The 576716-nt window shown below is 41.9% G+C and overlaps 8 protein-coding genes, 1 long non-coding RNA gene and 1 other non-coding gene across 33 annotated transcripts; 4 read left to right on the forward strand and 6 right to left on the reverse strand.

The window, feature by feature from the left end:
- The first annotated feature begins 502 nt into the window (after nt 1-502).
- Nucleotides 503-5116, forward strand: ranbp1 (RAN binding protein 1). Its single transcript, XM_026187959.1, has 6 exons — nt 503-689; nt 1562-1695; nt 1778-1935; nt 2509-2637; nt 2734-2802; nt 3914-5116. Exons 1-6 carry the CDS (start codon nt 675-677, stop codon nt 4045-4047), a joined length of 639 nt encoding a protein of 212 aa, XP_026043744.1. The 5' UTR covers nt 503-674; the 3' UTR covers nt 4048-5116.
- On the forward strand, nt 3093-3221 carry LOC113034436 (small nucleolar RNA SNORA77). Its single transcript, XR_003274180.1, has one exon. It is a non-coding gene; the product is annotated as a small nucleolar RNA SNORA77 (small nucleolar RNA).
- Nucleotides 5117-5170: 54 nt separating the features above from the next.
- Nucleotides 5171-66569, reverse strand: zdhhc8b (zDHHC palmitoyltransferase 8b). 2 transcript variants are annotated; one of them, XM_026187952.1, is made up of 11 exons: nt 66249-66569; nt 21269-21390; nt 17896-18053; nt 16420-16592; nt 16165-16267; nt 15274-15365; nt 14278-14410; nt 11321-11426; nt 10223-10329; nt 9048-10114; nt 5171-8455 (listed from the first exon to the last, which is right to left on the reverse strand). In XM_026187952.1, exons 1-11 carry the CDS (start codon nt 66350-66352, stop codon nt 8323-8325), a joined length of 2298 nt encoding a protein of 765 aa, XP_026043737.1. In that variant the 5' UTR covers nt 66353-66569; the 3' UTR covers nt 5171-8322. The 2 variants fall into 2 exon arrangements, with proteins under 2 accessions (XP_026043737.1, XP_026043738.1); XM_026187953.1 differs by lacking the exon at nt 66249-66569 and adding an exon at nt 24117-24400.
- Nucleotides 66570-67249: 680 nt separating this feature from the next.
- On the forward strand, nt 67250-71455 carry pgam5 (PGAM family member 5, serine/threonine protein phosphatase, mitochondrial). 4 transcript variants are annotated; one of them, XM_026187954.1, is made up of 6 exons: nt 67250-67752; nt 68163-68335; nt 68516-68641; nt 68747-68841; nt 69825-69958; nt 70994-71455. In XM_026187954.1, exons 1-6 carry the CDS (start codon nt 67523-67525, stop codon nt 71142-71144), a joined length of 909 nt encoding a protein of 302 aa, XP_026043739.1. In that variant the 5' UTR covers nt 67250-67522; the 3' UTR covers nt 71145-71455. The 4 variants fall into 4 exon arrangements, with proteins under 4 accessions (XP_026043739.1, XP_026043741.1, XP_026043742.1 ...); XM_026187956.1 differs by having other exon boundaries at nt 67251-67752; nt 69828-69958; XM_026187957.1 differs by having other exon boundaries at nt 67254-67752; nt 68753-68841.
- Nucleotides 71456-71521: 66 nt separating this feature from the next.
- ankle2 (ankyrin repeat and LEM domain containing 2) lies at nt 71522-89072 on the reverse strand. 3 transcript variants are annotated; one of them, XM_026187951.1, is made up of 13 exons: nt 88992-89072; nt 86618-87121; nt 84479-84670; nt 83904-84088; nt 83152-83340; nt 82926-83048; nt 82498-82561; nt 81718-81893; nt 81510-81616; nt 78716-78906; nt 77613-78471; nt 77174-77305; nt 71522-73378 (listed from the first exon to the last, which is right to left on the reverse strand). In XM_026187951.1, the coding sequence occupies exons 2-13, from the start codon at nt 87108-87110 to the stop codon at nt 73174-73176; spliced, it is 2916 nt and encodes a 971-aa protein (XP_026043736.1). In that variant the 5' UTR covers nt 87111-87121; nt 88992-89072; the 3' UTR covers nt 71522-73173. The 3 variants fall into 3 exon arrangements, with proteins under 3 accessions (XP_026043736.1, XP_026043733.1, XP_026043734.1); XM_026187948.1 differs by having other exon boundaries at nt 88983-89070; XM_026187949.1 differs by lacking the exon at nt 88992-89072 and adding an exon at nt 87914-88043.
- A 371-nt stretch (nt 89073-89443) lies between these two features.
- On the reverse strand, nt 89444-105731 carry golga3 (golgin A3). 3 transcript variants are annotated; one of them, XM_026187435.1, is made up of 24 exons: nt 105451-105731; nt 104229-104496; nt 102923-103189; nt 100805-100917; nt 99655-100376; nt 99312-99420; nt 98865-99171; nt 98572-98774; nt 98325-98462; nt 97959-98120; nt 97482-97850; nt 97176-97253; nt 95640-95903; nt 95448-95542; nt 94999-95215; nt 94302-94445; nt 93429-93626; nt 93197-93313; nt 92788-92927; nt 92528-92660; nt 92117-92239; nt 91841-92005; nt 91259-91425; nt 89444-91114 (listed from the first exon to the last, which is right to left on the reverse strand). In XM_026187435.1, the coding sequence occupies exons 2-24, from the start codon at nt 104395-104397 to the stop codon at nt 90925-90927; spliced, it is 4590 nt and encodes a 1529-aa protein (XP_026043220.1). In that variant the 5' UTR covers nt 104398-104496; nt 105451-105731; the 3' UTR covers nt 89444-90924. The 3 variants fall into 3 exon arrangements, with proteins under 3 accessions (XP_026043220.1, XP_026043219.1, XP_026043221.1); XM_026187434.1 differs by having other exon boundaries at nt 104229-104508; XM_026187436.1 differs by having other exon boundaries at nt 103049-103189; nt 104229-104508; nt 105451-105730.
- A 7419-nt stretch (nt 105732-113150) lies between these two features.
- LOC113033273 (uncharacterized) lies at nt 113151-140049 on the forward strand. 4 transcript variants are annotated; one of them, XM_026186913.1, is made up of 7 exons: nt 113151-113371; nt 126128-127101; nt 130856-130907; nt 133776-133893; nt 134995-135131; nt 138338-138571; nt 138791-140049. In XM_026186913.1, exons 1-7 carry the CDS (start codon nt 113291-113293, stop codon nt 139448-139450), a joined length of 2256 nt encoding a protein of 751 aa, XP_026042698.1. In that variant the 5' UTR covers nt 113151-113290; the 3' UTR covers nt 139451-140049. The 4 variants fall into 4 exon arrangements, with proteins under 4 accessions (XP_026042698.1, XP_026042699.1, XP_026042700.1 ...); XM_026186914.1 differs by having other exon boundaries at nt 138341-138571; XM_026186915.1 differs by having other exon boundaries at nt 113157-113214.
- Nucleotides 140013-162574, reverse strand: chfr (checkpoint with forkhead and ring finger domains, E3 ubiquitin protein ligase). Of its 4 annotated transcripts, none has more exons than XM_026186920.1 (19): nt 162448-162574; nt 158627-158811; nt 157624-157768; nt 156792-156891; nt 154800-154909; nt 154640-154699; nt 154061-154219; nt 149495-149578; nt 149200-149347; nt 148322-148476; nt 147983-148145; nt 147648-147850; nt 145607-145723; nt 145207-145290; nt 144502-144572; nt 144252-144339; nt 144059-144166; nt 143857-143929; nt 140013-143028 (listed from the first exon to the last, which is right to left on the reverse strand). In XM_026186920.1, the coding sequence occupies exons 3-19, from the start codon at nt 157724-157726 to the stop codon at nt 142986-142988; spliced, it is 1869 nt and encodes a 622-aa protein (XP_026042705.1). In that variant the 5' UTR covers nt 157727-157768; nt 158627-158811; nt 162448-162574; the 3' UTR covers nt 140013-142985. The 4 variants fall into 4 exon arrangements, with proteins under 4 accessions (XP_026042705.1, XP_026042702.1, XP_026042703.1 ...); XM_026186917.1 differs by having other exon boundaries at nt 154031-154219; nt 162448-162573; XM_026186918.1 differs by having other exon boundaries at nt 154031-154219; nt 157624-157822; nt 162448-162573.
- A 7498-nt stretch (nt 162575-170072) lies between these two features.
- fbrsl1 (fibrosin-like 1) lies at nt 170073-454355 on the reverse strand. Of its 9 annotated transcripts, none has more exons than XM_026188504.1 (20): nt 453007-454355; nt 371049-371273; nt 327426-327521; nt 322818-322853; nt 271812-271841; nt 258828-258857; nt 204085-204133; nt 186055-186457; nt 185168-185427; nt 183053-183282; nt 179558-179608; nt 179259-179354; nt 177569-177640; nt 177363-177392; nt 176993-177064; nt 176184-176316; nt 175436-175519; nt 174132-174215; nt 173046-173304; nt 170073-172572 (listed from the first exon to the last, which is right to left on the reverse strand). In XM_026188504.1, exons 1-20 carry the CDS (start codon nt 453307-453309, stop codon nt 171276-171278), a joined length of 3840 nt encoding a protein of 1279 aa, XP_026044289.1. In that variant the 5' UTR covers nt 453310-454355; the 3' UTR covers nt 170073-171275. The 9 variants fall into 9 exon arrangements, with proteins under 9 accessions (XP_026044289.1, XP_026044288.1, XP_026044287.1 ...); XM_026188503.1 differs by having other exon boundaries at nt 175442-175519; nt 183032-183282; nt 453007-454354; XM_026188502.1 differs by having other exon boundaries at nt 183032-183282; nt 453007-454354.
- A 23165-nt stretch (nt 454356-477520) lies between these two features.
- Nucleotides 477521-493744, reverse strand: LOC113034138 (uncharacterized). 2 transcript variants are annotated; one of them, XR_003274122.1, is made up of 3 exons: nt 493713-493744; nt 489336-489428; nt 477521-477858 (listed from the first exon to the last, which is right to left on the reverse strand). It is a non-coding gene; the product is annotated as an uncharacterized LOC113034138 (long non-coding RNA). The 2 variants fall into 2 exon arrangements; XR_003274121.1 differs by lacking the exon at nt 493713-493744 and adding an exon at nt 491130-491215.
- Between the last annotated feature and the right edge of the window lie 82972 nt (nt 493745-576716).

A 576716-nucleotide genomic window follows, 5' to 3' on the forward strand; every position in this document is an offset into this window, starting at 1 on the left:
ATAAGATACTATATACAATAGAATAAAATACTATATACAACAGAATTATTGTAATGTAATGTCTCCATTACAGATTGGTGTTTAGTTCACTTGATAGTTATTGATCCTGTACAAACATGCTATTGCTTATATATATATATATATATATTTATATATATATATATATATATATATATATATATATATATATATATATATATATATATATATATATACACATACATACATACACACACATATATACATAATCCTATGGAAGCCTTAGTGGCTTCATATATCATGGAGGTATAATTTTTGCACATAGACTGAATTATTGTATCACAGATGATACTTAGTTAATATTATGACTAATATTTATAAAATGATCTGACAATTATCGAACCAGAAGTTTTTTTGGTTTGTTTGTTTATTAGTTAATTTGTTTTTCTTTCGATACAAGTTGTCACGTTTTTCTATTGACAGTAATATCCAGTAAAAACATTTTTGTGAAGAGGGGTATCCCTGAGAGGAGAGAGGCGGTGCGCGTGCTGTGACAGCGTGAGCACGGACATGCGTAGAGAATTCGGCGCGCGAAAGCTGTAGCAGGAAGTGAGAGAAGCTGAAGGGAAACGGCGGCCAGTTTGGGATTTGAATCTCTCAAACTACTCTCATAATCTACAAACATCTACAATAATATGGCAGACCCAAAGGTGAGGTCTATCATTCTAGGACGTGTAATGCTTTATGATTGCTGGGAAATAACAATTTTGTGACAAACATTGTTTTTCATGTGTCATAATTTGTCAAAGTTTCGAAAGGAAGCCGTGTGCAAGAAATGCCGACAATGATCTTGTCTTTGGTGATGCTATGAAACACTAATTGATATTTTTTCAGTGATGTAAAAGGTAACGGAACGCCAATGGACTTGTAAAAGTGCACAGTGTTAACCGTTGTAAAATTTTCCACTCTTAACACTTCCGTTACAGTTCACGAGCCCATAATTCAAAGTGTGCAGCCAGCAAACGTGTTAACATTAGCTTCATACTGTGAACATTAGCATAGGGAGGTGATGTGCGCAAGAGCATTAGTGCTTCTACTACACGATCACATCGGTCAGTTTTTTAAACTGGGTATTTTTCAATTAGTATACTTCTCACTAGCTCAGGGCAACGAGGTTAGCTAGGTTGCTTGCCTTTGTCTGCCAAGCACAATACTTGCTAACATTAGTTAGCTAGTGTTAGCTCTATATCAGGGCGCTGTTTACTGTCTGTTAGTAGTGACGGTGTTATATTAAATAGACTGCTCGAAAATCACACAAGTTACTGAAAAAATACTGCAGTTGTGCTAAGCGTTTTGCTTAGCACAACTGCAGAGGTGCAAAAAAAAGAGAAAGTCGGATTGTTAGCTCCGGGCTAGCCGGCTAGTGAAAGGCCTGCGTTTCTAGCTAGGCAAGTTCACAACGAGTTGTCTTAGGAAAAAATAAAGTTGGATAAATATTTGATGACAATACTAAAGTAAAATGAAGCTTCAACTTTAGGGGGCCGGGGGGAATTGAGTTAATTTAATGTACTTTTCCTCTTAGGACCAGGAAGACCATGATACCACTGCAGATGGTGCAGAAGACCCTAATCATGATCCCCACTTTGAGCCCATCGTGTCTCTTCCTGAGCAGGATGTGAAAACATTAGAGGAGGATGAGGAGGAGCTGTTTAAAATGTAAGTTGCTTACCATGTGAACACATTAACAGAGACACATTAATCAGTTTCCTAATACTGAGGTGTTCTGCTGTTTTCATAGGCGGGCCAAACTATATCGTTTTGCCTCTGAAAACGACCCGCCGGAGTGGAAGGAGAGAGGAACTGGAGACGTCAAGCTGCTGAAACACAAAGAGAAGGGCACAATCCGCCTCCTGATGAGGAGAGATCGAACTCTAAAGATCTGTGCCAACCATCACAGTGAGTCAAATCTGATTTCATTGCTATTCATGTCATGACAACAATTGGCCATATGTAACCTAAACAATATGGGTGAGTGGCGGTACAGGTAGAGTGGTGTGAAGATGTGTTATTTAAAGCCAAGGTGTACTCGCTGACTGGGCGTCCAAGTATTTTTTGCTTGTTTTTATTGCAAACATTTTCTGATGTACATGTAAGTACAAAAAGACCATAGGCCCCATGTGATTCCCCCCGTCACCCTTCCCCACGATCTTTAAATGAGTCAAATCCCTGGTATTAGTGGCAACAACAGAACTATAGATGAGCAAACGAGAGGTTGAGGGGTGGGTGTTAGAGGTACTGGGCTTGTAATCTCATCCGGTTGTGATATTATCCAGACTGTGATATTTTTTTGTGTGTTGGTTTGATTGGGAAAAATGTGTGTTTTACTCCTCCCTCCACTCATGTGTGGAGATAAGAAATGGTGCATCTGTGTGTTTAATTCCCAATTGAAACTACTAGATATTAAAAAAAAAAAATCTATTTAAGTGACTGTGCTCATACCAGCACTTTATGTGTTCTTGTTAACCACAGTTTTACCAATGATGGAGCTGAAGCCCAATGCTGGCAGTGACAGAGCATGGGTGTGGAACACACTAGCTGATTATGCAGATGAATGCCCCAAACCTGAACTTCTGGCAATCCGCTTTTTAAATGCTGAAAGTAAGTATTTAGGTACCCATTTCAACATTACACATTAATTCTCCCAGAGCTCTTTAACTTGGATTTTAAATTATGTTACATTATGTTCTGTTGCAGATGCTCAGAAGTTCAAGGTGAAGTTTGACGAGTGCAAGGAGGAAGTCAGAAAACATCTAGAGCAAACAGGTACATGAAGTTTAAACTTTTAGGTTTTTCCCCCCCCCTAGATATCGCATATGTGAATTTTCTGAGAAGCAAGTGAAGTAAAACAGTTTTGTCAACATAAACGAGTCCATAATGTAGATCACATCAACATTAGATAGGAATTGTCAGTAATTTTACTTGGAAACATGTCAGTAGCAAGTACTTTCAGAACCCTGAATGCAACATTTTGCTAAGGTTAAAATGACTTGTGTTGACCTAAGACTGAATTCAAACTGAGGGCAATGTGACATGAGGATAGGGGCTGTGAGCATGCAGACACACTCTGTTCTCTGCTGCCAACTTCAGCTGGGGACTTTTTCTGTCTGCTACATGAACACGCAGAATGTAACACTTTACTAGTTTTCTAAAAGACTGGTGTCGGTATGTTCTGCTACATTACAATTCAGTTTTCACAGGCCCATGGTGTTCGTGTCATAGAAAGGTTAGACTGTTGTAGAGTGTGTTGAGTAAACCTACTGTACTTCTGCACCTTTCAAAACCATGAATTTAATTCTTCTTCGACAAGATGTGTATGCTGAGGGTCACTGTTTTGCTGCAAAGCCCATTTTCTTTTTTGTTAAGTGTCAGTTCATGTATGTATCTTTATTTATTTGCTGGTTTTCAGGGTGGGTGGACTGATTTCTAGCTCAATCATAGCACCATCACGTCTCACTAATATGGGATGAGCTTCTGAAGTTCTCCAAACAGAATGCTTCTTGTTTAAAGATTAAAAAAAAAAATCCAATTCATCAACAAAACATTGTTCATTCAAACCATTGTATCAGTCTTGATACATTTCCGCACATTTGGAGCTCATGCTCACACCTGATTGTCATCCTGGTGACTGTAAACATCTGGTTGTTATTTGACCTCTGGGTTTACATGCATGTGCCTCTTACAGATGAATATTGGATCATTTTCCTGACTAACCCCTTAAATGTCAGTCAGCGTTTCAATTTCAGTTGTTTTATTGGGTTATCCTTATTTTTGATTATTTTGTTTTAGGTAATATTTCTACAACACAACAGTCAAAGCTGTAGAATGCAGCATTGCTTCTTAGCTAATGGCACTTATCCCTGTTTGCTTTTCACAGGCAACAGCGATAGTGCGAACAAGGTGGCAGAGAAGTTGGAGGAACTCTCTGTGAAAGACAAGGCATCAGTGGAAAAGAAGGAAGAGGCGAAAAAGGAGACTGAGAAGAAGGAGGTGAAGGATGAGAAGAATTGAGAACCAAGAACTTGCTTTTGCTGATCTTCAATATATCGGTTTTTCCTCTTTTTCTACAATAGACTCTAAACGAACTGAATTTGGACACTTGCATAATATTATTAGGTTTTCTTTTTATTGTTTTTTGCCTCAAGATCACAAGTCCTTGATGCCAATGGGGGAAAAAAATACACGCTAGTGATTTTTTTCTGGAAAAAGTCCTTCCTTTCCCACCCCTTTCCCTCTTTGCACCGTGGAATGCCACGCTTTCCATCGTTGTCATCTACAGTTCAATGTTACTTCAAACAAACTGTGAAAAGAGGCTTGTGATAGTGATGATTCCCACATTGGGGTATTTTTTTTGTTTGGTTTGTTTTTGCTATTCTGATAAAGAGTTTTGTTTGTAGAGGGAGAGGATAACGTAGCCTGCTCGATGGCAGCGCAGGGTCAGGTATTACAGGTATTACAGAGGTGCATTTTAAGTATAAAATCCCATGTTGCATCTCAGTGGGCCGCCTTACCCTGTCCACTGTTAATGCTCCTACTGTTAGACAACAAGGCAAAGACTTCTCACTGACTGCCTTGCAGAAGTAGTTCCTTCTTTGGTCAGTTCTGTTGGGAACTGATTTGAAGGGAATCCACTCCAGAAAGTTGAGGGGCATCAGATGAGTACTGCTCTGTGCAGTGTGCACTGATGGTTGACTGATAGGAAATGAGATGCACTTAGCTATTTTTTTTTTTTTTTTGTCCTGACAAACATCAAGTCCAAAGTAAACAGTCCATCAGTTTGGTGCAGCTATGCTCTGACTTGCGTTCCTCAGTAGTAAATCAAGTTTGTATTGTTTAGATCATAACATTCCCAGACTTTAAAGCATGTAGAGTATATGTAACAGAGTGTGCCCTCTTTGATCTGTGTGCTCACCACCCTCTCCTTTTCTTTCCACTAATTGAGTTCTTAACCTTGCCTCTGAAGTGCATCTAAGTGCCAGTGCATCTGTAAATACATGAATATGGATGAAATGTTGCTTCTCATTTGCACAAATGATTTGAAATGTTTCGTCCAACTTCGAATAAAAGCTGTCAAAGACCACACGTTTGCATTCATATAAAGTCACTCGTTTGTTGTTAGGAATAATCAGTCTGATTCAAAGAGTCGGAAACTTTATTTACTCTGCTCAGGTCATTGGGAAATATTTCCTCTTCACAAAAATAGGAACGCATGTACAGTTACAGTATATTCTTCATTTTTAATACACATTGAACTTTCTATATGAGTTTCAGAAAACAAAAGTCAGCTTGTGGCTGATGCAACAGAGTCATTGCTGACTGTCAGGAATGGCCCCTGACCTGCAGTGATGTCCATCCCAGAAAAACAACATTGGACTAACGGCAGTCATCTTAAAGAGGAATGACATCGATTAGCTCTTTAGATATGTGGTCAAACAGGGTCTGGGAGTCACGATTGATCGGCTTTTTCAGCAAACTCAGCAGCCATTGGTCTGTTCTGGGATTTCAAGATGTTCCACTTTGCCATTCCGCTGACATTCCTACCCGTCCGAATTTCCAAAAAACTAGCCCTGTATACCACAGCCTCACAAACTATTTTAATCATTTCTCAAATACAGGAGTTGGAACAGACGAGCGCGACCGTGCTTTGCAGTAATGTCTTCATTGGTAAGGCAACTGGGTGAGACCTTAAATGGGAGACAACTCTTGCCACAGAAGGTTCAAGAAAGCGTACCCAGTCAGAGATCGTCACAGGTGTCACCTGCTGCTCAGTACAAAACACTTCTGCTATTTCACTGTCAAGTGAGTCAGCCATAGTTTGCTTTGTATGGAAACAAAGTTTCTTCCCAAAGGCAACAATGGCTTATTGTTAATGCAACCAAATGCAACATTTACATTCTAGTAACATCTGGCATGTTGTGTCATTGTCCACTTAGTTTTCATCAGCTATTTTAAAGGTATTACTTTTTTTTTTTGATTAACAAAAAAGTAACGGCAGTGCCAGAGCTGTACCAGACAGCTACTGCGAATGAATGAATTTGGCATTTTCACTCTTTGTGACATAGCATTACATGACCTATTTGTTGTCTCTTTGAAGATGTGGTGTGTAGCCGCTTTTGGCACTTAAAGGTCAAGGCTGCTTTTATGCAAAGCCCAGTCCTCAACGTCATCATTTAGACAGTTCATATCATTGTGGATTATGTCATAACTTCTGTTTTTAACACTGCCATGTAGAACAAATTCTATCTACTTTATTTACCCATCTTTCACAATCTCATCCATTTATTGAAATTATAATTTAAGAACAAACTCCACTCGAAACAGCAATTCCATATAAAAGGATACTTTTTTTTAAAAAAGGAAAAGTACAAAATAAAAAGTGTGACCAATGTTTGTTTTTTTTAACTGATACTGATTTGTTTCATTTAATCTTCCTATATGTATAGTTATAGCAAAAACATAGCTTATTGACTAAATATTTTTCCTTTTTTGAGTTTGACAAAGTTTCATTTGGTTGCTTCCGGGGTGGACTCATTCTGTACTCAGTGAAAAACACTGGGATGAGGTATTCTGGTCTTTCAGAGCACAATATAATCACCCCAGCTCTTTTGATGTGGCTGATGCTGAAATCACAAACTGAAAAAACAAAAAGCCATGATTGGATACTGAATCCTCATTACGGGGTAAAGGGGCGGGGCTGTGCTAGTTTGCAACTCTAAAAATCTGTGCTCCACAAACAGGAAGCGGAGACATTTATAATATTCAATTTAATGTCAACCTGCATCTCTGCATGCATGAGTTCTTGAGAAAATTCTTTAGAAAAATAAAGTGTGTTCATTAAAAGCGACTTTTTCATTAAATTTGGAATGCAACCACCCAAAACTAAAGTAAAAGTTAGGTACTCTGTAGAAGAGTGGGTGTTCCTCAACCCCTTACCACGTGCTTTAAGGATGGATGGATCCCTCTGAAAGTGAAACCAGTACGTTAGTGCCTTAAACCTGCATTTGTTGTAATAGCCAGCAGGGGGCAACACTTCTGGTTACACAAAACAAGTCTTATGGAATTCAAAAAGAAAAAGTAATCCTAAATCTCACTTGATTTCTAATGCATCTTCCAAATGAGATCATGGTATCAGTAGCTAGGATCAAGTTGTTTTTATGTCGGTTTTTTTAATACTCCATGGTGTTAATTTAGTAAAACATGGTCCCATTTATAACAAAAGGAGACGGTCAGGCAGGGGATACACTGGGATGTGCAGTGCCCTCTGTTCCACCCTTCACTTTCTCTAGCATACTAAACCAGTGCTAGTCGGACAACTAATGAGTCAGCTGTTCTGTTTGATTTTTGCAGTAAGTGCAGTTTGTTTTAAGCCTGATTTTCACAGGCTAAAATTAGCATCCAGTTGATGTCACAGTATAAAACAGATGCAATCCGCTGATCGAAGATGCTAACTAATGTTAACTGATCAGCTGTGCCCTCCGTTTCAAATGTGTTTAAAAAGAGAAAAAAACTCAGCTAAATCCTAAAGTTAGTCCTTCAAAACAGGAATCTCCAAACAAATGGGTGATGTCATTGTATTGTGGAACATCTTTTATATACAGTCTTTGCCCAATCAAATAACCATGTCAGGGTTGAGGAACACCCGCTCCTGTTCTGCAGAGCTCTTTCCTTGTCACCATCTCCAGTTTCTCATCTGACTTGTGTTGCTTTTTTTTTTTTACTGCCCTTGCACATATCGTCTCCACATAAACCTCCATCACATCTCCACCAGACATGGCATGAACAGTACAAGTTAATGTGAAGCACCTTGACTTTTTGAGGTCAGCTGAAAAGAGTCTTCTTGCAGAAATCCGTAGCAAGTCAAGTGTTTAATCGATCTGTAGTGTTTCTGTTCAGCCCTCAGCGTTCGCTGGAGCGAAAGTTTGCGTGTAACATTTGGAACAACAAGCGCTTCATAAACACAGATGAGAGACGACGGTAAAAACATTGACGATCTCGCTGGACGGTCCACGACGATGGACTACAAAATATTAAGGACAAACACTCTGCACACGCACAGTACAGCCTGCAACGTTAACAACCGACAACCCACCCCTCTGGCACAAACACACAATGGGCATATAGCTAAACAAGACCCTCAAAAGAGCAAAGAGATCCTCTGATTTTGAAGAGTAAACAGGGGGGGGGTACTATGCACCCCTCACTGCCTGTTATCTTATTAAAATAACAGAGGAGAATCTCTGTGGCAGAGCGTCCACTGTGGGTCATTGGTGGATGTGGTGTCCCTGCTCACACTGATATCTCATACGTGGTGCCTCCTACGCCTGTCACCTTTTTGACGTTACTGTGGCGACTGGGACTGAGGGCGGCACCCTGGGCACTCGGGTGGCAGTCCATCTGCCCATTAACTTTCATGGCCTCTCTGAGTGGAAAGAGAAGAATAAGAAATGATTCAACAAACAAATCAAACACTAAGGGATGTGAAAACATGCACATCAGTTGGAACAGCAACACAATTTTATATGTCAGTCAGAACCCGCCCACCCAAAAAAAAAAACAAGACAGCAACGTGGATGATTAGTCAAGTGTTTACTTGTTAGTAAAGTAAAAGGCTTGAAAATGTTAGTGGAGTCAGTAAAGAGCATGCAAAATGAAAAAGGAATGATTGTCACACAGTTTTATTCAACAGATTTGTTTGAAATAATACAAAAAAATGTTATTGATTTTTTTAACTTCTACTAGAAAGGCAAACAAACAAATCAAAACAGAATGTGTACGACTTCACACACCAGACATAACTTGTGAATAAATGAGCAGAACAGTGGGACAAAAAAAAACATACACGACACAACTGCTACATGTTGCCTCGATTAGCAGTACCCTAGTGCCCTATGTATTGCTGGTTGTGTCCAGCAGAGGGAGCAGCGTTTCCATCCAGAATACATTCAGTGACCTCCAGACCCCGGCTCTGTACAATGCATGCAGTACCCCAGGAGTTACATTAGGATTCATACCTTGGGCCCCCTAGACGAGGGGAGTCTGTCCTCTCGTGTGCACTGATGTAGGAGAGTTTCTGGCGGGAGTAAGAAGGGGAACGGGGCATAGCGGGGGAATGGGGCTGGTGGGCCGGGGAGCGATAGGGGCCTTCTGGGCCTGTGGTTCTGCTCTGGCTGCTGTTGATGCTGCTTTGATCTGTGTGCAGGGAGGTGGACGACGTCCTAGGTGCACGGCCCAGTGTAGAGCCAGCATGACGCAGCACTGGGGTTCTTTGACCATAGCTCATCAGTCCAATCCCCATTAGGTTGTCCCTGGAGCCTCCATAGGCTGGAGGTGTTGGGCCTCTTGACCCGGGGCCACGAGGCCCATCTGGGTAGCAAGCATTGGCAGGCAGGCCATAGCCCCCATCAAACACACCAGAGTCCTGGGCATAGATATGGGTCTGGGAGCGCCCGTGATGCATCTGCCGCCTCTCCCTCTCCTCCTTCTCCTTTCGCTCCTGGATGGATGCCATGATGGTCTGGGAGAGGTTGTCGTAGCGCACCGGAGACGGGTCTCTGTCCCTCAGGTGAGGGGACTGTCTGCCCACCACTCTGGGGGGCATCACTGGGCTGTAGGTAGGGGGGACCTGTTGTCTCTGCATATCAGGTTCCCGGATGTGGCACATTTTGGTGGGCAGGTAGGGTGAGTGGAACCCCACAGAGGGAACACCACGGTGGGCCATGGACTCACTGGGAGTAGCTGGGGAAATGCTAGGGTTGAGCAGGCTGTCATAGGATAGACTACCATTGCGGTTGGAGAGATTATTGGGAGAGAAGACACTCTTGTAGGGGGTTGAAGTGACTGTCCGTGGCTCCAGTGCTGGGAGCTGGCCCTTCTCCGGTCGGCCATGACCCTGCTTGAGGCTGAGAGAGCGGGAGTTGATGGGGTCTGAATCCAGCTGGAGGGGCGAGGACTGAAACGTGCGGTGGAGGGGAGCATTAGCATATTCAGGCAGGTCCAGGTTCGGCTCAGATCGATAGTCATGACCACGGACACCTTCTTCCAGGATGGCCGAGGGCTTCCGGTCATCAGATATGACAATCTGAGGGGCAAATGTCAAAATAGCATCTGAGCCTTTTGGCACTTTACGATGACTCACTGTTCATTGTTTCACAGAGATGTATAATAGATAATAACATTAATGCGTTACCTTCTCCTCTGTAGTGTGGTAGTGGACTTTGGGCATGGTGCCAAAGGTTGGCCTGAATTTGTACATGGCTGGAGTGGATGGGTGGGTCTTACCAGACAGGGAAGTCTCTACAATACACACAATATAAACCCTGTGTTAAAAAACTCCACATTAAAGCAACAACACATTATAGTATATAAGGACAAGAGATAAGAAGCTGTAGAGTTCTGCAAAACCACACAATCACAGTTTCTACACAACAAAACTAACAGGAATAGCCAGATGGGAAGAATCAGTTCTGCAACTAATATTTAACACATCTGAGTCCAGCAACAGCCAACTGCCCATCACTGAAAAACAACACTCTTCTTGAGTAAAATGCAAAACCCAAATGCATTTAAAGAAGGTGCTTTTAGCAGGCAGCCATGTCTCAGCGGGGATGCCTGAATCTTTTTGGAGAAACACGCAAAGAACACCTGTGTCCACAGGTTCAGAGTTCAGTAAAGTGCCTCGAAAGGCGAGGTGACGCTAGACTGGGCGCAGTGACCTGAAGTACCACCAGGCAGCAGTAGTGCTCTTTGGAAGAGCAGAAAGTTTCCAGTCCCTGACATAATGCACCATGACACTGGAGATCCGAGGAAGAAACCTGCCCTTAACACTACTATAAACCATTTCATACTGCTGAACGGAGGCTAAAATCCTCAGCTGTACCTCCACGGTAGGTTCGTCGTTTATACGGATGGTTTTCAAAAGGCATTTTTCAGTTGCCATTGTACCCCTCCCCTACCCGAAAAACGGTGGTGATTTACGTTGTAATGCTTCACCCTGGAATCGTACCACAAATCTGGTGCTGATTCACAGAGCAGAGCTTGCCTTCTCACCGCAAATCACGGCCGATTTTCTGGCCAGGCGTGAAAAAGGCCATCAACCTGCCGCTGGGAGGGACATTCATCAGGCTAATCTAGAGCCTGCTCCCAAACCAGGACACTAGTGATCTACAGAGGAAGTTCTGGGAATTGCTCTTTGGTGCAACCGTGACAAGAACAAGAACTTGGATTGATGATGACTGACAGGAGAAAGAGAGAGAGATGGAGTCAGGGCTGTTTCTGTGGTTCTTACCTTCACTGGAGGTCATCTGGCTTTTAAGCTGGTTGTACCTATCAGCTTTGGGTGGCAGCGGCGGCTGGGTATCCTTGTCATCTAAACCATCGAGGCTGCTTTTGGACTACACGAAAGACAGGAGACAAACACAAAGTGTCACAGAGGGTTTTCGGGGTGGCAAACCTGCACATGGCAACTAGTCTACGTTTAAATTTATACTTAGTAGTGGCTGTAAAACGAAAAAAAGAAATAACGGCAGAGTTGGATTAAGATTCTCAGATTAAGGGATGTAATGCTGGTAGCAGCTGACGCAGTCTTGAGCTGGAAGTCAGCTGTGCTTCTATTTAAGTCACCGTCTGCAGATTTCTTCCCTTTAAAAACTTGCATTATTAGGCCGAGATGGCACCAAACTTCAAATGACACGACTTTGTCATTTAGCAATCAATACAATTTTCTCCAGTACCTCTCAGCCAGCTCTTAAGAACTTAAGTTACAGGCAGAAAAGAAAATCCAAGTAATCAATCCTAGTTGCAGAAAGATCCCTGACTAAGCACAGAAACCAGGAAGTAATTACTCCATTGTAATAAAGCTAACTTTCCTCTTAATATTTTCCTTCCCAAACCATAGATGCGACAAACCATGGTTAACTAAAAACAAAACAAAACTTCAGCCAGACATGAAGAAGAGGGAGTTGCTATAAAATTAACTGCTCAGTCGAGGCCTACTTAAGAAAGCCGACTCGGATTTTCCAAAAGTTAACAACATAAGGAACAAAAACGTTCCAGAGTCTGGGGACAATCCAAGGGTGACTTCCCAGCCGGCTCTCGTTTCCATATCTCATCTGCCCCTTAAAGGCAAAAAGACAAGTTTCAGTCTGTTTAGTCTAACCTGTGGGTCAAATCAAATATGAATTGCTCAATATAATATTTCATTCGTTTAGTCGTTCTGACGCACGTGTTTCACCCCAAATTTATCAGCAAGTGCGCAGCAGTCTAGATTTAAAGTGAACTGAGGTATCTGTGCCATCCTCTGCATAACCCCCTGTATTTTTGAATAATAATGAAATAATATGTTGACACAAGTATTGTTAGTATTAAAGTAGCCATATTGTTATACAGTGTTATCAGTGTATGCATTCATAAGAAAAGATTTGTTGTGAGATTTCTTGTCAGTCTCTGTGTTATGGGCAGTAACTGGTGGAGGATAAGAGCTGGAAATGTATTTCTTGTCCTCTGTGGATTAATGCTAAATGGATTCTTTTCACTCCATACATTATTGATGAATACTAGGATCATCTTTAGTGCCTATAAAAGTTGTAGCGTGCACCATAGTGCTCACACAGCACTTCAAGGCTCCTAATGACAACCGAAGTTCAACATGACCGATTCAACATTAATGATACAGGCCTGGATAAATGCTAGTGCAACCTGATTCCAAAAAATGTGGGACGCCATTTAAAATGTAAATAAAAGCAGAATGCTACGATTTGCAAAAACTCATAAAGCCAATTTGCTTTCACAGAAAACATATCAGATGCTTAAACTGGGACATTTTACTGTATTACACCGAATTTGATGGCGGCAAACGTTCTCAAAAAAATAGGGAAGCTGGAAAAAGTGCTAGAAAAGTGGTTGGAACTAAAAAGAAGCAGCTAGAGGAACATTTGGTGTCTAATTTAGGTTTAGTAACATGACAGGGTGTAAAAAGAGCATCCTAAAGAGTTCCTCAGAAATGAAAATGGGCAGAGCTTCACTAAACTGCAACAACACTGTGTCTAAAACATGAAACCTTTGAAAACTTAGAAAAAAGGGCGATTGTGGCTCAAGAGTTGGGAGTTTGCCTTGTAATTGGAAGGTTGCCGGTTCGAGCCCTCGACAGTCTCAGTCGTTGTGTCCTTGGGCAAGACACTTCACCCGTTGCCTACTGGTGGTGGTCTGGCTACAATGTAGCTGCCATCACCAGTGTGTGAATGTGTGTGTGGATGGGTGGATGACTGAGTGTGTAAAGCGCTTTGGGGTCCTTAGGGACTAGTAAAAAGCGCTATACAAATGCAGGCCATTTACCATATTTAATTGCCTACAGTAAGTACTATAGATTCAGGAAATCTGGAGGAATCTGTGTGCAAGGGACAAGATGCAAATACAGATTTGAAGCTCTATCAAAGAAGCAGAGAAGAAGCTGTATGCAAACATGATTCAGAAACTCTTCTGTCTTCTCTGGGCCATGCTCGTTTTAAATACCTCCATACAATCAGCGCCCAGTTCAAAAGCCTGCATCTCTTATTGTAAGGAGGTGGACCCGTGCCTATATAACTGCCAGCTTGCACATCTGGAAACACACCATCAATGTTGAAAGTCAGGTTTTAGAGGACATGTGCTCCCACCCACACGATGTCTTTCCATATTTCACCAGTACAACGATAAATCTGCATCTATTACATCAAAGTGGTTTCACAGCAGTAGAGTACAGGGGGCTGAACTCTCCCGACTGCAGTCCCGACCTTTCATCAATTTGATGCATCATGAAACAAAAGATATGACTCAGAAAACCCAGAATTTTTGAGCAGCTAGAATCGTCTATATGACAAATATGGGACGACATTCCTGTCCCAAAAGTGCATCAGTTGGTCTCCTCAGTTCCCAGACGAAGAAGAGGGGATTCTACACAGCAGTAAACATGGGACTGTCCCAACATGTTGCTGACATCAAATGTGGAACACGTTTTCTATTGCAGGTTTGTGAGATTTGCAAATCAGTTGCAGACATGCTTACTTTTACATTTAGTCAGACTCACCACATCCTTTTGAACTCAAATAATTTTCCCCATTTGAGTCGTCCGTCTTTAAGGTGTTAAATAATATTCTAAAGCTCTGCTTTATTGCACTAATGTGTCCTCTGTAGTGGAAAAAGGACTGTGTCGAGCCACAAACGATAGAGGAACAAGGGAAAGCTCCCTAGTAAGTGCAAGCTAGTCACCTTGGAGCTGATGATGGTGCTATGAATACCGTTGTCGGTGACTTTGATGGTGATTTGCCTTTCTGAGAGATCTGGTCTGATGAACGGGGGCTGAACTTTGACGTGTGGCTTCTTCCTGGGGTCCAGCATGTACCTTCATGAAAAATTTACAGCACATTAACAAACAGGTTATTTACAGTCATCTACTGAAAGTTATACTTCATTATCAACGCACGTCAGCCTCTCTGTCATGCACTGACACGCCGGTATCCCAACTGACTTGCTGCATGCTTTACAAAAGACATTTCACACACAGATGCGCACGTTTAGCTGGCTTTTCAGGGCCGTCGCTGCAGAAACTTGAGGAAAAAAAAAACTGTTCCATGTTTTCTGAGCAGTCGTGACATATTCAAGCAATCAACGCCTTTATAAAAACAGGAAACATAATGATTCTGCTGTCAGACTCACTCCCAGTCAGGTTCGATGTTATATGAGTCACTGATTCAGTAAATTAAAGCGGATCCCATCAGGCCTGTGCAACAGCTAAACAGCAACCACACAACATTTCACCCCCACCTGTTGTTGTCTCTCTGCAGTCACACTGTTGAATTTTATGGGATGGGGCTCATCCCAATAGGGTGTAATGGGGCGGGTTTTAGTGATGCTCTGTGTGCATGTGAGCAAAAAGCAGGTTGGCTAGCTCCGCGCCGTTTCCCATTAACTGTTGTTTCTACAGAGTGAGCCAATTCCCTCAGCCATCTGCCTTCCCCCCCCCCCCCAGGGTTGCTGGCTGCTTTCAGGCAGAACACCTCTGTAGCTACCTCAGAGCATGTGCTTGTGTTACCACTGCAGTGATGTGCTGGTACAGCATGGATTTCATGGCACATGAGTAAGCTGTGGCATACATATGCACGTGTATTGCCTTGATGTACTGCATGTAACAGGAAGACAAGACAGTTTCTACAATGTATTAGCTACCCATACTATGGACACACGCAGCATAGTAAAGCATCTTACCTGGGTGCTAGGGGACTACATAAAACGTACTCCACGTTGCCACAGCAACCCTTGGTGAAAGGATTTACTCCTCCACGAAACTTGCCCGTCACCTGCAGAACAAAATGCTGGTTTACAGCTGGAAGCAAAGTAAACACAAGGCCATGGCCAACATACAGAGAGTGGACACACACACACACACACACACACACTTGCCTTTTTATCTTAGTGAAGACATCTAATTGACTTAATGCTTTCCCTAGCCGCTTACCCTAATCCTAACCATCAAAAGTGAATGCATAACCATAACCATAACCTGTAACCTTGACACTAAAACCACATTTTGAGCATCAAAAAGATCTTCAAACTTGTGGGGCCAAGAATTTGGGCCCCGTAAAAGACTGTTGGTCCCCACAAGCAGAGGTGGGACCAAGTCATTGTTTTGCAAGTCTCAAGTAAGTCTCAAGTAATGTCAGGCAAGTCAGAGTCGAGTCTCAAGTCATTGGTGTAAAAGTCCAAGTCAAGTCACAAGTCTTAGAACATTTTTTCAAGTCAAGTCTAAAGTCATAAAATTAATGACTCGAGTCTGACTCGAGTCCAAGTCATGTGACTCGAGTCCACACCTCTGCCCACAAGTATAGTAACAGTTGAATTTTTGGTCCTCACAAGGACGTATAAGTGTGAACACACACACCCAAAATGCATTCACAAGGCGTCTTGCATGGGAATATCTGTGCTGTTCAGTGTTGTGTGTGATATTCCCTTAAGTGTGTCTGTGCTTATTGCCTTTAACGTGCTCAACTAGTTTCTAATTTCTTCTTGTTCTACGTGGAGCTGTTACACCAATAAACAGTAACAATACTAATTGTTTGATTAATAAATGCACGTTCCTTTTCAGCAACATCTCCTCACCTGTTCGTTGGTTGTTCGACCTCGAGCTACGAGCACCATGTGAAAACCTGTGAGTCCCATGACTGGAATAAAGAAAAGACCCGCTATGCACATCACTACCAAACTGAGCACAAAGGTCAAGGTCATAATAATGTAAGGTCACAGTGCGAGTCATATATGCACGATACAAGGAAGCAAGTTTACAAGAAATAATAAAGAATCTAAAGCTAATAACACAAAATGATTTTTGTAGGATTTACAAACGTGTAAGGATACGTGACAGTGGTGTGCAGCGCTCCCAGCGTTTCTCTGTGATCAAGGACAAAGATGAGGCCAAAACAGAACACTCCCACCATGTGAGCGCTCAGCGACAGCAGGAAGAGGAAGAAGTAGCGGTAGTTTCTCCGTCCAATGCAGTTGTTCACCCAGGGGCAGTGATGGTCAAAGTCCTGAGAAAGGGAGGGAGTTTTCTATTTAGAAATTTTGAGAAACCAATCAGAAGAACTCTTTAAGGTTTTAAGAAGGAAAAAAAAAACCCCCCACACAATGTAAGTAAGTCATGATGGTACAGTTGGTTCAGAGAGAGAGAGAGAGAGGGGGGGGGGGGGGTTTCAAATGCTAAAACTCTGCTTATTTTTGAGGCATATGAACATAAATTATAAATAAAAGATAGACGTGGTCACCATCACCTTTGTTTGTGCCTTAGCAACCAGTTGAGCGTGTTTGCTGTGGCCGGATTGTGACCGAGAAATCAAGGACACTGCACGTAGAGACAGCTTCACGGTCTATTTTACTGTAACTGGGACTATAATTTACTAAATTACCATCATGCTCTGTTATAAAAAAGACTTGATAGAAGGGACTGAGAACATAAAGTTTTTAGGAAAACATTTTCTGACTGAGGACCTTTTTTTTCTCCACAGTCAGAATTCTTTTTGGAACCTGGAGGCCAGAAAAAGAAATAAATAAAAATGCAGGTTTTAAAGCACCTAATCATCAGGTACAGTCCAGCTCATACATACAGCTCGAACTCTGGCATTCGTTCTTCTTCTCCTTGTTCTGCACTGCTTGGGAATTTAGTTGGAATTGGAAACTAGTTTTATGACTCCTGTTGTTTCAGTAAACAGTAACTCCGAATCACACTGTGCCTTAAATAAATGCCTTGTACTGCCTATTGCATGTGTGGTTTCCCGGTAGTCCTAAATCTTACTGAGACATAAATTCATCTACATCCCTGTAAAACTGTTCATTAATTTCATTGTTTTGATCATCAACATTCGACCCCTTTTTCCAGTTTCTAGAAGAAAAACACATGCAGGAATACAAGCTGCTTAATTCTGCATCTTGTGTATTAATATCTGATGTCCCTGTGTATTTTTATGCCTCTGTGTGTGTACCAATGTGTAGTCTTACAGTATTTTACTGTTGAAGCTGCCAAAAGCTTATATTTATTCCAGTAATTATAATCTTTAATGATGACATTTTTCTTGCCAGAAACACAGATAATAAGAAATGCTGTTTCCCCGCTTTAATCCTTGGCAGGAAGTCTAAATATATGCAAAAAAGAAAAAAATCTGCATTATTTTTCATATCAAATATGCCTGAACATGCCAACTGGACAGATTCTTGATAAAATACTTATATGTTACTCTGACCTTGATGCATATTTAGATTTCATATGCAGTGAACCCACACACACACACACACACACTCTCTCTGTTTGCACTCATGCTTCTGTATTCACACACACACCTCCACACAGTTGTCACAGACGCTGCAGTGCGAGCAGCGAGGCGGCCTGTAGAAGTGACAGGTGGCGCACCACTTCATCCGGACCTGAATGCCCTTGATCTCCACGTTCTTGTAGAGCGGTGCCCGGAAATCATCCTCCTTATCCTCGTCCTCGTCCGCTGTGGGTGAGAAGAAGACATTGCAAACAAACCCAGAAAGAGACACGTGGTTGTGCTTTATGATTCCATTTGACAGGGACACGAGGGAAGCGCCTCAAACGAAGCCCACCCTGCTGTTAGATGTCTGCAGAGAGCAAACCCGTGACCTATTCGGTGTGCTTTGAGCTGATCAACTGTGTGACTTGTGTAGAGCAAGAGACTGCCTGGCTTTATTCGCACAAGTTTATACATTCTTAAAATGGATTTGTTTTTATGGGAGTTAGACCTCAAACCCTGGCAGAATTATCGGTTTGCTTTATCTGACATAAAAAGATAATTAAACCCGTACTTTGCAAACTGCAGTATGAGCTTTCCCAGTGTCCGACTCTGCTGTTGGATGAACTGCAACTGTTAGCCACAAGCAGAAATGCAATGCCATACGCAAAGTATTCCTTATTGTCTCTGCAGAGAGAAAAACGGAACAACTCCTGCAGCTGAGAGCTTTTTTGTTTTGTTTTTACTGTGGAGCTGTACCAAAGCAACATGCCTTTCATCTGATCAAAGGAGCACATTTGATCGATTTGCATGAAACTCCAACTTCAGAAAATAATTTCACAGTACAGCAATAACTGACCCGGGTAGGTGAGTACACGCATGCAGAAGGAAACCAAGCAAGATAGCAGCAAAGGTAGAGCACAGAAATAAACAGTTCCATAGCGGGAGATTGCTCTGCTATTATGGCTCTCAAGTCGATTCAAATAGATTTTGAAGCAAAGCCGCCTGCCAAACCAGCAAACACAAACAGCAGTTAGGCTCGCATCTCCTCTGACAGATTCTTTCCTCCAAATGCTCCATCCGAGCTTGTTCGGTAACAAAGCATTGGCCTGTTTCGTACAATCTACACCGCCTTTGTCAAACTCAATTCTATTTTTGCATGAAACTCAGGAAACAAATGAAGTATGACCTAAAATATACAGTTTGTTTTTATTTTTAGCACTAAAGACTAAGGTACCTACATCCAGTCGCATCCACAGCGACCGGCCATCAGCCACAATATTAAAGTCACTGACAGATGAAGTGGATGGTACCTATCATCTCAGTCTTCTGTTAGGAAACATTGGGTTCTAGCATTGACCCACTTAAGCATTGCTGTAGACTAAATACAAACTCCTCTCCTTAATATAACAACGCACCCCAGTGGCAGCCACCTTCCCCTGACACTCCGAAACATTTTAGGATTGTTCTCGAGAAATGCAACAAAGAGCAGAAGGTGATTTCCCACATCCCTGTCCTATTGAGCATCCTCGAAAGCCTGATCCACAGATGCCACGACCCTCATGGTCCAAAACATCCACTGGCAATGCTGAGTACCAGCCACACACAGCAGAACCCCCTAAAATTCTGTGTCTGGGCTTCAATATGTATGAACTGTTTAAGGAGTTTTATTATTTGCAGCTGATTGTGTGTGTATGTACTTACAGTGTGATTCTTTATCATTGTTTTATGTTAACTGCGTGATGTTCAGATACATTTCATTAGCTCTGAATGCTTGTTCTTGAAAGACTGCCAGTGTGAAGGCCACGTAGAACATCATTCATGTTCTAGGTTGTAATGCTCAATTTGTTCTTGAATTGTGAGTCACTTTTTTTCCCAGCGCATCGTCACCGTCAGCATATGTTTTTGTCAGATGTTCATCCTTCACAAACGGGTGAACTGTGCATATTTACAGGACATGAAGCTGGCAAATTAAACACAGTGAAGGAGAAACATTTTACTATTGTGGTCAGTGATGATTGGCTGTTAGTGGGCATGAAATTATCTTTGCTCTTTGAGTGAAAAAACGAACACTTGAAACACATGCCATTTCCTATGGTGACATAGAGGTAGCCTACATGGACAAAAATGTTGGGTCACACCTCTTAATCTCTGAATTCAGGTGTTTTCATTGCAAAGTAGAAGTGTTAAAGAACCACAGCAACTCAGCCAAGAAGTGACAGAACATATAAAGTTGCAGAGCGGGCTCAAAGAGTGCTGAGGCTTATAATCCAGAAAAGTCTCAGCACTCTGTTGTCGCAATTACTGCAGACTTCCAAACTTCCTCCGGCATCAACAACAACACAAAAACTGTGCATCGAGGTGTTGTGTTTCCATGGCCAACCAGCTCCTGTAGGTGTAAAACATAGGTGGCCTAGTACTTCAATTCAATTCAATAAAATTGCATTCAATCCATGTAACACCAAATTACAATAATAGTCGCGTCAAAGAGAAAGCCCCAAGAGTCAAGCGACACCCTATGAGCAAGTACTTGGTGACAGTGGGAAGGAAAACTCCCTTTAAACAGGAACAAACTACAACATTAGCATTTTTATTGAAGTTTCAGTTTCTTTCTAATTGTCTTCAGAAAAATGAACTTAATAACTGCACAGCCTCATTAGCCCCAGTCATCTTTTTTGTGCATCACCTCAATTAGTGGCTTCCTCAAAAAAGGGGGAAATTGCAAGTGCTGTCCATGACCTCAATCTGCACTTTACTTTTACAGTCTTGATGACACATATATTATAATTTGGCTGACAAATATAACATCAAGTGCCTAGAAAAACTCATCTGCCACCAGTCTATAAAACACAAGACAGCTGCTATAGAAGGCTACAGTCATGGCCTGGGGAGGCGGCTAACTGGCACTATACACAACCTACTAATCATTTCCCCTTTATGAGCAGAAAAGACTCTCTAAAGCAAGGTCCTTATCATCAAGAAGCAAATTAAACATGTCCAGGGATGGGTGAATTATCAGTACCCACTATGGCTGAGACTCAGGAGTCTGCCTGCATCAGGAGCAGAGGTCAGTGCAGCTTGTTTGACAGGCTGAACAGCTGAAAGATACTTAATACACCGTGCAATATGAAGGCTCGTATAACCTCCAGCAGTGCCCTGCATGTGAAGCTGGTAGACTGTAAGAGGCAGATAATAGGGTAATGAAACGCTGTAGGGTGGTTCTCTGATAAATGTGGTGCTATAAAAAAAAAAAGAAAAGAAATAAAGAGCACCTTCTAAATGGGGACTCAGCAGAGTTTGCCCATTACTTACATGTAGCACTTACATTTATGTGCACATGCTTTATGACAGACACTAATGTTTTAGATGGCAGATAAATACTGTAATAAGATTTTGCTTAGAAAGTTTACAGTTCAGACTGTGATCAAAACATTTTCAAAGCTCCTCGCGTCGGTACAAACCTCTGGGGTAAACGCCAGGGTCCATGAAGGTTGCCATACTGAAGTTGGCCAAGACGAAGAGGAAGACCAGTCCATTGTAGAGAGGCACAGCGGGCGAGATCACTTTAGTCAACCAGGGGCACCTAGAGACACACATCAAGACAAAGACAATCAGGATCCTTCCTGTGTGTTGAGCAGCACATCGTAACAAACATTTAAACAGCGCTGCATTTTCATCAACCGTGCGTTTCCCCTTCTTGTCTTTACCATAACCGCGTAAAAAGTGACAGCAAAGGTAAAAGTGTTACAAGAAAACAGACTTTCCCATGAATGAGCCTCTATTGAGTAACGATGCAGGGCAGTGTCTAACAAAATGTCTATTTAACACGAGTACATAAAAGCCCGATGAGGAGGATTTGAGGTCTTTGAACTCAATTTGTATCTTTCTGTTTGGAAGTAATTCTTCACTGGAAAAGAACTATTGTTGATTTCTTACTATGCGGCTCCACTCAGTGCACCACTTTACACTTACATAAGTTGGGCTGTAGTGAGTCACTAAAGTCCAAGTACAGCTTTTTCCTGCATCAGCTTTTTGTGCCCAAACAATCAAAGCTGACAAAAACCCAAACTGGTTGAAATCTTCTAAAATCTTTGAAACGCCTGCCTTTAATAGTAGCTACTGTTCAATTAAAATAATTGAGTTTTTGGCACAACAGCTGATGTCTTACTCATCCACAAGGAACTTTAAACTTGATGTAGTCTGCACTGGGATCTGCTAGCCAATAAATGCATCAGCTAGAAATACTCCAGCCTCAACACTCACACTCAAAAGCCATCACTAGCGTGGCTAAAAATATTCTCACCAAACCTCGATGAGCAACATTTTGCATCAAACCGACCTTCCCCACCGCCTGCAAATTATAGCTCAATAAGGGCTGTGACACATTCAAGTGTGGAGACACCTGAGTAAGACTCACAGCTCTGCTCAGTCACCTGCACTTAAATGTCAAGACACTGTTTGCTTCCTACGGTGTCACGATTCAAGCCGACTGCCTCTCTGGAGGTGAAACGCCATCGGAATGGAGATGTGTGAACACCTACAGCTGGACATACCACAGAGACCCTGCAGGTCAGAAACTCACAGAGGATTCATGAATTAATGAAATATCTCACAGGGTTGGGGTGTGGGGTGTGGGGCTGGGGGTTCAAAGAGAGACTCTCACTCTAAGTGATGACTAATACACTCACGGCCGGCTGGCACACAACTCAGATACAAACACTTGAATCTCCAAACATGCTTCCCCAGCTCATTGTGACGTCAAAAGCTCCTTCCTGTACTCGTGCCCCGAGATCAGCTTCAATCCATTTATCTCCTTTCCTGCTCTGCCAGTCTGCTGTTGCTTTGCTGAATTATTCAGAGCCATGGCTCTACAAAAGACCGAGAACAGAGAAGCGCTAACAGGGACGAGATGGCCTTTCACACATGCAGTCCTCTTCAGCTTTGTTAGACCTAGTATTGGGTTGATCCGCCCTCACTGTTGCATCATATCACTGCTAACTCTAGTCTATAACTAGATGACTAGTTGAAGTTTTCAAAATGGCCACAAAAATATTCATAATATATTACATCCTAAAAGAGCTGCCACCTAAGTTAACTTTATCCATATAAAATCGGAAACAGGTGGAGCGATTTATTGCGACATGGAAATACAGGATATATGGCAAAGTCTTACAAGGGACAGATTTTTGTTCCTGCTTATTCTCTGAAAACACACATTGCACATATCTTCCTTTACAAGACAATAACATCAAAGTACATCTCAGCAGAACTGGCATTCACTCAGCACACTGCAGTGAGTGCTATGCTGTGTCAACAAGTGCTTAAAAAAATTGATCAAAGAAGAGAAACGGGACGCAGCCCCACAGTCTCCCGAAATCCCAATTTACTTGCCTGTCAAGGGATCATGTATTTTTGTGCAGTGTGTGATACAGTGGAGTCAGATAGGGGGTGGTGGGTGGTGGGGTGGAGTGCAGCTGACAGCAACCATTTTGGGAACCTGGGAGCTGACAGCGTGGGAGGAAAATGTGACTGAAAGAAAGTCTAATTAAGCACACAGACATTGGTTAATTGTGTAGGAGGAACAAATAACAACAGAGTGCTTATCAGCCCTGCGTGGTAAGCAGTGTTCACGCTAAGTGTCGCCATGACACTTCAACTGAGGCAAATAAATACAGAAATAAAAATGTCCACAAAAAATAGCTTGGATAATTTGTTAAGCTGAAAGGGCTTTTTCTGCCAAAAGGGCAGTAAAGTAATGAGTTTGCTTCAAAAAGTCCAGGAATCTTTTTGATGATTAAAACTACTGCAAACAGGAGCTGGAGAGCGTCCAGGCCGATCGGCATCTAAAACAGCAGCTTGCATGCGGCCGAATACCTCACAGACACTGAGGTGCAGAGTCAACGTCTATACCAGGGAGTAGAAATTAAAATCATATTTCGTCTCGTGACTGAGATGAGGATGAAAAGGGAGATAAAAGCACAGGATTGGGAAGAAATAGCCCACAGCTCGCTCCCATGCTGGCAGAGCAGCTTGCGGTCTCCTCACTAACCTTAGCCAGATCAATGAGCGCTTTCAGAGCAAACATCTTCTAAATCACTTCTACTACTACCACTACAGGTCCCATCCATGCATGCCTACTTAAATGTAAATCCACCCGTCATTCCTCGGGTTACACATGTGATTTTCCTGCTGAACAGCAAAGGAAGAAAGTCTGTAGGAGGCAGACTGCGAGCTAAGAGCGCACCTTCCCCTCTGCCGTCATACATTTGCATTGTTAAAGTGCAAATGAGCTCTTTAAACATGACTCACATGTTTGGTGAACGATTATGCAAACGGCCTTGGGGTGGTCAGAACTACTTGGTGATTTAATGGATCCATACTGAGACGTGAGCAAAAACAATTAGAAGTGTAGAGCTGTTGTTTTCTAAACCAGAAATAATTACACGACACGAATTACAGCGCAGCGCCACGCCGCTGCATTAGCTGTCAAAACTCATCCTCGCTGTTGTCTGGATTCACATACACTGTAATTCAATCCAGCTGAATTCAGTGTAGTATAGTTAACAGTTTAACAGGAAAAAACGAGGAATATTTGGAGCATTTTCCAGACTTCAAAATCCCGATTTTATCATTGTGAAATCACTGGACAAAAATCACATGTATGCAAAGCTCAGCGACAACTGCTGAGTTGTTCATTTGATCTATATTTGCATTAAAAAGAGAGAAAAAAGGAGACAGAATGAGAGCTGTGCAGCTCATCTGCATGTGCTGCTGCTGCCCTCTGAACAGAGCAGAGGCCCCCATGTCTGCCGACTCTACCACGTTTAGGCTGCATCATTACTTGATATGTGCTTTTGACAAAATTATGTCACTATGGGATCTGCAAACAACAGGACAGCTTGAGAGTTCGTGGAGCTGGATTTGCTCACAGAGGGAGAAAGTAAAGACGCAAACGTTGGGATGGTTTTATGGAAGAAAGTCGTGAAACCCAAAATGAAACTATTTTAATAGATACACATCATTTGACAATAACAACAGAGTATCTGATATCTATTGGTGGGAAACAGCAATGGTGATGATAACTCAGCAGTCTTTAAAAGAAAAAAAGTAAAATGGGAGAAAAACAAATCGTGTCTTAAGAAAACCACAGGCTTGAGTCTGTTGATTCAACACAAGCTCAGTGAAACACTTTTAGAGGTAAACCCCTAAAATCCAGAAAACCTCAGAGGGGAGGAAAAGCCACTGCAGTCTTTGTCAAGTAATTATGTGTTTGATGAGGAATTTGACGATTTTTAAGATGGCTCAACTGGTCCATTAGTCACAGCTGAAGCTTGAAACAGTGCTGTGACAATCAATCACCTACCATGACAAGCATCTATATGGTCTCCACTACATATCCTAAGGCTATTTGACTACTCGGATCTATCTGTCCCTCATTTTCCTTCTTTTGGATCACAGCAGAAAAAAAAAAAACAACAGCCTTCCCTTTGAAGTTGCTGTAATCTGCTCTTTTAGTAGCACTGGGAGAAATGGAGGGCAGAGTCTGAACAACCATCAAAGAGAAAGCTGACTGAATCCAGAGAGCTTTGGGGACTGATACTGAGAGGTGGCACTTTTCTTTGTCCAACATGGACATTTTTAAGACGCGGTGGTCTGTGTGAATGTGAATAAGACGGATTAATATGCAGAGTACGTCTGTGATTCATTCACAGTAATGCTCGATGAACTATACGTGTAAAACCTGACAGAAACTGACTTTTGATATTTCAGGCTGTCAAAATGTTATAAGTGATAGATGTTCACTACATGAACAATAAAATACTTTCCTGTCACCTTTTATCTGGATCTCAGAGCCATCATGAACAGTGAGTCCTCGCTGGAATTACACCCATAACGGTAGAAGACGCTGCTGGGCCAAAAGGAACACTTACAGTAATGTATTCAGCTCCTGCTGAGAACACCAACCCATTGATTAGTTCATTAAGTCTCAACCCAGTGGGACACACGAGGGAGGGTGTTCTTGTACTGACTGCCTACTGAGACCCAGTGATCCGAAATCCATTGTAAGGCTGGTATCATTTCACCCCCTAGGAAGGAAATTTTCATTAGGACTTAAAAAGAAAGAGAGGCAGTGTGAGAGAACTGTAGTCATGAAGGAAATTAGTGTGAGAGCTTGATCTCAGTTGTTACATACATGCCATCTACAATCATCTCCCAGGACCTCAGTTCCCACAGTCCATCACAGAATCCCACCTGCCAAACCAGTGCCGGTTCCTTCCTCCTCTGCAGTTTCTGTCAGACTAATTTTACTCCTCATAGGTTTCGTGAACAGCACCATAAGTCGCTTCTAACTCCCTTAGGAGCTGCCAGTCACCAACACAAACACATCCCTGAAGCTTTGTATTCACACACAGCGGCAGCGAGCCTGTTGTCAGTGGAAACAGAGGTGTGTTCACTGCAGATGTTAAGCAGAACGGTTTGAGAACTCACAGACCGAGCGGGTATCGTAAATTAAACTTCCTCTAACCCCAAGTTATTCCTTCCTTGCCTACAAACTGCAGAGCAGCCCGGCTGGCGCTCAGCCTCGCATTCAGAGTATGTAGTTAAATTAGGTCTAGTCATTGCTTTTAGCGTGACATGTCAGAAAAATTGTGAGTAGTGACCACTGCAAGCTTGCAGAGGCCAAAGTGAAATCTTTGCATTGCTTTTTTGTCTGACCAGTTGGTCTCCATTCAGAATTAACAACCGATCCTTTTGTACAAGGGGAAAAAAACATAACCGGATTTATAAATATGATTTTTAAACTGTCCTCCCTCCGTGTGTTTGTGAGCTGGAGGCTTGCTGCTCCTTGATTGGCTTCCCCACAAACTCTGTAAGCAGATCTGAGTCTTAACCGAGACTTAAAGTGAGCACAGTCAAACAACAAACATGTGGTCTTCAATAGCGGACTTTAAAAAATTCTATTTAAAAAATAGCCGTCTGTGTTTGATTTTATTTATGCTCATAAGGCATATAGAGTTTAGCAAATTAATACCAATACTAAAGACTAAAAAACCCACTTCACTTGTGTTTGCTTCTCTGGAGCCTCGCGGAAAGGTCGCCTTCGCTCTGAGCCTAGAGAGCAGAGGTGGAAGCCGAGCAGCCGCGGGGTACACTGTTTGCCATCTGCATGCTCGGAGCCCAGCGTGCATTTTCATGGCTGCACAAAGGCTTCGTTTGAAATCAAGTTAAATGCTTTTCACCCCTCATGCTGCCCTTTTACATTTGCATATTCACAAATCCCATTTTGATTGTTTACAGAAAGACGACAGCAGGAAGGCTGCCCAGCGCAGAAAAGCACAGTATCCAAACCAGCTTACTACAGTAAATGACATCACGTTATAAATACGCATACTGTGCAGTGACACTATTACAAGCGTCGCCTGACTCCACACGTATAAGGCTCATGCTAAAGCGCATGGTTTCATTTCAAATTTATATTAAAAGAGCAGTGTGATTCAGTATTTATAGCTAAATGCTTACACTCGTGTTTCAGTGAAACATGACTTTATAAGAATAAAACAACCAAACATTTGAAAGTCATCCCCGGTACAGTTTCCAGTTAATGTGTGGAAGCATTTTGTAGGGGCAGATGGAGATGAATGACATTTGGTGATAAATGAAAATATTTTCATATGGAAGAGGAGAAAAGAGACAGTGTGTGTGTGTGTTTGCCTCATCTTCACTCTTCTGCCCACTCACTGTCTTTGTATTAAGAAAAAAAACCATTACAATACTTTGTCAATCTCCCCGTTAATTTCCCCAATAACGATTTTACAAGTACTCATCTTTCCCACAGGAAAATAACAAGTCAACAACATGTGCGCTCATAATCCCATAAATCAAACGGGAGTCACTTTTCCTGATGAAAAACTGTTGGCAATGACATGTGTACCAAACTGGCATAACAAACACACTCATGTGCATGCACTGGATTGTGTGGGCTGTCCAAGTGATGACACATGGGTGGCTATTTTGTCGTTATTGGGATTTTTCTTTTCTTTTCTTTTAGGCACCCCTTGGGAAACTGGAAACCAGTACAGTGCGATGGGTCATTTGTTATAAATGAGGCTTATGGGGCCAAAGAAACAGAGGCTTAACAAGAGAAGTGCTGTAACTATGGGTTATTTAGAGAGTAGCAAAGTGTATGCATGTATGAGTGGCTGGATACTGCTAACATAGACACGCCATTGGTCTGCTCACTCAGTTGCCAGGCTGATATGTACGGAGGGAAAGCAATGTCTCAAGAGGTTTGCTTGCCCTGTGTCACATTCCCAGCCACTCTTATTCCAAGTCTCAAACATGGCAGCCTGCAAGTGTGGCCAAGAGTTTCAAGAGTTATGACGCAAAGAGGCGACAGACAGAGTCGTTCAGACTGGTTTGTGGCCTATTTTCAGATAATTAAGTGCTGGACCATTAGTGTTGCACAGTCGATACAACGGGAAGGATGAGTTGCATCCATCTTTTACAGCCAATGACATGAGAACCACAGGAATTTATTGTATTTATCTGACATTCAGTTTATTTATAATGTTGATAATTCAATTCAGTTTAATTTTATATATACATAGAACCAAATCACAACAAAAGTCACTTCAAGGTGCCTTATGTTACAATAATGGAGAGAAAACCCCAACAATGAGCAAGCACATGGCAACAGTGGGAAGGAAAAACATCATTTTAACAGGAAGAAACCTCCAGCAGAACCAGGCTCAGGGAGGGCCGGCTATCTAGCGCGACCGTTTGAGTGTGAGGGGAGGGGCCAGGACATAAGACACACTGTGGAAGCGAGCCAGAGATTAACTGATGATTAAATGCAAATTCGGGTATAAACACACAGTGAGTGAAAAAAGGTGATGAAGAAACCTCAGTGCATCACGGAAAGCCTCCAGAAACCCAGGCCTATTGCAGTGTAACTAAGGAATGATTCAGGGTCACCTGATCCAGCCCTAACTATAAGCTTTATCAAAACGGACACTTTTAAGCCCAATCTTAAAAGTAGAGAGGGTGTTTGTCTGCTAAATCCAAACTGGGACCTGGTTTCACAGAAGTGGGGCCCAAAAGCGCCGCTCTCGTTGGATTTATTACCTCAGTCATAACTTTGCAATGTTATGTAATAATATCTCGTATTGTAATGATTTCAAGTCTTTTCACTCGAGGATTATGTTCTTTTTTGTTGTTGTAAAACTGTTGTAAGATACTAGTGCTATCAGTGAGGAAAAAGATGCAATTGAAAGCTCAGGAAAAGCAAGTGAGGGCCTTTGTTGAATTTGACCACTGAGGAGAGTTTGATGTTTAGCAATTTTAAATGAACCAAATAAGGAAACTCAATACATCCTGCGTTTTATCAAACATTTTTCGCTGACAGAGGCCAGTCAGTGCTCTTTGGCAAATGCAAATTTATTCGTAGCCAAAGCAGAGGGCAGCAATGCCAAATCCCTTTCAGCACACGGCTGACTCGACAGTTCTAAGAAGAAGCGAGGAGGAGATAAGAAGATCTTAGCTGAAACCTGAGGAGGTACTCCAGAAATACAGCAGCATCTACAGAGACACACATGCAGATAAACAGAGAGCAACACAAACAAACAGGCACAATGCAAAAGTCAGATAAAGCCCGAGCCTTGTCCAAGTTTTAGGAAGCAAGACGAGGTCTTAATGCACAATGTGCCCTCTCCTCCTCTCTCTAACCGCACCCTCCATGGCTCTCTTATCACTGTTATGGCTATTTATCTCTGTGCGCCATCTGCAATGTGCTCCATCCACACCACCGAGGTCAGTGCAATTCTCCTTTCCTTTCCCTTCCTGCAGGAAGTTGAGGCTAAGTTAGGGCTGGACACACACACACACACACACACACACACACACACACACACACACACACACACACACACACACACACACACACACACACACTTCTTAGCCAGCCGGAGATATCGTGTGGAGGTGCTGGAGAGTTTCATGAGGAAAACAGGACACATTAAAAACACAAATACACTGTAACACATGGCTCGAACTAGAACACACAGACAGTAACATCAGCATGATGCAAGTCCTGCCATGTTGTTTGGGCTGAAGCCCTAAACAAACACCTGGCTATATTATATTATATTATATTTTATATACAGATATATATATATATAAATATATTCACTTCCAGGAAATAGCCATTCCAAACCGCTGATGCATCTGGTATCTTGCCACAGCAAATTCTGCTGTATTTGAAATCCACCTTTTGTGGCTGATAGCTTGTCTGCCCCTGCAGAGCCCATCAACCTAATGAACTGTTCATCAATCACTTTAACACACACACACACACACACACACACACACACACACGAACTGGCACGGAGGTTGGCAGAGATGAATGGGACTGGTAATAAAACAAGAGGGGATGTTCACACACACATCCTCCCTCACAACCGAGGGTTCGAGTTAATGTGGTTAAGTTTTGAGGGAATTAGCTCAAAGAAACCTGTGCACACACACCAGCTTCCAGAAGCTGCTCAGAGTGATAAAATGCTCCTGTGGGGAAAAGGTCTAACACTGAACATTTCTTTGTTTCAGGTATAGTCCTCCTTGCAGCCGTGTTTCTTGCATCCAGTAGCTTATTTTTGGTGGGCAGTGTTAGTCAAACAGCAAAAAGTGAGCCCAATGCAATAGGCAGCTATAGCTGAGAGCTGTCTGCTAGCCTTCACCTCAATCTGCATCTACCAACAGTATTTAGAAATTTGGTGTTTTTTCGAGCATTTTCAGTAGAAATATGTGGTATAATAGTGCCGTACTGTATGGTAAAAACTATCCTGAATAATTTTCTTCTATTATTTTGCTAGTCTGTTAAATAGCACTACTAAACAGATATCTGTTTCTGGTACAGTTTACAGATGCAGCATCCTATCAAAGAGTGTCTCACCCTGGTGTCCAGATATGCCAACTTCTAGGTAAAAACTCTAACATAATAGTGGCCAAAACACTGACGTTTCAAAATGCAGCACCCAGAAACCAATAGGGGTTGTCACAGTGCATATATCCATTTTAGCCACCATAAGCTACACTTGACCAGCAAAAAGAGATCAAAGGAGCTATTCTTTAGAAATTGAACTATTCTTTTCCACAACACACCAGGCCTCAGAGGCAGTAACCAAACAGATTCTGCTTAAAGTATAAAATGCCAAAGAAAAGAGACTAACCCAACTTAGCAGTGATATTGTAAAATGTAACCAAGTCCAGCCCACATATTCATGGTAACGTAATTAACGTCTTCCCTGTGTTCTGAACGTTTCTCTCTGGAGCGGTCCCTAAAGCTTCTTTCCATTTCAATATGTGCTAAATCAAATCCAGTCTCTAGGCTCAAAAACTTCGGCTCTTTCATTTGGAGCAATATGGACCTTTTGCTCACCTTTAACACATTCGAGGCCTAAAGGCATTACTGGACATCCCCAAATATAATATTTTGGGATATTCAGCCAGAGTTGGAATATTATTATTTTTTAATCCTAAGTGATCCATCCAGTCCATATGCAGCTTATAATGCAGTACTTTCCATTTCAATAAAAGAGCCGACAGATGTGGAAAAACAAAACTGCATTCACATTCAGGCTGAATATATTTTAGTACAAAATACTATCTTACATTGCAACATGAGCCAGTGCCATTAAACAGTACTGACAAACATTAAGAAGATGATATTACAATTAAATGTTTACATAAGGCTCAGAAAATATCTCAGTGATTATTTTTGCCAATGCTTGAAAAAAAGCAAGTTTTAATAACACATGAGAGCATCCCAGAACTGTTCTGGAGTTCCAGTACAGCAGACAGACCGTAAATAAGGATGACTGACGTGTCTTCACTACCTTGCTCTCTTTATAAAGAGTATATTATACAGCACAGGAAACCTGCTAAACAAAAACACTGCAGCTTCACAGCATCCACAAACTGTAGACAAGCTTTTTCCCCACTTACACCAGAGTGTACGTTCCTCGTGTGTAGCGTAAAACGTCTGTATCTAACTGGCGCTTTCACTCGTGTGGCAGAAGGCTTTATAATAGTCTTTTCTCTCAGGCTGCCCACATGTCTTATATATATTATGACAGACTAGGCCTGGGAGCAGACCATCCTTATAATAATGTTTGTCCAGGATCAACATTGCAACTGTCCAACCATGTTGTTCTGATGTCATAGCTTTGCAATGCTGGGGGTAAAAAAATCCTTTGTTTATTCAAAACTCTCTTCTGGAACTAATGGTAAGCATTTCAAATGTTGACTTTATTAATTTATACAGTAATATAAATATGTTAATAAGTTAGGCTCGCTGTTAGCGAAATTTAGGTTACTCATGTTGGTTTGCTAACAATAGTTTTGAATAGCTTTGGCTAACTTCTTGGCTAACGCTAACTGAATGTCACTGGTCAATATTGGTGTTGATCCTGGACAAACATAATTACGGTGATGCAGGAACGACACCAGCACAGGGAATAACAAATTGTGCATGCTTTTTTCACTGTGAGGTACAAGGTGTAGTCTTTGTGAACAACACCCTGTTTTCTAAATGTATCAGTGAGTTCTTAAAGTCAAAATGCTTGCTAGCGTACATCTCTGTACTTTTATTTAAAAATGTAAACATACAATGAAATACACAAAATTAGATAGCGTGATGAACCATTAAACATGAAGGACCAGCAAGAACAAACAAACTTCAACTTAATATCTCACTGTACAATACTCACATTAGAACTCTCATCTAAAATGTTGTTTTAACTTCATTGTTTTTTGTCAGGAACTTTTTATGTTGCCCACCAGCTACTTCTATAAATCCATCTTAACAGAGGAGGCTAAAAACAGTCCCCGCCTCACTATATCTTCTTATTTATTGAACATACCTCAGAGTGGTATTGATGTCCTCATCTCATTTCTGGCAAAAATAATAAATAAATAAATACACATCACAAAATTTAAATAAAGCAAATTTACAAATAAAACCAGTCACTGGGGATTTGATGTAAATCCAGCTGAGACTATGCAGAACCTGTCAGGTGGTTGCTTCTTTGTGCCAGTTATGTATCAAAAAAAGCAGCAGTGATTTATTGATGTCGTATTCTAAAGAAGCAGATTTAAAGTCAAGTCACCTAAAGGGGAAACTGAGTCGTAGCCAAGGTTCAGAAGTTTAAATGAGAGAATTGAATCAAATTTCAGGATCTTTGAACTTGAAGGCACAAAAAAAAATGAACTTTGGACGATTCAAAGGAATTGCTTGGGTTTAACATGAATTAACCCCATCCCGAGCACCTTTGTATCTTTATTGAATTGATGTGTGCGTGCCAAACTGGCTAAAGGGAAGAATTTGCAGGACAAAATGTCCTTCACTTCAAGCTCAAACCTGCTCCCACCCCACCTCCCCCCTCTCAGTTGTTCTTCTCCATCCATCATGAGTCCCAGAGCTGAGGCAGGTGCTTTCACTAAACCTCCCTAAAGAGTGCCCCCCACCACCCCCTCTTCCTCTTCCTTCTTCTTCATCTTCGTCTCCGCGCCTCCCACCCCTCTCTGCTCTCTCCCTCTGAAGAAACTCATCAGCGGCCCCTTCACATCTGCGGGAATTTTAATTGTACACTGTCAAAAAAGATTTTTTTTCCCCCTTTAATCCAGCAAGAGAGGCAATCTAGATCAGCTGCAGGCCTTGAGGGACACAAACACAATGAGCATTTACGCCCTGACACGTGAACAAAATGTGAAAGCCCTAGCAAACACGAACACTACCTATGAATGAGCATGCTTGCACGTGGAGATGCACAGAGCATGGAAACGTGCAAAGGAGAAACCTCTGAGATGATTGAATATGGCAGATCTTAATATCATAGTTCATTCCTTGTATCTGCTGGGACGGGGATGAAATGTGACTGTTCTAAGACAGAGAATACAAAAAAACCTAAAAAACAGACGCACTCGGTCTACAGCAGGCACCAATCGTGACGTCTGTACAGGCCGGGCTCCAAGTCCTACATGCTGCAGGGGGAACAAAGAGTCCCATTGATTTACCAGAGCGCAACAAGACAACACAATGATTCCTTTTAGAAATACAGGCTGGCAGCGTGGGGCAGAATCCCACCAGTGTTCTCTGGGAACTCGAGTACAAAGACGGGGACAGACAGAGGGCAGAAAGGTCAATAAACTGGGCTGAACTGTCTTGAATGCAAGCATTTTGCAGCTCAGAACGACATAATGGCAAATACATGACTGGGCACATTTACACACTGAACGTTACCCTGCACAGTTGCATAATTGATATTACACCAGTGTTAGCGTTTAAGCAGAGAGCATCAATATGTTCTTTCACATCAAGTGCCAATTCACACGCCAGTGCCTAGTGAGCCTCGCTGGCAAACTCGCTGCCGCTGGACAGACGTAAATATAGGACACTGACGTTAAAGCCTCACGGGAACGGTTACGATGTCTATGCACTACCATCAAAAATAAGAGCTCCTCCTGTGAAGCGCATTGAATTGGGCATCCATTCTTTCCAAGGGAGCATTTTTTAAGCTGCTGATTAAAGTATAATAAGGACAGATGGCAGAGAGAGGAGCCTGGGCTAAAAGCGTGACCTGTGGCAATGTCAGTCGTGGCACTGCTGATCACAACTGATCAGTATGTGTGTGTGTGTTAGGGTTCATAGGGTGAAGAACCAAAAAGATGACATGAGACCGCTAATCCAACTCCCTGAGAAATAAAGGTGATAAATCATAGCAACCATGTGTTTTAGCCCTCGTGTTTTAAAATTAATCTCAGATTTTCAGCAGTAATAGGATAAAAAGAAAAGGATTTTGTACGAATGTAATATGTAAATGTGTGGGTTTGGTTCCTGCTGATTGAAACTGATTTAAACCAATTTGGACGGAAGAAAATGAAAAGCGTGGCCCTGTGACTTCCTGAAAAGCCCAAACCACGATTTACAGTTTCTGTATCTGGCTTCACTCACTCACCAAAGGATCCTGCGAACATCATATGAAAAGGCAGGCGCTATCTTCTAAAGCACCGGCTGCCGGCCTACTTCCCTTATTAAAGGGATTCCTCTGGATGTCTCTCCCTTGATGCTTTGGGTCGCACCATCTGCTCCTGTTGCACTGGGGAGTTTATTATGGCATGACAGCCCTGCGAATTGTGACCCTTAATGAAATTGTGGTGCGATATGTAAGGTCTGATCCGCTTAGGGGGGCTGTCGAGGTCTTTGTCGCTGTAGCAGTGGCAGACAGGAGCTGGAGAGTCAGAGCAGCAGGAGCCATATGCGGGGATAAACGCTGATGTCAAGTTGCCACTGATTCAATAAGGGGGGGGGACTCTAGCTAGGCTTTTACAATAACAACATTCACATTAAGGGTGTGGGATTTCATTACTGAATTGTTAAGTGATTCCTGGCCATATCATTTACTGAAAGGCTCAACACAGTTATGGTGAGTAGCAGGTTGGCAACATGCTGGAATAGAGTCTGATGGTCTTTATTAAGATTAATGCATTTTTCTCTTTCACTATATCTACTATTGTTACTACTGTGCATCCCTGGAGACGATGAGAAAGATGAAGAATTATTTTCTAGTCCTTTGATAGACAGAGTAATATAGCAGCTTAGGCAGAGGCTGTGTTTTACACTCAGTGATCGTCTAACTGGTCCTAATGACAGAAACTGATGAGAGCTTTTGTTTACTTAGCGCACAATTCAGGCTACTTAGTGCAACTAGCTCCGTTTTGTGTTTAATGGGTTTGGAAAGACATTCTGTCTATAAATACACATGCTGACCCAATTATAGGTGGAGTAGAGTCATCTGTGATTTAGTCTGTTTGAAGCCAGCCAAAAAAAATCCCCTTGAGTCTGGTAGGTGGGGCAAGCAGATTCTCTGAAAACAATTAGAGCTGAATGCATAAAGATGCAGCCAATATCCCATTTTCTAAAATAATGCCAATGTTCAGAAGTGCTTTCACGCTTGTAAAGGCGAGATCGAGCAAGGTTTAAAGAGAAAACTGTGTATTTCTAAAAGCACGACTGCATTTTGGGCTAATGTGATATCTGCTAAAATCTAAACACACACTCGCAAAAGCAAAATCTTGCAGTGCTTCAATCCTGAACTCGAAAATCTGGTATGAGGCCACAGTCACACAAAGCATACTGTGTGGTGCTCATGTGTCTGTCCTGCGTGTGCATTGAATCCACATGCATCCCTGAACAGATAGCTGCACTATCCATCTGGACGACCGAGAGCACATGTGGATCTCCTTATCAGGTCTCTGAAGGTTTCACTATGAAGTCGTCTGTAGCCTGCACTTTGGGTTTCTTTTTTTTGCTTGAAAAATAATACTGAAACCAGAACATTTCCTACCAAAAGGAAGGAGGCCCTGATGAAGCCAAAGAAAGCCACCCTTGGTTAAAGGTTTGATGTTTAAAATCACCATCAATAAAAGAATGACTTCCTCAATTTATGAGCACTTTTTATTTCGAGAAATGTGCTCATTCATGTTCTTGCTGTGGGTTTGATGATAAGATCAGTATGTAAACACCAGAGCAGTGCCTATTAAAAAGCTCTATCCAGCACTGCATGGCCAATGGTTTCACTTTAGGACATTATAATGGAGTTCAAAGAAGAAACCAGGCTAACATTTCATAATACAGCCCACAACTCGAAACAAAAATAATTACTATGTAAGTAATTTTAAATAATGCGTAAGTTCTTTTATGTAGTGCATGAACAATTTGACATCTTGCAAACATAAGGTACTTTAGAGGAAAGGAGACACAAATAATACTGTAAGTAATTTTAAATATAGCATAAGAAATGTATTATGAAGTGCATATAAATGTACTTATAATTACTCTCAGAATAATTTGTGTCTCCTTTCCTGTTACTGGACATATTATAAATTGTTACCAAAACCAGTTGTTCCAGGCATCTCCATAAGCCGGCAAGAGCCAGAGGGTGAGTTAATTACACTCTGCAACCACAGATGGGAGCCCCATGACTCTGTTTCACAGCCAGTCTGTCCTACAGGTGAGATGGGGAAATATGCCCACTAGTGGATAGCTAATTAATGCCTCCTATCCGCTCACACGTTCGATTATTTATTTTTTTCTCCAAGGATTTACTGATGAATGCATTTTAAAATGCCCTTCAGTCTCTTGCCGTCTGCAGTTACTAATCTGTGGTGTCGAGCTCAGTCCAGCATGCTGCAATCTGTTATTTGTCACAAGTAATTGCAACCCGTAACCAGGCTGGTGAGCTTGCAGAGCGACGCAGGTTGGTAGCAGTACATAGGACAATTCATTTTGCGTTTGCATTCTGAATACCACAATTTATGTTCTATTTTTATTTCGCTCTGACTGAATGACAGCAGAGATACCTTACATCCGAAAAACTGATTATCAGTGCAAGCCATTGCCAAATATTAAAAGAAAGAAGTCGAATTGGCTACTTTTGCTATAGTTATTAATGTTATCAGGTATGAAGCTAGGTTACACTAGCAGCTAAGTTAGAGGGGAGCCACAAACTACCACAAAAAAGTCACTGGAATAATCGTCTCTGGATCAGCTCTTAAAAAAACTAAACAAAAAAAAATCAACCATACTGGTCCATCCCTAATCCTACTGTAAAAATAGAGCTCTACTTCCTACTAATCCCAGATGAACAGGTGCTTCTATTTAAAGGACCAAATCCTCTCCAATCCACCCTTTGGAATGCCAACACTCTTTCTCCTCCCCCACCCTTCAGTGTGTGGGGTTTTCACTTGTATTTCTTACTCTTCCTGACTCTCCTGGATTGTGGACAGAGAAACAAAAGCCTCCGGCTCGGAATGAGCTGTGGAAACCTGCAGGAGGAAAATCGTTTAAGAAACCAAAGCTTTCACACACCCCACCCCCCACCAGGAGAATGTTTGACTGTGCAGGCCTTCAAACACAAAGGTGACTGGGCACTTCTCCTTCAGCTTATTCTTACTTTAAAACTGAAAGTCAGTAAAACTCGAAAGCTGTTCCCTAACATTAAGCAGCCACACCCAAAGGCCCAGAAACTATTCAAATCCAACAAATAATATGTGAGTGTTTGGAGAGTGTTTCAGTCAAAAAAAGAGGTCAAAGAAAAATCTCATGACGTTCCAGAGTGCAGTGAAGACCAAAAGATTACCTTAACTTAAAAAAGTAATAAATATGACATAACATAAACAAAGATCTGCATTATAAACTTATATTAAACCCGAGTAACCACAGTGGTGAGGACACAATAACTAGGAACTAGTTTTAAACCTGATTTTAATCTGGGCCTGTTAATACCTGTTAATTTTAGAAATAGAAAAAGATTCTTTACTCCTGAGTTAATGTAGTCGGAATATTTCTGAATGGCCCATTGCACAGAATTTGGTTGCTAACAACTGGGGCAGCAAGGAGAAAAGATTTCCTTGTTTCCAGACAGAGGAAACGTGAGCAGAGTTCACAGTGGCTGCAGAGACAATATGAATTGCGGAAAGTGGTAGGGGTAGGAGAAAAGACAGAGTAATAAGTGGAAGGAGGGAAGTGGGAGGCAACAAGGTTTACTTTAGACTTTCCTTTGTTTTCTTCGACCTCAAGGCCGCTCGTGAAACCGAGACGCCAATCAGGCAGTGCAACGCTGGCGGACAGCGAGTGACAGGACAATATGGTGCGAGTCTGGCTTTGCCAGCAGCCACAAGACAGATTGATCGCACCCTTTGACTGAGCGACCGTCATGGCAAGAGCATCGTACAGTAAACCAAAGCTCTCACAAAAGGCAGCAGAGTTTGAGCTCTGCTAATTATAGCTTTCCCCCTGAGCCTGAAACCAATTTGTCTCGTTTTCAATAGTTTCCCCTATCACGCTGGCAGAACGGCTCAGAGGCCTGTTTGAAAAGTTGTAATGAAAACAATTTCTCCTAAGAACCAGTGGGGTCTGCGTTTGGCCTTGGAAAATACAGCAGGAGTAGTCCTCCACCACTATCACCATAAATGGGTGGAGAAGCCAGCGAGCAAGCAGACATAAATTCTCTTGTAGCAGTCAAAATGTGTTATGTTATCAAAGGGGAAATAAGGTTGACAGGCCCTTGGGGCCAGTCGAGGGAGCCGGCTATTCACACAAGCACAATCACAGTCTTTCTAAATATGAACTTTGTATGGCCGGTGCAGCTTTAGTTTTTGTGGTGGACACAATGTGACACGCATGGGTTGTGTCAGTTCAGCAACATACAAAAAGAAGGAAAAGAGCCGGGGTATCCGAGCATGGGACAGCGTTCCTGGCTCACTTAAAAGCCTTGTTTTTCCTTTCTGTGTCTCGGCTGTGAGAGGAAAAACAAAAAAGTCCACTCTGATGACTCGGTTTACCCTAACTTGGGATTTTAAAGCCAGTGACAGCTGCTGTTATGGCTTCTACTTAATCTTTCTTCCTTTTAAATTATCGCCATCTTTATGCTCCTGCTCTCAAATTAAACACTGAATACTGAAGCTATGCAGGAACAAGAATCAGCAGTCTTACAAGGTTACAAGAGTTTGTATGATACTAATGAGCTTTATTGTCAGTATCCACTATGACCACCTTTATTTCTATAAGTCTCTGAGCCAAGCCTTCTTGTAATTTCTGTAAACAGTTTTCAGGAATCCTTTTCCAGGCTTCTTGAAGCACATTCAAATCTCCTCTTTGGATGTTGGCTGCCTTTTCTTTCATTTTAAGTCAAGATGATCCAACATTGCTTTAAAAATGTTGAGGTCCAGACTCTGGAAAGGTCAGTCCATGACTGATTGTGTGTTTTTCCATCCAGGTATGCTTTTACCACATTAACAGTGTGTTTCAGATCATTGTCACGCTCAAAAATGAAGCCTCTGCCTCTTAGATGCATCCAGATGGTATTGCATGGTAACAAAATCTTATGGTACTTTGCTGCATTATTTTATTCCATTAATTTTGACATGAATGCAGCCCCAAACTATGCCATAGTCTTCACCGTACTTCACAGATGCCTGTAGACACTCTGCTGGGCCTCTCTCCTTACCTCCATACATGTTGATGATGATTTGAACCAAAATGATCAACTTTGGAGTCATCATTCCAAAAGACCTGTTGCCACTGACTGTCAGTCCAGTTCTTGTGTAAGAACCAGACTTGTGTTTGCATCTCTTAGGTCCTGTGTCAGGTCCTACTTTGCTCCTACGTCTCAGACATTTTGTCATCTGCTATAGATCATTTTTTAGGCCTGCTACTTCTTCTTTTATCCTCCACTTGTCCAGTTTCCTTAAGGACAAACTGTATGCCATGACAAAATGTGCTAAATCTTTATCTAAAAGGCTTTTTGGGAATCATCTTATTGGTAGCAAGAAAGTACCTGACGATACAATTTAAAATTGGTTCTTTGCTAATTGGCCTGTAGACACAACAATGGTCTCTTTTATATGGTTGAATTCTTTGAATTATCAGTTGAAAACAAACAAAAAACCCTCATAGCTCTAACAATGGCCAGGTAGAAGGACTGGGCTGAAAATGAGTCTAATGAAAAAACAAACAGAAACAGAAACAGCTAATGTCCACAGTTCTGCAGACCTTCAAGAATCCTGAGAAATAGACCACGTAAAAATACAAGACAGTCTGACTTCTTGGAAAAGCAAAAAAAAAAAAAATATATATATATATATATATCATAAAAAACCAAAGAGGGGTGTCTCAAAACCTCTGCATAGTGCTGCTGATTAAAACCTCTGCATTTGTGTTAATCTTATCCTTGAGATCTTTAATTTGATTTAAGCGTAATTAGTCCAGATTTGTCAAATCCAGTTTGTCCTTCCTTCCAAGCTACTCTGTACATGTGCCACTGACCAATACCACCAGGGTGTAACTTGTTGTTTTTAACTTGTTAGCTTGTCAGCCTCTAGCTTTTCTAAGTATTAATGTTAGAATGAAATTTCACTGGGCAGCATTTTGTCAGCAGCCAGTGAACACTGCAGTTTTTAATCGAGCACAGGTTCTTATCTCTTAGTATAAATATTTAGAGATTCGCTCTGTGAAAGTGTGAAGTCATGACACACTCTTATCTATGATTAGTGGTGCAATGCTGATACGGCGTTTTCATGTATCAGCCTGTTGACTAAAAGAAATATTCAAATACAGTATGTCAGAGTAAACACGGGAAAAGTACTGGAAAAAACCCAACAAAATAGACACTGATGATGTTCTCATACATCATATAAATGAGTAGGTTTACCAGAGTTTGTACAGATGGTTGATAAAGTTAAAAGACATGTTCGTCTGCTCACTCAACTCAAATCTATTAACAGCAGAAGGAGCAACACAAGACTGAAGTAGCTGGAGTCACTGTGCTCTCCTGTGAATTCAGCCCCTCTCTACAGTTTGCAGGCGGTTTTGAAACATCTGAGATTCAGCTGATCGTCCTGCACGGACAACACTTTGTTCCGGTTTGGTTCCACTTGAAACACTCGAGTGCTGCGCTTTTACAGCGTTATCAGTACGGTGGGCAGGACTCATGACGTCCTGCCCAGAGGGCCTGTGCCTGAACAGCACACTCATTGTTGACTACCAACATAGGACCTGACGCCATACCTCGTGACTCACCATCAGAAGGCTCGACGTCTGATGTGAAGGGATTACCTGAGGACCGGCCGGTCTAACGTTTGCAGATTAATAAACAGCGATTGTATATGTGTGTCTGTTCTCTTAAGAAAGGTTTCTCCTTGCTGTGAACTTGACCCAGTCTGATGCAACAGGATGCAAAAGGCAATTTGTGATCCCACTTTCTAAGTATAATCTTAGGCCAAAGAAGCCGCTCGTGACAGACATGTTTCCTTCAGTGAATAAAAGCTTCATCTCTGCCCTGTTTGATCTCTGCAGCTGCCGAGACTTCAAACTCTCCTTTCCCCGCAGTAACCGAGCCACGACTTCAGCTTTCTTTGCTTCCCCCCCCCCTCTTCTAGAAAGCCAAGACTTTTTATAATTCACTCTTTTACTTGAAACCACACCACCCCTCTCCATCTTCTTTTTCCATCTCCACCTGTTAAAGCCTTGCGTGCTTGACATATAGGTTCTGCACATATGTTTGATCTCGGTGAGAATATCAGCTCACGGCCTGAAATCGCACAGTGAAAACCAAACAGTCGTTCTGACTCAAAGCGCCTCCTTGCTGGCTGAACATGTAAGACTTTCAATTCATTTTCCAGCAGGTTGAAAGAGATGGAATCAGCAAAGGATCCTTGGAGCGAGAAATCGCTTCCCTGAAGATGAGCTTATGGTTTTACATCGGATGTTGTTGGTTTTTTAAACGCCGGAAACTTAATAAATATGTAAAGTGTAAAAAAAAGACAGTAATTTGATTCTTGTTCTATTTGTGATTGTGGCATATAGCCAATCAGAGCAGCGACTCTACAGTGTGTCTCTTATGGCTTGTTAAGAGAGGTGGTGGTGTTGTGTGTGTTTGGGGTGTTACTGGCACTTCACAACTCGCACACAGAGAAAAGCGACACATGATTTTTGAAGCCTTTGAAACTGAAATATTCTTGATCCTTTTCCGCTACCTGGCCTGACTATAAATAAACACAGCGGAAATAACTTCGCGTCCCCACTTTACGGCCAAAAAAAAGTTTTAATTAGAGGATAATTTCTCTTGTTTACTGGCCTTGTGTCGTTATGTTCAGCAGTTTTTGGGGGGTTTCTTTGACAGTTGCTGAGAGGTGGTGGCTCTCTGTCTCTGCTGAGAAAAAAGCAGCAGACGGGTATTAATTGTCCTCTCATCCTATAATGATTCATCACAAAGTGAGAGGCAGGCAATAATGGCGAAACGCCAAAATCACATATGCGTGAAGCTATTTCTGACGGCAGGACTCTGATCAAAAAGCCTGGTTTTGAGTCCCATGGCTTTACGGGTTAATCAGTAATGTAAAGCACTCATTTCTCAGATCCACAGTAAACTAACATCTTGCTCATTGGCCTATTTTAGACTAAGAAGTAGGGAGAGTTCACAGTAAACACACGTATGTGAACCAAGGATCCCATTAAAAGCAGCCACTGAAATAGAGGTCTGCCTTTCTCCCTGCAACAAAGCTGCCTTCACCCCTCATAATCTCCCAAGAGTCTGGATTATGAGCAGCATAAGTTTATTTTGAGCCCCGAATAAAACGAACAGTTCATCTTACATCCACACCTACTCACAAGGAGAAGAGAGGAGTGGCTGAGTACAGCCTCCAACTTCCTCCCTGGGTTCAGTGAATGAATGGACGCTCTATTGGGCCTGGATGGTCTGTTGCTTCAGCCCACAGTGGAAAATATGACGACCCAGCAGCAGGTAGGAGAAAGAGGCCTTCTGGGACAGCATAGGTGGGAGGTCCAACCACTTTACACACAGTATGGGTTTGTAAAGACGAACTGACACGCACTGACTGTGGGGTTAAGGGTTCAGCTCATCTGAGTTTTGGGAGCAAATTAAACTCAAACATTTTGCACAGTGTCTTTCCCGCTTAGTTGAAATATGGTCACCACAACATATTTTACAAGCTTTTACAACAGCGTAGTCTACTTCTTAACTGGCCCAGAACTGAAACCCAGCATGAAAGCAAACAATTTAAAGATCTAACTTTCTGTAGAGAGAACCAAGGACTATGATTTTACACTTGATGCGATGCAGTGAGACGTTTTCTTACACAGCGGCAGAGTTCCATGTTAGTGCTCCACATTTTCAGCACCAATTCAAGGGTTTTTAACACTGCTGACAAATTAGCAGACAAGGTCACACAGAAACATGATAGTTACTGGTAGCTTTATTTGAGATGTCTTGTTTTATCTTTGGAAAACAAAACAAAACAGCAACTAGTGGCCAGTTATGCTGTGCTTATTTTTAAAGTTTAGTTTAGCTAGTAACCAGCTAGTCCTGCGGTCAGACAGAATCAAACTCCAGACTGCATCTGCCAACAACGGTCCCTCATCTGCTTTTGGAGACCCACGACGAGTTAGAAATGCGGAGAACCAGTTCATTGGTGTCTACGCTGAAAATCACAGAGGCTACCAGAGCAGAACAAACGCGACCGTAAGCAGCTGCAGTCCGAGACGCTGGAGTCTGAGTCCTCCACAGGATGACAGACTCACTGGAGAGGAAGCAGATTATATGCTCCACTGTGAAGGCTATAAGTTAGAAATGCACACGTATGTACATGTGCACATATGCAGAAATAGAAACTAAATCTGTAGGAAACACTTACAGATACTTTTTAAACTTTGGCATTGAATACGCAAAAGTAAAAAGGGGGAGAAATGACAAAACTTGTGCTAAGAGATCTCCGTTTCACCATTTCGTGGGCTCTCTGTTTTTATTTGGATTTTTTTTAAAATCCATTTTTCACAGATGACACCACAGTGGAACTTTGACCTTAATTGCCGCCAAAAGATAAACAACCTGGAACAATATTTATGTGAATTATTGCACGCCATCTCCCACAGTCATCCATCCGCAGCAAATTACCTGACTGAGACAGTGAAGGCATCGCTGTCTTCTACAACCTCTCTAAAGGTATACAGTCAACTTGTGAACGTTAATGTTTCTTTTCTGAAATCCACATACATTACCATTTGAAAGGTGGTCTGTGTCTCACTGCAAATGTGCAGAAAAATACACGAGTTTATAAATGTATTTATAGGAACCAAACAGCAGCCATTGTTCTCTTTTAGTGTAACAACGAACATGCAGTTTAGCAATATGTAACAAAACCCACATTCAGGCCCTTTGGTGCCCTGAAGCTCCTTCAGACAACAGGATCCCTCGGATGTCATGTTGGAGGTGTGACTCACAGAAAAGTTGGAAATTATAAAATTTCCTAGAGTCAGCTCATACAGTATGTGTTCTGATAGATTGCTACAACATTTGAAGAGGAAATGAATCACCGCATGCTTTTAAATCATTTCTAAGGAAGTACTACCAGCTGGTGCCAGGAGTTTGCAGACTGGATTGAACCAGCTATGAGCAACTATGTCTGTGCAGCAAGCTGCTCAAAGCTAGTACTACAGTAGTCACTCAAACCAGCCAACAAATCACTACAGCAACACAGGCTGCAACCACCTTAAAGAAAACTAATTTGGTGGTTATGTCTTAAACTGGTCACTGCAGATGGCTGCCCCTCCCTAAACTTGGTTCCTCTGGAGGTTTGATCCTGTTAAAAAGGTGTTTTGTTTGTTTTTTATTTCCACTGTTGCCAAGTGTTTTTTTCTCATCGGGGCAACATCATTGTTGGGGATTTCACTGTTATCGTAAAGTCCCAATATAAAGTCCTTGAGATGACTATTGTTATAATTTGTGTACAATATAAATAAAGCTGAATTAAACTGAATCAATGGATACAATTTCTTCTTCTCACACTCTGCATGGCAACAGCAAGGTAAAACTGAACTCCACTCAATGCTGCAGACTAACTTTAGGCGGGTTTATCTTGCACCGCTTTCACGCTGCCGTAGATGGCGTTTCCATTATTCCTGGAGTCACCCATCCTAAATTTGTACACCTTTCTAATGCAGGCACTTTGGATAAAAGCAGCACATTAATGCTCTGGGAGAGTGCCTACATATTTGGCATTGGTGGCTCCAGAAATGTGTTGTTTTTTTTTAAAAAAAACAAAAAAAAACATCCATTAAATAGCAGATAAAATAAAATAAAGCAGCAGAATGCACTGATACAACGGGCAGAAAGAGTGGCGTAATCACTTAGCTGGGATTATGTGGAGACAAGCATCCCATCCTGCAGGGATTAGTCATGGAAAACTAGGCCTTGCATTCACTGTCACCTTGCCATGACATCACACTTTGTTACAGCTGTGACAGGTCACACTTCACACTCACACACCCGCGGTTCCATCGCCAAAAAACCCACTAACAAGCTAAAGCCTCGGTTAAGCACCTTGCCCCCGGCGTGCCCCGGCATTGTGCGCGAACAGCTTGTTGTGTAAACTCCTGTTTGTTCGGTCTATTCAAGCTGTTAGGCGTCACAGGAGAAAACGTCAGCGCATCTTTGTGTCTAACTGGCTATATTTGGAGTGTGGCACAAAGCGAGGAGTACGCTGTGATTCTTCGTAACACTGAGTCAGCTTCTCTCCCAGTTTCAAACTCACCTTTGCCCTGTGGGGTCAATCTAGCAAAAGGCACACAGCCTCATGCCAACATGACTATACAGGGGATGTGTCACTGTTTCTAGCCTACTGTTATGGAGTTTTCAAATGGAAATCTGCTCCCTAAGCATGTTTTTTTTTCTTAGCTTGACTTTAAAGGACACAGCTGGTTGTTCCATACCTCATGTGTCTTTGCTCCAACAGACTCAACATACAGGGAGTGCAGAATTATTAGGCAAGTTGTATTTTTGAGGAATAATTTCATTATTGAACAACAACCATGTTCTCAATGAACCCAAAAAACTCATTAATATCAAAGCTGAATGTTTTTGGAAGTAGTTTTTAGTTTGTTTTTAGTTTTAGCTATTTTAGGGGGATATCTGTGTGTGCAGGTGACTATTACTGTGCATAATTATTAGGCAACTTAACAAAAAACAAATATATACCCATTTCAATTATTTATTTTTACCAGTCAAACCAATATAACATCTCCACATTCACAAATAGACATTTCTGACATTCAAAAACAAAACAAAAACAAATCAGCGACCAATATAGCCACCTTTCTTTGCAAGGACACTCAAAAGCCTGCCATCCATGGATTCTGTCAGTGTTTTGATCTGTTCACCATCAACATTGCGTGCAGCAGCAACCACAGCCTCCCAGACACTGTTCAGAGAGGTGTACTGTTTTCCCTCCTTGTAAATCTCACATTTGATGATGGACCACAGGTTCTCAATGGGGTTCAGATCAGGTGAACAAGGAGGCCATGTCATTAGTTTTTCTTCTTTTATAGCCTTTCTTGCCAGCCACGCTGTGGAGTACTTGGACGCGTGTGATGGAGCATTGTCCTGCATGAAAATCATGTTTTTCTTGAAGGATGCAGACTTCTTCCTGTACCACTGCTTGAAGAAGGTGTCTTCCAGAAACTGGCAGTAGGACTGGGAGTTGAGCTTGACTCCATCCTCAACCCGAAAAAGCCCCACAAGCTCATCTTTGATGATACCAGCCCAAACCAGTACTCCACCTCCACCTTGCTGGCATCTGAGTGGGACTGGAGCTCTCTGCCCTTTACCAATCCAGCCACGGGCCCATCCATCTGGCCCATCAAGACTCACTCTCATTTCATCAGTCCATAAAACCTTAGAAAAACCAGTCTTGAGATATTTCTTGGCCCAGTCTTGACGTTTCAGCTTGTGTGTCTTGTTCAGTGGTGGTCGTCTTTCAGCCTTTCTTACCTTGGCCATGTCTCTGAGTATTGCACACCTTGTGCTTTTGGGCACTCCAGTGATGTTGCAGCTCTGAAATATGGCCAAACTGGTGGCAAGTGGCATCTTGGCAGCTGCACGCTTGACTTTTCTCAGTTCATGGGCAGTTATTTTGCGCCTTGGTTTTTCCACACGCTTCTTGCGACCCTGTTGACTATTTTGAATGAAACGCTTGATTGTTCGATGATCACGCTTCAGAAGCTTTGCAATTTTGAGACTGCTGCATCCCTCTGCAAGATATCTCACTATTTTTGACTTTTCTGAGCCTGTCAAGTCCTTCTTTTGACCCATTTTGCCAAAGGAAAGGACGTTGCCTAATAATTTTGCACACCTGATATATGGTGTTGATGTCATTAGACCACACCCCTTCTCATTACAGAGATGCACATCACCTAATATGCTTAATTGGTAGTAGGCTTTCGAGCCTATACAGCTTGGAGTAAGACAACATGCATGAAGAGGATGATGTGGACAAAATACTCATTTGCCTAATAATTCTGCACTCCCTGTAAATACAGATCATAAAGGAATTGGAAGGATCCAACAACTGGCAGAAATTTGCCTTTGACAAATTTTATTTTATGCCGCAAACATTCCATTAATTTCTCTCCTTGGCTGTTACTGGAGCACATATTGCATGGCTTCAGAGCACATCTGAGTGTTTCAGAAGCATTTAGTCTGCAAAAGGAGTTTGATTTCAAAAATGACTTCCTGGTCTCCTCATCTGCTCTGTGCAGCTTAACGTAGCTTCTGTCAAAAGCAGTCTGGTCACATAGTTTTAGGGATGCAGAGCAGACTCCTGCTTCTGAGACAAGGCATCAGATAGTTCCAGTTGCAGCCTTTAATGCAACACGTGCCAACAGACAATCAGACAATTGACAATCCACTGTGTTTCGAATCAGCACCGACAGAGTAAGAACCATATTCGGATGAGACCGGCCGGAGGAGTACACACGTGGGCGATCGTGGCTCAAGAGTTGGGAGTTCGCCTTGTAATCGGAAGGTTGCCGGTTCGAGCCCCGGCTTGGACAGTCTCGGTCGTTGTGTCCTTGGGTGAGACACTTCACCCGTTGCCTACTGGTGGTGGTCAGAGGGCCCGGTGGCGCCAGTGTCCGGCAGCCTCGCCTCTGTCAGTGCGCCCCAGGGTGGCTGTGGCTACAATGTAGCTGCCATCGCCAGTGTGTGAATGTGTGTGTGAATGGGTGGATGACTGGATATGTAAAGCGCTTTGGGGTCCTTAGGGACTAGAAAAGCGCTATATAAATACAGGCCATTTACCATTTTCACGTGGTTAAAAACAGTATTTTTTTTATTCTTTTTAAAAAACAAAAAAACAAAAAACACTATATTAAAAAGTTACATTACAAATGAGAAACTTGGGCAGTGGGCATCAACAGCCCTCCCCTGTCCACACATCTGGCTCGTTTTACTTTACATCTGGTCGGATAACAGCTGACATTTTGATGTCAACTCCAAAAGTGTGAAGTATGTTAGAGGTAGGAACACACACACACACACACACACACACACACACACACACACACACACACACACACACACACACACACACACACACACACGATGATAACAATACTCTCACTGTCACCTGCAGTTACAAACTGTTCTAATTTTTACAAAAGGCAGCACTTCACTAATGGCAATCAATTATCTGTTTCAGTAGCAACAGTCATTAAAATGCAACACACCAGGCTCCGCTAAAGACACAGTAAGTGTTTTGAAACCAATATCATAATTTTAAATGAGGTTAGTGTAGAGCTTTGAAAATAAAAGCTATTATGCAACAGAAATAAGCATCCCAACCTAATACCTCCTGTAATGTTTTGTTTAAAACACGGGAAACAGCAAATGTAATTGTAGTAGCGATCTCTTTGTGCGTTTGTTTACGGTGTGCAGCTGTTACGTAATTCGTTAAACCCCTATCAGCAAACCAAATATTTGAACTGCTGCCTTGTGCCCGCTAGCAGGAATGAAATGTTTTGTGGCTTTGCAGCCATATTATTTTATTCATGCAGTGAAGTACGGGACAAAATGTTACAACAGCACCACATTTATTATTAAACCCTGCAAACTGGTGTCTAGTTTCTCCAGCTGCCACTGTAAACTCTCGTAATGCATACTGTGTGTGTGTAAATGTATAAGCTTCACTTGAGGCAGTACTGTGAAGGAGTGTTGGATCAGAAGTTATCCTGTGTAGATAAATATAGCTTTATATCTGGCAACACGGAGAAATGTGCTGCATCCAACATACACCCCTGTCCCCCTTTACAAGGGGGTATGTTGGATGTGTGGCACACATAGTGCAATAGCCTGTACAGCAGTCCCTGGAAGGGGGGACAAGCCTCCAGCACAGACCCAATCCTCATCTCCTGAGTCAGTATCCGGTGTTGGGGCAGGGCCTTTGCCAGCTGGGCCTTCATGTAAACCTCATTAGGCCTGGCATCAAAGGAAGTGGCAGCAACCAAGCAAGAGAGCTCCTGTAAGACACTCAATTTCCTGTAAAATGCAGCAGGTGTAACAGGAGAAAAGCAGACTGGTCTGCATTACAGGCTGACGAGGAAGCCGCTGATATTCAGATTGATTTAACCTGTTCTGTGTCACAGAAATGCTCCTGAATCAACAGCTGGTGCTTTCAATATTTTCCATCAAAGACATATATGATATATATATATGGTTTAACAGTTTAGTACAAACAATGATCCAACCTTGGGGAAGGGGGGTCGTTCAGTAACCTCTCCACTTCTCTCACACAGACTGTGATGATCTCAACAGTCATTGCTAGAAGACACCACACGGTCTCCCCGCAGGGATCGCTCTGAAAGGAATAAGATCCCATTTCCTGTGATCTTTGTGGAAAAACCCTACAAGTCCACCACACCAGATAAGCAGTATTTTATAGCAAAGCTTGTGTAGACAAAGATTTTATAGCTTATTACTATGTGCCACAAAGCTCCAGTGATGTTTAAAATGTGCTAAAAACACAACAGTGAGCCACACGGGTGGACCTGGGCAGACGGCAGAAATCTAGTCTATATCAAGTCAGCTGCTCTGATGCTGCAAATACATGAAAGATTTAATGTGGATCAACCAGAGAGTCTAGCAGATGTCCTGTTATTACTCTGTTTTACACTGCTTTACATGAAACTGTGCTACAGCATTGTGGCTGCTATAACACCTCTAAGATTAGCCATTTTAAATGTAAGTCTTGCTAGACTAGGACTCATAGTAGCCTTTGCTAGAAACATGGAAATGCACACTCACACAGACATTAGTATCCTAATACAGTCAGATCAACTAATTGTGTTGATTTGGCTGAGACCAATTTGACCTCAGCCCACATTAAAAGATCACCGTGTGAATGTGAGCACATGCAGCTCTGAGAGCAAAAAGAGGCAGCCCTGATGCGCAGGAGTCATCAGCAGAGTCAGACTCCCCGTGCAAGTCCCAACCCATCTGTTTCATTCAGACGCAGCGGAGGAAGGGTTAGGGTTCAGCCTCAGCTGATGATCACCGGTCAGACCTTATGCAAGCAAACAGGCCAAATCTAACAGCTCGTGATATCCCCTCAAAGTAAACGCCCACGTCAAGAGGCCGAAGAGTTCCGAGATTTATTAATGTTTGCACTCCCCTGTACTTGATGATGCATTTTGTCTGAGAGGGGGAAGAAAAGATAAAGTTCAGCAGAGCCGTTTGCTCTGGCTCTTGAGTTTGTACACATGGAAGTGTGATAAAAATGTCCTCCTGGATATGGCTTGAAGATAAGGGCTGGCAGCTGGCCAGCTCAGTCAGAGCACAAAATGCTTGTGTTTTTTTTTTCCAGTCTCGCAGCCAAGATAAACTCCTAAATGGTACCAGCAAGCAACAATTACAGAAAAATAAAGCAATCCCAGATCTGCCGTGCTGTTTCTGCTTTGTTTTGTTTGTTTATTCATGATGTTGAGTAGAAAGACAAAAAAAAAGGGAAATGAAAAGAAACTATAACTGCTGATTGACAACTACCTGCCCATTAGCTGTGCTACTCGTGTCAATGAAGGAGCACTGTGCTCCAGTTACGTTGGGAAGTTAAAAATAGGCCTCGCTCAGTCACCACTTAGCCTGGCAATGTGGAGAACAGATTGCAAATGAGCGCAGTGAAGTGTTTGAATGGCAGCCCTTGTCGCCGGCTCTGCAAGCTTTGACGCACACACTGAATGTAAAGCAGCAACGCACACGAGCGATGGCTGAGCAGTAAACACGCTTGTCATGGATGAAGGGTCTGAACGCAGAGGTGCCCTGTGTGCTTACACTTTATTAGTACATTAATATTACGGCCTCTGAAGTTCCAAATCAGAGCTACAACTTTACCTCTGCTCTTCCCTCTGGGGGCACATCATACAGACTCGAACATTTAGCAGTGTGTGACAGCAGCTGAACATCCTAAAGGGACAAGTAACTGGTTACAGAGGAGTGAGTGTCTGATACAGCGGGGTGAACTGGTTATTCTGGGCTGTAGGTAATGTTACAAGTAAGCAGTGCAAACAACTGCATGTCTTTTACAGTAGACATGCAGTTGCGCGGCTATTCTGTTCACAAAGTAAGGAAGTAAATGGGAGCAAAAGCTCAACACGACGCCATTTTTTGCCTCCAACTGTGGCACACGTGAAGCTCCACCCTTAAAGAAATGATTAGGTCATGTCACTGCCTTCATAAACTTTCTCCACTGTGTAGTCTATAGAATATAATTAGCTTCAGCTTCATGCATAACCCATTAGAAGGAAGATCAATACTCTTGCTCATTCTGCCCCGTGCTTCATTAAGCATACCGCGAGGCATGATTTCAACGGGGCTTGAAAAATGTGTTGGCAGGACCAGCAAAGCTCTCAGCACCGCACGTCTGCTTTAACACACAGCCCTGCTTTCTCAGAGGTAAACAGGAGCACACGACCAACCCCGCGGGCCACAGAGACACGATTATATTAATGGGACACATAAAAGTGTCGACAGTCACATATAATAAGTCGTCATTTTTCCTGCAGGCTTGCTTAATGTTGCTGCTAATCATAGTTATTTGTGAGGGCACTTAATAGTTCCCAAATGATGTAGAGAGGAAAAGCACCATATTGGAGGTGGACGGATAAATCCAAATATTGACAGCATCGATACCGGTGCTGGTATTGGATCCATCGATCCACTAAATTGTGTTGAATAAATAATTTTTGGGGAATAAAAAAAAAAAATGCACGAAAAACTGAAAGGTGTGTTTTGTTGTGTTAAGTATTAGTGTGGACACAGTGTGATGATTCATCTCATAAGCCATGACACACCGCCCCCCCATGTAAGCAGTACTGGCCCTTTCCTTACTTGGTATCAGCTCAATACCAAAATCTGCACTACCATGCGTGTCTTTGTCATTGTCACAAGGCGCGAGGTTGTGCCAGTCTAGGATGTGTCCCATATCATTGCAGGCTCTACAAATGTCCACATATGGTGCTGATATCTGTGAACTGTAATGTCAAGCAGTATGCACACTTTCATATTATACTGCATAGTCCATCATTGTCACACGAGCAGGCTCTGGAAAACAACAGCTGAAATGTGTGCAAATATGCAGCTAGCATTATCTTTCCATTTAAGAGTGTTTAAATATTAATATTTAAACACTTAATTTTTTTGTTCAGATTCTGCAGTTGTACATACAATGCTTTGTTTTGTTTTAGGTCATCTACTGCACATGCAGTCTATAGGAGTCCTTTATGCTTGTTGGGGTAACAGAAGAAGGTGTTGTGAGATTTTACAGACTGCGGACAATGGCGACAGACCTGTTTGTCAAAGTCTACAGGTCTAGCATAATGACGGGCTCCTAAAACCATGAGACAGGTGCTCAGATTTGTATTAGCAATGGTCTAAAAATATCCCTTTGTGGGACTCTATAGTGTCAGCAGGAGGCTGATGCACAGAAGCTGGTTGTTGTTTTTTTGTTTTTTTTCCTCTTTAGTTCAGTTCTGCATATCCGTGTCCTCTCATTCCAGCTGTCACCACACCTCAACCCATGTCACATGAAGGCGGGCTTCCCGGGCAGCTGTTGTCACGCTCCCTGTCACCCCACCTGCTGAGAGGAAAACCTTTTTTTCCAGCCGCTACAGACGGAACGGCAACTCTTCGCCCATCACTATCCGAGCTGAACCGACGTGTTTCCTGACATCTAAGCTACGTTTGCATGCTTACTTAGGGAGGTGTGTGTGGGAGTTAAGGCAGCTGTACTACTGCTGTTTCTGCACTAACCTAAACAATTGTTCATGCTGTTGGTGTTTCTTTTAGACAGGTGTAGTTTGTGACTGTGATTTCCACTCCTCCTCCTCCTCCTCCTCCTCCTCCGTTCTTGGGTAGCTATTCATTTGGGCTTTCAATCCAATCTGTCACAACATTGCGGACGGCATTTATGGCTCCCTGGTTGGTCATCTCTCTGTTTACTGTGCTCAGACTCAAAAACAGGGCCAGTAGTAGCCATCTCAAGCCAAACGCGCTGCTTTAAGAAGGACTCAGAAGTGAGAAACATGCAAGAAATGTGAATACATATGGATAATAAAACGAGAGGAATAAAAAAACCCAAAATGAAACACTGCATTTCAAGAAATACATATGCAATAGAAGCTCTCCTTTTTAAAAAAAAGCCCACGAAAACTTTGTTCGGAGAGTAAAATGCGACAGACGTCTCGAGGGAAGAACTGAAACTCACTAATAACATTCTGCACACACTCTCAGGGGGAGCTTCTCAGTTTGCAGCACCCAGCACATTAGTGCAGGCAGGAATATGCTTATAGGGACGAGAAAACGCCAGGGCCTGTCACAGAGAAGCTCTGCAACCCTGAATGATTTCATTAACATGGAGCAAGACAGATATGGCAAGGCGGGCTAAACCCACAAGCACATATCGCAGGGACTGTAACCTGCCACAGAGAGATGACAAAAACACATGCGTCCCCTCAGAAAGGCGGCGTCTCCACAAACCAAAGTGGACATTCAATCGTGGCATCGTGGGGGGGAGTGAAAGACGTGAAGAAACTTGTGAAAGATGTTTGTGGAGCACTCTGGACTGTGAAGCTGACTTCGCTCGAATCACGGCAAAGACTTTAGGTGGGTAAAATGTTTGAGAGGTCAATATACAAAAAGAACGCACATTTGCACTGGACGTTATTGTCACAAAACACACGGTGGACGAGGATATGCAGGATCAGAATGTGAATTGAATTAAGGAGAGCAGTGCGTACAGAGCTGAGTACGGCCTCGTACAAAGATCGATAAAACAAACTACTTGATATTCACAGATTATGCCTGTCTGATATTCAGTGATGCTAAAAGCCAGCGTCCTCATGAGAATAATGCAGAGAGACACATTACTGCTGAATTATTGAGCTTCTGTGGTGAAACTGCTACAGAAGTATTTTAATTGCACGTAAGGTGAGAAGCAGAGAGAATACTTCACTTTGGTCAAATTGGCTCCACACTGACAGATGCTGTAACTCGCACAATACACAGCTGGATCCCACACTGGTAAGGATTTACCCCCAGGGCCACATTCAGAGAAAACATCTCTAGCTGTTGCTGTAAGACAGATTCAAACAGAAATGTTTTCATACATAACAATAGAAGAAAATCTTCCTATCATCTTGCGGGTGCGGCCAGATTAAAGCAGGCGATCAGGAACATGAACTGTAGTAAAGTAGCTCTCCTGTGCTCCATGTTTCTCTGTGTAGATTTGAATCCTCTCTGTGTTCTGGGAGACTAACACTAACATCAATTAAACAGTTTTGTTTTGTTTTTTGATCCTTCTTGATAAAGTTGTCAGCGTACGCTCGGGTCAGCAGAGAAATGTAGCCACAGTTATAAAAGTGCAAAAATGTCTGCAGAGGCAAAGTAGGAGATAAACAGAAGGGACGAATTCAGTGGATCAGTGAACTCGCCACACACAATAGGGCAGCTGAGTGTGAGCGCACAATGTGCTCAATTTTCAAGTGAGGTCATGCTTTAAAACCAGCTGCACGAGCTGATAAATGACATCTTTTTAGTTTCAAAGAGACATGAGGGGTACTTCCCACAATATGACCTGCACAGGCCGTCCGCTCTGTGTCCTCCTCAGTCATGCTGGTTACCATCATTGCTGCAGAAGCAGACCAACATAATGCTAATGCATAGGAGGCATAGCTTAAACTTCTATCCACAGCACATGGGGTCTGCTTCTTTTTGGGACAATCACTTCTTTAGTTTAGTTTGTTTTCAGGACCAAAACCATCTGGTAGAATTAGAAAAAGATCAGTTTTAGCCAGAGGGCTTAAATACATCACAATGTTTAGCTGTTATTTTCTAGAGTTATGAGTCTCAGCCAACATGATATGTGATTAATTGTATGAAAAGGCAAACAAGCATTCAAGAACATAAATTACAAATGAAAAACCAGCACATATTTAGATACATACTAGTGCTGTCAGCGTTAATCTCGTTAAAATGACGTTAACGCGTTAGCGCCGTGCAGCCCCACGCACGGGGCGATCCGCGCTAACTCGCTAACGGAGATTTGCCACGTTAATGCGGTTATGGCATTAACGTCATTTTAACGAGATTAACGTTGACAGCACTAATACATACATATTTAGGTAGATGCACTTTCTCATATTTAATCACCAACTATTTGAAATTTTTAATAAAAAAATATTCTAATGTAAGTAATAAGGTGGGAATGTTTTGTGGTTAGATAAGAACCACAGAAATGAAGGCATTACTTTAAATACATACATTCTGATCAACAAGGACGAGCTTTAAGGGTTTCAAGCAGTGCAAGCAGAAAAACATTTAAACCGAGAACACCACACGTGTCAGTCTAGACATGGCAATCAGCCCTGGCCCTTGATGGAAGGACGGCTTTCCTGTCAACGGGAACGCTTTTTAAACAATTTAAAGGATTAGCCGGATTTGGACAAGCGGCTAATACTTCTACAGCCGTTTAATCAGGACTTTAGCAATTATTCACACTGCTAGGAATGCACACGGTGGTAGTAGCAATGGGGACAGGGTTGGGCGCAACATACTTTGAGAGCAACAAAGTCTGTTGTTTACGTCAGCTCTAATCACACGCTTTGAGGCTGCAGTGCAGCCAGGTCACGGAATTAGATCCCTGCCACGCGCAGGTCAGATTAAAACTCCAAGTAAGATCCTAATTTGAAGTAAAATGCCTCCAAGCGCCGACATCAAAGTCGCGCATTAATTTCTTTGGCTTGCTCTGTTGACATTAATGGTTTTACCAAATAGATCAGGCTCTCAAGTTGGATCACTTTGACGCCCTGCAAGACAAGAGGCAAAACAAAGAGAAAACGTCCTACACCCTGAAAGATAAGGTGGGACAGGATTAAGCTCCGGGCCTCCAAGTTCAGTTAGCAACTCCCACTATCCCGAGTTAGCGTTTCTCGCTGCTGTTCTCAAAATCTTTCTAACACAGCACATTTATAATGCTGTTTACAATGATAGCAGTGGCAGATATACCACTAGAAAGTCAGAGCTTAGAGAGTGAGCATATCCTCAAAATACGTTTTAAAAATGCACAGAACAGCTGAACAGCACCGACACAAGCACCAAAACCTGCAGATACAAAACAGATGATCCACTTTGCTGTTCTGAACGGGGAGTGCTTACTGCTCAATAATGACATCATGTGCCCAGCTCAACTGTTATGATGTCGCAATGTTAAAAAAAAAAAAAGATTATATCAATTGAATGACACACTGAAGTTTCTCTGGTCTGTACCACTGAACTTCCCCCAAAACAAGATGAGTGAGAAGTGAAATATTTTCTGTGCACAGACGCTGAGTCAAACTTCCTGTCCTTGTTTTTCGGTTGAAAGAGCCATGACTGCATCAGCTGTGCATGTACACGACAGAAAGAAATGCAGACTTTTCTCCAGAATTGTTCCAAAGAAAACAAACCAACAGAGGAAATCCACAGCTCTGAGCTGGCCCACTGTTCAACACTGGACAGTTGCGCGCACCGTCTCTGTCACAAATATGTCAACAACTTCCTTTCGAGAGATCGTGAGCATTAATTCCTCCACTTTTTTGATTTTCTGTCACGTTGTGCACTAAAAATAGAAGTGCATCAGCGGGTTTCTTTATTGTTTTCAGAAACAGCAGCTATAACAGTATAAAACTATATAACAGTAGCTATAAAAAAAGCACAAGTCGACTGCACAGTCTCTGAGCTGTAAAAACGATCCTCCAGGTTTAAACTGTGGTAATATGTAATAGCATGAAAAACAAGAAGGACTGTATTTGCCCGTTTGTTTGAATGCTAGAAGGACATCATAAAATATGAGAATGTACAAATCAGGTCTTGACGGGATAACGCTATAAAAGTTAGAAACAAAACTATGACATTCATTTTTTATGCCAGGCTTGTAATTTTTTGTTTACAGGTCTTTCTGAACAAGGACACTTTTATATGCTTGCAAATGCATTTTGGACATGAAATATGAATCGAATGCTACCTGTGTATGAACTGCCCAGAGTGGTGTGAAATAAGAGCATGTGACAGACATGGCAGGACAACGCTGCCTCTGTGGCGAGCTACAAAGGGAATGTACACAAGCTTCGCACAGGTGATCATGGCTCAAGACTGACAGCGTCAGAGACAAGAGTGAATGAGTACAAGTGCAAGTTTATGTTAAAACCTGCATTAGATCTGGGATTACCTTAGTTCAGGCAGGAAGGCAGAAAATTCAAGCTCCAGTGCTGCTCAGCTGATCTAAACTGAACTGCTGCAAACCACTTTGCAACCCAACTCAAGTCTAGCTGCCTCAATGTCATATCAATGTCCAGCTATAGTTCTGTGCTGTGGTCTGGCTGCTGCTCTTCCTGCTTCTGTCTTCCATGTATGCACATCCAAGGACGAGGAGGACGAGGAGGAAAAATAATAATCTTCCTCTGATTTTTTTTGTTGTAAAACTGGCTGGCTGTAACACAAAAATCACGCTACACCGACACACTGTCATCTTTTAAGCTGATATGATGGGATACTTGTTCACAAGCTGCTACAACATTAGGATTTATTTTTCTGTCAACCTTGCACGTGCGAATCCAGCATCCAGCATGCTCCCGGACCATTTTTTCTCTCTCATTACCAGATCCAGGGGTGCTAAAAGCTCGACTTAGTTGGTTGCTCGGTGCTACGCAGGCGGTTTACAGCAGCGGGCATTAAAATGTTTTACTAACAGCTCCCCGCTGTGTGTGGAAACAACCCTGACAAGAGCAGTGAAAGTGAACTACACAGCATAACTGTAGCGCAAGAAGCTTATGGTGGGGCTTTGAAAGTGAAAAGTTGAGATAATTATCTGTAGATGAAAGATAAAAGTAACACCTTCCACATTCACATCCTGTCTCCTATTTTAGAATAGTTTCAAATAAGCAATAAGAAATTACATCAAACTTCTGCACTAGCTTTAAGTAGATGTGTGAAGTGGTCTTTACACAGATATGCATAGAAATGATATCTGGTCTTTTTGGCTGTGGCAACTTATTTCAACAGATTTTTATAGGTGGCAAAGCGGCATAATAATGGAGCCTATCGGCTGAGCTCCCCAGATGTATTAGACGTGAACCGTTACACACCAGGTGCCTCAGCTCACTACACTTTCTCAGAAAGCTGTTGTGTCTAGCGTGTTAAGATGCAAAGTTCTGCTGTGAGTTATTAAGAGTCAAGGTCTCTCTCCCTGACAAAACAACAGGAGGGGAAAACAGGGTGGAGAAACCCGAGGAGGGAGAGGCTGGAGGTCTAAATTGATCCCACATGTTCCCCGAGAGGAGACTTTCCAGGAGGCCTGGGCTTGTTCAGCTGGTGGGAGGGCACAGAAGCACACAGCAAACTCTGAGAGCACCTCAGTGCACTTTCCCGCACTTTTCGCCCACACACTGCTGTGCGCCGAGTCCACATGGATCCATTTAGCTCAACTATGGCATCACAAGGCACAATTTACTCTTTTTGGCTCCACAAAGTTACTGCTTCAGAGAAACCAAAGGCACTTTAAATAGACACGGAGGAAGAAAAAAGTCACGAGCTGCGGTGGGAAGCAAGAAGAATCTAAAAAGTTCCATCCAACCATATTGATCTGGAAAACTTAAAGGCGCTCCCTCACTCGTTTTCACGCCGTGTTACATTTGTGTGATTCAAACATTTTATATAAAAGACTACATGAGAAAATCAAATAAATGCCCACGAGTTCAGAGTTTGGCCTGATTTAAAGAACAAAGATTGGAGCTCACCATGTGTTAGGAAATCTAGGAGCATGTTATTTTATGAAAAACACCTCCCTCTACAGATTAAGGTGCTTAAACTTTGATGGCAAACCAAACTAATAATAAAAAAAGTCAACACAAAGCTTTTAAAGAGCTGAATTAAACTGTATTTTGAGTTCTTTAATGCTGTTTAACAAGCTTAAATAAATACACAACAAAACTTATTGCAAAGCTGGCCCAAATCACAAAAGCCCACCCTCACTCTAAAGCTTAACTTGATCCGTTTGTGTGACGCGCAGAGTGGTCAGTTGCTCAAAGACTCGTGGTACAGTGTCCCTAACGAGAAACAACTAACATTACTTTGAGGGGACAACACAGCTGAACATAGCTTGGCTTGACAGACATGGCAGATATATGATGTTTCCCTGCCACAGAGGAAAGCACTGGTTTATGTTTGTGTGGAGGGTGTGGGGGGGTATCTTGGTTGTAGCTGTTTGCTAATTGTAAGGCAGAACTCCCTCAGTAACTATCAGCATATTCATTCCACGACAAAAGAAACGTGTGAGATGAATACTTTGCAGGGCAGTGCTACAGCTCTCTTCTTGTCCACCTGCACCTTCAGGGTCACATACATTCAGATAAAAATACAAACAAACTGAAAAAACTAAAAATCCAGTTTGATAAAAAGGAGAATTCAGTGCACTTTCATTTTGAAACAACTGCAGTATAGTTTCCACTGACAATAAAAACCAGTGCCCACCGTGTTTTAAATAGTTTTCCTTTGTCAAACAAACTGGAATGTCACATGAAATAGAAAATCAAGTGTGGTTCTCAACCTTGCTTAGAGCCTGCACTGTGAAAATTGTGCACTTTTGTGCTCGAGACAAACACAGCTGAGCTGGTCTTAAGATTCCTGCTCATTTTGACCGTTATCAGATCAAGATGTACATCTGAAAGTCACATTGATGGTCCTGTTATTGTCAGCAGCTGAAAATATTTTAGAGATGGCGTCCAGATTCAGGTGATGGAGTGACAACTGAGCGTCGAGCAGAGAAGCACCGGCGGTCCATCCAAGCTCTGCTCGCATTTACGCTCAACACGATGCACAAAACCTATGCAATAGATCAAAGTCGTGACAGGTGCAACAACCGCGCCAAGCTCGATCTCACTTACATTCCTACTGACTTTTGTAGGCACAATAACCATGAACCATTAAAAATAAAATTATGTGGGGCAAATTACAAATGCTAATGACGAAGAAAGTAATTGATACTCTGTGGACACCAGCACAGTCTCGCCGACCTAAATAACACTTTATTTTTTTTTTTTTTTTACAACAAGTGCTGTTGCACACCGTTTACATTCTCCCTTGAAACAAAGAGCACATTCACCAAAACCAGTGTGGCTGTAATGAGCTAATATGAGCCACTGCAGTTTAGTTTCTGCCACATACAGATGAAAATAAATAAATAACAAAGCTGTTGGACTTAAATAGAAATGATCTCAGGCTGAAGCTCCATGACGGCATCAAAGACGCAGCCTTTCAAAGGAGTTTTGATTCTTTTCTCTCTTTTTTTTCCATCAAATGAAGACATTTAGGGTGTGGGGACATCACACAGGGCCACGGCTGTTTGCAAGTGTAAATACTTCCCAGTCAACACAGTCCTTCACTCTGACTTAAGTCTGGTGTTTCAGGAAAAAAGGGACTATCTTTTGACTTCCATGTGGAGTAGCTGCTGCAGCAGCTTTGAGGCTGTGGGGAGCTGCAGAAGTAGGAAACTGGTCAATCTGTAATAATATTCCCGGCTGGGAAAAATGCCATGTGGTAAACCATAGACCACAATAAGAATGATAGTTAATCACAAGCTACCACACGGACTAAAGACATACTGTTACAAGCTATCAGAGTGTAATGTGAGGAGAGACGTCTCAGGTGAGTTTTATTTTACTCTTTAAAAATTAATTTAAGTGAAATGTGGCCCCTTCTGTCACCCTAACTACCTTCTGAGAGCGGATGTGACACAGCCCTGCACTGCACCTGTCAATCTCCAAGCCCTCACTCCAAGGTGCTGATAGATGAGGACCTACAGAGGAAATTACAGTGTTATCTAATCAGACAAAGCCACACTGAACTGATCTGCTACTGCTTTTACAGCAGCTCTCTACAAACCACGAGACTGCACCGCATGGACTTTATGAATAGGCCGAGGGGATGTCTAAGCCCCGGGGAGTCTGCACGTCTTGCAGCTGCTTTTAGCGTTGTTAAGATTATCAAAATTTCATCCTCTGTGTAACACGAGGACAAGATTGCGTCTTATCCAGCCGGGCTGAGGGACTGAAACCTAAAGCAGAGATAGCGTGCGAGGACAGAATAGTTCACCGAATACAGGCAGGACCCAGGGGTTAGGGTAGGACTTGTAAAGAAGGTGAGCCCTTCCCTGTGAGTTCGGAGCACCAGGCTAAGCTGCAGGCAGGAGAAATCAAGAAAGTTTTTTTCAGTAGAAAGTAGCTGAAGATGGATCCTGATGAACTTGACTTACAAGTTGAAATCTGCTACTCCTGTGGGAATCAGGGAACATTTTTGCAAAAGCTCACTGGGCTCAAATGTGCAACCATGTTGTGAAGTACACATCAGGGAGGCTTAGCTTCTCTAGTTTTTAAGATTTGATAGATGCTTGTTCATAAGCGCAGACATGGAAAGAGCCATTAGGCCAGCGGGTAGTTTCCTTCTTCTGAGACATGCTCTGCCCTTGAGACAGCTCGAACTTGACCAAGTGTCCTCGATCGTCTATTTAAATAAACAAACTAAACCCAAATCAGTCCCAGCGTCATATGAGCAATATTTAAAGCAGGCCAACATAGTCTGGCAACCGAGCATAAACAAGACAAGACCAAGAGTTGATTTAACTACAGTCAAACCCACTTCGCCTCGAAGCCAGTAAGGTCACACGCAAGGAAGGCAAATGAGCTCCAACAAACACGAATACAAAGCGGTGAAACATTAATGATTACAAGTTATTTTACTGATCCCCTCGAAAAAACAGACAGCAGCAACTGAGCAGACAGAAAACACACCCAGGATGAGGTGGAGGAAACATTCATGATGGAAACATTCAGTTGTGCTTTCAGTGATTCAGTGTTACACAGAAAAGCTGTGAATAGCATTTGGCTGAAACACCTGATGAAACAGAACCAAAGTTTCCCGAAACTCCGCAGCGATCTTGGATTGGATCCAGTTAGTTGGGTTGAAGCACGCAGCCTATCAATGGGAGGACACCAGTCATTTTCACTTCAGTGATCACTGGGACATTAAACGTGCACGACTCCATAGTGAAGCGGGTTCATGTCAGAAAGGGCCTCAAGTTAAAACTCTGCCACGTCAATCAAGCAAAGCTACCCACTGTGGCGCCCCCTTGTGGTGAGGAAGCAGGCGAAAATAGCTTTTAGAAATGGCTTTAAAAGGCAAACAAATTTGTGGCAAATATAAGGCGTGCAAGACTTTTCCCGCAAGTTTTAGTTTTACAATGCACGGTCACAGTTTCATAATATCACGAGATGACAGGTGATTAATGCTGATTGGATCTTTGGGATGGTGGGTCTTTAGTATTTCTGAATTCTCTCCTAGATCCTTCAAGATTGTTTGAGTGCCACATCTTCTCCTTAAATAATGTCTGTGCCAGTTTACATTTTTTAAATTGAAGGAACAGACTAACTACATTGTAGCTGCAAGAGACCATGATATGTCAGGTAAATTCAGAAACTCGAATCATGACATGCAAGCTAACCATTAGCACTGTAGAGTGGGCGTGTCCTTAGTTAGACTAATCTCAACTTTGAGGCTGGCTTAATGATGTGTTCCACATTAATTCAGAAGTCAGGATCTTTGAGTTCCCAGTTGGAATTTTTGTTGGAAGGCCCCTCAACTTGGATTTCTCTCTGGGGAAGTCGGAGCAGCCCCACCAACCCTTGGATTGTAGAAAAACTGAAGAACTTTAAATCTGTCCTGCTACTGTTGTGGATTTGTGACTTCCACAAAGATAAGCCACACAGACCAGGCTCTATCCATGAACGTGCTGCAGTAGTGTGCTTTTCCTTTCCTCCTTCTAGCCCTTTCTAGACCCTCTATAGACTAATCTGCACTCTCTTCGCCACCATGTCAAAAATACCCTTAAAAATCTTCACAAGCACCTCTTAATGAAACACAAGCATTCAGCAGGTAGAGAATGAAGTTGGATTCACTGAAACAACGGCGAAAAAGAGGAAATGTGTGGAATTTGAAGATTAGTGTGCAGCTCTGGTCTCAATCCCGGTGATGTTCAGCCTCCAACCATCACTACTGACCACCTCTCTCATAAATCACCTCCACACGGCAAGCACTGCAGAGCGTAAGCCTCGTCCAGACGATCAACGCCTGTTTTTCAACACATCTCCACGCCTGCTCTAACATGTTAACTATTAGACTTGGAAACTAACAGTCTTATTTCCAGGACATCCATATGGCATATGGTCAAGGTCAGTGATTAGACTGAAAAAATACTGAAAAGGTACAGCCATACAAAGCTGGGACACGTTTAGACACAGTAACAGGACTAAGCACCACAGATTAGGCTGCGATGATGACGATGATGCGATGGCTAAACCGTGACTAAAAATCCTAATTTATTGCCAGTATTTTTTGTGATGAGTCGTGGTCATGGTGTGAGGCTGTATAAATAATTCTGTACTAACATGTTCTAATTCAGTCTCAGTGGGAAACACAAACTGTCAGGCGTCAGTAAGCCAAACACAGTAACACACCACGGACACTCCAGTTGCCCATATGACACCAAGCGGTTTGCTGGCAGCAGTAAGACCTTTAGCTCACTGAGGCCCGGGAATAAAAAAAGATTTGTGTCCCTGGCTAGCTGCATCTACATGTGTGCATCAGGGACTGATGTAGTTCTTAAGTTTTAACTCCAGACTGCTGTAGTTTATGGATGTTTGCACTTTGGAGTCCGTAAATATGCATTAGATAAAAACTAGAAGCGTGTCTTTTCGCAAGGCTAGACTGAATTCAAAATAATGAAATAATGGACTCTGTGTGTGTCTGAGAATGAGGAGGCATGGCCTAGTTTGGACGTGTACCGCTCCCCAGGGGGGTTCCATTATACACGAGTCAATTCTTAGGGCCTTTTCCTGGCAAATGAAGGTAACATAAAGTAAAGCCTAATCCTCACCCTTTAACCATCTGCTAGGGGTAAACCTTAAAGTATAGAGTGACATGAACACCAGCAAAAGACGGACTAATAATGCTCTTAAAAGATCTGTTGGAGGGGGACATTCTGATTTCTCATATGAAATCACAAAACACTGACTCTGTTTCAGGACTTGTAAATCAGACCATTTGTTTATGCAAAGCCCCAGACAGTACACCAGGCAGAGTTGGGATTTTTAATGACACAGCCCACAAGCACCATATGTTTCCTTTAGTCTCAGCCAATGACCTGACAGCAAGAGAGAGAGAGAGAGAGAGAGAGCAAAAACCACTCAGGGTGCAGATAAAGCATGTACTGTCCAGGTGGACACAAGCAATTCACACTGCGAAGACCGAAAAAGAAAAAAGAAAAAGCATCCTGTGCAGTTTTAATGTGAAAAGGCTACATTTGTATGTCTAAACTGAAATCAGTTCTAATGCTGCTGAATGAATCATCTCTACAGCCAGCGTGTCTCCTATTGGCAGCTGTGGCATACAGCAAAACCTCCCTCTGCTGAAGGGTGAGGAATCCCATTCAGCAGTTTTTTACTCTTTAGCAGACCATCCAAGATGGAAGCTGGGCAAGCTATCCCTCTATAGGTCAGAGGTCCCCAAAATGAATTTCAAACCCACGCCCTCGGGGTATTTTGCAGATGTGAGATGGAGCGTGATGCTGATTCCATTGATAATCCATTCGCCTGAGGCTTACCACTTGAGGGGGAATGAATGAGGGAGGGATGGTGATTCAGAGACACACCACTCTCCCTGCTCTTATCGGAGCTTCTTACAGCATCAGTTTTGACTTCCAGATGTAGGGAGTGTGGGACATTCCTTTTCCAGGGTGGGGTGATCATTGACAGACAAGGTGATAATGTAGCAGATGAACCACTGTCAGCTTCCATGAAACCATGGAAAAATTCTGGAAAACTGATTTTACTGTGCCTTCTTTTTTAGCCCATACCTCCAGTTTCTCCTAAAGGAAAACCTGTGTGAGTGTGGATGCAGGACGCATTAACGGTAGATGTAACGAGCCCCACTGCTGCATGACTACACTTTCTTTTCTGTACCTCTTATCACTGTTTTTACCGCTGATCCACTGCAACCATTAAAAAAAAAAAAGTGTCAATAACTGCCTCTGGCTTTTCTTTAAAGGGAAGTGTTTGCGGCCTAAACCGCGGTCTCCTCCACGATCATTAGCCCTGTTAAACTTGCAAGGCTCATTGGAAGTTTGCCTTGCAGGCTTTGCAGCTGAATGGCGTGTCCGAGGTTGCACAGAGAGCTGCTTTTTTCATTGCATCTCAGCAGTAGGGGATTGTCTTTATAAAACCCACTTATCCCACCTATGTGACTCTATCCACCCGTGCAAACTTCCAGCCCCTATCCACCCTGTGTCCGTGTCAATCTGAGGGAAGCGCACAGTTTGTAAAAGGAAAAAAAGAGAAAGAAGGAAAGAAAAAAATCCCTGCACACACGAATGAGATCAAGAGGAAGCAATGTGCAAACTTACGTGAAAACGAAAAATAAAGTGGTCGATCCCACCAGGAGTGTGGCAGCAGTGGACACTGGGATGTATTTGGTGGGTTTAAATCTCTTTCCAACGCTGTTGGGCATTCTGTAATTTCCACATTCCTTAATTATTTATTCCGATTGGAGTCGCATGTAGAGAAGAAGAAGAAAAGGGAGCTCCAGTGTGGTGTGTGAATGTGCCTCTCTATGGCCGTGAAAGGTACACGCAGTCCGTGCTCGCTATCGCTGAAGCTGCATAGATCCTGAGACAGAGGCAGTAATACACAGAGCCTGTGAAAGCCTGGAAATCCCACCCTTACAATCCAGCCCACTGCTGAGGTCACTGAACCGCTCGAAAAGGTGGAGCCTCGGTGCAAACCCGGCAAGCGTCTTAATCAGAACCAATTGCAAGGAAACATATTTGCGCAAATTCTTTCTCATCATTTTTTTTTCACCCACGAGATTTTGCTGATACGCAGTAAAATCCGCTTTCCTCGAAAACGCTCACGCTTCACCTCAACAATCTGCTTTCATTAATTTAATGCAAACCCGTGTGTTAAAGTTTAGGGAGAGGACGCTGCTTAGCTGCACGGTGCAGGTGGCTCTCACCCGTATGTGCAACAGTCATGTGTAACACGCCTATTTCTTAAATGTTTAAATACTGCTCCGCTTAGCTGCGAGCACGCACACAACACCCAGCAGTCAGAACTGATTTGTCCAACGACTCAGCTTCCACTCTTAAATTCAGCATCCTTATTATTTTTCCCTCAGCACTGACGATAGGCAGGAGCGAGCTCTTGTAAGGGAGGAAATTATGTGCGGCTCCTACGATGATTTTATAGTGAAATGGTGCAGAATGAATGGAGTTCACAGAGCCTCTTCATTCAACGGAGCACAAAATGCCCAAGCTGTGGACCTTACTGCGAAGTTAGGGAGCTGTGCGCCCTCACGCGACAAAATCCCATATTTCAAGCGGGAGAGCGAAGGCTGACTGTTTTGGCTCATGTGGGACACCGTAAAGTTTAGAGGAAACTGATTAGTCTGCTTTCGCTTGTATCGACTGTATTTTTAGTATCCGTCCAACAGCCGGAGCTCAGCAGGTAGTTGCGCTTAGAGAACATATTGGATATTTTTTCTGTTCCTTGCTGTAAAGTTGGAATTAGAAGTCAAAGACCCGTTTAACAACAGCAGAGGCGGGGTGCACTTTGTTAATAGCGCGACTGTTAAGCACAGCTAATTAGCTAGCATTAGTTTCCTTGTTCTGCGGCTCGCGGGATGTCATTCAGGAAAACTTTGAAACTTATTTGCGGCTTCGCTGGAGGCTCCGCAGTCTTGGTTTTCGCTGCCGCAGCCGCCGACTCCAGCGGGTTTTTTGGAGAGCAGGGCGGAGAGAGGTTCAGTCGGTGGTCGAGATTCGCCGTCCTTCAAGCTGCCCAGCCGGCGTTTACCCCTGCCAGCCACACGCCAACCCCGACCGGACACGCCTGGGACTTCAACTGGGACAAGTAAGTTAACGTACATGTGTTGTGCCGTGACCCGCTGTTTGTTCTGACGTGGCTGCCACCGTTATATTTCATCCACTTTTCTACCTTTATATTGAACGTCATACCAAACGGGACCAAGCTGCTATGTAACGGACTGAAGCAGGCATCACCATAACTTGGCAGTCGAGGTGTTTCCCGAATGAAAGACATGAGCATAATGACTTATGACACCGTTAAAGTCCTCTTGCATTGCCGATGGCCAAAAAAGTGTTGTTGTTTTTTAACTCTTTAAAAGTCGGTCAGGCGTGGGTGTTATTCCCAAGCAGATTTAAAGTCAGTTACGTTAACCCACTTTTCCAGCTCTCACCTTAACCACGTGAGACAGTAAGCCACTTCTAATCTCAAAATCACTACGCTTGAACTTTGACCAGGAGAGATCCATCTGCTCTGACCAACGGGAAGAAGAAGGAGAATGCGACCGAAGACCCCACCTCGGAGCAGAACAACAGCAAACCGAAAGCTACACGCAACATCCTCCTCATCAGACACTCCCAGTACAACTTGAGCGGGAATAGTGACAAGGAGAAGATCCTCACTCCTTTAGGTTAGTCGTTCTTGTTTTTATCCACAGGAAACGTAATAGGCAGCCTGCATGCAAAGTAATGCTGGGAGGTAGCCTTGGTGAGTGCTGGGGCTGTTTGTTTTGCTCATACCCCGCAACCCCCAGATTTTCCTTGTTTCTGACAGAGCATTGTTGGAATGATCAGTGTCTCTCCATCCGCAGGCCGTGAACAGGCCGAGCTGACTGGCCAAAGGTTGGCTGCACTTGGATTGAAGTATGACGTGTTAATCCACTCCAGCATGACCAGGGCCACGGAGACAGCAAATATAATCAGTAAATACCTCCCAGGTAACTAGAAAAGGCAACACAGCCAACCACAAACTCAAGTTTGGTAGATTCTTAAAAAGTTACATTTAAAAGTTCTAAACTTGAAGTTGTCTTGTGTCCCTGTGGGTCCAGGAGTGGACTTGGTGAGATGTGACTTGCTGCGAGAAGGTGCGCCTATTGAACCGGTTCCACCTGTCACTCACTGGAAGCCTGACGCTGTGGTGAGAGAACCTACAGCCCATTCCATCTCTGGAGTGGCTGTAGGTTTGATATTCTTTCTTTTTTTTCCCCCCCCCCGGATTTGCTGATACCTAAGGTAACTTTGTTGCCCACGTGTCTGTGCAGTTGTCCTGTCAAGTGCTTGTTGAGGCTTGCGGGTGCGAAAGTCAACCAATACATCAGTGCACTGGCATAGGAATGAATCATGAAAAGAGTTAATTTCCAAAATATTGGAAATGAGGAGTCTTGAAGCTGTTCAGTCTGGTTTTGTGTCATTATGTATATATTCACATGCTTTAAACAAGCTGGTAACTGTTGACAAAGGAACAATCCTATAAAGATGGATTTTTAATGTGAAAGTAAAGATAAGCTATTGCATTTCTTTAGAGACCGGAGTGCTGCTGCAGCAGTTTCATGTATTGATCTAGCGCAGGGGTCTCGAACTCCAGTCCTCGAGGGCTGCTGTCCTGAAGCTTTTCCATGTGTTCCTGTTGCAACACGCCTGAGTAAAGTTAGCAAGAGCATAGAACTTGACTGCATGCTGAAGTGGCAACCCCTAACCCTACTCAAGTAAATTTAAGTTAATGTAAGTGTTTGGGAAAAATATACTTCTAAAACTACTTTTATTGCACCGTGTTCATTCACTCATGAGCTGCTGTAACATGAATCCAATGGCTGAATCACCACCACAGCATGCAGTTAAGGTCTATAGAGTCTTGCTAATGACCTACAGATTGTAATCAGGGGTGTTGCAACAGGGACACATGAAAAGCTTCAGGACAGCGGCCCTCGAGGACTGGAGTTCGAGACCCCTGATCTAGCGTTTGTTACATCTGCCACATAGTGGGCTTCTTTTTGGAATAAAACTCTTCATGTATTCCTACAATGCATGTCATTAAATGACATGCATTGACTCTGCTTTGGGGTTCATACAGAACCCTTTTATGTGACAAAGGTGGCTTTCAACCTTTCTACTGTCCTCCAGCAGTACCACGAAGATGGAGCTCGCATTGAGGCAGCCTTCCGCCGCTACATCCACCGGGCTGACCCCAAACAGAAGGAGGACAGCTACGAGATCATCGTGTGTCATGCCAATGTCATCCGTTATTTTGTCTGCAGGTTTGTGCTGTCGCTGCTCAGCTGAGGCCAGACTTGTTGCTCTTTGCTTCGCTAATCTATGTATTCAAGCCATTTCACATAGGATTTCTAATTTGTGCTTCACTTGTGTCATTGTGCTCTCATTAAAAAAGTTATTTCATTTAATGACATGCAAATGAATTTATAAGGAAACATGCTTTAGTGCTGGTTTTCTGTTAAGGGTACAGGAAGATTTCACTGCATCGTGGGGCAAATAGTCAGGGCCTTGTACTATAAAATTTTGGATGATAGTGTTCTTCCCTCAGTCAGAATATTGAAGATGGGTTGTGAATCAGTCTTCCAACGTAACGATGCTCCAAAACATACCGGCATAGCAACAAGGAAGCGCCTGCTACCGACCAGTCAATCAGTGGCATGTCGTCTGACGTTACATTTTAGTACCTGCTCGGATCACCTGGAAAACCCTGAAAACTGTGGCGAGTCGATCCGAGTAGGTATAATGGAAAAGGGGCTATAAAGATTAGGGAGTGGCCTAGCCAGTCTCCCGACTTTCAAATTTAGCAAGGGATCCAATAATTATTCCCCACCACTGCATAAGATATTGCCCATGCTGACATGATACTGAGATTACACAATACACTGCAAGACGTTTTACCCCTGAGCTTTTCTTCTTCACTGGAAATTGGTTAACATTTGCTTAGTTAACCCTCACTTATCTGATAAGCTCCACTGCAACAACTGTGGACCTCTGTTAAGGTGGGGGAATCTGTTAGCAGGAAGAGATTTGGCGCCAGTGTATTGATGCGTTACAAGAGGAGGCCTTGTGGTATATTGATGTATTGATGTTCTGTCCCAGTCCTAAAGTCACTGACTGAAGAACACTTTTCCTATTCCCTTAGATCTGTTTGACTGAGCTTCAGTTTATCCTCTGAATAACTGACAAAAAGTAGTTTAAAAAAATCAAGATATTAGTTAAGGAATTGCACGATCCAATTTTTTAAAAAGAAAAGAAAAAAGTAGATATTGGTAACACTTATCATATTCTTTATTCCTCAGGGCTCTTCAGTTTCCTCCAGAGGGCTGGTTACGCATGGGTTTGAATAATGGCAGCATCACATGGCTTACCATCCGCCCCAGCGGTAGGGTGGCCCTCAGGACTCTTGGAGATGCAGGATTTATGCCCGCGGACAAACTAACACGGACCTGATGGGCTGACCCATGAAATGTTTCTCCTTAAGTGTCTTCAAATAAATTATGGTGTTGTTTTGTAATTGAACTCTGATGTTATCAGAGACTTTGTGGTGGTGTTGTTACTTCAGTGCCATAGGATGCCAGCAGAAGTGATTAACAGCTGCATAGCAACTCCTCCTGAATGTAATGAAGAATTTTTACACAAGTGACTCATTTTTTTCAAACCAAAAAAATAAATATTTGTAAAGCTGTTGAACATGCTATTAGCTTAACATTTCAGGATTATGTTGTGGTGCCATTGTAGTGAATAAAATCATGAATGCACAACTTGTCACATTTCTTATTTTACTGATAACACAGCCAATGAAATAAGTGGATACATTAACAGTAAAGTAAGAGTGAGGGTTTTTTATTGATTAATTGAAAGCAAATGAGGTCTAGACATACAGAAAGAATTCACCATGAAAGTTAAGTTTTAATAAAGCACAGAATGCTAAAAGCACAAGAAGCATGTTAAGTTTTTTTAAGGTACATTTTTGCAAAGTTCCACATTCAGAAACCAGAATTAGATCTGTTGTCATCTGAGAACACGAGGATGACGACACAATCTTCGCACTGAAGTAGTTTGTGCTCTCGGATAAAGGTATAGTTCACACAAAAAATACATTCTTTAAATGCGAGTGGCCATCTGAATATTCAGGATAATTGGCTTTTTAGTCCTAGACACAGCTGATAAGCCCTCACCCAGCAGTGATGTTATCCCTACAATACAGACTGGATACAGCAGGTTTTTAGAGGACAGCAAGAACTTGCCGTTATCTACACAAGTTTACTTGAAGTCAGTTTTACCACCTGAGGGATTACTGAAATTTTGGGCCTCAAAGCTCTACTTAGCACTTTGTTAAAATCAAATTCTATCATGAGGGTCGCATGTTCTGCTAATCAACTTCATATTTTAAGCAGCTCTCAACTAATCTGTATTCTCTGTATCATAAGGCAGTTTCATTAACAAGACAGTCGTAACAGGACATAGAAACCCTATCAAGTTACTTTGAGTCTTTCTCGCCCCCTAGTGGTTACAAATCACTTCACACAGCTTTAAAGTGATCGCAACACCAGGCACTAGCCAAATCTGAAATAATACTATACTGATGGGTGTGTTTTGTCATTCATACATTGTAGGAGATGTTTGCCCATAAAAGATACTCCAGAAAAAAGATAAAGAAAAAAAATTGCACAGTCTCTAAGGCCGCCAACAGCGACAGAAAGAAAAAGTCCAGATATGTCCAGGAACTACCGAGAAAAGATGGAAATTGTATGAATTTATTGAAGGACAAAATAAAAACATGGAAGATCTCAGTTGCTTTATTTTCCATACATTTCATGTATGAGCTAGAGGAAATGTGTCCAAACTGACAGAGAGCTGGTCCATCACTTCAGAAAATTAAGGCAATTCCTGAACTGAGGGGGGAAAAAAGAACATAGGAAATGGCAGTCTGTTTTAACACCATTAATAAAAACATTTAAATTTTGTGCTACTGACCAACATACAAAAAATAATTTTTAAAATATTGACATTTTAATTTTTTTTAAGAACATCTTCAGTGACAATCCTTTTAGGATCCCTCACTAAAGTTTTAGTGATCAACTAACTTTGGGGGGTGTGGCTTGTGTTCACAATATTCATAAAAGTTGAGTCAGGCTATGATAAAGGTGCTTCACACTTGCCACAAATAACGTTACCGTCAATTCAACATGGTCCACACCCATACAGTACATAAATTAGCAAGGTTTGTTTTGTTTTTTACCTTTTAAAGTCTGGAGTTGACATCACAACCTAACTGTGATGAGAATTCCTGTGTTACGTAGGAGTCGTACCATACATCATTAATACAAATCTTCCAGACACTTTGTGCATATTTCTGTTAGGTTTGTGGTTTCTGAGCTCTGGTGTAGCCAGCTCTGTACAGCTGGATTCGGGTGTGTGAGAGAAGGCAGGGCTTGGAGAGGGTATGGCTGCATTGTAGCGCAGGAGGTGGGTGCAGTTAAACTGACGGCTCGTTCAAGTGCTTGAGGCGCTGAATGTAGCTAATGTTGGCAGGGCTGTACCGGCTGGGGCTGAAGTCCGGTGAGGCAGCGTGCCGAGCGGGGCTGAAGCGGCCGGTGGGGGACATCAGGCCGCTGATAGGAGAGCCGGGAGTCTGATGCTGCATCCTGAGTCGTGGTTTTACCACTGCAGGGCTAGGCCAGCTACACAATACAGATCAACACAATAATCAGTGTTTTAGAATAAATTTAATGGTAAATATAAAGCATATTATTTGGGGGACTGGCCTGAGACTAGTGATGTGCGATACCACTCATTTCCTTTCCGATCCCATACCAAGTAAAATCCAGGATGGTATCGAGGATACTGATCCGATACTTTGTACAAAAACTTATTTTATTTATTGTATCTTTTACTGTGTCTCAAATTATAGCTTCATAATGATTATGGGATATCAGACTACTTGTTATCATTTAATAATGCAGAATTATCTTATAAAAATAAAAAACCTGAAGTTGTGGCTATTTGAGCATCTTGCCTGCCTGCAGCACTAAAGGACTCAATGAGAGACGTCTGTCTCGCCCTAGCAGCACCCGTCCCTCTCCTCCTCTTCAGTTCGCCTCAACATACACTCGTCATATTCTGTCATATGATTTACTCTGAGGTGTTTGAGGAGGTTAGTGGTGTTGCCACAACACCTCACTGTCTTGCCACATGTATCGCAAACCGCGTCTCGGCTGTTTGTGGAGGTAAAACGTGTCCATGGATGACTCCATTTACGCTCAGCCATTGTTGTGAGTGCGCACGCCAAGGAGCTGGACACATTTATTCAGCTGTATTTCGCACATGACTATGAAAGGCGGAAGAGGAAGTAGTTCCTTCCAATGTAGACAATCCAAATTATATAGTTTCTTTCCACTGTGTTCCTGTTAATGATAAACTACAAATTTACCCCAAATTACTAAAATATCGATATTTTAATATGAGAATTGATTCTAGACCATAAATGGCTGGTATCAGAGGAATCGATATTTTAGTATCAATCCGCACACCACTACCTGAGACTACCCTGCGTGGGTGCGTGTTTAATAGTTGCCTTTATCTCTGCACCCTGGATTTAAAGAGGTGTATTTGGACTCTTGATTTTGAGTTAATACATGATTTAAAGGGCAAAGAGCACATTCTTTGGGTGGCTCAGGTTGGAGAGTGGGTTGATCAATCCCCGACTCAGCGTGCAAGATGGTGAGCCCCAAGTTATACATCCATTTGAGTGAGAATATGACTGTGAGAAAGCACTTCGGTATAGAGGGAAGTCCTCTGTGAATGTGCCGTGTTCAAATTAATACAGGGAGTGCAGAATTATTAGGCAAATGAGTATTTTGTCCACATCATCCTCTTCATGCATGTTGTCTTACTCCAAGCTGTATAGGCTCGAAAGCCTACTACCAATTAAGCATATTAGGTGATGTGCATCTCTGTAATGAGAAGGGGTGTGGTCTAATGACATCAACACCCTATATCAGGTGTGCATAATTATTAGGCAACGTCCTTTCCTTTGGCAAAATGGGTCAAAAGAAGGACTTGACAGGCTCAGAAAAGTCAAAAATAGTGAGATATCTTGCAGAGGGATGCAGCAGTCTCAAAATTGCAAAGCTTCTGAAGCGTGATCATCGAACAATCAAGCGTTTCATTCAAAATAGTCAACAGGGTCGCAAGAAGCGTGTGGAAAAACCAAGGCGCAAAATAACTGCCCATGAACTGAGAAAAGTCAAGCGTGCAGCTGCCAAGATGCCACTTGCCACCAGTTTGGCCATATTTCAGAGCTGCAACATCACTGGAGTGCCCAAAAGCACAAGGTGTGCAATACTCAGAGACATGGCCAAGGTAAGAAAGGCTGAAAGACGACCACCACTGAACAAGACACACAAGCTGAAACGTCAAGACTGGGCCAAGAAATATCTCAAGACTGGTTTTTCTAAGGTTTTATGGACTGATGAAATGAGAGTGAGTCTTGATGGGCCAGATGGATGGGCCCGTGGCTGGATTGGTAAAGGGCAGAGAGCTCCAGTCCGACTCAGACGCCAGCAAGGTGGAGGTGGAGTACTGGTTTGGGTTGGTATCATCAAAGATGAGCTTGTGGGGCCTTTTCGGGTTGAGGATGGAGTCAAGCTCAACTCCCAGTCCTACTGCCAGTTTCTGGAAGACACCTTCTTCAAGCAGTGGTACAGGAAGAAGTCTGCATCCTTCAAGAAAAACATGATTTTCATGCAGGACAATGCTCCATCACACGCGTCCAAGTACTCCACAGCGTGGCTGCAAGAAAGGGTATAAAAGAAGAAAAACTAATGACATGGCCTCCTTGTTCACCTGATCTGAACCCCATTGAGAACCTGTGGTCCATCATCAAATGTGAGATTTACAAGGAGGGAAAACAGTACACCTCTCTGAACAGTGTCTGGGAGGCTGTGGTTGCTGCTGCACGCAATGTTGATGGTGAACAGATCAAAACACTGACAGAATCCATGGATGGCAGGCTTTTGAGTGTCCTTGCAAAGAAAGGTGGCTATATTGGTCGCTGATTTGTTTTTGTTTTGTTTTTGAATGTCAGAAATGTATATTTGTGAATGTGGAGATGTTATATTGGTTTGACTGGTAAAAATAAATAATTGAAATGGGTATATATTTGTTTTTTGTTAAGTTGCCTAATAATTCTGCACAGTAATAGTCACCTGCACACACAGATATCCCCCTAAAATAGCTCAAACTAAAAACAAACTAAAAACTACTTCCACAAACATTCAGCTTTGATATTAATGAGTTTTTTGGGTTCATTGAGAACATGGTTGTTGTTCAATAATAAAATTATTCCTCAAAAACACAACTTGCCTAATAATTCTGCACTCCCTGTAGAAAACACCAGTTCATTTACATGCCAGAATCTGTAAGATCTGAATGTACAGTAGTTTAAATGTCAGTCTTGTAGATTTCAGTACTGATTTCTCTTTTTTCCACCAATGTTTCTGTGGATGCCCTCTGTCATGATGTAAAATGTAAAATAAAAATAACAGCTTCTAAGCTGTGTGCAGAGCCAGTTTTTAAGCTTAAACAGTAATGAAAAGCAAGATAATAAAAGCAAATGCAAGGGACGGGAACTGATAAGAATTTAGCAATTTCGATTCTATTATCAGTATCTCTTATTGATTTGATTTCTCATCAATTCTCTATTGATTCTCCTTGGCTACATTTTGAGAGTCACCACATTTGCTAAGCTGCATATCAAAGACATAACATTTGTGCAAATTAACCGCATTCTGTGTGGTCAAATGTTTGTGCATGTTGGAGGCGTCTCCCCTCTTTGTTGTGATCAGTGTTGGGGTTGTTACTCAAAAAAAATGTGCATTACACATATTACACAGAACTGGTTCTCAGTTCCCATTTCAGCAACTACTGCACTAAACTGACCTTTAGTGCTGATTAAAGACATGAAAAAGTATTATCATCATCATCATCATCATCATCATCATCATCATCATCATCATCATCATCATCATCACCTGGTACTGAAACCTTTGAAGCCAGCAGGATCACACCCACACGTGAAATAAGCATACAAATAACAGGAAATTTAACTAGCTATAATGCTAACTGTACGACAGAGGAAAACAATGGAGCTGTGCTAGCCTAGCTGCATCTCTGCACACTGTGGAGAAAAAGAGGGGGGAAAAAACAAAAGGGCATACTTCCCAGCCAACACAAGCAAGAAAGCACCAATTCACAGTTTATGTAGATTAGCCAAGCAGGACCTAGCCTACTGTAATCCATGATTAATGGACATAAGTTGACAGATAGCAGCAGAACAGATATAATTATGTTAGCTGTTGACATTCACCTGGTTCATTATTCTTTTTAAGTCTGCCTACAACTGCCATCAAACACACACACAGCCTGTAAAACACTGGTGGAAACCCTGCATTGATATGCCAGCCAAGCTTACTAACCTCTGCATATCTGAGGCAGAGTATGACTTCACTGTGCTCTTCCACTTATGAATACTCGGATACTTCTGAGGATCGATGTCTGTGCCCTCTATTGCTGACAGGACCGCTCTGTCCAGTTTGGTTGGAGAATCACTGTAAAAAAGACAGACGATTAATCAGCTACTTATCACTTCAGCTCAGTTGGGGATCATCAGACTGCTCCTAATTGTACCGTCTGCCTGTCACATCCCACTAACAGCATCTAGCTCAGAGTGTGTTACACAGTACTTCTCTGGATTATCACAGAAATATTCACAAATGCTTCATGTAGTTCAGTTTCTTTTCCACATAGTCTCATATTTAATTTTATTTACAATACCAAACTTAAAGATTCTCAGGAACATTTTCTATTTGTCTGCTATAAACTGAATCCTCTGCAGTGAAAGCAAGTGCGACTCACCCATCAATAAAAAGTCCTCTTCTGACATGTGGTGGGGTCCTGGGTAAGAACTCATGGGAGTTCTCTAAGGACTTATAAGAGGACCCAGAGGATCCTGAGCTGCTTAAGTCCCTGCCCCCGTGGTCCCATGACTTGGACCTAGCGCAGAAATTGCGCAACCCTGACACTGACCCCCTAGTCCTACCCAGCATCTCCAGACTCTCCTCTGCTTCAAAGTACTCCTCTGAGCTGCCGCTGCTGTGCCTCTCTTCTTTACCTGCTCCCTCTGTTCTCCAGCCTGGCCCATCCACAGTCTCACCATCTTGACCGCTGTGACTGAGAGACAGGAGGTTCAGCCCAGAGCTCAGGTCTGTGGCTGAGGAGGAGTTATAGTCCCGAGCCTCCCTATGACGGTTCCCACCACTGCTCCTTCTCTCTCTGCAGCTGGTGGGACTGTCTGGTGGCTCCTGCAGAGACATGCGCTCAAACTCCACCATGAGATTGGAAATAGGCGACAGCATGCAGGAAGAGGATGGGGAGGTGCGTGGGGACACCTTGTCTCCATTGTGAGTCCTATCTCTGGAGGAGGAGCACACCCCGTTTTTACAGACTACACCAGGCGACAGGAGGCCGTCTTTGCAGCAGCACAGCAGGTCCTGCTCGGCAGCAGTCTCGATCAGGTCGGCCCCGTGGTGGCGGAGCGCGATGTGGAACTCGCGGCCACCCACAGCTCCTTTCAGGACGTCCTTGGATGCAGCACAGGAGGTGATGCTGGTGAGTGCTGCGTTCTGCCGGTTCTTCATCTCCTCAAGGCTGATATCGTCACCCTCGTCCAGGAAGGCACCAACAGAAATAGAGTTGCAGAACTTTTTGGGCTTCCCTGCAATCAGCGAAGAATGAGTAACAAAAAACTGTAAACTAAAGAGTGGTGCACTTTGCTTTAGGGCAAAAAAACGAGGTATGAAACTTTGCAAAGACCATTTAATATAACAAGAGGCTATACTTGAGAAACACACTGATTACGCTACATCACTAAAAATTAACACATTAAATCAGGATGTGATCAGAAATGTGCACAGTCCATCTCAGCAACCCATACTTCTCAAATACAAAGCACTTTGTACCTGGAGAGGGGGTTTTAAACCTGTTGCTGGTTTCATTCTCGCCGGCCCCCTCATGAGTCCGTGAACTGAAATCCTTCTTGCTCAGGTAATCGTCCAGCTTGCGGAGCCCCTCACCAGATGACAGATCCACAAAACTATCCAGGAAGTCCCAATATTCCGCCCAGGGGTGTCCCATCTCATGAGCTAGGTCTCTGTAGGCAAGACGTAGATTCATTTAAATAACAAAGATATTTGTTTATTTATTGGTTCCCCATGATTGTGGCTAATGTTGAAGCTGATCTGCGTGGGTTAAAAGGATGCATAATCAAAATTAACCCATTACATTAATTTCGATTTATATTTCTACTGTTGGACTTTAAAAAAAGAAGCTGTGCATGTTTCCAAAAAACACAAAACTAGTCCTCAATTATCTTAAACTGGACTTTGATTCAGTCACTCAGGTCATCCGCTCTCTAAAATGAGCTTCTCCTTACCTTTAAGCCAGCTTTGTTATGATTTTCCTTTACAAATTCATTTGAACAGGAGGTGGACTTTGTTGCTCACAGCCAGATCTATTCAATTCAGTTTTATTTATATCACACCAAATCACAATAACAGTTACCTCAAGGCGCTTTATATTGTAACATAAATACCTTCCAATAATAGTAAGTAAACCCCATCAATCAGATGAGCTATGAGCAAGCACATGGCAACAGTGGGAAGGGGAAAAACTCCCTTTTAACAGGAAGAAACCTGAAATTATCATAATAAGGATATCCTCTCCAATATTTTAGAGAGCCAAGAGTCAGGGGGAAAACCCCAAACAAACCCAGACCTCATTAACTAAAACTTTAGCCATGATTATTATGAGTATCCACCATTATAGCAGAATAATAGTAATAAACTGCTAAATATTATTTTGGTAATTTGAAGAGCTGATTATTCCAATTATTGACGGGGAAGGTTAATGCATAAGTCGACCTTCACATAGTTACATAATGGGCTGTTCTATTCTCAGTGGTATATGGAATACAAAACATTTTAAACATTAAACAAAACATTAAAAACTGTCCACCATTTGGTTGACAGTTTTTGGTGGACACCAGAGGTGAAGGGAGCCACCAGGCTGAAGAAGGAGGCCTATCGGGCTTGGTTAGCCTGTGCAGTTAAACAACTCCTTGGTGGCAGAGCCCCTGGTGTTGATGAGGTCCGCCCCGAGTTCCTGAAGGCTCTGGACGTTGTAGGGCTGTCCTGGTTGACACGCCTCTACAATGTTGCGTGGAGATCAGGGGCAGTACCTGTGGACTGGCAGACCGGGGTGGTGGTCCCCATCTTTAAGAAGGGGGACCGGAGGGTGTGTTCCAACTACAGGGGGATCACACTCCTCAGCCTCCCTGGGAAAGTCTATGCCAGGGTGCTGGAAAGGAGAGTTCGTCCGCTAGTCGAACCTCGGATACAGGAGGAACAATGCGGTTTTCGTCCTGGTCGTGGAACACTGGACCAGCTCTTTATCCTCTCCAGGATACTTGAGGGTGCATGGGAGTTTGCCCAACCAGTCTACATGTGTTTTGTGGACTTGGAGAAGGCATTCGACCGTGTCTCTCGGGGTGTCCTGTGGGAGGTGTTGCGGGAATATGGGGTGTCTGGCCCATTGCTACGGGCCATTCGATCCCTATACAACCGTTGCAAGAGCTTGGTTCGCATTGCCGGCAATAAGTCGGACTCGTTCCCGGTGGGTGATGGGCTCCGCCAGGGCTGCCCTTTGTCTCCGGTTCTGTTCATAATTTTTATGGACAGGATTTCTAGGCGCAGCCAAGTGGCGGAGGGCTTTCGCTTTGGTGGCCTCAGAATCTCATCTCTGATTTTTGCAGATGATGTGGTTCTGTTGGCTTCATCGGGTGAGGGCCTCCAGCTCGCACTGGAACGGTTCGCAGCCGAGTGTGAAGCAGCGGGAATGAGGATCAGCACCTCCAAATCTGAGGCCATGATTCTCAGCCGGAAAAGGGTGGAGTGCCCACTCCGGGTCGGGGATGAGTTCCTGCCCCAAGTGGAGGAGTTCAAGTATCTCGGGGTCTTGTTCGCAAGTGATGGGAGAAGGGAGCCGGAGATCGACAGACGGATTGGGGCTGCAGCTGCAGTAATGCGGACGCTGCACCAGTCCGTCGTGGTGAAGAGGGAGCTGAGTGTAAAAGCGAAGCTCTCAATTTACCGGTCGATCTACGTCCCTACCCTCATCTATGGCCACGAGCTGTGGGTAGTGACCGAAAGAACAAGATCGCGGATACAAGCGGCAGAAATGAGCTTCCTCCGAAGGGTGGCTGGCCTCTCCCTTAGAGATAGGGTGAGAAGTTCGGCCATCCGGGAGGGGCTCAGAGTAGAGCAGCTGCTGCTCCACATCGAAAGGAGTTAGCTGAGGTGGTTCGGGCATCTGACAAGGATGCCTCCTGGGCGCCTCCTGGGTGAGGTGTTCCAGGCATGTCCCACCGGGAGGAGGCCCCGGGGCAGACCCAGGACACGCTGGAGAGATTATATCTCTCGGCTGGCCTGGGAACGCCTTGGTGTTCCCCCGGATAAGCTGGAGGAGGTGGCTGGGGAGAGGGAGGTCTGGGCCTCTTTGCTTAGGCTGCTGCCCCCGCGACCCGGCCCCGGACAAAGCGGATGAAGATGGATGGATGGATGGATGGGATGGATTAAAAACTGTATCCTACTGTGGTTTAGCTAATCATCCAGATGATGATATCTGTGCATCACAGCGGACACAGATATTCCTGAGAAAGTTACTGAAAATAAAATAAGACTTAGGTTTTGGACGTACCTGCCTACTCTCTCCGCCCCTCTGTCAGGATCAGACTTAAGTATGTGGTGGTAAAGTTCTGCCCGGTCTCTGGGTGGCGTCTTCCAGAACCGGCGAAAATCATCTGCCTACAGTGGAAGACAATATGTGTTTTAAAAAAAAAAAATTATTACGGCCTTCATAAACACTGATAAGCAGGTTTTTTTGTTGTTGTTGTTTTTAAACTTGCTTTAGAGGGGTTTAGGGGGCCAGCAAAGGCAGTGACAGCCATCATGGGATCCTTGGGGCTTCTTGTGTGTCGCTGGATTAGCGAGAGACTTTCTGAGGACTCAGGTGACCATGGAGCACCAATGATGGGCTGGGAGGTATTGTCAGTTGCTCTCAGCAAAGGGATATAGCAACGGTCTGTGAAACAACAGAGACTCAAAGTCAGCATGACAACATAACTCATGACAACATTTACATATCGTCAAAGGTGGAAGCGGTGGGAGTCGAACCTTAAGCTGGCAGAGTACGTCAAAACAAAATCTAAGTTTATGTGTTGTCATGTGGCTGCTGCATATGGCGTTGGCAGTGTGCGCATACCAAATGGTATAAAGAAATACAGTATGCAGAACGCCGTGCCAAATGCTCTGACGCTGCACACCAGATGCCTTCAACTCTCACCGGACTGAACAAAAACTTGTCATGATTTGCAAAACAAACTTGTTGCAGTTTATTCATGAGTATACCCGCTCAGTAACACTAACACATGCAGTCTCGAGAGCTTGAAAAAAGTAACTGGATTTCTTTAGTTTTGTAAATACGTTTCACCTCTCAAACCTAAAGACATCCAGGGCTCTTTTTTCAAGCTCACAAGACTATTATGACCGACACTTAACAGCTCCAATTTTACAAATATTAAAAGGACAGATTTAAAAAAAACAAAAAACTAAGATGTCACATGCTGTGTGTTGAACCAGCCCAAGGAGAACAAACTTAATTTGTAAGAAATGTGCTAATCCCTTACCCTCCAGGTAGTCACTTATCTTCTGTTTCACTTCTGGACTTTTATTCTTTCTGCTGCATATAAGCTGTGGGAAAGAGGGAAACAAAATAATGATGCGTGAACAGACATTTATGTACAGCTGTTGCTGGATCAAGTGAGGAAAGAATTTGCTCATCTAAGTTTAGCTTACAATGTTCAGTGAGTGATTGCTGCCAAAGGAATTCAAAAAGCAAGCTTAGAGGTCACAGCTTAAAAACCTGTGTGGGCATAACTGCGCCTCCCTGAACAACTACTGCGAGGATTGCACTGAGAGAGACTGTATTTGCTAGACAGCACTCATATAAATGCGTACACATTCACGGTCACTCCTGTGGTTTAATCCATGCTCCATGTGTGTGCATCTGTGTGTGCTGCTCGTTTAAATAATGGTTCGAAATGTAAGCACTTACATCCCTAGGCGTCTGGCCATCCTTATTCTCACGGTTCTTATCAATGTCAGGATGCGAGCACAGGACATTGACCACATCTGGACACCCAAACTTACAGGCAAAGTGGAGCGGTGTTTCAAAGCCCTACAGTGGGGGAAAAACAAAATAATAAAGTTACTGGGCTCTGTTCATATTATTATTTAAAATGAATCTATTCAGGTTCAATTGGGAGTGTGAAAGAACTGACAGCTTTATCTGGAGTGTTGAGGTAAAGGTCTACAATGTAGCGGATTCGTTTCTGCAGCATGACTTCCTGGTCATCTGGGTACATGAGGCGCATAAACTCTGGGTTTTCCAAGGTGTCCAGCAGCAGCTGAGCAATCCCTGCCTGGTTTTCCTTGGCTGCCACGTGCATTACATTGTACCGGCAGCCCTCCTGAACATAACAAACCACAGAGGAACGACTGAATGGGTCAGGAATCCTTTTTAATCTCCAGTTAACAGAAACTGCACGTTTTTTTCTAAAAATCAGAATCTGACTTTGGGATTAATCAGGGATTAACAACATGCCACTGATTTTATTTGAATACCTGCAGCTTAATAAACAAACAGTTATTTATAATATACTAGCATCAACTATGAACACTTTAAATCCCAATTTTTAAAGTACTTTTAAATGTAAAACAAACACATGAATTACTTTGATGCAAAAATTCCATTTCAGCACATCCAGCAGGTAAATTCACTTTTGTTTTTGTCTCAGGAGCTACAAGCTTGACACACACACACACAGTAACTGAAAGGCTGGCGCTGATAGAGTCAAAATATGTATGTATCAACAAATGGCAAGTCAGGCCATGCTACTCTATTAATAGCAAAGACTTTCCAGAGATTGTGGCGGCATCTCTGTGCTATCTTAAGATGCTAAATACCATGCAACTTTCAGTCAGCGTTATAAACAGTCCGAATATACCAAAAGTATTCACTACATGTTCCCACCTGAACAATAGTGGGATTATCTCCTGAGCCAATGAGATAGCGTGGATTGCCCCAGACCAGTTCGCTGAAGGCCGTCTCATCGCCCTTCTCCACAGCTTTCCTTAGTTTGGCCGTCAGGTCCTGGGAGCGCGGGCTCTTAAAACTGTTGGCACGCTCCCGGTTGATGGTATCGACCTCCACGTTGTCTGGGGTGGAAGGGAGAAAGAGACGAAGCTGGTCACTGCAGTGAAGAATTTTTCAGGAGTGCCTTGCACAATGGCTCGGATTCTAGCTCGATCTGTAGTCTTTTTATCCGCTTGTGCCTTTTAACATGTCAGATACATCAGCAAACTGTGAAATCTTTGAACTATGCTGCACCTCTATATTCACACTGTAATAAATACAGCGATCAGCTCACAGATGCCACTTCACTTAAAAGCGATAACAATTTTGACTGATAACGGTGCACTGCTTTATCAGGCAATAAACTAACACAAGATGAGAAAATAAAAACTAATTCAATTGAATAAAAATACACAAAAAAAATACTGTGAAGCTCTTTTAGAAGCAAAGCCTAAATCATTTCATGTACTTACCTTTACTAATGGGCAGGCCTGGTTTGACAGGAGATACACAGACCGACTTGCTGGGAGAGGGAAAGTAATCACAGATCCCCTTAGCAAACTTCTCAGCATCCTCACGGTTGGAAAAGGCTTTAAAACGGGCTCCCTTCATCGTCTTTACAGCTTGAAGGGCATCTTTCTTATCTGAGTACACATGTGCTCCCTCTGCAGAAAAACACAAAAACCATTTTAATTCTTTTATTTGGTACTCCGTTTTTCCTTAATTGTTGTGTTTTACAGTGGCCTAACCGGTGGCTGGGTTTTTTTCCACATTTTTTGCCCTGTCTGTCTTGTCAGCCACGTAAGTGCCACTGCTTCTGCAACTGCAAAAAAAGCCTGCCTTCTCTGATTAACATTAACAGCACTGATTTTTATGGAAGCTCAAAGTGAATTTAGATCATTGCCCCAGAGAGGTCAGGCTGTCCTACTGCCTGACTGCTCACTGCCAAGAAAAGAAAATGTTTGTCCACTAAACAAATATATATATATATATATATATATAAATAAATATATAAATAAAAAAATATCTTAATTATCTGATTATTATTGGATAAACCATATTTCTGAGACATTTCTTCTGTTCTTTGCCTTTGAAGTACTTTTTGTAACAACACTGCAAATTTAAATGCTTCAATCCAATATAAATTGTTTTTATTTAGTGAAGCACAGATTTTTAGCTTTAATTCAAGCGGTTTAACAACATTATTACATTAACTGTTGGAATTACATGCATTTTTATACTTAGCTCCTCATTTTCAACAACTTAAAAGGCTATTTGACAAACACTGTAGAATATCCCTTTTCTTTGCCTTGAGAAACAGGGCTTTGGGTGGTTAAATCAGTTTTGGAGATTATAACCCTGTACACTATGAGCAGTCACATGATGCCCATGCCATAATATTTACTGCACCATATTCAACAGATGAGATCTTTCAGATCATAAATGTTCTCTTTCCTTCTTCATATTTTCCTCTTCCCATCATTCTAGTACATTTTATTTTTGTTTGTGTCCGAAGAATCTTTTAGGAGTTTGTGGTCTGTTTTAGGTTTCTTCATCCTGAGTGGAACTGAGTAACTGAGCATGGTTTGTGTCTCGTTATAAACACTCTGTATTTCAATTCATGAAGACGTCTCTCGATTGTAGACCCTGACAGTTATGCACTTACCTACTTGAGATTTTTGAATTTGTTGACTTGGTGTGAAATTTCCTAACCCCCCTTTTTTTCCAGTCTTTCTTAACATTTGCTTTAGTTGTCTTCTGTGATTTTTCAAGTCATTTGGAGTTGCTAAACTGGACAGTGCATCTATTTATTTTCAAGAACAAACACAATTGTTTATTTGGCCATTTCTTACATTTTTGCAATCAGTCTGATAGGATAGGTTTATTTTAGTTTTCAGCCAAATGATAGCCTCCTTCACTTGCATCAGTATCTGTTTGGATCTCATAGTGACAGCTGCCTGTAATCCTAAACAGTTACTGCAATTCTGTTGTTAGAGCCACTGAATTAAAGCCATTGTGATAATATGCTAGTCATATGACTAATATAAGTTATTACAAGACAATAATTCCAACAATTGTTACTCCAAAGTTCACCGTCTTAAAAGGACAAATATCATGTCACACAGTCTAGGAAACATAAACAGTAATAACTACATTTCTAAAATTAGACTAACAAATGCATGCAAAATAATGCTAACTAGTCATCCAGCAGCTGGGAGCATCTCCACAGCTAGTGTCAATAACAGTAAAGACAGGTGAAGGATGGTGAAAAGAGAGCAAAGCTGCTCCAAAATAACTTGTACTAGGATAGAAGCTGTCGCTATAGTTCCGATTTTTTGGGGTTTATAAAATGGACTCATTTGCTTCATTCCTGCCATCGTCTTACTGGTGGCAGGGCTCAGTTCCTCTACACTACTTGAAACGCAAACAGGTGGGGCAAAAACAGCGTGTTGTACCATGTTTTTAAACTGCGTGAAGTAATGCTAAATTGTTTCAAAGTATTGTTTCTACAATTTCCAAAGTCAACAACACTTGGCAAGTAATTCTTCATACCAAAATTAAACATGATATCTAATGGACTCTAAAAAAGTAAGAAGCTGAGTTTCTCTTACCATTTCTTGCCAAGACATCCTCCCAAAGTGGACACACTCCATAATAAAGGGTTGGGGACACTTGTGCTGGCTTTGAAGGAGTTTCCACTTTGGACTGCAAGTTACTGCCCTCAGCAGAGCTGTTTGAGTTTGTATTTTCTGATATTTCTTCTTCCTCTGGAGGGTTGAGACCCACACCGTAGCCAAAGTCCAACTCTTCATTGGCAGCCTTTGAGGAGCTGCTGCTTGCTCCAGAGGTTGTGGGCACAACAGCCGAGGTGGCACATGACAGAGATTTGGCATGATCCACCACAATGTTCAAGGCACCAGCTGAAGAGCTGCTGTCTGTTTCAGTGGTACTGCTCTCTGGTCCAGCCAGGATACGGGCTAATTTCCTCTCATAGGTGGCACGGGTGGTGGGTGTAATGGGTCCACACTTGACGTTTGCCCGGGCAAACTCCTCGGACAGTTCATCGGCACTTAGCCCCCTCAACCTGCTCAGAGCCGCCTCCATGCTTCAGCTCCCTGTAACACAGCACAAACTTCAGCATTTACAAACAGCAGCTATTGATAAACAACTTCCTATACACTATAGTTTTATCATTACTCATAAAAATAAGTAGTACTTAAACTAAAAGTTGATGGATGTCTAAATCAAGCTTAGACTAGTATGTCAACATTTTCCACTGCATTCCACACGTGTGCAATTAAACAGTCTCTAATTACTGCGTGCACAATAGCTAAATGCCATGTATAATTTAATATACTCCAACAGTCAGTCCAAAGTTTTAAAATGTAACACACCGATACTACCATCACTGACACCCCCCCCCCTTTCAGTAGCAAAAAGATAATCATTTACATTTAATAAGCATGAGTATGTGTCTTCAACAGCCTCAATGAATTTTTTAATTAATATGACAGAAAAACACCCGGTGGTACTGATGGTCTAAATGCTTATTTTAACGTAGCATATTATGCCTCAACAGAACCACCGAGACCAGTGTTGGACTAGCATCTACTAGCTAGCCTGCTAACCAGCAAGTCAGCTTTAAAAGCCGGGAGTTTGCCTGACAAAGCTAGCACAAGAGACGCTGCTCGGAAGGAATGTAGATGGGGCTGGAATACTGACCAATATAAATCTGCATTAAAGTAAGTGCATAATAACAATATTAGTATGTTCATTCGCACGCTGTCACGCCCAAGTATGTCATTCGAGGTGGGTTTTCAGGCTGTAACGTAATAAATGTGATACGTGTTCGCAGTGATGATGCTGATAAAAAAAAATTTTAGTCACAAATGTGTCTCTTTACTTACCAAGGAACATTTTTTATTGAATGTACGGAGAGCTATGGGAAACCGTTTAGTTTTGCACAGATCAACTGTTGGACAGACACAAAGCTGGAGACGGTCTGGAAGAGTCTCATTGTTTACAACACGTTCTGCGCATGTTCAAATTTAAGGGAGGGCGCACGATGCGTTTAGGACTATAGGAAAATTTACAACTAGCTCACTTGAAAGTGACAGCAGCCAATCACAAATCGATTTTTTAAACATTTCTTTCTCTTAAAATATGCTACTGTTGTGGTTAAAGATCATTTAGATGACACCTTACACTGGATGTGACATGGGTTTAAATAACATCACTGCTGAACTCTCTCTACATCACTAGTTTATTGTTTTAAATACCGTATGTTTCTACATTTGTTAATAATAATACTCAACGTAACATGTCAAATATTTTGTGCATGTTGGTGACAAGAGCCTTTATCGGGACATGGCTGCTGGTCTACAGTTAAAAATACACCGTCCTCATATTTACGTACTTTCTGCTAGCCTTTAATATAGCATCATGCTGTGCCTTAGTAGACGTGACTAATTCAAGGAAACGATAACCTAGCGCCGATTTTTGTAGTTAATAACAGACATACTATTTTACAGTGAATAAGAAAAATACAAAAACAATGAAGAATCTGAAATGTAAAACTGGTATAAAGAAAATGGTAAATATTTTGTGTTAGCACAAAGCCATGTACGCAGGCCAAACTGATCACTTATCGGGTAAAACAAACGCAGGGCATGGCGAAGGTATTCAAATAACTGAAACGATCAACTGCACGAATGATCGTTAAATATGAAAATTAGATTAGAGTGACATTAGGTATGCGATTCATTTCAGGAAGCTGAGATTGTCAGCCATGCTAGCAGTCATTAGCCAGCTGGCAAGCCAAGAAGCTAACCACTCGAGCTACCGGTTAGTGATAATAAAAACTGATACGAACGTTAAACGCACATTTTTTTCTGGTTTTACATTGCATATAACCGTAAACATGTACCCCAGTCAACTGTACATCAATGATATATTAATATATAATTTTAATTGTACCATTCCCACCTCCTCCTCCTCTCCCCGGCTATTTTGCTAGGTGTCTTCTCACCGCGACGGTTTCAAAATGCACAGAGCGAGGACCCGCTTCCGTCTAAAATACTGCCTGAGCAAAAATAACGATTGAAAAGAAAAAATTCAAAGTGGAAACAGGAAACAAAAATACGGGGTAATTTACAGAGTTTCATATTTAACTTATACTTGAATGGGCACACCGTGACAGATGAATAGTGCAATTTTATGATAAATACCAATATCACATCTTTTTAAATCAGGGTCAAAATGTCTGGGGGAAAAAAAAAAAAAAAATATATATATATATATATATATATATATATATATATATATATATATATATATATATATATATATATATATATATATATATATATATATATATATATATATATATATATAACAAAAAGCTGTAAGCAATAGAGAACACGGTCCAAAAACATATGGGAACACAGTATATCAACATGTTTAATGTTTTGTGTTATTTGCTTCATCTCAATAAGCATCGTCCCTTTGGAAATTCATCAGCATAACATGGTATTTGCCTAAGCATTTAGTGTGGGAATGAGCATCAGCACAGCAGCTGCAGCACAACTGCATGCAGAAAGCTACTGTATCATCCAACAACCACTCTATACTGAAATGTTAGTGCAGCTGCAGCAGAATTATTATTGTTATCCAATTTATGGTTTGCATTAGATTCCATTTTTCTTTACACTATCAATTAAGATGAATAAACAATCGTACAAAAAAAGGACATGTACATAATATATTAACCTCTGGAAACAACAATTAACTTATCCCATTACCCATGAAACAGAAAAAAAGTGATTCAGGGGTATTCATTTTTTTGTAAATACAAACTTAATGTATTAACTGTAACAGAAACTGAACACATCTGATTGCACTTACTGTTATTAGAAGTTTTTTTTTTGTTGTTGTTTCATCTTACAACTTTACCCCTCGGTCAGTCCAGTTTTGATCAAGTGTGCAATGTCAGTTGATGTAATCCACATATTTTACAATAAACTGGTTTTAAGTAAGCAGTCACACATATATACAATATAACAAGTGACATCTTGCACACAACCTCAGCAGAAATATATTCACCCAAACAAATTAGTCCTTTATACCATATTAAAGACTGCTTAAGGCTTTTTTTTTTTGCGTACAAATTACTGCCGTCCATGCTAGACAAACTGATATTAACGTTGTTGTTTTTTTTGTTGTTTTTTAGAGTTTAAGAACCCAGGGTGACACAGCAAACATATTAAACACTGCATCTTAACATGAGGCAATACAAAATAACTGACTACAACTGTGCGTGAATTTTTAAAGTTGATGAACAGGAGTGATAAAGTTTTAACACAGGCTGCCTGTTTAACCATGTCAGTTTTTTCATAGACGAACGACTTCACTCATAGACAGGCACACATAAATGGAAGAACATGTGGTAGCCAGCCTTTAGGCGGCCTCGTGGTTTGTTTCTGTCGCTGAAAACACTTCTTTAAATGAAGCCAGTCCTCATTAAGCAGCATGAATGCCACTGATCTAACATTACGTGGATAGTAGCCAATTTTTGTGAGGAAAAATGCTAAACTAACAAGGAGACGGAAAAAAAAATTATGGCCTGAAAGATTTGTATAGACTGGGAAAAGAAGCATGGAACAAAAAGTTGTAATCTCTCAACTCTAAATAAATAAATGTGACAAAGGCGTAACACAAATAAAACAACCATCAAATAAAGAAGAAAGAATAAAGCTATGGTATGTAAAGTATTACTCTGCGAATGCACCTCTGTGCCGATGGGAGAAATGCCAAATGTTGGCAGCAATTGTTAAAAGAGAAAGGGTGTAAGGGGCTAAAAAGTGCCTTGGTGGATAAAACTCCACTCTCCCTCTATTGGCCTGAGAAAAAAGTTCTTTAGTTATGATTGCTGCTGTTCCCCATGGTTGTTATTTTCCACCTCCATGTTGTTTAGCTCTGTTGAGTTGGAGATGTTGTTTTGAAGCCTCAGTTGATCCAGTCCTTCCTCTGCGTTTGTCCATGAGCTCATTGACTCATGTACTGTTACTGTGTGTTCCTCCATCTGCCTTTGGAGGCTGTCCATCTCCTCCCTGAAAGGGAAAAAAACAACAGAAAAAAACTGTTACATCAGTTCTGGCGTTTGAATAACTGCCCAGCACTACAAAAAAAAAAAGTTTCATGTCGGTTTGCTGATAATGTTTAACCAAATCATTCACACAGAAAAAAGATCTTACTTGAGCTGTCGTAGACAGTTGTGGAGATTGTTCAGTGGCTCCTTGTTGACAGAAGTCGAAGGCTTCAGCAACTCATCCAGTAGGGAGGCAGGCACTGGGCAGTCTGGGATCTTAACTGGCGTTACTGGGGTGGATGGGTTCCCGTCACTTTTCAGTTCCATGCGCTGCTGCTCCAACAACAACAACAACAACAACAACAACAACACATTATTTTTATATGGCATTATACTTGCAGTACTGACCTTTACATCTCTGTAAAAGACAGAATGCCTTCATTACTCATACTGTAGAAAGTAATGGGCACACCCAGCTAAATGACAACATATTAGCCATTGCTAGTTGCACCCATATGAAATATTAACATACGTTTTATTTGCTTCGGTTTTAATCTTTTTAACAACAACCTCTCATGACGAGACTCTCGCAGAGGGAGAAACCATAATAATCACATGCAGCAGTTAATACTTTACTGTACATTATTTAGTGGACTCCTGAAGTTTAAATGATCTCACAGCTAGGAACTAAGAAAGCACTAAACAGGTCACATAACACAACCGTTCACGGCATGAAAAGTTGCCTCACCTTCCTTAGACGACTCTGTTTGAAGTCCTGTTTGAGTTGCTGGTTTTGAAGCAGGACTGTCTTCATGCTGTTTCTCAGCTCACCCACTTTGGCCTGCAGCATAAACTTGTCCTTCCTAGTGCTGCTCAGCTCCTCCTGTACCGACTCCAGCTCCACTTTAATATTCTGAGTCAGACATTTTATTTTACCAGTAAATGGTTTGAAAGAGGCATAAATGACAGAAACATGGAAACATGAGACACTGTGCCTATACTGTATAATCAGGTCAAAGCTTGCCTGCAGAGCTGTCTGTAGGTTGTCGAGCTCCCTGTGGTGGCACTGCTCCATCATCTCCACCTGCTGTTTCTGAGCTTCAATCTCCCTCTGCCTTTGCTCCACCTCCCACTTCAAATCTTCAACCTGAACCAGCAGCCAGTGTTAGACATCAGTGTTATTGAGAGGTGATCTCCAACAGTAAATTGGAAGGAGACTAAAACAGGTTTTAACGAACTGCAACACTGAAATGTTTATAGGAAATAAGGACTACATAACCCCAAGTGTTGTATTCGAATCAATTCAGCTAATCAGTATCAAATATTACAACAGTCACACAACAAAAAAATTTTTTTTTTCCCAAACTGACTTCTGTTGGTTAGAATACAAATGTAGCCCAACTAACAGGTAAAGTAACCCAAAACGAGTACTTGCCTCTTGGTTAGTGAGCGGCTGCTTTGCCAGTTCATCGTCCAGTTGTTTCCGGAGGATCTGGAGCTGGGAGTGAGCCTCAGCCAGCTCCTCTTGGAACCTGGCAACCTCCTGAGCGTGCTGCTCATCCTGAGCCCTGCAGAGTTTGTTAAGCAGCTTATAAAATCGTCAATTACTATAGGTTATGTAACACAGTATTAGATTAGAAATCATTAAAATTTTCCTGAAGTCACAGTATTCTTTAATCAGGCAAATGCACGCACTGTAGTTTGTGGGCTTCTTTCTGCAGAGCTTTAACCAGGTCCTCTTTGGACTGCAAGTCCTTCTTGATCTCTGACAGCTCCAGCATGGCTGCCCTGTAGTGCCGTCTATTGTGGGCTGCCTCAGCCTTTGCTGCTGCCACCTAAAGGAAACATTGCATAAAACAATATGGGAACTCCAAAGACCACACTACTCCCAATTTGGTGTCAAAAAGGAGAACGTACTGAGCTAGGCATGTGACAGTTTATCAGTTCGATTTATAGATTGTAAGCAGGTTCTTGCTGTGTCTTGTGTCAAAACAAAAAGTATTTAACTCCCAAAATACTTTAATAAGAGTTATTTTGAGGTTGTACTTCAGCTTAAAGAGAAGGAAATCATAATTTAGCCTAATATGCAGCACAGAAGTCTTACCTGTTCTTTCAGGTCCATGACTTTGGTCTTCTCTTTTTCCAAGGCCAGCTGTAGACTTTGTACCATCTGCTTCATCTGCTGGTCCTCCTCCTCTTTACGCTTCAGAACAGCTTGAACCTGAAACCCCACTTTTCTAGTTTAGTCTACAGGTAATATGATACTTTGTGTCACCAGGATAATAAAAACAAAACCCACATCTATATTATTAGATGCAATCCTTTTTTTTTCTTACCTGCAAATTGAGCTGGACAAGATCTGCCTCCCTCTTTGCTAAGGCCGACTCCAGAATGTTGGCATGCTCCCGCAGTGCATTGTGGGACTGAGCTAATCCGGCCAGTTTTCCTTTTTCGTGTTCCAGCTCAAGTGCCAATTTCTTGTTGGCATCTTCTAACTTTCGGATCCGCTTCTTGAAGCAGCGCGATTCTTGAAGCTGTGGAAGCAATACATGTCATTGATACAAAAAACTAAACAACAAACAAAACAAAACATATGAACTGAATAATTTCAGAAGTGCAAATAAACTGCTCATACAGTTGTATTATTGATGAAAAAGTTCATGAAATTATTTCTTTTTTCATGAACCAACTAAGCTCTGGGACACCTAACCTATCAGTCTATTATCAGTGATTGCATTCTGGTATTCATACGTAAGCCCGTTTTACAATAATCTTCCTTAAGTCTTCATTATATGATTCCCACATCAACAAAAGCCACGGTGTTAGCAAAAAAATTGACAGAACATGAAGTGACATTGTCTTAATGCATTTTATACTTTAAGATTGCTGTTCTTGAAATCTTAACATACGTATATTTTATTTATTCTTTTGTATATTAATCATGTTTGTCACAAGTAGATTGGACAGCAGGAGAGTGTGTCACTCGAAGACTTTTTTTCTGTTTTGTATTGTTGCCTTTTGGTTGGTTCTCCAAAGCGTACGATCTTTTAGTGAAATGCCCATCTCAAGATTCTGGGGAGACACGTTGATAGCTGGAAGATGCCATGAGATTAACAGAGAAAAGCATGTCTGAAAGGGGCTAAAAAGAGGTTTGAACTGAGAAAAAAAAAAGTATATGAGCTATAAGATGAAAGATTAACAAAGTTTACCTCATCTTCAAGCTCCAGAACCTTCTCCTGGTATTCTTCCAGCTCTGTGGACGTTAGGGTGATCACTTCTTGAAGTTCCTTCTCTAGCATAGCTTTGCTGTTGGTAACAGCCTGCAGTTCAGCCTGTAGAGTCTCAATCTTCTTCTGTATGACAAATAAATAAATGTTTGAGTTAGCCAACAGCTACAGTTATATTCACGATGCAGGGGCATACAACCTTCTGACAAGAAATGGTAAGAAATGACAAGAATACGGGTCAATCCATATAAAAAAATCTGTCAAAATAAAATAAAAACCTCACGCATTCAGAATCAGATGATATTTTTAACACTAACTTTAGCAAATGTAATGAAGCTGTAGAGAGGGCTGTTACAACATGGTTGCAATGCATAAACCTGGCGTTACCAAGGTTAATGCACATTTGAGAGTTGAGTAGTGCACAAAGGGACTAGAGAGAAAGACAGATGACTCATACTTTAACATGATCCCTACCACCTATGTAAGCGCTGTCCATCATAAACGAGGTGTACAGACAGTAACACATGTCTGTAGGAGTTAATGCACCCATTTTATTTATTGTGATACAAACTAAATAAATAAGAGCAGGTATAGCTTTCTAACAGTGATACTTCTTCTAATGCTTGAAACTCTTTAAATAGATGTTGCAGCTTGAAGCTTTAAAAGAAGTGCTCATTACCTGCAAGGCCTGGCTGTTCCCTTCATCTGATACCTGGGCCTTCAATTTAGCCAGCTCCTCCTCAGCAGTCTCCTTGTCAGTCAGAGCCTCTTGGAGCCTCCTGCTCAGGATGCCCACGGCGTTCTCGTAGGCCTTGTGTTTGGCCTTCATCTCCTTCTGAGCGCTGGTCAAATCTGTTCCCAGCTTCTTCACACGCACCTTCTGTTCAGTGATGGCTCTATTTCAAAGAACATATGAATGAAAAAAATAAATAAAAATGTATTTTAATTCCTGATATAACAAACACAGAATTTCTGAGGAGGATTTAAAAAAAAAGAAAAATCACACATACAAACTTTTATTTCTATGAGGCGTTTAGGCATTACCCCTTATTTCTATTTATAAATACCAAATGACTACAAAGAGGGGCATCATGGGCCAAATCATCACTGTGGGACCACATGACTCACTTCTTGGCTTCAGCCTCCATTTGCTCCACCTGTTTCCTTAGACCTTCATTCTCCTGTGTCACTGCTGCTAGCTGGCTCTGATCAAACTGTAGAGACTGCATTGGGGGGGAAAAAAAACACCCAAGGTTAATATAATATTTTCTTTATTATATAATACTGTAATGCCATGAGCAAATATCAGACAAACAGTACCTGAATCTGGGTTTCGAGCTGATCCCTTTCATTCTGAATGGTTTGCAGATGGGCCTCCATGTTACTCATCTGCTCTTGCACTCTCACCACTTCCTTTTGCAGCCGGGTCTGCTCCAGCTCTGCCTTCTGCTTCTCCCCCTGAGCAGCCAGTAGCTCCTGCTTCAGATCCTTCACCTCCATCAATAGACGCTTTTTGGTGGACTTGAGCTCACTGATCAGCTGGTCTTTGGAGCTGGCATCCCTGCGGTATGCTTCCACCATCACCTGTGAGGTAAATGGCATTTTTAACCCCAGTAAAAGGTTTAAAGTGGAACAAAATACTTATGAGGCATTTGCTCCTTTGGAGATGTGCAAGTAGTCTCACTCATATTTGCCTTGACTGACACAGCAGGGAAAAAACAAGAACTGACAGCACTGCAGGAGACAGGGCTGCATCATCTCCAGGGTTTGAGAGAGATTTAATTCACTGATGCCGTCTATTCATAGAGGAGTGGATAAGCTTTATTTTTGCAGGCCAAACATGAACACAGTCCACCAATGAAAATGGCTATAGTGAACCATTGTAAAACCTATAAGATGGCAAATATAATTCTAACCTTTTAATGAGAGGACACAAGTCTGTTGTGCCATTTATGAATTAGCAAGAAAAACATGAAAATGAAAAATCTCTCTAAGACTGAACTTGCTGATTTTTTTTTTTAAAGTGCTACTAAATGCACATTGCTTTTTAACAAATTGACAACAAATACCATATTTGCTTACTTTTATCCTGTACATGTTTAAAATTAGGGATGTGCACGACTAGTCGACTAATAGTCGCTGCTGTCAGTAGTCGGTAACAGACTTACCAGTCATTTAATCTAATTGTTAAAATTTTAATTGATACCCAATGCTGGTAAATTCTTGTGTCCTAAATGTTGTTGAGAAACGCCATAAATCCGTTAATCAGCCTGATCGTTTGGTTAACACTATTATTGCTGGTTCTTTTAAGGAGACAGAATGAGATCGTGGATACAAATGGCGGAAATTAGCTTTCTCCGAAGGGTGGATGGGCTCATCCTTAGCAATAGGGTACAGAGTTCAGTCATTCAGGATTAGTTTATTGATAATAGAGACATTTTCACGAAAACTTACTTGGTTGTCATGTGTTGCTCAAAACAGTTCAATTACTATTTGATGGACCAAGATGTTAATGCATGCATATAAAGAGGGCCTACAATAACTCAAATCTTGAAAGGCACACAATGCAGTGCATGAGTCTGTCATTCTGTCAACTAACTCCACCCTTTTCATGACAGTCTGTCAATGCAAAATAAAGCAGCCTTGGACAATGCTCAATCCAGTGAGGCGTGTCAGCACCGCTCTCCTCCAGAGAATGTGTCTGCCATCTGGCTCTACAATACATACTCCCACGGCAGCCACAGCCTTAGCCAGCTGGGAGTCACTCTGACAAGTGGCTTATAAATGTACATGAAGTCTTTCTGAGTTGCTGCAGGCAGCATATAATGTCATGTAAAAGCTATGAAGGCGTCTTACCTTTTGTTGCAGGAACTGCTCCTTAAATTTCTGAGCTTGCTTCTTCAGGGAATTATTTTCTTGTTGTAAAGTTTCAATCTGTAACATAATACAATTGTTTCATTACTCACTATAAGTTGTATCAATGCTACTTGAGTTTTGTTTAAATTAATATTAACTACACTGAAGAAAAAGGGGTAAATCCTCATTCTTCAGGCACAAAAACAAGCCTTTTTGACCTATTGCAAACATTTCCAAACTGCAAAAAACATTTTAGGTAAATGTAAAATAAATTAACTCTACCTCAACACATCTTCTGTCTCATACCTGATTGGCTTTGACTTGGACTTCCTGTCGTAGTTGATCCAAGACATCTGAGGCCACCAGAACATCCTCGCCAAGCCTCTCAGCACTCTCATCAAGTTGGCTCTTGTCTGCTCGGGCTGCCTGCAGTGCTACCTCAAGGACAATCTTTTCGTTCTGGAGGTACTGGATGTTGTCATCCTTGGCAGTGCTTTCTGTCTGCAGCTCAGCCAGCTGGGCCTCCAGCTCCTGGTATCGGGCCTCTAGCTGGTTGATGGACTGGTCTTTGGTGTGCAAGTTCTCCTGAGTGGTTGTCAGCTGGCGCATCAGCTCCAGATGTTCCTTCTGAAGTGTCTGCAGCTGTGCATCCTTCTGGGAAAGGGTCAGCTTTACCTAAGACAGAACATTAAGAGCAGAGTTTACAAATGAAGAATTACGTCTAAGAATTTTATTGCACATGCAGGGTGACAAATAAGTCACGGTTACATTTGGCATGACTACCTGCTCTAGTTCTCTTTCCAGGGTGCTGGCTGTGTTGGCAAGCTTTATTAACCGTTCTCGCTCTTCTTCATACTCGTCCAGCTTGTGCTGCAGGTCATCTTCCACCATGCTCTTTGCATCCTGGATCTGCTTGTAAGCAGCTTCTTGGGTCAGCATGTCGGCCTACATTACAGAGAGTAAAAGCACTTTAAACAATGTTCAAATATAGTCGAGATACACAAACGGTTAAAAGTACATTTTACTGCAATTCCTGTGATTTTTTTTTTTAAATATTTTGAGTGGTTTTATTTAATTCCCTTGGCTAAATAACAAAGTTAACGTGTAGTTTGTTTTGACTTTAGATTTAAACCTGAAGCTGGAAAATACCTCAATGCTCTGTAGCTGTACAGCGATGCGTTCTTTTTCTTTGATGGAGCGGTGCTGGGTCTCAGTGAGTTGATGTGACAGTGTCACATTTTCCAGCTTCAGATGCTCCAGAACACCAATCTGAGTCATCTGTCCAGCCTATAAAAAAAAAACAAACAGAACCAGACATGTCAATAGTTATGTCTCCTGCATGACAACTAATGCCAAGCCGTGACATTAAAGCCAACTGCACGGGCATTAAACTTACCTGCATGTTGGCCATTTCACTTTGCAGACGCACTCTTGCCTCCTGGGCCAGAGCTAGCTGCTGCTGGTACCACTGTCTGACCTGCTGAAGTGAATCGATCTCGGCCTGGGAGGTCTTCAGTCGGCTCTGTAGGGTACTGCGCTCCAGCTGCACCTGTTGAAGCTGACTCTGAAGACCACCCATCTGCTGACGCAACTCCTGAACTGCAAAAGCGCAGGATCAAAACATAAAATTGAAACATATGAGGTGGAGGTGAATATATACACTCAGCCATTTGAGTCTCCATCACTCACCTGTATTGTCCCTTGAGGTTACAGCGTTTTGCATCTCCTCCACCTTCCCCATCAGCCTGTTGTACTGGTCTTCAGCAACCTTTAGATCATTGCTTAGAGAAGCCAGACTGGCATTCTTGTTCTCTAGACTGCTCTGGAGCTCTACCATAGCCTTCTCTAGCTGGCTACAGCTTTGCCGTAGTGTGCCAACCTCTGTAGTGAGGGCACTCTGCTTCTCCTTGCTGACTTGAGCCTCCTCCATTTTAGCCTGCAGCTGTGCATTCACTGTTGCAAGCTGGGCCTGAAGCTCTGTCTTCTCCTTGAGAGCCTAGAAAACAGGGCAGGTGGTTATAGCATGTAGCCCGATTATTTTCAGTGTGTACTTGTATAATATTGGTCGCCCACAAGGTTATATTAGGAACTGAAGACCAAAAAAATAAATAAAATATTACTGATGGTTTGCATTACCTGATTGGCCTCAGATGACAAGGATTCCAGCTGGCCCTCAAGCCTCATTTTCTCTTTCAACACTTGGAGCACTTCATCATGACCCATCACAGAACTCTCCAAAGAAACACTAAAACAAATTTAAACAACCTCAGTGAATACGATCAAACAAATGAGTTGAGAGGTTCAACAAAAGATTATACATATCAATCTTTTTCCAAAATGAAAATTTTCAGGTTCCCTCATATACTCAGTCTGTGAAAATACACAGTAACCACAACTGCACTAATATTTTACCAACCTCACTACTCAAATAATAAATTCAAACATTTATTGATTTGCCTTTCTTGTAAGAAATCGTCACCTGCTGGAGAAGCTGTCCCTGCGGCTACGAGGCTCTGCTGTCCCTTCTCTTTCCTGCTCCAGCTCCAGGAAGTGTTGCTCTTCAGTGGCTGCTTGCAGAACCTCCTGAAGGGAAGGGAACTGACCCATGGCCTCAGGGGCGATCTCGCGTCCATCTACTGTGTATGGCCCCTGCTGCCTCTCCACTGCTGCAGAGAGCACACCGTAGGTTCCCCTGGTAGACACGCTGCTATAGGAAGAGCTGTCACTGTCGTTGCCATCATTCCCGGGCCTTACCCCTGATTCACTGCCATCAATTTCTGACACACTGTCCCGGACGTGGAGGGGAGCACCGGACTGTGCCTCTGTCTCAGAAGTACCGCACTCTGACGTCACACTGATCTCAGACAGTGTGGACACAGAGCTAATAGTGGAGTTGACAGAGCTTATGTCTGCTGCCTTTATGCCTCCTCCTCCACCACCACCACCACCACCACCATTCTCAGGAGACTTGTAATCAGCCAAGGAGTGGATCTTGTTAGGGCGAGGTGACCTGGACTTCTTTTCTTTGGGAGGAGGAATTCCAAGGCTACCAAGTTTAGGACCACGTGGGACACTGGTCCTGAGGAAGGAATACTCCTTGGTCATGGCAACAGTACTAGCCCGGGGTAATGCCTCAGGATGTAGCATAAGTTCTGGATCCAGGGTACTGAATGGTCTGCTCTTGGTGGTGGTACGATGAGACTAAAAAACAGGAGAGAATCAGAGGTTGTATTTGAAACAAAAAGAAAAAAATGACATCTATTCTTTAATTGGTAAAATGAGTGTCCAGCAAAAATAACCGAATAAATGTGTAAATATTTATATTCACATCAAGTAAAAGAACTTAGAATAAGTCCAGTAATTACTGTACAATTACTAATCTCAGTCACAAACATAGCCAAAAAGTTAAACTAATTTCACAGGAAAAGGCAGGAAAAAGTAAATCAGCAGAAACAAGTGACACTGTGCTGGTGCATCACTCTACCTCTCCTAAGATTACGTTCAAGGACTGCTTCTCTGACATTATCATGTAAATATTGTGATATAACTTTGCTCCTTCACCATGGTGCCAATGTTTCTGTGTATAATTTTTGCCAGAAAAACATCATTTTCCCTTTGCATTCACCCACCCTCTCCTTCTGTCTCTGCACTCTGTACTGTTTTAGTTGCTCCTCCAGGCGCCGGCGAGCCTCTAGGCGAATCTTCTCCTCATTCTCCATCTCCAGTGATGGTTTCTGGTTGGCTGAAAGGATGAAGGGCAAGGAATGTTAAAACAAAGAGAAAAATGCTACCGCTTAACATATACTATCCAACTACAGCAAAGCAGATTATTTAAACAGGCTGTTATGTCACGAATGCAAACGCTGGAATTTGGCATGGTGGTGAGTGAAGCTGCTTGAAGCCTGGTTCTCAAATGACAATGGTAAACAAATTATTCAAATTTTAGTTATTTTAATACTTGGCCATGGGCAGTAAGTCAAGGTTTGCCACTTGACTTAAGGATTAATGGCATTTTTAGAGCAGGTGTTACATAACTGTTGCGTGTTACACCCATAAAATTAAAGGCGTCCTATAGGATAGAGCAGGGGTCAGCAACCTTTCACACCCAAAGAGCCATTTGGAGCCAGTTTCCACGCAAACGAAAACACCGGGAGCCGCAAATATTTTTTGACATCTAAAATGAAGATAACACTGTATATATTGTTTTTTACCTTTATGCGAACAACTAAGGTGTGTTGCTTTTGAAATCCATGAAGTGCTACAGAGAAAATTACATTTTATTGATGTTATTAACACATTTTGAACTCTTAAAGAAATATAACAAAAGGAAAGCTGAACTAAAATGATCCAGCAAACAAAAACTGTTGTGAGCCGCCCCCCTTATATCGCCTTTGGGCTTTTGGAGCCTTGATCTGACTTTTAAAAAATAAAAGAACTATGCTGCTAAAAAAATTTTAAAAATAGATGTTTGCAAAATTGAATATGTATTTTACCTGGTTAATGTGTGTGGCAAGGCGTGGTCTGTAGGGGAGGCGGACGCACCTGAGCAGCACCCGCAATCACGCCTCGCCGCCTTAACGTCTGTGCTCTCTATGCTGTTGTGTTGGTGTGTGTCGGGCTGTGAGCTGAAAAGCTACAGCCGGCTGTGTGCGTACAGCAACCGTGTGTGAAAAGTGGTCAATAAAGAGATGCTGAAAAGCGTGTTCATGCAAACATCGTCGGGTCTGCCGTGGTATGTTTACAACGGGACTTCTGCTCCTGAACCTCTGCGCACAGCGCCTGCAAATCGGGGCTGTAAGAAGTCACATTCATCTTCACGCAGGACTGTAAGCTGTCGTCTGTGAGGCGTGAGCGGTGTTTGTTTGTAACATAGTTCACAGTGGAGCTGCCGACATAATGTGGATCCGAAGATCCATAATTGGCCTACCTGGGGTTGAAAGTCTCGGCAAATGCAGGCGTTTCGGCGGGTACACCGGCTTCCGCCAGTGTGACGCTTATTTTGAGCGATGAAAAAATAATAAAATATAATTGTATTTTTATATTTCAATATCACAACAATCTTCCAATTTAGAACTACAAGTTAAAAAGAACTAACATAAATAAATTACACTTCAACTAAATACTCCTAATTTATTTTCCCAAACCACGCGGAGCCGCAGTATAAGCACTAAGGAGCCGCAGGTTGCCGACCCCTGGTATAGAGGTACGCAGCTATAACACTGCAATAGATGTACACTGAATTAGAGCTGTGTATTCACCAACAATTAAGAGATACTTCATGTGGGTTTTTCCTGTGGAGTTATTTTGATTCTCTGTAGGAGTTATAATGTGCAGGCAAACAAAATCAGTTATTGCCATGCTTAAAAATATAAGCTTTCATAACTGTGAATCAGGCAATGGTGCCAATTTTTAAAAATACCATGTAAAAGATAATGTATCAGAGCGATTAGTAGCAAAACAAAGCCGTGAATTCAAATAGTGTCTTGAAAAAGAAAAAGAAAAAAAAAAGCACCCACACAAAATTTTAGTTAAACAAAAGACTGCTATGGGAGTTGCTGGGAGGAGGTAAAGTCAAACAGCTAAATGAAATCCTCACTGAATCCTTCAGTCCAGATAACACACAGACAGGGGAGTTAAAGCAAACACTTGTACATGAGCCAACGACCAAAACACTCCACATCAAAACGGGAGGTTAGAATAGAAAGGGTTATAGAGGGGGCATTCACTGCACATAAATTTATGCTTACACAGTTCAGTCTCCTGCATAGGCATACTGAGTCTGAGTGACTGCAATGCATCACTCTTGTGAACCGTGACCTCAGCACTAGCCCCCTCAGACTTCTCTAGCATCATGGGTGGATAAGCAGCCACACCTGGGGAGGGCTTGCGGTTCTGCGAGTTGACAGGGGAGCTGGTGCTCTGGGGAGGAGCTGTCAGAGGCAGGGTGTCCCCTGCAGTATCAAAGCCCTCTGCCAGTCCATTTCCATTTGGCATCACATCTGAATTGACAGGACCTGAAAGAGGAAGGGGGGAAAGCCCTCAGGAATCCAACAATTAGTCATGAGAAATTCTTGTGAACTAGTTTGAGTGGATGTGATTCTTTTGGCAAACTGGCTAGACAACTTTGTCAAGCAACAATAGCTTACGTGCACAAGGCAACGACAAACACTCATGTAACACTATTGTTACTGAAGCATCCCTCCTAGCTGCATCTACTCTTATAGGAGCAAAACTGGGATTCAGCTTGCAACACAAACACATTTAAAGGGACTGGAAATTATTTTCTTTGTTACCCACAGACTACAGACAAAACGTGCCATTTTCTGTCAGCGGTGGAAGTGGTTTGTTCATTTTACATGACAGACATTTTCTATGTCCTCTTGTCACTGGTTGAAGTAGTTATGGAGAAAACGGGATTCATTTTCAGCAATAGAATGCGGGAACGTCTGCCAAGCAGCTGTCATTCAAAACTGAAGAAATCATCCCAGAAATGTCCCGCTGAGAGGAGTTTATTTGCGGTAAAATCGTAATATCTTGTTAGAATTTTTTTTTAATGATGTTGTTTGTTGCTAATGTAATTATGGATATTTAAATGTACAGAAAATAAATGAGATATTCAAATGCTTTTTCCAAATATAATTACAAAAAATATTTCTGTACACTTTTCAGTAAAGCTTTTGTATTTCTGGGTAACGCACTGTGTGAGAAAATCTTCCTGCTACTTTTTCCAGTTTGTCTCATGTGTATCCTCAAACTCGTACACTTACATACGTTACAATTAGATACATTCTGTACACATTTTTTCTGTCAAAAACCCCCAAACTGAAACACTGTAAACAGATGATGAAAATTTTGAATTTAGCTCAGCTATATAATATGCTTGTTCAAAGGCCTGTGCAACATGGAGCTGCAGATGGCCTAGAGAGGCTCGTCATAACCACCAAAACAGGTCATGCATGGCAAAATAGTGTTAGATAAAAGAGACACCATTACACTTCAGAACCTCACAATCTAGGAATGAGTGATCCTTTCCAGAAAAGCATGCTTACTCACCGTTATGAATATCCCCCTTTGCATCCTTTGGGTTTTCCAGCCCTTTTTTAAATGTCGTTTCACGCTCCACAGCATGGGCTTGAGCCTCTTTGGATTTTATAACATGGTCCTCTTGATAAGTATTGGCCTCCATCTGGGCTGCCACTGACTGCTCAGTATCCACTTCCATTAAGAGAAGTAACAGTCACAGCACTGCTGGTGCACTTCTTGAAAGGGCATCTCACTACGCCATCTTCTTAGGAGGCAGATTAGCTGAGAGCATGTCAGTCTACAGGAGCACCTCCAAGCACATACAAGAAGAGAGAAAATATATAACAACTTTTAACGACACATGAGAAAGATCAACATGCGACACAGAAGAAGCCGTAGCGACTCACCAGGGATCTGTTTTACCCACTAATAAGGTTACGTAACAACAGTCTGCTTTTATAAGCTATAATTAAATACTAACAAACTACTTTGGTAAGTGGATTTTTCAGGTTAAATATAACTTAACTCTGCAATAATTTATGTGTACTTTAAAAACAAATGCAACAAAGGTTTCCCCGGCTTATCGCCTATTTGTCGGCCACGCACCACTGAAGTAAATCTGTGAGGGCATGTGTACAACCTACCCTATCAGAGATACCCCTTATTAAGCACAGTTGATATTTACATGTAAGCCTTTCCGAAGATTAAAAAACAGTGACAGCAGTACTCTGCAAAGCCTTTCCGCGTGACATGTTATATTATTATCGTATCCTACTATAAATGGTAACCTTTGACTCATAGGGTGTGCTGCAAAGACTGGTGCAGCCGCTGGACGCACAGCGGCTACAACTGCTGCTAGTAGCTAGGGTGCTAGCATCTACTCAGACTCAGACTCGGAGTCGGCATCTCGGGGAAAAAAGCAAGACAGTTGATGGCAAACATTACTGTAAAGCCCCTATATTTCCAGCGACTAGGCTGAATAATTTCACTTCATATAAAACTGGCAATGACAAGAAAGACGCACTAAACTTTAGGTGGGTAGCACTAGCTAGTGAAGCTAACGTGAGTGCTAATTAGCCACGGGACCTGTCAAGCTAAGAATTGCTACAACCTGGAATCGCCTTCACGCCTTCATAGGACCATTTTCTGAAAGTCATTCGCCGAAACACCTGGCTTCACCTTTGTTACAAACCCTAGTATAAATTATAAAATATATCACAGATAAATGCTACAAAATACAACAAATACTCACCTTCTTGCGAGCTTCGCCTTTTACTACGTGGCTGTTTAGTTTCGGTCCCTTTTCTGTCCGACTAGAAACACTGGGCTCAAACAATACATTATTTGAAACAACTAACTAAGCTTGTCGGGTCACTGACTGATTGTCTATGTGTACTCTCAAATGTTTAAATTTAAATAGAAAAACATATATTTTAAAGCCGCGCAATATCTGAAGATGTATATAGCAATAATACATGTATTACACGACCCATAATAAGGAACGGACAGCCGCTCCGGTGACTCTCTCGGATGTGGTACAATGCTTCACTCTTGTGGTCAAATACTGCGCCCTGCTTTCCAGCTGTGCTGTCAACCTGCAGCTGTGGCAACCACCAAAAGTACCGTCACAAGCAGCTGGTGCCACTTACCAAGACGGTGCACGGACATGCATTAATATACACACGATTAAATCACACCACTACTTAACGTAATTAGATTAGATTAGATTCCACATCTAGGATTTGAGCTACGTTTTTATTTAAAGGTAAAGCCCTTTCACTGGTACAGCACTGTTCAAGAGTCTCAAGTTATTCCTCCTGTCTTTAAAAACTCTGTTTTAAAAATTTAAAACAAACTTGAAAGTCAGTATTAGAAATCACGACATTTATTTTTCAACACAGCCTGAACTTTCTTAGACAAGCTTTCTTGTCATTTCTTTGAGTAGTCTTCAGGCATAGTTCTCTCTATGGCTTTGTGCATGTGGTGGAGGAAGCTGTCTTAGTGATGTGGATGTTCACAATTTTGTGTGCGTGTGTGTGTGTCTAATAGGCTGCAAGAGCTTCATAAATGTCTAAGATGCTGTACCTATAAATGTCTCTTTTTTGGTTGGTTGGTTGGTTGGTTGGTTGGTTGGTTGGTTGATTTTTAATTCTGACAAACAGGAGAGAACTGTCCTCCTCATGAGTCTCAGCTACATTTGCTATATTAAGAATATAAATATGTATGCCTGTACTGTTTTGTGCAAGTAGAAAAAGGCTTCAAGGGCTATATATTTTTAACTTTATTCAGGTATTGGTGTTATTTTTTTGGTCTATTTTATTTAACTGAGTCATCAAAAAATGTCAAAGATAACACAGTTTGACAAGGATAAAATAGTAATTTTGCTCCAGCAAGTAGATTCCCAGAGAACTATTAGTTAAAAACTTAGCACATCTTGACATGGTGTGCAGTCTGTCCTTTAAAAAGTAGAGGGCAAAAGAAGGAAAACATCAAGCAAAAAATATGACACTGGATGTGAGAAATGCATCTGTGCCGCAGGCCCTTCAGTCGATTCCTCTACTGTTCACTGAAGCCTCTTCAGAAGTGGTCTCAGAGGAAGGATGGCTTAAGCCAATCTTAAGGAACAAAACATCCATTTGTAAAAAAAAAAAAAAAAAAAAAAAAAAAAAAAAAATAGGGGAAATCTCTGTCATGCTTTAGGACTGCATTTCAGCCAGTGGTGTTGGGGACTTTGTCAAAATTGATGGAATTTATTTATTTTTTGACATGACAGTGAGCCCAAACACACTGTTAGTGCAGTAAAAACCCGGATTAAAAGACATAATGGAAAGCTACACTTCATAAATGAAACGCAGAGCTCAACATGGTTGAAGCAGTGTGATTACAGACTGTTGGAAGACGGATCTGTGTGGAAAACACACATGAATTGGCATTTTTAAAAGGAATTAAAAACTTTTACTGCAACAAAATCTGAATTGAATTTGGAGGTGAACTGTTCACAAAATGTCTTTCACAAAAAGACTTAATGAAACACCTCCACAAATGTGATGAAAACAGTTATTTGATGATTTTCCATGTAAAATTATTATTAACATGAATGGAAGTTAATAGACTTTCAAGAAGAGCTGTAGAATGCAAAAAATAATAATAATAATAATTAAAGCACTGGTTTGAAAACATTATTGTTCTTTGTTGAGAGTATTTGTCAAAACTTATTAAATTTTACATGAAAATTGCTGAACAAGTCATGTGTATAAAGGCAGTATGTGTAGCTTGTAGTTTATGTAGGTTTAGCTACTTGGTTTTTTTTTTACACTTAGTAGATGTGTACAGTGATGTGTTCAAAATAAAGAAAGACACTGTTGGAAAAAAAGAAAATTGCTGAACAAAGATGAGAATTGGTCCAAATGAGTAAAGACCAAAGATCGTGCACTTTGGACGGGTACAGAGGTGAACACACTGGAGGGACGTAATGGTTGAGCTTAAAGTCAGCTTTTTTTATTGTCTGCAAGGTGGCTTTTATTTATAGTGTGCTAGGTCTACACAAGTGTCATATAGATTCTCTATTAAAGGAATGTGTTTTATGCAGACAATTTCTTAAGCCATACTTTACTAAAACTCCTGGAGAAAGCCCAGCTGTAAACCTAAAGCAGCCCAAACAGTCCACGACGTTGCCATGTGTTCTTATTATTATTATATTTTAATAGTTAGTCCTAATGCTGTCAATGCCAATGGAATGCAACATAAAGTGATTTCGCTGACCTTATATGTTAAGACAATTACACTATAACATGCAATTTTTACTATGTAGTATTTAATTGAATGATTATTTATTTATTTATTGTATTTTGTGTTTGGACAGTAATTGATTTTATGTAAATGGCTCTTGAACAGGGTATACTTCATATTCCCGTGCCCTCAAGTCATCAGGATTATTGACTGGGCCAGAGAGGAGTCTCCGTACAGCTCCATGGATGAGGATGAGTTTTGAGCCGGGGCAGTCTCTACCTGCAACCTCAGGCCTCAGCTCCTCAAACATAAAGAATGCTGCACAGTCAAGTTATGGCTGACCAGCTTCAAGCACCACGCTCTTCTGCCACCAGGAGGAGCCTCCTGAGCTTCCTTGCACAGAGAAAGCTGTCACCATGTCCTGCTTCCATGCAGGTGGGTATCGGACGTTCCTCCCACCCATGACGATATGACCTTCTCTTTGCCTCTATGTTCAGGGAAAATGGCAGTGCAGAAAAGGATGTATCCAGACAATACAAAAATGTTTCAAGCTCAAAGAACAAAAATATTTATCAGATTACATGTGTTTAGTTCTTTTCATATTCAGAAATGTTTTACTCTGTATGAATGTGTGACATAAAATTGATCAACATTTGACATGTACCAAAATATAAGTGGTTGTACTAGAATGACTCTGTGAAGGTTCTCAGTCATCCAGGTCATCGTAGTCAAAGGAGCTTGCAGAGAAAAGCGTCTGGACTTCTTTAAGTTACTTGAAGACGTTTCACCTCTCATCCGAGAAGCTTCTTCAGTTCTAAGGTCAAATGGTGGAGAGTCCCAGATATAAACCTAGTGGGAGTTTCCCCCCGCAGAGGGACAAAAGGACCCCCTGATGATCCTCTAATCAAATGAGCCAAGGTGGGAAACTGGGCGTGGGTCCCAATCAGCCAGAGTTTCGGGTGTGTTCATTGTGAAACCTGGCCCCACCTTATCATGCGAATTCCTGAGGTCAGATGGCCCAGGATGTGAGTGGGCGTTAAGGCGTCTGGGAGGGATCTCAAAACTTGATTATAGATGGCAGAGAGTTGGTGTCGTAAACCACCGCCTCTGTTCAAAGATGGTCGCTCACAGTGGACATAGATGCTTCTTTCACTCCTCTTTCAAACCATCTGTCCTCTCTGTCCAAAATGTGAACATTGGCATCCTCGAAAGAGTGTCCTTTGTCCTTAAGATGCAGATGGACTGCTGAGTCTTGTCCTGTGGAGGTGGCTCTTCTGTGTTGTGCCATGTGCTTGTGAAGTGGCTGTTTGGTCTCTCCGATGTAGAGGTCTGAGCATTCCTCGCTGCACTGTACAGCATACACCACATTGTTAAGTTTGTGTTTTGGCGTTTTGTCTTTCGGGTGAACCAGTTTCTGTCTGAGCGTGTTGCTGGGTCTGAAATACACTGGGATGTCATGCTTGGAGAAAACTCTCCTGAGTTTCTCTGATACACCGGCTACATAGGGGATGACAATGTTGTTGCGTCTGTCCTTCTTATCCTCCCTCGCTGGTGTCTGGTCTTCTTTTCTGTGCCTCTTTGCTGACTTTGCTGACCACCTCCACAGGACAAGACTCTGGCTGAAGCTCTGGCTGATTGGGACCCACACCCAGTTTCACACCTTGGCTCAGGCGATTAGAGGATCATCAGGGGGTCCTTTTGTCCCTCTGTGGGGGGTCACTCCCACTAGGTTTATATCTGGGACTCTCCACCATTTGACCTTAGAACTGAAGAAGCTTCTCGGATGAGAGGTGAAACGTCTTCAAGCAACTTAAAGAAGTCCAGACGCTTTTCTCTGCAAGCTCCTTTGACTACTAGAATGACTGTTTGTGAATTTTTTAGCAGTTTTTTCCAAGTTAAATTTACTCAGAAAAACTTTTCTTTTAATGTAATTATTTGCAAATTTTTTTCACTTCACTGTTATATTTTTTATGGTAAATGAGTGGGAAAAATTATTTAATCCATTTAAAATGTAATCCTCTTCACAAGGTGTAAGAGTGTCAATACTTTCTATAGTAATTTGTTTTTTTTAAACTGTTTTTGTGACTTTACTGGTCTAATATTGAGTTAAATATCAATAGTCTTTATCCACTGTCAATTTTTTCAACAATCAGGAGATGTACTGAGAAGGGGTCAGTCGATACAATTTTCAAATGATAACTGAGTAGAACAGTGCACATTTTATTTTAGTCTTTTCATAGAAAACAGCATATATGGAACATCGTGATATGACATCAGACATCAAGTATTTGTTTTCCTGATTTGAATTTGGGAACGTTAGCTGTGGTAAAATACTTCCAATATGTCTTTTGGTCTTTGCTACGTACACACAGGTTCTGTGATGCATGCAAGTTTTTCTTCTTTGGATTAATGGTCGCAAATTCTCCTGCCCACACTGGGGATGTGTCTCAAAAGAGCTTTTTGTCAGAAAACAAACAAAAGAACCAACGCAGTAAGATGACTTGTCTGTCAGCTCAACAGTGAAACAAAACTGTAAGAGTGTGGTGAGCTGAAGAGTCAGGTGATAAGTTTGGCGTTATATTTCTGCAGTCATCAAGGAAATCAAGAATATTGAATTAAACAAGAATTAGAATACATTTGGTGATGATTAGCTGCAGTCACAAACCAGTCATCTAAAACCTGTGTTTGCATCATTGTCCTGTTTGGGCCAGACTTTACCTGTCAGACAGATGTCCTCACATTAGACCCCTGAATACTTTGGTATATAGAGGACTTTATGGTTTACTCATTGAATATGAAGTGGCCACATCCTGTGAGTGACAAAACAACCCAAATCATCACCCCTCCACCACTGTGCTCAGAGTTGGTATGAAGTTTTTGTTTGGTTTTCTCCACACGCAGCATTATGACCAAACATCTTCACTTTGGTCTTGTCTGTCCAAACGTAATTGTTCCAGAAGTCTTGTGATTTGTTCAGATGCAACTTTGCAAATGTAAAACATGGTACTATGCTATCTTGATGCATGCTCAATCATCCATGTAAAATCGATTCTGTTCATTTGGATGTTGTGTTTTCAGTGGCTGAAATGTTCCCTCGCTCATCCAAGTGAATTCTTCACCCTCAGCTAACTGCAAGCTGACACCACAATTTGCATATTAATGATCTTAAAACTAACCCCCTGGCCCATTGTTAGTCAGCGTTGCTAGATTCAGTCATTATGCAAATGTAATGCTTATAAGGTTGGGAAAACCTGTAGTCAGATGAGAAGTCCATTCTTTTCTTGTGGCGGTCACAGGTCACATGAAAAGTTGCCAGTTCCTGAAGCAGCCCCTCAGTATAATACTCCCACCCCCGTGTTTCACTATGAGAACAGTGTTCTTTGGGTTGAATGCCTCTTCCTACTTTCTCCAAACATATTTAGCGTCTCTTTGGCCAAAGAGCTCTAGTTTCCCCTTATCTGACCAAAGGATGCACTTCCAGTACACTTAACCTTTCTCCATGGTGTCCTCAGCATACCTCTATATGGCTTGAAGGTGTCTACTTCTGCAGAAGTACTTCTGAAGAAGAGTATTTCTTGGTCTGTAACCTTCCTTTGTAAGGTCCTATAGATTGTCTTCTTTGAGCCTACTTAACTAAGTCATTCACTAGAGTCATGGTAAAATTTTCTGGGTCTTTAGTCACATCTGTCTTTCCTTCTTTCCAGAGTCTTTGAAATTTTTCACATCCTACCGCCAGACTTGTTCTCTCTTTGAAATTCTTGTTGATGCTTCTCTCTCCCCTTCTTGACACTTGGAAATGCTGTGATAACTTTGTATATCCATCCCCCGCTTTGTGAGCATTAACAATTCTTTTTCTCAAGAAAAGCTATTTCTTTTGGGGTTTTTTGGTATAATACTTTCCAAAGTAACAGGCCAAATCCTTGCTGATGTTTTCATACACTGTGTAAATTGGAAGATAACCCTCAGTTTTAATTTGATTTTACAGGATTTGAGCATTACAGAGGTAAAGGACGTCATTGCACAGCAGTGGTTTCAGTTCACAGTTCACAGATAATTAAAAAAAAGGTTATTGCGTGCAAATAGAAATAATTTATGCTTTCTAAAGAAAACTAGCATGTTTAGAAATGCTGTATTGAAAATTTCTGCAGTTTTTACCAGTCACACTTAGCAGCTACAGCTGTGGTTATAACAAATGCAATAAATCTTCATTTAAACGTATGCACCTTTCCCAGAGTCACAAGGACTGGTGCTCACATTTTTTGTCATATTTTTTATTTAATATGACTATATTATAAGTCTTTCCATATTTATTGTGATCATTGTGGAAAAAAAGAAAATATAGTTTTACTGTTGGGAAATGTATTATTTTTTTAAAGGCAAGAAAAATAAATAAAAAACACTAAAACATTATCCTCTCTGTTTACATGCCTCTGATAACTATTTTCCAAACCTAAGGCTAATCTGAGAATGTCTGGGTGACATGGAGTGATTACATAGACATCCAGGATAAGAGGGAATAATTCTGAATGAATTAAGGGGAAGTTGTAATCACACGGCCTTGTTTACTCTCCTCTACTTCTTTTCGGTTTTCAGTTGCCTTTGGCTCCATCTAATGGCGGTAACAACAATGACACCGGTAAAGTTTTTCCTACAGTCCAAATATAAACCATCACAATCAAATGAAACCATTCTGAGTGATAGCTTCAATGTTACACTAAAGGATGTTGTTTAAGTGAAGGATATTTCGGATTTAACAGTGTAGTTTGTGAGACTGAACTCCCGAATCTGCAAGCCAAAATTAATTTTCTTCTGATATAAATATACTGAAATAAAATTTAATCCTCAAAGCAGAAGCCTGGATTCAACACAACTGTGGTAATTCTGTGAACACGGCTTATATTTCTTCTTCTTCTTCTGATTCTACAAGTGATATTTAAAATACTTTGCATAATTTCATTTGGTTTGGCTTATGTAAAAAAATAAAATCTATAAAATACACATGATTTGATTTACAAGTACTCGGACAAAAAAGAAGGAACATTTTAAAAAAAATAGTTCAGCTGAAAGAAACATTTCATAATACTGTAAAAATCCATTTCTAGCACTGGTACTTGAAAGAAACCACAATAAAACCAAACAAAAGTGATGGCTCAAATGTACGAACTAATAATTAAAATTACTGGGAAGGATAAAGTCAAGAACCGGAGACTTTTATTAGGAAGAGGTCCGGTCCAGCGTTCGTCCGTGTTTGCCCATGAACGATGGGAGCGCGCTCCCGACACTTCAGGTGAATGAGAGGGAAGCAGAGGAGCGGGATACACAGTTCAATGTGCGTGGCGTTAAAAAGAAACAATTAGGCAAAAATGAGCTACGTTACGTCGCTCGGGGTGCATGTTTGTATGACAGCATATCTACTCTTCGTGATGGGATGCGTTGCACAGAAAGTAAGTTGACATTTCTTTGCTGCAAAAATAAATCACACGTTCTTAGCTCTGTTTTGAGTGTCGTGCTCACTTGTGTAGAGAACCGAGCCGCGAACTCCGTTCGGAAAACGTGATATTCTACAGTTGTTCGCTTATTGGTAAACTCATTGACCCCGAGAGAGTTGAACCCAGCTACTATACGATAAAACAGGCGCCACCGTTCATTTCGGCACACGTCCGACGAGCAATTGCGTTAGCTACGTTTTCAATTTAAATGCAGTCCGCCTGTTACCATCAGCCTTTATTTTACCAACGTAACGAAGTTCTTACAGACGTCTCTGTGTGTAGGCGATAGCAAGAAGCAGTACGTAGTGTGAACTAAGTTTCAAAATATGGTAATGTAAACCTTTAAATGCCTTTGGTTGCATAACATTTCAGCAGAGTATATCAGAAGGGTACTCCGCTTCGAAGAACAAGCAAGCTTTTACTTTACGCTGGGGAGAAGTTTTGCAATTAGCATTGCCCCCTTAAATTTACAGCTTTTACTCTTAAAGTTCGCCTACGCCGTGCTTGCTAACAGGACGGGACATTAGCATGACCCTCACAGCGCGCCGCATCTCATTGTGAAAGCTGAGCAGGAGACAACTATTTAACATAAACAGGTTATCGGAATTACCCTGGGGTCAGTTCGTGGTTTGGCATTTTGTGTAACGAGGTTCTCAGTCGTTTAATGTATTATTTCTTAATTTATTTACTTGTTTTTACTTTTATTATATCACAATTTTCCACGTGGCTATATAGCAAAAATAACCCCTGTCACGTAATCGGTAGCCAGACTTTTAAACCTCCCCTCTCACTTCAGTTTGAGCTCCTCTCATGCACCTTTTCCATTCATGAAAAAGTGGCAAAAAAATCCGTCCTTATTCCTTCTTCCCTCCTCCTTTTTTTTTTAACTCCAAATTTTGAGGCAGTTATATCCTTAAAGATTTTCAAAGAGTTGTTTTGATGGCAAGGGCATGTTTTTGATGTTACTGCACTTCAGAGTTGGAGAATGGCATGCAGTCCAAACTGCTGAAATGAGAACCACATTGGGAACATGTTAACCTTATGTGAAACTTCTCATACTCTGTGACTGTGACGTCCAAAGCTTTGCCTCTGACAGGAAAACTTCATGATCCAAAGGCTTGTCTGGTGTAGAGGAAAGCAAATGGGCAGGAACTGCTTCTCTGGTCTCTGACATACCACAGAAGAAGGCAAAGGGTCACTAAAATGTCAGATTAGTGCCTGTGAGCGCTTAAGAGTTGATTGGTTGAGGTTTTGAAGTTGCACTGATGAAATTACCTGAGAGAAGTCAGAGGTGTTAAAGTGTATAAGAGATTTCTACACGTGACTGAGGAAAACAAGAGAACTGTTTATTTTCTCTTTTTTAAAATTTTTAAAGTGCATCATCCGCTCAGTCTTCTGATCCCTGATTCTTCTGTTTGCCATTTTTGTGTGATGCAGTATATTGTCCCCATTTTTGTAACAATGGCTGGTATCGTTATATAAAGGGTTACCTTCGGCACAGATCTCCTCAAACGCGATTGTCACATTGTCGGTCAGGAAAAGCTTTGTGGTTTCCATTTGTCAACAGTTGTCTAGTTCCACTGATGAAGAATGATGGCTGAGCAGCACAGTCCTCAGAGCTAGACAACAAAAGCCCACACTATATTGAATTGTCAGCGTCTCCAGCTTTAGTTCCTGTGTGCATAGGGTTCTCACTATCTTTGCAATTATCTGCCTGAAGTGGCACAGTAAATGATGGCTTTGTCCTCTGCTCCCCTTGTATTAAGTTGATTTTTTTCCAGAAGAGCATAAACAAGTTTGGAATTTATTCTATTGCCGTCAGACAAAAAAAAGGAAGCATGTGTTGCCCTGGTCGGTGTTTCAGAATGAGGGCAGAGTTATCTCTTTTCAGAATGAATAATGAACTCTCATATCTGATGAAGGATCTGCTCGGTCTGTGAACGGATTAACATGCCATAGTTTGTCAGTGATCTGCAGTTGGTAGAGATGAACTGATGAGCAGAGATGCAGATGGTGTAAAACCTGGATGATGTTTTAATTTGGTGCTGTCTGCTGGAATATTTAAACTAAGTTTCTGCTGGTGCTGCCTTCTGAGGGTTTTTTTAAATTTATTTTTAAAGATCATCTGGTTTGTTTACTTTTGTTAAATCAGGTGCTTCGCTTCGTGACTATGAATATACTGCTCATATGACAGAGGCACACCTCTGAGTCAGATCAAGCTTTTTGGATAAACCTGGGATAAAAACATGCTTTTAGTACTAGTAGAGCTAAATCAATACATTTTAGAGCAGAAAGCTTTTCAGGGTTTGTCATAGCGAAGGGCTCTAATAGCTTTGTCAATATTTGCGACTGAGCACACTGGTTCAGGGATTATCAGTGATGTTGGAGATGATATTCAAAAATGATCTCTTCTGGCAATTCTGATGTTTTTAAACTTGGAAATATTGTTGCATCCTGACTGAATCCAATTTACTCTGTCAGCACAGCCTACAGCATTGGGCTTCTCATAGGGGTGCTACCCAAACACTAATTATCAGTGATACATTGGCTCAATCTTATTCCAAAGTCTGGGAATGATTTCTCCAAACCAGTTGAAACCACTGTGAAGATAAGGTCATGATTCGCCACAGGGTTCCAAAGGTTTTAACAGCTACCACAGCAGCAGCACTTTTACCCCCCCCCCCCCCTTTTTTTAGAGGAAATATGTTAATAGGTTTTACACCACAAACATGGAAAAGCCCACCCAGTCACATAGCTTTTAGAGAACCACAGCTGTAATAATTTACAGCACCCCACTTATCCATGTAGGCTACAGTGAATATCCAGTGATGGCTCTGTAAATACAAAGTTGATCAAACATGCATGAGCTCAAAGAGGTCTTTCATAAATGGCTCTTGATGCAAACTGTGATGAAAATGGGCTGAAGCGGCCAACAAGGGCAACCCCAGAAATGCCTGGATTTAATCAGACTGCCGTGCCAGTTACTTATAAAAACTCACCATTGGCTGAGCGTGCAGCCACTTAATCCCAGTAGGAGAGGCAGGGACACGAGGGGGATATGCGATAAGTCCTGGGCTGGAGTATCGGCACCTTTTCACAGTTGTGGAGAATTACTTCAAAGAGCTTTTTTTTTCTGTCTGTGTAGACTGTCACAAAGAGGTTAAGATTCAGTTGATTGCAGTCTGTCCTTGTTATTCTGGGGTTCTTGCTACCTGGAGCTCTGAGTTTCTAAGCCTTGGAGTTTGTTTTCTTTATTCTGTGAATGCTGCAGTTTCCCTTAAGTCCTTATCTTTGGAAACTAGTGTAACTCTGGGGAATTCCTAGATGTTTGCTGAACTTTGAGTCAAAGTGGTTAAATTAAATTAGAGAGACTCATAATCTTGTTAGGTTTTTCTCATCCTCGTGAATTTTATGTTTTCTATTTCAGTAAAGCTTTTTTTTTTTTTTCTTTTGGTTAAATTTGTTTTTTATGCAGCTGTGTCACTTTGTTTACCTGAATTTTTTATTTTTCTTTGGTCTTCATACTTGTATCCCAGATACATCAAGTCCAGTCTATTTGAGAGGAGGTGAAGACATAATCCACGCATTTTTATTGGTTAAATATTTTTTTATTCATACTGTTTACTGCATGGCAAAGTTTAGTTATGTTGATATTGATTCAGATTTGGTTCACAAGTGGAGTGTGATTTCAGTGCGTCCTGAGTGGGCTGCTGCAACCCAAGCACTAGCCTGCAAAGCAGTGTCACTTCTTCAGTAAACAGGGCTGGTGAGGATTCCTGCCCCCTTTTGAGGGGCCTGCCTGCCTGTTTATGAGCCAGTCCCAGGCTGTTTGTGCATGAGAGGCAGAGTGTGTGTGTTAACAGAACTTCAGCAGAAGCAGCTCGTGTTGCAGTTTTCACAGGGGTGTCGTCAGCCTGGGTGGTAAAACCAACCCCCCCCCCCCCCCCCCCCCCCCAAAAAAAAAAACAAACAAACCAACAACCCCAAAACAAAACACTTTTTTTTTTTTTTAACTTTTTTTTTTTTAACAAAAGTAAAATATTATCAGACATAAGCTATGAAAGTATTTTATAGCTTCTACAATATAATGTACATATTTGGTATATTAATATGATAAACAGTAGTTTTTGTCATCAGTTTATATTTGCTGAAATTTGTAATAATATTACTACATGTGGTAATTGAAAGAGTTTCCACGGGACTCTGTGCAGTCGTGAAAAAACAAGTACACCCCATGATTCAATAGCTTATAGAATCTCCTTTAGCAACCATAATGAGAATTATTTGATTATTAATTATTATTATTATTATTATTAATGATTATTTTTTGTATGACTTTATCAGTCTGTCACATCATTGTAGAGGGCATCCGTTTTATGCACAGGTCCTGCCACAGCATTTGAAATTGATTGAGGTTTGGACTTTGCCTGGGCTATTACTACACCTTATTTATTGTTTTGGTACTTGTGTGCTTGTATTTTTTGGTTTTCTATTATTTCTTTCCTGTCTCAAACCTTCCAAACATGCTTTACTTGTTTTATTTTTTTCCCCAATTCTAAGGCCTTGAACTTTGACATGCTATTGAGCCCAGTAGAGTCTGAGGTGGTAGGTCTTTTTTTCCAGAGTATTGCATGGTCTGACCTTGGGAGGAGTTTGTTGGTAAGATGGATTGTGGTTTTGTGTAAACGCTCACCTGAACTCTCCTTAGTTCCTATGAAAGCAGTAAGGGTATATGCATAGAGTCCAGTAAATATGGTATATAAATCAGCTGCACAACATGAGCTAGTTAATTAGACAGTTAGTTTAATTAGACAAACTTGTCATGGCTGTCATGGAATAATTTTTTATTTTTGTTCTTCTTTGGTTTAAAAATCTGGTGATCCAAAGTGAAAACTGGAACAATACCATTTGCTTGGGGCCTCCCAGTAATGACAGCAGCTGGTCCAATATTTTACTGAACAAGTCATTTTAGACAATTATGTGCTCAGTTGGTCTACTTGTGTCCGGGGAAGCTGCTGTCAGTGGCATAACCAGCCTGCTCTTATGCCACGTACTTATTAGCATCACTTCATTAAAATATTATCCACATTCCCCATTTGTGGAGTGGTTCACCAAAACAGCAATGTGGCCCATTGTTTTGTCATGAGAAAAGGCATCCTTGAATAATTGGCGGCCTGCCAGTAGAGCGGCCTGTGATGTAACAGAACTGAGATGTTGGCATTATAAGAATGTCCCATTTCCATTAGACACCGTGGCACTTTGGGGCCCTTTCATGTGTAGTCTAGCATATACAACCCTGTGTCCAATGAAGATGGGACCTTGTACAAAATTTCAGTAAAAACACAGTGTGTGGATTTGCAAATCAGTATTCCCTGTTTTTTTTTTAATTTCAGAGATCCAAAGGCAACATGGCAAATATTCAAATTGAGAATTTTTATATTTTTGAGAAAGCTACACTCACTTTAATTTGAAGTTAGCAACAAAAACTTTGATATATGCACATGCTTTAAGGTGTTGCTATACATCCCAGCACGCTGATAAATAGGTTGGGACTGACTTTTTCTTTTCTTTTTTCTCTTCTCCTCCTTACATAATGGGCCTGGATTGGAGGCAGTCATTTGTAACACAGACTTTTACTTTGGAGACTTGTTATTTTTGTTGTTGTTGTAATTAGGAATAGATATCATTGAGATCTGTGATTCATGATTCCAATTATAGATAATGACTTTAATGGATGGAAGACTTACACAGCCTTTTGGGAAGGCCTACTTGTGACTGATAAGTAGCTTCTGTAGGAATTTGCCAGAGGTGTGGACTCGAGTCACATGACTTGGACTCGAGTCAGACTCGAGTCATTAATTTTATGACTTTAGACTTGACTTGAAAAAATGTTCTAAGACTTGTGACTTGACTTGGACTTTTACACCAATGACTTGGGACTTGAATTGGACTTGAACCGGTTTACTTGAAAAGACTTGATATTTTACCCCAAATATAAAATTTAACATGCATATTATATAGAGATTGAAAATGTGACGTCATTCACGGGTAGAACCGCAAAGGATTCTGGGAACTCGTGGCAAGCGGTACTAGCGCACGCAGGCTTTCAATTAAAATCAGTTAAACAGCGATAAAAAGAAACACAAAAATGTCAAGACGCCGTTGTATTATTAACTGCAATAGCCGGTCGCATGACAGCCACGGGAAGCCGACGGGTAAAGAGATCGGTTGTTATCGGGTTACGTCGTTGAAGAGAAATTGTTCGAGCCATGTTTCCGAAGTAACAAAGAGGCGACGGGTGGCCTGGATTGCAGCCATTCAAAGATCAAATATAACGTCCCAGAACACTCCAGCTCACAGGTTAGTCTGCTCCAAGCATTTCCACAAAGGTCAGTCTGCTGTTGTAGTTAATACGTCATTTTCATAACATAATTAGTGATATAGGTTACAAGCAAGTCTGGCGCTGAACAGAAATTGTCGCGCTATGCTCCTTTATTTATTGTGCATAAATAGTGAATTGTCCTGACACAATATTGCGTTTCGCTTCTGTTATTATGGTACATTGACAAAAACATATACTTTTATTCACAGGATAAAACAGGTTTTTTTGTATCACTAATTGCCCAGTGCGATTACAGACTGCGGTAAAGTGAGCCGTCATTTGTGAGCCGCGGTCAAGCCAGCCGCCTCCTATCCGCGCAGTGATTACAGCATACAATATTATTGTCACTGCTACATTTCTGTAATGAACCAGAAATTATTTCCACTACTAATTAATTACCGTTGAGCTCAAAGGTCCTATTAATAAACGGTTAAGGAATGTGTATTTATGACGACGATTTGTGAGACTGGTAAACTTATGATACGTACGATGGTCTTTCGTTCTACACGGTGCATTTCAAGGTCCTGCACCCATCCGTCGGTAAACTGTACCTGGGCTTGTTGCAGTGACCGGAAGTTACTAAACTTCATGAGTGTGTGCACTCACTCCAAGAACCGTATGATTATAAATATGCATATAAATATGCTAAGATGAGATAGCTGACTTCATCTAACTAGCAAATGTTGTCCAGGCTACGTTGGTGATACAGTTTTTTTTAATGTGTATGATATTTTTGTTATGCGATTTTAAAGCTGGTCCTACAACCGCATCCAAGAATAACATGCAGCTTATCTCAGAACTGTCGGTGAAAATTATTCTTGGAGCTAGGTTTAATTGAGCTGCATTTTAAAGAGGTGCAATTTCACAATTTGTGTATATTTTCTAAGTTCACTATTTTGTCATGTGTTGAGAAAAACACAGATTTTAAAATTACATGGTCTAATATTTACATTTAGCATAACTGCAACATTATTTTTTCGTTTTTTTTTTTTTTAAAGACTCGAAAGGACTTGAAATTCAAAGTTTCAGACTTGTGACTTGACTCGGACTTTTACACCAGTGACTTGAGACTCGACTCTGACTTGCCTGACATTACTTGAGACTTGACTTGAGACTTGAGGATAAAGACTTGAGACTTACTTGAGACTTGCAAAACAATGACTTGGTCCCACCTCTGGAATTTGCACTCAGTTTCACAGTCAGATCCACCCCTCATTCATGTCTGGTTTCAGAAAACTAAGAGCTATGGCCAAAAGGCCGTAGTAAAAAACTGTAAAGCCAAGTCTTTACAATAACACTCCACAAACTATGTTAATCTTTTACATGCAATCTGTGGCGTTAGTGCAATAGTTTCATTATCTCTGCATCAGAACACGGCGAAGAAATGGAGTAAAACAAAGATTTTGGCGCCAGTTCTTGATTGTGATGAGAACTGGTCATGATGTGATGATATTTTGTTAAAATAAGTGAGACCTTACTTGAAAAAGGGTTTAACCTCAGCAATGTTAAAGTTGCCAGGACTACCTAGGCTCAAATTATTTATTTAGAATTTTATGTTGTGAAAAAGCCTTAAATTGTGAAAGGGCAGGGCGATATGGCCAAATATATTTATCACGATATATATTTGAAAATTCGCGATAACGATATAACTGATGATATAATTGACGCGAGACAAAATACTTTACAACTCCTCAACTTTATTAGTGCAAAAAACCCCATCAATGTATTTTCACTTAAACAAGCAGCTGTTTTTATGCATTAAAGTTATATAAACATGTAACAGTGCAAATGCAAATTCCTCACTGACAGTTTAACCAAAAGGCATTTCCAGTGGAAACTGGCCGACATATCCTCAGCATAACCATGTGTAATATCCACAACACTTAAAAAGAGGTTATACACACAATACAGTAATATTATGTTGAAGCACAGTACGTATCACTCTGCGAGGCTCCGCCTACGGCAGCCGTAATGCTCCGACAATCCATCAAGCGGTGCGGCTTCGTAGCTTAGCAAAGTCGTACCAAAACATTTTTTTGACAGATTCTTGAGCGCCGTGTAGCACAGAAAATCGGTTCGGTAATAACGACGGCCCGCTAGCATGCTCTACCAAAAAATGTGCTTTGTTGTGTATCTGACGGACGAAAGCTAAACCAGTTCCACATCACTGAAGCTGCAGCATTTTTACAAACCAGTTCTGGTTCATCCGTTTCATTCAACGATCCGCTTTCGCCCTTCTCATTCTCCGTCGCCGCCATGCTTTTTCCGCCATGTGCATATGAAAACAAAGGCACTGCGCATGCGCGTTTTACCCATATTCTATCACAAGATTTCATTTTCTTATCAATGCCTAACATCATACTGGTATTACCGTGAACGGTATGATATGGCCCAGCCCTGCTATTTACACCCAAATTTGTAGATGCAGTCACTCCAGAATGAAGCGAATTAGATGTCATAGTTGTAGCTAGAAAAAATCTGGGACGTGTTTCAATCTCAGTGACCTCGACCTCCAGGTCCGAGTTCAGAGTTTCTGAAAATCTTGCAATAACTTGAGAAGAAGGCGACGTAGGATTTTGAAATTAATACCACAGGTGTATCTTCTAATGGTACCATTGGCTGGAGGCGGTATTATCTTTCTCTTTGCCATGTTATGCACCCTTGTGGTGTTAAGTGCCGTCATTGCCCAACCTTGCTGCAAACCCCTAATCGGCTTACTCTCTCTAACTTCAGCAGGAATGGCATTTGGCCCGTTCAAATGTCATCCGTGTAATTCTTTCCTCACATTAATCACATCACACACATCACATTAATTTCTACTAAGTGTGTAGGCTATCCAAACGTGTCATGCACTAATGTAGTTGCCTCAGAGTGTCAGGAGAAAATGAGTAATGTCAGAAAGTTTTAAATACTAAGAGTGAGCAAAGATTTTGTATAATATGTCATTAGTATGCTACAAACACTGGTCTTTGGTGTCTTTGGCAATGCTATTACTGTTTGTAAAGTTAACTGTAATGTACTGCAGAAATCATATATTCCAAGTACTTTGATATAATGTGACAGACTGCTGAATGCCCACAAACATAAACGTTTGGCACTGAGCGAGATGGGTACTTAATGTGTGTTCCAGCGTAAGTTGATAGCAGAGGAAAGGGCAGATGTTAACTGCGTCTTTTTTTTGTCCTCTGGGATTTTTTTAAATTAACATTTTGTTTATTTTCATCAATCTGGGTAGAAATGCCTCTTGAGATCATTGAAATACAATTTGAAAGCTGCTGCTGGCTAACGTGGATCATGTTAAGGTACTGTTATGTAACTCACTATTATGCAAAGTGGTGAGGTCATAGATAAGGGTAACTTAAGTCAATAATCATATAATACTCATGTAAAAAGTTCAAGAGAGTGTGAGTGCAGCTATGGACTTGCTAATTGTGAAATTTCTAGGATATGTTTCCAAATGTCTAAACAGCTGAGAACAGTCGTATTTTCATTAGTTATGAAGGCCGTGCTGCCCTAGCTGACCCCCCCCCCCCCCCCCCCCCCATGTGTCTTTAATATGCTGTGGCCTGCCTATGAGACTATATTGGCGATAATGTTTTTAGTTTCATCCTGATGACCTGAGGGCTGAGTGAGTGGTTCACTTTTCCAGTCAAAATTACATGCAGGTTTTACCAATTTAAATGAACTAACTGCAGAATGCTGGATGGGGGCGGATCACTCCTGTAGCAATCAGAGTTTAGCTTTCTCATGTCCCCGATCTAGGTTGCACAGCTCCCATGTGAACTATAATCTCAAAGAGATCTAGTACACTTCCAGCCCAGTCTAGAGCACAAACGTCGCCTGTGGTTGTTGGTTTGTTACCTGTCTGGAAAGAAGGATAGCCAGACTAGGGCTTTTTGACAGGCCACAACAGGAAAGACCAACAGGAAAGCTCATAAACACTCAGCCCCCCTACAAAGGTCTGCTTCTCAGCTGCTTGGCCCAACCAACTGTGCATCTGCCTCTCCTTAGGGCAAAGGTCCCCCTTATACCAGTGAACACCTGGGAAGAATTATAGCCAGCATGTTTAAAGAAATACCCCAGTCCCCTTCCCCAAGGTTACCCAGGTGAAACCTATGCTTTGATGTAAAGGAGGAACAGCAGAGTTGAATAGTTCACTGAAGAAGGAAGCGTTTTGACTGCTCGACCTGAGTAGAAACGCGCTATATACAGATGTGGTCAGAAATTAACATGCACTCCTGGACATGAATGTCATGGTAATTTGGGGCTTTTAAGAGTTGTTTTAACCGTTCTTTTTCCAGGGCAGAGTGACTGTATAGCATACAGCATATAAGTAAAAAAAAAAAAAAAACTTTTAACAGGCTCAAATATATCATACCCTCAAATCTTTTAATATTTGGTGCTGAAGGTTGTATGATATATTTTAATTTGATAAGCTCAAAGCCTATTATCGTCTTGTTAGCGACCATGATTGACTATAACTGGTAGTTTCTCTTTGCCATCATGAAGTATTTGTTTGACAGCACTTATTGGTTTGACCAATTTTCAGAACATTGAGAAAGTTCAGCAAACTCATTGAATAATAAGAAGGAAAATTGTAGATTGATGCAGGTTTACAGGTTGGGAAGGTCTTATGGAGCTAGCAACAACAGATTATTGTAAATATGTGCATATAAGTACTGTTCTTGTGATTAATTTCCTAGTCAGCTAAATGAGGTAAAAAAAAATGTAATAACCAATCAGTCTGTAACTAAGGAACAATCAGATATCAAGTTAAATATGAGCGCCGTTTAATGGATGGTGTCAAAAACTACACAAGGCCATTTGAAAGCATTAATCACATTCTTGAAGAATGAATTATACTTTAAAAGCTGCTCAACAGTGTGGTAACATGCATTATACAAACATTCAAAGAAGGGGACCCCCCACTTAAACTGATGTTAAATATGATATTTACATATTTTTAAAACATAATTATCTGAAAAACGAGTAAATTGCAGCTGAATTGGGACGCATTCTGGAGAATTCTATAGTCAGACAAGACAAAGATTGAGCTATTTGACCACAGCGTCAATAGGTATGTTTAGAGGAGTAAATATAAATTTGTAAATCTAAGAACTCCAGCTGTCAAGCATGGTGGTGGCAGCCTCATGTTCCGGTGTTGATGCATTATACAAAGCGCATGGAATAATGAAGAACGAGGATTAACTCCAGATTCTTCAACTTCACCTCAAATCAGCTAGAGAGTTGAATATTGGACACATTTGGGTATTCAAATAGGACAGTAATCCCAAAACACACATTAAAACTGGTTTTGGAAGCGATAAAGCAAGGTAACATTAAACCTACCTGCCTTACCAAAGCTCCAGCCTCAACCCTTTTAACATTTGTGTACTATGCTTAATCGTTTGGTCTCTGCCAGGACAAGAACAAGCCCGACTCGCAGTCTCTCCAATTCATCCCTAAGGTGTTCTGTTGGGTTGAGCTCAGGATTCTGAGCAGGCCATGTTCTCACAAGTTCTCCAAACCAGACTCACCTATGTTTTTATGGACCTTGCTTTGTGCAATGGTCATGCAGTCATGGTAGAACAAGAAGGGCCATACCCAACCTGTTCCCACAAAGCTGGGAGCATGAAATGGGCAACGGAGCTCCTGAGAGAGACCCATTCTTTCGCAAATGTTTGTAGAAGCAGTCTGCATGCCCAGGTGCTTGGTTTTATTCACCCGTAGCCATGAACATATGAATTGAATGATTTGGATCAATGAGTGTTTACTTTGTTTTACCCTGGGGGGAAAAACAGTTGAAAGAAAAAGGTAACAGCCCTTCTGTACAAGAAGGTTAGACAGAGTTAGACAAAACAACGATTCAGCTATTTGACCACAGTGCCAGGAGGTGTGTTTGGAGGAGTCAAGGTGGGGCTTGGCATTCATGCACATGAGCATATGTAAACTTCTGAATACAGCTGCAAGTCCCAGTCCATTTTACCATTTCAAATTGGTTTTGTTATGCAATTAACCACAAGTGACGTTTGTTGTTTGACTTAGTGGTACATGTTGACACAGACAGAAAATGTAATCAGTAAATTTCAGAATTAGACGGTGTAATGTATCACTAGTTGGCAATGAAATGCCAAAGAATAACAAAAATGCAAGTACTGGTGGGACATTGGGTTTTGCTTTTGTGCTTAACCTTTTGAGTTGCGTCCTGTTTATCTAAGGTCTTAGAAAGGGTGTCAATGTCTGAAATTAAAAAATGCAAGACTTTTTAGATCTACTTTAAAAGCAGATTTTGATATATGACACAACTAATTAAATAATTCCTGTTGCAGGTGTATTTTGACTGTGGTGCCAGGGTGGATGTGGTGGATGTTCAAGGCCTAATTCTATCTCCTGGCTTCCCATACAACTACTCCTCTGGGACACACTGCGTCTGGCAGTTTGTTGTACCTATTGATTACCAGCTTATTCTGGAGATATTTGACTTTGATGTTTTTGAAAGTCATGACTCAGAATCCAAGTTCTCTGCTTCTAAATTTGATGAAGAAGATGCAGAGGATGGGGCAACTCTCGCCCCTGGCACCTTAGGGGCTGATGAAACCTCTTCAGTGGCTAAAGATCCTGTGGTTCAGAGTGTAGGTGATGGCTCAAAGACTCAGCAATCCTTCCAAGATGGTGAGGTGAAGCAAATAGTTGTCCAAGAACAGTCTACAAAAATGGAGATTACCAAAGTCTCGAATTCTGCCAAAAGATCTGCAGATGCTGCCTCCAGCCTATCTTTGCCACCTCCTTCCACTCTCCTCCTCCTACCTGACGCTGTGCCTCCTGGGGACAAAGCCATCAACTCTGCCTCCTCATATCACCTAAGGGGAGATGCCAACCCTAGTACTAACCCGACCACAGTTGTGGATGAGACCACCATTTCTTCACCACACTCCACCAACAGTCTAAGTGTAAGCCCTGAAACCCAGCAGTCTGTCCTTGACGCCTGCCCCCACGATGTCCTCTACATCTCAGACCTCATCACCTTCTCCTCTAGGTTTTGTGGGTCTAACCGGCCTCCTAGCAGCCAGCTGGTGTTTGGCTCAAGCCAGGAAATGGTGGAGGTCATCATGGAACTGATCACTACCACCCACTGGGGACGTGGTTTTGCTCTTCTATTCCACTACCAGAACCTGACCGAGCCACAAGGAGACCTCCATGCCACAGCTTATACTGCCAATAAGCTAGACACACTGCTGGCTGCAGTGAGTGGAGCTGCTTTCTTCGCTATGATACTTACAAGTGCCCACTGCATCATTTTCAGGTAATAGAAGTGTTAACTTTATTATATTAAAGGCATTACATTTTGGAAACAGCACCACCTTAATCCAATACAGCACTGTGCACTGAAATGATACTTGACTTACAGTCCATTTTTATAGTTTTCTTGACTGTGAGAGCTTTACGATGTTAAAAGGATCAGGCTGGTGCTTTGCTACCTGAAAATGGGATAGAAATGTTTGTTTGTTTAAAGCTTTTATTTTTTATTTTTTTTGACTAAATATTCATTCAAAGTTCCAACATCTCACAATAGAGAGACAGAGAGATGGATATGGTACAGTGTTTATCAAATGAATTAGACCACCACCCAATGAAACATTTATGCCACAGCTGCCCTGAATAACAGCACTGGTAATTACCAACATCATGACCAACAACAAAATCATGTTGTTGGTAGTGCATGCATGTTATCATTCTGTGTAAAAACAGGACGAGGTTTTGAGTGAATTCTGGTAAAGCTTCAGTGGGAATCATGGTAACAATTCATTAAAGTTTGGTTTGCATTGATCAAGGTGTTCAAGGTCAACTTAGTGATTTTATTGGTCAAAAATTGACACAAAGCCTTAGAACGTAAACTATGATTCTTACAAGTGTAGTGTGTATTATCAACACATAAAAAGTATAGAGTATGTTTAAAAATATGTCATATTTGACCTCTGACCTGAAGGTCAAAGTGATAGTAATGCTATATAGAGCTATTTAAAACTATATTTCTTACTGTCATTGTTTCTATTGACAACATATAGGGAATGACGCATGAGGATTCTAAATATCATGTTACTTTGGACCTCTGACAACCTTTTTTTTTCTTTTCTTCTTAACTCCACAACAAGCTTCCTAAAGTACATTTAAGAAGAACAAAGACAACAAAATGCAACACTGTTCCCTTAAAAGTAACTATTGAGCTGCTTCGGCGAAGGTTTGTGTTTTGTTTCTGTAACAGTTAATCTATCAATATGCACAAGCTCTTGCTTTTATCCATGAATTTCACAATTTAAAGTTTTATAAAAAAGATGGAAAAAAAATCTAAGATTATGATTTTTCATTTTTATAATGTTTTTCATTAAAATGTCAGTTATTTACTTAAATTTCTGAACAAACATTAGTTTTAGAGGTTGGATGTTATGCTTCATTATTTTTGGGCTTTTCAGAAAAGTTCACAGTACTGGCTCAAATGTAGGTATAACAACCTGAATTCAGTTTTCCTATTTACCTAATTTTTTAGTTGTTTTTTTTCTTATTCTTTTTTCCCCATATTTTCTATTAAAAGAGTGTAGAACCTGAAGAGTTGGGGTTTAATCATCTTTCGCTCAGGTTTGTAAGGTCACACTGCAATTTTTTTTGTGCTTACATGTTTGTTTTTTCCTAGAGGTTACCGTTAGATGTTAATTGTGTTCGCTAATAATCTGATCTTTTGTGTAGCTACACCACCAAGTTCCAGTTTAAGGGAAATGTCTAACACACATATTTAATTGATTTACAGAACAAAGGCTTTTCAGTAATCCCATCCCTTTTGTGTATTCCTTCTATCAAGTTCTCATCTGTCCAGTTTTGGTTAAAGACCAAAAACCATCCAAAAAATGATGCATTACCCTTCAGCCGTAGCTAAACTGTGGCTAACAGTGCCTAGCATGTGCTAGCATGCTACACTAACATAAGCATGGCAAGTTAGTGCTCTCACTATGGGCATATCAGCTTATTATTATTACTATTATTTAAAAAAAAAAAAAACAATGAGTGTACATATTTCTAGATCAGAGTCAAACACATGGCCTTTTATTCATTCCTGAATACACTCGCCCATACACCCACACGTTAGGAGAACAAAAGGCCACAGATAATGGGCAAAGGGTTAAAGAGAAGCCAACCTATAGAGACTAGTTTTCTGTAGTCTTTTAAAAGAAACCACAGATTCTGCTGACCTAAAAGGCGGTCCCAGCATTTGGGCGCTACAACCTCAAAAGCATGATCCTTTTTCTTTTTTTTTTTTTTTTTGTGAATAGCTAGTGAAAGAGTTACAAGACAAGTTAGAGACATTTTTGCATTAAGGTAAAAACCCTGCTTTTGTTAGAATTAAACCTTCCAAATTCTGGTGATTTTACAGGTAATCTCTCCTGAGATATAAAGGAGCCGGGATGACATATTCACACGCACACACACTTATATACACATAGACTAATACCCTCACACCTACACAGTCATGACATTGTTATGTTGACTCAGCTGGAAGTCTCAGTCCCTGATGTGGTCACCCTCTGTGATTAGTTGGGTTTGGCTGCAACTGTGCGGCTTTCTTGATGTGAAGCATTCTCACCATAGACAGCAGGGCATTCAAGGTACAGCACCTGGCATCAATTCCACGGCACAAAAACACAGAGGCTGCATGAAAGTGAATGGGCGGAGAAAATGGGAACAAGGGACAACGAGGAGAGGTAAAACTCAGTTGAGTCAGTCAAAAGGTGTAGTTTACAAGTTGTTCCCTCTCCATCCCAGGGGACAATGAACACAAACTGGAGGGTTAAGTTTGGAGGTTTGTAATACTATCTGTTCTGACAAGCAGACTGGTTTAGCTTACTGGTCCAGATAGATTCAGAATTTAGAAATGTTTGGATATGTGCCCGTCTCAGTGTTGAGCTTTCAATGAGAAACCGTTAGATATGATTGGTGTTGATTTCAAATGTAGCTCAGTTTCTCCAACTCATCCGTTAGGCACAAATACCCTTGCGTTCTCACTGTTAATGACAGGGAAATTAGTAACACATGTTCAATAAAATCAAAGAGTAATTAGCAAAAACAAAAACACAAGTCATTCAGAAGCCAGGAAATGCATTGCCACAAAACATCAAGCTCACAGAAACCCACAGTAGCAGTTTTTTTTTCTATTTCAGTTGTTCCCTATTAACTTAAACAAGTTCACAGAAACCATTTGAAACCAACTAGCCTGGCGAGTCAGGCGGGATTGTGCAAGTTTAATGCAGCAGTGAGGGTAACTCCCAAGATCCCCTGTTGTCAGAAAACAGCCCAAGGTGCATGAGAGTCACAGCAGGGGTTGCCCTGAGTTGGTAGCTGGATATGAACTCATTCAGCTGAGAGCCATTTTTAATAAAAGGGTACTTGCTCAAATATTCCTGGATGCTTCAGTTCTTCACGTGAACGTTAAGAACATGAGAAGTCAAATAATAACATCAGACGGATATGTTAGACCCTGATAAACAGGCGAGTGGTTTGAAGACTTTAATACTAATATCCACATTAATACCTGTGGAGAAGCATATCTAGCTAGATCTGCTGCTGATAGCAGCTACAGTGTTCACATCAGAGCGCTGCATGGGGTCAGAATTCACATATACTTGAAATGAGCATCAGCACTGACAAATTTAAAATCCCCAGAGGAAGAGTGTAATTTATAGCAAAGACGGCTCAGCAACAACCACCCCGTGAACCGTTAAAGCAGACTGGAGCGTATGTGTCACGGCCCCATCCTTCCACACAGTAACACAGCAATTACTGAGTGGAAATAGCTCCGGGATTGAGGCGGCTAGTGTTATCAGAAAGCTCTCATATCAATTCAGTTTTATGTGGTGGTGTCAATTTGAACATTTGTGGTCGAGTTTTTTATTTTTGAGAAAACACTGCTCAGAGTGGGGAAACAACTGAGGTCAGCCGTAAAATTTGAATATCAGATGTGTCTTTTAATATAAATTGAATTGCTGTGGTATTTCCTTTCTTTTTTCCAGACCCAAACTGTGTCCAAAAAGGGCCAGCTCCTGCGCATCCAGCAACTCTGAGGTACAGATATTACTGCCGTTAAGTGTAAAAAGTGATTATCTTCCCAGAAGGTGTTGGCTTTTTGACATACTTGGACAAGTAAACATGCGATCTTTTTTTAAACGACACCTAAATATGTGTTCAGACAAGGGAGACATAAATGGCATTTTGCCGTTATATTTATAGTTTGAATAATATAAATGACAATGTATTCACATTAGGAAAAAAATAAGGTACAATCCTACATTTATTGCACCTTTTTAAATCCATAAAATTGGAATAGTTTTTACAGATTGGTTTCAAAGATCCTCAAGAGTGCTTGAGGATAATCTGAGGATGTGTGTGAAGATTGTAGTTGAACCGAAAGGTTTAAGGTCAACAGAACGAGGACACTAAGCACACTTATTAAATCGACAAATTAGTTCTTTTTTTAGTAAATTTTCCTTTTACTGAAAAAGAAGAAATGGAGCATCATGGAGTCACACTGTTTAAACCTAGATTTGAATTTTGTAGATTGTGCTGTACATGCACGAAAACCATCACATTTCATGCAGCGCAGGAAATTTGGATGGTGACGATTAAAAGTGTGAAAATTGCCCAGAAGAAGGGAAGCTCTTGAAACGAAATATTCACTAGGAAAAGTAGGAGGCACTTCACATCTCTGTGAGAGGCTTGTGTCCTAACAGTGTATTCATGCTACCAACAAAACACACTGGAGGCTTAAACTAAAGTTTTAGCTGTGATGTAGCTTTGCATGTTGCAAGGAGTCAAAAGCGTGGAATAAGAAGACGGTATTTCTAGGATGATATTAACTTTGTTTCACTTCGGCCGGGGTGTAATGCTCAACTCTGACAGTCTATTGGGATAGTACAAACACAGTATGGTGATAGTGGAGTAAGAGGGACGGCAGTTACCAGCAAAATGCCAACAATAAATGTAATTATTGATATTGGTGTTTAGGGCTGTGCGATATGACCAAAATCTCATATCCCGATATTAAGACATCTATCATCTGATAACGATATAAATCACAAAAATGTAACATATTCTGTGAATCTCAGGCAGCTCGACTTGCGTGAAGTGTTTCCAGCTGTGCGTCATGTAGCTGGAGTCGAGTGTTTTAACGATGCATGAAATGATACATCTTTAGACATAAGTTTTCTTTGTATTTATTACACGGCGTGCTGCGGGGAAAAGCCTGTTCTAACGTTTGAGTCTAAGGTTTATTTTTTAGCACCCGACGGCTCTTTTTTTTGCTTCTCATCCGTAAATAATCTGCTCTTTCACGTGATTCAGTTTATTTTGAAAAGTCTCAACAGGATCTTGAGCTTTATTGTGAAAGGTTTATGTGGAACAAGCGGACACGCGGTGGTTTTACCGTCGTTGTTGCTAACGACAACCTATAAAAACAAACGCTTGTCTGTCTGTAGTGTGGTTATATTAAATATAAGAGAAAGAGAGAACTTTAATAAATTAATAAAGCCACTACAGTGACCATCAAAATAATGAAAAAATATTGCCGTAAACAGTTTATTTATGAAACAAACGATAGCGTAAAATGAAACGACAGACATTTTTATATCGTCATCCGATACATATCATTATCGAACAGCCCTATTGGTCTTTATTATTTAGAACACAGGTACTATTATATTGTGTAATCATAATTTAAACAAGTACTGGTGGCGCCAGTGTCCGGCAGCCTCGCCTCTGTCAGTGCGCCCCAGGGTGGCTGTGGCTACAATGTAGCTGCCATCACCAGTGTGTGAATGTGTGCGTGAATGGGTGGATGACTGAGTGTATAAAGCGCTTTGGGGTCCTTAGGGACTAGGAAAGCACTTTACAAATACAGGCCATTTTACCCAAATAAAAAATGATTTGACTAAAAGCTTATTATTATATTTGAACTATGTAAATATTAATTATAACACTGGTCCACAAAATGTCCTAAATGATGATTAAAAACAATACTAATAATACAGATCTGAGATCATAAATTCATCTCTATTAAATTAAGGAATTTCTGTTTGAGTCATTTGTCTTTTCGTTTCTCCAACCGTTCACACCGTCTACTTCAAACCTGTCTGATGTCTTGACGAGGATCACATGTAGTGTTGAATTTGAGGTCTGTTGGTTGAACTGTGATCTCACATTTGAGGTTTTTTTTTTTTCCTGTCGCTAGGCAATCAATGGGAGGAACCTGAGGCATTAACATTACAAGAAAATGTCTAATGTTTCAAGACTCGCAGATTCTTGATTCTTCCATGACGTCTATGACAACACGGAGCAGTTAATCAAAGAGGGGAGAAAAACAAATCTTTTCATTGTGGAGACGAGGGGAGCAACAGGGAGTGAAAACGCAAACAAAACAATGCTTTTAAAAAAAGAAGTCAGTCCACGAGCTTATAATGTGAAAGCTTCCCGCACAGACGAGCGTGTCAAGTAAGAACCATCTTTGCTGGAAACCGACATCAAGCTCACAGGACGGGCTGACCCAAACTCTAGCCTGGAGACTGGAGTAACTCCCACTCCAAAACTGATGTCTCCACCACTTAGGGTGCTAATCTGTGATCCTTGTATGGATTCTTAAAGGATGTGATTAGAGAACTTCACCAGTGGACTTGGAAAGCTGTGAAATTTGCTTTCCCACAGTCTATAAAGAGACCTTCAAAACCAAAGGTGGACCAACTGGCACCATACCACTGTTTCATAAATCCGTCATTTAAGCTACATGTAAAAGAAGCTGTTAAAAGTTTGAATTTAACTGAATGTACTGAAACTGACCAAAAGGCAGAGGGACACCAGACCATGAAACTGCTGCTGGGTGAACAAATAGTTCTGCATTACTGGCAGCTCCTCTGCAGATAAACTTACAGTGTTATGTTGTAGGTGCCGGAGGGAGTCCAGAACACCGTGGCTGAGGTCAGTGAGCTGCAGCCGATTGCTGAGAATCAGGCCAACCAGGAGGCGACCATAGAGCAGGACAACAACAACCTGCCACACACAGGTTGAGAGGACACACACCTGCACATACATTGATGCCCTCCCCCCAGTGAACAGCCTAGTTCACTGGAATGCTTATGCTGGCCATTTAATAAATAAATAAATTGCATTCATACTCAGAATTAAACTGTGTAATAGTCTTACAAGGAATGCACTGAGAGGCATTGTGGCAAGCCCAAAGACTATGAATAGCACGTTACTGTGGATGTCATTTATAAATCATTTCGATTTATAGCTGCATAGCATGCTTGAACATTTGATGAGGATCATTTCAGGAATGACAATGATACTTCCGAGAATATAAATCTGTCATTAATTCATTTCCTGGGAAAGTGCTGATAAAGTTTAAGTGCACTAATTTAAAAGTGAAGACTTGGGGTTTGAGAAGAGGCTTGTGTTTTTATTGCTGTCATTTTTTTGTTAAGATTAATTGTGCGTTAAGCAGCATGCAATTGACTCTCTCTGCTTGGCTCTCTTTTATATGTGTGTTTTGCTATGATGGTTATCTGTGCTCATGCCAACCACAAGCTGCTTTAATGTTTTCCAAATAAAAAGCTGCTGTCTCTGGAAAAGGAAACGGGGAAACTCTTTCTTGTTTTACAATTTTCCCAGCGGGCTTTTGTGAAATGGGTTTAAAAACTATAAATGTTGTAAAATATTAGATTAAAACGATGAGAAAGACTCTGTCGAGTTTTGAGTGGAAAGTAAAATTGCATTAGTTTTGGAGCAGCCCACAGGCTGCATCCTGGAACAGTCCAAAGATTTCTCTCGCGCTCTCAGTGGGACTGAACCCAGGCTCAGAGATTTGTGGGTTGTGGCATTTAACCCACAAAGCAGCCTGGGAGTAGTTTGATCAGCAGGGGAGTGCAGGCCCCTCTCTATGTGTTCCGGTCACAGACAAAACACACAGCTTACAAACAATGACTGAGTTAAGGTTAGCCTCCTCTGAATGTTGCTTCATTTGACCATTTTGAGTTACAGTACACAAATCATCAGTAGCAAAAGGTCCTTGAAGAATGATGTAGCAAGAAACCCATGTGGAGCGCTGGGCTAAGTGTAATGTCAGCAGCGAGAACTGTCTAAACTTGTCTTTGTGTTTCTGCAGTCACTGCTAGTGGCGATGTATCTCACAGTGCAGATGTGGACCTCTCCTGCAGCGGTTTGACTGAGCTTGACCTTGGTGCCGATGACGTTTTCATTGTGTCCTCAGGCCCGAGTGGCCTCCCCCCCTCACCTCACACGGTAACATCTTGTTTCACACCAGTGAATTTCACCAGATAGTCATAGTAGAAAAAAGGTACAGGTTTTAGCAGGTCTTAAATTTGTGTAAATGCAGCCCCAAATGAACTACATATAACCTATTAACACACAAGTAAGCCAAAATGAAGAAGCAGTGTTTTAAAAATGAAGGACACTCTTACTGCTTCCATGGAATTAAGGAATACGAGCAGTAGTTTGGTGGTCTGGAGCATTAAGGTGTGTGATGCCAAGGAGGAAAAACATCATCAGTGACCTTAAAGAAGCAAATGTTACTGCCCATCAATCTGGGAAGGATTATGAGGCTATTTCCAAACAATTATTAAAGTCAACTGTTCAGTGAGAAAGACTATTGGACAGAATCTTTCCGGGTTTAGCCATCCGAGCAAGTTCACCCAAAGATGAGATTGTACAGTGATCAGAAAAATTGCAATAACCCCAAGAGCTGCATGTCTCACTCTATAGTTAACATGTTAAAGTTCATGACCGTACACTTAGAAAAAGACTGGACAAGTATGACTTAATTGGAAGTGTTGCCAGAAGAAAATCTTTAACTCTGCAATAGCCGAGACTGCTGGGGCTTCCCATGATGCACGAGTGTTTCTTCTTCACTCTGCGTGCTACACACCTAATCATTGGTTATTATTAATCTCTGGCTCTCTTCCACAGTATGTCTTTTGTCCGGTCTCCCTCTCCTCACCTCCATCCGATCTCATCAGATGGCTGCCCCTCTCTGAGCCTGGTTCTGCTGGAGGTTTCTTCCTGTTAAAAGGGAGCTTTTTCTTTCCACTATCGCCAAGTGCTTGCTCGCAGAGGGCCATCTGATTGTTGGACTTTTCCCTGTGTTATTGTAGGGTCTTTACCATAATGTATAAAGAGCCTTGAGGCGACTGTTGTTGTGATTTGGCGGTGTGTGTATATAAGTGAAACTGAATTGAATTCAAAAGAACATGGCAGCACAGTGTCGGTTTGCAAATTTGCGTCTGAACGAACCACAAGATTTGTGGAAGAATGTCCTTTAGACAGATGAGACCAAAGTGAAGACGTTTGGCTGTAAGGACAGAACCACATTTGGTGAAAACCAAACACATCAGCACAAACACCTCATGCCAGCTGTCAGCACGATGGTGGACGGGCGATGATTTGGGCTTGTTTTGCAGCTACAGGGCACCTTGCAGTCAACTGTTAGCTCCTCTGTAGGCCATCTGTCTGACCTCTCAAGCTTGGCCCAGATTGTGTCATGCAACAGGACAAAGATCCCAAGCATGCTTGATGAAATGTACCAAATCTGATGACCGCTTATTGTCAAACCCATCGTTTTTGTTTATGTGAATTAGGTGTAAAACTAATTCCCATCCATTTAATTTAACATGCTACTGACATGGCTCTGGGGGAAAAACAAATGATGTGGATGTAGTCTTATATCATAGAGTGGAAAGTGAAATTGTGTGTTCAATCTCAAGGTCACACTCTGCGTGGGTGATCTTGTTGCTTTGAGGAAATGATCCCTGAAACAGTGAACATCAGAGGTGGCGGGGCATTCAGTGCTTTGAACTGACCTAGTGTTGCAATGGCACATGAGGATAATTAAAAGATAGGACATGTGTTGGGGAAGCAATAGTTCAATCAGGCATTTTTTTCTTGCTGCTCTTTTGTATTCTCAGAATAAGAGTTGGCATAAAACAGCTTTGGCAGCTTTTTGAAGGGCTGGCAAGCTTTTCTGCAGCCTAGGCTAATGGAGTATTATCTTCCGAGCCAGATTCCCAGCTCCAATTGTGTGTGTGTTTGTGTGTTGGTGTGTGTCATGCACGCTTTGACGCACAGTGTGTGTGGTCTGCCTGTGTGTGTCCTCGGTGCATGTAAATACGGTTTAGAAAATGTTGCAAAATTCATCTTCTCGGTGTCAGTGCCAGGTACGCTTCCAGGTTGGCCTGGTACTTCCTGTGTTACACACGATGCCCTGAGCCGTAAACCCCCTTTTGATAAATTTTCGCTGCAAAAGACCCTTTCCGAGAAGAGCTTCGATTTAGCAGTACAGCGATGAGAAGATTGGAAAACGTTGCTGTAGGCAGGGCTGATGAGATCAAGGCAGAGAAAGTCTGGATCAAAACGGTCTGGTACATTCCTCGCCGTCTGAAAATCAACAGACTTTATTCGGCTTGTTCCATTTTCTAGGGAGTACGTCAAACTTTTCCAAATATCCCTAAATGGTCCCCAGTCTCACCTTTGGAACTACAGTGTATAAGTGCACTGAGTTCTTGCCTCATCTTTCAAGACTAAAAGTTCCTATTGTGTTCTCAGGCTTTGGCGTGGAAAAGAACATTTTATATAAACCCCTAGCTAATTCTTGTCTAGACAAAGCTAGCTGCTAGTGACTCTGAGGGACGGATTATCGCTCTCTGATGAGTGCAACTCCCAAGACATTATAAAGCGATCTCCACACATCCAGGTTGTCGATATTTAGCCTCTTAAGCTCAAGTGAAATGACCTATATGAGGCTCTGACTCCTAAAATGCTTCTTTGTTTTGGTCCCGGAGTGTAAACGACCCACAGTAATAGCTGTGCTTCAGCAATACCACAGATGTCTCTAAAATTGTTCCAAAGCCTGCGCTGTTCTCTCGACAGTTTTAATATACTTAATAATGATGAGATTTGTACGTGAGCCACACATGCTCAGCTGGCTGGCTGTGTGACAGAGCTAGGCTAATCAGAACACTTCCTTTGTTAATCCGTTAATGTGGTACACAGGAAAGTCTGTGGGGAGATATTCAGGTGAGGAGGAAATGCAGCAGGTGCAACCAGCAGACAGTTGTTCCTAATGTTCACACCTGAGGGAATACATTGTTGCACAGAGATGCTATTTGCTGATTTGGCAGCAGTTTAAGTGCAGCACAGTAGAGAATACTTTGTTTGTTTGAGATTTAACTATTTGGTTTTCTGCTCTTACAATATTCCTACTGGTGTCTTAATTTGGTTATTACATATACACATCTGCTGCACTCTCCTTGGTGCCTGGTTAGAATAATTTTTTCCTCCTCTTCTTTCGTGATGAGGTAGTGCTTCTGTTTTTGACCCATGCTTGACTCAGTAAAAGCTGCCTAAGATATTAAAGATTGTAGCTGCATTTTTCCTATCATGTGATGTTTTCACCTGCATGTAGCTTCTTATACTTTGCTACGTGTATCTTTCAGCAGCGGGAGAGGTTTCTGCGACACAGTGACACTGGTCCTGTAGGCGATTGGCCGTCACCACTAGAATCCTCCACCTCACCTGGATCCAGATCAGTCAAGGATGGCAACGGCTGTGCCAGGCCGAGGGCGTGGAGTGTCCGCACCTTCCAGGACTTCCTCCCTCCTTTGCCACAGCTTCATAAGAAGTGGTGCAGCTGGAACTCCACCAGTCCCTTCACCAAGCTGGTGGACAGCGTCAGTACTACAATCATTACATACAAAATAAAATGAAGCTACTTGAATGGTCAGATTCTACCAACAGACTACGTAAAATATGATTTGGATGAACTGACCCTTGAAGAATGTTCATGAAATGTAAAATGAGCAGTTTAGGAAAACTTTGTGTGAACAAGCAGGATTTTTCCATCACCAGTTGGTTAAATTAAAGTCTGTTAATTGTGAATATCGTTCCAGACTCCATCCAGTTTGGTTGCTAACTGCAGAGGTGGCGACAGCAGGAAGGTTTTCTCTGATGTTCACCTGGAAGGCAAGGCAGATACCAGCACAGCCTCAGACTCATCCATCAGCAATGCCTCCTATCCCCTCACGCAGCCTGCCCAAAGACAGCGGCGCCTCAACTCCACCAGCAACCTGCGACGTCCTCGGTTCACAGGGACGTGTTTTGGCCTCCTCTCAGCGACAGCAGACCTGGCGAAGGCCCCGGGCTCCTCCTCCTCAGAGCCCGTCTCTAGAGCCTCTTCCTCCCCTCAGTGTCAAATTGAGAGTGGCCACGCTCGAGATTTCCCAGGCGAGGGTGATCACATCAGCGTGCCTGTGTTTGCCATCTCTGAGGAAGAGGACCGGCAGCCTCTGGTCCCAGCCGAACACCTGGAGCAGACCTCCGCATCCGCTTTGCTCAACGGGCTGGTTACAGGGACATGGGAAGGCAAGGCGCCTGTTCTAGGAAGCACCAACCTCGGCTCCCAGAGGCCCAGAGCAGAGTGGAGGCTTTGGGGAAGCCAGGTGTCAGGAGGGGTCGGTTCACTCTCTTCCAGTGAGTCGAACGCAGTCGACAGCAGCCAGCCATCTCTCAGTGTGTCCACAGGGCTGTGCAGTGTGACCAACCAGATGTGACACGATGGTGATGAACAGGGACTCTGGTGGGCCAGTTCTGCATTTCTGAACTCTTAGTGTCACTGGGATACATCTCACTTACTCCTTTAATTTCCAAAATCAACTCTTACAGAATTGCATCTCCTGTAGCTTCCTGTTGGTATACACGCATATTATTCTCACTGTAGTTTTTCTATTTTTATAAAGTTTGTTGTTTCGCACCTTTCAGTGAGTTGTAACTCCAACCACGGCACTGTTTTCAGTAGCTCTGTCATTGTGGATTTTCTTCTTCCTGTGCCAGCCTTTTGCTTTCTTTTTTTTGATCTTCTTCATGGGGACGCTTCTTTAGTACATCGTAGCAAATACTTAGTTGCATATTACCTAAAAGTGTTCCACACAGCATAGATAATACATTTATATTAATGCTACAACAGTTCAGGCATTCAGTATGTACCCCTAAGACTGATGCTGGATTATAAAAGGGAAATCAAAATAAAAGCATATTAAGTACCAATATACACCATTACATAGCATAAAGACAGAACTAGCATTCACAATAGTATTTAAAAAAAGTCAGTATGAATAAATGTAAAGTTTTAATAAAGGCAAAATCATTTGCAGCTTGTGTTGTTGATTAACTCAGAGCTACACAGAGTAAAAACTTGTTTGAAACCATTCAAAGTCAGAATGAAGATTTGCACTGAAATCACATGTTCAAAGGTTACAGAAACTCAAAGTTAACAAAAGCAAGTCAGTTTTTCTTTCAGGTATCATTTTTTTTAATGGTAAAGATTAACAGCAAAATCAGATCCATACGCATTTTTCAAAGACAATTGTAGAATACAACAGTGTGAAGAGACTTCTCATAATGAAAACCAAACACTTTCTGCATGTGCCAAGTGCTGCTCACACTAGCAGTTGATTATAGTCCAGACTAATTGTTCAAATAGTGCATTGCAAATAGTTTTTAGGCATCCGAAAATTCGTTCATCTCTCGCACCGACAGATGTGCAGCTCTTAGCTGATGTTACTGTGACAGATGCCTGTTTGTTCCCACTTTCCTGGGAGCTGTGCTGAGGTAGAATGAAACCTGCCTCTTCCATACTGCTGAGCAGCTTGGTCCAGACTTTTGCACACAAAGTGAGTAAATATTTGCCTTAGTATACAACATAACAATCATTCCCCCCAAACACACACCATTCAAGGGAGAATGCAAAGCACTTCTCCAAAGTCCTCTAATACTAATTCCTGATTGGAGCGGCTTGGGACTGTTGTTGGCTTAGGGTCCCCAGATCTCCTGTAGGGAATAATTAAAACTCAGCCACTCTATCAGGGGATCGACCGGGCTTGTGCTGAGGGCCTGAGCTGCTGAGGAATGCTAACGTAGACGCACCATAACCGAGGGGGTAAAAGAAAGGACAAGAAACACCTAAACCACTAACGTAACAAATTCAAATCAGGAGCTCAGGCAGAGGCCAGGGAAACGCCCCATTCACAATTCAATTTTTCTATCAGTACGCTAATGAAAACCTGATGATTCCCAAACGACACGTTTCATCCACATTAACCGCAGAAAATGTTAATCTTAATAAACCACACTCGAGCAACTGGTTCAAATTATCAAGGAGATTTTTTTCTTGGCTACTGCATTTCTCCTTCACATCTCAGTCTGGAATGGAAGTTTTCATGATTACTCATCAGAGTTTATGAGCCTTACTTATATCCCATACACTGGATACAGACAGTTTTCCCATGATGCTCGATATAATCCAGCAAAATAAAAATGAGCCGACAATATGTGCAAAGATTCTCAGCAGTAAAAAATAAACACTAAGATTTTTTTTAGACTCAGTACGTTTTTGTTTTCTCTTCAAGTCAACTAAAATACTACATAAATGTAGAAAAACAATACCACCAGTGAACTCACACAAAATGTACTGGATGACAGCTAACACCTGCTTTAACAGCTTCTACATCATCCTCCAGCACTTTCTACAGTGACTCTAGGTAAAAGTCAACTAACAGACTACTCCTTCATCCTTGTATTTAAATATAAGGCCCCTATGAGTGTGCACGCTTAAATCTGGCCACACTAAATAAGGCCATAAGAGGCTGATTTGTCAACCTTTACAGTAGACATCAAAAGTTCTCTGTGCATGTTTGCATGCGTTTCTGACACTTGGGTGATGATGAACAAATGGTCACTGGATTCAATAGGACTTAACAGAATTTTGAACCACCAAACATGGTTATACTGCAAATGAAACAAAAACCAGCAGCTTTCTGTACCTGAGGAAAGAACCAGAGAAAAACTGGACAAAATCCAACAAAGTCAACTAAGGTAAGCCTTAATAACACGTAGCTGCAATCACTGCAAATGACAACTTTACAACAGAATGCACTGTTGTGTTTGTATTGGCACAACTGTTCAGTAACTACATGCTGCAGGAGCAGTATGTCAAACCTCCATGCTACTAAAGATTTAACTATTACTAGCTGCTTGGAGTGCAATCTATTTTTCCCTCTGTTCTACGCAACCGTGCATTTCATCACAGATTAGCCCTTCCCACGCATCTCTCGCCAGGCGCTCCTCCTACTATACTTTAATCACTTTGGAGATGATTATCCAGAGCAAAAGCACACAACAGAGGCCTCCAGGCCCTCTGGCAGTGTTACAACTCAATGATCCCCTACCCACAGACAAAGTCCTACACAGATATCACATGGGATTACAAATCTACACCATTATGTGAAAGCTGCTTATACATGGCTTTTCACCTTTGCCTGGGAACAGACTAATGCCCTTGTGAAAAAGACCCTTGGAGGTTGTGCATTTACATTTAATAATATTGTTTAAATTCAGCAGTTTTGGTTCTCTTGGCCCAATAAACATGATACAATTTCTGTTACTTAACACTACTCATCATTGTTTCCCCCTAATGACATCAACATATTTTCATCAGCATCATGTTGCAGGAAGCTCTGGATTCTACACCGAGTAAGAGAGCTAATGAACATCAATACACATAAGGGCTATTAAGCCTCAACTTACCCAGGCTAAGGGGGTACATAGAAAGCGCTTGTAAGCATGTATGGCTCTAATCCATACAGATTGCCTTATTCGCATTATTTTTTTGTTGCACATGCTGGAGGACAGATTTATTAGGGAGAACCTAATTACTTCACCTTACAAATAAATGAACTGCTCAGGCAAATAATAGCTGATTACCCGCTTATGGCAGATAATGTAAGAAAAACAGATGAGAATTTAAATGGCAGCATTGTGTAAATTATCTATTAAGGTCTTCACTCCGAGAAGCAGCGTCACACATTTCTGAACTCTGCAATTAATTCTATATGAATGTGCATAGTGTTACTGAAGAGACACCCTTGCCACTGCTGTACATAGAGACTTGATTGTAATATCTGACTGGGATTATTGCATAAAGCGGTTAGCAACAATGGATGCAAAAAGTGATTGTGCCTCCTCGAATGTACGAGATGTTCAGTTATGTCAATTTGACACGGCTGAGGGAAGACGAGCCACGCTGCTGCTTCAGCTCTTGAAACGCGTCTGCTCACAGATGTGGTTGAATTTCCTGAAATTAAAATAAAGAGGGGGGAAAAGTGGTGTAAGATTTGCTTGTAAAGGCAAATGTCAAATGAGGTGAGAGGAACTAAAACAAGCTGGCACAGATCTTTAAAACATGAAGAATTATCTGGCAGTTTATACAAGGACTCCACCTAGTGGCAAGAGGAGTGAAAAACACCACGGTGTCTTGGAGCTCTAATGTTTTAATCGAGTGTAACGCACCGTTATACATCTTAACGCCATATTGAGAAACACTGCTACGTCTGCTAGACAGCCTGTAACAACACCATCAGGATCACTCAAAGATGCCACCATCTCCCAGCGTTTCCAACTGCACTAGAGCTGGGGTCATTAATCTGAGTTTCTGGGATAATTATCTTGTTATTTTAGGCAAATGGGACACTATTTTGTCAAGTGAATGCATTGTGCTTCCATATATTTATTACTAAAATAAATAAGTACTTGGCATTAGAGTATTAGTACCTAACCAAGCTGTAACTATTCAAAATAAGCGTATAAATGCATAGAAGCTGATCTGAAACGGCAAACAAACTCAATTTGCATAACGTTATCCATTTGACGTCCAATATACAATTATCATTATGCATGCATATCATATCAAATAGAAAAGCGGGGCACATATTAGTGTTACAGTGCATTTGCTTTGGGTTGCTGTGTGCAGTTGGGCTCCTTGGCATTATAATGATGACAACAATGACGGGCTTGCACTTCTTGCTGGTCAGCAGCTTTTTTTAATTAGATCTACTGACAGCAAGAAAAAATCTAAATGGCATTACATTACATAGTGTCAGCAACTTCAGTTTCACTGACTTACGCTGCATGATGCGCCTTCACCTGCGTGCGGCAGTTACGTCCCCAGTAACAGTCTGGACGAGACGTTACAGTAGCTGAAGACAGAATATTTAATGAGGTTAGTACAGCAAAGGTTTAGATATATTTTAAAAAAAGTAAAAAAAAAAAAAAAAAAAAGGAGCACTTGAACTTTTGTCACAAATTATTTAGTAGGATTTTCTGACCTGGCAATTCAGATGAAGGGATGTTCTGTCTGTATTTGTAGGCCAGCTCCTTGAAGGCTCGCAGGCCACAGCAGAAACACAGGATGGCGTTTGCAGAGATACGACAATCTGAGAGAAGATCGAGTGTTATTGCTCTGATTCTAAACAGCACTGTGTACAGTGCATCTGCAGCACTCACTTTCAGTGGACTCACCTGTCAGAAGGTAGTTTCCTTGCTGTAAACCCTGCAAAGAGTCCTTCAGCAGATCTTTCCAAGACTGCCCCCTGGAGGATAAGTAGTTCTGGTGGAAGGATGGAAAGAGTACATGCTGACATACAGGTCACAGGTTGTAAGATGACTGCATTTATTTGGTGCTTTACACCACTGCATTAACTATTGCACTGGAAATAAGTGGTCAACGAAAATACTGACTCATAAAACAATGGATACAAGTCCATCTTACCCGGAGGACCTCTGATTCGTAGTTATTGTTGTTCAGCGCACCATCCAGGCATTTGTCAGTCAGGTTGAGGTCTGAAAAAATGCAAAGTGGATTTTAATTGTCAACATAATAATAACACTAATGAATTAGCTGATTCACAGTTCTCAGACCATTTCAAATTTTAATTTAAATTTCAGAGTAAAAACAACAAACAGTTTTTGGAGAGTTTTTTTAAATGTGTTAAAAAGACAACAGTTGACAACAAAAAGGCTTTGAATGGGAATGAGTGCTGTTTTTCTTAAGGTAATGAATTTCAGATACTGTTCATCTGCTGCAAATACTGTGTTTTTACAGTATTGTGTAAAGCTCTTTAGGAGTAGTGCTTTATCTCAACTGTTTAGCTGCTACAGTACTGTACTTAATGAACTCTTATTATTGAAAAACATACCAGTTATAGTTTAATGCCTCTAATAATATTAATAATAATACATTTTCAGAGTGTTAGATCATACACTGTATTCACCATAAAATAATGCTACGTCTAGTGTTTAGGGTTTTTGTAAACATAGTTCATATAATAGGAAAAAAGAAAAATACAAATATTGGATTTGGGCACTATTCAGGATTCAGTCCTTTCAATTAGAGGCCAAAACAAATCCCACAAGGGTGAAGGTTTACAGTGAACACAGGATATCCTGGAGCTATTTCGCTCAAACAGATACATACCACAGAATCGAGCCAGACAGCCCTGACAACCGATCCTCTGGCAACCCCAGTACATATGACAGAAAGGTCGTTGGCACAGCACACCTGCCAAAACACCACAAATCATCCATCTAAGGTGCAAAAAAATCTATTTATAGATATGATATGACTCACAAATTTGGAATTTATCCATCAGTCGATTCTATATAGAATACATACCACAAGGCTACATAAACAGAGCAGCCTTACACAGTCCACTGTGCACCGGCTTACAGTCTTGTATTATCTGACATGATCTCTTTGCATTTCACTATAGTTGCATGCAAATTTCTGAGTGACAGTCAAATTGTAGTCAATCATATTCAGTCAACGCAGACGTTACATTTCAGCAGACGGACTAACAGGTGTTGATGCCACTCACATTGTTGAGCAATAACCTGCTGGTTGCCGAGCTCGGCCCGTCTGTCTGGCATTGGCTGGAGGCAGCAGGTGCATATGAGATGGCAGCCCTGAGGGGGGCAGCGGTACTCCTGAGGAGCTGCAGGCAGGAAAGAAGTGTTGGACAAGAGCCAAGATGCAAAGATGTGTTAGCAAATCAGGAGAAATGTTGCTGTTGTGCTAAAGGGGGCTTTAACATGCACTGTCTGACCACACAATCATTCTTGTTTAACGCGTTTGGTGTTAGAGTGCCAACCACAAAGACGCCTATTTATTAGGGGTGCAACGATACACAAAATTCACGGTTCGGTTCGGTTCGATACTTTGGTGTCACGGTTCGATATTTTTTCGATACAAAAAAATGTTCATGCCTTTTTAATTTGTCATTTATTAAAATTATAAATATATATTTTAACTCAAAAGTACAGTTTTTAAATTTAACCCTAACCCTTGTGCGTGTTTTTTATTTTGACAGCGAATGCGCACCTGCGGACCACTTATGTGCAGCCCTGGTTATTTAGCTCGTCATATTGCAGCCACAGAAATTCTTTTGTCCATGAAACCATAAAGCTGCACTTTCTTTTTGCCTTATAGTCTGATTTGTCATAACTTCTCCGTTTTGTGGTAAGCTTTTCTTTGGCTGTCACTTCTTCACCCTGACCTGTCTTATTTGGCTCAGCAGAACTAAAATATATATCCTCCTGCTTTTACACACGCACTCACATAAGCTCAGCGATTCTCTGCGCGATCAACCTCTCACATGTTTAAGCTGCGGGAGATTTCACTTGTCATGTTTGCATAGTAAGCTAACGATTAATAAGACGATGTCAGAGGAATTGGTGCACAAATTATCATCACTCACAGATCAGTGCTGTCGCTCTCTATACACAGTTCGCACGATTGCAAAGTGAAAGCAAAAAAACAAGCGCAAATTCAAACGCAACTTCAATATGTCACATATTGACAGTGGCTCACCGATGCCAATGACATAATTACCCAGCTACATTTCCGAAAGAATGCAAAAGCATTGACATATATTTTTCCTTCCTACAATAGCCCGACGGGCAGGGCAGAGAAAGATTTTGGTAGCCCGACTGAAAAAATCGCTAGCTCCAGGACGTCAGGCTAGCGATATTGCGAGCCCTGTATCTGATTGAGGAATCACTCATCTTTGGAAAAGAGAGTTTATTACAGAGAAATGTCTCTTTCCAAAATAAAAGCTATACTATCCGCTTCTTCTGGGCTATATTCTCAGCAGCATAAGGAGAATCATGTGCTAACAGCTGTCTAAGTGACTCGGCTAAAGTTAGTAGCATGCTTGTTGTTTTTGTCTTTGCACTAGGATGATGTCAGCGTAAATGTGCAGTCATATTCGTTGTGTTCCCACTAGTGCTTTCAGGTTAATCTCGTTGAAATGACCTTAACGCCACAACACGGCAAATCTCCGTTAACGAGCTAACTGCGCTAACACACTAGTTCACACCAATGTAATTGAGCATTGCATGGCACATCCAACATACTGTTTTACTTTAGTCCATGACTCGCTTACCTTCAGGGTCATACGTCACATGAAAACCAAAATAATTCCAAATGCCAGATCTGAATGAGGGTGGGGGAGGTCCATGTTGCAAGGAGAGCTTAACTTCTGTCTTGCTAGCTTGCCCTGCGCTCTTCCTTCTGACTATGCTGTCTGTGTTGAGCGCTCAATGGATCTGCGCTCGACAGTGCAGCCTAGGCGGAGTAGTCGAACGCAGAGTCACTGAGCGCTCAACACAGACAGCATCGTCAGAAGGAAAGTTGATAAAATAAATTACAAATGTTGTATTGTTCGATACATATGCGTACCGAACCGAAAGCACTGTATCGAACGGTTCAATATCGATACGAATATCGTTGCACCCCTACTATTTATGCCACTATTTACAGAAAAACAGACACAGTGGTGACACGACGGCATCTATAGCTGAGCAATAGCAGTTATTTTATTACATTTCCTAAAATCTTTGATTTTTCCTCTAACTTACACTCATTATTATTATCCGAGGATGTTGAGGGCATCTCTGCTGAGGCCTTTGCAGCCGCCTCCTCGCTAACTGGGTTGGGAGGTGGAGGCATAGGCTGTAGACTTGGCAGACCGGGGAACCAGTAGCTTGAGCTCGAAGCAAAGAGGAGCTGGTTCACATCACTCCTGTAGCCAGGACACTGCCTGCACATCACCAGAGGCTGACTGGAGACAAGGAGCCATCACAATAAGATTTTGTTCGCTACAACACCTATCTAAAATGATTTTACAGAAAAATATGATTTGAAACAACAGAAGAAACAAAACTACATGTCAGGTTTATTACTGATTTATTACCTGATATCTGAGGAGTCACTGTCATTATCAGAGAGCTCAAAGAGGTAATCTGAACTGCCCTCTTCATCAGAGAAAGAGCGCTCAACTTTTGGCTGCAACATGTCCTGAGTTATCTTGTTACGGCTGTCCATGCTTTTCAGGTCGTCCTCGCTGCGACACTTTTCTGTGGGACAGTTTGTTTAGAATGAGCTCATTAAGGAAATCAAGTAAAGTTAAGTGCGCCGATCTCTCGTGTTTCATCAATGGTACACAAAAAGACAAAAATCTGTGCAGGTTTACAGTGGCTGAGGGCAAAGAGCAAAATAAGACTTAAAAAAAAGGGGGGTCCACTGTGCACACCTGGATGCTGGATGAGGTAGGCCTCTACCAGGTTGTTGAGAATGTGGTTTTTATGAATCCTCTCCACAGGGCAGCGGCAGGTGGGGCAAAGGGAAGAGCGTTCCATCCAGCCAGAATAGCAGGCAGCACAGAAGACATGCATGCAAGGCTGCAAACTACAGGAAAAAAAGAAAAAACCAAACCCACACCTTTATTGGCATAGGATCAGACATTCCCAACAGCTGGAAGCTGCTAAACAGCTGGAAGCTGCAAAGAGATTAACCAGGTTCTACCATTTAATAATGATCCTAGTCATTGCTCCATGAGCATTGCTGGAGGTGAGGTAAATGAGGAAGCACCCTGGTGAGACTTTCTACTTGGTTCCCACCATACTGCTCACTCACATCACTCTAAACACCTTGGACCAGGCACATAAAGGACTATTTCTACCGCCAATAGAAAGTATAGCTACCTGCTATCTACATGCAACTACTTTCATATCGCTCCAAACGACTACCATAGCTGCACTACACCTAGACAGGGTAATTTGCACCGTGCGGGTTTTACAGCTCCATCCAATGGCTTCATTTAGGGAAATGTGACCACCTGTTATTGTTCTTGGTTTCTACCTAAAGGCAGAAATTATAGCGATCTCATGCACACTGAGATACTGTTCAATTGTAATGGAAAGCGACTGAAATTGAGTAGTCTAGTTAAGTACCAGTAGAAAAGAGGCTAAAGCGAGCGACAGGTCAACACCCTGTGTGCTTTGTTTCAAGCTTGTTAGAATTGCACAAACACTATTTTTGCCACATATACTGTTGGGCAGAAGCAGACACCTTCTTTTTTATTTTTATTGTAACTTAAACATGAAAGGAAAAAGAAATAAATCAGGTCACCTGACACAGTCATGTAGCAGGTCCTGGCAGATAACACATGTCAAGCTTTCCTCCATCTTATCCGTCTTAGTCCCTTCTACTGGTGGTTTTGAGGAACTAACCACTTCTGGCCTTGAGCTGCATGGCACACCTAATTCATAAGATTTATCTGTAAACACAGTAGGTGCACATTATAAATCAGAACACACACAAAGCGTGAGATTAAAATGAAATGTGGCTTGGAACATGATGGCTCTGACAAAATCAGAGAAGTTAAGGGAATCTAGTTTAATCTCAAAGTAACATATTCATTAACCATCATCGGTTTTCCTCCTCTTGCTTGTTGGCTCCAGGTTTTCTGTTTCTTCCTCCTGTGTAGTGGTTGGATCGTTAGCTTGGCCTAATGAGACAAAAGAACAACAGTTGTGGGTCAAATAATGACTTCAATGCTCTAAACTACTTGTTTTTAATAGATAACAGATTACAACATTTTCCAATTAAGTTTAGTCTGGTCTAAATTTATTGGATCAACCAATACATGACTATCCATCCATCTCTCTCTCTTTATTTTTTAGTGCAAGTGGAACATGAAAATTATACTGTAGACCGTTTTACAGCTGTATTTTAAATAATCCCACAAACTTTCAAGGATAAACAAAAGCAAACTACCAGACATTCAGTCAACTGTGGTTCAAGCAAATAAATAATACATAAATAAACAAATACAAATTCTGAGAAACACAAGAGCCGTATTATATAAACGAGGTGGCCAGTGAGGCTCGTATATGGATCAGCTGTGCTACTTGACCAGAAACCTGATGTGGTAGCAAAGTATGACACCAGTGTCCAGTTTACTAAATCCATTTATTTTTGACGTAAGCATTGTTCTGTAATGTTGCCGAGATCACATTTGCAGTTAAGTGCATTTAGTGGTGGTGAGCGCGACTTTATGTGTTTGTAGGAGTCTTTAATCCCATCAAACTTCAGACACGCTGGTCGGCACTGCAGCTCTATGTTAAGACACTTATCAACTCCAAGTGCTCTAACCTACAACAAACGTGTCATGCTGAAAAAATAAACAGCACTTACTTACCAACCTGTTGGAAACAAATGATACCAACCTGGCTTTTTGTGAAACTTTCAGACTGTTCTCTTTTTAAAATCACGTTTATTCATTTTAAATCAGGTAAGTTATTTTGAGTGTGAACACAAGGTACCAGCAGCCCAGCTGTCTAAGCTGGTGTAAGATAAGGAACATTTACTTAGTTTGAATTAAAAAAATAAAATAAAGTCATATTGTGAGGTTCTATTGAGCAGACAGTGTCACTTGGTAATCTGTGACCAGCTAACATGGTTGTGTGTCCCGAATAATGAGCAGGTGTTAAACAGCTGAGGGTGTACAAGATGTATGCAGGTAACACAAGTGTTTCCATGGAGCTGATCTGTTAGCCTAACCTGATATGACCAACTATTCCAGCCACGTGATTGGTTCAGCATGGTATTATTCTCATTGGCCTTTTGTGTTCTGGCAAAACATGGATGAAATGACTTCTATTGACCATGTATCATAACTCTGCTGAGGATAGCTTCTTTTACCATAATCATCTTTGTTTATTTACTGCAGAGAGTGACTGTAAAGAAAATGGCACCGTACCAGCAGAGTACTCTGAACCTAAGATTTCAAGATTGAGAAACAAATCAATACACAAAGCAGATGAAAGCAGACAGAAATGGCAGTTAAACACCGGGCCAGATATAATCAATAATGACCAGCTGGACACGTGCCAAACAATAAAGCTGAATTAGCGTAAAGTTCAGTATTGATCAGCTGTAAATCATCTTCTTCCCTCACTAACTGTAATCAGAGTTTCAAAAAGCAGCACAGAGTCCTCACAGCTCACTGTCTGCTCCTCTACAGCAGTTAATCATCCGTCACACTGTCGTTAAACCCCGAAGAAGAAGAAGCAGCTGTGTCCCAGAATTCATAGCGCGGCCCAGCTTAGTTTCCAACAATGGCGGTAGCTAGTTAGTTTTAATATTACTCTTATTATTCTTTCTGGGTCACAAAATAAACGTTTAACATATTTTCAGGCGAGAATGTAGCTGTGTAAACCTCAAATATCGGCTCAGTTTCAGGACACCACATATTTTCAAAAGCGCTCCGACGTTTTCGGAGACGTCTGTTACCCACTAGCTCGATAGCTAGCCGGGGGCTAGGTCACTAGCGCCGTGAGAACACCGGACTCCCGGCAAATTGTTTTCAAACCCACCGCCGTCTTTCGCGACTCAGGTTAAATATATATGAGTCACTTAGATAAATTAAAAATGTTGTTGTTTGGCTTTTTTTTTTTTTTGTATTTTATTTGTTCCTGAGTAAATCGGTTTGGCTGAGATTAAAGTTATAGTTTTTACACAGCTGAATAAACGTCAAGCAGACAGCTGATTATCAGAAGTGTGAGATGCTGGAGAATATACTCCGGTGTCCTGTTATATTTTAGATAGCAAGGAGTTTATTAAACTTCACCGAAACAATCTGCAAATTTCATTAAAATTGAATAAACTATCATCTTGTCTTTATTTTTAGTTAGCACCTTAAAAGCTTAAAGCTGTAAGCTAATGATAGTTATATAAGAGCAGATGCTGCTGGTGCAATAAGCTGTAGTTTTACGTCCAGTGGATGATGATCTGATTAGTCGACTAATCACATAAATAATCGGTGACTAGTCGACTATCAAAATAATCGTTTGTGGCAGCCCTACTTCCAGAGGAATTAGAGAAATTGGGAAAATGGGAATGCCAGTTTTAGTCCACGTTTATTGGACTCTCTCCATCAAAGAGCTGAAGCTACATGTGGAACAAAAGCAGGAGAAAACTGCTCACATTGCTCTGCTCAGAAGTACAGAAAGCCACCAAATAGCATCTCTACTGCTCAGCAATTAACACATATTTTAATTGTCTCATCTGGAGAAAATAGTATTGTTGTCTTTCTAAGGAGTTCCCTGCAACAAACTTCTGAGAGCCATGACCACAGAACACTATTCCCACCAAAGCAATCTAAAGATCCTGTAGTTAGTCCATGCAGCAGGCACAAGGGGCTTTGTATACCTCAAATGCAGAGTGTACCGGGGATTTATCTGAAACACACTTTTATTAAATGCTGCCATTTTTCCTAATAGAGATGCACCGATTGACCAATTTTCAGTGTTCTGAGTCAGACCAACCGGCTGGTCACCCTCCCATATATCAGATGCTCAACACACACTCACAGCAGCCACAAGCTAACATGTAGCTAGCATGGAAGCTCTTCAACGTGACTGAAAACATGAAGTTTGGTAAAGCATGAAAATATTCTTAACAGCAAACCTGATCAGACGCTGAAATCACCTTCCCTCATTAACATGGAAATTTAAAAACACGCTAACAAGAATAAAGTGGCTAAAGGTAAAAATATCTCCAGCTCAAAGCCACAAACCAGTATGAGCCTTCAGTATGAAAAAAAGCAGTTAGAAGTAGAAAACTGTGACGAGTGGAAAGAAGAACAAGGCTGATGTTATAAACATACTAGAAAATGATGTGAGAACATGGCATTCGTCGTTTTTTATGAATCTGTTGCACCTGTGTTTGGTTGGTAAGGTAAATTATATCAGATTCAGGCAGGTATAGCAGCTCATCTCCATTTAATTATCTGTCCCTCCTTCCAGTAGCAGAAGCTTTCACTGTAGCTGTTTGAGTGAGAGAAAATCTCGTAACTTACTGCAGTTTAGGGGAATTTATAAAGTGCACCTATAATTTCTAATTAACTGGTCATGTGTAAACAGCCTGATGTCTTATTCTAAATTCCTCACATTAGCCCTTTTAATATTTTACAGTGTAGAAATGTTGTAATTGATGACCCATCCTGTGAGATCAATTAGATACATTTCCTGAAACACCAACACAAAGACTGTCCTCCAGCTTTACTGATCTCACTTGGAGTAAATACAAAGCAAAAAGAATAGAATTTCAACTTCAATACTTATATATCACTGATAAACCATTTCTGAGGTCATGGGGGGTTATTATTTATTAAAAGATAACTACAAACATGTGAATGTGGTGCTTTTTGTTTTGTCAGAAGTTGCAACACTTGAGTTTCTCATCTTAATGTTCTTTGATTTAAAGCTGAAATATTTTGAAACAGCATTCCATCAGTTTCTTTATGCACCAAAACCGGTCAGAGAGACTCTGCACTTGTTTTTAACACCAAATCCAAACAAGTAACCGGAGCAAATGAGAAAATTAAAATAAGAAGACAGCGCAGTGAGTGAATGAGTAGGAGAGGCAACGTGTCCCACTGCAGTGAGTGTGTCAGCTTGCTGTCTGACAGAAGAGTGGGCGAGAAAGCGCAGGTGCTATCAGGGTTCAGTGCTGTGTCAAATCTGTATTTAGGTATTGTAATATTTCAGAAAAAAATGCTTTTTGTGTTTGGCCCTGGAGCAGGTCATCTATTAATCGGAAGGTTGGTGGTTCGACCGCTGGCTGCTAAAGTCTGCATGCCAGAGCATATCCTTGGGAAGGCTGCTCCTGGATCATCACAATGTTAGCTAGAAAGCACTTGGACATACAAAGGAGTGCTTGTGTGAATGAAGCATGTTGTATAAAGAGCTCAAGTGTTCAAGTAGAGTAGAAACATGCTATATAAGAAGCGGCCCATTTATCATTTCATTCAAAAGACGTGGCTGTTAACTCTTTTTCTATTTGAAGACGTAAAGTAATTTAGAGAAGCTCCAAACGGTAAATGTACATAATGTAAGACTTTAAAGAGTGATTTTTAATCTTATGAATACTCCCCGCTGTCCTTTTGCACACCAACCTTTTAAAAGTGCGTGAGTAGAGAACCCACCAGTCACAGGAGAGCCTGTGGTTGCCATGGCACCAGAAGAGTAAGCAGTCTCAATACAGAAGTGTGAAGCAGAGGTAGAGGGTTGAGGTTCCTCCTGAGTTGCATCCCGAGGAGCCTTTGAGAGCATTACAGGCTCTACAGAGAGGGCCATCTCTGAACCTGGAAGAGGAGGAGGACGGCTGTGGGCTGAAGTCTGAGTACAGAGTGGGAGATGACTAACAAAACAAACAGAAGTAAAGATCTACAGAGTTCAGCCACAACATTAAAATCACAGACAGATGAAGTGACTCGTTTTGATCGTGTTGCTTTTGTGTAATATGCTGCTGGTGAACAGTAGCCCATTGCATTCATGTAACTAAGTGGCATGTACCACCCACCAAGCACTGATACCGACCAGCTCTGGACACCACAGGACACTTTAAGGACAGGCAGGGCTCCCAGAAACTGAGTGTGTTTTGGTAGCACAAAGGGGTACCTTCACAACATTAGCCAGGTGGTTTTAATGTTGTGTGTTGTGGCTGGTTTGTGTAATTAGCTCCTTTTGACAAATTAACTGTGGGGAACTACTCAGGTACTCACCATAATTGTGTTGTGAAGCGGTTTGATCCAGTTTGATGGAGTGGTAAACATAGGCGATGTCTACAGGGTGGCAAGAGCACACAGCGTACGCGTTTTTGTCTTCATATACACACATACAAAATAATATATCATTGTTATAGTTCACAAATTCAAAACTCACTTTGTTCAGGTTCACTTTTCCTGTACACAAAGTAGATGACATCGCCATTCTGCAGCATGTGAGTTTGTTTCTTGACCAGTTTGGACATGTTGATCACTGTGCCATTAGTGCTACGGACAGACAGACATGATATTTAACTATACTGCTTATACTAGGGCTGCTCAATTAATCGAATTTTAATCACGATTACGATCTGGGCTTTCAACGATCATTAAAAATGACTGAGCCGATTATTAGCCCCTCCCTCGTGCTTTCCTCTCGCGCTGCTCCGTGTGACAAATCGAGCGCACCTCTCTGCGTTTCGAACACGTGTCACAACAATTAAGAGCAGCGGTCTCCAACCTTTTTTGCGCCACGGACCGGTTTATGCCCGACAATATTTTCATGGACCGGCCTTTAAGGTGTCGCGGATAAATACAACAAAATAAAACTAGTACCGGTACCGAAAAAAATTAGATTTATTCATAACACACGTGAAAAGACCCAGGAAAACGGAGTTAACGATAAAAACGATAACAAAATAACGCTGAAAACCCTGAAAACCATACATTTCACACCTGAGCCTCAACTCTCGCGGCCCGGTACCAAACGACTCACGGACCGGTACCGGTCCGAGGCCCGGGGGTTGGGGACCGCTGATTAAGAGGACCCGAGGGAAGCTCGGAAAGCTAAGCAGAAGTTATTTGGAGAGGAGAGTGACTGCTGTTGGTTGAAAAGAGAGGTAAAAAACTTCAGTGGTGTGGAAACATTATGGGTTGGCGGAGTCAGACGTGGGTCAAGTAGACATAGTGTGTAAACTTTGCTACGGTGTCGTAGCTGCACCACAGAGCAACACTGCAAAGTTCACTAAACATAGATGTTTACATTTTTCATTGATTTCTTATATTGCAAACATTTGCACTGTTATCAGTATTTGCACACTATTTTATATATATTTTTGACAATCTTTAAAGTCATTATTCAATACATTGTTATTGTTAAATATCGTCAAATAATCGAGATCTCAATATCAGTGAAAATAATCGTGATTATCATTTTTGCCATAATAGAGCAGCCCTAGCTTATACGTCTGCTTTACAAAGGGGCATTATGAACAAATACGAACTAATGCTCACCATGTCCCACTTAAATATTCAGTGTGTGAACTGTCCATTTTTGTACTAGGTAGTGAAGATGTGCATTTTTTTGCAGCGGGGGAAAAAAACTGATCCAGCAGAGTGATATTGTGGTCATATTGTATCAATACAGGCCTCCGTATATCAACACTTTATTAAATGAATTGAAAAATCTCTGGGAATAGAACAAGCAGTCATCTCATGTGCCACTATCCAAACAAACTTACATTAAATCAGCTCAACTGAAAAATCAACACTCTTATCTTGACAAAACTGCCTCCTAATAAACAACAGTTTTTGATTCCAAGGCGATTACACAGGTCACCTGATAAAAGGCAACCTTTCTGCAAACAGTCACAGTCTGACTTGTACTGACTGCAGTCACTCTCAGACAGACTGTCAAAAGTTTGCAAACAACTGCGGTCTAATTTATAAATGCCTACATGTTGCCATCAGTCTGAATGAGTCTTTGTTAATGAGCACATCTCGAGGGGACTCGATTCAGCTGGCTGCCAGCTGCTTGTATTCCTATAAAACAGGAAGGTGGCTTAATATATTGTTTAAAATCGCAAAATCCATAATAGGCTAGCAAGTTACGATGCTCTCAGATTAATGGAAAAAAGTGAATGACTGAAAAGGAGCTTTAAAGTGTATGCGTCTCCTTTTTCTTTTCCCTCTATCTCAGTAGGACATTCTCAACCTGGTGGTACACGTTTCTGATAACTCCCAGTGTCTTTTCAACCAACTTCTTCGAAGAGTTTTATTTCTACTCAACGGTGCAGCAGAGAGCTTATTATTTTTTATAATGATATTCAGTTTGGCCCACTGGGAAAACAAGCAAATGATATGAGTGGTACAAAAGTTCAGCCTGGAGTACCTCATGTCTTCAAGCCACACCAGCCCTGAGCTTTCATCTTTCACAATCTTGCAGTGCTCCCCTGAGACAAGTTTATTCGCTGGAAAGGAAAGATAACATCCTGGAAACAAAAAAATGAAAATTGCTATCATGAAAATATAGAAATTCCTAGTTTTTCTGCTTTTAAAAGCCCATCTCGAGAGAACATTATAGGTTATAAAAGGCACCTGTAAACCATTACAGCACAAACATATTTTTAAATCCCCCTCCACCAAACATTCTATAACAATGCTTCATTAATCCAATACTATCTATATTGAGTTTTTAATCTTTAGCCAAATTTAAGCCTTTAAAAACATCGCATGTTATACCTGAAATTGTGCTGCTGTGACATTTTTAAATCATTCACTGCCCAGACATAAGCAAACTAATTAAACCTAGCAGTTTTGCATTGCAAAAAGGCAGACCCCCAAAAAGCACTCGACAACAAAAGCAGACACAGGGGGAATTATAGACCTAACCTTTTCTTTAGTAAAAACCCAAACAAAAAAAAAATCTACTTAATATTCTGCACGCATGTTCTCGATGGATGTCTTTTGTTCTCATCACAAGGGCCTGTCTAAGTTTGGTTCACTAAAAGAAAGCTTTGTGTTTTCAAGGGGGAGGTTTCAAAAGCTCCAGACACTGACAGCAACGTCTGCGCTCCTGACAGGACTGTCATTTGTTAATAGGCATCAGAAAATTAAGCGTTTCAAAACAAAAGGAGATAAAAACAAAGCAAAACAAACAAAAAAAATGCATTGAATTTAATGCCAATCGTTTCTTGTTCCCAAACACAGTCAAACTTAACCACCTTTTTTTCTGCCAACCGTGCATTCACTGTTGAACAGCATCACAGTTTCACTGGAGTCCACTTTGACAAGCTTCCCCCACGCTCGTCCTCTCCTACTGTCCATGTCCCAGGATGCGTTGTTGTGTTTCTTCCCCCCACCCTTTTTCTACAGAAGTTAAGAGAAAACAAGTTTCACTTTGGCGTTTTTTCAGGGGATTTCCTAGAAACATGGTAGCAGAGAGAAAGTGAAATTAAATTTCTGCCTATGATAAAATTACAAAGCTCTTTAATTTCTTCGTCACTCACACCAACTATTAACAGTTAACAAGAAGCAAATGCTTACATTTAAAAACACTGGTGTTCTTATAGACACTAATAATAATTAGAAATTATTTTTTTCAGATTAACACACAAGAGCCATACGTCAACCCAGCATTTATTTTACTAAGCTTGTTTTTTTGGGTTTTTTTTTTTAATATTTTATCATTACTTTTTAAGCCGAATAATTCTTCGAACTGTGTTTATGAAGTCCTGTTAAACATATCTAGTTTTAAACATCATGTTTACGTGTAGGATGAGTTTACAAACAGACTAAACACGTTAGTGCAGAAATGCACATTATTACATCAGCGAAGCTACATTAAACTGAACGAATCTCTCATGAAGTTTGGTACGAAATGATGGGGGGGGAAGACCCCCCCTAACGACACTGGGCTTAGCTTGACATACGTGAGTTTGCCTGCTACATAGCTAAACTACTAGCTGACTATGCTCTGCTACATGTTAGGGGGGGAAAGGTTATTTCAACTGTCAGCTATCAAGGTGACAACTTCTTAAATACGAGGTGCGGCGAGTTACCAACACACACGTATACACACACAACTTCAATAATAAGCTAACGCGACTGCTAACATTAGCAGCCGTTCATATTTTGCGACCAAGACAAAAACGGTAGTTCTTCGGTGCGAGTACTAGCAATGTCTGTAACGTCGTTTATATGTCGTGTCGGAAACGGTTTCCCTACCGTCAAAAGCTTAGTTTGTTATCCCAGAAGCTGCGTGAAAACAAGCTTCTCCCGTTCATGTTCCAACTAGCTTCAGGCACAAGATGCACTTCCTGCCCAGCTTTGGGTTGACCGTCATCAGCTGATGGAGGAGGGGCACGTCGTGGATTCACTGGGTTCAACTTCCCACAGACTGCGCGTCTCCTCTGGTATCAATACGACACCAAGTAAAAACAGGGCCAGTATTTCCAATACAGATACTTTACTTTTATTATATAAAGGCAGCTTATGTAGGTGAGAGCAGCGTGTCACGATTTAGGAGGCGAATTATCATCAATTTGCAAATTCTGAACACATTTTAATGACCACCAAGTCCCTGCGATTTTTTTCTATCCCACAATTCTTGGTTAACACAACAAAACACATCTTTCAGCTTTTCATGGGTTTGAAACCGAGATTTTTTAGAGAGCTGGAATACAAATGGTAATGTAAATATTTTTGATTGTTTAAGTTACTGTAGGCTATAAATAAAACAGATGTAACAATCAACACAAAAAGGCTAATTTGAGGCTTATTTTTCCTTTCCAAAAAAAAAACAAAACAAAAAACCAGAAGGCTGTTTTGATGAAAAGTATTGATCCTAGTATTGATCTGACACCAATACCAGCGGTGGTATCTATAGAATCAATATTTGGATTGATCTGCCCACCTCTGGGTTCTAGATGAGATACTCCCACTCCCCCCCCCCCCCCCTTATATGCACACTTAGAGCTGAAGCACCTGGCTGTCCTCCACTGCTGACAGGTAACGATGAGGAGGTAGATAAAGTACTCCAGACATTTCTGGTCTTCCAAAGTTGAATGCTGCAGGCTTGAGTAATGAAAATGTTCCAGCTCGACTCTAAATTTAATTTTTGCAAACCAAATGTCTTGGCTTCGTACCGCTGCACCTGTACATGCTCAAATACTGGACTGTCAGAAATACATGAATCAATATGGATTTGTGGGCCTTTGTGTTTCACTTAGTTCCAGCAGATATTTCCAGTAAGTAAATCTGTTTATTCCATTCAGTCCTTAAAGTTTTCAAAACAATAACTGGGATTTGAAGAGGGGCTGGTGATAAGCTCCAAAAGAGCTTCACAGCGGACTTTGTAGCGAGGTTATTTTGTTGTTAACAACACAGGAACAGTCTCTGCATGAATATGCAAAACCTATCCCTCAAGCTATTATAAACAAGACAGCATGACAGACAAAAATATTTTCCCCATTAAAATTAAAAGGCTGTTAAATTTCCTGAGTCCCCACATGAAGTATTTTTTTGCATGCCTTTGTGTTTTGCCTTATAGAGCTGTCATATTTTGCTGCATCACCAGCTTGTAAACATCCCAGAATCAGCAAAACCTCAGCCAATTCTTTATGTCACTCACTAAATAGATTTAGATATGTTTTTGCACACTGACACATTTTTCCTGCTAAATGTGACCTCTGTGCACACCACAGTGGATTTTAAATCAAACACTCAACATCCTTTTAGCTTTAATTCAAGCCTTTAAGAAAGGTTTGCATTTGAGACCATTTATATACAGTCTCTAATTTTCAGAGGCTCAAAATTATCTGGAAATCTCACAGGAAATTTCCAGTGAACTCTGATATCCAAACAGATCTGGATGCAAGTGAGACAAATTATCCTATCAGAGAGATGATAAAACCTTTAGCAGTGGCTAAATATACAAAATACTATAGGAAGCAGAAATGCATTGGCCAGCTCAGCAACACTGAAAGGGCTGAAAGACTGCAAAGAAATGTAATGGATGAAACTCCTTCATGATATTTAGCCAAATGAGGAACTCTCTGAAGAAGGCAGGTGCACACTGTCAAAGTCTACAATCCAGAAAGTGGCTTCACGAATTTGAATACAGAGAGTTTACTATGAGATGCAAATACCTGGTTCCACTGAAAAAACAAACATCTGAAATAGGCTGCACAGCTGTCAGGCATGGTGGAGTCAGTGTTATAACATGGGCATGTTTGACTGCAAGTGGAACCAAGTCACTAGTGTCTACTGATAATCCGAGTGCTCTGAAATGTACAGGGCTCTACGCTCTGCTCAGATTCAAACAAATGATTCAGATACTGTTCACCTGCTGTAAGAGGTTCTTTTAGGTCTCCCACTTATTCTTTTTGTCCTCCACTTGTCCAGTCTAGTAAGGACACACTATGGCTAACATCTCTTTGGAAATCACCTTGTTGGTGAACAAGGCAAAAACAGAATTTTGTGTATTTATTTTTCATAGATCCAACTAAAGAAATGGGGACAAATATGTTTGCAGCATCCTGGTAGCAAAGTGTCTAAAGACAGAAAAGAACTGGTTGTCTGTCATGTGTAAACACAACAGTGGTTCAAGAACTAGATAAACAAAAACACCCCTCCGACAATGATCAGGAACAAGGACTGGACTGAAAAGGAGCATAAAAGCAGCCATTGTCCAAAGAAAAACTTTGATCTTTAAAAACGTGGAGTAAGAAATAATACAAAAAATATAAAGAACTTGGAGGTGGCTCAAGACTTTTTCACAGCACCATTTGAACAAACTTAATGATGACACTACTTCTACACTACAACAAGCATATCTTTCTTCAAACACAGTAAAAAACTTTTTTTTCCTTCTATTCTTCAACATACTTTGAGAGTTCGAGAGGGTAATTAATGTAAAGAAAAATGTAGGTTCTTCTGCCTTTGCACCATTTTAATGCAACTTAAATGTGTCATACAATGCTTGGATCTCAAGTAAAATGTCTATGGTATACTTATAACTGTTTATGTGGTATCAAATAAGTCTGTGAATGCTTTAAGTTACCTGTAACATGCAGGACCAACATTTTGTAGTCAGGAAAAACAGTCCCCAACATTTAAAACTCAATCCACCAAATGGTTCGCGCATCTTTCCTGGTAACACGACAAGGCTCCATTTCAAGCTCCTAAAACTCTTAAGGTTCCTTAAAGATGTGCTGGGAATTAATTGCACAGATATATTTCCACACAGTTTTGGGAACTAAATGAATTTTACTGTACTGTAATGTGACCTATATTAAGACATGACTCACCTGCACCAGTTTTCTGTGTTTCGTATGTAGCAAATACTATTACATTAATGCATTTGAAAGTTAGGAGTAGTTGCTCATCCACTCCAGTTAGATGCAAATAGTTATGCAACTACAGATGCACAGTTATTAAATGTACATTTACTTTGTCTTGATAGGAAATCACAGTGCTTCTAGTCGCTTTTCACACTGCAACGACTAATATAATTTAATATAATATAGGATTCCAGTCCCGTTACAAGTGGGCTGATTCTTCTTGGTTAAAAAAGACCAAGGTGTCTCTGTAAAAGCAAACGAGTCCTTAATGAAGGACTAATCTCAGCAAACCTCTATCTACTCTGTGCCAATGTATTATTAATGGGCAGGCGGCAGGATGGTGAGCGCAGGGCCCTCTCCTCACTAGCGCATTCATTCCTCGCTGCTCCATATCTGCTAGAGAAACTGCGCAGTGCGCACGTGCTGGAACACACGCGTGTTGTGCACACACGCGCAAACAAAGGTGTGCCATCTATTAAGAAACATTTTTAAGGGAGATTATTAACCTATTAGATGGCATTCAGTGGAGAACGCGAAACCTCTACAGATCCCCTGATATAGTCACAACATCAAATTGAAGGCAGCTTATTGAATCCCATGCGCACGCTCACGTCAATCAGCATTTCCTAATTGGATCAAAGATTACTTGTGGCAGCTGCATGAAACATCAAACGAGTAATTAAATGAAATAATGAGAAAATAAACCTTAATGTTGCCAAGTGGGAATGGAGGCGAGCTGAAGAACGTGATTTGGCTGTGTTCTCTGAAATTATCTCTCTCCGGCTCGGGCTAATTGCTGGAGGATGTCCTCTTAACTAAGTGTGAAAGGCTGTGTCTAATTACTGCAACATTAATCAGGCATTAGCATGTGATCACAAGGTTAACTTATCAGGAGGGGCCCAGAAGCAGCTGGATGTGTCATTCACCCGCAGTGCACTGGGCCAACTGGGCCACAAGGGGTAGTGCTTGTTCTTCCTGTGAGTCAATACCGAGAGACGCGCTGAAAGTGGGAGCTGAAATCAAAGGCAACCATGTTGGATTGGACCTACTGAGGCTTTCATATTCCTCGCTGTGGAATGGGAAATGCACCCGATCAATGTCAGCTATTTAATGCTCAGCGTGGAGCTGAAATGAGCGCATTTATCGTCAGAGGGGATTCAGATTTTTAAGGTTGTGATTTGTTAACGTCTTACTTTGCACAGACACGCCGGTGGAAAGATCTTTACTTGCACGGCTCCGTGTGAGGAATTACATGGGCTGAAAGAATCTGCAGAATCAATGTCAAGCAATTGCGTGCTTGGTGGAGCAGTGGAGTCCGATGTAATGAAGATTGACTGGATGGTGATTGCATCCTAAATTGCCCAACAAGAAGAATACACATAAAACATCAGCCGTAACATATTGTTCCAAAAAATACGAAACAACTATTTTCCACATAGCAGCATCTCTCTCTCTCTCTCTTAAATAAGCTTAAAAAAAGATGTGGTGACTGTATTTCTGTAAGGACTGAACTTGTGTGTTTTTGGTCTATTTTAGTAACATCTCAGTGAAAAATGTGCTTGATGTAATAGCACAAAGCTGCTTGTGCAACTCTGAGTCATCGCATGCCAAATGGCCTGCATGTGTGTAGATTAAAGGTCATTTCTGGCAGCAGGTTGGTCCTGTGCCCTGACTTCATTACCAGCAGGTCCAGAGTAGTCTCATCAGGATTCCAGCAGGGCAGAGAAGCCATACCTCCAGCAGCCCTGCCAAAGGCGCTCATTTGTCAGGGAGGCATGGAGATCACAGGCCGACAAATCTCCCACGTCTCCCAGACTGTCAAGCTCCTTTGCCTGCATATCAAAGACAAAGGGAGCAGAGCGGGAGAGTTAGAGAGCAGCCATTCTATTTGGAGATGGTCGGCTGTTTAAACCCCCCCCCAGGCGCGCCCTTCGAAAACGCCTATTAGCCTGGGCGAGAGAGATTACAAGCAAATAAAATTACATTCATTGTGATATTTGATTTTATAATACCCCCAGAAATATAATTACACAGCACTCACACTTTTCATTTAAAAACCATTCGGCTGCAACAAAGAATCAGAGATAGGAATGAGCAGGTTGTGCATCCAGCGAGTGAGAGCACATTATCAGACCTGTTTCACTAGAAGTAACAATAATGGGAGAAGAATGGAGACACTAATAAGAATGTAATCAGGTGAGAGAGGAGGATTTAATGATATGGAACATAGGGCTTTATTTTCATCTGTCAGTCTTTGGGTGCACCAACAGGAGAGTGGGCTGCAGATTTTATTGTTTATTTTTTTTCTTTCTTACCGAGCAACACAAGGGTTAAACCGCCATCCCCCCCCCCCCCCCAATCGCAGCTCAGCTGCAGCCTTTCTGTCTGTCAGGGTTACACCGAAAGCAAAATGGTTTATTACAGGGGGAATGTGGGCATATGCTGTCTGGCTTAAACCAACAAGCAGAAGGGAAGAGATAAGAGGCATTCTTGGGCGGCACAGAAACGAGACATGAAAAGGAGCCAGCATGATAGCAGTACTTGTTGTTCTGATGTGTTAAATAGCTGGCCTTCAACACCCCAATCAATCGCTGAGTGAGCCACTGTGTAGCCAAGGGCTGTGTGAGATAGCCAGATGGCTGAAGCCAGTGGAGCTTCGCCTGCTCTCCTGTGTCACTGAGGGATGGTCGTGAACATGGCCACACAGGCTGGGCAAAAGGCATCAAGTATTGCAGGTGGTTCAGGAGGTATCACAGATTAGGGCTTTGTGCAACAGAAGAAGCGCATCAGCAACATTTGTAGCCTCGTGTAGCTATCGTGCATTGTTTTGGCACTCTGATGAGAGAACTATCGCTGTAGATCTGACTGTCGGTAATGATGCTTACCAGCCATTGTGCGGTACTCCTGCCATTTGACACGGGAAAGTGGGAGGGCCGCCAATACGGTGAGGTGTGCGCACATGAACATCTGCGGGAGAAGACAAGTATTTTGTACTAGCTCCAAGACCTCCAGAGGCCCGCATTTACTAATCTGCAAACAATCTGCTCTCCAAGCCCCATTGCAAGTGGAAGAACAAGCCCCTTAAGCTGTGACATTAACGAACACACTGAGATAAGATAGGGTTTGTTGTTTTGGTGCATGAAACTCCTGGCTAGATAGGAGATAAGAGCCTTTCAAAGCATGTTTGCTGCCAGACAAATTTCCAAAGAAGCATGGGAGGCGGGGCTGAAGCCAGCCCTGGAATGCTGAAACGCCTGGTTGAAGCCAGTCTTATGAAGAATACAATCTCTTTGCCCTTTTCCACTATGCTGTGGGTGCATTCAGTGTTTTTGTGGACGAACATTACAACTCGATGAGAACGCAAAGTCAGTCTAGTGACCGTTGTGGCCACAGTGGCATTGACCGTGTGTTGCTGAAAGAAGTCAAAAACACAAAGAATGACCTCACATACAGATGATGAATTGTACAGTTTTTGTACAGTTTCCACTTCCTGATTTCTTACATGTTTCAGATCATCGAACAGATTTTAATATTAGACAAAAATAACCCGAGTAAATACAAAATGCTGTTTTTAATGATGAGTTCATTGATAAAGCGAAAAAGGCTTTCCAAACCTGACCCTGTGCAAAAAGTAATTACATGAATCTAAATCATGAATTATCAGTGATTAACCACAATTTAAAAAAAAAGTTGATATCAATTTCACCAGCAACACAAAGGCCTGATCACTACCAGACCTGTTGAATCAAGAAATCAGTTAAATAGAACCTGTCTGACAATGTGAATTAGCCTAAAAAAAACTACACTTCATGAGTGGTCTAAAAAACAGCTGAGAAACCAAGTCACTGACATCCATAAGTCTGGAAAAGGTTACAAAACCATTTCTAAGGCCTTGAACTCCAGTGAGAGTCATTATTCACAAATGGACAAAACAGCGGTGAACCTCCCGAGGAGTGGCCAGCCTCATCCAGGAGGTCACAAAAGAACCCAGAACGACATTAAAGAACTGCAGGCATCACTTGGCTCAGTTACAGGTAGTGTTCACGATTCAACAATATGAAACAGACTGGAGAAAAATGACATCCATGAGAGAGATCTAAGGAGAAAACACCTGCTGACCAAAAAGAAGACAAAGGCTCATCTCACATTTGTCAATAAACATCTTAATGATCCTCAAGACTTTTGAGAAAATATTCTGTGACCTGACAAGACAAAAGTTCCAATTTACTTAAATTCAATTGAGATGGTCTGTATGACCTTAGGCCTGCCATTCATACTCTACAACTACTTTTTCACACAGGGATAGGGTTAGGCTTGGAAAGCTGTTAATGAACGAGACCATCATTGAAAACCTGCAATTTGTATTTATTCGGGTTTTCTTTGTCTAATGTGAAAATTTGTTTGATGATCTGAAACATGTAAATATGACAAATATACAAAAAAAGCCGTTTGTTCATCCCCCGAAACAGTTGCAAGGATTATAAAAAATCTGAAAACATCTGGACTTCTTGAAACGTTTGCTTTCTGACATTTTTTTCTTGTATTTCCTTGTGTATGATGTCACTGAGAGTGGATATCCCTAATATGGTCATCTCAGGCAAACAGAAGAAGCCCCGCCTACCTGCTTTTTGTCTTTGTCTGATTGGGAACCCAATCGGAAGAACGAGTGAAATTGTAAATCATCCAAAAACACTGTTGTCACTGCTTTTGTAACTATATAAAAATATAGAATATTTTGTAAATAAAGCCATAATGCTAATAGTAACAGTAAATCACCCCCAACAAACCCTCCTCTAACCTCCTGAGAGAGCTGAAAACAAACTTAAGAATTTACTTGATCAAACACATCCCACCGCATTACTCCTAAGAGTTGTGCTTTGCACTGGGTCTTGAAGCTTGGCTCTAAGGGAAAACTGACAGCTGAATAACTAAGCTTCGTGTTTTCAGTAGAGGTCTCACATGATTTTAAGTGGAAAAATGGGATGTTTGATTTTCAAATGTGTTGTTAATTTACAGAATGCAAAAACAGCCTTTTTGTCAATTTCATAGTTTCATATTCAAAATAAAATCCTCACACACGGAGAGCCAAGAACTAGGTGTCGTGTCTGTGCCAGCGTCAAACTGAATGAATACTTATGAATATGCCCACACCACCAGAGGGGATGGACTAAATCGTAATTCTCATTCTGTGGCTTGGAAAAAAAACCTTCTGCCTTCCCGGGTGCCAACGGCTCTGAGGCGATCCCAGTGATGAGCCAGGGAACGCTCTGCTAACTGAGCTCTGGAGAAATACGGTCACGGCAAGATCCGTATTCAAATAAACTTCACTCTTGGCCCGAGCACACAAGCCATGTTGTCACCAGCTGGCAGCGCCTCTCACTGCCCCTTCAAACACTGAGCCACTTTTGATTAACGTCTCTACGGCTAATCATGCGCGCCGGCTCTGCCAAATTGGACGAGCCACGTATGGCCTCCATTTTGCCCTGAAATCTCTTATTTTCTTAAACTCATTCGAAGCATTTCAGAAACTCCCTTTACACCGCCCACGTTTTGTCTTCTTGTGCCTCATGTCCATGCATAGAACAGAAAGGGTAGCGTGGCGGCACAGTGCCATCCTGTGAGTCTGTGAATGAGAGTCCTATCACTGCCAGATGTGCCCAGCTGCATAAATGTTATTCATTTTTATGGTTTGTGTACATAATACGGCCAGTGTTGGAGATTGTGAGGTTCCACTAAAGGCTGGAAAAATCCTCCAAGTTGAATCAAAGTGGAAAACTTATTTTGCCCGGTGGCTGCTCTGGACCTCCTTCTTTTCCATCTCCTCTAATTCTTTTCTTCTCCTTCCTGTCTCATATTGTGCACTTTGAGGTTCCTCTGTGACCGATTCAAGTATCCTCTTTCTTCTGGGCTGCATTACTTGGTCTGCTTGCCTAGCAATGGTAGCTGCGCTGTGAGACAGCTGGAATATTTGTCATAGGTCCAGAGGTGAAAAGACATTAGACAGCACTTTGTCACCAGGGCCTGGAATTCACACCATTTGGCTGTTTCCAAGTCAGCTCCTTAACCACTGACTGGCCTGGTTTTTGTCAGCTGCCGCTCTGTTGACACAGAGAGCTAAAAAAAGACGGGAACATGGAAGGATGCATGCGGCTAGCCTTTTTAGGTGGTCAAAACAACACGCATTCTAGAAAGAGTGCTGCGACAAGGATTCGCTGCCAAAGCCCTTGACTTGTGCGCTCTCCCTAAATTCGCAGTTCAGATATAGCTTAGTGGTTCAGAATGGCTCTCATCAGGGTTTTCTAACCCCCGCAGAGATGGACTTGAACTCTGAGCAAAGCTGCGGTCTCTCAAATCATGAGGCCCAGTGGAGGCCCCAGCAAATGTGATCACGGAGGGGGCCCCAGGTCTCATTACCAATCTCCATTTCAAAACAGCTTTCAAATGGGAACTAATGCATTAGCTCTCGCTGGGGGAAAAAAAGGATCTTGGGAGCCACCACATAGAGGCTCAAAAATGCTTTCATACATGTTTTATCAGTGGGGGAAGAGCTGCCCATCTTATTAGCTTGGCACTGTGTTATTAGCTGCCATTGTGCTCCATAAAAGCCCCTTAAGGCCTGTTCCACTGTTCTCTGAATCTGGGGTGAGCACTGTGCCAAGCGCTTTTTGGAGGTATTTGAGACCATGAAAATTCAATCCCAAACCCTCAGCATTCAGGTTTCTCACAGATAAATGAAGGGGATTAGTGGAACAATAAAACAATGTCTTACCTCAGATACCACCGTATCCTATTAATTGGGATTACAGTGGAGAAATGTGTCAAAGAAAACCAGACGCTTTTTTTTGCGACACGCTCTTACATTAAGTCCCGTCAAAGTAACAATGTTCCATCACATAGGAAATTGTGATCAAATAAATATAGAAAACTGTACAAAATCTCCAAAAAATAAGAAAAGAAAGAAAAAAAATCCCCCGGACACATGAATAATAGCTCTAGTAAGAAGCTGACAATTGCAAGCTCTGTAATAATCCACCTTGGGTTGGATATGCCAGGCAATGTGTCAATTGATTCCCATCTGATGATGGACTGTGTGCTGAAATAAATTGACCTTGCCAGACGATGAGTGAAATTGATGGAGCTTTTCATCTCCGGAGGGCCGTTCCACACTCAGCCGTAAAATGGATAGAGCACAGGACAGAGTGATTGAGTTGGGTGGGGGGGAATCTAAGGTGTGTGGTTTTCTCCAACTAAAGCTCGCCTAGTAAATAACAGTTACAGGAAGAAAAAAAATCCCTATGTGGTAACAGGTACAGGGGTTAAGTGTCTGCTGTTGACTAGATTATTAGGACTGAAAGCACACAGAGCTAAAGTGAGGCCGGCCACTGACAGATGCTACCCATAGGAAGAATATGTGGTTCAATTACCGAGAGGCTAAATTGAAAGCGATAGTGATTTAAGTCTTCCCAATACGCCAACCACATTCTGGCAAACAGTCTTTTCAAGGAGCCCTTTAAAAACCCTGTTGGAGTGCGTGAGACACAGGAGCACTATTGATTTTCAATAACATCCCCTAATGACCTGGCCACGGTTTGATCCACGCTGTCATTATGGGTTGATACCATGGGACTGGGATTGGTGGGCCTCACGGCGCACAGCAGCGAGATGAGTAGTCGGCGCATTATCGGGATGAATTGGCTGTCTCTGCTCAGGCAGCAGGCGCAGCCGAGGTCTTGTCAATAACAGGACAGGGCACCTCAGGGCTCCCTCTGCGGCCCACTCCAGAGTGCCTTCCGGCCTCATTAGAAAAGGAGATGAGTGGTGTGCACGAGGAGAGGAGGCATATGAGAAGAGAGGGGAGCCTCTTTTTCCACCAACTGATAGCCTGCCTCCCAGGCATTGCTCCTCTTAATGAGTCCAGACCGCGGGTCAATATGCCGCTGGGCTGCCAGTCAATACCGGTTACCTGCAACACAAACACTCAAAACCTGCTTTCATACAAAATCAATGTTCTATTAGTCCCTGCCTGTATTGCCTTGGCCCAATCTCATTGATCCCTGTGAAGAGCTCTGCAGCCCATGTATGACAGATTACGGTCAAATGATCTGATGGCTTAGGCTACTCTGCCAGCCAAGTCAGTTGGCTTTATGATTTTAAAGTAATATCTTGGTATCAGATGAGTAAATGCTCTAAATGCTAGAAACTAAGGCATCGCCAGCAAACCTATCAACCTCACATACACATAGCACTCAGCAGGTCCGGCTCACAGACAAAGTCACAGCTGGCAGCCGGCGCCGACGTCGAGCGCCAGAATTAAAGATGAGCAGGAAATGTTTGACATTAGGTCCAAACTTTATTCCGTACGTTTTAAACCATGAATGTTCATTTTCATTTTTTTTTGCACGCCTAAAACTCTACTTGTTTTGTATACAAGAGTCTAAGAAAAACAACTGCACAACACCACAAGGTTGACAGAGAGAGTCCTTTTGCCGCCCACTAAACAGTGTCCTCATTTTTCTATCTGGGGCTGGTCCAGTTTGTGACTTGGAAGTCTTTGAATTATTTAGTCGTTATTTCATTTGTAAATATAAACAGGTGTTAAATCCAGGTTGCTCTCAGTATCACCGGTATGGTCTTTTCCCTCCAGGTGATTTCTTCTGCAGGGTGCTGTGTGCTGCTTTGCATAGATTGCAGATGATCCGTTTAGGCCTCCTTACAACACCCTCCCTTCGTACTTCCTGTCCGTCGGCCACACTTGTCTCTCTCCGCAATATTCAGCAGGCAGGTGATTTTCCCGTGTTTCGTTTTGATTTTGTTTTTCTAGAAATGGTTAAAAAGCCTAATAAATTTACATGGTAAACTTGCAGCGAAGGAATAGCAACAAGTTATTTACATCTGTTTTCTTTACAGAGACTCAACAAAGACCTCATAATATATATTTATCTGCATATCTCAAAGGCAAAACAATTGAACAGAACAAATCGGTAATGTAGCATTGTACATTGTCATCACTGAGGATATCCTGGTACCATGAGGTTAAGTTACTGAAACCAAAATCCAGTCTTTACAGTGGGTCATAAGGGATATGTCTCACAATCAACTGGGATAAATATTGTAAAAGGCGTGACTAATGCACAAAATACATAAAATTCATAGAAATGATATCTATACATGGAACAAGGATAGGAAATGTACAAACTCATTTGAGGACCTCTATTTTGCACAAAGTTGAAAAAAAGGTATTGGATTAATATATTAATAATTATCAAATATTTAAGTCGGCAATAAACATACACATATTTATGTTCTCTTTACCGACGCTATTCGACCTCCAGTCCACTAAAAATAAAGTCATGGCATGTGCTTAATTAGCCTTACACACCTTTAATTTGTACAATCATACCCTTTCCCTTAGGGACTTTTGCTCTTCTCTGGTGGAGAAGAGCAGTGCATTTTGTTTACAACAAGCTTTCAGATTAGAGGAGCGGGGGCGTGTGAAAGCGCCCTGTAAGACATTTTTGCACTTTTCCAAGAAGCTACCGAGCCTCTACCTCTTTGGGGTTACGTGATGGGGAGTAGTCCCGTGGGTCCTGGGTGGTTGTGAGGGGGGTAGTCCTCCGGGGCGAGGCTGGCCTGGCACTGCCAGCTGGCACAAGGGGTGGGGGTGCGCTAAGTGCGGCGGTAGGGGGTGTTCTGTTCAGAGGGCCATTGTGTCCTGTGGATGGGCTGAGTCTGGGGTAGGGCATGCCGCCTAGGTGGGGCATAAAGGGGGGCATGTGTGGTAGGTGACCCTCCATTGGGGACTGGTGCAGCTGATGAAGCCGTGCTCTGTCCAGCTCCTCCCTCAGGTGGAGGCGCTCTCGCTCCTCGGCTTGCTGTCGCATTCTCTCGTGCTCCCTGCGTACCTCCAACAGGTGCTCGTGGTGGGAGTAGTCATGAGCCTCCCTTTCGCGGTAGGCTCGCTCCTGTTCGTACATGCTGGGGAAACGATGCCCCGGCTCAGGCCTGAGCTGGAAGTCCATGCGGCGTTGCAGATCCAGGCTGCGGTAGGCCTCTCTGAGCGGATCCCAGGGAAAGGCTGTGTGCGGCAGGCGCTCTCTTCCTGCAAGTGCTCCCATGAAGGGAGCCATGCGAGCCCGGTCTAGCACGTTGAGGCTGCCCATCTGAGGCATGGCGCTCATGGAAAGAGGCAGAGAATGCGCCATGGGGACACCATGCAGGCCAGGTGCTGAGATGTCACTACCACGCGGTGAAGGAAGTGGGGGCTGCTGGGACAAAGGTGGATGGTGGTGGTGCGGGTTTCCCGGTTGGCTGACGGGAGGAGGAAGAGCTTGGGCCGGTGGCTGGGGGGCCGGCTCCGAACTAACCACCATGACCTCCTGCTCCTCCTTCCTCTCCTCCTTAATCTTCATGTCATTTTTCACCTTATGGAGGAGCTCTGCAGGTGGGGGCTCCTTCCTCTCGCTGTCCTTGAGCGTAGACAGAGGCCCGCCTGCCATCTTGATGCCCTGCTCATTGATCATTGTCTTAGAGTAGGGGGAAGGGGAACGCTGAGTGGGTTTGATGGAGTCTTCTGAGGGTCTTCTCTCTAGCATCTCCTTGCCCGGCGAGCGACTCTCCTTCACCTTCACATCAGCCAGTGCGGAAGACTCTCTGTGTCGCTCCAGTAGCTCCTTCTCTGCCTCGCGGACCCTGTCTACGCTGCCGCTGTGATGCCGACCTGAATCGCTCGAGTTCTGGCTGCTGGAGCGAATCAGGCTGCTGATCTGGTAGCTGACTGGTGCAGAGGCCGGAGACGAGCGGTTGGAGTGGCGGTTGCGATCCACAGAATCCCTGTAACGGCACAATGTAAGAGTTTTATTTTTGCCAGTAGGTCGTGTTTGGTTAGTGTCTGATTAATTCTCAACAATAAAATCTGCCTTATAATTCTCTTTTAAATCGTACGAGTTGCCTTGCTCTTGTATCCCTCTGTTCTCTTATTGACGGTAACCCTTCATTCTGCTGCCGTACCATTCATAGAAATGTCTCCAATTAATTTTTGACAAATAGCTTCTCTCGGCGCGTCGTGCTCTTTTATAAGCGTGCCGGTTGTTCAATTTATTTCAGTTTCCATGGATACGACTTGTAACCACCTAGAAAAAAACATTCGCTGTTTTTCCTTTGCTCTGCTCTGACTGATCAGCTTGTATGTATAATAATGCTGGTTTATCATAGTCGCTATTGTGGTCTTATTTCAGGAGTCGGTTTTTACATACTGGATGTGAGCAACACACAAAAACATACAACCAAAAGTGTGTTTCACCCACCGGTCTTTATCTTTCTCCTCTTTGCCAATCGACGAGTCTCTTTTCTCTCGCTCCCTCTCTCTCTCCCGTTCCCTCTCTCGCTCTCTCTCGTGGCTGTTGGCGGAGCTGCTTCTCTCAGCATCTGCGGTTTTGGGCCACTGCGGCGGGGTGGGGAACGACGGCGGGGTTCGTCGAAGTCGGTTCCAGGTGTCGTGGTGGGGGCTGCCAAATGTGGGCAGTCCTCCCGGCCCCTCCTTGGTGCCAAACATGCTGTTGGACCCTGAAGGAAAGAAGCAGACAGGCGTGGGACCCACTGTAAGTTAATTGGGCACAAAACCTTCTTGAGGACACATAAGATGAGAAAGACTCAACAACAAAAGCTGCTTTTGTCTTTGTCTCTGGAGGTTCTCTCACTGAAGCACTGAAGCTGTTTGAAAGAGTTAGAGGTTAATGCCCCCCTCCCCCTTGAACTGGAGAGAAAAAACCCCTACTCATTTGCTTTTAGACTAAAGGTCCCCCCCCCCTCCCTTCCTTTTCTGCACCGGATGAACAGGGGAGACTCACTGCCCTCTGGAGATGATAGCTGTGAAAAGCCAAGGGGAACCTTAGCATTCCACGGCATGTCTATTCCAATCACATCCATTTTCACAACAGGGTGACCGATTTGGCACACAAAAATAGGAAGGATGAAGAGAAAGAGAGAAAGGCATAGAGAAGGGATGCAAAGGGAAAAGAGAAAACCCTCCATGGTGGTGCAGAAGGGGCTTGTCAAATAATTAATAGACGAATTACCACCAAACAGCAGACCTAAGAGTGCCTATTGGCAGCAACACAGCCAGATTAAAGCCAGGCTGTCAGGGACTTAGTTGGTAGATGAAGTGGAGGCAGGGAGGAGGTTTGCTGTGGTGTGCTGTGCTGCCTTGTTGGGCCTCCCTGGGATAGGACTGTTTTGACACAGAAACTAGAGCTAAGTGTCTAGATTTTTTTCTCCCCTCCTGGCTCTCCCTGTGGTCTAACGCTGTCCTGCTCTATTCTATTACTGGCCACAGGGGCCAGATTGAAGGGGGGAGCGGTGGAGGAGGAGGACGAGAGGGGGCCAACGCTTACCAAGCGAGGGGTTGCCTAATCCTCCGAAGGCACTGCTTGAAAGGTTGCCGAGGCCGCCAAAGGAACTGGAGCGACTGAAAGGATCTGCAAAATGCCAAACAGGGATTAGCAAAAGGGGGGGTGGCTGGCTAGCAGTGCTCACCCCAACACCAACCCATTCCACTCGGCTTTTCTCTTACAAGCGAGCCGTGGTTTTCTAGCGCTGCGACCCTAGCTCTCTGCCTGGTAATCCTGCAGTAGCCAGGTTGCCTGGATGCTGGATTCACTGCCACTAACTGGAGTGGAGTGTCTCTGACCTGCTGGGGCTTGTGGAATGATGCTGCTTGGTGGGGAAATCAGTTTTGAGTTCTTGGAGCTGAGCTGGAAATGGATTGTGGTAGGACAAGACAATTAGGAGCTGTGGAAATTAGCCTAGACAGAGCACAGTGATTTAACTGGTGAATCACTATCTGATGGACTCCATCAGTCACAGACTATAGCCTCCAAATTTACGGGGATAACAAATATTTAGTCTGAGAAGTCAGCGAACGGGACTCATTAACTAAGAATTTGCAGTCCCACTTTAAATCGGAAATAATCCATCAGGAAATGCACAACTTGCCAACCGATTAGGGGTCAAGGATTTTTAATTCTGGAGCTTTTCACGTATTAGAAAAGACAAGAATTGAGAAATCTCCTCTGCCTCACACATGAATTCCCATTTGTTGACTAAATCTTCATCCTCAGTTTACCATGTTTTCATAGGCACAGAATGGACTGACACTTAAACAGTGTCTCAGTCCGAACTGAGGATGATGAATAAAAATGCAAACAACCGAATGTACCAAAGAATCATACAGCACGAACGCCCCTTCATTATTCCCTTCTTCCTGGGTACGACGAAATAAGCTTGGCATGCTTATAGAAAATAGTGTCTTGTGTGCTGCTGCTCTGTGTACAGTTTGTCCGAGCAAATGAGGGATGACAAATCGGTCTGGAGGCTGGAAACTACTTCCATTTTAATAAACCCGGACTCTGGAGTTATTTTCGACCGTAGTATGAATCACACTGGCTGATTGCAGGATGGCTACATTCAATATTATAGTAAAGTAAGAGGCAGTACTGCAGCTGGCTGTTGCTAACGATATTGTACATTAACCTTGAAGTGAACCTGAGATCAAAAACTAGGAATACCTTTGGTTCAAATTACACCCTGGTGGCTTTTAATGTATTTGAAACATGAGTGTAAGAAAGAGTGAGTGAGAGACTCGTGTTGAAAGAGGAGATAAATGTATAAAAAAAAGATAAACATGGGGGTTACTTACACTTACCTGCCAAATGGCTAGGAGGCAGGAATCCACTGGGGTGGGAGGGGGGGCCGTATGGAGACGGAGGGGGGTGTCCAGAGCCTATCGGGACAGAGAGGATGAAATAGTGTTATAATCCATATCCGGCCGGTCGTCTGGTCGGTTGGGGAACAATCTTACGCCAAACCAAACCCTAAGTTAAACAAATGCATTTCTGCCGCAGTATCACAAACTCTGACGCAACGTGAACCAGATGAGCAAAGAGTTGGTGGAGTGATGCTACTGACTATATCAGCTGGTTTCATTGCAGCTGTTATTTGTTTGTGCGTGAGTCTGTACCAGCTTAGTGAGGTCAGCTCTTGAATGTACAACAAGTTGGCCTCTTTCACAAAACACTGCTACCATCACCCATATTTCATGAATTGTTAATGATAGAACCAATTACAGGAGTGCCTCTGACACACTGCTGCATAATTACCAGTCAAAGGCCGTTCTCTTCTCTGTTGCCCTCCAACACAGGGCGCATCAGTCAATTACCTAACTGAGAGCCATGCATATTCATAGACATATTTGACTCCCTTTACAGGCAAAACACTTGCTACCAAAGCACTATAATTATGTGAACATTGCACGAGAGGGAAAATAAAAAGTGTTTTTTCCAAATGTTGTTAAAAATGTTAATTTCCATAAAGGCAGTAATGACGTTAGGAGGCTTGAAGTTTGAGTGTTTTCAATATGTTGGTAGGTATTTTGAGCCTTGACCAACCTGTGGAGGGGAAGAGGGGTCGTGCCAGATCGTGAGGGTACGGGAACCCTGGGAAGACTCCTGGTGCTGGGGGTCGACTAAACAGGTCCAGCTTCCCATTCATGTCAAGTTTGTGAGGGTCCAGCTGCATTTGCTGTAGAAAAGCAGAGAAGGAGACAAAGAAAATTAGGTCAGTACGCAACAGCACGAAACATTTCCAACAAGGGAGTGAGCGTGAGCGATCGTCAGCTACACTGGGTGAGAGCTCAGAGAAGGACAGAGACTTTGACAATGGCTCCATGTTCTCAATTCTGACTAGCTGTGTTATAACAAATATATGTAAGCTGATTAGGGAAACAAAATCCTTGGCAACTGGGGTTCTGGGCCCAAGAAAAGCCTGAGACACCCAGGGCCAGTGGCATTAGCAGAGGATCTCCATGGCAAGGCCACACCATCCTCTGTCAGTGAGAGGAGTAATTCGTATAAGCATTTCTGTTCTGTGTTCACATGTTGCGTCTGATACCGAGTGCTACTGTTACCATCTACCCCTTCTCTTATGGAGTCAGAGAGAACCTTTATAGAAAATATATGTTTAAAGTGGAGCCTTCATGTGTTGGGCTTTGCTTCTTTTAAAGCTTTCTGCCTCTTTCCAATCATGTGATCGTTCTACGTTTAGACCCAAACAAAAGATCCAAGTCAGCTCGATCTGCTCTAGCATGTAGTGTTTTCAATAAGTTAGCTATTTGGCCCGTTTTCCATAACCAATATAGTGTATCTGGCTTTACATGACAGCAAGATTCCTTAAAAACATTACTATCTGTCTCACGCACCTTCATTTTCTGCTGGTGGTGGTAGATCTGCCATGCGATCTGGACATGCACTGCACACCACTTGCCAGGTTTCTAAAAATTTAGAGAGAAACTGAGGTTAGCCTGCTGGCTTTGATATGGGGAGCTAAAAATTGATTCTGGCATAGAGCTTTTCTGGCCAAACTACAAAGTGGGAACTCATCAGAATTTGCAACCAGGCAACATATTAAGAATATCTAACCCCAATACAGACCTCAAAGCTAAGCGTAAATGCAGCCAAAACCCTGCATTTGCTTAATCGAGAATTGTTAAAGAATTTTAAGGTTTTAGACTTTGTGGCCTGGCCAGAGAGATGAAGCATTTAACAGGAAAGGATAAGGCATCTACTTACCCTAACAGATGTCCTGAATGGATCTGTTATCTGTATGGATAAACAGATAATCATTATTACAAACAACAAAGACACATACTACTAACTGTAAAACTGAAATGCATGAGAAGAAATGTCTCTTTGAGACATATGCACTGGATTATGTGTGGCTATCATCAGAAGGAATATGAGCAGAGTGGCTGCGATGCTCTCGGTCTCATGCTTACCCGTGGGTCCTTCTGCAGAAGTGTATGAGGCACTGCTCCAGGACGTGCTGCTACATCGATGGGATTGGATGCCTGACAGAGAAAGACAAAGACAAAAAGATACATGGTGATCAACCACATCTGTAACATCTGCATGGGGAAAGAAAGAAACTGAACTTGGCACAACAATACAAAACAATTTGACCTCATATAATAATTCCCAAAGGGGGTCTCAGGCATCCTCAAGAGGGTCCTCTGTAGAACACTGTTAATTGCATTTTTTCCATTTATTTTTTTTAAATATCCCCTGAGAGAATGAAGAAGATTACTGTAATCCCAGTTTTCACCTTATTCTTATGCTTTGTGTCAGTGCTGTTATGGAGATAGCATGGAAGCATGTAAGACGAATTTCTTGCAAAACTACTCGAAGACCCTCCAGCATCTATTCCAACCCAGATAATTAGCTGCACTACGGTCAGCTAACGCCCAAGTATTTGCACAGCTATAGCTGATATAGGTAAAACTGCAATGATGCTTCCCAGAGTTCAGAGTTATGCCAGAGCAGCACATCTCTAATCGTTTCATCTTCAAGTCTGCAGAGCACAAGATCCTAGATCAACATTGTTCCTGGGGTTTTATGCTCCAGCAGGAAACACATGTCATTTCACATGGCCTAACCTGACATGCACCTCCTGAGAAATGTAACTATACATCGGGTCAATGCAGCCCACAACTAGTATGATGTGCTCGTTCAGCATCATCGATTCATTCGTGTTTCTGGCAACTTTTTTGCCACCTTTTTAAATTTTATCAGTGAGAGAATCTCGGTTTAAGGAATTATAATCATAGCATCAATATAAAGGACTCACAAATGTCAGGAAATACCTGGAGGGAGATTGCTGAAACTATGGGAATGAACGTGATGGAAATTACAGCGAAGTGGAAAAACTAGAGATATGTTTGAAATCCCCTCCCCCCCAAAATAACCAAAAGGCCCAGCATTTTATTTCTTTCCATCAGCTGGCACTGGATATAAAACACCAGGACAGGACTACATGGTAATTAACACAACGCACCACATACAAGCAAAAATGCCGCCAACGATGTCGCCACTTATGTAGGCTACACCGTAAGCACTACAAAGAGTCCCCGCAGAAGTCTAAATCAGGCCTTAATCTATTGCCTTATTAGAGATCGGGTGATTCTGCACGGTGACCAGGGTCGCCAGGCCCCACAAACAAACATACTTCCCAAGCTCTATCCCCCCAAGCTCGTCTCCAAGAATACTTAGCAGGGGCTTTGGATGCATAAAACTGTGCTTTGAACCATCTGGAGGGGCCTTCCACAAAAGGGAACCTCCATCACTGAGCCCTCTGGGAATAGGGCCAGCGGATTTAGGCCAGCTTTGATTGGTGGCTTACTTCAGGTCACAGCCTCTGAGCATCTGCCAGACTCACACCCTCCCGCCCCTCGACGTCCCCTGCATCTCCTCCCTTCTGCTCTTCTGGACAGGCAGACATCACGGTCCTATTTTTGGCCTGTCGTGACTAAGGCTAGGAGTCCACCTGCAGTTTTAAATTTTTGTTTTCCTTTTGCGCACTTATAAAGTGTTTTTCTTGTAAAAGTCTGCACACTTTGTGGTTTCTTTTATGCTCAAGCTCCCTTAAAATCTCCTGTTTGTAGACAGTGGGTTAAGGGATGCGGGTCTGACCTTGGGCTGGAAGGCTCCTTGCAGCGAGCTGAAGGGTCCTGAGTGTGGGAGCAGCGGGGGCATGCCTGGCATGGTTGGGGGGTAGGAGGGGAAGAACTGGAAGGGGGAGGAAGGGGAAGATGGGAGACACAAAACAAAATCATACAGTCATACATACAAGACTCAAGCATATAGATACACACACACACAAAGCCACTGCCACAATAAATGCTGTCAAGGCAACATTCAAATATGTCAAATATTTGATTTGCCATATGCAAATACTGTTAACACATTTACATTAGTGCAAAAAAACTTACATTTGAATGTCTGATGAATGGATTGTCCAGTTTGGGGCCATATTTGTCGAACTGGAACAGACAGAAAAGAAAAGCATTAGGAAACAAAAGTCCACATAATGATATACTCGAACAAAATCCCTCATACAACAGCCTTCTTTGGTAATAAGGTCTCATTATTTTTTTTTTTACATTACAAAGGCAAAAACACATGCTCAACATCTGTAACTGGTAACGAGCAGGGTTTGGTCCAGAATAACAAGCCCCGGGGTAAAGCAGCTGGCTTGAACTGGTCATGGGTTTACTTAAACAGCGTGGTCAGATAGGCAGTTAAATCACTAACAATACAACCGCTTAAGCACACTGCCAAGACGAAGACAGCCTGCATGATTTTTCAATTGAGCATACAGACATTGGGCGTGGAGGCCCAGCTTAGGAATCAGACAGTTTTAAGGCCAGACCAGTTGTTTCTAATCACTGGAAAATCTGAAGAAATGTGAATCTAATTGCTTTTGACTGCTGAGATTTTTTTGTGTGCAAAAAGCCCCGATGGTATATCTGGGAAGGAAGTACAAGAAGACATGTAACTTGTTTGCAGTGTTAGGAAACTGTACTTCAAAAGACAAAAAAGCGGGTCAGTCCGTAAAACCACGGAGGTCATATGTGAAGCTGTGTGAACAGTCTGCCTTGTATGATTGAGACTGATTTAAGGAGATGGGATTTCAGCTGATTAAATGCTTGAAACCGACACCACCTCAGAGTTGTGAAGAAACCGTTTCTGTGGCAGAACTTAGCCTATCAGAATAATTTTAGTTGGAATTTGCCAGATGAAAACAGTGTGGTTACATTTAAAATGTTTCCGATCATGCCCCGCGTGCACACGAGAAAGCAGTCGGTAAGCTGAGATGGACAGGAGGGAGGAAGAGAGAGAAGGGAGCATGAATGAGGACTTTGTATGTCTGTTCGCGAGCCAATACCAGCTCTCTATTTTGAAAACGTCTAATTACAAGTGACAGTAACTTATTCCTATTCCGTAAATACACAAACCATTTGCAGGTACTTTTTGCGAGTGTTTTCTCAAAGCTCAGTTGGCAGGCGCAGATGTTTTGGGTTTACATAATATGGGAAAATGAACGGGTATGAATCAGATTTTCTGTGTGCACGCGTGCAGCGACAGGGGTGGCTGGGGAGGGAGGGCGGGCTGGAGCTGGTAAAGCTGCTGGTGCAGATGCAGGGTTTGGGACACGGGGCCGTCTGGTGAAGCAGGTCCAATCACATCTGTGCGCAGAATGGTAATAACAGCGGCGATGGTGTCGGCGGCCCTGTTTGTGGGCGATAATGGCCCCGAATCAAAGACAGCCCATTGAGAGGAAATGCTGAGCCAGCTTCCGAGCTCATTAAACAGCTCCTCTGCGCTTCTGAAGGCGCGGCCTGTTTAATGTCTGCCACTGGAGAGGGGATTTCGGCTTTATGGCCTTGTTAAAAAAAACAAATAAAGAAAAAAAAGAAGTCTTGCCTTAAAATTTATGGAGGCTGTCACAGTTTTATAGTAAACCGCTTTGGCTAATTAACGCTTAATATTTCATCCTATAACAATTAAAAATATTTCTCGTCCAAAGACATGGCAGGAGCAAGGGGGCAGGCATTCACCGATGCCATTTGGCAAGCCAGCTGCTCGAGGGCGTAGAACAATAAACAAATATAGAGGCTTCATAATTTCATTAATTACAGCCATTAGCCAAGGGCTGTTACATAGTTGAAATGACATGGGGCATCTAGAGAGCAGGAGGAAAAAAACGTGTGTGTGAGAGAGATAGACAGAGGATGCACAGCTGGGAAACACTTGGTCTAGCTTTTCATAGCAAAACAGTAAAAACAGGCACAACATCATCATTACTCTGCTTCTTTAAGCACTAAGGAGAAGAAAGCAATATCGCTACTGAGGGGTAGGAGGGAGGGAAAGGCATACGTTAAGTAAAAACAGCGAAAACGACAAAATACACAACAGCAACATTAACGTCAGTGTAAAATCCCACTGAAACGACACAAAAGAGATGATGGTGGTGGTGGTGGTGTTGGTGGGAGGGGGGTCACTTCTTTCATCTTCAAAGAGAGGATTGTGTAGCGCATAATTCCTTCCATGTAAGGAATGAACAGCAGACCAGACAACAGCGTGTGTGCTGACCGAAGAATCATGTAAACGGCCCTTATGCTTATCTGACTGCGCCATAAATACCAGAGCTTTGATTTCTAATGTACAGGATGGGGATAATCTTGGAGTTGGGCCTTAATGGGACCACGGGCTTTTAATCAGAGGTCATGACAAGATGGATTAGATCTATTAGACTAATGGCAAAAAGCTACAAATGGGGAGCCGTCTGATTCGACTGACAGAGATTGCTGCGCATTTCAAATGATGGATGAATAGTCATAACCGTTTTTCCTCTGTACAAATTTTGAGAGCTGCCAGTGTTAAACGCCCCTCCCTCTTCCCTCCAGACTTGTTGGCATTTAAAACACGGAAGCAATTAGAAACGTTATCAAAACAGTTTTACAATGATGTCATTTCCCCCCTTTATCCGCAATGAGGTCATCTGACCCACTAGAAAAGCTTTGAATTTGTCATTGGAATGTATGGTTGCTTTTGGGCTTTGCACACACGTACACGCAGCAATAAGTCCCTGTTACACAAACACACATATATGTCTGTGTATATATATGTATGTATAAAAGCACAAGTCTGCAGGAATGTATTCATACAGACACAGATCGGCTTATTAGTACCTTTGTTTTGAATGAAAAGGCATATCTAAACAGGAAATTAGCTTCTATAAAAACTGAAGCGTACTGAAACTCTACAGTCCTTTCTAATAATGTTGGGATGCTGTGTAAAATGTAAATAAAAGCAAAATAAAATATTTAAATGTGTTAATAGAATTGAAACAATCAAAGGGCAACATATCAAATACTGAAAGTGAGAAATGTTATCATTTGTTGTGTCGTTTAAAAAAGCTGCGGCTAAACATGCTAAAAACACATGGCTGAACACCACGCTGTTAATAATGAAAATATAATGGAATGAACATGCTATTGCTAATTTAAAATTACAAATAAACATTTTACATGTTGCCTCATCAATCTGTTGAATAAATACAAATATAGTTGCTGATAATGGAAATGTGTACTTGAAGCAATTAAATTGACAGTGTAATAAACATGCTCGTGTGTGTGTTTGTGTAATGGGAGGTGGCAGCCCCAATTAAACGTGATGCTTCCAGCTTGTCGTCCACAGGAAGAGTGCAAAAAAAAAATCTTTTAAAAATTCAAACTCAAAGTGTCAGATTTTTCTGAAGGGAGGGGTTCTTACAGCTACAGGACAAAACTGGCAAATTTGGGGGTAAAGAAAAAAAGGGAGGAGTTGATTGAAGAGGAAATTGGGAGGGGTAACAGGTGAGTTGGTGGGAAGTTACGGGAGCTTATTTTACTTATCCTCACATTTCTGGCTTGGGTACGCACCATGGGGGGTGCGGTGGGCGGGGTGAGGATGGCGGCCGGGGGCAGACTTGCGGGGAAGGGCGTGAAGGTGTGCTGGTGGGTGTGTTGGTGCTGGTGCATGTGCTGGTGTTGGTGAAACTCGGCCCTCAGGAGTGACACAGGGGCCAACGGCGAAGCGGACGGCCCCCGGCCCCGCTCTGAACTCTGAACCAGGAAACGGTTGTTCAGCTCCTGCCTCAGGAGGTCATGCTCTGCAAGAAAGGAGAGCGAGGGGAAACCCAAAAAAAAAAAAAAAAAAGAAAAGCAAAAAAAAGGAAAAAAAAGAAAGAAAAAAGGAGGGGGGGGGGGCGGAAGGGGGGACACAAGAAAAAAAAAGGCACGGGCGCCCAGTCAGTCTTCACAACAAGGGTAGAAGAGAAAAAAGAAAATAGTCACCTGGCATTCTCTGTTTCTCCAGCTCATGCTGTGAGGGTTTTCTACGTGGGGACTCATTGGTGGTGGTAAGAGAGTTGCCTGTGACAATGTGCCAATCAGAATCCCCGAATGAGGCTGGCAATACATGATTGGTTGGTTGAATGATATCAACAGGCTGGTATCTAAAGACAAGAAAGAACCAAGAGTCATCCCAGCAGAAAACACACACACTCTTGCCCTCTATGAGAAAGTCATTTCACAACTGGCATATTTACTGCTTATTTTGGAGACACCCATCATGTCTGGAGACATTTTCTTTTCTGATGAGATCGCCTGTTTCGATAGAATCTTTGAACATATTAAAAATCGTTACAAATCACTCGTGTTTGCATGCTAGGCAACACAATTTTAGCTGTGCCAGTTGCAGACTGGCTGCTTGCGGTGTGCTGTCTCCGACCGTGGTGGCTGTCTGATCGTTAGATGACATTTACTCGTGATGCATCCAAGCCCTCTTACAGTCCTTGTGCCCATTTAATATCTGTGCTACTAGAAATGCAGACCATCTAAGAAGGGACCCCAAGTGTATTTATTTCCATTTAATATACTTTTCCACTCTGTAATGCCCAACAGTTATTTCTATGCAAGACCCTTTGTACTTTTTTCAGTTTATTGATGAGCTCTAAGTGCTTACTGCCCACTGTGTTATTAGCATTAATATCCCATGTGCTGCATAGAGTGCTTTAAAGATTAATGCAAATTTGTCATTGCAATTTACTTTGCTGAGGCACTATGGAAAATGGATGTATAATTAGAGCCTTTTTTAAAACTGACACTGATACTGGCACCGATATCGGATGATTTAAAATCCGATAGCCAGTACACAAACCATAAACAGATATCCCTAGCATTCATCATGTGTGGTTATTTATGAGTCCTTACTAAGACTCATTATTTGTGGATTGCTGTGACTCTGCTCACATCAGCTGGTTGTTGTGGTATTCCAAAACTGTGTTGCCAATACAGTTTTGGAATACCTGTCTCTGGTTAACAAACTATGAAGTATTAACACTCATAACATGGTGTTAACAGTATTTCTATCATCTCGTCTTTACTTGAATTTTAATTTATCAGCTGTTATAAATTTATCGATATACCAGCAAATAGTTAATAGATCAGCACCACTGGTATATTGGTTCTATTTAAAATACTGAGATCTGGACAAACTAAACTTCTAAGAAAGGGCTAAATCCCTCACATGTCTTCACTTAGGAATAAATGCGTTGTAGAATAACTCAATAGCCTTTTTATTTAAAAAGAAAAAGTAAAGAATGAGCACTTACCAGATCAGCAAATGGTGCATAAACACTTGACTTGTTTCAAACAATGTAACATTTTTGTGCCATTAATGGTATAAAAATCCTCGACTAACTGTAGTAGGTTAAACAATATTTGCCAGGTTAGTATTTTATGCATCTATAAATCCTATTTTTAAACAACTGCAATTGCAGCATGAACACAGTTGTACAGCTAAGTGTAACTTATCTAATGATAAAATGTCCTGTAGAACCGCAACAGTGTTTGCAGTTCTTTTGTTAATCTCAAGAATAAATAATGAATCAAAAATGTTCATGTAAAACATTTTGCTCCCTCTGAAGTTGTTTTTCTTTGGACTTTGCGTCTCCGCTAAAGCTACCGTGCAGCATTTAAGGTGCGCAGCTTTACCTGGGTAGGGGGTGCCGGCGGGGTGCCCGGGCACCACTAAACTGTTGGTCGGTAAGGTCGGTGGCGGCGGCAGTGTGGCTGGGGTTGCAAACATGGCCGAATGGCGATGGGCTGGGCTCCGTAGGGAGGAATAGTGCGAGGTAGAAAGGTTGGCTATGGAGAGAGGCAATGCAGGGGCCGAGGACGGAAGCCCACTCAGGTGGTGGTGAGGGGACGGGGGTAAATGCTGTTTGGGAAGACCCACTGGACTGCTGCTGTGGCTAAAGATTTAATGGGGTACAAAAAAAATGCAATCACTATTAGCATCATTTACGATGTTAATACAAACTGTACATACATATCCACATACTGTGATGCTTTTTCTTGTAGGTATCTCGCTGTAAGTTCAGCTTACTTTGACCAAATAAGAGTGATTTTCTAATAATGCTTCTTATATTGAATTAAAAGAGGTGAGGGCACAATCTGAAAAGGTGAAATGGGAAATCATGCTGTGTGCACTGCAGTGTTGCCCGATGAAAACAGTAAATCTGACAGCTGGTTATTGTGAGGGAGGAAAAATCAATATCCACATGAAAACAGTCAATACTGTGTGGAATATAGAATTGTCTATTGGACTAGATCATATTAATTTGGAAGTTCTGGCAGGTTATATCGTCTTTACTAGAGTGGTAGGAAACACAAGGAAAGTGTTAGCGTCTGCCAGACAACACTGTGAACAGGTACAAAAGGTGAGACGGTGAAAGTGAAGACAGTACTGGGTACTGAATTTCTGTTTGCTTTCTGGTAGTGTGCAGCGCTGAGGTTGGTGAATATGGCACTAACACAGCTGAACCGTGTGGTTTCTTTAGCAGGTTTATACTCATAATTCTTAGCCCCAGTAAAAATACCTGATTTCGTGGAGGCTGCTATACGGCAACGGGTGGTGCACTGGCCGTGCGTGGTGCTGTCGGGGCAGAACACGAGGCTCCTGGTGCGAGTGTGGGTGAGGAGGGTGGGGGTGGGGGTGGGGCGGTGCCCTCAACAGGGGAGGTGTAGGGACGGGCGGTGGAAGTTGCAGCTCCTTTTTAACACTGAGAGGAGGCGGGGTGGGAAGCCGTAACCTAGGAGGCTCTGAGGGTGCCGCCGCTGCAGCAGGGGCAGGGGAGCCCGTAGGTGCCGAAGCCGGGGTGGGGCTGGACACGGGAGGTGCAAAAGGCACCTCACTGTTGCTCTGCTCCTGGCTGCGCTGGAGACCGGAGACTTTGGCTGAGCTACAAGTCTTGGACTCAGGACTCTCATTCGTTGGCACACCTGAAATGGGGAAAAAACAGTTAAAATTTAAGGAGAAACATGTTAAACTTCATCTTCGTTTGCCTCAGTAACATCTAACACATGAAAAAACTGCTCCCTCTCTGCCTTTTTAATGTTGTCCCAGTGTCTTCTGCCCAAGGTTCCTCTTGTTTCCCTCTCCCTAGGTTCCATTAAGTGTTTAATCAGGTCATTTTCATGCTTGACTATAATCAGATGATCCAATTTCTTTCCGCGATCCAGTCAGTATGAATAAATCACAGCTAATTAAAGTTAAATGTCGGCCCCCATTCAGGGCTTTGCTGAGCACACAATCTGGCATGAAATAATTATGTTTCAATTGTGTTGTGAGGAGAGATCGTGGCCCCTTATCTTGGCCTCTCTGGCATCTTTCTATCTTTCCTTCTTGTTCTTTCAGGGGATAGGGGAAACCACAGGAAAGCACTCCGAACCCATTTTTTACCATTCATCAGCGGCCTTTTCAACAGACAAGAAGCTTTTATAATCAGCATTCCACAGAACAACGACTTTTCGTACTTAGACTGTCGCAATTTAATGACTATAATTATATGCTGTTGTAGCAGGCAAATAAAAGTGGGAGAAAAAGCAGCATCAAAGCAGTTATGAATCTTAATGAATAAGACGAGCCAGTTGGTGATCTTGTGCTTCTCCCAGAGTTAAATGCAAAGGAAAATGGCCCGCAAAGATTGTGAGCTTGAGGATACGCTTGTGTGACAACTGCAACAGCAAAATCACTGCTGTAGCTTCTGAGCTAATCAAAGCTGCTACCGCTGGTATTCATTTTAACTATGCACACATGCACAGAGATAGACAGGCAGACAGACAGACAGCTTGGTGGTGCCCTATTGGTGGCTCTAAGCTACGAGTGCTCAGATACAGCAAGGTTTCAGTCAAAAGACATAGCAGTGCTTCAATTAAAAAAGATCCATGGGCACACTCAACAGTAACAAAATGAGAAGAGCTGGGAGCTGCTGTCAAACCAGTGAGAACTCAACATGCAGCCCACTAATGGAATATCCAGGCCCTATTAACAGCCTGCTTAATCTTTCAAGGATCCTAACACCCATAAAAAGGCCAATAAAAAGGCAAGGCAGGGCTTTTATTTATTTCTTTATTTGTTGAGCTCCCCTTCCATTTACTCCTTACATTTATAGGAGAACTGGGGCTGGCTATGGTGTCATAATTTTCAAATGAATTCCTGGGTCCAGGCCTATATAGACCTCCGGATTTATTGGGGTCTGGGACTTGGATTAAACTGTCAGACTCTCGGTGTTACGGGGACAGAGAAAGAGGAATACTCAATGGCAAAAACACAGAGGCGGGCACAGACAGACAGACAAACGGAGGAGAAGAAGCAAATATCCACAGTCAAAATGTCGCTGTTGGGTGATGTTGCCATGGCAACCAGTTTTCCCAGACATAATGCAAGGCGAGTGATACTGAAGGAAGTCTCACTACGACCATAGAGGGAAGGTAGGGGGGTGGGGGCTTCGCATTCTAAGCCAGGGCCACAGCGAGCGCCGGGTTATCTTAATGATGATTCTAATGGGCTCTAATGGAGGCAGCGATCGGCACAGACCAACACATCCCTCATTAAAATCCCTCTGAAAGCTCACTCACACTCACAAGCGCGCGCGCGCACACACACACACACACACACACACACACACACACACACACACATATACGATTGCACGCACAATAAAACACACCCACACGTGCACACGAATGAATGGAACATGGACAAGTTTTTACTGTTGGCAAACACATGCAACTTCATTTTAGTGAAGGGCAGAACAAAGTGAGGAAAACCAGACCGGTTTGTTGGAGAAAGAAAAAGAGTTGCATTATCCAATAGATTTTTATTGTTTGCAAACTGACCTTTTTTTTAATAGGTTTATCTACCATTTTGAAAAATATACAATATGTATGCATGATAACTCTGACACCGTCATACTCCTTCATAAAACCCTATGCTGCGTGATATTTTTCTAGAACTTGCACTTCTGGATACTGGTAAGGTTTAAAGTCAGGGTGTGGCTGCTTTGACTGGCAGGTGTGCTACCAGAGGGAGCTGCAGTGGCTTTTTTTCCTGCTATTTTAAGTTAGCCAAAGGCTGGACTGCATCACTGTGTTTAAGCTGTTGGTGCCATTTGCAGAATTTTTAATTGAATTTAAAATTCAGTTTAATATGGCTTCTTGTGTGGCACACACAAGATAGTACTTTAGTTTTGCTGAGTAAAATACGTGCAGCCATACAGTTTGTAAATGTAGCTAGCTAACCATGCTTTCCAGCCTTAGCTGATAACTTAGCACTCTGCCATAAGAACAAAATGGCAGCGGCTAAAATGCTAGCACAGAAGCTTTGAAGTCCAAAAACGTCCACCACAAAAAAAAGACTTTTTGTTTGTTATGTTTTTTTGGTCCCATCAATGCAAAGCAACACTGCACAACTGTCAGCTGACTGTCATGCATTTCATTAAGCTGCAAAAACAAAACACAAAGTTGTTCCTCTTTTCCGCAGGATATGTAATATACTCCCTGAAATTACATACTGAGGAAAACAGTAGGCCAGCCACAGGCGATCATGTGAAACAAATGCCATACGAGTGCGCAAAAAAAGTGCTGTCCTGAAGCTCTGCCCTGCAAACCTGAGCAGATGGTCTGGGTGAGTCAGACAGGTTGGAGGGCAGCCCAGTGGTGGGGGTGGCACCCCTCTCCCCTTAGCTGGGTTAGTGCACTGGGGGGGGGGGGGGCGCAGGGACATTCCCTAGGGGGGTGTTGGCAAGTCTGCTCACCAGATGACATCTCATCCCAGTATTGATCTTTTTATAGTTGTTCTCGTGGAGTTGCTTACTCGAGGGAATTGGGCCTCGCCCTGTGTGCACGTGCCTCAGTGTGCTATACCGTGGGTTGGGGAGTGGAAGGGGTGGAGCGTAGGGATGCAGGGACTAAGGTAGCAGACGGACAACAAGCCACTGGGATTTGTTGGTAATAACTGATGTGTCCAGAGGGGAATCTGAGGTGAACATGGTGTCGCTACACAGCTGTTCCTGCCTTCGATACCCTTAACTTGTGACCCTGTGTGTCCCTATGGAACATCTGGAGAGCTGTCACTGATCTGGTCCTCTGTGGCCTTTACACAGCCAGATGGCCCAGATTGGAATGGCTTGGACCAGTCTGGAATGGCTTGGCCCTTAGCTGGACTGTGGCTTGCTGGTGCATGGCATACTCCCCGTGAGCAAGAGATTCCTTTAAGGTGTCTTGGCACTAGAAACCCAGAAGAAAAGCCTTGCACACATTTCCTCATCTTTAGAAATCATTTACTTTGAAGCTTGTTTAACTACTTTATTTTAAATACACACCTGGCTACCTGCAAATGGCCCCTGCAACCTCATGAATGAAACAAGGGCTCTAGAGAAAATTCTCATTTGGTTTCCAACTAAAACCCTCAGCAAGCTAATGCTGTGCATGCAAATGAGTGTGTTACATAAATTACCTGCTCACGGCTGACACTGATACCAGTATATACAACAGCCAGGGAAACAGAACCTGTATGCAAAAAGCCCTTTCAGATTAGATACGAGAATATGCAAAGTATCCCAATGATAAGGGGATGTCGGGGGCTTAGGGCCACTGGGTGTTCTCATTTACTAGGCAAACACTGCGGTTCACTCCCTTCATGGCTTTGCCAAAGCATAAACAGTCAGGGCAGTGATAAAATAAGGACATGAACAGACAGATATTTAAATAAAGCAGCATATCCGCCGAAAGACGTTGGAGGTTGCAGACAGTATGTGAGGATGCATACTGCCTTGATGCGTCTCCCGCTGGCTTTGGCTGACAGGATATTCTGCTGCTCTTGACGGTTGAGCTCACAATGATTTGGTTTTTGTACCTCTCTAGACAAGCAATCTGCACAGAGCCAAGGCTTAGCTCATGAGTGAGTGACTGTGGAAGATGGCTATAACAGATACTGGCAGAAGGCAGGAAACCGCAGTCTTGCCAATCAACACTTCGTTGCCGTGAGGTATTCAGTCATAGGAAACAGGCGGGGTGATTTCAACAAAATGATTTTGTACGAGAGGAACAGAAGGGCTGAGCAGTGTTGAATCATTGTGCTAATAATAAAATCATAGGAGAAATTTGCAACGGCTTGCTTTGCCTCACACTATTTAATCTGCCTCGAGCATCTCCAAACTGGTAACGAGGGGAGCCAAGGCGACATTTTTGCAAATCTCTGGGACATGTAAATGGGGGGGGTGGAGGGTGGGTGTAAGAGGAGAAAGCTGGCCAAGATAGTTAAAGAGTGGGGACAGCTGACACGTTTCAATTATTTCTCTCTGTCTCTTTGCCGCGGCTCACCAAGGAGTGAATGGCACCAGAATGGGGATGGGTGTTAAGCTGTAACACGTTTACAGTCAAAGCACAGGCATAAATCGACAACCTAATGTTCATTTCACAGAGCTGGCAGCTCAAACTGAGAGATGAATCAGTTTTTCCTGCGCATATCACATCCCAATTCAATCTCGAGCCATATGGTGCAGGACACATATGCCAGTCATCCCTTATGGCACATATGCCATCGTTGTGGATGCGAGGCAAACGAGTACATCTTTAAATTGGAGGGAAAAGAGTGAGTGTGGAAACAACAGAGGTTGAGATGTTGACTGTCTAAACCCTTTTATATCATGCACGGTCCAGCGGAGCTCCAAAAGCAATGTTAAACTGTCATTAACCCCTGGCTATAATGTGTTGCTGCAAAGCAAGGCGTCTCCACGCTCGCACTTCCTTTTCTGTCAGGATCCTCCCTCCCCCAAGATGTGTCTAGCAGAGCTCATGTGCTTTGGGAAAGCCATCAGTCTCAGCTCCTTATGAACACTGCTGGGTCATCTAAGGTCAGTGCCACTGGGCTCTCCGAAATAAAAGGGTAGACATCTTGGAACTTTCAACAGAAAAACTCAAGTCTAATGGCTCCTCTGACACGGCCCACCCTGCCAGCCTAAAATCTGACCCCTTTCACTGTCACTGACCCATCCCCAACCTCTGTGACCCCTTTTCCCCTTTGGGCCGCAGTGGACAGGCAGCCAACACGGGGAGAACGGGAGGGGTAACTTGAACTTTGAGGCTAGATTTTGTCTTGAAAAGAGAAGGGGGGCCTTCAGGAGTTATTTGCGCGACGCTGAAAGCACTAGCCTTATCATTTCATTAATTAGCATGACACGCCTGCCTGATGGACTTGAACGCCGCAGCGGCAGCTGTCTCAATTGATTATAGCAGTGGACGTGGTGCCGCAATTATCGAGGTGACTGGAGACAACGGCTGCCACTACTAATAAAGGACTTAACTCCTGCTTCCCACATCACAGCTCAGCGGTGGGAGGACAGCGGCAGCCTCCCTGTGTCTCCCATACCTTAAAGACCTTTTCAGAATCTCTCTACAGGCTTCTGTGGAGCTCAGTGTGGGCTGTAGTTCTTGAGCAGCGTGTCAGCTTTACTTAAGCTTCCATACTGCCTGAACAGTATCACTTTGGTGCCCCGCAGGAAAGCATCCTCTATTAGCCTACCAGCTGGCTCATAATCCGCAGAGAATGGAGGGGAAGGAGGTAGGAATGAAAGAGAGGACGAGAAGGAATGTAGGAGACACAAAGACAAGGAGCTTTTTGCCAGGAAGCTTCAAGTCCAAGCAGAAATGGAGGGAGTGAGTGTGCAGCAGTGTAAACAGACCCACTGTTTCCCAGCTTCATTTCATGTATGAACGTGCATGAAGCCCACATGCATCTAAGTGGATATAATATTATCTTTCAGTGCCGTACTGATTACTTCTCAATGGGATGGAAACGGTTGGGTGAAAATCCTTCAACAAATCTTAAGTGGCATGACAGTAGGCTGAAAGAGCCAGCATGTTTTTCTTTACCTCCTCCTCCATCTCCGTTTTCACTCCTCACCCTGAAAGCAAAGCAACAACTGGAAGCTGACAGCTCCTAACCATTCACCATACCTCATTCACTGTTGTGACATATGCAGCCGTTGCAGTTTAGTGCAGAGAAAGGGGTGGGGCAAACATCCTTGCAGACAGATCACGTTTCCAGTGCATTTTTTTGAGATAAAGTGGATGAGTATTGCAAGCTGTGCTTTAACTTGAGATAGTGCCTGAGCTACTCACCTGCTTCATGCAAATAAAGCATATTTTTTGAAAAAAAAAAGAAGATTAATAATACCCTTTGACAACCAAAAATGTGGAGACAACTAATGTTCTAAAGTCTTGGTATCACATTAGTGGGAATGGCTAAAAACAAATATCCATTCATCAGTGACAGCCAGATAGCAAGACCATCCATCAGACAGCACTTTTCTTTGTCTTTTCATGCTTACACGTTGATACTGCTTCTCTAAACATTCAAGACACTATCGATGCTCTAGCTGTACTCGTACAGCATGCCACAGGAATTTAAAACCAAAACACTGTTGCATTTACGGTCATATGCAACCAGTTGCAACATAACTACTGCTCCAAGTTTAACATTTCAAAGTAAATAATGTGTCATGTACTTTTTTCAGTGCAGAAAATTGACATTTTCCAAATGCACTGGTGAAGTCATACACTGTTAGTGCCATAAACTTCAAACTAGCTACACGCAGCTGTTTGGCATTTTGATGCAATAATGACTGAAAATGCTAGTTTATCAAAAATATTGTTTGATAACTAAAACCAACTTCTACACTCTTATGCCAGTTGATAAGTCAGTATCACTGCAATAATCTTCAGCGTAAATGAAATCTGGTCCTAAGATCCCAGCGGAGTATCTGTCTAAAGATAGTGAGCTTCAGCAGCAGCCCCCCCGGCGGGGACACACTGTCCACTATAGAGTCACTGGTGTCATGTCGGTGCCACTTCTATAGGAGGATCCCACTGCTGCACGGCTCCTGTAGTGCTGCTGGGTATTTAGGCTTACAGATGGAGACGCAGCAGCTGCTGAGGACGGCACTAGTGCTGCCATTTTGCCTTGTTAAAGACTACATGCCAAAAGAGCCGTGCTCCGATGAGCTACAAACCTTTTCTTCCTATAATAGTCAGAGCTTGTAATATCTGAAAGCCAATACTTAAAAAAACAAAACAAAAAACCACCTAAGTCTAGTCTCGAGCGTCGTTTTTCTTTTTTTTTGCTTTTTGGGTGGGGGGGTCGATAAATTACACATCAAGGCTTGATGACACACTTAAAGGACTGGAGTAGAGATGTTTGAAATAGCTCTCATTCACAGCTTAGTTAGACAAACACACACAAAAGCCTTCTCAAAAGCACTACCCTCCTTCTCCCCACTGCCGCCACAACAAGAGTGACAATTGGAGGGTGTATTAGGTTCACAAACATTCGCTGTCCTTCCTTGCACCTCATTCATCATTCTTGATTAGAGGCCAAGGAAGAGGGATAAAGTGACCCAGACCGGGGGGAGAAAGAGGAAAAGAGAGGTTAGTTAATAAGGCAGAGGGGAGGGAAGAGGGAGCAGAGGGTACAGAATCGTGTCAAGTAAACGAATGGAGACAAGGCCTGGATACTGACCTTTGAGGCTGCTGCTAACCTAAACCCAGCATCGTCTCATCTGCACCTAAACAACAAACACACACACACACACACACACACACACACACACACGAAGAATCTAGCCTCCTTTAGCCCTAGTGGGCAAGAAACAACAGTGTGCGTGTTTGCAGGGCTGCTGTGAGCGGCAGCATTTCACTCTGGTGTTCCAAGTGTGGAAAGTGAAGAATTGATTTGTTTGGAGTGTGAAGGCAGCGTGTCAGATTGGGGAAATGTGTGAATGTGAGTATGTCTGTGAGGAGAGGGGTGGTGCACGGTAAAACGGGAGCGAAATTGGACTCTGAAATGAGCCAAATCACTCGCAAGATGAAACAGACGACACCAGGGGAAGGAAAAAAGAAAAAGAACAGAGAAAAGAAAACAACACAGGGCCCCAGAAAAGTGTTGAGCAAGGTTTGCTGGCACAAAAAGGCAAAAAACCAAACCAAACAGGCTTTCTTTCTGCTCGACATATTTCAGACAGAATATGACAAAAGCAACACTGACGGAGTTGGAGGAATCAAAATCAAACCGCCAAGTGTGTCTGACTGTTTCATGAATCCATGTCGAAGTGGAGGCGCCACACCACATCAAACCCTGTAAATTCTCCTGAAAGCCTCCTCGCTCCCTTTAGCAGCCAGCGCTTAGATTATTGTGTGCAGCTAAAAGGTAAGTGCTGGGAGTGTCACACTTGAGAGTGTGTTTTAAGCACCATAAAGTATCAAGACCCAGATGGCTCATCGTCCCTGAAAAACATGACCACTCTACCTCGGCTCTAGTGGCACCTGCTACCAGGATTAGGCCGGCGCTACACCAGCCCGACACACTAATACAGTGTGCCACAGCTGATAAGGAGCCCGAGGCACTTGTCTGCACAGTTGATGAGTCAATAACTGTATCATTAGTGATAGAGATAACCATATATTGATCTTTTCCAAAAACACAGGCAGGCGTGATGTTGATGCAATTGGTCACAGTTAGGCTTTAACAGATGTGCTCTTTGGAAAGTAAATATCAGTGCTGATGACACTGGGCTGACTCTGCAGATCGCTTGTAATAGGTTGCGCTACCAGTTGTTTTTAAGATTACATTTCTGTACTAATAATGCCAAGATATTCACAAATTTGTCAAGTATTTCAATATTTTGACATGGTCACTCTTATAACTGTTAAAATATAGTGTAAACGGGACATTTATAATATTTTTGACTCCATATGTTTGTTTGTTTTAGTCTTTGCTTGGTTTAAAGTTCACAGTGATCTCACAGTTTAGTCCCTCAGTTAATACAAAGTCTGGAACAATGAGTTTTGGTGACCTTTGAAGCCATCTTTATGGGCGGGGCTTTGTACCTGATATGAACAAATTAGGATAGCTCCACTTCTTGAAACCAGGCAATTTTAAACTTTGGCCATGTTTAAGGTGAATATTTACCCCTGAAAATTTACATAAATATGAACCAAAAAGGAAAGAAAAAATTATTTTATTCATTATTTTTAAAATAGCTCTGATACACGATTTAATCACCCAATTCTTGTTGATGATAATCTAGGAAATAATCTGCTATACAGTACATGTTAAATCAGAGAAACAGCATTATACAAAGGTGGGAAATCTGATCTTAACAAAAGGAAAATGTCAGCAACACTACATATATCAGCCTAACCCCAGTCGATACTGCTGGTAGTCCTCTGTACACATCTCTCCGTGGGTTGTGTGACATTGGAACAATCTCTCTTGCTCTTTCCCAAAGCAAACAACAGTGAAATCCCAGTCCTGCTGCTCACCCTTCAACACAGCAGTACTAACCCAACAGCCAGAAAGGCTGGAGCCCATGCTCAGCTGAATGGGGTATTAGAGTCAGTCAGAGGTCATTAGGGGCCCCACCACCAGGGCCCAGTGCAGGGAATTCACCGGTAGCCAAAAACAACAGCCAAACAGATGACCGCTTGAATATTGGAGGAGACCACACTGTTCATGTTCCTTTTTTTTAACCTCCTCTGAATTGTCCAAAACGCAGGGCGCTCTGTCTCAGTGAATTACTCCCTGTCTGTTAACAAACACTGGGACGATTAATGCTGCTCTTTCCTGGTGAAATGCACAAGCAAACACAAGCCTGTTCTCAGGAGTGCGTATCGGGTTACATCTTTCACCATGTGTTGAGTTCTAGGCTAATAGCTAGGCTCACCTCTCCAGACCCAACCCTCACTCAAGCTAGCCCGAGCCTGTGGTTTTACTTGTAGACACAGTGGCTCTGATAAGCCACTGACAGAAACATGGGTACTAATATGCTACCAGTGAAAAGGTAAGGGGCTATGAATACCGAACAAACACTGGAGGCGGACCACCCATCTGGTTATACTCGGGAAATACGTTATACAGCAGGACGATACTTCTGTTGGATTTGGGATCGTGTTTACTGGGTTCACCTCCTTTCACCCCTAAATTCTCTGGCACATTCTTCTGATACTTGGACGTCCTTCGTCTCTCATGGAATCTGGAGCATTTTACATCCGTTTTGTTCCTGTTGATGGTTTTCCCATCTTTATAAAGCTGTGTGAACTGATCCCAATGCATTACAAGCATGTTCGTAATATCCATCTAGGCTGCTGAATGTCCCCCTGCCAGCGATTGTACATTATCCAAGTGTCATGTTTGGCCACAATCGCCTACCATCTGGCTTTGTCAGTGAGTGTTACAGCCTCATCTGCAAACAACATTGGCTCTGAACCTCTCAGCACAGATGAGCTTAAAATGCACATAGCGAAGAACTGGGATCTTCAAACAAATAAAGGGTGGGGTGTGGGGATGTGGGGAGGGGAGGACCCACTCTCGCTAGCAGAATGACTGGAGTTGAAGGATTAAAAACAAGAAAACCTGCAAGTGATCACAGGCGACACGCTTTACATTTCAGGCCTGACAGCTGTGATAAGACGCTGGTCATGTATTCTCATAAGTAAACAATGAAAACGCCTTCCACGATGCAGCTGGCTGTTGTTTTGGTGGAGGAGGAGGATTAAGATTAGATAGAAGATGTGATGAGAGCTGCTGCTGCTGTATGGACTTATCCTCTTTATATTCTTCTCTTCCTCTGGAAAAAAAAAACAACAGCCACAAAAACCACTGAGCCTACATCCATTTATTATGTTTTTTCTCTGTTGAGACAAGACTCGACCTGAGCCGTGCTAGTTGGCCATCGGGGGACGCATCAGACCAAAGTATGACTACTGCGGTTAGCTTCAGCATGCTAGTTTGCTGCTGCTTAAATTAAATTCTCTGCAGGGTCTGAATGTTAACATTTATATAATAAATCAACCAGTTTTGTCAAAACAATGGCAATTTTTTTGTTTTAGCAAGTATACACAATGCTATGTGTGTGTAGCTGAGGTACAATAGTTTATCTGATCTGAAGAGACAACACTGAAAAGCTGTTCTTTGTACTGAACCCCAAAGGTATTTGGGGGATTTCGAGGCTGTAATGTTAAGTACACTGAAATTTGCACTATTTTCACTCTGACTTAACATGTAAGATGAGAAACAGCGTCTGTCCGCGTTCAAGCCAAAACGCAGACAACGTATCCTAAAATTCCCTCGTGGCCTTTAGTGATTTTGTAATTGCTCCCACTCCACAGCTAAAGCTGAATCCATACTCGGTCAATGAACGCAGAGGCACACAATGGAGCCTAGTCATACAGCGTTCAACGTGACTTCCATTTTCTCTCACAATAGCCGATCACCACCCATGGGTTGACTGACACAGATGACAGGGAGCGATAGGACTGACTGACAGGTGTCAAGCATCCTGACGTGTCACGGCTGACACACACAAGAGAGAGTTTCTGTTTCAAGAATGAAACTTAACCAGCAGTTATCAAATGCTCTAAAGGAAGGCAGAGTTAATATTCATGCCCGCTGGGCGATTTGCACAGAGCAGACGCTTTTCTAATGGACATAACAGAGGCCGCAGAGTGCACAGGGGGTTTAATGACATACCAGAAATGACTTTACAAGGCAGCTAATTGCCACGCATACAAAATCAAGACAGTCTTTGAAAACAGGCAGCTCGTAAAAGGCGATACAGTCTGATTTCACTGGCTGAATGATGCGAAACCAAACCAAATTCCATCCAGTCAGCTTTTTAAGGTGCCAGACCACAGAGGGCTTGTGGGTAATGTGGACTGGTCCCTTTGACTGTCTGCCACTCTACATGAATAGTACATGACTGTGTAATCATAATTTAAAAAGCCATAAATATTGAAGAAGAATTAAAATAATTTATGGAACAGCGCAGTGTGACAGGATGTATGCGTGTGTTGGAGCGTTTTGTCTCCTTCCACTTCCCTCTTGCAGTGTCCGCTGAACGATGGGCAGCAGCGGTGCAAACTGGGAATTCTGTAATTGCTTTTTCTGTCCCTGAAGCAGACCTTCCTGCTTTAAATCAAAAAAGGCAATCTCTGTCAGTAATGGCTCAATTAATAATTAAACACGTGTCTTATCTCCGCTGAGCTCCCCCTATTTATTTTCATCTTTCCGACAAGGATGGCTGCACAAACAGCATTAACACTATCAATAAAGGGAACATTAATATCGCCCTTTTCTCTGAAAACAAATCACTCATAAGCTGCCCTATGGCTGTTTACAGAAATAGCCCACAGACTGATAAGGAAACAAGTCATGTTTTGATTTTATTCCCCTGAACTCAGAGTGCCAGCTAATCTCTCTGCTTTCTGTATCCTGCTCTGAGTTCATGCTTTTTAATATTTAAAACAAATCCAGAGACATGTAAGCTTCTCTTCAAGCTCAACAAGTGAAAGAGGTGTAAGGGACGGCTCGTTTTCAAACATGAAAGTATGGGGGCGATACCAGAAACTGTTATTTCAACAGCAGGAATATCGGTCTTGCGGATAAAGAAAACATTTCCTGTCTGGAATTAGTCAACAAATCAATTTAGGTACTCGACGTGAGCTTCACCAGGCTTAGATTCCACAGCGGTGATGGCTGTTTTTCAATTCCAGAGCTTGCTGATCTGGATGGAGCCTTTGCAGCCCTTATGCTTCCCAGCGTCACGTCTGCCCTGCAGTCATCTAGCCTGCCTGTTAGCCAGTCAGCCACACTCTCTATCTAACTCCACTATATCCTGATTCAACGGGGGCGAAAAGCTGATTAGCTGGTCAGAGGGTCAACCTCCATTTATTATTTAATGGGTGAGAGCCTGCAAACAGTCAGGCTGGCCGCCGAGGTTAGTGATACATTACACTGACCTGGCCAGAGGAGAGCTGCTCAGGCGAACACAAACATGCTCTCTCATCTACTTCACTATGCCTGAGCCGCCCTCAATCCCCTGCCCCTGACCTTGCTGCTCCCTTTCCAATCACCCATCCTTCCTCCCTTCTCCGGCATTCAGAATGCAGCAGGTGAGAGACTGTTTCATTTTTATGTAAGTTTTCACTGTAGGAGCGGGCCTTTTGCTCTCTCTGGCCGAGGCAAGAGGAGGAGGCGGAGGTAGAAGAGACCATAGCTCTTTTATTGACATGCAGCAAACATCAGTGGTGGAACAAAGGCCACTCAGCACCTATTGAGAGAGCAGGCCTGCAGACAGGGTGGTTGATTAGCGATTCGACACAGGGACCTGGACTGTGTAGCACATAATGAGAGCTTAGGGAGCAAGCCATGAGCCGATGGGGGAAGGAGGTAGCGGGCGGGCTGCGGATAGAAAAGGGAAGAGGCAGGGCTCCACCACAAGGAATTGATTTCCTTCAAAAACAGACGGATGTATGAGTAAAAATGCGCCAAAGGAAAAAAAAAAAGCAAAAAAAAAAAAGGAGGCAAGGGTAGGGGTACATCCTAAATCCTTAAGCTACAGCAGTGGTAATGTGTTTATATATAAACAGTTAGAGGATAAGCCCTAAATCCACTGCCAAGCTAAATGGTTTATGAATCTTTTTTTGTTTGTTTATTTCTATGTCAATTAACCAAATTGGTCCGACATCCCTGATGAGCAAGAGATCAAAAGTGAGTTAATGCTGCATGTCCAAAAGCGTCTTTCTCCCCGAACATTACGTTAACCTCATCTTCACCTCTCACGTTGCCGCAGAGAGATGTTAGCCGAGATGTGCATCACGGCAGTTTGTGTGTGTGTGTGTGTGTGTTTTCTTCTCTTCCCCTACACGCTCTCCTCTTCCTTTGTTCCACTGGTCTAATCCAGTATGTGTGGGCCGGTAAGTTTAATGGAAACAATTTATTAAGTCCGGCTTAAAATGCCATCTGCAGCTAAGCCTCCCAAAGCCGCTAAGCTCCTGGTTTCGCCCCAGAGCTTGCTGTGTTCACGCTTACTGTAATGCTCTGTTTAAAATGAGCACAACGGGTCAAAATTAATCAGGATTACAAGGGCACAAATCCACTTCAGAAATGGGTTTTCTACCAATCTTTCGCCTGCTATCCCAAGATGCCCCAGGTTTCTCTGGTGGATGGCACACAGCGTGGGTTTACAATCACTCTGTGGCAGGTAGCATCTAGCTAAGACAATAAGGCATCAGTGAAAACTAGGAAGCAATCAAAGAAGGTATATACACTATACTTACTGCTCTAAAACCCACAGATGCTACATTCAGCACAGTCGGTGCACATTCTTCAGTGTTCCTCTCAGATATTTCTAGCTGCTGACAGCTAGGTGATAACTCCCCGGCACATCCATATGCCCGGCATTCTGAAATGTCACGAGAAGGCCTACCAGTGAGGTGTTTATCTGTGCTCTGTGGAGGTGCCCTGCGAATGCTCAGCAGCTACATTTAGATTCTCATTTGCCTTCAAGCAAGCGACAACGGTAAACTATGACCTGCGATTCAATAAGAGCAGCCCTGAGTGGAGAACGAGTTCTTTTACTTAAACATGCCATCCTCCAGGAAATCAATAATTTGCAGGAGGTTTAAGACAGCAAATAAACAAAAACCAATACGTGTTAGATAATGCTTGACCTCTGCTGCACCTTCCTACATCATAACCAGCAACACAGGCAGACATTCAGTGCAACTTCTTGCTAGCTCTTGGGTAACAACACCCAAAGAGAATTGCAGTGTGTGCTCTGTTATTACAGATACTATTCACTTGTGCTATTACCAGTAGTGTCAGCTTACATCTATAACAGGCTGTCAACATGCTAGAAATGCAGAGATGATGAAAAGTAAATATGAGGGAAAGACGGCGAGGGTGTCTGGGTTTTGCACAAAACCCTGTCCTGTGTGCATAATTACAGCGCTCTGCCATCAGTGATTACAATGTTGGTCTTTCTTCTCCTCTATTAACCCTGAACCGTTTCATTAACATGACAGACTGTGGGCCTGTGTACAATTTGGAGTTAACCTCGACTGTTTGTACACGTAATCGCAAAATAAAGTTCAGAAAGGAGCACGACACTGAAGAGCGAGGAAGAGGTGAAAGTAAGAGAAACACTCATTATCTAGCAATTTGTGGAAGCCAAACATCATCACAGCATTACATATTTATGTGTGCCATAATGTTTCGGTGTGTGTGTGCCTGAGTGGGGTTGCGTGCACACAGAAATCTGTCTGAGAGTCTTCCAGCCAACAGCTCGACAGGCCTGGTGATCAGTCCTATAGGATCGTGAGCGAGACGGGTAATGGGACACATACTCTCCATTCTAAACCAGAGGAAAACAGCCTGTGGGCTGCTTTGTATTGCACACACATTATACGTACACAGAGGAAAAACCAGCCTAGGTCTGAAACAAACACTGTCCTAGAATCCATTACAGCTGGACAACAACTGTGGAATGGGCGATGAGGCTGGCTGGCAGCTCTGCAATTTTAGCGTGATAACTTCTTCCTCACTGTCACCAAATCACTTCATCAAACTGCTGAATTTCTCTGTCGTCTCTCCCTTTCTAACCTCTAATTCTAATCTGGTGTCCTTCGTTTGCATCGCCCAAACAGAATCTGGTTGATCTGTGTGATAATCAGGAGCCTCTGATTGGATTGTCGGGATGTAATTCCGTGGACCTAATCCTCAGCTCTGTGTGAACATTAGCCAGATCCACAGAGGTCTTTCTACACTGGCTAAAATGGAAAATATCAAGTACGCACATGCCTGCGCAGTTCTATAGGGTAGAGTCTGCTTATATGCAGCCATGTTCTGCATAAACATAAAAGTAAGTCAACACCCTGACAGCTGACAACAGCAGTATTTCAACAGCCTGGTGGGGAATAGTTGTTGTTTGATGTGGTCTAGTTGTTTTCTAAACCATGCAAGTCTGGAAGTCATTGTCATTGTGAATGCTGGTTTCTTAAGGCCAGTGCTGGTCACAGGTCATCTACATCACACAGTCTGCAAGCCTGGTTTCTCTCCCTGCTGTCAGCCATGCTTTTCCACTCAGCAGTCAAAGCTACTGTGCTAAAGAAAGCAACACTTCGGAGCAACAGATCACTTTTGTTACATTACGTCCTTACAGCAAAAGATCTTTTAATACATTTTCAACAATATAACAGTATCAACAAATACATGTATGCATCCCTAACCGTCACATTATAATACACAAATCTTATTGTTGAGTCTGCAGACATGCCCCCCTCCAAAACCCACCTTATATTTTGCACTGTTTTAAAGCTCCACCTCCCTCCCTCTCAGTCTGTGTTAATGGGACCCCTTCCTGGTTCTTGCCCTGAGGGAACACGGTCTGCATGCTGCTATCTGTCAGTAGCACCTCTTCTCTACCAGGACGGTGTTGGTGCCTAATTTACAACTGCTCCTACACATTTCCACTGTGCCCCTCGTCCAAGAAAAAAAAAAAAAACTGGTGCCGGTGCAAAAAAGTTGGCAACAGCAGAGAATTTCAGGCACCAAATTCTGAACACTGACACTGACGCGCTACTGTAACTTCCTGTTGCAAGGCAGATCTGGCTTCTCACTGTTAGCAGGACAACATTGGTGGATGTGATGTAGAGTTGGCTGATCATGCTGCTCCTCTACTGCCTGCCCCTGTGTGTTTCTCTTTGCGCTGACCTGTCGACCAGGATTGGGTGATTTGACTGGGCTGGATCTTAGCCAAACCTACACTGCACTACTGTTTTTTCTGTTTTTTGTTTCTTTTTTTGGGCCAATTTATTGGATTGCCAACTTGATAGACTTTACAATGAACTTGTAACAGTAACAACATCGCAATATGATGTCTCGTTCCTTTTTGTTGTGCTGAAGTAGACTGAACATTTCTTCAGGAGCCTGTGAAGATCTGTTTGGTAAATATGGTGGACGTTAAGTGCTGTACAACAACCTCGAAGCCTTTGCTAGGTACGCTAGTTGCAACTTTTTCTCCAACACTATCACATGTTACAGTATCTGCAGCCTCATCATTTAGTTACATGTTACTAAATGGGGCTGAAAGCACTCATGCATCTGATTGGTTCATCTTTCTGTTATTTCAGGTGTGTTGGGGAGCAAGCACTTAAAATAACATGTATTTACCACACGCACTGCACCATTACATGTGTTAAATATAGAGGTGCTTCTGTGCTTGCATAGTTTCTGTATCACCTGCCTAATATACACAGTATGTCACTAGGTGCATGAAACCACACAAATGCAAAAACTGCATCAAATCATGCTCATCCTGTGCAAAAGCAAAGGACTTGTAATCCATACATGTGCATATGGATGCACGCACACTGAATTTGTGCTGTCTGGGGGGCTGACAAAGCTCTTTCTGCCTTTTTCCTTTGGCATCCATTATGGTCCAGGCCTGCTGTCAGAGAGCTTGTATTGCCTGAGGGGAAGTTCCCATTTGTGGGAGCATGTGGCAGAGAGGCTCTAAATCCCCTCTAATGAACCAATATGTAGGAAGGCTAAGCCTTTGGCTAGGTCGTCCAAGAAACGCCACTCTGCGCCCTGGCAAAAATGTATGCATATGTAGTCACCAGACCTTGTTTATGTCTGCTGACATTTAAATCTGAATGGACCCAGTAGCTGATGTGAATAAATGAGGAGGAAAGACTGCGGTGAAAGAGAAAAAGCAGAGTGGGCTTACCTTTGGGTGTGGTAGGGGAAAAGAGCTTCTCCGATCCTACATCAGACACCTGTTAAAAAAAAAGGACAGCAGACCTTTAGTGGATTTGTCTCATTAGCTGGGAAGCAAACACAGATATATACTTTTGTTTTTTCAGTAAAAGGCTTATCCAGCCACAAATGTGGTCATAAGTGCTTAGAAGTAAAGTTCATCTCCCACACACAGCATTACACAGTCAATCAACAGTCTTCAATCAGCCAGTGCAGAGAACTCCCTCTGTACCAAGTGGTCCTAGTCTGATTTTTTTCCTGACGAGGAAACATTAGGTGGCACTGTTGTGCCACCTGAAATCCCTTAAAGGAAATGCTGTCAAAGACAGCAGAGACGGAGGAAGTCAGAAGATGGCTATGCAGCGTTACGAACACAAAGGCTCCAGCACCCTCTCTCTAGCCCTCAGAAATGATATTTCATTTTGTGTTATTTTTCAAGAAACGTACATATCTCACGAATAGAATATGTCTCTCATTTAATATCGACGACAGTATCAAAGTGATGACCAATCGTTTACAGACGTGGCTAATGCAAATGACACTGAGCAGCGGAGAGACCTGGTTGTCTATATTAAAATGGTTCTTGGGCAAACGCATGAAGAAGAAAGCCATCTGTAGTATATACTGTCATCTGTAGTATATATACACAGAAGGATTATTTTGCCCTTGAATTTAGAACACCTAATAAAAGTAACATCAGCTATTTCTGCAAAAAACATGGCCGCTGACCACACAGCAAGTCAAAACAGCAGCAAAGCCACATTGTTCAAAAACACTGTCTGCGTGCTTGGAGGACGGCATTAACCATGAAAACCCTCGGCCTGTAACAGCAGCCCATATAGGGGCTTTGTTTAAAGCCACTATTTCCCTTTGCTTTAGCTGCTCTCATCTGGGATCTGCCGACTTGTAAAAAGCTGCAAAAGCTGAACATATGTTCCACCCAAAGGGCCCGAGTGTCCTTAACTGCCATGCTTGTATTTTATGCGGCACAAAGGGAGCATATGTAAAGAATGAACAGTGAATCAGAGTGAGTACAAGAGAGACAGAGACAGAAAGAGAAAGCAAATGATTTTGTAAACACAGATGGCTGTCCTTGGCATCCCTGTTAGTACTTCACAAGTGTTTTGAGGACATCCTCTTCTTTCCAAGATCTCCCAATTTCTCCTCGGCTGCCACTGTGTTACTGTTCAGAACAATGTTTGCATGTCTGCGCTTGATGCCTCAGCTCAACACTCAACAAAATGCAGGTATTGAACCTAAAGGGAAGATGCCACAAAGTGCCTCTGAACGATTGCATCTGCCAGACACATTTAAAATGATTAAACAACACAAGATTTGCTCTAAGCCAGTGATGTTATGTCAGCACTATTAGGCTTGAATCGAGGACACATTAGGCATTTATTAAATTCTTCAACACCTCAGCAACAATTAGACAGCAACAATTGCAACTGTCTCAGTTACGCTAATAATTAACTGCAGCGCTTATAGGAAGACAGCTGGCGAATTTTGGGTAGTTCAATAACCTCAAGCAGACGTTGTAAGAAAAGGTCAATAACAGCTCTTCAGTCTCAGTGGGTGGAACATTCAAAGGAGGGCGAACACTCAGCTGAACTGCAATATTTCCTGTTTCCTCTTACAGTAGACAAGGTGAAAGACTATAGAGGAAAGACAGAGTGTTGTGCATTGCCCTCTTTCAGTCTCCCAGAACCAGGGCGCCAGCCTACAACACAGGCTCTTTGTTAGCTTTGGACGACATTAAACGCTCCAGTACCAAGCCTCAGCGCTGCAACAGCACAACCTCAGCCTTGAATCGCTGCCCTGGAGGCCCTGGAAGAAAAATATGGGCTCAGAATGAAATGAAGCTTGTCAAATGGACACGGGAGTTGGCTCGAGGACTCGCTTAGTGTGGCACAGGGTCACAAAACCAGAAAAGACAGGGTAGGTAATGCCATAACTCGGCGTAACAGTTGAAGCAATTGTTATGACCAGAGTGGTTCTCCAGACAGCTAGACAGACATAACACGTTCATGAGAAAGAGAACAGAAAACGCTTGTTCTTCACGTGCCAAGATCTCCTTATTCCTAATCTGGCTGTTTTCACTGTGCAGTGAGCTGTTTTATAGTGCAAATGTATTCCAAGTAACATCAACAACCAATATTTAGACTTTAATGCTGTGTTTTGCACCTGCCAAGTCTGCATGAGTCCGTTGTATAATCCACAATTACAAGGCCGGCTTGCAAAGAGCACTTCTTAAAAAGGCATGTCAAAGCAGAGCCCTGATGTTGCTAGCTGTTGTTTTTACAGAACTTTCTGGGTTTCGCTGGTCACGTTGACATTTTTTCACGGGGCTGTGCTGCTGGCAGTCTGAGTTGCCTGCGGTTGTGGTGTACAGAGGTCATGTATAACAAATTCTTCACACTCTCTTTGTTGAGGCAACACTGGGTGCCATTAAAAACAGATGGAGAAAGATGAGACAGAGGGGAAATATATATATAGAGAGAATGGGAGAGACAATGAAAAACAGAAAGAGGAGCAGAGGCCAGGTTTTCCAAAGGAAACGGGGAAATTTAACCATTTAAAAAATAATGGGGGAAATTCAAGCCACATTGCCTGGGAGCTAAAAGCCCTTGGAGCGGGCCGCAGGAAGCCTGACCTTTGTGGGGACCGTCTGCTATTTGAGCCTCGGGCTTCAGGGGCCTGGCCTCCTCTCTGGAGGGCCGTCAGCAGGCCTCAGCTTTCCTTCCCTATTCTATTCATTAGCCATGCTTTATGATTCAGCTTCCTCTGAGCCACACAAGAGCTCCCTGAGGAAAGAGACTGCTGGAGAGCTGGAGAAAAAAGGGAGCGAGACTCAGGGAGGGAGGGGGTAAGCAAGAAGGAGGTCATAGGGCCCAGCCAGGGCCCAGCTCTCAGCAGCTGTGAAATCCTCCCGTTTCCTCGGCAGGCGTAAAAAGGAACAAGAGGGAGAAGAAAAAGAAGGAGTCCAGGGAGGGAGCTTGGCCAGTAAACCCACCATCAGAGTGCTAACTCCCTAAAGAGCCACATGGAGAACCATAATTCCCAGATTTAGGGAATGCCAAATTACAAATTACACTGCTGTTTGTTTTAAAAAGTCCCCAACTTCCCCGAACACCAGTGACTTATTGACTGCATAAATCTCCAGATAATTGCAGAGTAGCAGAAGGAGAGCAGGACATTTCCTGCAAAGCCAAACGCATTTGCTTTCACAGCAAAGAAGCGAGGAGGAATAATCTTTGAAAATGTTCCACGTCCACGCTCCCTTTACTTAAAAACACAGCAAGCTAATTAATTTGGAAAATCTGAAACGAGCATAATTGCACTCTTTTTGTGTTGAAACGCTTCCCTGCTTAATTTTTCGCACAATGGGCCAACTGAGCGAGGCAACGTGGGCAGTAAGGGAGGGCAGTATAATCAGCTGAACGACCTTGAGGCATAAATTTATGAAAAGCATTGATCAGTTAAGGCTGTAATTTCACTGAGACAGGAAGGTCAGCAATTACCCAGATTCAATTAACCTCATTTAGTAAAGACTGCTGAGAGACCAGTTTCTCTCCCCCATCCACCAGACACCCCCCCCTCGTACTTTTTATCAAACGATCCCTCGGCCTCCAGCTACCTTTGATCTTACAGCTGCTCCTTGGAGCCAGAACAAATGACGTCCAAACAGGGTGAAATCTTACAGCCAAAGGTTAGGTAAACCCAGACTAAATACAAGCAGATTCCTAATATGGGCTCCTCCTGTTCTGTTCTCATGAAGGAGGAGCAACCCTTCCCCTCCCTGCAGAGAAATAATTTTTAAACAAGCTGGCAAAGCTATCACAACAGCTGTGGTGTGAAAACAAAGAAACCTGTTAGTAGGCTTTGTGGTGGGCTCACGCCTGTAAAGACTATAATTACAATTTAGTTCTGAGTCATTTGGCACGTACTATGTTCCTGACAGACCGTCGTAGGACAAGCACAGAGGTGGCTAATCTAAGCGCGTATATATACTCCAAACAAGTTTGCAAAATGACATTTTTCCTAATTGAAAAGGTGACTGTTGTAATTTGATTGACAGCTCAATAAGAGAGAAACAATTTAATGGGCAGCACCAAAAGACGATCAACTGACACGTACAGGAATACCATGGATACCAACTGAGCGTGTGCCTGTGCTGCAGCTAGCAGGAATGTTGTCCTACATAATCATGGGTAATAGAGCGGAGGAAGCAAACACAGCGCATCATATTGTCCGTGCTCCCCTGACTGGCAGGATGAGTGGGTCAAATGTCTTAGTGGAGGCAAAGACACTTGATGTTCCAGTGTAGGAGTACACAGCTGCTTTGTGCTGCACTGGTGTGACGTGCCGCTGAAAGACCTATCGGTAGCATGAAAGTGAACAGGAAGCCCACCTACCCCGAGAAGTGAAGTGCGCAAAAAGGACGTGTATCCTGAGATGGACGATCAGGCTCTCGATTACCCCGGCTGAACCTGTCTGACCGTGAATCCACACTTACTGCGCCCCCCTCCAACACCCACGTACACACAGTGTTAATTTGCTTCACTGCTTGGTGTTTCATCAATGTCAGATTCCTCCTTCACTGCCCTCTCTTCCAATTTTCCACTCACTGTCACCTGAAGCTGTGTCTCCTTTCAAAGTACAGGTCCATGTTTTGTCCTTGTTGTTGTTGATCTGGGAGATGGCCACCCGTGTTACTGTTTTAACACGCAATTACAGTAATTTGAAACCCTTATAAATACATATACAGTGGGGCAAAAAAGTATTTAGTCAGCCACCGATTGTGCAAGTTCCCCAACCTAAAATGATGACAGAGGTCAGTAATTTGCACCAGAGGTACACTTCAACTGTGAGAGACAGAATGTGGAAAAAAAATCCATGAATCCACATGGTAGGATTTGTAAAGAATTTATTGGTAAATCAGGGTGGAAAATAAGTATTTGGTCAATAACAAAAATACAACTCAATACTTTGTAACATAACCTTTGTTGGCAATAACAGAGGTCAAACGTTTACTATAGGTCTTTACCAGGTTTGCACACACAGTAGCTGGTATTTTGGCCCATTCCTCCATGCAGATCTTCTCGAGAGCAGTGATGTTTTGGGGCTGTCGCCGAGCAACACGGACTTTCAACTCCCGCCACAGATTTTCTATGGGGTTGAGGTCTGGAGACTGGCTAGGCCACTCCAAGACTTTCAAATGCTTCTTACGGAGCCACTCCTTTGTTGCCCGGGCGGTGTGTTTTGGATCATTGTCATGTTGGAAGACCCAGCCTCGTTTCATCTTCAAAGTTCTCACTGATGGAAGGAGGTTTTGGCTCAAAATCTCACGATACATGGCCCCATTCATTCTGTCTTTAACACGGATCAGTCGTCCTGTCCCCTTGGCAGAAAAACAGCCCCATAGCATGATGTTTCCACCCCCATGCTTCACAGTAGGTATGGTGTTCTTGGGATGCAACTCAGTATTCTTCTTCCTCCAAACACGACGAGTTGAGTTTATACCAAAAAGTTCTACTTTGGTTTCATCTGACCACATGACATTCTCCCAATCCTCTGCTGTATCATCCATGTGCTCTCTGGCAAACTTCAGACGGGCCTGGACATGCACTGGCTTCAGCAGCGGAACACGTCTGGCACTGCGGGATTTGATTCCCTGCCGTTGTAGTGTGTTACTGATGGTGACCTTTGTTACTTTGGTCCCAGCTCTCTGCAGGTCATTCACCAGGTCCCCCCGTGTGGTTCTGGGATCTTTGCTCACCGTTCTCATGATCATTTTGACCCCACGGGGTGAGATCTTGCGTGGAGCCCCAGATGGAGGGAGATTATCAGTGGTCTTGTATGTCTTCCATTTTCTGATGATTGCTCCCACAGTTGATTTTTTCACACCAAGCTGCTTGCCTATTGTAGATTCACTCTTCCCAGTCTGGTGCAGGTCTACAATACTTTTCCTGGTGTCCTTCGAAAGCTCTTTGGTCTTGGCCATGGCGGAGTTTGGAGTCTGACTGTTTGAGGCTGTGGACAGGTGTCTTTTATACAGATGATGAGTTCAAACAGGTGCCATTCATACAGGTAACGAGTGGGGGACAGAAAAGCTTCTTACAGAAGACGTTACAGGTCTGTGAGAGCCAGAGATTTTCCTTGTTTGAGGTGACCAAATGCTTATTTTCCACCCTGATTTACGAATAAATTCTTTACAAATCCTACCATGTGGATTCATGGATTTTTTTTTCACATTCTGTCTCTCACAGTTGAAGTGTACCTCTGGTGCAAATTACTGACCTCTGTCTTCATTTTAAGTGGGGGAACTTGCACAATCGGTGGCTGACTAAATACTTTTTTGCCCCACTGTATATAGAGAACACAATGTGGAACACCTACATTGAGAAGTGTATCTGTACAAAAACAACAAAAACGCACAAGCAAGACACAATAAGGGGTCCGTTTTTCCCTTCATATGGGAGTAGCATAGTGCTTCAATTAAGACTGCTATCAGCACCCACTCAGGGTCCTCAGTTACTGCCACCTTTTCACCCTAGACACCCGCTAATGCTACCTTTGCAATAAATGCCGCATTAGACATGCACAGTGGGCCTACAGCTCCCTGGCTGCAATGGGAGACACCAAATTAATTATCTCGCCTGCATTTGTCCTCGCGCTGTTCCAGAAACTTAATGACCTCCCGAGCGGTCGTTTATTATAAGTCGTAGCGATGCTTTGCATTCCCTGGGCAGAGAACATCTACCTTACCTTCAATTTCTACCCACCACTCTCACCACTCTCACCGCCGCCTGCTTGTCAGAACAGGTGTGGGCCAGCAAGACTGCAAACCCCCAGCGAGCATGATGAGATATATGGCGAAGAGAGAAGAAACGTCCCACGCAACTGTCAACCGACAGATACTCGCCTCAAATGGAGCATCATTAAGATGATAATGAATTCCGTAGTGGCTGTGGAGAATGGAGTGGCCTCCCCTCGCACACATGCAAAACACACGCAAACCTCTTTATGCTTGGCCCCGAGTGCCATTTTAACATGTAACATGTGTGTGTGCGTGTGTGTGTGTGCGTGTGTGTGTGTGCGTGTGTGACAGAGAGCCAGGGTTGAAAAGCTCCTGCTCCCTCTCCCCCTAGCAACAGAAGCAGGAAAATGAATGCAGAGAGAGCAGGGGGGCTTGGGCTTTGTGTAAAATATTACCCTTCGTCTCACTTACTGCACCCCACACTACCTATCCTCCCTCCCTGGCTGCGTAGCAGTTGCTAGCCCTTATCACCGCTGCCTGTCAGTTTAGTATACAAATTAGCAATCTATCAGGGGAATGCAGAGGTCCGTTTCATCAGTAGGGAGAAGGGAAGAGGCACGCATTGCATTAAAGCCTCTTGCCGCTGTAGACGGAAAGGGTCACAAATCAACGCTGCAGCGGGCCCACAGCCAGCACTAACCAGATAAGGAGAAATGAAGGAAAAGGGATGAGGCATATTTCACTAGAGAAGATCCAGACCTGCTCCAACTAAAGGATGGAGGTGGTGCTGGTGGTGGTGAGGTATAGGAATCGGGGAGGTCACAAATCACTATCTCAACCCCACAGAGGCACAGAAAGGATATGAGAAACAGGTATGGAATAAAAAGTAGAGAAATTCCATTTATAAAAGTGCCTTTGGTTGATTAACGGCTACAAATTGCAGGAAATTAGGGCTAACACATTCCCACTTTCTCCTGTTAAGTGAACCTGCGCATGTTAATACCAGCAGAGACAAAACAGCTGCTAAGGGCTCTCATTAAGTGGCATAATGCAATGAGGCACAGTCTAAATTGCAGCAATAAAAGCAGACAGACAAATCATCTCGACCATCGCAATCCATTTAACTCAATTAATGCACAACCAGCATCTGAGCTCAGTCGTTTAAAAGCATGTGCGGTTCGATCACTGGTCGGGCTGGGGGTTAAGTTCTGCTTAAAACCGCGGGCACGGGGAAAGAAAGAGATAAGGACAATGGGTGACGTAAAACAAAAGCAGGAGATAGCGATAGTTCTGTTCGGTGCGGCGCAGCTGACTGTGAAAAGAGCGTGGCCTCCTTTCCTTTTTAATGTCAGAATGTGTGCCAGCAGCGATAAGAAGCCAGGTAATCTCCCAGCGGAATCAGGGGGCTGTTCGTCATTACTCCCTGGCCCTGATATGGATCTGAGCACCTGATGACTTCTCTTGGCTCTCCGGGCTTCTCGGCAGCAGAGATGGCAGATAGCCCTTTAAGACATGGCTCACTGCTCCCTGATTGGCTGGTCAACAGCCACAACCAAATCCTGGCTCCCTCTGGGCGGCTGCGAGAAGGTATGATAGGAAAGGACACGGAAACTCACTCTCCCCATATCCACATCATCCCTTTGTTGTAAAGCCTTTACACCATTGTCAGCGTGGGTGGTGGAAAGTAAAAAAGCCTTTCTGGATGTTATTGTCTGAGAGGCAGGATAACAGACAGGCGGATTATTTCAAAAACAGCTTTCTCCAGAGCTCTCACAATGCGGCACCGTTGTTGCTGTGGAGAGGATCCTGGAGGAGATAATAATAATATTCCTAGTCAGAGCCTCTGCTGCAGTAGAGCTGCCTTCTAACAGAGAGATACACATCATTCTGACTGGCCCGCCGTGACATAATCGCCCTGCGGAGAGCTGCAGGCAAGCTTGGTAGGCAAACCACCTCTCACTGCAGCTTGTTAAGAGAAAGGTGGCTTTAAGCACTGCTCAATAGAAACTCCTATTGAACTCTTTTTTTTTCACTCCATCTGAACAATGTCTAGGTGAGTCATAGCACACCTCGGGCTACACAAGTTACACTCTTCCTTTTTTCCTCCTTCTTAAGATTGCAGTGCGCTTTTGACTCGAATTTGCTAAGAGGAAAAAAAAAACAAACTCGGCAGGATCTTAAATAATGCAGCGATAAAAAAGCTGTGACCCTTTCCATTGCCTCAACCCACACATGGTGAATTTCTTCTGCAGCAAAAGACAGCACCACAGAAAAGAAGAAAAGGCAGAGCTGGCACTACATGTAAATGTGTGGTAGGTTTGGTTTGCTCCTCTGGGCACGGACACCTTTAATGAGAGGAAAAAATGCGCAGCAAAAGGCAGATCTCAGTCGTACTATGCCAGTGATTTTGAGTAATATGAATCACCTCCCGTCTAACACAAATAAATATTGTTCTAATACCAGTGGGAGTGTAATGCCGACTCTCGCCTAGGAAAACTATGGGGGATCTAGGCTCCGCTCGCCAGCCTCTACGCTGCATCCCACAGAGCTTCCTTAACCCTACACTGTTAACATGCTATATGCTTGTGACCCTGTGACCTTTAGCACGACACTTATAGCTCGCAATTCGGTGTTTCGCAGAGGGGTTTGATAACGGCGACTCGCTCGTAAAAGAGAATTTAGAAATGTATCTCGGCATCGTTCTCGTGTCATCTGCCACCACGAAAGCTGACCGTGCTCGGGATCAAGATCAATACAACCACTTGCCCTGCAGGGGATGAAGTGGGACTCGGGCAGGGGACAGCAAGTGGTGGAGTGGAAAACTCTACCGTCTCACTTTAAGGCACACTATCTTCCCAAGCTAGCACAAACAAACATGGTATGCGCTATATAAAGTAGTCTCAGGCCACCTAAGCCCCCAGGTCATATTGGAAGGGGATGTGGCAAGTTAAGTGGAATTTACTTTTGATGCAGACATCGGGCCTCAGGTTTCAGGCAGATGTAACCCAAGCTGTTCCCTGAGGCTTTACCAGAAGGGGGGACAGGACACCTAACGCCCAGGCAGTCACCTTCAGAAATGCCTTCACCGCTCAGCTGGCCTTATAAAGGGAGGAGAATGCCAGTGTTGTCTGTTAAGGGTTAAAGTGACTTTTGACAGGGACAGACTTTAATTTCATTAGCAAACAAAGAGAGGTGAAGCTGCTATTGGATTTACCATCTAGTATATAAGCAGTAGATGAGGTTTGTTGCTACTGGACTGCTGTGTTCTGAGGATATAAGGGGAATTTAATATAGCACATAGACCCCAGCAGCCCACAGTACACCCACTGCTTTGTCACAGCCCTGAATCCTTTACACTTTGATGTTGCTGTTTCTTTTAAACACCACTGCTTCTTAAACGTATACAGGGTTTTGATTCAGGCGTTTCCTGAGTCTTTAATATGGAAAAGTGTGGGCCTAAACTAAGCTATAAATTCTCTGCCCCCCTTACATCTCTTTCATGGCATAGCGCTCGAGCTTTTCTGTCACCGACAGTCCAGATGTGTGACTTAATGTGGGGATGGTGGGAGTGTATAAATAACCATCATGAGATATCAGTGGGGCATGCCAGGAGCTTTGCTGTGGAAGGGAAGAAATGATGGAGGAGGTGGCGAGTGAGCTGTGTACCATTTGAGAATCCAGCAAAAGCTAGTTTAACACCAACGCGACAACTGCAGAGATCTTGTGGGAGAGCTTATGGCTTTAAACTTGACACTTACTGTGTGACAGCGTTTGAACACGCCACACTCTGAGGCGACCTTGACAGCGATCGTGTTTGTGGTGCTTTTTAATTTCAGTTATCGTTGCTTTCTGCCGCTGTGTGTGAAACGATAATGATATGCATTGATTTATGGTCATTGTGGGTTATACTGTCATGTCCAGACCAATAACAACGCATCAATACTGGACTCAAGGTCAGCTTTATTAACCTTATGATTCAGTTCAATTCCACTTTTATTTGTATAGCACCAATTCACAGTAGCAGTCATCTGAGGGCACCCTTCTACATTCAGTTAATTACTAGGAACTCACCACCGGCTGTATTTGAATCAACTGCACAACGATACAACGCTAACATTTTGTAATTGCCTGCTCTTTTAGGAGCCTTGGAGAACTCTGTAAATCCCAGTTGTATTAATCTCCAAGTAAAGCGTGGCACCTGAGGACAGAAGGATTTGATCTAGAATCTATCTGAATACAAACTCCTGGACAGAAGAGGAAAAAAGGCAGCGTGAGGAAGATGCATTCAAATTTCTTTGCACCGCTGGAACAGATTTATGAGCAGTCACTGAAGACAAGGCTGCTAAACATCGTTGGCCATGCCAAGTGTACGTGGAGCATCATTTGCTCTGGATTAAAATATAATGAAGCAAGTGAATGCATCTTTGTCTTACATGCAACTCCTTAAATTATTCAAGTGCACAAAAAAAACCCAACAGGCAAAGCATGTTCCCCAGAGCACTGATACCCTTTTCTAGGCTTGTTCGCGATGGCGACGATGAATATCTTAGTGCTTGTTAAAAGCTATGTTTTCCTTGTGTATGACTGGGAAAAAAGAGTCGTAAAAAGAATACCATGTTAAATGCAGAGGCAGGACATTTTCATTTCCAGTGTTGGCTCCAGTGACATTATTAAAGTTTGTGTTCATAGTGCACTGAATTGATTTTTGATTTTTTTGCAGTGTATGGGAAGAAGCAAGGTTTAAAAGGTCATTACCACAGTGCTGGATCGCTTTAACAAACCAGTCTGATGTCAATAAAACAAACCTGACGATCTCACTGTAAAATGCCTCTTCAATGTCGAGTTGTCTGCACTTACAAAAGGAAGCCTCTTCTAGCTTAAGCTGTGCAAAACCTTTTGTTATCTTTAAAAACTTGTTTGTTTTTTTCCTCCTGTAATTCTATGGCAACCCTCTATTTCCTTCGACTTACTTTCAACATTTGCATGTCCAGAAGCACTCAGCCTGGCTCAGGTGCCTTCTGCCTGTATTTGATTAAGAGATACGCAAACAGATGAAGTCAAGGCACCAGCTTGTGTGCTTAAGCAGCCTTTTCTCACATTTGAGAGAATCCTTGGATTAGCTGGTCCAGGCTCCTAGGCCTTTATACTGAATGCTATTCATTCAGCAGAGAAGAAAAGAAAAAAACGGTGTTTGCATTTCATGTCTGTCAGCGGTAAAGATGCATGTGGTTGAACTGTAGAAGCCAACGTAAACAGAGATGCAATTGAATGTGAACATAATAGCCAGAAGATGCCAGATGACACACTGAGCAGGAAAGAAAAAAAAAACATAAGCACATCTTTTTTTCTTGCACTTGTGTGTCAAGAGATTGAGTCAAAGCTTTGAGACTGGGCAAAGTAGGAAGATGAGGGATGTGGGGTGTCATCTCAAGTCACGCCTGACAAAAGCTGTTCTTGTTACTTCCCATCACACTCATCGCCATTGTTAAAGAAACACAGGCTGTTGCAGGTGCACACGAGTGCCAGCCACATTTAGTGTTTCCAGTCTTTATCCTATCACTGCTTGCAGTTATTGAAGGCAACTCTTCAGTTGCTGTATAAGATTCCCAAAATATGTTAATCCATGTTAAATGATAGATTTATCTTCAAAAAGATAAGTGCATCAAAAAGCAGTCCGCCTAGGGGGGACACTGGTTTGTAGTGTTAACGTTTTTTAAACATGCTCAGGTGCATTGCCACAGGGGCTCCCAACTGGCCTTGTGAACCCGCATGGCATCTCGTGCCACCCAACAACATGTAATTGGAGACTTAGCACGCTCTGTTGCACACCTGTAACGGGTCTCTGAACACTGAGATCCTTGCCCAAGCCGTCACCCACATCCAAGGCTGACAGGAGCCTGGCAGGAAGCCAGTGTAAGGAGGCAAGATCTTCTGGTACGCTGCCCTGGCACCCACCGCAGATCGATGCCTCCACACACAATTAGAGAGGCTAAAACAGATGTGCTCACAAGCCTCACTGCTCCATCTACACCATCAACTACTGTGACACCCCTTGCTTCTTATTAAAGGAACACAAACACACACATGTGCTCGCAATATCAAACAAAACACGAGCATGAAATCGTCCGGTTTGATTATCCAGAAAAAATATACTAGCAGCTTTTGCTAGCATAGCAATGCTTCCACACTGATTGGTCATAGTAGAAGAAAACGGGCAGAAGAAGGGTCAGTGGGAGCCGTTCTGTTGTCTCCTTCCCTCTCCTGCTGTGACAGATTTTAGCCTGTTTGTCTGACAGTGACACTTGTTCTATCAACTCAGCCCCCGCCCTGTCACTAACAGGTGGCCTGTCCCTCACAGCAAAGTCATTTGCTTTGCACAGCAGCAGTTGTGGGTAACCCCAGCCAAGCTGCATTTAGTTTTTCAGTATTACAACCCCAGCCAAAGACAGAGGCAGTGGAAGAATGCAGAGAAAAAGGCTGGGGGAAGGGAAGGGAGAAAAAAAACAACCTCCTCCGATCAAATAAATGCCACTGTAAGCACAAGTGACAAGTCTCGTTTGGGGTCGTCCCTGCTCAGGGCCTGAAAGGCCAGCACTGCCTCATCTCCTCAGCTATGTCTGCGAGCAAGGTGGGTGGGTTAGAGAGGGAGGGAGAAATGTCTGATTGGTGCCATAGCCAAGAGTGAGAGCAGGCCAATTATATTTCCTATCCCTCAAGAGAAGGCCAGAGCGAAGCCTCTGCCATCTCTCCTCTCCTCACCTCTCAAGACACTTCACATAGATAAATAAATGACAGCCCCACAGGGGCTTGGCCCAGTCTCCCAGAATACATTGCAGAGGCTGGCCGCTTGCCTGTCCGTTTGTCTTCACCTGGCATTACTGCAGATAGACATTTTTCACATTATTATCGTTGCATCGTCTCCATTGCCCTGTTCACTCACTGAGATGTGGTTGATGATGTCGGCAGAGGACCCGAGGAGATTGGAAGGAAATGTCTCCTGTCAAAGTCAGCATAGCCTAGCTTAGCAGAAATTTAACAAGTTCCCTGGGCTCTCTCCATTCACTCTCTGATGGAGCACGGAGCCAGGACATGGCCTGCTGACAGCCCTAGGCATGTCACTGTCACTGACACTTGATAGGCGAGAGAGGAAAGGCAAGAGGGCTGAACCCTACAAGGCTCACACTTAGCTACACAGCTCTATATTACTACTTTTCTTTAGACGTGCAAAAAAATTACCGTTGGAAATTTGACTTGATCTAACACAAACGGGACCAACTGAAATCGCTCTCGTGTTAACTAAACTACTCTGCAAATGACTATCTTTGAGTTGTCGCTATAAAATGCTTACAGCTTGAAAGAAAGCTAAACATGCCCGAACGTTAGTGTCTTTTTATCAAACATCATCCAACAGAGGAATACTCGAGCTTAAACTGCATGTGTAGTGCATGCACCTCTGCACAGTCTCACCATCCTCTGATGGTTAAACCGAAAACCAGATGCTTTGGATTAATGGGGAGAAAAAACAAAGCAAATAAAAGTGGAGGGTAGAATGGTATGTATTAACTATAATCAAAAAAGAAACAAAAGGGAGACCATGATGCTTTAATTACTTCTCACACATAGTTTTGTAGGACCAAGCCAGGCACTAAAAAGAAAGAAGAAAGCAACCCTTTTTAAAATTACAGACTCTCAATTGTAAACTAGGTCGAGGAATGACTATTTGCAACAGTACATAAGGGTCATTTTAGGTTAAAAACCAACAAGAATCAAAAGAAGTGCCGTGTAAATGGTAATAAACAGCAAAGCGATGCTCGTAAGTCATGAATTTGTGAAAAGGATTCAGATTTTAGGGTGACTGAAATAGTACATTTATAGCAAAAAAAGAAAAAAGTGTTTGCAAGCTGGGCACATACTCTCCACCCCGTCCCACCCCATGCTCTGTATTATGACTATGGTGGATAACCTAATCAAGTTAGAGCCTACTTTGCAATTAGATTTAGCATTAAGTAAATGCTCGTGATTTTAGACCAGAATCACCACATTATCATGAGCATCTGGACTTTGAAGAGACACTGCCATGAATCAGGCCTATTCAGAGGAAAAAATCATATTGATTTAGATTTGCTTCATGGCATTGCATGCTTAACAGTTTTGTGGCATGACAAGGTTGGTCCAACCTTGCGAAGTGATGTTTTTTTTTCTTGGAAATTTATGACTTTAGTTTCAGAAAATATTCTGCTTTTTGTCTTGTAAATGTTCAACTTTTTCTAGGAAATCATGACATGAATGGAAAGTTAAACCCCTCTATTGACCTTGCTTTCCTTTCTTTTCTTTTCTACCTCACAGCAGTTCTTGTATGACTGCATCGATACAGATAAATGTTCAGCATGGCCTTTAACAGAAGAAAGGTGTAGGAATGACTGCAGACTAACAAAACCGTTTTCTGCAACCATGTCACACATGGTAGAAACCACTGTTTACGTGATTTAAAAAACCCTTAAAATGTGATTTTAATACATTTGCACGCCATCCTGCCAAGTGGCTGGAGATATATATTATGTTTGTCCACTGGAGAAAGCTTGGATGAGGCCTGAGTGAGGTCCTCTATGAATCTACTTAATAGCCGTCCTCTGTTTGCAGAGTCTCTCTTGACTCACTGGTGTTGCCACAGTGCTAAATTGCACAGCTGTTCCACAATCTGTGGCTGTTTTAATTACGCAAATGTGAGCGGCAGCTCGTCAGTTCCTCACTAACGAAGGGGTCTGCTTTCCAGCGAGGGTGCCGTATGTTTGGTATGTAGGCCCATTTCCACCCAACGCTCCCCAGGCTGTGCGCGGACCACCCGACACATTCACATCCCGAAGAAGACGCATCTAATTAAAGCTCCCGAGTCAAATCTGCTTACTAAGGGGGAAAAACATGCGGGCTGGATTAAAAGATGGGGAAAGCGTTGAAGTGGGATGGGGGGCTTTAATACACTGCAAGTGAAAGAGCTTAGGAGGAAATATGAGAACTCTCCATAGTAAGATCCCAGGCAAGGCTGGAAGGAATTGTTGTAAATGTGAGCCGATCAGTCAGCGTTTGTCAGTCTGATTCCTGAGAACTTCCAAAGCCCCCAGGCAGAGACAGACAAGCAGGCTGTTGTCTATAAAAGTGGCTTTTTAGCAGTCCTGGTTGCCCCATCTTTCAGGAACATCTGTGTCATTTCTCAGCAACTAAAACAGATTCAGAGAACTGCAAACAGCCGCTACCAATCCCAGAAACACTAAATGGACCAAAGCTGAAAACAAATAATGATTTACAGCTTTGGTTGAGTATCCTTACACTTGCAGATGCACACAAAAATATGTCTTTTATCCCCCTTGCACGATGACAGTACATGACAGTAAAACATTCCAGTGTGTAATGCACTGCATTGCACAGCACATCACCCAACTTCTTGCATGCGATGTTGAAAACAAAGGTGTTAAGAACTCCCCTCGTGAATCAGACTTGCTGGCTAAAAGCCTAGCTGCAGTGTACCACCCACCTCCAGTTTTACACGAACACCACAGCCTAAAGTAGCAGTGGGAGACTACATAATGAATGCATGAAGCTAGGTGTCACGGGGGCTCGTATAGTGCACAAAACGATGGGGCAATTAGGCCCACACGACACCTCGGGATGGCGTGATGAAGGACTCCTGGGCTTGTCTCCTCCGCCTCTGTTCCACTATCATTAAGGATTGAGCAGCCACATCTGGCTAATGGCACGCCTGGGGTTCCTGCTCAAACACTGTGCCACGCCGTGCACATTTAATTACGCCTCATAAAGGTAACAAAAGACACAGTCTGCTCTCGGGGAAGCGCTGTTTGGAAATCGGTAAGGAAGACAGAGACAGACAGAGCGAATGAGGGGGAAAGACGAGAAACTGGCCAGCTGCCAGAATTACAGGTTGACCCAGGTCGGCGGCTTCAAAAGAGGCAAATTCACTTGAGTGTCTCTACCTCTCCTTGAGATGGGTTCCAAAGAGCTCATTGCGAGCAGGAGATGCTCTGCAGCTAAGAATGAAAGGACCTCTAGTTTGTCTCCGCTTCCCCTATTAGATCATGTACTGCACTAGCTGCTTTCTTCAACGGCTAATTGCGGGAGGACTGCAGGGATTAAAGGCAGAGCTTCTTTGAAATACATATGCATGGGATTTAGCGGCTGTTTCAAGTGAAGAGGGGAATTTTCTGTTAGGATACAAACAATGACAACATCACAGAACCAAGCGTGTAACAGCACTTTGGCCTGCCACTCCACAGGCACCGGGGCTGCTCATTACCACCTGCAAAGAGCTCAACGCATTGAGCCAAGAGCATGAAACACACATTGACCGCCGACGGATTGGCTGACTGACCTGTGACTTAGTAGCATTTGGAGGCATTCAAAAGACACGTTTGAATAGATAGCTGAGAGTTTGAGTTGAGAGAGCAAAACCAAGATATTGAGAGATGAGCAAAAAGAGCCACAGCTCATTGTCAATTCGTTCCACTGTGTGGCAGTTTGAGAGCCTGCTAACACCACAGGGAATGTCTCCGGTCACTTCTGTTTGGACATGCACACAAATCCATCGGTGTCCGATACAGTTAATAACGGAGCCATTTCTGAAGGAACCACAATGCAATAAAAACAGAGGGAGATTTTTTTTTATTTTGCCAACATCTCTTTCCCTCCCTTCCCTGACAATTAATGGCCTCGCGCAGTTCCATGTGTTATTTATAACTTAAATGTTAAAAACAGACATCTCTGCAGTGCGTGTTAAAAGACAAGCCTGCCAAACGCCGTGCTCCTCAGCAGCCTCCTTTCCTGTAAAGTCTCCCCCTGCTTTCAGTGTAGAGAGAGTGTTTTATGGCAAGTCCCTTGTCAGGATTAAGATGTAGTTCCAAGTGCCACGGGGACAAGCATAAATTCTCCATCTCCTACTGTGGACCCACAAGTGGTGGAGCTTAGGGAGTGTCCTTGAAGTATGAATAACATCACATGCTGTGTGTCATCTGTTATACTAATGACATGTCCTCAGAACAATCCACATCCCCTCTGGGCCACCAGTCTGTAAATGAGAGAACAATTTGCTTCCTTGTCCACCTCCATACACGTTGTAAATATTTTTTTTTTTTAAATACTGTTAATTAATCATACGAACAGTCTATTTGCAACAACAGACTGATGCTTGATGTAAAATCCACCACGGGTGACGCTGAGTCAGAGGATTTACAGATATCATCCTCGGCACCAGGAAAACATTCATCGTTTTTTATGCAGTGCAGAGGCCACAGTCGAGGACTGGGGATGAACCTGGTCTGCGTCAAGTAAATCATAAAGAAACATCAGGCGAAGATGGAAAAACAGTGTTTGAGCACAGTTCTGGCAGTGCTGGCCTTAAATGGCTTGCAGAATGAGTAGCATGGTGTTTTGAAAATCTACAGCACAACCCACTTCCATATTTCTTGAAGTTTCTCGCAGAGGGCAGCTTAAGTCTCGGAGTGTAAGCCAATTTGGATTACCTCCACATTTCAGACAGGTTCCAGTCGGGATTTACAACACTTTAAAAACACGTTCCTCCCTAAGCACAGCTTTAACCCTAAATGCATCAACAACATATTTAACTGACATGTTTTTTTAAATTATTTTATCCGCTGCTATTTCTCAGACTGTTGCATATTCAAAGCTAGACAACACTGTTCAAAACAGCTCTGCACTGAAGTATTACTTTATAACACTGGCTGATAACATTCTGGGGTTTCAGGCAACGGCTTCGCTGCTAAGAACACAGTGTTGCATCCAAATGCTTGGGCTATTTTCTTGAACCTCTCTATAGCTCATTTTTCACTTCTGAATTCATGCATAGATGCAGAATAAATCTCCATTTCTTCTTCTATCTCGTATCCAGGCTTCAGGGGGCACAAGGCATTAGTCTCATGATGCTGGGTTTGTCATGTCTTCCCTAGCTGTGATCTGCCTGAACTCTTACATTACAAATAGCTGGAGGATTTTTCACCCTCTTATCACATTTGCCAAGCAGGCCTGTCTCTTATCAGCTTTTCGCTGGAGATAAATGGGCTTTTGAAGATAGGAATAAGAGAGGTTTTTGCAAGCTAATTCCAGGGCCCCATCTGCAGTAGATTACAGATAGGTGCCAGGGAGTGGAGAAAGATACATATTTTAATATGAAGGTGGTGGAAGTATCAGGTTGAAGAGCGACTGGTATTACAGTCTCATATACTCTATAACCCAAAGACACGGAGAACTAACAGGCAATAATGAGAGATAATGGATGGACTGTGAATAATCTATGGAAACTTCATCATTGATCACATCAGTTACACTGTTAAGGAAATTTTCCAACAAACCCACTTTGGAGCTTGCAGCACTGTAAAAATAGCAGTGAATAAAAAGAGGCTTTTCTCTGTGCGTCTCATACATGGGGAGGATCCCGACAGGAATAATTGAGAAATCATTTGTTTAAATTTCCCAAACAAATGTGAATCCTTTTTTCCCCTGTACTGCCTCCACCTCAGTCTACGTCAGCGGCAAAAAATAACAATTAACAGCTTGTACTGTACATATATATTATAATACTAACAGTACAATTTGTAATTTAAGTCGCTGCAGTGGCTTAATGCAACTGTAAAACACAGTCTTTGTCAATAGACTAGGAGACTGTAATAAATAACTACTATGTTATAATATATCAAAACGTGTGTTGTTTTCTGATGCTTTGCAGATGTGCTTTCTAAAACAATCAGCGTCTTTAACCAGTAAATGTGATTTAGAAACCGTGTTTGGGTATCACTAAATTCAAATTAATTTAATTCAAATGCAATGCAGGGATAGGAATATCACAAGAGAAAGAAAACAGACTTTGTTTGTAGTTGTCCTTTCACCGCTGTGGCTACACTAAGACACAAAAATGCAGGGAGCAGATTAACAGCTGACTGTGTCTCTACTGAGCACAATACCTCCTGTGGAAACACAACACTAATACCCTGGGAGAGAGTAGCCACACATAAACACATAATCAAAAGCAAATGTTGGCTTTCCAGCAGACTGATGAAAAGCGACAGACTTGTGCCATATGAGGCATCGCTGTTGCTCTAATATTAACCGGCGACGTGTGAGCCAGTCTAACCTTGATGGTTGAGAGCGCTGGGCGCGATGGGGGAAGAAAACCTAATTAAACAGCTCCTCCCGTCGTTGTGTAAGTCAGACACGGGACAGACCCGTAGTGTGTGCTGGATTTAACGGTGCATGCCTACATTGTGCTGCACTCGCAGGATTTATAAAACAATTAAATGTCAGATTTAAAAAATGAACGATTATAACCAGCGATGCTGTGCTGAATAATACAATTATGAAATAAAAAAAATATGTAGCCTCAATTTGCTTGCACCATTTAACCGTGTGTTAAAACCACAGCGCAGATAAATGTTTATCATGTTGTTTAAACCACACCAGGCTGTAAATGGTCTAACTTCAGTTTTGCCAGATTACTGTCGAAATAAATAAATAAATAAATAAATAGGGAATTATAGGAGCCACCGCTAATGTGAAATTTAAAACAGGAAAAGTAAGTTCGGCTCTTATTCGAACCTTCACTATATTTTCGGTTACAATGTGCGAGCGGCGGCTCGACGGAAAGGAAAATGCGCCTGCCACCGGCGGAGTCCAGCTATAAAAGAAAAATACTATTAGCGAACAGCTTTCTTAAATATTACGCTGACGCATTTGGACGGAAAGCGTAATTCTTGGGATATTTTTATTAATCACCCTAAGTGAACAGTTCAACAGGGAGGGAACAATGGAAGCAACAAAATCATCGGTGGAATAGCGCTAAACCTTACCGATTCCAAATGCAATGAGATCGGCAGCGAAGATATCCAAATCACCCAGGCTGGAGCAAATACGAAGACGCGTTCATAAAGATATTTGAGAAAGCCTTACTGGGAATAAATCCAATGGAGAAAAATATTGTTCAAAGGTGAGAGGATAAGAAATTTTCACTGAACACAGAATAACCTGCCGCAACAATAAATCTTCATCGAGAGGCTTTTCCTCCGTCTCTCGAAAGAAAAAAAACGACGGCGAGAGCTTCAGGAAACGGAGTGAAAACGCAGTTTATTTCACTTCACTAAAGTTCTCTTGCTAATATTCGGACTCCTTGAGAGAACACAGAGAATCTTTGTCAAGCCGGAGCACCGCTCATAGGATTCCAACTCGGATAGTGGAAAGCGCCGATGACAGATCGTCCACAATAGATTCCCCGAAGTATCTGTCGATCTCAAAGAGAAAACGCGACGAAATCCAAATCCAAGAGCCGCGCAGATCGTTTCGTGCACATTGTGAACATCATCGGACGGTTATCCACAAGATCCTGGCACGTTCAGCACAGACGAGAAGTCCCGAAAAGACGCAGCGCGCTCCGCTCCTCTCGGACCAGCTCTCGGCGCGCAACAGAGCGAGAGACTGGGCTGTGCTGCGCGTCAGCCGGGGTGTGCGTGTCTGCGTGTGAGTCTGTGTGCGTGTGTGGCAGCAGCTGTTGAAAATGAGGACAGGACGAGACCAGAGCAATCAATGTACGAGGACTTGATCTGATTTGTTAACACTATTTCCAATAATGGACCCGGGTTTTTTCCCATTCGTTCCCGCTCTTTTTGTAATCACCAGTTTATGTGTTTGTTATTTTCGAGATGACTTTAAAAATAATAAACGATATCCCACCTTCACATGGATGATACAGTGCTTGTGAACATATTTTCAGACCTAATGTTTACTGCAGCGCGTGCATGCGTGTTCACTATTTGAATAATGTAATAAAACGCATGTTTTTCCTGTTATTTGGTAATACAAATGGAGCTATACATGCAATAAGATTAAATCTCTCACTAAATAAAGATGAGTGGTCAGGAAAACCAAGTTGTAGGGAACATTTTAATTTCCTTCATCATGACCAACTCCATCTAGCAATTTATGTGCTTCAACCAAAAGTTCAAAACCTAACTCCCCCTCTCCCCCCACTGAGACCTCTATTCTGCAACAATTCCCTAAAACTCTTAGCAGCCTGGGGACTATGGATTGGCATCAGTCCTTACTGAGCATCCATCTGCTCCTTTTCCACAGTGAAGATGTTATTCTTAAAATGTACTTTAGAGGAGAACTCTCGGAGGCTAAAGAGGAGGAGGATAGAGCTTTGACGTCTCCTACAAAGTTAGCCCTGTGGTTATCCTGTTCACTCTTGTGACCTGCTTAACTTAGCCATGATTGAAGTCAGGTTGAAAGAGGCTTATGCTTGCAAAATGCCAACGCAGAGTAAGGGGGCTCTTTCAGAACTTTACTTCCCTGTGGAGTTTCTGGAGACAAGTAGAAGATTGGTGTTTACATTCTGCCATACTTTGTTATACTCCACTGATGCACCCGAGAGAATGGCAGCTCTGTTATGTGAAATAAAAACCCCTCGAAAACAAAAAAAAGCATAAATACAGTATTGTGGATGGATAAATAATATGCTGTGATTCCTGCCACAAACTAGCCATTTACACATTGTGCCTGCAGGTGAGGAACTACTGTCTCCTAACAACAGTGATGTGTTATAGGCTACTCTGATGGTTTGTATTTGGAATGCATGACTTGTAATTATTTCCCAGCTGTCTGTGATTAAGGGTGATCTTACAGACTTTTCTTAAAAACACAGATCACGACACAAACAGACACACAAACACATGAACCCACCATCCCAAATAAACAGGACAGGGCTTAACGTGGACAAGCATTTGGGATTCGACAGGGAAAATCTAGACGCCACTAAATGTAACTTTGGTCAATCAGACAGATGACTCGTAAATAACAGCCGACCGCAAGCGGCTGAAAATAAAATGCACCAAGATAAAACTAGGAAGCACCCGGCACGGTGTAGACGCCGGACCAGCAGTGAATCTGGGATAACTCGTCTCAGAGATGACGGGAATAAATATTTAGGGAATAAATGTATCACAGCTCCTTTAAAAGTTCCCAAATGTTCTTATCTAAAGGTAATTTTCTGTGAACTACAAAGTAACCACAATGTCGCAAAAAATACAAAATATATCTTGTATCCAGTGTTTCATCTTCTTGAAGATGTACCTTGCCATTTCCATATGACATCGACCACGTCAAATGCTTCATTTTCACAAATGTCACAGTATTCCTATGATATTTTTGAGACATCTGAAACGGACACATAAGAGAAATTCTAGCAGGTTTCCATCTTACACCAGCAAGGCCACATTCAGTTCCCAAGGTAAGGGTATAATCACTACATTACCTCTGGGGGAAAAAAAGGTGGGTGTATTTTCTGTCCTTCAGCACTTTAACAGCTAGCTTTCGTCTCGACGTCTATTCAGCGGTGGGCCACTAATGCTGCCAGCTTCAGTCAGGAGAACAGTTAATCTCAGGTAAGCCTGCACTGACTGAGTGGATCTAGAGCCCTGGTCCAAATATCTTCCTTGTGGAAATAGCATTTGGCATACAATATCCCCCTACTCAACAGCTTCCTAAAATAGGTGCATGTACAGTAAAAGCTGTTATGTAAAGGGAGAAGCCAGGAGTGTTGGCAGTAATATGCTGATTGCATATCTGATGTTGACAGGAAGTATTAATATTGACCACGAAGAGCAAATTTAATATGAAGCTATTAGGCATTTTTTTTCTTGAAGGTTGATCTTTAGCTCATCATCCCGTTTCTCTTTTTTTTTTTTAATTCGAGAGTAAAGAAGAGTAAATTCCATCCTTTAAAGAAAATTATATCAAGGCCAGAAGGCACTGGAGATAAAATACACATGAGCTCAGGAGTTGATTTCACATTTAGGTAGCTGTGTTTATGGTAGTCATGTCCATCCATCCAGTCTCTGTTGCTAGTAAAGATGACAGAGAGGCGCAACGTGGGTCGCTACCCACAAAATGGGACACGGTCATGTTTTATATCATTTTATTTCTGCAGCTGTACATTGTAATTTGTATCTGCAGAGTGCCTTGCAGAATCCATGATTTATTCATCGCAGGGGCTCGAGTAGCATAGACCAGCAATGTGAGAATCAGCACCTTATTCAATGACTCCCATCTTTCAATATGGACAACATTTCTAGGTCGTCCATGTGGAGCACCAGTGTACTCCAGAATACAAGTACTGCTGCTGAGAACAGAGGCCAGGAAATGTCAGACACTTTGAAGGACCCTCAGGAGACCTGACAAAAATTAAAGGACTTTATAGTGATAAAGGCTCCCTAAGGATGCACAAGCAAGCGCATGAGATAAAGAAGCAAACTACTTGGATTAAGATTATATGTGGAAATTTATTCTGCTAGTGATAATTCACACTTATGTTCAGCGGGTGAGTCTTTGCATTCAGAAATATGAATGCACTGCATGTTTAAGGCTTGTCAGGCAGCTTCTTTTTCGTTTGAAAGTTCTCATCAAAGCCCTCTTGGCAAATGTTTCTGTAGGTTCCTGTTCGACATGAAAAGTCATCCTGATTGATCGAGGCGATGTAGAACAAAAAGTGCCCTCCACCAGGCACATTAAAAATGAATTTTCTCTGGGATTCAAAGGGCTGTGCTGCTAGGGCAGAGGGAGATGAGAGCTGGTAACTCTGCTAGTTTGCCTCGGGAGCCCCTCTAGCAGCTAGTCCCAGCTGATCCATCCATCAGCGCTCAAGCCCACAGAGGTGAGTGACTGTTTGAAGGCTCTGCCGGCTAACTTATCCCGAGGCTTAACAATCCAATATTGGTTGTTGCCGAAGATAATTACTCTCCATTGATGGTAGAACACCCAGGGCTAGCTGAAGCCATTTGCATCGCCCAGCACCACAGATCGATCAGGGAGGAAAAGCAGTTGGGAGCTGATAACAGTGTTACGTTAGAGTAGCATTTCTGGGAGGGATGTTATGCTCTCTCTGCCTTTTCTTCTCCTACAACCCCACCCTTTTATGGCCTTCTTCCCCCACTCCCTCCTCTTTCAATGAACAAGGTAAAGAATGGCAACCGCTGATAGAATCAGCAAGGACATTGCTGTCTTTATTCTCGCGCCAAAAGCACGCACATGTCACCTTGACATTCTTTATCTTCTTCGCAGCACTGGTAGGAGAAAATGTGCAAACTAGATCCTGCATTTGATACACAATTGTTTATAGACCCACGGCTTTCATTTTCCCTCCCCCTTAGCTGTTTGGAAGATTGACAGAAGCAAAAACTATACTTTCCCGCTCTCGTCTAGAAAACAGAAGGCACCGCCTTGTGTGGTCTTGCTGCTGATTTGTCTCTACCGGGGTATAATTTACACTAAGAAAAAAAAAAAGATGGAAATTGGAGAAGTGAGATTAGCAAGTAATTTATGGGCACTTAGCAGGGAGCCTGCAATAGCAACCTCTGCTATGCTTCACTGCAACACTGCATTCTGAAAGGACAGCCATGCCACTTGCTGCAGAGTTGTAAAGCCTACATACAAGACAACCAAACCCCAACAAATTATGCATGAATACTGAAAGTGCTCGCAATAATCAGAGCTATCTCACGTCTAACCGCTGCTTGGGATGTGAAACGGAAAATGAAAAACAAGTGGTGTTATTTTCCCTTGTAATAAAATTTCCATTCCTTTAACAAGATAAAAGTGAATTGTGCTCCGACTCAGAAAGTGTGAAAGGCGTTTGGAGATGAATTTTTCATGCACATTGATAATTTAATACAGACTGGCACCAGTTTATTAACATTCTATGACTTCTTTGCCTCTCTGAGAATAATCACCCTACAATCTGTGGCTCTTTGGAGGAAATCACCATTAGTGCCTGATCAGGTGGTCAAAGGTTCTCGCTGTCAAATAGAACACTAAAAGTCAGAGGTGGCCTTGCAAGAGGATCTAATATCATATTAAAAACACGGAAAAGATGTAATAATGCATTATTTTACAAATTCATCATAAAAAGCAAGAAAAGAATGACTGAATTGTCCAATAATGGGGGATCAGGAAGTGCAAACACCACATAGCAACGAGCAAAAAAAGAACTACTGAATTTAACTGATGCATATGGCAGCGAATCACAACAACTGTTGCTTCCAGATGCTTTATATTGTAAGGTAAAGACCCTACAATAATACAGAGAAAACCCCAGAGAGATGATCCCTTACGAGCAAGCGTTTTGGCAACAGTGGGAAGGAAAAACCCCCTTTTAACAGGAAGAGACCTCCGGCAGGACCAGGCTTGGGGAGGGGCGGGGCCATCTGATGAGATAGGTGGGGATGAGGGGAGGGAGACAGGATAAAAGATGCACTATAGAAAAGAGCCAGAGATTAATAATAACTAATGATTAGATGCAGAGTGGTGTATAAACATAGTGAAAAGAAGACACAGTGCATGATGGGAAGTCCCCAGCAGCCTAGTGCAACATAACTAAGGCAGGATTCCAGGTCACCTGATCCCTCCATAGCTATAAGGATTATCAAAAAGGACAGTTTTAAGTCTAATCCTAAAAGTGGAGAGAGTGACTGTCTGAGTCCAAACTGGGAGCTGGTTCCACAGAATAGTGGCTTGAAAGCTGAAGTCTGTGCCTCCCGTTCCACTCTAGGAACTATAAGTGAGCCAGCAGTCTGAGAGTACAACAACTAAGGAGAATACTGAACTAGCATGTAGACACTGAGCTGTTGGGGAAAGTTTATAATGGCTGCAGCAACAGAAGACTCCTAAAAGCCAATAATGCCCAGCAAGGTGAGTAATGGAGTCCAGGTGCTGGCTAAGAACAATTTGCACAGCCAGACAAGCTGTTTTTAACACAAGCCCGACGTTCACGCTGAAGTTATTGAGATAACAGAAGCCGACACAGATAAGAATTTAACTTTCAGTTTTCCTGTATCAGAAAACAACAGACAATCAGCAGCAAACAAAGACTATGCAGTCGTTTAGGTGCAACCGTGGTTAAAGACATAAGAAGGAGAAAATGACAGAATATTTGTCACCGTGACAAACACAGAGTTGCCAGTGGAGACTGGAGTGAGATTAAATATAGGGTTACCAGAGCAAAGACCTAATCCATTCAGAGACAAAAGCGGGTCTCTGAAGCACATTTGTTGTGCGGCCTGAGGTTTAACAACTAGCATTATAACTCCATTTCTCATCATTACCTCCCCTGCACTATAACACTACAGAGAAAGGGCCAAAGAAAATAGAAGAGCGAGAGTGTGGCTGCAAAAAGGAGCACGAATAAGAAGAATGATGGAAACTGCAGAGGACATATTGTACACGTTGTATACATTTCTGCTTATATCTCCTTCAGTTGTCCAGTTTTTGATTTTGCGACTTTCCCTATGTAACGAGAAAAACCTGAACAAACGTGTGTTGATCAGCACAGTTGTGGATGACTGGAGCACAGTTGTGCACATGCCACGTCTCCATGGTCACCATATGTTGTCACATTTTGGTGGAGCACTGAATGCGGACACAAGTGCTCTCAGCAGCACGTCAGTGCCGTGTCAGATATGGAAATCCACGAGCATTCATGAATGATACAAGGCTTGCTCTTTAGCCCCACACGTCAAAGGATTTGCCGGGGTAGATGAGACAGATGCTTTGACAGATTTAAGGGGGCTGGGGGAGGGTCTTTTGGCTTCCCACTGCGTTGCGCACTAACTCTCTAGTGTTACAGAAGTGTATAATAAGACCCCTTGAGGAAAAATGTTGGGGAAAAAAGAAGCACCCAAGCTTAAAAAAAGGACAAAAACAACAAAATCTGATTGCATTCACGGCCTTATTAACATATCCTTTCACCAGCAGAGGATGCCACTGGTTTTAATTCAGTAAGACACAGCTGCTGAGGCCCCGCAATTTCTATTATGACTCTATGATTCAATCAATTATGGCTCTAAAACCATGGCTTAATTAACTCCATGCACAGGCGTCTGCTTTTCATTGGAGCTATTCAGGAAAACAGGAAAACAAAATGGCTGCCGGCTTCCCTCGCGCTCAAAATAGATGCTAAGATGGTGGTGGGTAGATTAACTATGCCCTGTACAGTTTTATTGATTCACAGTTTTGTCTAATAGGCTATGTGGAATGGGAACACTGTGCTATTCATGCAGTGCATGCAGCCCAGTCCTTACACCAAAAAACAAAAAACCTGCGACCTTGGCCCGTTTTCAGACGAGGGAGGAGCTTTTCTAATGAAGACGCTCAAAGACGAGGATGGCTGATAACGTTAGCAAGCCTCATAAAGAGATTACAGAATGTTTTCAACCTATTACGGCGTGTGCTGACTGCTGTTCCGATTTAAACGCGCTTTAAATGACTTTCTCGTGATAGGATCCACGAAGCTGCTCGGCGTTTGAATGCGGCACAGACAGCATAAAAAGAAATGCAGTAATTTAATATGAGCTCACGTCAGAGATGAAAACAAGCCTCCGTCGTATAGAAAAGCACAAAAGTCCCCTTGCAAAACACAAGTGAATGGCAAGTAATTAGTCTGAAATGAAATTGGGAACATCACATCATCATGCAAAATAAAACGTCCAACAGAATTTGAATTTAATTAGGGACTGAGAGGCTTTTTACGCTGTTCTCTCAGCGAACTGGTGGCAAGCTTTGTTTCTCCTAGAAAAACTCAAGGTAAACAAACCACAAGTCACATAATTGAAGTCAGGTGAACTGAGGTCTGCAGCAACTATAACCCAAAGACACAAAGTCAAACTTGAACGGGCTGAGCAGGAAACACACCGAGCACGTTTCCACCCAGTCAAGCTTGTGGACCTCTCCTTATCATACACACCCTTGTTGGACCACTGTTTGGCATTTCAGCAAAGAATACGCACTTTATCCTGCACGCATGAGAAGTCCTCTGGAATATCAGCTAATGACAAATTAATGCTGAAGAGACCAAGAAAATTACTGAAATTAGATTTTAACCACTTATAGCACATCAATAGAAAATTGGCTTTATTCAATCACATCTCATTATTATATAAACTACAGTCCAACTGAGGCCATGCCTAAGGCAGAGTTATTACTTCATATTGACTTCGTATGTGAGGACTTTGGGAAGTGACAGTGAGACAAGAAACACATTTTCCTGCTAGCCTAGTTATCAAACCTCTGCCTGTGAGTCACTGTAAACGAGTTAAGACATTAACAACAGTCAGATGGTTTCCATTTTAACCTACAGTTGTGCGTGTCAGTACCCGAAATCCCATATTCTTAGCCGGAAGACCCTTGCCCTCCAAACTAATGGCTTCCACTTCAGAGGTTAAGGTTCTCAGCCTGAATATCTTAACCTATAAAAACCTTTAAAGGGAATGTCTCCTCAGCAGTTTTTGATAAAAGCCCATTTTCACTCTAGACACTTATGTTCCCCATGAACTGATAGGTTTGAATTCATTTTGACGAAGATGTCTGCTAATCTGTGGGGCCTTTATGAATGTAATATGGATTATGCACTTAGCTCTCGGGGAGCTCAGTCATGATGCCAGAAAATCCTCTTTGCATCACAGCTCCCTTGTTCATCTGGCCACAGGCCTACCGTGACTTCTAACCCTACCTTCCCTCGGGGCACAGTCTGTGTGACCACTTCTTCTATTCCCACAAGTAAGCTGCCCTGGGACCTCTCAGAGCCCAGTGGGGATCGGGTGGGCTTGATGGTAGATTGGAGCAAGGGCAAGAGACTTCCTTGCTAATTATACCAACTCAGCTCCAGAGACAGAAGCCGAGTGCCTCTGACATCAGTATTATATCGGTCTTTTTACTGGTCTTTGTTCCGCGGTGGCTTTGTGGACTTGCTTGCACGCACTTTAAATAAACAGAATGAAAAATGACGGGATCCATATACCCTACCATTGTCAAATTCAAAGAATTAGACTGTGTTTGGTGTTCAAACATGAGATGAATGTAATTTATTTGAGCTTATTATTTCCTATTCTCTCACATATGGTCAGAACCCAATAATGCAGCTCTGTTCAGTTAGGGTTTCCACTTTACAGGTCGACTAAATTCAATAACAGAGAAATCTGAGAAACTAAGTGCATGCATGCTGTGCTACATTAGAGTGAAGTGGCATACATGGAAAGGGAGAAAATAGAGATGGAGACACATCACTGTGCAGCTATGGAAAACATATCTTTGGCCCATTGAGCCAAGAGCAGGTCACTAAAATCATGTAAAAATTAAACCTGACCACTTTAAATCCATCAAAGGTACAAAATCTTCACTTGGTCTCTCTATGGGACTATTTACAAGAGCCAGTAGTATATAAGTCTTTAAACTTAAAGTATTCTTTTAAAAAAGGTCTTTTAATTCCTGGGATTCTTGAAATGACTACATTCATTAAACAAAACCTTTTCAACATTTTAGTGTTGGCTCATCGTGATCAGGGTCATGATTGGCAAAACTGAAAATATAGATGATGCAGTTATTATAGCCTGCAGATGTTCACAGAGATAAACTGGTGACTACCTCAAAAAGACAACAAAGTCTGCACAGCCACCCCTCTAACATTTTGCATTTCAGGAATAAAACTGGTTGTTTATATAGTAATCAAGCCGCAAGCTGGAAGGCAAAGGAAAGATTGCAGAAGGGTGAGGAGAAAACATTTCAACACAAAACCACTCATTCTCACTCTAATAGAAAGCAGAATGATGGCATCTGACTGAGGGTCCGTCGTAAAGACAAACAACGATTAACTGGGATGTTTTAAAGGCAACAACAGAGGGTTTTTATTTAATGTCTTAAAACTTTAATTGGCACCTCTGTTATTTCCTCTTCAAGGGTCTGAGAGTAACAGTAAACCCAGTGTCAAGGAAAAAGGGACTCACTGGCTGTGGCGACCCAGTAACTGGCTGCCCTCACTGGGCCTCTACATCTGTGATCTTTACCAATTGAGCTCAAGAGGCTATGCTCCCCTGGCCCCCCAGCTGCCAACAAGGCAGGCCTCTCAGCTAGGGCCTAATCGGCCTAGAAGGGCCCTGTCAACCACTCGGCCTCAAGGTCACATATGGAAGTGACTAGAGCTGTTCTAAGTCATCTGGGGATATTCATAAATCTCTAGACTGCTTCCTTAAGCTAATAATTGGGGAGCGCCACCTCTGCCCGTGAATTGCGTCTGGCAATGTTATAGCACGGGTTTTATATCCAAGCAGGGGGCAGATATCTATTGCAGTGACAGTAAGAAAATAGCTCCCTAAACAAGCCCAAGTTTAGATCCCATGGAATTTAATGGAGCGCCATGAGAACGCTAGTTAGTTCCAGAAAATGCATACCACCAACTAATCGAGAGGTTCAACAATGGATGAGTGCTTCTACTAGTTTCTGGCTCGCTACATCACAGAAACATTCCAGTCAATGAACTTTATGCACACCGAGTGTCTGTCCGTCTCCGTCTGTGTTAACGGGCTATGGGTGGGATCCAGCAGACACACTGTGGAGCCAGTAAATCTGATACTCTCCTTGAGGAGAACAAGCGCTCCTTTATGTGAACGGCTTACCGCTCCATATGTATTTTCGATTCAGATTTATTTAGTGAGGAGCTCAGTAAGACCCCTAAGGGATCCATAAGCCTTAGTGCTCCATCTCCACCTCTCTTGTTAGATTTATGTCCTACAACAACACAAACAAAACTCTTGTTTCTCCCCCAGGAGCCCAGCTGTGAATCAGAGCAGCTTCTACCAAAGCTTAACATGCAAAACAGCAACAGATATAAAAAAAAAAAAAACAGAGAGAGAGTGAGAGAAAAAAATATCTAGATTCACACTGTCTGGGCTAGACAATGTAGGAGGAGGTACAAGAGTAGGTGGATGGTGCTAGAAATCACTGCAGAATGTGGAGATACTGTTATGGTACTGACACATTCAAGGGAGTCCATAATCATTTTGAGAGGAAACACAATTGAGGAGGTTTGCCCAAGTGAGGCTAAGTGGAATTGATGGAGGAAAGCTCGGGCACTTGCCCGGACTGAAGACACATTGAGGTCTATGGTGAATACTGAGCCTGAGCCCGGGCTCACATACAGCATGATCTGGGCTTTACACAGTCAAAGCCCTCCATCCTCCCTTGCATTGTCTCGTCTGACACGTTGAAGGATGTGAGAGAGTCAGATGCAGACAAAGGCCTCTCCCTGCTGGCCCATTAGCTGGAGAGAGCAATGTCCAGAGCATTGGAGCATGTCCCCTGCTCTCGTGTGGAGGCTGTTTTATTAATGAGCCAATCGAATCAGAGTAGGCTGGGGGCTGGTCACCGCTGACTGTAGGAAGCACCTTGGGCGGCCAGCACGGTGAGTGAGTATGGCTGCGAGTCAGAGGGCCCATCCCTGCAGGGGCCTCAGCCAGTAATGTACTCCCTAGCGGGCCTCGGTGCAGGCACATTTGACAAATGGACTCCTTTAGCGGAGCTATGCCGAGGGTATCTGGGCTCTGGTGTTGGCTCACGGCTGGTTTACCTGCCCGCCGCCATGCTCGCTTCTTCATCTGCACCACCTCCCCTGAGCTCAGACAGCTACTGACTGATAATGAGGCCATGTACACATGAATGGATGGGCCAGGCTACCAAAGGCACTCAAATGTGCAGAAGCACACATACAGAGCCTGTGACTGTGCTGAGATAGACAGTGCTGCTGGGCTGATGTTGTTAGCAGAATGGAAGAGTGTAGCTGGAGCCTCCGCTCTGATGTCCATGATAGATTACAGTGGAAAACTGGAAAGGAAAGCTCGGCCTTTCTTTAGAAAAGCAGGGTAACAATAGGAGCATAACAGTGATTAGCACTGGTCATTATTTGACATCTGGATAAATGTTTCATCAGGCAAAATGAGTTAAAATAACACCAAATTACAGGGATTTGGTTCAGCTTATGGAAAACAGTTTATTTTTTATTTTTTGACAGACATTAATTTAGTCCTGAATTCCACACGTCATGTCTAAATCAGACAGAGACAGGAAGTCAGTGGCATTCGCAGCGCACTTCCTTTCCTCGGATTCAACTTTTGTTGACATTTATCAAGAACAAAAAAAAACAAAAACAACTTTAACAGACTTGCTTTTTTTTGGGGCAAACAACCGCTTGTTTTCTAGTGTTGTGGCAGATGCTGAGGTGGGAGACAAGTATTGCGACAGATCTGGAAATGTGTGTAAACAAGGAGCTGAGTGCATTTGTGTTTTCTTCGTGTGGCGCAGGATTGTGACAAATTCCAGAGCAAGTCTCTAGTGAGTCCCACTCCTTTGGTGTCAGCACCGAGCGGCTGTCTGCGCATGATGGAGCCGAGAAACGCTGAGCACCGTGGCCTCCCTTGGGATGCGTGCCGAACAAGATGTCGCCTGTCAAGCGGGGAGCATTTGAAAATAAATAACATCAATGATGATTTCAGTTTACTTGTCACGAGCGTGTGCGCTTTGAGAAGTGATGCCATCACTCTGGCTGGAATGCAATCTCTCCCACCCCCAGCCTCCTTCAGAGACGGGCCTCGGCTGCTGTGCACTCCATTTCCTATTCAGATTCGACATCGATCTGTTGGAGGCTCTAGATTATCAGTCCTAAACAACTGCAGGACGAGACTTGCAGTGATCATTCATTAAAGCCACCATAATAACAAAAGTGTAGCCCATTACTGAACATATCGAGGGCTACTTACATTACCTTGATAATCTCAGTGCATGTAATAAAACTAAATTACGCGTGTACTATTGCGCACAAACAGAACAATGCATTTTCCATTACCTCCAGCAATACGTGCAGCTTTAAGCATATTTGCATATTCTTCTAATCTGTATTATATTGAATTATTATGGAAAATTCATAGTCCCAGTGCAATCATCTGTCAAATGATGAGTCCGGCAACTTCGGTCTTGTTCCAGAACTATTCCAAGGACAATTTATAAGCCTTAACTGGAATTCAATTTGCTCAATAATTCAAAGCAAGAAGACAGGTGAGACAATGCATCAGATACTCAAAAGTGTGTGTGTGTGTGTGTGTGTGTGTGTCTATGCATTCATTTGGCCTCAGCACATTGGAACGCAGCCCAGCAGGGGGGCCTGAACCGATTGGAGTCTCAAAAAAGACCAAAGAGGACTTGTAACACAAAGAGTTTCATCTCAGCTCCTTAAGGAGAACCATCTGTTGTAAGGCAGCCTTTCTTTGACTCTCTCTCTCCGTAGCTCTACGCTCCGTCGTAGGTCAAGAGCAGGAAAACAAATGTGCACTGTGCACATGTGTCTGTCTGTCTGCCATTCCTTCAGCCAGAGATTACATATCAGAATGTTCTTTTGGCAGCACTGCAAAAGAGAGGAGGGAAAAAAAAGATCCCCAAGGTATGGAGGCCAGATCTGACTTCCTTAGAAAGGCATCATAAATTGTTTGCAGTGTGCTCATCTCCTGAACACTGGGGCTCATCTCAGGAGATTTAAGACGGCAAGGATGGGAGGTGTTGGATAAAATGCAGAGGGACTAGAGGAGCTCAAGTAAAATATGGATATGGTGGAGTGAATGATGGAAGTTTAAGCCTCTGGGCTGACAAGCCCAGCAGAGGCGACATGTGAACGTGCTTGTTAAAGCCTCTGTGTTGTTATTTGGAGGCATGACCACTGACTAGACGCACACACACACATGCACACACACACATGCATGCACGCACACACACACAAAGTATCATTTGAGGTTATGCTTATGTGTGTTCAAAGCTTTGTATGTGCACTCAGGGAGTGCAGACGTGAATTTATACACGTCAGCATGTAAATGTGTGCCATGGTTTTTCATCGGCCCACAACCCCGTCTCCGTCATCCTATTCTCTAGCTGGCCTGCACAAAGTGAATCAACCTCTTGCTGTGCACCTCAGAGCCACATGCCTCTAATGCCTCCATGCGTTTCCCTCTCACTCAGCACATACAGTGTCTGCCTTTGATTTGAGGCTCGTCTGAGGGTCAATCGATCACAGTTTAAAGGCCCCTAATCAGGAACAGGAAGGAGGAATGAATAAAATCATACATCATGCTTTCTGGGCGCTGGCCTCCTGCTATTCTCTTTGCAATGCTTTTTCTCTCTCGTTCACTCTCTCTTTCCTGTCGCTCTGCCATGACTGTTTTTTAATGTCTAGGAAGAACCAGAGGGAGAATATATGTGAATATATACTGACACACACACTCTGCTCCTGATGCATAGCAATCTGTAAAAAACATTTCTTTTGAATACTTGTTTGGACCTATACCATCGTCTTTAGGAGACCCAAGCGTTTTATTCAGAACACGTCACAACGATAACAACATGTAACCTTGCTAGGTTTGCCAGCCAAGTGAATGGCATCTTAAACACACTACCAAAAGTAATATTACCCCCATCTTCCCCGGGAAGCTCACCTGAGAGAAATTAAGTATAATCCATGACAAGCGAAGAGGCTTACGATGTTGGTGTGCAGATAGACAGAGGGGAAGAGAAAGTGAGAAGAAAAGAGAGCAGTACAGAGTACAAAACTCAGATGCCCCCCCATCATTTGTGGCCAGCCTGAGCCTTTTATCTATGCCTTCTCAGATGGAGTCATGTTGAGAGTGGAAGGCAGGAAGGAGGGTTAATGAGCGCCATTGACTGCTATCAGCCTCAACAGCGACCAGGCCCCTGGCCTTTATAAAAGAATAATATCCTTTCACCCTAATTAAAAGGCAATGCTTTTACCTGAAGGCTGACCCCTCTGAACTTGCTTCCGCTCTCTCTTTAACAACCAACGACCCCTCTCATCACTTTCAGTCTTTCCAGGTGATGTGTGGCCCCCCCGTCTCTGTCCACATCCCAGGAGAATGGTTAGCTGGAGTTGATGTCATATATATTCCTTGACCATCATGTACCAGTCTCAAAGATCAAAGTTAACAGTCACACAGAGTCAGAATAGACAGTTTTTTGTAATCAGGCTACATAAACCCTTCTTCTGTGCTAAGCACTCTTAGAATTTATGGAACATTTTATAAATTAAATTATAAAAACTAATTTAATTCTGCAATGGCATCTGATTTTCTTTCCTTTTATGTGAGTTTTAATTAAAAAATGAAATAATATAATTCAGGTTTTCATTTTGACATATAGGCATTTTATGTAGATATTAAAATAAAAAAGGAAAAGCGGTTTTTAGTTTGAAGTCAGACTTTGATGTACAGTGGACAATATTCAATGATAATTTCAATTTGACGATTACACACAACAAATGAGACAATCTTCCATCCAAACACAGCAATGTTGAGGAAACGATACAGTGACGTCGGATTTTTCTAACAAGTTAAAAATTTAAATAGTTTTAAAAAGGTTTTTGATGTTTTTTTAAAACCTTAACTTGCTTGACAGCAGAAAATATTCTGTTTTACAATTTATTAATATAAAAATACAGATCTAAAGCTGAAAAGTAAGCCTGTATAATACAGTGATGTAGATAAACTGTTTTGGTTTTTGCTTACAGGAAATATGTCAGCATCAACAACAGATTACAGATAACTGCTTGCTGTGCAGCACTTTATTGTTAGATGCAGATAACTGGTGCAAGATTGGATGGACACATCTACAACAGCAGAAAAACTCTTTGAAACTACAGGGACTTTTGAAAATTGTATCTATTTAAAACAGATTATCTGCACAAACATGTGCTTATTGCAGGTTTGTGGAAACAAACTATGACCCTGTTATTTTACATCCTGTAGAAGATAAAGATTCCATCTCTTCTTCCTTCCCCTTTACTGTTAAACTGCACACTACAGCCAGCATGTTGTCACGTATTGATCCTTAGCTGCCTCTTGGCTAGTAAAACATCACTCATACTAACTTTCCCAGTTTGGGCACTGGTAGCCTCCTATAAACTCCTAATGGGTTGGTGTGACTGATATATAAAGTTCTAAATAGACAAATCTATCATAAAACCAGCTAGCTGGCTAATGCTAACCATGCAACATAACAGACAGATAACAAATAATCCAATCAGACATCTAACATGTATCAGTTAAGGTGATGTTGGTTTGGAAAGACTAACAGCACAATAGCCTGTTTGAGAAAATAAAATGTAGCAACATACCATCGTCAGTGATGTGTGACGGTCACATTGCCACATGTGCTTTTATTGTGAAAACCAGGGACAAATCTTTCCTATCCAAAGAGAGGAGAAATCTTTAGACCACAGTGGGAAAGAGGAGGTGATGTCAGAACTAAAGACTCACCAAAATCACAGGAATGAGAGACTGCATTTTTATTTTTATTGACACCAAAGTACAAGGTGAGATGAAACAGTCTGAGGGCACTGTATCACTGCCTGCATTTGTATATTGTCCTGGTTAAGCCATAAACAATTTCAATGTTCAAACTGTTAGAAATGGTTGTGTAAATCTTTGAATTAACCCCTGAATACTGTCCAATGTACAGAAAAGCATGGCTTCAAAACAGCAGCTTTCCAAGTATGTGGAAATAAAAATGGAAATTGGATTATCAAAATTTCATTTAAGTTTTTACTCAAACAACACAAACGTGGAAAATAACTGACAATTCATTTTCTAGTTTATCACGTCAGGTTTTTACAGTCCACCTTTGGTTCCTACTGTCCTGACTGCTTGTGGAATTGATTGACTCTGCGGTGGTACGGGGTCTCATTGGTAATTTGGGAGACTGTCCTATCAGATTACTGAAGCAGGAAAGTGAGGCCCGTTCATCCCTAAATTTCCCATCATCGTGCCTCTATCGCTCTGTCTCTCTTCCCTTCAAAGTACGATGCAACAAAATAGCCGCTGCAGGCATTATTAATGAACTAGAATGGGCAAGAAGGGAGGAGCTCATTTCTTATTTATGATAAGCTAACCAACTGGCAACCTCCCTGACAGTCCTATTAATGATCTTTAGAGGCCCTGAGGCCATTCCATCTCGCTCGCTCTCATTTCTGTACCTGTCTTCTTTCCTTGCTCACATCTTGCCAACCTGCTTCCCTCTCTTTGTAAATCCCCCATTCTGGCCTTCATCTCCTAACATGGCAGGATTGAAGCAGTGAGGGAGTGGAGGGGTGGGAATGGGAGGTGCAGGCCTGTAATTTGTGCTGGGGATTTAGACATTACAGGGGGAAAAAGGGCTCTCTTGGGACCAGGCAGTTGATCAGCCGTGGCCCTGGTGGAGCAAGCCAGACAAATAACAAATGACAGCTCTGTGATTAAATCAAACCTTCTACTTTAAGTGTTGAAGTATCTGCCTGTCACTAACAATCTAGGGCTTGTTAAGGCTCCCTCCTCCCCCACTTAAGAGCCGTGCCTCCCTCTTGCGGCACAGTCCCATCAAGCTCCTCTCCCCTCCTCATCCTCAACACCACCACACCCACACCCACACACATCCACTACCCCAAAACACATCAATCAAACAGCTCCCTCTGGACACCCTCCCACTTCCTCCCTCCATACTCCTGGCTAGCCATCTACTCTCAGGAGATTGAATAAAGTGACAGACACACACACACACACACACACACACACACACACACACACACACACACACACACACACACACACACACACACACACACTCCTGTATGTGAGAAAACCTCAATATACTCATAAAGAGATGCTTATAATACTGCGACATTAATACAAAATGTACATCATGACTACTGCAGCAGTGTCAAATTATAAAATTATCACTATATATCTGAATCCCCATTCAAGCTTTACTGTACTGCTGAGACCCATAACAGAGCAGCACCTTATACTAGTTCACAGTTTCTTACCTGACAAACCAACAGAGATATTCATCAGTGTAAGAGCTCATTAGAGAGAACTTTTATAGTTTTGGTTTTAACATTTTGGTATACAGTGTCTAAATCCCGAATAGGGTTATAATGCTGTAATGTGCCCCCCCCCCCTCCATGGTGTAAATAGGGCCAAATATTACACTATTCTGTGCTATTTCAAACTAAAACATCGGGGTGACCTTTACATACTCATAATGCACTCTAATAGCAACAGACATCTAGCTACCATTTTCAGTTCACTTCAGTTCAGCTGATACAAACACAATACAAAATTGGCCGAACAGGCAGTCAGTAAGGAAGAACCTCACGGACGTTCAGCTGTGCTGGTTTCAGTCCTTTGTCCTTTTATTTTTGGTCTTACTTCATAACCTGTTGGAATGAATCCAAACAGCTTCTGATTACATTAAAACGCTGCATGATTCTGTGCCTACCTATCTCTGCAGCCTTTTCACACAACATTAACATCATTATGCCTCGTGGCCACAAAAGCTGGCTACACCGGGGGCCAGCACGCTGAGAGTCAAATTGCGGCCATTGGGGGGAAGAGTTGGGGCCTCTGCAACATTTATGATTTTCATCACTGCTTCCCTAACTCCATCAGCAGATTTTATTGTCTCCCAGGGTAAATGGAAATGACATTAACCCCTGTGGTGGGCTTATATAGCATTAACAGTGAAGGCAACAGTCCCTGGAATAGCAAACATTTACAAATCCCATAACTGACTAGAACGAACGAGGAACAGGAAGAACTTGGCCAAAGAAGTTAGCTGACCTTATAAAAGGTCTGGCTGCAGTGCTCCCTGTTGGGCAGGCTGTTAATGTCTGAAGAGTCACATGATTTAAGGCTAAATTAGTATTCATCACACTAGTCACAAGCCATTAATCTAATATCCCCAACATGAAATGATATGCAAATTGCTGCCCATTGTAATGCTGCACCATGTGTCAGTGCTTCAAAATGGCCACTGCTGCATCTACATCAAAAGCTCTGCAAAATTAAAAAAATATACAGCGGGGCAGCTAACTCTCCTCCAAATGAATGTGGATAAATGTAGATCAAAATTGCCTGTAATATATCGAAATCTTATTAGTCAGCGACTAAATTTCCAACTTAAAAACATGCTTATCCTGCAGATACAGGAAGAACCACTGAGGAAATATTGTTCCTACATAAGTGCAGGGTGCAAAATACCCCTTGCTTGTGAGTTGTGGTATTACTTCAGGTAATTCCCTTTGAAAAAGGCTTAGACTTTATGGTGTCCACCTTAAATTCAGTTAGGATTCCAGAGTGGTTTTCCAGATGTGTTCCAGATGTTTCTTTTTAGACGGTGTTGTTACTAGCAGAACCTGGTGAAACCATGCTAATCCACAAAGACGGTGCTTTTTGTTATAACACCAAGATACTGAATAAGACTTTTTGCACATCATTATTTAAGATTTTTATTATCTTATTAAGTAAAGTTGCTTCTAATACCTGATTTGACTTTGCAAGACAGTCTTTTACTCATTTCATTTCATTTTCCTTTCATGTGGCAAATTGTCTTGAAGCATGTCTATTTTTATTTAATGTTAATCAAATGCTAATTGCTTTGTCTTATTAACTTCAGAGGGTGTAAGCAATGAGCACTCTATGGTATGTATTGTTTGTGTACAGCCTGTTATTTGTTCATAGCTATTGCCAGACAGTATAATATGATTAAATCAGAAAAGAAGTTGATTTAGGTTCACTGTATTCAGACAGATCCTGCTCAAAACGTGCTGAATGTTTCTCTCACTGCTGAATGGAGAAGAACAGAGTGAGAGGGCATATCGAATGAAACTGGACCACATGTTTGTCATTCAAACATGCTCTAGTGTCTAGAAACTGTAGCCCTAGTATACACAAACAAATCGTTCCACATTGTACTGTGCATCTTTCCATCTGCACAGTTGTAAGCATTAGCCACTCGCTTCTCCTCTGCTAAAGATTAATATACATAAAAATAAAAGATAAAAATAAAAGCACTTTAATGTCGCTGATTTGCTGATGATGCATGCATATGGGGTAAAACCATAAAGGGATGCACTGCATTCATCCATACACTCAATGTACTTAAATAATTATTTGATATAGACAAAGTAATATAGCTTCTGGATTATATTCTGACAACATATGTCTGAGGTCTATATCCACTTGTGAACACATCAAGTGTTACAGGATGTGAGTCTGCCAACACAAACAGTTTACATTACTTAGACATTGTATTTTCACCCCTCGCCCTAGCGCGGTAAAAGGACACCAGCGGACAACTGTGTCTGGCGGCGTGCCTGGTTTGGGGCCGAGGCCAGGGTCTGAGCTGTGTCGGGGAATATGCCTCGTGACAGATGCTCGGGAGACGCGGGCCATGGCAGAGGTCTACAGAGAGCAATTAACACAAACGAAGCAGCTATGTCATTAGCTGGTCTTTATTAACCTGAGTGATCAGTTCAGAGGCCATTAGTCTCCAGTGATTGGAGACTTCCCTGGTTGGCCTGGACCATTACTGGAGTGATACACAATGTGGTGAGACCCTTGTTGTTTTGTCAGTATTGTTTTCCTCTTGGTAAAATAAGAAATAGTGGAGAATTAGTGCTTGCTTCTGATATTGCAGAGTGAAGCAGTTCATGTCAACTTCCTGTCATGTTAACATTTTTAATAAACTCCTTAATTAATCAAACCCAAAGGTTAAAACAATTTGGCTCTAAAGCTGTGGACCAAAGAAGGTCAAAGGTGAAGTCTCTTTGTTTGAAGACATAAATTGCTACATTCAGTAACTTACTTTAACTGGCATACTACTCTGCTGTTCCTCTGACTGCTACAAATGTCATAATAAATTGGAAAAAATTTAACAGGCAATCATAATAATAAAAAATCTGCGCTCAGCAATCACATCAGTCGATTCGATTCGGATTCGTTTTCACAACTATCTGAAGCACATGGTCTACTCAGCTGTGGCTCGCCTGGTGGGAATCATAGCACAGAACATCCTGCTCTGTGACTCATCTGATAACACGGGCTGGCGGGGGGGGGGGGGGGGGGGTCGGTGGCGGTACACCTTCCTTCTCTGACCTGCGTTGCATGCTGGGAAAGAGTGGCCCTGTGTGTTGTTCCTCTCTTTTGCGCGGGCCCTGGGAGACTTCCCTGCTAATGTTCTCCTCCTGTTTTACAACAGCACTTCCTGGAACAGCCCCCCTACTAGTCATCAGATGCTACATTAAGGGAGCACTCTGAAGTCTTCCTCTACCACTAAGGGCCCCTGATAAATAACTTATGGAGGAGAGGATTCAAAACATCTCTCCTATTACTAGCCTCGATTCATTTTTTACAGTCCCTCGAGCCTCCCATCTGTCCTGCACTTCAAACGCATCTGAATGCTCAGAGATGCTTTGCCTATTCTATCCTAGGGGATCCGTGTGAAGGTAGAGAACGAGGAGAGAGGTGGTGGGGATATGTGTGTGTGTGTGGCGGTGTGCTGGGTTGAGAGGAAAAAAAAGAAGTAATATGACAGAGCCAGGAGCTTTGAGAAGCAGAATGTGCCGAAAGCATCTCTCCCATCACCTTCCTTTCTGACTATTCTCCGTGGAGGGGAAGAAAGAAAGCATTTGAAGGAGTGGGAAAGAAAGGAGGGGGGAGGGAAACATTTGCGGCTGAAGCGTCATGGTCCGGCTCGGAGCTGTCAAATTATGACACATCCAACAACTCAGCTTCCTCTCAATCGCAATTACAAAATAGTCCATTAGGCTGCCGGCTGCCTGTCCTTTCTCTTCTCTGCGCTGGGATTTATGCGTGTCAGTGTGTGTAGACCCGTAAGGGTGGGCAAAAGGGAGGACAGCAGGAGGGAGGGGACCTTCCCTGGGTAGAAGATGGCAGTTTTCAAGTCACATAACGAGACAAACAAGCAAACCAACAGTTGTAATTTGATGTGATGTTGACAGTAATTGTCTTTGACGCCACGGATAGGCGTGAGGGTGGAATGGGGGCGCGGCAAGTTGGCCTTGAAGTGGTAGTTATGGAATATAAATGGGGACAGCTTGTTTTCAGAAGGTAGGAAAAGCGGTGTATATGTCAATTTCTGCGAGGGCATTAAAACGCCGCTTCAGTCAACCACCCTATCAGCTTAAATGGATTTTAAATTAGCAGTGAGAGCATGGATAACAACATATCTCAGCGGAAGAGGGCCCACTTTTCCCGAGTGAAAGACATAGATGTGACATGTATAGATTTTGAAGGAGTTAAGACGGCTTTTAGCGATCCCTTTTACTGATACCATTGCCTTTTCTCAGCTTGTGAATGAGGCCTATTCACATTTCAAGCAAATTCAATTTGAGCTCCAAATCAAAGACATGCATTAGGCCACTTTAGTGTAAGGTAATATTAACTGACTGAGAGATATTTGGAAGATGACAATCAACATCACTAGTAATTCCATACAAATATAACATGACTTTTGCACCCCGTACATGATCAAAGTTCGTCCCCACATGTGCATTTATGAAGCCTCAGAATGACTTACCTGAAAAGGGTTTCATTACTGAACACGCTCACGCATTTTGCACTGAAACTAGTGATACAGATTACTAATCGTGCAATTTGAGCTTTATTGGAAGTCGATCCACACTAAATCCAACCATTTCTGCTTTTTAGCCACTATTGAAACCAGTTATCACAAGTCAAAGCCCAGATGAGCATTTCTGCCCTGAACAGCACCCTGTGTATTTAAGTATAGACATAACCACGGTGTCTCGAATTAATAAGGTCAGCCTCGTTTTATTACTCGGAGAGTAAAGCTAATGAAATCATACAGGAATTAAGTTGTTTAAGGGGTAAACTCTGGCTGTAGGGAGACGATAATGAGCACGTTATGTGGGAACCCCCTACCCCTGTCCTCCCACCTCCTCAGTCTACGTTGAGCTAGTAACATCCTGCTGGTTCACAAATAAAGGACACAAGCAAGTCTTTTAAAGGACAAATACTGTGTGGGGGATTTGGGGGAGCCAGGGTGAACTTAACAAGCAGGGATCTTACAGATTTAAAGGTACTGCTAAAAATTTATGGAGGCATGTTTGGATGAGGGCCATGCTGAACAGCTTGGCCAGCTGAGCAACATCACAGTGGGATGCCTAATAAGCCTTGCACAATTTTTCACCCCATATTTTATCAATAAAAAAGCAGTTTAAACAGCCTCCCCTCGAACCGCAGCCGCTGCACTGCCTGCCATCTGGAGCCCTCTTTCATTTTATAATCCAACTGTCATTAAAATGCTTCTTGGCAGTTTACAGCTCGTTCCCCCTGTGCAGATGTGGAAGCGATCTTCAGACGGGCCTCACTGATCAAAGTGTTCACTGCTGTCAGGCAGAACACTTACCACCCTCAGGCTACCTTCCAGTCCTATCTGGACTTAATACCCCCCCCCCCCTATTTTTTATTTATTTCCACACTTCTGTATTTATCAGGTGCACCACTCCGAGCAGAGCTAAGGTCAGCTCCAGAAGGTGGCTGTAGGTGGGGTTGTGAGGATGCAGATTGTGCTATCAAGGTGCTTTTAAGCAAGGCGTGTGAGCTCGCTGTTTTCTTTAACAAACAATTACAGGGAAGCCCAGGAAATCTAAGTCAAAGCAAAGTTATCACCTTTGCTGGCAGTTTGGTGCAACTGAGTTGAAAAGGTTTTCAGATCCAGATCAAATCAACTTTTAGATAAAAAGCAGTAATATCTGTTCATTACTGAGGACATTAGCTTGTTATCAATCATACAGAGAAGTGCTTGGAACAGTAATTCTATTCGCCATTAGTACTAATAGTAGTTTGTCGAAAAATGAGCTGGGCGATAGAACGATAACGATACGTATTGCGAAATAACTTTTTCTCGATAGAAAGGTTAAACTATTGCGATAGACCTCATCTCTCTTGTCCTCTTAAAAAAAAAAGAAGAACAGCCAATCCAAATTAACTAGCACAGAGCCGAACCAATCACAGCCGCAGCGTCACGTCACATGACTTGTTACGTACGGCACAAGTGCCAAGCCGCACATGTGTATTTGTTTGGGAAGCAGCCAGCCGCCGTGCCGCCCGGGTAATGGAGGAAATGAGTGCGCCGACTAGAGAAAAATCAACCGAGAGCGTGACCGAAGGTTACCGAAGAGAAAACAGATGATGGTTCCAATGCCGGAGAGATTGTTGACCGGAAGAGCCACAGAAGCTCCGTAGGTGAAGGTAGGAGTAGCGCGCACTGTAAATTGTGCCGAAAGCAGGTCTGGAAATACAATAAAGCGGTGCAGCTCAATATCTGACTGGAAGCGCTAATTCGTCATTCGGCTTTTGTCAGACTAACGTAACTGTTGAAACTGTTTGAAAAGCTCAGCTATACAACAAGGAGAGATTGAGAATTTCCTTTTAGTTCTCAGTTTATTTGATATTGACAAAAGTTAGTCAGTTTTGTCTGTTCTTCTGTAAAACAAACTAAGATTTATTTTTAGAATTAATATTTTGTTTCTAAGTGGAATTGACAGTTTAGTCTGTTTCGTTTGTTCTATTTTGAAACTTAAACGCTTTAGTGGCTGCCTTTTGTGTAGTTTGCAATATTTGCCTTTATTTATCTGAAAAAGTCTCATGTTCCTTAAGTACATCTACCCTGTTGAACTTATTATGGGAAATAAATATTTAAATCAAAACAAGCTGCTGATTATTTCACATTTTACTTGTGAGCAACAGCACATTTAAATCTTACAAATATAGTTATTTGGCTTATATCGTGATAGATATCGTTATCGCCTGAAATGAAAAAAAAAACCATATCGTGATATGAAAAAATCTTATATCGCCCAGCTCTATGCGCACATTAGACTGAACGTCGTCAAAACATGCACAGTATTGTGCGGCTCAGTCCTGCTGACATGCGAGCATGATTTAATCGCTCACAAGCTAAAACTGTGCACACAACACAACAATAATAAGCGTGAGCTTTATAACATAATACGAAGCGTTTCTGGCAGCAGACACAAAGGTGATGGCGGTGGGTCAACCCGTTGGCAGCGTCCCTGTATCATATCACTCTGCCACATTCACTGTGTGCACAAGTTTGACTTGTAGGCTGCCTGGCGACCCGCGGCCTCCTCACTGATGTGGCACGGCACACATGGCGTTAATACTCCAACCGGGTGTTGATTGAGCTCCCCTAAAGCCAGTGACGCATGTTGCCTTTGTTTGGCAGCCGTCCCGGTGTAAGAACTGGGGCCATATTCCGCCTGTCAGTGCCATGTGTTCGCTCTCCTCAGAGCACAGCGGCTGATGCCACTCAACCACCAGCCCCCTACCTCCCACCCTCTGGCATCTCTGTGGGCACCCCAGGCCAAGCAGGTCTGCACTAATGAAGTCAAATTAATTTAATGGATGCCCATGCCGCCTGTGTCGGTGGTGCTTGGCAGGGAGACCGTTCAAATGCTGGTCGATGTCTGTAGCTCCAAAACCTCATACATATCCAAGAGCTGGTATACCGCTTCTGTGTGTCAAGCTGCAACTGACAAGCATATCAGCTTCAGTTGTGCCAATGTGCCCTGCATGAAATTGGTCTTCAGTGCCCACAGAAACCATGGCAGGCAATGTTCCACAGTTAACTTCAGAGACAGTCCAGGTGTGTTCGCTAATTAAAGCTTGACAAAACGATACGAAGAGGGAAAAGGAACTGGCAAGTGAGCATGAGTGACAGCCATCATTAATGCCTGCTTTGCTCTCCCCCCCTGCTTCCACATTCCTCCTAACTTTTAGGAAAGACATAATTTTTTATTTCTCCTTCAATCTTTGAAGCCCTGTACCTCGTCCTCTGACTGGTGCACATCACAGACTGCTTTTGTGCATAGGGGACTGCCATGGCTGGGGTTTCTGGTTTAATTGAAGACAGCAGGCCCCTGTTTAGGCCTCTACTCTACGGGGCTCTCAGTTTTCCACATCACATACACATTCGCCCACGGAAAGTTCCCTCCAGAGCCGAAGTGACGCGAGGACCTGCGGCGCTTCAGGTCTGGCAGTCACCAGGCCGTCCACAGGCATCTGAGTGTTTAGATTTACTCGGTTAGCAAAAGAACGATGGTATATGTTTCTCTCAGCCGGTGGGAAAGCTGCTCACTGCTCACTTTCTTTATTGTCCGTCATCACCATTATGAGGGCTGCAACTGATCCTTCCCATACAGGTTGTGAAACCTGGCCTCAGTATGTAATTGAAGATTAAATAAAGAGCCTCAAGAAATAACTATAGCTTGGGACTTTTTTTTAATACGTGTTGATATTTCTTATAAGATTTCTATAAAAAGTGTGTCACACAACATTGCTGACTGGCTACTTTTTAAAAGGAACAGGAGCTCTTATTTTCCTGCAGCCACAGTCAACCTAAACTACATTTAATCATTTTCAAGGGCAAAGAGGAGACAAGGCTTCTTCAGGGAAACATTACCCAGAATGGTACTGATTCCTAATAACAACAGGGAATTCTATATTTATCCCTGAATGCATATGTCATTTGTTGTGAAGGAAAAGTGAGTCCTCTTGCATTAAGCGGCCTCGTGCAGACAAGCCAAGGCTGAGACAGAGTCTTGGTGCGCCAGCATAAACGCACACAAGTCTGTCTTCCATTTCCAGCCAGAAGAAATGTGTAAGTAATTACAGTCCAACCATGTTTATTGAATAAAAACCCACTTTGGCATTATGTTTATGCACGATCAGAAACGCTCAAATCCTACATCCACATACACAAAAACATTTGTGTCTTACTCGCTTCCCACAGAACATCTGTATCCAATGTGGAGTCAATTTTACTTTTATTACTCATGTGGAAAAATGTATATAGTGCTTGGATTGTTATTCAAACAGAGGCCACTTGAAAAACAATGATTTCTGTGCCATGTGGGTTTGGAGCAGAGTGGACACACACTTAGCACAGGGTTAGAGAGTTTAGCCGCATGCTAAAGGTTTTGTCACACAAATGCACTGAGATTACTTCACTTCTGATTAAGTGACTGTTGTAAAAGCGCATCATTAGAAGCATATGACCTATAAATAAACCTCAACATGACTTAATTTTAATTATTTTCGAAATAATTAAATTGTGGGTGAAGCTTCCAATCCAAGCTGAAATCTTCTTTAACTTACAAATGCAACTATTAATTAAAAAAAAAGTTTGTTTTTCAAAATGTATACTGCTAAAAATATTCTCTACAAACATGGATATAACAAATAACGCAGTGCACTTATAGCATTATTCCCAACAGATCCAAATACTTTGATGCAGTACCAGTTAGATGCATTGTGACATCACAGCTGGTGTAAAATCTCACAACTTGTCTTGTTTGATATGGCGTGCCATGCTTTCTCTATTACCGTATCATTGAACTGACGAGATCTCTAGCAGAAAATTGTTCAATCGAGCGTTTCACCTGGCCGTTGCTGAAAACTCTTCTATTACAGAATCGGAGCTCTCAGGTGGGAAAAACAGTGTTTGAAGAAAACCGCCTCTAAAAATGGATCTAGTCCGGGTGGAAGAAAAACACATAGCAAAACCTGGTGTTCATCGAGGCAACAATAATTCCCCCAATAACAATGATCACAAGCTGTTGAACATGGCTGAGTGGTGACGGGATTTTCTTTTTTTTCAAAGAGCTAGCAGAGCACTGCTGTTCCAGAGACAGAGGGTAGGGTGTGTGCTATGATTTTAACAGAACAAAGGAACAACTATGTTCTATTAACACTCTCTGCCAACACAAACAGCCTCGCTGAAAGACGGCAGTAAGTGAAAGAAGATTACAGTCTGGATGCCATGTTATGTTTTCATACCTCCCTTGTTCTTAGTGGCTGACGTGGTTTTGGTTGCCACAGACCTTCTATTTTCATCTGCGATGCCAACATCTGTGCTAACCTTTAAGAAAGAATCTGGACCGGGATATTGGATGCCACATCGGTGATGCCACGGCTGCGTTGACTGTCCCTGCATTGCTGTATGACATGCATTGCTAGTGACAAGCTGTCTTTGCTGATGTCAGTTGGCTGTGTCTGCTGGCTGGCCCTGCAGAAACTCCAAGTCGTTCTCTGTCATCACGCCTCTTCTTCCCAACATGCACTGGGGCTGGTTTTCACCGCAGAGCGTGCCCTTAGTATCACTTGCTTCTAAGCTACACAAATACACACGCATCATATGCTGCTAAGACTAAATGTGTCCTTCTTCACTTCAGAGGCAAATCAAAGTGAGCTCTCTGATAACTGCATACTTGTGCACTAAATGTGCAACAGATGCGTTGCTTGAAAACCACTCAAAAAAAAAAAAAAAAAAAGAAGCCTGCAGAGCTCATATGAGCTGGAGCTGACCATAAATGAGAGCATGTTGCAAACAGCCCAATATCAATCAAAGAGATAAGTGCTTCCAGGTACATTGTAACAGCTAGATGTAATAAACATCATGAGACCAACTAATGAAGAATATATTTATTTCTGGCCAGTGTACAAAGCTAAAAGTCAGAATTATTTTCCTCTAAGAAGCTGATTATAGCATAAACTAAATTTTAACCTTAATCCATAAACTCACAGGAAGCTTTACATCCAAACAATACTGAAATTAGGGGGAATGGTTAATCTTCTGATTTGAATGTTTCTCCACATTTTCCACCCTTTTCTGCTTTCTGCCAGAAAGCGTAAACAATCCTGAAAGGAGGAACTAACTGACTAAGAGGAAGAAATGAAGGACGCGGAAGGAGAGAGAAAGACAAAAGCAAGAAGAGAAAAAAATGACATCTCCATATTAAGGCCTGTGTTGCCGGTGTCAGTTCTAATTTCACAGTGCCTGTGGGGAGCTGAATGCAACCAGTCAGCTCTGGTCTCATCTCGTTCTTCCTCCATTTTAAATCAGGGACGATGATTCCCAAGCTGGGGGGAAAGGAATATTACTGGCAAATTGGTTTTAGACTAAAGATGGTGGCGAGGCATTCTGCTTTCTCAGCTCTTTCCCAGGTGCACTTAATCTAATTTCATTAAAGAGATGAGGACGGATGATCACTTGTGTCGAAACATTAAGCCGGTCCATTTTTTCCATCCATAAAAAACGCTCAGGTTGTCAGCAGCCCGGTGCATGCCCTGTTTGTTATTGAATATGATGACTCTTGGAGACCAATCTAGAGCTTGCAAGGCACTGGGAGTTGAGTGTGGAGGCTATATCTACATGCATATATATTACTATTGGCTTCTTTCCTTTTTCAAGATGGTGACAGAGGAAAAGATGTAAAGAATGAACAATGGAAAAGGCAATTAAGAAGTAGCCAGTGAATGAAAAAGACCAGGGACAAGAAGAGAATAATGTTAAAACAATAAGAGAGGTGAAGGCAATGGTGCTGTTAACATATATGGTTTGATCCCCATCCAATGTTGTGCGAGTACTGCCAGCTTTACAGGACGTAACCTCCAACGCTTCAGTTGGGAGGATACCACCAGCCGACGAGCCATTAATGATAAGTCGCTGAGACGTGGTGATATGGCATTCATTCTGCAAACTGCAGGAAGATATGGACGTAGAGGGGGAATTAATGTGTCAGTCAGAGCCCATGTGCTGGCCTCGTAGAAGAGTACACCAGAGCCATAAAAGAACTCATTGACAGGATGTGGTAATGGTCCTCGGAGACTCCCTCGGAGACAGATTCACTTTCTGCTGAATGACTGCTCGGCAAAGAGGACCAAATAGAATTAGCTGACCGGGGTGTCCTCCGCTGTGTGGTAGTGTGGCCATTGAGGCTGCTGCATTAATGTTTCGCATACAGGCCACTATAATATTTGCACAGGAGAAAGAATACCAGGGAAATTGGAGGAGCTAGGGAAGATGGCAAAGTGAGGCCTAATGGAGATAGGATGACACTCCAGGAGAGTGCATGAACAAACTGAGAAGGGATAAAATACCACTCTATTTCTTTCCATAGCTCTCCAATGAAAGAAAATGATGTCCTGACTTGAAGTACCTCAGATGTGTCAGAGACTGGCCAGTTTGGAAAGTTCATTCATTGCAGAAGGATGGAGGCAGAAATCAGTAATACTAAAAGACGGTTTAAGTTAATTAGTAAATTGCTTAATATCACTGTCAAGTGATAAATCAGCAAAAAGAAACAAGAAATCCATGAAGTGGTTAGGAGCCAGAAAGATATTACTGCTGGTGATATGAGGATTTTGATGAGTTGTTGGGGAAAAGAGCGTAAAAAATGTGCTTGTTTACATTTTAAGTACATGTTGTTTGCTGAAGGTTTCTTCCTGTTAAAAGGGAGTTTTTCCTTCCCACTGTCACCAAGTGCTGACTGCTGGGGTTCTGTCTATTATTGTAGGGTCTTTAGAGCCTTGAGATGGCTTTTGTTTCGATTTGGTGTTATAAAAATAAAATTGTTTTGAAATTCTTTATACAATTTCACCCAACATTGACCCTGTGACTGCACACTAATTGTCCCATTCTACAAGCACAACCAATCACTCAGCCCACTTTCTGCAGAGCTAAGACGTGTTCTGGGGCATATGAGAGCATTTTAGCAGCTCAAAGTATTTAGATCCAGACTTAACGGTGAATGATGTTCCCATGTGTGCAGCACAGTCTCACGTGAATACATTTAGTTTCTGTGTTGCTACGCTGTTTCTTATTTAAGCTGTGGTTACTTTCTTTGCAAGCTTCAAATTTAGCATAGCTTTGTGCAAACACATTAACCGTTGCTTTAATGACAGTAAACACAGTGAAAAGACTGTTCTACTTAAGAATTCCTAATTTTGTGGGTTGTTTTATGCCTCTGAGGTGCAGGCATATGACGAGCCAATATCAAGGGTATATTATATAAAATCACACTCAATACTTCTCATTGTCAAACATGACATCACATGACAGGCCTCTCAACAAACACTGGTACCAATGTGAACACTATACCAAGATTCTGATTGCTTGTTTCATCAAGGCAGGCCCATCTATATGAAGCTATTTCTTAGGGCACCCTCGCACTTAACTAGAAACGACTGGGCAATTGCTAAAGATTTCAAATCTGACATGCTCTGGAAACACGCCATTGGGTGCTATATCAAAGCATTGCTTTGATGCAAGCGAGTTCCACAAGGTGCAGCAATCTAAACTGACTTTGCTGTAGCAACTCGTCAGTGTTATTTAAATACAGTGTAACTGATTGCACCCTGGGGGCACACCTGGAAGCAATATTCTAATTAAGTTAATCTGTGAAATCCCGACAATGTGGGTGTTCAGGTGCCTGGTAATCTGATGTGAAAGGAGCCTTTGTTTTCACTGGAAAGATTCGGGAGGAGCTGGCACCTGTTTTAGCAAAACGTTGCAGAAAATTATCACTGTCGAGTTATCCTGAGTGCAGGCAATTACAAATGACAGTGTTTGTCTTTCTCCTCATGGAACCCAATTTTTACACCGTCATATTTTTTTCCTGCTTTTGGTGATGGCCTGTCAAATTATTTTTTCCCCATTCTTCTCCCTTCCTCTGCAATTTGATATGGATGATTCGCAACTCTCATCACCTTGATTATGGTAATACGTGTTTCTGAGGCAATAAAAAGGGCAGGGCTGCTATAGCCTTTATCCAGATGTTCTTTTCTTCTTGCACGCTTGGAAAACACGTCAACACTAACAGAGACTTTTCAAAGAATCCACAACAGCGAAAGAGCGAAACGTAGTTTTGGAATTATGCCGTTGCTCTGTTACATTTCCTGTTGGCTTTAGGAGAAATCTTTTGTTTACAGTCAATACCTCTGCTCGTGGGAATGGAACTTTACCACTACTGGAAGAACAGAACACTTTAACACTTATTTTTGAGGCCCCCGTTTTTACTTATCTAATAAAATTTTTTATTATTATTATTTTTTAGTTTCATTCTTCAACAAGGTAGTTAGATGATCATTTTTCAGTATAGTCCTGTGTGACTAGCCAGTCCACAATCAACTATGGACTGGCAGTGTATGCATACATTTTAGGTTCTTGTGTTCCAGTGCTGCATTCCTACCATATGTTGCTTGCTGAAGTCAAAATAATATTAGCTGGCAGCTAAAAAAAGGGGAAAAAAGCCAGGTTTTGGATTACTGCAAACAAAAGTGAATGCAGAGACCCATAAACAAGCAGCAACTGAAGGTGGCTGCAGTGAAGGCCTGGCAGAGGCTCTCGACAGAGGAAAACGAATCATTCACTGACTCCAAAGCGTTTTCATCCCAGTATTAAAAACTATCTTTATGTTTAAAATGTTGTTTTATTATTTTTATAAAGCTCTTGTTATGTGTAAAAATGCACATTAGTTTCATCTGAACTTTGCAGTTCATTTTATTCTACCTGAAAACAACAAGCATGTGAATATTGCTCCCTATCACTGCCACTAAGATGAGTCAACTTCAGTGTGTGAACGAGAGGAATAATAACACTGACGACTCTTTCACTGTACATATGGGCAAGTCAGTATTGCTTTAATATAGACTTGACAAAACATGAAACTTGTACTTAAAAAACTTAGAACTGAGAATGGAAACTAAGAGTTGAGACAGACAAAAACAAGCTAGCGACCACACTGAAGCCTAGATAGTTTGACTAATAGTAACTTTCACAAGTTGTTTTCACTTGCAGTATTACTTTGCTGCTTATGGATTAGGATTCACATTGATTGTTCAGGAAGATGTCTTTTTGCACTAACATCTACAGAAATATGCACTGACTATGTTTCTCACAGTGAGAGCGCAAACTGGTGTGCAATAAAAGTGGCATTACTATTTTTCCAGAGATTTCTCAAGCTAAAACACTTCCTGATGACATACTAATGAAAAGTAGTCTGAGAAGAAGGTGAAGCTACAATCTGGCTCTTGGACTGTGAAATAATTGGCACGAAATTCAACAATCAGACTTGGCAGCAGTGTCTAACAGTCTACCATGTCTTGAATTGCGTCCCAGTCCACAGACAGGCTGACACATAACCAACAACACAGAAAGACAGCTGAGTTTCTGTAAAACTGTCAAAGCGCTTCTTGATTTTTCTCCTGCCCATCTTTATGTTTAGTTCTGTAGTACCAAACTGTTTTTTTTTCAATACTGAAAATTAAAACGAGTCTCAAGTAACCGAGAGGAAACAAAAACCCTTAGAAGGAAACACTTCCTTCTACTTTACTTCCCTCTCTCCTCCACCCACAGTGTTGCCAGGGAGCCGTATGGAGACTGACAGGCCTGCTACATCTCTCTGTCGTGTCAACTAGCTCGTGCCCTCGGTTCCTCCTCGCTTAAATGAAGAGATAAAAGCCTATTGACTTGCCAGGCTACAGTTAATGCAAATTGGGCTTGCTATCAATGTATTATTTATAGGGAGAGCTGCAGACATTTCCACAGAACTGGGAGCTAAGCTTACAGGAGATTAGGCATGCTATCAAATTCATTTACCAGAGAGTAATTGCTAAACTGTGCAGGAATTAGGATGCGTAAGGTTCCCCAAAGGCGTTTCATCTTGTAACCAGGTGCCTGCCATCAGCCAACCACCTCTGAGATGATTACAAACACTCAGAGGTGAAACTGATAGACTACATCTGTCAAATTGTGAACTGGTAACCTGATGACAACGCTTTCTGAAGAAAATCAAGGTGTTACTAGTTAGCAGCACAACTAAAGCATATTTTAAATGAAATTGTTGAACGATCTTGTTAAACATTCTGGTTGTAACTTGTAAATCTGTCATTCATCATACTGAAAATAAAACACACGCGTTACAAACTCCGGCTGCTGTCGAGTAACTTAGAAGCAGATAAAGGTGTTATGTGCTTTGTGAATAGATTAAATGCAGATTTTACTGCATGCAGCACACACTACGATCTAAGCTAGGAGGCATATGTAGGAAATATTTGTGCATAAAGTGTTCCAAAAATAATAGGTACCGCGTCTTTTCATAAAGAACAGAAAACCAACACTGAAAATCAGTCTCTTGATGTGCAACATTTTTCTTGTCACTTTCATGCTCCGTACGATTCAAATGATCAACAGTGTTGGGACCAGGCGCAGTTGCTTTTTACCCCCTTATCTTTTTTTCGCTAACAATACACTATGACTATCTCCCCTTTCTCAGTTGAGAGCTCAAATTTGTTATTCACAACTCTCCGATTCTTCATGCGCTGGGTGAGTAAACACAGGAAAAGCAGTCTTACCTTGTCGTCAATGTCACTCTCGCTGTCACACTGTAACAGAAAAGAGACAGACACAGGAAATATAAGGAATTATTCATTTGGCTCCCCACCCCAGTAGCATAATCAGTGCAGATGTTATTTTTGTGTGCAACCTCTCATTCACTGTCAGCTTTCAGTGCAAACGGCAGAGGATGAAGAGGGAAAGGAGAGTGCGGTAGTCTGAAAGAGGTTTTTTTCAAGTTTCAAAAGGAGCACAGTGGCACAAAACGCCTTTCTGGTGTTTCTGTCGCAAATTCACTGCTTTAAATTTGCAAAGGATGAAAATACTTTGCACGGGATTCTATTATAAAGAGTCTGTTTAGTGACTTGGCATTCAGCTGCAGCTTGTCATTTAGCCTTTTAAGTGTGCTTTAAAATTGGACGATAGCATCTCAAGGACACAGAGAGCGTAGGTTCTTTGAATTCTCCAGCACAGTGCCTATTAAGTGTGGTATTTCAAATCCGTGGTGTGACAAACCAGTCTTTAATTTGTATGTCAGTCTTCTACAGGGATAAAGGAACTGAATAACAAGAGAGGTTGTATTCTGAAATGTACCTTGTTCTAGCACAGCTAAAGGCCAAATCACCTTCCATTCAGTCAAGAAGAGAAATGGTTTGTCTTCAGCACTTCAAATTTCACCAATGAAATATGCAGTGATTGGGATCAAATATATCAAAAAGAGTAAAAAGAATATCAAAGAAAAAGATTTCAAAAAAGTCAGACCTTGCCACTTTTTGCAAACAGATGACAAGAATGCTGCAAATACCAAGAGCCCGGCCTTTTATTCCTGGTATGTTCACCGACACAAAACTCTTTTTGGCAAATAATAAAAACACGATTAAACTCGCACAAATACGGGAAATTATTTTCACCTTTACTCCAGAAAAATGTGTTAAGTTAAGGTAAAGTCAATAACCCTGTCTAACAGCATTTGTTTGATTTTCTTTGCAACATTCCTGAACTTGTATGCACCTTACGAGCTCCTGCGTCTAACATTCGCTCGTCACGAACGGCTCCTGGCTGGTTACACCTCAAAGATGGAGAAGCTGTGGAAACAGGAGTGGCTGAGCTGCCTTGCCAGGCCCACTGGACCTCACAGCAGGATGCATGAGGAACAGAGCAATTCAACCAAAGAGCCACATGGAGAAAGGACGACGGTGAAAAAAAACTGCCTTCAATCTGTCAATTAAGTCCCTGTGGCAACATATTTAAGTGGGCCCTCTCTATTTTGTTTGACTCCCTTTCAAAGTGGAGCACAATGAGGAGGGAGCTGTGTCAATGGAGGCACAGTGTCCTTTTGTCGTGAGCGTGGTGGGTCCAAATGTATAATTAAGTAACGAGAGTAATCAGAACAAGGGCTCGGTGGCCAAGATCTCTCAGGAGAGGAGAAAGGGGGGATGTGTGTGAGTGTGTGGGTTCAGGGGTGAGTCCATGCCCAATAGCTTATCCTACTAGGCAATGCCAAAGGTTGGTAGGAGTCCTTGGCTGCAGAGTCATCACTAACAACTCTGTAAGATGTGTGTGTTTACTTATACCAGACATGCAGGAAGAAAATACACTTGTTGGAGGGTATAAAACAAGTATGTGCTCTGAATAACAGAGTGTAGTCATGAACTGTCAAACGCACTGCTTAAATAGTACACACAACGACACCACAAGGAAAATAGTCTTTTCAATAAGTAATTCAATATAAATAGTGGTAAGAATTTTCCTGCCTTTTGATTATTATTATTAACCTTTATTTTACCAGGAAAAGTCCCATTGAGATTAAAAACCTCTTTTTCAAGGGAGTACTGGCCAAGAGGCGACAACATGTTAAAATTACAAAGTTACATGGGATTCATGTCTATATTTCTTCTTTTTGAGCAGTTTACTGGTGGATTTGCTCATGTGCTCAGGCTGATCCTGGTTAAAAGGTCCACTTGTAGCTCAACGAAACTTTCAAGCTTTACTCTTTGATAAGATGTAAAAATCATAGTTAAATCAATGACTGCAGAGATCCATGCGATTTCCACTGCAATGTGCAACAGCTTGTAAGAGGTTTTTCTCCTGAACAGGGCTAAGCTACTAGTGATATACAACTTAACCTATATCTTGATCACATTACTACAAATTCCAGGCCTTTGCATATACGTTCAACAACTAGAAATGATATTTTTTCTGCTTCATGTGCCATTTACATTTATATATAACATAATACTTTTCTCAGTGTAGATGCCTACATTTACACAGATGTGATGAACTTTAGGTAAATCTCAAACACTTTTTTCTCTGTTGTTTAACTGAATAAAGTCTGAAATTTTCACCATCTGTAAATTATTCTACTTGCACTAGAAAGAGCTGCTTTATATAATTCGGAGAGCAGGTTAAATCCAATAGATGTCTTTGGGGATCTGTCAGTACGACACCACACATTTCAAAAGCAGAGACCACCAGACCTTAACACTCTAGGATTAACCTAAAAGATCCCCCCCCTCCCCCGCACACACACACACAGACACACAGAGTACTTAAACAAATGAAAATATTGGACACATTTTTATACAAAATATCTTCTTTTCTCTTCTTTGAACTACTGCTTGTCAAAAGACAATCATTACAAAGTGCCGGGCATTAAGAAGAGAAAGTGGCAAAGGATTCATGTCAATCAGTTTCCATTCAGGCTGTGAATTCCAGACAAATTAATTGCAATCCATTTCTATACTGGTAGTTAGGAGCACATCACAACCTGTTATCATCACCCATTTGTTCCCTCAGAATTCTGGTATTTTACCACGAAGAAATCACATTCAAAACAATGCTTCTCTCCATCTTCATCTAACTATGAATTGCGAAAAAAGAAAAGAAAATTGATCCACTCTCTAACATTACCCCTTCCCTGCAGAAAATGGAGTAAATGTATTCTTAGCATGCAGCTGAACGGATGACTTCCATCTCACAGCAGTTGTGAGATCCATTCTATTACTGAGGACGAGTTTAAACCATAGGTGATGGAGATGAACAACTGGCATGGTCTATTCCCTGGGTGCATGCTTGGCCTTGTTGTTGCAGCAGTAGCCATGACACTAGATATGAGGCCTCACAAGGCTGGAGCTGGCGAGGAGGAAAAATAATATCAAAAGAGCACAGCATGGTGCTTATCCTTTTACAAGTAGCATGCACTGTAGCAGAGCGAGAAGAGAAATAGTAGCTAGGGCTCAGACAGAGACAGAGAGAGGCACAGCACAGCAGGGGAGAGAGAGGTAGGTGGAAAGAGGGGAACAAAACAACAGTAAGAACAGGCGGGGGGGATGCTATAGAGATGAAGGGATAGGCAGTGTTACAGCAGTTTTTGTCAGGCCCACATGTGATTGCCCTGTTGGGCTATAACACTTGGTCCATTCAAAGAAAGAAACACAATAAAAGTCCAAGATTGGCTCGTGTTTGTGCACGCATTGTTGTTGGCGAGAGCAGCGCTACGTCGTTTAGCACCCTATGCTTCTTTTGACTGTCTGCACGAGGAAAACAATTTTCAGCAAGAAGGTACAAGAAAGCCAAATGATGAAAATGCAAAACCACAACCCCAAACAGAAGCCTCCCTAAACAGCATGTCTGGTGGTCAGAGGGGACATTGTTAAAATCGAAAAGATACGCTGCTCACTAAGCTGCCTGACAGGAGCCAAGCCCCTGGTGGTTTCTGTCTCTTGCAGTACCCCCCCCCCCCCCCCCCCCCCCACCTCAAAAAAAAAAAAAAAAAAAAGGCTAGTTCTTCAGAGGCATGGAGCAAGCAGCAACATCTGCACCTGGCAACCGCCAGCTACGAAGGGCAACGGGGGACCAGAATCAGTGGATGGCTCATCCACAAACCCTCCCTCCCAGCTTTCCACCTCCTCTCCAACCCCTCCTCCCCTCAGCCAGCACATCAGACGAACGCGTTTGACATTTACACAGCTTTCAACACTTCAGAGACAGGAGATTTATTCCGCCAGCGGCCCTGGCTGGAGCCAGGCCTCGACCTGGGCTAGCCCCCATGGCGACCCTGTAGCTCAGCCCTGAAATGAGGCAGGGCTGAGAAAGAGAGTAGCGTGAGGGAGGGGGAAAAAAACAGAAAGAGAGGGATGGATGTCTCGATTCTCCTGGACATTTCTCTGGCAGATTCTGATAGACGTGCAAGGGGAAGACAATAAGCGTTGCGCATCCCGGAGCACATTAAAACGACTGGCCAAATTAATCACACAGTTCCACTTGTCACACTCGGAGGACAGTCTGCCATGAATTCTGCCTCAGAGATAGAAAGAGGAACAGAAGAGGAACTTGCCCAGCAACGCAAATGCTGGCATGGCGTCAACAACTGTCTTCCTGAATACTGATCACAAGCCTGTGCTTGCTGCAAGAAATGTTGAAAAAAAGAGAGAGAGCAGGAGAGAGCTGCTGGCATTAAAGTGCCACTGTCAGTTCCTTCTCAAAATAAATAAAGCAGTAAATAAAATGAATAAAAGCAGAAGAGGAGAGCATAAAAGCGTCAGTGCTTTGATAATACTATTCGTGATAAAAGCTTGATTGGCTGTAATTTTTCAAAGTCACTGTAAGGTGTGTTTCTGCTAAATTACAGTCATATCTAATAACTGTAGATGCAATGGCACGACGAGGAACTGGATTAAAGCAAAATTAACTCCTGATAAGCAACCAGTTGTGTTCCATTCAGGCCCAAAACAACATTAACTGACGGGGAGATGGACGCTGCATCATGACAGCAGCGAAAGAGCATCTGCTTTTCTTGATGTTTTATCCAAATGTATAAAGTTAAAGTGTCCGCGATGCAAAAGTCTACAGCGGTGGAAGAAATGGCTTCAATTTATAAGACATTTCTCCAGGCACATATACTGAGATACCCCTGATTCTAAAAGAAGACCTCTAACAAACCCGGATCTCCTGGAAGTGAGAGCACACAGAGGAGGTAATGGTCCATTTAGATGGTCGCGGACGGAAGCGGTGTCGAATACTGGTGGAACAACACCAATTTTCTCCTGCAATTTCCCTCCTGCAGATACTGGGATGAGGTGTGGGAGCGTAGGCGTCATGACCATTCTGACGGGGTCTGGATGCAAAGCCTCAAGTCCACCGGGGGACCCCCTGCTTGGGCTGAAACATCAGCAGGAGATCTGAAAGTCTCACTGGCCCTGCGGCAAAGCTTAACTTCAACTCATCTTTCATAATTTATCAGCAGGACATTTTAGTTGCATGTTCTTATGTGCTAACCCTTTGTCATGACTCAGTGGAGAGTTCAGATTTGATTGCGTTCATGATACTATCTGCCTGGAAGAGCTGGACAATGCCATCCTCCATAGTGCTTATCAAAACAAATCAGGGTTAGAGACTGAATCCAAGGTGAACTAGGGCCTGATGGAGCCCTAGTGTGGGGAAGGTCAGCAGTCGGGCAAAGAGTGGGCTGAAGATGGACGGATGCAGATGCAATCTTTAACCAAACAACTGCTTGTCCTGTTACTGGAAAAGCTTAATGAAAGGGAACTGGCAATTCCAGGCCAGGCACTTGGCCTGTGCTCCAGACGATGAGAGCTATGGATGAGTGGTGAAGCACCAGGCTGAACCAAAGCACAACACTATAGAATGTTTATATATATAACGGTAGAGTAAATGATACATGGCCATTGTGATGGTGTCTGGTTACATATATATGTAATCATGCAAGTGTGTTCAAAAAACCTTTAAATAGTAAAAAAAAAATCAATTACTCATTTCATATCTTTGGATGATCAGATAAACCTAATAATTTTGTATCTATGCTGAAACTAAATGGGGTAAAAAGCTTCGGGAGTCTGGTGCATTAATGCTATTCATAGCAAAAACACACCACTGCATTTAACTTTCACAACCAGGGAGAGGGAAAAATCAAGCAATTTATCTTGACCCTAATAGCTGTATCTGAAAGCACCACCGAGCAAAGCGATTTGATCACAGGATCAAATCTATACAGCCTTTTGACCCCTGACCTCCTCAGCAGGCAGCATGGGAAGTCAGCTGATTACCCAGGGTCAGCCTTAGAGCTCTGGATTAGGAAAGTATTGATCTCAGTGAAGATGTAGGGTCCGCGGGGAATAAGATTGAGAGAAAAAGCTCTACCGGGCAGAAATGATATCGACCAGCAGACCTAGACAGGCTCTCACGCAAAACCATATTTGAGCTTGGGACATTGGAATTGGCTGTGCAAACAAGAGAGGACTTCAGCAAAACCTCCTTTCACAGAGGCCCATTGAGAGAGGGCAGAGAGAGAGAGTGATAGTGAAGGGGGATTGAAGAAGACAGGGTTGGAGAAAATGCTCTTTGCATTAGCCAGACACACCGTGGTCTCTGCTTTAGAACTGACACACTCGAGTAAAGAGCCAGTAGAGGCCATGTAAATCAAGCTGAGGTGAGGAAAGATATAGTTCTTGCCCGGGACCACACTAAGCAGACTTTAACATTACCCAGAGTCCACGTAAACAGCACTGAGACCTGGACGCTCTCTGTTTCAATTCTATGAAAGGTATTTGGTGAGGTCAACGAGCAAGAAGGAGATGGGGTGGGGGGGGGGGTGGACAGATTGACGATGATAACCCGCCTCCTTTCACTAAATTAGAGGACTGCCTTGCTCCCCATGCTTTCAGGATAACCCTGAGGGAGGGACAGAGCTGGCTGGGCTGCTGGTGTGATCCTTGGAGTAGTTTGGCAACGGGAAAACAGACAGTAATGGCAGATGTATGAGAGAACAGGGAGCATTTATTCAGCTCAGAGAGAAAAAGGAAACTGCCAGAAATCTGATGGGACAGGGAATACACAACTGTGTTATGAATATAGCTGAAGAAGAAAAATGGGCATACAGGTAAGGGAGAACGAGAGAGAAAAATAAAACACTGATTTATGTTTTTTTTATTTTTTCTACTTATTTCTTTATTTTTTTGTCTTTCATGGGGCCCCTGCAGCTCCTTCTCCTCTCTGCTGACTGCAGCTAGTGCTATCTTGCCTTCAGAAATTAGCGTGCACAGACACACACGCGCAACGCTCGGTACCTCCCAGAGTTCTGACATGGCCCTGGGCCTGTTGCTGCTGAGCTGCAGCGGCAGACACTGGGCATTGGAAATTTAAGTCGGGGCGTAGGAGAAATTAGGCGAGGAGGCAAGGAAATGGGATGTTGACTTGAACTGGCCCTGGGGGCAGCTGAGAGTCTCCCTGTGCAGCTCCGTTGGCTGGCTGACAGTTTGATGGAGCGAGTGGAGGCTTCCCCGCGGCCCGAGCCGCCGTCTCTAACACTGATATAGCTCAGTGAGGAACAGATTGAGCCTCCAGGCATTGCTCTGTACTGCTACCCCCCTTCTCTCTGACTCTTTCTCGCTCTGTACTACTGCTACTAACTCTCTCTCCTTTGCTAATCCTGTGAAGCCAACAGAGACATGAGCACACAATATATGTGCATATACATATGAGCTACTGTGGATGTTCGTATGAAATAAAATACTACACGCATGCAAATACTTATATGCATGCGGACACTTTGATACACAGGCATAACAGCAATCCCCACAGAGAACTTGGCTCTCACTCTCTCCGTCTCCTCTCTACGACAGTAATGTGATGAGCACTACAGATGCTGTTTACTGAGCTCTGGCTGACACACAGGGGGAAGGAGGAGGAGAGGGAGGGTGGGATGGAGGAAGAGGCAGAAGGAGGTAGAGTCAGGGGGCTGGCAGGCCACAGCCATAATGAAAAGAATCTGGCGGCAGCCCACTGTGTGCTGGTCATGAGAAGCATGTGCCGCCGGGGGGCTCTACTGCTAATTTCAGGGGGCAGCCAAGCATTTCACGCTAGACTTGTCATCGGGCCAGAGGGGGCATTCATACTGGGTGACAGCAAATGCAAGAGGGCGGGTAAAGGGTTCGGCGGGAGGGGGGGAGGCCAAAGAGCGAGGGCGAAACCTTCAGCTCCCTTACGTCCCGTCCCCCCCTCTGCAATGATCAAACGTTATAGGCAGGGTACAGAATTACAAATGAGTGTCCTGTGGCAAGAGCTGGAACTAGATTCAACTACTTTCTTTGCTCTGCTCTCTCCTCAGGTAGCCACGAGGGGCACACTTCATCCTCCAACCCCTGCTGTCCAGACAGGATCTGATACCAGTGCTTGCATCTTCCTTGTTAACCTCGCAATAATAATGTGTTACAAAATCTCCCACTTGCAGACAGATGTACTGTGTGTGCATTGCCCTTGGGCTTTTGCAGTATGGATAAAATCTGATAATGCAGCCAATTAAAACAGTGTTATTTTTCCACAATGCCTGCTATATTCTGACACGCCCACAGACAATAAAGGACCAAATACTAAAAACTCTGATGGACGACAACTGCGTGACCCTAACCCTGCCATGTCATTGATTTTTTTGCCTCGGTTACTTTCTTTCTTGTTTACAGGACAGGTAGTCTCTTAAAAGCTTAATGATTAACAGGCACATGTTTAATTTGAGATACAGACTGGTCTGAGGATTCAGCGTGCACTTTCTCTCACGAGTCACTCAGATAAAGAAAATCAGACGGGGGAGAACTCGCTGTCAACCCGACCAGTGCATCTAAGATCCTACGAGATCGATGTGAGGGAGGCAGAAAGATGTCGAGTGAGAGCAGGAGCTACCAGCTAAGGAGTTGATACTAACAGCTGGCAGCCTACCCACCTAAAAAGGGATGACTGAGTCTAGTCTGGAGAATCAAGCAAGAAAGCCAGGATGAAAGGAGAAGTGCGAGAGATGGAGTCACTAATAAAAGATGGTTGGGTGATGGTAGATGAGTGGATGCGGGACGGGTTGGGGAGGGGGGATTTTGAAACAAGCTGTCACATGAGAAAGAAAGAAAGGGAAACAGAAAAAAGTAAGACAGAGGAATCTAGACTGGAGGAGGAGAGAGGAAAGAAGGAGGCAGCCACATTGCACACTTCAGGCTGTGAATAATTTAGAGGAGCACTGGGGAGACGAGACGAAGATGAACACAAAACACTGGCAGCGTTTGACCTAGAGCTCCAGCTACATCAGTGCACATCACAGAGCGGAGAGCTCTCTCTTCCTCCCTCCCTCCCTCTTTCTCTTTTCCCCTCTTTTGCTCTTCATCTGCCTCCCTCTGTGTCAGGGAGGAAACAGCTGTACGCTATTCTTGTTTCGCCTCACATTCTATGAAAGTCAACAGAATGGCTGACAACTCAGTTTCATAAGGATCTCTCTCTCTCCCTACATGCTCTGGGCATGTCAGAAGAGTCAGAAGAGCCTTGCATATAAAGGATGGATGTGCATCCAGGCTATACGTAGCTGGATGCATGTCTGTCTGCAGATGCCCCTGGCATACAAAGGAGTAATGATGCTATTACATTTGCACAGATTTGTGGGATAAAAGCTTCAACTGCAGTTTTAGCCACCTCACTGCCCAAATGTTTTGTTGCAATTTTGTAATTTACGTTGTTTTGTGCTTTACATGTGCTAAAACTGTTATTTAGCAGTAATAATTTCTTTCGCAAATCTTTAACTCTCGCCATTTTAAATGGGATGATTTTGGTCTAATATCTTTGTTAATTGGACATTTTTGGGGTTAACAAGTGATCAAATTATAATTTAGAGAACTAGGAGAATGTGATGTCTAAAGTTGGCAGAACGAGAAAGTAAGAATCAGCTGATTAGTTGTGTACTTTCAGCTATGAAAATGTATGAATGCATGAACTGCACTTGGCAGATTTTCGCTATAACAGGAAACTAAATAAAAAGCTGTGAATCTCAAAACTCCAATATGAATTTTCTGTTCATTACTGTTGTTTTAAATACATTTCTAACTGTCATTACATAAACACAATCTATGTCGGGATCAGTGCTGCGAGGAACAAGGACCGGAAACTCATCTTAAGCCAGCAGTAAATAACAGCTTCAAGATTGGAGGTTAAACAGAGATTTCTAACGCCACCTTTGTCGAGGTGCCATACATCACCTCATCTGCTAATGTGTGTGTCTGTGTGTGTCTGTGTGTGTATGATGAAAGGAACACTGGGCATCTGCGGTGGGAGTGGCCGTTGGGCGGACAGAGGGTGATGTGATCAACCCAAAAGGGAGGGGCAATTTATTACTGTAATTAAGGAGCATTGAGATTAGAGAGGCTGGGTTTGAACATGCATATTTATATATACATATAATACATGTCTTCATTTGAAAAAAAAAAAAAAGATAACATGAGATGAGCAAAAACAAAAGGTCTAAAGATGGCAACCAAATAAAACATGAACTAAATCGGTTCCCTCTGCTTATTTTCTCCCTCCCTCCTATGCCCTCTCACTCCCTCTCTCACTGTCTCTTGCTCAGTCTGTGTGTTTGATATTAATGGGACGTCCCTTGTTTGTAAATGTGCCAAGTTGTGTGCACCACTGCAGGCTGTCTATTATAGCAGGCCTCTGGGGCAGCTATTCCATATGGCGTCACATATGGTACTCAGCAGCATCAATTAATGTTGTTATAATACTGATTTTTATGAGCCGGGGTTTAAATCCTTTCCTATTTTTTCCCTAACCCACGCTCCCCTTGTGTTCTCTTCCTAGCATCGCTGTTTCTTTCATTTGTCAAACTGCTTCTCTGCCATACCTCAAACCTTTGACAATCTGACTTCTGAAGACTATCGAGAATACGAAAAGTTTTCTATGCCAAATAAGCTCCTACCAGCTCTGCTGAATGCTGCTTAAAGACCTTGAACACGTCTTTGTTCCTTCTGTGCTGCAGAACTAAACTATTGCCAATGTGTCAGTATCGTCTTTGAAGCTCAGAATTCGATCAGTAATAACACGGAAAACATGAAAGCTACAAAAACAAGGATTAGACAGGAATTACAGTGTGAAAACCAACTTACATTTGCATCTGTAACCAGACAACGCATTTACAGGAAATAATGTAGTTTTGGTCACATTAAACTAGCATCAGGGACTATTAATGTGTTAAATTAGGTCTGTATTTATGCACAAAGCGATAGGCAGATGAATGTAAGAGCAGAATCTGAGGGGCCCTTTTGTTTCCTGGTGCCTTTGGTGGCGGATCTGACAGGAAGGGAACAAGAGCGTAGCAAAAAGCCTCGCTTAAAAAGCTCCCAGCCACACCAGCCTTGTCAGCGACGCCACAATTAGAGGCTAGATCACTGGCGCTTCCCAGCCAGAAACATCTCACTACCACTCCTCAATGGAGCTCTTTCGTTTGAGGAACACACTCAAAGCAGGATTTTAAAACGGTTCGGATGGCTAATCACTCTCAGGATGAAAGGCCCTGGCGTGTTCGTTTGTCTCAGCATGGGGAGCTTCCCTTGCCGTTTCTCTGTCTCTGATTCTGATTGTTTTTGTTCATTTCTTTTGCAGCAGGCAGGCGAGGCAGGCGAGCTGGCAGGCAGCGCTGTTTGAAGGTGCAGTCAGACCCAAGTGCAGGCCTGATGCTTTGTAGTGATATTTCCAGCAGCACAATCTCATTACTTTTTGACGTGGCAGATGCATGCAGGGGCGGATTGTCATTTCACGCTGTCAAAAGTTCCATGAGGAAACGGAGACAGGAATGGAACTTCAATGACCTGCATGCCTTTGGCTCATCAAGACTGAATATATTAAACCAAATAAGACAGATGAAGCCCCATGAACCAGATACTTAAAGATGCTTTGTAAACTTAATGTCCACTCCCAGGAGTCTTGAGGGAATCGCTTTTCCTGATCTATATCTTTGTAATCAGAACTGTTTCAAAGCCTCGCAAAACCTGTTACTGTGCATTTGAGGAAGCCTAATTAAATACTGTGTACAGAACTGCACAAACACTCAGCTACATATGTATATGTGCCGCCTAAGACAAACAGTGCTTTGTGTCTTAAAAGGAAAACTCCTGAGGGCTGCATTCCACACCTCGCAGAAAAGTTTTCACATGGGACAATCACTGGCATCTCCCCTTTAAAAAGAAACGGAGGATGTCCCTTGGAGTTGATTTCACACGGACTTCTTTCAGAACAGAAGGAAAACTCGCGCTGTTCAAGAAGCTGCCAGGCGCTGATTGAAGCGCCTGGTTACCATGCAGACCTCGGCCTGTTGCTGGGGTGACTGTCCCAAAGTGCTTTCCTGGGTAATTTTCGAGGTCACTGGTTTGAGCACGCCTATGTGGTGCAGATGGGCCCACCCACATTCAAGACCCAGCAGGAGCTCTTTCATTAGGCCCAGTGAATGGCCTCATTCATCCCCTTCACCTCAATTGGTCACGCTGCATCTCTCCAGAGGGCCCAGGACAAACTTTTCTCTTCATTCCACTTGCTGATCTTCCACGCACCACCCACCTTAGTCATGCTTCACTTTTGTTCAGGAGCATGTGGTGGCAGGCCTCATCTTTGGCCTCAAACTACCTTAGATGGAGTGAAGGTGGTATATAACTGACATTACTAAGTTTATCCTACTGAATGGCTCAGAAAAGCCCAGACGGATGCTACCGATAGAGATTACTGTGGATCAGAGACATTTTTAAGGTGCAGGTCTTTGTACAGATCTTCATGACTTATCCCGGAACCATGTTCCTTTAATTTAATTCTTTCTCAGTGCTGAAACAAATGCTGCAGCAGGCTCAATTTATCTCTAACTTGCTGCCCTTTCCACTGAATGCAGCTGCAGTGCTTCGCCATAGTAGAGGGTCCTCTATGCCCTGTCTCTTTTTGACCATCAAGTGAGTCTCAGGTCTAGCCTAGCGAGAAGTGACTAATTGTCTTGAGTTGTTAGTGTGCCTGGAATGAGATACACTTCACTTGGTGACAGGATGCACAATAATTTGGTTTCTCCCTTCCTCCCCTCCCTCTCTTTCTCCTTCTTGCAGCAGATTTAGCCCCCCCTGCTTCTCAAGCTACTGAGCTGTAAAATTGAATGGACAGCAGGCAGTATACAGAATGAGACCTGGCATCATGGACGCACTAACCTTGAGGAGGGCCACTGCTGCATGCTGCACCTAAAGAGATGGAGACAGAGCGTCAGCCATGTTGGACTGAGAAAGGTTAAAATGAGGAGGGAGGAAAGGCCAAATGCAGAGAGAAAGGTGGACCTGTGCTAAGGCAACAACACAACAGCTTAGCAAAGCAGGTCTTCATCGGCATGAGGATGGATATACACTCAGAAAGACACCAGTGACTCAACCACAGAAAGACACACATTTTATGAAAACAGTTCATCTTCAAAAGCGCGTTCCCCAGCAGTTTTAACAAAAACTCGTCCTGGTAATGAAATCAACTTGTAGCTACTCTTGGAACAAATCTGAGCAATCAATTAATATGAATCACAAATTCACTGGCTGTGGCTTAGATGTGAACAAATGGATCCCCAGTCCCTTACAGATGATATTAGTGCTCTGAGCTGCTCTCTCCACGAGAGATTAAGCAGGTTTGTACTCTCCCTGGCGGGCAGCACTCCCCCCTCCAGGGTGCTGCACTATCATTTGCAGGAAAATTACTTCAGTAATGAAGAATCCAGGCCCATAAATCCTCATGGCCTCACCTTCCTTCGCCGCCCAAGTCTTGCTGAACAGCTAGTAAAAATTCCCTTTAAAAAATTCATAGTGCAATTTTGCTCAAATCCCTCCCAGCAAGCACAATTATGGAACTTTCATCTCAATTGATTTATGTCCTGGGCGAAGGGGGGGGGGGTAGAACTCGGTGTAGGCTGGGGAAGAGGGTCTGGTTGGAGGGTGGGAAGTGGTAAATCACTGTTTTTAAAAGGGAAGGTGTACGGCCTTTTGTCAATTTCAGTGCATGCGTGCTGTGCAGGTGACAGAGAAGCGTATGAATAAGGGGAGGAGGAAGAGGGAAGAGAACATCTGACGGGTCTGAACGCAGAAGTGAAATGGCAAAAAGGAGGGGGCTGCGGCTGGGAGTGGGGGCGGTTAGTGAGATGGGGGCGAAAGGAGCGGTATTCCACTTGATTAATAACACTAATCAAATTATACAGTGTTCCACTGTGCCCTGAAATCTGGGGCCATAATGTCCTCTAATGGTGAGGTTCATGGAGCTAAACTTCAGAGGGAAAACACAGCGCTGACTGCTGCATGCCTTAATGAAGGCAGTAAAACATCCATTTCCAGAAGCCATGAAATGAAAGGCAAGATTGTAGATGTGCACCCAGTGGCTCCCCCACTGCAAAAAAAGAGAAGGCTGTTAACACAAAAGACGGTGCTGGGGCGAGTGAGACAGACAGACAGACAGACAGCAAGAAAGAAGGAGAGCTGCAAGGCCTTAAAAAGAGAAATGACAAGATAATCATATAAATGAAGACATTTAAAGGGCAAGAGCACCAAGAGTAAGCGGGTATATATAAAGTAAAGGGATGATGAAGTGAGGATAAAAAGACAGATTGGTAGATACTCTTTGTGCGTTCTCTTCTGGCATGAAGACAATCATCTGGGTCTGCTGATTATGGATGAGCCAGGCTGCTTTACTATGTCTGTTATACTTAGTGCTGCTGACAGCGACCACTATTCATCACTATTTAGTTGCTGATGCACCTAACCACAGCATCCTCCCTCTCATCTATCTCACTACTACTCCATTAGAGAATCCCTCCGTCCACCCAGGCATGTATTGTGTTGATCCACCTATCCATCTGAATGTCCAGTCGTCCATCCATCCATGGGTACATTTGTCTACTCATTCAACCTGCCATTCATCTGTATGTCCATTCATGCTTTCTTTCATTCATTCATCCCTCCACCCATTATCCATCCATCCATCTATCCATTCATCTTCTTCGTCATTTGTCTGCTGACGATCCAGTCATCTGTCAATCCATCCAGTCTGGGTCAATAGAACGAGCTCAGCGTCAGTTAGTTGCTCCAGACAAAAGTCGACTTCTCATTTCTTGGCATTATGCAGCACTAAGCCAGCAGATCTCCGCTGGCAGTTCCACACTTGTATATCTGACATTAATATCTAAGCAACATGCAGAAATCATTAGGCACTGTGTGGGTGTGAAGTCCAGCAGAAAATTCCTGCTGCATTATAACAAAGTGAAACTCAAACACACTTAGATTTATACAAAAGCATTCTGTTTTGCATTTAATCTACTAAATTGCGCATGGTACCAACAATCAAATCAGGCTTTGCATTTTGAGTAAAGTAAACACTGCTCGTTGTCCTTGAGGCAAAAAAATCATCTGGCGAGCAAGGGGAAAAGAAAACAACAAAGATGAGAAAACACAGATTGCTATTGTTATTAGAATTGTAATTACAGTTGTGCTTATCATGTGAGCAGCCTCAATCAGGATGAAATACAGTTTCATTGGACGAAGCTTTCTGTTTTGACTGGCTTGAGTTTGGGAGACACACACTTGGCTGGCGTGCCAAAAACTCAATCAGGCGCAATTACATAGCCATCAGATAGAAATGTAATTGATTTGAAGGCTGACATGAGATATAACTACATGACAGTATAGGCACAGTGGGGAGGCTCCTTGGGGACAAGGCCTACGGGGAGCTCATTACCGCCATGCTTTGAATTATTGAGTGCTAAGGCAGTGACATTGAGGAATAGAGGCAGGCGATTGGCTGTAACAGCTCGACAAGTGTTTATCTCAACTTAGAGCAACCTAAGTTGTCAGTCCATGTAAGAATATTGCAAAGGAAGAAGTTGCAATGGTTTGGAGTTAATGAGAGCATATCACGTGACGTCTGCTATTTCCATTCTGAGTATTTGTAACGAGTACAAGAAAAGGCACAAATACACTGTAAAGTCATGTTTGGGCGTCACTTCTATACTAGTAACATGTGTTGGGTCACATATTTGGTGCTTTATGCACTTTTTATTTTGTGGAAACACTGCATATCATTTTCAATGTTGGCTTAGGATGTTACCTTTTAAAATTTACATTCACTTATGCTACAGCAGATTTTTCTCATTTGGTTTCTGTTTCTGTTAATGTGGTTGTTTGTGAGCTTGCTATGTTCAGTTCCCCATTCGCCCTGCAGGTGGTATTTATCCTTCAAGCTCAGGTCCTCTGTCAGAGGCCTGGGAGTGCAGTATCTTTGCTGGTCCTGGAACTGCACCTCTGGACAGAGATGTAGGATATAATTCCTGGATCTGCTGGAGCCACTCGCCCAGTTTGGGGGTCACCCGCCCGAATGCTCCGATTACCACTGGGACCACTGTTGCCTTCACCCTCCTGTTCCTTCTTCCTGATCACTCTGTATAGCTGCATCTATCACTACTTTTCCTCTGCTTGTCCACCACTACTATGTTCGGTTATTTAGCCATTACCAGTTTGTCTGTCTGTATCTAGAAGAGCTACAGGATTACAGCTTGACTATATGATGATGATAAAAATCCAGGTATATCTTACACACGCGCACACACCTGTATTTTTATTATTTCATCAGAAACCATTTAACCTGCCTTTCTCTTAATGTCACAGACACAAAGAGCATAAATTAGGTGGAAATCTCCCTTGAGTCAGAAGGGTTGAAGTGGCCCATCTGCCTGACCCTTACCACTAGCCTACGGGTCGTTTCCCATAAGCGCTGAGCGATGAGTGCCGAGAGGATAAAGATATAAGTCACTGTGGAGGGACTCCTTCATCCCCAGGAAGTGGTGACTGCCTACCTCTGGGAGAGTTATGCCCTCTAGGCTACTACCACTGATCTTCCTGTGTCTATCTTGTTCTTTCTATCACTCCTCTCTCTCTTCTCACACAGCTCTCCTGTGAGCTTTCTCACAAAAATGAGAACTCAATTAATTCAGGCGAAATGAGGACGAGGGAGGAGGAGGTAGAGGCCTGGGTAGCCCAGAGCGACATTGAATAAGAGAGAGGAAAGCCTAACAGAGCCGTTTGCCGATCTGCGGCCTGGAAACAGCAAACTGAGCATGGGGTGACTGTGCATGTGCGTTAAGTCTTCAGCTGAGTTAATCCTGCGTGCACTTTAAATATGGCTGATGAGCAAATGCTCCTCATTGCTGAGGGAGATGTTGGGTAAATAGACAAGTCACAGGAAGCCAGAGACTGGAAAAAGAGCGCAAACTGAAAGAGCCGAGGACAGAGGCGATATGATTAAAAGCCTGCTGACATTCGGTGCCCAACAAGTTGTCTGTTGTATGAATGTGATGTTAACTTTAATAACGTTGGTAGCAAACACTGTAAACGTGCAGTTCTAAATAGTTGCACTAGATGTTTCAGAAACCTCCAGTCTGTGAAGACTAGGTGAATGGGCTGCATCTATGTCACGTAATGAAGATGTCATGTGACCTATGACCTTGGGATCGAGAGCCTACTGTCAGTGTCACAGATGCAAAGTGCAGCCTTAAAGACATCAATCTTGCATGAGCTTGGTCAACCTGCTTAATGTTACATTAGGGTGCCACGAGCAACCACACAGCTCAGATAATTTTCTCGTAGCCTTGCAGAAAAACTGGCAGAAAACCAGCTCTTAGCCTGGGCTAAGGTTTGAGGTCCCCAGTGGATACACATAAGAACAGGACACACATAGACACACAGACTGGAACTATATAGAGTTATAAAATACACAATATGAGGAGACAGTACACTACATATGCTAAAAAATAAACCAACACTTGAGTCGCTTTTCTTTTAGTCTAGACTCTTACTTGAAGCACACAACAAAAAACAAAAAGCAAAACAAATAAAAAACAAATGACCCATTTTTACAAAAGTTATGTTCAGTGCAACAGCGTCATAAAAGTAACCGCTTCCCTGTGACAGAGTGTAAATCTCACAGTATTCAGGGATACTTTTATGTTCCATTTTGACTGCAGTACATATATTACAACATTTTATCAGTCCCAGCTCCAGGACAAGGCTAGTAAAACGCGCGAGTCAGACAGTTCCAAATTTTCATATGATAAATACCTTACTAGCGAGAAGCCAGGATGGGCTGTGGCATTTGGTGTTTCCAGGAAAATCAGTATGCCACTAGTACTCGGAGTGATTGAACAGGCTGTAAACAGAAGCAGAAGACTTGCTCGACGCTTTCTGGGAGATACTAATATAGCACTACTTCCAGGAGCTGAACTGTAGGATAGAGGAGGGGTTTTGAAGTTCATGAACTGAGCAGGGAGTGCGAGAGCTCTTAAAATGACCATGTCCCTGTGCACGACCCACTGTCTGCATTTAAGTTCAGAGTAAAAGCACAAGACTGCTGAGCAAAGTACGTCAAGTAAGTCATAAGACACCCTTGGTCAATGGCTGATAGTGTTCCTCGCATTAGCCCAAATTAAAATTAGATCTATCTTTAACAATCTAATAAAAAAATGCCATATGATGACACTTTGCCTCATTTATACTTTCCATCTTCTTCTCCCCCCATACCCTCGAGGAGAATTCATTCTCATTTGTTCATGGTGATTGTGAAAGGACTTTCTTTCTTTTCTTTTTACTCAAGTGGCATGTCAGTATTGTTGCTGTGTGAAAAATGAATCACAGTCAGAGATAATTTTTTCCAGATCTATGTCCAATCAAGACATTTAAGACTTCAGCTGGTCTCGTTGATATTATAGGTCAAATTAGAGCCAATAGAAGCATTAAGTACACAATTTAGGACTTTAGCTGAAGGGATGTGTTTGTGTCTTTACCAACATCAGCTGACGTTGATACTTTATTGAGCCTAAGGTTATTACACTAATAGCTGCACCAATATAAAAAGAAGGTCAGGTTCTTCCATGGCCTGAGTTTAAAGCTTGTTTCTAATGAAGAGACGTATGGAGCATTTTAGCACTAGGCAAACAACTCAACATGTTTATTATTTCGCCAAAAATATATCCTGTTTCTTCCCAAGCTCTCGCAGCAAGGTGAACACAGTTCAGATGCATTTTAAAATCTTTAAAATGTCATCTGTTTGATGACTAATTAATTTTAAATTTAAGACGGCGTTTTCACAGAAATGTAACAGGAAGGAGGCCGAGCAGGCAGTGAGAGTTTAAGCTCTGCAGCTATAGCAGTTTCGTTGGTGGTGAGCCGTTGTGAAAATTTGAGAAAAACCACAACCTATGTGCCTATTGTGCAAACATGTGAAACCACAAGGGTGCCATGAGTTGCTAAAAGAGCAGCTTATCTATATATGGGGTTAAGCCACAGCTCCACACAAACTGAAAGTTAGTTCTGTGAAATACACGTTTAGTTTTCAAGCCTCGGACAGCAGAAAAAAACTTGATCTGTGAGGAGAAACATGAAAAAAAGCCAGACTGGTAACTACACAGCAGCAGGTTACTAAACGATCTATTAAAGACTTTCCTAAAAGTCAAAAATAAAGGGTACCGTTTGGAATAAAGTTGCTTAACCCTCAAAAAGAGTCACAAAGACTTTGTGGAGAAGCTCTGATGCTGCTATGGAGGCACTTGATGTCATAACAACCTGAAGAGATACTTCCTCTCGAAAAAACGAAGCGGCATAACAGACGAGTACGCCGTGTGTCTGACAATGAAGCTTTTAGCCCTATTCTGTGAACGCACCGCTCCATCCCCAGACACATGCACTACTTCTCCTCTGACCTGAACACGAAACCTGGACAAGAAACACTACGCAACAATTTGGTTTTGTTTGTCCCCCTGGGGCCTTCCTGGCTCTCGGAAATCTTACCCTGGCATTCGCCATAATCCCCGGAGAATGAAACCAAGGCCCAGCAGCACAGACAAAGCACCAGGTGATTGTATATCTGTGACAGACCACCGTAGTAGCCTCTAAAAGTGGCCCCCGTGACACCAATAATTTGACGTCCCTTCTCCTGTTCCACGCTTGGCCTCAAGGGGTTGCCCCGTATCGACTTACATCTAGCCAGCTACCTTTGAATAACAAGAGCTGCATCAGCTTTAACTGACTCAATTGAGAAGAACTGCACACAGTTAATCTGGCTTTTGGCTGGTGCTGGCAGAGTAGATGACATTGGTGTCTGGAGCTGGAGAGTATCAGTTGACCTAGACTAATTATTCATAAGGCCTTGTGATGGCTGCCGCAGTCAGTTCAGACAGGAGCGGCTGAAAGGAAAGCATATACCAATCTGTCTAAGACAGAGCTCAAACAGCTGGGGACCTACAAGAAGCTATGAATGAAAATCTGAAACCTAGAAAGCAAAACGATGTCATTAAGAGCAGTCAGCACTCTCTGAGTGATCTTGTGTAGCAGCCGTACAAGATTGTATATGATGAAGTGAAGAATATGACTTAGCAGGGTCACTCATGCATGGCTAATAGGAGAATGATGAATTGCCTTAAATAATAGCACACTCCATATCCTCACAACCAAGAGCAGACATCGCCTTGAAATTTGTAATAACAGTAATTGTGATTTCAACCAATAGTCCTCCAATACAGTAATAAATACACGCTGTGTTGCCCGTGACGAGTCTACTAAAAAAGCATCTGCTGGCAAAGCCTGAATTTCACTCTTGCACAGAAGGCATTTAAAATGTCCAGATGTCGGTGAAAATTTTCTGGAAACACTAAATCTTTGACTGAAGCATAAACTTAATGATTAGAAAGCTCGCAAGGAAAGGAAAGCGAACGCGGTTCAGCTTCGAGCTCAGGCGAGCTGCTTTCTCACCTCTATTTACAATCAAAAATGAACCGCAGCAATGTGTACCCACAAGCACACATACAAAAGGGGCACTTATGTGCAAGCACAATAGCGTGGCAATTAGCGGCTAGAGAGGAGAAATGCTGGATCGGTTACAGTTGTTGAATGTTAATTACAGCATTTTACGGCATTGAGGAGATAACGAGTTAGCGCCTGGTGACAGCAGCGACATGTCCTTTAACGAGAGCCGTGGAAATTTATGAAACTTGAGATCAGGGACAATGAGGCGTTACTGGCTTGTCAGGCGCTCTTCTGCTCACCCTCCCTTTGTCCTAATGAAGGCAGACATTTGTTTCTTCCTCTTCTCTGCTTGCCCCTGCACCGTTAGCCTGAAATGATTATTGCTCATCTAGGAAAGGTAAAAATCAGCTGCTTGGGATTCTGTCCTTGTCAACTCTCCTCGCACAGCACCGCTGCTATTGTCTAATCAGTTTCTGTTATAGTCGTAAGGTTGGAGAAAAACAACCACAAAACGTGTGGACACGTGGCCAAAGATAAACATGGGGTCATATTAGAGATAATTCCTTCTCTGGCGCAGGAAACGTAGCTGCTAGTCAGACAATTGTGAGTGACCATTCATTCCAGTCTTTTTAAATAGCCGGGGATCAAGAGCTTGGTAAAATCCGTGAGGTTAATGTGGTCATGTTGTGAAGCCTGGTTTGGAATTTAGGTTAATGGAATCATTGATAGGGCTCAGCTCTAATGCCTGCGATGCTTAAGAGGATCCATACTTTATGATTTAGACAAATCCTGGGACATTCTTCAAAGTTTCCCCTGCTGACCTTGGCAAAACAGACAGAGGCACACACGGGAGTGTGAGGATTTCTTTGGGACTTTACAGCCGCTGCTAAGTAGAATCCCCCAGGCTTTATCAGTGCCTGAATGGAATATTACATCAGTTACACTGGGGCAAACATGGGCCCCAGAGGAAATATTAAGAGTAATAAACTTGTAAAGAGAGCCTGTTTTCCCCTCTTCCCTGTCAAATTACTCTAAAGAATTTGAACAAAAATGTACAGTAAAATGGGGAATTCTTGAAATTGTAGCTCATGTCTAGACTAGGACTTGGAAAAAAAAAGCCCTCCTCTGACTTCACAAGACTTAGCTGTGGTCATGTTATTTATATCATACACCAGAGTGACTCCACTTTAATGCAGCTGTATTTCTAATAAGGAATGCAATTATGATGCTTGTGAGAATGTTAATGTGGTGATTTAACTTCTAATCTCTTCAGTACTGCTGCTGGCCTGCTACCAACACTTGTGCTGGGAAAAATGGTCATTTAAGTGGGTTGTAGCCTGGAAGAAGAAGAGAGACTAACCTGCTGGTGAGAGCAAGGGGAGATCTTTTAAAACCAAAGAAGATGGTGTTCAGATGTCAATAAAAACAGGTGTTAACCAGCTTAGCTGAGATGTTAAGAGCTTGGATAATCCTAGCCTGGATCCAAGAGGGATCCTGCTCTGGAATACTAATGCTTAGGATGCACTGTTAAATCACACACGGTTGATTAGGGGATTGGATTGGGCCTGCTGCTACAGGACATCAAAGCTCAATTTGCATTTGCTAACAATTGCCAAGATTTGTAGAATAAGAACTGCACACATATAGTTAGAATTATGGGTCATCCAGGTTCACAATCAGCTACTGTGGCGTCAAAAGATTATGCTGAGGAGAGCAACGACACATTATGTTATGGATGTGTTGCACAAGATTCAGGATAGAAGTCTTTATTTTCCAGACTATAAAATAAACCACAGCAAAAAGTACGTTTCTGATTTGTTCCGACTTGCCTCATCCTCTTTGCTATTGAGAGCTCAAATAAAAATTAATATTAGTTCACATGGTGTTGTTTCTACAAGTTTAAGCCTCTGTATAAAAATAAATAAAAAACAACCCCAGCCAACTGCAGAGCTTTCATGCCAACAGCTACAGAAATGCAGCTCCAGTCCAATCAAAGTTACCCATAGGCCACTAAAGCAACAGCACGCCTGTGGGCACCACCCTCAGGCAAGCAAACTTAGGGGGTGGTCGTGGGGGTGTGCAGGGGAGCTGCTCAGCTTTGCAGATCCTGTCGGTTAGATCTGACTAACTGTGGTATTAGTAGGAAAAATTTGGTTTTCTTGATTGCAGTGCTTTCCAGTGATAAAATGATGTGCTTGTTGGGTTACATCCTGTGGAAACGGTGTCAAGCCCATAAACCTTGTTTTGGTGCAGATACATGAAAGAGCTACGCTCTTCCTTCCTCTCTGGCAGCCTCACGGTAGATTTCGATGAGCTTTGAGATGAAGAAACCAGCGAAATATCAGAGTTTTGTCGAGGTTCTGTGATTTGTCTATGATTTCGTTGCTTTGTCTGTTTGTCTGCATGTAAGCAGGATTACTTACAAAGTTATGGATGGATGCACATTAAATATTTTACCAGAGGAGGGGCTTAAAAATGTCCAGCTGCAGCTGTCCTGTTGGATCCGGGGACTCTATTCATCCTTGACGTAGGGGAAACTTTAAACCTTGGTGTAGATGTACAGCCTGGAACTGCTCCTGTTGTCTGCAGATTAGTAACTGTAGAAAAGATCCGACAGTGGCAACCTCTGCCTCTTAGTTTGTTAGATGGTAAATCACAAGTGACTTTCTTGAGGTAGCTAATATATTAAAAAAATCATTTTTTTAGAAGCAAACTGAAAAGTTCTGCAAGATTTATAATTTCAAAGAACTGCAGTTCTTAATACAAACCTACTGTAATAATGAAACGCTATAAGCACTCAAGAGCAATTTACATCACTGAGGGGCAGATACATCAAAGTACTGCGCTGGTGAATGTGCTCATTTTCAGCTCAGAAATTATCTCAGTACAAACAGATAGCACCTAAAGGGAAGGAATCACCTAAGACACTAAAGAGAGAACATCTTCACGAGGAAGAATGAGCCCAAAGAAGAATAAGCAACAAACATGCTCTCCTCTTTTAAATATAATTCCAACGCAAGTAAACACACTAAGTCTTTCCCTCAAACCACCACCTTGTTTTTAAAATCCTTCATCAAGCTCCAGGATGAGACATCCATTTGGACAAACACCCCCCCCAAAACAAAACAAAACAAACAAACAAACAAAAAAAACATGTGACGCTCATCTGTTTCACTTAATCTACTTTTAATGTGCCACCTGGTCTGCTACATACATTCATATACTCTTACATGCCACTCCATAATCAAATCAGCATTTGGTGTCAGGGTGGCTCGTGGTTCGGGCTGTTCTCATTTGTAAACACCACCTGCCAGTTCTCACTCCTCTTCACTTGCCGGGTGACATTAGCACAAGCGTGAAATGTGATTTTGCATTGAGCAAACCTCTGCACCGAGCACATCTGAGTGTGCCGACCTGGAAAGCAGGCAGAAATAATCTCCGGTCACCTAAGTCAGAGGGAGCTGTCATGCATTACACAGAACACAGACACTGGCAACTAATAATCAGCTGCTAGGTGCTGCTCTCAGTAACCTGGGATGGTTGACTCCTGTGGCCCCTCCGACAATTTGTCTCTTTTTCTTTTGCCACACAGTTTCCACAGTTACTTTGGCTGTTCCCTTTTTAATGCAGAATCAGGCCTTCGTTTTTACTGTGTGTTTGTTCACTTTTGGACTAAAATCTAAATGATGTCCTTATTTGATAAGCATTATATTGCATTTCATGCACGCCACCCTGCTGGCCACTCAGCCACAAAGTCATGATCATAATAAAGTCATAATCACTTAAACTGAGCTATTTATCTGAAATCTTAGTATCACACAACCCAGCAAGATCTGTGATGAGTTTTTATGCTGCATGACGACGCTTCACGCCTGCACGATCACGTATTCACTGACACAGTATTTAAACCACGATCAGAAACAGCACACATTTAGCACTTTTATGTCACGTACGCACAATGCACAGTAACACGGACGACAGATATATCACCTTTTAGCTGCTGGCATCGTGCCTTTTGATGAATGTCAACAAAGCAGTTAGCAGGGAGGAAATGAGAAAAAGAGAGAGACCAGAGGAGAGAAGAGGGGGGAAAGAACACACAATTATAAAAGCTTCATTTCTTCAGAGAACCATAAAGTCTCGTCCCAGAAGGGCAGCTGAGCACAAATCAATTTCTTTCAGTCGATTACAAGCACTGAGGTTCTAACCTTCATTTGTGAGTCTAATACTCCAACAGTTATGTAGAACACATACCAATTAAGCAATTCTGCGGAATAAGAGGGCCATGAACTGACGCGATTATGGAGGCCGGGCCCCTGGGGAGGTCGGGTTATCGGCTCAGGAGCAGGAAGGATGAGGGGAGCAGGAGCAGAGGATGGAGAGAAAAATGGTGAAGGAGGAGGAGAGACGGAAGCCGAGGAAAAAAGTCATTTATTAAGTCTAATACTCTGTGAAATGTTCCCATGGTAATAAGGCGGGGAGCTTGCGTTAATATCAGGGAGCCATGCAGAAAAGGTCACTCGATAACTGTACCGCCCACCGGGGTCGTGCTGACGGGAGCTGCTCAAACACATCTGATAATGCTCTCAGCGTCGTCACTCAGCGCCAGAGGTCGAGAGGATGGGAGCTTGGGGAAAGGTGCCATTTGTGGAAATTGCACTGATGTACCACTGAGCTCTGACACAATTCTCAGTGCGAGCCTTGGCTCTGTGCAGGCAGCCGCACCGTGACTGTACGGAATAAGCACGATGACACCAAGTCAAAGATTATGGGGGATAAATACAAGTCTCTGTGCCGTATTATGCTTTCCAATAAGTTTCTGATTTCGCAATCACTCACATCCACAATGGCATGAATATAAAGGAAAAGCAGCCGGCATCTTCTTTGCGATTTTCAATATGTGTTTGCACACGGGCTCATGAAAGGAAATGCATTAGAGGCACTCTCCATCTTTCTATTGTCACAAGCTAAATCTGATGCCATTTTCCTCTTGATTTAAAGAGGCTGAATGCATCTCTCCAGATATGTGGGGATCAACACATTGTCATTCACTGCTGAGATGCACCTTAACCACCGCCCTCGCTGCCAGAAGATTTATGGTAATTCCTGATAGCATGTGATAGGATGCAGCCCATAAACCCATGTGAGGTATGTGTTTCTATGGTAACCCTTCTCTCTATTCGCTAGCCCTATGCACCTTGGCGTTTTTACTTTTTTCCCTGCATTGTAGGCGCTGTCTATCTGAATGCCAGCGGTAGGAATGAGATGCAGATTTGTGGCAAAGCAAAGACACAGATGTTTCCTCATTGCCTTTTAATCTGCTATTCCCTCAGCGTCTGGCAAGAAACACTCCCCCTTTAGAATGGTAATTGGACGAGATGAATAATAAACAAAACGAAAACAGACCGATGTTTATGGGGAGCGTTTTAACACTTTGGAATGATCACACTTTATGGCTATTATTAGTGCAGAGGCAAAAGCAAGTGCTGCATCTTGTGGGAATAATAAAGGACAGAGCTTTACTTGTCTAATCAGGAGACCTATCAGGGTCTGGCAGAGGACGCCAGCGCTGTACTCATTAAGGCAGAGCAGCTCACAGTTCATCACTACCTTTGTTTTTCTTACTCATTTCCTCCCTGTTCCCCAAAGTCATTTTACAGTAAAACACACCCGCCATCTACTCGAATGCAAAATTGCATTCATATGCTTTGAATTACAAAATTAATAGATCAATTTACATGTCGTCATCCACATTTTTGGCTTTCTAAGTATCTGCCATCCACATGTTTACCATTTGGTCAGTAAAATCACCTTGAACTCGCTAGATCGATTGCTTGCAAATTTAAGATAATGATTTCATTACGTGCTGTCTGGCCTGATGAGCGCCTTCTCTTCGTTTCCCATCCAGCCGAACATCAAGCAAGTGCTCTGTGTATTTGTTGACAGTGCTGAGATAAGTGTGGATATTTAGACAGCATGTGATATCAGAAAACCGGCTATTTGCATGAAAGACCTGTCCCTCTTTCTCCCCGGAGAGCTTTATAACAGGAGGATATTTCAAACGCTATCAAATGTGCCAAACATTTACTTTGATAACTCCATCGATGGATCCCTGGATTTAATGGCAGCAATCTGAGAGTGCTGAGACACATGCCTGGAGCACAAACAATAATGGAATAGAAATGTGAGGAAGGGATGAATAAAATCTCTTTTAAACGTTCATAAATAATGCACCTCGTGGACCTAGAGAGTTGTTGCCTATTTAACAATGCATGCCTCTTCCTGGTTTCTGTGCAGGCGGAGATGCAAACACAGCGTGCATTGTGGGTCAACATGGAGGAAGACAGCCTAGCGCTCCCTCGACCCTCTAAACCTCGGCTTCCACACCCCCCTGTGGAGCGAGTGCTCCCCACGGCAAATTGCCAGTCACGTGACGATGGCATCGACAACTGCATTTTCTCGTTGCGCCGAAAACCGTAATGACAAAAGGCAAATTTACAAAATGACCGAGTGCTTGCCAAAATGAGGGAGAAGATTTGAGAAAATGGGAGAAAAACAAAGTGCAGGACTAATTATCCAATTAATGTGCAATTAAGCCCGTGCAGCCTAATGGTCTGTGTTGGATTTGGTAATAGCTCTACCAGACTGAGGAGCCTATTAAACTAACTGTAGGCTGCTGTACAGAGCAGACAGATTCAAAACACTGCCTCAGCGAAGGGGCCCACTAGTCGGATGTTACAATTACAGCAGCTGTCGACATTATCACTTAATATAAAAAATGTATGTTGTACTGTGAGCTCAGGCATGCTGACTCTAAGTGTGCGGGGAACCAAAAATATATAAAAAAAATCAACCTCCGACACCCCCACCCCCGACACATAATTCAACAAAGCATTTCATTAAGATTTTCATTATCTGCCATAGCAGAGTTTGCTAATAAATGCTAATTATATTCAAGCTAATATTTAATCACACACAATTTCTCCAGTCAACTCAGTTTGAGGAAATACTAATTCTAATGAATGCGTTTACAGTGCATTTTATGAACTTCAGCACAGGCGGAATAAAGAGAGGAAATAGGGAATGATGTTCAAAAGTGCTTTTTCAACTATGAGCTTTATTAGCTTTGACTTATTTCCTACCCTAATGAGATCCTCTTGGAGGGATGTTTTCGTACAATTAATAATGCACACAGAATAATCAGAAGCATAAATATTTATCAGTCTGTGTGTCTGTCTAGTATAGGATGTGGTGAGTTCAGGCAAACCCATCGAAGCAATGTGCTGCAGCCTTATTATCGTTACACTGTAATCCACGCATCATCGAAATCAGGCGCACATCTGGAATTGTTGGATGATTTTTTTTCTCTCGTTCCGAATGAAAAATAAATAATCGAATATAAAGTAATGGTTTAATGGTTTTAAAGACAAATACTGGTTCGCTATTCTAGAAGCAACATGCATACAGAAAGATTGACTGAACGCGACAATAGCACAGTAGTGTGAGCGCAATCACAGGCACAGTCAGTTCATTTCAGTGAAAAATATGACGTTCTTCTTTTTAGTGCTACTAACCCAGATCGTGCGCTTGATTTAAACATTCTCCTCCTTTTTTTGCAACTCGAGAGAGAAACTCCCAAAAATCCACACACGGCAGAATCGCTGGTACATTCACTACATTCCTCATGTGTGAATGTAGTTATTTGCCACATGTTATCTTGATTTTCTGACCAAATGTCTCAACTCTCAAATTAAGTCTCAGAAGAATCGAAGTAATTACATGATTAAAACATCTTCGATTGTCCAATTTGGAAAATTACAAGCATCATCCAGTTCAGCCGGTGGGCTTCTGGGAAACGTTGCATTGCAACAATACTGTAGCTTATTTTATCCACCAGATGCAGCACTGAGTCATTTCAGGTCTGTTAATGAATATGTTTGTTTGCTTTGTTTAACTTGACATTTTCATGAATAATCAGCATTACAAGTCACTAAAAAGTTTCACTTTGATCTACAGGTGAAGAAAATGCTTATTTTCCCACCAGATAGCCATTTAAGACATGGCTCTATACCATGTTAGTCAGCAACTGTGTTACAACACATGTGGACAAATGCATTCATACACTGGGAGTATCTTAAAAATCCCAATGAAACGAGGGTAACATATAACAAGTATTAGTACTTCTCAGTGCCACGCTAAAGAGCAGTTGATGAAGTTGTGTCTACCAAAAGAAAGAAAGAAAGAATTAATGGTTTTAATCAGTCTAATAGACTATATAAATGTGATCGGTATGATTGTGTAACAGTATTTGGATGTCTTGCTGTTTCACAACCAAAACTATTATCCCAGTCACGAGTTACAGATGCTAGCTATCAAACAGCCGAGTGATACCAGGCTGAATTCTCTTTTCATTGATCAACCAACATAAAGTGGAAGTATTGCTAGAACTCACACAACCTCAATAAAATTAAACTGGTATAATGTGTAGCCAAGTTCAGTTAAGACTCATATAACTCATATAAACAGAACATTACTCAGCATGTCAGAGCTGATTGTGAGCGTCCACCATGCTGCAGCTATTGTTCAAATACACTCAAAGACTGCACAGTCATCTACCTCTTAGCCCACTTTTGAGTAACTTTTTCCTCTATGACCACGCAGGCTGAGCCATGATTCAGCCCCAAGTCTCCAGGTATCTGCTTCCTCAGCCGGCAGAGGCCAATGTCAACACAATGGAGCAGAGGTTGAAAGACAATCATGTTTGAGATGGGATTTAATTCCGGTTCAGAACCAGCGTAATGGAGTGTCTGTGTCTGGGTGAGCGATGGATTGTGAGGCAATGGTGTCCCTGGAGCCCGGGGCCCTCTGACTGCAGCCATCTGGAGTTGATCTCTATCTTGCTCACCTCAAAGCTCGACATAAAATGGCAGTCACTTCTCTCCCTTACTTCTTCTTTCTCTCTCTCTTAGTTCAAGGTATGTAAACAATCAGATACGCTCTGTCTGGCCATGATTCTCCAATTTCTTGTCTTATTGCCTCTAATCAGCCCTGCACCGGTTTAATTATCTGTAACTTGTGGTATTTGGCCCGCTTGGATTACACTCCCATATGTCAGCCTCCTGCAGCGTCCATTTTTCTTTAAGTTGCATTTAAACATGTCAAATATCAAAGAGAGGAAGTACGCTTTCATCTGAAATGTACTGCAAAAAAACATCTTGTAGCTTTCCAGGAGGCTGTGTTCACAGGCAGTGCTTTTGGTGCTCCCAGCAGCTATTTTCCATATAAATCTTATGAATCTCAGCGTTGACAGCGCTCAACGTCCTTGGAGCAAAAATGTCCACAGATTTTTGTTCTTCACTTGAAAATAACTCAACTTTTGGAAGATTGCGGCACTTGTCTGTTAATGACAATTCAAAACCAGTAAGAGGCGGGACTTACGATATCATCACTACAGGTAATTGAGAAAAATTTGGGGATGATAGTCTTTTGTAACCTAGCAACAATAAGCACTTCAGAAAAACACTCTGAAAATGAGGTCATGGGTGCTTTCAGCACTTTAATAGTTTGTGGACACAGAGCCTAAACAGAGTGAATGAATGGCACATTTAAACGCGCCAAAAGCAGGAAATGTTGAGGAAACAGAGGGAAAAGATCTTTGAGCTTTTTCAGATTGAAACCTTTCCTGAATGTTGTATTCTCCGAGGTGGAAAGGGAGCTGCTCAACATAACTATGTTCCGCTGGAGCACAACTAGACCAGTAAAGGCAACTGGATCATAAAATGCCATGCAATAGCTGGCAGCTTGCATCAGTTATCAGACTGTTTTAAATACTTCCCTCAATGTGAATCCAATTACTGGCAGCTTTTTGTTTGTTCACACATAAGCAGCAATGTTCAAGGCCTGTCTCTCTCTCTCTCTCTCTGATTTTAATCAATTCTCTGGGGAAGCCTGTGTGGGAGATACAGATCAGAACTTGCCATACATCAGGGAAAGATGTACATGAGTGTATGTGTGTGTTAGATGCTTATGCACCTTCTAGTTGAAAATGTCTGAATAACTGGCTGATAAAAAACTGTTAAAGAAAGAGAAAGAATAAAGCTTTTTTCTAACAGTTTTCATTCGAAATAAAAATCTGATTTCTCACCTCATTGCTTTCACTTTTGAATTCCTCAAAGGCTAAAGTTCCTGCTAGTTTCCACGGCAACTTAGAGTGATACTCGAAGATAAAGTTTTCTGCAAACATTAATGTTAAATAATTATGACAAATCATGTTGTCATCATAACTTCAACGCCCGTTTCTTGTACCTAGAGGGGTTAGCACGTTACTTGACTACACGGCAGATGTTCTAATATGTCGCAGCATTAGGGATGATCCACCTGCTCCATATGGGAACTTTGAAGCTACCAAGCCTGTCGATTATAGCTTTCTTCCCAGGAAACGTTAGAGAAGGGCAGGATTGCAGTAAAATGAACAAAGCCAGAAGGTCAGGCTCATTTATTCCTATTCCCTTTTAGAGAAAGCATTTGCAAGAAATGAGAACTCTCCCCACCCCCTTTCATAAAGCACGTTCCTTTTGGTTGTTGTTGTTGTTCCAAGGGGCCATGTCAACCCCAATGAATTCCAAAATGTTAAGATTTGCATTTCAATTTTGTAACTTCCCTCTCAGGGGTGATTAAGTCATCTGCCCCAAACCCGGCTCTAAATAACTTTAAGCACACAGCTATCTAAGGCCCTGCAACAATGTCACTGTGGTTTTCCCTCTCCATCATCATGCCCGCTGCTTTTTGTCGGCCTGTTTACAAGCTAAATAAATAGCTACACAAAACATCTGGAACCACAAAAAGAGACCTTAAGTGGGGCTCTTAAAAAGAAGCACCAGAGCAGATCCAGGCCTACTTTAACCCTTCCTATTCCACCCAAACCACTCAAAAGATGCGCACTTTGAATCTTTCTTAATGATTAACGCAAGTAAGACTGAGGCAGTCTGATAACTGTCTCTACAGAATGCTTTGCTCTTACTTGGAAATTACGCCAAGTTACGCAAATGTTTTTTAGATTAGGGAACATATATGTACACATTTTGAATTTGATGCCAGCGACATGTTTTCAAAAAGCTACACCATAGGTCTGCCGCCATCCTCTCGTGTCATCTCTTCTTTTCACAACAAGCGTTCATGAACTGAACAGACAAACTCAGTTACTCAGTGCAGGAGTTCAGCCACAGGCTGGGCCCCCTTCCTGTGTTTGTATTTCATAACTTGCCAACTGTTTTTAGTGGGTGACAAGTCTGGAGTTTAGCTGTCAGACTATTACTACAGTTTCAGTTCATGCGTTGGCACTGACTTGCTGAAACAAACTTCCTAAAACTACTTTGCTGAAATATGATGATGACTTTACATTTAATTCTGTATTGTTGTATTGTTAAAGCTGTATTGTTTGGATGATACAGGTACAATTTTGATTTCTGGATATTGCCACTATGAGGGTGTCGTGGTCCCTGTGTGTGCCCAGCCGGCCCCACGAGGCTACATATGTTTATTGTTTTGCTGCTTTCTTCCTGTCGTCATTCTGCCTGGGCGGAGCTCACTGCGGGCTTCTGCTTTTGGCCCACACACCTGTCTCCAATTATGCTGCTGTTGTGTTTCTATGCCATTTAAGGCCGGGACTCAGATCCTCTCATTGCTGGATGATTGTGCGAGACATGTTAGACTCTAGCTTTCATAAACGTTTTTCTTCGTGAGTTTGTTTCCTCGTTGTAACTACCCTCTCCTGTGTACAGTTTCCCCGGACCTGTGACCTAATCTTGGGACGTGAGTGGGTTGGTGTGTGGAACCGTGAGGGAGTGCGAGTGTGAGAGAGCCATTCCCTTTCTCGAACCTCCCCTTTGGACCCTTGAAACCCCGGATTTCCCCCACTTGTATATGCATCGCACCTGGTGTCTGTGTAAATAAGAATCTGTATTGAACTGTGAATCCCAGTCTGTGCCTGAGTCCACTCCATTGCCCGTGACAGAGGGTGTGGCTCTGAGCACGTGCACAGAGTACCACTGTGGAATTTTGTGTCGTTTGAAAGCTCTGCCATCTTTACATTGTTGAATACTGCTGACTCTCTCTTTTTTTTAGAAATGTGTTACTAAAATCAAATAAAAAAACAAACACATTTTTCAAAAATTAACACATTTATCAGTTGACACACTCGCCCACTTTTAACACTGACTTATACCGCTGTTTTGTATTTATCAGCAGTAACTTAGGGTGGTTAAGTTCTTATTTCCAGGGTAAAAATGCCCGTAACAGCAGTTACAGCCATTACATGTACTGGCCGTTGATGCAGGGCATCGATTTGGTGACTTTTCAAAGTGCCACTGTGGTTCTGACCACATGCAGCTGGTGCGCTGAAACCTAATCTCGATGGCTTGTGTGAACTTAATGGTGCGTGGACCATTCAGGCTCCTCATCTTGTAGGTCAAGTATGCTTTATGAGGTCACTGTCTGAAGATTTATCACCTACATTTCCAATGACAGCAGCCAATATTTTGTGCATCGAAATAATGCATCTCAGTGTTCTAATGGTGTGGTGGGACTGTGACCTGCTAGTCTCATAGGCAGGAGAGGCCAGCAGGAGGCAGACAACAATATGAGCTGTGTAAACACACTGCCAGTTCCAAGGACACACACAGGACAGTAACGTAAGGAAGTTATGAGACTCCTGGAAGTCCATCTGTGCAGGAAGATAAGCCACGGTGAGAGGATGTTATGGGTTCAGTGCTTCTGGAAGGTGTGTTTGATGTGGAATACCCAGGCTAGTGTAAGCAAGGATCACATGAGAGAAACTATGCCATCCATCAGATGATCAGGTCATGATTCACGAGTTTCTCTAAAGACATTTAGATTTAAAGCTCTGAATTAGGACAACAAAGGCAGTGGTAGATTACAATAGAGTGCTGCTTAACATTCGTCCCCTCTTTTCACAGCTCAACATTAAATGAGTGGGAAGTAAAAAACAAGAAGTACAGAAAAGTTAAACCCCTCTACAAAAGCTTGGCTCTAATAAGCTGTTTGCGTAGGAGTGTGAGATGTTTTTGACCCTGACCCTTTAAGACTCATTTTTTTCATCTCACACACAGCAAAGTGAAAACAACTTCCAGTCACTTTAACTCAGCATTTGTGCTGGAAGCCCAGTGGAATAAATTGTTAACAGAAAACAAGAATGCAGTAACACTTATACAAGCCCTGAGGAAAATAATCAAAGTTCTGCTATAAGAGGAGACCTTATCTCAGCCTACTTCCTCCTGATTAGATGTAATTTTTTTTCAGAAGCATGGAAAAAATAGACAAAAAAATAAATATATGTAATAGAGAGTACAGACTGCACAGCAAACTGGAATTCCCTCTGCGCGAACCAGAAACATCATCTTTCATGTCCAAAACAAAAGGTCAAAGTCTCAGGCAACCCACGTTTAGACCCAAGAGCTAATCGCCTCACTTCCCCTACCCATCTGAGAGAATTACAGTGCCTGTTAAGTGTGCATAATGAACGCTATAAAGCTGGCCTATAAAGAAGGCTTTTGGCCAGCCCCTGGCAGTGAGTGGGAGCAGGTCTAAGCACAGATCTGACTGTGCTCACCCTCGTGTGGAGAATGGTTGCTGATGGGTTTTTATGAGAAGAGGAGGGGCGGGCAGCTTCCAAATCATTAATGAGCGCTAATATTTTAAAGGAGGACGCAGGGCCCGAGCACTGACCGTTATATTAAAAATCAAACGGTGTGACCTTGTTAAGATGGATGTCTGTTGCTCTGTCCCCTTGGTGCAGCTGAGCCGCAGACGGCGCAGCGCATTAAAGGTGGCTCTTTGCTTTTAAAAGCATCAGCTATGGCTGTAGATATACGGGGTGCACCGGGGAGCATTACGAGTGGCATTTAATTAAAGAAAAGTAAGCTGTGGGATTTTATAGACTCGCCGGGGATTGCTTGATCTAGTAAGTAAGTGGAAATGAAGGATGCTTGAAAGGCAGCATAAATCTAACACAGTGATAAGCTAACCTTCCCATAATTGTAAAAGTCAGGGTGAGGACACTTTAAGCTGTGGAGAATGTTATCTTACTCAGCTTATTTCAGTTTTAAATGACTTTCCAGAATAATAACATGACAAATGTTGAGATCATGCATTGCTTCATGCAAACCTGATTATGAACTTATTGCTAATCATTAAACAAAATCATGAAACTGATCAAATTTGTTAAAATGAGATTGAGATTCTGATACAGCTATAGAAAGCCTAGTGCTCAGCTGGGGCTGTTCCAGGTCAGGCTAGTAATTTATAGGTAGTAATTAGCCCTTGATGTTAAATGTGGAACACTAACACCTTTGTAGGCTGGTTTGTTAGGTAACATCTGAGGAACCTGACAGAGCTATCATTTTACAGAAAGCGCTTTATTACCCTGGTACCCTGGGCCACAAACATCCAGCTGTTTTTAAGTACTGCCGGGTAGAGGAAGGCAGGAAGGAATGAAAGCCTCAGCTGACAGCGCTTAGTGTAAATGTGTTGGGAAACACAAGCATCAAGACAAATAGCTCAAGGACATTTTTTGTTCCTGTGCTCCCTGGAGACCGGGAAGCCATTCTTGTTGGGGATAACCAAAGATGGGTTAAGTCAAAGGCGGAAGACTGACAAAAAGGAGGTCCAAAATAAAAGTTATTCTGCCGCAAAAGCAGAAAGAGGGAAATAACTGGTCCCGACGCTTCTTGATGCTGTGGCTATAATTTAAGAGTTATGCAATCTTGAGTGAGTTTCCACAGCACACAAAACAGAGCATCACAATTTAGTGATACCTTCAAGGGTGAATTTGGTTCTGCTTTCTACTTCTTTGTTCTAATCTTCTGATCTAAATACCTTAGTAATGGTATGATAATAATGTGGGAATAAGAAGATCTTGAGTATGCCCGCCACCTAATTTCACTCAATCAATGAAATAACATCGAAATCACTTAGTTCTTGATGTTACAGTTACAGAAGATAAGCATAATAGACCGTCCACCAGAAGAAGAAGAAACTTCATATACTGCATTGTTGGAGAGTAACGGAATACATGTACCGGCGTTACGTATTTAAAATACAAAATATGAGTAACTGTATTCCGTTACAGTTACCGCTTAAATAGGTGATAATTAGAATACAGTTACTTTGTTGAAATAAATGGATTACATGGCGGTCTGTTCCTGTTTCATATGTTAGGCTATCCACTCTCTAATTTTGGTAATTCCACGCATTGCCAGAAACCCAAATAAAACACGTAATAAGAGGCTCTAGTGTAAGCGTCCTGTTAATGTTGGTGGGGTCAGTTACACAATGGACCCGGAGCCAGCACAACAGATCCAGCAGTGCACGAGCAGGAATGCATTTTTTATTTTTCCAACACCACTTCCCATTTAAAGAAAAAAGGGATGAAATCTGACCGTGCAAGGCAAACTCTGTTTGCCAGCAACCAAGCTGCTCAGCATCAAAACACTCCAACCTAAACAAACACCTGGAAGTAAGTTCTTTAAAAATAAATGTTAGCCTGCTGCAACTACCTTGTTTTAGTTGTGGTAGCTACCTGGGTTATGTGCCACCTCAGTATCTTTGACGCAGTATTGCTGTGTGATTTATTACTATTACTGAAGGTTGTTAGCTGGCGTTAGCTGAGGTTAGTTCATAGACTGCAGACTGTTAGACTTGATGGACAGCATTAACAACCTGCTAGCTGCAAATAATCATGTGCGCTTCTGAAAGCAGTCAAAAAGAAAACAGAAATAGTTTTCTATACGAGATCACTGCAAAAAGTGCAGCCTTGCCTAATGTCCACCCTACTGTTACTCCTTTTATATTAAGCAACAGTATATTATATATAATAGCAATAGATTTTACATTTTACAATACATTTTGGGGCATGTATTCTGTAACCTGTAGTGGAATAAACTTCCCAACACTGTGCAGATGTTACTTTGCAGAACATCTGGCAAATACTACGTTGGCAGTTAAGGTGCAAAGTGCCATAAAGGAGACACTTCCTCCTCTTTAAGACTCAAGGTCCTTGTTTGACACCTTGCATCCTGTGTAGAGAGTCCTACTCTGGAAAAAACAGAGCCCATACTTCCATACTTTCAGAATAGTCCCCGCCGTCTCGCCTGTTGTGTTACTGAGGTCAACGACACGGCTGTCTCCCCACTGGCACATATTTATTTTCCTTTCCCTGTTTTGCTTAAGTCCAAAATTAGAGTTTCCCTGCTGGATCCCAGCACAGGGGAAGCGGCCTTAATTCATCTCATTCTCCAAATATTTGGATGACTGTTAATTTGCTTTTTGTGATATGGAATGATTTCCTTTCAAGAAATTGAATAATGCTTCCCATCTGTCTGCGTGCTGTGAAGTGGTGCTCCTATGTTTGTCTGAGTATATATGCTTATGTGTGATTGGCGGTGTTTGAGTAAGCAAAGGAAGTCAGAGGGAGGGCAGGTATTTTTCAAAGACGAAGTTGCTGTAGAGCTGCAATAGTGTCTTAACTGAAACTCGAGAGGTCTGGGGTTTTTGGTCACAATCAGACTGATGGCTTATTGTGATCTGTGTCAAGGGTGACAGCTCACAATATGAACATAATAGAATCTGGAAATAATTACCGTCACTAGACCTTTCATCATTCTCAAAGATACGAAAGACACCAGAACCAACAGCAATCCTGCAACAAATAAACATCCTCTCATAATGACACGTGGCCAAAGCATGTTCGGTACATTCACATTACCTTCAAATTCTGTGACTGAATCATATTTGAGCTACAGTGGGGCAAAAAAGTATTTAGTCAGCCACCGATTGTGCAAGTTCCCCCACTTAAAATGATGACAGAGGTCAGTAATTTGCACCAGAGGTACACTTCAACTATGAGAGACAGAATGTGAAAAAAAAATCCATGAATCCACATGGTAGGATTTGTAAAGAATTTATTCGTAAATTAGGGTGGAAAATAAGTATTGGTCACCTCAAACAAGGAAAATCTCTGGCTCTCACAGACCTGTAACGTCCTCTGTAAGAAGCTTTTCTGTCCCCCACTCGTTACCTGTATGAATGGCACCTGTTTGAACTCATCATGTGTATAAAAGACACCTGTCCACAGCCTCAAACAGTCAGACTCCAAACTCTGCCATGGCCAAGACCAAAGAGCTTTCGAAGGACACCAGGAAAAGTATTGTAGACCTGCACCAGACTGGGAAGAGTGAATCTACAATAGGCAAGCAGCTTGGTGTGAAAAAATCAACTGTGGGAGCAATCATCAGAAAATGGAAGACATACAAGACCACTGATAATCTCCCTCCATCTGGGGCTCCACGCAAGATCTCATCCCGTGGGGTCAAAATGATCATGAGAACGGTGAGCAAAGATCCCAGAACCACACGGGGGGACCTGGTGAATGACCTGCAGAGAGCTGGGACCAAAGTAACAAAGGTCACCATCAGTAACACACTACAACGGCAGGGAATCAAATCCCGCAGTGCCAGACGTGTTCCGCTGCTGAAGCCAGTGCATGTCCAGGCCCGTCTGAAGTTTGCCAGAGAGCACATGGATGATACAGCAGAGGATTGGGAGAATGTCATGTGGTCAGATGAAACCAAAGTAGAACTTTTTGGTATAAACTCAACTCGTCGTGTTTGGAGGAAGAAGAATACTGAGTTGCATCCCAAGAACACCATACCTACTGTGAAGCATGGGGGTGGAAACATCATGCTATGGGGCTGTTTTTCTGCCAAGGGGACAGGACGACTGATCCGTGTTAAGGACAGAATGAATGGGGCCATGTATCGTGAGATTTTGAGCCAAAACCTCCTTCCATCGGTGAGAACTTTGAAGATGAAACGAGGCTGGGTCTTCCAACATGGCAATGATCCAAAACACACCGCCCGGGCAACAAAGGAGTGGCTCCGTAAGAAGCATTTGAAAGTCCCGGAGTGGCCTAGCCAGTCTCCAGACCTCAACCCCATAGAAAATCTGTGGCGGGAGTTGAAAGTCCGTGTTGCTCGGCGACAGCCCCAAAACATCACTGCTCTCGAGAAGATCTGCATGGAGGAATGGGCCAAAATACCAGCTACTGTGTGTGCAAACCTGGTAAAGACCTATAGTAAACGTTTGACCTCTGTTATTGCCAACAAAGGTTATGTTACAAAGTATTGAGTTGTATTTTTGTTATTGACCAAATACTTATTTTCCACCCTGATTTACCAATAAATTCTTTACAAATCCTACCATGTGGATTCATGGATTTTTTTTTCACATTCTGTCTCTCACAGTTGAAGTGTACCTCTGGTGCAAATTACTGACCTCTGTCATCATTTTAAGTGGGGGAACTTGCACAATCGGTGGCTGACTAAATACTTTTTTGCCCCACTGTACAGCCTCCGCTGAGTAGGTGCAAAGAAACAATGATCCTTCAGAGCTCTGTGGGGCAGTGTTTAAAGACATGCAGTTGTGCAAACAGAACAAACATGTTTGGAAAGCACGGCTGTCTGTCAGTGCCAGCACACATATCACATCTGTATGTAATTGGTAAAGAGAGCACAAACAAACTTTTACATGGAGTTTTTCTGCTTTATTATACAGCTACACAAGACAGACCCCAAGACTAGAAAGGTCTATGCTGCTGAATCACAAATCCAGTGTGTCCATCAGTCTTGTGAGCAACAAACTTGGCGAGGATTAACTTAGAGGTCAGCATGCACTTTGAAATTTACTCAGCCCACACAACGCAAATGTATTTCTCCAGAGCGCATTCAAGATTAAATCTATTTTCAGCTCTTCCTGTGTGAGTCTGTTTATAAAAATATAACCTACAATGGCCTCTATATGCTGTCAATTCTGATTTGATCTCTTTGTGCTGTGGAACAAACTATCGATGAGCTGTTGCAGGTGGTTAAAGTGAACGCTATCCACAGGAGAACAGGTGCTCCTATGAAGCTAAATGACAAAACCCAGAACTAGTTCAATAAGTTAAGACCTTTGAGTTAAACCACCACAAAACACAGTGTCAAACTGTGAGTTAGGCCTGGGAACTGCTCGTATAAAGAGCATATATTGTGATAACTATATTACTAATTTAGCTTCATTTTTCTGAGACAAACTGAAATCATTTCTCATTTTTGGCATGCAGTAAGTATGTTACAGTCGCAAAGTAGATCACTCTAGAGCTACCTACAGTTTCCCAGGGGATTGCACACACCATGCACGATAGCCTTTATTCTTACTCTGCATTTGTATGCAAATTCATTTGCTAGCCAAAAACACGAGTAGGTACATTTGCACTTACACTATTTCTTCTTATAGACACCCACTAGCAGCTCATAGTCAATATTTTTGAAATTGCTGGGAGAAACGCAAGCTTGTTGCAGCGAGAAAACCACATGGAATAAACAGCAAGAAACCCACGAGTCCTGTCACAGGCAGTCACAACACGAAACTGAGTAGGAGAGAGAAGTAGAGAGGGATAGAACAAGAGGGGAGTCGAGGGACAGAGGGTGAGAGTGAGGGGGTGTTAGATGGAGAGAGGCTCCGGTCTCTAACCTGCCCGGTGGCAGTAGCTGAACTGTCATCGCTTGGCCCTGTCATTTCAAAACTTTGCTGTTTAGAGGTGACAGCTGCCCACGGACACACACACTGTACACACGCCGCAGCGCTACACGCGCACAAACACACATGCGTACACACACGTATACTAAGGATGAAGAAAGGTTTGGGATGGTGAGTGGGCACTGTTTGACACTTCCATGTTTGACACCTCCACATCCAGGGCCTCCGCAGGGTTTTCTCGCTCTGATGGCGTGCCCGTTGACTATTTTAGAGGACGATGGAGTTGTAGGAGTGTGTGCATTTCTGAGCGCGAGCAAAGAATGATAAAGCTGTTGGTACATGAGATTTCAGCGACGTTATTTGATTATGTATTTATTGCAAAGGCAGTGTTTACTATGAATGTGAATGTCCATAGTTTTTATTGTATGCTTTTTATATGCACTTCCACAGGCATAGGAGATATATGGGACACTGACGTAACCATTACACGAGTATCTGTGTGACTCTTAACTGTCTAATTACAGGCGTCCTGGTGTGTGTGTGTGTTGAAGGAGACCGAAAAGGAGGAAGGGATGATGAAGATAACCTCATCAGCAAGCTGTAAATAATTTCGCCACCAACAACCTGACCCCCCCTCGTCCCTACCTAACCAGCACAATCACCCACACACACACAAAAATGGACACACCCACATTTATTTGCAATGCGATAACTGTCAACCTGCCTCATTTGAGCCTGAGTCCTATCTCCTGATAAGAATGTAGCAATAAAAATGACAAAAGATTTTCTTCTTTCAGACACACACACACATCGCAAACCACGATATAGGCAAAGGCAGAGGTGCTGCTGTAGATTGTACAGGCGAGATAGAAAGGAAATGTGATTTCACACTTTTTGTTTTTGTGAGCTGGAGCAATGAGGTGTTGTGTTAAATTTAAAAAAAGTTCTAGGTAGGAGACGTTTGTGTGTAAACAATACTGCAAAACTGAAAAGATCTATCTATCTATCTATCTATCTATCTATCTATCTATCTATCTATCTATCTATCTATCTATCTATCTATCTATCTATCTATCTATCTATCTATCTATCTATCTATCTATCTAAAAACATTAGCAGGCTTCATAATGTCACAGCTCATCGATACCCTGGCGTATCATCATCACCAGTGTGCTAAGAAAATAGCATAAACAGCCATTCTGACACTGAATATAAACAAAAGGGGATGAGCGAGATGCCACAATTAATTGGGAGCGGTGTAAGGCTAGAATAGTAATACGGCGCTTGGTGGGGAGAGCGGAGGAACGAGCTGATACTCCGAATGGAAGGAAACAGCATGTTCACAGTTCATTACCACTTCCCTTTACTCGCTAATCAGAACGCAGAGCAGTAAAATGTGTCAACAAGGAAGTGTCTTCATTTTTACTCAGAATACACGTTTGTTTGTGTGTTTTTCTGTGAAGGAAGGAGTGGGTTTGATGTTATATTAGTATATGAGTAACTGTGTGGGGATGTAGACAGCATGTGGTTTGGATTCATGTCTGTGTTGGTGTGCACATGCCCAGCACTGTATACTTATGTACTTGCATATTATACGTGCAGAACACATTGCGGACATGATATGCGTTACTTTAAGTTGAGTTACTTTTACTACTGAATGAACAAGAAACTGAAAACTGGCATTTCAAGCACACAGCTTTGAGCAGGTTTGGTAATTAAGTGAAACATTAAAAACTGAAAAACACAAGAAAATAAGAACCCATCATTTACTGCATACTTATAGTGATACTTGTTTTTTTGCCACCAAGCTATACGAGGTTTTATTGTTTCCCTTATACAGTATATACAGTATATATATACATATACATATATACAGTATCTGGACCCTTGTGACACAATCAGCCTACATCCAGAGAGCTGACTTGCTGCTGCACACTCCAGGCAGGCAGCAGGAAGCGGCCACAACTCATTTATGCCTTTCTCTGGGCTGACGCCGTTTATTAGCTGGAATCAAATGATCCAACATGTCTTGTGCCACAGGCACACCCAACACAGAGAAGCTTGGCGTGTGCATGACACAAGATAAGAGAAAACAGGGGACATAAAAAAAACTAATGAAAAAATGAGGAAAACAGGACCGCTAAATTCCATTAGAGGAATTTCAAGCCATCACGCAGAACCGATGAGCCGCAATCCACACCTGAGAAAGCGTGACGTTCAAAATTAAAAGTATATCTCAACTCAGACTGTGCCACCTGGGAATCTTTTTATGGTTTCTGTGAGATACTGGCCATTTTAAAAAAAGAACGAAGCTGATTAATTGTGATTGAACCTGTAACGGATTAGTCCTCGTATTCTCTAAAGATTTACTGTACAGCTTTGTAAGATTTTATCAGGCCACATGATCAGTAACCCTGCAGCTCCATAGGGGACTATGTCAGCGCAGGTTTTGTTCACGCTATATACCACAGACCTTATAAATAACACGAGGTCAGGCACTTAGGCTATCTACAGAAATACTCAAATGATAGTGTTGTTGTGCCGGATGTGCCGCGTCGGTGCGAGTGTGTGTGTGAAAGAGAGGTGTCACTGGTGTCTTCTTAACTGACGTGACAATCTAACATCTATAAAACTTAAGATCTCAGAGTGGATATGACACAGTCTTATAAATACCTAGGAGTGCACTCTGATAATAAACACGAGTGGCAATTTAATAGTTAACAAAACTCTAAGAAAGGCATGAGCAAATATTATTTTCTTAAGAGGCTCAGGATAATTGCTGTACCCAGAACAATACTGAACATGTTTTTATGACACTATTGTGTGAGGACACTGTGTTAAAGCTCCTGATTAGAATAAACAGTTCAGGGTGCCAAGCTGGTCCTGATGAAGGCGTTCACATTGAAGAGAAGAGTACCTACACTTCTGGGTATCCTGGATAGCCCAGAATACCCAATTAATTAAACTAGGGGAAAAATGACAATGCTAACATGCTTTGAAGGTACACATACCATGCTAGCATACAATTTTAGCATACTAACATGCTAAACTAGCAAAGCTAGTGCTACACCTGAACTGCAGCGGAGGCTGGTGGGAATATCAGAGGTTTTACAGGTCAGTGCTGAACAAAGAGAAGTTTGACTTGATGAAGCTGCATGAAAAATCAAAGGATCCTCACAGTGACTGTGCTTTATTGCGAGTGGGATGTGAACGCGTGTGTGCCAAACTTCACCACAATCCATGAAATTGTTCCTGAACTATTTTAGTCTGGATAACACTGGATATCAAATGCTGTTCCAAGCAGCCACACCCCAAGGCATAATGGAAAGCTGGCCAGCATATAGTGGTAGTCGACGCGATAGCATTTAAATGTGGGGATGGTGACTCACATTTACAGACAGCCTCTCCTAAAAGAAATTTAAAGCCCTGCACTTTGTTGTGCCCAAAACGGGTGCGATGAAAAAAGAGCTAAAGACTCATCTACCTCCATATACTTCACCAATAATGACATGAAGGGAGTATGAATGCTAGATTGTTGGTTTGAGGACGGTTATCATTAAGTCTCATCTACAATCTTAATTATTTTCTCACTCACTTTGTCACTTTATACTGTATGCAACCCATTAAAACTAAAAAATAATGGCGCTCATACTGAACTAACAAACACTACGCACCTGTACACATATTTCTATGCAACTTTTTTGGACTAAACAATATGGATTGTTAAGTTCTTGGAATCCAGTCTGGTGTTTGTGCAAATGTGGCTGTCCCCTTAAGGGTTAGATTTCTGCACCTGCAATCAAAGCTACCTTGAAATTTGTTCCTTGTCATATGTGCCTTTTCTTTCCAAATTCCACCGTGTCAGCTACTATAGTGTGGCAGCTAATTTGCTCTCCAAGGTTGTTATTCCTTCTCTCCTTCTCTTGTTTCCTCCTTCTTTCTGTCAGTTTCGGCAGTATCCTCAATTTGAGCTGGCCCTCATTACTCTCTGCTGAGTCTTTTGGCCTTAAGGCTGCAGTTTCTGTCCTCCATTCCCTAGTCTCGCTCCTTGTCATGCTGTGGGCTCCATCCTTATCTGCTTGGTCCACAAAGCTCCCGTGGATGTGTGCTGCTATCCACTCACAGCACGTTGTTCCAATCGTCTCCTTCCCACGTCAGTGAAGGCAGAACATTGTGCCAACTTGGCCCCACAAACAGGACAGAAAGACAGCGCTGTGACAGGTTACAGCAAACAACAACAATTCCATATATTGATAGGCACTACTTTAAAAAAAAGAAAAGAAAGAAATTTAGTCTCAATACTTTTGGTTAATCAGATGTAAAATGTGAGGTGATTATAGGAATCACCAGAGTTTCCCATTCTCTTAGCTGCTTAGGCACACTTCTGGCAAACTGTTGGACGTTTTCAGCTTTGAAGATTTATTTCTCAAAACAGCTCATATATACAGCACAACATGAAAGACGGCGTTCAAAAGAATCCACCTTGCCCAAAGCATTTAATTAATTTGTCCAAAACAACATACAGGATACTGTAAAAACCTCACATAGGTCTACTTTGTGTGATGTTCTACTAGAGTAGGAGAATATTGCTCAGTATCACTGGACAACTTGTCACTTCTGTCACTTTGCCTCAGATTATCATCAACCCCACATCTACTGCTCTCTCAATGTGACAGGAGGGGAATCAGTGATTATGTTACCATCTATTTTCTGCGCTCCTCTGCATCTTGTTATAATTTATTGTCTTTCCCTCGCTACATCAGTGCCACCACTGTGCAGTGGTTTACACATTCGCCTAATAAGCAAAAGCTCCCTGGTATGATCCTGGGAGGAGACGCAAATTCATTTGGGGTTGTGACAGGAAGTGCGACTGCTGTAAAAACTTTGCAGAATCAAATATGCAGAAAGAGTGAGGAGAGATTGGTCACAGCTTCTAAAAATATGCTTTACTTTACTCATATTAGTGATATCCAGCTGTTGGATTGATAGATTTAGTCAATTAGACCACTCTGCATGCAAAATAAAGATATTTTTGAGAGTTAAAATAATCAACTGACAGAGAAACGATCTACAGGGTGGGCCATTTATATGGATACATCGTAATAAAATGTGAATGGTTGGTGATATAAAAGTTCTGTTTGTGGCACATTAGTATAAATCCAACACTGAACCAGTTTCACGAAACTTAGCAAGCAGTTTGCTAACTGTAGCATGGGAGACGGGTGGACTCGTAGGATGTCTTGCATTGAAATCTGCTGCAATGACCCGGTTACTGCGTCCACCAGATATCAACACGATTTCGATCCGCTCCTCACGTGTTAACCTCTTCGACATGTCAATGGCTGTGAACAAAGAGAAACTTGTGAATAACTCATGAAAGAATAAAGTTACGTTGAAACCAAGCACACCATTGTTTTTCTTGTGACATTACCAATAAGTTTGATGTGTCACATGGCCCTCTTCCTATTGAAAAAACACAAGTTGTATCCAAGATGGCCGACTTCTAAATGGCCACCATGGTCACCACCCATCAAGACTAGGGATGGGTATCGTTTAGATTTTATCCGATACCGGTGCCAAACCAGTACTTTTGAAACGGTGCCGGTGCTTAAACGGTGCTCAAACCGGTGCTTAAAGAATGGAGAACACAAAATTGGTCCAAAAACCTCTCATGTTCAGCTGTTTTTTTGTAAAAAGATAACAATGTTAGCCTTTTCTGCAGCTATAGGGCATATATGGTATCACTCTTGGCTGGAAGCAGTGCTTAAACAATGGAAAAAACACAAACTTTGTCCAAAAACCTCTCATGTTTAGCTGTTTCCCACTTTTTCTTTGGTCATTTTAGCCTTCTTGTCTGCCATCAAACAAGAAGACAGCCGCATGTAACTATGACGGTGTTTGCTAGTTCACCTTACATACATTGATTTAATAACGTGGTTAGCCTACTCAACGTAAATTACGAACAACATGAAGCTACTCACGCAGAGAAGAACGGCTGCTGCTGCATCATCATCCTCATCATTTCAGCTACACTGGCAGGGCTAGGGGCCAGGACTCTCCTCTTCGGGTTTTTGGGGGATGTTGCTAACTCCGGGTCCGATAACAGGCACCACATCCGCAGTAGATGTGCACGGTGTGAGGTCTCGCAGCAAGCTATCAAATACGGTGCATTTTTCGGCTTTTAAAAAAAACGCTATGCGTCGCCAGGTGTTTCATCGGATTTGAGGTGTTACTTCCTTTGACAGTATCACAGTATCAGCTTAAAGCACTTGTTGCTGCTGAGTTTGTATATTTTGCTGTGAAGTACAGCCAGACTTTTGACCGCTTCGCCTTGGGCATTTTTAATCTGTAGCTCTGCTCTAAAAGAACGTACGTACCTGGACCCGCCTACTATCCTCGGAAACGTAAAATGATTGGCTAGAATCTAAACTGTATCACAGGTCAGGAAAAAAAAGCACCGAAATAAAGCACCGAAATGTGCGCTGCTTTTCGGTCTGGTTACTATCGTTTATGATGGCACCGGATACCGGTACCCATCCCTAGTCACCACCCATCTTGAGGAGTTGCCCCCTCAGCTATACTAATGTGCCACAAACAGGACTTTAATATCACCAACCATTCCCATGTTATTACGGTGTATCCATATAAATGGCCCACCCTGTACTTTGCAAAAAAAAAAAAAAGTAAGGATTTTACATATTGTTTGTCATTTGAAGTGAACTGAGAAAATTTGTAAATACATTTAGAGAACTCCTTTTCAAAGTACATCTCGCCTGTTTTCTCTGTATGGGATGATCAGCAGAATCAACCACAGTTGATTGCTGCAGACTAAATATGGGGAACTGTCGCTGAATAAAGTGAACAATGACACATTTAATTTACATCGACTAAAAGCACCTGAAAGATGCTGTGTCAGATAAAGACGTGCCTCAGACTATTGCGTGGTACACCAGTGAACAGAAAATGAATCATTTTAACTGTGAAATGCTCAGTGATCAGTCAAATTTGTGATAAACAGAGAGTGTTATGAATTTATCACGGACATGTACTGTAACAAATAAATTCTCTCGCGAGTTAATCTACATTTTGCTAGGTCACTTTCGATTAAGTATTCAGCCTCCTCGATCCAATTTAAAGAGAATGTCTAGTGTCAGAGAGAAGAGGAATTTATTCCGAGTTAATAAAAAACAGGCGCTTGGACGAAATCACCATCGGCAAGTCATTAAAAGTGTGAGAGGAACCGGGTGCGTGGAAATGGCTGATCGTTTCCTCGGGTGCTACTAACAACAAGAGACCTGGACATGTAGACCGTGGTCCTGATGAATTGAGCTATAAAGGTGATTGGGTCAAATAAAAGTCTGTGCCTCTGAGGCGGAAACACGTCAGTTTGATTTGAATACATCACCAAGCTGAAAGGACAACACGCTAAACCTGGAAGAAAATGATACATGGGAATAAATAGGAGATTTGCACAGTGGCTCAGCATGAATTCCAGCATCAAACCTGGCTGGAAAATAAGACAAACCAGTGGGATACACAAGCCTTCATTACAGTTCTGTTACTGGTTGTCAGGTTACGGATGCAAGGCCTCGGGTGCAATGTGTGATTTTGGAGCAGCGGCTGCTGCTAATTACCAACCTAGGCAACATACAGCCATTAAAAACGCAACCCCCAGAGTCTGCTGAGCTAATTTGTCTAATTACATCTTTGTAACTTATGAAAAGACCTAACATTACCCTGAAGGCATGCTTTCGGAGTTGGATCTCTGCAGATAGTAAATGAAAACTTTGCTGTCTTACTACGCCCATACAAGTGCCTCAATAGCTGCAAGGCAGTGGGAGTACAGGAGAGCTCGAGAGGAGGAGGCGGTGGAACCCTTGTTGGGTGATGCTGTTACTATTTCTATATCCCTGAGATCTGTCTCCCCTGGGACAGACACCCACATTCTGCCAACAAGCCTCCTGTTTATTTTTATCATCATTAATGTGGCATTTTTTCAGAATATTTCAGCAAAACCAATATTTGGTGCCAGTTACAAGATATATAGGCTGCCTGTCAGTGTACTAGATTGTGGCTGAGCCATCACAGTAGCGAGGGCCTATGGCTGCCCTGCTAACAAGCATGTCTAAGATAAGAAAGAAGGAAGTAGGAAGGACCACTGTTGCAGGTGTCAATTTGCTGAAGCAAATAAAAAAACTTTTTGAAATGTGGACATGTCTATTCGAGCCGAGCCACCTGTTTAAGTCTGCAGGTTGTCTCTTGGTCACAACTCAAGTGTGTTACTGAGAAAGTCAAATCATTTTGTTAGTAAGTCAGACGCTTTATCATGTCACCTCAGACTGAATGACAGCTGTGAAGTGGAGTACATTCAGTCAGAGCTGATTAAAGATAGCGAGTCTAAGCTAAAAAAACACAAGACGAAGAACAAACAGGATGATGGCACCCACAACTTTCCTTCCTTCTTCCTCTTCTCACCAGCAACAGCGGGTGGTTGACTGCGATACCATTTTTTTTTTTACAGCAGTTCAGTTTCTGCACAACAGCTTGCACAACACAAGCAACTCAGCTTTGAGTTCAGATCTCCAGCCTATTTGGGGCAGGGTTCAGGAGTCATCGCACATGCTGGAACTTAGCTGGACTTGTGGGCTGCTTAACTCACCAAAGGTATAAAGGCCGTGGTTAGTCAGGATTCTAAAAATTTTGACCTCGTTTGCACAAATATGAAATGGAAAAAAGTCCTAATCTTACTCTAGCAATCTCTGTCACGAATTTGCAATCACAAGATAAAGCAATGCCAGTGTGGTTTGTAATCTGTCAGTCTTGACTCAACCCGAATCATTTGTGGAAAGCGTGGTGCACTCAGGGCCAGCCAGAGATGTGTCAACTGAAACCTAGACACAACCTCAGAGACCTGATGAGGCCTGCTATCTTCTAGCTTTTACTCACCTTGCCTCAACTCTTTCGCACTGCCTCTCTCACTCTGTTTTTTCTAATCAGGAGAGATTTTTATCAGCCCCCCCCCTGTCAGTAACCGCTATCGGTTGTGAAATTTCAGAAGGCAAAGCGTGTGGGAACCACAGTATCAGTTGTGCTCATCTCACCCAGCACCTTTACAGACGCGCGGGCGGTTTCTGAAAAGGTGAGAAAAGCTTCACAAAGAGCGTATCTGAGACTGGCTTAACACAAACTGACAGTGGAAATACTTTCATACCCCGTTCAACCTCTTCTTCATGCTTCCTCCCTTTTCTCTGCTTGTTTACTTTTCATATTAACACCAGACTGCTCATTGTAAGATTGATTTACAACACGAAGAAATAACATTTGGGGAGAGGCCTGCATTTGTATGAGTCTGCCGAGCAGATGCAAGATGTGATAGTATGCCGGCTTAGAAATCTCTATCAATCAGACCATTCTTTGGCATAATAACACACACCTGAAAGACAAAAAGGAGAGCTGAATGATGGCCTCTCCCTCTGGGCCTACATTATGTTCACTAGTGCACTATTCACAGCGAGGACATTTTTCCTCTAGCTAAACTGAGGCTCCATTCAATAACACAAACAAATGTAATTCTTTGTGCTTACAATTGAGCTGGCTGATCAAATTTTAGGGCTCCAATAAATCATTAGAGTAGAGAAGTGGTGCATACACAAAGTTACCTCTTCAGGGCACCTGAAGAAGAAGCTTTACTCTGAGTTGGTAAAACGGGGGAGTTTAAAGGCATCAGTGAAACTTATCTGCTTGTGTAGCTGGTTTTAGCTTCGCTTGTCCTATACATTGTGCAAATGGTATGACTCATTGATTCATAACAGCCTTTCTTTAAAACAACAGAACACACTGTTACACTACATCACTTACTTTCACGACTACTGGCATTGCATATGAATATTCTATATCTAAAAATACAGTAACACCATATGGTTTAGCAAGTCTGTTTTAACAGTAATGGGTGGTAATGATTTGTGCACGTTCATTTCCAAAGAACTTTGAATACTGTGTAAAATGTAAATGTGCTGCAAATCATAAACCACATTTATTTGAAAGACAAAATGTAAAATGTTAAGATTTCAAACTTTGATTTTTGTGTTGAAAAACACATTTTCTCTTTTTAAATTTGATGCCAATAGCACGGTTCTAGAAAGCGCAGACATGCACATGTTTACCCCTGTGTCGCATTACCTCCTCTGCTAACACGCATGTGTACACCAATCGAGGAGATCTACAGTGGAATTTTTTCTATCGCATAAGAATTTCAGTTGCATTCCATTAAATGCTAAATGATTTCAATCGGTGACAAGTCTGGACTACAATTAGGCCAGTTGAGCACTCATAATGCTTCTACTGGTGAGTTTTGTTGATCTGGTGCTTTGGCGCTAGCAGACTCTCAGTGTTTTTCACATTTGCCTCACAAGTGAGCTCCTGGGTTTAGTCATGGGTGGAGATACAAATCTGTAGGCTGTGTCAGGGAGGGTATGTGGCATAAAAACATCGCTAAATCAAGGGAATGGATGGAACTGATTAATTGATGGAACCATGAATTTCGTTCGCCACCAGAAAATCCTGAAGGAGAGTGTCCGGTCAATAGTTCATACCCTAAAGCTAAAGCCATGTTTGATCGTAAGCTAACAAGTAATTTATGATTAAACATAGACTTCCAAGTACTAATTTCTGTAGTGTGATTTATTCTTGTCCTCCTGATCCCTTGAGATGCTGCTGTGTCTTTTCTTTCCTCTTTCTAAATGCATTAGCATAGTGTGGGGGCATTGGTGGCTCTATCAGTAATGTCATGGGCACTTTAACATGATGAAGCACGCTGTGGCCCCACTGGCATGAATAATTCACATTACCACACACCCAAAGAAACAGGGGGGTGGAGGTTGGTTGACTTTGCTACAATGAATTGTGAGAACAAATGTGTGATTTTTAAGGCGCACGGGCTTCTGTTTTGGGTGAGCGAGCCATTTTAATTCAATTTGATGTTTCATTTTTAAAGAGACAAGACCTTGATCCACCAGGGAAAATAAATAAGCTGGGATCAGAAGATGGAGCTATGGCTATGCGGTGGGTGGCGAGGGATGCGGGATCTCTTCAGCATCCATCACAGTGGCACTTCAATGATTGTCAAATAAGTAGTCCTGTCCAAACCCATCGTTTATCATTATGTATGAATGAATCTATCTGGGGATCGCATCATCCAGCACATGGGAGGGCTCTATCTCATATATGCGATAGGGAGACGATATGGAAATGGGACACATGATAGCCGAATAGCTAGGGTGGGATAACCGACCACAGCGGCCTTGGAGATGGAAAAATGTACAATCTAAAGCTCCCATTGCACAAGGCAGGCACACTCCAAACTGAATGAAGCACATGATTATTTTTTTGTCTACTAATACATCCTGAATGCTCTGCAAGTGGCACTGACAAATCTCCTCCTTTGCAAAACATGTTCCATTAAAAGTCTTGGAAATACTTAACATAATGTTTTCCATCCTTCAAATGCTTTGAGGTTTAGGCAGTTTTATACAGTTCCTCTAGGCCACTGGCTCCAAAGCTGACGTGAGAACTTCAATGTAAATAATTCAGGAAAGGTGGGTGAGAACTCTTGGCACCGGATTAAGAAGGCTGTGCTTGCAAAAGCTGCTCTCAATCCATTTCCAAATTGTCACGGGGCCTTCTAAGAGGCAAAACAAACCCACCTTAATCTCTGCTAATCATACTTAAGCATGAATGTTTCATGTGGAAATGCCTGGTTACAATTTAGAGGCTTTTCCCTCATTCCTAGGGTAACCCTGCTACAATCCAGAAATCCTTTTGGCCACAACAAAGACAAAATGTGATGTAGAGACATCAGATGTGGTACAGTGCACACAGCATGTAAGTAGGAGGAGGCAGAATCCCACATTGCAGATACCATGTTTGTTGACTACATGAAACGCTGGAGATAATGAATTCAGGCTGCCAAATTTCAAGATGTGCCAAAAGATAAAGCTGTTATAAACAAGAAAAAAACAAAACCCCAGCAACAACAGTGATAGCATCGGTGATTGGTTGTGATTAACATCAGACTACTTACTTGCGTCTCAGAAATTCAGATGTAAGCAATGCCGGGGACCAAACTAATATTATTATTATTTGAGACGGTGAATAACCCAACAGTGGAATGATTACATTTGACTTGCAATGATTTTCCCCACTGCATGAGAAAACAACAGCTTGGAAAAACTAATAGACATGTTCCCCGACGTAGCTTTGTTGCCCCTGCCTTGCTTTATACAAATTTCATCAGTGTGTTGATTTCAATGGAATTCGGAAAGTGGAGATAAAAGTCCAGCCCATCTGTCCCTCAACTTTGTGGGGTGTGGTGCAGTGGAGGGACAGATTTATAGCACGCTGCACAGTAAAGTGCATCTGCATCCGCCACACTGCTCCCACTCACATCATTATCCTCATTGCCTATCACTTCTCCAGCTGAGTCCCTTTTGGAAACAGGGGCTGCCACATCAACAGTGGGTAAACACCTTTAAAAGGATCTGACACCCTGTAATGGAAGAAAAAACACTTTGGTATTGTTCGGCAGCCCCGGCGCTGCGCTGGGCTTGTGGAGGAGTAAGCCATTGTCTGTTGTCACCTAATTGGATCAAGTTTGTGTGGAGAACAGATGTGTACGGCTGGCTGAGGTAAACACTGGACCCGAAGATGCCAGGGCTGAAATTGCTTTGAAAATCGTTTCTGCCTCCATAGAATGAGTGAGAATAGGAGCGAAAAATACTGTATAAAAGAACATTTGTGGCGCAGCCTGAAAAAGTAATAAACACTTTCCCTTTGGTGTAGATTCAAAAAGCTCCCGATTTTCTTTTGTTCATCTCGTGTCCCAGCCACATATCAGTGTCACAGCCAATGTGCTGTACACATCGACGTTCAGAACAAGCTAAGGCATTTGGGCATGGCAGCGCTCGCAGCACGAGTGATGATCCATGGCAAAGAACAGATTATACTTTGGAAGCATTGCTGATCCAATTAAGAACTGGCAAAAGGTGTCATTAGGGTCTGACAGATTTGAGCCCGAGTCTTTTTTTTTTACCTTGCAGTGAGGTGCCATAAAAGTGAGAAACATCTCCATGAACAAAGAGACTTGAAGAGAGACAAGGAAGCACTATTTCCAATCAGGCATCTCCCCTTCGACACAGCTCGATTTAACCTTGAAGAGTAATGAGATCTGACTTGCTTAAATGTTAGCATTCTTAAATCATCCGGAAGTGCCTCCAAGGAGCCGATAATCACTATGCCAAATTGCAGCGCTTGCTAATTTCATTCTCCCCTAGCATTTACTTGCAGTTAGTGTCGATTATTCAAGAACAGGCATTTAATGCTGCCAGGTCCCAGGGGTGTTACATTAAAATGTAATAACTTGCAACATAAATGAAAACAAAAACCATTACTTTCTTCCCCCCACAACTTTCTTCCCTCCTCCCTTTTCTTCCACCGCCTCTCTCCCTTCCTCTCTTTCAATTTCTCTACTCTCCCTCCCTCATTGGTGGGAGTTCGAATCTAATTCTCAGCCCATCTGGCAGGCGTAATGAAGGCGGGCTGGGCTTGTGGTGCCCTGCTGCCATGGCTCGGCGGAGCAGGAGGTTAGCTGGCAGATTGGGCCAGGATGAGTGAAGGGGAGTCGGGAAACCTGCTGAGTGAATAAGCCGGCCCAGTTAATCTCCCATGTGCCCTGGTGTGATCGGGGCCAAGGCCAACCACACGCTGAGGGCACAGAGCATGGGGTCTGGAGTGTGGATAGTTGTGGGCAGATGACTACGGGGCGAGTGTGGGTAAGACAATGGGTAATTCTGAAACAAGCATAATAAAATAATAAAAAACAACAACAGACTCATGGTTATGGTATGACTTCTACAATGTACCCACACCTGGGCCTGCAGTGTTTAGGGGATGCAATGTTTTGCAAATAACATAACCAATAAGTAAGTATTACAAAACACCTGCAAGCACATGTTACTGAAAATGCACAACATCTGCAACGGTAGAGTTGTAACTTCGTCGAGCATATGTCAGAGGATACAGATAATTAAACAGGTAAATTCAACCCCAACAGGTGCAGCCTCTGAGGAAACAAAAGACAAATAGTGTCTTTGCACCATCTGGCACACACAGAAGTGCATAACAGTTTACATGCGGTCAAACGCAGCAAACAACTCAAGTTAAGCAACAAAACACCTTTAAAGGTATACTGAATTAACACACTTATATAAACTTACAAAAAGCTTTACTTTGTATACAATCATATTTTATATTCTTTTACTTTATTTTCTCTTTATAATAAATTAATTTTGCAGTTCAATGAAAAAAAAGTTGTACTTCAGGTTGTATTATAGCTACACCACTCACAGCTGAAACATTTATTAACTTAACAGTGGCACCTAACAAAGGCTGGGCTATAACAGGCAGGAAACTTAATGATGCGAGCAACTTTGACCATGAGAAAACTAGCAAGAGAAGTCCGCACTGATCAGGCATAATGTTATGATCAGCTGCAGGTCATTGTGTTGGTCCCCATTGCCTCCACTTGCTTGTCTTCTTCCGCTTGTGCATCCTGGTGCCAGGTGTTCCCCAGGTAAGCTACACACACACTTGGCCATCCACATGATGTAAAAGACAATGTGATGCATCAGACCACCACTGCACCGTGGTCCAGTTCTGATCCTTATGTACCTACTGCTGGTGCTTTGGTGGAGGATAGGAGTCAGCATTGGCCCCCCAACTTGTCTCCAGCTATTCAGCCACATACACAAGCCAAAAACAGCAATGCACTGTTCTGACACCTTTCTATCAGAACCAGCAATACTTTTTTCAGCAGTTTGATGCTAAACAATCTGATGCTAACCACGCCTCTTTCCAGCGGTTAGCATCTTCTTCAGTGGTTTTGTGCTCTGAGGAAACACTCAGCAAAATAACTTTGCAGGTCAGAGTTATTTTGGTTAATATTACGCAGTTGAAATTTTGTGGCTAACCAGTGTACTTTCACTGTATGTACAGGTTAAGGTCTACAGTAGTGTGTAGTAGTGCTGAAATCTTTTGCTGCCAGTCAAGCACTGGCCAAGGAGAACAGCGACGGGGAGAGTCCCAGTGCTAGAAACTGAAAATCTTGTACAATTATGATGAGTTATTTTTTTAAATCTGAACCCAAATTCCTCTTCAGTTGCTATGATCTGCCTGCTGTATGTGAAGGCACACGGAGCAAGTAGCAAGGCAAGACAGACCTGCAACAGCAATCGCCAGCTCATGTACGCATCAGCAACTGCGTGCATACATGTGTTAACCAATATGCGTTACCAAGCTGCTATGACCGTAAGACACCATCTTTTGTTTGCAATTCAGTCAGCAACCAAATGGTAATTGAACACATTACAGGAAATCTTTACCTACTTAGCATTACAGCACAGGCAGGGCCAACACAGACACATTTCAGCACATTAAAAAAACTAAACTAAACTTGTCTACAACAAATAGCATGAAGCTAGGCTGACAAAAACAGCAGGCTTCCCAGAGCTGTGCTGGGGCCTCTGGAGAAACCACAACACTGTCATTAACAGTTACTCTCCTCATAAACACACCAGCATCAGCTGGAGTTATAATTGCCCCTGCTTCTCCTGTAATCTTATACCTTACCTGCTGTTACTGTCAGACACCTTCTCCACTGAGGGAGACAGAGATAGTGAGAGATGGAGGGGGAGGAGGAGCTATGGTGCATATGTGTGAGTGTGTGTTGTGAAGCTGGAAGCACGGTAGATGATGCTTGTGTACTGTCAGATACAAGTTAGGATATGCAAGGGGGTGTAGTGAGAGAAAGGAAAAGGAGAAAATACATGCCAGAAAATCAAATGAGTGTGTGTTGCTGAATGAAATCCCAGGAGCAAGGCTGAGGGGCGCCGATGGAGGGAAATCATGTTCTTTTCGGTGAGTGATTAGAAGACGAGTGGCAGAACATGACCTACTTAGTCTAACTTTTTTTGAAAGGTTCTAGAAATGGTATTCATGAAGGTAGAGTTAGAGAGGCAGGTAGGGGGTTTGAACCCTAATGGATTCATAGAAACATTAACAGAAGTAATAATTGCCACGGGGTGTTTGTGAATATGGAGTAAAATTCATTTCCTGACCTCTGAAGCTCTAACCAGGGTTGGGAGTATTTAGTATTTAGTATTTATTTATTTATTGTCATTGTCAAGAACAATGAAATTGCGTTTGGGGCTTCCATACAACCCAAAAAAAAGAAGAAAATAATAAATACCCCTTAAAACCCAAGTGTACATATTTAACCCAGTGTGACTCCAATGCAATAAGACAATCCTTAGCAATAATGTTCGTAGATATTCAGACAAAGACCTGAGAAACATGACAAAATACAACAATGCAACCCATTCAATATTATTGTACTGTGAGATATGATATCAGATATGATAGTTATCTATTTAAGAAAGAGGGGGGGGGGCAGGAGGGGGAAGAGAATAAAGATATGATGCACCAATGCAGACCAGTTCATTGCTATTAAGAAGTTGGATATGGTTATTGTCCGTGAGAGGGGGGCAGAGAGTTCAGGAGCCTCACAGCCTGTGGATACAGGCTGTTGGCCAGTCTGGATGTTCTGGCCTGTATAGACCTGTACCTTCTCCCTGAGGGCAGCAGATGGAAAAGGTGGCGCGCAGGGTGATGTTGGTCCCGCAGGATACTGTGCACCCTCCTCAGACAGCGAGTGGGGAAGATATTACTGATCTCTGGCAGACTTGTTCCAATAATTCTGCCAGCTTCTTTCACCACCCGCTGGAGTGCTTGCTGATCGGCCTTGGTGCAGCTGGGGAACCACACTAGAAATCCATACGTCAGAACGCTGCTGATGGCACAGTTGTAGAAGTTCAACATCAGAGATCTGGGAATGTGTGCGCTCCGCAGTCTCCTCAGGTAGTAGAGGCGCTGTTGGGCCTTCCGTACAACTGAGGTGATATGGTTGCCCCAGGACAGGTCCTCGGTCACAGTTACCCCCAAGAATTTAAAACTGCTCACCCTCTCCACCGCCTCACTGCCAATGAAGAGAGGCAGATGGTTGTTATGACCCCTCTTCCGGAAATCTACAATGATCTCCTTGGTCTTTTTGGTGTTTAAGACCAAGTTATTGTCGTGGCACCATGACTCTAGTTGTTGCACCTCTGTCCTATAGTTTGTCTCATCATTGTTGGATATAAGTCCGAGCACTGTAGTGTCATCTGCAAACTTAACAATGAGATTGGACGCGCAGGAGGAAATACAGTCATGGGTGAAGAGAGTGTATAGCAGAGGGCTCAGAACACACCCCTGAGGGGCACCGGTGTTGACCACAAGGGTGGAAGAGGTGTTCTTACCCATTCTCTCCTTTGGCTTTGCAAACAAAAATATGAATGCATATGATTCTACAGACATGAAAGGTTAAAATGAAAAACAAAATATGAATTAAACATCATCCGACGCCCGCTAAAGGCTATAAGAGGAGGTTTTAGTACCTTTAAAACGAGTCCACGACGTGTGGTAGGACATGTGAAAGCAGAAAGAGCTGGAAAAATGCAAAACAAGAAAAAAAACTGCTTTCTCAATATCTGTGACTGAAAATGGCAAAGCGTTGTTTCATTTTTCTGCCCTATTACAAGCCCATAGTGGAAATCCACCGAGGCTGTGAAAAAGGAACACTTTAGCTCTGCTGCAGAAATGGGCCTGCCTCTGGCTCTTCTTAATTTCAGGCTTTGTTTGTGCAGCATTTGGGAGCTCTTATGGGTTTGTGGGAGACCCGCAGGCCTTTTGTCTCATCAGTGGAGGTGGTTTCTGCTTGGCGCCTGCAGCGATCTGTTGGCGTACGCCTTTTGTTCTACCTCTCCATGCAAGATTTGGCCACAGGTCGCAGATTACAGGCAACACAGCCATCACAGGTACACTGCTGTTTGTTTGCCCTACAACAACAGTTAGTGCTCAGGAGAGTCAGGCACAGAATATGAGCCAAAGAACGGGCGGCGTTCTATGAAGAAGTAAGCGTGAAGAACAACCGAGGACAAAAAAAAAGAAGTGTCCTTTTTTCCATGATGGTTCGGCCCAAACTAAAACGCTTATCTCTGAATTTTCCGACGGACACTGGCAAAGCACTGCTGCAAAGCTTCTTTAAATGACATACTCTAATATTACACTTGTGGTGCTAAATTAATAGGCTGCAGCAAGATAAATCTCTATGATTTATGATGTTCCCTCCGGTGTATAATCAAGTTGAATGTGAGAGGGTGAGAGAGTAAGACAGAAGGAGATTGGGAGGGACAGAGACAGAGCTTTGGTTTGGATTGAGACACAATAAAAAGAGCTCTCCCCTGCACAGCTGAATGGACTGGTTTACTTAGCTTTGAATGAAAGTGTGAAACAGTCAGCCATAGAAATCAGTGGGTGCTGGGTTTAGCAGAAGGAGAGAGATTAAAATACCAAAAAGTTCAATGTGCAGTGTGCCATGAAATATGACATATGGAAGTGCCAAAAAAGAAATAGCAGACGCCCCCCCCCCAAATTGTCTATTTCTTTTGGAACCATGAATTCCACATAAGGATGGTTTATGGGAATATCACACCTCTATGGAAGTCTCATCCCACAATCCACAGGAGGCTTTCTCTCCCTCCTGCCTGCTTCTGGGGGGCTGCCATCATATTCATTCCCCATTCCCAGATAGATGTTTGTAATTGGAGCTCTAATTTATGATCGGGCCTTGGTGCAGGATAATGATATGGAGCATTGTAATTTGCTGATGCAAATTGTACGTTATAATGGGGAGCCATAAAAGCCCCAGCAACATCTCGGAGACTTGCCAAACACCCTGAGCGTTCATTACAGCCCTCATTAAAACATCCACGTCGGCAATGGGAGCTCTTACAAATGGAAGGAGCATGTAATTGCTGCTTGATTGTGGTATATGTAACATATGATAAAGTGGAATTACCACTCTTTTTTCTGCAGTGTTAGTGAAACTTAATGGGGAAAAAGGCTGCAGTAAACAAATCCTCAGAGCGTTGTTTGATTGTTACATTATAGGGCTATTTGTTTAAAGTGGGGCAGGTGAGTTAGGGGACAGTGCATCCAGGACAAACTAAGAAGGATGATAATCAAGCTTGGGCTTCGGGGGATAAAAGTAATGTTGTTACCCATGAGACTGTGGGTTTCATTTGGAATAACTCCAGCTCCAACTTACAGCTACAAGGCCAATAACATAGAGCTGGGAATACATTAACTGGATTTCATATAAGAAAAGATCAGTATTGTTCTTTTTTATTACGGGGCAGCAAAGTCATCAGCACTGCATTTGCTTTAAGAATCGTGGAACTGGGCCGCAAAAGGTTAGAATGAACCATTGAAGTCACCCCTGGTGAAAAAAATGTTTTGTTCTAATGCCAGTTTGGCCCAGTGGGGTAAAGAGTTTAGTCTAGCAGTTGATCTCAATTCAGTCTTAACGAATGGGGTATGAGGAACTTTGTGAAGCCGAATGTCCCAACTTTTAGGCAGCTTTGAGAGCAATTAAGAGTTCATACAAACAACTAAACTGTGCCGTCTTTTACATTTTTATATTTTTATAAACATTTTAAGCCCAGTCAACACTAATTCACTGTGTCGCTTTTTTATTTAAATGACCGCTTCCGTTTTTGTTTGGTGCCATTTTAAAGCGTCTCCTTTAAAAAAAACCTGAACTGCACTGATGAAAATGAAGCTTCCCTCCTCGACTCTGAATGATAGCGGGCCTCTATCATCACGGCTCTGTGTGCTCAGCCACTGGAAAAGGATTTTCAACTGCACCATTCAGCCGGGGCCCAAGAAGCCTGCAGCCTTTATCAGACCGCTTGATTGATGTGTTGTGGGCCCTGCTGTGGTTAACAGCAATTTTTATCTGTTGCTAGCGGCAACAGCCCAGGTCCCTGGTGCGTAGAGAGCAGCAGGGCCCAGGATCTGAAGCCGGACCGCACACGGGGATAAACAAATAGATTTTTTAAGGCGGACAGCCCTCATAGAGCGACCACTGACAGGCAGCGCCCCACCCCAAGGCCAATAGAATGTCAGGGCCCCATCCCACTCCTGCTGGGCTCTTGGTTTCCTTCACTAATTTTCACCATGTGCAGAGCCAGTGGTATGGAGAGACCTGCACACCCCACTGGAAAGAGGCGCGGTGAGAAAGAGAGTGAGGGAGGCAGAGTTATGTACAAAGAGACAGACAAGATGCTCCATCTACTGCAGGTGAAGACGCCAGAGTATATTAACAAGAAAATCTTGTTTCAAAAATTAAATTCAAGCTATAATTTACACCCAATTTCCTTTGAGTTGCTGTGTTTAGCATTAAATCCAGCAAATCTGTTTTACTCTGTTAAATAAAACATGGAGCTTTTAATGGCTCCTACTGTAATTAAGTGACATAATCCTTGTATTTGATAGAGATCTTGCGATAAGCTCTCGTCACTCAGACAAACAAGTGCATTTGTCACAACGTGGAGGTCGTGAATGCCAAATCAATTAAAACAAGATTGTTTAAGAATGCACACATGACTGGGACTGCTCTGTTTAGAGTGTACTCATTTAGCGTTAAATATGATTATGACAACCTGAGCACGGGGAAATGAAGAACGGGTGTGTCTGAGAGCTCCAAATACTCTTATTCGACACAAACACTTCAGCTAAGGTTTGACTCTCTGACGTAGCGGAGATAAACCCTCCTAATACAGACTAGTTAGATTATACTGTCACAGACAAAACCTGCATGGATTTATCGTCAAAGAAAACATGAGCCGTGGCTTGGCCTTGGGTGGTTTCAAAAGGCGTGGGGTGGGTGACTGGTGCTTAATCACTTCATCTGGAAGAAAAGAGCGACGTGTTGTCTTCTTGGGCTTAGCTACAACATCTCCCCCTCCAGACAATATATGTAACCCAGGGGTAATGACAGGCTGGGCGGATCGTTGAAGTGAGATTTTTTTTGACATTTTCCTGTTTCTTGCAGCACGTATCTCTCAGGTGCAGATGTTGGACTCTTTATCGAGGAGCCCCTGAGAGGATGATAAATCGCCAGAGCCCAGACCCATCTCCACTGGAACAACAATCAGGTAGCAGCACCGGAAACAAGGAACAGATTTTGTCTCCCAAACATAGCCAGGGCTATAATGAAGCCTGCACTAAGCAGACAGAAGAGAGTTGGACTGATAAACAATTCCATATCCAGTCTTCCACAGCGAGCTAGATAGCAAGTCTCATTCCTGCTGCTACATATCAATGCTGGACTCAGTGCGCCGGAGATTAATCCTCACCCTGAAATGCGCTGGGTGGGACAGAGGGTTGTGGGTTTTAGCAGGACAGGTGCAGCCTTTGCAAGACTGCCTGTCTTTCAAATGCATCAACTGGATAAACAAATTCTGTTCAGTTTAATAGTTAACTTTTAATAGTTTTATTACGAAGCTACTGTCTGTTTGTGTTGTGTAGTTTGTGCTGTGTGCATATAAAGAAGGTATGTTCCCGTTTCCCTTATCAAGGACAATTTGAACAACTAGAAATTGCATGAAAAATGCACGACTTAGAAAACCTGCTGTGTTTTGCTCCACTAGGTAAAGACATGTATTGGTATCATTTAGCCATGTGATATTATTCACTTCTTACTCTTCCATTTTTCTTTAAGTTTTATCTGAAAAATAGATTAAAAAAAAATATCATACCAATGTGAAAACCTGTGTCTTAAGATTTCCGTTTACAAAAACACAGTTAGTACAATTAAACCAACAGCTAATGTGTTGTGTAAGCAACAACCAAAGCATTTAAAGAGAGCATTAAGGTATTTGGCATAAAACACTCCTTATGCATGAGCACTAAAATGCAGGAACGTCCTCTACGTTCTTCTCTAAACCAATCAGTCAAGGCCACTCAATTCCATATGTCTTCCAGAAAGACCTATGGAAGCATAAACAAGCATCTCCGATAGAAGTAAAAGACAAACTGTCAGGAAAGATTAACTTTATTAAATCTTAGTGACTTGTGACAGATAACTGGACCGTGTACACCAGCTTGAGTTTTTATTGTGGAGGAGCAAAAAAGCAGATAGCGATGACCGCCAGAGGCCAACTATTAGATAGCTCTTCCGTGCTATCAGCGGCCAGTAGCGCAAAGTTGCCTCATTGACCCTCCCCTACTCATAACCAGGCCTCCGCCCACATACGTAGCCTCTTTTTTTCCAGCTATAACACTATATCAAGCCCCTGGTCTTTTCCTCGCCCTACTCCTCCTCCTCCCATATCCACTCAGTCTCTGCTGGCAGTTCCCTAAAGCCCCCTGACCTCGCACCCCATGTCTCTCCTTCCAAACCATCACGCTATAAAGCCCGAAGCACTCACAGATAAGCAAACCCCAGAAATCATGCAGGCCCAGCAGCAGAGCAGATTGAGAGTCAGAGCTCAGTACCCAGGAGGTGCCTGTAGGCTAGAAACGCTGCAGATAGCACCACTGGATAGCTGGAGTGGGGAGCCAGACAACATGAAACTTCCTGCCCTCGTTACTGGACTTTCCTTTGCTTGCACAATGCCCCTGCCTCCCACACAACCACCTCCACGCCAACTCCACCTCCATTTTTGCCCTCTCTCTCTCCCTCTGTCTCTCTGATCCCCTCCTTCTTCCTTTCAGATAAAGAGAGGGCCTCGTTCCCTGCCGACTCAAACTGACAGCTCGAGCCAAAGGGCTCCACAAGCTTTTTTGGAAGGTCTTGTTTGTTTTCATCCATCTGTGAGCATGCAGCCACTGGGGAAAAGGAATGTGACATGTTCTATTAAAACAAAATAAAAAAGAAGATCGCACAGAGATCAATGTCTTCTGAAGTTGAGCTTTGTTCAGTGCTTTAACTGTAGTCCTTTGAGGCAGATTAAGGCTGACAAACCATTTATAGTTGTTTTGTTTGCCGAGATGATTGCTTCCAAGCTACAATGAGAACTGCCATATGCCACTCATCAGCTAAAAGTAGCACACTTTAAACAACGTTCCTCTTATGAGTTTCCCTTTAAGGAAAGGACATAAAGGACGACCGCTTGTCTGTATTATCCAGAGACTACACACATCATTGAAACAATGGGAGGGGAAGAACACAAATTTACGGTTCGAGAATGCACTGGGGCAAGGCAACAGATGCTTTCAGGGGATAAAAATAGTCCTGTAGTGACAATTTGTGAGCTAGTTTATGTTCAAAAGGTTTGAGCTGATGTTTTCTTAGGTGGCACTAAATAATTCTCTTGGGCACCTTTACCTTGAACAGGCGACATGTTCCAAGATTAAAAAATAACTCTCTAACTACCTCTTATTAGCACGCAGTCACTTCCAAAAGTCCACGGGACAGTTTTCACTGTAACATGCATACATGCAGCCTTCCTGCAGTGAAAAATGGATTTATAGCACAAAAGCAAAAGTCTTTTTAAGCATTTTTTTCATATGTGTGAGCAGAAACATCCGTCACTGACAGTCACTGGAGGAAGATATAAAACTCTGACATCGAAATTGCAGCTCAGGCGAACACAGCGCTGATCAATGCCAATAAAACGAGGCCCTTTTTGCCAAGGTAGCATAGGACACCTTCCTGCAATTTAATCAGTCAGTCAGCCAGAATTAATGTTCCTAATATCATGATTTCTCCATTACTCTATTTAACATAATTAAAATGTCGAGCGCCGGGGCCATAAAGCGGGTCGTTGGAGATTGTAATTCTGCCGTAAAGCTATGAAGCATGAAAATGTCACTTACCGAGTAGCCACGGCCTGACAGCGAGTGAGTGGAACTCTGTAGGGAGAGAGAGGAGAACAGGGATGACCTTTAAGGAGTGTTTCGCTCGCTCACGCTGACATGATGAAGCAGCGTAGCTTTAATATCAGTATTCACATTAACCTTTTACCCGCCCTACCATGCACCCCACGCCTGCTCACTTTGCTACCATTCATTCTGTTCTGAACAACAGGGGTAGCTGGTCTAAAAACAAAAAGTCCCATACTACAAATACACCGTGGAAAACATGGTCCACATCTGTGTAAATACAACAGTGAGATACTGGGTGTACTGGTCTGTCCTCATAATGCGCTGCAGTGCTACATGTGAAAATTAAGTATCATTTATTGGCTTGAATTTAGTTCCCATAGACGTCAACAGACGAATGAGAGGGACTCCATCACCTTCATCAGGAGACAAATTAAAAAACTATTTGATACAGGAATTATTTTATAGCTGAAGATTTTAAGTGTCTGTTTAGTGCTAAAAAAAACTCCTTAGATTAGGAAGAGCACCACAACAAGCTTTCTTTGGATGACTGGGCAGATATTTCACCATCGGTAAATATGGTGCATAAAAATAAGAGCTAATTTCCAAAATCATAGTCTTTCATAGCCTAACATTTTCAGTGTTCCCACCATGTTCATCTCTATAAAAAATAAAGAAATCTCTGTATGCATGTGTGTTGTTTGAATTTCTCAACAACAGTCTATCAGGTCCGACACGAACTTGTTGGGAAGGTGTCATTGTGGGGTCCTGCGGGTTAGGGTGAGGCCGTTCTATGTCATCATCCTTGACCTTTATGCTGATGCACTCTTTTGTGTCCACACAATGACACCATTTCAGGTAACATAGTTTCTAAATAACAGCACACTGTCAATGACATCAAACGACAACAGGCACTCACTAATAATAAAGGGATCCATGCATCAGTGCGTTCTCTACGTTTCTATCAACTTTTCTTCTAAGCAGCTTCAAATTTGGCGAGTGTTTGAACGAGGGACGGCCTCTTTTCAGGGCCTTCTCCCTGTTGCTAGACAACAGTGATTTGTAACCTCACGATGTCACGATGAGGTCACGAATTCCCGTCACTAGATTTGTCACCCATTTAAATAACGTGTCTTATATATGAAGCTCTATGAGCAAAAATTGATCTGTTGTCACAGATCAAAGTCATCCTGCACACTGGAACGTCATCCTTTGATGATGCTGACATTCTTGTGATGGTGGACAGAGTTACAAAAGAAAGAAAGTGTAAAAATTATACACAGTGCCCATCAATTTTATGAGGTCTTTTACTTGTCTGTGTTTTATCTGTCCCTTTTTTATTCAGGATAAATATCTCTTTATGCAGTAAGGGACGTGTTTCGGCCCATTTAACTCCCGTGCTTTCTAATGCAGTCCTCTAAATACTGAACAAGAGCAGTATGGAGGCAGAAAAGGCTTGGTTTTGTTCTGTTCTCTTGCTCTGTCTGTCAGCGCCCAGCACGAATACCAATCTCAAAATCCCTCCCTCCACTTCCACTTTTCACTGCTTTTATTCCTCTGTCTAGATTGGCAATTTCTCCCCCCTGGTCTCTGGAGGAGACTTTTCTGCTAGACCAATTTCATCCATAGGTCCACCTTCAATCCAAAACGACCTCCCCCACACCTTCACCGCCACTGCCTCCCTTGTTTTGCACCCTCGCAATGTCCCTCATCCATTCTCCCACACCTGCTCAAAGCATCAGCCCTTGTCAACGCCTGTGTGCCCCTCTGATTTGCAGGACGGCTCCTGTGGTGACGATTAGGGAGGAGTCCTGCTGCGAACCGGAAAGTAGGCTCTGTGGGAATCAAAAGGCTATTCCCACTCTGCTCAACCTTTCTGCTATCCTCACTACCGCAACCAGAGAGGAGGCCAGAGTATGGGGCGTAAGAGCCGAACGGAAGGCAAAAATATGTGGATAAAAAAGGCCAAAAGCGTGTTTCAAGGAAAATGCGGTCTGTTGTTTATATGTGTGCGTGTTGTGAGTGCGTTAAAATGTGTGTACGTTCATGTGTTTGTGTGCGTAAGTGCATATGTGCATAGGTGGAGTGAGGCCAAGGCCATTTGGAACTAGCCTTACTATGTCGAGTTCATTCAACTTGCAGCATTCTGAGTAGAAAGAGAGGCTTATTTAAATGATAATGAGGGACAATCCATTGGATTTAGTGCTGGTGAAGGGAGAAAAAGAGGGGAGGGAAAGGGGGATCCATTAAAACGCCAGTGGTTCATAAGCCATAGGGTCGGCATACAGCTAAACACTCTCTCTTAAAAGCCATTATACATGGCTCTCAATGGATTTCTGCAGTGCTTAGGACTTCAAAAGGATTTAAGAACCCGCCCCCGAGAGAGAGAGTGTTGGGGGAGGGAGTAGGACAAGTATGTGTGTGGTGGCGATGGTGGTTGGTGGCGAAAGAGATGGGGCGGATGCTGGCGGCATTTAAGGGTTAACTAAACAGCCCCGGAGAAGAAAAATGTTACTAAATCCACCCCCTTATCCTCTCCCAATTTCCACGCCCCCTCCTCCACTCTTCCTGCAAAAAAAAAAAGAAAGAAAGAAAGAAAGAAAAACATGGCGTTAAAAGGGGAGGGTCCTGTCCATCTTCTCCTAACCCAGACTATTGGTTTTTTACCGTTGCATGAAGGCCAGGAGGCGGGCCAATCACTACTAGTTGGACAATAATAAGAGAAAGGATGTGAACACGTATGCCCTCTGTGGCTGGAAAATAAGGTGGGTGGGTGGGTTTGGGTGCATGTGGGTGGATATGTTGGTGAATACAGTTTGGTTTTCGAGACGCCGACAGCAGCACAACTGCCACCCCCTCCTCTGCAGGACACAGTTACAGTGGAACCCACCCCCTCTCCCACCTCACATTTCCCTAATCCCTGCGTGGCTTAGTGCAGGGGCCCTACTGCACTGCAGGCACAATTACCTAGTCAAAATAAACAGATAAAGACCCGACCATGGCAATGAACAAACAGCATCCCCTGCATTTTTTCCTTTTTTTTTTTTACCCCCTGCTCACAAATTGATGCATGACTGTTTTTACAGGCAGGCGGGTGCGTCCGCATGTCGCATTTGTCTCCGTTTCCTTTGGCGGTAAGACAAGAGAAATCCATTTTACTTGTTGCCAATGCGGCATCATTAGTTAAGAGCTCTTAAAGCTGGGGAACCACTTTGATGTGGTGGAGCGTATTTTATGAAAATTAGCAGAGCTCTCAGTGCGGTGGTGGAGATTTCATGGAGCTGAAAAAGTAAGAGATATAAGGGAGACAATGACACGCTGTGTGTCACGTCCAGGCCTTCACCGGGTGGAATACAGCCAGCGAAGAAACACGAAAAGATGGAAGGAGAAAAAGAAAGATAAAGACAGGCAGAGGAGGAGAGATGGATTGATATAGATGGCGTGGCTACAGCGATCAACGTCTGTGCACCATTTATTTGGCAGCAGATTAGAGAGACATGCCACATCTAACACCGTCGCCGATTACAGCGTGCAATTTTCAACTGTGTTCTCCCCCCACCCCTCGCCATTACAGCAAGCACCACCACTTCCACCGCCCCCCTTCGTTCATGCCCCCTCCTTCTTAGTGCTTGTCGCATATCCCTGTCAGAGCTGTCAACAAGCGTTGGGCTTTTATCTGACAAGCCCGCCTCTTCCTCCTGACTTTTTCATTAAAAGACAGCCTTTTACACAAATTCAAGAAAAACAGTGCGGAGGGGGGATGCATGAGAGAAACTGAGCAGCGAGGCTTAGAAAAAAGAAAATGAAGATAGGAAAAAATTAGGCTGTTTTTTTTTCACGAGACTGAATTTTCGGTTGGAAATATGAATAACTTAAAACAATGTATTTAATAAGTTCTTTTAAATCTTTTTCTTCCCATCATTTCAACCCTGCTGGAAAAGGAAGCTGCACATTTTCCTTCTTCCTCTCTTTCTCTCGCTCCTCCTGCTTTAGTCAGCTAAATGAACAGTCTGATTGAATTTAGTTAGGTTTGGGAGGCCTGCTTGACAGGCATTAGTTAGGAAGCATATTTCTACATTCATTTCAAATGAGCTGCTTGGGATTTTGCATAAATTCTCATTACTTCCCCTGTATTTAAATTGCATTATTTCATCCCTTATGCTGAACCAATGTCTGGTTTCCATTTTGCTTTGCCACCTACTCATCTTCTAAATGGGCTGGCATATGGATGCGGGCGCAGGGATAATTGGAACCGTTCCTTTAACTCGTTCCGTTCTGGGGTTGGTGAGGTCGACCCACACCTGGCTGAACCTGGTTATGTTTAAATTTAACTGGTCACGCTTCACGTAATGGCAAGCAAACTAGGTGATATTGTGTGACCAGTCCTTTCTATGCGCTGTTAACCAACTACCCTCGGGAGCTTGGAAAGAAAAGCATCTGGACTTCTTTAAGTTTTGGTGCAGAAGCTTTTCTTTCCAAGCTGCTTAGCCTACGATGACCTGGATGACCGAGAAGCTTCACAGACACATTAACCAACTAGCATTCTTCCCAACACAAAGACGCTATCTGAGATTAGAGTTTGGGTCTCGTCTGTGGACTCACCTCACTGAGCTGCTCTTTGGAGTTGCTCCTGTGTGGTCGACTGAGTTCAGTCTCGTCCTCGCCAACTTTGACTGGATGAAGAGCCAAAGGTTTGATCTGCAGAACACACAAGACATGATGCCATCATCTAAAAATGTAGTCATAGAATCGACCAGGCCACTACTTAAAGACACTGACTTATTGTATTTTTTTTCAGAAACAAATTTAAAAGCTGCAACAGCTTTTTGCTATAACAAGATGGCAAAGAGAAGAAGACTGAAATATTTACACAGACCAGAGAAAAACAACAATTTAAAACTATCTTGTTGAGAGCTAAGTGTACTTCATAACTGTGGTGGGCGCACATTTTAGTCTCACCTACTTTGTGTAATGCAACAAACTATAGAAACCTCTATTAATATTCATGCCATCTAAAATTGTACAGAAGGCTGGGTTGTTGATTGCTGATTGCCTTCTATCGCTGCATTTTCCAATTCAGTGTCAGCCCATGCAACAAGATCTAATAACACCAAACATTTAATCACGCTAGAAAGATTTTAGTTGTGCATTAGCCAACTTTATATCTGACTGACAGAAATGACACACAAACACAATAATTGCAAAGAAGACCAAAGTAAAAAACAAAAACAATACATTGCACACAATGGTACATGAGAAAAGAATAGCAGAACTCTGATCTACCTGCAAATATGTGAAATTTATTAACCCTTTAAGACCTACCATAGAACCAAGTCCGCCAGAGCTTAAATTATATTTTTACATGCTGTGGAGTGCATAGTAATTACATAAATTGCAAAAAAGTGCAATAAACTACAAAAAATTTGAAAATCGTTTTTGTTTTCTTAACATATATTTCTAGTTAGAGAAATTTAAGAGAAACTGTAAATACAAAAAAGTTGCACAAAATAGTTTCCCACCACAGGAAATTTATTTTAAGTGTCTTCATAGTTTTATTTTTGAAATACACCAATTTTTATACACTGCAGGAAAAACGAAAATAAATATTAGAGTGCAAATTTGCAAAAAAACAAACAGCATATGCATCAAAATAAACTATTTCCAGCAGTGCAATTTGAGTACTAAGCATCGCAGAAACGACACAGAAAGTCATAAAGTCAAACATAACTTTTAAAAACACCAGTATAGGCCCATGAGGCCCTGATGGTAAAAAAAACTACATTTCTGCAAAATGACGTCACTTCCAGTTTCGGGCAGGTCATGTCGGACATGCGAGAGTTCACGCTGATGGTCATAGGAAGTGTTACAAACAGCTGATTGGATCGGCAAAGCCTGTTTCTGGAATATTATGTTTTTGTTGCTGCAAGTGCTTTTTATGCAGTTTTTGCAAAGCTATATGTGGAAGGAAACTGTGACCTAGGACAAGCTGATGACATAAGATCTAAGTACAACTCCTCCGGTTTCATATGCAAAAAAATTTTTGCGCTAGCTTACGTGGTTGCAGAGCTACCGGGATTTAAAAATAGTTACACAAAACGGAGCGTGCCCGCTCTGACCGGCTTTAAAGGGTTAAAATACTTTTTCATTCACTTGGTTTCCTGTCAAACCGCAACCAGCAGTGGAAGTGGAAGTTTTTTTAATCATTTATAACAAGTCTGTTAAACTGTGTCTTATATTCCAGCTCATGTTATTTCCTCTAACTTAGTCGAATGTACTTTGAACCAGGTGACTATGTAAAGCACAGTCGAATAAAAATGGGTTCAACTGACCATGGAACACAGCCTTTCAAAGGAAATACAATGAGTGTGTGAGAGTCAGTTTATACTTTGGTTAAATGCAAAATCGAACTGGCTGCAACAAAAACACCTGGAACGCAAAACCTCAACCAACAGGTGCTGGTCGCACCAGCCAGCATGGGTAATGCAGCAGGGCAAATTAAGTAAACACAACTGTGCTGGGTTTACTTAATTTAAGGGATCAGTGCAAATGCAGTTGCTCCGTGTTGAGCTTGACTGATTTATTTAACTATAAGTCTAGTCAGCATAGTTCAGCTTGAGTGAAATAACATTTCCTTCTTGATCACATACTGTACATTAGATAATGTGAGGACACACCCGATCATACTTTGGGTAGGCAAAATTAACCAGGACAGAATAGCTCTGACCTGTAATATCCTTACCTTGGCTGAAAAATGAAAAAGCAAATAATATGCTGCTGGACTAAAATTCCAGTCCAGCCCAGTTCCTCAGTTAGCTCTAAAAGCTCCATAAGCTAACTTTAAAAGGCCGGAATGACCAAGCAAAAACTTAAAGGTAACGTGAACTATGAGTAGATAATACTGCAGACAATGTTGACATGTGTATAACATTTTAGAGAAAAAAAACTTACTATTTAGCACATACAGAATATCAAATAAAAGTTGATGTAATGTAAAATCATGGCGAAACCAAAACCTGACAGCCCTAATGCTAACATGGATGGTTTGCTTTATTGTAGGCCATCAAGTCCCACAGTTGGTGTGCAACCAAATTCCCAGCCAGATGGGAGGTTGGCGAGCTAAGCAAGGAAGACTGTGTGCTGCTGCAGGATCAGCCAATCACAATGTCCCGTGCTGCTTCCCCACCTTGGAGTACAGCAGCAATGGCCGCGGGGTGTAATCCATTTGACTAGCAGTTTGCGTGTAGCAGCTCCCCCGGTGGCAAGTATGGTGTCTGGCCCCGGTCTCCTGATCTCCACTGTAATTTAAGCAGATCACTGCTACAATTAACCTTTCCCGGTAAATATCAATTATGGCCCCCGGCTGGGCTAGAATTAAAAGGGTCATCAGCTAATCTGACAGGTCCTGTACGGTACCACCTGGCTGGGAGAGAGGGAGGGAGGCAGGGCGGCAGAGAGAGAGAATGTTTGTCTACCCTTGTGCCCACCAGCTCACAAGCCAAGTAGACACAATTCCCTTTTAATTACCCTGCTGCCGCCAGGGCAAGCATGCTGATTGGCCAAGGGGCATTAGCAGTGTGCTGAGGTCAATAGTGACAGGATAGGGGTAGGGTGGGGTGAGCATGGAGGAGCAGTGGGGGGGAGCTGCCGCCTAGCAATCAGGGTGTAGAAATGGAAGGAAGAGAGACCTGGCAGGTGGGCCTAATTAGGTTTGACTTCCACCTCTACCCGCCTCTCCCTCGGTCTCTCTCGCTCTCTCTCAACTAGCTGTCAGCCTAATCACTCCTTGAATCTCAAAATAGATGGTGGCCCTTTTGATTTCCTCCTCTCAAGGAGAGCACAAACAGAGCAATCCTCCTTGGCAGGGAGGCAAGCACGTCAGTAGAGACGGAGCGTCGAGGTACAGCCACAGTTGTGTTGCTGTCAAGTGCTGGCGCTGAATACTTTGTTTACTCAGCATCAGCGTTGCTGACACATTCCCAAAGTGCCCAAAGTGCTTCCGTCTCCTCAGGGACTTTGGGGTTACATTTCCCAGTCAGCAATCAATTTGGCTATTGATCAAAACACAGCTTCTAATTAGGCACCTAGGTTAATGATGTAGCGTGCAAAGACCGTTCCCCAACCTGCTGTTCAATTGCATGGGATAGCAATTGATCTAGGCAGGAATTCACCAACTCTGACAAGGGATTGGCAGCTTGGACTGCCTGTGATTAAGTGAGGGACTAATTTCCTGTCTGGGGAGGTGCTTAATTGGCCCTAAACTCCCAGCTATATAGCTTTCATGTTTTTTTCCCCCTTTTCTTTTGTTGTATACTCATTAATGTTAAAGGACGAGTTAGTAAGCTTGACAATGGGACTAATTGTCTTTGCTAAAATTCAACTGCTTGCAAGTGGTGACAAAGTCCAAGGTTATAACTATTCTCTATTCCTAAATGATGTCTTTAAAATCCACTCTGGGCAAAACAGAAAGAAAACACTGTTATCACTGCTTCGAAATGTCACATAGTTTTTCTGAAAATAAACTTTATTTAGGTTTGTTCCAGACAGTATTAGGGGAAGGCTAATCAGACTGTAGCAGCAACTAAATGTTCTTATTGTGATGCTATGTGAAGTGTGTAGAAACTGTGAGCACAGTCATGTAATACAGACTAGCTGAAAAAGTAATTAATTATAGTTACTAGTTACTTCTTCAAAAAAGTAACTGAGTTAGTAACTGAGTTACAAGATTCTAAAAGTAATGAATTACTTGAAAAGTAACTATTGTGTTACTTAAAAAAATGTTTAACCCTCTGGGCTCCAGGGTATAACTGGCCATTTTTAACCACTTTTGATTTTCCCTCCACATTTAACCTTTAAAAAATATTTACTTTGCCTTGTTTGGTGTCATTCTTTTCAGCACAACCTCACGTTTCTGAATTTATGGTTATGTTTTCATTTTGACACACCGTATTAACACAACTGATCTAAAATCACAGAAAAAACATAAAAACCGAGTAGAAAAAGATATATTTTTACTGCAACCATCACAAACATGTTTAATGAATCAAATTTCATAACTTTAAATGCAAATATAAATTGTCAATTTTAAAATCATATGCACAAGTTTTGCAAACAACAAAGTTATTTGCAGCTATTTACCTTTTACCCTCTTTTTTTTTATAACCATTTCAAACTATTTATATAACAATCAGGTGTTCTGCATTCAATATGTACGTCTTTCTCTCTCTCCCTCTCTCGCCGTCACCCCTAAAACTTCCCCCTCTTCCCCCTTCATGTTGTCATATCATTGTTTGATTGGTCAACATGGTACATTTTTCCACCAACACAAAAGTGCGTTATTTTGTTTTGTTTTGTTATTTTTTGCTCAGAGAGTGCTCGCTGCGCTGTCCTTAGACGTTAAACGAGACGAAGCTATTGAGGAAAAAACGCCGCGTATACATTGTTTATCATCTACATCATGGTTTTACGTGGCCTATCAACACAATTTAAAAAATTATTCTTCCTCAGTCAAACAGCAGCACTCATGCGATTGTTTTGCCTCCTTAGCTCCAGGTGTTGTGCTAGACAGTGATCGTGATCACCGTCCGCAGCTGCTTAAAGCTGTAGCGCCCAGATTACTTACAGCTACTTCCTGCAACTGATATAAGGTGCGGTAAGCTGAACACAGCTTCAACCGTCTGTTTGTTGAAAAATAGTAACGTGACCGCATTCTCTTGTTAGTAACGGTATTGTAACAATAGGAATAGTAATTAGTTAGATTACTCGTTAGTGAAATAAGTAATGCCGTTAGTAACGCCGTTACTTGTAATGCCGTTATAACCATCACTGGTCATTTGATGCAGGGCTGTATTAGCACAAAATCATATAGCGTTAATACCAAACGAGCAGCTCGTGAGTCTTGACTATAAATCCTACATTTGGCAGCTCTTAGTGAAAACTGCAGGGATAACTAATTATTCAAAAGTGTTTTTAAACTTGACTTTTTTCATCCATCCATTTTCTTCCACTTATCTAGGGCTGGGTGTAGGGGAAGCTAGCTAAGCAGAGATCCCAGACCCCCATCTCCCCAGCCACCTCCTCCACTTTATCCAGGAGTACACTGAAACGTTCCTAGACCAGCAGAGATATAGTCTCCTCCAGCGTGGCCTCCTTCCTGTAGGACATCCCTGCATCATCTCACCTAGAAGACCCAGGAGGCATCCTTGTCAGATGCCCAAACCATCCAAAAATTGCAAATGCAACCTGCCTCTCACTGTCACTCTTGTGATTGCATCTGAATGACGCCATTAAGACCATTAAATGACCAGCATCTGAATTCCAGACAACAGAGTTAATGAAACCAACAATGAGCAAACAACAATGCTACGTATCCCATATCTGAAAAGGATGCAGTAATGTGTGTGTGAGTGAGACTGGGGAGATGACTTAAGACTACAGAGAGAAGAGAAATAGGAGGAAAAAAACACAGCTTCACTTAGCTGGCCTGTGTTTTACATGAATAATGTACTGGAAATTAGCTCCATTAGTCTCGGTATTGAACATGTCTGCAGACCATCTCTGGAGGTTGCTGCTCTGTGCTCTTTAATTATCTTCAAAAGGCCCTCCAGCATCTTAATTTCCCCCCAAGTTGAGTAGGGCCGACGTGGGTCTCCTCATTTATACTACTCTAACCCTGGGTGAAGTCGCAAAGCCCCTCTGCGTAGAAAGGGTTAGACATAGATGGACATAGTAGTGGCTCATATCTGCTCAGGCTTGGCTAAGTTTCTTTTTCCATTCACTCTTCCGCCCTCTTCCTGCAGTGTCTATCAATCGGCAGCTTGTCAGCAGGGAGCTGGCAGGAGGCTCGCGGGTGATGCTTTGTTGTACTGCTCCTTTGATCCTCCCTCCTTCTTCACCTTGCAGGGGGTTTTATGGGGGCATCGAATGACTGCGTGGTCTCCCACCTTTTCCCTCCTTGAATCAAAGAAGCTGTTAGCTCTGCCCTCGATTTTCCTCTCCTTGCTCCAGTTCCTCTGTTCGCTCTGCCTTGTCTCTCCCTAGCCTGCCGTCACCTGTCAACAGTGCTGAGGGAGGCTGTGATTTGGCCTTGTTCCAGTGTCAGTCCTCATTACCCTAAGATCTTGGACCTTGCCTCCCACACACACTCCCTTCTTTCTGCTATTCTTCTCTACGGGCTTCCCCTGCACAGAGTGAGGAGGAGATGAGGGGCAATACAAGAAGGCCTGAAGATGACTGATAGAGATCCTTCCTCTAATTTGTTCTGAAAAGTGTCCTGCGCAAAGGACCCTCACCCCCATTAACCCAACAACAGGCTGCTACCGCTGCTCAGGGAGCACATGTGTGTGTGCGTGTGTCTATCTGGGATCGTGTATGTGTGTGAGGGTGGCCCGGTGGTGCGGCAGGCAAAGGCACCTCCGCGCTCAGTGCCGAGCTCCGGCACCGGCTCAATCTATCGGCTCATTATCCCTCCCGCCCAAGCTGGGGCGCAGACAAGTGCACTTTAGGGCCACAGGCCAAATTGATTCATCTGCCTTCATTTTCTTCAGGCGCAGAAGTGGCAGCTGCTTGGAGGCAGGGAAAGGAGCTATAAGATGGTGAGACACACAGACAGGAGAGAGGCAAGGAGAGAGACTCTGTACGCGAGTGAGATAAAGGAAGGATGCATCGAGAGAGAAAGAGAGGTATTCCTGACTTTGTTCCTCATCCATGCGTTATTTCACTTTCCCTCTCTCTCTCCCTCTACAGCACAACCAACACCTCCCTCCCTTGAATCGCTATCAATACATGCACTCACTCCCCCACCAAGTCCCAAGTTGGAAATTAGCCCAAGGACAAGCAAGTGGATTTAGTACAGGGAGCGCAAATGGATTTTTGCTTTTATTTTGACGAGTCCCAGTGTATCCATTACAGCTTTTAATCATACATTATTCATAGAGCTCACTTTATAATAAATGACCACATAAAAAGGGATACACATATTATACAAGTCCTAAAATGCCCCCATAACGCTGTCTCCCACTGCACTCAGAACTACATCACATTTGTAAGCTGGTTTACAAATACGAGCCTGTGATGGTGTTTCCATTCCAAGCGCCGACGCCAGGACACGACAAGAGTCGGCAGATTAAAAGCCACGCTGCATATAAATGAGGTACTGTGCAAACAAATGAGAAGGTGTGACCTATTAGCCATTTGTGTCCTCTGCACAAAATTGCAGTGTAGAATGCAGCCGAGTGTAAAGCTAACAGGGGTGGCCACTGCAACCGCCCCGCACTGTAACAAAGCAGTCAACCTGAAAGCAGAGCCACCTACTCGGCCTGATTCCCAGCCAACGGGGACCTCAGGAGAGCCTGAGTGTCCCGCAGGGCCCCATCTAAAACAGATGAACTGGGGAGAAGAGCATTCCCTCTGGGCCCTGGGTCTCTCCAATCACTCTCACCATATGCCTCCTGGGGGAGTGAGGGAACAAGGCAAGAGAGGAGGAAGGGGAGGTGCATCTGCTCCCAAATACGAACCTATCCCTCAGCACCTGTCCCCGGGGTTCACTGACAACTGCAACCAACAGACACGCACACACACCTTACCTGTCATCCAAGACCATAGGAACAGTATCTGTCCTGAACAGATAAGCCCCTTACAGCGGAAACACCCCAGCCCCCTCCTCTCCCTCTCAACTCTCACTCCAAGGCAACCATTTCTCAAAGCTACAAACAACAATTAGGAGGATGATGTCAAAATGCTAATGATGTTATTGGAAGGAAAACAAGGAAGCAGTGCTGTGGATCTGCGTCTTGCTCTCCAATTGTGAAGCCTCTTCTTTATTTCTTGTTTTTTTGCGAGACACGCACAGCTTCCACTTCGGTGGAAGCTCTTATGCATGCTTACAAGAAAAATTCAAATGGTGATCATATTGGAGGCTGTTTATTTTTCCCCAACTTGCATAATCATTTGCAAGTCAAAGTTCACTTTGACTTTCAAAAAAAAAGAAGAAAAAGGGCACGTTCAAAGTCTCAGTAAACCAATTTCAGGTTGTGGTACATGCTGCTGGAAATGCCACATTTGCACTTTGTGTTCAGCTAAACCTTTAGGAGCGTAAGAGAGAAAATGATTTATTCATTCATTTTCAGGTGTGTGTGCCTTTACAGCCGTCTCAGCCGTCCTTTCCAATCGCCAAGTTAAAGTGAAAATAGATCTGTATTCTCTCCAACAGATCAGAAAATAAGAATAAAAATTAACTGTTTACACGTAACATTGTGTCTCTCAAACAGAGATGTGTGACTGATTGGAGGCATTTTCACTGCAGAACATATGTTACAAATGAGTTCCTTATGTCTTAGTTACATCATAATTCAGTATTGTAAAAGATACATGCAGTAAATAAAGAGGGCTTTTTGCCTATAGCGAGTGTTGACTCTAATAACGGTAGGATGGAAAATTGTGCCGAAGGTTTTGAGTGGAATGGATTTATCACTTATGACTCTCAACTACATCGCCCTTAAGTGGACAGAGATAAGACTGGTGTAAACAGTCTTATCAGCTGATAAGAGTCTGTTGGCGGGACAGCTCAGTGGTCCAGACAGATGTCGAAATGACACACGGTGTTTGGCTACACACGGAGATTTTCACAACTTGAACTCACAAGTTAACTGAAAATCAAAGCCAGAACTGCTCTCTGTAAATATGAAGCAAATCCAGATGAAGGTCACGCAATAAACAAAAGTACTGACAGCAGTTATCAGTATTATCATTAATGTATACCATTCTAGTCACTGCTCTCAGCCTAACCCCAGTTTCTTCAAAGATCAAGTTATTTTTTAATAAATGACTTGATTTCTACATTTTAATTTGCCTCTGATAAATTACACACAGGGCACTGTGCACCACTGATCCATGGGCAAAGACCATTCAGCTGCCGTGAAACCCTTAATTATTTTTTAACACTTGAAAATGATCTTATTAGTTGTAAAAATTACATTTTTGGAAGTGCAACATTCACACTCTCTCCTGTGTCTGCACCTGATAACTTTGTCACCCTCACACGTACTATAAGAAATGTTTAATTTCCTCTAATGTAATCTGAAATAATTATCAGTTGAAGCTGACATTCGCACTGCAAAAAGGCTCCTTTTAACAAATTCACCGAAAGCACACACACACACACGCGCGCATGCACACACACAACTTAAAATACCTATCACTCACTGCAGCATAATTAAAACACTGAAGATGAGATTGTTGGTTAAAAGGAAATGAGCAAGTCATTAAAAGATAGACAGTTGAAGAAGAGTCCTAAACTTTTAGTTGGTTTAACTTTAGACTGTGTTCTTCAGTTGGTTGGGGCAATAGGTCATTAACAGGAATGTCGGGGTGATATCATATTTTCTAATCAATATGTGGCCAACCAGCACGGGGCAGAGGATGAGCTATGGGACTGCATAAAGGGAAAGTATAAAATGAGTAATATTTCTGAATCATGCTCTTGTGCTGGGTCTCTGGATTTAAAATTAGTCCCCTTTCAAGAGCTGTGACCAAGAAGCTGATCCTAAATGATCTTAACTGTATCTTGTTTATTTGTTTAGTGTGTAAACCTTTTACTTTACAGCTGACATACATATCAGCGCCAGTATGCCTGTAATAAGAATCTATTCTGCAACATAATATATTATTATGAGTATATTCATGGGGCTCCAGTTACAATGAACAGCAGCAGAAGCTAAGACAGCTCACAGGAAAACTAACCGCCAAAGCCAGTTCAAGAATCTTAAACCTAATAACAGACAGACTCAGGAGAACAAAGAACACACAATGTTTGAATTTTATTCAGAGCTAACTATGAGGCAATAAAGTGAAGAAAAAAACACGAAGAAGCTGTGTAATATTTGGACATTTAAGTCCTGGTGCTGTAGCAACGTATGCTAGAGCTAACCTGTGAGACTTGTGAGGAGGTGAGGCATGTCATCAGAGGTAACTGAAAGTTAAGAGGAAAGAGACAGAAAGAGGGAGTTTTCGAAAGAGAGAGAGGTGAGGTAAATGGAAGGATTCGCGAGGTAGTTTGCAGTCAAAGAGTGTGAGAGAGAGACCGGGAGAGACAGCCAGAGTGCTCTGGGCTTTTTAATAGGAGGCAGATGCAACACATGTAATGAATCAGCTTCGGTTCGACGCTGCTTCCCTCTGATGTCTGAGCGCTGGCCCTGCCCTTGGAAAACTTCTGGGACGTTATCTCATGCCTGCATAGCACACAGTACCAGTAAATTTTGCAGGAAGTGTTATGTGTTAGATGAAGGTGGGGAAGGGGAGGTAGGAGTGCTGTGTGTATTGGCACACTCATATGCATTTATCTGTGGTATGTGTGTGTGTGTGTGTGTGTGTGTGTGTGTGTGTGTGTGTGTGTGTGTGTGTGTGTGTGCATGTGTATTTGAAGAAGAAGAAGAAGATGAAGACTCGGGCAGCAGCTTAGAAAGGGCGCAGACCCTGACTAAAAACAATTGTCTATGTATATGTGTGTATGTATATGTGTGTATGTATATGTGTGTATGTATATTGGCCATTTATGCTGTAAAACTGTGTAAAGCTTGTCTCTTTATGTCAGGTGAATTTAACACAGCCAATGAAGATGTTATGACAGCAGTCTGGTTCTGCTCACCGGAGTCTATAAGCACATTATATCAAGATGAAGATGTAATGTCTTCTAATACAGACCAACAAGCCCAACTTGCAGATAGATGAACTGAGGAATAGTTTACTGGGATACTAAATGGAGCAATGCAATCATGTAAGTTATTAGTTTCCATCATCCATCCATCTTCTTCCATTTATCCAATTCAGGGTTGCTGAGGGGTGATGGAGGGCTGGAGCCTATCCTAGCCGGGTACACCCTGGAAAGGCTGTCAGTCTGTCGCAGGGCTAACACAGAGAAACAGACAACCATTCACACCTATGGACAATTTAGAATGACCAGTTATTCTAACCCCACTAACTGCATGTTTTTAGACTGTGAGAGGAAGCTGAAGTACCCGGAGAGAACCTCCTGCAGGGGGAGAACATGCAAACTCCCCACAGAAAGGCACCCGAAGATGGCGAATTCAAACCCAGGACCTTCTTGCGCTGAGGCATCAGTGCTAACTACCATGCCAATTAGAAAGAAACTAATGACTTCAATGAAAAGTTCACCTATTATTAGGTTAGTTAGGTTAGTTATTATTAGTTTCTAATGAAAACGCCGAATTAAAATGTTCTTGACGTAAGTTTTGTTTAGGATTTATTTTTTAAACAACAATTTAACAGCATAGTTTCACTATAAAAATGGATTCCACCTTATACTTAGTAACACTGTTTACAGGAAATACCCTTTGTATAGTTCTCTGTTATGTTTGTATATTCTTGCAAAAGCAAGCTGCTTAAGTTAACATAATAGTTAATAGTTAATAAAAAAGCAGAAATCTTGTACTTTCTTGGAACCTCCTTTTGTGTAGATATCCTTTAAATAATCAATATACAAATAAGACATAAAATGGTATTTCTTTATATATATACATATATATAAAGAACAATATCCCAAAATCACAGTAATAAATAAAAACAAACACATACTTGGCTCATTCCTCCTCCTAAAGTGCCCTTATAGCCAAGTCGTTTTTCCCAAGGAAAGGATCATCGTTCTCTTTGGATGTGCAGTAAATTGGTAGATTGGTAACGCATTACGGTGCCGTCACACAGGCATTTATCTACCTCTACATACAGGCCTGCATACGGAATGTTTTAAATCCTTATAAGCCCAGATGCAGAAAGCATGCAGCCTGTGTACCTGACATGCAAAAATGTGAAGGATGGAGGGTCAAAAAGACAGTGAGAAGACAGAGTCATTTATAAGAGAAGGAAATTGGGTGGAGACCAATAGTAGATTAAAAAGTGGTAAAGAGAGAGGTAGAGGTTGGACAGAACTGTGGATTACTCCTCACAGAACAATAATGCACCTATGAAAAGAGTAAAAAAGTATTTCAGATATGAAAGACGTCAGGAACAGAGAGTGGAACAGAGAAGGGAAGAGCAGAACCTAAACTATGCTAGAGGCTTCCTCCCTGTCATTTCGGTGTTTGACTATGACATGTGTCTATTTGCTGTCAGTCCTATCATTCTTGCTTGGACCTGAAGACACAGGTTTTAAAAGGAGTTTGAACAGGAGGAGGAGGAGGAAAAGGGAGGAGGGAAAGCAGATAAGATGAGAGGATTCTAAAGCTTTGGGTTGGTATGGAAATCAGGTCTTGGAAAAGAAAAAAAGAAATGCTGAAAACCAGATGGGATCAGCCGTTGACATGACAGCATCGAGCCTTGAGAGCGCAGATCTACTGCTCGTGCAATTACACGGTCGCATTTGCATCTATATGATCCCTCAAAATGCTGACATGTGTGGGGATTTGAGCGTTGCTATCTGTGAGTGCCTGTGCACTGTGTGTTTCTTTTCTGTGCGTTTGTGTGCGTGAAAGCATATTTGCAACATTAGCTGAGCTGACAGGCGCAGCTTGTTGAGGCTGTAGTTGGCAGAAGAGGATCATGTCAATTGTGTTAATAGGGATAATAGTTATTTAATAAGTGTACAAAGGAGGATAACTGTGCATTGTAATTAGCTAGGCCACTACAGCAAAGCTGCCGCTTATATCCGTCCATGATTAGGAACATATGGAACAGTCCACAGGATTTGACTAAAGTTTAAATGTAAATCTGTGCTGCAGAAAAGTGTTATACACTGATGTGGCTTAATTGAATACTAACCTGACCTCTTGTTGTTGTGGAATTGAGTGATTTCATTACCTGTCTGACTACATCATACAATGTCATGCAGCTGAATTATTTTATGCAAAGTATGCTGCTCTCCTTGTTGCTGAAGCTTTAAAATTGCAATATTTGTTTTGCTTGAAAAAAAATTCCAAGCGAGAGCAAACTGAGCTAAGGCAAATATTTGGCAACTGCGGAGGCCTGTTTCCATGTGGTATAATTGTCTTGTATTTTGCAGTTTAATGTGGATGCCCTGGATGATTCATGCATGAGCTCTCAGTTAACCTGCAGATCTTAAGATGCACAAACAAGATTAACATGTAGGAAGTTTCTGAAATGTTTTGATTCACACTAATTTTGGACATGAGACAACTGGTTTCAGTAGCACCCACATTTTCTTCAGTGCAGCACAGACATCCTTAATACGACACCGTGCACATCAACACATATACTTACGAAACTCTCGAGTTACAGGATACATCTCCGTGTCTCCAAGAAAGCACAATGCCAGCATCTGTCTCTGTCATGTAAAGTGGCTTTGTTCAGACTTGTGCGTGTGAAAGTATGGATTGCTCACTTGCTTTCGTGGAACCAACTGATGTCAGTAACAGTCATTTAACACACAAACGCAATCTAGTTGTAAGAAACACAATGTGTAAAAGCTTGCAAATGAATGTCAAGAGCTCACAGCATATGAACTACCAAGTGGGAGAAGAAGGAGCAGGGAGGTGAGCAGTGAATGAAGAAATGACAGGAGGATGTTGGGAGGCTTATTGTCTCGAGGAGCGGCCCATTCGACCTTGGCAGGGTGAGAAGTCAGGGGCTTCGGCCTCCCCGGGCACATAGCTGCCAGGGTAATTGTGCCGTGATCTTGACCTTGCATTGCTTAAATTTTGCCCTCCGTTCTCTCGATCCCTCCCTCTTTCTTTATCTCTCTCTTTCCCTTGTTGAAGCTGAAGAGAAGCTCGGATCTGCTCTCTGCTCTAATGATGTCAGTTCCCCCGAGGAGGCGTCTGTCTGCTGAATCTCAACAGCTAGCCTTCAAAGTCCCAGGCTGGACCAGGGCCTGGCGGGAGGGCCTGGAGGATGATGGAGGAGGATCAACTACACGCAGTAACCCCAACCAGAACAACGGCATGACATTCTCCTGAAGACAGCGACAAAGGTCCTGATCCTCTTACCCTGCTAATGTTAATCAAGGCCCTCAACAGTTAAAACATAAGCACATAAGATTCACCATGCAAACAAAACAAGAGATTGTTCAAGGTCAGTGCACAAGTTTCATAATGTGAAGAACTGAACAGGTAGGAACTTCGAACTGAGAAGTCCCTTAGATTAAAGCTAACCTCTTTGGATTGCTCACCAGATTTTGAACAAGCCTCATCGTAATAAGACATGGACAAAACGTGTTGTCACACATTACACCTGAAACCCATCCTTTGAGCTAAAATTAGTTTAGACTCACTATCTGTTTTCATTTTCACATGCTGTTTCGTTAGATTTAGACACTAACTACAGGAACCAAAACTCCTTTCACAAGGTTCAACACGTTTAGGAAGCTCCATTTTATCAGCTCCACAGCAGAAATAATACGTCTTCACCCCAAACTGCTAAATCTCAGAGTTTCTGTTCATCAGTTTTTTTGAATGGACAATAATGCATCTTCTAGGCTTTAAGTAGGTAAAATAGGTCCCCTAGCAGCCATCCCTATGGCAGTAAATTCAAATGACAAAAGCCACTCAGTGGATAATATAAACTCTTTAAACTCAAAAGCACAATGACTAAAAGTGCAATGCATGCTGCATTTTTGCCCCTTAAACCGTAAACAAATGCCTCTAGAAGCATATTCCATTATGAAAGCAGCACTTAACCTAATCTGCTAACCAGCCAGGCCTACATATACAGGCTTTACGTTCATAATAAAGCAGCAGCGAGCTGGACAGAGCAAAAAAGTGGGCTACAGTCATCAAAGTCTGCGTTACAATTACCTGTGCTCTGCTTTGACAACAATCACAAAAAAAACTTGGATCAGAAACTCCTAAATTCCTGTTTAAGACTATGCTACAACATTGCCAAGTAAGAAGCTTAATAGCTGCATCAGACACACTCAATAGACGACAAATATTATTTTTCAAAGGATGGTGCCGATTGCTTATGAATGACTCATGCATCAGCCCATTCTCAACTTTGATGATGCAAACGCATTACACATATACTTACAGCTATATTAGATTTAACAATCCCAGTCCACGAGGGCCGGTGTCCCTGCAGGTTTTAGATCTCACCCTGGGTCAACACACCTGAATCTCATGATTAGTTCATTACCAGAACTTCAGGACATGTTGAGAAGGTAATTTATCCATTTAAATCAGCTGTGATGGATCAAGGACACATCTGAAAGGGACACCGGCCCTCGTGGACTGGGATTGGGGACCCCTGATTTAGATGATCATAACCTTTCAAAAAACCCAGGAATTGTTTTAAAGCTTAGAACCACTTTAGCATACAGTCTAGCTATTGAATTTCATCAAAGGGAGGGAGACAGTGGACCCAATCACATAAATCTATAGGGTAGCAGTAGTGTGAGGAAAACTACTCCCATAAGCCCCCACTCCTTCTCCAGCTCCACCATTACCTGTCTGCGATTTCTATCACAGTGCTGTTCAGTGAATCTCTGCTAGAGCCATTGTCACAGAGATAGTAAAGCTGTCTGTCTACTTGACCTTCCAGGGATAGAAAGCTTTTTATCCTCCGCTTTTTTTCATTCTCTTTATCTTTGTACATTGCAGCAGCTGCAAGGCCAAAGAGCATGTTTGCCTGGAATTTCAATACTAAGTGAAGTTGCTTTGAATGCAGCATCTTATGGCGATCAAAAAGCTCTAAGATTAATTTCTATGCCACCACATGGGCAAACAAATGCTAAGAGTTGAGTTTTTCTTAGCAATCACTATATATGTGTATCTTCACTGTGGATTAATGTGTAGGATTATTACAGGTGTATATTTATCTACCAGGGTCAGTGCTGCAAAAAAACATGTGCTTTGAGTTCACTAAGTCTTAGTCTCGTATCCTTAAGAAAAATGTCACAACTAAAGTTAAATGGATGACTTCATAAAACCCCCCAAAAGTAAACAAGCACCGGCACACACACTTAAACAGATGTAATACAGTTTATAATGCTCTCCTTTGCAAAGCACTTGGTGACAAATAAAGCAGCTGAGCAACATACTGAGCTACTTCTTTTGTGAGTTTGCCGTCCTGCAGCTAAACTTCAACTCCACCAACAATAGTTCTTGTTCTCGATCCAGGTTTAGGAGACCAGCACATGAACCAGTCGTCCACCTTTCAAGTCTGAAAATAAGGTTTATAGAGTAGCTGAGCCAGCTAAAGGTATAAAGAGTTAGGAGCCTCTATAGTGAAGTTATGGAATATTAATTTATATAAGCTTGTACCTTATATTTACAAAATGGTTCATGAATACAACTACAGTTAGAGCAAACAGGAAACCAGTTTCAGTGCCTGTATTAGTCTTCCCTTAACCTCTTAACAGCAAATCTCTGCATTCACTCTCACAACCTGGCCAGGACTCTAGTTTTGAGTGCTACATAGACATGCATGGCCAATCTCACCAAAAGTCCAATCGATGTTGTGCAACCTCTTGAACAACTTTCAGAGTCCTTAGTGGTGTATTCTTTGATGTTGTTTCTTGCATTTCATCTTTATGGAAACCAATACCCAACCAGATAACTCGAACATCTACTTTTTCCCCTCATATAATATGTTGAATATAAAACACCAGGAGTAGTTCGTATAGATACATTGACATGCTTTCAAGAGTGGAACAACTTCAGTGTTCAGCCTGGCTACAACCACTATCCTCTTCAATGTAGCCGTCTACCGACTCCAGACAGTGACTATTGGATAGTCAAAAATCAGATTCTCTACTTCTCCACATTTTTTGAAGTACGTGTGACTTTTATTTTCAAGCCCTTTATTTCGCGTTACAGAAAGGGTGAACTTAAACAAACTAAACGTCCACTACAGTTTGTATCAAGCAAAACAAACTGCTGATCCCTTTTTTACCCTTTGTCCCACTAATCTTTCTCCAAAGCCCCGAGTGAATATTACAAATTATTCCCTTGTGTAAACGGTCCTCATAAATGGAGCTGGGAGGTCAGGCCTTAGGGAGCTCACAAAGCAAACACAACATGGCACATTGCTCTACGACTATATCCCCAGTGTGTTTTTACAGGGATGTGAATGGCTGCTCATCTGGGTTTGATCGATGCCACATCAAAGCCTACCTAGTACTCATAACAACACTGAGAGCGGAAAAACTTTAAGAGACCCTCCTTTTCTTGTTTCTGATGGTGATCAGAGGATATGGTAGGCAGGAGGAGTACACTGATACATTTAAACATGTCATTTCCTGTTCCTTCTGACTATCACTGTTGATATTATGATATCACCATGAATATTGGTATGCATTTGTGTTCAGGCTGGGACTCTTATCATCACACATGTGAAGTGTGGGCCAGATTTGACAAAGTGATGTGAATTACATTAACGTATTTCAGTGAATGACTGAAATTTGCCATGGTACCCCAAACACACCGTTCAGTGAAAACTCAAATGCTTGGCATATGTCATGAACAAGGTCTAGTGGAAGCCATGGCAAAATTAAGCTCGAGGTTCATCCAATAAAATCTGTAGGAGGAGTTTGTTAAAGTAGTATTTTAGTATTTATTTATTTATTGTCATTGTCAAGAACAATGAAATTGCGTTTGGGGCTTCCATACAACCCAAAAAAAAGAAGAAAATAATAAATACCCCTTAAAACCCAAGTGTACATATTTAACCCAGTGTGACTCCAATGCAATAAGACAATCCTTAGCAATAATGTTCGTAGAAATTCAGACAAAGACCTGAGAAACATGACAAAATACAACAATGCAACCCATTCAATATTATTGTACTGTGAGATATGATATCAGATATGATAGATATGATATGAAGTATCAGGGACGTTGTGTGTACCAAATTTTGTACATGAGTCTTAAAGTACTTGTTCAATGATTTGGGGGTGGTACAGACTAATTTGAACTCTGTGCCTAAAAAAACACACATTTTTTTCTACCATTTCTGAAACATGCAAAACGTCCGTTTTCAAGGATGTTTAGGCACTCAAAAATGTATGTATTTATTTATTTTTAGAAATAATAATACTAATAAACAATAATATCAATATACCCTACTTTCATTGCTTAGGCCCCAATTAATTTATGATCTATCTTAATCCAGCAGTCTTATATGACCTTTGCCAACTGATGAATTTTGTATTCTTTTAGCATGCAGCATGTTTTCTCTCTTCTACTGTTTATTTATTTAAGTCAAACACTGAAGAAATATAACTCTACAGTGTTTGCGCTGTTACTATTAGTGTAAACCTATGTCGAGCCCTATGCCTAAGTGATCTACATCCCATTTTAAAGGACTATTTCTTCCATCATAATGAAGTTCGGCTCAGTAGGCTCCAAATCATTTTGCTGACAAACAACAAAGAGTCAGAAGTACATCTGCCTTGTTGGAGAAATAAACTATGCAAGTGGTGATGTTATTGAACAAACACAGGAGCTGAACCAGAATGACTCGGGGATCAGCATCGGTTTACTTTCTTTTGTGCGCTGGATTGCTGCTGTGATACTACCAAACAGGTTACACACGGATATTATGTGACAGTTTTTATCGTAACCGTGTAAAAGGCTTTGACCTATTATCTGTAAGAATGCTTACCTGTGTCTGTGCCTCTATCTGACAGGCATCTGCTGGTGTGACCAGCATGACTCTCATGCACAGCTGACGCCATAAAAACAATAGGCTGAATAAATAAAATATTGTCTGATCTTGTCTAGTTTGATTTTGTCTGTGACCTGATTTGAGTTACCAAATACCAAAGAAAATATGCCAATCCAGAAAAGCAGCAAAAATAATTTTTATCATGTGTCCACCTCCACAAAATCTTTTTTTTATTGCACTTGTTTGGTTCCAAATTTTAAAACACTTTGACAGCTACACATCAGGTGAACAGTGTTTCAGAAATTTTGCAGGGCATAAATATAAGTACATAAATATATTAAGCTTCCAGTTCTCAATTTAATAATCTAATCCAATCTCTGCCCAGAGTTTCTGGTGTAGCATGTGATGCGTGACATCATGAGGCTGGCCTATTAAGCTCCAAACGTAACAGTAACAGCAGCAGTGCATTTCAAAGTGTTAAGAAAGGACATTCTGAATGCAAGCAGAGACCAGGAGGCTTTTCCAAGCTTAAAGGGGCTTCTGTAGGCTTACATCTAACACCAAGAGCTGAGTACTACCAATGGCAAGTCAATACTGATGATGAAAACCTTTCACAACGCAAAACATACTCAGAAGTAACGAGTACACAAATAGTCCAGATATGGAAACAGCCACTAAGGGGATTTTCCTGCTTAGTGACCAGCATTCTTGCCATGCGCCATGCTTTGTTACTTCATGACGTGCTTGCTTTGTCTTACCAAAAACAGTTGCCAGTTATGATACGCTATCTCCTCATCACATGCTATGCTTTTTGATGGTGGAGAGGCTTTGTGTTATCTTGACTGCTGTTCCATTTGCATTATGACTATAATTATGTGCATGTATCTGATAAGCATTGTAATCAGCTTTATCTGTGTGACAGGCATTTTTTCCCGCTCTCTTGTGATTTACCACATTAAACAAGAAAAGCAACTCCTACCCAGCATGGTGGCAAAAACACATGCTTGGATTGTCACTTGTAGGAACAAAGAAACACTGCAAATTATGAAGTTAAGAGCAGTAAATTAATGGCGGTCTAACTGTATAGCTACTACACTGTGTAAGTTTATAAAGGGCTGGTGCAGTGGAGGAAAGGGCTCAACTATTTTTGCATAAACCAAAGTTGGCACACAAGCACAGTTTGAAACAAAACCAAAACACCTGCTGATGTGGTTCTTTTAGTAATTCAATAGCAGATGTAAGTCATGGGGACTTTGCATCAGAATGAAAGGCAGGCTCCCCAGAGCGTCCAGTCTACTAAATAACATAAAACATTTTTGTGTTAGTTGGAAGAAAAGACAAAAGCACACATAAACTCAACAAGCAGAGCTCCGTCAGCTCTTTGTTGATCCCTTTCATCGTGCTATCTGCCACAACAGCCAACAATATGAAAAACCGTTGGTGATGTTGTGGCACTCTCAGTTGCACTTTTCCCATATGCATAATCATTTCCATACTGATTTGTATGAGCGCACGTGTGTGTGTGCACACAATACATACATATGCAAATCTGCACATTATACACAATTGTGCATAAATCACACATATTTTAAAAACTAGACACACGTGCAGCCAAAATCTCAAATCAGTCATTTGGAAAATATTGAAACCAGTGGAAGGCTCGTATAAGGGCAGCTGCAGTCCAACTGTGTAGGTATGTCAGGGAGACTGAAGAACAGCAGGGAGCCAGAGGGATGAGGTGAGAGGTGTGGCGAGCATAGCGCCATGTTGTAAGAAATCAGTACTACCTGGGGAGAGAGAGTTGGTACATGTTGTCCTACCACTTAGCTTTCATGCTGTTATTTTTGTAGTATTTACTGCCTCTCGCACTGACTCGTTACAGATGCTGTGTTAACTGAGCTGTTATGTGCTAAACACTCAAACTAATTTGTAGATTTTGATCAATCTTAATGTGGATTTGTACAAAAGAGCAAATAAAGAAAAACAGAAAGTTATTTACTGGTACATTAAGACAAACTACTAAGTCTTCATAGAGTCTTTACGGGGCATCATTATCTAAGCGAGGAAGACTGTGCAACAAGTAGACCAAAAACAACTCTGCCATAAATTATAGTTACGTGAAGCTTATACATTTCAGGGTTGTTGTTTGTTTAGATTATAAACAATCAATCCTATCTATTTTTGCACTGTATTATTCTGAAGAATGCTGCTGTCGTGTTTATCACAGTTCCAGGGCAGTTTTAATGCCATTATAATCCTGCAGCAGGGTACAGCACCTGAGTGGATGATGATGGTCAGCTGTTGGGTGGATGTCCACAAACACGTCCTTGTTCACCAGAAACAAGCGCTGCTGTAACCATAAAGGGCTATACTCCCAGAACTAACAATGTCAAATCAGTCATTACTGAAATGTAACACAAGTCCATTTAGATTATTTCAGGAGCAGGACCACGCCTCCAAACACACTCTTTCCAGTTGTCATCGATATAGGTTCCCCCAGTTCTGCAAGCTGTTCATTCTTGTTTACATGCCTCCCTCCTTCCTTGTTCTCAATTCTTTAACTACTTCATTTCTCTTCAGTACACGGGGATCTGCCAGGCCCGGGAGCCGTCGCCAGTCGCCAGTCCCCTTCGAGGCCTTCCCCAAACCGCAGCTCAATTCATGTCAAAGCATCACCTTTACCTACTAAAACGCTGTCAAACCTCAAATGAGGACGAGGGCCCAGCTAGTGAAATAGTAGTATAGTATAAGTTAACATATCAGAAAACCAGAGATAATCCACATTAAAACAACCATTTTGAGTTGAAGAAGTCGGCTGGAAGTGGATCCTTCTGTTTCTTGACTAAAGTCAGTGTTTATTATTTCATTCATTGATTCGATTTTTATGTTTAGTATAAGGTTGCAAGCAACACATTGTTTTTCCAGCTTGTTCCCCACATTAATATATTCTTGTAACCACGCAATAATGACATCCAGTAAGGCAAAAAAGGCCTGCTGCTATCAGACTGTCTACTGCAGCAAATGACTGCCCCAAAGGGGGTGTGGGGTGCAGTTGGGGTCTATCTTTTGAAATGACAGATGCCCGGGGGATGCAAGGTGTCAAGGGGGACTTTGGTAAATGGCAGCATGTGGCAAGGTCGCCTCTTCATTTGTCTGCCAGTGGGATGGCAAAGGGCCGCTGCATACAGTGGCTATAGCTCTGTGACTGCCTGACAACCTCCTGCGGCCCTGCGAGCAATAGGAACCCTCCATCTTGTGTCACTGTGGGGATGTGTAGGACTGGCATGGTGCAGAGCAAAGTGCCCTCCCCTCCCTTTCATTGCCTCTCTCCACCTCCCGGAAGCATCCATCACAGTCTTCCCCAGTGGGGCGTGGGTAACAGATCGACTTTCGTCCGGAGCGCTAATCAATCCGACTCTCGCTGCCTCTCCCTGGGAACATTTATGGCCTGCCATAAAGCAGGCCTTTGGGGCATTACAGCACCCAGTAATCCTGCTAAGTGAGCAATATTTCCCATCTCTGGGGCAGCAGTTAGACGGGCTCGGGCCATAAATAGCAGAGTTAATCTGTGGCCATGACTTCTCGGCCAACCGTCAGCAGTCACAACCCCACTGGGGCCAGGTGGGAGCCACCTAGCAGCCAAGGCTAAACAGCTAGTGAGATGAAACAATGAGTTGGCCTCTCCGGTTAATGTGCTGGATCACCGCCTCTCCCTTGTTTCGTGGAATCTCTACTTTGGCAGAAAGAGTCACTGAGGGAGCAACAAACCATCACATAGGATCAGTTGGAAATGGTGCACCAAGGTAGTTTCATCCATTAGAGAGCAGTATTTATAAAAGAAACAGTTTGTCACAGTCCACTCCAAACACAACTTATTACTAAGCCATGTGACAGAGCGGATTCAAATAAAGTAGAGAATAAAAAAACCAATACAAAACTGGAGTTGGAAAGATTAACGGTTAGGCTGTCATGGTAACAATTTTATGAGATGATGAAGTCAGTGACCAAAAAACTCAGCACGCACCTTAAAAATAAGCCACAAAAGGAAACCCGAAAGTGAGGAATCTGGCTGTGATCCTTCAGAGTTCCTGCCAAGGTCAGTGAGTTCTCCTCAAAGGGGAGCCACTTCCCCGTTTAATGCCCAGCTGAGTTAAAACGGATATGTCGATCTGCTAGTATTTCTTTAGAACATCTTAAAACAGCCCGTTTTCTCTCAGGGCACCAGTGGGAGTTTCACATAGAAAAACATAGAAGATAGAAAGCAGAGCTAGCCCTAGGTTGAGTGTTGCCAGAGGGCTACAGCATCCACCTCCCCTCTACCAATAACTGCTGCTGCCCGGGTTGATCCCATTTTATTTTATTCCACCCATCATGCATCAAAATGTTTCCCCGAGGTACCTCGGCTTTGAGCAGAAGCCTCCGTCTCTTTTTTGCTGCAAGGCCAAGTCTCTCCATCACACCACGGGTGCAGGAGTCAAGGTCTTCAACCCCCAGCCCTCAGCAGCCCTGCTCAGCTCAGCCAACCCCCCAGGCTGCTTCCCTGTCAGTCAGAGAAGCTTGCTGACTTTTTTAGTCTTTGGTTCAGGTCAGAAACCCGACATTGTTTTTCTCATTCGGAGCCAGGCAGAAACATGACAGGTGTCCATGGAAACAACATTTGTGCAGATGTTTCCACTTCTTTGAGGACTTTAGAAAATGTCTTTTAACAAGTAAGGTCAGCTTGTACTGGGCTTTCTCACCTCCTGCGTGGAAAAATCGAGAAAAGAAACACGACTTAATTGAACATTACCAGGAAAATATTTACCCTTCAGTTTAATATCAAATCCAAGCAGCGACAGAATGTATCAGGCACGTAGAAAGATCAATAAATCACCAACATAAAATGTTATATCAATTATTAAAATAACTGCTTCAAAATGACTTGAAGCTGAAGCTAAAACACGATAAGAAATGCCTCAGGCTGTAATAATCAATAAGCTTTATATATTCTTATGATTAAATAACCAACTTCTGTAGGACCGAGTAAATCACTGCTGCTGCTGCATTTACAAAATAAATCAAAAAGATGCTAGGTTAATTTAAAATAATGCAGCACATTACACACTACAATGATCACATGATTGACTCACTAAATATTGTTATGTTGGTGCAATCAATCACTTCAGATTATATTTGATATGACATTAAAAAGAAAGGAATAAATGTACATGCTGATGAAATTAAACGAAAACATGGATCTGACAGCAGAAATATTGTGTGGGTTTTATTTTCCTGTCATAATAGAAGAGTTTTGACTCTAGAAGAACCCACAATGGATGTTTCCCCATAGTAGAGGTCTGTCTCCAGACTGTCTTCATGTCTAAAAAATAAATTCAGTTAGGTTCTCAAAGTCATGAGCCACTCCTCATTTCTTTTCCATTTTTCTAGGAAAATGGGAAACAGGGCCAACGATTTCCTGAAAACTATGCAAACAGAGTTTACACAATGACCTTTTAGTCAACACTTGGTATGATTACTTTTATATGATTCACAGGTCAGTGTTAAGTGGCTCAACAAATGCCAAAATAATTTCTCTGAAAATGGTCAGGTATAAGGACTGGACTGGAGTGAAAAAGCAGCCAATGTCCCAAAAAAGAAAAAAGAAAAAAACCTTTGACCTTCAAAAAGCCGGGACAACTGTTACTCAAGACAACGTTTAAAAAATTACAAGCTGCGTCTGGATGCTTGGTAGCAAAATACAAAGAAATGAGGGGTGCCTCAAGACTTTTGCACAGTACTGCATTTCGTACTAGAAAGTGAACATATGCTTTGAATACTAACCAGTTAATCAAAGAATTTAAGACTTTAACTTTTAAGACTGCCTTACATTGTTTGTCTTACTCGAGGACATCCAACACCTGCCTTGTCAAACTATGATCCCATGCTGTGTGAGGTAGGGCTGGGCCATATTATACCGTTCACGGTAATACCGGTATAATGTTAGGCAACGATAGGAAAATGAAATATCGCGATAGAATATGAGTAAAACGCGCATGCGCAGTGCCTTTGTTTTCATACGCACATGGCCGATTGTTGAGTGAAACAGATGAACCAGAATTGGTTTGTAAAAATGGTGCAACTTCCGTGATGTGGAACTGGTTTGGTGTTTGTCCATCAGATACACGACAAAGCACATTTTTTTGCAGAACATGCAAGCGGCCGTCGTTATTGTCGTATTTGTCGGACTAAGATGCCCTTAAATCTGGGAGTAATCTAGGTCCTAAACTCCGTATACTTCAGTTCAAACGAACACTGCAGCATCACTAAGAGTTAAAAACTGTCTAAATTCTTTCATCTTTAATAAAACGATCAGCATTGCTGCTTTACCAGGTGTAACTATGAAGTTTAACTTCCAGGCATCCATGAAAACAAAATGTATTACATTTAACGGAGTTAGAAGCTAGCAGGAAGCTAGCGGAAGTTAGCTCGCTAGTTTCGCTAGTTACCTAAGCATGATATTGCACGTTCTGACTGAGAGATTTCTGAAAAAAATCAAACGTACAGCTCTGCTATCACTTCCAACATAAATGAAGACAGAAAACTAAACAGCAGTGACGTTTGTAGGGTTACTGAAGTTGGGCTAGCTGGTATATAATGATGTGCTACGTGATCGCTAGCGACACAGCTATGTTGGCATAACATAAACAGTGAAGCTGGAGGACGAACACTAACACTTTTCCACTTATAAAAGTTAACGTTAAGGTTCCTCATGGTTAGAGACAAATGCAATCGCATGGCAGGATGCTGTAAAAGGACCAATCTTCAGTCAGGAGAACAACTGAGATAATCCGTCCACAATACGAGGTTAGTCGTTAGTATACTGCAACAACATGGGAATAGAGCCGCTGCCAGAGAATTCAACATTAATGAATCAATGGTACAGAATTGGAGGAAGCAAGAAGAATGAGTTTAATAAAGTTTGATTTATCTGACTGCTTTGTTTCGCTTAATGTGCCTTATAATCCCGTGCACCTTATGGTCCGAAAAATAGGTACTGCACACTGCAGTTTAATGTTGCAAAGCACCTCTTTTTAACTTCAGTGGATATTATACGTGGTTATGCTCAGGATATGTCAGCCCATTTCTACTGGAAATGCCTTTTGGTTAAACTTTCAGCAAGGAATTTGCATTTGCACTGTTACATTTTTATAAAGCTTTAATGTACATAAAAACCAGCTTCTTGTTTAAGTGAAAATAAATGGAAGGTTGTCTTTTTGCGCTAGTAATGTTGTGGAGTTGTATTTTGTCTCGCATCAATTATATCGTCAGTTATATCGTTATCGCAAATTTTCAAATATATATCGTGATAAATATTTTTGGCCATATCGCCCTGCTCTAGTGTGAGGCATAAATTCTGAAAGTCTCTGACATGTTCTTTGATTCCTCCGTTTGCTGTTTTTCATCTTATCTTTTCATGTCATATTTATAGTAGCAGCTAGCATGCAGCCGTTTGTGGTTAACCTCTACTGATGAATCTTGTCAAATGTATTGTTCTTCTCTCTCTGCCCTCCCCTTTGAAGAAATCTGTGGGGGCCTCCTTCTCTATATGAGACCTGGGCACCATCCAAGAGGACTCTGTCAGAGCTCTATGCAGCCCAGCTCTAGCTCAGTGAGTTTCTGGGATGGCGATGGGGCCCCAAATCCCACAAGTCTCTGCTGTTGTTGTTGCCGATTGTCTTGGCCAAGCCTGACTAATGCTCTGGGGCTCCCAAATCATTTCCACTTGGAGTAGGAATGAACTCCAGTTACAATTGGATTCACATGGTCTAGATGGCTGACAGGACTCCCTCTCATCATCTCAATGCATGATAGCTCCCTCATCAGGCACAGGGTTCTTTGTTGTTTGTATTTCGGACTAATAAAAGCTCAAAAACTGATGTAATCAAAGATCAGGAATACATGGGGTGCACTGTAGCTGGAAAAGAAGATTAGACTGTTTCCCTAAAGACACATTATCGCTGTAAGACTCGATGACTGTGAACCTGCGATCCACTCCTACCTCATATGCTGGGATTTCAACTCCTCTGTGACTCAAAGTAGAATGAGGTGCGTTAACTTTGTACTGAGGACTGCACCACAGAAGGGGAATTAGAAAGCAGGAGGAGAAGAGATGATATTCTTAGCACTGACAGTGCTGCTGCGCCCATAAAACCTTTGCTTTATCTCTCCTAACAATCAGTCTAATTATGTTCATTGGAGGAGACCAATTAATCCTCTATTGTCAGCCAGTGGCTAAGTGTTTCTCTACCCCTCACACTGCCACACACAGACACAGTGGAATCTGCAATTAACACTACCCAAATTTATTTAGCGCGCCACTTGCCTCAGATTCTGACTCCCTCCAATTATGCCTAATCAATTCCACCAGAAGGTGGAGTAGGGGACTGGGAAGGTCACTGTCATTTGCTACGACAAGCCCCTCTGCGCCACCCAAAGGCCAGACATGTAAGCAAGGTTGTCATGTGACAAGACGCGCAAAGAATCCTCGCTGAATAGATAACTAATATTCCAACTGCTCCTGCCTGTGGTGCCCCCTCCCCCTTGTTCTGCTGTTAACTGCTAAAGCAGACTATGCTTGACTTTTGAAAGCTCAATGGATAAACATGTCAGGACCTGGCCTGACCTGCATTTAGTCTTAACCTAAATCCCATTTTGGTCACAATCAAAAAGTAGTAATCGAGTGTTTTTGACAAATGTCCTTTCAACATAAGCAACAACTTGTAGTACATTACAATCATGTACTGCCATAAAATGTTAACCATTTAAAATAAGACATTTGCTACAGCGCTGTTTTATAGAGCATCTTATAGTGACAGTGACATTGCATTATGTTCACTTCCTGTATATCCTGTGTGACAGATGTGTGACATGCACTTCTGCATGTTTGCAGCACGCGTGTTAACTCAATGCGTTATCTTTAATTATACAATATGTGCAGGTATTTGTGTGAAAACGTGTTTGCCAATCCTTGCTAACTTCTCCACATCGTGTGTGTCCATTCACTGCCCAAAGCTCATAGGTAGGTTGGTCCCCATCAAGCTAACCTTTTGTCTCAGGTCTTTCAAAGCAAAGCCCCAAAGTGTGCAAAGACAGTGGACAGGTGAACCGGATGAGTGTAACTGTGTTACAAACCTGCCGTGAAACATCACTAATATTTAATGCCTTGCTGTCATGGCTGAGGGGCAAAAGCACATAGAGGAACTGTGCAACCAAGTGTGTGTTCCCCTGCGAGGCTCACTGCCTCTGACTGTGAGCGGAAAGACAATCTGAACAAGGGTGTGTGTATAGTTTTGTGTGAGCTTCCAGCTGACAAATAAAATGATAACAATCTTGATTTGCTTGATATACAAATCACACTGGATGATTTTTTTTAAGCTCATAGCATTAATATTTACACTGAGCTGTGTCAGCTTCTGCAGACGCGCTGCAATGCTTTTCTCGCCAGAAACAGCCAGTGGTAAGTCTCCGCCTAATCCATGGAGTGTATCAGTCGATGGAGGCATCACCGAGCCTGATAGCATCACAGTGTCTCTGGAACGATCAAGCTGAAGAGGCACCTAGTGGGTGAGGCCAGAGTAATGGCAGCAGATATCAGATCATGGCCTGCTGCTGTATAAAACCACTAGCTGTGGTGAATCTTTCAGAACCAGGAATGCTGGTGCACCTGTCAACCTCCAATGAACAACTGTCTGAACGGCGCATCAATGGTGTGAATGTGTCCATGTGTGTGAGAGACAGATGTAAAGAACGTCTCTGCATGGGCATTTACGACAGCATGTAGCGTATGGGTGATTTGTGTGTGCAAGTCATTTGAAGAGCTCCAAGCACAAGTGTGTCTACTAGCATGCTGTTAAGGATGTGGAGTAGTTGCTGGGATGGTAACAGCCCCCTCGGACTTTCCTTTCTTTGCTATGTTGGATTTCCATTGCAGCTTTTTTGCCTGACATCAGCAGCAGGTTAAACACAGGGGCCGCTGCACTGGGACGATGCAAACGCAGGCACCTTAGAATGCTTTCCACTTAACACACACACTGAGACTGCATTAACATTTCAAGGTATTATTTCAAACTTAGAGGAAATTGCTTCTGAATATTTCATGTGGACCACTACATGTCATACCTATCCCTGTGCGGCTGAAGCAGCGGTGTAGGTCGGGGGTTGGCGGTTTGGGGGAGTGCTGGCAAAGACGAGCCCTGTGGGAGCTGAACTGGGCATTTAAACCAAGACAGCTATGTGCAGTGCCCTACATCAGAGTCAGAAGGGACACACTTTGAAAAGCAATTATACTACCACTACTGGGTCATTAATTAAACTGAAAGCGACTGGGCTAATTCAGCTTTGTAACCCTGCTAAACATTCTCACACCTCACTGCACTGCTCAGATATTATCCAATCAGTATTGCAACAATGCACTGCTAATTGGTGATGCTGTTATGTCTGCAGTTCAGTGTCACGGCTCCAGCCTGGCCTTTGACTTCAATCACATGTCACATGTTCCAATTACTCTCTAATGTTTCCCATGTGTTGTTTCTAAAAATGTGCTAATGCTCAAAAGGATTTTTAAAGGCTCTTTGTTTCCTATACTGAGTTATGTGGTTTTGAACAGAGGCGTATTAAACAAGTTTCTTTGAAAAACGGACACTTAGCAACTCATGCTACTAAAATTCTTTCTGAAATTTTCTTAACTTTTCTTATACAAACTGAATTTTCTTTAGGGTCTTATTGTGAATCTAAAGGGGATCTGTAACTTTTGACTGAAAATACTGAACTGATGTTCACTCACTCGACCATCCTCTGCTGTCAGGGCCCAAGGGACAAACCTCCCTCCAAGGGGGTCAACCACAAGAACCACACCCCTAACTCCTCCAACTCCTCAAGGACTACTAGTGGGTGTGTCAGCACCTACTCATCCGCTTTACCCCCCACCTCAGGGTATATGCTCTATCGTGCAAAAGCAATCATTCTCACCCCCCCAATACCCTTTCTTTGTTTTGCAAATGGCCTCTCCCACATCATTTTACATACACACTCCAACCGCTGAGCTCTGGGGACCGTCCAGGAAGTAATTGTGGCTTTTGTGTATGTGCCCCCTCCCCCCACTCCCTCCCCGTCATTCTCAAAGGAGCCGCGCCCCCATGTCAGCTGTCATCATATAACTGCCTGCAGACCCAGGGGCCTAATGACAGGATCTATAGTACATGAAAACACAATTATAGCCTCTGGTTCAATTGCTACTGTGTGAATGGCCTTTAAAAAAGGAAAAAAAGGAACCAAACATGCTGCCTGCTTGCACACACATATCCCCTAAATCACAACACATTAAAACATACAGAACCTCATTCTAAACACAAACATTTCAAATATGTCTAGCTTAAAAAACCAACCCTTTCCTCGTGTCAATATGAAGCTAATGCTAGGAGAGTTCTTACTGATTTGGACATGTTTGACCTTGTGCAGATGCTTGCTGTTTTAAGGAGCGACAGTGCAGGTATATACCACCCACACATGAGCCTCAGCATTCCAGAGGCATTTCATTAGCACTGACGATGCTGTTTTCATGGCAACATTTAGAAGCCACATTAAGCAGACATTACGAGACACTACAGGAAACGTTGATGAAACCGCAAAAGATCCACCACCTGGGTTCAATATTGTAATCCCTGATATGCTTTAAATTAGGCAGTCAAAATGGCAGGACGACAGACCAGAGGCTTCCACCTTCTTTTTCAAATGGGAACAGTGACCCCCAATGGACGATGCAGTGCAGTCTTTTAAAGGGTTAACGAGCCATCATCACTACCTCCGCATACATTTGGGTGCAATGACTGACTAATACAGCAGGGGTCAGTGTTGTATCACGGCAAATCTGTGCACGCTGAAAAAGAAAAGGAAAACTGTGGCTGCAGAGATCACATATGTCTCGGTGATATCAGTAATCCCATTTAATCTGTCTATAAAAGTCCAGCTTTGCAAGTCATCCCCTCCACATCTCCTCCAGGCACTTGGCTATGAAAACAAGGGCAGGGGCCTCAGCAGATCCCATTAACGTAGTGACCCTAATGGACTAAAGTGGCAACGATGACAGACACTTAAATGTTCAGATGCTGCCAGGCAGCCTAGCACCGCATCCCAGCTAATCCCACACACACACACACACACACACACACACACACACACACACACACACACACACACACACACACACACACACACACACACACACACACACACCAATCTATACATTCATAAGCCCAAAGGCTTAGATACACACACAGAGGTACACAGATGTGAGCACAATGAGTGCACAAGTGATTACCTACAACCCATTAAGGAACACACACAAAATAAAAGCATGCACTTCACACTGGAACACACGCACACGCACAAAAACACATTCTCCGAGCAAAACAACAGTTACACAGAGCATAATTAAATAGGTGCTAACAGAAGATCTAATTAACTTAAGCAAACTAAACAAACTGTGACAAGGAGAGAATGAAGCACTTGTAAGCACTTGATGAAAGCAAGCAATATTAGTGGAGCGTAGCAGGCAGCTGCAGGAACACATCACGATACAGCACGGTCACTCCATTGTCTTACCCCTCTTAGGCCTGTCAAAACACAGGCCTCCAAACAAAAGACCTGTTACAAGTACAGCAGCTATCTGCTTCACACACACACACACACACACACACACACACACACACACACACACACACACACACACACACACACACACACACACACTTGGCCAGGAAACCTGGTCAAATAGTCCTATCGTTGAACTAATATGAGACTCTGAAGTACATTTTTTTTCTTTTTTGGCAAAGTTTTTGTAATCTTTGAAACAGTAACAAATCATTCAAGCCAGAATCTGCCACTTTTCATCTTTACATTTGTTTTTAGCTCAGACAAAACACAGGAACAAGGATCTGCTGTAACAAATAGGAAGCACCACAAAGTGCCACCTACAAACATATATGTATAAAACTTTATTATGACAGCCACCAAACTCTGTTTAAATGATATACAGAGAAAAGCACAAGAGCAGTGATTCAAAAACAGTACTAAATAGTTTCCACATACATATTACAGTCTTTTACAGACGCTAGGACACATTTCTCAATACTTAGGTCACGTTTGCAAAACTCCTCACACAGTGAGCACAACAGAAGTCTATGTGGGCTAAACTGAGGATCAGTTATCATTGTTTTGGCACAAAATGCATTCAATGACTACATCTCTCAAATTTCATGAATTATCTTCTCACTCAGACACAAAAACTGCCAAAAATCTTTGTACGTACAGGACATTTTGCATGTGCTTACATACTGTTTTCAAAACTGTTAAACTTATGGCCAAAACAATAACACAATGCAAAACTTGAAAAGACAGCAAAATGCAACAGCAATATTTTATTGAAACATATTTTAAATCTAAAAATGCAGTTTAACCAGCCACAGTTGATTCTCATTGTAGATGAACATCTACACAGGTGTTACTCCTTCAATTTTTCAACTCCTTCAATTCTGGCAGCCAGAAGATTCTTTCCTAGGTGTGTTGCCCTAGATGACATAAGATGTGATGTGGATGAGAACCTGTGGCCAAATGGAGGAGACCGAGTAGATTAGCATTACTATTGTATGTGTATCAGTGGATGGTGTGTATACAAATTCTTGTATTTTGGGATTACTTAGTGCAAAAAAATAAAAAATACATAAACAAATATTAACGAATTCTGCATGATGTCTGATTCATTCCAGTAACATATATTGAAATTATAAACAGAGATGTGTCCTTGTTTTACACAAGAAAACACTGTAATGCTACATGTTGCTAGTGTTTTTTAGGTCATTGTTTTGTGGGTGACAAAGTGTGTTTGTCGGTTGTCAACCTTTGCTAGTGTTCTGGAAGAATGAGTTTATTTGAGACCTGAATGAAGTGTTTTGGTAGTTGTAGTGCATTTTGAATGTGAAATGAACTGCTTTGCCAAGCTGACGGTCAGTTAGGAGGATTGTGTGAAGAGTTTTGCAAAAGTGACCTAAGTATTGAGAATTGTGTCCTAGCGGCTGTAAAAAACTGTAACACTTTACAGGGAACTCAGTGAAATACTTGGAAATGTAAAATTCCAGCCATACAGGGTTATGAGAGAATATTACATATTACATAAAAAAACAAATCAACTCACCTTATATTGTTCCTCATCCAATAAATGGTTAACACGTGTAATGAGGAAATGCAAAGGCTACTGCACTATAATGCCAATGATCCTAATCATAACTTCAGTTGGCAACATTTCGTGACGGTTCCTCATTCATATTTACGTTAAAAAAAAAAGCCTGGATCGGTTGACTTTAACATATCGGTCTGAAATGACATGAAAGGCAACACAATCTGAGAATCTGGGCTGAACGACCTCATTTCTAACACTTTGTTCACTGCTCCCCTGCGGTGAACTGAAGTGTGGCGTTCAGTGCCTGTTAAAGGCTGCTCAGGTTCAAAGCGACAGTGTGCTTCCTGTGACAACTCTAGTAAGAGGTAGATTTAGAGATAGATTGTTTTTGTTAAAAGTGAGCATTGCAAATGGCACACACACACACTCACACAGTTTGCAATCTCATTTCTTGTTTACATCTGTACAAGACCTTTGTGATAAGCCTGTTTGATAAAAAGCCTTTTGCAATAAAACTGACCTCACATGACTCGCTGTTTAAACTATGAGACGCAGCTTGGCAGAAAGCCTTTGCTGGAGGAATACGACTCCAGATACCCAAGATTTCCTGGAGCACACATTTTTGAACAGCTCCCTAAACATTACTGTAATATAAACCACAATGATCCAGCAAATCATAAAGCACAAGATGTAATAAAGTGTCTCTCCCTGCTGTCTGCTCTAGTTAAACATCTACCAGGAACAATATATCTGTTGCTATAGCTACAGATTCTCCAGCAGATGCAAAACCAGAATATGATGTAGCTTGGGAGGTCCCACTTTAATAAATTACATAAAAAAAGAAAGCAATCACAACTAGCCAGCAAGCAAAGCACATACAAATTATGTCCTGACAAATTTATTACAGCTAACACCTGCCTCCTGAGTATAAAACCTAACAACTGCACTGAAAACACTCTGTACTGCAATGCAAAATTAACCATGACTTTAAGGTAATGCGCTTATCCTTATACTGCAGTATCACAAAGAAAACAGTATATCCAGCAGGCGCTTCTCCTCGCCTCTGGTCCACTTCCATGCTTGCACGGAGCAATAGCCCCAGCTCCAACAGAGCATGACTTCAGACCTCTGCTAATTTAATGTTCCCATGCAGGTTTAACTGTCCCCAGAGTGGCTGCTCTGAAGTAGCCCTGCTGTATCTCAATGAATATGACTTGTTAAAAGTGGTGGGATGTGTGCATGATTATAGCTCAACAGTGAAGCAACCCAGCACCTTACATGGCCTGACATTAATCTTTGCTCACTGTCCGGAGCAATATCCACCTGACTAAGCACAGCTGGTGCAGTAGTTGTGTAGGTTTGGCTGTTATTTGTCATTCCCTTGTCTTTATTTCTGGATGTATTCCAGTATCTACATAACCTCCTCTTCTCTTCTTGCTAAAGGTGCTTGGAGGCTCCACTTGAAGAGTGGAGGGGTGATTGGGCTAAATATTCCTAGAGGCAACTACTCAGTGAATTCTTTGCTCCAATCACAGCCACATTCATGCATGGACCTTGTATCCATGTGATACATGAGTCATAGCAGGAATCTGAGCTTCAAATTAAACTGTCTTTGGACTAGTTCAGACTGTAGGCACCAAATCCTTCTATGCCCTCCCCAACCTCTGTTTCAACACTGATGGGACTCCATTCCCAGCCTTCCCCCGGCATCCCAGGCAAAGTCAACATAACCAGCCCCAGTGGAAACCCATGGGGACAAGTTTGGCTCCTCTCACCTAATCTGTGGTCAGTCCGTCTGCGGCACAAAAATAGATGGTATTTAGGAAAGTTTAAAAAGCGTACAGAGAAAAGAAAATGCTTCAAGATGTCACCGTCCTGGGTCGGTGGCCCAGTGTTTTGAGTTTCTTGTGTCTCTGAGTTTTTGTATTATGATCTTAGTTCTTTGTTGTCCCAGTTTATTCTTTAGTCTAGTGTCTTAGTTTGGCTTTCTTGTATTCTCTTTAGTTCTCTGAGTATTTCGTAGCTGCCCTCTGTGTCTCCCTGTTATTGTTCTCTGTGTTTCTTAGTTGCTCTGTCTCCCCTACTCAAGTCTGCGTCTATATTACGTTTCCTGTTTTACTTTGAAGGTCTGTGTCCTACGCGAATGTCTTGAGTTTCGCTTCCCTTGGGTGCCGTTATGTCCGATTTCTCCCAGCTGTGCTCCCCTTCTGTGTCTCAGTCCCCTCGTTATTTCCCAGTGTATTTAAGCCCTGTGTGTCTCTGTGTCAGTGTTGTGATCATGCTGTGTGTTGCTCCCTGCGTCTCCCTGTGTGTGTTTTGTTAGATTCTTCTCAGTTTAGGTCTTGTAGACGTTCTTGGTTCAGCAATAAAAGCTGCCATTTTGAGTTCAATCCTGTTTCTAGTGAGTTTGCGTTTGGGTCCATTTCCTGCCTGCACACAGTCGGATCATGACACGAGACGCATATTCATACAGGAAAATTATCTCAGGAACAGGAGTTCACTGCCCCCCTTGCCAGGAATGTAATGAATTTGAATAATGTACTTTTATCATGTGCAGAAGGTCTTGACTCTTATATATCATCTACCAGGATCAGTATCAGATTAGCTTATAAAATATGTGTTACTAGTAGAGAAATTATTACGGCGATATATTTGCTCTTCAGTAAACAGTCAGTCTGATTTCTATTCTGTTCTTTCTGTTCTTATTTACTGTATGTAATTCACATGCTAGTATTCTATTAGCTGTGCTGTAAACTATGGAAATGTTCAGTTATGTAATTTCTTGGTCCGCTAGTCATAAATCATTTCTTTTAAACCTTCCCAATGTGTAGCTACACGTACAGCAAATAAATCCTAAATGAGCTGTCTTCAGTTTGAAACACTGCCTTTAAACCATGGTTAATGCTAACAAACCACATTCGAAAAACAATGATTTTGTGAATGTGGTCTGGAACAGGTTACTGACACAGCTGGGGAATGACAAAGTACAGCTTGATAATATTTGTGAAAAAGGCTGCAGAATCTACAGTGTGTTAAAAATAGCACGAAACCTATTGAATTAAAGGTCTCTGCTCTGTGTTGGTACAGCTTACGCAGCCCACTTTGCTTTTGATAATCTCAGCATGCAAAGTTATCAGGTACAAATGACTAAGACGTTTAATTCAACAAAGGTAACACGACACAATAAAATACTCTAATACTGAGGATTCACAGGTAAGCCAGCCAAGAGCAAGTTCTGATTAAAAAAATCCCTCAGTGAAACTGTTTTTTAGTCACGTATTTCTTGCTTGTACAGGCATTTGTGTGTTCTCACGGTTGCTTTTTGTTCATGTCGCAATGACAGTTATCTGCTATGCAATCATGCATACATATTCAGGTTACATACAGCTACCCAATTCATCTGTCAAGGTCTCTTACTAGTCCTTTGCTCATCCCTGTCGTTCTCTATGCGCTCCCACACACGCGCACACACTCTGCCTGCAGACACCTCTGCAGCCTACCTCATTATCCACTCCTCTAATAATGCTCCTTGTTAAATTGCAGTGTTAACCTGAGAAACAGGAATAAAGACCTTTTCTATCACACTACTACTTACAAGCTTTCCAGCCCTGTAATTGCATCAAGGATTCCATATTTTAGGTCTGATCTCATTAAACGTACAACAGCCTCTCAATCAATGACAACTTTATAAGCAACATTGCCGTGATGTGAGAGGTCAAGCCTCGGGAGAATAAAGATATTCTTTTTGCAAAACTTGTACCTTCTTGCCAAAGTGAGCAGCTTCTTTATGGTAACAGTAATTTACTTCGATTCATCTAGCAGCTGTTTTCTCTATGAACACAACCAAAGTAAGTGTTGTTATCAACAACAATAAACTGCAGGTCACCAACTTTCACAGTAAGACACAGTCAGGAGGATTCACCTTGATGCCCATTTGAACCTTATTCCCAGTTTGAAGTGCGGTTAGCCCAGAGAGATATTATGAGATGAACTGCTACCGCTCAGGGTCGCTGCTCACCAGATAACAACCAGCCTTACAGTGTTATCACTCATCCTGATCGCAACCCTCCATTACCGCTGCACCACTGCTGATGCATAGCGGTGCTCTTGCGTACTGTATATCACAGCTCTCAAACTGCCCCTGAACCATGCTCCGATGCACTGTTAATGCCTCAGCTAATCTGATCTGTCTCCAGCTGGTTTACTACGTATACACATACTTTGATATGAAGCTGGGAAAGTAGTCTTGAAGCAGCTAGACTATGACAGGAGCATGTAGGGTGCTAGCTTCATTTTCACAGGCTGGCTGCTAATAAAAGGCTGGATGGGGATGTGGAGGATGCTACCTAATAATAGAGCATCCAGAGATGCGTTGCTATATCACGTTGTTAGCAGGGTTTGTAGAACGCAAAGTGCTAATGGACATTAATGGTGAAGTGAATGCGTGCATGGGCAAGTTAGCATTATGTGTTATTCATGACCCCTTCAGCACGCTGCTGTGGTCTGCAACCGGTGTTTCCAAAGTCTTACAGCAGTGATAAAACATATTTCTATTATTTTTATGTTTATGGATATTGCCTTAACTTTCGTACTCTAATAATGCTTTGCCTTCGACAGGTGGATGTGTTATATTTAAAGCCGTGTTATTCTGTTTTGTTCTTTGTTTGTTTTATTATTTTCTTAGAAAATAGTTTGAGCTTATAACGAGGTATGGTTCTTTGAAGCGTTATAGACTTTCATTAGTATGTATTTTAAAGTTTGCTTGTTTTAACATTAATGCTGGAGAGCGAGAGGATGTCTCAGGAATAGAGAACAGAGAAGTGAACTGTACTGATTTTCAAGAATGATCAAGGGTGATCTGCAGAGCAGGAGTAACTACAGGGGAATAAAGTTGATGAGCCATACCACCAAGATATTTGAAAGACTTGAAAGTAGGTTAAGAAGAGAGGGGACTATCAGTAAGCAGGCTGTGGCCTCAGGCTGAAAAAGAGCACCAAAGATGCCGTATTTGCTTTGAGAGTTATGGAGAAGCATAGAGAAGCCCAGAAGGAGCTTAAGTGCGTCTTTGTGGATCTAGAGAAAATGGTAAATGGTAAATGGCCTGCATTTGTATAGCGCTTTTCTAGTCCATAGGACCCCAAAGCACTTTACACTACATTCAGTCATTCACGCATTCACACACACACTGGTGATGGCAGCTACATTGTAGCCACAGCCACCCTGGGGCGCACTGACAGAGGCGAGGCTGCCGGACACTGGCTCTGACCACCACCAGTAGGCAAACACGCATTTGCCAAATATCCTTGGGCAAATCTTGCCCAAGGATATTTGGCATGCAGCCAGGAGGCAGCCTGGGATCGAACCACCGACCTTCTGATTAGTGGCTGACCTGCTCTGCCACCTCTGCCACCTGAGCTACAGCCACCCCACAAAACATATGACAGGGTGCCAAGAGAGGAACTGTGGTAATGAATGAGGAAGACAGAAATGACGGAGACGTTTGTGAGGGTGGTGCACGACATCTATGAGGACAACAAGACGGTGGAGAACAGACAGGTTCAAAGTACAGTTGGGATTACGTCAGGGATCGACTCTGAGCCTCCTCAGGTAGGAGTCTTCATGGAATATGATGTTCACACTGTGTACTGAGAATAGAGAGGCGGTGGAAGAGAGCCCGAGGAGGTGGAGGTATGGATCTGGAGAAAAGAGGAATGGCGTTAGTAGAAGCAAGACACAATATATGTCTGTGAATGAGAGGGAGACAAAGAAAAGAGTACAGGCAGGGTGCAGCGGGTGGAGATGAGTGTCAGAGGTGATTTGTCACAGAAGGATAGCACCAAGAGTGAAAGGGAAGGTTTAGAAGATTGTAGTAAGAGCCCCTATGATGTATGGTTTGGACCTAGGCATTAAAAAAGAGAGTAGGCAGAGCTGCAGGTGGCAATTTTGAAGATTCTGGGTGTGACCAGAACGAACAGCCGCAGAAATGAGTATATCACAGGGACAAGTTCACGTTGAGCAGTTTGGAGGCAAAGTTGGAGAGGCAAGGCCGAGATGCTTTGGTCATGTGTAGAGTAGGGACAGTGGATATATTAGACAAAGGATGATAAAGATGAAGCTGCTGGACACAGAGAAGATTCGGGATGCAGTGAACACACGGCTCATGTGACAGAAGAGGATGGCAGGGATAGGGTGAGGAGGAGGGAGGAGCTGAAAGAACAAGCACAACAACAGATGCAAACTATCCTGCCCAATTCAAACAATGTCCGTCCTGGACATCAAAAAACCTCGACGCTGACAACAACATCAGTAAACAACATTGGACTGTTGCAAAAATGGCTTCTGCCATGGAGTGACTGAGATGGGAACAAGAAAGCTTAGACCTTGGTGTGCATATAGACAAAGTCACACACACACACTTAACCATTCTTGAGGTACTGACATGTCTTCTAATTGGATCAAGTGTCATCCTTGTTCCCCAGTGACAAACTCTGCTCTGACATTGCAGCTTCTGTCCTCCGGCAAGCTTCTAGCACCACAGGGTGCCTCAAGGAGATCGACACATCACCTCGCCTGCAGATCATAGTGGGTGACATACACTAGAGACACCTGCTCTAACTGAAGAGACGGCAAAACAGCAAGAGATATGGGCAGGAAAAACTAAGCTGGACAGAGAGGAGGGCAGAGTAAAGGCCTTAGGAGAAAAAGTGTACTTTGGGTGATATGGTGGTGGAAACTCTCAGTATATTCGATCACTATGAAGTACATGTATTAGTTACTAAAGGTTACGTATTTGTCACAATTTATTAGAATGAAAATTTCTAAAACTGTAAATAAGCCTGTGTCACATCCAGGAAAAATCCCAACTGTACATAACCACCTGCTTTAAAGCAGGGTGGCTGCTCCTTTCTTGTTATTACAGAAAGCTTTTATTTACATGTGCAAATCCAAAGTCTCCTTTGTTATATGGAACAATTTACAGTACGCCCATACATAACTAAGTGTAAATGTGCTCATGCTATTGTTAACTTATCTTGATAAATGTGTCTGTAAATAACAGCACGAATGTTGTAGTTCATTACACATGTATACATACAGGGTAACGAAATACAGTTTGCATCTAATCAGAAGTGCAAGAGCAGTAAGTGCAATAGGAGCAGATTATATACAGATAAGAGTAGTATAAAAGGTGGGAATAGTTATGAACAGATTACGTACAAATAAGGCAGAGCCCAATCCATCTGAAGCAGATATGTTTTATATGCATGGAATTCCACAGTAAAGACAAACAGGTGAATGCAAACAGAGTTTGAATAGATTTTTCAGTCTATTGTATTCCTTACCTCTTATATCTACAGTACTTCCTTGTAAATAATCACTTGAGAGTCACAAAAATGAAGCGAGGCTTTGGTATTAAACTTTTATACCGACTGTGATCATTGTGAGCCACCCTTGAAAACACACTAACGCTAACTATCTCTTGAAACGTGAGGGATAGACTCGTAAATATATGAAAAGATGGTGACAGAGTAGGTGCTTTGCTGTGCAATGCAATAACCTGTGGATATATGAGAGTATTTGATAAACAGAAATGAAAACAATTAAAATGTCTGTAGGCTCTAACTATATTGTGTGGTGTAATTATTGTGAAATATCCTCTTGCTTGTCACACGCACAGATTATATTGGTAAACCTCTTAAAATTCTATTACTGGAGCAGGCGGGTAGATGCAAAGCAGGTTTTGCACAAACACCAACTGTACCTACAATTAAAGCGCTGATGAGCCATTCAGCAACTTTCTAAATGCTAATTACAGAACTTGCAAAGGAGTTGTTTCATATTTCATGGTGTTAGGTAATGCATTAGTTATGCAACATAATTTATTTGTATTGTGATTTTGACTGCAACTGTGTGCTGTTTTCCATACCATATGGATACAACTTAATATATCTGGGAGTTGGGGGTTATAGTTATGGATTAAAGGCATACTTAAGAACAGAAGTCAGAAGCTCACAGTATTCCTCAGCCAGACACTAAGATAAAGAAAACAACTAATAGAAGGAAAGGGGAAGGGATTGGAAGGTTTAAAAGTTAAACAAGGTTAAGTAACAAGCAAATACCTGGGCACATGTAGCCAGAGGTACTTCGTGGATTTATACAGCTGGGAAAATAGTTATTTACTGATCATAGGGTTGAGGTGTTTATTATGGGGATTTAGATGTGTGCGATCCCTCTGCCTTCAGGAGTTGAAACACCTGAAAAGTTTATGTTTATAAGGAGCCGATTCATTTCTGTGGATCCCTGATAGAGTCCCTGCCTGAATTGGTCTCGCTGTTGTCGCATTAGACCACATAACTGCAGTACTGGATTATTTATGGTATACAGTCTTTTAGGAGTATTGCCTGTAGCTCCATTTTCAAATGGACTGGAAGCAGATTTGTAGCTATTATGATTTCCTATGTATGTTTTAATATTTTACTACATTAAGCAAAGATATGGTCATTTTGATTAGCATCTGAACAGAAAAACCCAAAACAAACACATTCTCTGTAGATGTGTGGTTTGGCCGACAGCCACGCTGCTATAGTCTGAGGATAAAATAATTTTTGTGGAAGTGGTTCAAGATCAAAGATCGGGGTTTTTCCTAGGGAGAATGTTACTAATGGGTATTATTTGAAAAGGAGAAATAAAAGGGATTTAAAAAATGATAACTTTATTTTTCTTCTAGGTTTAGATCTAATCCCTACTCTCTGCTTAAAAACATGCTTCAAAACATAATTCTACAAAGCAGAAGTTAAAAGGTTTTTTCACTTGACAGCAGCATTTTGCTGACATTATGGAGTTATTATCTGTACTGGGATGTAGATCTGGTTCAGTAATTGCAGTATATTTCAAATACAGCATCAGCTAAATGCATAATTTTTAACTGTCTCTTAGCAAACTAAATATCCCAGCCAAACTCATTTTCAGCCAAGTTAACTTCCTAAGGAAATCTTATCTAAGAGAGATATTTTTGTCTGTGGAGGAGGCCTCGGGGCTACATAGCCTCATTATTTCGTTTGGCTTCCTGACGACATTTCCTCTTTTATCCTTAACAACACTATGGTGGATCTTGGCTTTGGACTGGAGCATAAAATATCCACCCATTTAAACAAACTGTTAACACACAGATGGGCTATCTTAGTGAGGCAGATGTGGGCTGTGTAACACTGTTGGCTTCAATATGTTAAGAATTCTGTCATTCATATTTGGATCACTTATTACTTCGTGTTTTCACAAGTTCATTCAGGCATAAGTTTGACAGCAGAACAAGCAGCTATAGCATGGGTGGCATATTTACAATGCACATGCAACTGACAGTAGATCAAGTGACATATAATTTATGGGTATTGTTCAGGCTTAAGTTAAAGTGAACCATACTCACATTTCACAACTATAGACTCTATGAATATTCTACATATAGTCTATGTGTAAAAAACCTGACTAATTGCTAGTGAGTCCTAGACGTTGCAGGCAGCGACTGTGAAATTAACTGCTAAAGCCCTAGTACGTCTTTTATGTATGAGAATGTTTTAGTCAGACCCTAGGAAGAGTAGCTACTGCTATTGCAGGTGCTAATGGGGATCTTAATAAACTAAACTATCTAAACAACCATTCAGAAAGGCTGGTGACTCTCTGGTAACCACCAGTTGCAAGTGAAAAATTTGTATATCCTACAGGTTGGCAAATGGTTGCTAGGTGGTGCACCAAAAACCTTTAGTCACCAGAAGATTGCCTGTAGGTTGCCCACTGAAGAAAGTCTCATTAGCCAGCAGCAAAAGAAAAGCCAAAGATTAAACTCAAGACAATCAAAAATGTGAGAAACACTATTTCTAACTACAGGAATAAGGAAGGAACAAAGCCCTTTCATACAAATATGATATCAAAGATAATGAGAACCACTTTAATTTTAAAATGCCATATACCATTTTTCAATACTGCCTAAGTAAAAGTGACTTTATCGGTGAGAAGTCCACAATGTTTTGGAGTTAATGATTTTTCTCTAGTTCTGGACACTGAATAAGGTTTGCTCATTGACAGAGATAACTCATGTCTCCTACATAAAGCGACATCCATAACACTGCAAAGTCCCAGTGAACGCAAGAATCAGTAAAGCAGCTGACAATAATATCCATTCCCTCAACATCTTCAAATTTTACATTAGATTTGGATAAGGATGGAAAGCATCTGGAGAAAAAGACAGTCTGCAGTCTGCCTTTTAAATTAGATTCAAACTCTGCCCAAGCATCCGCCTCCTCTTCCTTCATGGACAGAGTGCAAGTCTCTGTTCTGTTGTCAGCAAAACACAAGCCAAGAATCCATGCAACATGCATGCAACCTTTGTAACTTTACTTGAACTTGTAGCCAGTGGGATATTTTGACTTTAAAATGCCGTGCAGGCACACACTAACCATTTTGTTCTTCTTGGAGTAAGTCTTCTTCAGCAGCCTCTCATTCATCCTCTCCTGCTCCCGCTGGGCGTGATGAAGGAAGCCGTTCTCCAGGGGATCCACCACTGGCTGAACATTCTCCTCTTCCTCCTCCACCTCCTCGTCCTCCTTCTTCTGACGCTTTGCCGCCTTTTTCTCCTTCCACCTCTCCTTCTTCTCTTGCGTCTTCACAACTCCACTCTTCTTCTGCAGAAAAAGATTTTGTTAGAACTTGGCAATTACGTAGTATTAATCAAAGAAACTAAACTAGATCAAGTCAGCAGTAGTGAATCTCAAATAATTCTGTGCTTGCACTGAATGACAGATACTGATCAGTGTCACACTGAGATTTACAGCCTTTGGTGTCTCAAGGATTTTCTTTGAATCCTTCAACGAGAACAAAGCAGACAGGTCTAGATGGATATACAAACTGGCAGGAGATAAATGTGCAAAAGAACAGAGGGAGGGTGTACCGCAGCTGGCAAATAGTCAAGTGTGCGGCCCCTTTCACTTCTGGCTTATACAAAGCAAGCAAACACTTGAGCAGAGAGCAGTGACGCTCCCTCTCTCTAAAGTCATATTTAATCCTGTCAGCAGCAGAACAATGCCTTACTGGAGCCTATAATCACTTTATGGCTCAGATATAATGAGCTTGTGATATGAAGTGCTGCTTTAACACACACTGGAGAAAATACAGCAGCTTTACATTTAGTCTATGACCACACAGTCTCCCCCTTTAACCTTGTTAGTTGTTGATTTCATGCTTCAGCAATGCCCTGTATGAAAGCAGTGTTTGTTTATTGGAATTTAAAGACAGTTTCTAAGTTGCTGGTATGTTATACAGCGGTAGCTCGTCCTCACCTCCCCAATTTTATGCCCAACACGTATAACAGAGCCACGTGGCTGCGGCTTTTGTTACTGAAGTCACTACACTGGTAAAACTGTACGAAACGTTAGATGAATAATATTCTATGTTAAAAGGTTTTGCTGAGGTAAAGTTTGATGGTTAGCCTTCACATATGCTCAGCCTCAGGATCTCTTCAAGCTGCCACAAACAACTGAGTTTCTAAGGAGAGATGGGTGAACAGCTCACATGAGTGGATTTTTTAGTTTGCAATTTAAATAAAAAGAATGAGCATCAATAATGAAATTACCCATGAACTGCAGCCCTAGTTTGATCCTCAACTGCTGGTGATGCCTCTATGAACAACCAAACCTCAGTAATTCCGGCGGGATAATCAATGGGAGCACAGACAAGACATATTCTACAACTCCTCCTTGCAAGGTACTGCGCTTTGAGCTCAAGATGGCTATGAACCCATCTCATAGCACAGATCAGCTGTTCTAGACTCATACTTATAACACATAATAAGACACAAATGGTCAAAGGAAGGTCAAATAAAGCTGGCAAGTGAGTAAAGTCAAAGCCATTGCCAAGATGATAAAATAAAAAAGCGCACACGTGTTGGCATACATGCACAAGTCCTATTCCGTGACAACCCCTGATGTCTGCCTCACTTCTGTGTCAAGTGTCTGAATTGTTCCCTCCTCCTGGGCTTCAGCTGCTCCTTATTTCCATATCTGAAAATAAGACTGAGCTGGTGATGTCCTGCTGCCGGTGGTCATCACTGTGTGTTTGAATGGCACAGGACAACACGTCTCTGTTGGAAGCCGTATGGAGCTGAGGCCAGAGGGCTGCAAGTTCACATTTCAGCATCTGTTCACAGCCAGCAGCATTAAGCCTAACTGCAGATGAATCTGTGCTCCATATGAATAATCAAATTATCGACTCCAAAGGTGGGAGATTAGCAGATGGGTAGCACATTAGGCTCATAACTGCTAATGAATGACACCTTCCGTGACAAAAGGTGTTTATGTATCAGGTACTTAAAAAAAACAATACTCCCATAGAAAGGAGGACAAAAATCAATCTCCAAAAATGTAACTGCCAAGAGAAAGGAACCTAACTAAAACCCACCTTTATGTTGGAACCCAGGAGTCCTGCATAAATTGTGTTTTTCCTACACTGAAAATATTTCTAGCTGAACTGTTTCAGAGCTTGCAGTTCCACGCCTCATGAAAGGAGCTGTTTAAAAACAGGGTTTTCTATGTATAAGAATTTCTTCTCTCACACCTTTTAAGAGTGGGTACAACACTTGCCGATCACAGGGAAATCACATTTTCATCACTTTACACAGTAAACCTCACTGGGATATAAACGTCCTTTATGAAATAAGACCAACAATGTTTTGTTGTGTTGTTAAGAAGAAAACAGTTAATGTATCAGTCTTATTGTATGGGGTAGAATCTTATTGGATTTATCATTTTTCATGCATAGTAAATAAAGCGAGTCAAGTATTTACACAGCACCTTTCAAGATAAATATCACAAAGTGCTTCACAACAGGAATGGTAAACAACAAGAACAAACACTTAAACAAAAACAAGTTTAAAAAGATGAGTGCTACGGTTGTTTGTAAAAGAAACCAGAGACCACAGATCTCAGGTTCAATCTGAGGCTATGCGTGGGCAAGCCAAGTCTGAAAGAATGATGCTATCACTCATCACTTTAGTAGTGGAAAATCCTTTCACTGTTATTTTTAAATTTTAATCCATGTTAAGCAGCTAGTCCCAGGCCATCCCACCGCATATCCATATCCCCCAACTGCTTCTGCAAAAAGGATTACGCCTAATGGTTACACATAACCCAACTCCAGCACCTTCCCCTGTAGCTGGCAGTCATTATTATTTCGCTGCTTTAGAGATCTTCTGTGAGGTTTGGGCCACTCTAACCAGAACTTGCAGAAAGTGGAGCAGAGTGTGGAATACCAAACGGCAGTTCCTCAAGATGAAAGACTCACTTGGAAAGGAGCTGCTTATGTTATTTGTATTTGTCTGCAGGAGAAACTAATAGAAACCTAAATTTGTAGGAAATATAAAAAAAAAATAAAAATTTGTTGAAAATTAAATTTTAAGTTAAAACTGAAAGAACACCCCAGCTCTGCATGTGTGATGGTTCTGCTTCAACTTGTAAGAATGTTTCATATGGTACGTTGTTAAGAGCTCAAGAAATAGTTGCAGTTAAAATGCACTTTATATGCCTGGACTAAAATCATTGTGCTGGTATTTATAGTTTGTATTATTCCACTGGGTGACATATTTACCCCATCACAAACGGCCGTTACCCTGCCCACACGTTCACACTGTGGTGTGATATCACACGGCGACTCAAAGTAACTCTTTTCTCCTCACGAGTAGACACATTTATTTCTCAAGATGCAACATCCAGGTGGTACTAACAGACGACCTCCCATGGCAATCATTGATTTTAAATCTGTCTTTAAAGAGCTTTCATTTTTTGACTGTACTGGTATCATCTTTGTGGGCTTAGAAAATCAGCATTATCTTCAGGAAAATCCTCCCCTGTAGTGATAAAAAGCCATAATTAAGTTTGTTTCTACATTTTAAACCCTCACAAAATCGAACCATTCCCCTGCCACTTTCATCTATTATTGTCTATCATAATAAACTCAGCTACCTTTAAACCAAATCTAGCAATATTACTGAGGTTTTCTTTTGATATTTTCTAATCCACATAATAGAAAACAGAGAATCCTTAAATCATTAAAAATGAAAGGACTACCGAATATAACATTGCTGCACATTCTTTTTAGTTTGACTGCAGTAAACCATTAACATGTGATCAAATACACATCTTATTTAAAGCCAGAAAACCAAACACTAGGTGCAACACCAATTTACGCACATAGTGCATATCCAACTTGAATCTGGTGAAGCTTCAAACATCTCACCACTATCTCTTTGACCTTCATGCTACATGTCTGTTTCAAGTGAAATGCAAACTAATAAAACACAAATATGCCTCAGGAGTAAATAAATATCAGCTGCTCAAAACTCAAACTTTCTTGCTAATATAGTGTGGCAGGTTGTGGCAGTGCCTCAAGGGCAGTATGCTGAGCAGCTGCCACTCCAAAGAAAACACAGATCATCGCCAGAGGCATGCAAACAATATATTGCAGTGTTAAGTCATATCAACATGTATTAATTTCTGCAGCCTCTTGCATAGATCTCACAACATACCACTGAGCGCTACAGTGAGAGTAAAGGATGTAGATCTACACATAAAAATGTGTCATGCTTCTCAGTCTAGTTTTGTGTTTGCCAGCATTACAGCTTCTGTTAATCACATTATCAGAAGCTCAAGCTCAAGCACACAGCAATTAGATTTTGTTTAGAGCATTTGCACCTGCTCTCATTGCTGTCTCATGTCTGCTGCATTCTAAATAAACTGATTTTAATTGTTTGTGTGTGTTATTTCCATTTATTCAGTCCATGCCTCAGACAACAGATCTATAATAGCTCCAGGAGTAGAAGGGTAATTCATCACCGTGTCTGCCAGCAACAGCTTAGTTGTGATATCATTTCCATATTTCAAAGGCCTGAAGTAGGGTTTTTCTTTTATGAAATGGTTATGAAATTATTTCTGCACACAATGGAGCAGTGTATCACACTGTGTACTGTTAAAAACATTTACAAATCAAAAGAATAAAATACTGATGCAGATAATTGTGACGGAGCTTACTAGCTGGTGAAAGTGCACTTCAGTGTACACCAGGTGAAGGTCTAACATTCATCATAGCATTTCTTTACCTTTAAGGCCTATGCAAGCCTAATATGAAAACATCACTTGCAGCCTTCTTTTATTCCCCTGATGTCGTGTCTACTTTTTTATACAATGTTAAAAGCCTTGCTATTCATCTGTGAAGCTTTTAACTAGTGGTCAAAGTAGTGAATCTCTCTCGTTTTACCTTGTTCTGCCTAGGATAGAAAAGTGACAGTGACCTCAGCAGTAGAGAAGACGTGGTTTAAGATATGATGAGGCAGTGGGGCTGACAAAAGAGCGGGAGAGAGGAGAGGATAAAAAGGACGAACACAGAGAGAGAGGGAGAGATACGGTGATGGTGGGGGGGTCTCAGCCTGGAACAGGAGAGACCGCTCGACTGGTTTGACCCGGCCACGTTACCCTGGCAACAGAATGGGAGAGCTTTGTTGCTGTTCCAGGCTGCATGGGGAGTGGAGTGTGTTTATGTGTGTGTATCTGTGTGGGTACAAGTGCATAAAATCCAACACAGGTTTCCTTTCCGCTAACAATAAAGCGCATGGCTTTACATGGTTATGCTGGGACCTTGAGATCCACTGTGGAAGCACGTTTAGTTCCCAAAGGAGGGTTTATGCATTCTGCACAGAGGAATGTCAGCAACCCTGAGGTTTCTTGCAAAGGGTAACGGGGTCTTCATGAGGCATACACAAGCCAGAGTTTCACAAAATAGACAGTGTGCAGAAAGAGAAAGGGAGATGAAGACACTTAGTAGTGTCTGGTGCACATTATCATCATGCTTTCTCCACGGAACTCTCTTCTTTCTAAGGCTAGTAATTATTTAGGAGACACAAAGAGCTCTGCAGGGTACACCTCCCTTGACATTAAGCGGTACCACACAGAGATTGCAGGGCTGGCTGCCACAGCTCCTGTGCTCTTCAATGGAGTTGTGGGAAAACTATCAATTATATACTTCCAAATAGCATTGTACGTTTCACCGAGGTGCTGCAAAGTGACTAAAGCTGACTGAGCTTTGTGTCTTTTCTTCTTTTACAGTCCGAGACACCTGCACGTGCACCTGGTGGTGGTCAGAGGGCCCGGTGGCGCCAGTGTCCGGCAGCCTCGCCTCTGTCAGTGCGCCCCAGGGTGGCTGTGGCTACAATGTAGCTTGCCATCACCAGTGTGTGAATGTGTGTGTGAATGGGTGGATGACTGGATATGTAAAGCGCTTTGGGGTCCTTAGGGACTAGTAAAGCGCTATACAAATACAGGCCATTTACCATATATACTCTGTGCATTAATCTAAACATAAATTATATTTCCACAGGTGTTTAAGATTGTCAAGTATTCTATAAAATCATGTATTTGTAGTTGGGCTGTCCTGTCAGGACCACATTTATCTGTAAAATAACAGCTTCTTGTGAGCTCAGAAAAACAGGCCCTACATATTGAAATTAAAAAACATATTAAAACATATTATTTAAAAAAAAATCACAGCTAAATTTAAAGGCTTGAGAACTGTGTGTCATGATTAACAGTCAATATCTACAGAGGGATTAAAATATTAATGGCAAACAGCTAGTTATACTAAGAGATTACTTATATACATGCTAATCAGGCTGGTGGAGCTTATATCTGTTTAACACGCCTGTTTTGTCACCCTTCACATGGCAGATGTTATTGTCCCCTCTTCGTGATATGAGTCTTCTCTATGAAGGCTCATTCGTTCATTCAAAATTCATTTCAATTGAATTCAATAGCACCAAATCACAATAGCAGCCGCCTCAAGGCGCTTCTTATTGTAAGGTACACCTTACAACCTTATAACAACCAGACAACCTTTTATCAGCAACCAGTTGGTGACAGTGGGAAGGAAAAACTCCCTTTTAACAGGAGGACACCTTTGGCAGGAACAGGCTCAGGGAGGGGCCGACAAAGACCACATTACACGTGAGCACAAGATGGCAGTAATTTAAGGATGATGGAGATGCTCAGCTGGAGATGCTTTATGGCACTGAATGCTGTTCAAGATGTAAGGAGAGTGATCACTTTGATATGATATGTTTTAACTTTTAGATGATGATGCACTGATTGCCTTGTTTGCCCTGAGGAAACCCCCGTGCCTTGCATCTATTTTTTAGTAGTAATACTAAAATATCTCTCTTACATATTTGCATCCAATTAAATCAATAAGAAAAGAAGCAAGCAAATGTATGTGGAAGGAAGTGTATTTAACACACTGATAAAGTCCGAAGATAACAAAATCTGCATTTAAAAATGACTGGAAAGTGCAAAAATCACCTTAAATAGTGGCTGCTGCTGTACATCTACAACCAGAAGGTGTATAATAAAATCATTATAATAAGCTTTCAGAAATCTTAAACAATTATACCTGAAATTTGCATGATTTAAACCCACCTCCATATACTCTTTAAAAACAATGTACAACACATTAAAAGAAGACCTTTAAATACACTGTACAATGTATTAAGTATGGATTTAAATTTTTATGCAAACATTTTTTATGAAGCTTGACTTGAAAATATCACATTTTCGGTCATTATATCAGGACTGATTCTCCAGTTGACTCATACTGAACTCTCAGGTCACCAAAAGATCCTGAACGTTGAGTCGAGCTGGATCTTTCACCACAATTTAGCTTTTGCTTGTGTCTGTGTATTTTTTTAGTAAGAATGCAAAATTTAAGCCTTTCTTTCCACATGACATAAAAGCAGCGAGCAGAGTCCTTTGTTGCATCACTTTTGCACTGTTTAGCTGCCTTTAGGCTGGCTGAGGTCTGGTTGTGTAGATTTATTGCTCAGCTGTTGTACTGATTCTCTACACATTATTGCAGCTCTTGGCATGTCCAATAAATCACCTTGATTTGTCATGTTGTAGACGGGATTGATTTAATCATGCCTGCTCCCTTTAGAAGTGTTCGTCATGTGACACTGTTCAGACAAAGTGGAACACACACCTGCTGTTTATGCTGCTGTCAGCTACATCAAACGCACCTTTGGTGAACTTAGAGCATATGCTCATTTACTCAGACGCCCTGTTTTTCCTCAAAGCACACAATCAGAAAGCTCTTGCCTCAAAGGTAAAAGATTATCAGGCTGTGAACGAGAGAAAGCGCATGTTTCTGCAGTGAGCACGCTGCACTAGAGCATAGAGTAAATACACCACACCTACTTCAGCTTTTGTTAAGTGATCTGATGTATTTTCTCTTATTTAATGTAAGCTAGTCTTCCTGTATGCGGTGTGTTGTGTGAGAACAGAGAAATAAAGAGAATTTGTAGGGGTTTAGCCACGAAGGATTAGCATGCAGCTATACTAGTTGACAGAAGCTAACCTTCAGGCAGGCCTCTCTTTCAGATCTCTGTCAATATTTTTTTCCTTGACATTAACATGTCTGTATATCATAGCTTTCAAACGTTTCCATTATTGTGTAAAAATCCATATGGCTATGCACTTCCATTAGTGCTACTAACAAGTGTGGCTTTTGGATCACATTTTGTATCATATCTGTAGCACTATTAAGGTTGTCAAGTTTGCTTTGCCACACAAACAGGCTCCTTTATAAGCAGCACTACAAGTGACAATTTGTAGCAGCAACAAGAGACCATTGAAATTCTGAACAAGTATTTTGTTAGATATTAACTGAAACCAGCTGCTCTCAAACTTCGAAAAGCAAATGAAAATGTGCATGAAAACAGGCACAAGGGGGATCTCTAGTATCTGGATGTTTTAACAGTTTTGGAGCCTGTTGTGTGCTCTTCCAGTGGCTCTTGGCTTGGGCATTCCTCTTGACAGCAATGCTGCTATATGCCGAGTGTGTGTGCAGGTGGTGATAACTCCCCATTCCTTCTCTCAGCTGCATTCCCGCGCCTCTCTTTTATTGTTCTCTGCACCCATCTGATTGCAGTTTTTGAACCAGCTGTGTGTGTGACCACAGAACGAAACTGCTGCTTTTATTACCCTTTAAGTCTTCTTATTGCTATGCAACCTAATGCTTGTTTATGTGCTTATGTAAACATGCACCGCTGATGAATATTTATGCGACTGTGAGAGGTCAAGGGTGAATTATGAATGCCAAAATTACCCCTGACTTGTACCACTGCACATTTCGCAGTCAGAGTATATTTAGAGTATATGTGGAAGTGCTTGTATATCTGAGTACTATTCAAGCTTGTGTATTCTGGTGGAAGTGTGTTTGTGCACCACACATGTTCAAGGGCTGAATTAGCTCCTGGAGTGACACCATCTGGCCAGCGGGTGCTGAGGGGAGAAGAATACGGGAATGCGGCAATAACAGGGTGGTACAGTACAACAATAAACATGGGCTTCAAATCTGTTTAACACCTCAGACAAACACTGAGGAAATATGAGACGACAGACACATATTCTGCATTTCAAGGATAAGATCAAGATTCCTCCTCATTGCCACTGTGTTAATACAGCAAGTGAGTCTTGATATACTGTCCTATATCCATCCATTAATTATTTCCTGCTCCTTTCCCAAGTGCTTATGGTATATGTTGCCCTTCTTTCACAATGTAGTGCTACAAATACTACAAATGATCAAGTGATCAATAAATATAGCATTTATGTAGAATGTAACATTGTATCCGTCATTTATCTGCTTCACATACACAGTGTGTCTGCTTTAAGTAAAAGGAGCGATCAATAACATGAGCAGCAATCCATGGACAACAACAAAAATGCATCCAAATATTAAATAGGCAATGAATCAACATGTTCATTAACTATATGGGATGAGATGCACTCACGAAATTCAATAAGAATTCACTGTGACAGATAATGCAATTACTGCATGTGTCGATTTATTCTTACATGCTATATTAACCATGATGACACGTTGTTAATAACGGTCTGATTTGATTTCTGTGATTTCAAACTGTAGAGACCAATCCACTCCTTGTGTTCATGTTATGTGTTTTTGAGGGTGATCCACACATAAATAAACTATTCATCATTTGTGTTTTCTTGAGATTCAACAAACATAATCTTGATTACATCACAAAAGGCTTCAGTGGTGTTACACTCTGCATCAGCTCATGCGTTGGCTGAGTTGGCTGCCACCAACTGAGCAGTTTATTTCAGCTGTCAGACTCGCTTCCTCAGTCTGAGCTGCTGATCATTTTGTTGATTCTGCAGCAGCTGATGCATGCATCCAGGGGCCTGCTTTCTTCATGGTCCCTCACAGAAACCTCTGCTCTAATGTTTGCAGGTTGTCCAAGAAGAAAACAAACCTTTAAAACTAACTGTTCAACTTTCTGTTTTGCGACTGTTAAGTCTAACAGTTTTTGAATCATTGCTGGCCATGGCAAACATCACCAACAAACAAAATTTGCTTACAAAACAGCAAACACACACACACACACACACACACAAAACAGTCTGATCCCTGAAGTCTAAATCAGAGCTTGTGTGCTACCAGTTAACACAGGTTTCACCTCCCACAGGCTCTTCTAGAGACTGCTAAGTAGCTTGTCTGTCAGGAAAGTGGCTTTCTACAGAGGCCAGTATGTCCTGTGAACCTCCTACCCATTGTCACAGGAAGCTCCCTGATTTCTGTGGCTCAGCCCACACACTACAGCCCAAAATACAGCCGGGTGTCATTCCTTGGGTTTCTCCTTTCCTCATATTCTCCAGAGAGAGGAAGTGTTGCCTCGGCAACAACTATTCCCATTGGTGGAGTGGAATAACAGAAAACTTCTATAAATGTCTAACGCTGGTTTCACACTGTCAACAAATCTGCCCAACATATTTTCTGTACCAACTGTTGAGTGTTTTTCCATGAGTGGAACTGCTAAAAGCACACCAGGGACATTAATGGCAAGCTTCTTCAAGAAGAATAAACGGCGAGCGTCTGAATGCTAACAAACACATTATTCTGTCGGTTTTACTGAACTCTCTATTTTTGACAGTTGTTCTCTGTGTCGTTTCACTACAAAGTCAAATCAAAACACAATTATAAAAAGCCGACTACCTCAGAACGTAGCAGAAGTGTTTTGGCGTCAGACAAATTTTTGAGTGCATCGTGCTGTGAGCTGAACCAGTATGAGGATTGGCTTTGTTCACACAGCAGGGGGCCGACAGAGCATAGGAATCCCAGCAGAATATAGCTGACAGGAGAGAAGAAATCTCAGATCTACCAGCAGCCTCATACTGTATCTCAGCAGTCAAAGCAATACACCACCAAGATGTAATATCTATTTTATAACTAATGCAGATCGTAGGAAGTAATCTGCTCAGTGTCAAAGTCTGTCCATCATAACCCTCTGCTACATTCCTGCTGACCCAGTCAAAAAGCACAGCCCCAAAGCAACATTGTAAAGGCCTGAAAGGATACTGACACAAACTCTACATGAAGGACAGAGCCTGTTTAACATAGCAGTGTACACCTGCCTCACCCTTTCACCTTTAATCACAGTAAGCTCATGTGGAAAAACAAAGAAACAAACTTCACTCAGTTAATATTTGTTTTTTATCCGTCATACAAGACTTCTGCCTCTTAATCTATGACTGACTCATGATTATGGCCCCTTTTTCTCATTATTTAACGCCTACATAATAACATATGACATAATTCTAAGTCGTACGACATCAGTTGTGACCAATACACGACTGACATCAACATATTGGCAAATAAGGTGTTCACTAATGTCACTCCCTGCTGTTTATCTGTCGTGTCACATCTGTTTTGTTAAAACTACATTTTTCAAATTAGAGCGATGAAGAGCAGTTTTAAAAGTGTTGCATTTTTTAAACAATTAATCATTTTTTTTCTTTCTAAGGCTCAAAAAGGGGAAAATACTAAAAAAAAAAACACAAGTTGTTACTTTATTTGGCCCTGAACTTCATAAGTGTGCCTTATCTCTTCACTTAAGGTTTTATCTATTACTCTTTTTTCTGAAATACATGGGTGGAAGCATTGCTGCTCTACAGGCCATTCAGAGTTCTTAGCTAAGCTACCGTTATCTTTTCAAACTTGCTTCAGTTTGGCTTTTTTACTGTGAAAAAAAGAAAAGGACCATCTGGCAACCACCAGTCACCGGGGGAAAATGTGTTGTCTTTAACCAGCTGCAAGCAATAGTTGGAGGTAGCAATAGCAATCGCTATAAAGGACTGTCCTCCTGTTAGCAGTCAATGCGATCACATGGAGCTTTTTGGCAATATTTGTAACTGATTTAACATTTACATTTTAAAATATTCCATTTTATTTAGTTAATTTTAATTTGATAACAGTGGTAATGTCGCTATTCTAGTGTATATCAGCAGGTCACGATTTTGTGACCTTCAGCCAACATTCACAATCCTCAAATAAAACCCTGAAGTTGTACATGTACTATTTCACTCCCAAATGAAATCATGTAATTACTAACAAAACTGACTTCATTATTCACTTTGATGAACACACCATGCAGTCTTATGCACACAGCAATGGAGATTCATCGCACAAGTGCACAAGTAACAAAACGGGGTCCTTGTTAAAAGTGAGCCAAGCTGTCATCTGCATTTGTTACAATGGGAGAATATTCATACCAAAAGAGAAAACGTGGTGATTTTGTTTGACAGGGAGGAGAACGAGCTGCCACAGAGAGAGCGCAAAGCAACGTGTCGGAAGCAACAAAAAACACAAGCGCTCCTGTGTGGTGCTAAAAGCCACCCCAGAGCACTCCCCAACCACTGAGTCAGCTGTGAACTGATGCCGTCACACAGTTTGCTAGATGAATGAGATTGTTTGGCGTACACACTCACACGCACACATTTAAAGAACCCTCATCCATCAGGAACAAACAGCTCCATGTTTATAGACGTAAAGCCTCCCTCCTACAATCACACGCACCCATCCATATTATCTCAGCAGTGTAATTTCTAGCCTTTCTTTTCTCACATTTGCGAAACACAGTGAGTGTCAATTTCCACTAACATCTTTCTTCCACTTCACACACCCATTCACACACATAAATACACAATCTAGAATTCTCACTCCTTCCTATGCAATACACTTGAAATGCAAATACATGACACAGTGTTATGTGGCAAAGTGTTCCAACACATGCACATATGCACTTGTAAAAGTCACTCCCTGCATGTACCCACAGGCATATATACATGTTGGCTTTGCATACTGGATTCTCTCTCGCACCTCCAAAACCTTTCTTCTTCAGGTGTTAGTAGGGAATTTCTTCCACATCCCCTTCTCCAGCACTTAAGAGCTTCAAGTGGCTGACCTTGCCAACTCAGTACATGACACACATGTGAAAACAGTCTGTGCTCCTATTATCCCATCATGTCTTTTATCTTTTATCAAAACATTTAGAGGGATGACACAGAACTGCATTATTTTAGTGCCATTAACCGCTTCTGATCCACGTATTACTAAAATACGCTTGAAGCATGAAATCACGTTTTTATACGTTGTACATAAAGATCAGAGAAAATGATTTGGCCTGTTGTTGCTTTTGTTACCTTCACAAGCAAGAGGCACAGTTATCTGAGCTTTCCTCAGTAAAACTATTTATTGGTGACGCCATGCTTTTTATGGATATTATTTTTGTGTGGTGAAACAGTGCCACCTTATGATCTCCACTATATGTATATATATGTTTACTTTTACTGCACAACAGTGGCACAAATTCAAACAGAGTAGTCTCCAGTCAGTTTCCAATAACAATTTAGTACCTTAAAAAGAGAGCCAGTTTAATAGTATGGAAATGGTTTAGGTACAAGGGACCAGACCTTCAACAAAGAACAGAACTTTGTCAAATACGCAAGGAAACAATTCCTGCTAAAGTTGGAAACAACAAACTTGTTTTACCACTCCAGGTAAAAACACACCCTCCAGCAGAACCAGGCTAAGAAGGCACACAAGAAAGAGAGACTAACAGCCACTTATGTTTTATCCAAAAGCAAATAAATGACTTAGACTAACATTGCCAGAAAAAAAAGTCCTTCAATTTATTCACTTTAATAAATGGTTGGGTCTAAAATATATTGTCTTAAACATTATCACAAATTTCCTTGAAATATTGTTATATAATGTTGAAGCTGTGTCACCTAATTGCAACACAGATACACAATTCCCTCCTTATGAAAATACAAAGGAGTGATTAGTCAAGTTTGAGAACATAATAAAGGTTTTGAGAGCAGTTTGATAACTCCAGTGATAGCTTTGAACTTTAGCCTGTTAGCTTAACCTAGCTAAACTTAGCTAAAGTTCAAAACTATTGCAAATGTTTTAGCATCTTTTGGGCTATCTTTCTAGTAGCTCAAAAAGCTTCTGTTCTCTTCTAAAAACAACTTTTAGCTGTTTCAGCAAAATACTAGCAGCAACACTAGACATGAAAAGTTAGCAGCTATGACCAGCGCAGAGGAACATCTGGTAGCTAAACAACCAGACCATGTGAAAAGAGAAAAAAACTGTACTCACACTAAATAGAATTCTTACTTATTCATATTTATAGATTCATAGCTGTTATTGCTACTTTTAATTGAAAAGGTTAAAACACATAATGCATTTAAAATATAACTGTAAGAGTTTGACAACAGTACCACAGGTGCTGCTAATATTCACACTAATGAGCCACCTGCTAACTGCCAAATGGTGCTATGCTGGAAGATAAACACTAATCACTTTGTTGCTCTTAAACACCAGCAATACTAAATTTCTATTAAAAATACAACCTTACCTTTGATTCTACAATCTGTTCATCTTAAAGAGCTTCTTTGGTTAGTTCTAGTTGGATATATTTGTGAGTTTTTAGCTTGTAGTGACTATTTAAATTCATTTTAGCTCAATTTTATTTATACAGCATAAATTCATAACAGCAGTAACTTCAATGTACTTGAAGGTTAAAGACCCTACAGCATTTAAAAGAACAAAAAAATGCTGAGTGACCCCCCCAGTCAGATCACCCCCTATTAGCAAGTACAGGACAGTAGAAGGGAAAATCTCCCTGAGAGGAGGTGAGGTAAAAGAGAAGAGAGCACAGACAGACAGGACAAAAGGCACACTATGACTAATGATTAAATGCACTAGTGGTGTTTATGCACACAGAGACTGAGAAGAGATGATTGAAGAAACACTCAGTGCATCATGGGAAGCCATCCCAGCAGCCTAAGCCTATTGCAGCATAACTAAGGGAGAGTTCAGGGTAACCTGATCCAGCTCTAACTATAATTTATCAAAAAAGAAAGTTTTAAGCCTAATCTTAAAAGTACAGAGGGTGTCTGTCCCCCGAATTCAAACTAGGAGCGGATTCCACAGCAGAGGGACCTGAAAGCTGAAGGCTCTGCTTCTATTTTTCAAAAGTCTTGGAACCACAACTAAGCCAAAGTGTGCTCTTAGGATAATAAGGCACTATGACGGGTGTGATTATGCAAGATTTCGTATGTGAGGAAAAGGATGTTAAATTCAATTCCTGATTTACAGTGAAAGGGAAGCAGTGAGAAGATAATACGGGAGAAATGTGGTCTTTCTTTCTAGTCCTTATCAGAACTCTTGTAGCAGCATTTTGGATCAAGTGAAGGCTAAATGCAGCCAAATATTAGGTGTGACTGCAACACCTAACAATTTAATTGTGCACAGAACTGCACTTTAAGACACAGTAAAAATATAAATAAATAAATAACAGAGGACTCGGGAGTAACACAGAGCATTAGAGGACTAACATATTTATCCTGCCACCAACAACCACACACACACACACACACACACACACACACACACACACTCTCTCATCTCTCATCTGAACCGTGCAGATCCTTGACCAGGGCGCGTGTTTGAAAAACCAGAGGTCAAACCGTAAAGCAATTACACTGGCAACTCATCAACCAGGGCTGACAGCAATACAATTATCTCCAGGCTGCAGCAGCCTGCAGCAGACTAGCGAGCAGACAGCGAGGGCTGTGTTTAACTTTGGATATAACGGCGCTCGCGGTGTAATTGCACCCTGCCGAGTGCACTTTAATCCTGTGGAGGTACAGAGCAGCACGACAGGGAGAGAAAAGAGGAGGTCCATTAGGTCGTACCTGAGGCCTTGACATCGCACTGCTTCGCCAGGAGGAAGAGAGACAGAGGGAGATGTATGGAAATGGTTTCAAGAGATAACAGACTGATGCAGTCAAGCCTGGTACGACAGCTGCCGCAGCACTCGTTCTTGATGGATGTAAATAATTAGTTGAAATGATACAAGGAGAAAGTGAACGAGGAGGTTGGAGACCCAGCTGCTAGCAGTGCATTAGGCAGCTGTAAACCTTTTACAAATTCATCCCCATACTTTTATAAAACATGGAACACTCACACAGCAAGTCATCAGCAGTGATGACGATGATGATGAAGGCCAGCTAGGAGGCTGTTTTCAGGGATCGCATGTGTTTACGTGTGTTTTCCCCACACAGGTTTGTATTGATTATGCCTCGTTTTAACTGAGAAGCTTCAAATTCACAATGTGCTTAAAATATAACTGCACAACAGGTGCTGATAATTTGCACTCTAGCGAAATGTTGGCACGACACTCGATTTCAACAATGGCCAAAGTTTCAGAACTAACTGTAACATGAAATATTTTTAAAGAACACTGGTAGAGTCTAATTTTCACCTCGTTTAAAGCGTCTCTTCCAGTTAAGGGCAGCTCTGAATATAGTTTTCCCATTAAATGACTCAGAGAACACCAAAGTGGTGCTGGGTCCGTAGCAAAATGAGCCAAAGTACTAAAAAAAGTTAAACGCTGTGATTGAAAACCAAGCAGAGTACTGAGTGAAAGGATCAGTGTGCTGAGTTTTAATGTCCTAAAGGAACTAATTTATAATATAAAGACAATGTGACATGTTGCACATTGCAGGACAATATCACATTAATAGCTAGTCATCCATGCACACAGTGATGTATGAATGCATACGGAGTCGGCACCATCTGTGAGCGAAACTGAATCGCATCTGTGCGTATCAGACGTTCTTTATGCTCTGCTGTAACTTCATAAATACACATAAGCGTAAGTGCTTTCATTTATATATTCCACTCTCATTATTTTCTTCTAATGCCGTCTTCTGTGTGGTTCATTGTCGCCTATTTGCTTAAGTCTCATTTATGATCTTTCTTTTGCTGCTGCAGCAAACCAATTTGCTCATCCAGGGTCATTAGAATTTTCCTTCTTTGCTGTGCAGTCAAAAAGTTATTAATGTGGAATAAGACAAAAATAGAACGCGTGGTATTCGACACTATAATACGATCCTCCCCTTTGTGTTTCTTGTGAGATTCCAAATAGTTCCGAGAGGAAGCCTAATCCAAATCCAAAACCTCCCACCAGAACCCAGCAAACACATGTCACTGACTTATGAACAACTCCTCAGAAAGATAACATTGTGAGCAGACTGATTAATGAGGAACCAGATGGGAGGAGGCTGGCTGCTGGAGGAAGTAATCAGTAAGTCAGCAGCCACCAGCAGTTGAGAGGAATCACAGTAAGAAAGTTTTAAAAAAGCAACCGACAGAACAAATCAAAGGAAGTTTGGCTAGCTTGACCAAGGACCAGATGAAGGCTCTGCTGCTGGTAGAGAAGCCCTTACATGACTCTGAGCCCTGCGCATCCTCAAAAGCCGCCTCCCTGTAGGAACCAGCCTGTCACTCATCCAGTGGGGCGTGTAAGAGTAGCAGCAGTGGCCCTGTGTGAGGAGTCCAGCGGGCCTGAATGATGTCTCATCAGCTACTGTGGTGTCAGAGCAGTGGGGCGAAACCAAGTGTCGGGCTGGTTACTGCTGTGCCCACTCAGGCGCTACGTCGCTGTCCTCTCAGGTGTGATGAGAGGGAACCTAGACGGTAGCATGTCTCCAAACCACAACTGTAGTGGAAAGGCTGCGATGACTTGGTCTGCACCACCTGCTACGTAGGTCGCCGTGTGTATTTGAGTACATGCGCACGTAAACAGCGTGCTGCTTCCACCGAGCAGCAACAAACGGCAGCGGTGGCGGGTGCCTCTCGTCTCCCCGTTTTCCCTGTAACGATGAGTGATCCATTCGCCTCCCGTGGAGGAAGGATGTGTTTATACAGCTCGAGCAAGAGGAGAAAAACAGATTACAGAAGCACTCTGGTCAAGTGTCAACACAACACCGCACAAAGAGACACACATCAAACGAAGCAGCAAGAGTGTGAACAGGCAGCTAGCGCTTAGTGAATCAGCTAAAAACAAACAAACCTTTGAGTTTACAAATAGAGGAATTTCCTCTCTGCTGACCCTTGTTCGGCTCCAGTGGAGGATCTCATTCTTTGTTGGGGGTTTTTTCCTGCCCTGCAGCACTTTAAAATGGGGAGTTGCATCAAGCCAGTGCTGTAGTATGAGCTCTGACATGTGTTGCAGGGCTTTGCAGCACCTTTCACTTGAAACTGCCCCACAAATGATAGAAATGGAGCAGCTGCCAATTCATCAGGCAGCCCCCAGGAAGCGCTGCGTGACAGGCGAGCGAGTTTGCTGCAGGAGCAAGCGATTCATTACAAAAGCTCCCCCTCTGTGAAAATTAAGAGTGGAATCAGAGCACGGGGCTAACTGGGAGTCATCTTGCTGCCTTTTCTATTGCAGCTTAACTGCTGGCATGATGAAATAATCACAGTCAATAGGCCCTCCTGCCCAGGGAAATCTGTATGCTAAAGGCCAGGGGCGGTAAGCACAAGAAGGCAAGTGAGATTTGGCCCACCTGCTGTAAAACCCAGGTCAGAGTGAGCCAAACTGCCGGGGCTTCAATAAGCACATGTGAAATTAACTAGACGTGTGACTGAATGCCAACTAAGAGGTGACGAAGGATTGGAAAGGAAAGGAAGAGAAAGGAGAGGAAAGGAAGTGGAGATGTGCTCGAGTCAGCTCAGCCAAAGGTGGAGTGGCTGGGCAGATGCCAGATCAGAGACAAACTAGGCACAGTGACAGATCTATTCCCCCGCTGCCTCCAGCCAGCTGTCACTGCAGATAAACACAATGGGCACCTCTCTCCAACAACAGCATGCTGTAATCTGAAATTGACAGCTGACTCTGCCTCACAACTCCGAGGGAGCTGGGGGAGAAGACGCTGTGAGTCAATTAACTGAAAGAAAGGAATTTTCATTTGGATGCCTCTGAATGTAGGATAAGTGGAACGAGAGAATGGAGTATGCACAACAACATTCAGGTGCAGGGTATAAAAAGGAAAAGACCGTCTGGAAAGAAATTAGAACAAATTCCACAAAAGTCCCCTTTGGTCTTTAGTGTGCAAAGCTTACTGGGAGCAAGAGAAACATGTGGATAGTCCTCAAATCCCCAAACTCATCCAAAGCTCGCATATTTGTCCTTACATGTGTTCTCTGATCCGATCGTGCTCTTAGATCGGGTAGGTTTTTCAACACGGGCTAGCCCCCAAAGCCAGTAGCTCTTGGGGTGTGACACCCACCGAGTGACACATAAACTCCCAACACTCCAACGCTGGCTGCCAGGGGTTTGATGTTTTGCATGAAAAGCTGCCCACACAATCACTTTATATGGAGGAAAATGCGTCCGTAGCCTCCAAATCACTCGTGTTGCCAGCTTTTGCTTCAGTCTTTCCACGGGGCATTATGCACAGAGCAGTGGATCAGCGCACTGTGTGCTAGTTGTGACTGTCTGTTTACGTTTTCACAGGGAAAGCTGGCAGCCGTAGTGTGTCTGGGCCTGCCAATGCAAGCCTAGGCCTCAGCTGCCCTGGATTTGTATCTCTTTACAACAAAACGTTTTTTTCTTTACAGCCTACATAAAAAGTAATATCACACGCACACATATTTAAGTTCAAAGACCATTAAATGAAGTGAAAAACAGTATATCTTAGCCGAGCCTATGGGGAGCTGCTCTAACCCGCATTCATTCAGTCACTCCCAGCCTCCCTCGGCCTAGTTAATGACATCCGGGCATAGAATTTTAAGAGGTCTATTGCCCTCATGTCCACTGACTTAATATTCAAACTGCCCTATAAATGTGGACTGCCAATCCTGTCCCCATTTTTCTGAAGACTCGAACCTCATTTTATCCCTATTACATTCTGATGGACTGATGTAACTCTGCCTCTCATTCCCAGAGTCTCTCTCACAGCAAGGGTAGTCATCCATTCACAGCAATCTGCTGCTGGCTTCATAAATACATGTATATTTGACTCTGTCCAAACCTACCGCTGAAGATGCAGGACACAAATCATTACTTAATCTTGAAAATATAGGTGAATGCGGTTAATGTTAAAGAGTTAGCTACTGTATAACCTTAGATTTCATTTATTTATTTATAAAGCACGTTTAAAAACAACAGGGAGCTGACCAAAGTGCTGTACAGAGTAACAGTTAAACAATGACACTGACAACAACGACAGGTAAGAAAATTAAAAGAAAATTAGGATAAAAGAATTGGTAACTCTCATACCGTTTGAAAAGCCAGAGTAAAAAAATATGTTTTAAGATGCGATTTAAAAAGAGTAACAGTTGGGGCCTTTCTATTGTGGAGAGGTCGATTATTCCACATTTTCGGTGCCACAACCGCAAATGCCCGATCTCCTCTATGAACCATCCTAGACTTATGTAAGGTAGGAGCAGGTGATCGCTTGATCGAAGGGCTCTAGAAGGCGTATAAAGCTGCAATAGGTCAATAGGTGCCCGGCCAACTAGCACTTTATAAGTCAAAAGTAAGATTTTGAATTTAATTCTAAAACGCACTGGAAGCCAATGAAGGGAAGCAAGCACCGGAGTAATATGTTAGTGTTTCTTCACACGAGTCAAAAGCCGAGCTGCCAAACTGGACTGACTGACACCCACATATAGTGAATTGCAGTAATCCAGTTGAGATAAAACAAACGCATGAATTGCTCGTTCCAAATTTCTAAAAGATAAAAAAGATCTCACTTTGGATAGGAGCCTTAATTTAAAAAAGGACCGCTGGACAACTGAATTAATTTGTTTCTCGAATGTAAGTTTGCTATCCAAGAAAACCCCCAGGTTTTTTTTTACATGCGTTTTAACAGCACATGTTAGGTTACATAAGTCCAAATCTGGGGCACTAAAATTACAGCTTGGTCCAAAAATAATTACCTCAGTTTTATCCTCGTTGAAGGTAAGAAAATTTGAGGCCATCCAGGTTTTAACTTCGTCAAGACATTTGACTAGCGATTCTATGGGCGTGGAGGTGTTTCTATTAAACCGAAGATAAATCTGGGTGTCGTCGGCATATGAGTGAAAGCAGATGTTATGCTTCCTAAAGATTAGGCCTAGGGGCAACATGTAGATTGAAAAAAGAATTGGGCCTAATACGGAACCCTGCGGGACACCACAAGTAAAAGGAGCTGGGGAAGAAATAAAATCATCAAGGCTCACGGAAAAAGTCCTCTCGGAGAGGTACGACCTAAACCATTCCCAGGGGATACCTTTGATACCACATTGCTCCAAACGGGAGAGCAGAATGCTGCGGTCAACAGGATCAAAGGCTGCGGTTAAGTCTAGGAGCAGGAGCACAGCTGGGCCTTCTGAGTCAGTGATAAAATATCATTAAGTATTTTTAGGAGGGCAGTTTCTGTGCTGTGGTGGGTTTTGAAGCCCAACTGGAACTTCTCAAAAATATTATGACTATTTAGAAAGGTTTGTAGCTGCTCAAATACAATCCTTTCTGAAATTTCTGACAGAAACAGAAGCTTGGAAACAGAAGAATCAAGGTTCGGTGTTTTAAGCACTGGCTGCACTACAGCGTGCTTGTATCCAGTTGGTACTACTCCAGAGCTGAGACTACTATTAAAAATAGTTAAAATGTCGGGACCGACTACCTTAATAATCTTTTTTAGAAAATGGGTTGGGACTCCATCTGAAGGGCAGGATGATGTCTTTATGCTATTGCAAAGATCTTCCACCTGGTTAAGACATACAGCCTCAAACTGGTCAAAAGCAGTTGAGGAGGTAAATGTTAATGAGACATTATACAGAGATGGGGTAGATGTAGATCGAAGCCTTTCTATCTTATTAATAAAAAACTGCAAGAACCTATCGCAAGTTTCAATGGAGCTATCTATACGGAAAGCGGGGGAGGTATTCAAGACCGAATCAATAACTGAGAAAAGAGTTGTTCTCAATAATGCTTGCAAGAAACTTAGATTATACTGCAGTTTTTCTTTTTCAGTTAAGTCAGACTCAGTCGAGTCGAGCCAAATTTCAACTATAAACTGATGCTGGATCCAGTTCCACTAGTAGATGTAAGATATTGTAAATATTATTGATTAAGGTTGATTCTGCAATGATAACTGCAGAGATTTACAGAGCTGTTAATGTTTAAATCTTGATTTTAGTAGTGTTGTGATGGTTATTTTATGTTTAGACTTGTTGTGGATGTGTCTCGTGGACTATTAGGCAGATATTGTTTATAGCTCAGTAACTGCAATTAGAGGAAATACAGTAATAAGCTGTTGTTGCAGATCACAGTAGGTACAGTGTGAAAAATGCCAATTTCATGTTGGAAAATGCAGCTGTCATTGTTAAACAGGGAAATCTGTTACAATGAAAGCTTTCATGCACTATAACATTTAATAACCCGGTGAAGGTATTTTTCAATGTGCAGGTTTGTTTGGTGACTTTGCTTCAGACTGCTGTTCATATACGGACAGGAATCAAACGACAGCCTCTCTTCTGATAGTATGTTCACGTGAAAATTAATTAAGCTTAGTGCTCAAGTCACAGCTGTTTGCTCTCACAGAGAATTCATATGTAAATATCTCTGTGGAACTTTTTTAAGAAATGAAAGCAAACACTATCTTTACTAAGGTGTTGATCCAACACTTATGTTACTGTGAAGAGCAATGTGTGCATGTGTTGCAGAACCTTTTGAACAAAGCTATGAAGTGAAGAAAGCCTGATCCGCTGCTGAAGTTGTCAAAACTCACAAATGCCTCTTATAAAGGCAAGATCTCACTAGTGAAAAGGGCAAACATGTAATACTGATTGCAAACGGTCGACTCAGGACCTTCCTAAAAGTTCAAAGCAAAAAAAATACAATTCTCCTCACAGCAACCAAGTCCTAATAACGCTTCACCATCACCTCACCATTTCAACAAGTGCTTTTCTGTAAAAGAATAATGATAATAATTTACAGTGACCCTGGTGGTACATTCTCCTCTTTTTTTACGGATCAGAAGCAGTTGACATTAATGTGACATTTAGCTCAAGTCAAAACACGGCAGCATTCTGGCATCCTTTAAGTAAACTCTCCTCCATCCTCCAGGCTCGCTCGCTTCAAATGTTACCTTCTATCTAACCAGCTTTTTATAATTTCCTCTGAGCATTGCGTCTGGTGAGACTACTTGGAGATAGGACTTGTTAAACCCGAGTGCACCCTGTGTGACTGGAACATATATGAGCTGAGCAAAAACCCCATAAATAAAAATTGCATAAAACCCATTTATATGTGTAGCCAATCCCCCAGACTACCGCTAAAATATCTTCACAAAATGCCAGATATATGCATGGCCACACTGATAACGAATGCCCAAATCCAGCCCAGATATCAATGTTAAAAAATGCTAGCCATTTATGACTCGAAGCAACTGAGAAAATGTGACTAATTTGCTTTGTGCATCGGATTACGGTAAATGTGACCTGCTTATCACAGGTGTAAATGTCATCCTCACAACACAGTGAAGAGTGACGATGACATCTATGGTGGGCGGCGGACACAAGTCTAGGGTGGCTGCTGGCACGCATAATGAGGTCAGGCACAAGAAGGGAATCAATAGCCGTGTGACAGCCGGGGGTTAAAGGTCAACACAAGCCTGACTCAGTCACGACATCAGCGTGCGTGTTTTTGTGTGGACACACTCGGCAGCATGGCCAAATGTATGCTACTATTCTTGTCATTTGTCAGCCAGTCAAAAAAGTAATTACTGTTTTGAAACATTGACTCATTACAACATGGAGACAAATAGCTTGTCTGTTCTGCCTGAATCACTGACAGCATAATAACAGACCATCTGCACCCCCCTCCCCCCGCCACCTGCACGCATTAAGTCGTATACATTCATCATGCAGTACAGAGCGAGCCCATGTAATTACATGACAGTAGCACAGTGCTGTTTTACTAACAAATAACACAGATGGTGATATAAGAGGAGGTAACTACTGCGGGTCAGTACGCAGGATGACACACTGACAGGACAGCAAACAGTACTTAACTTCCTCCTCCAATAGCATCCATAGCATCTCTCATAACCGCAACTTTGTAACTGCAGCATCCTGGCACCACATTTATAAATATGTCCGTCTGCCAGCGTTCATAAAGATCCCATGCGTTCTGCCTCTTGTCTCTAAAACACTGTTGTAATTTATTTTTTGGGGAGGGGCAAAACTGACTGGCAGTCTGGACGGGTGACAATGCCACTTGGAATTGGTGCTGAATTTAATAACGAGGAAAGAATCCACGTGTGGAGCGTGCCATTCTTGGGCTCCAAGAAAAATACGTAAGGAATGCGACCACACGGCTCTGTTGTGTGGGATGCATATGTGCGCGCGCGACTGCACCAACACAGCCTCGTGCGTGTTATATGCATATGTCAGCTTTCTGTCTGCCTTCATTTCCATCTTGTCTGCCAATCTGTCAATCAGTGCATGTGTAGAAAGAGACCAATACTTCTATGTGTGGGTTGAGGGATCTGCCTGTCAATAGCTCTTGCTTTCTCTGTATTTTTATGTTTGTCTCTCTGCCAAGCTGCCAGTCAGAAGTGTTTTCAGAAAGAGAGAAGCCATCGTTCTCTGCTGAAGGGCTCCCCACAGAGAGAACTGAGAAGCCCATCTATCTCAGTGGGTATTTGTGATTGCCAGCGGAGTGATAAGATGCCCCCAGGGCAGTGCTCTGTGCTCCGGCAGGCAGGGATCTTACACTGCACTGATGAGTGCTGTCTAGAAGCTTTATCTAGGACAAAAGCAGCCTTGTTAAAGCTCAACACCAGCGCTTAAACTAGCCGTGAAGAAACAGAGAGAGACAGAGAGAGAGCAACTGTGGGGGTGAGAAAGGAGAAACGTCTCCGGCTGAATATAATTACCTAGTTCAAACGACGCTGAATATGGTAAGTAGTACTTATCTCCTCAGCGACCTTCCCAGCCTGCACATTCCACTGTCATGGAAACTTAATTGAGGGAAAGCTGGGTAATCACGCTGTTCTATGTGGCAGTGTACTGTACGTGTAATGTAAAGCACAGTGTGTGCATCATAAGGTGCAGGGCGGTCGAAACTGTGGTAACATAATCACACCCCTAAAAAAACATGTCAAGCATTCTGTTCACAGACACACGCTCTAATGCAACAGGAAGTGCAGCCTGAGAAGTCAGGAAAGGGTCAACTACACTTTGCTGGCAGCTGCGTGTCCATTTACACTTACTCACTTTAAGAACTGCACATATCCATTTCTTGTGTTGACACGGTACATATTATTTCAGAGAGAATGCCCAAATAACAGCCCATGTACACTACTTGGCATGCTTGCATAGCTAAAAGAGAATATGACATCTGAACATGCACAACCATGAAATTAGGGGATTTGCACAGCCACTCAGCAGCAACGCAGTATCTGCAGATTTCAGTCAGTGATATGTTGTGATGCCAGATTTGTGCTCAACTCTCATGTGTTTTGTGAACAAAGGCTCTGGTCTGTCTCGCGCTCTGTTTACATTCATTACTGTAAACTTGAACAGGATAACGCACATCCTGACTTCTGGAGCATCGCAAACCTGCCAATCTTAAGGTGCCTTAGTGAAGTGGAGTGATTCAGACGCTGCAGAAAAAAAGAAGCGAGCGTTGGAGTCCTGAGTGACGTCACTTGTAATGATTAAACGAACAGTAATCAGTTTCTCACTGAATTCATTTGGCAGTTTTTCGTGCACTTTCATTGCTTGAGTGTGTTTCACTGCCATCAAAGGCTTTGTTGTTTAATTAGCATAAGATTGAGTATGTTTTAGTTGTCCCAATTTAAAGATATTTTTGGTGCTAAGCAATAACATCTGGCTATAACTTATAGAGAAGGTAAACAACTCATTACCTCATTCTCTTTTTCTCTCATTGGTTAATCAAACAGGTTAGTCTATGTAATGTATGCGTCTCTAGACAAGTTCTTTTATATGGCAAATGAAGGAAACGTTGTTCCAAGATTTTACACATAGGAAAAATAGAAATTTGCCTAAAATTGAGGTACTTCGAGTGAATTCTAATAAGTTAGTCCGTCTAGGTTCTTAGTACACGACTTTCATGACTTCTAGCTCTTAAGGGTTTCTATGAGTAAGGCAATAAAACAGCTGGGTTTGCCGTTAGCAGCCGTTAGTCAATACAAACTGCTACTGGAAAAAAAAAAGAATTAACGGACAATCCACACACAAGTGTTAGCTTCAGCCTGATCACACTCATTTAACTGTTGCATCTATAGCTGACAACATAGAATAAATCACACGTAGCTTGAATCATAGAGGCTTCCGTGGTAATGAGCTGTATAAAAAGATCATCCTAGTTTCAACAACTGGGATATGATGTTTAAATGAAACACAGACAAACTGGGTTTCTGCCCACATGGTTTCTGTTTCTACAAGCACCTATGATGCGTCGGTAATCCTTAAACTGACATTCCTGTCAAGGTTAACCTTAAAACCAAGTGATCCGACTGTTGCTATTCACGTGACTTGTTTTGGGAAACTAGGTTAGTAGTTACTGAACAAGTCAGCAAACGTAACACTTCAGTTTCAGAAAACCCAAATTCTGTTTCTCCACTGATCCGAAAGCGAGACGCTGCTGCCACAGTTTTTTTTTTAAACCTGGATGAGCACATGTAACGTGAGCCTGGTTATGTCTGAGTACCAGCAGCAAAATTAGGTAAAGGACTTACCAGGTAATGTTTACACGTGCAAGCACAATATAGGAAAGAATATATCCTAACCGGCCAATGTGTGAGCCTGTGGAAGCGCTCCGGGCCGGCAGGCTAATGAGCTCAGTAACAGTAATAAGCTTGAAGACAGCAGCTCACTCCTTATTAATATGAGACTGGACTGTTTGTCCACACAGCTCAATGGGCCCCTAAAAAGCTAATCACAGGTACCCTAGTATAAATATAAATCTTGGTTGCAGGCCAGTGTTTATTTTTATTGGTGCCTCAGAGCTCAACAAAAAAAAGAACTGTATGATATAAGCAAGCACTTTTTTTTAAACAGAACCTGGTCTATTTGAATGTGCATGTTTTTGCAGTGTCAAGGACAGCTGGGTACATTTTAGCATAGGGGATGCAATGAGGTACCCTCATGATTTTGCATAGAAATACTCGTCTAAAATCCCCCTAACCTTAGCAAGTGACTGTCTTTCTGCCTGCGTGCGCACACTGCAAGAGAAACAGTAGTGACACTGTGCTGCTGCCAAAAGAGCCACTGACTGCGATTACTCTGAGCAGCATGCATGGAATTAAACATAATATATTAGACATGTGGATATTTCTTGCCTTCCCCCAGATTGCCCTGAATAACTCACTGCTGCAAGGTGTTTCCTGAACTTGTTACTGTATCTCTCTGTGCACGCTGCCAGTGTCCTCTCTCGCCCCGCAACATTATCGGTTATGAATTTGTCTTTGACTATAAGTGAATGCACAGTCTGTGCATGTACTGCTAATAAAGAATCGAATCCATTGTGGCTCCTTCATCCTGTCTCCACAGCCAAAACCCGTCCAATAAGCAAGAAAAGGGTTCAGCTTCTCAGCGACAAACCAATCCTTCTCTTTTAGTAGTTTAAAATCTGGCTAAGGTCATTGGTCTAACCGGGACAATTTGCCATAGCCTCCTCCTAAAGCTTAAGAGGTCAACGCTCAAGCAACACTTGCAGTATAAAAAACAGCTTCATTACTAAACGAATGTGTTTAAGTCTGTGAATGAAACTATACTGTTATTGTTTGAGTAAAGAAAGAAAATCCTGTTGGGAAAAATTAGAAACAACCAGTCACGTGTCCAGTATGTGACCAGTATGTACACATGTGACTAAAAAGTGGGTGATGTTGTGCCAGAAACCTCTGTTCTGTTTTCCTAAATATAATAAATGAATAATAAGATGTGTTGCCAAGGAGTGTTTTATAAGTCTCCATATAGCATCTCATGAGATGGAAGTGAGAAATGACTTAAACCTGATGTGTCATGGCACCAACACTGAATGAAACGTTATGCAAATCTCTCAGTGGCTTTAACAGAACTGCAGTATTTGTTACCCTGGGAATAAGACTGACCTTTGGAAACGTGACCTCTGGACTGACTGTGACTGGAAGCCGAAGTTGCAGCTCAAAGACTCGTGTGACGCGTACTTATTTTGAATTATTTAACCTCGCATGTCTGTACACCTGGAGGAACCCCAGAGTCAGATACGTTTGCAGTGAGACGTATTTACAATAGAAAACATCTCCAGCCTACAGTGGACACTTGTCACTGCACATTATCCGGTTTCCAAGTGGGGATGTATTTAACTCCAACACAAAACCTGCACCAATCCAGATATAACAGTTTCCCCGAGTTTAAGTGACCCCACACGGCTGCTGAAAATACTTCCATCACGCTGACAGCACACGCAAAGAAAGCGCACGACGCTAAGGAGCGCTATCATCAAAGCGAGCTGTATTGCATCAGTGGCTCGGCCAGCTCATTCACAACAGACTATCGCCGGTTTTTACCGCCGATTACATCACTGAAGTTGAGGAGATTACACCGTTGTTTATGCTCCCGTTGCGGTACTACAAATGAGAGGCTTGCAGGCCTCCAGCTGTGTACCTAATAATGCAGTCTGTTTAAGATGCTCATGTCCTCTATCAGCCAGCCCCTTACATGTTTCAACAGCTAACTGCACATGCTGGTGGTTTACATCAGGCACATAATAGGGGAACGGGAGGCAATATGTTAACTGATGGTCTCAGACATTGGTGGGATGTGAAGAAAAAAAAATTGCCACAGCAAACAAGGCTTAGGAGTTTTCTCTCTCCAGGTTGAGGTGCATTGTGGGTCTCGTCTTTGTGTTGATATCAAGCAGAGTGGTTTCCCGTGACAGTGGATCATACAAACAGAGTGGAAGCAGTATAATCGGAGCAAAAGGCTGTGTAGCTAAAAAGATTGTCTACAGGAAACACAATAGGCCTCCAGTACCCAGGAGTACATTAGCTGAAAATAGGCCACAGGCATTTTTGTCCATAAAAGAGAGGAGAAATGAAAATCCTCCAGCAGCAAGGCAATAACTCAGCTTTTAATGACAACAAAAGGAATCAACAAAGCACACAGCTCTTTCTGAGCACGCTCTAATCAGTGTCGCGTCAACATTGTTCAGATCACATGAGACTATTGAGATGCTTTATTTGACACGACTTAAAAAGCACAGTATTTGGGCTTTAATATAATTTAATTACCATGGAGCCAACACAGAGCTGGCATAACAACTCCCAGTCTTGGCAAACAGCAGGCAGTTGCTTAATGTGATTAATTGGTGGTTTTTGAATTCCTATATGGGAAATGTCATTCAGGAATCATGATAGGGAACTGAGTAAATAATCACACAGTGGAGCACATTTCAAAAGCTTTTGTCATCGGGCTCGTTTACATGACATAACAGATGCCGTCTGTTAACAGTGAAGCTACTGTATTTTCTTTGCACTTTGTCAAACGCCTTAAAAATAGTGTTGCATTGTTTGTATTCTTCTCATCACTATTTGTCAGTTTGGATCCCGCGGTGTTGGTAATTGATCGTTTCCTGGGCAACAGTATTAAGTCTGACGTCCTTTTACTGTAATACCAATACTAACATAGTAGCTAGCAATCAATAAATCCAGTTAAAGTAGCTGCTGCTCAGTACTTATTAGCTCCTATTTACATGTGTTGCTCAACTCAGTCAACAGTGTTAAGTACACAAAGTCGATCAACACAGTATCTACACTGCCTGACTGCATGAATTCTCCATTCACAAAACATTCGAATCAAAACATGACCTATCTGTATATTAACGTATATTAGGCTCTCTAAGGCTCAGCATGAGGTTTCTACTGTATGAGAAAAACTGCTGTTTACCACGTGCCAACATAATCTGTGACCACACATGTCAGAACTTCCGTACCGCCTATTATATATTTATACACACGTTTTTTTCTTTGGAAAAAGCTTTCATATTTAGGGACAGCACATGCAGAGTACATCTGCTTAATCTTTGTCAGCGCTCCAGCGAAAAAGGTAGGAGTTAAGTTCTGCAGATAAGGTTCTGATGGTGTCACATTGAGGAGTGGCTTTTAAATATGTAGCGGATGTCTTCATACAAATCCTCCCTTTGAAGATTTGTTGTAGCGAGGCTGCTGAACATGCCCTTGTCTCCGGCAGCCTGGTTTTTGCCTCTGTCTATGCCTGGCTGAGCTCAGCAGCACGAGTGGAGGCGCACAACAGCTTTAAAAATGAGCTCCATCCCTGTCAGCCCTGTCGCTGCGTCTCATTGTGCCTGGACTGCTGCTGCTCCTGGTGGAGACCTGCCTTCTCCCAAAACACCACTTTTTCAAATTCACACTGCTTAATGTCAGTGCTGGCAGCTTCAGGTTGTTTTGACCTCTCTGTTAATAGTGGACGCACAAATGATCCTAAAAAAGCAGCAGGCTGTTTGACATTTCCCAATCGTTATTCTAAGCTAACATTTCTGCCCTATTTGATGGGGCTTACATACTCATCTTGCTCTTGCACATCAGCATCTCTGAAACAAATATTCTGAAGAGCCGCCCAGTGTTAAAATACAACATCATGTGATAAGTGAATGACCTAACTGTGGCCGCGTTCTTGTGCTCCTTTAAGCAAATCTAGCTGGTTAAAGACTGTGATGGAAACGCTGCAAACCAGATTTTGTTTTTCTTACATAAATATCCAATTGTGAATACAACTCGCCACCGAAATGATAGCTAGGAGGCGGAGTAATTCACGAAGCCATGAAGAGCGGATCAACTGCCCTGCAAAACAGCTGCGGCTCACTTGACATGTAGTCAGCCTTCTGTCGGCTGAGCTTCCTGCGCAGACCTTTCAATTCCCCTTTCCTTTAGCAAGGCTGGGTAATGAAAGGCCGTGGCAGGCTCGAGGTAGTTGTGGGGTTCATACATTCCTCTCCCTCCCTTCCTTCCCACACACTAAAAAGCATGGTGAGCTTGATCCTTGTATTTTTTTTTCAGCAGCCACATTCATCAAAAGGAATGTTTGCTTTCAATCTGAAAGGCCTGCTGCTACAATGGAAAGCGATGCTGTTTCCCTTGTGGGAAGAATTTCTTTTTCTTACTCTCTCTGTTTTTTTACATTCAGAGCTGTTGATACACATAAGCTGCTGCTGGGTTCATAACTCACTGACTCATGGAAGATTGGCTTAGCGGGATGACAGACAGGGTTCTCTGTTTGAGATACCGTTGATGTATTTCATTGATTTATCAAAGCTGGTCTCAATGACATAAGACACAACACAGGCTGGCAAAGCAGGGAGAGAATCACATATCAATCACCTCTTAGATGTCAAAGAAAACACGTCTCAGTGTTTGGGAAATTTTATTATGAGATCACTTTCTTGCGAGCTCGAAAAGCCTGATGCGCCGTACGTAGGTGTGATTATGGTAAACAATGCAATCTGTCCGTTCATGTTGCAACTAGCAAATTAACAAAGCAGCCCCCGTGTTCTCTGTGGCCATCGAGCTGTTTGATGTGGATCAGGAGGCTTTCATGAGGCTCACGCAGCACTGACAACTGACAGGTTTTCTTCCGAACAGCAGAAAGCCAGGAAATTGGGCCGCACCGGCTTTGAAGGTGTGAGATGTAAACTCGGCCGAACGAGCTGCGTGTGATGTAACGGCTGCGCGGGACACAAAGGGTAGACGCTGACGAAAAAAAACATTCAAAGAATGCTCCCTCTTAAATCACACGCTCGCCTCTGATTAACGATAAAAAGGGTGTCGTGAGACGTGAATTGAAGCATCTGAAGGCTAAAAGATATCGTGTCCAATTTTAATAATGAAAGTCAAATTGAAGAAAGGTGGAAATGACGTGCCGGCGCTATCTTTTAAAATTATCGCCATTGAGTCCTACGTCTCTCCCGGCGCCTGCAGCTCTTGGTGTTCCCACCGCTGTGTGGAGCCTCAGCTGTAAGATGCTTCAACAAGCACACTGCCTCTTTCTCTCAAAGAGGCCTCAATCAGAAGGCAGCAATGGCAGCTGAAAGTCATCCCCACCCCTACAATACTCCTCTTTCAAAGAGAGGCTGCCATTAATTGGTGCGCGGCACATTCTGCCATGGTAATTACACTCTTGTCTCTTGTCTCCTGTACCGCCTGGTTCAAAGAGCCGGGAAGCAGAAGTCCTTCTGGTGCTAAAAGCAAAGCAATATCCTGACAGCGTCTGGGCTCGGCTGGCAAAGCCTGCAACATTTATCACAGGAGGAAGACAGAGAAACACTCGATGCCGGTGAGAGAGTAAGTTCCCAGTATGAGAATGCACTTTAGGAAGGAAAGAGGAGAGTATGGGGCTTGGGTCTGGAGAAATCAAATCCAGCTGCTAAAGCAGCTTCTAGAGGGTCAACATCTGGGCAGTCTGAGGAGAGCAAAGCAAAAACCGCGATATAACTCTTTGTGGTTGGTAGCTGCTCAGTTCCCAACTATATTCGCATCCAGACAGCTCTATTGCTCGCCTTAAGGGCATCAGCCATTCCCTCCCAGTGAAATTCCCCAGTAAACTAAATAAAAAGAAGATACCAGAGAATTTGTTCACAGTGGTCGTCTTTGGCCCCAGGCTAAAACATCCTCTGCAGCTTCAGGTCAGGATGAGGTCAACATGACTGAGTGACAAACAGCTGACGTGATCTGTGGGGGTAGAGATGCTTCTTTATTTTGAGCAAAATAGGCTGAATAGCATTAAATCATTTATTCTTTCTAACAAAAAGTTTCATGTGAAACCATTATGCGGGCTATTCTTTTTTCTCTGTCTATGGTTCTATTGTATGAAACCTCAATGCATTTCACGTGCCCGTAGCGACTAGCATTGAAACCTGTTAAACCCGCTGATTCACAGCTGATACATTTTTAAAGTTAATGAAAAGTAGTGATTAAAATATGAATGCGGTCATTCACAGTGACAACTGCCATCTCACTCTAAAGTTCCTGTGGCTGTGGCTGAGTGATAACCTTTTTTGCACTACGTTTAATGTCAGACAATATTTTCATGGACCAGCCATTAAGGTGTCGCGGATAAATACAACAAAACAAAATGATACGACCAAGACAACAACTGTGGTATTTTGTAAATATAATAATAAACGTGACTTCACTGTGTAATTGTGTAACTTTATTAGCAGCGTCCTCCTGAAATGTAACATCCTCCTTTCTGCCCCTTAATGCTCTCTGGTCGCTATGGTAACGAGTAAATATTTCTTTCAAAATAAGACACACAACTACAACACGGGAAAAGACCCAGGGAAACAGAATTAACAATAAAAACCCCGAAAACCATAAATTTCACCGGTACCGGTACCAGTCTGTGGCCTGGGGGGTGGGGACCGCTGGCTTCCAGTCTGCATGCCAAAGCATCCTCGGGAAAGCTCCTGATGCGTTCTCTGGAGTGTGAATGTGTGCATGTTAGATAGAAAGCACTTAAGCATAGAAAAAAGTGCTTGTATGAATGTGTGTGCATGGATGAGTGAGGCTTGTAGTATAAAGCGCTTTCAGTGCTCGAGCAGAGTAGAAAAGCGCTACATAGCATCCAGTCTATTTACCATGTACCATCTGGCTCTGCTGCACCAAACAGCCAACAGAGCTAGCAAACACAGCAGAGCGAAGCCAAAAAAACTCCCTCAGAAGCTGGCTGGCCCCACACAGGAGAGAGAAAGAGAGAAATAAATAGATGGAAGCAAAACTCACAATCTTGTTAACAGTCAACACAGTCAAAATTGAAAAGTACCTGATGGGTGTGGCCATTTAATTCCAAATCAAATCATCAGACTGGTCAGGATTTGGTTTACTGATGCTCTTCCTCCATTTACTCAACTAGCAAATGAGTCACTGGGACATCACTAGTGTTTCTGTCCACACCAGATGATGCAAATCCTCAACACACACACAGCTACTCTATGTGGCATGATTTACATAGTGGATGAGCACTTTGCTGCCCTCTGACTAACCAGTAAGACTAGTCTCCACTGCTGCTATAATATACCAGACATCTTCTTATGTTTCCTGCCTTTGTGCGAGAACAAAGACACAATCATGGAAAAATGTGCTTTCCAGACCACTTGGGGATTTTAAAGCCACTGTAAACTCTGTTCCGTTTCCTCTGCCATTCAAATTTCTAAGCCTTACCACATGTACTCTAGTACCATACAAACCACTAAAGCCTCCTCTCATACTTGTCCAGCCACAGCTAATTCAATCTGGTCCTAATCTGTGCATGATGCAGCTCCTGCACTAGAGCAGCTTGCCATGTACTATTATATAGAGGAACAAGCATCTTGTTGATCTGCCTAATGTCAGCGTCCAGCGGTTCATTACTAATTCCTATCATTAGCCCATATTGATGGCGTGCAGCTAAGAGAGAGCGGCATCCAAAAGCAGCAGCAGCAGCAGCCAAAGACCAGAGGGGAGGAAATGAGGAGGGATTGATGGTCACTTCCTGCATCTCTCACTGTGCTCTTGAGGCAGCTGACAGCGGCTTCCTGTGGCTTTTTGTCGGCCACTGGGAGAGGGGGACAAACAGGCGGAGAGCGAGTCAGAGAGGGAGAGAAACGGCTGGAGCTGGGTTACTCCCAGCGCTGAGCGGTCTTGGTAGCGGCCCAAATCCAGTTGAGGTTCAGCCAGACGCAGTCGATGAAATTCATCAGCCGGCTTAGGGTGAAAATATTTACATTCTTTTCTGAGCTCGCCTTTAAAATCAGCAGTGGTAACGCTGTGGATCAGCAGTGAGTCTCACCAGGCAACATAAGAAGGCAGTTTTTAATGTTTTATTTTATACCGTTCATTTAAAAGGTAAAGAAAAACTTTACAACGGGTCAAAGTGAAACTTCTGTATTATTTATATACCATCCACCTTCTGCTGCTTATCCAGATCCAGGCCATGGGGGCAGCAATCTAATCAGAGGTGCCACCACCACCTCCTCCAACTCGTCTGAGTTATTCCCAAGCCGGCCATAGCCGGCTAGAGCACATTATTTAACTTAATTTGTCTATAAATGAAACAATAATTAGTAACATATAATTATAATTACTTTTGGTATATTTGGGCTTTTTTTCGCAGATTAACCACGAGTCTTGGTAAAGCCAGCAGCTGTCACCAGATAGTGATAACACACCTAAAGCACGCCTGTAGCTACACGTAGATCCTCACAGGATGCTGATTTGTCTGCACTACTGGTTTTTTGGGCCACAGTCCAACAGCTTGAAACCTGATGATTTCTTGCACAAGCTTGCCAAAATCCAGCTGCGTCACACGATAGGGTCATTGCATTTTAAGCCAACAACAGAGATTCATAAATCACTTGTAAATGTTTAAGATAATTTCATTCAATGAAGAATTTGAAAGGATGCTACTGAATCTCAACCCCACCTGTCAGCACATGCCTAAATCTCACTTAAACGTAAAAGCTGCTGACTTGATCATATCAGTAAAAGCTAGGGGACCGCAGCTTAGGAAAGTCTAGACTATAAAAGTGCATTATAGGAAATGACTTGAAAAGGCTTCTGCAGCAAGTGTCAACATGCAGCAGATCTTATCTTGAAGAGGTACTCAGAAGGAAGAAAACAAAAGGACAGACAAGTCACATGAGGCTGCTTTTGTATACCGTGAGCGAGCTAAGATGCAAGCCGGGGTGCAGCTTGCAGCTTTAACCTCGCTGGCGCTCGTGTGGCTCCTGTGGTTGTTTTTATTAAAAAAAACAACATCTGCTAAGCTCATCACGCGACGCTTTCTACTTTTTTTTTAATGTTCAAATTTGTATTCAATAAAATACTTCAATGAGTGCTCTGGGATGAAAAGAAGAAACAGAGAGATGGCATATCCAGAGCTTGTGCTCAAGTTCAAACACTCAAATACGCTGAATCCTTTCAAGCCGTCAGTCCCACAAAATGTTTTCTAAGCCTAACAATGTTGCTTACATCCTCTTTTCCTATTTTGTCTTAGTTTCAACGAGCCAGTGCAACATCATGTCTTATTCACATCAAGAGGAGTGATAACCTGGACAGCGCGTTTTCGCTAAAAGACTTGAGAGGCTTTCACGACGTAAGCAATCAGGGTTGGTGGTTAAAATTTAATTGCCTGGTGTTAAAGATAGAGCACACTGAAGGAAGCATTGCTTTTCTATCAGCACATTGTCCCTAAGTTATCTTTAGGTATTTTGGGTTTCTTGCAGTAACCTGATACTTTCCGTGTCCTACGAATGAAAGGCCAGCTCTCTCCCATTTTGTGTACCCAGTTACTGAGATGAGTCACGTTTTTGTATTTCTAAATTGCAGCACTGTTACCATAATGCCTACACCAGGAGTAAACCGCCTTCCCCAACAAGGAAAAAAAGGCACTTTGACCTCTTTCTTAAATCCTCATTGCTCTCAAACATTAAGCATCTGCACTGTTACCATGGCTGTGCAGTGATAGAAAACTAACTGACAGACGTGATGATTATCAGCAAGACTGAGAGAGATAAGAAACCAGGCCCGATAAGATCGTATCACAACATACTATGCAGGCATTTCTTAAGGCAACATGCCAGAGAGGCCAAAGTCATACCTCATTAGCCTTACTGTCAAAACCACTTGTTGCATACAGATAATGTGAAAACTGTGTTGAATTACGATCTGCTGCTTCATCGAAAACAAGAAAAATGCACAGTCACATTTGGGAGGTGTCACAAGAGAAATGTATACAAGCCGTCAGAGTAAAAATGATGAAGTTATAAAATAGAAGCTGTATGTCAAGTATTTCAAGACAAATACATCAAACAAACAGCCACTGTTTTGAACAGTCCTCCATATTTTGCTTTTTCAGTGCAGATTATGTTTGGGTTGAATTACATAAATAGTTTTTATTTTGCAGTCCTTGTCCAGCCAGCATGTAACCAACTTTGTGTCGCATGCAGGTCACACATGTACACCGCAAGGCTGACTGTAGTCTGCACAAATGCACTCTTTTTACTGAGCAAATTACAATAAAACAATACACATTTACTAAGACTTGGTGACTTGCTCTGGCCAACGTGTTGCAGTGGATCTACCTAGTGTTTTCCAGCAGTTACAATTAGGCAAGCTTCAGCGGTCACATTTGAAAGCCACCGGTTCCAACTGAATTTTTTAACTTGCTGAATAAATATCCACGTTAAATCTTTAAAAGTCATTTGAATGACACCATAGTACAGACGTGTGGTTTTGGCTACAAGAGCCCCCAAACAACTGTGGGTCATATATAACAACACCATGACTGCATCCTAAGACGTAGGAAAAAGTGAGTCACTTTCCTGGAGGTAGTAAAGTCCTGAGGAGGAGACTAGCAGTTTGCTGTTGAGTGAACTGAGAAGCAGAGTGAGACACCTTGGATCATACAGTAGTCAGCATCTCAGGATTTTAAACCACCGCTCTTCAGTGCTTTAGGTCATTTTCCTTTTTGCGATAAACATGTTGATTTCAAGCGCAGAGGCTTCTCTGTTTGTCTTCCTGTCTCTTTCTGTATTAGAAGTTCCAAATGATTGGATTTCTGTGGCAAAGCGATCATTTTTGGCACAATGCACGCTGATCATGCACATCAGAGTCTTTGCCAGCTTCGTCTGCCACATATGCAAAATGGACACGCTGGTGGAGCAAGTCTGTAACAAGGTCTATTTCTATAGACATGACTACAGACCATTAATGTGTGAGCACAGGATCCCCATTCTTGAATGATGTACTTCCTATGAATACCCTCTTCTTTTGCTATTTTGGTGGTGCAGCTGTGTATTTTTCTCAGCAGTTACACCTATCATTTAGGAGAAAACTTAAGTGCATTAAGCATACCTCAAACACAAGAGTTACAGAGCTGTGTTGAGGTCACTGTTTGCAAGTGCAGTGACTAATGCATCAAACACAACCTCAGCTTTACTTGTAAATTATGTTAAACCCTTAAATAATAGTGAAATGCCAACGTCTTGACAGTGTTCCCCCTAGACTGGCTGTTTTACAGTAGATATGCGAGCCAAAAGCCGTCCCTATATGGGCATTATACTGTCTTGGTGAAGCTGCAAACCTCCTGTAACTTCTTTCATTTATAAATGTGCCTGGGCACTGCATTAGTAATGCTAAAGCTGAACTAAACGGAAGTTTAATGTGAATTTTCAAATGAATTAAAAAGAAACGATTTTTATCTCTAAAAGTCTGGCCAGTTTTAAAACAGCGAGGACGGCAATTTGTAGGTGGGGTCAACAGGTCACAGCCACCTCTATGAGGGACAGCTGCACAGACTCATGGCTGGCTGTGGTGGACCCTGCTGCAGGCGGGTCCATTGTGTCTGCAGACCCCCAGAATTGCCCACTGTGACTCACTCAGTTAACAGCTGTAAAGATTTTATTATCCCAGCCCAGCCTGCCATGAGACAAGATCAGAGCCGCCACAAGAAGAGTCCCCGGGGATGACTCCCTACCCACCTCTCCTCACTACCACCACCCTCCCAGCACCACCCACAACCATGATGAATGACTTCACACTTTCCAGTAAGGCTGGAAAGTCGATACTTTAGTCAAATATCCCCAATCTGAGTTTAAAAAAATGTTATGTTGAGTATTCATACATGCACATACACAGCAGTGTATTTGTGCTTGAAGTGAAAACACAGATAAAAAAGGTTAAATGTAAAACTCTATGAGAAAGAAATAGCACTGAAGAATAATTGCAAACAGAGATGAGAGATGTCAAGTGTTTCATAAAGTGCATTCAATTAATTTATTTTCTACATTCCTTTACTTTAACACACTGCATAAAGTCATATAAAAGCAAACAAATACGTGTATAAAAATGCTGAACAAATACAGTGTTGCTGCTCGGCACATTATTCTGGAAAATGTATACGGTAACCCAACAGTTCTGCTAGACATATGGCATTAAAACAAAGTGCAAAGATCCATTTAAAAATGGGTGACGGTGAACAGCCCTGCTGTTGTGTCACTGCGCGTTTACAGCAGACAGATTTCAGCAATAATTTCCAGTCATCTGTCAAACTCACATATTTTTCTTCTATTTTTTCCCTTTGAATCTTTTAGCATGTTTCCATACTCTTGGGTGGGGGGGGGGTGGGGGTGGGGGGCTATAAATCTTTATTCTATTATATAATTTGCTGTTTAATTAAATCCAATAACTTTAGCAAAACTATAAAAAATAATATCCGCTGCATACATGTAGCTGGTTAAGTGCTTAATTTGAATCGGAAAACTTTACGACTGCATAATATCACCTGCAAATTAGAACTCATTCCATTTAGATAGGACCATCTGTTAAATATCTAAAGGGAACAAATTGTTTTTAGACTAGTAAACACTAGTTATCTCAAAGGATTTAATGTCTGCAGAAAGAGCAGACTTCAACAGATCAGAGAAAAATTCTTTCATCTTTTGAAAGCATGCAAATTAATACAGCAGTTCTAGTCTCCGCATGCATTTCAGTATGACAAATACTCTTACAGAGGAAAGTGCCAGATTGAATTGGTCCTGTGTGACATTTTGCTTTGCTCCGTGTGACTGAATACCAGTATTTCCTCAGTGTTGACTTCTTCAGCAGAAAGCCACAGTCTCTCAATTCCTATTATTGCCTACTTGCACAGCCTCCGAAGAAAGAGTGTAATATAACTGCTCCAGAATACGTAATTACGTTTCCAACAGCCCAGTGAGTGCAGTGTGCGGTTTCGTACGTGAACGGTTGTTTCCCAGTTATTTTTGAAGAGTTAACCGTGAGCTTTTTACAGAGATAGACGCTGTGTCTGAAACTGCAAATGATAAAATACTTTGGATAAAATACAAATAGCCTTATCACTCACAGTTACTTAAGATTATCATACAGTGAAACTGAAACAGCCTCGTGGTTAGTGTGTCAAAGATAAACTAAATCTGACAACAATGGACAGTAAAGAACATCTTAATAGTCAGTTTTAGCTTCCTGTCAGCCTTGAGTACAACAAATTTAGCGTTTTAAAAGGTCATTAGAACAAGACTGGATCCAAATTATTCTAAAGTTTAGCTGTTTAAAATGAAAACATTACAAAAGGCATCCTGGGATGAGGACCAAAGATGGCAGGTAATATACACACCACCTCTGTAAATGTAAAATAGTGTAATCCAATTCAACAGCTCCACAACAAACTCTTCTTCTCTGTTAGTGTACTATTATATTCCATTATCTAGATCATCTAAAGCTTCTCTGTTTACTGGTGAATGCTTATTTCGAAAGCATAACCTCATTTTTATTTCATATCAATCCAAAAATAAATACAAATAAAAGCACTGATACCAAACCTTGAGACAGGATGTAATTTATGCCTGTAGACCTTAACAATACTCGGCAGGCTTTACAAATATCCCTTCTTTACATGTATTACATTTATTTTTATTTAGACTGGTCACTCTTGAGAATTTGTATTTTCATAGCTGCCTGTTACTTTAAGAGCTTAATCAAAAGTGGTTCATTACAGATATTCTCCGTATTAGAGCCTGACCGATATTTTTAAGACCAATACCGATAGTTGGTTATTGAAAAATCCGATATTTCAGTATATCTGCTAACTTTTTTCTTTCAGACACATAAAACAGATACACAGAATTCCTTAAGATTTGTTACATGTATTTATTTATTTACTTGTTTATGCTCTGCCCGACTCTTCTCAACAAGAGTGCCCTCTGGTGGAGAAACTATGCAAGATAAACACTAGTGGTGTGCGGATCGATATTGAAATATCGATTCCTCCGATACCAGTTATTTATGTTCTAGAATCGATTCTCATATTAAAATATCGATATTTTAGTAATTTCGGGTAAATTTGTAGTTTATCATTAACAGGAACACTCACAACAATGGCTGAACATAAATAGAGTCATGTGTGGACGTATTTTACCTCCACAAACAGCCAAGACACGGTTTGCGATACATGTGGCAAGAAAGTGAGGTGTTGTGGCAACACCAGTAATCCTCATCAAACACCTCAGAGTAAATCATATCACAGAATATGACGAGTGTATGGCGAACTGAAGAGGAGGAGAGGACAGGGACAGGTGCTGCTAGGTCTCTCATTGAGTCCTTTAGTGCTGCAGGCAGGCAACATGTTCAAATAGCGCACAGCTTCAGGTTTTTTATTTCTATATGATAATTCTGCATTATTAAGCAATAAGAACAAGTAGTCTGATGTCCTGTAATCATTATGAAGCTATAATTTGAAAATACAATGAAACATTAAGTTTTTGTACAAAGTATCGGTATCGGATCAGTATCCTCGATACCACCTGAATTTTACTTGGTATCAGATTGGAAAGGAAGTCAGTGGTATCGCACATCACTAATAAACACTAATAACATGGTTAAACTGTATTTTTCCCTTCTCCTCTTTATTTTTCATTTATCAGCTGTTCCAAATGTCGATACTGATAGATTGGCAAATAGCTAATATGCGCCATTATTACTGGCCCAACAATAAGCTGGTTAGGCTCCACTATGTATGGCTTATCTAAGTGCAGATATGAGGAAATTTATTTAACAACGACCCCGTCAATTTCTCATAACGTATTCGTATAGCATATTAGAGTTGGTCTTATGGGTGCACTGTCAGTGATTACTACATCGAATAAAAATCAGATCATGTTTTCGTATTGTTGGAAAGAAAGTGAATTTACATCATTCGGTGTTTATTCTGGAAACTGGAAACATCTATCACTATATAGTTCCTTTTATGTTGGCAGTCTGCAGAAATTATTTAGATCTAGCCTGAGTAAAGCTGCCTTTGGTTTATAAAAAGGTCAACTCAGCAGGTAGAGGATTAGCAGAATAACTGAGCAGGACCAGCTGAGTCCCTGAAACTTACCCATTCAACTCAAGACATTAAATATGCATTTCACAAAATCAGCAGTTGGAAAGAAAGCTTTACATACTTTCTCGTGACAATCTACAGAGAGTGCAGTGGTTCCCTGGAAGTGTGGGGGATGGGAGGGGGGTAACCTCCTGTGTGCAAAACTAAATACATTTAAATAACTGGAAATAAAAACTCAGTGGAAGTGAAGTGCGCTGAGTGATTCAATGGAAACTCGTCCGCCTACGTGCTATTCTCCAGAACAGTCTGCTCAATGAAACAAGAAAGCCTGCCAATAACGGACAGCAAAGAGTGAGAGAAGCTAAGAGGCGAAAAGAGTCAAAAGCTTTCATTAAATTCCTTCTGAAAACACCTGTCTCTCGCAAATGCTGAAAACAAGTGAAGGTTTGCAAAGCCACATTTGATCTTGGCCAGCAGACCCATTTTTTAAAAGGAGCATGCACTGCAGGAAAAAAACATGCTTTGCAATCACAACATTTTCCACTACACCCTCTTCTCTCAATTACTACATTCCGAAGAGGCTTCCTCAGAGCCCATCGTATTGAGCAGAGCCGAGCTTTATTGTACATGGCACGTCCTGGAATGGCGCCATTGTGGGTTGCTGAGTGTATTCTCATTCCATCCCACTAAGAGGAAATCTTTAGGGCCAAGGCAGGCGAGCACAATCCCAGCTATATCCTGTGGGACTGCAGCGGGGCGAGGAGGTCGAGCCGCGTGTTAATTGAACCCGTTGCAAGTGTTGCAGAGGCGAGGAGAGCGAAAGAGTTAAACAAGGGGAAGGGCATACATTACACAGCAAAGACGGTTGATATTTGAGATGGTTGTGGTGTGTGCGTGCGGCTGCGGTGGTTTCACAGAACCCAGCTGGCCCAGGGGCAAGTCATATGTGGAGGAAGGGAAACAACCTTCAATGAAACACACTGACCCATGTGATCCTGCTCATGCTCCCTCGGGCGCGCCGTGTCATCAAGTCAAAGACACACTGAAAGTGTGATCACAGTAATTAAATAGAAATAATTGGTCACGGGTCAGAGAACACTTCCACATCCACTCTCGGACCAAGAAAGTCAACACCAGCATGGTGAGGTCATTAGAAGGCTTCCAAGCTGTCAGCAGAACACTAGTAAACAGTGGATCAATCAATAATGAAATGATTAGGTCAAAAAGATCACTTGTTATTTGTTTACACAATCTTCGTCAGCATCTGCTGACTTGTGGTGGTTACATGTTTTTGAGGAAAAACTAAAAATGAAAAAAGTGATTTGATGACGCACGGAAAGTCCAAAGAAACAAGACATGATTGCAAGAATTAGAGATGCACTAATATATCAGTATCAGCTGATATGGCCCCGATGACAAATACAGATGGAATTTAGCAACGCCATTTGCTTAACTTTCCAGGGATAGAGCGGGACATTCAATATGTCTCATTATGTCCATCTTACAAGACGAACAGCATTATGTTGTATTTTCTTTTTGAGCTTGATAATGTAAGACTGCTGGCATGATTAGGTATAATAACTCTACCCCAGGGGTATCTGATGAAAATTTAAGGAATTCCAGTTGGAGACAATTTTATCAAACAAAGGTCCATAATACCAAAAGCAACAGCATTGGTTTATGGTATTTTGGCATTGGAGGGAGATACCACAACCACCCGACAAAGCCTAAAGAAACAGACCAAACATGCTCTTGAGAATGAAGGATAATGAGGAACAGGTGAACTCAATCAGGCAGTAACGAGGATGGGAAAAAGAACAAAGGACGGAAGTGAAATGAAAGAAAACCATGTGAACCAACCACCTTCAAGATAAAATACAAAGGAAAAACCTTTAAAAACACAAGGGAAGACCGAAAAAGGAAATAACCAAGTTGTCACAAAGGCTGAGACACATTCATAAACAGTTTTTGATTTAAAAGTAAGACTAGACGAGTGGAAAGTGTTTCAGGGCAATTTACAGCAGCTTAAAGAAGCCATCAATACCACTGACACTTTCCACCAAAGCTAAGAAGTGCATTTGCAGTATTTTCTACTATTATGTTGAGACTGTGGACAAGTGATCTCGGTCTGCAAAAAAACCCCATCAGTAGCGCCTGAGGGGGAACATCTCTACAGAGTACCATACCTAAAGAGGAGACAGACAGTGTGAATGTTAGGTAAGCAATTGCCTCAATGGTATGCACCAGCTTCACAGAGTCCCTCTAAGCTCCCAGACACATCCTCAGTCTATAAACAATGTCCCATGGAGATAGAAAAGCTGTGTTCCACCCCATCTTACTCACTGCAGCCAGTAGCAGCAGCGCTTGAGTGATGCTCACCTCGCTCCAAGAAAAGACTTTAAAGCCGGTGTGCAAATCACCCTGCTCCCCACCCCTCCTGAACCCCCATGTTTGCCAACAAAAGCCAATTGAGGCAGCCATAAATACTTAAGATACCAGCTTAACAAAAGAGCTTTGGGTTGTGCAGCCCTGCTGAAAATCTATGCACTATGAGAGTGTCAAAGAGCATTCAGTTACAGGCAAGTTTCTTCTCAGTATCTTAAGGTGGAAGAGTGAATGGTAAACAAACCAGTGACATGCCCAAAAAAGAGGGGGAAAAATGCCAAAAACATAATGTGACAGCAAATTCTTGAATGCGCTGTTATTATACAGAAATACTAAAATTGACTTTTATGCTGGCCAGCGTGGGGTTTTAGCACAATGGAGCACAGTGTATTCCATCAAAAGACAAATGCCACTACTGGCCTCTTGCTCCTAAATTGTCAGGCGCTGAGAACAAAACAAGCCTTTCAAAGGCTAACTCTGCAAAATTGATTATTGCTTTCTCTTTCAAGTGGTGCTGCTGCTTTGTGACTTGCACATGACTTGGCAGGAAAAGAACAGCTGGCTCTCCTTTCTGGGCCCTATTCACATGACTGGTGTCCCACAAAGAAGGCAGGCAGTAGGGCTGGAGGCCGGGCTAGACATCAGTCACGGAGCTAGAGTCTAGCTTTAGCACAACTGGAAGATCTTGAATTTTAAAAGCGAACGGTTAACAAGTCTCCGGCGACTGACAAAGATAAACCATATCATCTCCTCAAACCAGACAAAGGGATGACTGTTGGAAATGGCTAACCTCTGACAGCACATAGTTACAGGAAGTTATATAAATCACCGCTCACATAACCTCTTTCTAAAAAATGAGTTTGGTGTTTCCTCTCACTATTCCTGTTTGCTCTGAAGACAAAGCCTTGAGCCGGTGGTGAACCAGAGTATATTAACATCTCAGTGTTAGTCAGCACTTTCTGCTCACACCGACTCATTATTGTCATCCAGGCATCTCAAAGCTCATTACAGGTGAAATGATATTTCACTCCTCGGCCGTCTCGCAGCACGTGCTAACAACCTTTTTAAAGGAGATGAAAAGCTTTTATTGAGCATCTCCTTGAAAAGACCTACTGAGGGGTGAAGAATGCACATGTTTACTGCCTTTTGTGAGCTTCAGCTTGGCTTCACATACAACTAAAGCTGTGCTCACAAATCAAGCCAACAACATTTGCAAAGAACCACACACACACACACACACAAAATCACAGAAAAACTTTCACATTGACCTCTACATAGGCTCGTGACTAATCAGACCAACCAGCCAGAAAAAAAATACAAAATAAAATAATAATAATAATAATAATAACCTTTGTTATTACCAACAGAAGAAAACAAAGACATCTGTTTGTTGCTCACTTTTGATATTTGCATTCTCTTCTTAATTCCCAAAATAATTGCAGTTCTCGTTGTTGAGCAGCATGTTGCTGCTTAGCCATGGGAGGCGGGAAATGAGTTGGAAGCCAGTCCTTTTAATTATCCTTCAAATGCTTCCTGCACTCAGCAGATGTTGGGCTGCGGGGCAGGCAGCCGAGCAGCAGGGCTCCCAAGCACTGCACACACAGATCAAGACGTGGCTGCTGACTTCCCCTGCAACTTGTGCTGGGTGGTACACTGCATTTTTAAAGTATAATGCCATTCATCTACATAATGCTTTTTTCCCTATGTAAACACTCATCAACATTGATTTATTGCTCATTGCCGGGTTTTTTGTCATCCATTAAATTACAAATTGCAGCAGTGTAGAAAGATGATTACAAAGTAGGAAACAGACCATTAAATCTGAAGCGGTAAAAACATTATTTTGCTGTTTTTCTGGGTTTTTTTCCTCGAAGAGCTGAAGAATTCATTTTAGATTTAAAAAAACAGTCTTGCCCTTATCATGGCTTTGATCTCTTGGCCTTTTCTATGTTCTCTGGTCTAGAACTAGTTAGCTCCCCAACTGGGTCTAGACTGGGTCTAGACTGGGTCTAGAGAGTATTTTAAATTCAGGGAATTTAAAATAGAAAGTAGCTCGTCCACAGAAGGACTGGTAGCTCCCCTTTCGATAAGGGTTCAGATCGCGCGAACAGGTGTGAAATGTGCGTGTTTAGTTAGTTTGTTTGTTTGCTTGTTTTAATAAATTTTAAATCATGCTTTTTATTTGTTTTTGTTTCTAATGTCTCTGTAAAGCACTTTGAATCACCTTGTTGTTGAATTGTGCTATACAAATACATTTGCCTTGCCTTCTCTTCTTCCTCATCCCCTCCTATAGTGCAACTCTTTCCTCTCTATGTTTGGTTTTTGTTCAAGGCCTCTGAGTCACCCTTGGCCCTCACAACAAATCTATTTCTTTATCACTCATCATTTCCTTGTGTCTTCTGACTATGGCACACACTGTTGATGAGGCAAAAGGTGAGTGGAGGAAAAAAACATGAATCTACACTAGACTAGTTTAGACTGACTTGTTAAATTCTCCATGAATATGAGAAATCTATTATAAAAGATTTAAACTATATGTAGGTTACACACAGAAAATGGGCTTGTAATTGATGTCGTTAGCACAGCATGGGCTAACCATAATTGTTTTACCATTGGTAAATTAAATACATCGATGTCTGTTCCAAGAGACAACGTTTTCCACGAGTCGCACTGCATCTTTTTTTCCACTCGACGAGCCTCTAAGTTTCAACATGGCACTGACACAAAGCTCTGAGAAACACCGAGATCCTCGATGAGCTGTCTTGACCCTTGTAATGATCTTCCAGCACGGCCAAGTTCTGCAGCTCCTTCTAAAGAGCTGCCTTAATTTCCATTCAAGCTGTACAAAATCATGCTGAATGGAGTAGAGATCTACCCACCGAGGCCAACTCCAAACATTAGCAACTTTCCAGCGTCTGCTAGGTGCACCCATATTATCTGTAACAGGTCAGCTGCCAAGGCTGGCTACTCATAATGGAGCTGGCAGATGAAGCCGTCCTGACATTCACACTTCGGCTTGTGCGCTCTGCGTGCTTTGGCAAAACAGAAAACCTTTTTAGCTGGAGGAAAAAATAACTCCAGACATTTGAAAACAGCAGCTGAAATGCTGCCAGTTGTGAAGTTCATAGGTAAAACATCTGTCATGCAGAAGATAAGCTTTAAAAATGCTAAATAAATCCCTGGGTTTAGTTTAGAGACTGGGTTTAATGTTTTAGCTATTATGGCCTGATTTTTTTTTTTTAGATTAAAATATGGAGAGTTATACTTTTGAGTGAGGCGCCTATTTTCTATTCAATTATTGCCACATATAATTTATTTAGCACATTTTATTTCAGAACCGCCATTCAATGGCCAATTTATAATTAGATCCGACAAATGGCTTAAGGCAACTGATGCACTTGTATCTGTGTTACGGTATAATTAGAACTAAGTTTGAGCAGAATGTGGGTTAATGCCTCTTTCTACAGAATAATAAACTCATTTTGGGATTAGGATGATTCAGTATGCAGCAGAAACACAGCACATTAGACGGTGTAAATAGAGAGAAATCAGTTTCAACCAGCCTTAAAATCAGCAGTTCTGTCTTACTTTCTGATCATCAGATAAGAAACTGATTGATTCAGACTCTCTACAAATCGCTCTGATGAAGCCACTTCAGGCTGCTGATGACAAGTTGAGGCTTATGTTTTATCCACCCTGCTTTTAGCACATGAAACAGTCTGCCATGAATGTGACAGCATCTTAAGGGCGAATCTGCTACTCTCTTTTTTTTGACACATTTATGCAAAGCTAATTTCAGTTCAAGCTTCAAATACTTCATCAGTTGTACTCTTCCTTTAAGCAACTACTTTTTAAACTGGTTTCCAAAACATCCGTTTGAGTGCCTGTAGCTTTAGAAGAGGTCTGCGACTAACAGCCAATGGGATACCGAGCCCATTCTCATTCCCGACTCGTAACATACCAATGATTTGTCAGGTCCCGAGGCGTCCCATGGGAACGCAAAAAGTAACCTTCCGCGTCCCTATGATACGCACCGGTTTGTGGATGAAATCCAATAGAATGACGCTCCCGGTGGTAAAACACGCTCCAGCCATGTATTCCAGCCCTAACCCTAACCTTAACCCTAACATTAACCAGCACTTTAATGACATTAGATAGTGTTTTCCAAAGCGATTTAAGTAAAACAAATATACATGTGCACCGTAAAAAAAAAAATCCTAAAAAAACAGTAATAATCCGGCAGCTGGGGCGCCAAAATAATACCATAAAATAACAGAAAATAACTTTCACATGAAAATACGGTTATTTTCAGTAATGACAATACAGTTTGATGCCCTAATTTTACATGGGATTTTGCCTTTTTCAAGTGCTTTTAAATTAGTAACATTTTAAATAACATTTAAATAATTTCCCCCAGGGATCAATAAAGTATTCTGATTCTGATTCTGATTTTAATGTGATTAAACAATGAAATGACCTATAAACAAGGTCAATGGATGCGGCAATATACAGTTAACAGTTGGTTTAAATAATAATGGATTGTATTCATATCGCGCTCTTTGAGACCCTCAAAGCGCTTTACAATTCCACTTTATAATTCCCCTCTGGCCATCACTAGTAGGTAAAGTGTCTTGCCCAAGGACACTTTACCCGAGAGTGTCCGAGCCGGGGCTCGAACCGGCAACCTTCTGATTACAAGGTGAACTCCCAACTCTGGAGCCACGATCGCCCTAAATCTTAATAATAAAAATAATTATTATTTGATGTAAAAAAAGTTTATAAGAATCATTTTATATATTTTTCCATAGTATTACATTTGAATTTAACAGTTCAATCTTTCAAATAACGGACAAATATTTGTGAAATTATAATACATTTGTGAATTATTTTACCAATCTAAATGTGCATATGTACAGACAGATACATTTAAAAAACAAGAAAATTATGTTTTATTACATTTACAGTGATTTTACGTTAATTTACATTTGAAATGTAAAATCAGTCTATTTATGTAAATTTTATGATATTCTAGAAGAACAGTACAAAACTGTAAAATACTTTTATATTACTTTTTTTTTTACAGTGTGTAGATTCATTGCAAACGGTTCTCATGTTTCCTCATTTTTCTGATCTCGTAATATAGGGATGTGTTGGATGCCCGGATGGATAATATACCGATGATTTGTCACCTAGCGTAAAATGTTACTCTTTGGGAGTGCAAACGTGTTGGGATACCACACACATTAATGAGGTCTTCTGTCCTTTGAGCAATCATTTTAAATCCAAATATTTGGGGTGGAGGAAAAAATTGATGACGCATAGTATCACAATTTTTTGCGTGGCAAAGCTGTAATGACACAGAAACACAGTTGGAATAGGCATGCAAGAATTCAGACAAGCGCATCTCCATTTAAATGAAATGTATGACTTATCTTGTTGTGACAAGAGAGATGGATGAGATACAGTGACAGTGAAAATACTTTGGGAGTCCCATGAACACCAGGGCTCATGTCATGAGTCACCATCCTGAGATAACGTTAGGAGATAATAACACTCACTCCAGTAAATATAGCAGAAATGACAGCGAAAATTCCCGTGTCATGTCGTAAATATAGGTTTCGTGAGTTTGTTAGATGTCGCTTAGAAACTGCTTAAAAAGGACGCAAGTTAAAAAATGTAGTTAACAGGCCATAATTGTGTAAATATTCATGCTGTTTCTGTAAACAAAAAACGATGTAAATGAGAACAGCTTCATTGGGGATTTGGCTGCATTAGAGCAGCATATGAGAGCAGAGAGAGTAGGAGGGAAGCAAACGGGCATAAAAGGCTGACAAAAAGCCAGCTGAGCTTAGCTTACACTGAAGCACAAAAGGTGACATGAAAACAAAGTTGCTCACACCTGTGCTGCTTTTGCCAACTTTAAATCGGCCTTTAAGTTTTTGGTATTCCCCACAGCTCTGCGGTCGATGTTAAACGCCGCTGAAGTGTTGTGCGCTAAGGATTCTTCTATTATTGTGTTCACATTTTCGTCGAACAGAGTTACAGTTTGCAGACCGTATAGGGAGGGAAATTTAAGCATCTGATATGGACATACTTTCATACTTTCCGATCTATGAAGACAGGAAAACAACAAGGTGATGGTCTTTTCTCATAATCTGTGAGTCTCTAGAGACACTTAAAAATAATGAAAAGCATATTTGTCTCTTTTGAGTGCCGCTGGGTCAGCATAATCCGGGTTCAAACATCACGCTGTTCCTGGACCTCGAAAATGCAGTAAAGCGATTCCGCCCGCGTGAGGAATGAAGGAAACGTGAACTGCTCGAACCTCTTTAAACTCACACTGTATCTTTATTGCAAGGCAAAGGCCATCAGGCTGGTATTTCAGGTGCTGCAACTGTTCCATAAACAGGCGGTGCTGTAAAATAATTACTTCTAATCATTTATTTTTTTCTTCCCTTTTTACAACTCTTTTGTAATTTGACACCGCTGTCACTGCTTTGAATGAGCCAACTACTTGCCTTGCATTTCACTGTTTCCAGCGTGTGACGCATACTGACAAAGGTCCCACTTGTACTTGACACCTGCTTTGTTGAGAAGCGTGTGCGCGGGAGCATTTACGCTTGTGTGTGGTGCACACAAGCAGCTGCAGAGTCAGTCAGCCAAGCAGTAGTGGCTCCCTGGAGCAGTGGGGAAGTTAGGAAGCAGTATGTAGGTAAATCAGTCTATTACTAACACTCCGCCTGCCTGGAGCAAGTCTCCTGGGACGCTGCTGACAATACACATGCGGCCTGCCTGATGGAGCATTCATCCATAGCTGGATAAACATACGTACACATACAACAGAGTCACTGGGCTTCAGCGCATAAGCATAGACACTGTACAATATGTATAATATGGCGAGAAGCAGGCATACGGAGGCATATATATGACGCCTACGCAGGTCATCTCACACGAGACGGAAAAGATTCAAGCACTGAAACCATCTGAATATTAGAATTAACCAACAACTTTTCTTTGCGCCCACTTTATCTTCATCCATTAATTACCCTATGTTCTCTGTCTCTGTAATACTGTTTAGGACCCATTTGACTGTCCTCTGCATATTTAATAACCTTTACTCAACCAGGAAGCCAAACACTGGAGATTAATGTCCTCCAGGTAAAGCAACAGCTCGAACAGCAGAACACTGTGTCGGAGCGTGCACAGGTGTTCATTTATGAACTCAGGGCAAGGCGAACACGTTAAACCTGCAGTAACCTGGGTAGGGGAACGTCCATATGTTCTTTATGTCAGTTTTGGGGGGTTTTATCCTCTCCCATAAAGTCTGAATTTCTTCGTAGTTCCAATTTACCTCCCGTAGCGGTTTTTGTGCTAGTTAGCTGTGTTGTGAGCCGATTCGACTAGCATGTTTACAATTATTGACAGATCGCCCCTGATGCACGTGGTTTTTGTTCTATTAAATCCGTCTGAGGTTTTCCCTTTTTTGAAATTTTTTTTGCTTACGCGCTGCAGGCTTAGAGAATATTACATCCTCAGTTTAATGTGCGTTATGGAAGTGAATGGTTATTTATAATAGTCTTGTGTAATTTTTATGGAATGAGCAGCCTAACAAGATGTAAAAACGCTTATCTAATGAGCACCTTTATTTTACCTATGAAGAGCTGTTTATAAATATAATAAATATTATATGCATGTAAACTGCAGGGTGAGAGTTTTACGGAAGACATTACATTTTGTTTCAGTGGATATTAACTTTACCCCTTAATAATCTTCCACTTGCTTTTACTGCAGTGCCAATAAATGCGCTGATTATAGCAAGCATTTGAGAGTTTCTGCCTCCGTGTTTGTATTACCTGTGCCCTGTCGTACTCTTATAGAGGATAAACGTGCACATGATGATGCCTGCAGCCTGTAGAATCTACAGTTTGCTCAGGGTTTTTGCTCATAATACAATTGCGAGGGATCACATATTTTAAAAGTAATCTCCGAGAGACGAGATACCAGCATATAAGATGCTCTGGGTTTACTACCTGGTTGCTCAAAGCTCTTTGTCTTGCCTGTTGCCCACCTCTTATTTCAGGCCCCTGTAACTGATGAAAGGCCATGGTCAAGAACAGATGATATTAACTGAGCTAAAATTAGCATTCTACAGTGACTTGGTTACTGAGAGTAGTTTGGTAAACTTGGAACTTGAAACTTGGATCTGCATCAGCCAAACTCTTGCTTTTGCAGGAGATACAATGTCTTCACAGCAGTAAGGAAAGTAACACAATATAAAAATAAACGGCACACCAATCAAAGAATGATGCAATCTGTCTTTTAAATATGCTTGTCCCACTGCTGAGCCAGCAGGGAGAAATCAAACCCAGAGAAGAAAAATGCTAAAACAGCATCCCTGTTAGCTTCTGCCAGTGTGAAGTCCCAAGCAAAGTGCACACAAAGTTGTAATTACACTGAGTGGGGAGCAATTAGATGGATCACGGCTAGCCCGTTTAAAAACACTTCGGACCATTCATTACGCCGGGCGCCTTTAGACAAGAGACTCTGTCGGATGTCCTACAAACCGCTGCAGAGGCTTGTGAACTGCACGGTCATCAGATCCGCCTCTGACCTTCTTCTCTGGCGCCTGTAATCAAATGAGGCACTGTGTGAATAATGCAACCTGATATACACAGCGCAACCGGAGTAGGAGGGCAGCAGTTACAATCGAAAAATATATTACCATAACCATGATGGAAATCAATAACGTGGCAATGTTTTGCGATTAGCTGAGAGGCCTCCGTCGCTACTAGCGCCGCAATCTGCTCCCGCTGCAAGGATTATAAACATCACATCACCTAAAACAATATGCATAAATGAAAATGACACATATAATTTGCTCCACTGAAGCATTTTCCAGGGTACAGGCAAGGGAGCGCAGCTTCTGAATTTCTCCCTTCAGCCTAATGCTGAATGACAGATAGGAAAAGGAAAGAAACCCTGAAGAGTCAATTTGGAGCTGGAGTGGCATTTCAAACCCGGCTACTGAAGTGTTTGAGAGAAAAGGGGGAAAAAATTAACCTGAAACCTAACCAGGCTTTGGGAGCACGTCTATGAGAAGGATAAGGTAGCTTTTTTCTATCATGCCGTTCAGCAGATGATAACAATGAGCAAACCTGTCGTTGAGCGACACCGCCATCATCGCCGTCTTCAGACTGGTGTCACTGACTTTTTTTGGAACAGCGCGTGCATGTGTGAATGTTGCATCGCACATGTTAAAGCATTAACAAGTGTGCTCTATGCTCTATGCCAAGGATGTCAAACTCATTTTATAACGTGGGCACATACAGCCCACGTTCATTTTGAGTGGCCCAGACCAGTGAAAGGTTAACTGCACTTTTAATCCCGGAGATATCTTAATATAAGAAAACTAACAGTATGACAAAAAAACAGTATATCGTTTTCTATCTGATGCTGATGTAACAAAAACAAGAAATGGATTAGAACGACTCTTTGTGCTTAGTAGATAAGAAATAAATGTTCACATTGCCTCATTTACTGTTAGTACTTAATTACTTTGATTTGACATGAATGAACATGGGAGAGGTCTTCGTTAGTTAAAAATACTGTTAAATGTCCAAAATTAATGACCACGTTGACATTTCCCAGTAGAGCGGACCGGATTAGGGTCTTTGTTGGGTTGATTCTGGCCCCCGGGCCTTAAGTTTGCCACCCCTGCTCCATGCAATATGAACTTGCACATATGCATGTGAGATTACTGCATGCATTTAACAAGTGTGCCAGGTGCTGCTGAATGCAAAGATAGAATCACTGGTGAATGTGCAGCACTGCATTCACCACTGTAACCCAACGCTTGACACTGGTGTTCACCCCGAGCACCACAGGCAACACAGGAAATCTCCACCCTCCCACCCCCTCCACATCATTCCCATCCGCTGAGCTGCTCGGTTACAGCAAAGCAGAGCTCTCCTGGGCCCTAGCAGTGGACTGCAACGCTCAAATCCCAGTGGAGCGTGAGCACCCCGTGGCATCGGTGAGCACAAACGCTTACAGACAAGTTCATGCGCGTGTGCACCAAATGTCAACACATAAGCACGTGTACAGCGGACTGCCGCATCCGAGTGTGACTGCGTAAAATCTCAGTGCATTGAAATTCCCGAAGCAGCAACAGACTCGCGTTTAACATCAAAACCCATGCGGAGGGTAATTCGATTACATGGCTCTTTGACAAGAAAACACTTCTTTGCTCAGCTAAAATGCCAGCAGTGACATGAGAAAAGGAGAAAAACTCCCTTAAAGAAGGACAACAAACAGAAAAGAAATGCGGCACAAAGTCTGACAAGTATTTGTCACCTAGATTAAACAAGTCAAGCTGGAGGGGTTAAGGGGGCAGCGGTGGCGGCGGTAGTTAAGAAAATATTCCAGCCAGTTTCTCCCTGCTGCCGCCATCCAAACTCATTCTGTCAGCCTCTGAGTCACATTATTTACAAGGCGGGGAGACAAACTATTGACCTCCCTTCTTTTCTCCATAGCTGTTTGTGACACTGACAAGGACGCTCAGGGGGAAGAGTGCAAGACAAGAGGAGGACGAGAAAAAAGTGGCAAAGGAAATAAGGAGATGAGGAAAGAGATGAGAAATGAAACATCTTGCTAGAGGTCACTATCAGGGGCCGGTTTATATGCAAATATTGACACTGCAAACTGCGAGTACAGATTAGTTTGGCTTGCACAGGGATAGTGTTTCGTCTTGCATTTAGAAACCTTGAGTGCAGTGCAGTATTTAATGTTTTCACAGAGGAGAGGAACAGACTGACACGAACATACGGATGCTCGGGAAAGGATTTAATAAATAGGTGTATAAATATAACTGAGCTAGTGTTGCTTTTGAATAACGAGTTATTGAATTTTAAAAGCTGCCCCAACACAAGCGTCCACATAAAAACTCACTAAAACACAGAATGAAGTGACTAAATGCTTAATTAGAGTACACTGTTTCGCCAAGCTTTCCACGCCACGTCTTGATTTCTTGACCAGTGACATGAAAAGAAGTTACAAGTCTACAATCTGCTGTTCAGCCGTCCACCTTTGCAGAGCTACATGACCTGGAAGAAAAGAAATGAAAACATAAGCTGGGAAAGTGGGTCAGATGAACACAGCAGTGATTGATTAGGTGGCCATCTGCTACTTATCAAGTACAAGCACTGATGGATGATAAGAAGACTCTGAAGGAAAGTATGGTTAAGAAATACATGTTGAATCACTATAAGCAAACAACATAATTTCATTTTGTTTAGCTTCATAATGGTGTTTCTCGAATACTGACCGAGGAACAGATTTCTGCATAGGGAACTTTAAATGATAAAGTAATCTCATATGTAGTAAATTGAGGCCAAAAGGTTCTTTTCACCTTCTTCTTGGCTTAAAACCCACTCGTGCTTTATTGCATTTGGTCAAAGTACAAACTCATCCTACAAAGAGAAATGTCTTACAGTGACACTTGGCTTAAGTCTGCAGTACAGGAAGTAGATAGATGTGATCTTGAAACAGTGCTCCACCATATTTTGGAATCCTTCCACAATTACTGCTGATGGATATTTCCTGTTGTTATATGGCTTCTTGCCTCAGTGATTAAAAAGATATCCGTGCAGCCAAGGCCTTGGCGTATTGTTCTATTGTGACTGGGATCACTGTGAGCCCCACACCTTTTACAGGGCTGCCAGTCAGGCAGACAGACCGGCCAGTTCAACCGCTAAAACCACAACTATCATGGGGTCTAGAAACTGATACCAAACCAGAGGAGCTCTTCTTCCAAAATAGGACTGCTCACAAACAAACAGTGCTGTGAACCACGGGAGACAAAAGCAACACCACCACCAACAAAAACCCACAAAAAAGTTGGTGCACTCCTCCCCCGATGAGCACGATAATGTGATGGCTCCCTTATCACAAGGTATCTGAATGAAAAAGTCCACTAAGCCAAGGCTTTAGATTACCCCAAACCACCACTGCTACAAAGCAACTTGAGAGTAAGTGCTTAGCTTACCTAGCAACACCTCTAAACATCAAATAGCTTTAATAGCATGCTAAACAGAATAAAGCTGATATATTTGTGATGATGTGTAATAACATTTTCTCACTTTTATTTTAAGGGGCTAAAGAGCATTGCATCCAAGCCTCTCCTAATCTAGTCTCTAGGTCGACCTGTGGTAGCTTGGTGGATGCTTAACGTTAGCATCAATTTTTTGCTAACTTTAAGCTAACTTTTGTTTCATTTCTGCATCAGTTCATTAGTTCTTTTGCTATTATTTCACTTAATTTTAGATCTACTGTAAAAAAATCATTTTTCCATCAAAATTCCAAACAGATGTACAGTATAACAAAATGAGCTAAAAGAAAAAACAGGTGCATCATTAAACCGATGAATTTCAGTAGCTAATCTATCACTTTAAGCTCATTAACATTTGTCCAGGACACTGTAACAAATGGTGATCAAATATAAATATGGCAGGGAAAGCAGCATCTTAATATGACGATTCGACAAGGATAACGCCATCGCACTTCCACAGCACTTATCAGCAGATGCTGAGTATTCTCCACACAATAAATTCAACACACACTGGCTCCTGGCTCTACATGTTGATGTGTAGTGTACCTGTTATATCTCTGCTGCGTGCTAATGACTGGTTGCTGTAAAGCAAATTGTCCTTCAGGGATAATAAAGATTTACTGTGCACTCTCAGTGCCTCTCTTAATCTCCCACATATCTAAGAAGGCAATAACACTAACAGCATAAAGCAATATGACCTTTTTTTTTAACCACATTTTACAGGCAGCTACCATTTCACAGAAATCCTCCAATATCCTCAAACGTTAGCGTCAGTAAGCACTTTAAGATCTTCAAAAGACGCATGCCTTTACAAAAGTAGTTTTCATTTTATTAGATCTTCTTTGTTTTCATCATGACACTTGATGACACTTTAAAAAAATTTGTGGTATTAATTTCAACATGGATGATTTGCTCACTATTCAAACCTTTGCTGCTTCTTATCTTTCACGTCCTTATCTGTATCCTGCTGTATCCTGTTCTCTTCTGCTATGATAACCCAATTTCCCCGCAAGGATCATTAAAGATTCATCCAATCTAATGGATTTTTATTTTTACCATTTCATTCTCTGTAATTCACCCTGTGCTGGTGATGAAAGGTGCTACACAAATAGTTATTTTCATGATTATTACTGCTAAAAGGAGCTGGCATTCTGCATGAACGGGAAATAATTGTAGATCGACTGAAGTGAGGCTAACTAACCTTAATCATATTTAACTGCCCCAATTTACACAGCACAAAAAATAAGTAAATAAATAAATAAGTAAAAAGGAGCTCAGCGCCCTGAATGTATTATAATTAGTGCTGGACCTGAATTTACAAGAGATTATATACATCATCGCAGCTTCAGCACCTGACATCTTAGCCTGTGGACACTGGGCTGTAAAGGTTACCACTTTCACTCCACTAACTTTGCTTAAAGAGTCTAAAGATATAGAGCAGATTGTTAATGTACTGCAGTGAGAACATATTTGGTACACATTACCATTAGGATGATGATCCCACCCCTAAAGCTTTTAATCTAATGACCACTCACTGCCAGTCAAATGCATGTCATTCATCTGTGGAAGATGGAACCATGAAGTCTAACAGTCAAGCCACAGAAAGTGGTTCCTAAGTGCTTATTAACATTCATTAACACTCACAAGTACTATAAAAGTATTATATAAGAGCTTTACAGCACACTTACAATTACACACAGTCCAAGTCATTTGATTAGATGACGATGTAGAGCAAAACACCAACTGGACTTTAACTACAGTATAAAGAATATCTACTTTTTGCCACACCTGTGGCGCTTGTTCCCTTTGCTCATGTATGAAAAAACACACATGTACGTTCATTTATCATGCTGTTCTTTTGAGCTTCATCAGCAACAGCAACATTCACTGGATAAGGAGTAAATTACAGGCACTATTACTGTATGATAGATATGCATGATAAACCAGCGATCCCCTCCAAAGTGCCACTGCACAACAACAACATACACGTAACAGACTTAATATCACCATTAGTTCTGAGATGAATCTGTCACGATCTGGGTGTTAGAAAACTTATTTCCAAAAGCTGTATAGGTGTTGATAACCCTATCCTAGTTTAGCAGTTTATTTAAGTCCAGACTGATTAACGCATATTGGAGGAGTTACAGAACAAACTTACTTACATACACTATCATCATTATAGTAAGATATTTCCGCAAACAACAGGAGACATGGGCTTTGAAGTGCTTTCATATTTGCTAAGTCTGAAAAACATAAACACAGACTCTCATTCCGTTACGAAATCTACGCTCGATTTATCTAAATAACTGAAGCAGAGCTCTACAGCATCGGCAGTTGCTTTGGGTTTTTGGCTGGTTGTTATGTCAACGAGCCCCCAGTTCACCATTCAGAGAGTTTAACGCAGGACACGGAATACATAACAGCTGTTAGATTCAAGTTGCAAACAGTGTGTAACGTCGGTGCGTTCAGCAAGCAGAACCGCCGCAGTGAGAGGAACGCTTAAAGGCAGCATTACAATTGCATGTTAGAAAATGCACATTTTATTCTACCATCAGAACAACAGTTTGAAGACACGAAAGACACAGACTTACTTTAACAGAATTAGATGAGAACCATCAGACAACCCAAAATGCTGTAAATATTTATTTGTTTCATCTATTTAGCCTCTGTAGAAATTATCCACACCCTCACTTACCTTAACTGCACTACTGTATAGCTCTGTAATAATCATTCTGTACATACGATAATTTTTAACCCTACAACTGTTTACAACTTGCATAGTTCCCATTTCTGTATAGCTGTATATCTCAGATTCCTGTAAAGTTATTTATTTCATATTCTGTATAGTTTTTATATATATATATCCTGTCCATATCCTGTACATAGCTTGTACTCACTACAGCCTGTACATACTTATAGTTATAGAATATTCACAACATACTTCATACCGTGTACATTATAACATACCATAATAGACCCATTTCTGTAATATACTTACATATCTATATTATTGCTAATATATATTGTAATATATCTATATCACTAAGCACTTCTGGATGGATGCAAACTGCATTTCGTTGCCCTGTACCTGTGCATGTGCAATGACAATAAAGTTGAATTCTAATTCTAATTCTAATTCTATTTTTCAACCACGAAGAAACAAGAAATTCAGACAAGTCACCCGGGGTGTTGTGAAGGTTTATTTCTCCAATACATTTTGACAGTTAATGAACTAAATTATTAACCGGTGATGCATTCAATAATAAAAATTAACAGCTGTTTGAAGGGTTGCGTTACATTTTATCTAGATTCCTCCATATTTACCACCGCGCAGGCTGTGGTTCCTTTAAAGGAGCTTCTAGGTGACTCTGGTATCCAGTTACATGCTCAGCACCGTGGAAATCGTGTTTAAATAGTGCCGTTCAATAAAAACCCACATGACAAATAACAAACAAGCATAGCATAATTATTCAGCCTTGGCAGAGGTGTTGCTTGCCACTTCTGTTTTCATTACTAGTGGTCGTACACTGGCTCATCACATCGCCTTTGCTGGTATTTCTGCATGGCTCTAATCCACCGTTGTGGCCCTGCGAGCGTGGGCCGATGCAAGTCTTTACCCGCAAGCCTGCATGCCAATTAGATAATGATTAACAGCGATACAAGGAGACATATCAGAAAGGGAAGGGGGGAAGGATTGTTGTTCCTCTACAGCTGAGATTGACCTGACAGATGAAGCATATTATATATATAAACACATGCAGATACGCATATATAAACACAGTAGGCCTCGGGTTAGAGCTATTTATCGTTCACACTTATCAGCCATTTCAATGTGACGTGTCTGAACAAGCAGGGAAACTATCAGCACACTCACTCAGCGCACACTAGTGCTGTCTTGAGTCTGGAGCTAATAGAGACAATTATGTCTTCTCTGCTCGGAGGCCAAAGCTTATTTAAAACCATTTACATTGTGCCGCTTTGCCAATTTCAGGTGAATGTGCGATTCATGATGCCGGAGACTCACCGCTGTGCCGAGCGTTGTCTCATTTGCCCTCCACCTGATTTTTTTCCCCCATCCATTTGTTTAGCCTGACAATATTTGCTAATTAGCATTAAAGTCTAAAATCAGCATCTCAGCAAAAATGTTCCCATTAGCATGAATGCCCAAATATTTTGATGACATCAGCTCGCATATCAGCTGCATGCACAGAAAATGACTTAAAGCATCACAGGAGAATAAGCAGTATTTATTTACTTCTATTTTTTTTATTCAAATTTATTTTCTGGTGCTGTTAAATTATCTATACCCTAAAAAATACACATAACATTGAAGGGCTTTGGTGGTGATGCTCCATTTGTAGGAGGCGATTTATCCAATAGCGCGGCCCTCCTTTGTACTTGAATTTCATGTACTGCTGCTGTAAGAAATATGTGCCTGGAAGGGAAAGCTTGTTTCCTTTTCTTCTTCCTCCTCTTGTAGCGCTACATAAGAGAAATTGCCGGGAAGCAGAGGGGGGATCAACAGTTCATCTTGTTTGAATAAATGTCTTCAGGCATCCAATCCAATTGAAGCCCTGGCTCGATGACTGCAGGGCTGCATTGTATCTCTGCACGTTCAGTCAGTCACCATTAACCAAGCCTCCATTAACGACTTGCCGGTGGAAGAAAAGTCTGTTAACAACTGTTTTTTTCCCCCCTCCTCCCTTTATACAAGCAGTACATGAGCATCAACATCTACGTGAGACGCTGCATGTCTGTCTGCCTCCATTTGTCCGTGTGCGCCTGTGTGAACCACACTGCAGTCAGGATGTCTGCTTTTAGCCGGTTGTTGTAGGCTGATTAACTCTGACAGGCTGCCTCTCAGACCCACCACATACACAAGCAGTAAAACAACCAGGCAACATTTCAAAAGCAAGCAAGTCTGCCCATGCAGCCCTGAGTGGTTCTTCTCAACATTTTGCTAATGAATGAATCCACTAAACCTGAACTCACATCAGTATATAACTTCTAGAGCAGGATCCCGTTGTTGTTACTTCACGTGAAGCGATCCTAAATAACCATAGAGGAAAGCTATTACTCACTCAACCTGCAACCGATCTGCAGCTCTGCTCTATGAGTGACCAAAACTGGTAAATGTAATAGCAGATACCTTAAGTAACCTAAGCTGCTACTTGGTTCTCCAGAATCTCCATGTTTCTGCTTTTGTTTTTTAAAAATGGACACGGACAAACTGTAGTTTTATCAGTCGTCTAGCAAGTGTACCATTCTAGCATGCTAAGACACTTCGGGTATACTTTTAACAGAGTGCTGAGACTGTAAGCATGCATAGTTAAGCTGCATTCAAACAACAGTAAAACTCCTTGAGTCTGCTGCGGTGCAATGCAGGCATCTCCAGAGACAGAGCAAGTTGTTTATCTTGTTTCACTTATTAACATTCAGGGAAACCTGCTGATATTTGTCTAGTTTTTATTCACAGCAGAGCAGAAACAATATATTATGTAACAGCAAAAAAACCCCCATCTGTCAGTATCATGCACCTCGACTCAATAATGACACAAATATTACATGAGGTCATACGCTGCAGTGGGAAATATAAATATGACCTTTTCTCACTAAACCCGCAACGGACCTTAGGTGCATTAAGTGATGTCTTCTATGTGAAGAAGAATAATAGCCTCCGGTTTTAACAATGTGGTTACCATGACCGGTGCCCAGAGCTGGAAAAAACAGATGGAGAAGCAGGGGATTTACCAGGAGCTGTGCTCTTTTCCCAATGCATGGGAAAGAAATATCAGGGCACAGCATCATCTGGTTTAATAAGGTAAATGGGTGCTTATAGAGTGCTTTTCTACTCGAGCACTCCAAACACTTTATACAGCATGTCTCTTTCATTCAAGCGCTTGTTTCCCTGTGCTTAAGTGCTTTATATCTAACATTCGCACGCATTCGCACGCAACTCGGGGTTCCGTATCTTGCCCAAGGATACTTTGGCATGCAGACTAGAGCAGCAAGGGATCAAACCAACTTTCCGATTAGCAGACGACCCGCTCTACCTCCTGAGCCACAGCCAGTGTTGGTTTTTGATAGCTAAAAAGGAGAATACAAACTGTATTGAATTCGCCAGCGCTTTTTAAATGAATGGAGCAAACCTGCGAGCTAGTTCAGGCAGATACTTGAGCCGTACCGCACCATTTACAGGTACAGTGTCTTCTGGTGCCCTGCATCCCTGCTGTTTCAACTGCTCCAGCATCTACCTATAGGCTCCTGGAGGATATTTACAGTTCACTCCTCAGTTTTTATGCATATTTGCGATGAGTAATGAGCTGGCAGTGTAATACTGTACTCTTCTGCTGTAATAAATCATTTCAAAACTGAGTTGTTAAACCGAACGTTTGTTTTTGAGACAAAATTTTCACTTCTAGTACTTGCTGAGCAAAGAAGGGGAATCTGTTGAAATTAGTACCACCTTTTTTAGCATAGCCTTTAGGTTTTCGTGTTCTCTTTTTTATGAAGTGCTTGGAAACTTGCAGAAAAGACGGAACACTGGCCAAACTCCTCTCTGTTGATGTAACAGCAGCAAGTTGCAGGTTAAATGACCACAGCCAGTATCCAAACAGGTGGCGTTTGTGAGAAAGACCTTTTTCACTCCCTCTCTATCTTTCCACCCTTCGCTTTCCTTTAGCCCTGACAGGCTTTCACTTGTGCTGGCTTTGAACAGAAACACCATTGTGTCTTCTTCTCCTGCAAACAATGCCTGCTGTTTTGCCGAAGGGGGTCAAAAAACACACATTAGCTCTCTTTGCTCTCTTTGTCTCCTCTAGATTCCTGTCATGGATCTGACTGTGAGACGGTAAGTAAGAGCAGACTGGTTAATAAAATGACGTCAAATGGGTAGTGCGAGCAAAGCAGGCCACCTCACAGCGTCAGAGGTGCAGATGCATTCTGGATTTCCTGTCAGTGCTTGAGTTGTGGCATTTCTTAAATCGTAACGTGATTACTTTGCTAATGCCACACCCCTAAGTTCCAAAACAGGCTGCCTTAAACCACAAGTACAGCACTGCAGGGAGGAGTTCTGCACCTTTATGTGAATCCGCAGCAGTATATATCTCAGTTCGATGACAGCGCCGACACTGTTGAGCCTGCCTTTGGTTTTAACATTCCTGCCTGCAGCTACAGAGGCTTGGAGAGGCCTCCAGAGGTATGTGACCCACAGTTACATTTATAGGATTCATGAGTGATAAAGGCAATGCCACGGGCCAGGAAATGACTGGCAGCTACTAGAAATACAGGCTTGTTCTGGCAGTCATAAAACAGCTCTTTATGCCACATCATTCAACGTAAGAGGAAAAAGAGAGGGCACGAGGGGATCGAGGAGTGGGGGCAAGATACAAATCAAGAGTTTAAACGCACATTTGCTCCTTAAGTGCTATTTGCGATTTTATTACGGGGGAGGCCTATCATTTTCAGTTTGGGTGAAAACGTTCTCATATTTTGAGATTAAATCAAAACCAGCGTCCTCATCAGTTTCCTCTACAGAGAACACGCAGCGACGATGCTGCATGACAACTCATTGGAAGACTAAGTGACTTCACAACCTTATTAATTGACTAACCAGCTGCCAGATTGACTAAGTGATAAACTGTCCTGCTTACTGACTGACTGACTGATTTACTCATTAAATATAAGGCTGACGAATTATAAATGATTGTTTTTTTGTTGCGTGGCCTTACACATGCATACACACACCGACCCCTCTGGTGTAGCCTGTCAGCGAGCATAACCGCTTTTCTCCTCTCGCATTATTGTGCAAATTGAAACGCCAAGTAGATCCATTCACACATACACGGAGAGAGCTAGTGGTGTGTGTGATGTGTCAGTTCGGCGGGAGGGGGGTCCATCCTCTTTACCATTTCAGTGTCTTGGCAAGTGGGAAGTAGAAATATGATTATCCAGCAAGGGGAATTGTTTCATCAACACCTGGAGCACATAAATGAAAATAGGAGGATTTATGCACTGAGAACAAGCTTACTCCTGCTGCCAGGAAACAATTAAGCAGGACGCCTGAATACCTCAGCCCATGCTCTCTCTTTCTGTTTCACCATTGTCTGTTTGTTTTGTTGTTGTTTTTTTAGCTCTACTCGTCTGATTGTTTCTTTTGGTGTGCTGGCTCACTGCTTGCTATACACCAGTGACACATTTTGGGGAACTGATATCAAGCCTTGGGGAAAGCTGACTAGAAGAGAGGACTGCTTATTTAGTTCCTCAAGTTGTCTCATTAAGTGGCCTTTTTAAAAATTTTCACACGTGCACTTTTCTAGATATTGCCTGCAGAAGTTACGTTTGAGAAGACAAATATCCAAATCAGTTGGCTCAGACAACAAAGAGAATTTATCTGGCCAGCTCCATAGCACAAAGTCCTGCACACTGAACCAAACACCTAATGGTATTTCAGTTACACCTTAAAGAAAGGTGGCAACATCACTGCGACTAGGTAAACTCTGTACTTGCTTGGTGGTTGTTTCAAATGTTTTGAAACTGCAAGTAGTTGCAGTGACCAGCTGGTTGCCTAAAAGTTGAGTGTGCAACATCATGAACTTCTGGGGGACCACTTCCAATCACAAACAATGACTCTCAGAAAGGCTGGCAAAGGTCTGCAAGTTACTGCCACCTAATTTATAAATACAGACAATATGTTTCAATCAATCAGTCTGCATCAACTTCTCTGCCAAGCACTAGAGACCTCAACTCAACTAGTACTCTGGTTATATTCCTATAAAAGCAAGGCTGCTCAGTATCTATGCAAGTTTGCAGATAAATCGTCATCCTGCAACAACAACGTCTCTATTTTTGGAGGAATTTCTGAAATTTCTGCTTCATATCACTTAAGGTTTTGCTGAAATATTCATTTGAATTTAATAATAATGTATACTTTATTGATCCCCGTGGGGAAATTACTCTTTCTGTATTTAACCCACTCACTCAGTGAAGCATTGGGCAGCCGCAAATCAGGCGCCCGGGGAGCAATGTGTAGGGACGGTACCTTGCTCAGGGGTACCTGTTCAGTGGATTTGAACCCCCGACCTTCCGATCATGGGGCGACCACCCTACCTACTGAGCTATCCTTGCCCCAGGGTGGCTGTAGCTCAGGTGGCAGAGCAGGTCAGCCACTAATCAGAAGGTCGGTGGTTCGATCCCAGGCTGCCTCCTGGCTGCATGCCAAATATCCTTGGGCAAGATACTAACCTTGTTTGCCTGCTGGTGGTGGTCAGAGGACCCAGTGGCACCTGTGTCCGGCAGCCTCGCCTCTGTCAGTGCACCCCAGGGCAGCTGTGGCTACAATGTAGCTGCCATCACCAGTGTGTGTGTGAGTGACTGAATGTAGTGTCACTCACCCTGTCTGAGTCTGAAGCGCTTCATGTAGTGTGAAGCGCTTTGGGGTCCTTAGGGACTAGAAAAGCACTATACAAATGCAGGCCATTTACCATTTCTGTTGCATGTAGACTGCAAAAGATTTTTGATTTTTGTCAATTAATCACAGTTGCCACATGATCACAAACAGCTTGGCCGCACTCAATAGAAAACTGATGGCAGAGTGACTCTGTTTTTGACTCTGTCCAAAGAGACTTTAAAGATGGCAGTGTGGAGGTAAGCATCAACGACACAGCTCTCAGTTCTCACTACTTCTTTATTCGTCTCCAACATCAACTGCGCATATCGCGCCACAAAACACAGGAACACACTTCCTCTACACTGGGTGTGAGTGGAGCCCTCTAGTGGTCCACCACACATGCCCCCCCCCGAACACCCAGCAGAACTAGTCCAGGACCCGGGGCTTAAGCAAACGGCCGGAGCGGCTGAAATGGGGGGGTGGGGAACTGACAGAGGGCAACCCAGCCCGGGAGCGAGGCTGGCACTGGCGGTCAGAAAAAGCTGAAGACGACTCGGACTCCGTTGATTTCGGGTCGCTCCTGGGGGAAAAAACAGAATCCATCAGCCCGGTGGCAGGTGGGCGGCCGTGGCGAGGGGCCTGGGCCGGGACCACCTGATCCTCTTGCATAACATGTGCAGGCTTAAGTCTGTCAACAGAGACAACTTCCTGCCGACCGCCAAAGTCCAAAACGAAATGTTTGTTGCCTGGTTTAAGAACCCTGAATGGCCCGTCATATGGTGGACGCAGCGGAGTCCTATGGGCATCGTGCCTGACGAAAACGAAACGAGCAGAGTCCAATGAACTCGGAACAAAGGTGTCAGGCAGGCAGTGGTGCACAGGACCAGGAACAGGAAATGAGTTTCTTGGGGGGCGAAAAGGCAACAAAGAGGTATCGAAACATGGGGGAGGGCTTAGCGCCGAAGAAGCAGCTCTTTGAGGGCGGCGTATTTCCCTTGGGCGGGTGGGTCCCGGAGGAGCGCCATCGCGCGACGGGTGGCCAGCGGGTCGAGCGAGGCCACCACATGGTGATACTTCGTGTCGTCAGCCGAGATGCCGCGAAGGGCGAACTGAGCCTCCACGTGTACGAACCATGACGGGGGGTCATGGAGCCAAAAGTCCGGCAGTTTCAGCGCCACAGCGAACGTAGCTGCAACTGGCTGTGGTCAACGACACAGCTCTCAGTTCTCACTCCTTCTTTATTCGTCTCCAACATCAACTGCGCATATCGCGCCACAAAACACAGGAACACACTTCCTCTACACTGGGTGTGAGTGGAGCCCTCTAGTGGTCCACCACAGCAGTTGACTAAAAGTGGTCGTAGTCCTCCTGGTCCCTTTCTTTGATGCAATCTTTTTATGAGACTGCAAGTACATCGCATAACACATTCACAATAATACTAACAAAGCACGTGGAGCATTTGCACCAGCATGAACACGCCTGATTTAGACGATCTAAGACTAAAATCTCAGGAACATACCTAAACCACAAATATACAGACAGTAATATCATTACAGGTGTTTTAACGTTATAACACATGTACAATTGCTGACATTTAAACATTTTGACCTTTTACTAAGTACACACGAGCAGACTTCCTGTCACCAGGGCAACTTGTGAAAAGTAGGAATGCATCAATTCATCTTTTCCCACTTGTAATTTAAAATAGATAAGCTTGGAGTATCGATCTAATTGGGTTGTTTGCAGATGACATCAAGCAATTTAGCGATGAAAAAAAACAATGGTTATTAAAGCTCCTCTCATTTATTTGGTTTATTCCAATACAGATAATTTTTCCATTTCCTTATTTTGGTTTTACCATTTGTTTCCTTTATTCCAACTTTTTTACCGAACAAAATTAAGATGAGAAAACAGTTAAAGCTCCTGATATTGGTAAACATCGTCTTATTTTAGGATATGCTAATATCAATCAAACAGTGCTGGCAAATACTGACATTCAGCCAATACGTGTACATCCCTTATTTAAATCAAGCATAGAGCATGTCCCGCTGAACCTAAACTCAAGCACACACCATGCTGACTTTTCTTTTAAAGATTTTTTTAATGGGCATAAATTGAAGCGTGATCCGTCTTTATTCACAAAGCCAGAAAATAGCTTTAATATCCCACACAAATGCTTTCAGTCACGACAGATGCCAAGCCAGAAAAGCAATCAATAAAAAGCACGAACTGTATCACTATGAAAAATGATAAACTCCCTTCCACTGTTTACACGATTACATTTGTAGTATGCAGTCTGCTTTTTTTTAAGACAGAATGAGATCCTCAGATGTTCTCTGGTGTTAATTTATTTAAACAATGATAACAAGAGAAATTCTGAAAAAAAACCACATTTGCATTAAAGTAACTGTTCAATTTAAGAGTTTTCAAGTGTAGCTTGAAGAGTTTTAAGGGTTTTCTAGTGCAGTTTTAATAAATGACAATATGGAATCAAACTAACTGTTTTGTTGGAGTAGACAGCTTGATTCATTAAAGGTCATACTTACAAATCATTATAAGTGTGCCTATGAATAGCATGGTATTTAAACTACACGCGTCTGAGGCAGCAGCGGTGCCGTGAAGCCAAGAGATGTGGAATGCAAACAGTAGCTTGGCAGAGTTCTGTTTATGTTCTCTCTCTCTCACACACTGTCTGTTTTTTTTATTGACTCTACAACTGGCCTTGTGCTCAGGCTCTGAATGTGTGTGTGTGTAATTTTTGATCTAATTCCATGCCTTGGGTAGAGCCCTGCTGGCTCTAAGGTGCGTGTCCTCGTTTCAGACGCGCTGACAAAGTGGCCCCTCTGAAATGAGCTGTGTGGCCTGTTCACAAGAGGGGAGCAGATGCATTTTACTGCCTTTGATCTATGGGCAAACAACCTGCAGATTACGAGAAAAAAACGGAAAAAAACAGAAAACTGAATATATGTGCTGTCTGTACAGAAAGAGGAAACAAATACTGACAATACTTTTTCTCTGCAGATCTTCCTGCCAGATCCCTCTGCGTGACAGCGATTGTCTTGCCTTTGCAGATTTTTACTGCAGCGGTGGCTGTGTTACATATCCCTTATTATATGTCCCATTATATTTCAAACACATTCTTCCTATTCACTCTGCTGAGCACACAGCCGGAACATTGACTTTCATAGACGCCCCGAGGATTCATAAAGTAAATGTCTGAGCTGGCATCAGGTCAAGCCTGTTATAAAACTGACGAAACCTTCAACAGACGCATACAGAACCATGGAGACTGCCTCTCGAACAGAAGTGTAACCATTATAGGAAATGTGTTAAAGCACGAACTATGTTTATATTAGCTTTAAACTGAACATGAGTTATGGCAAATCAATACATAATAAATTCGCCAGAAGGGTTTTGTGTTTCCCCCTGTAATTTAATCTTGGCAGCATCAAAAACCCTCTAAAACAGCACGTAAACCACATAATCGTAAAGTAAAAACCCACAATGTGATCACTCTTCAGTGACTTCTTATACTGTTATATAAACAAAAGTGATATTATTTTAAAACAATATCTGGCAAACTTATTTTGGGCTTCATCTGGGCTACTTGTGGCTGTGCTGTGGATTGGTTACGGCACCAGCGAGTATTCAGTTGGTCAGATATGGCCCAGGAGTTATGAAATGGGCTGATCGCTGGAAGTCCAAATGTCACAGGCTTCATGATATTTGGGCAGGACTCAACACCATCAGCTTTAGCCAAATGTGGCCCAACATTTAGGCCAAACACATATAATCATTCTTTTTCTCTTTTTCTCATAGAGCATCATTTAATACATGAAGGGATCTGTTTGTTTCCACATATTCTACAGTCACATTTTATTTTCATGATATCCTAAGTGTAACTTTACATGAAAAAAGTAAGTGTCCAACGAGCAACGTGCTACAGGTTTATATTACACCCTCAGGTCATTTCTAAGCATTGGAGTTTTGAATTACGGGAAAGTCACTGAATACTGCCGAGAAGACGGATGGAGAAGAAGGATTTAAAAGTCACAAATCAGAGCAGGAAACTCCCTTTGAGTTTTTCTTGACAGCTACATTTTTAGCTTTTGTGCACCATCGGCAGATCCTGACAAAAAAACCCACGATGTAAGCCTGGTGACTGAATGGCTCTTTTGAAAATGCTCTATGGAAATGAACAACTCTTGTTATGACTTTCTTGCTGGAATTAGGGCTGTGCGATATATAACCAAAATCTCATATCCCGACATAAGGGATTTATCGTCCCGACATATATAATAACAAAAATTCTACATTTTCTGCAATCTGTGAATCTCGGGCAGCTTGACTTGCGTGAAGTGTTTTCAGCTGGGCGTCGTGTACCTGGAGTCGAGTGTTACATCAGTTGAAACGGCCTCAATTTTCTTTGTGACTAATTATTACACAGCGTGCTGCGGGGAAAAGCACCTGACGGCTCTTTTTAGCTTCTCATCTGTAAACACTCTGCATTCTATTTCACATGATGCAGTTTATTTTGAAAAATCTCAACAGGATCTTCAGCTTTATTGTGAAAATAAACATGCGGACGGAGCCACACGATGGTTTTACCGTCGTTGTTGCTAACGTCGCTTGTCGTAGTTTTTTTTTTTTACATTCAAACCTTTATTTAAACATCAGTACAATACAAAATAGAATTAAACAGTACCATATTAATGGTGTTGTACTTACAAAAAAAATTGCATACCATAGACAAACAAATAAAAGAACAGTTTTCAGAACCTACAATATAAATATGTTAGGGGGAAAGTAACTGATCAAGCCAAAGAACAAAGTGATTGAAAGATCTTGATTTTTTTTACAAACACCAATAGTTTTTATAGCTTTTGGGTTAGTGGAGTTCTTAATTGAATTAAGATACTGTACAAGTTCAAAGGAGAATACATAAAAAGAGGGATGTCTTCCTAAACATTTGGACTTGTGAATATGAAATTTAGCCATTAAAATTAACAAGTTAATCATATATCTGTTATCAAAGTTGAATTGTCTTTGGTTTTTGTGCAGACCAAACAAAACATATTTCCAAAACACTACAAATCCTTTAAATACATTTTCTGAGATAAAAACACATAAACTCTGCCAAAAATCTTGCACAAGGTTACAAAAGCAAAAAGGATGTGTAGTAGATTCCTTGGAAGTTTTACAAAAGCTGCAGCTTGTATCAATGTCTAAATTGAATTTGCTTTGAAGATAATCTTTAGAAGGATAAATTCTGTGTATTCATTTATAAGAAATATCTTTAATTTTGTTGGTAATTAAAAACTGATTAGGGAGTCTCCAAACTTCGTTCCACATAATAACATCTGAGAACCAGTTCCAGAGCAAAATTACATATGGTAGCGTGGTTATGCTACTCTGAAATAAAGATCTGATAGATTTATTGTTGTTTTTAGATTGCTTAGAAAAGCAAATCTTGCCAACAAAAGTTTGTATGGGAGATGCCAACGGCCTGTGGAATGAAGTGATATTAGGTTGTTGTACTCATGAGTAGAAATGTTCAAACACTGGTCATGTAACAGTGTCTGTGGGAAAACAAGAAAATGACTTTTCTAGCACTTTATCCCAATATCAAAGGTGTTTTTCAGTACTGAATTGTTGCACAGAACCATGACTGTATGTTTTCTCCCCGATTTTGTGGAGCACTCAACAGCATTCATTTGCAGCAAGCACAGAAAAGATCGATTTAACTGCTACCCAACATGCAAGAGGCTCGTCACTATCGTTTATTGATAGTTTTGAAAAACTTGCTATGTCATATTATTCACAGGAAGATAGAAAAGTTAATAAAATAAAGAAGATCATAATAACAAATAAGGCAATAATCCTCAAAGCCACACTGCACTATGAAAAGCAAGCAAGAAGACGCAAGGGGAAAATATACTCTGTTAAAAGGGTCATCTGAAATACCGACTGCACCACATATCAAGAAAACTGCCTGACAGTCATTATCAGAAGTGGATAACAATGGTCAGTGAAAGGGCGATAATCACTCAGATGGAGGGAAAAACGACTTTCCCTTCATTTACAGTGCATCAGGAGTGACAAACTCCTGCCCCCACACAGTCTTTCTGAGAGTGCGGATGGGCGACAAGGTGCTTCATAACGACGGCACAACTGAGCGTGGCAGCTCAATCCACTGTTGTCACACAAAAGTCATCCAGACAGTGAATGGAGCCGACGTAGCAATAGGAAAGAGAGAAATTCCACATTGCATAACCAACCTCTTATCTAAGCTCTATTATCTTGGCCACGGCTTGTTATATGGCTGCCAAAGCTATCGCACAAAACACTGAAGCAACAGTCCTTATTTGGCTTCGCCTGCACCCACACAGAAACTCATACACAGAAAAGGCTAAATGTTGCAAATGCAATCAACACACCAACAAACAATGAGCTGTAATAAATTGCAGCCTAACATATCACTGTATCTTATTTCAGATGGGGAGCTGAGTGCTGAGCAATTATTGTCAGCATCGCTTGGCCTATAAAGACTATTCCCCTCAGAGCTGGTGTTGGTAGTGAGTGTTGGTAGCAGAAGAGCATGTCGACAACTGTTAACGCTAATTGCTTTCACACCAAGAGCGATCTATTAAGAAAACATGCAGCAAGACTCTGCACAATGTCACGACTGTGTGAGTCATGCCTTTGAAAACAAGCCATTCCTGAAAAACATGACCACATGGACTGGAGGCTGATTTGTAATCTGCATGCTGTTTTTGAAGACTTGAGATTTGTGCCACTAATACCATGTTGCTGAATCATCCCGGGTCTCTAAAAGCTTTAAACTGTATCATGAAAGTGAAAGCTTGAATGCGGTCAAATATGGTATTTTAGTGTCAGCTGTAGAGATTTTAAACATTGTGTAGCATCTTTATCTACTCTGCTCAAATTTTATTTACTTATAAAAGTAAAAAAAACCATCTAATGATACCACAGGTTGGCATAAAATACTATTTTTGCAGCAATAGAGCTATTAGCTGAAAACAGGGCCTTTTTTTGCCATGGTGTGCAGTGCGTCCTTGAACATTTTGAAGAAATTGAACAAGTGGAGGTCAAAACAAATAGTAGCAAGGAAAAAAAACTATGAGAAAAAGCATTTGAAATAGGAATAAAATCCATTAACCCTTTAAGACCTACCATAGAACCAAGTCCGCCAGAGCTTATATTATATTTTTACATGGTGTGGAGCCATTTTTGGGAGCATTTCAAGTTGCTATACATCAATACAACAATTATAGCCCAGATTTTAATAATATGTATTCATTAAATGCATAGTAATTACATAAATTGCAAAAAAGTGCAATAAACTACAAAAAAATTGAAAATCGTTTTTGCTTTTTTAACATATATTTCTAGTTAGAGAAATTTAAGAGGCTTATCCCTCAAAACTGTAAATACAAAAAAGTTGCACAAAATAGTTTCCTACCACAGGAAATTTATTTTGAGTGTCTTCATAGTTTTATTTTTGAAATACACCAATTTTTATATACTGCAGGAAAAACGAAAATAAATATTATAATGCAAATTTGCAAAAAAGCAGCATATGCATCAAAATAAACTATTTCCAGCAGTGCAATATGAGTCCTAAGCATCCCAGAAAAGAAACAGAAAGTCATAAAGTCAAAGATAACTTTTAAAAACACCAGTATAGGCCATGAGGCCCTGATGGTAAAAAAAACTACATTTCCGCGAAAATGACGCCACTTCCGGTTTCGGGCAGGTCATGGCGGACATGCAAAAGTTCGCACTGACGTCTATTCCAACGTAGGAAGTGTTATGAACAGCTGATCGGATCGGCGAAGCGTGTTTCTGGAATATTATGTTTTTGTTGCTGCAAGTGCTTTTTATGCAGTTTTTGCAAAGCTATATGTGGAAGGAAACTGTGACCTAGGACAAGCTGATGACATAAGATGTAAGTACAACTCCTCCAGTTTCATATGCAAAAAAAATTATTGCGCTAGCTCACGTGGTTGCAGACCGGGATTTAAAAATAGTTACGCAAAACAGAGCGTGCCCGCTCCGACCGGCTCTAAAGGGTTAAAGATCTGACGCAGGACCTGAGAGATTATCTCACCCTTGATCTATCTACTGTTTGTATCTCAAAGGAACGGTGGCTGTCGAGAAGACATCCTTAAGCCTTAGGTATGAAAAATTACTGGACTGAAAAGTCAGTGGCAACAGGTCTTATGGAGCGATTCATCCAAATTTGCAATTTCTGTCTGAAATTGTCAATATGTACACAGGATGTCGGGAGAGAAATACAACAGTGAGTCACTGGAGCCATCTGCAAAATGCAGTTTAGGCTCTGTCATGGTTTGGGGCTATATTTCAGCCAGCCAATGGAATGAATGAAGGTAGGAAAGTACCATCAGACGTTGATCAACCATGCAACACCATCTGGAAAGTGAGTGATTGGCAACAGCTTCATTTATGAGCGAAACCACAACCCAAACACACTGAGGATGCAGTAAAAGTATATCTGGATAGAAGAACACACAATGGAGCGCTCTCAGTCGTTGATTGGTCTCCCTGGAGCCCAAAACTCAACTTTATTGATACAGAACAGAACAAAAGGCAGAAACATCCAAAGAAGAGCTTTGAATGTACTTTAAGAAGCCTGCAGAACTAATCCTTATGATTGCTTTAATAAATTAAAAGAAGATCACATAAGAGAGTTCAGGTTATGTTAAAAAAATAAATGCAGCCATACGAAATATTGACTTTTAAGCTTGTTAGAGTTGTACAAACTCAACCCCGTACCGATTTTCCCAGCAAAATGTAAAGAAATAAAGGTTGATCCAAGACTTTTGCACTTCTACGCTTACGTTTAGTAGTAATTATTCCTTATTCGAGCTCTCGGCTTGCAAGTTCTGCCTAGTTTAAAACCGGGATAAAGCCAAAGAGGCATGTTCTTTGTCACATTATGCAGCTAATTTTATCTTTATTTAAAGTACATAAACCATATTATCATTTCAACTCGAATATGTCGCCTGGTAAACTCAGGTCCTTTCTCTTTCTCAGGTACAGCTTGTTTCTTGCAAACAAGCAAACACACACACACACACACACACACACACACAAAAGCTTATATATTTGCTTGCAGCAGAGTGTTGTTGAAATCATTATCAATACTTTTCCCCAACACACAACTCTTAGTGACACCGCAACCTTTCTACAAAATAAGTCTGCAAGGCTGGAAAAAGCGACCTCCAATCGTGCACATAAACAAAATGTTGAAAAGGGATTCAAGTGATATGAAGGCTGAAGTAAGCCAGGCTTTCAGAGCTCTCTCTTTGCTCTATGCCAGAGAAGGACACGGCTGAAAAGGAAAACAGCCATTACTTAATGAGCCACTTAAAGAGTGCCCTCTCTATTTAGGTTTCATTACTTTTATTGTAAATCCTTCACAGCCCTCGTCTGCTAGTCATTCATTCAGAGTTTCCGCGGCCAAGTGCACCATTATATATTAACCAAAATCACAGGGCTGGAAAATACCTCAGCTGAATGACAATTATGATTACTATGAAGTTATCCCCCCAAAATGTATTTTTCTTAAACTACTCAAATGAAATGTCTTTTGTTTACATTGTTTAATAACATTCATTAATCAAGAAGCCAGAGAGTGGTTGTGAAAAGCAACAAAAAAAGGGGGGGAGTACAAATCAGCAGCAGATAATTACTGTGGAAACCTTATAACAGTGCAGCTCCTAATCCATCGCAGGCTCAGGGACAGCATCTTAATCAGAAGCTAATTACATCCTGTCATTCACCGCAATGAAAATATGGAGACAGGAAGATGGAAGACGGCTCAGGACGACAAGCAGGAAATGGATATATATGCCTACAACAAGTTACCCACGTGCTTTTATGTGCCTCTTATTATGTGTCAGTGTGCACTGTCACCAAGCTTACAGCTTTGAGCTTGAAAACAAAGAGGCTCTTATTCTGACAGTTAAAAGTGTCGTTACATCCAGACCCCTAAAAACAGACAACTGACAGTTTCACAAAGCTCTCGCTGGAGAGGGCAGCCATTAATCCCACTGGTTTCCAACCTTCAGAAATCAACAAATACATATTATCACACATGATAAGAACATACAACTCATTCTTAGCTCGTGACATTTTTCATAACTTGTCTTCTTGTTGTTGTTTTTTGTTTGTTAGTAACTGAAAAAAATCTGTGCAAGTGATTCAATAAATGCACAAAAGAGGCCATCAAACGTGTTCTCAGGTTTGCTCTCTTCTCAGACAGACTGTTAAACCACCGACTTTCGCTTTCACTGCCATCAAGAACAGTACTTCAGAACAATGCTCCTTATTAATATAGTATTTGTGCGTCCTTGTAGCTGATTTTTGTAAACATCTTAAATCAAATACAGTTAACGCCCACGTTTGCGAGGTTGCCGTCTTCTTATCTGCCTTTACAGGAACACTATTTCCCTGTGTTGCAACCAACTGTTGATCTGAGTGAATAATGTGAAACCGGCAGCAGGAATGTAAACTGCATTGTTTGCATGCTTGTACCTGTGCATGTGCGGATGTTTGACTCAAATTAAACAAGAAATAGTAAAACAAAAACAAAACACTACTTTCTAGTTCTACTAGTGGTCAGAAGATACACAAGGAAGGTAGGTTTAAACAAATGTACCTATTTTGGTCCACTGTCACTGAAATCTATGATGCTTTGCCCTTCCAGTGTAACATGTGACTCCCTCAGGAGCTCTCCATTGGGCTGCTATTTATAGGCTGGTAAAATGATAAGGTCACAAAATCAAATCAAATTAAATCTACATTTTTTATTCACTCTCTCCCCTTTTTTTCTTAAACTATAATAAGCCAAAAAGCCATGTAACATTTCTCATTGGGCAAAATAAAAACATGTTCATATTCCTTAAAACAGGCACTGAAAAAACTGCACTGAACCTGCTATGGAATCTACAACAGCACCTAAAAATGAAAGCACCTGCACATTAACTCATTAACATCTTAACAGCTGAAACAATTTATAAGTGTTAATTAGAAATGAACAAAAGGGATGCCAGAACTGGCTTGCTGGTATTCACAATGCCAGTAAACCAAATCTCTTTATACACTATTTTGCAGTTGAGCTTTGGGAAACTGCGATGCTCATTTCCCCTTTTTTGGAGAAGATCATTTGCAGCCTAGATCAGCTTTGGGAAGTTCCTAATACAAATACGCGTTACATGCGATCTCTAAGCAGGCCTCACACTTTTGTGAATACGGTGTTGTCAGTAACAGAGAAAAGTGATCATCCTGCTTCCAGATCCGCAGCATCGTCATCAACCAAAAGTTGGTTGATTAAATGAATTGACGAAGGCCTGATGGGTCACAAAAAAGGAAAAAGCAAACTCAAACCGCATGGCACCAGTGACATCATCATTAGCAAATCAGACAGTTAACTATCTATTAGCTATTTGACCGATCTGCATTTATATATACCTTTCAACCATGTCTGAGTGTTGATGTTGCATGCTTTGTCTACCAGAGGGCACTCAGCAACTCTCCTGTTGGCAACATGTGTTTGGAAGAGCACAAACACGACAGGCTGCTGATTCCAGCAGCATGAGGCAGCGCGTAAATGAATAACTCACGACTTGCTGTGACACAACAACATTATATTAGTAAGGACTCATAAACAATTACTTCCTGAAAGAAAAAAATACCACATTTTATCATGTTCTGATGTTATTCAATAATTAAATCAATATAAATGCACAATGACCAGTTGACTAGGAAGCCATTCTTTAAGGGAAAACTTTAAGAATATACAACTTGGACAGCTGCACGCTGGAGGTTCGGTCATGTGTTCGTGTCAGACAGAGAAAAGGCTTGCGAATGTGACCATGCATTTATCAGCCACGCTGTCGCCTACAGTGTGTGACAGTTAGAGACAGCCAGGGCTTGGGGACGTCCCACTGGCATTAAGAAAGCTCTCTCCATGGGATGCGTCAGCCAATGAGCAACGGAGCCTCGGGGGGCTGCCTTGTTAATTAAAGCCGGAGTTGTTTGTCAGTGCCGACATATGATGCACAGCACTATCACCGTTGGGGGAAAGTGAAAACACGAAGCAAGATTGCTGCAACCCCTGCAACAAATCTGCTGCCTCACCATGGAAGCAAGACATCTCACTACAGCAAGGACCGCTGCGGTTTAAGGTGCCAGTATTGGTTTGCATCGTGTTACTCAAGTGGCAACGAGCAGAGCGGAAACACAAAGCTGACCCAGGGAAAAGATGTGAAATTATAGGATTTTTGGGCTCTTTAAAGCTTTACACAATCCGTCAATCTGCTGAAAGCCAAACCTTCAGTTTAAGCTCAGGATTTATCGGCACGTCTCTGCACAAGTGTGCTTTCTAACATGAAATCTTGAGTTCCGGCCTTACTAACGACTCCAAATAGTTAGCATGTGGTCATATCTGGGTGCTAACTATGAGACACTCGAGTGTAGCTATATTAAGGGGAAGTCTCTGGGGCGAAAAAAAATCTTTCTAACTGCTGCTCTGACTTCATCGCAGCACTTGATGATATATAATGACACATATTTGTATCTGGAATGTTGCTGGCTTAAATCCATGCACCAGCTGCCAAAACACAGGCAGAGAAAATGAAGCAACAAATCTCAGTTTCCCTAACAACTACTGTCAAGCTCCTTGAGGGCAAGGGACTTAATTTCCCCATACTCCACCAGCGGTGCTACTCAGTAGCCAACGATCGAGGATGATTAGTGTGCAAAACTTGAGAAAACAGAGCCATGCAGGAAAACAGCAAGCAAAACATCCCTGGATACACAAAGAGACAGAGTCTTTGATATATGAACCCATTTTCCGCCAGAATCCCAGACCCCCTTGGCCTCCTGCCCTTCACACTGTTGTAATATCACTAAATCAACTAAACCTAAATCCCCCATTAGACTGAATTTAGAAACCCACGCTGCGGAACGGAAAACCCAAACAAATCTGTAAATTCATGTTAAAGCAGATGAACAGAAGGATTGTGGATTAACGAGAGGGGATTTGCCACTCCGACATCACTCACAGAGCAAATGGAGCAAATCAAACATCTTATTAATACGTTGACAGATGGATAATTGTGTCATTTTATTATCTCCTCACTTGTTCGATACACACAGGGAGACTTCTGGAGGGTATAAGCTGTAAAGCATAATTGTTTTATATCGCTGCTATGTCCACGAAATTGGCCTTCAGGAACTGAAAGAATTCCCCAAAGTTACTCAGACTAATATACGGGCTAATTTATCCTTCTTCTTAAAGTCGTGTTTCTTAAAAAGAGAAAAAAATAAGGGAATAATTTTCCTGACTCATGCGCAATGATTTCATTCTTTACTTAAAAAAGAAATAAAAACCACAGAAACTGTGCATGAGCTTTTCTCCTTTTCAACAGCCCACAGTAACAGATTGACTCTTTTTGAATCATCACTGAATCATACCCCCATTTAAAAAAAACATCATCATAAGTTGCCTGTGACAAAGCAGCACGGCTGTGTTTGCATAGTCGATTTGCACAGGTAAGTAAGCGGCTTTCCTGCGAGAAACGAGGGGATTCAAAGCGAATAAACACGGTGTAATCAAATGCGGCTGTGGCTGCAAATTGCTTTCGGCTGTAATGAAACCGGGTTACGGGGTAGCAGGCAAGACCACCACACAGCCTAAGCCTTTATCGAGGGAGCTCGATCCTATCGGCGCTGAGCTGGAATATCAACTGAGTGAGCTTAGAGTGGAAGTGCTCTGGGAGTAACCCATAACCTCAGGCATGAGTTACAGACTAGAATGGGACAATCAAACAGCAGTAACCCAAAGGTGACGTAGATTTTATGAAACACATTCACCCTGAAGTGCATCAGAGAGCAGACACACACACACACACACACACACGAAAAAAGATTACAGGGAGATTTGAAAGCAATGAGATTAAACACAAGTAAATATTGCTATGTTGGCCATATGGGCTCACTGAACCCGGGGAGGGTGGAATAAATAATGACGGTGAAATCCTAATGAGACCGACTGTATGGCCTGACATAAACACAACCGTGCTGGCCATCAGTCACTTTAAAGAGGTCAGGAGGACCACACGCTCGCTCTCCAGAGGGTGTGCCAGCTTATCGGAGCATAATGCAATAAGTCAGAGCTATTCCCTGACTGCCCCCCCCCCCCCCCCCCACCCCATAATTGATGAGTAATTAGCACAGGTAGAGTAGGTCATGAGCTCCACTCAAGCACGCGGTGAGTAGGTGAAAGAATGACTCATGGACAGACGATGTGATGGTTCCGGTGGGCACACACCGCGGAGAGGCCATTTCACTCTCAGTGATGCAGCTAAAACAAATGTCATTAGCGTTGTCACTTACAGCAAACAATACACGAAATTAGCACTAAGTCAACACTCTGATTTCATTTACCACATGCACAGAAATCAGAGGCACAAAAAAAACCCCTATCTGTGCTCATCTCTTCTTCTAATTGTACCAGATCCACTAACATCATTTAATAAGCGCAGGCCATTTGCATGCAAATCAGACCAATTATCAACAAGTAGCTGGTATGTGAGTATCATTTCACATTGAGCTGTATCATGCCTCATTTGCGTAGCCTTGAAACATAAGCTTCTGTGCAGCGCACAGTGTTCTTTCTCTGTGTTCACTCAACACAGAGAATTATTATAGCTAGTAAATGTGTAAAACTAAAATTGGATAATTATCTGGCTTCGCCTCGCTCTCACAGAGGCAGCGTTTATTTACTGTAATGTTTTTATTAAGATAAACCCTCAAAGGATAAATCTAACCTCATCTCCCACATCAGAGACAGATGTCCAACTTGTGAACTAAAAAGACGTCTTACAGCATCACAACACGTGTTACTTTTCCCAGAAGTCATTAAGTGCAGCGCACTTCAAAGTCTTCCAGCCATCAGAAGTGGCTGCCATGCAGCACAGAGGGCAAAGGTGCTTTTACATACAAAATCACATGGAGATGAATGAAGAGAATGGGCAGCAACACACAAGTTTATCTGGGGTGAGTGCCGCTTGTGAAATTTAGCCTGATTAGCCAAAAAACTCTGCAGTGTCATTAAAGCATTCATGCGCATCATTATTCTTCTCATATAAGTTCATTCCCAACAATATTTCAGGGATCGCCCTTGCACTCCTATCTGCTTTCCCGCCTGCTTTAAGTACCATGAAGCTAAATGGAATTGCAGGATAATCACAGATGACCCTGACAGGTTAAACTTGTTAATAGCTGGGCAGTGGAGAATTGATTATCAGCTTCAAGTGAGTGAATCCTACATTCAGAATAGACAACTGGTTAAGATTTTATGCTGCAAACACGCAGTCCACCATTATATTGAATAAGAGCTATGTAGGAGGCATGACTGATGACTGATTAATAGCCACCATAGTTAAGCTTACATAGAAAGGTGTGATTGGATCCACGGCCTCTCAAACGAGGCCATCATCTTAAAATACACAGACACCAGTGAATATTAGGTATATATTTTTAAAGGTAGTTATTTATATACAGTACCATCCTCAGAATGAGCCATAAAAAAGCAACAACAAACCTGCCTCATCAGTCTGCCTAATATCCCACAGGGAGCTATGTTTCATTTGTCATTTTGAATGTAATGAGATAAAGGAGCTAAATAAAGGAGGGTGTCACAAGGGGACCTCCTCTCTTCCTGAAATCACTGCTCTGACATCTGACATAGCTACCACATGGTAATGACAGCAGCAGAGTTATCAGCACGTGGTGTGTGAGCCTCCAACACACGAATGATGTAATAGGCAGTTTATCAGAGGTCGGAGTGTCAAGAAAGCAGAAAACAGAAAAACGCACAAACCAGATCCAAACCTGTCCCACCAAAGCACCTGTTTATTCTCCAATCATATGCTGGCTCTCTGAAGCAAGTAATTTTCAAGAAACAGGTGTGTGTGTGTGTGTGTGTGTGTGTGTGTGTGTGTGTGTGTGTGTGTGTGTGTGTGTGTGTGTGTGTGTGTGTGTGTGTGTTGTAAACACTTTCATGACAAGGACTCCAAACAGACACACATCAAAGCGAGCACTGATCACCTTGAGGGATATCCTCTCATCTACAAATATCAGACGATTACAAGAGTAATCCTCATCCATCTCATTACCGCCATCTCAAGTAAATTGGCTACAAATTGGACTAGTCCTTCATGTTGCTGGTGAGTGGGTGAGGACCCACTTACACGCACACACGCGCAGACAGACACACACACACACACACTCTTGACACATGATGAAGAATGCAAACACACAAACAGTTAACGATCCGCTTCCTCCTTACCTCCAGACGGTCCAGGCTGATGAAGCTGGCGATAGCAAATCCATCAATGATGTCCTCCTCCTGCGAGCTGGACTCTCGTCTCTTTCGCCGCGGGGGGCGCGAGACTCTGGCGGCGGCCGCGGGGTGCGGAGCTTTTTTACCGGGCAGGGAGGCGGCGTCCCTCCCCGGACTGTGTCCCTCCCTGTCGGAGCAGGAGGAGTTGGGGTCGGGGCTGCGGGCGTCTCTGCTCCCAGCCTCCCGCAACCTCCGCACTCTCTCCCGCTTGGATCGACATCTCCGACCCTGCTTCAGTTTCCCATCCATGCTGTCAGAGAATTCTCCCAGAGTCCGAAAGAAACAGCAATATTACTCCACAGCTCGCGCAATATCAAATAACACACGCGCATGCACGCACACGCAGACACACACACTGGACTGTGGATCGTAGCCTGCGCTGCGCTATAACGTGGAGACAGCGCTGCGTGCAGGGCTCTGTAAATAACGAGGCGACCGTAGCCTCACAACAGTGGATGACCTTGAGTATAAACCTCGCCAATCTCCATTACGATAAGCAAACGTTCCAAGTATCCCCGCGCAGGCGAGCGACTGGGTGAGAGTGAGCGAAGCGACGCGGATCCGCACGCTATTCTGTCACGAATCTGCGCCGTGTCGACGCGCTGGCCGCTAAAGCAGGTGCAAAAAAACGGCGAAACGCTCAAAATCCGCGCACTGCACTCGTCTCGTAACTTTTGTGGCATCTCAGTAATAACGAGCGGCGTTCAAAGCGGGAGCTCGCAGCATACTGCAGACAGCGCAGAGAAATCATGTCGCTGCCCGTTGTTGTTTTCCACCACCCCAATCCATGATCCAAGTCTGGCAAGAAAAAAAAGAGAGAGAGAGACAGTATCGGGACAGTATCCGTCCGAGATAATGCTGATAATAAACGCCTGGTAAACGTGTCGATAGAAGCTGTCGAATGAGAGAATAATCCCGCGGACGACGCTTTGACTTTTAAGCCATATTCCTCTCCGCTCTGCGCTTCAGAAGCAAAGGATCCGAAGTCTGAGAGCTACTTAGGCTATGCGCAGTGTTTCCTAAATGACCCGAGCCGTCCGGATAAGACAGACATCCAAACTCCATAGGGCAACGAAGCGGTCTATTCCAGTTTAGATAACGTTGAGTTTCCCTACAAACCTCCACTCCAGTCCGTCCCTCAGTTGCTCAGTGGCTCCTGGTATTTTCTGTTCGCATAATAAGGCTTTGATAAGTGTCCTTAAAGCGACAGGAGTGATTAAAATCTCTCTCTCTGCCCCCTCCCCTCTCTATCTCTCATTCCCTTCATCCGAAATTAAGATACGCAGTCAAGCTTCAGAGAACCCACATAACTGACGTATTTCCGCCACCTCTGGCCTACAATTTACCATAGGAAGGAAGCGTGTGTAAAAAAAAGAAAGCCAGAGAGAAAGGGAAAATCATTCTCTCTCACTGTTGGGTACACTTTGTCATACAAGGCACTATTTTAGTCTGTCTGTCTGCCGGAGCTGATGCCACATCATGCCGTTTCCCGCTGACGGTTTGCGCTGTCTCCCTCTCACACACTCTCATCTATCAGGTTCTGACAGCTTCTCCATTCCGAGCATGCTGACTCTCCCCCCCCCCCCCCCCCCCCCTCTCCCCCACCTCAACCCCCAACTCTCTAAATTCACCAGCAGACAACAGAAAGTGCAAAGCTGTAAAGCTGCGTTTCACTGTCGCATAAAGGTCAGAATTTCATGAGTGCACTGTAATAAAATATATATTTGAAATATGGGTTTGTCATATTTACCCTGCCCCAAACCTTTTTGTAAAGCCTGAGCAGGACTGCTGTGTCTCTGCAGAGTGAGCACTTCCAGGGGGTTCCTGAGGGAATTCCAGGGAATCCTGTGCAAAGTGAAACTGCTTAATTTATCTGCTTTCTATCAGGAGAAATCAGGGCAATGACATTATACAATCACTCCACTGTGTAATATTTTTTTCAGTTAAAGGTTTCACTGCCCTTACTGTGACTGTAACACCACCCAAACTGTAACAGAGACTTTTGCAAGCCTTTATAAATGTTTATTTTCTCCCCTGCAGAGCCATCAGGTTGTGATGCAGACGTGTAGGAACAGGTATCTCAGGTTAACACCGTTATCGATACTCTATACTGTGATTATGTTTTCATAAAGGTATTTTCTCAATCGACTTCTTCAATTACATGGAAACATAACCTCAGAAGCCAACAGTCCAATTTTCTAGGCAAGCTAGTTTATAGATTGTAGATTATGTTTACTTCCAGAGGATCTGCATCTCATTTCCATTTACACAAGTCGAGGAAGTTGTTCCTTTGTAAATGTCTGGTGAGTATTTGCATAATACTTTGCTTAGTTGGAAACCTGTTCTCTTGCTGTGGGCTTAAATGAAAGAAGCTTGCTGTTTAGGTTATTATTACTTTATTAGCAAATACATGGCATGCTGTCAAGTGTTCTCTGATGAACTCGTAACGCATATGAATGAAAGAATTTAGCAAAATATTATATTGCAGCTATATTGTGACCGATGAATGGTGCTAGAGACTTAGTGTCAATCGTCTAATAAGTATGAAACCTGAAGATGAACCGCACCACTGAGTGTGAAATTTTGCTTATAGGAATCCTCTGGCTTATCACCTGATTTTCACACTATGCCAAACAGGAGAGTCAAAGCTACAAATGCTATCCTGGAGTACTTAGGTAGTTAGTGCAGTGGATCAGGTGTGGAAATTTTCTTTAACATAAGAATCTTTGGTGGAAATGCAAAGCAATGCATCAAAATGCAAAATGAAAGTACTTTTATGCAAATACAGAGTGCTGCAGGGTAAATTATCCAGCGCACTGCAGGTGATTAAACCACAGTCTGCACTGAGTGAGTGAGCATGATGATCCTTTTATGATAAACATCAGGTTAGGCTGTGACCTGTGCATATGCAATTATAAAATTGTAAGACTCTTGTCTTTTGTTTACAGCTGTCCACAGTTCAAGGCCCATTGCTGAGTTTGTTATATGCCCTCATTTACTTTTCATTGAAGTTGTCAGTTTGAATAAGGCAGCCGCTGGGCCTATATGTCACTTTGAAGAAGGATAACCAGGTGAGCGGTGCATCGATCTTTGCGCCGGTGCACTTTTCATCTTGAGACGGTATCGTTTTCATGTTACTTTAACTGCTGTGAATAAACCCCTCTCTGTTTGAGCTGCTTTGCGAGAACTCATTCAGTAAGGAGATTAAAAAAGGGGGAACAGGTATGGTGAGAGGGCCGTGGAGGAGAGGGAAGAGATTACCTCTGTTTCTTCCATGCAACTATTTGCTGTGAGCTTAATCCATAGCTACAGACTCTGAGCTCCCACATCCCAGTCATTCAAACGCTAGTCTGTTTGAAATGCTTAGCCCCAGCTGCGCTGGAAGCTAAAGGAAGGGAACCTGTCATGCTTTTTTATGATATTTAAGTGGCAGAATTGTTTTTCTTTGTGTCTGCCACCACGATAAGGATTCATTTGATGTTGCTGAGGTCAAGTTGCTCATTGCTTAAAGTTATTTTCCGCTGCGATAGTTCTAAGAGTCTGCTGTGTGGCGCTGACATGAGATTGAGAGGTGAGAGATTTGAAGCAGGCAATAAAAAGGCTCTCTCCAAGTACACGCTATGTCCTTTGTAAGGAATGTAGCCCCACAGAAATCAATAAGGCTAGATTTCACAGTGGAACCCCAGATAGCTGTAAGATGCACAAATCCCTACACTGCTGTAAATAAAATAAAAAAAAATCTTTCAGTGTCACAACAGAATTTGTGCACACATCGTGCCAGTATATTACCTCTGTTCAACAAACCATCTCTTTTTTTAAGGCATAGTTGAAATGGCGAACGCTTTTTCCCCCAGACAAAAACGTTGGTATAAGAATATGGACATAAAAACAAAAATCCATTCCTGGAAGTTTTTGACATTCTCAAGTCGTGTCTTACAGGTCAAGTATAGTGTGACGCAAATGAGGTAAAGTTATGAAGTTGGGTTAATGAATGATTAGGGTTAGGCATCTAAATCACTTGGTTATGGTCAATGAAAAAGTGTGTTTATGGCCATGTTACACACCCAACTGCCAATTAGATTGAATGTAAACAATAAGATGCTCGGTCTACTATCAATGGAATTTCTATGTAGCCTTCTGGGCTGGTTCTTCAGGCCAATTCAGTGTAATGACTGTGAACCGCCCACCCCTTAAGTTTATTATAAGGAGGCACGGTGATGCAGTGTGTAGCACTGTTGCATAGCGCTGTGGGCTCACACACAGTTCAAATCCATTTATATTAAAAATCCTCTAAAAGACATCGAGCACTTTTCAGCCCTGTGAAGGGCAGAAATTCTGAGGAAACATAATTATGGATTAGGAAGTGAGGGCTGACCTTAACAAAACACTCACTTTTCCAGCTGAAATCACAGTCACCAACTTGTGCCAAAATCTGGTCCTCTGGTCCAGTTCCAGCTAGTTTGTCTTCATTGTTGAACTGACAGTCCACTGGGAGGATGCCATCAAGGAGAGATATGAAAGGAAGAAACTGCGATCCCAAAATGTAGAAGCTCAGGCTGAGGATGCTGTGGAGGTGGGTTGGAGGGTCTATGTGACAAGCACAAGTTAATCAAAGAGCTCCCCACTGTTGCCAAAGGAAGCGGTCACTGACTATGGCTGAAACAGAAGGAGACAGCGTGGTCTGCAGCACACACCCAGGTGTCATCACCCTTTGGTCAGCTGAGTGGATTGTGTGATGATTGGTCATGTATCCACACAGGTGAAAACATCACAGTTTACCATCAGCAAAATCGCCCCAACTTTAAGTCTCCTCCAACCCACTCAGGGCTGATGCAGTGCTGCAGTGACACAGAGTTTAGCATCAGTGTGTGAATGTGTGTGTGAATGGGTGGATGACTGGATATGTAAAGCGCTTTGGGGTCCTTAGGGACTAGTAAGGCGCTATATAAATACAGGCCATTTACCATTTACCATCTATTCCAATTAATAAATTGCTAGCATGCTGAAATGCTACACTTTGCTTTTTAGCAACTTAAAATTGACATTTATCTGAAAGCACCACCGTGTATCTGTGTAGAGCAACACAGCACTGGCTGTAAGCTTTTAGTCTTGTTCTTAAAAAGATAGTCTCAGATTTGCCATTTACTGATGAATTACCCCAATATCTGCCTCAAAATGATTTGCAATTGTTTGTTAAACCACAACCAGCATGCACGTCGATTCAATCCATCAGAAACTCCAGCAGCAATGACGACCAGCTGTTTTGAATATGAGATGTTGGATTCTAACTGAGACGTCTCAATTTGTCGCCCTAGCTGTCACTGAGGAATTACTGTGAGGGAAAACATAAGTCAGTGGTTTTATGCCTATAGGCCTTTCGGCTGCCTCTGTGACACATCATGGAGTAATTCACTAGTTTGGTGGCAATTTACAGGCAGGCTCAACAAGAAACCCGCCCGGGGGCCTCGAGCAACAAGCTGTCTCTCAGGAAACCGTGGCCAGCCATAGGATTGTCTGGGCTGGGGCCTCGCAAACTGCCGCATGAAAAATTAACCTGCTTGCTCAAAAGACACAGCTTAAACATCCTCCCGGCCCGAGAGCCTCCTCTCGTCATCTCTTACCCTCTCAGTCTCCCCAGCTGTCTCTTTCTATCTTTCCTTTATCCTTTGTTCCCCTCTTCATCTCACCTGTTTTATCTTCACAGCCTACGTTATTTAGATCTATCATTGAGCCTCTGCTCTATATCTATGCTTCAAAGGCAGCAGCTGTTTGTTCCATGCTGAACACAGACACATATATACATAGCGCGGGAGACTCGGCCACAGATATTGGATGTGTAACGTAAACATGGCCATAGCTGTGGACATCGGGTGATAAGGAATCATTCCAGCTTGGTTTAGAGCTGAAAGTCAAGTGGAAGTCACCAACTTAAATAAGTGAGGTAACAACATAGGATTAGTCAGGAAACGGATAGGAACGGTACTGAGGTGTCAATAATTTAACGGAGCAGGTTGTAAATCTAAGTGCCTTTGGATATTTCATAGCACTGGGGAGCAAAGTTTAATCAAACAGAGAGACTGGCCCCAGAGCTGTGTGGGTGAGAGAGATGAATCTACAGGCAGCCCTTGAGCAGGCAGTAGGGCTTTTATTACAGGCATCATTCAGGGCAAAATTAGCAATGTGACCTGATACTTTAGTGAAATAAATTGAGTTAAGAGACTAATGTGGATACATGTCATGTTAAATGTCATCATAAAAAATGTTTCTTTGAATTATTGTGTGCCACAAGGGGATACACTTCTCCTGTCATTGCCCCCCACCCCCCACCCCACCCACACACACACACACACACACACACACCACACACCCACCCACCCACACACACACACACACTGAGAATCCCTCAGTCAACATTTCTTGTTTTGGTTTCAGGCATTGCTCAACATTTAGAGAAAAAAATAGCCATAATGGTTTTTATTGATCCTAAATGTCTAGTGCCCTCTCTGTTGCTAAAGTAACAATGCTTTCTGCTCCTCCAAATTGCATCAACAGATGTTGTGACAGCAGAGCTTTTCATAAAAGGCCCCCTAAGGCAGTCAATATTTCCCCTAGAAACCTGCTTCGATTCCTGTCAGCTGCTGAAAGATAGAGTGAGGATGTCATTTGAGTTCATCACTGATGGCTTAACTCACATCTTGTGGCGATCGCACCTGTATTATCGTTTCGAGTCTGTACGTAGGCAAAAGGATATGAAATATCTTGTACTTCCTGCTTTATTTTGTTCTTGCTTTAGTTTATCTTTTCAGATCCTCCACTTCCTGCCCTTGTGTGTTTCCCACCTGCAGCTGTGTTCTGCCTCTATCTGTATATTAACTGCATTTCCTTTTTCTTTGCCAGATCATCTTGGTGCCACGTGTCGAGCTTTCCAGCATTTACTCCCTTGTACCTTTGTGCTCGATCGTCTCTGTTCTGCTATGTTTTTTGCTGTTTTTCTTCCATGTCCAGTCTTTGTACCCACGCCTCTTCTGTTTCTATATTCTTATTTAATGAAGATGATCTTCCAATTCTTAGCAAGAAAAAGAATAACTGTTCCTTTAATTAGACATTTTGTGCAGTTTTGCTCCTTCTTAAAACCCCTATGGTGCAGCAGACACTGAACACTGCGATGAAAGTCTTTTCATCAAGCAAAGTTTAGTTAATTAAAAAAGCTTATGTGCTGAAAGGTCAACGCACTCCTCCAAGCGAAAACGGTGGGTTACATAAAGCATGATTTTTAAAAAAAAATAAAAGTACTTTAACATATTTTACATGATTTACATGACTGAATCTGCCAGTGGTTAGATGCTTATGCGAGCTGTGATCCAGCATTAGCACACACAAAACAAAAAGCCAGTGAAGGAGACTCTGTGCATTTAATACTTTGCCTCCAGTTCCTATAACTCAGTAAATAACTCGAACAAAAGCAAATATTGACAGAGTGTAAGTGGTTTCTCTTACATATGTAACAGCTCTTTTCTTTGGTGCACAGAGAGCTATTCCCACTTGTCCCCCTGCAATTAACGCCTGAGCCACCAAACCCCGCAAGCTTCACTGATAACTTGTGCCAAGTCCCCAAACAACCATCTCCCTTAACCTCCTACACACACACACACACACACACACACACACACACACACACACACACACACACACACACACACACACACACACACACACACACAAAAATCATTCTCCCTTCTTTTTTCTTTTACAGACATGCAACCATGTGGTAATGTACCCTGTAACTGTTTGCAAGCGGCAGATTTTTCAGCGTCGAAGGCCGTGTCACACAATGCCACATTAGGAGAGGTGATGTTTTCTCGGTGGCACTCAACAGGCTGACACAATGTGACAAACTGTCACATGGGAGGGCTTCACCACCCAGGACTTTGCTTGTTAGAACTCGTGAATAAGTGAGCAAGTGGCACCAAAAGAGAGTGACAGAGAGAGAGCGAGTGAGCGTGGGGGAGAGAAAAAGAAGGAGAGACTTCCCTCGGCTTGTTTTCTAAGCATATCTGCAGCCATACAGCATAATGAGCACAATGTTAACAGACTGAGTAAACATAGAAGGCAGCATAAACAGGCTGACGGCAGGTGACAGTTATGTGTAATGAGGGGAGCTGCGGAGACGAGCCCATAAGGGTCTGGTGTCCACATGATTGTCAACTGTGGTCAGTTTATAGAGCGTGCCGCGATAAAACGTAACTTTAACTTTCATTTAAAGTTCATCATTAGCAGCTGCTGAGGGAAATCAACAGTACATGAGCTCACTCCTGCTTATACAAGCGTGCCCTTTGCCACAGTGTTACATTTATGTCAAGGTACACCTGGATGCTGTGGATGAGCTGTTCTTTTCTAATGTACACTGAACTGTCTAGTTAAGCCGAGTAAGATTAAGCAATTGGATGCCACTTGCTGATTTAATGAAATGCAGCTCATGCATTTTATTTGGCTTGTCTCAACTCTGTATATTTTTATATATTTTATTTATTGTTTACTCTATTTAATTTGTAAAATATGTGTACACACACACACACACACACACACACACACACACACACACACACACACACACACACACACACACACACACACACACGTAGAAAAATATTTAGTATACACATCCAGAAACGCATATACTATTATATATTGTACATATATTTATTAGTTTCAGATGTAGCCATTCTTGTATTTTGCTTGTTTACATTATTGTATTTTGCACAACTCTGTTGCTTGTGAAGCTCGCACACAAGAATTTCACTCACATGTGCTGTACCAATGGACCTGCACATGTGATGTGACAATAAAAGTGATTTGATTTGATTTGGCTTGATTGTCTCTGTAACCCCGCCAAGGACTTTGTGTAGTGGTGGATACATTTTTGCTTTAAGATATAAATGTTGCATACCATCTGTCTTTATTATTTGATGACAATCTTATCGCATGCTGTGCAGAGTGTACAACAAGCAAAGATAACTTTGCATTTCTACAAAAAAACCACAACTGTGCACCCCCACAAAATGACAAAAAAACCCTGCCACAGTGTTTTGTCCTTTTGAGCGGTGCTGATATGCATTATCTCAAGTGTTAATATGGCTCATACATTCGAACAGCAACCGAGAGGCTTGCTGAATAACAAAGGAGAGGCAAGAATAGAAAATCAACAACTGGCAGATTGAAAGTTAAAAGGCTGTAAAATGAGCGTGTGTTCAAATAGAGAGAGAGAGAGAGAGAGGGAGGAAGGGGCTGTGAACGGGCGTATTATGCTTGGCTTCTTATAACGCTCCCCTGGCTTTCACAAGCCTCTTGATTAGAAAACAGCAGCCCCTGAGATAAAACACACTCATAGAAACACACTGGATTTGCATGCAAAGAGACATGGAGCTTTTCATGCATGCATCCACTCCAGGCAAATGAGAGAACACAATGCTTTAGATGCTGCTCCCTCTTGCAGGAAGGCTTGTGCTTCCCTGCTTTGTTTTAATATTCTTATGGGTCAACTTTCGCTTTTTAACAGATATTTATTTTTAGACACCTTAACAATTCGCCAGTCAGAGATAAAGTGTTTGCTTCTGAATTTCAAGAGAAGATGGTTATCAGTTGATATTTATCATATAGCTGTAGTTATTGCCATCTGCTTTTTGGGGGCAGACGGGGAGGTTTACACGTGCAGGTGAAATAAAAACAGCAGCGACAACCCCCACAGGCATCTGTAGCAATAGATATAACATTATTTATGTATGACAGAGCAAGTGCTGGGGTGGACGTGGGTTGCAAAGCAGCTTGCAGTTGTGAAGCAAACGTGTTTTAAATGTGTATTAAAAAATACAAGTTTGGATGATATAATGTTGAATGGATTCATCAGCTTGTAAATGATCCCACAAGCTGGTTTTGCGTTCCTGGACAATGTAATTCCAAATATTCATATACTCTTACTTATACAGGGAAAAGATACAGTGCTGCACCTGCATTCATCACACCTGAAGTCCTTCACTGGTGCCCAGATAGTTATAATAGAGAACATCAAGAAGATCTGCTTCCAGTGTGAGACGGTGCGAGCAGATACATGGATCGTTTGTTTTATAAATGAAGGCATGCTGAGGCAGCCCAGCGCACTACTTTCAACATGAGAACTACAGTTGCTTTTTGAGTTCAACTCTAGTAATGACTTGTTTAAATATAATTCATGACTGGGATCATAAGTTATTCACCAACTCGCTGATTAATTATGTAAGTCTGAAATGTAATATCACTGATTATGCGTGACAGCAGATTTTCATCGTTACAAATTGAGGGAGTTTCTAACAGTGGGCTTATGCCAAGCAGCTTTCTTTTGCAAATTAATAGAGACACATTTGGGCAAATATGAAAAAGCGTTACTCTTACTTGATGGTTTAGCACTGAAGGATTTTCTTCTGCAGTATTATGCACGTATCCATTAAAATCATTTATTTCAAGGCCATTATTTAATCCCTACAAAACCTAGAGAATCCAGACTGGGGAAGATAAGAAGATTTGGTCGTACTCTCGATATAAAAAAACTAAAACCCACTTCGATTCAAATGATTGAATCTCATTTCTGAAGAGTGCTCAATTTATAGGAGGAAAGTAGTCAGAGTCATTCTGTAATGACACCAAGTACAGGAAATAATTTGGCCAAAACCTTTCATCCTTTTTTATACTTGTTTAACTTTTCCCGTGCACTGTTGTAAATCCATCTTCTACACACATTCTGTGAAGCCGTAGCTCAGGATTGATGCAGACAGCTTTTAAAATATTGACTGACCTGTGGAAAACCCTCTGAAATGGCAGGTTGCCCAGCTGAACAAAGTGAGTGATAATAAATGATGGAATGATTGATTGTACAGTGAATCAGAACATCAGCACGCGTAACCTTTCAGAAGAAAGACACCTGCTCCTGTGTCGTTTGGTGGTAAAACAAACAAAAGTCAAACACACCCATTAAAAATGGACACTCCAATCTGATTCATGCAGTAAAACCAGAATAGCGATGTGTGCCATGAATAATTATTCCTTAAAAGCAAATCAGGAAAAGCAAGTACCAAGATGATTATTTGTTCACGAGTCATTTTTGTTATATAGTGCACGCTCATGCTGAAAAGCAAAGGTGTTACCAAGCTTTCCAGATGATATTGCTTGGCAGAGAGAAAACACTGATGGTAATTTCTATTTCGATGTTTCCATCCACCTCTGAAGTACTGCGTCAGCTCTTAGCTGGAGTTTTCCTTTTCTTTAAAAACATGCCTTTCAGACATGGCATTCATCTGCTGGAGTTAGTTTATTAGGCCAGACACTTCTTCTTTTGTCCTCCACTTGTTTTTAAGGACACGTTGCACATTATTTGATCATGTGCCAAATGTTCTGCTAATAGCTTTCGGGAATCACCTTGTTGGTGCTAAAATACCAATTTTTTCCTGTCAAACTGGGTTATCTTTGGCAATTTTGTAGATTGTAGATAAAGAAATAGGAACAAATTGTGTTTTTTGTGACAGGCTGCTAGCAACAAAGTGTCTAAAGCTAGAATATAAAAATGCTTCTTTTCTAAAAAATCTTTCATGCATGGGCAGAACACAACACTGGTTCATTTCCCGAGTTAGGTTCAGTTTTCTTCAATACTTGAATGATAGGGGGAAAAAAATCCTGTGAACATGGTCAGGTGTAAAGCCAATGAAAAAAAGTCCAAACAAAAAACTTTGGAAGACCTTCAGAAAGCCTGAAGAACTAGAAGTCTGGCTCCTTGGAAGGAATATATACAGATATGAGGTGTGGCTCAAGACTTTTGCACAGTACTGTATGCACATATACACATTTCGTCCCCAGTGCATGTTGTTGCTGTGTAATCAGTTGCTGTCTCTGCAGTGCTGTCTCCCAGCTGATCTGTAGTTAATCTCTTTGAGCTCTCCAGTGGGAGGAAATGATGAAGGGAGGAAGAGGAAGACAGAGAAATCTAGTTACTCTCTGCTGCTGCTTCCCGATGAGATTCCTGTAGCTAGCGCTCCCCGGGGAGTGCTCATATGTCTAAAACCCTTGCGAGTGATTATGGTGATAGTGTGTGTTTACGTGCGTGGGCTCATGTTTGCTTATGGAGTGAGACATAACTAAGTGTAAGCTTTTTGACATTTCAGTTTCAATATCAGGCAGAGTACTCTGAGAGCCGCGGGGAGTTAATGTCTTTATGAAATATGACAGATTTTAAGCATCATCTGCAAAAGATGTAAGGAATTCCTGACCGTTTCTGGACTGATATTTAAGGTTCTTTAAGACTTAAACATCTTTCTGTGAAACACATAAAAAGCTGACCCATTATTTCTTTTTCCGTTTCAGTGAATTGGGACTGCCCGAAGGTGAAGTGCAGGTCAGGAGAGATTAAGTTGCTCCAATACAAAAAAAAAAAAAAAAGCAGACCCACATTTTCTCTGGCAGTGAGTCTGTCAAACAAAGCAGTCTTCAAAGTAAGTCCAGCAGATTGAGGACATGGCTGTTCCTGGTGATGGTTCCATTTGGTGGCTTTCCAGGTGGCAACCATGCTGACAGTTCTGGGCTGTTCCGCTGCAGGCTCCGCTCGCTGATATCTCTCCTGACATGCACTTCACCTTCGAGCACAAGAGATCAGCTGTGGAGAAGATGGAGAAATCGTTTTTCCCTACTTTCGTCAGCTTTTGCTCTCCCTCAAAAGAAGCGTGTGAGTGGGGAATGAAAAAGCAGGCAAGACGAGGATCTAACTTTTATCCGAGCTTAAGCGAAAACAGGTACACGCGTGTTCCCAGACAGAGCAAACGCTTTCACACATGCTGTCCCAGCAAATGCATACTTTCTCATCCCACTGTGCCTAAAGGAGTTCTCACAATTTGTACAAGATGAGAGGCAGAGGGGGAGGGAAAGGAAGAGGCAAACTGACAGAGAGAGAGGAAGAGAGAGGCAGAGAGAGATTGGATGCATTCTCCACCTTGCTTCACTTCTCCCTGGCACCTAGAGGCTTCTCCAAAGCTTTTAGTAAAAACACAAGCGGGTGTGTGGTGGATCAAACAGCAGCGGCAGCCACTTCCCAGCCTACCCAGCAGACTGTGCCTTTGATATTTCAGTCACTATCAGTCAGTGTGTTGTGTCTGTTTTATACACTGCCGGGTAAATGAATATTTTTGGTCCTCTCTCCACCCTCCAGCGCACAGCTGTTCCCATCACCCATCTTCCTCCTTCACCTTCAAACCCCGCCCCCAACTTATATACCACCATCAGTTGTCCCTCTCCTTTGTCTCACAGTTTGTTCAGCTCTCTTCTCCCAAGACTGACGTTAACTGCTTGCTGTGTTCCTTGCTTAGGTGCCAGTTTAAGGTGGATGAGACATTTGCAATTATAATTACTGCCAACCCTGTGTGCAGAAGGCACTGCTGGTTTTCACTATTGTTACTGTCTGTGTTTGAGGAAGTGGCATCAAGCCATTTTTCGACAAGCTTTTTGCGACATGTTAATTAAAGATGTTGGCCATTTGCCATCTTTACTTCCCCCCCCCCCAAATCTTTGATCATCCTAATTGGTATCTCTTGTCTTGACATCCTTTTGTAATTGAAGTTTAATAGGAGAGAAGCCATAAAACAGGTAAAGCAACTGCCGGCAGTGGCACAACAGTTCCCTTTGGTTAGGAGCTTACATTTTCTTTGGTTTGGTGTTATTGATAGGTTTGTAGCATAAACCTATTCGCTGGAACGTTCAAGACAATTCTACTACACAGCAAAAGCAAGACACGAGTAGGCAAAGTTCTTTGTGTTACTCATATGTGAGGGAGAGAACCACGACAAGCACCGTTCCTTCACTTGACCCTCCTTTATTGAGGTTCCATGAATATACATAGGTTCATTAACATACACGTGAACAAAGGTACCAGTCTGTATATTATGTAGGTGTGTGTGTGTGGGGGTGTGTGTGTGTCAGAATGTGAGCCCATAAACAACTTCCCTAAACCTGCTGGTCTGGAAGTCCAGCAGTTCATCTAAACAAAAACACTTATACTTAAACAGATATACGTGTGTTTGCTATGCCATATGTCAGACGAGAAGATACAACCTTGCTCATGATCCCAAGAGTTGTGTGATCTGTGCCAGAACGCACCCCCCTCTTCATGCTACACAGAGTTGTTACAGACCTCCTAGGATGAGACGTTCTTTCAATCTACAAATGATTATATACTTCTAAGCATATATAAATATATATTTCTAGGCATAAATGACAATCCAACAATACAAATCTAACAGTTATGCTTTGGATTCAAAAGTTTGCAGTGCCATTCAAGGCACAGCCCTCATGATCATGTGACTCAATGAATCTGCACAGTCTGTGCAAACTGATGCCCACTGTTTGCCATCCTGGTAATGAAAGACTTTAAGCACACTTGTTTTATTTTCTTGTGTTATTCTTTTTATAACCAAACGTAACTGTTTTATTACTCAGAGCAAAGGTGTCCTCTAATGTGAACATAGTTGCGCCTGGTCTAACACAGCACATTACCAAATGCAAATGCATTAGCTCAACCTCAAACTTTCCTTTACTTGTCAGCTGGATGAGAGTTTCTAATAAAATCCATTCGACTAACTGCATGCTCGCTTTACATTTCCAGGTGCTGGATTATAATTGAGCTTTTAACTCCCCGCTGTCTCAAAAGAGCAGGCATGAGCTGAGGTTAAAGTCAAGCATCAGCTGAGCTTTTGCTGTTTTGTTAAATGGCTTTGGTCTAATGTGGGGACGGGATTTTAAAATCTTGCCTCCAGACTAGATTTCGTGGAGGCATCTCGAGAAGCTAAAAGACACTTTTCATTGGCATGCTGCGAAACAGTATTACAAACAGATTTAAGCGGTCGCTTTAATCTCGTTTCTCTTTTTAAAAATATCTTCTGTAGTGACTTATACGATTATTGAACATTTTTAATGGCGTGTGCTACAAAAGGTTCCCCGTAAACGTGTCCTTTAAAGTGTTTTGAAACTCTTATATCTTTATGTGCGCCAAAGGGACTTAAGACCTGCTGAGTAAGCATGCGTGTATAATGTGCATTCAACACTGTCCAATACGAACGTGTCCACCTCAGGTCTCCTTGTGCTCTCACTCTCACTACCAATATTTACCTTTCATAGTAAGACATTGAAAGACTTACTGAAAAATCTGTGTCTTACAAAAGATGAAAAAGTAATTTTTGTGCTGTCGTGCATCTGTATTGTACATTTCATTGAAAAAAATTTATTACCATATGTGGTTCACTTAGCCCCTAATAATGACAGTTATGGATGCACGTTTCCTTATCTAGTATCTTTTGGAGAAATTTTTGTAATATTCCAAGGAAATAGGTCGATAATTAAATATGGAAGTATGTTGCAAAGGAGACTAATCATGTCATTGACCATCCTCGCAGGAGACACGTGCTATCAATGTAATGGGGACTAAAAATTCAGATGCAGCACAAGTGGTTTGCTCAATAGGAGATGATTCAGACCTTGTATGCACCCAGTTAGACCAAACGTCACCCCGACAATGATCCTGCTATCTCATATATAGATTAGTTACAAGGTAACAATTCAAGACCCGCTAACATTTTCCTTGTATTGTCAGAACCTCTTGCTCTCTTTATTGCTCACTCTCACAAGCTTTAGTCAGGAGGCCCATTTGCACTCAGGGTCAGCCTTTCCACATCCTGCATTTCCAGAGAGCTAAATGAGACTCTTGCTGTGGCCTCTGCGATTTTATTGATCCCCCTCTGTAGCACTCCAAGTGGAGTTTATGCACTAAATTTAGTTTGGTGCTAAGGGCTCTCATTAATAATAGATCTATCAGCGTGGTGGTGGGGGGCTCTCTCTGATTGATTTCAAAGAGAGAAAGTGTGTGTAACAGATAGAAGAGATTAGAGACAGAGAGAAGAAGAAGAAGAAGGCGATCTGTTTATTTATATGATTCAAATGTCCACAGCGGTCTTAGTCAGCTGTTTTTGAAACATTGTAGGCGCACACAAACCACCCACATCTCCTGGGTGGTAATGCTGTCATCCATCAGCATTTTCATCCCCCAAATACCAGCTTCAGCTACTTTGTGCTGAAAATTTAGTGAATAACTACCTAGATGTACATAAAAGCAGCAAAGTGAGATGAATAGAGAGCAAAAGCCTGTGAAATGGGTTATATAAGCCTGCACGCAGACACACCGTGTTTCAGCGCACAGTTCTCAGACAAATGGGGCAAAGCTCCAGTCATTAAACAGGCACATTTTAAATGTGAAGCAGTCAGATTTCAACAAATCTATTAGCCATCAGTCACAATCAGGCAGGAACCATTGTTAGAAAACGTAAGCATATGAAAGGTAATAATTTAAAAACGTTGATGGATGTAGTATGCTAACATATCAGCATTGAATTCTGTTATGTATTTGCTATATTCAGTGTAATATTTGGTCTATTTAAGTCATTTGCGAAGCAGATTATTTTGTTAGCCAATTAAAAAAAGAATTAGGGGAATATTTATGTTGTATTAAACTGCTGTTTGAAACCTTGGAGTGTTTCAGGTTTCAGATGTGAACATTTCTGAGCTGTTAGTGCTATAAACTACATATGATTCAGTTTTGTTTACAGGCAAGAAACAAGACGTTGCTGTCTTCCATTGTTTTGTACATGGCTACCAACAGCCGTACAGCAATATAGCAATATCTATATTGCTAAAGGGCTTTTATTATTATAGATGCTTTCTAATGTTCATTTACAACACAGCATTAAAAAAGCCTTACCTTAGCTGACCTGACCTGACCTATAACTGTAAATCTCCTATTTTCAGTTAAGTAAACATATTCTGCAGGCGATCACGTACAGTATACTCAGGAGTAAATTAATGAAAAATGACTGTAAAGGCTCCAAGATCCCCGTGACATTAAATTTCTTTATTTTAGACAATGATGATAATAAAAATAACAATAACGACACCATAAGCATGACTAATGCTGCTAGTACTAATAATGGCTTCACCATTTTCTGTGCACAAGCCACGCACGGGGTTACATTTTGAACGCCCGTTTAAGAACAGTGCAAAAACACTGATCAGTAAAAGGCAGTGTAAGAGCGATCTGTTTAATGATTGACTCGACTGCAAAGAACAGCAGTGTTGGCACAGGCTAATATACAGCAGGCTTTAGAGTTTGATGGCTTGTTTAATTCCTACTTACACAGAACATATTAACCAAATCCTGAAACCTGATAAGTGGGTTTAGGTGGGGCAGTTAGTTGTCAGAAGGGATCTTATTTGGGTTGGATCTAGCTGCCTTGCCACAGGGTGCAGCTGTAATGACAGGCCTTTCAGCAGCCACACAACCACACTGAGCACGGCTCATCACAGACAGCAGCCCTACAGGGGAATTATGTGGAGTGACCTGGCACCACAGCACTAGATTTTCCAGCAGACTGCCTCTTGGGTTATGTTGACAGTGAATAAGCCTTGAATTTACTCTGCCAGTCAATAAATCCCCCCTCACCAAACCAATGGGAATTGATGGATCATTGGAGGTGCTCTTTTCTTCCTGTATGTTGCACTTGTTTAACGCTGTGTGCAGCTGTGATGCTAGTGCGCTGTGTGGGCGTGTGTGCACTTCAGATAGACGTAAATATGCATGCATTTGTAAATGCATGCGTTGCTGCAATTTGCCACAGTACGTGATTAGATGATGTCGAACCTGCTCGTTGCTTAGACGTACAGAAATATACATATTTAGTGAAAATTTGCACACACGAGCCCAGCAGAAAATGTCACCATTGTGCTGCAATTTGTGTTTATATCAGTCACAAAACACTGATTCCTCTGACGCCGTAGCACATGGCTAAGGTGTCCATGGCAATGTGTTTGTATGCCTCTGTATTTGCAGTTATTTTATTATGTGCATTAGAGAGCTCTCGGATCAAAGTGTCAAACCAATTCCCAGCGCAGCTCAGCAGGATGCGAGAGGTGTTTGTGTTTCCTAATCAGCCCCCTGCGTAAGAAGCCACTGGCTTTGTCCCCTCTGCCTCTGGAGATAATATGACACATGCAGTTGTCCTGTTTTAATTCATAATAATGGGCTGACTTGTCAGGTTTATTAATCAAAAGAGCTCCCAGAAAGCACAGCCTTGTGGGGAGTCGCGCACAAAGAATCGCATATCTGAATAAAATACTGCCGGCATGGTGAACCCTCAAGTTCAGATAGTTAAGCAATGATGTCTGTGTGAACCCCGAGAAGTAGCTGAGAGACCCGAGCATCCTGCAGCTGTTAAGTGTCTGAGTGTGACAGGCGTCAGCACAGCCAGACCTCGACCTTGCATATCTCAAACAGCTTGATTACCTGCAATCTACCAACATGTCATGCTGCCCACTGCAAAGGAGGGAACAACATAATGCATAAGTGCAGGATTTCAACCAAACTTAGGGCTTAAACAGTGCAGCTTCTTTTGCAGCTCTAATATGTAATGCAACAAGCTTAACCGATTTTACTATTAGTTTGAAAATGCTGTGTTGGGTTTGTCAGATACAGATCAGTATTTTGCGATGATTATAATTATCCACACAACTCCATGGGAAGTACATTTATACCAAATGTTTTTTGTTGTTGTTGTTTTTTTAATAGTGCATGATCTAAATTCTCAATGTCAGTGCCCAGTTCAGGAAATAGTATGAGTTCATACAGTACACTGCAGCAAAAAGTAATGATATGGAGATATGTTTGCCTCAGGCGCTAAAGGCTGTGTGTTTTTTGTCGACATCCTCTTTGGTAAGTGGGCTGCCTTTGCGCACAAGGTTATACCAGATGCTGCTTTAACTTCGAGACATGTATGTTTCATACCCATAGCTTTATCCTACATGCTGATTTTGGACATTTAGGTCAAGATATTTTAGTAGCAGCATCATTTTTTTTGTCTTTTCTGTATTAGGCTATCCAGTTTCCAACGTTTTGAGACTTTTGCCAGCTTATTTGGATGGAAAAGAAATAAAAACTGTGTTAGAAGACAAAAACAACCGAAAACATCATAACTGACTTTCATGCAAGCGGCACCCCAGCATCCTGTTTCAGCAGGAAACACATTAACCACATTAAGATGTTGTCTCTGTGATTTTATCTTTGACAGTCACAGAAGCTGCAGTCGTGCACTTCTTTTACCTCACATGAACTTATTTTCATCCTTAGGCATGACCTCTTCCAGTGAAGCTTTCGATCACTCTTTAATGTACTGCGTGATACGATCAGAGTTAAGATTGTTGCCCTTCTGTTGCTTAAGATTGCTGTGTGTGAGTTAAGCGTGAGCATTTTGGGTTACAATGACCAATCGCAGGCAGTGGTGTTAAAGTGAGAGAGTCAAATTATATACCAAAATTTACAGGTTTTTTTTTCCAGTTCGGGTTCTGAATGGCAACCTTAAACTGATAAATCATACATGGACTATTAATTCTCATTCGTTGCGTCATCTGTCTCTACAGTCGCGACTAATGAACCAGTGCAGGATCACCCCCACCCTCCTCCTCCCGTTCCCTAGACGGAGAGGTTGCGGGGGGAGAAGTTGCCTCTACAGGACTGCAGCAGGGCTGGCTGGTCTTGTCAGTTGGCTGTGTTCAAGTGTCAGCTCGACTCTCTGGCTCAGCTTTCTTTTCAATGGCACCACCTCCCCTCTAATCCCTGCCTGTCATTCCTCTGCATTCAGAGCCCGGGCCCTCCCCTGCACAAGACCTCAGCATAACAGACTTCTCAGTGTATTCACACATCTCTCTCCCTCGCTGTCCTCCTCTCCTTTTTTCCCACTCTGCTCCACGCACTCGGTGTTAGTTCTCTTCAGATGTGCTCAAACTGCTGCGCACCTGCAGAAAAGCGAAATTAGATTAGAAGCTGCATTATTAACAGTAGGTAATTAAACAAATATGCTAACAAACATGCTCGGCGTCTGCTGAATTCCACTTCCCCTGTGTTGCATTTCTTTCAGCTGTTCTCATTTGACTTGAAAGTCTCAATTTGCTCCCTAATGTGATTGAATGTCATGCCAATAAAAAAACTCAAAACAGCTCCGGTTGCAGCAAAATGATATCAAGACATTTCTCTCCCCCCCCCCTCTTCCTCTCTCCTCCAGCATGGTAATGTGCATTCCTGCCTCGGTTCAGCTGCCATGACAACTCCGAGGTTTTCTCCTCATGTAGGACTGTGGGACCGGAGGAGGACCTTACAAAGTACGTCCTGTACTCTAAAAGACAGCACGGGCATCTCAACTGAACGACTGATATTTTTCCATGCAGTAAAGAATGACATGCACTCTACGTTGTGCTTGGATGGATAATGACAGAGTGGAACATGCTATATATTTCCCATGGAGGTGTACACTGTTGTACTTTAATTAAAACAGTGGATTTGCGCAATGTAGTCATATTACCCACACTCTGTGTTATTAATATAGCATCTAGTATTCATATAAATAAGTTGATATCATTTTAATATAAAAATATCCATCTGGATTGTATAAGCAGTTAGGAAAATGAATTAATGGATGGAAGAATGAATGTTGCTCACTATGAAGGTACTGATTGTTATTGGCACTCTGGCCCTTCACTTTAATGTCTCCGCACTCGTTGTCAATCCTTAGCTTTATATCGTTTTGCCAGTCAGTCTTGATATACTGTTAAATGTGCTTGAATGAGGTATTTTTGTAGCATCTAGATTTAGGTGCTTAAAAAGACAAAAACATTTTCAAATAAGTGTCTGATTCTGACTGCACCACCTGTGTTTATTCATTTCAGAAGTATGTGTTACTTCCTGCCTTGCTGTTGTTACACCCAAAAACACATGGCGTTAGTTGTGTTTTCTATCAGATTAACTAGACATCTCTGTTAAGGGACAAGTACAGCTTGGAAAAATGAGCATACGCACCACGTGTTGGCAACGCACAAGACTTTTGGTACTAAAGCTTCCTAATAAACAGGTAAGCAGTAAGTTGAGAGCAAAGTAGGCGCTACACTTGCCAAATTTCAATCTTAAACCACTGGCTCTGTTCTCACGATAATTTAGCTTTTCATTAGCTCCTTGAAATTCCTAAACAAGGATCGGTGCACGGAGCAGGTCTTGGCTTGAATATCTGCTAGATACACCAGAACCTGCAAAATTATTGGCCGCTCTCCAGAGAGAGTAAGGCTGTTGGTGGTTGCCAGGTTGGTAAAAAGTTTGGCAAAAGGATAATCTCAAAGGAGAAACTGGGCAAGTTTAAATCAGGTCAGCTATTTGATTACGCATCACATTAAGTCGGATAGTATTCATCTGTAGGTCAAAACAGACGTCGCGATGAAATTTCCCCAGTCGATTACATCAGACAACTGAAAACAAAATGATTATCGTTACATTTAATTTTCATATTGTCATATGTTTTATAGGCGCAAAGGAGGCATCTCATTAAACGTGCACAGACTCCGAGTGCACAAATGTCCTCTCGCTGAAATGCATATTTTGTCATATATGGCTTCTCTGAAAGAAGCTGTGTTATGGAAGCAAAACAAGTCCTGTTAAAACATTCGAAACTACACAGTTAAATGGAAACCTAAGTGTATGTGTAAACTTTGAATTGCTGGCCGTGCTGTATGCTGAATGTTCAATAAATCCATTGGTTTGTATTCCCAGCTGGTCTGGCAGCTCCATTAGCCATTTAAGAGGTGCTGCAGTGTTGCCTGATGGTTGATTTAGTCAATGATGCTTCAGATAGCTCTGTCAGTGTGGCAAGGTGACTGTTGCTGAAAGCAGGAAGGGATTGACCTTTAAACCTCCAGCTACACAGCTGTGATAAAATGCTGATACACTGGACGTCATTGCACCTTTCCCCCTGCCTTTCCCTTGGTCTTGGCTCTCTCTAGCTCTTTCAACAGTCAACCCAGTGTATTATCTACCACCTTCAAGAGTCAGCTAATTAAATCACACACTATAAATACACCATTCCTGACTTTTGTGCTCCTTTGTGTATGTATATCTTTAAAATACATCCCACAGAGCTGGAGAGATGCCTGGTGTTTCCTGCCAAAGACATTAAGCAATGAATCTAAACTCTGAGTGCGCGTCCATATGCGCTCGCAACCCGTGAATATTTGTGGCTTGTGTGCTGCAATTTGAATAGGGCAAGTGGAGATTCTTGGCGGGGCATTTTCTCTGTGATTAACAGCGGTGCAGATGGTTTACAGCTGCATTTTACAGAGGGAATTAACTCTTAATATTTACAACGAGACCACTGCAGAGCGCTTGGCTGTTGTTTTGCAGTCCTCGGAGCCAGAATCAAGTATGAAGCCCTGAGCCATTCTTAGGGCACCTTTGCTCTCTATCCAGCATTTTACACAAATCGATACTGTCGTATTATCAGGTGCTTTACTTGTACCTTGTTGGATACAAAGGTCATACGTGAGGAACGGCAGCAACAAGGAAAGTGTTTACAGTTGTTGTTGTTGCTGCTGTGTAACCACAAAATTAGAATGAAATCTTATTTACTAGGATGGAAAGTAATGTTGTGCATTTGGCTCTTAAAGTAAAGTGAGCACTGCCTCTCTACTCATCCTTCATTCTGTGCTAACGGTGAGATACGGTCTTTAGAGAGACTTGTGGGCAGCAGATTGCTGCAGAGATTTGTCTGTTGACACTTCTGGATTCAACACGTTGATAATATACTACTTCTCATAAAAGAGTTACTACAGTCATCAGTCACAAGTCATCAGATGAAGTCTCCAAGCTGGCACACTGGCTACAGCGGGATTCAAAAAGCAATTGTGTTTCTTCGCTGCCCAAGTTGACACTGTGTAGTTTTGTCAGTGGAAGAAAAACATTAAATCAGTTTTCTTTACGTCAGCTTTATACTGATGTAGAGTCCAATAAAGAATGCAACAGTACATTACACACTAGAAACTGGATGCTCGCGTTACTAGAAATTCAAGCTCCTTTAATCAATGAACACAAACAAAACAAAGTGCCCTTGTAAGAACAATGAATGGTTACTTTACAGGGGTGTAAATAGAACAAAGTATAATAATGTTGAGCGACAGCTGTTTTATTACCAGGCTGGATGTGTTGAAAATGCCATATTGTTTAATGCAACTCCAAGTATGTTTGCTTTTCCTGACACTTCCTCAAAGTTAACGCTGTGTAGGAACTTTATGAAATATTCCAGTCCTAATTACCCATCGATGGTGAGTTGTTTTAAGTTTACTACTCAAAATCACAATGCTAATACGCCAATAAACTATTTAGCCCAAAGTATGTTTTCCATGTTCTCTTAGCAGGTTAGGGAGTCGGCATTATATTGAACATACACAACGAGCTATGATGCACATGTGTATTTGGATTTTCAGCAGTTTGAGCTGAGCTTGCCTTACCACATGGGCCAGCCTTAGCTCCCCACTTGTATCTATAAGCCTTGGCCACCCATGACCCCTGTTCTTTCTCTGAATTATTTTTGATAGATACTGACCACTGTAGACCGACCACACCTCACAAAAGCTGCAGTTTTGAAGAATATCTGACTCAGTCGTCAAGCCGCGACAATGGTCCTTGTAAAACTTGTTCAGATCCTTATGCTTGCTTATTTTGTCCTGCAAATGTTCACTTGCTCTCCAATATATCCCACGCTCTAATGAAAAGATAATCAGATAATATATATATATATACATATATGCTTTCATGCCTCTTGTGTTTTAGTCCCCATACCCGACGTAAGCTCACTCAGCTGAAATGCCACGTCACCATTGTTTAAAAGTCTTAAACTAGTCGAGTCAGCCCATTTTCTAACTGACAAAAGTGGCAGTTAGAAGCATAACCCCTACGCATAAATGACACATTACTAACAAGTGTTGATGTGTGCTTCCCTCTTATGTCGCTCACTTTGTGTTGGCTCCTTAAACACCAAAGGACTTCTGATTTGGATATTTAATTATTTGGACTGGAAACGGCAGACTGACACGTGCCTGAGAATGTGGCTGAACAGTGACACTATTTCCCCCCCTCATTGCTCCAGTGTTCATCAGTGTTCATTAAGCCCACCTCCAGTTCCTCCCCCCCCCATTTTCCTTTACCTCGGGAAGAAAAAAACACACCTTTACTTTAAGGTATTCTTGTGCCGGATCATTCGCGCTGCGAAATAACTCGAATAGTGTCTCTAAGACTGAAAAGATGTTAACATGAAATAAAAACAGCAAAAATTGCAGTGGAGAAGTTTTTATTGTACACGGTCCAACTACTCAACCGCTTCTGTGGTTGAGTAACATCCCAGTGTGGTATTTTCTATACCACAATGGCAACATAGCATTATATATACAAATGTAGCAGGAGTGACCACAATGCTCTTATTTTAATCCTGTAGCACACACTCTCCTAATGTACACAGTACAGAGTAACACTGCTGCTGAAAAATAGCTGCCTGTGGGCGTAGTAAAGCCACACTGGGCCTATTGTGTATGAGCTGTATAAAACATCACCTCGAGATCCATTAAAATGCAGACGGGCCGCCTGACCAACCTGCTCTTAATCTACTGCAAAAAGGGAACATGTGCTTAAAACATGCAGTGCTAAGGCATGTGTCTCTCTCACAGCTTTTCTCATGCGTTCTTGCTCTCAGCAAGAGCTCCTGACGGGCTTCATCATTCATTCCTTCGCATGGCGTAATTGGTGTGGTGAGAGGTGTGCAGCGTTTTCATGATCACGTGACCGCCTTTAAACCCCACAGTGACACCGGGCCTGTCCTGTAACCACTGAAACGAGAAGAAAGGGGAATTATGAAGTGGTGCGCGCCTGCTGGGGGCTGCGTTAATCAGGGTTAAATGAGGACTCTGGCAAACACACAGGGTTTATTTGACTAGGAGCTGGGTAATGGCCATCGGGAGCCAGATGCATAAAACTGGGTGTAGATTTATGAATAACACTGTGTGTGCAAAAATGTGCATATGTATTTAAGTTACAACATATGTACTCATGAACTTATTTTATAACTATATCAGAAAGAAATTAATTTCTCAGTCATGCTAAGCATTTTCAGCCGCTTATGCGGGACTGGGTTGTGGGTGCAGCAGTATAAGCAGAGACGCCCAGAGCTACAGGACTTCTCCACAGCCACCTGCACCAGCTCCCCTGGGTCTACACTGGTACCTCCTCCTAGTTAGACATGTCCCAAACACCTCACCTAGAAGCTGTCCTTGTAGAGCCACTTCAAGTGGCTTCTTATGTTGTGGAGGAGAAACAGGCCTATTGTTAGCCCATAAATGTGTTCCCATACACCTTTTGGAGGAACCTCATTTTTGCCACCTGTATCCATTATCTTATTCAGTCACTACTGAAAGCTTGTGCCTGTTGATGGGAGTGGTAACATATATCGACTGGTAAAACTCAGTCAGGCTGTTTGCACAACAGTTACTCAACTTAATTTAGTTAAGGTCAATTAATTTATTTACATAATTCCAAATAACAACACCAACTGCCTCAAGGGGCTTTATATTACCAGGTAAAAACAGTGGGATAGAAAAACTCCCTTTTGACAGGAAGAAGTGTTTGGCAGAACCAGAATCTGTGGGTGAAGGGAGGGAGACGGGACGAGAGTTTGTTAATAACTAAGGATTAAATGCAAAGGGGTGTGTAAATATGAAGAGTGAAAAGACTTTATGCTTACGAAAGAAAATAACAAAGATGTGAAAAGAAGAAAGAGGCGAAAATGATCAGTACTTGGGATTCTCAGTTCTGGAACCACAACCAGAGCAAAAAAGTCCAAAGCAAAGCATCCACAGATTCACACAGTGTTGCTGAAACTGAAACTGCAGATGCACGGATGGAACATGGTGCAGTATGTGGCTGTTTGACTGAGGATGATATGATTTCAACAATGAATTAGCCTAAAAAAGTTCCACAGCATCCGCTCTTATGTATAACCATTAGACTACGCCTACTGTATAGCACACTCAGTTGTTAAAGCAATAACAATGAAGTAGAAATAGAAATGCAAGCTATATTGAAACGTTTGTTTTGCTTTAAATTACATTCAGTTTCTCCGTATTTTCATTTCCATTTTCTCAGACTTGATTGGTTCTCCAGAAATGTGGTCTGAAGTATGTGTGCGTCCTTTGTTCTTCCATTTACATGTACATTTGTGTGTACCCTTATATGTATGTATGTATGTATGTGTATATATATGCTAATATATGCTAATGTATAAGTACATAATCCCTGAGGAATTATTGTTTTTTACATGATATCCTTTCTTGACCCCGGTGTTCAACCTGCAACAAACACATTTTGACACAAGCAAAGTCTTTGCAGGGAGCAGATAAAAAAGAAAGTTTCACATTAAACTGTGACATTTAAATCCTTCTGGAAACCTAGATGAGATTCTATGGACAATAAAACCACAATTTCAGCGCAAAATTTATGAACTCTCAAAGAATATTAGCCCCAAATTGAATAAAGCGCTTTAATGACACACAGAGAAATTGAGGGAGAGCGGTCCAGAGTTTGGTCGTTTTGTAGTTTCGAGATAAGCCCTCAGAGTGTCTGAGAAAGAGCGCTTCCTTATCTTCCGTGTCTTTATTCATACACTGCTGTATATTCACAGGACTTCACAGAGACAAGCTCAGACTGCAGAGAGAAATGGGTCACTTTGAAACGGCACTAGTGAGACAGGGGGAAGAAACTGAGGAGGTCAAGAGAATATATGATAGTTCCCCTCTTTTATTTTAATATTCATTGACTTTATTGTCATGACTCTTCATTATAAAATGGGCTTCCAAAGATATGATACATGATCAAATATTCATGTGAAATTATGTACAAATGCATGTTTTCCAAAGGAAAGGCATAGCACAGAACCTTTAGAGCCTCTTTCTGTCAGTGACCTGTAATGGAAGGAGTAAAAGCCTCAGCAAACCACTGTAGACAGCTGGACTTCTGAACAGTGAATGACAGAGAAAATCCACAAGGAATTTTCCTCAGCTGAGGCAGAGCAATGAGTGGTGATAATAGTAATAAGAATAATAACTGAGATGATTAATCAAAGCGCTTCAAGGCTGCAAGCAACAGTGAGGATTGGAGACATCAGTCATTCTCGATGACCTGAACACTAGCTAACCGAGTTGCTCCTTTGCTCGAACAAAAAAACCCCACACAGATCTGTAGATAGGCAGATATCATGCAAAGCACTTTCATGTTCAAGATAAATATAGCTGCAGATATGTGTGCTTGCATGATGTAAAGAGGTAAAGGGTAAAGAGTGAATAACAGTCTTTATGGTAAAAATGGCCTGCATTTGTATAGCACTTTTCTAGTCCCTAAGGACCCCAAAGCGCTTCACACTACATTCAGTCATTCACCCATTCACACACACATTCACACACTTATCTTAGATTTTCCCTTATTCTTATCCACCTCGATGCATCTTATAATTTTATTTGCAAAGCCTTTGATTATAAAACTTGAGGTGTTAAAAAGATGAAACAGAGATTGTAAAAAATGAAAAAAAAAAACAAAACCCCAACCAAACAAGAAAAACATTCAGATTGAAATCAGGAGTAGAAACGTCAGTCAGTGAGGATAAAAAAACTGCACACAAACATTTGCTTGAACTTTGTGGACTAAAAGACAGTATCTGGAAATGTTTTATGGTTAATGGTTTTATTGAACTGTGTTGAAAATGGATGCAGACACTTGTTTTTCTGTTTGTACTTTAGTTTTCAAATTCTATTCATGTGAAGCTTTTAGCGATTCAGCGTTGAAGGCCTGTTATGGTCGAAGCTGTCTGGTCTCTGAATGATAGTCTGTAGTCATTTGCAAACATCTCATCAGTGTACTATTCTTATCGCCTTACAAAGACAAACAGGCAAACTTCTAGAATCAGCAGTTTCTTCCTTTTGCAAAATCGTTTTGCAAGCACTCATTCCCAGTTTATCACATACTAACACCCAGTCACCGATCCCCTCTCATCAGATTTTAACAAATGGCTACTAATTTTCCTTTTAGTGTTGATTTCTAACATGATGAAGCTCAAACACAGACAAAAGTTCACTTTAAAGAATCGGTGATAAGTCAAGTTAAATCAATCAATCAGCAATATTCAGTCACAAGGTAATTCAGAGTGCTTTACTGATAGAAAGTGACATTTGAAACATCATTATATACAACATGAAAAAGCAATCCTAAAAATATAACAGCAACAATTAGAAATAAGTTGTTCTTCATCTTGTCACATATGTATGTATACAGTATCTGTCATGATAATTTTTATCGTAGATGTGATTGTCACTGCAAACGCAGGTCGTCCATGACACAAGCTTTGTGAAAACATTGTCAAAATAGTGGTAAAACTGTGGGAGGATGCAGTCCTCTATAGACAACTGTTTTACACTGATCTGTAATGACTAATCTTTAGACCATATGTGAACACGGGGAACCGCACTCTAGAAATGAATACAAACAAAAGCTTAAGAGGAGGCTGCAGAAATGGTTTACTGATAAGCCACTTCAAATAATAAAGATTCAAGTAAACAAAGCGGCGGTTATAGCTGGTGTTCAGGAAGTTTGTTGCAGAGGTGAGAACCAGAAAAACTAAAGACTTGCTTCACATTGTTTTTTTTAATTCTGGGGCCACATAGAAGACCTGTTGATTTGAGACTTTTGGATGTTTTGTAAAGCACAAGTAGATTTGAAATGGAACTAGGCCCAGGCCATTTGGTGCTTTGTAAATTAGTGTGTTGGAGTAAGGCGCTCAGCCTTTTTAGTGTTTGTTAAAATTCACGAAAGTTCAGGAAAATTCTGAAAGAACCGTAGCTGTCTGACTGATATGGACAGTAGTTTTATTTTTATTGCGTAAATAGACAAGACCCTGACAGTAAAAACAAAAACAACAGCTTTATATTGTTGACCCAATTTTGGCTAGCTTTGTGTTAGCATGTGCAAAGATATCATGCTAACACAAAGCTAACCAAGAACCCAGAGTGATGTTAAAGCTAAGTGTGCGCCTTAGCTTTAGAACCTGATATTCAACAGGTAACAAAAGCAGTGATGAGCCGTCAGTGGTGTTGCCTCGGTTTCTCTCTGCTCATGTTTCTAAAGTAGAATCACTGTTGTGATCGCTTTGAAGTCTCTTTGAGCTAGTTTTCATTTTTGTCTTGTGCGTTTGCTTTTGTGTTCAAATCTAGTTACGAAGAGAAAGATCGGTAGCCTAAGGCAGCGGTCCCCAACCTTTTTTGCGCCACGGACCGGTTTATGCCCGACAATATTTTCACGGACCGGCCTTTAAGGTGTCGCGGATAAATACAACAAAATAAAACTAGTACCGGTACCGAAAAAAAGAAGATTTATTCATAACACACGTGAAAAGACCCAGGAAAACGGAGTTAACGATAAAAACGATAACAAAATAACACTGACAACCGATAAAAACCCTGAAAACCATACATCTCACACCTGAGCCTCAACTCTCGCGGCCTGGTACCAAACGACTCACGGACCGGTACTGGAACGAGGCCCGCTGGGTTGGGGACCGCTGGCCTAAGGTTTAGATTGTTAGCTAATAGCTATGTGACAATACTTTTCAGGTCTTTGAGAAAAATGAGAAAGTAATGTTATGAGCAGTGTAATTAATTACCCTAATGTCCCTTAAATCTATATATCTATGTATCTATCTTGCTCATTGTTACATTTACATATCATTCTCTTGTTAAATGTTTAAAAACATCCATTGTTGTCATCTGAATATATACAGTGGTATTATGCATAGCAAGGGAAACTGAGCACCTTTGATATCGTCCTGTAGTTGTTCATTAGTGAGGCATCTACATTAAGCCTTCTTAAGAATTTGATTTCTGCTGTTTTAGAACCTCTTGGGAAAATGCCTGACCGGAGAGAGCTATTAATTATGTGAAGCACATCTGCTGCTATGAAGGTGAAAACAGCAAAGTATCCAAGCAGCAAACAGGGGATGTCATGTGTTGAACAATTCCTGTTAAAGCTGCAGAGTCTAGTGGTTGAAATTTGTCAGACTGGTAACAGTATCTGAAGGCTCAGGGCTTTCATGTTATTATGATTACCAATGATTTCCCTTATTTTCTTGACTTTTTGGGAAAAGAAGGATGAAAATCATTTCATGAGTTACTGGATAACAATAACGCTTTGCGGGGAGAGTGATGCAGGGGGATTTGTCAGTCTGTTGATGACAGGCAATATTGTGTTCACATTATCACTGCTTTTATTAATAATCTCAGAGAAAAAATATCTGTCTTGCCTGTTTTTGTTCAAGATTAAAAATACAAAGTCTCTTTTTATAAATGTCATAGTCAACCTGTTTTTCTGTTTTGTCTGCACACTGTTGCAATTTTACCACTGTGACATCCCTCCATGATGGTTTTTGCATCTTATTAGAAATATTGTATCTTCACGGAACCAATAACATTAGCAACAGTAATATTAAAGCGCTCAACATGGCCTAGTAGGATTTGTAGACAGAGGTGGTGTGTGTATTTTCATTAATAAAGTACTTTCCTAATACACCAGTTTTGATTATTTTGCAGAGATGGCTGTTTTAAATAAGACAGAAATGGTCAGAGTGAACATCCCTAGGCTGTGCATGCTTTTGGAAATAATTACATCTAGGATATGTCCCTTTTTACGTGAACACAAAGGTTCTTTGTCATTGCTATTATTGCGTTTATCAGTGTATATATTTAAACAGCCACTAATAATGTTGTTAAAGTCAACACACAGATGATAGTAGTTCAGCGCATTCTTCAAAGAAGCTTGTTTTGTATTTTGATGGACAAGAACTGAAATCCTGGCTTAGATTTAGGACAAGGAGCTACAAACTTGTGACAGCTGCAGAAGCATCATCAGGCTAATATAAATATAGCAGCATTGGAAATGTATTTAAAACAATATAGGACAAAGGTTAATATAAAAAAAATGAATAAAATTAAACATAGTAAAAGTACAAGCTCAGGGTCTGTGAGGTACAATACCTGGAGGTCCCTGAATGTGATGTCGTATAAGACGATTCAGTTCACTAAAAACTGTAAAAGAGTATCTGAGATAGCAACACAAATAACATGAAGATAATATTTAATATATATAAAATATGTGATACTTTATGAAATGCTTAGCTAAGATCCAGCAGAATTAAAAAAATCAAACAGCCCAGAATCAGCAGATACGATGGCTTCAGCCCAATCAAGAGTGTTCTTATCAGGGGCACAAGGTGATGTATCGCAGTGAGAGATCCATTATTATTTCTCTGATAAAAATGACGACAAGATGTCTATTTAAGGTGTCAGTTTTAGGTGGATATCACCCTTTTCTGTAACAATGTTTCAAAGTTGTAAGTGCATGTTCAAATATGTCAAATGTTTCAATGGGATGAACTTATTGTGCAACTTGTTTCAAAATTAAAAGCTCTTGAATCTTCCTGTCAGCCTCCAAAATCTGAATAGATGATAGATTTTCTCTTGGGAGCTGTGCAACCGCCCCTGATACAGATGCATAATCCACCCAGCATAACATGGTTATATAGCTCGCAGCCATTGAGGAGTGTACACACATGTGAGTCATCTTTCTGAGATAAATAACAGACAAAACAGATCGGCTGACCTGCCTTCTTGATATGCAGAGCTGTGCAAAACACCACAGCAACTGCAACATTTGGCCCACACTTCTTCAGAGTTAACAAGCTACAGAAGACTACTTAACCTGTGTGCTGCAGGCATTATTCACAGACACTCCTGCAGGAGTGTTTTTTTTTAACAGCTGCTTGCAAACCCTTTCAAACTATTGTGATTGAACACTACACATGTTATACGTGGTATGATCTTAGCTCCAACTGTCTGTTTTGAACTCAAAGATCTTCTTTTAAATCTGCTTTCATCCATTGTTCTCTTTTGTAAACAACATAATTATAAGAAACCTTTCAAAACTGCCGAAGCCAAGTGCTGCCGTGCTTGCACAGATTCTCCCAACCCTGTTATCTAACAATCACAACTTCATTATCTTGTTATCTGCAGATAACAAGCTCTTCCCTTGTGATCACATATTAATTATCTTGCCACCCTGAGATAGCAAATAATGTGTCTTGCTAAATTAAAAAAAACAACAAGTTTGTCTGTTGCAGTAGCGGGCGACAACAAAAACATACCCAAATGTTGCTTTTAGGGTCTTAGCCCAAGCTTTAGTTACATTACGATCATTGTTACAACTCCAGCGTTTATAGGTCTACACATAGCATATTTTGTATCTCTATAAACAAAAAATGGATTGCAGATACAGAAAGTTTAGGTAATGATTGACAGGTATTTACTGACTATATAAACAGCTGCAGTAAAGTGAATTAGCAGTGTCCTTATGTGCTGTAATATGTAGGTAATACCCACATGTAGACCTGTGGCAGACACAGGGGAAGAAAACGCCAGACGAAACCCTGCAATTTGTAGCTATTTGTTAAAATTCTTGAAAAATAAGACCAAAATATATTTAAATCACATGAAAACAGAGAATTAGAAGAAATTTTGAACACATTTTAGCCAAGCTTTAGCTGTCGGATGGATGGCCTCCCATTTGACTCTATATACTTTGATATATAGAGCAGCGGTCCCCACTCGCCGGGGTCCGTGAGTCATTTGGTACCGGGCCGCGAGAGTTGAGGCTCGGGTATGAAATTTATGGCTTTCAGCATTTTTATTGTTATTTTTTAATCGTTTTTATCGTTAACTCGGTTTCCCTGGGTCTATTCCCGCGTGTTATGGATAAATCTTCTTTTTTTTGTACCGGTACTGGTTTTATTTTGTTGTATTTATCTGCAACACCTTACAGGCCGGTCCGTGAAAATATTGTCGGACATGAATGGTCCTTGATGCCAAAACATTGGGGACTGCTGATATAGAGGACTTCACCGTTGGCTCAATGAGTGCAAGGTGACCATGTCCTGTGGCTACAAAACAAGCAAACAAGCCAAAATCATCATTCCTCCAACACCGTGTTTCACACCAGGTTTCACAGTTGTTAAGAGGTGTTTGTGCCAAATATGGTGTCTTATGACCAAACATCTTCACTTTGTTTTGGTTTGTGCAAAGCTCATTGGACCATAAGTCTTGGGGTTTGTTAAGAGGGAACTTTGTGTGCTATCATGCTAATTTTAGTGAGGCGGCTTTCCCCAGCTCACTCTTCCAAACCAGCCTTACTCATTCAGTTTTTTTGTGCTGTTGTGAACTTTAATATTTAACATGCTAACTAAGTTGTAGCTGTTGGATTTTTTGCATATTCTCTGAGCATCGCAAGGTCTGACCTTTCAATGAATTTGCATTGAATTTGTGTTGGCATATACCTAGTGGAAATGCCCCAGACCAGCAAACTTTCAAAACTGCTTTTACAGAGGTGGTTATACTTGCTTTTTCACACAACACATGGAGTTATTTGTTTTTCTAAGACTTGTCATAATCACATAATCACAAGAGCAATATTCTTTGTTCATAGCTGATAATGAACCTATTTGTATCATAATATATCATCAGAGTTATGCTCAGTGATACATTTGTTTTATTAGTGGAAATGGCCAACATCTTAAAAATATGTACTTAATGGCACACATTTCTATTATCAAGTACTAAATATTTTGACGACCCCCGAGTACAAATCACGGACCCCTGTGGATTCTTGGATCCCAGTTTGATGGTTACATTTTAGTCACTAATTTGCATTTATATATCAGCTCTATTTGTAGTCATGTGCAGTTCCATAAACCTGAGCGTGCAAATAGTTACACTATATTCATACCTGTCTCGCCTCACCTACTTAGTACAGGTTTGCAGTGTCTCGTCTACAGGCTAAAAAAAGACTATATGTACTGTTCGCTTAGTTGGTGTCAGCAGACGGTAAATATGAAGCAGCACAAACAGCAGGAGCTGATGAATTAGCTTTCACACTTTGTCTCTGTTTGTGCTGTAACTGATAATCAGAGAGGACGTCTTTGCTCTGCTTACTCAAAGCATCTAAAATTGCTGCATTTGTATTAATATGTGTAATGATGACAACCTTGCAGGTAATGTAGGCCATTTATTATTCTTGCATATAAAGATCTTAAAAGACGTGAGATAATCGTGTTTTTCCCCCTTGCATTTTACGAAAATAAAAAATGACTAAATTGGAGTCATCATCTCCAACACCATCTGCTCAAGTACTTTTGCAGTGTTAACAATATATTCATTTTACAGAAAGACTTACATCTGTACTTGTGGTAAATATTTTAAAGAAATACTGGGCTGCAAATGAATGTTACAATTCCCAGACAGCCTTCATGATCCTGTGCTGAACTATCTGCATAATTAATTGATGAACTTGCTGAGACTCGATTAACATTACTGCAAAGCTTTGCTCTGTTTCTGTGACAAAGTCAACACTGGCCTCCACATACTGAGAAGACAGGACAGAGTTTAAGCAAGGACAGAGCTATTTCTTGTCTCCCTGCTATGCAAACAGTTCACTACAAATGACTCCTGTTGAAACACAAAGTGGGGACATGGTTGCTCTGGCTGTGAAGACAACACGCTGTCCTCCTGCCACTGCTGCCTGTCTGAAAGCCCTCCCCTTTAGACAGGCTGCTCCTCTGAGGGGGCCTGTGCACAAGCTGCTGAGAATGCAACAATGAAGCAGCAGGCCCCCCGACAGCAGCAGCTAGCAGCCATTATCCAACTGCAGTGTGTTATCGTTTCTGCAAAGAGACGTGTGTGAGTGTGTGTGTGTGTGTGTGTGTGTGTGTGTGTGTGTGTGTGTGTGTGTGTGTGCGTGTGTTTGGGGTAAGTTTATGCTTCTAAGTCATTACCTGTAAATAACTGTCTATGCTTGCAGGTTTGATCACTTGCAGGCCTCTGGTGAGCGTTGGAACAGCAGACTAGATGGCAGTTTGATCCCAAACATGTAAGTGATCTTTCAAAGCTGCCTTGCTTTAGCATAAGGGCTTTATTAATTATGCTTAGATAAACTGGCAAAGGAGGTTTTGTTAAGTGACCTAGTGTAAAATACAATATTGTTGTATTATTGTATGTTTAGACAAATTAAGACAGAGCAAAGCAGCATCTTTCTCTTGTTCCTTCAGGAGGTTACAGGTGCACCCAGAGTTGTATAGGTACAAGCTCATGTTTCAACTCTCACACTGATAGTTGTCAATAACCATAATCAATTAAAAATGATCCAGAAGTTTATTTTTAGAGGTAACGTGTCTTGTTCTCGACAAGAACAATAACAATAACGTATGACTGACAGTCAGTTTGCAGATCAGAAGCTATTTTGCTTGCTTGGCAATGCAGAGTTCATAAGAGGAAGTATTTGCAGGCAAGCGCTGCGCATGCTGAGTGGCACAAAAACAGATTTACAAGGTGAATTTTCTCTAGCACACGCACACCATCGAGGCCTTAACGAAATACCTGCATGCTTACAGTATGGCTACATTAATTTACTCATTTAGACTAGCAGCTTAATGCTGGCTCATCAGTCACTAGTGTTTGGCATTTTCTCAAAGGACATTAATTAACATGATGATAAGGCATCAGTGTAGCCGTACCGCCTCGGCATCGCCCCATTTGGAAGCTTAAGGTTGTAAAATACCTTACATGAGAGAGAACTGTGCAGCACGTAACCCAGCACATGAAGCATGTTCCAATAACAAAAGAAGGAATGCTGCTTTGGAAGGAAAAGAAAAAGGCCCAAGAGTTTAACGTGTCCTTCTCTTGAGTATTTACACCCACACGCTTGGATCATATTTAAAACCCAACATATGCATTTGAAGGACGCAGATATTAAAACATTTTTTTGTGTCTTTAACGTTTGGCACTTATGGTCTGTATTGAATATGATGCTATTTTTATGTTCAACATGAAAATAGACTGCTGCTCAAATCCATTTTTTTAAATCAAGTTCCAATTGTAATTACAGCACAACTACTGTACACACAGTGGAATTTATAAGCTAGCATTCACGGTTTCATTGTGCTGTAAGTGTATGGAGTTGTGTATGTGAAGTCTTTCTTTGTTCAGTGTGTCACAAAAGACAATAAAGCTCCAGGTTATCAGTGTGTCACCATGATAAATCCCTGCATATACACTATAATTCACCATTAAAATGGCCTGACAGTGATTCGGATACTGTCTCTAACTTGTCAAGAATTTAGAAAATGTTCATTATTTCATCACAACCACAATACAAAATGAAAAATTACCCTTTTCAGACTGTCTCTGGAGTTTTGAAGCATTTTTTCCCTTATGGCAGATTCTTGACTCTTGATACCTGTTTGGCAAGTGGCGCACAATGCCTGCAGTGACAAAGATGGAGATACAGAGTTATTCCAGGACACTGAGAATATGTAGGCCTATTATGCTGTGGAGCAATAGGCCGACTGCCCCACTCATCTCTTTTCGCTGCCATTATTCTGCACTGATAAATGACTCTTGCAGCTGCCCCTGATAAGAACCTTCCCTGCCTATTCATCAGCTCTCAATTCAAGGCTTTACACTCGCAGCATAGAAAGATCTACACTAGCAGAATTAGTGACTCATGGTTTGCTATCAGGGGAAAGGCTACCTCCGCATTTACTGTTCTTAACAGGGTGTCGATAAACCACCAGCTACATGTAATCAGGTGTGGATGCACTCAGATAAACCTACTCAAATCTGTTTGTTTTTTTTGGCTCAGTGGATATTCAGCTTATAATAAATACTTAAAGATCAGCATTACACACTTCAAATGCCTAAACTTCTGAATAGATATTGTGGAATAGATATGTAGACCTCCTAAAGCCTCATTAAGCATAAAACACAAAAACCACATCAGGTTAGTTGGTTTTTAAACCAAATTTGACCAAACTGACAAAGACTAAAGCTAACAACTATATTTTTATCAAATAGCTTCGTGAGGTCACAAAACAATTTCATTTATTTTCTTAACCTCAGGGAGGCTGGAACCTGTTCCAGCTGTCATATGGTAAAAAGGTCAGGTACACCCCGGACAGACTGCCAGTATATAACGGGGCCAACACATTAACCGATCAACCTAGCAGGTCTGTTTTCAGACTATTGAGAGGATGTTGGAGTACAAGGAGAGATCAATATAGAAATAATAATCATAACACTTCTTACTGTAAGTGAGGAATATGAGCAGAAAGGTGAACATGTCAAGCTCTCCCTGCCTTTGTGTAAAGGTTATTGTGCACTTTTATTGTGCATTTTCTTTCTTGAGATTTACATTTGTGATAAATGGTGAAATATTTTTAATATATTTATAACACCCCTTTGTTAAACATCGTGAAAACTATGCCAAACAATTCCCAGATTAAATTTCCATCAGAAATCAGAGTCAACTTTGACTTCAGGTAGGCTGGACCGATACGGTTCGCTTTATTTCATTTATATAGTACCAAATCACACAAATCACCGTGTGAAACTCCCTTTTCTGTCAGTGTAAAGATGTTTAACTACAGATTTAATCCCAGGAATATCGTAATATCAGAAAAAAGTACATAGTCAAATACATGTCTCAGTTTGTCTACATGATAAAGAGATGTTGCTTTAGCAAGTAAAACATCCTATAAAATCCTAACCTGAAGGAAAAAATCTGTCAGCAGGACTTAACTTGCAAGAAATAAATGTCTAAAATTGAAAGAAGGGAACTGGTCGGTAATTTGCCAAACTGTCTTGCAATTATAAACAAAGGATTTTTCTTTAAAAGAAGCAGCAAAATGTGTAAAACTTAAGAAAATACAGTTAAAAGTGTAACATTTAAGCCTTCCTTCACATTGTCTAAAGCCATGCAGTGGTACAGATTGGAGCTTCTGCCAGACTGGCCCCTGGGACTTATGTTTGACATTCCTGGTTGACTTGATTCTATAATCTTCATATTATGAGATTCCACTGGGGTGCGACAGACTTATAGAGTAATAGTTAAGCCAGCACATGGTGCCGCAGAACACATTTTGTTAGTATTTTTCTTCAATTTGTCACCAATTTTTACAACTCACTTTTTTCAAACGGAAAGATGCCATCCAGGTTCTTAAGAAGTGCTCCCTCTCCCTTCCACACTTCAAGAAAACTCTTTAATGTAAAAAGACCTGTTGAAAGAGCAAAAGAGCTTTCTCCAAGGCATGAAACCCAATGCTAATAAACATAAAGTGATGTATGTCATGGGGGTATTGAAGTTAGTGGGTGTGCACATTATTTTAGCTTGGCTCTCTTCCAGAGGCATAGCCTCGAAGCAAACTCCTCACAGGCTGACTCACTGGTAATCCAGGATAGAAGGCATGTCAGTGACAGTCTGTATCTGCGCTGTCACATCCCATCGCTCAGACAATGTATCACCCCATTCATAGCACAGCTAGACTTTGATGTGCCTGAATACACCCAGTAACACTGTCCTCTTTTAAGCTGGTAAGTGGGTGGATGTTGCTGACTCTTAATCTCTCTATCTTCTCTGTGATCTAGCACGCAAACTTGGCAAGGGAAGGGCATGGATTTATGAGGCATAATTGCTGTTAATAACCTTAGGGCTTGGAAGGTTTCTCTTCGACTCTGCTTATGTAAATATTATATTAAGGCCCTCGGTAAATTAAATAGTTCTTCACACTGGTATAGCCTTGTGCAGATGTGTGAAGACCTGGGAAGAAAAGCTTTGAGGAACAACAGAAAAATGGCCTCAGTTTGGAAAGAAACAAAAAGGATACCCTTTTGTTGTAGTTAGTTGGGACAATTCTAAGGCCTTAACAGCCTAAAAGACATAAACACTTCCAGGCTAATTAACTCCAGGTAATGAATATTCACTTCATAAAGTATACTGTCTGTGGTATTTTCCTCTGCAGTGCTAACAAAAAGAAGTGCATGTGCCTTCTCCCTTTGGCTTTGTGCCTGCAAATTCATCTGCATGCTGCTTTTAGATCACTAACAATTTTCCAGATTTCTAAACCAAATAGTAAAATAATGTGAATACTCTTGGTCCCCAGGGTTATCCATATGATTTCAGTGCAAAAGGCTTTTAGTTTGTAGCCAATAGTTGGAGCCACATAGGAGTGGAGATAATAAAAAAATGCTTTACTGTTTAGACGGGTCATTATTAGGTGATTTTGGGGCGTTTTCGAACGGAAAATGCAGACATGCTGTGTTGTCTGGCCAGATGCCAGAAAAAGATCAATAGCTTCCCTATTCTTTATTCTTACTCGAGCATCTGGGATGCATGAAGATTGAATTAATGAGCACTACATGCAACACTCTCCCCCCTGCCCACCATTGATTTGAGCTCATCAAAACCTCATTGTGAGAAAGTGCGGTTAGCCTCAAATGAACTCAACTGGCTTCACTCAATTAGACCGAGAATAAGCCTTCCTGAGGCTGACGCCTCTTCTTGTTAAGATGACAGTGATGACAAGGGACACTGAATAAAGGATATTGATGAAAAACATGTTGATTAATATGTCAGCGGTGGGCTGGTAAATGATGAATATTTCAGTAATGTACAGTGTACTCTGGGGTTTGACTCTATTGTGAGAAAATACCCTGAATCAACAGAATTTTATATCGTCATCAAGGCAGAAGGTGCCATATAAGATCCCAGGTTTAATTTTATTCAAGGCCAGTTTTTTATGCTTTGTTCAGCAAGTGCAAGCAAGATCCTGTTCAAGTCATCTTTTTCAAACTAATTAACTTCAATTTCTCAAAAGCATCACATCATGCAACAACCTAAAGATACTGAAGAACAACTGAGAAATGAAGTCACTGACATTTGTCAGTCTGAAAACGCTTACAATGCCAATTCTAAAGCTTTGGGATGCCAGCAACCAGTGAAAGCTGTTATTTACAAATGAAGTAAACTTGGAACAGTGGTGAACCTTCCCTGGAGTGGCTGACCTACTAAATTACCCCAAAAGCACATCGATGGCTCATCCAGTGGGTCACAAAAGAACAACATCTGAAGAACCGCAGGCGTCACTTGCCTCAGTTAAGGTCTATGTTCATGATTTAACAATAAGAAAGAGCCTGGGCAAAGAGCTCCAATAAGAAAACCATTGCTGACCAAAACAAACACAAAGCCTTATCACACATTTACCAAAAGACTCAAGACTTCTGGGAAAACATTTGGTAGAGTGACAAGACAGAAGTTCCCAACTACCTCACCCATAAAAACACATCATACATGGTGGTGGCAGTGAGATGGCCTGAGGGTGCTTTGCTGCTTGAGCGTCATAATTGATGGTACCATGAATTCTGCTTTTTACCCACCGTAAATGTCCCACCATCAATTCATGTCATTCACAAGGTTTGGGGTGGTCTAGTCAAAGTCTGGGCTTAAAACCTATCCGGTTGTTAAGTGATGACGTGACGAATCCTACTTCCGGGCCTAAAGTAGCCTGCGTTTAATATGGCTTTTGTGTTGTTAACATGTTTAATGTTATGTATTTTCTTCTATTTGATCTCAAAAAGCTCCTAAAACAGTCAGTGATCACTGTTGACCTCCCTCGGCTTTTATTACCGCTAATCATTTATTTAAGCTCAGTTTTTAAAACCTTAGGATGCAACTACAACCCAGCCCATGCAGCAGTATATGAATGACTAACCTCGTATTGTGGACGGATTATCTCAGTTGTTCTCCTGGCTGAAGTTTGGTCCTTTTACAGCACCCTGCCATGCGATTACATTTGTTCCTGACCACCGAGAACACTCACGTTAACTTTTATCGAGTGGAAAAAAAGTTAGCTTGTTTATATTATGCTAACATAGCTGTGTCGCTAGCGGTCATGTAGCACATCACTATATACCAACTAGCCAAACTTCAGTAACCCTACAAACGTCACTGCTGTTTAGTTTTCTGTCTTCATTTATGTCGGAAGTGATAGCAGAGCTGCACGTTTTAATTTGTTTCCAAAACCCCGCAGTCAGGACATGCTATATTGTATTTAGATAGAAGCTAGCGAGCTAACTCCCTGCTAACTTCTAACTCCGTTAAATGTCATAAATTCCGTTTTCATGGATGCCTGGATGTTAAACTCAAATGTTACACCTGGTAGAGCAGAACGCTGATCATTTTATTAAAGATGAAAGACTTTAGACAGTTTTTCAACTCTCAGTAATGCCATAGTGATCGTTTGATATATGGACCTGCAGCAGAGTTTAGGCCCAGACACGGCTAGTGACGTCAGGCTTAACGACCGGATTGAAATGCTTTAGCATGACCTTAAACACGCTGCTCATGCTTGGAGACCCTCCATTGTGGATGAATTAAAATAATTCTGAAACAAGAGTTGGCCAAGGTCCTCCACAGCTATATAAAAGAGTCTTTGTTAGCTATCGCAAACGTTTGTTACTGTTTTTTGCTGCCAAGGAACAGGTAGGTTTGGATGGTCCCCCCCCTTTCCCCCCTAAAATAATTATTTAAAACCTGGCCCCTTACTGGTACTTATTTGTGTGGTATTTAGCTGCTTATATGGCTTTTTTTGTTTTTGTTGCAGTCCATCAGCTCTGCTCTTACAATGCTTGTCAACCCAACTGTTCATATTAGTCTGAAATGTCTGTGCTCTGGATGGGCTGTCTGCCCTTGACTAATTCAGTTGAGAGTGATGAGTGATATTCAGTGTATGATGGGTCAGAATGGTTACTTTCCATCTCTATCTTGTCCCTAAAGCATTTGAATTACATCCAGATTTTGTGTGCGGTCAAATTGATTCTAAATTGCTCCTTTTAAAGTTCTTCCAAAGACTGTCTGACCTCTGGGTTGCATCAAAAGAAATGTCAGCCATTAGAGATATAGAGATCACTTTACAAGGGAACCAGCACATGTATAAAAACACAAAGCAATTCAGAGAGCGCTTGGGAAAAGCACTCTCTCACCTTCTCCAGCAAGGATAGAGTTGCATTTGTCTCCAAACAAAACAATAAAACCAGCCAGCCAGTAGTTGTTAATTTCCTTTTTGCTTCAATTGACTCAATAAGCTTTTTTCCCCCCTTGGAGACAGCTGCAGCTACTCTACAGGTGAAAGCAAGAAAAAAAGAGGGAAGGAAATAGAGAGAGGAAAAAAAGGAGATAGAGTGCCAGCGGCAGAAAAGCAATTGAGGACTTGACTTCCAGAAAACCCTGGAAGAAGTTAATCTAGACTGCTGTGGGAGTTTTTCATTAGCTTGGCAATCTGTTCCTGCGGAGACGATGTAAGCTAACTTATATGTTCTAACCGTGAGCTTTGAGTCATACAAAGAATACGGAAACATTTCATGGGACTAACTGCAGGCCTAAACACTGTCTTGACTTTTACAAATACATTGAACCATTCTAGAGAATTATTTTGATTCTTTTATTTCTTCTCATTTCATTACACTTTCAGTTTTGCCTCCTATCTTGTCGATCTTCTTTTAACACTAACACATTACACATCAAGAAGACAAAACGTTTTTGACACGTGTCATAACCTCAGATTTCATCATACACGACAAGTCTCACCTTTAGCTAGCACCAGTGTAACCCTGAAATTAGGAACAACCCTGTTGCTGGGCCCCTTGGCACAGCTTGTGTATTGCTAAATGCCACATTTATAGCATATTGTCACATGAGGTAATCATACATTCATGTGCTAAACTGAATTTGTCATCATGGTGTGTCAATCTTCTATTTAAAATGTCCTTTAAACCTGACTGAAAATACATTTTTGAAAGGCGGTGTGAACTCTCATGATAGCAGAGCCGGTAGAGGCTCAGCGCAGAATTATAATCAGCTCTTTCTAACAGAAAAGTCACCCGGCACCATCGCATTCTCCTGATCCTTGGCAACTTTTAATTAGTGTTTGTCCTTCAAGCCTGTGCTCCTCACAGCTATTAAGGCCCTTAAGCCCTTTGCAAATTAATTATAAAAGACTAGGCAATCATAGTAAGTCAATTTGGCCCTGGGCTCTGGGCCTGGTCTTTGACCCAACTCCACTGGGTCCAGTATATAATAATGATAAATATAATAATAATACCATAGCAGATGTTACTCATACATCTAATTATTTTGTGATTTCATGATAAATAATGGTGGGAATATGATGGGATTGTTCTGGTCAATAAATCCTATTAAATAAACTATAACCAGCTAATTCATCCGATTAAGTATAGCATGTGTAGCCTCATTTAACAGGTTCCTTTTATTACTATGAAACACGGTTGTTTGTTTTGCATCAAATGCACATATTTGTCTTTTGCTGGTATAAATATGCACAACAAATGTGTATTTTTCCACAACCGTGTGACTGCCACTGACTTATTTTTAGGATTAAGTACTTGTGGTTCATGAATGTGTTTAATAGCAACGTCGGTGTAAAACAGAGTGCTGGTGACACTTGAAGAGAAGTCATGTTGCAGCATAAATAAGTATTATAGGATTATATTATAGTATATAGGAATATTCTGCTGGGGCCCATGTGCAAAATACAGACAGTTCATCCAACAGTTATGAATCCAAGTGCATTGATCAGCGCATGGTCTGCTGTAATAAATCATAAATCATCCTGCATAAAAACTAAAAAAGTCTTGAAAATGCTGTAATGTTTTAATTATTTGTGAGTGACTTGACATTTTTTCAGCTTAATGAATGCATTTCTGAAGCAGCGAGGAATCTTGCTGGGAGAAAAAGCGTTTTAAGAGTAGTAACAATTTCACAAGCTGATGCGGCAGCTGCAGAATCATTTCAAGCTCTACTTTATGATGTCAAGAGACAAGTGTGATACATGACTAAAAATACTGGAAGCAGAAATCAAAACGGACCAGACCAATTACTGCGATCGAGCTGATCTTGAGCAGCAGCTGGCAGCATGACAGATGCACAGACACACAGCTACACTGCACATCGCCTCAGGGAAGTATCATCTCTTCTGCGTCTCCTCTAAAGCTAAAGTTCATTCATAAATACAGAGAACATGTCTTATGAGGTTTGTTTTTTATTTTTCCAAGATTGAAAAACTGTCAGAATTCCCAAAGCTTTGAGAGTAGAAGGGAAAAAAAGATTGATCAGTATTTTGATGAAACCCTGGCCTGGTAAAGTAACAGGTAGCAAAGCAAAGGTTTGGAGAAATGTTGTTACATAGACTCTAGAATCCTCATTTTGGGATTTACCATCATTGAGTACTTCCCCACAGTTGCAGGAACACACACACACACACACACACACACACACACACACACACACACACACACACACACACACACACACACACACACACACACACACACACACACACAACAGAGTGAATACCACAGAAAGGTAAGTGTTAAAGTAGGCCAATTAGACTGTGGGGATTGGCTGGTCTGAGCTCAGTTGTAGAAAGGAGGCCAGAACATGAAATGATGAGCAGCCATTCTCCATCTACTTGGCTGGCAAACCCTGCCTGGCATATCTGTAACATCAGAAAGAACCACAGACCTGGAAGTTTCACTGCCCCACAGAGTCCTGTTCTAGATATGTCATTTAATAATGTGCAGTGCCTGAAAGGTCCCCTGTAGCTGGTATCCTTTTTCTCTGTAACACAAACTGGCTAATCAATCAATACTAATGTGAATTGAATTGAATTCAAATTTATCAGCGCTTATGAGTTTTTATGAGTAAAGATGGTACTGAAATAACCGTTTAAATATTACTTGTGTACAAAATCAGCAAATTATTATGTGATTTTCATCATACATGTCTGCCTATTCTATACATGCAGTTTCTATATCCCATTAACCACTGAGATTAGTCCCTTTAGATAAGCGCTCACATGCATTTCAGCCGAGTAACAGGACTTGCCTCTAGAAGGAGTCATCAGTTTGAATTTAGGTTTGATTTATCATTTTATTTAGTAACAACACTTGCCAAATCCTTTTCTTATACTGGCTGGAGGTTGGAAAGCAGTCATATTGGCAGAGTGTAGACTCCACAAAGAGCAAAAACCAAAGTCAGACACCAACATTTAAGGTTCCCCCACCTGCCACTTTAACTTCTGCGCATAGAAGTAACAGTAACTACTTGTGTAAATTGCATGTAAAGTGTGCTCTGCTGTGGTCACCTGTAAATACTGTTGAAAAAATCCATGATTTAACAAGGGTGGGCAAGTAGTTTTTGTCACGGCGGGGTACACCAGTGTGTAATGGACCCAAAAGCAGACACTGGAGTGAGGAACTGCGGTTTTAAATCAAAAACAAGCCTCTATTAGGGCTGATGATGAAACGTGCAAAACAACACGAACAGTGACAAGAACTAAACTCACACCTAAACTGGAAAAACCTAAAACTGACTATGAAAACGGTGATAACTACGAAACAACAATGAAGACTATGAAGACTGTGAATAAAATGACGCGATGTGGAAGGAAAACAGACGACCTGACAATGAACAAAGGAAGACAGACGACTTAAATACACACAGGAGGTGATCAGGGGAAATGGAAACACACGGGGAAACGGCTGAATAGAATGAACATAACAACGTCATGGGGAAGGGAAACTGAACACAATGACACACTGAGAAATAACAATAATCAAAGAATAAAACTAAAACTTACAAAACACCAGTACCAGTTTTTCACACACGGCCACGTACGTTTGGATAACTTTTCCCCTTAATAAATCAAATCGTAATATAAAAACTGCATTTTGTATATACTTACTTTATTATCTGAAACTTTTAAGTGCGACAAATATGTAAAAGACTAATAAAAACAATTTTTTTATTGACACTTTGGGTCAAAAAGCAAGACTGTTGACACTTTTCCTGTGAAATGCTCCTTTCACTCTGTTTTTGAGATTCTTGTTTTAAAACGATGTAAGCATCATTTAGATTTACTGATTTTACCAACATGTTGTTTGCCACTGCTTATTTCAGACTAGTTGTTAAATTACCCACAAGTAAGCCAGTGAAGCCATGCTCATCCTGCTCGTGAGAACTTCAAGAGAAGGTTAGTCCTCTCGTTGTCTCCGCTATTCCAATTGTTTCTACCTGCTAATTAAATTGACAAGAGCTTATTCATCTTCTAAAGCCTCTTAAACATGGTTCATTACTGAGTCCTGCTTGTACTCATCAGGAGGATTTTTGCTCCCAAAACAATTTCAATTGTAAACAAAATTAAATTGTATCAGTTGTGCCAGAGCATGAAATTACAACCTGCCAAATATGGGGAAAAATTTGGCTGACACAAGGGAGCTGTCAGCGATAGCTATGAACGTTAATGAGAAATAGCAACTAGCTTGTGTTTTACAAAAACAAGCAGCACTTTGTGTCAGGATGGATTTATGCAGTCTAAAGCACACTGTCTGGGACCAGCAGGAAAATAGGGCTGGAAAAGTACATTGTTATATTCAGTTCTTGGTGTCATTCAGTTATATTGTCAGAAGCAGATCAGTCAAGTCAAGCAGTTCTTAACCATTTTTAGCTGGAGAGACGAAAAGAACAAAGATTTTGCACTGCAAGAGGCCTGAAGAGCGTTTTTTCTTTGTTTTTAAAACAAGAGCAAGCCTGGTGAAGCCTGTGGGATGTTCATCTGTGCCTCTCTTGTAACATTTTTCCTTTAGTAATGGAAAATGAAGACAACATGAGAAAGCATGCGTGCATGCAAACGTAAGGGTGTCATAGAAAGGACAAAGCTATATTAGCCTCTGTCAATCAAAAACCATTTAAATCATACATTGTGTAATCTGAATGTTCATGCAATGGGAAAGAAGCACAAGTGAAACATGGCTAGGTCTTGTATTTAATCACAAAGAAAACAGCCCAATGTATATGTGTCTGTTTCAGCCCCATGTGAAGGGACGCTTGTTTGATTGCAAAGCCCAGATATGTGTATAGAACAGGGCCTGGAGGTCAGTGCGGTAAACAATACTCCCTGTGATAAATCCTCCTGTCTGTTCTCTGTGTGTGCCTCGCTCTTTTGATTTATTCCTTCAGAGAGCATGAGGAGAAGGCAAAGAGAACACACAGATAAATAATTCAGAGGGACATTAACATCAAACAGTGCCGCGGGGAAACAAAAACACGGCCATTTGGGTCGATGTGCCGTTTTGTATTAAACCAGACGTAGCGCGATTGTGTCTGTGCACCGCTTGGTACGGCCTGGCTGAGAGTGCAAGGCAGGTGGACATTAAGGCATGTGTGCTAACGCAGCCAGCTCTCACAGACAGATTGGATCACCTGCCCTATTTCACTGCTGGAGATTAAGATGAGCCTCCAGATCAGAGAGGAGACTGGGTTTAATTGATGCTGATGTTTTTGCGTTACTTCTGTTGCAACCGCTAATTCCCAGAGGACAAACAGACACTTTCAGATCAGCAACTGTTGTGCTAATGATAAATAAGGAAAATTAGCCCCCAGATGACTGTCTTGATGTTGCACATGTCCACAGGGATGCATTTCACTGCCGAACAGCTCTGTGTGGCGACGGCGTCTCATCAGCTTCTGTTATAACATTTCCATTCGTGGCAGCATAACTGTCCTGTCTCATTGCCGGAGGCCACGAAGCCTCTCCGCTTGATGCCATCTTTCCCAGAGAGTCAGCCCCTGGACCATATGGAAATGATGAGTTATTGTGAAAAACAATGAAGTAAAGTTTAATTGAGCCAAAATTAAGATTTTGGGGGAGAAAATTGGTCTGCAATGAAATGCCGAAGCAGAAGATGACAGGTGGCTCATTCACCGTTGACTATTCCTGTTCAGTTATTCAGAAACACTTCAGTTCCCAACAAAGACATTTACCAGATTTCACCGGAGGTTGAAAGAAACAATCATTGAAGGCAGCTGTGAGGTGGGAAGTGTGTCTTTCACGCACACACATCCAGTGCCTCGCTAAGTCTGCATTCACAAGAATTTAAACAAAACTTGCAGACGTCAAGCCAGTGTTTATTAATAATTTGTAAGTATGCACTAAGGGTTTTTGCAGTGCGTCCTATAAATACACTGCATGTTACAAACGCCCCACTGAGATAATAGCTGCTGACACATGGACACACACACTGAACTTGCGTTGTAGGAAATGTTTGGTCCTGATATGGCTCGAGCAGAAGCAGCTGGTCTGGGTTTATAGCTGTGAACACACAGAGTTTTCTGGGTGACCTTGGAAAGTGTCTGGGGATGCTCACTTGTTTATCCATTCCTTAGTGAGGCCGCTCTTTTCTGGCTTGCATGAGCACCTGCTAATCACACTGTCTGCATGCCTCATATTATATGTATTTATGTGTGAACACTGTCAACAGTGGTCGTCCCTCCATTGTCATTCCTCCCAGTGTCTGTAGCACACTTTAAAAAACATAAGACTAACTAAAGAAAGTAAAAATATTAATTTGCAACATGCATGCAGTTTTACTCTGTCCCTGATGACCCCAGTATTAAGAATGGTTTCACCTGGTTTAATGGTTTAACCCTTTACCCCTTGAAAGCCTACTAGGAGTAATCCTCGAACTTTTACTGAACTAAGCGATTTCTTATTTCCGGCCTGCTTATAGAACAAAATCACTGGGCGTATATCAGAAGTTATTGAGGGCAGTCTCTGCCTGTGCAGCCACCTTTGGAAAACTATCTAGAAACTATCAGAAGTATTTGAAGGACTGTCAGAGGTATTTAGTCTTGGGGTCTCCACATTAAATGGGAATGGCTGTTTTTCTCATGCCCTGCCATTTGTCTCAATGGTCACAGACTCAAGGTTAATCTCTTGGTTAATTTGTCAGCCCAGTAATTACATCTATCCAAATACTGTTAACATTACATCATATTTATAGCGAATATTAATGGAATCTTTTTAAAGGATTCCTAATTCATATCCTCAGTGTTTAGATCAATTATCTCAGGATTCCTCCTGTACTACTGTCAATATTTGTCACTATGTGGCTAAACTACAAAACATCCCTCAAACAGTCACAGAGCTAAATTTGAGTAAGATAGATTTGTACTTCTGTGTTCCTGGAGTTAAAACTGACCTCACTGATGCAGACATAAAAAGCATAGGGGGGATGTTTCCAGAGCTAACATGAAGAAAAAAAAAAAAAAAAAAAAAAAAAAAAAAAAGTGAAATGGAAACTTTGGGTACACAAACATGCACAATCATCCAGCAACCATAATACTGTGCCATGTACATGCTGTGTGAACTGTGTGTCACATACACAGTTCGTCTACCAAAACAGTATGATGAATAAGGGTGAGAGACACGTGTATATACTCAGGGCCAGAAGAAAACCACACCAGCATATAGTGACCGGATAAGATTAGAAGCAAAACTACATTAAAACTTGCACCGCACTTATTTAAATGGAACTATTACAGTCTGTACAGTCGAGTGTAAACGTGATACTTTTAATTACCTTCACGGAAAAGTAAAAAGTAGAAAAGTCACAGAAGAAGAACAATAGCATAGATGCACAATGCTGCAATTAGTGCTCCTATAATTTCTCCATCTGAAAGGTAACAAGCTTCAGGCTGTACCCTCTAATTCACTGCACAAACACGAGTGTCATTGCCCTCCTCTTATTTTTGGAACAATGTAATTCAGTTTCTGTTTTCTAACAGATTTCCACAATGTTAGAACCATGAGTTTGGCAGTTTGCGACTTGTTAAAAGTCTGTTTATTTATTAAGTTTGAATATTCCATTTCAGTTTATAACCCTTCCTCATGTTTGCAAATAGTGGCCACAGACCACCGGACTGTCCTTATCCCTGCCGACTGATTTTTCCATAGTTTTGCTTCTTTGCTAATACCCTTTTTACTAGTGGTAGCATGAAATGCCTGCAGCCCATTCAGGTTGCACGGGTAGTTCAGCTCTTCGGGATGAGACGTTCATGTGTGCAGTCGCAAGGTTTGCTCTTTCTCCTCGCGCAGCTAAAAGAGCGTGGAAGAGATACTAAAGAATGGACATGAGGAGAGCAGGACAGGACCGAAGAAGCACATCAACCCCAGGAAATGTATCTACTCCTTTATGTGAGGAGTAATAACAGGAGCAGTGCCAGAGCCCAACAAAAGGACCTCCGGCAGCGTGTGTTTCTGACCAAATCATCAGAAACAGAATCCATTTCCTTTAGCGGGACCTGTGTCTACAGCCCAGCCCTGGCATTCACCCAAGGACTTCTTGCACTGGCACCTTATTCTCTTTACAGATCAGAGCGGGACCTCTAAAGGTTGATCATTTTGATTTTCACTGACTGTTTTTATATCATTTTATACCCAACAAATTACACAGTGTGTTTCCGTGAATATTTTCACCTTGAATATTTCATTCATTAAGATCTGGTCTAAGTTAAGTGTTCATTTTTCTGAGCAGTATATTTCGAAAGATATGAGTCCTTCACAAATTGTGTCCCAGATCATATGGTATGCATCTGGCAAAGCACAGTTAATAAAAGTTGGATTGAGTTTAACTGACATCAGCAGTCTTCTGTAAAGAGAGTCTCTTTTGGATGTCAAGCCAAGCCATGAGTCTGCCTGGATAGACTTAATAGTTAAATTCCATCCTTTATTAGGTGTTTGAGGTAATTAGGTTAAAATGTACACGGCAGTCTAATTTCAAAAGAAGAGGAAATTAATTTTCAGACGCACAGACCCCCTTGGGTGTATACACACACTGGCTGATGCTATTACAATGTGTGTCAGCCTCTTTTTTCCTGCCCTGCAGAGGTTCCCCCCACTCTCCACAGTCATGCCGCTGACCTCTGTGAAATTGCAAACATCCTCCTATTTCCTCTTTCCCCACCATTTATAGTGGTCTTTCTGTAGGCTGCAATAAACGATTTGCCTGTGCCTCACCATGTCATGCTTTTTACTATTTTCTTTTCTTTTTTCATTATCTCTTGTATAAAACCAGTGGGTGGAATTTTAAAGCCAAATTCACCCATTTCCTACTAAAATTTGTAGTAAAGTCTTTACCTGCAATTCTCTCCATTAACTGGGCAGTTTGAACTGACGGTGGCGTGAAGCGTTTCAATTGTTCCGAGTAAGTGACTGACTCTGGGAGTGTAAAATTTTTGTTGACGTATAACGGTCATATGAGTTTTATTTAAATGTCAGTCGTTCAGCTGACAATTGGGAAGTGTCCCCACATCCCAGTAAAATCAGCACGTCCGCTGAATGGTTTTCCATTGTAGCGTCCTCTCCAGTAGCTCCCAGCTCTATGTGACACAATCGCGTGGTGTGTCAGCAGAGTCTTGAAATTGTCAAGTTAATGCAATTTTGTAAAAAGAAGGAAAACAAACTCAATTTTAGGGTTTTACTGTCACCGTGTTGCTCTGCCTGCATGTGCATGTTTTCTGCACACAGTGCAGTTTCTTGAGGCCTAATTTAATACTCTTCTATTTACTCTATTTCACTTTGAAGTATCCCATTAGCAAATGCCTTTAGACATTACATCATAGTAATGTGAAGGAGAACTGAAACCACTTCTGGTCTTTATAATTTCTCAGTATATATTGTGACAACAAGGATTAACAGACTCTTCCTCTCTGATTTAGGATTACTTGTGTTTTCTATTGTGATGTGCTGTGAGAACAAGGCTAGAATGCTGATTGGTGACAGATTTACAAGGATAATCTCCTCCAAGGGTTTAACAGCAATTTGTAGAATGTCTTATCACTTTATCCCTCTGCATTAAAGTCTATAGAAAGAATTACAGTGTACCAACATGGATAATGATGATGATCACTTATGATAAACCTTAAAGTGATTACCAAAAAGCCTGATAGTCTTTTTTTTCTTTCTCTGTTGGTGTTCTGGTGAATTTCCACTAAAGGCAATGCAAAGCAAGACCAAACAAAGTATTTAGGTGTGGTTTAAGTTAGTTTGAGATCTGATGAGAAGCGGAGAACTTTGATGGAATAGATAATCACTGTGTGAGGCCCAGCTACAATCATGACTAAACAAATCTAATCTATCTAAAAAGAAAGAGGATACTCTATTAGTCACCGCGTTTGTCTGGCTGTGTAGGACAGTTTGTGAATGCAGGAAAATGTTCAGTAGTATTTGACTTGGAGCCAAATAGAATTTGGCAGCAAATTAATGAAATAATGAGAAGCAGCCAATTCAACAGGATATGACAAACTCCGCAGCTTCAGTACTGGGCTGGATATCACTGCAATGTTATAATATTATAAGCAACACTTTTTTGGAGGAGTCACAAATTAATAATGTAGTGGCCAGCTGCGTTAATTTCAACAAAGCATTAGTTGAAATTAAATTGAACGCATAAACAATATTTTTGCTCATAGTACGACACTTCCTTTGCATTTTCCACAACTGTAAATGTATCATATAATCATTTTGTTAATTGAGCATTTGTTTTCGTGTTTATTATTATTTACTGTACTGCATTTTCCTCTCCCTGTGACCTTCTTGAACAAACATTACAGCACAGTTTGTGACTGCCCACTCATAAAACTCAAAGCGAGTGTTGTAAATGGTAACGATGGCAGAAAATGCCCAATCATATATCGTTTAGCCTCGCTCTACTCTGTGGGCCTCTACTTTCCTCCGGTTATGTCTGAGCGTATCTCTATATCCGCTCGGGCCTCTTGTATTACATCGAGCCCTGGAGATGCTTTTCTGGTGAGACGCAGCGTCCTAAAAAGCCCTGCTGTTACCATGACAACCTGGAAGAGGAGAAAAAAAACCTGGTTCAAAATACTGCCCTTGTTTTTTTAACCTGCCCAGCAAACCTCATCATCGGCGCAATGAAAAAACCTTCAACAAGCCAGCGCTGCTATTTTTGCTGTTAACTGCTGAATGTGATACTAGAATGTACTGGCGAATCCCCTCCGGACAATATGAGCTGCAGCTTTTGGGATGATTCTTCCTCCTTAAGAGTGCTCTGCTGTTCAAAAACTAGTGAAGATTTCAGCTTAACGGGATAATCCCACCAGCAGCACTCACCACAATAATGCCTGGATATAAACATGTACTGTATCTGTTATATGTCTTCAAACGTCTTCTTCTGTCATGGTCCGACTGAGTCATCTGTATTTTTCCATGGTGTCCCTGTTTCCTCCTCTCCATAGAGCATTCATCAGTACACCTGGTATACTCAGCTGGTGGAGATCCTGGCTAATCTATGGGCAGTATTTAAGACCAGTGTCCACTTTGCTTCTTTTCCAGTTTGTCAGCTAACTCATGCTCCTAACAGGCTCTCCTTGTGCTTGATTCTATGTTTAACTTATCTTACTCAGCTTGTGCCCTTATAGTCTTTGGATCCACCACCGCTCTCCCTACAGCTCCCCTTGGATGCCGGTCACCACCTTTCGGACATCCCTCGCCTCCCTTTGCTCTTGGACTCATTCTTCACCACCTGCCTGCCCTCCTGCCTGCGCTGGCTTAGGATCTCCAGATCAATCAGGTCGAACTCAATCTCCTTACACTCTTTGGGGGACGCTCACCTGGCCGTGCTTACTCCCCCCCGGTGCGGTTACCACTCCACCTGTCAAGAAAGACATAAACTCAATCTGTCTCCACATCTCCACTCTCGGCTTCTCTGAGCTATGGCTAACCAACCTCTCCCTCTGTTCACATAGCCCGCACGTCTGGGAGCCGCTCTAACATTATTTCCCTGTGCTTACGTTTCACTTTGTGTCACCAAATAAAGCTTGTGAGAAACCTTACCATTGTTTCCTGTGACTGTATCCGCATCTGGGTCTACGTCCACGTACTGGCCTTAGGGCCCCGTCACATCGTCCTCTCCTTCTTCTTCTTTTGACCGCTCTGATTGTCCCAGAAAATCATTGGTCTACATCTTACACCATCCTTAGCATCCTCCTCTGTCACACCAACCCTCTACATGCCCTTTAATACCTCCATAAACCTTCCCTCCTCCATATTCAGTGCTCTTTGCCCAATGTATCCACTCCAAGGATCTTTGCTGTCTTTCTGTTAGCGCCAATGTCTCTAAACCATACCTCATAGCAGATCCCAGGAGTATCTTGTAAACTTTCTGTTTCACTCTTGCTGCTATCCTTCTGTCACAAATCACCCCTGACGCCTCCTCCCCTCTGCCTGCACTCTCTTTTTCACCTTTCTTGTCAATATGTATGTATGTCATATTTGTCTTCAAGCTACAATACAGATATCCTGTAAAAAGAAAGCCACATATAGCTGCATAGTTATTGCAGCACTGTTGTGTAATTTTGTAAGGTCCTTTCACAGCCTTTTAAAACATATACCAGCATTGTCTTAATAAATATACAAAGTTCTAATCTACAGGCATCTTAGAGAAAGATGAAATTAATAGATATACAAAAAAACTAGGCAGCACGCACATGACTGTGAACATGAATTTAACACACCAAAGTGAATTCAAAAAGCACTCAAAATAAAAACCGTCAGGTAAACAGTTGTAGAAGGAGACATTGTGACGAACATAATGTCACAGAGACCTGCTCATCAGTGCAAGCAACATACAAATAAAATACTAAAACTCCACTAACCGAGACTCGGCAGATACCTGTCGAACAGGTTGTTACATCAGTACCAAACTGCCAAATAACTGCATCCACATGAACTGTTAAGTGGTCCAGTTCATCTGGTATCTATGGTCACTGTTGGGTGAACATAGTCGCCAACTTCATTTCTTTTTTAAGCTGATGATGCTTTGTGAAAAACCCACGATAATATGAAAGCCCATCAACATCTGTGATTCTGTGGAGGAACAACCTCAGGGACAAAGTAGCAGCACGGGTCACTTGATCTCAAGCTCTCACTCTTCATACCATTAAGTTATTTATGTGAAGTCATTTTCCCTCAAGAACACTGTTAAACCAGGTCTTAGGGTTCGTTAACCCACTAAAACCCACTTGAAGCTCGGCAATGCTACGTTACTAAAATTATCAGAGTTGCAATGATTCTTTAGGTATTTCTTTAAAAAATACCTTGTATTTTTTAAACAACATAACAACTAAATAATCAGTGTTGTAACTATTACTGCTATTATTGTTGATATAAAATTAATTATAATCTGCAGTGTTACTGTTTCCTATGCTGCCGGGCAATTTATCCACTAAATATATGTAAAAAACTGCAGTGGCTGAAGCTACCGCATCACATAAATACTGTGATAATATTTCCCTGTGAAATAAAATGGAAATATAAATGCTAATATTAAAGTACAATATACATTACAACAAGACAAAATCACTGGCACATTCAGCTGGAGTCTTTCTTCGGCCTTTTCTTCTAACAGGATCCTGAAAAGCTGCTATAAATGATCCCCTACAGGCGCTAACACATATTTGACAGTGTCCAAATCAGAGTTGTACAACATAATAGATGGCAGCTTCTCATTAGTATAATTTCATTTTGACATCTGTAATGTCAAAATGTATGTGTGTGTGTGTGTGTGTGTGTGTGTGTGTGTGTGTGTGTGTGTGTGTGTGTGTGTGTGTGTGTGTGTGTGTGTGTGTGTGTGTGGATGGACAGGAAATAGAGCATCAAGCACTAAAACCAGACATTAAGCAGCAATATTGTTTCTCTTGGGAGTAAAAGTCTTTGTTCCCGTGACAGGTGATGTACATGATGATGACCTAACACAGTGGCTTTCAAATGTTTGTTTGCAAAGAATTGGACAAAGCAGACCTTCAATCAGATCTGCAGAAAATAGCCTTTATGTCATCTGGAATATTGTCAACTATTATTTTGATTTTACTGTCAGAAGGCAGTTTTTGTGCATGACACTTTTGCTTTCCAGTAAGCTTCCCTGATTTTACTTCCATCCTTTCCCTTATGAAACACTTTCACACAATCAAAAAAAGGCTCTTGCTGCTGCTAGTTCAGATCGTTTGCCCTTTTACTTTACGCCAAGTTTCTCTAAGAAGGGAGATTTGATTTTCCAGCAGCTCTGCACGATTCCAACTGAAAGCTGTCGACATCCACAGTCTAGTGGAAGCAACAAAACAAGCTTTACCTCTGCGTGGGTGTTACGACTGTTGTCGTAATTATATGTAAATTTGAGTGTGCAGGTGCTCCTCTGTGATTGGTGCATCCAGGGTGGATGGCTCGCACCGATTGGCTAAGGACCGGGAGGCAGCGGATAAGAAGAAACCGCCAGGGACTGCCAGGTCATTCATCCTTGGCCCAACCCAACCGGCAGACCGTTCACTGTGTCACTATGTTGGTTAATGTAAGAGCATGTAGGGGTGGACCGCCTTTTTGTTTGATCAGTTTTCTCCTGTTTTTGTTAGGCAGGGAGGAAAGTGATTGCCGTTTGTGTTAGTTCTTTTGAGTAGGTAAGTTGTGTTTATTCCTGAGATAGGCTACCTTTTGTTTGTTGTTTTGGCCTTGGGTTCACCCTGAAGTTATGATATGCTCCCTTCCTTTGTTTAACTGCACTCATTGTAAATAAATCACTGTCACAAAGTGTTAAGTGTGTGACGTGCTGTTTGGGGTTGGACGGGGATGGATCACCCTTTATGTTGTGGTCTGGCTGCGCCTAGATGGGCCATAACAATGGGTGTTGCCCTCATCATCACAAGTCAGGGCCTTTTAATTTGTTAATCAAACATTTTGCACTAATACAATACACTACAGTTTCATTCATTCCTTTTTTGTGCAGGAACAGTATTGAACAGTTGACACAATTTCCCACGGCACCGCTGGACTTGCCTTGAGCCACGCCAGTGTGCCTCTGGACATCACTTGGGTGTAATCAGTCAAAAAATAGCGAGGAGGGAGGGAGGAAGGGAGACATGTTCAAATGTGTTGAAATCTGGTTAATATGAAGTCTATGATTCATTATCTTGCATACTGATTTGCACTGGCTTTTTCCTTCTACCCGGACTGACCCGTCCCCAGAGGCACAGATCGCTTCACTGTAGGGGTCAAGCCCTCCCCCCTTTGTCACACCTCCACTTACCAGAATATAATGATGGAGGACTCACTGAGCAAATCACATTTACCACATCTGTGTAGACAAGTGCTTGGGTGCACCACTGAACTCTCAAATGTATTAATCTTTTTCTTTAAAATGAGGGGTTCTGCTATAATATTCCTTCTCTGTGTAACTGTCAAAGGACTGTTCTTGGGCACAGTTTGCTCACTTCCTGAATGATATTCTCAGTCACCTGAGGAAGAGTTGATATCAGTGCCATAAAATGTGAGCTGTCTACTGCAGTTTCCGAGTCTACGTACTGAAGTCGCTCTATTGTCACTTAAGTCACGATTTCTGTTCAAGCACCAGTACTGAGCAGCCTTTGGGACTGAGGCTGCCTTCAATGATCACTCAGTGTTTCTTGGATCTTTTCTTCTTGCCATCTTGAGGTAACATCCACATTAAATGGACCTTATGCATTGCAATGACTGGATCTGTGTAGAAGCATCAGCGTTTGTTCTATATACCTGTCTTCTTTCATTTGTTCCCTGGCTATAGAATTCGCAAAAACTAAATATATTTTTTTAAAACATTAAAATTCCCACTTTTTACTGCCTTTTTTAGTCCATCACTTTGACCAAAAGACACAAAATCCTTTAGTCTGCTCTGAATATCTCATGACCTTTCCTTCAGGTCCTTGTAGAATGCCACAGAAAAGGCTGTCTGCTGTAAGGGTTTGGTTGTGATCAATACTAATCAGTTTGTCAGTCTTTTAGCTAATAACAAGCTGCTCGGAAAAATATGGCTTCCAGACCTCTTTAATTTGTCATAATAGGAGGGCAGAGGAAGCAAACGTGATTATCTGGCTCTTGGTCTCTGATTCCTTGTGTGTGGCAGATGTAATCTGAAGGCAAGGAGGGTTATTTAAGGAGGCCCACTGCCTTTTTCTGTTTAATGCTGTCAGCTGGATTCGATTTGGAAATTGTACCGTTGCTAATCACATTTTTGCGCTAGGCAAGCTCTGATGCCTGTGTGTGTGTGTGTGTCACTGAACACCTTGAGGAAAAATAAATAGAACAAACACAATATGTGATGTAAAAATGGTCTGCAGGAAAACTGTTGTTGACACGGTGGTTGAGATCTGCAATTTGACTTGTCACTTGAAAATGAAAAAGTAAATGGTAAAGTTGAAACATACATTACAAGCAGAGACAGGTGTATAAAAACACTACCGAAGCCTGGTTGCCTGGTTTGACGTATTTTAAAGGTAAAGGCAATCCTTCAGTTTGGGTCAGTAAGCCTTGACTAGGTCCAGCCCTTTCAGTTTGAGATGAATAACCAGATGGAGGATGTATGGGTCCTTGCCTTGGTTTCTTAGCCTGTCACCTCACCCCTTCAACACTCAGCAGCTCTTTAGACCCCTGTTAGAGCTGCAGAACAGAGGGCCCATTAATCAAACCCCAAAGGTCAGGAGCTAAACCCAATTTACCCGTATGCTCTCCCTGTCGCTCACAAGAGTAATGAATATGTTGGTGGCGAACCAGGAGGAGCCCAGCAGAGAAACGGTTCAGGGAGGGATTTTGTCTTAAAAATAACATAAATACAATTTTTCTCATGAGAGAGAGAGACAGTGTTTTTCTGCAGTTAGCTTCCGACACTCTATTCTTTTCTTTTCTTTTTTTTAAGACAAGATATACGTAAATATAAAGTAAATATAATTCCCTTTTGATTTGGTTCAAAATGCAAAATGCAAAACAAAATCGCTGTTTCTGTCTGGAGGCTTACATATTCACAAAAACAGACTGAACGCTGCTTGCGCTGCTGTGAGAAAACGTATAACAAAATATCGTGTTTAATGCAATTTTTAAAACAATCTGTTAATGTAACTGATTTTATGTATATACACTCACTGCCACCTTTTTTGGGGTACTCCTATTCAGTTGGTGATTAATGCATATATATATAAGCAGCCAATCACACAGCAGCAAGTCATTAGGCATGTAGACATGGTCAAGGCAACTTGCTCAAGTTTAAAGTTGAGCATCCGAACAGGAAAGAAAGGTGATTTCTGTGACTTTGAAGGAGGCATGGTTGTTAGTTCCACATGGATTAGTCTGAGCATTTTAGAAACCGCTGATCTGCTGGGATTTACCTCCACAGTCAACTCTATGAATTATAGAGAACAGTACCAAGGGTGGATCTTGGTATCATTTTTTTTGTCCCCCCCTAAATGTGATTGCTTAAGTCAGTTCTGTACAACAATTTAAGTTCATTTTCTGTTTTTGTTTTCCGTATTTATTTATTTCTGTATTTATTTTGGGAAGCTTTTTTTTACTGAAGAGGTACATGCCACCCTGCCTACACTTCTTGCCAACGTACCCTTCTTCTGACAGATGCTTCCAACAGTACAACAAATCATGTTATAAAGCTCAGATCATCTAAAACTGTTTTTTTTGTGTTTGTTTGTTTTACATGACAGTGGTTTCACTTTACTCAAATGGGCTCTGCAGCCATCAGATCCATGAAATCCAGTAAACCACCCTTGGGACAACGGGAGATTTGCATCATGGGTGTACAGTTGACAAATCTGCAGCAAACTGCATGATCATGAATTTCATCAATATGAACCAAAATCCCTTAGGAATGTTTCCAGCACTTGCTAAAGCTTTGCCATGAAGAATTAAGTCAGCTCTGAACCCAATACTACAAGGCGTGCTTAAAGTGGCTGGTGAGTTTAACGTATGCTGTGCTAATGCTGCTTCCTTATATGGTTACAGCCTGACTGTTTTCATGCCTGAAAATCTCTGTACAAACTGTCATGGACTTCAAATGGCAGCGTGTGCCTTTAGATAGTCATTCACAATTCATTACAAATTTCCTTTTGTAAATCTTTTGTTAATCAATTAATTAGTTAAAGATACAATTAGCTACTGTATCCGTCCTTTTGAGTTCAACTGAAAAGGTAAATATTAGCTTTCTTGCAAACATAATCACAATCTGTCAAAGGTATTACAGGGCAGGCATAGCGATATAGAGATGCAGATCTCAATTACCGTGATAGGTCTGCTTGGTAGTACTATGTGGTGTAAAAACAAACAGTATTGATTAGGGAATGGAATGACCAGTATTGTGCCAATGCAGGCATAGTTTCATAGTTCTGTCAATAGATTTTATTGACTTAGAGTTGTGTCCCTTGGCCTTCCTGCATTTCAGTAAAAGTAGCTGTTCAAAAATCATTAACTTCAAGTCCAACACAAACCCCTCAGCTTCACTCATGATGGCAGCACAATGCAGACAAACCAGATCACAAGTGTCAATGCAAGCAATTCTGTAAAGTACTATAAATAATGCTTAAGAGGGATGAAAATGTTCCTTTATGATCTAATGGAAACATATGCTTACAAACCTTTGTAGTCTAATATACCTCTAAGATATATATATATATGTGCCACAGATTTGGTGGCATAACTGGCCCCTATCATAAATTCTGTTTTAATATTAGAGCATAAGTATGTTGGGATAAAAAGATAAAAGGAGAGAAAGGAGACATTACTTTGTACAGTTCTGTGAAATTACACAGGCCAGTCTGTAATTTCCTTTCCTTCTTGGCAGGTGTTTTAGGCATTATAGGTATTAGGTGTTTAGAATCTGTAATATTATCTAAACTAAAGGGAAGACTGGCATTAATTTAAGTTTGATGTCTTCAGTTTTAATGAACTCCTGTAAGTCAGGTGGTGTAACTTACCATCATTACCACTGATAATCATCAGTCTTCAAAGCTGCCTTCAATTAACACATGTTCTATTACAGCCCTCTTAAGAAGTAGCAGTGAACAGTCTATAATTTCCACATCTCTCTTACACCATCTGTACACATACTAATTTAAAACACCTTTCCCCCCCATAACAATAACTAGGCTTTCATCTTCGCTTATCCTATTCCTCTTCCGCGTCCTTCAGCTGTCTGCCTGTTTGTCATGTGTCTGCAGAGTGTCCTGTCACTTCCCCAGCTTCCTCTCAGCACCGAGAATCCAATGACTTTCCCCTCATCCATAATTGAGAGACCATGCTAGGTGCCTGGAGAGCTGAAATGAATTAGCTGGAGGTATTAATAGCCGTCTAAAAATACAGCTGCAGGTCTATTTCCAGGGGCCTTCAGAGGCAAGGTGTTCCTGCTATTAGGAGCATTTGAAATTGCTGGAAAATGCAACCCTTGTTGGAGAAATTAGATGAAGTGTCAAACAGGAGCAATTATGTCAGAGTTTGAATGCCATGTCGCATGCATAACACAAGCTTATGTGTGAAAAAGCATTAATTAGAGTTAAATACTTATTATCAATCTGTACAGCAAAAGAAAAATGATAGTAATGTCGAATCTTTCGACAAATGCTGCCAGTAAAATTTCATCATTGCTCCTAAATTTGTTCAGATTTATTCTGTGTGAGTTCTGCTAAATTAAATCAGCTCACCTTTCTCCACCCATAATTCCACAATCTACTACACCATCAAATACCATCCACCCTGTCTAGAAACAAAGGGAGATCATCAGGATAATGTGGGTGACTTGCAGTCTAACGAGGCAGACACATTTCAGCTCTAATGATCTAAATGAACTCGTCACTGTCGTTCTCCTCTGTGTCTGAATGCCTTCGATGACCTGCTGTAATTACACCTTTCATTAGCCATTAGCAGGCATAGCCTCCTAGCCCTCGTGGATTGATCGGGTGTTCACAGGGTTGCTGTTAAACCTCACTGCAGAGGAGGACAGAACCGTATCCAGTTGCTTGATAAGGGCAGGTACTTCAGGGAAGGGAAATAATGGGAAAGATAATGGCTCTGATCTGCACTTAAATACAATTTCAGCCAATACTTCATGCTAAGATTATATCTATGATATGAATCTATGGACTTATCGGCATTAGCATGGACACCTAAGCAATAAAGCAAGAGTAGCAAATGCATCCCCACAGGTCAGTTTATGGGAGCTAAGTTATGGTTTTGCTGTGCCACTCTTTGGCCTCTAAGATCAAAGTCTCTGCAACCAGAGTTAAGTAGCTACATTTAAACCGTTTATATCAAGGATCATTTTTGCAATCACACATTTTTGCACCAACCTTGAGAATCTTTGATACAGCAAGTTTTAGCAGTCTATAACAATTGTCTGTTTGTTAAAGAAGAGTGACATAGTACTTAGTTTAACTGCGCTCACAGGCTGAAAACAGAACATTAGAAAAGATAAGCTAGGGTATGTTGAAGGATACTGCTTGGCCCACTGCCCGGTTTGCTGACTTCAGCTACAAGCAGGAAAGCAATGTTGTTCAAAATGCTGACCCAGCTAGTGTTCTAGGATCAGTCAAATCTGCCATTTACAGTGAATAAACATTAGAAATACATAGATGAAGATACATAGAAAACTTAACCAGCTAAAGTTTTGGCAGGTGACGCTCATTTAGTGTTTTGTGTTTTGATGAAAATGTGTTTGATTTAGTTTTAGTCAAATTCTAGTCCAATTATATTATTTTTAAACTTGAGAAGATAAGCTTGATCATTGAATCACTCACTGGATAGGAACGAGTGCAGCTCTCTACCACGCTTTGTGCTTAATTCTTAATCACTTTTCATAACATGTATTGCTGGTGCCAAGTCACTAAGTAAGACTTTGTGTGTGTGTGTGCGTGTGTGCGTGTGTGTCGCAAACAGCACTGGTGGCCAACTTCGAGCCAATAGCACAAGTTGCCATTAAGTGTGAGTTTTACCAAGGAGTTGCTCTGTCCCCACTGCTCTTCTCAGCCAGATAATTAACAAGACTGGCAACGGATACCAAGTGCGGAACGGAGCAATCGTCAGCCACCTCCTCTACATGGATGACATCAAGCTGTATGCCAGAGACATTGACTCACTGATCCACACCACTAGGATCTGCAGCAATGACATTGGAAAGTCATTAGTACTGGAGAAGTGTTGTCTAAGTGACAAAGACAGGGAAGGCAGTCAGAGCCAAACCAATGGGATCCATGAAGAGGCCACATCGGGAAGATCAGGCAGAAGGAATACAAGAAGCTGGAAAAATACCAAACTTGAAGAACGTGTGTGTGTCATTTTTACCATAACAAATAGATTACCAAAAACATTTTTTCTCATTTTTAGCTTTTCACAGATAAAATTTCACATGGCCTTCATAGATTTAAATTGAAGCTTTCCACAAAAAAATATCTAAGAAACTTGGGAAAATAAAAAATGTGGAATGGTGGACACAGATGTAAAATAACCATTGTGTGCTTTATTTTTAATATTTAAAAAATCTTAACAAAAATGTATTTTAAATGACAATAAACCCTCTAAAGCCATATCAAATCAAATCAAATCAAATCAAAATGTATTTCTATGGCACATAATAATACAACAAAGTTGACCAAAGTGCTTCACAGTGGGTCAGAGCAATAGCATAAGACAGAATAAAAACAGTTAAAAGGAGGGCAAGAAACAATATGAGTAAACAGCATAACTAACCACGAAATAACCAGCTAGTCTGAATCAAAAGCCAGACTAAAATAATACGTTTGAAGACGCAATTTAAAAGATTGGATGGAGTCGGAGGAATGAATATAAGGAGGAAGGTTATTCCAGAGTCTGGGTGCTACGATAGCAAAGGCCCGATCACCTCTGGACTTCAGACGAGACCTCGGTTGCGTCAGGAGCATCTGGTTGGAAGATCTTAGTGCTCTATTAGGATTATACAAATGGAGGAGTTCAGATAGATAGCTGGGAGCCAAATTGTTATGAATTTTAAAGGTAAGCAAGAGAATTTTGAAATTGACACGATATTCAACAGCGAGCCAGTGTAAGTTGGCTAAAACTGGTGTGATGTGATCATAATTTCTAGTACCAGTTGAGATATACTAAAGAATATGAATGTAATTGCACATAACTGTGATGCTGTAAAAATGAGTAACTGTTTTCAGTTCCACTTTTGAACTACACAAACTGCAGCTGGAACATCAAGTTGCCTGTTGCTACAAATTATAGTCTTTAAAACAGCTAAAAGAGGGCTGTGATTTCTGCTTTGCTGAGAAGTGAAGTATTGTACTATTACTCTGTAAACTGTGGAATACAGTTTTCACTGGGAATTCTGACCTCAGTTTTGGAGAGCTGGGTGAAAAAGTATAAAACATTTTGGGATCCAGTGAAGTGATATTGATTGGCCGGATGTCTCATAACTATCAGAGACTTTCCATTCCAGTCCAGTTTGAGAGATTCTACAAGGTTTTTATGTGTGTGAGTTCTAATTCGTTCCCTGACTGCTGCAAAACTTTCTACAGCAGTGCTAGTGTGAAACTAAAAGGCACTGTGAGACGTGAGGCAAGAAAAAGAAAGAATATCTGTAACACTAAGAGCTGCCAGATCTTATCACCCTGGAAGTTGTAACATCCACCGAGTGTGATGAGTCATGAGTGTCTTCTGAGTGTTGTAATGCAATGTGAGGCAGATGTGGGTCTCGTCAGTACGAAGGGGAGGCCATCAAAATACCGACTGTTACTATAAAGGGAAAATCAAATGCTAGTGGTCTAATGTGGCATTAATGTTTAGCAGTTCTGCAGTTTTAGGTCATCAGAGGGAAATTAGCTTAATGTGCAGATTAAAAAAACTGGATAATGTGAAAGCCCTCAAGCATTAATTATTCCTTCCTAGATGCTACTAATTAATTAACTTCTGAACATGCAGTTTTATAAATCAATTTTTTTGTATCACAGTTTTAAAACCTTTATGTGAAACAATGTGTGATATTTGTCACACAGTATTTGATTTCTTATGTCTTTATTTATTGTCATTATGTAACTGCAGTTCCTGACATAGTGATCTACAGTACAAACCACTTGAAGGCGCAGCCAGTTTATTTAACAGAAAAAACGAACACTGATACTCATAAAAATACTCTGATTACTGTGTGTCCAGCAGATTGATGCACTCTTATAAACTGAGAATTAATCCGTTAAAATTACAAAGAAGCTGGTGCCACCTTATGGAAGCCACCATGTTGCCATCTTGGATACAGTGGCTGTTCCACTTAATTGCGTTTTATGTATGTGGTGAGAGACCGGCCACTTACATTGTACACTAAAGGCAGGGGAGAAGTATTTTTTAGTATTTAGTATTTATTTATTTATTGTCATTGTCAAGAACAATGAAATTGTGTTTGGAGAAGATAACCCATAGGTGTTCCTGTGATGTGAAGAGGTCCCCTCCACCAAAGAAGCAAAAACATGATGGAACCAGCCAGTGCTGTTGGCATCTGGATGAAGAGTCATCCTCTTCCTCCTCTCCTCATGCCTCATCTCCTGAACTGAAGTCAGGGCTCTAACACACAAAAATGTGCATTATCAGGCTTATTTATCCTGGAGTTTATCACACGCTTTACTCTAGAGTGTTAAAGTCCAGCAGTGTTAGATCCACTTCAAAGAAACCTTCAGTAACCCCAGCTAACAGCAGCTAAAAGCACTTACTGACAGAAAGGTTCAAGATTTCCTCAACAACTCACCTCAGTATCACTGTCATCAGACAGAAGTGAGCATCGCTGACTCATATCGAACTATTTCACAAAGCTTTACAGCCTCCTCCAGAGTAAATAGAAGAGGACACCTGGCACATTAATAGCAGCCTACACTCACTGCAGATGAATGGTCCCCAGAGTTGTTTGTCCTACAGCGGCCACCGTAGATAGGATTATGCATCTGAAGTCAGGAGGTGTAAGAAAGCAGAACTTGAACGCGTTTCATATTGCTGTCTCTAGTGGTGAGATCTTACAAACTGTAACTTTAAATCTTATAGTGTTGACCATGAATCGTGATGGGTCCTGCTCCCTTCTAGGCAGAGCTGGTAGATGTGTGAGGAGTTGTATTTTATTCCAAGTATAAAAGGTTTTCTTGAACGAGCCACGGGATCCAGATTGATTTATACACTGCACACTAAAGAGCTGTGCTGCAGATAAACCCCCATTATGTTTAACTTTCCTGTAATAAATTACTGATTTGTTATGGGTTTTTTTTTCCACTCCTTTCTTATTTGAGCCACAGCGCAGAGGCAATAAACTCTATCCACACACACACCACTCCATACTAACGAGCTAGGTAACTTAAACTGCCATGTTCATCTAGAAAGGTTATTCCCATGATGGTATTATGCTACTGTTAGAGTGTTTTTCCTCTTAGAAGTATTTCTGCTGGCTGATATTATTGACTTTTGCCATGCATCCCTTTTCAAATTTAATGCACACCTAGGCTGACCGTTTTTAAGGTTTTATTTGAATGTAGACTCTTGTTTTGGTTGTTTTGGTTGTTTCTATTGTTTCGAATATCCGCTATTACACTGTCCTTAAACTGAAGACGCTGAGGCCGGACCAGGTGAAGCAGAAGCCGAGGCTGAGACTGGTCCAGGCGAAGCAGAAGCAGAGGCTGAAGCTGGACCGGGCGAAGCACAGACCGGAGCTGGTCCTGGCGTAGCAGAGGCAGAACCAGGTGACAGTGAGGCAGCCACAGGTGGTGGCCGGACGGGCTCCTCAGGCCCCCCAGCCGACATGGCAGGAGGCTGCGGAAGTTGCAGCAACACACAGTCTATATTGGGTGAAATGAGTTTATATGTGTTCTCAGACTGAGGTGTGGCAGAACCAGGCGAGGCGTCGTCCTCAGGCTGAGGCGTAGAAGCAGCAAGCAGTAGTGCAGCAGGTGGTGGTCCTGCAGGTGGCGGCACGGGAGCCGCAGGAGGTGGCGCTGCAGCCACAGGTGGTGAAGCAGAAGGTGGCTGAACGGGCTCCTCAGGCCCTCCAGCTGACGTGGCGTGAGGCTGAACGGGCTCCTCGGGCCCTCCAGCTGACGTGGCGTGAGGCTGAACGGGCTCCTCGGGCCCTCCAGCTGACGTGGCGTGAGGCTGAACGGGCTCCTCGGGCCCTCCAGCTGACGTGGCGTGAGGCTGAACGGGCTCCTCGGGCCCTCCAGCTGACGCGGCGTGAGGCTGAACGGGCTCCTCGGGCCCTCCAGCTGACGCGGCGTGAGGCTGAACGGGCTCCTCGGGCCCTCCAGCTGACGCGGCGTGAGGCTGGTGCGGTTCTCCTGAACCCCCAGCTGACGTGGCACGAGGCTGGACGGGCTCCTCGGGCCCCCCAGCTGACGAGGCATGAGGCTGGTGTGGTTCTCCTGAACCCCCAGCTGACGAGGATGGTGGCCGGATGGGCTCCTCGGGCCCTCCAGCTGACGAGGTGTGAAACTGGACGGGCTCCTCGGGCCCTCCAGCTGACGAGGTGTGAAACTGGACGGGCTCCTCGGGCCCTCCAGCTGACGAGGTGTGAAACTGGACGGGCTCCTCGGGCCCTCCAGCTGACGAGGCATGAGGCTGAACGGGCTCCCCGGGCCCTCCAGCAGACGAGACATGAAGCTGGCTGGGTTCTCCCGAACCTCCAGCAGACGAAACATGAAGCTGGCTGGGTTCTTCCGAACCTCCAGCAGATGACACATGAAGCTGGCTGGGTTCTCCCGAACCTCCAGCAGACGAGACATGAAGCTGGCTGGGTTCTCCCGAACCTCCAGCAGACGAAGCATGAAGCTGGCTGGGTTCTCCTGAACCTCCAGCAGACGAGACGCGAGGCCGGACAGGCTCCCCGGGCCCTCCAGCTGACACTGAAATAGGCTGCACAAGCTGCACCTCCGTCTCCGGCTCCAAACCGGCCTGGATAGCAGTCCCACAGCAGCGTAGCTGAGCCTGATGGCTAGCATTTCCAGTGAAAACAGTCTCATCATAGCCGGGCTCATGACCCGGAAAGGCAGTGTCCGTTCCAATAATCTCCGGAGAAAAAACATGAGGAGCCAAGATATAGTCACTCACTTGTGTTCTTGGTGTGGAGCGTCGGTGGCGCGCACGCCGCTTTTTCTTGGAAGTGGAAGACGGCGTTGCACTAGGTGGAAGTCCCTGGTAACTCCGAGGTCCCCCGAGAGCCAGTCGAGTTCCACGGAAAGAGTGCTCGTGCTCTGGAATGAGCCATGGCTTCCACCGGAGCTCCTCCTCCAATAGAGCGCTGAATATTGACTGACGTTCGTCGTAGTCCAAATCTATGGCGTCCAGCGCTTCCTCGCACTGGACCGTGGCAAGAGTGTGGCAAGACTGTGACGAGGGTGTGGAAACTGATGAGCTGAGAGGTGGTGACGCTGTGGCGAGTCTCAGCGAACCGACACGAACCGTCTCAGGCTCGCAAGGCAGCGGCAGTGATTCCTGTTCGCGGTTTTGATGCTGCTGCGGTGGAAAAACTGTGCGAACAAAATCCTGCACATCCTCCGACAATCCCGCCGCGTAAGCAGGATATGCAGACAAAATCTGTTTTAGCTGAACTCTGGTTGACTCCTTCTCATTCTCCTGTCTGCACGCGGAGTAGCAAATCCACTGTCCGCGGAGAATGGTCACCTGAGTGTTGAACTCCCAAAAATCCTTACAGATGTCCGCTGGGTCCATACTGGTCGGTTCGTACTGTCACGGCGGGGTGCGCCGGTGTGTTTTTGAAACAGGACCCAAAAGCAGATGTGGACGAGGTGTTGCAGGTTTAAACAGAAAGCGATCCTTTATTTGGATGATTGCAGGAGTAAACCAGGAAACCAAAGTAAACTGACAAGACACTAAGAAACAAAATACTAAACGGTACTGAGACCAAAACCTAAACTATAACTATGACTGAGGTGGAAATAAACAGGCTAAGACTATGACTATGACTATGACTAACGTGGAAATAACAGACGAAAACTAGACCTATGACTGAGGTGAGGTAAACAGACGAACCGACAATGGCATGCAGAAAACAAAGGGCTTAAATACATACAAGAGGTGATCAGGGGAAGTAGAGACACATGAGGGGAACAGCTGACTAACATAAACCTAATGACAGGACCAGGAGAGGAAAGCTAAATACAATAAACAAAGAACACATGACACTGTCAGAATAAAACAGGAAACACTAAAACTAGACATGACAGCACAAACTAACAGACCTAATAATGAATAATGAATAAATACAAGAACCCAAAACATAGAAAACCAGAGGAACAATAAACAAAAGCTGCCCAAACTAAAGACAGAGAGGAAATGACACAAAACGAATCACATAACAAAATGAGACAAATACAAACATGAACTCAGAGCGCTGGGTCAGAGACCCAGCCTGTGACAATTTATATGCTATCAGATAATACAGTGCACTTTTTTGTGTGTTTTGTCTCTCATTTCTTGTTTCCCTGTCGTCTTGTTTTTTAATTATTGTCACTCTCATGATTATTTTTGGTAATTAACCAGACAAGCCTAAAAAAAACCCCTAACTTGCCTTTTTACGTGCTGTGATTATATGACTACAATATGCATAGTAGTCTTTCAGTTACCCATCGACAGCACCACCAAAATGTAAACACTCAAAGAAAATCAAAAATAGCTGTAGGGGGATCAGCGTCTCTCTGTGCGCTGAGCAATTCTTTATGCTGCCAAAATTCATCTGCCATGCTTTCCTTCTCCCTTAACTAAATCTGTCAGCTCCCTTACAATGTACTGACAGGCTCCCTCATTCAGCATCATTCGATTATCAATTCTCATTTTGCGAGGCGCGGCTAAGCTCGTTTCAGATTTAGATCCCAGACTTCAAGCAGCCATAGATCACCTGTCACTTGTCAGAGCTTTCTGGCAGAAAAGGACAGAAAAGTGTCAGTGGCTTTGGGTAGTCAGCCAACGCTGGCAGAGAAATGACTTCATTTTTATGTGTTGGAAGTGGGACTCGGAGAAGACAGAAACCAAATAACTTGTGCGCATTCACACTGTGTTTGCTTCTTAATGTTAGCAGGTGGGTGTCAGCAAAAAACAAATCTTACATTTCTTGTATGAAAGGTCCGCCCACCAGAATGCTTTAAAATCCCATCAGATGATAAATGTGTGCTTCCACATTTGCTTTTGACAGCGACAGATTTCCAGTCATATAACAGGTGAAAGCTGGATCCTTGGTCTCTTGGTTGGGAATCAGAATTGAGAACATGTGAATGCAACAACTGCCAAAATTTCATTGTCACAAGAGATATCTTAGTTATAGCCATACAACTGAGTATTGTGACTGGTATGAAAAACTTAAAGATAAGAGAAACATGGAACGGCCCACTCCTGCTTCCCCTTGACTGCATAAAAAGCACAGAGAGCTTTTGCTGTCCTGCCAGTAATGGTGCAATGGAGGAAATGTGAATTCATTTCTGCGGCAGTCTGAGAGTGGATTGAAGAGCTTCTCTCATGCTGTCACTCATATAACCTGATGGGCACATCACTCCCCCCTGGCCTCTCTTTCTCCCCCCCCCTCTCCCACCTGACAGACAGCTCTTCTGTTCTATTATCCCCAGCTGTAATTTCATGTCAGTTGACAGGGGGGGAAAAAAAGGCCGATTAACAAATTTAACACCAGATCTTGACACCTTTGCTGTAGCTGTCAACTGTGGCAAACCTGCAGACAGAAGGAGTGGTGGGGAAATGTTATGGCATTGATTTTCACTGGGCTTAATTGAGACATTTATACAAATCCAAGCCAGCTTGCTCTTCATTGAATAAACACTGCTCATGTTCTGCCCAAGTACGAATGCGTTAGCTGCAAACATAAATTTACAGCCAGAGTCGTGCAGAGAGACGGAGACTAAATGCTGCGTCTGCTTGGTTTTGTGTACGATGCCGTCTCTAATGCAAAAAAAAAAGAATACCCCTTTTTTATTTATTCATCTCTTTACGCTACTGTGTTTTTTATTTATTGACACTGAGGGCAGACAGCAGGATATTGATTGTTTGCTTTCTTTCTGGGGTTTGTTTGAGGAGGGGATCCATCAGCCCTACACAGCCCACCCACACGAAGGCCTCCCGTGGGCAAGCAGCTGTTCTCCAGGGTGGGCCCTTCTAGGTGCACAAAAGCCCTCAGCGGACCTTTTTACCGACTGAGTGCTCGGCACAAAAAAAGCAATCCTTAATCCCGAAGCATAATCTCAACCCCTATACAGCTAAAAGCAACATCTACTGCGAAACGAGCTTCAAAAGGGAATTAGAAAAATTGCCATTTCCTTGAAAGGCATTGTGTTATGATTTGCCTGGTGTGTTTGTCAGGTTAGAAGGGATGGGCAAGAGGAGGTGGCAGGGGGCAAAGCCAAAGGAAAAACATGTCAGCAGTTAATCCATTTCTCCCATTGATATACGTATGTACGCCAGGCTTAACAGAGATTTAAATAATTCAAAGTGCTTGGACTGCCAAAGCTCCATAATCAGCTTGCAAGCTCAAGGAAGCAGCAGGATAGAGTGTACAGTACCATACAGGGAGACTGATCGCTCAGCCCACATGCATAATTAAGCAGGAATGGGTGTTCGGCTTTAGAGGGAGAGCCCCATTTAACGACAGATCTGAGGTCAGATAGCAACATTTCTACATGGACGAGTCTGTTTACATGATCGTATGGATAATGATCTGAGAAGTGTGGATGTGGGGTCGCTGTGTGGACTGTATTGTCAATGGTGTGGTATGTTGTCAGCAAATAAGCAGTCCCAAAAAAATGCAGAGTATCCCAGCCAGGATTTATGCTCCATATGGTTCGCATTAAGGGAAACTCAGTAGATTATCGCAGATGGAGTTGTTTAAAGCCTTATTAGTCAATAGGAAATGGCTTACTGTATTGGCCCCTACTGCTCTAATTCTACAGTTTAAATCTTTCACTTCCTAGAGCACACAGTAGAGTGTACACAGCTCAGACCAAACCTTCACTTTTATCAGATCTGTTGTGCATAGTTAGGTTTAATCACGAGGGTGTCAAATGTTTTCATTATTGCAAATGTACCACTCAGTTGCATTTGTTGAGAAACAAACAAAAATATAACAAGTGGGCTTGTTGGAAAACAAAGGCATGACTCTGCTGTCCTTTAATTTTTGGAATACTAATTGGTTAGAGTGGTTAGGAGCATATTAATTTCTCTTAACAGTTTTCTCTTTTTCTTTTTCTAACATGTCCTGACCCTCACGGCTGCCACTTCTTCACTTCCCATCCCACACGCTACTATGGCACCAATAACAGTTTCATTTCTATACTGCTCCTGTAACAATTTGTGTTTCATAGAGACTAGGCATCTTTTATTTTCCCAGCATAAAATTAAAAGTAATTGACCCATTTATATCTCTAGTGCTGCAGAGTGTTAGTTTGGCTCACACACTGATCAGCACAGGACTCTGTGGTATACTAGCTTGTTAGGTATTTAAATCAATATATTTCCATATTAGCTATAGCATGAATTCATATTCACCCGTACATGACCTGTCTAGCCTACTCTAAGCCATTTCAGTGTTTGCAGTTTACCTTTCTCACTTTCCGCCTAACCCACCCCTATTCTGCTTCTATAGCTGGGAGCAAACTGTGTCCCACTCACTTACAGGTTCTTTGAAGTCTGAAAAACTTAAGACCTTTTTATTGACTTTTTAAAACCTGTAACTACAAATTGGAAGAAAAAAAAAGACCATCACCGGCAGTGTGTGATCTTGAATTTCCAACACAGGCACACATCCTTCTGCTTTGGAGTCAGCATCATGTAAAACCATTGCTTAAATCAGTCATTTTCTTAAGTATAAAGCTGGATCAAAGATTACAGGGTGGTGCTATTGTAATTGTTACTATGTCCTTTACTGATTACATGATGTGAACTTATATTTTCCAACTTTCAGAATAGAAAACATCAAGGAAACCTTTCAGTTTCTGCATGTGAAATAATGTGTTTTAAATGAGCTTCAAAAACAACATTATGTGAGCTTAACTACTGTGCTACTAGCATTGATTAGTCTAGCAGTAGTGACATGCTGTTTTCCTTGAAGCTGTTTCATCCCAATTCTTACTTTTAAAAAATCCAGATAGAACTGAAGGGTCATACTGACTCCAGGTCCTCTGCTGAACAGAATTTCTTATTTGGGGGCTCAATTACTACATGCTAAACTAAACACTAGCTGTGTCCCAAAACGTCGGCTGCATCCTCCGGAGGCCGCATTTGAAGGCAGATTACGTCACAGCCAGGTGACGAAGGCTGTCCCAATTCGTCGACTCCTTCAAATGCGGCCGACAAATGTGTCCTTTATTTCCCCGAATTTGAAGGATGGGTCGGGTGTGTGCTTCGTGGCCCACCATATCCCAGAATTCATAGTGCGGCCATGCCAATTCCAGTTTCCAACAATGGCGGCCACTACTAAGTTTTAATATTACTCTTATTAATCTTTCTGGGTCACAAAATAAACTTTTAACATAATTTCAGGCGAGAAAGTAGCTGTGTAAACTTCAAATATCTGCTTGGTTTATCAAGACATCACATATTTGCAAAAGTTCTCCGACGTTTTCGGAGACGTCTGTTACCCACCCGCTCGATAGCTAGCCGGGGGGTTCAATGGTGATTCGAGCCGGCGAGAGCAGTGGACTCCCGGCTTCATTGTTTTCAGAATCCCCCTGTCTTTCGCTACTCAGGTTAAACATGATATATAAGTCACTCGGATAACTTAAAAATGTTATTGTTTGGCTTTTTTCTGTGTTTTATTTGATCTGGAGTAAATTGGTTTGACTAAGATCAAAGTTATTAGCTTAAATTAGATTAAATAAAGCATTATTAATCCATCGGGTGGGTTCCTCCGGGCTTTTTACACAGCTGAATAAATGTCAAAAAGAAAACTGATTAAACAGAAGTTTGAGACGGTCGAGAATTTACGTCAGTGTCCTGTTATATTTTAGATAGCAAGGAGCAGACGTATGGTGGCCCTGAGAGGCCAAACGGACTGCAACTACAGAAAACAATTACAAAAAGAAAAATGCTGCAAAAAGAAAAATTCTGCAAAAAGAAAAATGCTGCAAAAAGAAAAACACCTGCAAAAAGAAAAACGCTGCAAAAGCACACAAGACACAACAGACAATAACCCGACGGACCAGTTGCACAAACCAAAACATGTATGTATGGCTGTATCCCAATTCAGGGTCTGCAGCCTTAAAGTATGCAGCCTTAACGGTCCTCAAGGGCTGCGTACTCAAAGACCGCTGAGGCCAGAAGTGCGAGGCTTGTAGGCTTGTGAAATGTGACGGTCTAGCCTCCGTCGTGCTGCCCAGGTTGCCTAGCAACCATGATACTAACAGCTGGAAACGTTTCATACAGCTTTGTTTGACAGAAATGAAGGAGAACATATTTTGTATATTTGTTTCTACATGAGCTTTGTGTGATTTGATTAGTATCTGAGGCTGAGACCACAGGACTATAAAACGTGATTGTTGGGCTTCATTTCTGTACTGAACAGTCATTTAAGATTAGCTAGTAAATAACAATTAGCTCATGTTGTTCATGAGACTAAAGTCATCTCACTGTGATAATGTAAATATAATATGGCCAATATTATAGTTATTATATTAATCATTATTAGTCATTACAGCAGGGAGTTTGAACTCTGTGTCAAACACTGAGCTTCAGTAAAGATTCAAGTTGCGTTTATTTATATTTCCTATCACCTTAAATCTTCACTCAAAGACAAGTGTCTGTGACAGTGTATCTATAGATGTATTATATCGTTAGCTTCATAGCATAATTGCCTAAGTCATTTGACTAAGTCAATGACTTAGGCACTTATGCTATGAAGCTAACGATATATAAGAGGCAAATATTGTTCTTTTAATATGTTGGCATTACTAAATTTGGCTCAATGCTTACTTATATGTGTAAAAAGAAAATGTTCGAGCTGTGATAACTGTTTCTGATAGAATGAAGAGTAGACTGATATATGAAATATTCCTTTATTGGGTGAGAAAATCAGACCATGTCATAACTGCTTTAAGTCATACAGAATAGATATCAGAGCCTTAAACAGGCTGACGTCTGCTAAATGGGTCAAACTGGGCAGAAAGTCTACAAACACCTTATAGAATATGATGTAACACTATAGATCAACTTAGCTCAGAATATATAAAGCATATAAACAATTACAGCAATATGATGCAACACACACAGCAGCTACTGATCCAAAATCCTCAAAGCTTCATAGAACTGAAACCAACATTTATTTTTAGCTCCATTCTGCTGCTGATACACACTTTAGGTTTCTGAACATTAAACTTGTTGCTGCCTTTCATAGTGTGTAACTTGAAGGCCCTGAGTACTTTCTCCCACACTGGAAACACTGGGATGATCACATTATTTGAACATTACCTAATAAGACTGATTCAGCACAGACAGTTATGTTAAACTTTCCTAGCAGTCCTTCACAAACAGGGAACAGTCTGTCTATTCTCTCCATCTGTCAGCTGCTGCTGGCTCTTCCTCCTCCTCTTCCTCACACACTGCTGAGTTTGTCCTGGTGGATCATCAGGGCTGCAAAGCCTCACAGATGATGTGTAGCAGTGGGTCCCTCAGTCTGTCCTCACTCTGGACACTTGCAGGTGTCACACATGGAAATCAAATGTGTGATAAGCTGCAGGATTCAAACACAAGTGTAACTTATAAACACACGTTCATACTTTTATTCCACAATCAGAGAGAAAGAAACAGAGAGAGAGTGCAGGACAGACAGACAGGTGGCAGTCTCAGGTGTACACACTGCTACACAACAGCACCAGAGAAGCAGGATTTAGTGTTTGTGTTATTACGAAACAAGAAGAGTTCCCAGATGGTACAGTGGACACATGTGTGACCTAACAGAGGCAGCAATATAACATAGCTAACATTAACAGTGCAGTGAATCCTGCTTGTGCCGTGATATTCAGGACTGCAAACTGAGCAGCATCACTGACTTTCAGCTTGTTGTGTTTGTGGATATATGACTGACTTTAATTATCCACAAAATCATCAGATTCTCTGTAAGATTAAGGTCGACTATCGAACGGCGTATAAAGTAAAGGCTTTAAAACAAAGTAAACGCTGAAAGTACAAACATCGCTAATTTCACATAACTTTGCCGACATGTGGCCAACAGTAATGTTTTAATGTTCTTCATTATTAAACATTTGCACATCAATAAGTGACATCATATTCAGTACTTACTTTTGAAAGTTTACTCTTTGGCCGCCCCGCTTCCACTTCTTTGAAGTGTCTCCCAGTCCCAGTGCACTTGTTAGCATGTTTTGGTTCGTGCAACTGGTCCGTCGGGTTATTGTCTCCCCAAAAACATTTCCGTTGTGTCTTGTGTGCTTTTGCAGCGTTTTTCTTTTTGCAGGTGTTTTTCTTTTTGCAGCGTTTTTCTTTTTGCAGGTGTTTTTCTTTTTGCAGCATTTTTCTTTTTGCAAGTGTTTTCTAAAGTTGCAGTCCGTTTGGCCTCTCAGGGCCACCGTACAGACGGCTGAGTTTGTTAAACTCCACCGAGACACTACACATGAGCGGGAGGAGGGAGGGGGTCTTCACACACCCCCGTTCTCTACTAGCCATCGGGGCAGGGGGGCTGGAAGGAGATGTTGGCTGTCCGATTGGCCTCCCTGCTGCTGCGGAGCCTGGGACAGTCTGCTTGCCTCCACCCCGGGGGGAAAGGTAACATCTCTTGGGTCTGGGTTCTGTTTCCCCCTCTGGGGGCGAGGGTACCTGGACCCGGGTTATAGAGTATGTTTGGGGAGTGTGATTGTGTGTACATGTCCATTTATGTCAATCCTTACGTTGGGTGAGTGCTGAGTGTTTGTATATGTGTGCATGAGGGTGGGAATGCATGTTTGTGTCTGTGTGTGCCTGTTTGTCTGTGTCTATATGTCAGGTCGGGTCTTAGACTCCACCTCTCTGGGAACTCCCAGGCCCTCCAAAGTGTGGAGGCCTATCTCCTCTCACCACACTCCCTGCCGGTAACTGATGCCCTCATGGGTCGGTGCATTGGTGGTTCTTGGTGTCCGGGGCTGGGCGCTCAGGTATGTACCAGCTCACTCCCGGTGGCTACTTGGCGGGGCCTGGCGCCTGTTGCTCGGTCAGGCCTCCTCCGGGGTGCGGGGGGCCCTCGGGCCTCTGGCCTCTGGGCCTGCGGCTCGGTTCACTCTGGCACAGCTGGCTGCCGGCAGAGCCGGCGGGCACGCCGGTGCAGCCCCCTCTAGCTTCTGCTCGGTGGCTACTGGGTGACGCTTCGTCTGGGGATCCTCAGCCCTTCCCATGAAGGTGGCACGGATGCCCCTCCAGTGGTCCTCCTTGGGCTCTCGCACTCTGGGGCCTCTGGATGTCTGGGGCCTGGATCTCCTCCATGCCTGCTTCATGCCCTGGGGGACTGGGCTATGGCTCTCTACATCCTCTTGCAGACCATTACATGTGGAAACCATTTGAATACAAGCGCGCTGATCCACACAGGTGTGCACACGGGTGTTCACTGCTCGTAGACTTAAATTACACCTTTCTTGGCTGCTACTTCAAAGCACATTGTGCGCTGTCTGTCCTGCGTGCTGCACAACAACATTGAATAAATAGTATTTACTGCTGTTTACACTTAGCTAGATTATTGCGATGGTGTTGTGTTTAGTATGTTGCTTTGGTTTTTTTTGCTTGTTTTCTATTCTTTCTCTCTCAACAGGTGATCCAGGAGATTTTATTTTATTTTATTTTTATTTTTTTCCCCCTTTCTCACTGTCCCTCTCCCCTTATGTTTTTCTTTTCCTTCCTCTTTCTTTCTCCCTTTCCTATCCCTCATGTCTATCCCGTCTGTAATAACTGGAAATAAAGTAAAATAAATAATAAAAACAAAGGTCGATCAAATGGACCAATACGGCAATGCCACGATGATCCATTTGGCAAAATAAATCCATTGGGTATCCTTGTTGGTCCTCAGACAACAATTCTGACGGCTAAAGAACCAAATGGGACAGGCAAAAAAAAATAAAAATAAAAATAAACAAAAAAACTCGCACTTCGCACTTCTGACCTTCTCGGCCTTGTGGACACGGCCCACGTGGATCACCAAGGCTGGGTCCTCACAAGGATACAGCCTACGTTTTGGGACACAGCTACTGTACCTGCTACAGCCTAGCATGTTAGCGTAGATGGACAGGTGGGCAAGATCACATGAGCATTTAGCTGAGCATTTTTAAAGTACCATTTAAAAAAACAAACAAAGCCAAAACCGAGTTACTAAATGGTGGAAAAACAGATTAGAAAATATCAGATCAAATAAAATGGCTTATTGTAACATTATAAAGAGCAGAGCAGTGGTGTTGACTGCTAATTTTTGTCATAGCTTTTGTCAACTACCTTTTTTTTCTGATGAAAGCAAGACAATAACTAAATAATAACCAATGCACTAGGACAAAATACCCCAATCACGACTAATTAACTTGTGTAGCGAGGCCGGACGAGTTTGTAAGTGATCCTATCAGAAGTAACCCCCTCGTGCTTTAAGGTTAGATGGACACATTTGATCTGCGCCCCCCCCCCCCCCCCCCTCTCCATTTTTTCTTTTTTTAAAAACAGTACAACTACCTCCTGTGCTCCCCGTTTCTCATGGAAAAGCAACAAAACATCAGTGCCTGGGAGCAACAGAAGAGTAGACATGTTTCACATTTGACAAAGAAAATAAGAATCAATGTTAGATTTAGTTAACTATAAACTAAATGACGTTTTCATCAAGACTATGACTAACACTAAATCAAACGTTTCTGTCAAAATAAACATTGGTGTACAGCTCAGTGAAGTTAAGAGATGTGACAATGCAGGGTTAAAATAAACTGTTTACATGAAAGAAGGGTCCTCTTCCAGAAAGTAAGATTAATAATCCCCTAACTATAAAGTCTGAGTTGATTAACTGAGATGTGTAACTCTAAGCTTCCAGTGAAATAAAGGCAAACAGCTGCGCAGTCAGCTCTGAGTTTGTTCAGCTGTGACGTGTGTGTATCTATGTCCTTCTCCATACTTACATTCATTTATTCAAAAACAAATGAAGAAATAACCTCAATGATTACAACAGGCAAATATTTATTGCAGATGTTTTCTGCAAGTTACTGATAGTAGGTTATAATACATGTGAGTGTGAGTGAGTGATGGTGTCTGACAAAAATGTTTACTCTGTGTTTACATGTAGATGCTTGCTTTGCATGACTTATAATAGATCACAATGTCTGTTGTGAATGAGTGATAGTAGATCACAGTCAAAGCTGCACATGACTGATTATAGATCATGGCAGGTATTTACTCTCCATTTATAGGGTAGATGCTCTTGGATGACAAATCATGAAAGGCATTTAATTCACATATACATGGGAAACGCTTCTTGGAGATGACTGACAGCAGAACACAATGATTAGATCAAAACAAATATCCATCACAACACATACTTTTAGATAACATTCATGGGAAATAACACAAAATAACAATCACACTGTATATTTTGTTGTTTTGAGAATTGTGCAGTTATGTTTTCAGTACATTTATAGATTATTTCATGGTATTACTTGAAATTATCTTATTGGTTAGATACACAATAAAGACAGAAACACATTTTTTCATGTTTAGTTTTTGTTACAAAACATTTAAATAATCGTTCGATCATAATTTTTGATATTAAAAGTGGCCTTTTTGGCTGTAATTTCCAAACAGGTCATATTTCAAACACATATTTTCTTTGACTTTACATGTATGAATAAATAGAACATTTTATATGCTAAGTGCAAACAAACATGAGTTGGCTAATGTGTGACGAGGTAATTTCCATAATAGTTACTTCCATCATTGTCTTTATTGACATTTTTTGTTAACTAACAAATTTTTCTTTACCAACTGTGATTTTTAAGACACACCCCTCGTATATGTTTGGTGAAAGTTCATTGATTATGCCTAAATATAGCGATATTAAACTGAAGGTGTACTACTGCCCAAATAAATGCAAACCACTGTTTGTAACAGTCAAACATTAAACTTCAAAATTGATTGTTAAAGGTTTGATTTAGCATGACTTAATTATTCTGTATTTATAAAAACCAAGTTTCAGCAGCAGATGCTACGTTTTGTTGATCTCACAAGTAACCCTTCACACAGCACATTTTTGTCATTTTCAATTTTTCATTGGCAGTCATTTTAAAACTTTAGGCAACTTGTTTTCTTTCATTTGGAACGTAAAATCCTCAAACTTGATAAAAAAGTAGCTTAACACACTACAATTGACATTTATAAAGCTCGGAATTAGAGAAGTGAACTTTAAAATTAAACTGAGATATAATTTCAGGCTGTCTAAATCTATACGTTGATTACCACTCTTAAGGTAAACTGCTTAATTTATGTTTTAAATAAGAATTCCAACTTCAGAAAAAGCTTCTAGGTTCCAGCACGTACCACAGGCATGATGCAGCTTTCTGTCATTTGCTTTCTGCTTAAAGAAGAAGAAATTAATAAAAAATGATATTTTCCAACAAAGTTGTGAAAAATGACACATCATAAAAATCCCAAAATATGTTTTGTAGTTTTGAACGTTGTGCTGTTATGTTTTCAGTTGTCATCTTACTGTTTAATCTTTAATGATTAGGGATTTTTTTTATCTAAACAATTGAAAAATATAATTTTTCCAATCCTGAAAGTAAATATATTCAAGGATTTGGGCACATCTCTGTTTTGTTACAAATAAGAAGCGTGTCATGTAAACGAGAATTATATATATCAAAAGATATATATATTTTAACATTATTTAATTATAGTCGCTATCTGGAGATGGAGAACATAGAGAACTGAAATAGATCAACACATTTCCCTACATCTTTGCTAAATTTTCTAAAGCGTTTGTGGCCAAAATGGACCACAGCTGATGAATTACTCATGTATCCACAAATGCTAGCACAGCAGCAGATGCTACGTTTTGTTGATCTCAGAAGTAACCCTTCACACAGCACATTTGTGATTTTATAGTCAATGACCCAGTCTAGTTTTAAAAGCATCCACACATGTTTGTATGTTCTGTCTAGTGTTGAAACAGAAAACCAAGAAACCAAGCCAATCAGTCACAGAGTAAGCTAGTTAGTAGGCTTGTGTGTGCATGACTTTACCCCCTGTCCTCCCTTCTCAGTGTTGAGACCCAGATGGCATGAGGCAGCAGTGACCAGGGCGATGGCCTGTCTGTCTGCCAGACTGACAGCATCTCAGTGCCAGAGGCTCATTTTCGAGCAGCAGCCACAGCAACAGCAATGACAACAGCATTCATCCAGCCTCCAGACGGCCGCATGCAGCTGACCACACACAACACAAATCCATCTGTAACCACTTCATGTCTTTAGTTGGTGAAAAAAATAGCCCTTATTTTTCCTGTAGCCTGCTGCGAGGCACACAACAAAAGAGAAAATAATCAGCTGTATTCATTAAAATTTGTAATTTGAAACTGATTATTGTTTGTAGATATAGTGACATACCAGGGACAAAAGTAAGTGTCTAGTCTCTTTGCATCACCAGATGCATTTTCACTGTTGTCATTTAAAAAGCCGTCGCACCTTTTGATTTCCAAATACAAGATGTGAGCAAATCATTACAGACACTTAATCATCTCACTTGGCACTGAAGCACAGTAGCCGATTAGGCCTACTTATGTAGCAAATTAGAGCTGGAAGAAGAAGCTGTGAGGCTTGACATTCAGTTGAAACACTTTCAACCCATTTGTACAAATTATTTTCTAGTGAGAATATGTGGGACTTTTTAAAAATGTCATTCAGATTTCTGTTTACATCTTAATTTGTCAAAATAAGAGCAAAACCGAGTACTGAACTACTGTATGCTAATTTATGTATTTCGGTCGAGAGCGCGATCCCCACACTGACAATGATCTGTCATTTTCTCACTTAGAGTAAGAGTACTCACTTTAATGACATGATAATTTGTAGAGTAAAAAGAAGTTAAAAAAAAATCACATCATACAGTTATCGTGCGCAGCTTGGTTTCTCGAGAATGCCATTTGTATCACTACACAAAACAGATGTAGTCGGTGTAGGTGTGCAGACATACAACCAATTTCCCATATTTCCAAGAGATGACAGGATGCCTGATATAAAGCAAACAGATGGTGGAGTGAATACAGCAGGGAGTACAAACACAAACACGTTCTCAGATAAATTGAACAGCCTGAAACTCTAAAATTAATTCTGTATCACAAAATGTTTTTTTTAGAGCGGAGTTGTATTTCTGCAAAGATTTCTCAGAGACACTTGAAGCTTTTGCTCAGACAGAGATAATAATTGGCCAAGAGAAAAATAATCTCAGTGGAAGAATTTCAAATAGTCAAGAAACCTTTAAAAACTGAGACATTACATTTTAAATCATTAGGATGAAATTATGTTACTTAATAATTAATGCATGCATAAAATAGGCGTGTTTATCATGTCGTCCCCTGCACGGTAAAACTCCTTTCCTTTTGGTAAGATCAGTTTTAACGGATGCCTTTTTCTGCTGGAAATCTATTTATTTTGCAAGTGTTTGATTAACTGTTAAACTGGATGTCTCTGTGCTTCTGTTTCTGTCTGCCTGGAGAATAAAACACTGAGGACTGATCCTGATTAGTCAAGGACTGGTACAGAATTGCAGTTTAAATAAGAATTGACCTTTTATTGAAAATTTAGTTCACTGTGATTTCACAAATACTCACTGCTAGTATTCAGTATCAACTGTGATCATGCTGAAGATATTACTCTCTTCTGTCTGCCCAGATGGTTACAGACTTGTTTAATGTTTGAAAGTAGGAGGTAAAAACAAGGCTTACAATTATGCTTCTGCAAATGAGACTTTGAAGCATATAAACAGAATTTCTTTATGGTATTACTTTATATTTGTTGTTGGAGCTGTATTATTATGTTAATGCTTTTTTCCCAAGGCTTGTTAAATGATAGTGCATCATGATGTCCTTCTATTATGGTCTATTTAGCTTGTCCAAATATTGGACTGGGTGTAATTACCCTGATGTGCCCTTCAGATCACAGCTGCATGTCAGATGTGAGTATATTTTCCAATACATCTATTTTGACTCGAGTTCAAAACTTTATACACCATACATGCGAGCGAATCATGCATTTTCTGGTGGTATTAGTACACAATTATAAAAGTAAACGATATACTTCATCTTAAAGTCCCAAACAAATGTTTTCACTTATCCCACTTGCATTCTTCCATCAAAATTGTCTCTGGATTCGTTGTTATAGCTAAAAGTTCAATGTGCAGATACGTAAAAGACGACCTTTGTAGTTTCCTCCATGTGTGCCTTCATTGTCCCATATAGTGTAAGTCCAGTGTTGTTGATGCTGTGCTGTAAACTGGCACACTACACATCGTAGAACGAGCGTGAGTCATAGACACTTTGGCAAGCTTGTAATGTTTCAGAGCTTGCAATGACGTCAGCTCAGCAAAGCGCACAATATAAGCTAAACCTACTCTCTGAATTAACTCTATACAGTCATACTGCCAACAGACAAGACACAGCTGTGGGGCCCAGAGCAGGTTTTCAGCCAGCACAACATCAAGAATGCCACTAAATGACAGGACCCAAGGGTTTTCCTGTCCAACACTAACATATTTCTATTATTGTCCTTCTTGCAGCTAATATTAACCTGTCAGAGGAATTGGAACTAAATAATGAGGGTAGCAAATACACCTCAACACATCTGCTTGGAAACTTCTCAACCTCACTTGCTCTCACATATATTAAACTTATAACATTACATTCATTCAAAACAGTTCTAAAAATGATTAAAAACAGGTTTATTCTAGCAAAAAAAGTCGCAGTTCTTATTTTTGGGCAAGAGAACAGCAACTCCTTCATTCTTCACTCAACTTACTTGACCTCCATCTCTATATGTGTAAAGATCTTCATGCACCTGTGTGCAGCAAGTAAAACAACACAGAAATGTGGCTTTTTTCATAAAGGCGGAGGCCTGGATTATATTGAGCCTCTTTTGCCTACAAAGGTTTCACCCTAGCTTGGTTAAGGGGTGTTTTAATAAGACGATAACACATATATTTTCTTTTTCAGATTTTCCAGTTAAAATCAAAAAATGTAAAGCTGCACTTTGTGTTGCACAAAGTGCAGCTTTGATTCAAACAAAGAAAAACTCCTTGTTTTGAGCAATTATCTAACATATAATGTAATTACAAGGAGGTATTTCTGTAGTCTATTGATACTAGATAGTGGAAAAGGGGTGGGATTAAATAAGCTTATGCTTCTTCCTGCTCCTTTTTGAACATGGACGTTATTTGGAGTTGTGGTTGCTCGTTTTCCTTTTGTTTGCTTTGTTCATTTGTCTCTTTTAATTCTATTTTTTTTTTTTTAATACTTTTTCAACATGTTCAAAATAAAGATTCAATCAATCAATCAATCTATTCCAAGCAAGGTTTTCTCCCCACTTAACATTCTATTTTTAAAGTTTCTTTCTTTAAGTACCTTGTAAAGTCAGGACAAACAGTACGTAAAGCCACGTTTAAGATGTGCAACACAGCAGAGTTAGTGTTAATATAGGGCTAATACTGACCCTATTCACACAGCCTGCTACAAAGAACTGACAAGATCAATCAATGCTTTGAAAAATACCAGGAAAATACAGCTAAAGTTAATCCTTTCAGTGTTATGCTTGCAGATAAAACCTTTCTTGGATTGATGATTCATCTCCTCCCAGCATTTATTATGAATGAGGTCCTCTTGATGCTTTCATGACAGCCTCTTTTATCCCCAGAGACTCTGGAGAACTTTGAACTCCCCTCTCCCCACAGCTTACACGGTGCTAACAGTAGCAACAGAATACAGTTTCTTTGGAGTATACACGAACGCTGGTAGCACTTTTCTGGCAGTTTACAGAACATGCAGCCTTGTGTGTGTAAATGTGTGTTCAGCGTGTCATAATTAATCATAGCCTCGAGGATCTGTACTATGTTATGCATGAGAGTAAAATAGAACTATGAATATGTTATCCTGTGTGTTAAAGGCATGCTTTGCATAGCAGCTGCAAATGCTAAAAGACACACAGATGCACGCACAGCAGCTCCTTTATGAGGAAAAATTTATAGATGACAGATTTCTGTCTGCTCTTGAAAAATGGGCGAGTGGGGTAAAGTGTGGCTTTCCAGGGAGCGATTCCTTGAGTCTGTGGTCCTTATGTCGATGGTTGTTAATGGCTCCCTCTATTGCAAAGTCAACATCCAGCTTCAGTCTGAGAGTGAAATACCTCCTCTGTTGATGTCGTAAGCCTGTCGGAGGAGACGTGAAATATAGCTCTCTTTGGACCACCTTGGAGCTGAATACAGACTAACTGCTGATGTTTGTGTTACAGCTGGAAAGTGCTGCAGCTTTTGTTTCAGTCATAGCACCACCCATTTCTCCTCCTTCTGCTTGCCGCTTCTTTTTTTCATCTTCTGACTGCAATCACAGCGTGAAGACCTCACCCAAAAACCTTCAACATATGAAAGCTCTGATATTGATCGCAACCTAGTTGAATTCCTCCTTGTTTTCCACCCACTGAAGCATGCCTGGAATATGGAGTCCATGAAAAGCCTTTTGTGCTCATGTTGGAATGATCAGTGATTCTTCTTTTTTTAACCTCTACAAGAATTTAATTCAGCATAAGGTTTTCCACTTGGTCATTGTTGCTTGTCATCTATGCTTCCATGCTGATGTCTTTGATATCTGATATCTGTATGAACTGCTGTGCAGACAGGTGGAACATAAGAGTGGGAAAAGAGCGATTGTTTTGAGAGGTCTTGACATGATGGCTCAACACATAAAATCAAGAAAGCTCAGCCTCTTGCCTTGAATGCTGAAGAATTTCCCTTTGGCCTAAAATCAGAAAGGTTTTGACTTTTATCACTTTGATGGGATGTGCATGTCACCCCTGTGTCTGTTTTGCCTAAGTACTTTATAGCTTCCTTCCACAGTCCACACACGAAGCTATCTTGGTCACTCTAAGGGTGGCAGAACTGGAGGACCGTGTGCCTGGCGGGACTGTCGATCGAGGACGCTGAAGATATCTACCTATTCGGAACCATGATAACAGGGTTCATGCTGATCGGCGTTGGCTTAGCCCTGGTTTATCAGAGAAATAAGAAAGCGGAACCGGCTGTTCAAACCCCCACAAGGCTGCCCGCTGGATTCGAAGCGACGGGACGAGGTGCGACCTCTCACAACGAACGTAATATGGTCAACACCTTGGAGACGCTTACAGCTGCTGTGAAGGCTCAAAACAACACCATTGAGCGTATGAGGGGAAACATCAGAGAGAGGCCTGCTCAAAATGAGACCCTTGAGCGACAGTTGGAAAACATCGCGGAACGGATCACTGCAGTTGTGAGGTCTCAGAATCAAAAGACTGACAACACCACGGAACAGAAGTTTGATACCATCATGGGGAGGCTCGCAGCTCTTCAACGGGAGATCGAGAGACCAGCCTCGGAGTGCTAGAATTCGAGCTGCTCACAAAGGAAAAATCAACAATATTCAACATTTGGACACCACGGCCCCAGCTGCAGGCCCAAGGCTGGAGCCCACCAAAACAACTCCCTGATAACGACTGTGTGATGACTATTCTTCCCGCCCCATGAAGGACACCTGGATTGGCTGGAGGACTGTTTACTTAGCCTGATAGGCCGAAGGACACTGTCTCAGCTAAACTATGGACACGCACACACACACACTTACACTGATAAGCACTCACTCATCCCCCTCCCTTTCTTTTTTTTTTTAAAAATCACTTTATTTAAATATCAATATTCACAATTACAAATACACATAATACAAGCGCCATGCACAAAATTATTCACATCTTATTTTACATATTACAATAATAAAAGCTCCGACGGCAAATCATTTCCTAATTTCATATCTCTCGTTTTTCTTCTTCTCAGCTCAGTGACAATGTTTTTACATACGGTGAAACTACTTATCATTTTTTGTTCTATAACACATTTAGCTCTTGTTTTCCATATGTGGACATTTATAATACACATCACCAACCAAAACAATCTTCTTTTATTTTCACTCATCTTTTCTTTAAACAAACCATATCTTACTGATTTTATATTATTTTCAATATTAAAACCTAGTTTTTCCATCCTCCTTCTTATTTCAACCGTCCTGTAACACGATATCAATAGATGATCAAGAGTTTCGTCTTCATCACAATTCTCCATAGGGCATTTCTTAGTGGTAACGAAGCAACTCCACAGAACCACAGCTCTTACTGGGAGACGTCCGACAGAGATAAGCCACACTGTATCTCTCATGTTCTCGGATATTACTTTGTCATATATGTTTTTAACTATTTTCTGATTTTCTTCTTTTTCCACAGCCTTATATTGTATCATACCTTCATTTTTTTTAGATTGATTTTATTATATATCTGTTTTGAATTTAATTGTAAAAGATTTAAATCATCCAATTTCCACTGATCCACAAGATCCCCAAACACAAGTTTAAAGTATGGCACTCCCGTTCGGGCTCTCCCTTTCATTTTTTTCCACAAAGATTCCTTCCCTTGGATCCAGTGGGTGCTTCGCTCAAATGCGCTATATACATTTTTTAGAAAAGGAATCATCAAATTAACACTAAGATCTGGTGCTCCTAATCCTCCATTTTCTTTTCCTTTATACATTAATTTCCTCTGTGTTACTTCGCGGTTTCTCCCCCAAATCAATTTGGTACACAATTTACTTAATTTAATAACAGTTTTGTGAGGAGGGGGAAAGACAGTAGCCAGAAACAACATCTTTGAGACTACATGTGTTTTCACGATATTCACACGCGCTTTATAGTTTGTATTTTTATTGTCCCATTTAGCTACTTCGTTTTCTATTTCACTCTCTTTCTTTTTCCAATTCAAAAGACATGGATCATTTTTAGTAATCCAAATACCTAAAATCTTCATCTCCTTGTTAGTTTTTAAATCAATTACAGGTTCTTTTAAGTTTTGTCCAAACCAAACTCCTTCGGTCTTTTCCTGGTTTAGCTTAGCACCAGAAGCTTGTTCGTATTTTGTTAGCAAATCCTTAAGTATTGATAGCTCCTTTTGATCTTTAATAATTACAGAGACATCATCCGCATAAGCAAGGGCTGTCACCTTGTAGGTGTCATTTAGGATGTATCCAGTAAAAGGGCTATCACTATTGATTGTTTTAAGTAACGGATTTATTGCTAGAACATATAAGGCTGCGCTTAAAGGACATCCTTGTTTCACTCCACATTCGACATGGAAGGGTTCGGTCAGTCTTCCGTTTACTTTAATCTGGACAAGGGATTTTTTATATAATACTTTAATCATGGAGATGAAGGTTTCAGGCATATTATATGCTTTCATTACTTCCCACAAATAAGAGTGGGAGATGTAATCAAAAGCTTTCCTTTGGTCGAGACTTAGAATAAAAAATTCTGTGTCTTTTCTACTGTAAATTATTTCACACAGAGTACATAAATTATCCCACATCAGACGACCTCTTATTGCACATGTTTGCTCTTTTTCTATAATTTTATCTAATACCTCTTCAAACCTATTCATAATTATTTTAGCAAATATTTTGTAATCAACATTCATTATTGTCAATTGTCTATAATTATTTATATTATCTCTTTCCCCTTTCTTATATAGCAAACACATTAATCCATTATAAAAGGAGTCACCCAAAGTTCCCTCATGCATGCCTTCATTAAAGACAGTGGCTAAAAATTTGGATATTTCATTCACAACTATTTTATAAAATTCGGACGGAAGCCCATCTAAACCAGGGGTTTTGTTTATGTTTAACTGACTGATCGCACATTCTACCTCCTCTTTAGTAATATTTCCTAAAAGTGAGGTATATTGGATGGAGTCCAGAGGCTCTATTTTACTTAACAAATATTTTACTGCACTTGTTTTTGTAGATAACGGAGAGAACATATGGGCACATAGCCTTCTGATAACTCGCCTTTTATCTACTTCTTTTACGAAGGAGTTTCCTCCCTCATCTCTTATAGAAGAAATGAACTCATTATTACGTTTCTTTTGGTTAGCACCAATCATATAATCTTTATTACCATTTATATCACCTCCCATTGATTTTTGTATGTTAAATAATATTTCATTATTTACTTTTTCAATACTAACTCTAAGTTCTTCAATCTGGTTCTCTTCATCCTCTTTTCTAAATATTTTATTCTTCAACAATATGTATTGATTTACTTGTTCGTTATACTTTATATTTTTTGCATAATTTATTTCTCTACATTTAAATTTAAAAAAATTTCGCATCCGTTCTTTCAGTATCTCCCACAATTGTATATCAGATGTTGTGAGTTTTTTAAGTTGCAAAACTTTCACAATTTCTACCTTTAATTCCGAAACTAGTGCCCCGTCACTTAGACAGCTCGTATTTAATTTCCAATAAGTGGAAGGGGGGTCAGTGCCACACAAAATCGTAGCTCTGACTACCTTATGATCAGAGAAATCAGTTACGAAATCATTATATCTTAAAGCTACAATCTCGGAAGATATATAAATCCTATCTATTCTAGTTTTAGAGGATGAGTCAAACCTTGTAAAATGAGTTGTCTGAGGGTTTAAGATCCTATATAAATCCCTAAGAGATGCGTCATTACATATTTGTGTAAGTAATTTGCCTTCCCTGGACTCTTTGAAAATCGTACTAGCAATCCTATCATTCTCTTCCGTAACCATATTAAAATCCCCACATAGAACAGTATTAAACCCACATTCCAACAAATGTCTCATTTTCTTTAGTAATTGCATTTTCTTTGTTCTTTCTGGTGCGGTATACACATTAATTAACCGAAATTTTTGTCCACCATAATGGCAATCAACAAGTAAAAGCCGTCCTGGTATTATATCTCTTTTCTTTATGATGTTCACATGAGTGTTTTTGAAGAAAAAGCCCACCCCGTCTGCACTATCTTCCCCTATTGAGACTACTGAGTGGCTTGGACCCCATAATTTAATCAGTTCTTCAATATCTTCCTTAGTTTTCAATCTTAATTCTTGTAGGCATAATATGTCATAGTCCAGTTTTTGCAGAAAAAGCACTTTCTTCTTCCTTAGTCTTTCTGATTGTAACCCTCTAACATTCCATGTTATTATTTTAAGAATGCTCATATTTATGTAGTAGGAGGGTTATTCAGTAGAGGGAGGGAACATTGTAGATTCAACATTACCTTGCGGAGGGCTGGATCGATCGTCTTTTCTCTTATCTCTGCCATAAGACGCCATCGAGACACTTCTTTTCCTTCCTCCTGTCGTTGTTTCATTGACCAATTCCTCCATCGCAGGATGCTGTTTGTTAGGAAAAATCCCTATTTGTGGATCCACATCATCTTGTCCTGCAGGATCATCTGTAGGAGAAATCTCCACAGGAGTCGAAATGGGTGATTCTTCACTATCACTTGCACTTAGATAGCTTTCAGATGAATTTTCTTCCTCGCTTCTGATTCTGATTCTGATTCTGATTTTCACCGCTATAGTTGTTTACTCTAATCTGAATCAGTTATTGAATCTGTAAACTTTTAGCTTTATTCCCATAGTTTGGCTTCTTTTCACATGGCAAAAACTTCAAGTGAACTCCAAGTGAACCATGTAAGAACATTTAGCCTCCTTATTGGTCAGATGTGTCTGGGGTAATGAAATTAAATACAGGAAGAAGGTGCTGCGTTCTGGCCTAGCTGCTAGCCCTTTGTGTACTCTGTACATTTATAACATCCTGTCGCATCCCAGAATGCAAAGGATACCTGGTTGCAGGAAGGCATGTAGCTCAGACTTGCAGCAGACACCTGATAGATGAGTCAGCTCATGTTCACACTCTGGAGATCATTTGACCACCACCTATGTGAGTTACTTTGTTCACATCTGCACACGTGAACCTCACCAAGCAGGAAGTCTAATTTTAACTGACTAAACACTGCAGGTGTGAAAACACCTTAAATGTGAACACATTCTTGTCACGGACCCGGCTCTGGAGGACTCGGGGGTCCGTGAGCAGTTTTGACTGTTGTTATTATTATTATTATTATTATTATTTGGTGGCGTGTGTGTTTTTTCTGCACAATGCTGTGTTAGTCTGTGTCCCACTCGTATGTATAGGCAGGGTGTGGTTGTGCACGTGTGTATGTCTGCGGGTGTGGCTGGAGGATGGAGCACAGCCACCTGCAGGCCTGATGGGTGTGGCCCTGCGGAAGGACTGGCTACACCTGAAGTTCCTGCCACACCTGTTGGTGATCAGGGCTCGTTGGGGGAGCTACTTAGGAGAATGTTGGAGCTCCCACTGGCGTGGGATCATTGAGTTATCGTACCAAGTTAGTGTGTCAGTATATGTCAGTGCTGTTCGTATATACCTGCCGAGGGTTAGTGTTGACGGCTGCTTCTATGGTTTCCCTGCAGGACTTCCTCTTCCAGTGGTCCAGAAAGGCAGCACGCACAGGGAGTGCGGAAACACAACAGCGGGGAGCACGAGCACAGACGTCAGAGGGAAGCACGCACACGGGGTTCAAGGGAGCAACGGGGAGTTATTGTGTTTACAGCTTTTCATTGTAAATAAAGAGCACTGTTTGCATTGCAGAGTCTGCGTTTTGGGTCCTCCTTTCCCCACATCCCCACGGTCTGCCAGCCAGACCGTGACAGTTCTTGTCTCTACACCGTGTGACAGATCAGTGACCTGTTGCTTAAAATTAGCCAGGACCCTCTAAAGGCTAAGCAGATATCATGACTGGATGGATATTTCACATTTACATAATCTGATTTCTGGAGCTCTTCTGTCAAGTGTTTGTTTTTGCTAGGTCATTAAAATGTGTCTTCTTCAATGTCCGATCATAAATAACAGCCATGATCAGTTTCTTCTCTGCTGTAGTTGACAGTGTCAATGTCTCTTCTTGACTTTGACATTTACAAGTGCTGTTGGTCTTCCAAAAGTTTTCTTTTTTTCTCCACTGTGAGTTGTGCTCAGCTCAGTTTTTGTTTTTTGTGCTGAATATTTTGTCACAGCATTTTTATCTGCTTTTATTTTGTGTTTGTGCTTTAATTTCAAAACCTGGCAAAAAAACAAAAAATGGATCGAAAATTGGGTAAAATTTCCATTTTCAGGGAACTGTTGAACTATTTTGAGTTTGCAAAACAGCATTTTTTCCCTCATGTTTATGATTCACGAGTGATGTCACAAATTAATGATAAAACATGAAAATGCATGTTTTTCTTTCTGCGATGAAAAATCTGGAACTTTGTGTGTTTTCTGTTTGTCCCTCAGCAGAAACCCAGCTGCGCTGAAGCACCGTGCCGCAGTGAACATTCAGTGCTTGGAAGTGCTTGACACATGCCATCGCTGTTTACTTCTGTTACTGTTGTGTCAGCGAAGCCCCCTCAGCTGACATCACATTACTGGTCTTCTGTGTAAGGCCCTCACAACACTGTGACCTTTTGAACCCTGGCCGACATCCACCCGCCAGCTCCAACATTCTTCACCTGCTTCACTGCTATTTCATCCATGTGGAAGAGCGCTGCCTGTCGTAGTTCGCCTGTGAGTGCGGTAACCCTCAAGCACCCCTCCCCGAAACACTCCCTTGATATTGAATTATGTCCTCTGAACACAAACGATTGTATGTCTGAAATAGGCCTCTTTTTTCCCTCTGCATTTTAGACTACCGCTTTGAACTCTTTCATTTTGAATCACACTATCAAATTAGAATTCAAATTAGAGCAGCAATGATCCCATTAATTAATTTCATCCCGACAAAGTAACAGGCAGAGAGGATATCTCATTTGCAGCTCAGCATGATCTTGAAACGAATCCTCCTAATGATCGAGCGCTTTTAGTCAATAGAAATTTGTCCCTGCAAACATTTCTATCTTGATAGAGAAGAGTGGTCATAGTCACAAAGTATGTAGGTCATTTATTTTCTATCAGTGACTTGCTGGGTTAATTGCCTTTTAGGGACTTCAATTCAGCTGATGGAGTATGTTTGTCTTCTTTTTTTTTTTTTTTTTTTGCTACTCTTTATCAGTTACACTAATGATTGTTCAGCAGCTCATGATTATCAGGCAAAAGCTCCCCCAATGTGAAACAATAATTCGATCCTAATTTGCTTTACCTAACATCACTGTGATTGGTCAAAGCGGATCATTTAAAATACGCTGCAGACACTTGTCTCCTTTATAGTCTCAGTGTGGACTTATGAATATCTGCTTACTTTGTAACCCATATTAGCTTCATGCATGTTGACTGCAACTCACAAAGGCACATTTAAAGGGTTTGCTTACTTTAATTACCTGTTTTTTGGATGTGTTTTCATTGTAAAACTTCTATTCTGGGACTAGTCACAGTTTAATGGCCAGGTGTTTGTGTTTTTCTCTAGTTAACTTTCAAGTTAGCAGATTTGAAAGTTAAGTGTTAACATGTGAGTCTGAACTTATTCCTCCCCCACGTCCTGGATCAACTGCTGCTCCACTGAGAAGGGTGCCAGAAGCGTCGGAGGAGAAATGAGAGCTGGCATCTACCTCTTATGTGTCACTTCTTTCTTTGTTCCAGCATGCCTACTTATGAATGATTTTTCATCACATTTTGTCTTATTTTAGGCCCCCACAAACAAAACAAAACAAAAAACATTTGAATCAAACACTTGTCATATCCCCAAATTGACATATTCCCATTTTGCCCCTAGTGGCACCTTTACACTTATTTCTATTTCCTCCCTAGCTGCCGTCCCTCTTTTCTCCCCTCTCCAGTCTCTGTGGTCTTTTTAATGAGCTCACTCTGAGCTGTGTTTAAGCTCATTAACCTTTGTGGGTGGTAAGTCTCACTGAGAGGGAAAGCCATTGATACACAGACACAGATGTAGAGAGGGAGATTTTTTACACTTTAAACACACAGTTATTTAAATTAGGCTATTAAGTTCTGCTAATTAAAATGATTTGATTTTAGAAGTGTGAGGAGTTCTTCATCCCACTATATGGAAAGCAGCTTTGTATGTGGGTCTCTGTGTGTGGCAGGCGTATTATTGGAAACCAAAGTTCAGTGTTGATGTTTAAGTGATTTAGATGAATAATATAATTTTTTTCTATATGTTGTTTTCTGTTACCGTTGTTTACACAAGGCTGACTGCTCCCCTCTATGGGGGCTTATACAAACTCACTCACTCTCATACATAATCAGACAGCAGAGGAGAAAAATTAGCCAAAGCATAGAAGAGACTCTCACACTGAGCTGAAATATGTACACATACATTTTTTTCATACAACAGTTTAATTATTTTTTATATGCTTTCTTTGTTCATAATGTTTGAATGCATGACTCTCAGGAAAGGTCCTCGCTGACTCCACTAACACTGACAGTTATTATTGATTATTAAATTAGCACAGGGCTTAAAAAAGAAGCAAAAGCAACTAAACTGTAATTAAAAAAGTATTTCACAAATGCAATTTGCCAATTTACTATTGTGTTAATTTTCTCTCCTCTTTGTTTCACCCTGTATACACTCACCGACTGCTTGTTATGGACACTTGTTCAACTTGACGTTAACACAAATATCAGACAATCAAAGCATTTAGGAACGTAGACATGGGCAAGATGACCTGCCGAAGTTTAAACTCTGCATCAGAATGAGGAAGAAACTTTATTTAGGTGACTTTGAAGGTGCCAGCTAGGCTGGTCCGAGTACTTCACAAACTTCTGACCTAGCTGGATTTTCCCCAGAAAACCATCTCTAGTTTACAGAGAATTCTCAGCTGTCACAGGTCACTGGAGAAGGCAACTCAAATAATCACCTATTATGCACAGCACGTCAAACCTTGAAGCAGATGGGCTATAGCAGCACATGACAACACGTTATAACACTCCTGTCAGCTAAGAACAGGAAACTAAGGCATCAACTTTCACAGACTCACCAAAAATTGGATGAAAGTAGAAGATTCTGAGAAATGTTACCTGGTCTGATGACTCTGTAATGACATTTGGATGGTTAGGTCAGATTTTGGCATAAACAGCATGGAAACTTGGATCCATTCTGCTTTTGAGGTTGAGACTGCGTTGGTGTAATGGTGCGGAGGATATTTTCTTGGAACATTTTGGACCCTTTAGCATCAGTTGAGGATTATTTGAACACCACAGCGTGAGTATTGTTGCTGACCATGCCCATCCCTTTATGCTCACAGTGTAACCCATCTTCTGTTGGCTGCTTCCTGCAGGTTAACATGATATGTTACAAATCTCAGATCATCTCAAACTGGTTTCTTAAACATGACAATGAGTTCACTGTACTCAAGTGGCCTCCACAGTCACCTCAACTGTCACCAATCCAATATTATTCCAATTATTCCAATCTTTGGGATGTAGTTAAATTGGGAGATTTGGAGCTAAAAAATATGCAGCAACCGTGTGATGCTATCATGTCAACAAGGACCAACGTTTTAATGAATGTTTCCAGCACCTTGTTGTAGTCATGCCATGAAGAATTAAAGCAGTTCTGAAGGAAACACAGGCTCCAAACTTGTGTTAGGATGGTTTACTGTATATTCAACTCCCCACACAGGTATATAGAGGCCGATGAAAGGAAGTAAACATGAACAATAAACTCATTAATTAAGTGGAAGGGCAATAAAAGCTTGCCAACATATATTTACTATAACACAATAAAACTGAAACAAAGAGATGGAAGAAGGCAGAGGAACAAGTCCTCTGTTGGTTCAATGGCCCATTGTTGGTAAGGATATACAGTAACAGAGGCAAGCAGTCATCTGCTACTGGAAGTGTGCACGCACACTTAGCTACACACACACAGTGAGTCAGCTACATCGCATAAGTATATCTGGAGCTCAACTTAGTACTTTCATATAACAATAAATCTTTCTTTTCAGCCATGGTTTCAAACACAACTTCCACTAGCAGATTATCTCTATGCACACAACAGCTAAAGCAAGTTTTGGCTGCTGCCTTATTCGCAAGGGGTCGCTATAATAGGTAGCTCCCCATATTTGATTTGGCAGGGATTTTTTATATTCGCATTGTCCTTCCTGACATAACCCCGAAGGGATTTGGGACTCCTCCCAGAAACAAACTGGGGACCTTTCGCTTGTTAGGCAAACATGTAAACCACAATACTACAGAGCCACATTCTCTGTGCACACATAAACCCACACACATAATAGTGATAAAAAGCACGTGAAGTGCATTAGCTGCAGCTCTGACATCACATGTTCCATTACCAGCTGGCATTGTGCCCTGTTTTAGAGCCTCATAGCATCCTCCCATCTCACCAGACCAAACAGAAATAGGAAACTTGACCTTTGACCTATGATGAAGCAGCTGAGCACAACTTGATTATCTTTCCTCTGTAAAACATCAACAGCAGTTTTCCACATCAAATATACATCAAAAAACAAGGGACATATTCCCATGCATTGGATAGGGAATACAATAACACCAAATTTCCTGAACACTGATTTTATGAAATAACCATCTTTCCTGTTCACGTTCCTATCTTCCTCATCCTGTATCTTTCATATCATATTACCATGGGCCACTCTTCATATAATGATGGTAAATCTGAGGCTAATAATTGGCATAAATGGCAATAATTGAAAGGAAAATTCAACAGGAAAACATCCTTTCCCTCACTTCTGTAGTTACGATACTTGAATTCTTATGTACTTATGGTACTTGCAGGATGTTTCCATGCCTCTGTTTGTTTCCAGATTTCTTTTACAGCCACTGCTCCGTGAAGCCGTCATATTGTTTTCCACTCCTGCTGTAAACTATCTGCTGCTGAGCCAATATTATTACGCACTCTTTTTTTTAAACAGCGGTTGGGGGGCTGGGGAGCACAGTCACATCTTTGCAGCTCAGTTCACTTATTCAGTGGCAGAAAAGGTTAAGAGCTAGTGAGACAGGAGGAGAGGATTAGTGCTGTGAGAATTGCTTTTTATTACTGTTAAGGTCACAGCCATATTTAAAATCCATGAGAGAGCAGCGTCTGTGGATATGTGGCCAGCTGGGAGAACTCGTCTCAGTGCCGTGCTGCAAATTCAGCTTCGAAGTTGATTTCATTAAAGAGACACTGTGAGGTTTCTTATGAACGGGAGATAACCGAGGGATTTTACTCCATACGGGACTTTTTAGTGCCCGCCCCAAAACAAGCTTTCAGTCAGTGCCAAAGGAAAATCACCAGCACCAAAATTAGAACAATTGAAGATAAATTTAGCTTTAATTCAGATGTCTTTGACTTCTGGCAGTCCACTCTGCTCTCACTAAGCAGCATTGCCAGCATTGACTGGGCCTAAGGAATCTCAATTTTATCCTCCAGAGCACTGGTGGAAATATTCTGTGCGGTAAGGGAACTGCCTGGGTAAGAGCGTGCACGAGAATGCACCGTAGCACATATGACGCCCACTCATTAAATGCTCTGGAATAATAGCTGCTCTATTTCTCATTTGCTCACACAGATCTTGTACTTTGCAGCTGGTAGGTTAATGTCCAAGCTCACTATGTCAGACATTTACATTCTTATATGCTCCACTGCTGGGTAATCCGCAAAAAGTCCAGTGCATCTGTGAAAATAGCTTTACTAATTTTTTATTTAATGGTCAGTTGTATTCAAATATCTGATTGCTTTGCTGATATTTATACCAATACATGACTATTATGCACCAACAAAAGATGCTTTAGACTATAAAGCAGGATCTTGTTAAGAAAAACAGGCATCTTAGTTCATTGATCCTGATATTTTAATTCAAAATGATTCATTTTAACTACATTTAACTACTGCTAATGATTGTACTTCTTCTATAATTATCGGGAATAGTTTAAATATATCAGATCGTCTCATTCACATATCTGGTATATCATCCTTTTATAATTATGATCTTCAGGTTTTTAATGATCACTGCTGCATTGCAAAGCAAAAGCTTCCAAAAATAAGCAAACTGCATTGCTTGCAGTCAAATAAGGTCGCATTGACTCATGCCTTTTTGCAGTCATGTAGTTCTTTTGTGAAGGCTGATCACGAACCAGAAAAGAAACCTGCAAACATCCAGCAAGGCAACAGTGGTATTCGCAAACACTGGAAATCAGAGTATATCCACATGGAGAGGAGCAAAGAGCCTGTTTGAGCCATGTGATATAAGGGTATGAAAAAGATTACATCATTGTTTGGGATGTAGGTGGGGGCATGGAGAGGGAAGACTTTGAGTGCCACCTGGTGTCTACATCACCAACTACACCGTCTTCTGATCTGAAAACAGCCATGCTGAAAGAAAGCTCCCTGTGGGTGCTGCTGAATGAGAACATTTGTTCTTCCAGACGTGCTGCAAGAATAACCAGCAGCACTTCTCCTTTCTCCTACATGAAAAAGCAAAGCGTCTACACACCGAGGTGGCGGTGATGGCCCAGAATCTGTGTATCCTCGCTCTTTACCAAATGCTGCCATTTAAAAGATGCCTTTAAAAAGCAGCGTTGTATTTGCAGAGCTGCAGCATAATGATGCAAGGGACTTTGTTTAGTGTTTGTCATTACTTAGGGATTAGAACTCCTTTTTCAAGTCAGCGCATCGCTGAAGAGCCTGCAGCGTGCAGCCACGAGGGAGCCATTGGGCCTTGTCTGGCAATGAAACAGCAACATGTTCTCACATATTTCCAGCACAGCAAGTGTGTTTGTGTTTGTTTGCAGCCAAATTGGGAGCAAATCTCAGAAGAGCTTCTTAATGGCACTTACAAACTAATAGCAAAATGGCTTAAAAGCCTCGGCTGCTACCTCAGTGTGAGTCTGTGGGAGGCACTCTGCCATAACAGAGCTCCTGTGGTAATTCAGAGTTTTACTTATCTCAAAGAAAGAAAAAAAAACACGAGAGGTATATCGGATCAATTACATGTCATTATTTAGAAGTTTATTTTGCATTAGTGTGTGAAAAAGAGCGGCTGATTATGTGAAAACTGTCTCAAAGAACACCATGAAACACTTGTTGAGTCTCGGGAGAAGATTATGTTTCTCTCTTTAGACAAAGATATTGTAGCGTTGGGGGTTACGGGGCATTTACACCCTTTTGCAAATTTAATTTACCTGGATGCTGAGGAAATAAATGGGTGCCGTGGACATTTCTTGAGTGAATCTCTGGTTTTAGCAAGGTTCACCGGTAGATCTTCAGGTTGCCATCGGACCTACACCCCCAACCGGTTGTGCCTAGTTCTGTCAGATGTTGCTTCCTGTTAAAAGGGAGTTTTTCCTTCTCACTGTCACCAAGTGCTTGCTCATAGGGAGTTGTCTAATGGTTGTAGTTTTCTCTGTATTATTGTAGGGTCTTTACCTTACTCTATAAAGTGCACTGAGGCAACTACTGTTGCGATTTGTTGCTAAATAAATAAAACTGAATGGATCCCATCACCCCGAGTTTATCCATTCTTGAAGCTTTGATTGTATTATTGCAGTATTTCCTTTTTAATTTACCCTTTAATGTTAAGGGGATATGATTCGGCTGTGCAGTCATATTCGGGACACTAAACCTGCAGCAAAACTGAAACCAGTAACGTTTTATATTCAGCGCTTTACTTGCCTCGCGCTGATCCTCGACTGAAATGTAAAAGCAAGAGTGTCTTTTTAATACACGAGAGTGGTTTTGAAGTGATTTTCATCATTTCTGTATTTTTTCAAGGACTTGCTGGATGAGAGATCCCAGCAGCAGCATAAACTATGTCATCCTGGACCTGCCACACCGCTCATTCTCAAAGAAAATGTAGCAGAACTAATAACTCCAAATATTAGTTCAATCATTCACAGCGGCTAACTGCCAGCTCAGAATACTCCACAGGCTGAGATATTTCATCCTTGCTTTGTGATTTCACAGCCGCCTTGCAAATGCTGCTTATGATCTCATTTTAGTTGCTAATGTATTCCTGACTCGCTTTGTTCTCCGGGTGGAAAGTGTTTAGTGTGCCAAAGTAATGATTTTTGAAAAGTGGTGTTTACAGGCTTGAATGGGAGTACCACAAGCGGAGTGAGGGAAGCCTTGAAGCTGTATGTAAATTTAATTAGGTTTTCAATCTCAGCTGGTGATTTCTGCCCCTTCCTCAGTCTGGACATCCTAATAAAGATGACTGCTGTGCAATTTATGTATTACAGAAGACAAAGCCACAAATTAAGAAAATCATTTGTATGATGTGCACCCTGCTGCCAAACTTTGCTACTGACTGTGACACGATCACAGACTCGAATATGAGATCTTTATCAGCTAACACTCAAGATTTTATGTATTTGATCTGTATAATATAATGAAGATCTGCAAAGCATTATAACATTTTTTTCCAGTATTATGAAAAAAGTATCACAATTAGCTATAAAATTCTTGCTTTAATACTGCTTACTCAGATGTCAAATATTGACCCACCATTTCCCACCATCAGCTATTTCACATGTGATTTTATTGAACAGGGTCAAACGCTCACATGCTGAGTGTGAATACATGGTGCGTGTGGATAAATAATGGTGCAGTGGTTCGATCTATTATCTCGTAGCATGGGTGCTGAGTTCGAATCCACCTGGAGGGGTTTCTGTGTGATTCTGTTGTTCTCCTGGTGCTCCAGTTTTTTCCAACAGTGCATCTACTTGAAGTCTAGAAGCCACAGGCACACTAAATGCTACATTTCCTGCCTTGAGAGATGCTCTGTTAGGCCTTTAAAACTGTCACCTCCAGTTTCTGCTTGTTTGTGGGTCTCTCTGCTCTAGTTTTGTCTTCAGGAACTGAAAAGCATGCTCTGTTGGGCTGAGATCAGGTGATGGACTTAGCCATGGTAGGATATCCCATTTCTTTGGCTTGACAAATGCTTGGCTTGCTTTTAAAGTAGGCTTTGGGTCATTATCCATTTGGACTGTGAAGTGCTGTCAGATCAGTTTTGCAGTATTTGTTTCAATCTGAGCAGAGAGTACAGCTCTGTACACTTCAGAGTTTATCCAGCAACTTCTATCAGCAGCCACATCATCAATAAACACTATGACCCAGTTCCACCTTGCCGCTGCCATAACACTGACTCCACCATGTCTGAAACACAAGATGCCATGCTTTGGATCGTGAGCTGTTTCTCTGCTTTATCATAATTCTGGTTCATCTTGTTTCATCTGTCCAAAGATGTTTTTCCAAAACAGTACAGGCTCTTTTAGATGCTTTCTGACAAGTCACTTTCTGAGAATCCTCAGAAAAATGGACCTGAAGAAGGAGCTGCTGACCGTCTTCTACCGCTGCTGCATTGAAAGTGTGCTGACATATTGCATCAGTGTGTGGTTCTCCAGCTGCACCACAGCACACAGAAAGGCACTCCAGAGGGTCATCAATGTGGCCCAAAAAATCATTGGACATCCTCTTCCCTCCCTGAAGGACCTGTACAGCACTCGCTGTCTCAAGAGGGCACGCAGCATCCTACGGGACTGCACACACCCAGGACACGGGGTGTTTAAGCTGCTGCTGTCTGGCAGGAGGTTCAGGCTGCTGAGGTCCCGAACAAACAGACTCAAGGACAGCTTTTACAACAATGCAAACAGTTGACCTGACTGGCTACCTACCTGGACTTTTTTTTGGGGGGGAGGTAACAACAGTAAAAACAGTAACAATAATAATATTTATATTTATAACAAGGTGCAATAATAACAGTGTGCAATTCAAATACACTTATTCTTCTTTTTTATTACTAAGTTAATATACTGTGTTGTGTTGTGTTGTGTCGTATTGTGTCGTGTTGTGTTATATGTAGTGCCGACGTAGGACAGTTTTCCAATTTCATTGTAAAACTCCAGCAGATACAGGCTCAGGCTGTACTATGTATGACTGTGCAATGACAATAAAGAGTCATCTCTCTAATCTGGCCTTCGGTCTCCGAGTGTAATGAATGGTTCGCACCATGTGTTAAATGCTCCTTTTTTCCATTCATGAGATGATGATTACACAATTCCACACCTATTTCCTCAAGAGTGTCCTTGACTTGGTTAGATGCAGTGAAGGCATTGTTCTTACTCAAGTAACAAATTCTGTCATGACCAACTTTAAGTGTTTTCCGTGGTCTTTCAGGCCTGTTGCCTCTTTCCTGTTGCTGAGCCGGCCCATGCATTCATTCTTCTTAAACAAAGTTCCATATTGTTGATTGGGCCACTCCTAAACAGAGATGGGCAGTAACGCGTTACTGTAATCCGATTACTTTTTTCAAGTAACGAGTAAAGTAAGGGATTACTATTGCAAAAACGGTAATTAGATTATGTTACTTTCCCGTAGGAACGCTGCGTTACTGCGTTACTAAAACCGTGATGTTTTTGCGAGAATGTCTCATGACAGTGACGTAAGCGAGTGCGACGTTCGTGACAACAGCTGTGTGCAGATCAACAATGGATCACATATCGAGTGCGGGAGAGAGTATGAGCGTGCAGCGTGGAAGTACTGACCTTACTTTGAGTTTGATTCCATAAAAAGTGACAAAAACATTAGTGTCCATTGTGCGTGGGAAGAAAACTTCTTTTTACAGCGAAAAAACCCCTAAACTTCCAACAAGCACCGAGTAGCTACGACGTAATGGGAAACTCACAGAGAAACTCGCGGATTCTTCCACTGACCGCTGCGGCACACCTGCACCAGGGTAAACCTCCGCCTACCGCAGTCCTGCTTTACAGGTGAAAATAGAGCAACAGGACCGCTGAGTCTTTGATGTGATTTATTTTCTGCTGTGTTTTACTTGCATCTATTTGAAAGACTGAGTGTAAACACAAAAAAAATTTATTTTATGTGCTGGAATGTGCAGAAAATAGGTTTAAATATTAAACTAATTTCTTCCAGTCAGTGAATGTTGCAGATAATTAAATTTTTGCTTGATGCATAAAGTTAAAAGATTAAAACTAATAAAACAAGTTTTAAAAAGAGACTTTTCCATCTGATTACATTTTGTATGATGGATTATGCAGGAAAAGTAGAATTGGCTGAAAGATCTATCGCTTTATCACCTCTTCAGGTTGTAAATCGTGTTTTTAAAAAGTAACTAAATAACTAAGTAATTAATTACTTTTGAAAATAAGTAATCAGTAAAGTAACGGGATTACTTTTTTGAGAAAATAATCAGTAATTAGTTACTGATTACTTTTTTCAAGTAACTTGACCAACACTGCTCCTAAAGCTCTTACTATCTCTCTGATAGGATTCTTTTTGATCTTCAGCTTAACATGGCCTCCTGAACTTGCGTCAGCATCGCTTTGAACCTAATAATGCGAATTCCTGCTCCAAAATACAAATAAAACACTTGGAATCAACTTTATATATTATTTATCTGCTTAATGTGCTATTTATTAGGAAGACAACAGCTCTCACTTGCCATGAAACTGATAATTGGTCAATTGTCCAGTTACTTTTCAGCATCTGAAAATGTAGGACTGTGTACAAAAATAGCCTTCCATTTTCAGAGGTAGATGGTGCCAACTGCTTTAATCCCCTCTGTTAAAGCTAAAAATCACATCTTGATGTAAAACTATAGACTTAAGTGTATATTAGGCTAGTATTTGATTTTAAATTGAACATAAGTGTGATGATGCTGTAAGGATTTGGCACCCTGTCCAAAGTAAGCTGGGATTGGCTCCAGCACTGTCTGGATAAACAGTTGAGGAAATGTATGAATGGATAGAAATGGCTCCATATTTCAGCGTTTTGCATAGTGTTTGTTGTCCATGTTTGTGTATCAGTTTACAGTGTAAAGACATATGGAATAATAGCTTTTGCATGAATGTGAAAACCTTATTTTACAAACAGGTTAAAAACATGTGGTGCTACTGTTAGCATAGCTAAAATGGAAAGAACCTTGCAAGCTAGTTCAGGGAGTCCATCGGAGTCTCGCTCTGTCTTCATGTCATATACCAAACACACCATTCCAATTTCTTGATCTATTTACGCCACAGTACATTCCAGTATTGTTGCTGGCCTCTGTTGTTGCCTGAGATGTCGACACCTAAACCGCCCCGGGGTCCACATGCAGGCTCCAGGGACTCATTATGTCCCAGTTTCTCCATGAAACACGTTTGCAGGCGCGTTCAGTCTAGGCAAGCCCAGACACCAAATTTTAACTGTATTCTGATGCTGTGGTAAATTGCGGGTTATTTGACTGCGCTGCATTCACATAGTAGCATCACTCTGTGAGACGGTTTTGTTTCCTGTGGTTAGAAAGCAAACAAACTACACAGCACAAAGAGTCAAGTTGAGTAGAGTACACTCAGCCGTGCCACAGCAGCAGAGGCAAGACTAAAATTGTTATTCAGGTCAAGCACCGTAATATGCTACTGAATGAGCATATTTTAATAGCGCAGGATCCTGGAGGCAACGAAACTCCATTCACATTCCAAACACATCACTTTCATTTACTGACCTTGAAGAGTCTTGTTTATACAAATTGAAATTAAACGCCAAAGAGGAAGAAAATCATTCCCTGGTTTAATTTACCTTCATGAAGTAAACAGATCACACAGGGAGAATATTACTTTGCCCACTGCTGAGATAATGAGCATTATTTCACTGACAGGACTGCTTACATATTCCCTGCATGGTCACACCACAGGGCCCTGACCTGTGAACAGAAAACAAAACAACATCTTCCATCTTTGTAAAAAATGTGTACTGGAGTGTTATGATGTGTAGTCTTTGGGTTTTAGTGTCTATAAAAGTTGCTGTAATGGAACCGGGTGGGTGTCAGGCACATGGTGGAATGGGGTGGGGGGACTGTAAGAATCTCCAGAGCAGGCTGTAAAAGCGTGGGTCCCCGGGGTCTTCTATATGTCACCCAGCTCTGCATCTCTGAGCGTTATGCCGCACACACAGGCCAACCTTTTGAAATGTCAGCGCGATAAAACCCGATGGATTCAATATGCTGGACCCGGCGGTGTCAAACGCCATTAGTTTTAATCCTATTTGCGGTGAAATTGCTCTTGAAAGGTAAAGGGATCTATAACTGTCTGGGGCCATGGGTTTGGCCACTATAAATCTCTCTGTGTGCTGACGACTCCTCTCTGCAGGTTTATATGCTTGGAAGGAGAGTGTCTACATGCTGTGTGGAGACGTCGTGTCCCGCTGAACTCTTGGCTAAGTAATGGAGCTGTAGAGGATTGTGGGAGGCCATGTATCTCGTGGCACAGTAGTGTATTCCAGACGCTATGAAAAGAGCTGTCCTTTCCACTCTACCGCTCCCCATCTGTGAGGGCCAGCGGAGCACAGAGATTCATTGGTAACGTGATGACTCTATATGCTGTGCTTTGCCGCTGCTGCTTTAAACTCAAATTGCTGTTGTTCATTTCTGTTTGCTCTGTGGCAGAGACGTGGGGAAAGAAAGGAGCAACATTGTGCAAAGGCAAATGTGCTGTATGAGAGAACACAATTAAATGAATGTAATACAGGGGAAAAGATGTAGCAAAGTGAAAGGACAAAAACAACACTATACACTATACAGCATTGGCTGTGTGTGGGTTTGCAGTTAAGATATATTTCCGTGCTGCTTTACTGGCCAACATTTATTCATGTTGGAAAATTAAAGCAAAGTTGTTGCTGTGACAACAGGCAGTGTTTTAATTACAGTATGGATGTTAGCACATCTTCAAACCATCAGCACAAGGAAATCTAGAAAATCATCACAGTTCACAATGGACATCAAAGAGTCACGCTTTCTGTATCTAACCAAATGTGAGGTATGGCCACCACCTCCACTTCTGTTCTGCGTTTGTGCAACATCTCTAAAATTAGAAACATATTTCATTTCAAAGTGATGCCGAAAAACTAGCTCATGCATTTATTACTTCTAGGCTCGACTATTGTAATTCCGAAAAAGCGAGAGCATATCCCCCATACTGGTGTGTCCCTTCCTTGGCTCCCTGTTAAAGCCAGAATCAAATTTAAAATCCTTCTCCTCACATACAAGATCTTGAATAATCAGGCCCCATCTTATCTTAAAGGCCTCATAGTCCGGTTTCACCCCAATAGAGCACTTCACTCTCAGACTGCTGGATTACTAAAATAGGAGGCCGAGCATTATGCTTTCAGGCGCATCTTATGTGGTACAACCTCCCAATTTTGGACTCTAAGCCCGTATCTGCTGGAGCTTTCTTCCTGTTAAAAGGGAGTTTTCTCTCTATTATTGTAGGGTCTTTACCTTAGAGTATAAACGACTGTTGTTGTGATCTGGTGCTGTCTAAATAAAACTGAATTGATGTTGCTAGCATTATGTAAACGTTTTATGTTAAAATTAATGTCACCAATTGATTTTTAACTCTAAACACAAGGATATTGTTTTGATTTTAATTAATAACACAATATTTCAATACAACAAAATGCAGTACATTAAATCCAACGTAAAAAGTTCATTTAAAATGAACAGCACTTTAATTTGAAGAGGATTGTCCTAACAGGCTCTCCGTACTTCTCAGTTTGCACATGTGCAGTGTGGAAGTTTGAACAACCGCCATTTTCAACCGAAACTTGCATCATGCTCAGAAGCCTGGATAAAATCCATTGCCATTTGAGGATTATTTGGTAAGTACAACCATTTAAGGATGACAAATTTGGTTAATGTGTACTAAATGATAAACATCCGACATTTTCGGGAGTACTTCTGTATGTTTTATTTTAAAACAAATGATGTCTGGTAATTCTTTTTTTTTAGCATTCTAGCATGTATGCCTCTCACAGGTGTTAGTAGTCAGGCATTTAAAAAATTAATCCAAATTGGTGTTAAGCTGCAACTTGCCTACTAAGAACTGCAGCTTTAAAATTACTCCCAACATCTACCGCGCATGCTCCCTGGTGTCAGTAATGACCACCAGGAGCGCCAGCGATCCTATCCGTTTGAAGAATGAAATATATGTATAGTGTATTTTAGAAACATGCATCAAATAAGTTGCTACATTGTTTGAAGGAATTCTACCCCGTATTGATATCTGGTTTAGTGTTAATATCAGTGATTAAAGTGTAAGACATGCATTTATCTTGTGTCATTAAAATGCAGCATTATGTGTAATACAGTTATATGTAATGCATTTAACTCCTTGTATCAGTTCCATTGATTATCAAAGTGACAATTTGTGTGTTCCCGCCTTCATTTTACGTTGGTCAGCTAGTTCTGTCTGTCAGTAGATGGTGTTAAATGCCATGGTGTTAAATAAATGCCACAATAAAACTAAAAACTATGATATAGACTTAAGTTAATCTTTAGCCTTTTAGGTATGAAATGTTGTCACTTTATTATTTTATTGCAGTCAAACTATGTGTAACCTTTGTCATAACCTTTGTCTAACTCAGCTTTAACTTTAACCTGAGCGCCAGTAGATTTTCTTTGTGTACAGGCTGTGATCAGCAGACCTGCTTCTCTTTGTGGATTCAGCTGAATTCAACAAGATGTAAGGACATGTTTCATGAACTAAAGCTTGGCTGTTGTCTATCCCCCTTCATACTGTCTTTATACTAGACAGTATACAGTTGGCATAAAGGTTGAATTCATGCATCTATGCATCTAAACATCTAAAATAAATCTAAGCATCATTAGCTTAAATGCAAATGCATCTCTGCTAAGGTTGATGTAACCACACAGTGACCATGAGCACCACAGCCACTGTGCACCAGTCCAACATACTGTTAATTCTCCACATTACGACAAACTAACCTGTTTATCCTGCACCACAAAACTACAGAGTATTTTCATACAACATTCGAATAACATAGTATAGCTTTGTTTGTTTTGCAGGATTTTTTTACAATATGAAAATACACAATTTATCAAAACACATCATATACAAATCCAATATGTGATTAAAAATGATGATATTACATGTAACCTTTAATTAGCGGTTTATCAAGCGTCACTGAGCAGTCCTTACTTTTAAATATAACCTCTCTTCTTCCTCTCCTGTCCTATTTGTCTTCCCACATTTTTCTCCATCTCTGAGTGAAGTTAGCTCGCACTCTTTTCTCTCTATGTGAAATACAGCAGCTGCACCTTTAGCTAGCAGACGCATGGTGTGACAAACTGCACACATGTTGTGTGTTTGCTGATGTTAGCTAATACAAATGGGTTGTTTGAAATTACCTGAGAGTTAAAAACTTTACTCCCTTTATGCTTCCTCCTCTTCAGCAGCGCTAGCTAGATAATGAAGTACCGCAACCACAACTTATGGTCACCCACTTTAACCCTCAAGTATAAACACTATAAATGATAAAACCATTACATCCAAAAGTAACGCGCTTGTATTGAAAATATAAGGAGCTGAAAGTACCGATATTTGTGTAAAAGTGTAGGCCTAAAAGTAAAAAGTCGTCAGAAAAATAAATACTCAAGTAAAATACCTGAAAATTTGATGTGCAGTAACAAAGTATCTGCAGTCTTTCACTGACTGGTGGGCTTCAGTTTGGTGTTGTTATGACGATGATGCTCTGACACAATCTAATCTCTTGGAGGTGATCTCTGTCTGTTTTGATAAGAACAAATTAAAAACCGCCATGTAATAAAGTGCTCGCTCCAGCTTCTCTCCCACATGGAAAATAAAACAACAGGGCTGAGAAACTGCACTGAGAGTGGGTGTGGAGCTGGCAGCAGGGATGGGTGATGAGTTTATTACCAACTGGTCAACAGTGTTTACGACTGGCTTATCAAATGACAGGAGATAATACTGTGTGACAGCAGGAGTTTCTAGAAGACGCGAGCAAAGATAAACACCTTTACAGAAAAGTAATACCACCAATCAAAAACATAAAGGGGAGTTAAAAAGACACTCTTTGTGCTTCACTATGGAGAAAAGTCCAAAACTGTCACAGAAAATGTCCCGATTACATGCAGTAACCTAGTTTTACACAAAATACAGAGAGTCAAAGTGTAGGACACATCAGAGAAAAAAATGAAAAAATGCTACACCCATACAAAAATGCAAAACAGACCTGCTAAATGTGCGATGTTTACTGGAAACGTGAAGTCTTGCATGTTGTGTTAGTTAACTCGCACGCCAATAAAATCCAAAGCGATAACAGTAGCACGATATTATTCATCTTGTTTATAGGAAATGTTTTAGCCACAAGATGCTCTGGTTATATTGTACTGTATGTCTGAACCACTTCCTCTCCGAGACAAAGAAGGATGCTAGGAGGTGCTTTCCACTTCCTGATTCTATGATGAATGTGGTTTCCGGTGTGAGAGTGACACTGTGGCTGTAGGACTTTTGGCTGATGCACAACAAGATCAGCTGTCTGTATTAATGAAATAATGTTCAGTAAGTAAGTATTAGTATGTAGTAGGATATACTAGCAAGACATTAATAAAATATGTGACAACTACATGGTATACATGATAGATATCAAGATGTATATCATACTTCTTTGAGTTTGGCTTTCCCTTGTGCTCGGTTGATGGATTTTAAGAAAATAACTTTGGGGCCTTCAAGGCACGTTTTTGCTCAGGGTTCAATGGCTTACCTTTCCATTTATTTGTTCCCTGTTTTGAACCCATACTGCTGAACTAACATGGCAGCTGCTGACTCCATTGTGCACCAGCCAGTCACAAGTGCTCACTTGTTTATGTTTCTGTGCCATCTCCCCATGGTGGTAACTGGAGTTGAGCCTCGGCAAGTAGTGTCAGGAAGAACAAGCCGAGCAATTCTGTCTCCCCGATGTCCAATAAAATCCCGTTCAACTGCGCAGATGCTGTACAGGCACTTTGGCTTCCAGGAAATCATCAGTGACTGGGAAGGACAACATCCTGTGGGCCTGGGTGAGCCACTCATTCTGTTTGTGTGGTTGCCAACGTTATGTATTATATGTCTCTCTGTGTTAGCGAGCGCCTATGTGAGCCAAACATGAAGCCTGGATGGGAGGACACATCACAGTCACAGGCCACAAGAGTCCACTGCGGTATCACAGTAATGTAACTAAAACCCCTCTAATTTAAAATATCAAGGGGAAGCCTCGGAACACCAGATGGTCCCTGTGCAGCCTTGTATCACTGCAGAGTCCCCAGTTTTTGGACGCTGATGTAATTCTGTGCAGTGGGCTCTCCTGGCAGCTGTGCATGTACAGCAGAAAATGCACACCGTCCTAAAATGTTAATCTAGGCCTGTTTTGGCACATGCACAACACAGCAAAAGCTTGACAAAAGCACATGAACTCAGCAGTTACAGCCCAGGATGAGCCCAGCTGTGTTTGCATTGCCAACGAGCCATAACTAGGCCCTCTCAAAAGGCTAAATTAAAACATCCTCACACCTCGCTGGCATGTAAATCAATTGTGAAACAAAGCCTCATCTTTTTTTACCCACTGAGGTAAACAAACACCTATCAAATGCAACACACAGAGGAAAGGTGCAGCATCGCAAGCAAGCCTAATCTCATTTGAAGTTAACTCATTCAGATTGCGGTGTCAAATGTATTCAAATTCAACATCAGGCATGCCGGTTGGTCTTGCCACTGTAGTACACGACACTGAATAAAACACTGAATAATACATGTTGTGAAGGCAGGGGAGGGGAGGGGGTGTCAAGTGTACTCAAAGGTGGAGGTGCATCGTGATGCAGCAGGTACTTGCAGAAAAATGAATGAAATGAACTTCACCTTATTATATAAAGCACCCTGAGGTGACTGTTGCTGTGATTTGGTGCTATATAAATAATATTGAATTGAATTCCCAATCTTGCTTTCTTCTACAAAACCTGCATGCAAACAAACAAACAGTAAAGGAGAAGTCATTTACCTGCAGCCTATTTATTTCTTAACAATCCATGTAAGTGCAAGTCTTCTGTCCAAATGAATGTAAATGCAAAGTACATCTTTGATATTGACTTAATTTGTTTAAAGAAGAGGGTCATTTGTGTTGATGGGTACATATCAGAAACTCCAAAGTTGCAGATTTGGGTCCTTTTTTGAGACACCTTTTTATATTTAACATACTAAATAAAGTGCTGGAACAAATGCACTTTTGCTTTTTATCTGAAGAACCCTCATTACCTCAAATGTACAAAGTTACAACTCCTGCAAGTTGCATTTGTTGTTGACGCCTTGAGAAGTCCTACAATTTTTGAGGAAACAGTGACCTCACGTGGTAGTTCGGTTACATGACACCATGGCACTCCTGAACTGCTGCGGTAGCTTTGTTTAACAAATTAGATTGATTATGTGTCATCATTAATAATGGAAGCATTATATCCTTGAGTTAAACTACAATAAATACAGTCCAATTTATCAAACAATTACCTCTAATTATACACTGAGCAAATGAAAAAACAAAGCTTGAACGTAGCCAATTAGAGCTGATATATCGTTAGACGCCATAAATGATGAAAATGTAGGCAACACGTCTCCATTGACGGATAGTGCTGACAGTTTGCAAGCAACTTGAAAATGACTTTTTTTAGGTTTCTTGCAGAATTCAAAGTGTCACAAGAAAACTTTTTAGGTGGCTGCAATTCTACAAAGTCCCTCTAATTGGCTTTTATTCATCAGTGTTACACTTGCAATCCCAGAGTGCCAGATAAAAAAAAAAGAATCCTTCTAAATACATACACTAATCCGGTTACATTTAATCAGCACACATAGGTTATATGGGAATTAACAGAAAGGATGTAGAACAGTTGTTATGCGATATCACTGTCACAAGTTATTAAAATAACCAAATATGATCTTATATTGATGCTGATTCATGTAGCTTTCCCCCCTAGAATCATCATTATGTGTAGGTCTTCAAGACAAGCTTATTAAGGGACTAAAACCACAAGGCACCAGAAAAATCACTCAGGGTCAGCAGGGGGCAGCATCTATTCATCCTGTGATACATATCCTACCTTTAGCTACCACATTGTTATCTGCTGCTATATGTGTTCTTCCATTATCATGCAACAGTGAGCAGACTCCTGAGCATGGCTGCCTTAAGGCACTGTCAGAAATATTGCATTATAGCTCAGGCCTCACATGAATGACTGAACAAGGGCTAACTGAGAAAATCTGGATTTCCCGTGGTGGCTGAGTTGCTGAGGCATTACATTTAGGAGGCAGTCAGCACGTAAGGTTGGCTAGAAAGAGAAAAGACAAGTAAATAGCAAAAACTGCCATTAGACAAAGAACAAAGCAATAGCTGCATCCACGACTGCAAAACCCGCCAGTCATGGTGCAAAATAAGCACTTGAACACATCGCATGATAGCTAATAGTCATCCTGCGTCCACTCTGTTTGAATGTTTGTTCCCTACCCCCCCACATCCCCGATCTAATTTTGTGCACAATTGATCAGTGGAACCATTTCTGCTTTGTCTTCATTAATGGCTAATTAAAAGACAACTATAAAACCTGTGACACCGCTCTGCGGCCCTTAAGGAGCTGTCCACCGCCCGCTCAGGGAGGCTTGTGGCGGAGACAGTTACAAAGGTGAAAAAGAGATAAACACACAAATATTCCTGGCAAGAACAACTGCTGTATATACAACTCTGACAAGCCAGATTAAACTTCTCTGAATTCACAGCACCTCACTGGGTAACTGAAGTTGTTTTTCTGAAACAAATCACAGATTCGATGTTACCTGGAGCAGGGGTATAGTAGTCTGTTATTTATCTGTTGATAGGAATCAAAAAGCCACAAACAACAATCATTGCTCATCTGCCAGAGGCTTAGAACAATGAAAAATACGAACATGATTCTCACTTTTGCTCGGCTTGAAATACAGATTTTTATTTTTTTTTAAATCTCACAGCGATTGGCTGAAGGTTAAATGAAGGCTACTCCATTTAAACAGCTTTACGCCTGCATGCTTCAGGTGGTGCATGTGTACTGGCCACTGGGCTGTGTGTTCCTGTGTGAAGTGGTGTAGTGCTCTGGGCTGCGGAGATGCAGTAGTTCATGCTGAGCCTGAGGTCGGATCAGACTCAGAGGAGGATAGGTGAATTCATCAGCCCCCACAGAGCCTGTTAGGCACTCTGGCCTTATCCATCACCATGGAGTCCTGCTGCTTTACTGAGAGGTGAGCAAGGATGAGGAAAAAGGGCAAACCTCACCTCCACAGAGCCTAAGGTTTATATTTTTAAACTGTTGTTGCTTCTCATTGCCAAGATTTAGCAACAATAGTCAACGTTTTTATGTCGCAAATCGTATATTTATTCCCATTTCAATATAAGAAAGCTGACAGATTAAACATCATGCATGGAGATACGCTGACCTGATGCATCAGAAGCTTCTAAGACAAGCTGAAGCAGGACATATTACAGGTTTTATGACGTGAATGTGACCCTGAAGCTGACTGACGCGCACACATACTGAAGCTGAACCTTGAATTTATCTGTTTTTAAAAATTTTTATTTTATGCTGTTAGCTGTAGGTAATCAATGCCGTTTGACTTTTCTTCTTGTTTCTCTTGAAATTAAACCGCTTTTGTTTTGGATTTTTCTTTTTTTTTGTGAGATTTAAACTTCTACATTCTGTATTCATGAAACCTTGAATAGTACACACCTCCCGCATTTTTAATTCTGGTCAGGTCAAACACTCTCCATGACCTGGTGTAACCTGTGTTTTATGACCGCCAGATAAATCCTGATATTTCAGTGAACTTCTCTTTCATAATTATGATTTGGCATTTGTGATGTGGGATGACTTTGTGATTCGACTGTTTTATTAGTCTTTTATTGACTTGCTTTAAGTTTGAAATGTGTTGTTGACATGTGACCTTATTGCTGCTAAACACTTGCTTGACTTTATGCCCCTGAGCAATTGCGAAACTGAGGTGCGGAGAAGGAAATTAGTGGCGTGGCAAAGAGGAGGGACCAGACCTTAGCGAGGCCAAACAGAGCGTGGCGAGGGGGATATCGGGCTTAATTGTGCTCAACTGGTATCATATGTAATGAACACAAGGGCTAATAATGGACAAGCGAAAGTAGAGGTGAAAGAGCAGGATCACTGGATGGACAGAAGAATGATAAAGAGTGTGGATATTGTACTGCATCACATTGTGGCAGATTTCAAAATGCTCATTTGTGCAAGCACTGGAACCATCAGTAACCTCGCACAAATGAGCACTGTTGTAAGTCCTTTCTCATCCTTAACAGAATGCATGTAGTGACAAAAGCCACACAGCAAGTGCCAGTGAAGGTTTGTCCTCATGACTGTAAAGTGCCAGTCATGAAGATTTTCCCAAGTTTTAAAGTCTTTTTTAATGATGTTGGTAACCTTCACTCTCACCTTGTGTCTCACTTTATCACACTGGCCAAAAAAGTTTCAAACCAATTAAGAGACACTTATCTTTCTTTGTTCTTTTTAAATGTACTTTAAGAAGTTTGTAGTGCAATAAAAGCAAGTGCAAAGTGTATGCTTTGGTTATTTGCCCTGTTGAAACCCATGTAAATAATAAAGAATATTGTACATGTCATGTTTTGCTGTGTGGCAGGCAGGATGAGGACTCAAACGTAGGACTCAAACAAAAGGTAGAACTCAAAACGGCAGCTTTATCCGCAGGAGAAAACTTCAGACATAGGATGCAAAAACTAAACCGGGAACTAGAAACACACACAGCAATGAGGGTGTACGACATGACAACGGACAGAGGAAAACGCAGCGCTGAAATACACACGGGAGTAACGAGGGAATGGGAAACAGGAGGGAAACACAGCTGGGCCTAATCAGACATAACAAGACAAAGGGGAAGCAAACCTCTAAACACTGAACACAGGACACGAGACTATCAAAGTATAAAACAGGAAACGCAAGACAGGCATGGAGATGAAGACTTGACAAGGAGGCATGGCTGACAGGGAAGACATAGGAAACATTTCCAGACATGAAACGTGGGACACGGGAAAGGCACAGAGTAGACATTGGAAATACACAAACATAGAAACCAGGATAACCAGATGTAACACGGAAAACAGGGGAGGCACAAAACCTAAAGACTAGAAATCAGGAAATACTAAAGAACTTAGGTATGTATTTAAACAGTTACAACCTGTTACTGTAATGTACATAACAAAGCAAATGAAATAAAATGAGTCAAATGAATCAACTAAATTCAAAAGTATTCCATGCCAGCATGCTCTTGCCAGTTTAAAAACCTATTATCATTTAAATAGATCAATAAAGCAGAATTATCACTTTGACTATCAGGTCAGCTCCTCCTTCAAGGAATTGTTGACCTTGACGGAGAGGTCAGAGGTCAAATATGATATGATATTTTTGTCTTCGTACATTTTTTCATGCTTTTTGTCCATTTTTGACCAATTAATCATCAAGTTGACCTTAAAGACCTTGGTGGACGTAAGCCAAATTATAATGGATTGTTAACATTCAGTTCAATTCAGTTCTATTTATTTATCACCGAATCACAAAAGTTGCCTGGAAGTGATATATATTGCACGTTAAAAGTTCTTCAACAATAGAGAACCCCCACAAAATCAGATAAACTCCTATGATCAAGCTCTTGGTGGCAGTGGGAAGGAAAAACTCCCTTTTAACAGGAGGAAACCTCCAGGAGAACCAGGGTTAGGGAGGGGCGGACTGGTGGGGGGCGTAAGGTGAAGGAGACAGGATGAACGACACACTTAGAAAGAGAGTCAGAGATGAATAATAACTAATGATTAAATGCAGAGTGCTGTTTAAACACACGGCATGTCAGAAAAGGTGAGTGAAGAAGAAACACTGCAAATATGACCCCAGTCTGCACACCTACAAAGTTTTATTGTGTTTACACACTCAAACACTTCTGAAAACATAACCTGCTTGGCAGAGGCAACAAAATAAAACCAAAAAAAGAAACAGAAAAATAACACTTAAGTCAAACAGGCTCTTATGTAAACAGAGTGATGCCTGAACAAAGTCTGAACACAAGGCTTTTTACCTCATTTTAGTACAAAAACTGGCCCGTAAATAGTAGAACGTGTAATTAAGTTACACACGGATAGCTGTCTATAAAATAATAGTATTGCTTTTTGATGAATAAATAAGCCTAAAAACAAAAGGGAAAGAGGGCGATGGGGTTTAGTTCATTCTTTCAGCCTTGCACACATTTATCCATGTTGCACAACAGCAGTGACTTACTTAATTATTCATTAATTGTCCAGGACCTGACTGTAAATTGCAATCTATACACACACACAGTTGCATTTTTACAGTCAATCGTTAAACTTTGCCAGCGCTTATGTTGAGTCTTCAGCTCCATCATCACTATGAGGACATTTGATTGGATTATTTGTGAATCATTACTAATTTGATATTGTGTTGCTGGATTTCAGCAACTTCATTTCAGCCATTTATACTAATAATTATGAATAGGGCCTATTTACCCAAAGTACTAAGACTAAACTCTAAACAATCATCTCTAGTGGTAAACTATTCCTACTCCTTGTTGAGCTTTATCTGATTAAAACAAGAAGAATCATCAATACCACCCTAACACACGATGCTGCATACTCTCTCAAAGCTTTGTCCTCTGTATTCTTGAGTATTTTAAAATATGCAGCAACATCACAGTTATTTGTCTCATGGGGTGAAAAGAAATGCGTATTTCCCCTGCACTTATCTGTAGAGATATACCAGCAAGTTCCTAATAGGACCCAGTCTTTTCCATGTGACTTTCCTCACCACAGGTATGACTGATAGCCAACATCTGACCAGTCCCTCCTTCCTTAGTCATACAGGAAATGGACTGCATGTCTCTGCGGGGCCCACCATCATATTAGTTGTCATTCACAGCAGGGCTGGCACTGGGAACAGGCCAGAGTGCTGTGGGGTTATTAAGGGACTCAGCTTGGCATCAGTGAACTCTTTGACTCTGTGCTGGAGAAGGGCTTACGCAGAGCTCGTGGGTTTGAGGAGAAGGGAGGAAATGGGAGGTTGGGAAGGGAAACCAGGCAGCTGAAGAAAAACTGTGTTTGGTTAAGTATACCCGTGAGAGCTGATTCTTGGCCGGTGACGGTTTCATTACCACGGTACTGATTGGAGGGAGATTTTGATAATGTTTTTAAGGAAAGTAGTTATTACTTAATTAGATGTTGCTACTTAAGATTAAACAGTAAGAACAAGAACAAATTAAATGGTTAAACACTGTTATATAACAGGGTATAACCAAAGTGATTCTTCCTCAGAACAAATGAATGTCTCTGGCAAATTCTTTGGCAAATCATTTAATTGGGAAATTGATGCAACAACACAAAAACCCAAAATGTAAACCTGAAGGTGGCGCTATAGGGATTCATATGTTTACTAGGACATTTTCTTTATAGAGCATGATTTCTTTTCCTGCTAATTATATACAAGCATGAAAACATACATCATCTGCTGTAGCTTAGCTTTTTGAGTGAGCTACCAAACACCAGGGGAGAGTGCACTGCGGTTTGCAAGCTCTGGCTTCTTAGCTGCTAAGCTGTAGCAAAATACAAAATATATAAATTTACATGGACATGTGGACGCGTCACTTGGGACCAACTAAATGGTGCATTCCTTGTACACTACTGCATTGTGTCTCTAATTCTTTAAGGTACAAAGCCAATTAATCGCATTAGTTCTAATGTTTTCCAAAAGACATACAGGGACAGAGGATTCAGGAAGAATTTAGTCCAGTCCAACCTGTCCAGGGTGCACTCTACCTCTCGCCCTGTGGTAGCTGGCATAGGCTCTAGCCCCCTGGTGACCCTGATAAATGGAAGAGAATGGATGGATTAATTGATTAACACTGAAGAACTATTCTTAATAACCATAATAATGTGAAAAAAACCAGACCGTGAACAAGTTTAACATGCCTGTCTTACTAATCCTCGCGCACTTGCAGGCTACATACTACATACACAAGCTGTGCACTGCACACCACTTCACAGATAATAAATATTGCTGTGCAGCATGCTGTATGTTAAAATTACTGTAAGGTACAGAATAGCTGATAAATTCCTTCCATCTCCTGATGCACAAACACAAAGAGGAGAAGGAGTACGCCTCTCTTGGGTTAGCATTATTACTGTAAAAGCAGTTGCTCCATATTGATAATGTATCCCATGCCTGTAGCTGCCTTATTAATAAATTATAGGTCTGTGTAAAGCATATTGCACTTTACATTTTTGCATATTTATATTTTATAAATATCAGTACATGTTATATCAATAGATGGATGGAGACATAACAGCAAATTAATAATTACCGGTTAGCAGACTAATGTCTATGGTTGGGGCAGCACTGGAGGTGAGTGTTATCTTACACTGGCTTGCCACTGTTTCCTCTTACCCCACAGATGCTTTGGACATGATCTTGTAGTCTCTTGAGTGGCTGCAGGCATCATGGGTGTCTATATAAATGATGGTGCATTTTTCATCGGAGGGGTAAATCCAGGGTATTGAAAATGGCTTCAACTACTACACTGGATCACCTAAAGCCACTCATGTGTCTGGCAGTCACCACCTCAGGAAGAAACAAACAAACAAACAAAAACTGGACATATTTCTATTCGTTTCAGCTACGGCAATCTTTGATCCAATCAGTGCGTACTTTCTGAATGTGCCTGTTGTCTCACCTGTAGTCCTACCTGGGTGACAGCTTACAATCTGAAGGTGAGATGTCTCATATTGAGCAGAATCTTCCTCTTTCAGTATGGTTCATGCTTGGTGATGGAGATTACGCTTCCCTGGCTTAATGTTTCTCATGACCTATTTTAAAGAGTCTGTACAGAACCAAGCCAATGACAAATATAAACCAAATAAAACTTAAAGGGCCTGAGTAAGTGGACGAAAGGCTCTTCCACATTATGAGGACCAGATGGTGAGTCATATTTTAAACATAATAATATAACTTCTTCTCATCTGAGTGCAGAACTACTGGCTGTTGTGTCTTTCAGTGTATCCTTACACCCTGTGCATAAGTGACGGTCACTTTGCAAGCCAGATGTGGAGCAGGATGACCTTTGACGAGACAGAAGTTTAGGAGGAGAGTAGCCATCCAGTGCATACGACCAATATTCAGGAGTGGATACCTGCTGCTAAAGTATGTATGTTCTGATTCTCCCCTGTGTAACACAAGGGTTTGCTAGTACACATAAAAGTGTAGTATTTCAATCACCAAAGCAACCTTAACTGTTAATAATTCAATTAACTATTAACAGTGGAAATTATTCACAGAACGTTTTTAACCAGACTGTAAACATATTTATTTCTTCTTTTAAGCTGTTGTAATTTGGCATTTTAAATACTTTTTAAATGAGAAAAAATTAAATGTTCACACTGTAGATGTTTTGGTGATGCCAATTTTTTATTTGATTGATTGATGGTAATTTTTTATGGCTAAGATATTATAATACCCTGATTCCCTCAGTGACTAACTCTGTCTCCTAAAAATAATCTTTAATTCAATTCAATTCAATTCAGCAGTATTTACACATAAATGAACTGAACAGAAAGAAAAACAACCCCAACAATCTGCTACGAGCAAGCACGTGGCAACAGTGGAGAGGAAAAACTCCCTTTAAAAAGGAAGAAACCTCCGGAAGAACTAGACTCAGAGATGGGCAGCCATCCACTGCGACTGGTTAAGGGGGCACAAATTTATATATGACTAAATATTAAAGAAAAAATGTTTTTTTTTAGGCACTCTCTGGTTAATACAGTTATTTACTATTGTTGAAGTCAGTTAACTGAATAGTCTAAGGATCCTTTTTGGGCTTTTCCTCTGACATGTTTTCATCCTGGACCTCTGGATTTTCTTGCTTGGGAACACTGGCCTTTTTCTTCTTTTCTTCTTTCTTGCAGTTTCTTCTACAGTGTCTCAGTTTGGGTCTCAGAAACTTCCAGTTTGGTAACTCTGGCCAGGTCTGTTTCTGTGTGCCTGTTCCAGCCATTCTTGGGGTCGAGAATGGCTTTTTCTGCATCTTCTCTGCAGCACTTTAACTGCAGGTGAAGTCAATCATTCAGTGTTTGGCACTTGGCAGCCTTGTAGTTTGCATTTTGTAGTGATTCGTTTGCTGCATGTGCTGAGATTCCTGCAGTTAGAATCTTAGCGCAATGATCTCATTTCTCACATTAGATGGAGGTCTGCCATCATATGGGTACAAAGTGGGGACTGGGTTTATGTTGCCAAAGTGCTTGAATGGGTCCAGGCTCTCATCCTCTGGGGTTTGGGTTTTCATTTTGATGCATATTGTGTTCATTTTTACTCTTTGGTTTGGCAGCACTTGATGGAGTCCCTTCATTTGATGCCTAGGTCCCTGTGAGTGCATCAGTGATGAAGCTTTCAGCACCACTAACAGTCTTCACTGCAGCACCTGGTGTTAAAACTCACTCTACTAGTTTAAAGAAAACACTCAGTGCTGCTTTCAGGAGATGCTGAGGAGAGTTTCAACGCTTTAGGGTGAGATAGAGTATTCAATTATGAACCTGATTTTTACACACATGAATATACATTACAAAAGCAAAAGTGTCACTACAATGGCGGCTGTTAGTGGGACTGGGCCCTATTTGAACTATTATACCACCAAAACCAGATCACATGGGAATCCCTTTCACAGGTAAGACTGATAGACTGCTTTTAATTGTATGTATGGGTGTTACCATGGTAACTATGTTGTCATTATGACATCAGATTGGAAAGGCTGCCTTTTGATGTGTGCCGCAGTAGTGACCGATGTTGTACCTGCATCGTCTGATCCGAGCTATCACTTACACTGAAAAACAAAGAAGGGCTGATGATTCCTTCTGAGGGCACAGCAAAGGTGAGCAGAATAGCTGAGTGTTTTATTTGCCAGCTATCAGGGCAAGCTGTCAAAGTATCCTTGATCGATCAGTTTTTCCGGGCTGAGAAATGTTCAGAGAATGTGTTTTGTCTCAAGCGACACATTGAGTCAACTGCCATTGTATTGTGTTCATGTCACTAGTGTGCATCTTCCACAAATTGAGCCAGCACCACATTGCCATGTGGAAGACTCTTCAGTTACAGTGTAGAACATGTAAAAAAAAAAAAAGAAGAAAGCTTTGCAAGAGTGTTCAAAGAGTTTTAACTCTCCCTCTCTCTCTCGCTCCGTGTAGTTGACTTAATTTGATTTGCTGCCTCACCAATAAAAGTCAGTTGACTGATCATTCAGACCTTCTGCTTGCTTGTGCTTCTTGTCCCCCCTCTTTATCTAATAATAATAATTGAATTTATAACCATTTATTCTTAAGTGTTTTTGAGTGGCTAACCAACCGGACATAGTGGTGGTAGACAAACAGAAGAAGACGGTCGTAGTGATTGATGTAGCGGTTCCCAATGACAGCAACATCAAAAAGAAGGAACACGAGAAGCTGGAGAAATACCAAGGGCTCAGAGAAGAGCTCGAGAGGATGTGGAGGGTGAAGGTAACGGTGGTCCCCGTGGTAATCGGAGCACTAGGTGCGGTGACTCCCAAGCTAGGCGATCTCTGTCCAGAAGAGCGCAGTCCTGGGAACAGCTAAGATACTACGCAGGACTACGCAGGACCACCCAGCCTCTATGGATCTTGTACTCAGAGCTTGTTCTTGTGCTGCCATGATTAGTGCCTCTGTGCTGTCTTTCAGTCCAGCTTTGTCCAGCCACTGGTAGGATTTCTGGATATCAGCCACCTCCTCTATCTGCCGGTGGTACATACCGTGCAGGGGCCTGTCCTTCCATGATGGTTCCTCGTCTCCCTCCTCTTTCTTGGGTTTCTGCTGCCTGAGGTATTCACTGAGCACTCGGTCAGTTGGGGCCATCTTCCCAATGTATTCTTGGATGTTCCTTGTCTCATCCTGGACTGTGGTGCTGACACTCACCAGTCCCCGGCCCCCTTCCTTCCGCTTAGCGTACAGCCTCAGGGTGCTGGACTTGGGGTGAAACCCTCCATGCATGGTAAGGAGCTTTCTTGTCTTTATGTCAGTGGCTTCTATCTCCTCCTTTGGCCAGCCTATTACCCCAGCAGGGTACCTGATCACGGGCAGGGCGTACGTGTTGATGGCCCGGATCTTGTTCTTACCATTCAGCTGACTCCTCAGGACTTGCCTGACCCTCTGCAGGTACTTGGTGGTTGCAGCCTTTCTAGCGGCCTCTTCATGGTTCCCATTTGCCTGCGGGATCCCCAGGTACTTGTAACTGTCCTCTATGTCTGCAATGTTGCCTTCTGGTAGTTCAATCCCCTCAGTTCTGACTACCTTCCCTCTCTTTATATATATATATATATATATATATATATATATATATATATATATATATATATATATATATATATATATATATATATATATATATATAGTACATTTGGATTTTTCCCTCTAAATGATAAATACCTTTATTTAGAAAATGCATTCTGTGTTTACTCGTGTTATCTTTGTCTAATGTTCAAATTTGTTTATTCATCTGAAACAGTTAAGTGTGATAAACTTTAAAAAAAAAAATTAACCAGGAAGGGAGCAAACACGTTTTCACACCACTGTATGTACTGTACATGTGCTCTCAGCGCTTCAAAAGCTGCACTACAGGAGCAGGATTATTAAGCCTCCATGGCCCTCTGCCTATCACACCCCAACCCCAATGCCTGTGGAAAGGTACTTTTCTGCTTTTACATCATAAAGCCAAAGTGATTTAAGCATTCTGGAGCTTTCTACTTTGTTGGCTACCTCACAACTCTATAGACTGTTTCACTTCACCCTTCTGTCTATTACAGTCCATCTTGTAAATGATATATCTTGTCCTCATCATAATATAGCACAGTTTACTGTATTAATATCAGTACTTATACATGTTGCTAAAATACATTTTCTGGGAGTATTGAGAAAACAAAATGTAAAAGTTTCACATTATTTTTAATCCACTAGTTTTATTCTTGAATCAGTCTTTGTTCCTCGTATTCTTGCCTCTCCCTCCCCTTCCTCTCTTTCAGTTCCTCTCTTTTACTTCTCTGTTCTCTCTCCTCCACATGGCTTTCATGTGTTTCTATGTTGTAAAGATTTATTTTTTCATTGTATTATCTTTTTTTTTTTGATGTTCTGCAATTGTAACCCTTTGGGATCAAGGGTTTCAGTAGATATACTGTGATGGGTGAAGGAAGCTCTGATATATGTGCAAAATTCATTTATTAACAGCATTTAGATTCAAGAATACTTCATAGTTTTGTTTTGTCCACAGTAACGTGGTCAGACATGTGAGGCAGCGCACTCTAAAATGCATACTAAAAGACTGTAAGGCATTACAGTGCCCTGTTTTGATGGAGTCTGTCTTCCTCACCAAACCCCCTCACTTTTCCCATAAAAAAGGAACATAAAAGAACAGTAAATCCGCTGGCAGGTATATTGTGCTGTTACACTGTGCCTCTTCTTCTATGCGGAGGATTATTGTTATATTTTGTGCACTTACTCAAATCAGATTTGTACATCATTTTTCCTGGATCACCCCAAGAAGATGCAGGAAATTTAAGGGCTGTGCCTGGAATTTCTGTCAATGTGATATGCCATCTGGGATACCTTTGACATGCTGGAACTTGCTTTTATTTACAATCACTATGACAGTAGCAGATATGCCATTTTAACAGCTGTGTATACCTACACTTAGAAACTTGGAAGACTATAGTAAAATAAAAGTTCTGTGATTTCACTGTAATATCTGTAGTAGTTTTCCTAAATCTTGTATCTGATATGCCCTCGATACAATAATAACTAAGAAACACTAAAACTAACACTGAAACGAATAAAAACTAAACTAAACATTTTCAAATAAAACCTAAATAAGAAACTGAAGATATGTCAGGGTAGCTTTTTTTGCCTTAATAAATTAAATCATCATTTAAAAATAACATTTTGTATTTACACAGATTATCTGTGTATAGAAATTTGTTTGATGATCTGAAACATCAGTCATAATATCTGGCAAATATGGAAGCACATTTAGGCTTCTTGTATGTGATATC

Source organism: Astatotilapia calliptera, chromosome 12 (assembly GCF_900246225.1).
Source record: "Astatotilapia calliptera chromosome 12, fAstCal1.2, whole genome shotgun sequence".
Lineage (NCBI taxonomy): Eukaryota > Metazoa > Chordata > Actinopteri > Cichliformes > Cichlidae > Astatotilapia > Astatotilapia calliptera.

Coding starts and splice junctions, on each gene's coding strand:
- ranbp1 (XM_026187959.1), top strand. Junction 1,696..1,777: donor GAGGAGGAGCTGTTTAAAAT/GTAAGTTGCTTA, acceptor CTGTTTTCATAG/GCGGGCCAAACTATATCGTT. Junction 2,638..2,733: donor CCGCTTTTTAAATGCTGAAA/GTAAGTATTTAG, acceptor GTTCTGTTGCAG/ATGCTCAGAAGTTCAAGGTG.
- zdhhc8b (XM_026187952.1), bottom strand. CDS start 66,352: ATGCCCAACAGCGTTGGAAAGAGATTTAAACCCACCAAATACATCCCA. Junction 18,054..21,268: donor CCCTGGCGTTTACCCCAGAG/GTTTGTACCGAC, acceptor TCTCACCCACAG/CGGACGAGGACGAGGATAAG. Junction 14,411..15,273: donor TGTAGTCCCCTAGCACCCAG/GTAAGATGCTTT, acceptor TTTTTCATGAAG/GTACATGCTGGACCCCAGGA.
- pgam5 (XM_026187954.1), top strand. CDS start 67,523: ATGTCATTCAGGAAAACTTTGAAACTTATTTGCGGCTTCGCTGGAGGC. Junction 67,753..68,162: donor TGGGACTTCAACTGGGACAA/GTAAGTTAACGT, acceptor AACTTTGACCAG/GAGAGATCCATCTGCTCTGA. Junction 69,959..70,993: donor ATCCGTTATTTTGTCTGCAG/GTTTGTGCTGTC, acceptor TTTATTCCTCAG/GGCTCTTCAGTTTCCTCCAG.
- ankle2 (XM_026187951.1), bottom strand. CDS start 87,110: ATGGAGGCGGCTCTGAGCAGGTTGAGGGGGCTAAGTGCCGATGAACTG. Junction 78,907..81,509: donor GGGGCGGAGAGAGTAGGCAG/GTACGTCCAAAA, acceptor TCTTGCCTACAG/AGACCTAGCTCATGAGATGG. Junction 73,379..77,173: donor TCTGCCTCAGATATGCAGAG/GTTAGTAAGCTT, acceptor TGTATTGTGTAG/CTGGCCTAGCCCTGCAGTGG.
- golga3 (XM_026187435.1), bottom strand. CDS start 104,397: ATGGAAGTGGATACTGAGCAGTCAGTGGCAGCCCAGATGGAGGCCAAT. Junction 100,377..100,804: donor TGCAGAGACAGAAGGAGAGG/GTGGGTGAATGC, acceptor CCTGTTTTTTAG/TCTCATCGTACCACCACCAA. Junction 95,216..95,447: donor ATGGAGGCTGAAGCCAAGAA/GTGAGTCATGTG, acceptor TCTTTGAAATAG/AGCCATCACTGAACAGAAGG.
- LOC113033273 (XM_026186913.1), top strand. CDS start 113,291: ATGAGCTACGTTACGTCGCTCGGGGTGCATGTTTGTATGACAGCATAT. Junction 113,372..126,127: donor TGGGATGCGTTGCACAGAAA/GTAAGTTGACAT, acceptor TTCCTGTTGCAG/GTGTATTTTGACTGTGGTGC. Junction 127,102..130,855: donor GCCCACTGCATCATTTTCAG/GTAATAGAAGTG, acceptor TCTTTTTTCCAG/ACCCAAACTGTGTCCAAAAA.
- chfr (XM_026186919.1), bottom strand. CDS start 157,726: ATGGACAGTAGGAGAGGACGAGCGTGGGGGAAGCTTGTCAAAGTGGAC. Junction 145,724..147,647: donor CTCGGATAATAATAATGAGT/GTAAGTTAGAGG, acceptor TCCTGCCTGCAG/CTCCTCAGGAGTACCGCTGC. Junction 144,573..145,206: donor CTGTCTGGCTCGATTCTGTG/GTATGTATCTGT, acceptor GCATTTTTTCAG/ACCTCAACCTGACTGACAAA.
- fbrsl1 (XM_026188502.1), bottom strand. CDS start 453,309: ATGGATGGGAAACTGAAGCAGGGTCGGAGATGTCGATCCAAGCGGGAG. Junction 258,858..271,811: donor CAGCAGTGGCCCTCCTCAAG/GTTAGTGCGTCC, acceptor TTTCTGTTACAG/TGTGACAGCGAGAGTGACAT. Junction 179,355..179,557: donor CATTCATCAGACATTCAAAT/GTAAGTTTTTTT, acceptor TCCCCCTTCCAG/TTCTTCCCCTCCTACCCCCC.